Genomic DNA, 434,405 nt, shown 5'->3' with positions numbered 1-434,405 from the left:
TTGCAATTATATATGAAACAGTTTATTCTTGAATTATTATTTTTTAATTATTGTATTAATTTCCATATGAATAACTGTAAACCTACTTTTGCCCCACCCTGTATTTTCTGAATGGTAAACCAAAATATAACAAATGTGGACATCTGTGTATATAATTGAAATAGACATTATGCCTTATGTAAACATCAGGAGTCTGTAATATAAAAGAATTTCTACACATTTAAGGAAAGGCTATGATGAGTGGTTGGCTCTGTGTGGTCAGATAACTAAACTTTAAATACCAAAAAACATTATTAGCAAATAGGTATCAGTGGATAAAAGCTTGGTATTTTATTCCAAATAGGAGAACATATAATGAAAATCTGAAGCAATTATGCAGATAATTTGTCCAAAACTATGCTTATCAACTACATTCATTTTTCTGATGATTCGTCCACATGGTTGCCCCAGCTCACCATTGCCCACGTGAAGATTCTGATGTAGGTTCTGCACACTACTCCCTGGATAAACAAGAATATAAGTGAAATAAGTCATACATAGAAAGAAAAATACTGTATGTTCCCTCTTATATGTGGAATCTTTTTTAAATTCCTCAAAAAACAAGCTCATAGATACAGAGAACAGGTTGGTAGATACAAGAGGCAGAGGTGGGATGGGAGAAATGGGCCGACTGTCTGGATTTTTTATTATTTTATTTTAAATATATCAAAAAAATTAAAGAATATAGGAGGGGAAATTCTATAATTTAGATTAAGAATTCATTCCTAAATATCAATTAAATATATAAATCATGCCAGAGTTGCAGGTTTGATTCCCAGTGGGGGGCATGCAGGAGGTAGCTGATCAATGATTATTTCCCATTGATGTTTTTCTCTTCCTCTCCCTTCCTCTCTGGAATCAATAAAAATATATTTAATAAATAAAAGGATTATTAAAAAACACCTATACACAAAAGATTTATAGAATTGGAAAACTAGGAACGGAACTTAACCAAAAGAAATTTGTGAAAAATACTAAGTAATTTTTGCCTTGAGCAGAGAGAGTATATATATGTGTGTGCAAATAGTGATTTATTACTATATTTAAACTTTCAAGCTCTTTCGAACAAATGCTTTCTTATTTCATATATTGGATTTAGATTTTACCATTTAAAAGATAAAAATCAAGACATCCCTTAATTACTTGACCACTAATTTTTGTTTTCAATAGTTTATTAAAAGAGTATGTGGAATATTTTTCCTAACTCTTAATTATAAGACAAACCAGTCAGAGATGTAAAAGAACTAAGTGGTTTCTGAGAATGTTTTTATGTAGAACTGTTTTCAACTGGAAAACATAGTCTACACAATTCTGGAATGCAAACACAGATTTATAAGATTTGTTTCCCACTAGAGAAGCTTTATTCTCCTGAGATAGTTAGCTAATGCATTGAGATTTGAAGGTAGATGTGGGAGGTTTCCTTTGACCTTTACATCCAGAAGAGATGAGGCTAGGGGAGGAGTCTCATTGCCAAGGGCCTGAAAATTTATTTGCAGAACTGGCTCCTCTGTCTTCTTTTGAATGAAATCCATTTGCTTACCCAATCTGAGCACAACACTCTTTTTCCTGGGACTGAAAGTTTGACAACTTCTGTCTGAATCATGGGGACTCTTACTTTTCAAGCATGTTTAAGCCAAAGCACAAATTAAGGTGGTGGGATGGGGACTGGCACATAAAAAAAGGGACTAAAAAAGAAGTCTGTTTTCCTTTCACGATGAAGTGCACATGGAAAATACTCTTACAGGTCGGTGAAGGAATTAGTGACCTAATCATGCATTATCTTGGTCAACTGAAGCCTAACTTGTTCAATAAGAAATTCACATAATTTTTTACAGTATTGTTTTTTGTTAAATACCATGGGACAGGATTGTAAGGATGACAAACTCAGTCAGCAATTGCCTCACAAGGGCTAAGGAAAATTCTATCAGTATATTAGCCAAGGTAAAGGAGCAAATTTACACTGTAAGAGGCACCATTTCCCCTCACTTCCTGAATGAGATTAGCAATCTAAATAAATAATACAGCCCTAGCATGTTTAGCTCAGTGGACAGAGCGTTAGCTCATGGATTGAAGGATCCAGAGTTCAATTCCTGTTCAGGGCACATGCCTTGGTTGCAGGTTCAATCCCCAGCCCCTGTTGGTATGCATGCAGAAGGCAACCAATTGATGTGTGTCTCTCTCACATCAGTGTTTCTCTGTGTGTGTCTCTCCCTATCCTTTCCACTCTCTCTAAAAATCAATGGGGGGGGGGGGGGGGCGGAGGGGAATCGGGTGAGGATTAACAACAACAAAAAGTCATATTTCGAGAGGTAACAGCAACATAACTTTTAAAGGGTTTATTAAAATAACATTCAGAAGACTGAGTAATTCCTGAACTCTTATTAAAACCACAAAGAGGGGGGGAAATGAGGAACATTTGTAATATGAACAATAAAGATTTATTTTAAAAAAACAAAAAAAATTTATGAGTTTCATAAAGGACTGATATCTGTTAGTGATGATCTGATAATATATACCTAGTCCAGTAGCTGAACAGTTGTTTTTTATTTATTGTATTTTCTAACTGTAAGAGAAAAGCAAAGCCAATATGACACTGTATACACACAAAAAAGTGGTCACCATGGGCCATACTGCCAGTGAGATGGTAGGTAAGCATATCTTTTTCTGGTCAAGAGAAAATAAAAGAAATAGCACTCTGCATGCTTCAGTCTACAAGATGAATTTCCCTAGAAAGAGCCCAATGAAAATGGCCACAATTACAGCAAGAAGGAAAGGAAAAGGCCTGGCAACATCATCTCCGAGGGATGCAGTGGAGGTGGATCCAGGTTCATCCAAGGCTGCTACCTTTCTGAGCCTTAAGCCTTCATCTCAGATGTCTGTTTTCTTCTGCTAGCTTCATCATTTCTCCCTGAAGTCCTTCACACTCTTCTATGAGCTTCCCAGTTTCAGTGTCATGAGTAAAACTTTGTGGCTTTGGTGTGAGTCCACCTGATTTAGATGCATTCAGAGGAACAGCTTTGCCAGGTCCCAGGTCATCCAATGTATCGTTTTCATTGGGCATTTCAAAAATATCTCAATTTAGAATCCAGTAACTCATCGGGTTTTGCCTCTTTCCACACCGCTTCCATATCTGAAATGTTTAGTGGAGCAAAACTTGTCTGCGCCATAAACTTGTATTTATTCTTTTCGCTGGGAGCAGAGTCCAAAGGCGGTAGCATTCCTGAAGCAGTCACAGTCACCCCGGGTCAGGAATCCCACTCTTGGGCCTCACCAGCACTGAAAAGGTGCTGTAGTCTTCGCTTGGAAGCATACTTTTCTATATGATGGATTTCACAACTTAAGATTTGTAGTGACTACATTTGTGAAGTGGAGGTCTGTGGGAGGGGCGAGGGGCAGGATCTGCTCCGGCTTCACCATGGCCCGGAGGTGGACACCATCAGAGCCAGCTGGCTGGCGATGGGGACCACGGCAGCGGCAGCGCAGCTGAACTCTGGGGAGGCCAGTCCATGGCTCCAGCACCCAGACGCTTGCAGCTATGTCGCTGAGTCAGCAGCTCCGGATCCAATCTCACAGCTGACTCAACTACACACTAGCCGCCGAGGCCACAACACTGCAGCCCTCTGTGCCCCACCTGACTATGTGCAGCCGGGAGCCCACAGCCAAAATTCACATAATTTTTGTGAGTTAAATTGCCTTAAATTTTCTCTTTCTTCCCCTTTCCTCCCCCCAATTCTCTAGAGAGAATTTGGAAGTCCTGTTATCTCTAGTACCTACAATTCATCTTTGTAGTTAAGGTACTATTTAGAATTATTAAAAAGTTAATGTGCCTTCATAAGTATCTACTAGCTTAAAAGAATTAATGTTATTCTTGAAACACCTACTTTATTCCTCAAGGAATAACTTAAGCACTGGGAAGAACACAGTCCAATCTTTTGAGAAACATTGTTAAGACAAAAAGGACTCAAAACAGCAAGTCAATACAGATCTTAAGCTCCTGTGGAAAGTAGTAATGGCATCTCACAACTTCTGGGGGGGGGGGGTTTGTTTGTTTGTTTTTTTACTTTTTTTGCAACTTTATCAAGATGTAAAAATTAACTTTTTACATCTTGATAAAAGAATTCATTTATCCAATAAAAGCAGTATTCCAAGATAATTTGCTTTGGGGAAAACTATACTGGGTGTCGTTACCATAAGACCCATCGTTCATCCAATCAATTTAGCAGTAATCTTTCTCAATCTGTTCCTGCTGGTACCCCTCCCCAGTGGTCCCTGGAGTCCTATTGTGGGAGCACTGTTAGTAAACACTTACGGCTGTGTCAGCAGAAGGTGATTCCTCCAGTCAATATAGCTCATGTCAGCAGCTCCTTAGACTGAACCGCACCACTGCTCCCCCTGTACCTACTCCGCCTTCTCTGTCAGTTCCCATAAACAACCGCAAAACTTGTAAGCTAATTGTTAACTTTACTTCCAACTTCTAATTCTTTATTAAAATGTTTTTAGGAATTTATAGTTCATGTTGTGTTAGCTTGGTTTTGTTTGGGGGATTTTTTTTTTTTAACTTCACTATCTGGGTTTTAGCAGCTTTTAAGAAAAGAAACAAAGAGGTTTATAACTAATCCCATATAATATAGAGCTAATATGCTAATTAGACCAAACAGCCAAACAACCTTCCAGACGACCTTTCAGACGACCTTTTGGATGAAGCAGGGGCTGCCAAGGCCAGCTGAGGCTGGGAGGGGCTGCGAGGGGCTGCGAGGGGCCGCGAGGGGCTGGGAGGGCTGGCTGGGGCTGCAAGGACAAATTTTGTGCATCAGGCCTCTCGTAGAAAATAAGAGCTCAGCAATGAGCTGACTGTATTTTGTTTATTAAACATGATTACTGGCTTCTAGTGATACATGTTAAGCATGTCATTAGGTAAGCATATGATTCTTGAAGGTCCTGAGTTTGTTCTGCTTCTTTATGCTACATATATAACACTGAGACAAATGTCTATTAATATTTTATAAATGAGCTTTGTTCAAGTATTATAAATGTGTAGTATCATATTTAGTGTAAAGAACACAACAAAAGACCTACCCTTTTAGAAAAAAATTTAGTATATATATATAGCTATAGACACTATGCTGTATATTAGATATCCAGAACTTATTCATCTTTGGTACTCAAAACTTTATGCCCTTTGAACATCACGTCCTCATTATCTGCTCTGCCCAACCACTGGCAATCAACATAATACTCTTTGTTTCTATGGATTTGACTGTTTTAGATTCCACACATAATTAAAACAATACAGAATTTGTCTTTCTGTCTCTGGCTTGTTTTACTTAGCATAACGTCCAGGTTCATCCATGTTGTTGCAAATGCCAGGATTTCCTCTTTTTTAAGACTGAATAATGGTCATTATATGTATGTACCACATTTTCCTTACCTATTTATTCATGAATAGACACTTAGGTTACTTTTATATCTTAGCTATTGTGAATAATGCTTGAGTGAATATGCAAGTGCAAGTGTCTCTTTGAGATCCTGATTTCAACTCCCATGGATAATACCCTGATGATATGGTAGTTCTATTTTTAATTTTAATTTATGGTTGTTCTATTTAACCTCAATACTGTTTTCCGTAATTCTTTACCAATTTACATTCTCATCAACAGTATATAAGGGTTTCCTTCTCTCCACATTTTTGTCAACAATCATCTTTTGATTTTTTAATAAGTGTTATCCTACTATCTCATTATAGTTTTGATGTGCATTTTCCTGATGAAAAAATGATATTGAATACCTTTTCATATACCTTTTGTTTATTGTATGTCTTCTTTGAAAACATAATTATTCAGGTTCTTTGCTCACTTTCTAATTGGGTTATCAGTACTTTTGTTATTGAGTTGTAGGAGTTCCTTTTATATTTTGGATATTAACACCTTATCAGATACAATATGGTTTGAAAATATTTTGTCCCATTCCATAGGTTGCTTTTTTATTTTGTTGATTATTATTTTTTTGCTATGGAGAAGCTCTTTAGCTTGAAATAACCTCAATTATCTTGCTTTTATTACTGTTTGACCCCAAACTGAAAAATTGAGATATATTTCCTAATGAGAAATATGTATAATTTCTAACAAAATACAAACTAATGAAAAAAGCAATTCAAATATTGCCTTTCAAAGTTTTATTAGTTTTGCTTATTGTTATATTTAATCTTTAAAAATTAAGAAATAAAAGACCTCTTATTAGCAGTTTAGATAGTATAACAGAGTGACAGACCACTGTATCATCACTCAGAATAGGGCCAATCCTGCTGTCACTATACAACTCTAAACACATTATTTATGTTCTCTCTGACCCTCAGTTTGTTCACCTCTAAAATAATAATATTAAGTTGAAAAATGTCTAAGCACTATAAATTTCTCAAAGAAGTAACAATGATAAAATATATCTTCTTAATTATATCACATTTTGATAATCCTACAAATAATGCTATATCTAGCACTGTTGATGTCAAAATAAGACCTTGTTAATAGTTAGAAAATTGTATTGAAGTAGAGAAATAATCTGAAAATAATTTTTAAATCTTTTTTTTTCTCTTCCAGTAAGAACAAATTTGGGGACCTGATTTTTCTGAAAACTAACCACTATTTTTTAGTTCACTTGCCTATGTTAACAGTCAGTTCTCATTGAAAATACCAGAGAAATAGTCTAATATCAATCTTCTCAGATAATTTTAGATTCTTAAAGAAAGAAAAAATAATTTAAAAAAAAAAAGAGGTGATGAGAGTTGAAGGTGATGTGATTAAATATATCCCCTGCCCAATCAATTAAACCCATTCACATATTTAACAAGAATAAAAAATATTTGCCTACATTTTATAGTTCTAACTTCTGTCCTCTTGTCTACATTCTGAACTTTTATTAAATCTAAGCTCTAAAACTCTGACATGGTAACTAATAATATTTTAAGAACTGAGGTATTAAAGTATAAAAATTTATTTTTATGAAGTCATCTTCTGTAAAGGTTGTCCATATACCTTTTCATTCATTTGCTGAGATCTTTAAATTCCACTTGAGGGAAGAAAGCTACCACAATAATACACTGATGTAGCAATGAGATTTTAGTATCTGATGTTTAGAATATGAATGTAGAAGCCATATTGATGAAAAAAATCTTGCAGGAAAGCAAATATAATGAAAAATCTTAATTAAAATGGCCAAAGTCTTAATAAGCCATACAATGGTTAACATCAGAGTAAACAGAATCATATATTTTGGAGGGAGGGGAAGAGAAAGAGGAGACAGTTGCCAGATTATATGGGAGATTTTGGAAATAAATCCTTTGACAGACACTTTTTAAAGTCTTAATTCATCATTCTATGATTTGTTGGGGATCTTTTTCTCTAGTTGATGTACTATTTGTCCTGAATTAGACTACAATTAATTGGATGCACTCTATATATCTGCACAGATTCAACAAATGTACATATATATGTTGTTTTTGTACTCGGATTCACAGTTGTGTATAGTTTTGTATTTGGCTATGTTTTTGGAATTGTGCTAGAGGTTTTTTTGTATAATTTAAATTGTTTGAAACAGAAAAAAAATCTTTATGTTGAACCCATAAGTCTTTATTGGGGAAGACTTCTTAAAAAGGCTAACTTATATTTTTTAAGTTGCACCATTGTCCATACATATGCATTTGCCTTTTACAGTGGTACTGTGTCTTGCATTTTGAGGTACATTTTAGAATAAAGTTTCATTTTGCAAACAACATTTTGATAAACTATGCTGAATTTCTGAAGTTATAGTTGTTTAGTAAAACAAACTGTAAGGATGAAATTAATTTCAGATTGACTATAAAATAAGAGTATAATTATAATAACATAAAATATAATAAATAAAATAGTACAATATACCTAGAAAAGTACAATCATGATCTCAAGCATTAGGTTGACTCTGCAGTCAGATTTCTCAGATTCAATTCTAATTTGGACAAGGTACTTGTCCAAAGTCACATAGTGGAAAATGGTAGAACCAGGAGTTGAATCTCAGAAATAAGTTTGGGCTTATTTTCTCAAATATAAAATGAAAACTATTAATAGTACCTATACCAATTCTGTGACAATTACATGAAATGATGCATATAAATCACTTTATATAATGCCTGGCACACATAACAATAAATGTTGCTATAATTACTAATAATAACAAAATAATTAATCTATTATAATTGGAAAGATTACAAGGAAAACAGTTCTTAGATTGATTCTATTATGTGAGTAAAAATTTAGTGTTTATTTTAAAATGCCAAAATATACATCATATTTTTCTTAAAACAAACTGTTAAGTTTCTTTTTCCAATTTGAAAAATATTAAAGTTTTGCTCTATTTCAGTCAACAAGGTACACTGGCTGACTAAAAACTTGAAACTTTAAGTATTCTACTGCATACCAAATTATTTCCCAGGAGTACTGTCTTCCTTTTTTTCATGTTCTATTTCCTGACTCAGGAGATACTTGGAAATTAGGACAGTATTTGTAATGGTGGTGCATAGCAGCTAGGTAAAATTCTCATCCAAACAGCACCAGCCCATCAACAGAACAGATATGTATAATAATAAATTGAGTTTTCTATTTTGCCAACTTCCTATTTTGTCATTATAAATGTATTTACTTATTTATTTATTTATTTATTTATTTATTTTGGATGGGAGGACAGAATAGAGTTTATTTAACAATTTGCTCACGTACTTATAATCTTAAATATTTAGATGTGTGTGTGGGCCTCCATTTGGACTTTTGCTCTAAGATCCACAATTTTTAGGGACAGGTTTGCAATGAAGAACATATTCTCTTCATTGAATATGTCCTCCGCTGGATCCTATACTGCATAATACAATAGATTACCCCAAACTCAGAGGAGAAGGTCACCGTAGGTTATTGTACAGCTGTGTTTAGCTGTGGAAACCTAAAACTCTTGGCCACTGGGTTGATTTGATCCCCCACAGGATTCTTCCTCCTAATCAAATCTGTCTACAAGTGGGATATCCCCTGGGAAAAGATTCCGCAAAGATTTGCATGCTGAAGTATTTGTTTTGAATATTTTTTTTATTTATTTATGAGAGGAAGGGGGGGAGAGAGAGAGAGAGAGAGAGAGAGAGAGAGAGAGAGAGAGAGAAAGAGAGAAAGAGAGAAATATAGATGAGAGAGAAACCTTGATGGGCTACCTCCTGCACACCCCCTTACTGTAGATTGAGCATGCAAACTAGATATGTGTCCTGACCAGGAATCACAACAGGGAACTCCTGCCCCAGCCGGTGTGGCTCAGTGGATAGAGCATTGCCCCTATGGACTGAAGGGTCCCGGGTTTGATTCTGGTCAAGGACATGTACCTTGGTTGCAGGCTCAATCTCCAGCCCTGGTCAGGGTGTGTGTGGGAGGCAACCAATCAACCAATCGATATGTCTCTCTCATATTGATGTTTCTCTCTGTATCTCCCCCTCCCTTCCATTCTCTCTAAAAATCAATGGAAAAATATCCTCAGGTGAGGATTAACAAAACAAAACAAAAGACATTTGTGTTTATTAGTTCCAACATTTTTCTGACCTACAAAATACGACCATCTAATGTAAAGTTATTTTTAATTAAATATAAATATTGTTAAAATGTATTAAGGGAATCAATCACACAGCAGAAAATAATTCTTTTTTAAAAATATATCTTTATTTATTTCAGAGAGGAAGAGTGAGGAAAAGAGAGAGAGAAACATCAATGATAAGGAAGAGTCATTGATCATCTGCCTCCTAAGTGCCCCCCACTGGGGATCAAGCCCACAACCCAGGCATATGTCCTTATCAGGAATCAAACCGCGACCTCTTGGTTCATATAATGCTCAACCACTGAACCATAGTCTTCCCATGCCTTATATGAGTCATTGGTAATTTTTAAAATGTATCTAGCTTCTATTCTCCATTCCTAATTAGAACTCACTTTCCTTTTAAGGAATAAGTTCTCTCCCTCTGTGTTTAATCTTAGAAGATAATGCCAGCCACCTATCTCATCTCTGCTGACACTGAGAGGAACAGATCTCACCCCTCCCTGTGTCCTTCCCTTCCCCGGCCCTAGGGTCATGGGTAGACGTATTATTTAAGCTCAGCCAAGTAGATGCTCTCTCCCGGGACTTTCCATCTTGACCAAGTTCCAGGAGGAAGGGGGGAGCAGGGACTGGACCATACCAGAATCTTCATAAGCAACTTTTGCTGTGCTCCCCAGCCCTGCAGCATAATCTTTGCTCCTTCCCACGGCCTGCCTTTTCATATCCAGTCAATTCTGGGAGCCCTAACGCAGTACTCTTTGCTTAAGATGCTTGGGTCCTGCTGCTTAATTGACAGAGTGGTGAAGACTGTCTGGGGATGGCCCGGTGGAGGAGAGCCTCCCCGCTGGATCCCCAGGGTACTGTGTACTGTACCTTTTTTACCCCCTTCCCTCAGCACACTCCTGGTTTGTTCATCTGTCCTCCCCACCAGACTAAGAGTTCCCTGAGAACAGGAGCCCTCCCTTATGCTTAGCCCAGTGTCTGGTCAACTCAGGACTAGACTTGCAAAACAATTTGTGTTGAATAATTAGATTAATTAATCTTTTTGAAGAAAAGAAAATCATGCTTGTATTAAACAATTATAAAATTTAAGACAGGATATTATCATGCTCAGTCATAAAGGCTTTTTACAAAATGTCAAACTGTCAGAAAGAATGCTTTCAGGCTGTTTTATGAGGAGTTACTGCGCATTCTTTGAGGATCTATATACCTGTCAGAACTAATCTTGTTTCATCCCCAGAATGTAATCTGACGGTCTCTTCAGGGCAGATTGATGCTTTCTATTGGGGATAAATATTACCCATTTGTCACCAGGAAATTCCTCTTCCTGAATTAAAGAATCAAATTCCCCGGATTCATTGTAGCTTGCCAGCACCACTCCCGGGAACCACGCCCTGGCTCAGTGTCCCTGGGGGTACAGCACTGCTCTGTGGGTGCCGACCTGCTGCTCTGCCATGTGAGACCTGTGCCCTTCACTCACATAAACCACAGGCTCGGCCTCGCTGCATGCAGGTCATGGCCAAGTCTATTGTAGTACCTCTGTGGGTGGGCACACTTGTGAATAAAATAAGAAACCACGGATCCATAGAAATAAAAATAAATGAATGAACAAATCAAAAAATTTATTAAGGAATGGATATTTACATAATTCCAATGAACCTGCACACAAAATGTTTCTTAACTACGAATAGGGCAATTTCCAGGAGAAAAACTTGGAGACACCATTTTAATGAAATGACCAAAATGAACATCATCAAAAACGGGACATTTCACACTGTGCACCACTAGGTAAGATGCACAGCATCATCCTTAACATCCCTGCCGGAGATGCATAAACTTAATCTAGCTATGATAAGATAGCAGGCAAACCCAAGCTGAGAAATAGCTGGCCTGTAACCTTCAAAGGGGCAAGGTTATGAAAATGAAGACTGGTTCCAGATTGACAAAAACAGAGGTTGGGAATGGAAGAAAGAAAAAAGAAAACAGAAGGGAAAAACTACAAACCAAAATCAAAAATGCAAATATAAAAAATCCTTGTCATGGGCTATGATCTAGCATTCCCTTAAAGTACTTCTTTCATGAATTGCGTATGAAAGTCTTTCTACATGAAATACTTTAAATTTCCTAACCCTCTGCCTGGGATTCGCCTCCTAAAATGAGAAGGCTCCCAGCGGCCTCTGATGTGCAGAGCAGTGAAGGACCCAGGCTCTCGGTGCCTTGCCTGCATCCCTCCAGCGCTCACCATCCCAGCATCCATCACCAGCTGACAGCGTCCTAATGTCCTACTGAGGCGAAGCTCTGCCGCAGAGCCCGCTTTCCCGTCCCAGATAAACTGCTTGCTTTCAGATTCCTGTTGGAGGGTCTGTTTCTGGCGGAAGCACTTTGTTCTCTTTCCTTATACTTCATGCTTCTTGCTCTCAGTTTCCCCAAAGCCCGATCACTGCCTTGCAGTGGGACTCGGGGCAAACACTTCGTTTTCTCTTCTCCAGAATGAGGAGGTCAGACTGTCCGGCTTCCTTCCCACTCCAACATTCTGAAGATGTTCTCATTATCATACTTGCCACACGCGTCCCAATCAGCTTTCCTGCGTCGTGCATGACCTTTAAAAATCAAGCTGGCTTCACATTCTGCTCATCTTCAAAAGATGTCTCTAAACAGAAACAGAAAATGGGAGCCTTTTCTTCAAACATAATAGCAAAAAATGACATTTTCATTGTGCAGGAGAAAAAGAGACCATTCAGAAGACATAAGAATGGTGGTTGTAGGCTGAGGCTATTAAAATGAAAATCAGTGTGAAACCAACAAAAGATATGAAACCATAATCAAAAGACATGTAAATAGGAGATAATACAAATGGGAAAACACAATAGTGAGTTTGTGTACTGTGTCTGCTTTTTTATCAAACATCCCTAACATACAGATACAGATACAAGCTGTCCCCTTCCAGATAATCACTTTGGAAAGCCAACTTCTCACACCTGTGCTTAAAATATTTTTTTTAATTCCTCAAGTTTAACAGAAACCAAGTATATGAGCATATACGTAATACTGCCACTTTGTCAGTGGTTTAAACCCAAATAATACAACTCAACCTAAACACAAATTCTATTTTCAGTAACTTAATAAATTTCCTAAAATATTAATAAATGAAATTCATGCATGGAACCATCAGTTTATTGGTGTATAACTCTCTAATCACAGTGACATACAACAGTAAGTAATGTCTCCTTCACGAGTCTGTTTGTCTGCTCAGTGGCTCAGCTTCAGGCTGCGAATCTGCAGGTTGGCTAGAATCGCTCTGCAAAATGGGAACTCAGCCTGGCACCCAGATGCTGATGGGCGGCTATTTAGGCACATAATCTCCTCATGGCAGAGGTCAGACATTCCCAAGAACATGTGGTGCCTGGAAGGGCTTGGCTTGGAACTGACACATTTTTACTTCCCCACTCTCCATTCCAAAGTAAGTTACGTGGCCAAGCACAACCTGCATAAATGCCTCCCATGGAGTTCACAGAAAATGGAGTCGATATTCACCGAACAATAATCTAATCTGCCAAAATACTATTAAGAACTCTAACGGTGTTTTCCAAAGAGGAGGGTCAAAAGAGATTGGAATAATAACATTGTCACTGAAATAATTATATAACTGCATGAGACGACCATCTTGGCGGCCTAAACTTTCGTTTGTTTGCTTAGAAAGGTTATTTTTGTGCTTTTTATAAAAGACAAACTTCATACTTGCCTAACTGACTGCATCTAATTCTTATGCTGATATGGGATGGAAACCTACTCAGAGAGGATTTTGAAGATGATCAAGTTTTTTTTGTTGGAAAAAAAAATCTTTAACAGGTCAAGGAAACTTAAGACTCTCCATTCTGATATCTCCAGGTGGGAGCTCAGCAGGCCACCTACACAGGGATGAAAAAGCCCCAGTGTTTTGTGTCCATTGGTTGTGCTTATATGCATGTACACAAGTCCTTCGGTTGATCTCTTATCTCCCCCAGATCTTCCTCCCCTCCCCACTGCAAATTGACAGTCTGCTTGTTGCTTTACTGTCTCTATATCTATCTTTTGGTTCATCAGTTTATAATGTTCTTTATTATCCATAAATGAGTGAGGTCGTGTGGTATTTCTCTTTCATTGATTGGCTTATTTCACTCAGCATGATGCTGGGAGGGAGGGTATGTATGGGAGGGAAGGAGAGGGGCAAAAAAAAATCAATAAAATATATTAAAATAAAATAAAATAAATAAAAATTTAAAAAAATTAAAAAAAAAACTTAAAAAAAAGAAAAAGAAAAGAAAAAGCACAGCCATCCGCTGGGGTCCATTAGCTTTTGTGGCCAGCTACTTTGGACAGTCAGGAGCCCCGGGCTTAGCTCGGGGCTCTGCTTCCTTCGCTGCTCCTCTTCAGTCAGCTGCATGCCTGGCGTGTTGCTTCAGCTCTCTGGGCATTTATGTCTCTTCACTCATAAATGCTCTCCCAGGGGCAGCGGCCCCTAACAATATGACATCCGTGAACCATACTGCACGCTGGTGGTTTTCTGATGTCACCCCTTCCTTAGTGCGAACTGCTTTGTACAGCCAGTGACTCCCGCTCTAGGAAAAGTGTAGCAGCTTTTATGTGCTAAAGGCTGAGAATGAACACTCTCATCTAATGTTCTAGATTTTGTTTTCCATAAAGAAGATTCTCTTGGGATTTGCTGGTATCATAAATTCTCTAGATTAAAACCAAAAGGTTGCCTTAGTTTAAGTGACTCTGATGTGTCTGCAAAACTCAGGACGTTTGTTTGTTGTTTGTTTGGCAGCAGGGGTAATTTTATAACAAAATGATCGATCAACAACAAAGGGTTATTTGGAACCATTATAATGTTCTTTATTACCCACAAATGAGTGAGATCATGTGGTGTTTTTCTTTCACTGCCTGGCTTATTTCACTTAGCATAATCAATTCTTATCTCTTCATCACCTGTCGGATTCTTCAGGCCTCACTATTTACTCACCACGTAAACAGGCAGGCAGGTGCTGTGAGTTTCCTACATTATCCCATCTAATCCTCTGCGCCCCTCTGCGCTGAGCACTGCTTTCCTCCCTTTCGGGTGGGAAAGCCAGGCTCTCCGCGGCCTTGCCAACTTAGTCTGCCCCCGGATTTAACTTCCGAAACAGGAGAGAGCTCGCCTTCGCCCTCCTCGCGATGTTGGAGCGATATTCCTGGCACCTGAACCTCATTTTCCCGAGCGCCCGGCGTCGGGCGGGCAGGGAGCGGGCCGGGGGCCAGGGCGCGGCTACCGGGTGCCCTTTGGTCTGGGCGGCCGGGCGCTGGCCAGGCGCGCGGCGGGCGGAGGGGCCTCTCTCCCTCCTCTCTCTCCCCGGGGACTCATGGAGCGGCCGGCGCCCCGCGAGGTGCACAGGAGCCAGGCCCTCCAGCAGGCGCCCCGCGAGGTGCACAGGAGCCAGGCCCTCCAGCAGGCGCCCCGCGAGGTGCACATGAGCCAGGCCATCCAGCCGGCGCACGCCAACGCCCGCGGCGAGCTGAGCGCCGGGCAGCTGCTCAAGTGGATCGACACCACCGCCTGCCTGGCAGGTAGGGCGCGGCGGCCAGGCGGGCTGGAAGGGGTCCAGAACGGGGAACGGTGGGGTTGTCCGGGGCCGGAAGGAAGGTAAGGGGAGGGGGAGAGGGGGAGCTCGGGGTACAGAGGAGGGTCCTGGATGGCGGGGTGTCTGGGAAATAGGAGTCGGGCTGGGGTGTGGGGGTGCGGATGGCGGGATGCAGGGTGGCAGGACTAGGGAGGATCCTGGATGATCATGGGGGGTGGGGGGGGAGCCCCCGTCTGGCTCCCCAGCCGCCCCAAGTCCAGGTGTGAGTGAGGAGAGAGGGATGTTTTGACTTGTGAGCCCTGAGCAGCCAGGACCATCATGGTTAATTAAGCCAGTTCATCCAACGCTGGGAATGACCTAGGCCAGTGTTTCCCAACCTTCTCTCAAGATGAGAATCACCTGGTGGAGTTGTTAAACTACAGATTCCTGAATCCTAACTAAGAAGTGCTAAACTAGAATTTTTGGGAACATATAGGTAAAATTGTATACCTATATGTTCTCAAAAGTATACAATTTTGAGAAGTTTGGGAAACACTGACCTAGGCCAATAGTTCTCAAACAGTTTCGTCTTAGGACTCCTTTACCGCACTGTATAAATGAGGGCTCCACAGAATTTGTTTAGGTGGGTTATTTTTATCCATATTGAGCTTATTCGAAAGTTTCAAAACTGAATTCATTGAAAAGGAACAGGAACGAACCCATGACATTTTTTTATAATTTAAAAAAGAACTATATTTTCAACATTCACTTAAAGGAGTAGTATTGGTTATGTTTCTGCACATCGCTTTGCTGTCTGGTGAAAGAAGAGGATTACTCTCTTCTCAGGCCTGTTTCTGCATCCGCTTGTGGCCTAACACACCCTTCTGTGGCCTCTGCTCCATCCTCTGGGCCTGACTTTCCTTTTGCCCTTATATTCTTCTCTTGGCCCCTCCCCTGTGTCACATCTCAGCTTAGATGTCACTTCCTTAGAGAAGTCTTTCCAACCACGTTGACATCACCCATTGGTCAACTTTATCGCAATGTCCTTTCCAACTTAAACCACTGAGGTACGAAATGTCCAACCCTACGGTGGAGAATACATATTTGTAAGACTTTATTTGAACCAAATTTTGTAAGCCAAAATTTCTTCGTTTGTAAAATGGAACCAATCATTGTACCAGCCTCATGTAATGGGCATACTTAAGTTCTTAGTTCAGGGCCTGGCCAATAATAAATGCTTAACAAATGCTATTACCATAGTTCTTTGCTTCTTAGTCCCTAGTGCAATCTAGTATGGTGCTACAGATTTAAATCATTCAAAATTGGTAACATGTTGATGTACATGATAACACTTTATTAGCAAGAATAGTTTTATAAGCTCAACACCCATTTCCCTTGTGTCAGGTAGTGAGAATGAGTGTTATTAGTCAATGTTTTGCAGAATATATCTGCCAGGGCCCATTCGTTTTCTGGAAATCTTAAAGCACTAAAAGGTCAATGACTGTGGCTGGCCCTCTGCCACTGAATAGACTTGGTAAAAGATGGGACTGATTCAGATAAGTCTCTGGGAACTTGACAAAAGTCTGATACACTGAATTAAATTGATGCCACAGTAAGTAGAGGGTGAGCAAAAGTATGTTTACAGTTGTGAATATGTAAAACACAGATTATCCTTATGTTATTCTTTATTAATGATTGCAGTATTTATTTGTATTACAACTGTAAGTCTACTTTTGTTCACCCTGTGTTTATACTCTGATGTTTTTATGTACTCTTCCTCTCACTAAATTGTATAGGTGGGAAGCTCATCTTCCCCATTCCATCACTGAGTTCTGCTGTGGTTAGTTTTCATGTTATGTTCATGTTTAGAAGAACAGTTATTTTCCAACTAGTAAAAACAGAATGTCCAGTTTTACACAGAATTGAATCATAGAGAGGAGTGTTTTAAATACTTAGATTTTCTTACCGCTTATACACTGCAATTAAAGTAACCCACAAAGCATACAAATTCATTATAATTCACTGTTTTCATAATGTGGCACCAGGAGTGAAGTCCCCAAAATGGGGTTAAAAGTTCTTAAAGAGCCAGTGCATTCTGTTTGGGTTTTAAGTGACTGTTCCTCAGAGTCAAATTCTGGCAGAAGCACATGTCCAAAATGTTCCCAAAGAGAATGAAATCTGATATTTTTGTGTAAAGTGAAACCAACAATTAAACTCTCTCAACAAATTAAATGCAGACATAGAACATCGAAATCACTGGAGTTCCTCCCTAACTTCGCTCCACCCTCGTCAGTACTCTCCTCCTGCAATGTAGTTAATACACAGTGAGTTTGGTGTGAACCTACTAGTAAAAAATAACAAACATTCACTAAGTGCCTACTGTGTGTCTCTGGTGTCCAGAGAAGTTCCTCTATGCTTTGGGGTGTGCTCTCAAGGTTTCCCATACCTCAGTGCTTTCGCTGGCTAAGTGGCTTAACTACCTTTAGCTGCTGGTCGTGTGGGATAATGGATACAGCTTTGATGCTTTGTGTTAAAAACCAAAGGAAGGTAGTACCTAGCAAAACTTTCGAAGCTGGCACCAAGTTACTAAAATTGCTATTTGAATAACTTGATATGCTGGGTCCTGGTATCGAATTTTCAATCAAAGAAGGAACTATAGTAATTTTAATGCAGTGGAAATATAACTTCCACAGCAAAGGAGCGGCTATGATTCAGACAATCCAGAGTGTGGGCACAGGAGTCTTATATTGAATGAGAGGATGGATTACTAAAATAAATCCACTTGAATTGTACTCCTTTTCCCCTAGGCTGAAATATTCAAACATTACTAATGCAGCCCATTTTTGCCTATTTTTTTTTTTTAAGCTGAGAAACATGCTGGGGTTTCCTGTGTCACAGCCTCCGTGGATGACATTCAGTTTGAGGAGACAGCCAGGTAAGGGGAACTGCTCTTCCATGCCCTTCTCCTGAGTATATTGGTTCATTGAAAACATGTAAGCTTCATTGTGTTAAGTCAGTAACCAATTTCTTAACAAAATAAATAACATCTGACCCAATGTAAGTCAGTAAAAAAAATTGCAGGACCTACTTTTAATAAACTTTTCTTAACTGTAAATTCAATCCTGATTTTGTTGAGAAATAGCTGCTTGCATTATGTATTTATATGCATTCTGGTCTAAGGCATAGCAGGGTTTCTTGAAGCTGATTCCTAATGGCTCCTTCTTCTGCTAGGAGAATAATTAATGATAATAAGTATCTCTGTGATGGTGAATGGCATCATTAGGTTGTTGGGTAAACATTAATTTATCTGAGTTAAGATGTTTAATTATGAAAAACATTTTATGTATGGGAGTGTGTGTGTGCTTACCATATCTTAATGTAGAAAATTTCAAGATATACAAATATTCAAACATACCCAAAAGATGAGAGAATAGTTCCATGTATCCCCAAAGACCCTTCACCTACCAGTAACTATGACAACGATCAACTCATGGACACTCTGGTTTTATCAATTCCCCTCTAGATTCCCACACACCTGGACTATTTTGATATAATTCCAAGGGATCATCTGTAAAAATTAAAAATTACTGCAAATTCACACTTATTTGGAAATAAAGCACCATTATTAAATTTGGCAATGCCAACAGTACATTGTAATAAAATACCTATTACATACTTTCCATCCTACAATCTGTAACTTAGGCTTAACTAGTAACCTCATCATTGAAATGTTTTTGCCATTTTGTGTTTGCATTATCAGTATATATTTCTAAAAGATAAGGCTCTTTTAGAGAACATGTAATAATAATTACTATACCATTAACAGAAATGGTCATTTCCAATGGTCTCAAATTGTTTGTAATTTAAACAATTCATTTATTGAATCAGGATCCAATATGGTTGATATGTCTTTTAACATATAACTTTCCCTTTGTTCATTTCACTTGCAATTTATTTTGTAAACACACCTGGTCATTTATCTTAAAGAATTTACCACATCTTGCATTTTCTCATTGTATTCCTGTTCAGCATGTATTTCTTATAAACTGATAGTTACGCCTAAAAATTGACCTGACATTTTGGTAAAACCAGTTCCTGTCAAGAGCATATACTGTCTAATGACCATTATTTAGAACCATTATTTTATTAGATATTGGTAAAATAGTAGTATTCTAATTTTATGTTTGTTTGTTTTTTCACTTATCTTCTGAAATATTTGTATAGAGAGACCCTTTATCTCCTTGATTACTTGGCTATCCTGAGGTAAAGTTTGTCCAGGAAAAATAGACTTAATTCTTTCTCTTTATACTATAGTCCCTGTGTACATTCATGCGCCCTTTAACAGTCCGGGAGCCCTCGGGGGATGTCAGACACCGTTAGTGCTCCCACAACCTCCACTACACTCTCTCTCTCATCGGCCCGGCTTGTGTCTGAGCAGTGATTCCTCCCGTGGGAGCACACTGACCACCAGGGGACAGCTCCTGCATTGGGTATCTGTTCCCTGGTGGTCAATGCACGTCATAGTGATTGGTCATCTGCCACTCAGTCAATTTGCATAGTACCCTTTTATTATATAGGATAGTATCATTAGGAGCCCATGATTTTTAACATAATTGATGCATTTCAATTTTGATATTACTATTCTTATGGATGCTCACACTGCCCTGTCTTTGGACAGTGGAAACTTCTTCAGTTTGGCTCTGAATTTTGGACATAACCCCAAAGTTAGAATTCTTTAATAACTTCTTTGCTTTCTGACATGACAAGATGGGCTCATTTTATACATTTTCTCACACAAACTCAGAATCAGAATTTCTTCAAAAGAAATGATAAGTAGAGATCACAATCTGGGCAGGAAACATTCTCATCAATATAGAGTTGGTCATTATGTTTAGGCCTTTTCAGTGAACAAAATTAGGAATTATGTGGTTTTTTTTTTAAAGAGTTTATACTGATAAATCTAATCAATTAGGATTATATGGTTCTACTTAATTTCTTTCATTTTATGTTTGTATAATCTTGGTTGGTTTGGTGGGTTGGTGTGTGTGTGTGTGTGTTTTGTCATCTAAGGATGATCTTTAGACAGAGTGGAAGGGAGGGAGAGAGACAAACAGAGAGAAAAGCAGAGAAACATCATTCAAGAGAAACACATTGATTGGTTGCCTCCCATGCACATCCCAACCTGGGCCAGGAACCTGGGCCCAATCATGTGCCCTTGACAGGGAATCAAACCCATGACCCTCCAGTGCATTGGCTGACATTCTAATCATTGAGTCACACCAGCCATGGCTAGTCTTGGAGTTGTTTTGTTGTTGTTTTTTGTTTTATGTGAAATTCCTTGATCCTTAAAGTCATAAGCAGAATTTACAAAAAAAAGGAAGAGAACAAGTTATTTGTTTCTGGTCTGGGATAGTTCTCTAGGACCATGGGGTAACTGTCACCAGTTTTTAAACCCTAAGTAGTCTTATCCAATGAGATGCCCAGTTCATCTCTCCAACCTAACTGCTTACATTTATCTATTTGGCATTTATTTATTTACATACAAACAAAATTAAGTTAAATAGAACCAGATGCATTGACTAATCTCACATACTAAGTACAAAATATTGATATGTATTTTTATCAGCAAAATTACAAATTAAAGTGGATTCAAACTTATTTGGGAATAGATGAAAGCACCTATTATTACATTTAGAAATGCCAGGGGTACAGTGTAATGCCATGTTCTTTCCAATCCTAAATTCTGTAACTTATGCTTAACTAATAACCTCATCATTGAAATATGGTTTTGCCAATTTGCATTTGTATTATCAAAAAGGATTTGTGGTCACTAAGTTGATAAAAAGTGAACTTGTATTTTTTATATGCCACCTGCACTATAAAAAAAGAAAATTAAAAGCAATATATAGGGAACCATATAATTGAATTGTAAGCCATATTAGATATTTTTTAAATTCACAAATATGTATTGCTTATATGAAAAGTACTACTTGTGCTCAATAGGATATGCGAATGATAATGGCACAATTCCGGAGTGTGGCAGTTGTTCAGTCTGGTGAGAGTCAGATAAATACATAATCATCAGAATAGAAAGTATAATAGGTACATGCCTAGGATGAGATATAAACTCAGTTCTTTGGGGTAGTTAAAAAGTGCACTTTGACTGGGAAATCAGTGGAGTATCATGACAGAGGTAGCATTAAATGTAGGCCTCAAATGGCATATAAATTTTCATCAATAATAATGTGGAGTAAATGGATCCCCTTGCAGCACTGAGGGCCCCTGTAAACTTAGTAAAGCTGATCAGTTTTAAGGCCAGCTTGTTTGTATAGTTCATTTACTTAGTTGTTAACTAATATTTTAAAATAAATATCAATTGCATTGGTTGCGTTGATGTGTTTGTTTTGGTTTCTCTTAAGAAAACAGCTGCCATATTGTCAAAGTATCTGTTGCAGATTTGGAAGTAGTTTTGCACACAATCTTTGCCAAGGCCCTTTGCTGTTTAAATAGAGATAGTTGGCTAACGTATGTGTGGTTCACAGTGATTGGCATCTGTTTTTAGTGCGGTCTTTTCTATGTTATCATTAACCTGAATTTTTCACGCACAAACATCATGAGTGTGATAAGGTGAAACTGCTCTATGGCACGTGTATTTAACTAAACCTTTACGCCTGGAACGAGCTATGCTCGGATTACTGAGATCCTTTCTTGCTGTTGTTGTTTATTAGAGTTGGACAAGTTATAACAATCAAAGCAAAGGTCACTAGAGCCTTCAGCACAAGCATGGAGGTAAGAGCCCCTTTCCTTACTTCGGCGGTTGGTGCTAATACTGAAATTAGAAAGTGCTTATCACATAATTCCACCTTTTTAAAAAAACGGTGCAAACTGTAAATGCAATATGGTAATTTTGTGTGCATGTATACACAGACTCAGACATTTCATATTTCATATGTGAATAAATAATATACATTTTATATTTCACATATATATATATGTAACTGGAAGAAAATCTGAGCAGTGGGATTACTGTTACTGATATTTCCTCTGGATAGTTAGATTCCAATTTTATTATTTATTTATTTTTATATTTACCAACTTTTCCATGGCAAATATGTATCTTTCTGTAATCAGGGGGGAAAGTTATTTTCCCAACTCTATAGAACATTATTAAAACAAGAGTATTGCTTAAGAATGGATTAAAATGCTAGTTTCATTGAAAAACCAAAAGAGAAAGAATGGTGATGAGCGTAACTGAATTTGGAGTGCTGCAATCCCATCTGTTGTCTGGATGGCTGAATGCTTATTTTCTTTTCATTTTAGATCAGCATCAAGATCATAGTGCAGGACACGTTCACTGGCATTGAGAAACTTGTTAGTGTGGCCTTCTCTACGTTTGTAGCCAAACCAGTTGGAAAAGAAAAGGTAAATCTTGCCAAAACCGATTTGGCTCAGTGGATAGAGCGTCGGTCTGCGGACTAAAAGGTCCCAGGTTCGATTCCAGTCAAGGGCATGTACATTGTTTGTGGGCACATCCCCAGTAGGGGGTGTGCAAGAGGCAACTGGTCAATGTTTCTCTCTCATCGACGTTTCTAGCTCTCTATCCCTCTCCCTTCTTCTCTGTGAAAAATCAATAAAAAATATTTTAAAAAAAAAAAAAAAAAAGGTAAATCTTCTTAGGAAAAAGACATTCATCTTAGCATGAGAAATGCTTTCCCAAGATTTGTTATTCATCAATATTTATCATAAAAGATCAGTCTGTGGTAATGTTATAGTATTAAGTACCTTAGAGAAAAGATGTAGCCAGTTTGTGAAAGAGGGGAAAATACTGTGTTTTAAATTATCTAAAGGTCATATCAGTTTCTCAAAAAAAATATTGCTTCCTGGTTTAGTTCTTTTCTTTTGGGGTTATATAACTCCCAGTTGAGTTAAAATATCTTTTTTATTTCAGCAAGAACAATTTAGTGAGCACTTGCATGTTTTGGTCCAATCACTTCTTTATACCTGAAGGAAGGATGTCAAAGTTGCTGAGTTATTGAAGTTTAAAAATAAGCTTCAGGGCATATGGGGTAAAAACGCCCTTAAAGGAAGTATTTTGGCCTAATGTATGGGCCCAGTGGACCAGCCTGGCCATTTGCCCAGGACAGCTTTCCCATGGTCTTTTGGAGATTTATTCATTATCATTTCTTGGCTTCTCTTTTTAAAGGCATCATGCCACAGGGACGATCCCAATCTAGTCTAAGTATTTTTAAGTGTGATAATTCAATTTAGAATCGAAGCCTTTCACTGCAGGGATTGCTCCAGAGGTGGGCACCGTGGCTTCTCCTGGCTCCACTTTGAAAGTGACAAGCAGTACTTCTCACTCTGCCAAAGTGTCCTTCTCAGACTGCCTCAGAGTTTAGAGGTGAGACAAGCAATGTTCCCGCTATACTCATTAGAAAGAATGACAGAACCGCACTCCACTGCTACGCCTCACTTGAGCAGGGAGGCACAGAGATGAGCTGAGCTGAGTTAGCCCACCATGGTCCCAGGTAGCAGATTTCCCTGAGTTATGTACACTTGGACACTTCCCTTACTTCTCAAGATTAAACAGACCACAGGCAAATTCACATTGCCCAAAGGCATTGCTTTTCAAACTGAAGTTCACTTAAGCTATTACATTATTTAAATACAGCTTTCTGGGCTGTATCCCAGATCTACTGAATTAGAATCGTCCACATAGAAACTTGGAATCTATACGTTGACAAAGTATCCCAAAGATCCTATGTTTACTGAAATTTAAGGTGTCGAGATAGGTGTTGCCGACCACTCTGTTTTCTCTGAAGTCCCCAGAAATCTCCAGACTCTAGGGAGTGAGAGAATGTGGGAGTGGGTGCAGAGTTCCCATATCTGAGAGCAAGTGACAGAAAGGAGTCCCCCCAACCACTTCTTCCTACACATGGAGGAAACGAGGGCCATCATTTTCCCTCCAGCTGTAGACTTCTCACGCCAACTCCAGGAACTCGTGGAAACAGAATGGAATAGCCACACTTCAGTTTCTGCTGAGACTGAAGAACTGTTTTTTCTGAAAGCATTTCTGGGAAGTCAGGGGCCTTATGGTCCTGCCATAATTGGTTGGCTCAGATAACCTTTACTGTAAAGCATGTTTCCCAGACTAATTTATTTTCCACTTGGTGACATTCTTGTTTAGAGTACCATAAAGAGAGCCGTGAAAACTCAGTGTTTGATTTGAAGAGACAAGGCCTACCTGGATCTCTGTTCAAAGTGAGTTTTTTCCAGGACAGGATGGGCAATGATTAACTAAACTTAGTCCTACAATTGCACAGGCCAGATCATTGAAGGACTCACAAGACCCCATAGAGTACATGTGTCAAACACAAGGCCCGCGGGCCAAATCCAGCCCGCCAGGCCTTGCAATGTGGCCCGCACCGCGCTGTCATCACTGCACTCCGCTGTCAGTTTATGACATTGTCAGTTTATGACTGTTCAGTAAACCATTTGGCCCGCGATTTAGGCTGGATTTTAGATTTTGGCCCCTTCTCTGATTGAGTTCGACACCCCTACGCATAGAGCATGCTCATGCAAAGCCCATTCGACCTAAAAGGAGGAAGAACAGCAGGAGAAAGAACTTGCAGGACATGTGCTCTATGCCAAAAGCTCCTTGATATTTGGTCCTTCACATGTGCCATGACCAACGAGGCTCCCAAGGCAAGAAGGGTTACTATTGGCAATACAATTTTAAATTGATTAACCCTGTAAACCCAAAGTCTAAATACTAGTAAACATCACATACTCTTTGAACACAGGGATATTTTTTAAGTGTTGATGTTTTGGACGGGACCAAATATCAAAGACCTTTTGGCATGGACCAGATGTCTCCATGGATGTTTTGGACAAGACCAAATGTCCACTAATGGAGAAAGAAACCACAGGCAAACAGCAGGGAGGCTCAAGACTGCCAGGCATTGCTCTCAGGGTCCTCTTCAGTCACACAAAATGCAGTTTATCTGCATTGGTTTACAAAGGTGATCTTTTTATGCCCCTCTGGTTGTCCAACGAAAACAAGGTTGTGTAAGCAGTTAAACCAGTGCGAGCTATCAGTCTATCCATTCCTAAACGAATTAGGCAAGGCAGTCCAAGGAAGTTTAGACTTGAAGCAGTATATTATAAATCAAGATACTTCATCCGTATCTTGGCCAAGGGTGAGCACTGGCCTTCAGTGTCCTGGAAATAAGCACGGAGCTACCACAGTCCAGCTGCAAGGTGCCTCTTCCTGACATGCACAGGTCAACAGGGAGGAATTCTAAAGAAGCTTGAGCCCTTGGTAGTATTGATGTTTTGTGTTTTGTTTTGTTTTTTTGGGCTTCTTGACGTTGTTTAAAGCTTGATTCTGACACATTGATTCTTTAAGTTTGCTGATTAGATAACTAGAGTCCCAGTGCATGAATTTGTGCATGGGTGGGGTCCACCTGGCCCACCCAGATGGGGGCCCAACAGGCTGGGCCATCAGGGGGGGTGAGGCCCCTGGTGGTTGGCGGCTGGCCTCGCCCCTAATTGGGGTGTTGGCAGTTGATGGGGGCCGAGCTGGAAGCCAAGCTGGCAGAGGTGGGGGTGGCAATTGGAGCCTGGATTAGGCTGGTTGACTGCTGCAGTGCCTGTCATAGCCACCAGTCGTTCTGGTTGTTCTGCTGTTCTGCTCACTGGACTTTTATATATATATATGATGTTTTCATCATGTGATGAAATTTCCAGATTGAGAATATTTCTTGGTAAATAATAGCTTTCTTTAAGATATCTTTCTTCCTCCCTTTGATGTGTAAACTTTGCAAAAGGTAGAAAACATTTTTTCTTTCCTTTTTTTTTTTTCTTTTTTTCTTTTTTTCAGATAGGGAGATCAATAGAGAGATAGAAACATCAACAAAAGATAAATACTGATTGGTTGCCTCCTGCACGTCTCCTACTGGGGATCAAGCCCGAAATCTGGGCATGTGCCCTGACTGGGAATCAAACTGTGACCTCCTAGTTCATGGGCCCACATTCAGCCACTGAGCAACAGCAGCCAGGTAGAAAACATTTCCTGATAAAAATTAAGTGGCATCAAAGTCCATCTCCTCATTCATTAATTTGAATAATTTATTTTGTAGTTCTGTTAAATTTTTTAAAAATCAGGGGAAATATTATTTGAAAAACTGCTTAAAGTGCATATCTTGTACAAAGAAATAATTGTATTGATTTTTTAAATTTAAAAATATTTCTAAATATTTTTAAGGAAAATTTTTAGTCAAAATGAAATGTGTGTGAAAACACCCATAAATTATTTACTTTGAGTTAGAAAACAATGTGGCATATCATTTGCTTTTTGCAAATGTCATGTTGTGCTTTTATAATTTAACAACGCGATGAGAGGTAAATGTTTTTTCTTTCTCTAGATTCATTTAAAACCAGTCATACCTCTAACTGAACAAGACCATGTGGAACATAACCGGGCTTCTGAGAGAAGGAAAGTGCGATTACGGCATGAGGAGACCTTTAAAAACCTGATGGAGAAGAACAGCAAGTTTGAGGGTCAGTACATCTACCTAAGAACTTGAACTATATGACTGTGACAGTGAAGGGTCCTTCTTTAGGGCGCACTTATTCTCACCTTATTATTACAATTCAGTCCTGGTGATGCTAGAAATTCTTTCCAGCAAACCCAGTGGCTGAAGAAGGAAGGGCCTGGCCATTCAGAATAGAACTGCTGACACCTAACCCCGCTTTAAGTCAGAGGATCTCCAGCGGGGGAGATGTGGAAGGGCAGTGGGGACCAGGCTGTTCTTATTAGTAACCGTGTGCTCAGTAATGGTAGATGAAGGAAGGAAGGACAATGCCTTACGTTGATCTGTTGTTTCACAGTTTACTAAGTAGTCTCTCATCTGTTATTTCATATGAGCCTCATATAATCTCAACAGAGGAAAAACCTGAAACTGAGTAGTGAGGAACCTGGCTAAAGATTACAGGGGGTACGAATGGAAGTGGTAAGATTCTACTCCCATTTCTCAGCTCTTCCACTGTAACACTATGATGAGCCAAAATTCCTCAGTTCTTGGCAGTGATTTCCTGGACTCTTGGAGGCCTGGTGGGGCCTGAATGGCAGGGAAAGGAAGTCCTCCTTGCCCCTCATCTGTCCTTCCTATCTGACTCCCATCTCCTGCAGCCCCGAGGAAGATGGCCTGCGGTGGAGAGCAAAGAGAGAAATGAGTGAGCCAGCCCGAGCCCCTCTCATCACCACTGCAGGAGGGTGAAGAGGCTCACAGAGGGTCCCCCCATCCCCTTGGCTCTGAAAGCAGACACAGGAAAAAGACAAGGGAAGGAGAAGAAAGAAAGGGTCAGGATAAGAATGTAGAAAAGGAGAAGGAGGAAGAGTGAACTCATATGAAGGCCAGAGGAGGGAGGAAAGGCAGAGGCAGGGGTGACTGACACCTGCTAGCTTTACTCTTTCCCACGTGACATCATCATGGTCCTGGGACCACCTCACAGACAACCTTTGGGTTGGAAAAAAGTTTTTCAAAGGCTTCTACTCATGGACGATCTTTTAAAGACAATGCCTATTACCAAGTTGACTTCATCATTTATTTACTGTGCTGAGAAGAGTGAGTTTCCTTTTTGCTCTGTTTTTCCCAGCTGGCTGATGCAAAGTTAAAAATAAACAATAAGAACTGTAAAATGAGGATAATAATGGTTCTTATTCTATAGGTTTGTGTGAGGATTAAATGAGTTAACACAGATTGATTCTTGATAACAGTGTCAGGCATGTGGAAAATGCTATTATTACTTTTGTTATTGGAGAGGTCCCCATTCCTGGGTAGGATTAGAACAACAGTTAAAGACTGTCCTTTCAAAGAACCTGGCTGTAAAAGGTGAGATAAACAGCATAGAGCTATGCCCTCGAGGTCAAAGGGCTTTATTTTTTAGGATAGGAAATAATTGTCATGGCTACAGGTTGAACAAAGCTGATCATAGAAATCATTATTGAAGAGGTTGATTATAAAAGAAAGAAATAATTGGTATCAAATTTGTACTTAAAACACCTGAAAATTGTTTGTTTGTTTGTTTGCTTTTGTCTTGGTAGAAAGTTACAATGATCCCTGCTATTCTGGCCTTTTTCACTAGTGTCTGTCTATTCGGAAGCATTGGTAGGATCTAAGCCTCTTTCCCTTGCCACGTGAGCCAGGTGAACTTGGCTCCGTTGGCTTGTTCTGGAGTTGTGCAAGTTGTGTTAATAAACAAAATCAGCAGCAATTTTCTCTTCCTGTCTCCACAACACAAGCAGTGCTTTGAGTACTGGAGACATTCTGAATTAATAACAGGTACTTACCACAGTCATTCAATGTAAAAGTAGGATGATTGCAATTGACTTTAGTTTATTCAGTTTGTGAGGAAATTGGGCAGATCAGATCTATATGTCTGGTTTAATTTAGAATTATAGATTTTTTACGTCTTTTTAAAATCAGCCATAAAATAGATTATTCTACATTCCTTTGCACAAAACAACTTTACCTAACTTCATTGATTTGATTTTTCTCTTTAGAAATTTTACCAGATTTCAAGGGTATCACAGAACTTAAAGGCAATGTTTCTTAGATGTACTAGCATAAGAGCCAGACCCTGGAGCTTGACGTTGCCATAGAGCATGTGGTTTGTCGACCTGCTGCCCTGTGGCTCTGATGGAGTTTGTTTTGGACAGGACATAATGTTCCGAAGGAAGATAGCTAGATCATCTTTGTTACTGAACTATGTTTTCAGAAAACCCATGGTTCTGTATTGGTTATCATATCAGATATAAGAGATTGGAATCTTTTTCAAGATGTCGTATGATTGAAAGGCATATCATTATAAAAGTGAGAAAGTAGAATCCAAATCACTCTATTACAGAAGAAACAGGACAAGGATGAGATTAGATGATGTAAAAACCAGACTGTTTTGGAATGAGCTCATGTACTACTGGCATGTGGAAGCTGGGCCTATTGTGGAAGACTTCGATCCTGTTAAAGATTTGGAGCATTTTCATGATAATACTTAGTAAGGAATCAAATCTCTATGAGCATTGCCCTGTGTTGGTCTTTTCTGGCATGGGAAAGAAAACTGGGGCTACGATGACTTGAACATGTGGGATGAATGTTAAATTGTCCCAGTAGAATGATGATACAATACCTAATGAACATCCAAAGTTCAAGTGTTGGAAGCCTGCAGAGAGATGAGGTCTGTTTACTGTGCTTAACTTGTGTACACAGCAGAACTGTGAGCCTCTGAACCTGGGAGAGCCCTGTCTCTGCATTGATGGGCAGTTACCTGCGAGTAGGCATGCTTTTGCCCTGAAGTCACTTATACTCAATATATCTCTGTATACATGTCGCAGCTGATTATACGCATATGGTCTCCCCTAGTACCCAGCTCTATGTGTCCCAGTGTGTGCCATGTATGTCTTCATAGGAATCAAGTAGATTTTTTTTTTAAATTATTTCTCAGAAAAGAAAGAATCGCCTTATATTTGAGTATTTATAATGTCTCTCACATTATAAGGCCTTCTCGTAATTAATTTTTAAAAATTGTATCTTTATAGTTGAAAGTATTATAGATGTCCCCTTTGTTTTTGTTTTGTTTTTTCCCATTGACCCCCTCCACCCTGCACCTACCCTTCCTAAGCCTTCAGCACACCATTGTCTGTGTCATGGGCTATGCTTATATGTATATAAGTTCCCCGGTTAATCTCCCCCTGCCCACCTGACCCCTACCTTCCCTATTTATTAATTTTCTATTTTATAATTATTTTTGAATTGTTTAAAAATAGTACACATGCACAGGGTGAAAAATTCAAAGGGTCTAGGAGAGCACTTACTTAGAAGGTAAGTCTTCCTACTATCTGTGTCTCCCAGTTAATTTCCTTCCTCAGAGACAACTACGGTTATACACACACACACACACACACACACACACACACACTCATACTTTATAACACACTAGCACATACTGGTAACACAATATTCAAACAATTATGCATCTTTCTCTTTTTCATTTAGCAGTATATTTTAGAGATAGTTTATATTACTTTATTTTGAAAAAAAAATAAACCATTTGAATAAGAACATTTAACCTAAAATATGTAGATTAATACTAGTTTTGGATGTTTATATAGAACATCATTTAACAAAATCAGTTATTAAAAAAGAGAGAGCCCTGGCTGGGTGGTTTAGTTGGTTGGAGTGTTTCCTATACAGTAAAATGGGGGGAAAATAAAAGAGTCTACAATACTGTTTAAGTGAAAATGAAGAGCAGTGGAACTCTAATAAACAGCAACAGAAGTATGCTTCAGTCCTATCATTTTGTTACCTTAAAAAATCTATTGATAGTAAGGACTATGAATGTGGAAAAATCAGCCAGATTAAATTTATTCATCTCTTCACTCAAAAATATTTACTGAGAACATTTTGCTCAAAGGAACTTAGGACCTGGGGAATCAGATCATCAAAAATCACACAAATAAACATAAAACTATAACTGTGGAATAAAGGGACGTGTGAAAGCTTGTGAGAGTGGGGATTGGCCGTGGGGGTCAGGGAAGGCTTTCCTGAGAGAATGGTCACTGAGATAAGCAAGAGAGAATAGGAGGTAAGTGGAAGAAGGTGGTAGTGCTGGTGGCGAGGACAATTGCTATTGAAAGAGGAACCAACATGTGCAAATGCCCTGATGTGGAAGGCAAAATTTAGTTGAACTGAAAAGCTTTATTGTGGCAGGAACAAAGAGAGGGAAAATTGGGGAGAGAGAATATGATGCAGAAGGGAGAGGTGCTAGTAGTAATCAGACCAACTGGATGGAGAGTAGACAGACCGAAAAGGAAGGGCTAGGGGAAAGAGGAAGGATTTTATACTAGGAGGATGGGAAGTACAGACATGTTTTTAAGCAGATGACTGAAATGATTAGTTGAACAAGGGGGGGGGGGGGGGGGGCTGGAGGGGGGCGGGAAAGACCATCAACTAATCAATTATAAATTTTTAAATTCCATTAGGAAATGGAATTAAAAGTTTCTATAACCACATTTCTCTGCTCATATGTGACTGCACCGAGAATGGCCCCATGCCCAGTTCCCAACAACAGCAAAGCACCTCTGTGTTCTCACACTACCTCTGACTGGGCAGCCAGGATGGTAGCTCCTGATTCGGAAGTCTTCCTCTCCCGTCTCAACAATAGCAAGCGAGATTTAAGCCTGGCTGGTGATTCATTTGATGATGCAGGCAACATAATTGAACACACTTATTGCTTTGCAGCCAAAGCAAATGATTTCTCCATTGTTGAGAGTAAAAACCAATTTGTCAGTAAATGAAGCAGATATGATTCAAAAGAAGCAGAAGGACACTGAGAAGTACAACATATTGTGTCTTTTCTGTTGGTGACGGCATTCATTACAAAACAGCAACCATGGGGAGCCACACTCCTGCTCTGAACTTCATAGAGTACAGCAAGCTATTCAAGATTCTCCCTGTCTATGCCCCTCCGTGACTCCAGTTTCTTTATTTTTTAATAGCTATATTGACATATTTAAAGTGTACAATTTGATAAGCTTTTTCATTACAGTTTACATACAATGCTATATTAGTTTCATGTATACAGCATAGTCATTAGACATTCATATAACCTACAAAGTGATCATCCCCATATAGGCTGGTAAGTTTTGAGACACGTATGCACCCATGAAACCATCACCACAATCAAGATAATGGCATATTCATCAATCCCCCAATTTCTTTCTGCCCCTTCCTACCCTGACCTTTTCCTCCTCCATCCCAAACAACTCAAGTTTAAATGTAATCATTTTTTAATCAAAATTGTAAGGTAGGTTGGAATATATTCTCTGAAAGGCCCTTTCTGATCTATTATCCAATTCACTCTAAATATCTACCATTCAGATGAAAGTCATTCTGTTGAATAAAATCTATTTCCTCAGGAGTTTTAAGTCTTTGGGAATAATTTAACTTTTCTAAAAATCTCATGGCTTGAGAGTGCTGGTGGGAAAGCAAGGCTGTAGCCTCCCGCCCTGTGGTGAACTCCGCCATCATTAATGTTTACATCCACCTTTCAGATCTCATTTGTGATGAAGAAGAAGGAGCAGTTTCCACCAGGGGCACCTCTGTTCAGAGCATTGAACTTGTCCTCCCACCCCATGCAAACCATCATGGAAATACATTTGGTGGCCAGATTATGGCTTGGATGGAGACGGTGGCTACTATTTCTGCAAGGTTCTTGGTTTTGACCTTCGACATGTGGTGTTCGGACCAGTGGGGTGAGAGTAGAAAGGGACCGAGATCCAATTATTGGGCAAGTCAAGCAGACAAGGAGAGGACAGTGTTGTCTTTTATCAAAATGAGGAAATTAGTCATTTACCTGTTTACCTTCAGATAAACTAGGTCCAAAACCAAAAATGAAGCTACAGTTCTCATACTTTATTCTGAATTATGAATGTTGACCTTGTGACATTAACATTCCTTGTAACAATGGCTATAACAAAGTAGATGCAGAATAGAAATAGGAGATGGTGTTTACACTTAAAAATAGTCAAGTCACAAGCTTTTTAACGACAATTTATAGTTAGACAATTCTAAGGTCAATTTACAGTTAGGTCTGACCTTCAAAGGTGTGTTGGAATCATTACGGCTACAGGATTAACTGAAAAATAAGAGGAAAAAGGGGAAGAATTGGAAGAATCCTTTTAAATTTGCCTCAGTTTCAAAAATGTTGATTTTATTCTTAGAGCATGTAGGTAACGTATCAGCTTTAAAGAACATGTGTATTCTGAAAATGCATTTCAGGAGGATTTGCCCTGCTGACAATTTTTGTAACCACTGAAAACTGTTAAGTTTTATTTTTTCCAAAACTATGAGAATTTTATTATTAATGTGCCTGTAGTTATCGCTATAGTTAAGGACCTGTAGTTATCCTTCCTATAAATTATGCACAAGTAAAAGTCAGCTTGTTTTTAAAAATGAGATTGTCATTCTTAATGACAAGAAAGCATCTGAGCCTCTTCTATTTGAAAAGCTTACAATATAATTAACTGGCAGAGTCTGCGCAGCGAGTGTAGGCACAATTCTTTAGAGTAATTGAATGGCCACAGTGGGAATCTAAAATGCAAAAAGAACGGATGTATTTCTGAGATTACATATTCTTTCTAGATATTTCAAAAAGTTCCCACACACCAATCATAAAGTGAGTAACGTGTAGCCTCTTAGGCTTTGTGCAGCAATCTAGGTAATTTTTCTGTGAGGGAAAAATGTTAAGTCTTTGGATATGTGGGTGAATCTGTTAACTGTGAAGTTAAGGAACTGGTGTGGACGGCACTAGCTGGCGTTCTCACACTGTGCCCCGCTCCACCCTGGCAGTCCCTGCTCCCTGTGAGCTGCCAGAATGAATAGAACCCTCAGATTAGAATGGAAGACATTGGCTTATTCTTCGGAGGGACTTTCATGGGGGACAAAGCAAGGGCAGGACTGTCAGCACCAGAATCTTGGTAAAGACCCCACGGCGTGGGGACATGGTATTTCCCAAAGCATTTGCAGGCGGCGTACAGAACCACTCTCAACACACATGATCTAGTTATTTGTTTCACTGGAGTGAAAAGATGTTTACTTAGGAAGTACATGGAACACTGGTCTGTTGTGCCTGTGAAGCGAATCAGCGCTTCCTGAAAATATTTAGGAGAAAATTATCTGTTTCTCCTCTCCTCCCCTTTGTTTCATCAGCCGCCTCTGTCGCGCCCATCCACTCCTGAAGTCTGTGGACATGTTTAAGTTCCGAGGACCATCCACAGTGGGAGATCGTCTTGTCTTCAATGCCGTCGTCAACAATACCTTTCAGACCTGGTAAAGTGTGTGTAGTGGTCTTCAGCTGCTATAAACAACTTTAAAACTTGCACATAAATATGTTTTAAATTTTCTGTTTCAATCTGGAGGTGAATATAGGGACTATTTTTTTGTCTTATTTTTCTTTTATTTATTTACATTTCTTTATTGATTCAGATATTACATATGTGTCCTCACCCCCCCCCATTACCTTATCAACCCTCCCTTCCCCCGTCTCACTCATGCCCTCACCCCCCTGTTGTCTGTGTCTATTGGTTATGCTTATATGCATGCATACAAGTCCTTTGGTTGATCTCTCCCCCTTACCCCACCCTCCCCTACCTTCCCTCTGAGGTTTGACGGTCTGATCGATGCTTTATAGGGACTATTTTAAAATAACCAAGTTCTATTTCTTTTTTTTTATTCAGTTTTCAAAATTTGTACATATTTTAACCCTATATTCTGCTTGAGGCCTCCTTATACTGAGTAAATTGTGGTAGGTTGTTTTTTCTCTCTCATAATAAAAGTGACTGTATGCCTCAGTTTACCAGAATGGTCCTGGTTTATACCTGTGTAATTATTAACTCTTCCTTTCATTCTCAAGAGTCCCAGTGGCTGTATGGTCAACCTATTCTTAATAGACCTGCCATTTATCACCATGAAGTCCAAGCCACTTTCCAGTTATTTTTATTACTCTTAATATACAAAGAAAAGATTTAATTTTGTATTTTTTTTAGTATTCTTTTTAAATGTAAAAAAGAATATTTGTATTTCCTGTTCAATTTCAGTGTTTGATGCTTTTACTCACAGAATTATTATTTTGAGGGGAGAAAATTTGACTTTGGCATAATTTGAACTCCCCTCCCCATTACCAAAATATGTTCGTGAATATATACAAAATCACAACTGGCCTTCCTCCTCCTCACCCCTGAAAGTGGGAAAGTAAAGCAGAAATACCCCCAGGGGCTTGCACATCTGATCTTTCGACCTGGAGAAATGGATTTTAACAGTTGCATAGATTTGCAGACCACAGAGGAAAAACCAGGACCCTCATTTCCTTCCGTGCTTGGAGGAGGAGGTGGAGGTGGTGGGCAGAGGTGGGCCCGGTGAGCTTTGGTTCTCTGCCCACCGCCCTGTGTCACCCTCTGCAGTGCCGAAGTGGGAGTGCGCGTGGAGGCCTTTGACTGCCAGGAGTGGTCCGAGGGCCTGGGCCGTCACATCAACAGTGCTTTTCTCATTTATAACGCCGTCAATGATAAGGAAGAACTGGTCACATTTCCCAAAATCAAACCCATGTCTAAGGTAAGTTATTAGCACCATGGACTTTTCCCCCCCAAAATTACTCTAATCCTTTGTTGAAATGCCAGGTTCTTGAGTTGTAGTGTCATAGAAAGGAGCACTCAGAATAAGATCAAGCAGATAGAGTTTATTGAAAAGAGCTTGTGCACAAGGGAGTCGACCAGAAAGGAGAGGCTGAGCTCCCATTCTTGTGGAGGGCTTGGGGTGGGTGCAGGGCTAGGGAATGAGGGGGAGGTCAGTGGTCCCATGAGCGTCACCTGGCGGTGCTGATCCCGGGGTAGTCACAGTTGTTTTCAGTGGTCTGTGGATCACTCAAAGGGCCCGTAAGATAATGCTTGGGCAGATATGCTAGTTACCATTTAATAGACAAAGCACCTATTTTGCAGAACACGATGTGAAGAAGGGATGTTATTGTGCATTCTTCCCTTTAAGGATGTGATTAGGTTAATTTAAACTATGGGAAGGTTTCTGAGCAAGGAGCATTAGTTAGGCCTCCAAGATGGGTCCAGATATTACCCTTATACTGTCTCAGTGGGGGCCCTGCCTACCTCACCTCAACTGGGCCCTGCACTGCTGTTGGAAGCATATTGTCTTTCTTTCCCATTTCTATTTTTTTTAATATATTTTATTGATTTTTTTTTTTTTTTTTTTTTTTTTTTTTACAGAGAGGAAGAGATAGTTAAAAACATCAATGAGAGAGAAACATTGATCAGCTGCTTCTTGCACACCTCCTACTGGGGATGTACCCACATCCAGGGTACATGCCCTTGACCTGAATCAAACCTGGGACCTTTCAGTCCGCAGGGCAAAGCTCTATCCACTGAGCCAAACTGGTTTCAGCTCCTTCCTCATTTCTGATTCTCTTCTCCCACTTTACGTCGTCTTCTCTGTACTGCTCCATGTTCATGGCAACTATCTGCAGTTGCCTTATTGCCAACTCTCACCTAAGCAGCATTCATGCCGACACTGGGTTCCAGTTAGCTTCTTCAACTGACTTAGGGGAGAAAGACTTAAGATTATAGCACTAAAGTATGAGAAATGTATTGATTTTACTTTTTTTAAAATTAAAGGATGATTTTAGACGTTATTGTGGAGCTATTGCACGCAAGAGAATTCGTCTGGGCAGGTAAGGGACCTAGGTAAAAGCATGTTATGGTGTAAGATATTACCTTGCAAATTGCATAACAAAGAGCTGCTCTCTGTGAGTCTAGTCCCACATAATGAAAGGAGAGAAGGTTGATGTTTTCTGACAGTGATGAAAATGGTTCTTCCTGATTGTTTCACCAGTAAAAGCAGCTTTTTAAACAGCTGATTTCAGCTCAAGAAAGTGTGTGATGATTATTGTTGTGTGCTAAATACAGGGAAGAAAACTGTTATTTAACATTTTTAATTTTTTCCCCCAGAAAATATGTCATTTCCCACAAACAAGAGATTCCACTTTCCATACACTGGGATATTCGCAACCAGGTAACCGTTTTATGATTTGGAGCTCTTCGTGTAAAGATCACATCATTACAGAAACAGAAGTTCCCTGTTTAACTGACTCAGGTTGTGCTTACACAGGTTAGATGAAAAGGTGAATCATGGCAACCAGCCATCTCACAATGAAACAGGACCGAGCTGTCAGTAACTGGTTACCGACCAGTTGCGTCGCTGTCTTGTTTGAACTGTAGGTATAGTTCCCAAATTACAAACGCAGGAAGCTCTGCCCCCAAATGCATCTGAGCAGCATGGGACATTGTCTTAGCACGATTTCTGGGGAATGACATGTCCACCAGATTTCATTTTTATAACACAACAACGAAGTATTAGTTATTTTCATCATTTTGGGCCATAAAATGTAAAGGAAAATCCAAGTTTATTAGGAAGTCATACAAAAGGGCAATCTTGTCTTTGCTTAGCACACCAATTAAAATCCGATTAACTTACTAAACATAAAGGCCTCATGTTACTTTGTCTGAATTCTGAGTTAAGAGTTTGAGACAGAAGTCATTACCTGTAGCATAGTTTTAAACACGACATAATCACCTTGGCTCTAAAAGTCTCCGTTTTTTAAGCAGAAAATATGTTTACGTATCTGTGCATTGAACTCACAGCTTTTTAAATATCTGCATTTTAGGTATCCCTGAGTGATGACAATGTGGAGGCTTTCAAACAGCTGGTGGCCAAAAGTGGTTGGGAGCTCACCAGTGCTGTGGAAAAGGTAGGAGGCATCCAGGCATATGCACAAGCAACTCATTATACGTCACAAATAAGAATCATACACCTGAAACCTAAAAATTTTATTAACCAATGTCACCCCATAAATCCAATTTTAAAAAATAAAAAAATGATCATGGTGGTGATGGTTCTGCTTATACTACTGCTTTTAAGAAAGTAATATATATATATATATATATATATATATATATATATATAAATTTTTTTTTTTTTTAACTATTTCTAAAAGTCAAGCCTTGTTTCAGCCCTGCCTCTACTACTCCATGCTGGCTGATTTGGGGTCCTTCAAATACACCCTGCACCCCCTCACCTCTCAGCTTGGTTGTCATATGCCACTTCTCTTCTCCTCTCCCTCTGCCCAAATCCTAGCTGGTCTTCAAGACTCAGCAGAAATGCTTCCCGAAAGCCACTCCTATCAGCCCTGATTGAAGGAACTTTCCCCTTTAGGAACTCCCTTCACAATTACTTCTTTAAAATCAACTTGTCAATTAATTAGGCACTGTCTATGGCATTTCTTCCACAGCTACGTTGAACTGATAACAGAATTAATAGCAATAGAGCTTTTTACACACCATCTTTTCTCCTAACTAGATTATAAACTTTTTAAGAAGGAAAATTGTGTCTCTTTTAACACCTTTTACAATATTTTGTGTGTCATCAAATTTAACTGAACATGCAGCATTTGGATTCTAATTGTACCTGGTTTCAGAGGTATGTTAGGAGGCCCTTTGAAGCTATGCCCACACTAACTAACTGCATGCTCTCTGAGGGCCCTTTTGCTCACCACTGTGGTCCCAGCACATAGCAGTGGCTGGCTCTCAGGAGATGCTCAATAATGCCAGCTCTGAAACATGTGTACTGTTTCTCATCATCAGTGAAGCAGAAGCCTCTAAAATAGGGTACTCATATGATCTGGTTACAAATGGAATTTAACCTGTATTCTTCTGAGCATGAAAGGGAACTGGTTTTCTTGGAGAATTTTTTCACTAAGCAAAAGCTGGCTTTTCTAAAGTAGTAGGGTTTAAAGGGAGCCAACACCAACCTCTGCCTCTCCTTGTCTGCTTCATCTGCATCTGTCATTGATTCTGACAGCAGCGCTGGGAAGGATTTCCTGCTGCCTTTGCCTTCACCTTCTGAGGATTGGTCAAATATCCTTCCCTCACATAGTACTGTTCTCGGCACTGGTAAGTCTAGAGGGGCTGCCGGGGCAGGGTGTAATGGTGATGGCTCAGCCTGATGTTTGCTTTGGCTCGAGGGTAGGAAGCAGCAGCGTGTGTCTGCACCCTGGGGAGCAGCTTCCAGGGAAAGTGCTGTGGCCCTTTCCTAGAACTGCTGTAACAGGACCACAAACTGGGTGGCTTAAGCAATAGAAATGTATTGTCTCACAGTTATGGAAGCTGGGAGTCTAAGATCAAGGTGTTGGTAGCTTTGGTTCCTCCTGAAGGATGAGGGAGAACCTGTTCCAGGCCTCTCCCTGAGCTTCTGGTGGTTTTCTGGCAATCTTTGGTGTTCCTTGGCTTGTAGATGTGTCACCCAATTTCTGCCTTTATCTTCATGTGTTCTCCCAGTGTGCATGTCTGTGTACAAATTCATATATATATATATATATATATATATATATATATATATACACACATACACACACACACACACACACACACACATTATTGATTTTAGAGAAAGGGATAGGGTTAGAAACATCCATGAGAAACATCAATTGGTTGCCTCCTGCATACCCCCTACTGGGAATTAAGCATGTACCCTGACCAGGAATTGAACTGGTGACCTCTTGGTTACTGGGTCAATGCTCAACCACTGAGCCACCCGGCTAGGCCAAATTTCCCCGTTATATAAGGACACAGGTCGTATGGAGCCCATCCTACTGCAGTATAACCTCAACTCGATTACATTTACAATGACCCTATTTCCGAATGAGGTCACATTCTGAAATTCTAGGGGTGAGGACTTTAACATATGAATTTGGAAAGGACACAATTCAACCCTCAACAAGTACTCAGCCCAGCACTATATCCCAGTCCACACTGGTTAGACCATGGCAGCCCTAAGGCCAGACCATGGTTGAGGTTGTGGCATGCACTTGGCCAGCTGCCCTCACCTCCTCTGAGGCTGCAGAGCTCCAGCAGCCTGGCCTAGAGCTGCATGGCCACCAATCTTGCCAAGGTGACTTCTCTCTGAATTTACACCAATGAGCCTCCTTCTACTCCTGCTGTACAGGGGCAAAGTTAGGCACATCCATGCTGGGTGAGTCTTGGCCACCAACTGGCGCCCTGCGCATGCTTTTCTCGCTTTTTGGTAAGAGCTCTGGGCCGACAGTATGTCCTCCTCCGTGGGCTCTGTTGAAAGACAGGCTTGGCACTGTCAGGTCAACCGGAGAGGTAAAATGGAATAAGCAAATAGTCCCTTCTTTCCACTCTGAGCCACTTGTGGTCACTTTCTCATTGCTTCATTCTTTCCTTGAAGATATTTAAATAAAGGTTTTCTCCCTCGCAGCTTGATTTTTTCCATCTGCTTGATTCCTGCAGGGAAGTCTTAACCCTATGTTTGTTTGTCTTCGCACAGCTTGTTGCCATGGGAATTATTATAAGATGACAAGTTTCAAACACTAACTTCAAAGCACCCTGAAAGAGATGGAGATTTTAAATGGGCGGGGAGGGGGGGGGAGGAGAGAATGTGTGCTTAGTGGAACACATGTCTCCGATTGTTGGCAAAAGCACAGTAGAAGGAGAGTTCAGAGTAACAGGAATACATTAATGTTTCGGTATAAGTCACATGGCTCTCCAACCCGGGCCTCCTGTGAGCTAAGGAATAATAGGCATTAGGAAGAAACCCAGGAATTGGCCTGCCCTATGAGTCACTAATGAAAGGACACTTTGTACTTCAGCGACTCCACTGAGTGGATGAGTTGGTTCTAGAGGTGGCCAGCTGACTTCCCGGGGTCACCTCAGCCCACCAGAAGGCACACCTGACATCTGCAGCCTCGGCTCCAAGGTGCAGCCTAATAACCTGATGGTATTTTGTTGTTCCTGAACTATTGCACAATAATTAAATAACCCACCCTCAAGTCACATGTTGTTTGGAGAATACAGAAGTACAGCATCCTGGGCAGAGCCCTAGATATCCAAGTGTTTGAAGTTAAGTTGCCATCATTGGCTTCATGGTTATTTGGATGCCAGCAGCCTTTGACTGCATGTGTACGCCCATGGTGGCTTTTTAGAAATATGTTTTTATTGATTTCAGAGAGGGAGAGAGAAACATCAATGATGACAGAGGATCATTGATAGGCTGCTTCCTGCATGACTCCCGCTAGGAATTAAGCCTGCAACCCAGGCATGTGCCCTGACAGGGACTGGAATCATGACCTCCTGGCTCAGAGGCCATAGGTTGACCTGGTTCATAAGTCTACAACCACTGGGCCACACTGGTGGGGCACATCTGTGATGTTTTTTAAGTAAAAATATGCATTTTTCTTTTGTAATTTATTTTTTTATCTTTTAGATAAAAATATATACTCTGGAAGAAGAGGATATTTTATCTATTTGGGTTGAAAAGCACGTGGAAAAACCGGCACACTTGGCTTATCATCTATTGTCTGACTTTACCAAGCGACCTTTGTGGGACCCCCATTACATGTAAGAATAAATTTAAAATATTTTCCTAATCAACCCTGACATGATAGAAAAGATAACCTCCAGATTGCATTGCATCTCCATTGCCCAACATGTGACCTCTTGTTTTATTAATTAAAGTCTAGTTTTTACTAGTAAAGCATGCTCTGCATAGAAAATGGCATTAGGTGCTATTAAGAAACACAAAACCAAATTATTATAATCACTTATTTATCATCAATATGGAGTTGACATGCTTTACCCACATCTATTGTAATTCTGCTAACAACTGTTCAAGTTTCATAGTATTTTCATTTAATGAGAGAGATTGCCAAGACAGCACAGCCATAAAGCGATGGAACCCAAATTGGAGCCCAGGTCTGTCAGGCTCTGAATTCCACGCTTTTCCAGTTTCACTGCTCTTGAGGAAATAATTATCGAAACTGTTATTTTCACTTCACGCTCTTGATATTTAATTGGCAGTCCCTTGCTTTGTTTGTTTTCTGTGAAGCAGCACTCCCGGGGGAGAAGCTGGGAGGAAGCTGGGTGGGTGCGGAGGTGAAAGGCATTCCTTCCTGCTCTCCCTGTCTGGTCAGGGACCTCTCCTGTCAGCCTACATCTCATTTCTGTTACCTCTGTCTCCTGCATGCCTTATTCGGTCTCCTCCACTTGTCCTCATTTCCTGAAAGAGGGAGCTGTGTACCTTGTCAGTTGTACTGATAGGGACTGACCGCACTCAGGCCATGGCCCCTCTCCAAGGAGTTCCAGCTCTTGGGCCCACTCAGGGCTTCTAGAACACCTTGCTGACAGAGAAGGATTGGTGAGGTGGGCTTCCTATAATAGTATTACTGTTGGCTTCCTAATCTTGAGGTAGGGGTTCGTCTTTAAAATTACTAAACCTTATTATGGTTAATATCATGTAATAGATAATTTAACCCTTTGCACTCCGAACCATTCTGGACATTGGCTACCAGCTACTCGACGCTACTTTGCGGCGGAAACGTGCGTTGAAATAACTCAATTCCCCGTAATCACTAATAAACTGCAATGTCCCCTGAGAGGGGACATCCGAGTGATATGCTAGAATTCCGATGTCCCCTGAGAGGGGACAGCGGAGTGCAAAGGGTTAATACCACAAAAGTGAAACAGCTCCAGGGTCATGTTACATTGCATAGGTGCCTAAATGATACAATATAGTTAATGCTGTCCTAACAGAACACTCGAAGAGAAGAGAAACACTTCACGATTATCTTGCATCGGTATTTGTAGATACTCTGTAAGTACAAAGCTTTTAGTAAGAACAATGCCTAAACTTTGGTGTTCTTTCCAAATGTTTCTCCCTCTATTTGCTATATCACCTGACATTCTAGCCATATTGAACTTGAATAATGGAGGAATGAGTTCTTACCCAACTTACTTTTCTTATGTACCTATAATAATTCAGGTACTGTGCCAGGTGTTTGCATTTAATCCTCACAATAACCCCATAGGTATTATTATCTACATTTTAGAGATGGAAAAAATAAAGTGACAAAATAAAGTGACTTGCCCCAACCTAACACATCTACTAAATGGCAGTCCAGAGTTCAAAGGCAAGTTGTTTGATTCCAAACTTAGTGTCATTTCTAATACACCATATCCCTTTCCCCGAGTTCTTCTTGGACTATCTATATAATTCAATAGTCTTCAAAATGTTATTACTTGATCCTACAGAAAATAATTTTTGTGGAAAACAGCTTTTCTCTGAAGCTTTGTGGCCAGTGACCTTAGACTCAGTTGGCCACCATGCTCACCATCACATGCCCAGTTATTGCTTCTGACCAAACAGCTTTCTAAAGATGGACTCTGAGAAATGATGCTGGCTTTGGAGGGATGGTTATATGAGCAGAAGGGTGAATGTAGACATCAATAATGAAGTTATGCAAACAAAATAATTAACTGCCTTATTCTATCGGTAGAAAAGTACTGCCTTTCTTTCACTGTTCTATTTACACAGGTCCTGTGAAGTCATAGACTGGGTGAGTGAAGATGACCAAATATATTATATCACCTGTCCTATAGCAAATGGTGACAAACCCAAAGACTTGGTTGTACTTGTGTCACGAAGATCTCTTAAAGATAGGTGAGTAAATGAAATTCAAGTGTTACAGCAATGTTTTATAGTATAGAGAAGGAAGCAAAAGTTGATATGAAAATAAGGAAGTCAATGTAAGCATTTCTGGTCTTGAATGATGTTCATCTGAAATTTTTCTAGATGTACCTTAGTTATCATTAAAAAAACACACAACCCAAATAATCATATGCTAAGTGCCAGTTATGTATAAAGCACCATGCAAGGTTCCTAAAGCAGTTCCCTTTTCTTTTTCTCTATGCAGATGTAAAACTGGTATTTAGCAAACCACTGAAATATTCTACTATCAGTAGAAATATAGTAAAAATCAAATAAAATACCAGGAATTGGTTTAGGATTTACAAAGGTTTCATTGTGTTAGACATCCAAATGGCCGCTGCCCCATAGGACTGTCAATCAGCATCTACCCATGGCTTCTCCTTGGGCCCTGGACTTCTCCACACGCATTGCCTAGGTTCTAAGCAGAAGGGCCCCAGAGCAAGTACTCAGACAAGTGGAAGCTGCCAGGACAGTTAAGGTCTACCACTGAAACTGGCAGCAGCATTCTTTTTTTTAAAATATATTTTTATTGATTTTTTTGCAGAGAGGAAGGGAGAGAGATAGAGAGCTAGAAACGTCGATGAGAAACATCGACCAGCTACCTCTTGCACACCCACTACCGGGGATGTGCCCGCAACCAATGTACATACCCTTGACCGGAATCGAACCTGGGACTTTTCAGTCCGCAAACAGACGCTCTACCACTGAGCCAAACCAGTTTTGGCAAGCAGCAGCATTCCTGATGTCAAAGCTAGCCTGTAGAAATAATCCCACACATCCTATATAATATAAAGAGCATATTCTAATTTGCCGAGTCACAACCAGTCAAAGGTGTGCAAGCACAGGAGCTAGGGGGGTGGGGGCGGGGACTTGTGTCACCCCCAGCAAAAGCGCATGTAGGCCTGTGGCAATGCCTAGCCCGGATGGACGGGGGTATTAGGAGGGGCCACAGCAGCCTCCTCCTCCCCAGTGGAAGTGCATGCAGGCCTGTTGCACCACCCAGCCCAGAAGGGGGTATCAGGACAGGGGTGGGGCCTCGGCGGAGAGCTCTCAGCACTCCTGCACTGGGGTCTGAAGGCACAGAGAGGAAGAGAGAGCACATAAGCAGTGAGGGGGATCAGGCCAGGAGGGGAGAGCAGTTAGGGCCATCAGGCAGGTGAGTACTTAGGAGCCAGTGGTTCTGGATTGCCACTAGTATATAATAATGCACATGGATATTCAGTGTAATAGTACTTATTATGGCAAAAGATAGACCAAATACCATCTTGTAAATTGTGGTTGAGCCATGCTATGGAGTACTCTGCCAGCATTTAAAAGAATAAAGTAACCAGAGGCACCTCCAAAGATTTGTTAGCTGAAAAATCAAATTATAGACACATATTTGTTAAATATCGATAATTATATTTATGTAAAAATCTATTATCTTACATAAATGTCATATATTTATAAAAAGGTCTGAAGGAATACACACCAAAACGTTAAGAGTAGCCGAAACCGGTTTGGCTCAGTGGTAGAGCGTCGGTCTGCGGACTGAAAGGTCCCAGGTTCGATTCCGGTCAGGGGCATGTACGTTGATTGCAGGCACATCCTCAGTAGGGGGTGTGCAAGAGGCAGCTGGTTGATGTTTCTCTCTTATCAACATTTCTAGCTCTCTATCTCTCTCCCTTCCTCTCTGTAAAAAATCAATAAAAATATATAAAAAAAAACAAAAACGTTAAGAGTAATAATCTCGAGAAAGGGAGTGCATTGTGACTAGGGTGAACTGAAGAAAACTTCTATATCCTCCTCTGTAGGGTCCCTTGTTGTTTGGGGCTTCTTTGAAACAATGGGTATTATTCTTTCATTTAAAAGGAAAGTGAGCCGGGACCGGTTTGGCTCAATGGATAGAGCGTCGGCTTGGGGACTGAAGAGTCCCGGGTTCGATTCCGGTTAAGGGCATGTACCTTGGTTGCGGGCATATCCCCAGTGGGGGGTGTGCAGGAGGCAGCTGATCGATGACTCTTTCATCGATGTTTCTGACTCTCTATCTCTCTCCCTTCCTCTCTGTATAAAATCAATAAAATATATTTTAAAAGGAAAGTGAAATTACAACCCATTAGGGCACAATAAAACCAGTTTGGAGATTAGTTCCATCTTTGTGGAATTCTGCAAGTATATATAATTGTGAGAAAACACTTTTGGTCCATATTACTATGGCTTGAATATAGCTATATAGAATGTTAGAATAGTTGTAACAACTATTCTGTTTCTCACGAGAACTTGGGAAGTGTCCTTTTATTTTTATCTTTCAGTAACACTTACACCGTGGCAGTGAAGTCGGTCATTCTGCCATCGGTCCCCCCTTCTCCACAGTACGTCAGAAGTGAAATCACATGTGCTGGCTTTCTCATCCATGCTATTGACAGCCGTTCATGCACTGTAAGTTTGATGAAACATCTGCAGGTTACTTTGTTTCTACAGGTATGAGAAGTCTTTTACTCATAATTTCTAATCCTATATAATAAAAGGATAATATGCAAATTGACCCTAAAGGCTGAATGACTAGGAAAGATCAATTGCTATGATGTGCACTGACCACCAGGGGGCAGATGCTCAACGCAGAGCAGACACTCAACAGGGGGAGCTCTGCTCAGCCACAAGCCAGGCTGATGGCTGCGAGGACAGCAGTGGTGGCGGGATCCTCACCTATATCTGTGGTAGTGCTAAAGATGTCTGACTGAGGCTTAGGCTCCTGGGCTGCTAGAGGGATGTTTGACTACCAGCTTAGGTCTGATCCCACGGGGAGCAGGCCCCTAAAACTGGCAGGTGGACATCCTGAGGGGTCCCAGACTGCAAGAGGGCATAGACCAGGCTGAGCGACCCCACCGAGTGCATAAATTTTCATACAGCAGGCCTCTAGTTAACTATAATTCTGCAATGTGTGTCCATACCAGGGGAATCCTTTCATCCTTTCAGATCCATTCCAGGTCCCCAGAGAAATAGGATTAATAGCCTCCCTATACAAACAAGACTCAGTTCCCTGCTTGAAAAAGTTCCATGTCAATAAGAAACTGAAATACTGTATTTTCTTTTGAAACAGGTATCTTATTTTAACCAGATTTCTGCTAGCATCTTGCCTTACTTTGCTGGAAATCTTGGTGGCTGGTCAAAATCCATTGAAGAGACAGCAGGTTCCTGTATACGATTCATAGAGAATGCTACTGATGATGAGTCAATAAGCATATTTTAAGTGAGAAACTTTCAATTATCTGTAATTGATTTCCCACTTTTAATTCCAAGCACCTTTATCCATGACACTTGGCAAGCTTTTGGCCTAAGCAAAATGCAGTTAGGAAGAGGTTAAAAACCAAAGTGCATCTCAGGTCAAAGATCATTGATTTGGGCTAGCATTAAAATAGCTTTAAAACTTTTTAAACGCTCCCGTCCATGGGCACAGACATTCGAAAGCTGCCATGTGCAATACTGTGTGTTCGTAAAATGGTACAAATATGGTTAAAATAACCATAGATATTTTTAGACTACAGAGGTGAAATGTGTTGTTTGAAATTTTATAAAATAAGAAATGACAAGTTGGTTAGCTGATTAATAATGTGGGATTGTTCCATGCACCGCAGGCATCTGTATGTCAGGAGCATTTGACAAGATGTATTACATGTTTTAGAGCTTTAAATTAGGAAGACATTAAAGCATAATGGGAGCCAATCAATTTTAGTAATAGGAACTACTTTACTAGTGTCATTTAACATATATTCAAGGTGGCTGACCAATTTAGTATCTACTGCAATATATACACATGAAAAGTACCTGCAAAATGTGTCATTGCAGAGAAAGGGAATATTAACTAACCTCTTCTTTCATAACCATTACATTAGCACTTTATTCCCTTGACTTCAACATTCATTATTCTACTGTCTGTGATTTGCCTTAAGACAAACCTGCATATGTTAATTCAGCCCCCTCTACAGGATAACTTTTAGGAGTTGAAGGACATCTCCATTAGAGTTTAGACCACTTAAGAGGTTAGATACATCCTGCTGTTTATTTGTCAAATCTCTACCTCTGGTCAGCAAAACCTTATAGCCCTATTAAAAATATAACCAATACCTGAGTCCTTCTAATCAACTCTATCACAACCCTAATCCAAAGCACCAGCTTCTCTCACCTGAATTATAACCTGTTTGTTATTGCTTCTTCCTTTGCTCCACTCTCAACCCAGCAGTCAGATGATGCCATGTTTCTTTTCAAAATCCATGAATAGCCCGATTTAGTTTGGCTTGATAGAGCACTGGCCTGTGGATTTCCATTAAGGGCACATGCCTGGTTTCAGGCTCAACCCCCAGTAGGTGGCGTGCTGGAGGCAGCCACTCAATGATTCTCATTATTGTTTGTCTCTCCCTTCCTCTCTGAAATAAATATATATATATATAAAATAAACAATTTTGCACATCAGACAGTAAAAGCCAATACCTTATAACTAACGGTCAATAAGGCTGTGTGGTATATTAGATTATTTTTCAGAAATATTTACTCACCACCATCCCCACCTCCAAGAATGGAGTGTACTACTCTGTTTCTCATCTTCTTGGCCATGTGACTCATTCATGGAAAGTTAGCAGATATGATGCAATCCAAGTGTTTTTGCAAATGCACTTGCCCTCTTACATCTCTGACACTGTCAGGAGAAAAACATGCCAGGGCCAGCCTGTTGGTTCCAGGAAAAGGACGAGAGACGTGGAACAGAACTGCTTCATCTGAGCCTGGCTTAGATCAGCAGATCCCAAGCCAACTCTGATATTAGCAGTGGTCCAGGTAAGCCCAGCCTAGATTTGACTCACAAGCATGAGCTAAGGAAAGGTTTATTATTGCATTCTTCTGAGATTTTTGTGGCGATTCCACAGCAAAAACTAACTAGTAGAGCCTATAAACTATGACCCTTGTTAACTATCTGACCTTTTCCTATTTGTTTATTCCTCACTCTTTTCTCCTCACTCTTTTCCAGTCATATTGGCTTCAGTATAACTGCATTTATCTATCATCTCACATCAAGATATCAAAGCCTTACCCCTATATACCTCCCCGTATACCAGAGGGTTCTCAACCTTTCTAACTGGTGCTGTTCTCAACTTGTTGGGTCGCCTAAGACCATCGGAAAAGACAGATATTTACATTACGATTCATTAACAGTAGCAAAATTACAGTTATGAAGTAGCAACAAAAATAATTTCATGGTTGGGGGTAACCACAACATTAGGAACTGTATTAAAGGGTCTCGGCATTAGAAAGGTTGAGAACCACTGCTATATACCTATACATCAGGTTATGAATGAACTTTAAAAACATTAAGTGAAGGAAGACAGTCACAAAAGACCACATCTTTCTGCCCCTTGAATATGACAAGCCAGTCTCCTCTATTCTCTCCCTAAATGCTCTTCCCCATTATCTTCACAACTGGTTCCTCTTGTCATTCAGATTTCAGAAGAAAAATCTCCCCCCTCAAGGCCTTCCCTTTATTATCTAAAGTAGATACAATCATTTGCAACATGTTTCTGTTAATTCCCATTATGTCATTTGTTAATATAATTCACTCAACAAAAGTGGAAGTTTCTATATGCTGAGTACTTCTCCGGGATATACTAATGAGCAAGTCCAAATTCCTGTCCTGATGTAACAAATAATTTGGTGAAGAAAGGACAAATAGTGTTAGGTGGGGATATAAATTACTCAGAAAATTAGAGAAAAAAGGTTATTGGGATGAGGAAGGAAATATTTTCTATAAGACTGGTCACAGAAAGATTATTAAGCTGACGGTAAAGATGCCTGAAGGACATAAGGGAGAGTTGACCATGGGGGTTAAGAGGGGATTGCCGAGAAAAGAGCAAGTTGAGATTCAAACCTAATGGCCTGGAATATAAAGGCAGCAAAAAGGGGGCAGGGGTAAGACTGTTTAAAGCCCCTTAGAATGCATGTGGTCTTGCTTCTTATTCACTGACACAATCCCACGTGCCTAAGAGAATATCAGGAACATGGAACATAGTAGGTTCCTGGGAAATAATGAATATATGTTTGTTTTATACTTTAGGCATTTGTAGCTAAGAAAATAAACATCTATAATTCCTTTCAAGAAATTTGCGATCTCCCAGGATGTCAGAATTTGGTGAATTCCATTTCCAGTGTCCATCCACTTTTTTAATAGTACATTTGGCACCTGCAGTTTATTTCTAATTATTTCACTAATTTATAGACCATTAAAATTTAGCAAAACCCAGGGAAGACAAAATGGACACTAACATCTCCTCATCAAAACCTCTATGAAAAACCTTACACTTAACTTGCGGCTGGCAGGCTGGCGCCCTTTGCTCCTCACAGAACAAATGAAACAAATCTGGACTAGAGGCAGCACTGCTGCCCTTTTCCAGACGTATGCGTGTGCAATTCCTCTTACATGGCACCATTTCCTGATGCGTTGGGATGCTGAGCCACATCCTGCCATGTTCTCCTCTCACTGAAATAAAAAAACAGCTCCTATTAAGACTAGAACTGTTGAGTTGTTAAATACTGAAACAGAGAAAAGTGGTTTTTTATTTGGTAAATATTTTGCTTTTGAAGCATCAGTAACTAATCACAGCTGTTTCCTTCGGTTACAAATGTATCCAATCAGGTAAAATTCAAAATAAAATGCACAATCCACCAGAGTCATTGCATTATACAGCACAATAGGAGCCCTAAGCCTTGTGAAATATATGGATTAAGTATGCATGTATTCATCAAATCAAACAAAGACACTAATGGGTCTCTGATTAGTGTTCTAACTCTATTATGGTGATAAGCACCCAGACTCATCTAAAACATGTGAACAAAATGCTATTAAGTTTGATATACTCCAAGCTGAATTTCCTTCTTGAACATCAATACCAAAGAAAGAGCTGCTAAGGTGAGATACTCTTCAATTTTAACTTCAAAAAATATGTAATTCTTTATGTGAAATCTGAAACAAAAATTAATGTTGGGTTCATAAAAGATTTGTGATTCCAAAAAGATTGTTAATGGGCATTAAGAGACAATGACTACTTGAATCCAGAATTAGGTATTCAGAAAAATACCAAATACATTTTTATTAAATATTATAAAAATGCGGCCTGGCCAGCATAGCTCAGTGGTTGAGCATCAACCTATGAACCAGGAGGTTTGATTCCCAGTCAGGGCATATGCCCAGGTTGTGGGCTCAGTTCCCAGTGGGGGGTAGGCAGGAGGCAGCCAGACAATGATTCTCTCTCACTGATGTTTCTATCTTTCTCTCCCTCTCCCTTCCTCTCTAAAATCAGTAAATAATGTTTAATAAAAATACAAATGATTTTTTGATAACTTATAGTTGATACTTTGAGCGAGAAAACAGAACTAAAAATATATTTCTAAATGTAAAGGAATTAATTACCTTAGGGGTATCAGATGAATACATACTTTGTTTTTTATTTTTTAAATCCTTACCTTAGAATATGCTTCCACCAATTTTTGAGACAATGAGCAAGAGAAACATCGATGCTTGAGAGAAACATCAGTTGCCCTCCTCCCTTACCCATACTGGCTGGAAATTGAAACCATCGACCTATGTTCCAACCAACTGAGCCAAGTCAGGGCTGCCTAATTTTTTTAAGAAAAAAATGATTGGCCCTAGCTAGTTTGGCTCAGTGGCTAGAGTGTCGGCCTACAGACTGAGGGGTCCCAGGTTTTATTCCTGAATTGCAGGGGGGTGTGCAGGAGACAGCCGATCAATGATTCTCTCATCACTAAAAAATATATATATTTTTTAAAAAGATGATTGTTACAATTAAGATTATAACCACTTACTTATACGTAAGTTCTGCTAAAAAAGTTCTTTTAAAGAATCAAATGTAAACATCTTGGTGATTTTCTCCAAGCAGAAGTACTCCTTGGTCAGAACTCAGTTAACTATCTGACCTCCCCAGATCATACTGATAGCTACAATACAGGCCTCTCCAAGGGAGCCCGGCTCCAACTTGTGAAGAAGGCCCCGTTCAGAATGTAACAATGAGATGGTAACATGATAGTACTAGTCATTATCAAAAATTAACAACTTTAGGTGTCTTCGTTTTGGGTTTCTGTGGTTTAGGCACATCCAAAATTTCTTCATAGTCTGCACTCATCCCCTTTGCCCAGCGACCAACTGTAACCGTTCGATCTGTAAAGAAACAGAAAAGTCAGAATGTAAGAAAAAAATGTAGTCATAGATTGGTTTGGGCTTAGCAAAGGAACCATTTTTGACATGAATAATCACAAGGAGGGAATACTCCATCACAGAAGAAAAGTAAGTAATTTTTAATTGATTATAACCCTTGATTTCCGAGTACCACAGGCAATTTCTCATCCCAATTAGGGAAATGGAGCAACTGCTTTGCAATGCACAAATTGATGAGAAAGCACTTTCATTCTTTCCCAGAGTTCATCATTACAGAGTCAATGAATTCCAAGTGTCTGTAAACAGCAAGACTTATGAAGCATCACTTTTAAATGCACAAGATTCCACCTGTGAAATTATACAACATCTGCTTGTCAGTCTTGTCATTTGGGAAGTGGCAGTCCTCCCAGGAAGGAGAATTCAAATTCCACTTCATCATTTCAATCTTACTGCCTACAATGTAGTAAACACTATCTTCTAGACAACATTATAAACAAGAACTCTTGGTTATCAAATTTAAATGTTAGGGGTAGGAAGTAAAAACGAGTACTTATTTGTATCATCACTATTTGACATAAAAAGAAACGGGTTTTTTTTTTCCCCATAAGAAACACTACTGGGTATCCTACTGTCTTGCTTTCTTTCACACAGAATTATCATCATTCTAATCTAGGTAAACTAGGTAATAAGATCTTCTCTTCCCCCCAAATCTATCATAGGTATAGTGAAGCTTTTTTGGTGACCAGGGTTAGGTAGTATTTCATTAGGAAGAAAATATAACTGGGCAGACACTGTGTGGACAACACAATTTTAATATTTTCAGTAGTTTTTGCGACCAACTCTGAATCCTTCAGGTATACAAAAAGCAAAACACACAGGAGGATACTCAATCATAAGACTACTAGAGGCCTGGTGCACAAATTTGTGCACCAGTGGAGTCTCTCGGCCTGGCCTGTGGGATCAAGCTGAAACTGGCTCTCTGACATCTCCTGAGGGGTCCTGGATTGCAAGAGGGTGCAGGCCAGGCAGAAGGACCCCACAGATACAGATGCATGACAGAGGCTGGGGAAGGATGCGGGAAGGCTCCAGGGTGTGTCCAGCCCATCTTGCTCAGTCCTGATCAGCCGTACCCCAGAAGCAAGCTAACCTACCAGTTGGGACATCTGCCCCTTGGTGGTCAGTGCTCATCATAGCGGCCTTAGCATATCATTAGCATATTACGCTTTGGTTGGTTGACCAGACGACTGGACACTTAGCATATTAGGCTTTTATTATATAGGATTGAAAGCTATTTTCATATTTCTTATTTCCTTAGTGAATGTATACTTTTCTTTAAGTAAATATAAATGTTTATGAACAAGATGTTTGTAAGATCAGGGTCCTCGGGGCTTAATGGTCCCTTTCTTCCCCACCTGAGAACAGCAGCTAATGCCCAATTGGCACTGTGTCTACAGCTGACAGAGAAATGATTGAGTCATCACTGCAGCAGGAAACTACAATAGGTTGCCTTAAAATCCCCAGTGAGTTATTAATAACAAAATGCAGCAAAAACATAGAGGGTTGTTAATCTTCCCCTTTCTTAATAGAAGCCCAAAGATCTCACCTGAATTTTGACTTTGAGGGCAATCCTTCTTAAAATGTCCCACAGAGCCACAAAGTCTGCAGCCGCCACCTAGTAAAAGAACAAAGTCATTGAAAATCTCTCACACTTACTTAGGGCTTTTAATGTCTCAAAGCACTTTCATATCTTATTTGGTCCTCACAACCTGTCGGCCAGGGACATAGGTGGGTGCCACCATTCCTATGGATAAGGTCATTCTCCATTCCTCTGACATCACAGAGCACTAACTGCACCTACCCATTTATTCCACTGGGCCTTCAGGGGAGTAGTGGGAAAGAGGAGAAAGAGATGATGGAAAGCACTTGTTCCCTGGAGTGTCCAAAAGCCCCTGCATAAAAGCCAGGACCATGGTTAAACAGGCAAGAGTTTGTGAACTCAAACTTGTGAGCAAAATTTGTGTGCTGATGCATTTGTTGAGAATGTCCACAGATTTTATCACATTACCTAATGATCAATGACCACCTCCTCCCCCCAAAGGTTAGAAACCACTTCTCTATTATATAGATCAGATGGGGGTGAGCAGTTATGAAAGGAATGAAAATTAACATAGCGAATAGATAATTCTACCCCTTCTAAATGGAAGCCCAGAGATCTCACCTGAATTCTGACTTTGAGGGTAATCCTTCTTAAAATGTCCCACAGAGCCATGTTTCCAGGCTTTCTATCTGCCAGGGATCCTAACCCTAATTAAAATGATCATTTAAGCAACATTCCAGGTCTGTAAATTACAGCACACACGATTTCTAAAATGAATCTTTTGTGTAATGGTAAAGAATGATCACGATCATGCTCATAATGTTAAGTGATTTATCCAGGAAAATGACCCTACAGAATATAAACCTGGTTGAGCTCCCACTTTTATGTGATTTTCCGGCGTATAAGACAACCCCCTAATTTTACAGTTAAAACATAGGTTTAGGCCTATATTCGCTGTATAAGACTACCCCCCACTTCAAACAAAAGACTTACTTTGCCGTCAAGATCTGCAGGTAATTTTTGTGCAATTTTGGTCTTTTGCCCCCGATTTTCGGTTGACTTTTTTTCATTTAAAAGTCGTCTTATATACCGGAAAATACGGTACTCCTCTTGATGTACTTTTTTTTTTATATCTAGTAATTTTGGTTGACTATCCATCCTTGTAAATACTACAACTCATTAAAACTAAAATACCATTGATTATAAGATGTGTCATTCTTTTACATACTTCTCAGAAAAAAAAGGAAAACATGTCAATTATGTGGGACCTACCAATGGTAAGATACATTCCGAGTTCAGAGATAATAAATGTGGAAAAATGTGCATCTTAGAATCAATGAAACACAAACAGTTTTTGTTTTGTTTTTTCATCTCCATTTTATAGGTGAAGAAAATGAGTTAGAAACGTTAAATAACATAGCCAAAGCGCCACAGCTAATAAGTGGCGCTTTGGACTATAACCAATGTGTTTAATTCCAAAAACTATGCTTTTCCACTGGACTTCTCCAATGGGACCCAGGACATGACACAAGAGGTGTTTAGAACCTGAAGGTACCAGCCATCACATTAATAGGGGTGTCGAACTCAATCAGAGAAGGGGCCAAAATCTAAAATCCAGCCTAAATCGCGGGCCGAATGGTTTACTGAACAGTCATAAACTGACAATGTCATAAACTGACAGCGGAGTGCAGTGATGACAGTGCGGTGCGGGCCACATTGCAAGGCCTGGCCGGCCGGATTTGGCCCGCGGGCCTTGTGTTTGACACATGTGCATTACTATGTGATTCACATTAACAAATGACAACCTCCTTAAAGCTTTAGACATCATAGATTTATTGTGAGGACCTTAAGACATTAGCTGAGCTAAAGGTAAGAAAATTACATGATGCCATGCCAGACAATTAACTAAGGAAATCATTTAGAAACAAAAACTACTACAAATATGAATAGTGCATAGCAGCCCTTTATACAAAATGGTATGCTAGGCTGAGATTAAATTCACACTATGTTTTAAATCTTATATTTAAAATTTTATATTACTTTGAAGTATTATAACTTCTTTTCTGTTCTGTTTAAAAGCAGAAATTTGATATATTCTCATAATGATGCTAAAGTAAGCAGTTGGAAATATTCACCCAAGTTATTTCTGATTTATTAATATATCAAGTCATAGTATCCAAAAAGTTCAGTAGGTAGAATAGTACTCAATAAAAATAAGGTTTTGCTACTTATTGAAAAATGTATTCAAGCATGAGCAGCATGGTTCAGTGATTGAGCACTGACCTGTGAACCAGGAGATCATGGTTCAATTCCTGGTCAGGGAACATGCCTGGGTTGCAAGCTCAATCCCCAGTGTGGTTGCATGCAGGAGGCAGCTGATCAATGATTCTCTTTCATCATTGATGTTTCTATCTCCCTCTCCCTCTCCCTCTCCCTTACTCTCTGAAATCAATAAAAATATATTTTAAAAATATATATTTAAGGACTGATTAACAGTGTAAATTAAGTATAACTGCATGATGACTCAAATTTTTGACATACAAGGGTAAAAGTACTCACCATCAGCATACACTCCTTTGGGATTATCAGGGCAAGATCTGGACAGGTGTCCCATTTCCCCACAAACAAAACATTTTGCAAAAGGAAATTCACCTGTAACGATCAAACAGTTCCTTTTAATTGGTTATATATATTACAAGTCATATAATGCATATTATTTTAAAATATTCTGAGAAGAAAACATGTATCTACATCATTTAAATTTTAATCTTGTAAGATTTCAACAATAGGCACGCTCAACCCTGTAAACAGAAAAACCCAAGTGGCTACTTATTGGCCACTTTCCCACTTTTGATTAAGCAAATCAAAAACTGATAAGAAAAAAACATACCAAGAGCTGGATCTACTTTAGCCCTGCACTTGGTTATTTCGTGCTCTGTAGATCCACACCGATAACATATTCCAGTGCCCATATCTTGATTCTCAAGGGCAGCAGGGCAATCTGCAATCCCATGGCCAGGTTTTCTACAATGAAAACATACCTGTGAAAACAAAATGTGAGTTTCCACACTGCAAAACTGCACTGGTTCTATCAATTCCTGTTATCAAAAATATCTGTAAAACATTTCTCATTTTAAGATATCTAGCACTTTTTCTGAAATCTCAAATTTTATCTGTAGAAGTATTTTATCCAATGCTAAACAATAAAAAGTCATTTTCCTCATGGTCTCAGTGTTTTAGAAAACCCTCAATCAGTCAATCTCAGACACAAAGTTATTAAGAAATAATCACTTAAATGAATTAAGCAACTGTGGACTATGTATTTCATTAATGGGGATGTCTGACTTGAAAAACAGTTTTTTGGAGTAGACAATGGCCATAAAAATTATCCATCAAAATTAATACTTGTACTTTTAAAGTTCATATAATTGAATGAATTTGAGCTAAATAATTCCATTTAAATTATGATTCAAATAATAAAATATATTTCATACCAAAAAGTGGCCCGGTGGTTGAGTGTTGACCTATGAACCAAGAGGTCACAGTTCAATTCCCAGTCAGAGCACATACCCTGATTTCGGCTCATTCCCAGTGGAGGTTATGCAGGAGTCAGCCAATCAATGATTCTCTCTCATTATTGATGTTTCTACCTCTTTCCCTTCCTCTCTGAAATCAATTAAAAAAAAAGTATACCTTAAGGTTTTCATATCTTTATAATACATATTCGTTAATATTCAAAAATAGATGTTTCATTCTTAGAATGTATATACAATTAATTTTAAAGGAATAATCCTAAGATGAATTATTTGCCTCCAACATAACACAGAACAATGATTTGCCTGTTTTATATACTCTAGCAATTTGGAGGATATTTTTTGCAATGAATGAGAACATCGATCATAATCAAAGATGGTAGATATTTAAACTATTTTTATTTAAACTAGAAAAAGATACATATACTTCTTGGATAACAAATAGTTCATCTGTAATTTTATTTTCCCAAATAAGCACAGGTTTTTTAAAAAGTAAATTCAACAGACAAAATAAAACAAAACATTTTACAACTATAACCTTGCTTTCTTTTTTTTCCTGTTTAATAACAACGGAAAAGAATAAGTCCCTGCACTCTTCAGTAACTTTTACATTTAGAATGAGCTAGTCCAGTGGTCGGCAAATTCATTAATCAACAGAGCCAAATATCAACAGTACAACGATTGAAATTTCTTTTGAGAGCAAATTTTTTAAACTTAAACTTCTTTTAATGCCACTTCTTCAAAATAGACTCGCCTAGGCCATGATATTTTGTGGAAGAGCCACACTCAAGGGGCCAAAAAGCCACATGTGGCTCACGAGCCGCAGTTTGCCAACCACTGAGCTAGTCCAAACAAAAAAAATGCACTTATTCTACAAGTGGAGGAAGTTAATGCTAAATTTTGGATCACCAACATAAGTTTGGATTTTTGGTGAAGTTAAGGCAGTCTCTCTAATAACCTGGCAGCTAATCGGTTAGTATTTTATATAAATTTCAAATACAAGTTTCTTGGTTGATCCTTACATTTAATGTAGATGGGGTTGTGAGAAGCGCTCTACTAAGTGTCTAATATCTTAATTTATTAGCTAAGAACTGTTGCTAAATATCAGGTATTAAGAACTGATGCTAAGTATCAGGTATTAAGGAAATTACACACAAAAAATTTGAAGGTAGGTCACAACAAGCCATAGTCTTTAAATTATATGTTTTAACATAAAGCATTACTAAAAAAATATATTTCCTTAACTACAAAAATAAAACTTCTCTTAAAAGGTCATAATAGCCCAACCAGCATGGCTCAGTGGTTGAGCGTTGACCTATGAATGAGGTCAGGGTTCGATTTCTCGTCAGGGCGCATGCCTGGGTTGTGGGCTGGATCCCCAGTTGGGGGCATTCAGGAAGCAGCCAATCAATGATTCTCTCTCATTACTGATGTTTCTATCTCTCCCTCTCCCTTCCTCTCTGAAACCAATAAAAATATTTTTTTCAAAAATTCATATTTAGCTTTTTCAAATAGTATGCAATTCACCATACTATTTATGTCAATTAAATTATCTTTAAGTTATCTTGACTTAAAACTATCCTGATCTAAACAGAAATTATCTTTTCTATCCCAATTTATTAATAAGGAATGCCTCATTAGTACTGCTCTAAAAAATTATCTTTTAAAAAATTTTTTTATTGATTTTTTTTTAGAGAGATAAAGGGACAAGGAGAGAGAAACATCAATGTGAGAAACACTGGTCAGTTGACTCCTGCACACACCCTGACTGTGGATTGAACCTGCAACCTGGGTTTGTGCCGACAAGGAATCCAACCAGCAACCTGTCAGTGCATGGGATGGCCCTCAACCAACTGAGCCACACTGGCCAGGGCTAAATAATTATCTTTAAATGGCACTGCACAGAACAAATCCTGCAAATGTCAGAAGCTACATGTATGGTGGCTATAACATTTCAAACCTGCACTGGTATTAACAGTGCTGTACATTTACTAATAAAAGAAGTGTAAAATGATAATAAATCCTGATTCTTATGAAATATCCTACTAGATTGAGACTTGGAAATTCATTTTAAAAGGGGAGAAGGGAAGGAATTGTACTACACACTTCATTTCCTGTGGGGATCTAGGGAAGGTGCTCAGTTAGTTGGAGCATCATCCCGTACACCAAAAGGTTGCAGGTTCAATTCATGGTCAGGCAAATACGAGTGTACGAGAGGCAATGTTTCTCTCTCACGTTGATATTTCTCTCCCTCAAATCAATAAACAAATCCTATCCTATATAATAAAGGGCTAATATGCAAATAGACTGAACGGCAGAACAACCAAACAACCAGTCACTATGACATGCGCTGATCACCAGGGGGCACATGGGGAACATGGCAGGCATTGGCAGCAGGCGACAGAGCGCAGAACATGGTGGGCATCAGCCGCAGTGGGACAGTGGAGCAGGTGAGCAGGGGCACCAGACCAAGGCGAGGCACTGTTCACTGTCATCAGGGTGAGCCCCTGGTGGTTACTGAAAGTTCTTTGCTCCCTCGTGCCACGGTCTTACCTGATGCTTGCACCTGCTGCTGGCACCAGCTTCGATTGCTCAGAGCTGTCGGCAGGTGCTGCGGCTGCAGGCCTCAATCACCCCTCAGGGCTTCTCCACCTTCACCTGCTCCTGAGGGGCGACTGGGGCAGCAGCTGCTGCTCAACCGGCTGACAGCGCCCAGCCAGCTTGCACCACTGCTGGCACTCTGCACCATCAGTGGGTGCGAGCAGGGCTGGCGCTGTCAGCATGGGAGCAGGAGGAACGGGGCTTTGAGCAGACAGGAAACTGGTGGCCATGATGGGAGGTTCCAGGCAGGGGCACAGAGAATGGACCAAGACCCCTCAAGGCCCACAGTTACTTTCAAGGTGCACGAATTCGTGCACTGGGCCCCTAGTAAATAAGATCTACAGCTGGGCACCACAGAAACAAACCTGCAGTCCCCAGCATTCTCTGAGTGTAAAATGGAGAGGGAGGGAACAATGACTGAGGAAGGTCTCAAGAACTTCTAACTCTGCTGCTCAGTTACTAACTACTGTGATCCTTATTAGATCTCCTTCATGTGCGTCAGTTTTTCATGGACAAAAACCGAACATCCTTTCTAAGTAATGGGAACCACACGTATTTAACCTGTTGTACTTAACCTTCCTACTTATTTTGATCTTTTTTTAAAATGGCTACTTGAAGGTAAATGTGGAAACAGTTTTGAAGTCAGATTCTGGGTTTGAAAACAAATTTTTTTGTTTTTTTAACAATCATTTAAACAGGAATTAAATGAGTTAGCAGCTCATTTAGGTTCACATTTATTAAAAAATGCATATAATTACATAATGCCAGCCAGCACACTAAATAATCAAATGTAGTTTTCAGAAAGATATTTAACCTGCCTACATGTTAGTGTTTTCTACCCAAGATGGAACACCATGTTTATAGTGTTGTTGTGATAATTAATGAGTACATTAAGTATCTAGCAAATAGTTATTACTAGCCCTTAAAAAGATGCTTTATAATTTAGTACATAATAGCAGTCAAACTGCTAAATATGTGTGAGTATGTGATTAATAGTTTCTAGCCATCTCAAGTAATACTTTGGTAGAAGTGATAAACTTACCATTGCATTTTTCTTTGCTGCTTGTCTTTTTAACCGTCTTCCTTCTCTGCGACTATCTTTCTTTAAAGCAACTGCAATTTCTTCCCGTACTTCCCGGCTGTCCGCTGTTATCACTTCCCCACTGTGAGCCATCTGTGAGTTTTGCCTTAGGTAGTCCATGAATCCATTCACATCTTCATTCAAGTACTCCTTTTTCTTTTTGTTCTTTTTGTGTTTTGCTTGGTGTGCACCATTTTTAAGGCACAGTCTATTGGCTTCACGTTGTTTACTCTTTGGTGGGCTTTGGCTCTTTTCCTCAGAGGACCCCTTCTTCAGATCCTCCCATGATGTTGCAGGCAAGGGTCTTTTGTTATTTGTGGTAGCGACTCGTGCCCATCTGGTCATGGTTTCATCAGAGGTACTGGATCAATCTTTAAGGCAAGCATGGCAGTTAGTCATCACTTAAAGGAAATAAACTAAACTTAACATACATGCTATAGCCCTAGCAGGTTTGGCTCAGTGGACAGAGTGTCGGACTGCAGACTGAAGGGTCCTGGGTTTGACTCTAGTCAAGGGCACATGCCAGGTGGAGGACTCGATCCCCAGTGGGCAGGAGGCAGCGGATCAATGATTCTCTCTCATCATTGATGTTTTTCTCTCTGAAGTCAATAAAAATGTATTTTTTAAAAAGATACATGCTATATATCACATATGCCATGTTAGTTTTAATCATTAAAACATGGGTTTTTACTTCATTTAGGGATCTACATATTTAATTCTATAATGCCTGTAATGTAAATCCAGCCCTTACCAGAGAAGCTACCACACCTGTTTAAAAAATAAATAAATAAAACAAGCCCAGCCTGTGTGGCTCTATGGTTGAGCATCCACCTGAATGAATCAGGAGGTCACAACTGGATTCCTAGTTAGGAGTGGGGTTGCAGGCTAAATACCCAATCAAGGGCGTGCAGGAGACGCCAATCAATGATTTTCTCTTAACGATGTTTCATCTCTCTCCCTCTCCCTTCCTCTCTGAAATCAATAAAAATACACATTTTTTAAAAAGCATACCTACTATAATATAAATACTTGCTTAAAACTGTAAAGTATTTATTTTAATGGAAAATAAGAAACCAAATTATTTCGCAAAACTTAAATCACCAAATACTACAATGACTGAAGTTACTCTTCCCAAACTTTGCAGCTTTCCTGGTCGTTTATTTTCCTCTCGCTAAGTCCCAGGGCTACTTTCTTCCAATCCAGTTAAACAAGCCATTCCAACGCAAACCATCTGCGTTGGCAAGCTGCGTACAGAAAGCCGGTGTTTTTTGACATGGTTTGTCAACACAACTCTTTTCGGCAGGCTGACAAGGGAAATACATTAGCGTTCACAGTCACGTGACCACGCCGGGTCTATCAAACCCTCAGGTGAGCCGCACCTGTCTTACCCGAGCAACGCGTGCAACAACGGACGCCAAAATCTCAGCCCCCACGTTCCAAACATCCCTTCCCCACCGCCCGAGGGCGGAAACCACCCATGGGTGCGAGGCGCGGGGCGCCCGCATTAGGGGGAAACTCCGTGTACACCCAGCCCCGGCAGCCCCGGTGGGTCTCCTCGCAGGGCAGGGCCCCGCGGGGCTGGCCGCACCATCCGAGCGGCGAGCGGCCAGCGCCCCGCAGGAGAGGCCGTCCCGCGCCCGCCGCCCGGCCAGGCAGGCGGCCCGGCGTTTCCCCCAGCGGCTCGGGGGGTCCCGGGGCCTCTCAGCCGGTGCCTCCGCGCTCCCGCCACGTCCCAGGAACCGCGGAGGGCACTCCACCGCTTTCTGGGGGGAAGAGGGAGTGTCCCAGGGGGGTCCCGGGGCCCCTCGCGTCCCGCCGAGCACGGCTTACCACGCCTGAATCCTCCAGAGCAGCAGAGACAGCGTGCCAGAGGAGCCCGCCCTCTGGGAGGCTCTCAGGCCCGGAAGCACCGCCTCTGCGAGACACGTCACTTCCGCCGGGCTGCGCAGGTGTTGTTGCGCAGCTCAGCCGGCTGGCTCACGGGAAAATGGGTTCAAGTGCAGGTGTGCAGCTCAGCCAGTGTGCCTCAACGGTTGAGCTTGGACCCAGGAACGAAAAGATTGCTGGTTCCATTCCGATCAGGGCACCAGGCCTCAATTGCGAGCTCCAATGTGGGGCATGCAGAAGGCGGCCGATCCCGTGATTTTCTCATCACTGATGTTTCTGTCTCTCTCTGAAATCAAAAATATGTTGTGGTTTTGTTTTGTTTTGTTTTGAAGTGTGTGGAGCGCCTAGAATTTGCAGGGCGCGGCGCTGGAGGCCTGGGGCACAGAGCTGAAGAGTGCTCACTCCCGGTGCAGGCAAATGGACTGGAGGGTCTGAGGGGTGGGTGGGGCAAGGGGAAGGCTGCTTTGAGGTGACCTTTGAACTTCGAAACACAATCTGGTGAAATGACTTTAGGAGGAAATTAAGGATCTTTCCAAGCAGAAGTAAAATAAAAATTAGCGTAGTGGGAGTGGCTCACTGTCAGACATCTCTAAAAAAGACGGGGCTTATTGGATAGAGGGCCGTGCCCCATGGCCCAAGAATTATTCAATTAAAATAGTACACTGTAGCCAAAGTTCCCTTTTTAACAGAGAAACCTCGGTCTCCGGAACAACTCATCATCTCAACAACCCCTCTCAAACAGATATACCAACACAAGTTAGTTGTACCTAGTGGGAAACATGACATTATCATTTTAAATTTTTTTTATTGATTTCAGAGAAGAAAGGAGAGGGAAACATCAATGATGGGAGGGAATCATTGAAGGCTGCCTCCTGCACGCCCCCTACTGGGGATCCAGCAGATAACCCAGGCATGTGCCCTGAATTCCTGGTTCCTAGGTTGGCCCTCAACCACCGAGCCACACTGGTTGTGCAAACATGACATTATCTTATCCACTCAGTTCACCAGAACTGCTGTTCCCATGTTTTCACTTAAATATCTATTTTCTTTGTCTCTCTGCTACCTCCCTGGTCACAGGTTTCAACATGTCTCACCTGGATTACTAACAGCTGGTTGGGGCATTCCTATGTGTACTCCTTCAAATCCATTTACATGCCTTCACCAAGTGAACTTGTGAAAATGTAAATCAGATGTTGCCCTCTTGCTTAAAACCCTTGCATAGTTTCCCATTATTCTTAAGATGAAGTTCAAACTCCTTAACAAGGTATTGAATCGCTGCTTGTTTCACTAGCCTCACCTTGCACAATATTTCCCCCTCTTCTTCAAGATACACGCAAAGGAAACTTCCCACCTAATGCCCTATGTTATCTCCAGACCTTTATATACGATGTTCTCTGTCTGGCAATCCTTTTCTTTCAATTAATTTCTACTCACCCTTGAAGGCTTTTAACATTTGTATTCTCAAGTAATCCTTCAGTGCCCCTCTGTCCCAAACTAGGCCAGTCCCCTATTGCACATTCATGGAAGTTCATACTTCATTACAGCACTTCAAATGTGTAATTATATAGAGAATTGTCTAATAGGTTGTTTATTGTATCCCCATTGCCTGGTATATAGTTGATATATACCAGTTCATTTTTGATAACTAAAAGAGAAATAGGTGCTTTCTAATGTTAAAGCAAACTAGAAAGTAACTGATTTTCTTTAAGAGGAAAGAATAAAGTCAGTACTGTAGAAGTGGTGGGATTTGGTGTGGTAACAATCACAAATATTCTAGGTGTTAAGGTGAGGACATTTTTAAAAGACAAATCCTGCAGCTCTGGAAGAGAGGGAGCTTTATAAAAAATGTAGGCGAGTGCTATTCATACTGTAATATGGTTCTAAGCTTTAACCTAGTGATATTTCATGAAGGGATTTTCTTCACAGAAACCAGGTACTTGCACATAACACACACCACTAGAGGGTGCATTCAACCAAAACTTGTCTTTTTAGTTCTGTGCTGAATTTTAAAACTGTAAAAGGTGATTCATTTCTGGAAGTGAAGGAGCATGATCTAAATTTGCTTTTGTGAAAGTAAATAAAGAAAGGATTAGTAATTGAGTAAAGAGATCATAGAAATCCTTTGGGATTCAGGAGAAAGTATTACTATTATTGCTAATAATAGCTAACATTGAACATTTTTATAGGTACTTGGCACTGTGCTGATTGCTTTACATTCATCACCTAATTAATCCATCCAATATCCTGAGAGGTAACTACTATTGTTTTCTCCATATAATAGGAGGGAACAAGGATAGAGAGTTGAAGTAACTTATCTAAGGTTACACATCCAGTAAGAGGTAGACTCGAGATTTGAACCAAGGTCTCAGCCCAAATATGTTAGCTCTACTACTTTGTAAAACGGCACGGGATTATTTGCTTGCCAGAACCCACTTTAAAACAGACTTAGTAAAGTTACCTTTGCCTATTAGGCTTTTTTGAAATTGATGTCAGAGAGGAAGGGAGAGGGAGAGAAAGATAGAAACACCAATGATAAGGGAGAATCATTGATTGGCTGCCTCCTGCATGCCTCCTACTAGGGATGGAGCCCACAACCCAGGCATATGCCTCTGACTGGAATCGAACCTGGGACCCTTCTTTAGCTAACACTATCCCAAAACAGCTAGGGCTATGTGAGGCTTTTTAAAAAATCAATGCAATTTTTGCATGGACAATAGATTTTTATGTTTTAATCGAAAATAGTTTAGTATGGTAATACAAAATTTATTATCCTGATAACTATAAATTCTGGACAAAATATTAAAAAACACTACATGGGGATTCTAAAGAGTAAATAAAAGCAGACACTTGTAGATGGGGGTCAAAATCTGAAGAAACAACTACCACCACATGGATGAGTACCTTGTGTGTGTGTGAGTGTGTGTGTGTGTGTGTGTGTGTGTGTGTGTGTGTGTTTACCTGCGGGTTGGCCACACTCACATAATGCATAAGTAGTTAAAACTGCAGTAGAAAGCCCACTATCATCTACTATCATCTCTCTGGCTGAAGGAACCATTAATAAAAGCATGCTGGATAGCTGACAGTGAGGGGGAATCCTGGAAGGAGGAGAGCCACAAAGAGAATTCCTCTACTTCTGTACATGAATCCCTCGAAAGTCTCAAACTGATCCCTGAACCCACATGCACAAGACACGCTCAAACGCTTAAAGAAATGAACTGATATCTGGATTGCCACCCACCATAACACAAGTTTAAACAAGTTAATTGACCGCTTAAATTTTTTCATGAAAAAACAACTCCAAGTATATACAAAATGATGTCTACAGTGTCCAGATAAAATCCAGAATGTAAACTTAGAACTAGGTCAGCAGTACTTTGTATTCCAGTGTTCAAGAATTATTCTTTTGCCAAAACTGGTTTGTCTCAGTGGATAGAGCGTCGGTCTGTGGACTGAAAGGTCCCAGGTTTGATTCCGGTCAAGGGCATGTACATTGGTTGCAGGCACATCCCTGGGAGGGGGTGTGCAGGAGGCAGCTGGTCGATGTTTCTTTCTCATCAATGTTTCTAGCTCTCTATCCTTCTCCCTTCCTCTCTGTAAAAAATAAATAAAACATTTTTTAAAAGAATTATTCTTTTTTAATTTGCCTGCTACTATTTGTTTTCCAGTGTCCTCAGATAGCTAATCTATGCATTGTGTTTTATAGCTGCATTCAGTGGGACACAGGGAGAGTGTGCTCATTCCATCTTACCTGGAAGTGGAGCCACTGCCATTAGAATTTAAATCCTCATTCTTGCTTAGATTCTCAGAGTAAGAGGGGCTCAACCAGCCTGGCTAAACTTACCGGTGGACACTGTGGGACTAGGAGTGTCCAAGGCCAAGCCTGAGTCTCTTACTAGCATAAGCTGCTTCAAAACAACCTATTTAACTATAGAGTAGTTTGGGAGGGAGGATAGTGAATCTAGAAAGGAAGGCTAGGATCAGATTTTGACAAATTAAAGTCGTGTTGTTGTTTTTTACCAAATTAAAGTGCTCCGTTAGAGCTTAAGCAGTGAAGAACTATACATAGCTTTTTAGATCATACAGTAGATCCCATAAAATTGATCTAGAGAAGAGGGCTGTGTATGGGAAAATGTACCTAATGCAGTGTTCATAATTGTCTGGACACCTATTGAACTTCATTTGAATACACAGAAAAAGAAAGCAGGAGAGAGAGGAAAAGGATTAATGACCCTACTATTGAAAATAAAAATGAGATCCAGACTGGGACATTCTAACAGCTTTTTTCTTAAAAATCTCTCAATGATTTTTTTTTACCTGCTTTATGAACCCTTACAGTAAGGCCTTAAAATAAAATTAGAAGTTCCTGTTCTTTATCATTTTATAAATGTTCTTTAATGAGTATGCATTACAGTTAGAGTAACTATTAAAGAGTGTGTTTTTTTTTTTAATTCATGGGAGTTTTCAGACAACACAGGAGAATTTTCAACTACATTGAAATACATACCTTTGGAAACACACACATTTAAAAATATTATGTCATTGCTTTACAGGTCAGTAAACAAAGTATCAGAGAAGTGAAGTGATTACCATAGGGCACACTTCTGGTGATAGCATACACAGAGAGGTGACCCTGGACTTTTAGTTTTTCCATTGGTATTGCTGGTTTTCTCAATAATGAAGTTATAAGCAGTGCAGGCATCCCCTGTTTACCATGCTTCACCTAATTGCACTTCACAGGTGTTATATTTTTTATGAACTGAAGGCAAGACCCTCCACCAACAAAAATATTATGACTTTCTCTGTTATGATACTTGCTTTATTATTATGGGGTTCTGAAACTGAGCCCACAGTGTCTCCGAGGTACGCCTGTGTTACTTTATTTCAGACGTGAAAGGAAATGGTTCCTGAAGTGTTTAACAGGAGAAACCCATTAGTGGAAGTTGCTTGAGGTTCTAAGCAATAAGGAATAGGAATAATAGGAAGGCTGTGTTCTTCCCTGAAGAAGCTTGCATCTTTTTCATAGTATTTTCTTAAACATGAGAAACAATAGCATGGGAACTGTTAATCACAATATGGCCTTCTTACCATCATCTCACTTCAGGTTTGTCTCTCAAGTTTTTAGTCATGTGTTTTAGTGGATTTTAGTGGTTGGAGTGTCAAGTGCTTCAAACGCATACTCAAACCTAAATTACACATAAGTGGTAAGATTTGCAATCTCTCATCTCTGAAGTGGATACTTCCTCTCCTCTTTTGTCTGAGGAAATACTACCTGACATGGGCCTTAGACTGTTCCTTCAGAGGGGATAATGGGAAGTCAGTTACCAATGGGATTCTACAAAATGGAGTAGGTGAGGAAAAAGCACTTTTTAAATATCTACTGTTTGCCAGCACCTTGTTAAATGCTACATGTATAAAAATGATAGAGTCCTTGCCTTTAAGCAGCCAGCAACCTGTGAGGATAAGACATGCCGTTTCAGATGTCCACTGGGAGTCCTGAAATGTATTTCCCATGGATAAGAGGATACTACAGTACTATATTGCATTCTCTTAGTTGCTAGACTAATAGTTATACACACATGGATACCTGGCAAATATTTACCTTTCTTTCCCAGTTTCATATTCTGAATCTCATCATAAAACCCTATTTGGAAGTGACTGAATTCCTCCATACATGCATTCATGATGAATATATATTCCTAGGAAAGATTTTTTTTTAATAGCCTTATTGGCTTTGAGTGTGCCAGCAGTTAAAAAGAGGGAAAATCGATATCTCAGCTATGTAATGAGAAACCTTGGGATCTGAGAGAGAACAATTGTTTCGTTTCTACTTTAAAAACCCGCACAACAGGGCGATAAATTTATCTGCTTTAATTAAACTAAACCATTAGGCCATGTAAGCAAAAGTGGAAAAGATGTGTTGAATATAATGTGTTATTTAAAACCTTTAATAACCAAAACTTTTTACCTGTCTACGAGAGAGATGTGATTACACCATCAAGCAAATTGTCAATGGCGCAAAATGCATAAACGACTTTAAAACCAACCCTCCTTTACTCATTAAAGTCTTCTAGTGCTTCATTAATTTTAATGGTATAATCTAGCTCTGATTGAAGTGCACCTGAATGCAGTTTGTGCCTCATCAGCACTGATGAGTTCCAAGTGATGCGGCCCGTGTCTGCGGAGCGCTCACAGATTGCACGTCTCTCTTTGCAGCTCCTCTGCGCCTGTTTGCCCGGGACTTCAGCAGCACAGTGTCTACTTTCCAGGAGCTTGGTGGTTTCCTTTCCAGCCCCACCGACGTTAGTTCAAGGAGATACCTGTTTTCAGAGCAGCTTGTATGCTAACAACAAGTTGTGTGCAAACAAAGATTTTGTGGAGAAGCCCAGATATGACATTTCTCCCCCGAATCTTTGGATTGAATATAGAAATAGCCTATATAAGTCAAGTACCTTTTAAAAGGAAGGAGACTAGCCAAAACCGGTTTGGCTCAGTGGTAGAGCGTCGGTCTGCAGACTGAAGGGTCCCAGGTTCAATTCCGGTCAGGGGCATGTGCGTTGGTTGCGGGCACATCCCCAGTAGGGGGTGTGCAAGAGGCAGCTGGTCGATGTCTCATCGATGTTTCTAACTCTCTCTCTCCCTTCCTCTCTGTAAAAAATCAATAAAATATATTTTTTAAAAATAAAATAAAAGGAAGGAGACTGGTGTGTAAGTTAAAAACTAAATGACTCTCAGTTCATTGCATTTCCGCTATAACTCTGTTTCACAAAACTATTTTTAAACCCTCCTCTTAGATCCTGCTTTTATAATTCCATAACTACATTTCTTAAATGATATTTATCCATTGTCAAGTATAGGTCATGCTTACAGAATGAATACATGATTAATTATGATACACCTCTTTAACCCTTGACCTCTAGTATTTTTAGCATTAGAATACATGTCTTGTTGAACACATGAGCCCAGAGTAAGAAGGTCAGACAATCCAATCCCCTATCTACCACAGGAACAAATGAAGAATTGGCTGTTTATAGCAACTGGGTGGGGCCTTCTCCAATGATGCAAAAGGCCTATCCACCAGATATGATCCCTCCATCCTCCATGCTTAGGTTCTATGCTAACTCATTGCCTTAGCTTCATATAGGATTTTTACAGAAAGAATAAAATGTAATTTACGTGACTTCCTTTTCTGTACCATTTGGTTACAGTCTTGCAGTACTTAGGTTAGTCTTCGATCCCAGGCAATTCTTTGGTTTTCATCTTACAGATGGCTAATCTCCATTGTGTACAGAATTTTCTGGTTTAAATCTTAGATGGCAGTTTTATTTGCCTTTTTAAAAATTTTTGAGGTATTTGAGGATCTCTGTCATTTTTGTTGTTTCCCAATAAAATTTTAAGTGCCTGTATAATTTCTTACATATACAAGAAAAAGGAGTATTTCTAATGTAGATAGACGGTGATTATTTCATTTCTATCTTGATTTGGATTAAATACAGTAGATATTCCATAAATTATACCAAAGTTTTCCTTCATTTCAATTAATAGCTATGCATCCCATTACATTAAAAATTGGGCTTAATTCAATTTAAAATTTTAAAAAGTTGTTATGAAATAATTAGGAATAAGACTTACCATGTCTGGGACCGCAGGTGAGAAGAGGCGTCATCATTGTGAGAGGGGTGATCAGGGCTGACGGCAGAGAAGAAGAGCTGCGTTTACACTATGGGACAGGTCGGAGTAGATGTGGAACCCACGTGACACAAGTGGTATCCCTTGTACTATTATAGCGGCATGTGCAAACCAGGCCCAAGAAGGATATAATTGCCAAGGCCTCAGGACTGAAGGTTTGGCTCATACAACAAAGTAAGCCACCAAAGTCTGCCACAACGAAGATTAGGGAAATTTAGAGTGGATAATGGAGGAGGTAGAGGAGGAATAGCAGTTGCAGGAATGGGATTTCAGGTTCTACACCTAGCCCCCCCATTTCTAAGATCTTCCTATGGAAGTGAGATCCGTGGGAGCCATGAAGAAGCTTCTCCCTGAAGTGAGTCTGTATGATGCAAAGAGCGGACTACAGTGGCCATGAAAATGTATCACTGAGATCTTCCTTTGCTGACAACTCGATTTACTGCCCCTATGGATCAACCATTGTGTTCATACTAAGGCCACGCTACCCATATTCTGCTTTTAGCTCATAAATGAGCAAGGCCCATTCTTGCTTTAGAAGATACAAGACCCTTCCACAGGCATGCAGACTTCCCATTGGTCTGAATAAAACTTTCTTGGAACTGTTTTGTAGTCTCTTCCTACCCAATCTTCCTTCCTTCCCTGTCAATCTAGCACTGTGCTTGTTTGCATGCATCTTCATTCTTCTGTTCCCTCCTCACAAAATCAAGTTTCATGTTGAATCCTATCTTGGCACCTGCTTCTAGGCAGATCCAAACACAAATAATATTCTGTATTCTTCCTGATAATTTACCTACTTGTTCTATGGAATACTGAGAAGAGTTTGTGTGTATGTTTGTGTGTGTGTGTGTGTGTGTGTGTGTGTATGTGTGTGTGTGTGTGTGTGTTTCCTCTTCCAGTTCTGTCCGTGTGGGCTTTATGCATTTTGGAACTTGTTATTAAATGAACAGGTATTTTGAGTTTTTAAGTCTTCTTAATGAATTTACATGTATATAAATATGAAATGTCCTCTTTTATCCTTTTTTCTAAAATCTACTTTAATAATTAAACAGAGCCTGTGAAATAATATAATGTGTGTGTGTATGTTTATATAATACATATCTGCCCCCTGTTCCTGTCACAGAGCTTCTAAAATTGTTGTAATTTCCTAAGTGATAAGAATGCTAGTAACATTTTTTTATATAATATTTGGTCTTTGACTCCAGTTCATGACATGCAAATTCCTTAGAATTTCCTAGGTGATAAAGGTGTCTTTTGTTCTAATGAGGTGACTTACAAATACTATTTTTATCATTGCCTAAAAAATATTTTAAAATTGGAGAAGGTGAGGAAATTGGATGTTATTTGCCCTTCTTAGTAACATTTTTTAAAAATCAGGGAAACCAAAGAGATTAAGGAGAGTTTTATTCTAAAGATAAGATATACAATTTTACATTTTCCCAAGTCTACAAAAACTCTCAGAGTATAAATATCTTTCTGTCTGTCCTACCAGCAGACAGATTACTTATAAATTGGGAAATGGAAAGGTCACTTTCTGCCAAACTGAGGCAAAGGCGGTGGCACCTTAATATCTTGACCTCTCTCCAACTTCTTCTCACAATCCACCAAGTAATTGACTCCATCGATGACTATCTGAACAAGCTCAACCTGTGACCATGGGAAAGATGAATGATTAATTTTCATAGGAGACACACACAATGCATTGATCAATAAGAACAACACTGGGACAATGAGAACTTGCCATATTAGATAGACTATAACCATCTCTTCTTATTTTTTTCTTTATGGGGTTGTGGGAGAAGGATGTCTGATGGTCACTGTCAAAGATGGGAAGCGGAGACATTTTACAGGGCTTCTCATGATCTCTCTTTAGTTAAGATAGGTTTACTACTTTGTGTGTGAGAGCTTTTTTCATATGTGAAAACCATCAGTTTGCATCTCAGATACTTTCCCCCCATCAGTCTCGGCTGTAAAATACCAGAGTTCATCTAAAGGAGAAATTACAAGCGACACCCTTGTGTTGTTCTTTGGCCTGGATCTGAATTCTGGCCACCCACTAGGCTATCCAAGCACTGAACATGCTATCATTCAGATATTAGCCTTTACACAGTAAATGTCTTTCTGAAAATTGGTTTAAAATCAAATGTTTAACAGTTTAATAATGTTTTTACTCACCAGACAAGTTTGCTACTGAAAAGAAACTGTGAATGATATCAAGATAAACTTAAGTTTTCTGTTTTTTGAAAAAATGTTAGAACTTTGGTTTACAAATATTGATGTTTTTAAAATTAGAGCACACCTACATATGAATTTTTTTCCTAGGGTCACCTCCCTAACAAATTACTTGCACTATTCCTGCAGAGACCCAAACTAAGGTAGTAACTAGTTAGCTAATGCCAGATAGCACTAACATACATTATTTAACTCAAGAATAAGGTAGTAACTAGTTAGCTAATGCCAGATAGCACTAACATACATTATTTAACTCAAGAATGAACAGTAAGGATGGAAGGGATTGCTGAATAGTATATCTGAACATACCTTAAGCATGAGGAGTCCAGTCCCCTGCCTATCTCTTTTCATGCCTAAAATAAAACTGAGGCTTCCCTAGCTGGTTTGGGTCAGTAGATAGAGCATTGGCATACAGACTGAAGGGTCCCAGGTTCGATTCTGGCCAAGGGCACATGCCTAGGTTGTAGGCTCAATCCCTAGTAGTGGGCATGCAGGAGGCAGCTGATCAATGATTCTTTCTCATAACCGATGTTTCTCTCTCTTTCTCCCTCTCCCTTCTTTTCTGAAATCAATTAAAATATATTTTCTTTTTAAAAAAGAAACTGAGGCTCCATGAAAGGTTTGGATCAGAAAGTTAGTCATTACAGAGCATACTTTGTACTCATCCAATTGACCCATCCCAGTATTGAAGAGGGTGGGGTGAGATGGTCTCTCATTGATTGCCAGTGGGACTGTATCTTGGTATAAATTTCCTGATAGGGAACTTGGTTATAAGGACCCCTCATCTATAACTCAGAAACTCCTTTCCTATGAATTTTATTTTAACTAAATAATCAGAATTGTGATTATTGTTATGCAAAGAGATTGGCATAGTCTTATATATAGAGATGGCCAAACAAAAACATCAAATTATCAGGGAGATATTAAATAGATAATTGACTATCATTAATTGACTGTTATTAAACATTGTTTTTTAAGACTAATATAGGAAAATGCTCATGATATAATACATTGGGAAAGCTGTATTATAACATCAAATATATACTATAATACCAAATTTTGTTTAAAAAAAAAAAAAACAAAAAAAATACCCAAACTTTTTTTGAATAAGTATAAAAGTGGAAGGTAATTCAGAATAATGTCCATGATGGTTATCTCAGAGTTCTTAGGTTAAATTTGAATGCTCTTTGGTATTTTTATAGCTTTTATAATGATTATCTATTAACTTAATTAGACATAAAATGTTTTGAAAGCAATGACTACCTTGCTTTCCATTAATAAAAATCTAGTTAATATTACTAGCAGACAGGGCTAGGCCCAGATTTTCTTCATTCACTACACCACACATTAGTCAGCACATTTCAGAAGTTGTGGCATTTTCAGCTGTACTTCCTCAACTACTTCCCCAGAGCTGGTTTACATAGGCTGGTTTCGTTGTTTTGAGTATTTTCTCCTTTCTTTTCCTTAGTTTACTGGTAGGCATACCAATAGGCAATAAAATATTCAAAAGCTGGCAAGGGAGAAGAAAGAGCATCGATAATCCAAAGATTGAATAACCAGCCACTGAGTTACTAAGCGTTGTGTGTAATAAGAAGAGGCTTTTAAGTTAGCGATGGGCATGATACATCCATTGGGACCACATCCAGATAAAGTGATAGAATGTACTGAGGTCAGTATTTGCTTAGGATTCAGCTGCATGTCGCTTAAGTGTGCTCTTTACACGCCACCTCCTGCATCACGCCAGGCCTGCATGCAGTGTATGAATCCTTTCCATCCTATACACGCACAGAATCCTTAGGGTTATCTCATGAGCATAATCATATGTATCCCTAGTGCATACCTTATTTCTCATCTTTAGCCCTAAAAGTAATGTTTCAGAAAGTATCAAGTATCTAAAAATGAAGATGACAGTATGTGGCCTTCATTCACCAACGGAAATTCAGAATCAAGAGAAAAATCCACTATTTTATCATCCTCAGTGAGAGAGCGCACGTGTTCCCTGACTTCACAGGGAGGCACCGTTACTGTCCTTTGGCTTAATAAGCTCCTGCTGCTGAAGACCTGGAATAGCCCCCAGGGGCAGGCTGGTGACCACAGCCCCACTGCATGTCCTTTGCTCGCCTGTACATTCCCAGCTGACTTTGTGCTCACCTTCATGCCGTGATTCCTGTGGAAGAATAGCACTACAGAACCAAACACTAATGGGACTGGGACTCCGTGGGAAAGAGAAGGTCTCGCGTTTTGTTTAAGCTACTTTTTCTTCTCGTAGGCTGGTGTTGTTAGTTCAGGTTCAGAGAGTGAGAGAGATGTTACCTCTGACCGACCAATCCGATCTATGTTGGAAATGTCGTACACGTCTGCCACCGCTGCAGTGTCCACGCCGCCGGTGCCACGCTTCTGCAGCCTCAGGTTCTCCAGGATCTTAGAAAAGCGGGGGTCCTGGGACAAGGAGAGCACAGTGTTGTAGGGGCGAAATCCATGCACTGCCATCGGCACTTTCACATAGAAAAGACATATAATGAGAGCTAATAACAGTTGGTGTTTATTAACTGTTATTAGTGTTAATAAACACTAACTGTTGCACGAAGATTTGTGCTAGAATGGGCTTTCCTTACCCTGGCTCTTGGCACTGCCTTTCTACTCCTTCCCAGCCCCTTTATGCTCAGGACCAGGAGCCACCTCTTTCCAATCCAGCTCTGCCTTCCCATGCTGCCCAGAGGCCCTAAGAGACAGGGGCTGGGGCAGAATGCCTGTGTTGTTGTCGCCTTGGCAATGACACAAGCATCCAGCCCCAGTCACTCCATGCCTGTGTATGCAAATTAACCACCATCTTTGTTGGGTTTATTTGCATATCACTCCTGATTGGCTGGTAGTGTAGCAGAGGTACAGTCAATTAACATGTTAGTCTATTATTAGGTAAGATATTTACTATGTACTAGGGCTCTGTGCTGGAACTTATAACCTTACAACAACCCCGTGAAGTAGGTTTGCTTCCACCCCCATTTCACAGATGAGGAAATAAGGCTCAGAGGAATTGACTTGCCCAAGGTCACACATCTAGAAGGTTGCAGAGCTGTTTTTTAATTTCTTTTCTTAACAATTTTATTAAGTTTATTGGGGTGACATTGGTTAGTAAAATTATATAGCTTTCAGGTATATTATTGTTAATTTCCATACTGCTTTTGTCACCTGTGGATGCCAGCTTTGGTTGAGTTTTTATTATTCAGCTTTATAATAGTTATCACTGATGTGATTAAATTATGATATTAAATCACATCAAGTATTTTTTTCTAGAATTGGAATTTTGAACAATAGAAATTTTCATACCTTTTTGGCACATTTTCTAAAATTGTTTTAAAGTATTAGGTTCCCTTGCTGTGGCAGAAATTAATTGCCCACTAGAATCCTTTTGTCCTTCCCATCCACGTGGAGCTGAGGAAGTGACCACTGGCTAAGTTCTTGCTAAGTTTGAGTAGAATGATATGTGCCTCCAGGCCTAGACCTGAAATCTTTATGTGGAGGGCAGCCTGGGAAGGCACGTGGGCAATTTTCCTTAATTATCGTCAGCTGAACTCAAGGCATAGGCAGAGCCATGCCTTGGGAACATGTTTCCCCAAGATGGTGGACATGTCAGCTTGACCTTCGTATCAGCCCTGGTGTCAGCAGGGGTGGAACTAGGTATGTCTATCCAGGCATGCTAGGGCCTACTTAAGAATGCAAATAAGTTGGTGTTACTTCCTGGTATTGGGGGTATAAAATAAATGTGCTGGGAGGGGTCATCGTCGTCTTCTTCCTGCCTCTCCAGCAGACTGGATGGCGGCCCACCCAGCTCCCAGCTTAAAATCTATCTCTGTGTCTTCTCTCTTTATTTCTAATATTTCTCAATCCCTGGCCACCTCTACTTAGAACCAGTTCGTTCATCTCTCTTTCCGTGCAGGACACGGAAAAGGGAGATCCCTGCCATGTCTGGCCCCCGGCCGCATCAGGTCCCCACATCTTTACATGAAAACATTTGCACATTATAAACTGATGAACAAAAGGATAGATACAGAGACAGTAAAGCAACAAACAGACTATCAAATTACAACGGGAAGGGTAGGGAGATATGGGGGAGATAAGAGATCAACCGAAGGACTTGTATGCATGCATAGAACCATAACCAATGGACAAAAACGTCTGGGGAGGGAGGGCATGCATGGGAGTGTGTGTGTATGTGTGTGTGTGTGGGGGGGGGGGCGGGCAATGGTAAGATATGTACACATATAATACCTTAAAAAAATAAAATAAAAAGAAAAGAAAAGAAAAACATTTGTGTGCTCTCTCTCCATTTCCCATAAGCTCCAACTTGGAGCCTGATGGTAACCATGCAAAGGGGACAAGCCCTAAGACAGTGGTACTCCAAGTGCTGTTTTCTGACCAGCAGCATCAGCGTCACCTGGGAACTTGGTAAACATGCCAATCCGGCAGGTGGGCCTAGCAGTCTGTGTTTTACAAACCTCCGGTGAGTCTGATGCAGTCTCAGGTGTGAGACCCTCTCCATTAGGAGAGACAGAGAAGGAGACGGAAGGAACCCCAAGGAGCAGTGCAGCCCTTCTATCTATCCAGGTTTACCATAGGAGGCAGAACTTAAACTTTTTGTTCTTGAAGCCACAGCTCTTTCTTAGAGCCCCTTCACCTCTGTCCTACTGAAACAAATGTCTTTTGTGGTAAACTTAACCTTCTCTCACTGTTTTTGGTTGTAGGTGCAGAAAGTAAGGATTAAGGCACGGGCAGTGACATTTTCTCCCTGCACAAAGCAGTCCCCTCTGAGGGGATGCTGGAGGAACCCAACAGGGCTGCCGGCTACATCACATTACCTTACTCAGCTTCGGGATCTTAACGTGGACGCCAGCCCGTAATCCTGTGCCAAGGTTCGAAGGGCAGGTCAGGATGTATCCGAGGCGCTCATTCCACATGAACTCCCAGCCTCGTTCTTGGATCAAGCGTTCTACCTACAACGGTGAATAAATGATGGAGTTCTCAAATGTCCATTCATTCAGCTCATCCCAAACCTCAGGGAGAAGTGTGTGTATGAGAGCCGTGATCCCTAGGATACATGAACCCCACCTTGGAAGGCACTGCATTGTCTTCTTTTAAGAATGAAAAATGAAGATACTTTATCTTAGTGATTATTCAGAAATCTCTGATAACATCTTACCTCTTTTAGTCCACGACAGAATCGCTCAAATACTCTTTTCATATTGCCTCCTTTTTCCATAGAGATTACCCTGGTGTGGTCTTCCTCATTAATCCAGATGAGAAATGTCTTGTCAAAATTATGCCTAACGAAGAGAGAAATATGGTGTTGAGTGTTAATTATATTTGTTTCAACACATGAAAATTCCCATTACCTCTGTGGCTTGATTGCTTTATTTTATCTTCCCCATTTCTTAGATGGCCCTAATCTCATAATTGAGCCTGAACAAGTACTATGAAATACTGTTACAATGACAGAATGAAGAATAAGACCACTCTGACCCTTATATATGTCATGTTTTACCTCATTGTAGGATGACAATAATTCAACTATGGTAATGTTTGGCTTTGACACTAACAGAAGTGCTTTATGTCCTAATAGATTCAACCAAAACCTTATGGTCCTTAAAAATAAAAAAAAGTTTTACCTGCAGCCTAACGTATCAGAAGTGCAGAAAATTTTTACCTGTGTTTGCTATTTAGATCATGCCGATCTACTCCCACTGAGCAGCTGCTCAGAAACACTTTAATCTCATCTCTTTCAAGTAGTGTCATAATAACCTACCAAGGTACAGGAGTCAAAGCGGAATGAAAACTGTTGGCCAAGATCAAATATATGTGTACTCAGTATCCATTCTTCCTCACTGGGTTTTGCTTAAATCCTCAATATTTACTTTTCATTTTCTGCTCTTTTGTTTTAAATGTCATGAAACATTTTATGTGAGGTCAAATAATATGAACCTAATTTTTTTCTTAAAAAATACAGTCTTTTTCTCATGCATAATTCATGCGAACCAGCAGTGTCCCTACATATTTTAGGAACATCACACACACACACACACACACACACACACACACGCACACAGTTTCTAAATACTCTCTCCCCGTTTAGCTCAAGCCGGGCATGCTGTCAAGTGCACGTCACCGCAACTTCAGGTTAGGACAAGCGGACGACCTGCAGGAGAGCCTCTGCACACACTGCAAATGTGAAATGCCGTGTCCATACCAGATTCCCCTGGCATCAGGCCAGTCCCGGGCCATCCCAGCACATGTTAATAAAGGGGACACTGGCTTATCAAACAGAAAGTGGTCCTGCAGGCCAACAGGGACAAAGCAGAAAGGAGAAACAGATGAGATCAGGCATGACTGCAAGTGCTGGGTGTCCAAGTTCCAACTCAGTAATAATGGCTGAGGTCTTTCAGGCCATGGTCCTCGGCCGTGGCTGCCCACTAGAATAACCCGGGAACTTAAACAAAAAATAGTACTAATGCCCATGTCCTAGAGATTCTGACCATATGAGATGTGGCCTGGACCGTGGGGTTTTTAAAAGCTTTTGAGGTGATTCTAGTGTAGAGCTAAGGTTGAAACCCGCTGGGTGAGCCCCGTGGTGTAGCCCCGTGGCCGGCAAACTGCAGCTCTCGAGCCACATGAGGCTCTTTGGCCCCTTGAGTGTGGCTCTTCCACAAAATACCACGGCCTGGGTGAGTCTATTTTGAACAAGTGGCGTTAAAGGAAGTTTAAGTTTAAACAATTTGGCTCTCAAAAGAAATTTCAATCGTTGTACTGTTAATAACTGTCTCTGTTGACTAATGAATTTGCCGACCACCGGGTTAGCCCAATGGAAACACTTTATCGCTATGAAGGGTGTAAACCCCATATGCAGTGGCAGAGTGGGCAGTGAGGAAGGGGCACTCTCCTGAGAAGTCTGTTCTGCACAGCCCCCATTCTCTACGTTTCTAACATTACTGATTCATGTATTATCATTCCTTTCATGAAAAAGTATTAGACATGTGAAACAGGATCTACAAAAAAAGAGCCACCACTAATTCAATGCTTACTACTATGTGCTGGGCTCTATGCTATGTGCTTTTCATTTATTTCCTTAAGTCTCACAATGACACTCACTATGAGGCAAGTATAATCATTCTCTTTTATAGGCGAGAAAAACTGAGGTTCAGAAAGAGAAAATAACCTATCTGATAACACACAGCTAGGAGATCAGAGAGCTCATATTCAAACCTAGACCTAAATGACTCCCAACCTGTGCCTTTAGCTACAATATATCACTCTACTTATCGAAATCAATGTTGAGTGACCAACATTTTTCCTTCTGTGTGTACACAGTAAAGAGTGTGACTATGGATGCCATGCATTCAAGTATCGTTGCAGGAAGTCAGAAATCAAGAGAGTATGAGCAGGGAAGTCTTTCTTCAATCTCTGAGAAGTAGGAGAGGTAGGAGACTTGAGCCAGGACAGACTTGTGGACAGTCACTGCCCACAAAACAGTGTTCCTTACGCTGGAAACCAGAAGCGGCTAGCTGTGGTGCAGGAGGCTCATTCTGTAACCAGACAGGGGGAGGGCTGGCCTGAGGCTGCAGAGACCAGGAGACTGGCCGGCCTGGTTTGGAAATAAGGCACATTTTGTGATGCTGCATCTTCTGAAATGACAGATATTTGTTTGTGCTGCGCCTTGGACTTAAAAAGTTACTTTTGAGCCGAAACCGGTTTGGCTCAGTACAGAGTGTCAGCCTGTGGACTGAAAGATCCCAGGTTCGATTCTGGTCAAGGGCATGTACCTTGGTTGTGGGCACATCCCCAGTAGGGTGTGTGCAAGAGGCACCCGATCAATGTTTCTAACTCTCTATCCCTCGCTCTTCCTATCTGTAAAAACTCAATAAAATATATTTAATTTAAAAAAAAAAAAGTTACTTCTGAAGCTGCCATCCTGTTTCAGCTGTGCTATGGGGCCGGGTTCTGCCCACTCCCGCGTTGGAGAGAAGCTGTGGAGGCGGCAGGCATCCCAGAGGCCGGCTCCAGTGCCTCCACCTGGATAAGCTCCTTTCCAGGTTTCCCTGGTTTCCGCCACTTTCTGTGGGTGTGGCCCAGGCTTTCCACAGCTTTTTCTTTTCCTTTACCAGCCAGAGAGAAACCCTCCATTCCCCTCCACCCATACCCAGTCCATATAGGAGCTGCCTCTGCAGATGTTACCCTGAGAGTATTTGCGTGGGTTGACCTAAAGTTTAAAGACCTCATCTTTACGAGCTCCCAGCGGGGCAAGGCCTGAGCTGCGGGGGAGACCGCCCCGCCCCGCCCCGGGGGTCCGGGCTCAGCCCTCCCCGCACAGCCCGCCGGTGGGGGGTGGGGAGGGGCACTCACGTCGATGAGCTGCTGCTGCTCGCGCTCGGTCATCTCGGACAGCTTGTAGTAGCGGCCGGCCAGGTCGCCCTTGAGGCCCTCCAGGGCCGTGATGGCCACGTTCTCCACCTCCCTGCGCTCGGCGCGGGAGCAGGCTGGCGGCAGGCTCAGCCCGCGGATGCTGCGGCCGGTGCGCACCCGGGACGACAGCACGTAGCGCTCGTCGAACTGCCCGTGGCTGATCTGCGGGCAGAGGCGGGGTCACGGGCAGCCCGGGGGTCACACACACACACACACCCGCCGGGCAGCGCCCCGGAGAGCCCCAAAGGCACTGGGCGGGAACTTTGCGGGAAGGGACGGGGCGGGGTGGGAGCGGGTGGCAGGGGCTTTAGGGAGAGGCCAAACGGGGCAGAGCGCTTGGCACAGAGCCGCCTGGCATCCATGCCCGTTAGGTCGCTGTGAAGAAAGGACTTGCAAAGGGGAGAGATCAACCAAAGGGCTTGTGTGCATGCACATAAGCCTAACCAGTGACCATGGACAACAGGGGGGTGGGGGCATATGTGGGGAGGGGTTTGGGATGGGAATGGGGGGATGAGGACAATTATGTGATACCATATCAATAAAAAAAAATGAAGGAAAAGAAAAGAAAGAAAGGACTTGCTTTAGGAGAAGCCTGTAGTGACCACACTGCCACCTTTGGGACTCCCCTGACCTTGGGATGGGGGGTGAGAAGGGGGGTGAAGAAGCTCCAGGAAGCAGGCTGAGCTCCAGTGTCACGGATTTTAAGGGGCATCTGACCCCGGGCCCCTCTGGGGGGGGGGGGGCGCTCCTCTCCGTGGGCCTGGGGCGCCCGCTGCAGGGAGGGAGCAGTCAGAGGCGGCTGAGCCTACCTTGGAGGCGTCCAGATCCGTGGGGTGCTTCATCACCCTGGGGTCGTAGCCATTGTGCCTGAGTTTAATGACAGGGTCAAAAAGGTCGGCAAACACCTGCAGGAGGAAAGATGCTCCTGTTTCTCTTTAACTGGTTCGTCTGCTATGAAAAGACGACTGACAGACCGTGCAGGAAATGGTGTGAGCGGATCAGCAGTTAATAACGAGGAAGGTGATGGTGGTGATGGTGGACTTCCACCATTATCACCAGAGAAAGCCTCCTGGAGGCAGGCCTCTGCCGTTGTACCCTCCTCCCTAGTGACTGCTCTAAGCTCCCTGCCGTCTGACTGAACAAGGACGTCTTGTGTCTAAGGACCTGAGGGTTTTCTCCAGGAGTTCTTGGCCTGGTGGGGTAAAAGAAGCCGCTAGATCGGAGGCTAAGTAGTTCTGTGGTCAGAGGGAATGTGAGTTTCTCGAGTTTAAGCCACAGAATACATCCGTGGAACCCACGGCTGCACCGGAAGCAAAGCATCCAGCATCAGTTAGGGCAGAGCAGGGACCCCTCACGCTGTGAGGACCTTCCCAACCCGAAATACCTCGTGCAAAATCTATTTTTTAAAACTGAAAACGTTAGGAGCAACCTCTAAGTAAAAGAGCATTAACAGAAGTCATAACAGAGCACCCCGCAGGCTTAGGGAGCTGTGGGGAGCGGGGCTGGGGGTGCTGGGGCCAGGGAGCTAGCTCTAGTCTGCGACCCTGGGGAGCCCAGAGCTGCGAATTGGTGTGTGTGAGGGAGCTGCCAGCCTCACAAGGCCCCTTTCTCCTCCTGAAGGCGGCCCTCCCAGGGAACTGCCTTCACCTCCTGCAACAAAAGGGCAAGGAGAAGGGGGGGGGGGGGGGGGGAGGCGCTCAGGGAAGCAGCCCAGACATCTGCCAGGACTAGAGGCTGCTCTGTGGAGAGGGCCACCCGGTGGCTGAGCTCCCCTCGCGGCAGGCCAGCCTGTGCTTCTGTGCCAAGGACGAGTGTGCGGAGACCATGGGATTTCCCAGAGCCTTGAACTCAGAAGCCCAGGCTGCAGTGGCTGCAGTGTAATGAGTAATTCTCAAACCAAAGACACACCACACCGTCCTCCACCCTCAGGAAAGCCCAGCCACAAACACATCATCTCCTAATCTCTTACACTGAATACACACCCATAAAGTAAAAAGTGCATATTTTCCCAATCCGTCCCCTTGACAATCTCAGAGAGCTCTGTCAGGCAACCCGTTCCTCCCTGGGAGGGATGTTAGAGCAACAGCAAGGGCAGCCTTGTCCCTGGGAAGCTGCAGACCTCACTGCTCCAGAAAGAAAGCTTTCCGGATGTTCTGCCGGCTTCCCTGTAAGGCAGCCCTGCCTGGGAAGGCAGAAAGCTGGCCCCTACAGGAGGGGACCCGCACCCAGAGCCCGCCCCCCCCCCCCCACTCCAGAACCCACAGCGGATAGCGTTACCTCGTAGGACTCCTCGTCGCCGGCCACCATGCCCACGGTCTTTATGAAGGGGTGGCCGGGGTTGTCCACGCCGGTCTGGATGCACTGGTCCAGAGTGTAGCCCGTGGGCGTCATCTTGTTGCGGAGCTTGGCGTAGATGGAGGGGGTGAGGCACTCGGCCATGCAGTTGTTGTGCTTGCGAAGGTCAGGGTAGTCCGCGCTGTGCACCAAGGGGACAGGCTTTCAGGGAGCAGCCTGGAGGGAGGGGCCTGTGTCCGCCCATCCTTCCTCCAGGCTCTCTTCGGCCAGAAAGCATAAGACACTTGGCTAGGAGTCATGACTTAGGTAAGCCAGAGTGAAACAAACAAACAAACAAACAAACAATCCCCTGAACTGCCCAAGAAAGGGACCTGGCTGGCTCATGTTCATGTAAAAGGGAGGTAGAGTGAAAATAATTAGAAAATAAATTGAGTCATAGGCACTCTTTAGCCCAGGAGCTTTGGTAAAATACAACAGGTGCATTTTGGTGCCTGGGGCCTAGTGGCAGAGGCTGAAACCCCGCAGGGGGGACCACACAGAAATGCAGCCATTGATCCGCCCTCTTCTCTGGTGCAAGCTCTGTGGCTCCCAGCTTTGTTGAGTCTGGCTATGGAAACAGGCATTCAGTAAACATCTGTTGGAATAATTCATAGAAAGAAATGTCCTACACTGGGATGTGAACTGGCTGAACAATAGGGGATGCGGGGACCACCACAGGCTCAAACACAGGCAATCCCCTCAGAGACCCTCATTCCCACAAGAGTCAGTAAATGTCTCTGAGAAACTCCGGGCTTTCCCCGCCTCTCCCACCCACCCCTGCATGTGGAATCCCTTAGTCAGCTCCGCACTTCAGCTCTAGTGAGTGTGAGCCATCTCAGTCCCGGCCAGGTTCCCAGGGCTGAAGAAACAAGTCCATCTTCAAGCCATGCTCCCACATCCCACCTGCCATGCCCTTTCGAGCTGACACTTAAAATCAGCACTATGTCATTACATCTTCCAGTAGGGAACGTGGCCGAGAAGGAGGCCTGAGTCTGCAACCAGTGTCCCTGAATTGGCATTTGGCCGCCCTAGTTGTGCGCACTCAGGCACTATTTAATGTTTCTAAGCCTCTGTTTCATCCCAAAGGGACACTAAGGGGAATAACATACCCTGTTTCCCCGAAAATAAGACAGTGTCTTATATTAATTTTTGCTCCCAAAGATGCGCTAGGTCTTATTTTCAGGGGATGTCTTATTTTTCCATGAAGAATATGGTACACATTTATTGTTAAATGAAAATAAAGGAAATTTATTACGTATACGGTACGGTAGTACGGTAGTTGTCAACACAAACCAGACAAACTGTGAATCCTACAGTATCAAGAATGTACTCATTTATTCAATGACAATCATGTCATCATCTTCTGGAACATCATCATAACAATCCAATTCCTGAATTTCCTGGTGAATTTCTTGTGACTCCATTTCTTTCAGAATCAGTGGACCAAATCTCTCATGTTTAGCCTGGGGGGGGGGGGGGGCTTATTTTCGGGGCGCGATGCCTTATATTCACTCAGAAGGAAACCTGTAAGTAGGTCTTATTTTCGGAGGATGTCTTATTTTCGGAGAAACAAGGTAGATACTCCATGTGTAGTGCTTCACACACATGAAAGTGCTCAACCAATGTTAACTGTGACTATTACTATCCAACTAGACTGCAAGCTCTGGGCAGGTATGGTGACGCTACCCTTCCTTGCATTCGCCACCTACCTGTCCTCCAAGGCAGTGCCCACGGGGGAAAGCAGAGTTCTGGCTGGCACCCAGAGCTGTTTGAGAGCCAAGAGGACTTACCTCGGCGGGAAGAGCTTGTGCTGTGCCCGGGCCTCAGCACGCACATTCTGCTGGTTCACCAGGTACCCGGTGGTCAGGGCACTGGTGCCCAGCGTAGCAAACAGCAGAGAAGCATTGCGGCCAGTTAGCAACTTGGAGAAGGCACTGGTCATCCTTCCTCTTGGTTGAGTGTCTGGAAAGCAGAAAAGCTGGGTTAGACCGCCTCACTGGCTGGCCTTGAACCCCAGTGCGGAGACCAACCGCCATGAGAAAGAACTGTAGCAGCCAGAGCCTGCCTTCTGGTTTGTTTTTCTCTTTCTTCCTTTCTCCCCCACACCCCTCCACACTGTTTGGGAAAATCTGGGTGGTTTTACACATTGTGAATGTCAAACTCCCTGAAGTCTGTGACCTTTCCTCCAGTGATATGATGTGGGAGAAATGAGCCCAAACAGGATTTCCACTTTCTGGCTACCTGGAAGGTCCTTTCCATCTCTTCATGCCCAAGCAAGCCTCGCTGTCTTTTTATTTTTATTTTTTATTTTTTAAACTAGCATTTATTAAGCTCTTACCATGAGGCTTGTACCGTGCAAGGGGCCTTATGAACATTGCCTTCAGTCTTTGCAACAATCTGCCAAGTTGGCATTATTTTACACGTGGGGAAACTGAGGCTCGAGACCTCCAGATCTCAGGGCCAGCACCTTGAAGAGCTGGGAGTTGAACCCAGGCTTGTCTTTGGCCCTGGATTCAAGCCTCTTGCAAACCCCAGCACCTACAGACAGCCCTTCACTGGCCAGCAGTTACCGGAGAAATGACCTTTGTGGCTGAGGACCTAGGAGTGCCACAGATCACTCCACTCCGCTAAACCCCTAAGACCACAGCAATGCATTTATCACAGCAGCTCCTCGTCATAGGATTATCACCTCAGAGCATGTGACTCTCCCCGAGTCCCAGAATATTCTTTCTAAGCCTCTTCTCTTTCCCTGTCCTCAAACTCCTGCTGAGGTGGCCTGGACGCCCGGGGTACCTCTGCCCACTCCACTCTGATGCCAGGTGCCCGACACATCAGCCAGCCTGCTGGGCCAGCCTGCCTTCCTCTGAGATTTGTTCTTGTCTTCTGTCTCCTTCCCTTCTCTCTCCTCCCTGGTACAGAACTAGGGATTGCAGGGGTGAAGAAGGAGGTCATTTCTCGCTCTGTAGTAGCTGTCTGCCTCAGTTTCCCTAGCCTGGAACACCTTTGTGACTCCTGACTTATACAGCATTGTTTACAGCTAAATCAGGACTAAAATCTGGCAGAATTGCTGAGCTATTACATGGGGTGCAAGATGACAGCCGAAGATGATGATAGTGTTTTTATTCCTGCACTCACTCTCTCCATTAAAAAACAAGGGCCACCAGATTATGCCCTTTTGTCAGGGTGCCCAGGAGTAGGCAAGGGTACTGAGGGTCTGGGTCCGGGTCTGAGGATTTTGTCTGGTTCCGTGGCATTTGGAACGTGCAGGTGTTGGCTTCTGTCATTGCCTCCACTCTGAGCCTCCTGGTTGTCCTGGATGGAGACACCGTGGGTGCCTTTCTGCTGACGCAGAGTCATTTCTGGTCTGGCTGCACACAGTGGCCCTGTGTCCGAGCGCCTTGGGGACGGAGGGCAGTGGCAAGACCACGTGTCAGCTTTCCACCCAGAAAGAATCCCCCCCAAAATAGTGAATGTCCAGGGTTGAGCCAGGTCCACAGAACACTCTGAACCACTTCCCACTGTGGCCAGCCTCCTAGGCCAGCCTCCTAGGCCAGCGGAAAACGGCTGTCTCCTCCCATTCTGAGAGAGCAAAGGGTGTACATCACTCATCACCTACTGGGCGCCCTTGGGCACCTCTGTCTTATTCAGCAAGTAGGAGGCCACAGACAGGAGATGTCCACAGCCTTTACTTACAAGTCAGAGGCCTGGCCTAGGCTTCCTTGTGAGGAAGACATAGGGCATTACCAGACTTCTCTCTAAGAGTACATTGTTTTTCTGAAACTAGGGGCTTGGAAACATCTAGTCCTTTGAAAGGCTGTAAAGGAGGAGGGGCCTCCTGGCCTGCCCAAGGTTAGGATTCTCTGTGGCTTCTCAGGCAGGGGAGAAGTGACCTCCAGGAGTCACCTTCAAGGCTGGCCTCCGCTGGGGTTCCTGACTCAGTGGGCAGGCACTCCAAGAATGTTTGACTCACGCTCAGGCTGGGTTTCCTCTGAGAAGACAAAAGGGTCCTTCTCGAAGCAGCCACAGAGATGGAGACCCAGGGCCTCCGAGCCAGGAACCAATCCCCCTCCTGCCTCTGAGCACCCACAATGTCCCAGGCCTTATCCTCTCCCTCCCCCACAGCTTCCTGAACCTTCCTCAGCCAGTCCTTTAGGAAGATCCACCTGCCCACTCGCGGTGGATGTGATTTGATCCTGAAGCTGGCAGAGTACACGGGAGCATGTGGCACTCCTGTGCTTTGCTGGGATGGCGCCTTCCCCCATAACCTACAGGAGGTTGAGCGCTAAAGGCAGGGGTCTTTGGAAGAAGTGCTTATTAGATGCAAAGGTGCTCACTCAGCCCAGGAACGCCCAGATCTCTCGAAGAGCCCTCTGGGTCAGGAAGCCCGTGGGTCAGTCAAGCCCCTGTAGTGGTCTCGTTCTCCACGAGAGCAGAGAGAACAAACCAAGGACAGTAGGCATGGGAAGTGTGAGAGCTGCAGGCAGGAGAAAGGCCCTTCGGAAACAGCACACTGGTTGCATTAGCATAGCCTTGTCATGGGGGCATTAACAGCCATGCACATGGCCCCAGCTGACCCGGGTGGGGGTGGGGTGGGGATCTGCAGAGCAGGAAGGCCTGAAGGGCAGCACTAAGGCAAGCTGGAGGGGTTGGCTTGTTCTGGCAAATTCTCACTGGAGCTGCCCAGTTCTCTACACGCACCAGGTCATTCAAAGGCACAGACGTCACTCACTCACGAAACAAGAACAGGGCTGACAGCAGCTCGCCGAGAGCCAGCTAGCCGAGCACATGCAGGCAATGCCCAGCAGTTTTCCCCTCCAGCGGGGGAGAAACAGCGCTCGGCCCGGTATTGTGTTCGTCATTTCAAGAGCGATGCTCTAGCAATAACGGGAACCAGTTTAAATTGGATCCAGCTCCTGGGCCGACTCGTGATGGGCTCCTTTTGGGGGCCTCGCAAACTTCATTTTCCAGTTAGTATATCCCAGGCCATTGACTGGCACCTCTGCTAGCTGCCGAGGAAAACCTCTCCCAGAAACACACCCTTTAGTCTCTGTAAATTACAAGGGAGGGAACATTGAAGGTTAAAATCCCACACCCAGTGGCATTTAGATGTTTGTTTTTCCACCAAGAAAAAAAAAAATCCTGATTATCAAAAGCAAGCATTGCAAGCAGGGTGCTGGTGGGTACTGGCACCTCATGCCACGGGAAGGACCTGTCCCCTGTACCTGTGCCCGTGTGCAGGGGACAGGGGAGCCCTCAGCCCAGGGCTCTTTAGTTACCACCAAAGTGCCAGGATAACCGTCCTACAGGTGGTCCCAGGCTCCAGCCCCGGGGCCACGGCTCACAGACCCCCACACTGGCTCTAGCAATGCCCCCGCCAAAGAAGCACAAAGCTGAGTTTCATGGTCTCACTGACCTTGGAGCCGGAGCCTCTCGCGTCCTGCCGCAAACACACAGCCAAGTGTGTGTAAGGCGAGCTGGCAGGGCCAGGCCTGGCCTAGGCTCGGGCTGGGTGGGGCGGGGCGGGGCTGGGCCCCTCTGGCCAATCCCATCCAGGATCTCTGACCACACGTGTTCCCCCAGCTGTGCCCTTGAAGGCCAGCCCCTGACTTCTCTGCCACCAGCCCTGCGCTCTTTCTAGCACCTGCCCTTTCTCTGAAATGCTCCCCTCGCCCAAGTGTGGTCCTGGAAGCTGCCTCCTCCCGGGCTCAGGGAGGGCTTAGGCGCCTGCAGCCCAGCTCCCTGGCTGCCCAGTCCTGCAAGACCCTGCACCAAGGTGGAAGGGCTGCCTGGAAACCGTCACACCAGTTAGGGACTTGTTTCTACCTTCCCTCAGGAGCAGGACCCCTGGGGCTGCGGTTAGGTCTGCAGAATGACACCTCCTCTCCCCCCAGCTGCTCAGGTCTGAGAAGAAGAGATGTCTAAGGCTCCCCCTCTCCTGCTGCTAATCAAGATCTGAGCCAAGGACTAGGGACCTCTTTCCACCTTTCCTGGGGCCCCGATTCAGGGAAATCGCAATCACTTCGGAAGCAGATTGCTAGATAATCTCACTTTCTATCCACACCCAGCAAACCCAGCAGGCCATACTCCCTCTTAAAAATAGCCCTCCTTGGGGCAGGCACTGCAAACCGGAAAGGTTGGCCGTAAATAGCAGTGACCCAGGACTCTGGACAGCTGCCCTCCACTGGAGCTGCCCGGCCCCTGGTGACTGTCACGTAGGCAGCCACTGTGGCCACGTGCACACCAACAGCTGGTTCCTTTTCTTCTCTGGGACCAATGGGTGCTCAGCGCAGATGATGGAGCAGGGGGTGGAGCCCGGGAATAACCTTCCACCTAGAATGGCTCTTTCAGGGTTTCTGATTCTTTTCCATGTAACACATAGCAAAGCATCTATGTTCCCTTTGCACGGGGGTGCTGACTGGGAGAGCATTCTGGGGGCTGGAAACTCCCCTGCTTTGGGAGTGCTGTTTCCAGAGGGCCTTTTTCCTGCACACACTAGTAAAATCTTACCAAGTTGTACACTTAGGATTCAAGCACTTAATGTGTATTTGTCACACCTCAGTGAATACATATGTTATCACAATGACTTGTCATACTGAGTTGAAATGTTTACAGAGCAATACTTACCCTTTCTACACCTGTCACACTCAGATATCTTCTCGGCCCTTCCGTGGTATTTCATTAAAACAATCGCAGACTGGGACCAAGCAAACGGATTGCATGATCCTGTTAAGGGTTAGAATTCCCAGAGTGCACACTCTCTCCTAATGGACCATGTCCCTCCCACCCCTGCGGGCCTCTCCTGGCCTAAAGAAAAGCGAACTGGAGGCCTCTGGGGCTGACCAGCTGCTGGTGAGACTGGGCTCTGAGGTCAGGATGGGGGGCAGGAGTGAGGGGAGTCTAGGCTTATTTCTTCCCAAAAGAGTTCTTTTGCACACCCATAGTTTTCAAGTCAGTTCAGGTACCAAGTGAAATAAAACCCTGAAATAGCCCACATCCCAGACACAGAAAAGAAAAGGCTTTAAAAATAAAAAAATCCTCACCTGAAGATATGTTTATTGATTTTAGAGAGAGTGGCTGACGAGAGAGAGAGAAAGAGAGAGAAGTCACCTCCAGTTTGCACCCTGAATTGGCATCCCAAATATGCATGCCTACCCTGGATTGAACCTGCAACTTAGGCATGTGCCTTAATCTGGAATCGAACACACAACCTTTTGGTGTACAGACAATGCTCCAACCAACTGAGCACCCGACAAGGGCGAAAATGATAAGGCCTATGAAAAGCACAGAAATGTGGAGTCTAAAGAATGGCAATTACATTAAGAAACCCTTCTTTTACCACTTTTCCCAATTCCTCGCAAATGGATATTAGGGTGCCCATCCATAAAACTTATCTCAACCCTTTATTTTATAATGCAATTTTATGTAAGTTAGGTGGGACATGGTTAAGAAAAGGTGGTGCCACTCCTTGGGGGCCTGGTCACCTTCAAGCATATTATGAAGGAGGTTGATAGGCATGGCAACCTCTACATGCACAGCAGAGAGTCCAGATTTCCCCCAATCCTTCAACTGCCACCCTTGTTGTGTGCCATTATTCCTCTCTCATCGTTCCAACTCCCTTCAAAGTGCAAGGCTCTGCCCAATTCCTCATAGCCAGTGCGGCCACGTGGTTGGCTCTTGCCACTGAGACAGGAGCAGACATGAAATACACAACTGCCATGTCATTTGCTTGAAAGGAAATCTGTTTGGGGCTTATTTCTTTTCTGCCCCTGAATCCAGTTGGAACCTGGATATAGCAGGACCCAGAACCGACTGGCAGGCAAGGATGGCTAAGGAAAGACGTGAAGGGAACCAGGCTTCCTGAATCCCCACCTGCCCGATTGCTCATTTCTCCCCTAAGCTTTAGAAGTAAAACATTTCTGAAGGAGCTCATTGCTATGAAGAAGACCCTGTAGAAAAATACAAAAAAGAATAAAAGAGACGAGTGAGCCATCGAAGAATTCAAGAAAGGTGAAGTTTAATTTGCATATAGGCATAGCCCATACCTCGAGCGGCAAGCGTTAGGCCAAAGCACAAATCCCTCTGTCGGAATCACAAGTCAGTAGATTTCCAAAGTAACTGGACACAAACAATATGCTTCTCAAAGTAACACAAGCGTCTGTCCCTTACACACACACACACACACACACACACACACAAATACATTTAAATCTTCTTCAAGAGAGAGATGAGGATGGTAACCATGAGACCTCACATTTGGACAGCACTTTATACAGTTTACAGACTAACCCATTTTGTCCTCATGACAGCCCCGTGAGGTAGGCAGCACATAAATGACTATTTACTTCATTTGTAGGCGAGAAAACAGGCTCAGAGAGGTTTCAGCACTGGCCTGAGGTTTCCCAGCTGTGGATGTGGAGTGGGGTCTGGGACTCGGCGCTGGGAAGCCTCATCCAGTGATCTGTCATAACTGCCTTTGTAGGGGAAAGAGAAACGGGTGAGTAAAGGAGAGTGGTTCAGCATGTGAAGTGGGATTATTATTTTCCTTGAGCAGATGAGATCAGGTACAATCAACCTTAATGTTAAAGTCATGCTGTGTGGCAGCCCCGATAACGAATTTTCGGAATTATTCATGTATTCATAACTACAACAAAATGGTTGTTTTCTACTTTCTGTTTATCTGTGCCCTGCCTTAATATTGTGTCACTAACTGAAATGAAGATATGTCACTAGGTCAGATTTCATTGACTCGAGTCTTATTACCAGGATTCACACAGTAGCATCTGTAATCAACTCAGTATTTAAACTTACAATCTGTTGTCTTACTGAAAAGAAAAGGGCTCTTACTCATTTATTTCTTCTGGGTGTGCACATTAACCTGGTTCTATTCTTTAGCCACAAATAGTAGTTATCATTTTATTCCATTTCAATAGTAGTCAAAATGATCAACTCTACAGGTTGGATTTTTAAAATAATCTTATACTTTACAATGAAGGGAAATATTTTTTTCAGGAAAAAAAACCCCTCAAACTTTAAAAAGAAATGCTAAATAAAACCTTTTCTTTTAAAATAAAAGTTAATTTTATTCCCTCTTCCTGCATTACTCTTTTTAGTTGAGAATTTAAAAGTGGCCCAATCATTGCTGACCGAAAGTCTTGTCTCATGTAATACCGGGAGGGAAGAAGAGGTGTGGTCCATCATCACACACACTAACTGAAATGTAAGGAATGTTTCTCTTTCAAGTTACTCAGTTTTTATGAGTTTCCTTTGTTTTTAAGTAGTCCTTTAGACGTACTGAAATTTAACAAACAGTAATTGGGTCTTTGGGTGAGAGCCCCTTGAAACTATCACAACAGTAGTTTAAAATTCCCCTCTTTACGTTCCTTCAGAGAAACACTAAGGAAAAGTGACAACATTCTATCTCATGCCTGAGTCTGTCACATAATATTTTGGCCTAAGGAAGAGATTTGCCCCTGTAGCAAAACTGGATGTCTTAGTCAATGACCAATGGAATCCCCTAAAAGCTGCAAGGTAATTTCATTGATAGTATGAAATGTGGGTGTTCATCTGCAAGCATGAAATTGAACTTTACTTCTGACTTTCTGAGCTAATTTTGCAATAATAAAAGTATTTGCTACTTCGTTGCTAGAGGCTGACTTCCCATCTCCTCTTAGAAATGGGTCTCACATAATGGAATATAGGCAGAGGCAACCAAGAGTGAAGGCTCTGACAATATTCACGGAGCTTGCAAAGCAGAAGAGGATAGGTGCTGTAACAGTCGGAGGAAACATCACAAGTTGCTCTTGGGGATTTTAAATGTGACTAAATTGAGGCTTTTGAAATGTGCGCTCCTATTCCCACTGGCTCAGAAATGGTGCAGGTCATGAAAAGGAACTCTCTTGGAGGCGGGGTTCTCTCCACGCTCCAGCAAGGCTTTAGGAAGCTGGAGGAACTTGGAAAGCTCAATAAAATGCTAAAGGTCAGCATAGCAACTGACAGTGCCCATTGCTGACCACTGGGGGGCGCGCCAACATTCTGCAGGAAATAAACATGAAAGCTTTACTATTTGAAGAAAACCTACCTGCCAAAAGTCGGGGAGAGTTTAGGAATGTCTCTATCTCCTATTTTTCTTTAATAAGAATGGCTGCAGTGGCTCTGGGACATGTGAGTCAGAGAAATACAGCTCCAAACTTCCAGGGAAAGCACACACAGAACCACCGCCTTCCCCTGGAAGACTTTGGGGACTCCGAGGCAAACCGGAAGGCATTAACATTTCTAGGAGTTATTTTGCCTGAAAATTCTGTGTGTGGTCCTTTCACTGATTGTCCTGTTTTCACTCATCTTCCAAGACTGTTTTTGAGTGAAGAAAGTTAACCTTTACTTTCTTTTCTTATGCAAGACTTTGAGGTGCTTGGTGCAATTGACATATTAGTTTCAAGCCCTCCGTCTCTGAACACTGAGAAATAAATTGCAAGTTATGCACTGTTAGGATCCGAACAACCCATGCTTTTTATCATGCATCAAGATGCTTCAACCTCTTAATTGAAACTAAAGAGAACAAACAAGCAACTTTCTGTAAAAAAAAAAAAAAGAAAGAAAGCATTCATAAGTAACCCTCCAAGGGTTTAGTGCTACACTGTTGGCTAATGTGAGCTATTGAAAATATTTTTGGAGTGGTCTTCAAATATTATAAATATTTTCTTTTACTTACTTGATATTTTGATACATAGTTATGTACAGAGATGGCCCTTACCATGCAGGGAAAATGGACATTCTCCATCTCTATGGTACTTTATCAAAGCCGGGCCCTTCCACCAGGTTTTATGAGCCAGCCAGGTGAATGTTAGTCAGCTGCTAGCTCTAACAACATAATTAAAATGCGAAGAAAGAGGGAAAATAGCCAGGCAGATCAGTGTTGTTCATTGTCAGCATTGATACACTTCATGGCTCGAAGTGAAAATATCAGGTGCAATAGGCTCAGACAACAATAACTGAATGTTGTTGTTGTTTTTCTTTTCCTTCTTTTAAAGCAGAGGTCTCCCTGAGAAGAGGAGAGGGAAGTAAACATGGAGAGAGTCCCATTTCTTCAACAACTGACAATCCCGGGACCAGCAAGGTCCCTTTCCCCTCACAGAATAGCAGTACGAACACCAGCAGTCTGTATTCTGATATAACAGCTGTTGAGTGGTTTTCCATATACATACAATATTTCCACTCAAAAGTATAAAAATTTAAAAACAAAGAGGGTAGGGGAAGAACTGTCTACCAAGGGCACGTGGAAGTGTGGGTTTTAAAAAAAGAAATTCCCACTAACCAGCTTTTAAAACAATACAACCCGTCTCCATAATGAGCCTAGAAAATGGTTTGTGTACATCAGAAAGGATTCCCCACATTGCTGTAAGGGGGAAGGAAGCAAACAAGCACAACAGCGTGCAAAGCTTTGTAAGTGCTACCCCGTTTCACTTAGCCTTGCAACCTACTCTTCCCCACGGCACTCAGTGGCCTCTGTCTTACTCCACAGTTTGGCCGGTGAGGTGTGCGGCACCTTTTGCAAACTCTGCAGGTCCCCCTCCAAGGGTGTTGGCTTCTCTGGCACCACAGCCTCAGGAAGAAGCCCCACCCACCCCACAAAGCCACTGGCTGGAATCCTCTGGGGCACAGCCTGCTGAGTTTCTAGTTAAAGAAATGTTATGTACAAATGCACTTGACTTCATCGTATCTTTCGTCTCCTGTCCCCTAAAGACTGAAAAGGCAGTTTCCGAACATGCCCTGACTCCTCCATGCACTGACACCCGTGCGCATGCTGTAGACAGAAGTTGCTGATGCCAGCCCATCCCTCCATAGGAAGCCTGGGCTTTTCTGGAAGCTTGTGACAAAGGAGATGTAACGGAAGCAGTGAAGGCCCAGGAGAAGATGGGTAGGTGTGCCCAGGCCGGTAAAGTGCCAGAGAACCATCACAGGCCTTGTCCAGGAATCCTCATCCCCAAGATTGAACTTGGGGCACAGTTTGAAATGTACCTTCTTACCTGTGTCATTAAAATGGCTACCACATCTCCCATCGTACATTCTCTTTCTGCAGAATGTACCACCAACCTTTACCAAATATCCTTCTTTTCACCTTCCCACCCAAGTCTGAAGCATCTGTCTCTGACCCCAAACAGCTGGGCTTCCCTCACTGGAGTCCGAATCCAGTTACGTTCCTTCTTCCATGGACAAAGGAGACCTGTTTTGGTCTCCGTCCCATCCTCACGGTACTGTGGGAGGCATGGCATGCACAGTTCTGTCTGTCCCCCCTTCCATGAAAATTCCCCGGGCCCAGGGCAAGGCCAAATCTTCAAGCAGGGAGCCGAGGTTCAATTTTTAGTGACAGCTCGTACAGTGTATCTTCATCTATGATGAGGGCTTTGTCAAGCAAGTACTGAGTGACCTGAGGAAAAAAGGCAAATCCTCGCTGTTAGTTCCTTTAGGACATCGGTGTGTTGCATTTTTCTTAATCGAATCTGACAGTTCAACATATCCTCTTAAACATTAAAAAATTTACATAACTATTGTAAAAATTACTAATATATCCTCAATGTAAAAAAATAAAAACAATGAAAGGATTAGCCAAAGAACATATAGGCATAACCCGTAGACACAGATAGTAGTATGGTGATGGCCAGAGGGAAGGGAAGTGGGGGCTGGGTGGAGGTGGGCAAAGGGAGGAGAAATGGGAACATATGTAATGTTGCCAATAATAATAATAATAATAATAATAATAATAATGAAACTAAACATCTCTAGTGTTCTCCCAACTCGCTGGGTCCCTCAAGAGGCACCCTTGTTATCATTTGGTTTGTATTCTACTGCTTGAATTTTGACTTTTTTTTTTTAATATATATTTTATTGATTTTGTACAGAGAGGAAGGGAGAGAGATAGATAGTTAGAAACATCAATGAGAGAGAGTCATCGATCAGCTGACTCTTGCACACCCCCTACTGGGGATATGCCCGCAACCAAGGTACATGCCCTTGACCGGAATCGAACCCAGGACTTTTCAGTCCCCAAGCCGACGCTCTATCCATTGAGCCAAACCAGTTTCGGCGAATTTTGACTTTTTAAACAAAAATTGCCTTTTGTCATGCAGAAGTTTTTTAATTTGATGCAGTAAAATTTATCAAACTTGTCTTTTACATCTTTGCATTCAGTGATTAAGGAAGTCTTTCAAATCTAAAGATTATAAATATTTTCTCCTCTATTTTGTTAAAATCATTTAATGTTGCTTTTTCTTTTTAGGTAATGAAATCATCTGGGATTTATTTTTATGAATAATATATAAGATGGAGAGGCAAAATTCCTCATTTACTGGATGGTCAAGTTTTTTCCAGTTCTTAAAAAAAGCCTCCTTTATACCATCCTGGAGGCCGGCCCTCGCAGCCCTGAAGTTCATCTGGAAGGTCGTCTGGAAGTCGTTCTGCTGTTCAGCCGTTCGGTCGATTTGCATATTACACTTTTATTATTATAGATTAGATTTTCGTTTAGATAAAATATGCATCTAGACTTTTAACCTGCTTCATTTAATTTGTATTCCTATACCTGTATAATCCTTTTTTTTTTTTTTTTAAGATAATCCTTTTTAAAATATCCTCACCTGATTTTTAGAGAGTGGAAGAAATCGGGAATTGACCTGCAATCCAGGTGCATACCCTTGACTGGGAATCAAACAGGAGAGCCTTTGGTCCTCAGTTGACACTCCAACCACTAAGCCAGTGTTTCCCAACCTTCTCTCATGATGAGAATCACCTGGTGGAGTTGTTAAAACACAGATTCCTGAATCCCAACTAAGAAGTGCTAAACTAGAATTTTTGAGAACATATAGGTAAAATTGCATACCTAACTTAGTGCTCTGTATATAACATCTGTCTTAGAGCACTAGTTAAGCATACAATTTTACCTATATGTTCCCCAAAATTCTAGTTTAGCACTTCTTAGTTGGGATTCAGGAATCTGTGTTTTAACAACTCCACCAGGTGATTCTCATCATGAGAGAAGTTTGGGAAACACTGCACTAAGCAACACCAGCCAGGGCCCATATGATCCTATTTTATGCACTACAGTTTAGGACATGTGTCTGAATCTGGTAAGGAAAGCTCTCCCTTACTCTTATTTAAAAAAAAAAAAAAATCTTGTCTGTTTTTTGCCTATCTAAGCTTCTTTATTAGTTTTAGGATAAGTTTGTCAAGTTCAAAAAAATAGTAAGGAAAACTGGCTGTAAGTTATATTCTGTACTACCTTCTCAATGTTTCTGTAAAGTTAAAACTCTTCTAAAAAACAATAACACTTAAAAATGTAAAGAAGGAAGAAAAGAAGGAAGGAAGGAAGGAAGGAAGGAAGGAAGGAAGGAAGGAAGGAAGGAAGAAAAAAATGGGAGGGAGGGAGGGAGGGGAAGGATGGAGGGAGGGAAGGAGGGAAGGATGGAGGGAGGAAGGAAGGCTGGACAGTTGTGGCTGGGATGGAGAGAAGAAAGAGTAAAAAAGGTATATGATGTGAGAGGAATCTTGAAAGATGAGTAGGGACCACATAACGCAAGACTTTTTGGACATAGCAAGGTCTTTTTCTTTCTTTATCCTAAGAGCAATGGGAAACCAGTAAAATAGTTTATGAAAGTTGAAGACATATTCCATTTTGTGTTTCAAAGTGTTCTGTCCAGCTGTAACTTGTAGAATGGGTTTTGCATTCTAGAGTGAATACAAATAGATAAGGTAACAGATTATTAGTAGCTTGGACCAGGGGTGGTGGTGATGTAAACAGATTCAAGAGAAATATAGAATGTAAAATCAATAGAATTTGATGCTAAATTGGTGTCTTTTGCCTTTTTTTTTTTTTTTTTTTTTTTTTTTACATTCGACTCGCCAAAGATTTGTCTATTTTATTGGTCTTTTCTGTGAGACAGCTTTTGGTATTATTGATCAACTCTACTGCAGTTTCTAATTCAATATTTTTTTCTTTATTAAATTCTCTTCTTACAACCACAATATTACCTTTGGCTGATGCTCTATTCGATAGGATGTCTGCTGGAACTGGCGTATCTCTCTGACGATGTGTGATATCTGTCAAAGAAACAACAACAGAAGCAAAAAGGAAGTATTTCCTTGTGTGCAGCACATTCTTCTGGGAGCCCAGCCTAGAGTAGTCACTTCCTCCGTGAGGTATCTGGAGCTCTGCCTGATCATTCCCTATGCACAGGGCTTTCTTGCCTTTCAAAGAGCTATAGGAAATGCTAACAGCAAGGAAATACTGAATTCACAATCAGGGAAGCAGCTGGCACTGGGTGGCTCGGCTCCGGAGAGGCAAGCTCTGGATGCTTTTGTCCATGTGCTCCTTGCTGTTAAGGCTGGTGCTCAGAACCTCGTTGTTGAGCAAGAAGCCTTCAGCATCTGTCTATCATTGGCCAGTCTTAGACAGCCACCCCAGGAGCTTTATTCCCCACCCCCTTTGCTCAGATTGCAAGATGAAAACCTCCTCAGTTGGCCAACATCAAGTGTTAGACTCAGTGTCCACCACCCCATCCACCTCAAGATTAAAAAGCAATCAGTGGCTTTCATGACGTAGCCTCTTCTCCATAAGCCAGTGAAGTCATTGAAATGGGCGGATGAGGACATTATCACCTACCATTCTCATTTTGGAGAAATTGACAAGGCCTTCCTCAGTGAAGTTTGGTGTTCCTTCTTCAATAAATGCCAGGTCTGTCAGGTACATCCCCAGATAAGGAACGGCGGGGGGGTTACAACTGCAAGACCAAGAGGAGCCGTTCCCATGCTCATTCACACACATGTCGGTTTCCCTCCCCAGTTAAACAGGAAGCAACTATGCTGCTTCATCCTGAAGAATGAAGTCCTCTAATTCCATTTTCAAAAGCACACTTATGATATACAGAGTACTTTTTTTATTGTGATGAAAAATATATAATATACAATTTCTCATCTTGTTTTTCAATTATAGTTCACATTCAATATTATCCTGTATTAGTTTCAGGTGTACGACATAGTGGTTAGACAATCATATTGATATGCAGAGTTTTAAATACATCATCTCATAATAGAATATAACATACAAATGACAGCCCATGCTTTACTATGTGTTTGAGACAATGACATGTTCAAACAACAGGATAACTCATAGACAAATACAGAATATTTGCTAACTGTGCTTGTTGGCAGTATTTGTTTACAGTACTGTAAATTGGCTACACTCCTCTGAGGGGTAAATGCAGGTAGGGAGTCTCTAATCCCTTATCTCGTTAAAGTGCCAATACTCAACCTTAAAGAACAGGGTGGAAAAATCACTGGGATTAGAGGTTATAAACTGGTTTTCTGTTTTAGTTAGTATTTAAATCCACAGATGTAATTAATGTTATGACTGCACACTAAAGTGAGACCCTGTTTGTTTTTTTTAGGAGGGTTACACTGGGTCTTCTCAGAGTCTAGAGCTGAGAACATGGGCCTTTGATCCAGAGAGAAGTGAGTTTGAGTCCTAGCTTGACCACCGACTAAGTGATGCTGTCCTAACGCTCTAAACTAGTTTCCTCATCTATAAAATGGAGACAATAAAACGTATGTCTCTAGTTAGTTGTGAGGCCTAAAAAAAACACATCAAGCACTTAGCATGGAGTCTGTAACTTAATAACTATTCAGTGAATAGTCATTGTTCTATTGTTGTTGTTGTTGTTGTTATCACTAGGAGTCTTTCTTTTACCTCTGGCATCACAGGACCTATGTGCAGATAGTGAGAAAACCAGCTGTAGAAGATTTATCCTATCCTATCCTATCCTAGCCTATTCTTCTCCTTTTTATTCTCTTTACTAGATACCCAATGCACGAGGATTTGTGCAGAATGGGCCTTCCTTACCCTGGCTGCCAGCACAGCCTTTGCTCTGGCCCAGAGCCACCTTTCTGCCTTCGTTCCACCAGGAGCCACCTTTCCACCTCCCCACGCTGCCCAGAGGCCTGGAGTAGCTGCAGTGGTGTGAAATGCCTGCTACCCACCCCTGGCCGCGGGACACCTGCATATGCAAATAAACCACAATCTTTGTTGGGTTAATTTGCATAACCACTCCTGATTGGCTGGTGGGCATAGTGAATGTATGGTCAATATGCATCTTTTATTAGTATAGATTCTCTTTCTTTCCTTCTCTCAAGAGTGAAAGATCCAGCAATAAAAGGCCAAAAATAGATAACAATAGTTAATAGATACTGGGATATTTAAATTTTAAAAATCACAGGGTATCATTGCACTTAGCTTAAGAAATATTCAATCAAATTTTTTATAGTAAATCACAGTTTGATTTACTGTGGTGACATTTTTCTTCTTGTTGGAATACTCTGCATACTGTGAGTATATCTATATGACACTTACTATATGCACAGTATTCCAAGTAGAAAGGAAAATCAGAAAAATATGTAATGATGGAAATAGTTTCTTATTTGTTTTTCTTTACAAAGCAAAGTAGGAGGTAGGCCTCTATCTGAACACTATGTAAATTATTTAAATATATTTATAAATTATGGATAATTTAGTAAAGATATACATACTTTTTAAGGGTTTCTCTAAGATTTTTAAATCTTCCTTCAGATGAAACAGTCTTCTGAAGTTTGTCCATTAGAGCTTTTGTCTAGAAAGAAACAAATGTCTTAATATATCATGAAATACTACTATGGTTTGATAAGAATTACCAAAAGATGCTTAGTTCTCTTCCACAATAGCAGATTTCTGTGATGGAATATAATTTTCAAAGTATTGAGATGAGGTATTATATTTAAATTTGATGTGTGTGTGTGGGGGGAAACATGTGGAAAAGAAAAACTGACTATACCATTCAGCCAAAAACAGAAGAAAATGTTTAGAAAGTAAAAAGAGCAATGCATGAGAAACTCTGGGTCTTAAAGGACTGAAGGCACATGTTGAATAGAGACTTTTAAAGGTGAAGTCTCATGTCAGGGAGTTTTATGATGAATCTCTTTGAGTGTTAATTTCCAAATCATCGAAGTACATATTGGTTGATTGGTTATTGACCTATCAATATCCTCTACTCCAAACCACCCCCCCGTTTTTTTTTTTTTGTTGTTTTTTTGATGTGGTCATCTTCATCAACTTGTTAGAAAAATACAATTGATATTTACCAAGAGATGGAATTGTTGTTGACATTGATCTGGATTTTCATGGCACATGGGAGGAAAAGAGGGTGGCTCTTGGGGATGATCACACACACTTGGGAACACTCGCATCCAGGCAGCTTGGCTGCGAAAAGCACTAGGAATGCCCGGGTCGAGGCTCCTCAGACGACCCTGTCCCATAAGCCTGGAGGAGCTCTCCCAGCCCCGGCCAACACCCATGGAGAAGGCCAGGAGGAAAAGCCAGGGGAAACTGTGACTGAAGTTATCTGAATGAAAATGACAGCATGCGCATGCTGAGGAAATTGATAAAGCTCTGTATCTGTACATCTTAGTCATCATGCCGGAACTTTACATTCACTACATGAGTAACAGAGAAAGAGATGAATGTTGAGGCCCCTCATCCCTGGTGTTTGGCCCTAAGGCATTTGCACCCTTACTTGGAGGGAGAGAGGATGTTCACTCAACATCATTTGAGATCAGTGTGCCCTCTCTAAGTAACTGAGGAAAAAACTCCTGTCAACCACATGGTCTGAGGTTATCCCCAAGCAAGTCATAATGAACGTTTTGGGTTGTATTTTCTTTTCTAAATGAACCATTTATAAGTGCACTGAGTGGAATCAATTAAGTGGTAAGAACACAGTAATTACCCACATTGGCACCTTTCTTTGGCAACTGAGCTGCTCGTTTCAGTTAATTTTTTCCTAATTAGTAATATTTATCTTGGCTCAGGTCTCCCAGCCTCTCTGCAGCAGGATGTGTCGCACGCTCATGCTCACCTGCTTGGACACCTTGGCCCAGGTTTTCTTCAGCCGGTAGATGGCGGTCCTGTTTAAGGCCGAGGTGATCTCCAGCATGCCGTTGTAGTTGTGCAGACATCGGCAAATGTCTGCCACCGCCACCCACTTCTCAATGGCGTTGGCACGAGAGCTGATATCTGCGTAATTCATGATCTGGGAGGCCACCAGGTTACTCATCTGAGACAACGGGAAAGCCAAAAGAGGCGGCTAAGAGCCAAAGGAATGCATTCAGGCCACATACTCGAGTTACCTGCAGAAATGTCAGGAAAGCAGGGTACCAAGGAACATGGAGACCATAGTCCAGATTTAGACAACTTTCTGGTGTAACTGAAGTCGATACTAATACTAACAAACTAATGAGCACCTGTTCATCCTCAGAGGGAAGAGAGGCAGGGCTTAGAATCAGCTTGTTGGGGGAAGAGGTGACTTAGCTCATCAGTAATTTTGATGAAGGAACCATTTCCAACAGTTATTGAGGAAATGGAATAGAATGAGCTAACCCCTGAGGAATGGCAACCTTTGCAGATCATGGGTCTCACTTCTTGGGGGCTCTCAACATGCTCCTTGCCCCTTTTGGTATGGAATATTCACTCTAGGAATCCTCAGTTGTCACAGAGGAAGAAAACAAATCAAATTGTTTCTAACCTGGTCAACTCTCAAACCAGAAACACTTCAGTGAAATGGAAGAGAGAATATTTTCTCCTTCCTATCTTCTTGAATTTTTTTCCCCACCAGCAGAAAAAGGACCTATAGTTTCAAGGCTAAGCACTGTAATACTTTTAATAAAAGCCAAGAGAAAAAGAAATAACTTAAGAAGCTCAATACAGAATATGGAAAGGAAAAGGGAAGAATAGGATTGATTGCTAGAAAGAGAATACGGGGTCTAATTTTGTATCTGCAGTAAAGGCCCGATGCATGGAAATGTGTGGGAGAGGAGGCCTTCCTTCCCCCGGCTGCCAGCATCCACTTCCCTCTGGCACCCCGGACCCGGGCTTCCCTCCTCCGGCTGCCAGCAGGCACCTGGGACACGGGTGGGTTTCCTCCAGCCTGGCTTCGTCAGGAAGGATGTCCAGAATGACATCCGGAAGACGTCTAGCATATTACCCTTTTATCATTATAGATACTAAATCTGATGGGTACAGGCATTCTTTGATGATTTTGTAACCACTTAAGATCTTTCTTTTAATTTTTTTTTTTTTTTTGAGATTTTGAGGGAACATTTGTGAAAGCTGGGGATAATGGCAAAAAAACAAAACAAAAAACTTAGGACTTAGGATAGATATAGTGCCTCAGAATTATCAATACGCATATTTATTTTATATTGAGTACCTACTATGAGCCAGGCATTTTTTTAGGAGCTGGAAACAGAAAGACATAAATTAGCACCCCTGACCTTAAAGCACTGAGTCTAGCTAGATGGGAAGGTGAGGGGGTGGGCAGACATAAACAGCAAATGCCACACAGTGAAATGCAAAGCCAAGTCCTCACGGGGTGGGGAGTGTGGTTGAGAGCATAGAGGCTCATGGGACATCTAGCCTAGAACAGAGGAGGCTTTTGGAATGAGGTTGTGGCTGAACTGAGTCCTAAAGGATTGGTGGGAGTTAGCCACTGCTTTCCACCAAAGTAGAAGAGCATTTGCACAGGGACAGAGGTGGAAGGCATGGTGCAAGGGAGGATCTGGCAGCCATCTGAGGAGCCCAGGAGTCATGAGTGACAAGGATGACAGGTGAGCAGGGCTCTTGTAGGCCAGGTTGAGCAGCTGAACCATATCTGGAAGATGAGGGGTAGCCACTTACAGAGTTTTGTCTAAGAAATCAGTATAATTGGCCTTTCAGAGAAGTGATTCCTGTGTGAGGAGTGGGTGGGAGGGCAGTGAGGCAGCAGGGGATAGAGAGTTAGAGCTCCTGGGGAGAAAGGATGAAAGGCCAAGTCAAGGTTATGGCAGTGGGAAGGGGAGGAAAGGCTCTGAGACCTATGTAGACTTAGTGTTCACTAATACGTTGGGGATGGTGGTGGGGATGGGCAAGAGAGAAGAAGGAGCCAAGGAGGATCTTTAGATTCTGTCCTTGGTCGAGTGGGTGGATGGCAAGGCCATCATGTGAGACTGAGAACAAAGAATAAGATGCAGAAACCGGCTTGGAAGGCCTGAGGTGCTAACAATAAATTCATTTGCAAACTGAGAGCACAAGCAGTGGCGATGTGGGTATGGAGCTTGGGACTGAACCCGATTTGAGTTTTATACCCCAAGTGTGTGTGCGGCACAGGCGGCAGAGGTTGGTTTTCCACTCCAGGGGCTCTGCTTCCAGAGTGGCCCAGGGGGGCCATGTGTCCGTCTTTTAGGCAGCAGTGGCTCTGATGCTCATTGTGTGTTAACGTTCACTTGGCCTGTAACTATTCTGCAGGTACTCTGTGCAAAAGCACTGTCTTGGCCAAAACCGGTTTGGCTCAGTGGTAGAGCATTGGTCTGCGGACTGAAAGGTCCCGGGTTCGATTCCGGTCAGGGGCATGTACGTTGGTTGCGGGCACATCCCCAGTAGGGGGTGTGCAAGAGGCAGCTGGTCAATGTTTCTCTCTCATTGACGTTTTAAACTCTCTATTTCTCTCCCTTCCTCTCTGTAAAAAATCAATATAAATAAATAAATAAATAAATAAATAAATAAATAAGCACTGTCTTGGGAATCTACACTGCTGTTTTGTATTTTGATTCCAGATGACCTGTTAATTTACCTGGTAGTCTTTTTTTTTCTTTTTCTTTTACTGTAACTGCAAAGAGGGCCTTCCTTTTTCCCTGGGAAGCCCTGAAGACAGTCCAACATCTGTGGTCCTAATTTGGGACTGAAACCATTAGAACAGGACAAATGAGGAGTCAATGGGTATAAAGCAACTCCATCTTACCGCTGAGAAAAGGGAGGTAGACCAGCTGCTGGTCACAGCAGAACCACAATCTTTCTCAAAGAGGTCCCTTCCAAGCCTGGAATGCATTCAGTCATGATGAGAGAGGGTGCACCAACCCCACCTGCCTGTCACTAACACCACCAGGGACCAGTGGCACATGTGCTGTTCACTCTGTCAGAAGCGGTTGATCTATGAGGTAGTAATGATTATGATGAAAATAATTACCCCAGCCTATACATTATTGAGCACTTACCAGACTCGAGCACCATCAGAAGTAAACCACTTGCATCTGGAAGTTTACTGAAAATCCTGACATCACTGTGAGCTCTTAGGAGAGCTAAGTGTGTCTTTAACATCCCATCCATCCCATGAGGGTAGCTTTATTTTAGGAAAAGAATCTTAAGGCCCTGGTCTTCCTCTTCCTGTTACAGGCCCGAGGTTTTCTGTTCATGGTTACTCACATCATTGAAGTGCTTGCTGGTTTTCATAATGTAAGGTGTTCTTTCATTTTTATCCACCTTCATCCAGCCCTGCCCAAGAAACTCTCTGAAAGTTCAAAGCAAAATATAAAACCAATTAAGCTTTTAAAAATGGTCAATTATTGGTGTGCATAATTATTAATATGATATATATTAAACTTGACATTGCCCAACACCTGCTGCTGCTGACTCTCTCAAATGAATTTTAGCTCAACTCTAGCATTTCACAATGTCATGCAAAAAAGAAAGAGATTTTTCCAGTTTCCAGCTTTCTCTGGAACTTGTCCCTGTTAGGATCATTATAAAGGCTTCTCTAAAGCTGGAAAACAATGACCAACACAGAGGAATAAAGAGGTTAAATACTAACTCAGAAACCAAGACTGTTTTCCTTGGATTGGCTTGTTTTTAAAAAAAAAAAATGTAAGCCTTGGCAGAAGGTCCAAAAAAATCAATCACTACCAAAAATGTTAATCAAGACCAGCCTGTTCTCCTCCACTTTGCTCTGCTGTCTCCAGAAGAATATGATTCCATGGGCAGGGCATTCCTTTGTTCTCCCAGAAGCCCAGAACAGAACACCCTGAGGAGGGCTGAGTAAACAAACACGTTACAGCCCATTCATGTGGTGAAGGCAGTCACAGCTGGGAGCTCAGCCTGGTGGAAGGCCTGTCTTCCAAATAACATTCCTGCTCTTTCACTTCACCTTTGAGCAGGCCACCAGATCACAGTAAGCGACCATCAAGGTAGAACATACAGGAATTATTTTATACTAGAAGCCCGGTGCATGACATTCATGCACTAGGCAAGGGGGGGGGGGTCCCTCAGCCTGGCCCGCACCGTTTTATAGTCTGGCAGCCCTCGAGGGATGTCCAACTGATGGCTTAGGCCCGCTCCCACAGGAAGTGGATCTAAGCTGCAGTCAGACATCCTTAGCGCTGCTGCAGAGACAGGAGAGGCTCCCTCCACCAGCCGCTGTGCTCACCTGCCATCAACCAGGCTTGGGTCTGAGCAGTGCTCCCCCTATGGGAGAGCACTGTCCCCCAGGGGCAGCTCCTGCATTGAGTGTCTGCCCCTGATGATTAGTGTGCTTCATAGCAACCAGTCCTCGTGCCGTTCAGTCGATTTTCATATTACCCTTTTATTATATAGCATAATCATTACAAAGAATAACTAGAAATAAAATCACTCTGACATATTCTTAACCCAGAAATGCTGACTGAGAGTCTGGGCCAGGTTCTTTGTGGTGGTACTGTTGGCGGTACTGCTCCCATCCTGCAAGGCTGTTGGACAAAAGGTGTGCCAATTCCGTGGATGGAAATAACTGGTAGATGTTCACACCAGCACAAAGGGGCAGAGGTGAGAGGTGGGGAGGGTCCCAGAAAGAAACCACACCAAGGTTTGGGCTTCCCTCTTTCTCCTCCTCCACAGAGGTCATGCTCATCTCCTTCTGAATCCTCACTGCACTGGAGGGTTGTGAGGAGGTTGGGGAAGAAGCACTGTGGTTCCTAACTCATGTCCTCAGATAGTCATTGGGTAGGGCCAATGGGCCACATTTCAATTTTATTATTTTTTTTCTTCATGTTCATGGGTGGGTCTAGGAGTACTGGAAGAGGGATAGGGAAAGAAGATAAATGACATAAAAGTCTGCAGAGGCAGCCTCTGTCCCTGCCTCATGCCTTCCTAACAGAGCTGTGGATCTGACCCTCTAACCACCCCTCGCCGATCCACCCTGCCAGGCTTGACCTTCCATCCTCACAGATGTCCTCTTCTCTCTGTACGACATGTTCATATCTCTTGCCCAGCCCCTCCTTTACCTTCTATTTGGTTCTTTGTTCAGAGAGAACAGCTGCCAACAGTTGACATTTGTCCAAGCAAAGGCCTTGTTTATGGGCTACCAAATATGACAGCCAGGAGCGGGGGCTTAAAGAGACCCCCTCACTCTACACGAGAAATCAAAAGGCTGTGTGAGGAGACCATGGCGTCAAAGCTCAGCAATACTTGTTGACTTATGTAAGTGGGTAGCAAAATTTAGAGCATTTACGTTCTATGCTTGTTGTCATACATAGAGAAACACAGTGTGACCATCTTCAGAGTCCCCCCTAGTTCCATATCAACATTTCCAATATGAACCGGAACCAAAAGACATTCCGTGGGACCTTAGCACTTTAAGGTTAAGACACACTGCGGCACACACACATGTGCCTTGGGGATAATTCAGCGCTAGGGCGCTTTCCTGCCTGAGAGGGTCCGGGGCTGCCGGGGCGGCACTCACTCGTAGGGAATGCTTCTGAAAACGATGTGGTCCAGGAGGGTGATCTGCTCAGCCAGCTCCATGGCTGGCAAGGTCTCAAAGCACTCGGCCTTCGGACAGTCCGTCTGCAAGATATGGAGGAAGAGGGGCGTGAGACACACCCCAGTGGGGCTCCGGTGTGCTCCGTGCAGCTGCCGAAGCACAAAGTCCATCAAAGACTCTAGTGAAGAAGACCATTCCCATCCCGGACCAGTTCCTAAGCCCCACGCACATTCGGTTCCCCTCCCAGAGCCTCACGGAGGGAACACGTGGCCAGGCACACTGCTGGCCTTTGGGAGGTGGCCTGCGCAAGACCCTGGGGGAACTTACCAGTTGAATTATATCCTCTAATTTTAGGTGAATGTCATCTTGATCATCTTGTGAAAGAGCTCTAAAAAATAAAAACAAAAGTTCCCCCGTGAAAAGGAAGTAGGCATGGCAGGAAGGAAACAGCAAAGCATTACGGTGTTGCCTGGGTGAAGAGTCAGAGGGTTTAGGGCTGTGTGGCTGGGCTGCCAGCTGCAGGCGGCGGGGCCCTGAGCTGGAGACAGGAGGCTAAGGAAACAGATAAACACACATGTTAAAGGCACAGGGTTGTTCAGAGAGCTGACTTGTTACTTAGGAGGCTATAAGGAAAACACCACCATCAAAGTGAACCTGGGGATGGCTCGGGCCTCCTGCAAGACTCCATCCAGAGGGAGGGAGTGCCCCACCTGTGCTCCTCTGTCCCCTAAACCTGACCCCTTCCTGCCGAGGTGGAAAGCACAGAGCCACCCCCTCCCCATTCACGTGTAGCTCAGGGACTTCCTCCATGGCAAACATCTGAACCATGAGAGGCGGAAGCCAGCAGGTGAACTCGCCCCCCACTTCCCAGATGGACTTCCCTGAGATTTGGCGCCGTGTCTCCACACATGCCATTCAGCTCTCAATTAAATTCTTTTTTGATAAGTGATTTGAACAGATGAATAAATACAGACATTAATTATCACTGAAGTGGGTGCTGGTTTCACAGTGGGAGGGATACGTCCTGTCCCTCACAAGTTCAGTGTCCAGAATTATACTGATTATGTAACTTACCATCTGAGCCAAGCATTTTAAGTCTTCCAAATGAAGGCAGCGTCACATATTAAAAGTATTAAAATAGCCGAAACTGGTTTGGCTCAGTGGATAGAGTGTCGGACTGCGGGCTGGAAGGTCCTGGGTTTGATTCCAGTCAAGGGCATGTACCTTGGTTGCGGGCACATCCCCAGTGGTGTGCAAGAGGCAGCTGGTTGATGTCTCTCTCTCATCAACGTTTCTAACTCTCTATCCCTCTCAATTCCTCTCTGTGTAAAATCAATAAAAAATATATCTTTTTTTTTTTTAAGTATTAAAATATTTAAATAGTCTCAAAGCACGTAGCCTGCCCACGGGAGGAAACTGATTTCAAAAGAAACAATATTGTGAAATTCTGCTGTGTTTTGAATTGATTAAAGCAAAACTACCATCCTCCAAAATAAAATATCAACAGAGACGGGTTGTTCTATGCCCACTGCATGCCAGGTATGTGCTAAGCATTTGACATGCCCAACTATCCCATGTGTCATAAAGTAAGCATTATCATTTCCATTTTACTGATGAGGAAACAAAAGCTCAAATAAATTGACTAAGCGGGCCAGGGTTCTGTCCAATTGTGCTCTCCTGTTACTTGCATTTGTGTAATCAGGCTTACAGAGGCACCTCTTTAAGGTCCAGCACAGAGCTCCAATCTCTGCTCCATCTTCATGTACATCTTCTCTGGATCTTTGTCTACACATGGCCATCTTCTTATGCCATATTGGACTAGGGCAGTGGTCAGCAAACCCATTAGTCAACAGAGCCAAATATCAATGGTACAACGATTGAAATTTCTTTTGAGAGCCAATTTTTTAAACTTAAACTTCTTCTAATGCCATTTCTTCAAAATAGACTCACCCAGGGGCCATGGTATTTTGTGGAAGAGCCACACTCAAGGGGCCAAAGAGCTACATGGGGCTCGTGAGCCGCAGTTTGCCGACCACTAGACTAGGGGCCCACCTGACTCCAGTATGACCTCATTTTCACTAACCACATCTGCAATGGCCTTACTTCCAAATAAGTAAGACTTCAGTATATTTTGGGGGAGGAGGGATATAATTCAACCCATGACAACTCCTAGATCAGAGAAGGCTGGCTATGAGATCTTGAGCTAATGGGGCTAAGAATGCCTTGTGGGCCCATTGTTGAAATGTTACGGACCCAAATCTGTCATTGCCACATCACGGAGGGACTCTGAACAACCTGGTGGGCTGAGTGAAAATGGGCTCCACTCCACACATAAGCATTCTTGTCACAAAGAACCAGGAGAGCAGAGCTGGGGGTGGGGGCTGGGGGGTAGGGGGGAGGGATTCTTTCCAAAGGTTGCAAGTGAAGAGGGAGCTAGAAGTCGGAGCATGGGAGGAGCACCAGGCAGGGCAGACAGATGCTGTTGGCTTCCCACCTCCCAGCAGAGACAGACCACAGAGCCGTGCAGGAGGTGGAAACTGAAATGTCTGCACAAAGCCACCGATGTCTGGCCCCTGCAGAGAGCGTGGACTAGGAAAAAATCCACGATTAGTTCAAGAAGCTGTAAGACAGCTTGTTACCTGCTTGGTTCAAGCCTTTATGACATGGAAGAGTGGGTTCAGATTTATAGAACCTACATGATGTGGAAATCCCAGCCCGAGACATTGATAGTAAAATTGGTCTAGGACCAGTGAACCGAGGCGAGAAAATGCATGACTCCGCTGGGTGGCACATCCACAGCCAGCTGCAGGAGGCTTCTGCTGAAACGCTGCCACCTGCTCATACACACAAGCGAGGAAAGAAACCAGAGCCGATGCCTGCTGGGCTCGCAGGGGAGGATCCTCAAGCCTTCCCCCTTCACTTCGGTTCCACAGTAAACCGCTGTCTGCCCACACAAACAGGAACTGTCGCACTCCACACAACCTATGTGGCTCAGCCCGAAGTCTTCCCGACATAGCAAGAAAATGAAGATGATAGGTAACCCCCCCCCTTTGAGAGCAGAATCCCTGCTGCCCCCAGTGTCTAGTTGTATAGGATCTCATCTCCTGTGACACAGCACAAATCGACCAACGTAATTAATAGGCACCTGCAATTGCCTTTACCTCAGGATATTGGCTGCAGCTTTCCTTTCTTGGGGAAGAAGGTCTGGGTCTCGCAAAACTTCTTCTAGCAAATTTAGGACGTTCATCTTTAGTTCATTGTCGAGTTCAAAATCCTACAAAATAAAATGGATATTTTTACATTTCCGTTTTGAAGGGTTTCGCTCCGTGATACGTGATACCATCCCTCATGATAAATTCTCTGGAGCTATGTGTGGGAAACAAAATGTAGGGACCTTAGACTTTCCTTAGAGGTCCTGACTTCCTGGTTTGAGACGGGGGCTCTGTTGTTATTTCTAACAGGCTTTCCAGGGATGGAAATTCCTCAAAGAGATATGTGCTTCCCTTGCCTGGAGCACTGTGCCTTCTCTCCACATTCATCTTTCAAGTCTAGGGAGTGATGTCATTTTCCCCAGAAGCCTTCTTTAGTTGACCTAGAGGGTGAAGAGCTTTGCCCTGCCCAGCCACTGTGACTCAGTGGTTGAGCACTGGTCTATGAACCAGGAGTTCATGGTTTAATTCCCTGTCAGAGCACATGCCGGGTTGCGGCCTCATTCCCCAGTGTGGGGCGTGCAAGAAGCAGCCAATCAATGATTTTCTCTCTTCATTGATGTTTCCGTCTCTCTTCCTCTCCTTTCCTCTATGAAATTAATAAAAATATTTTTTAAAAAACTAATTGCAATCACTTTAATTAAGAAAAACATACTTTTGTTATATTTAGTAAATTAAGGGCAAAAAAGTTCATAATTTCAAAAAATGAAGACAGTGCCAAAGTCTAACCTAATTTAAATGGAATGTTTTTGCACCTCAGTTTGGTGAGAACCACATGATACATTTTTCTCGATATTTTACTTTCCCTGTTTGACCATCAGTACCATTTCTTCCGGAACAGGAGCTACCGGGGCCCAGGGCAGCACAGATGTTAACACCCCTTACCAATCATAGAACTTCAAATACGCTTTCCTACAATTTCACCTGTATTGTCCAGAAGATTGTTGGTTGTTGATTTTCCTTTTAAAACGTATGCAAGAAGAGAGTAATGCCTTAGCTGTTGTTTTTGTTCCACCCTTTCCCTCATTTTAACAGTTAATGATCTCACCTACTCCGATCTGTGTGCACTACCAAAGATTTCTCAGCCATCAAGAGTCTTTTTCTCAATGAATAGTTGATATTTACTAGTGAGATGATCAAATCCTTTTGTAGTAATGTTAGGTCCCTAATGATATAAATAATCTGATGATCATAAGTAGGTCAGTGTGAAGGACTTCAGGCCAGTGCTGGACCTTGTTGAAGGCTAATTAGTGGTTTAATCAACAAGCATCACGAAACACCTATGGCTGGGCTTTACAAAGGGACCCCTTCTGAGACCTTAGAAAGGTGAACTGTGTGAAAGGTCTTGTTTTGAAAAACAGAATATAATTTTATTATTTGACCTCTGGGAAGACTAGCCTGAGAGAGCCCTTTGAAAACTTGGTCACATCTGCCCAAACATTCTTTGGAGACTGACAAATGGTTACAGGTGAATATTCGCACTGCCGCCAATGTAGATAATGTAAGCAGATTATCTGACAATGGCTGAGTCTAAAATATAAAAGTTCTCACTCATAATTTCCCCTTACATTTGCACCACGTTCAAAGTGACTTCCTGCAAATGATTTCAGTTCTTTCTCAGCTGATCCAGGGACAGACAAGGCTGAGCCATGATTTGGTTTCAGCAGGGGCCACTGGGCTGAGAGGAGAGGTGTAAGGAGGGGGTGGTTCAGACCAGGAACATGAGTCTGCCTTCAGGCCCTGGTAGGAGTGCTTTCCACCTGCACTTCTCAAACTGTCATGTGGCCACAAATCACCGCAGATTCTGGCACAGCAGGTCTGGAATGGGGATTGAGATCCCATTTTTCTAAGGAGCCCCTGAGTGATGCGATCACCCTCGGAGTAGCAAGACTTTGCCTTAAAAAAAAAAAATCATGCAAAACACTCTTCCAAAACTGATTTTAAAAATATGAATCATTTGATGTACTACCTAGCAAGTAAAATTTCTTTTTTGAACCCATGCATGTAAATTGCAAAATTGGCCATTTAAAAGTCCCAGTCAAAAACATATTAACTACTACCCACTAAAATGAAGTCTGAAGCAGCTAAAAGTCACTTGCACTATTTAAATCAGAGATAGGTTATTCATAATAAATCTTCCTGACAGCCATTTTGTAATTATCTAGAATCTAATTTTTGGCTGTATTTCCGTAGGCCCTGAAGCAGGAAACGAGACTATTAGGAGGTAGAAAATGGCATGGGCAGCACTCAAGACGTTCACTAGATGGCGCTCTTGGGCCGTCTGACTATAGTATCTGGCATTGGGCATCGCCTTGGAATTGGACCTGGCAGCCGGTGCATAGGGAGCAGGGTCCTGTGTAGGAAAGCTGCCTGCTGAAACTCATCTCACACAGTTTCATGCTCCAGGTGAGTGAACCCTATGGCACCCCGAGGACCCGAGGCATTCACTGAAGTTATCACAGCAACAGCTTATTTAGGGTGGTTTTTGTTTTCCAACTCATGAAGCAGGGATAAGAAGACAGAAGATTAGAGAAAAACAAAACAAAACAACCCATCTTACTTTCAAAGGTGAAGAGACCAGAACATGTGAGACTTTGACATTTAAATCTCTAAAAAGGATACTAGACTCTAGCTCGTTTGTTCTATTATTCCTGAGCACCTCAATACATGAGGCTTTAGGGGAGAAGCGGAGAGGGAACAGAAGTCTGGGAGATGGGCAGAGGACAGAAATATTAACCCGTGAAACCCGGGGAGAGGGGCTTGCAGAGGAGCCATCCAAATGCAGGTTAGAGCTTGGTAGTGCCTGACTGGGGCACAGGAGAGAGGCTGGGCCTGGAAATGTAGGTCTGAACCCTGCCAGGAGGGGACAGCCCGAGCAAGTGTCCAGGACTAGAGAGTGGCACACAGCAAAGGCTTGGGAACACACCACCGATGGATGGTGCCATAATCCTCCTCAAGAGATACGTATTGTGAGGTGAGGGCATTTTACCAAGATCTTACTGAGGCTACTCAAACACTTGACTCCAAGATCAGAAAGCCAGTATTTCCTCCAGGTTAGGGAGCAACGCCTGGAGCAGTTATCATAACCAAGACAGTGAGAATTTGCCACATACTAAGTGGTACTTTAATAACTTCATTCTCTAATTCAACCCCCAGTCACAACATAGTTACCATCATTATTATTCCCATGTAATATACAAGGAAGTCAAGGCATAACGAATCTTAGTATCATAATCAAAGTCACACAGATAGCAGGTGGCAGACCCAGGACTCAAGTCCAGGCAGTGTTGGCTGAAACCTGAGGTCTTTAACTGCTACACCACACAGACTCTGCAGAAAAAGTGGGTATCAGTGAGTCAGTGCTGGTGGGGTTGGGCTTCAAGACATAACACAGTAGCTGATTACCATGCCAAGTCGGGAACTGTTTCCCACCTATACTAGCAGCTATTTGAGATAGAGATGTTGAGATTTGGGTCTATATTAACAAGATGAGATCACACAACAGGAAAAAAAATAATCTGTGAGTCAATAAATCAGATTCTCCAGCACTTTAAAATGAATCCCTGTTGATAGCTTAGACATCATGGAAATTACATTCATTCTTTCAGGAGAGCAGGGTGATCGTTAGTAATATACTGCGTATGGCCAAGGGAATTCTAGGACTCTGGGAAATCAGATTCAATAAACACAGTTTGAGGGTAAAGAGAATTATGAGAGTAATTTTCTCACTGTAATCAGTACAATGTATTTCCTAACAATGGCCAGGATTTTTTAAAGGAAAAGTGGAAATACTGCAGAGTGGAGTAAAACCACATAAATCATTTTAAAACGTGGAGCAAAGGGCTCATAAAAAAGGGCTTTAGGAGGCGTTAGGCTCAAACATAAGGGGTTTGACATAATGATTTTCAGAAAAATGAAAAGCACACTACCATTTTCTGTCTTGTTTGACTAGAGGGGATGAACATTTAATTTAAATTGTGGTGCAGAGAGAGGACCAAGGAACCATGGCTTCTTTGGCTGCTGTTTGCAGTGGTTCCAGGAGGAAAAAGTTGAAGTACTTCCTCATGGCTCCTGTCGGCTGCCCAAACCCAGGAACTCAGCAGTGCTATGGAGAAGTTGTTCACAGTATAACCAGGTAAGCAGCAACAAGGACCTGCCCGTTCCAATAGAAAATCTTTATAAGGAGCCTCTTAAAAAGTGTGTCTTGCCGAAACCGGTCTGGCTCAGTGGATAGAGCGTCAGCCTGCGGCAGTCAAGGGCATGTGCCTTGGTTGTGGGTACATCCTCAGTGGGGACTGTGCAGGAGGCAGCTGATCGATGTTTCTCTCTCATCGATGATTCCAACTCTCTATCCCTCTCTCTTTCTCTCTGTGAAAAATCAATAAAATATATATTTTTTAAAAAGTGTGTCTTGTGTGGAAAATGTGTAGATTATTAGAATGTACAGCTTTCTAATGTACAGCTTTTGTCCCAGTTTATTTCTCCATTTACTGGAGAGGCACATAACAGGTCTCTGTGGGAAGGAACGAAAAGAAATCACAAAAGCTATTAAGAGAGCACAAATAATGGGATTTATGCCAGTTACATACAAGGATCCTGCATACCTCAAAGACCCTAAAATTTGTAACATCAAATATCGAGAGTAAATTATGTGAAGTTATCATCAATAAACTTATTTTAAAATAAATAAATATATAAATAAATAAATTGTGGTGTATATGTAGGTTATACTAGTATCTGGGGCCATTTTATCAACTGGGAAACTGGACCGAGATGCCCAGTGATCATCCCAAGATCTATGCAAATGAACCCTGACAGCACTAGGGAGGCCCTCCATGGGATTCCTCATTTTCATAAACCGGAGGTAACAAGCCTCCTTACCAGAGTGGTTTTCAGCTCTTTTAAGGAGGTGAATCTATTCAGAACTTTAACATTGTAACCCCCTCCCAGGGGAGGCCTGCTGGCTACCAGCTGTCAAGGGAGACCCTGCTCTGCATCTGTGGGCCTTGCCCGCCCACCACCAACGCCAGCCTGCTGACCTTCTTGCCACCTCTGGGCAACCTGTATCCTGAATCAGGATTCCTCTGTGGAAAAGTGACAGGCCGGGTTTTCCAGCACTTCCCATCACCTAACTACAAAAATACTTCAAAAGCCTCTTTGTTCACCACAACAGAGAGAACAGCCTAATTGAAAGACACAGGGGAAGGCACTGAGTTTGGAATGAAACCCTAGGAAGCAATACCAGGTAATGCGAAACCTGCCCATAGCTGCTCAACACTTGCTCATAAAGTCCTAGAACCGTCCAAGAGGAACGGAACACATAGGAAGCGTGCACCTGACTGTCATGGAAGAGCCTCGGTACCAGGAAAAGGTAGTAAAACCCAGATATAAAGAACCCCCAGATTCGGTAAGCCACAGGTGTTCCTGGTGGGCCCTCCAATGTTTACGGGGCGAATGGACAGAAGTTCATGGGCAGGGGATTGGATTTTGAGACAAGTAGTAATAAGCGACCTAATTCTTCTTAAACTGGCAGTTTGGGCAATGATTTTAGCAGATGTGAAGTGGGAGGCTACTGGGAAAAGGCACAATGCAAACTGTGGAAGGTACGTTCGAACAAAAATAGCCCAGCAGAGGCAAATGGCAATGAACGACACCAACTCAGCAAGAAGGAAAAGCTGTGCAGCATATCATCCACCCGATCATTTTCTAACAGACGACTCTGCATTTGAATGAGTTGCTAAATTCCAGCCTCTAGACCTGAACAGCTGTGCTTGTAAGAATTTTAAATACTGCCCCACAGCCTTAAACTCAGATAGCTCCCACGCTTACATCTTCAAGCCTCTAAAGAGAATCCATCGTTTGTTTGTTTAAAAAAAAAAAAAAAAGCATTTATCAGGGGAAAAAAGAGAACCTCCCCCCTCACCCCCCCAGATGCTATGTTTCCCATTGGTTTCTAGATAGGCAGCTAATTGATATGGATCACAGCTTTCAAGACAATGACAAAGACTGAAGGGGAAAAGAAATGTTTGGAAAGGGTCTGCTTCTTGATTTAAAGAAAAAATGTATGTCCCCAAAATGATCCTTGAGTTTCACTCAAATAGAAGCCTCTGGAAAATGTTCTCCATGCCCTGTTCCAGTTGGGGAGAAAAGGTGGATGAAGACAGCTGGGAGGCAGACTGTACTCCATCCCTTCCCCGTGGAGAGGAGAGGCTCAGAGTCACAGGGCTGCCCTGGAAGTGGAGCCTCTGACCTGCATTCGGGGAGAAGCTCTGAGCAAAGCGCCCAGGAAGCACAGGTGGGCGGCACTGGGAGAAGAGTGGGCAGGAGAGGAACACCAAGGAAAGGCCACAGGGAGGGGGAACCTGGGGCCTGAACAGAGCAGCCAACTCCCCAGTGCTCTGCGGCTCTGTGGGGTCCCCAGATAGACCTCAAGTGATGGGTTGCTGGCCAGGGAGGGGCTTGAGGACTGCTCCCTGCCTGCCATGGTCCGCAGAAGTGCTTCCAAAGTCCCAGAGTGCTGAGGAGCGTGCAGAATGCAACTTGGGAAAAACAAGGGCTGCCCACAGCAATTCCATCGGAACCTCTTGCCGCAGAGATGGGAAACGACTGGTGTGCATGAAATCCCATGTGGGGCCTCCCAGTGTTTTCCACCAGCGAAATCCATCCACCAAGGGTCAAGAATCCCACTGGCTCTACAGAGAAAGCTACATGTCCGTTCATGGCAACTAACGGGAAAGGGAAATAAGTTCCATTTAATTCTGTTTCACACTGACTTCGATCCTGCTGCAATGTCTCGCAGATGAGCATGGTTACAGACAAGCACAGGAAGCTCAGGGGCTGTTTAAAGAATAGCAATAGAGATGTATAAAAGGAAAAACGGAGGCATGGAGTTCAGAAACTAGAAGCTTCTTACTTGGTTATTGGGCTGCACAGAAAAAAAAAAATAAGAGTAAGGAAATGAAAATCTATCTTCAGGATTAAAAAATAAACAAAAAGAAGATCCATATCTAGCCAATAGATTCTTACATTTTATTTTTTTTAGAGCATCTGACAGATAATTTATTTGTGCATGAGAACCCCATACAGATCATTCTGGCAGTTTTACAGAGGACAATAGCCAGCTAACACTAGAATTCAGATGGAATTGATGGTTCCAGATTTCTGTCTTCACCTGAGTCCTCACCAGGAGTGGAAGTGAAAGGTGATGCCCAAGGCAGTCTGTCTTGAGGGGAGAAGGAGAGGACAAAGGGAGATAAAATCAGGTGGGCAGAGTGTGAAAGTGAGCACCAGACGAGGCCCCTGAAATCAGGAGGAGCCAACAGGAACCTCGGTTGCTGGCCTAATTCAGTTAACAGAGCATTCCCTATTTCCCTTTGGCTGCTCTCATGGGATATCAGCTTTGTGAACAGACACTGGTTTGTTCTGGTGGACATGTGGGATTCCTTAGCCGCCCTGCAGAGGTCAGCGGGAAGCAGTGTGGACCACTAGAAGCAATGGGCATTGGCTGATTGAGACTAACCAAGGGTAGCCCGCCAATTATTTTTCTATGTGGCGATTTGGTAAATCATTTGCAAGGCAGAAGCAGTAGGCAACCAATGTGTCATTACAAAAATGAATATTTCATAGCTGTCAACATCTCACACTGGACCTATTTTCTCTCTTCTTATTCCTGGTAGCCCCTCAGCACCCACTCCCTGGCAGGGACAGGCCCTAGGAACCGCACTGCACTCTGAGGCCCTGGAGCAGTGGGCAGCCATCCTAACCCACCTGTCAGGTGGGGTATCCAGGTCTCCAGGACAGCAGGGTTTCCTGACCCTTCCCTTGGACACAGCATGAGTTTGGCTGCACCGGTTCCCTGGCCGGGGCCCCCGAAGGCCCAGCAGGAGCCTGCTCACAGCCCAGGTCCTCAGTGGCTGTTCGAGGGCGGGGGTGCTTCCCACACCCACCTTTATCAAAGAAAAATCATTTGTTAAGTGGCACAAAACAGACTCCTGAAGGAAAGTAACTCTGTGAAATTGCTACCTACACTTCCTGTATCATAAACAATGATGGAAACACCAAGCAGAAGCACTACTTCTCACCGGTCCCATTAAACTGCTCCGCAGTCCATCCTTCCCCACCCTGCATGTAGTTTTAGGCAGGCACCAAAGCCTTTCAGAGCCTGTTAGTTATAAGAACCATCTTGTTTCTTCAGTCAAAATGTCCAGTCTAATATAGTAATCAAAAGTCCAGTTTAGTCCAGACTTAGATGTTCCCCTCCTGTCCTAGCCTGGGCTGCTTCAAGACTGGAAGCTCACATGGAGACCCATTCTTCTCTCTCCATCATCTCCTCTCCACTCGCTTGCTATGGCTTCTGGTCCAGGCTGGGATCCAGGGGTTAAGGACGTAGCCCTGTATGTCCTTAACATGCTGGAGCAGGGGGAGCCGGCCCTGGCTCCTCTGAGGGTGGCAGATGGACAGTGACTAGCTCTTCCTCTTCGGGGGCACGTGGCGGGATTCTGAGAGCTCTCTCTATTGGAGACGTAAGGCCAGCTACGCTGACTCAGGAAATGTCCCGTCTCCTGTGGGTCACTTTCAACCTCCCCAGGCCCTGGGCTGCCAGTGGTCTACCCCACCTCTCCAGGCAGTCATCCTGGACAGCATCCAGGGCAGCCCAGACCAATTCCCCATGGACCCAGCTGTTTGACTGATGGAAGCATGGATGAATGCCACACCTTCCCAACCACCCACCTTTTTCCACTTCGCCCCAGCAAACACCTTTCACCTTCACAGAGGGGAGGGGGCCGTTTCCTGGAAGCTTCTCTCACCTGGCTGAAGTGAGAAGGAAGAGCTCCTCTTCTTCCCCCAGGAGGTAGAGGACTTACACTGACAGCTTTCTCTGGAATCACCCACTCATTGGGCTCTCCTGCCTCACCCACAGGCAAGTGATCACAACTGCTCCCAGGGTCAGTTTCACGGGCCCTTCGTTTATCTTGGTTAGCGGCCTAGCAACTCTCTTAAAGATGTGCAGGCATTTGGTCCTCTGCCTCCAAGTCTGAGATGATCAGAAGCAGATTTACTAGCCTGCCACCTAGTAATTACACTAAGCCAGAGACTCTCAAACCATATGCAGCTCTTTGGCCCCTTGAGTGTGGCTCTTCCACAAAATACCACGTGCGGGCGTGCGCATACAGTGCGATTGAAATTTTGTGGCCCATGCGCAGAAGCCAGTTTTTGGCTCTCAAAAGAAATTTCTATCATTGTACTGTTGATATCGGGCTCTGTTGACTAATGAGTTTGCTGACCACTGCACTAAGTGCAACATCTGCTAGTGGGCATCTTTTCCAATGGCTGGGAGCTCCATGAGGTCAGAGGTTGCTGGCACCCTGCTCATGTTTATATCCACCCCAGTGTTTGGGCACACTCCGGAGCTCAATCTTTATTAGTTACTGAATGAAGGAGATGGGCACACAGAAAAGGGAGCAGCAGACTTCCCTCCATACACTCCATTGGGAAGGAAATTTTTATGTAAGTAGGTAATTTTTGTCTTATCTCATGCTTTAAAAATATTCCCCTTCAGTCCACAATTAAGAAAATAAGTGATTGTTTCATTTGCAGGCACTTGTCATTCAGAGGGTACCAAGTCGGGTGAAGTGAGTGGTAACCTGTGGACACAGCTGCAGGCCCCTCTATCAGTGCCATCCGTGGCCTGTAAAATTCCTCAATTAAGTGGACAGAGTATCTTTTCAGAATTTTTTGGCCAATAAGACAAGTCAGGAAAACCAAAATTGCTGAAGATCATACATACAAGGCCTTGGACAGAGTCTGGAGCACAGATCTGAACTGCCTGTAGCCAGCCTCAAAGCCTTCCCCCACCTACCAGAAGCCAAGATCAACAGCAATTAATATAAATGCAAGAAGTCCAGTCAGAAGGCTGAATGGGATTTTTGATATTCAGAAGGCTGTCTTTCTGCATTGTTATTACCTGCTGCTGACTCAATAGCCGAAGGCAACCCCCCAAGTCTGGTGATCTCTTTACTGTTTACTAAACATCACCTTTTAAAAAAAAATATATTTTATTGATTTTTTACAGAGAGGAAGGGAGAGGGATAGAAAGCTAGAAATACCGATGAGAGAGAAATATCGACCAGCTGCCTCCTGCACACCCACCACTGGGGATGTGCCCGCAATCAATGTACATGCCTATGACCAGAATCGAACCCAGGACCCCTCAGTCCGCAGGCCGACGCTCTCTCCACTGAGCCAAACCAGTTTCGGCTAAACAACACCTTTGATATGTCGGTTTGCATTCCAAAGAGGCAATTGATTATTCTAGTAAATAAAAGGCAGATGGGAAGGGAAACTCAGTGGAACCTGGTCCCTTGTACCAAGCTCACAACTGGCTTCCCCCATAATTTCCAAATTTATATTTCTTGTCTTGTGTATTAATTTGCGCATCAGCCCTTTCTCCAGGTCTTTGAGTCCAGGCCAGACTGGCAGTGGCCTCACACCCTCCTCTCTGTGCACAGAAGACAAAGCAGCCATAGGAGCATCAGCTCTGGAGCCTGCAGACACCTTGGCATCTGGAATCATGCAAATGACATACAAAGGTTCCCAGCCAGGGACTCTCGTGAAGTGTGTGAACTATACAAACATGTCCTTAAGTTGGATTCTCCACACACGCAGCCCTGATTTGGGTCTCTGCTGAGTTGGGTACTTGAAAGGCTAGAGAATGACCTGCCCGAGAGGATGAACAACGGCAGCCTTCATATGCAAACTCAACTTGACCATTATATCCATGTGCCCAACATTGCAGAACCCCATGAAGGGAGACACAGATGAATGGGACAAGCCCCGTCTGCAAGGAGCTATGGACTGGTTGTCGGGAAATGAAATGTGGAAGCTGGAAGGATTTAGTCACACATATTTATATTGTACTTTATGCCTTTCATGTCTTTCAATTCAACATAGCCTTTAACTCTCACCACATACTTGGAGGAGGTAGGAGGGTAGTGGTTGTTCCTCTTTTCAGAAGATGAAATTAACACTCAGAGAGGCCAAGTGACCAACTCAGGGCACCAGAGAAGACAGTGGTAGGGTTGGGAGAAAGACACAGGTGCCCTGACCCTGGGCTGCTATTGTTGCTAACCCATAGACAGGCATATGGGAGGAACCCTTGACTTGATGGACCCTAAGCAAGATGACCACTCTGATGCTCAAAGAAAGAATAACAACTCAGCTTTATCCAAGTTACTAAAAAAAAAAAAAAAAAAAAAAAAGAAAAGGCAATGGTTGGGCGTAGGCATATGAAATACTTTCAACAATAAAGATTTTGATGTCTAAGACTTAAAAAGTTGATTTAAAAAACTCTTAAAAATAATTCATGAGGCCACTGAATTACCTGTGCGTGCTTTGAGACCCAGTGACGGAGGACATTCAGTACTCGATTGGTGGCTGTTCTACGGATAATAAACTCTTTGTCACATATTCTGTCGGTGTTGTTAAATCCTTAATAAGGAAAGAAACACACACATGTTCTAGTTAAAGCCAGTCCCCCAGGAACGTGGGAAAAAGTCATTTATTTTAGAACATTAGTTAATGAAACTCACATTTTGATAGTGAAATGACACATTGTAGCAGTGAGATGCAAGTGGCTTCTGACTGCTGTAAACTCTGCTTACTTACCTGTATACCCTCAGAAATGAGTCCACCAGAATTACAGGTGCAATTAAATGAATAATGTTCATGTTTATTAAAGGTCACTGATTAAAGCTAAAGCTGGTCAAATGACACTTCCATTCTGCCTGCCTCACTCTATAATATAAAGCTGAGAAGTTTTAACAAGTATTTGGGTCAGCATTAATTTACTCTTTTGCCCCAAAGTGATTATATAACTAATAGCATTTTCAATACTTGTAGATGGATGAGCCCTTATCTTGGCTACAACATGCAAACACTTCATTATGCATGGATATTTTGAGGAGCAGCATTGTGTAGTGGTTAAGAACATGAACTCCACAGTCTGGATTAAAACTGTTCTTCTATCATGCAAATTACATCACCTCTCTGGTGACCAATTTCCTCATGTCCTGCGTGAGATAATAAGTGTACCTACTTCACGGAGTTATTATGGATATTAAGTTATTTAATATATGTTAAGCGTATTGGTTCAGTGTCTTGAATCCTCTCTGTGTTGGCCTGTGTCTCCATCTTAGTGACTTTTTCACTATCAAGAAACTAGTTTAATATATTTTTTATTTTTTAAAAAAGATTCTGCCTTCCAATCATAATTAACCATAATTAATTAGTTATACATTTCCTTTAAAAATTAATTCAAGCTTTACATAACTTTACTGGAAAACTTCTTGAAAGTTGTCTAAATTACTCATTTCATTTCCTCATGTCCCAAGCTTCTCATCACCTCTCATCACCATAACAGTTGCCATTAAATTCACTAATAACCTCCATGTCCCCTGTAGCCAAGGTATCTCTATCATGTCTCAACAGAAACCTCATTCTATGATCACCTGTAAGAAAATATTTATATCCAAGATCTCTTTTTTAAGCTCCAAATCCATATATCCAACTTCCTCTTGATATTTTCCTCTTAGATGTTTCAAACTCATGGCCTTTCTGCAGAACCTTGTTCTCTTCATATTTCCTATCTCAATAAAGGAACACCACCAACCATCCAGTTAGATAAGCACCTCTACATGAGAAGTTAAAATATAATAGAAAGTGGCCCAGGCTGATGATAGCCACAGGGCTCCTGACAAAAGCACACACAAAACCTCTCTGAAGGGACATCCACTCAACCTGAGCCTATACTGGAAAGCCCCTGAAGAAAAACTCACAATCAAAATTATAAAACACACAAACCCTCCACCATGAACAAGGATCAGTAGACACAGGGATCAAGAACTCCCCACTCCTCCCATCACTACTACCAAGAATTTCAGGTACTAGAACTATGAGAACCAAAATTAAAATGTTTACAAAGACTAAAGGTGTAAAATGGAAATTGAAAACATGAGGAAAGAATAATAAGTATTTTAAAAGTCAGATTTTATAAGAACCACATAAAGCTTCTTCAAATTAATAAAATTATGCTTTCAACTATTATTGAAAAACAGAAAGGATGCCATTTAAAATCCAACAGGAAGATAACATAGGTTAGACTCAGCTGAATAAAGAGCAAACTAGAAAAAGATCTGAAAATTAGATCTGAGAAAATTACCCAAATGTAGTACAAAGAGCTAAGGGGATGGAAACAGGGAAAAAAAAAAAAAAAAAAAAAAGGTTAAAAGACACGGAGGTAAGAGAATTTTCAACATGTGTCTAGAAATGTGTCAGAAGAAGAGAGAAAAAAAGTTAGAAAGAGGCACTGTTGGAAAAGGGTTCTTCAGATTTGATGAAAGACATGAATCTGCAGGCTTAGGAATCACAATGAATCCCAAGCCAGATAAATACATGGAAACCACACCTTGACAAATTGTGATATGGTAGAACTCCAAGAAAAGATATCTTTGAAGCAATTGGTAAGAATATATATGTTATCTATAAAGGACAGGCAGAAAAAGAGGATGGAAAATGGGGAAGTTATATTAATCAAATTAGAGCACAGGCTTCAACTGGAGTGAGAGCTGGGAAATAATGAGTCAGCATTTTTGGGGAGGATATCAAATGCTCTTAAAATACTAAAAAAGTGGGATAAGACAGCTCCCCACCCACATGTATAACTAAAGATGGCTAGTCAGTGAGACAAGAACAGAAAGGATGAAAAGTGAAGATGAGAAAGGGACTGAAAGATGGAAATCAAAGTGAAATGGTAAGAGAGAAAAGCAATTTTAAGAGAGCTGCTATTTATTTAAAATATTTTAGTGGGGGGCGGGTGAATGCTCCTACCATTGATCCCCTGTGTCTGTTTCAGGGGTGGGTGAAGAGGGGAGTTTACTTTGAAAGACAGGCAAGGAAGGCAAGGAACTTTCTTCTGCTCTCCAAATTATTTAGTGTAACACATAAAAAGACCACTTAAGAGGTTTTTCTTTACAAAGTTTCCTATGTTTTCATAAATTCAAATCCCAACCTCCATTACCATTTAGGTTAGGATTTTCTTGGATTTTCTAGGCTTACTTAGATATTCTTCATAACTACTTCTAATTACCATGTTTTGAACTTTTTAATGTAGAACATAGGTTGGTAAGTTCTTGAACATCTGTTTGCTTTCCAGAGTTTATCACCTTCTGCCACTCTCAGGGTTCAAAAATTCTCTTGGAAATTGACCAGACACTAACTTAAGCGACCTTCCTCAATGCCCACTCAGCCAGAGTAGGAGGGTCAGCCAAAGGTAGGACCAGCCTTCCAAGTACAGTGGGAACACCAAGAACCAGGAAAGGGAAACTCCAAAGACACACCTTCTACTTTCCCCTGCAGAGGGGACCCAGCACTGATATGATTCCAGGATGAACAAGAAGTAAAATTCAGGGCAAATTATTTAACCTCTCTGTGGCTCAGTTTTCTCACTCATAAAATGAAGAGAATGTTGTTGCCACGTGAAGTTGTAAATAAGAAATAGATTTATTATTTAAAAAATATAAAGTTCTCACCTATAGCTTCATCTATTCATTCCCTTAACCCAATGGCCTTCACAATATACTTTTGACAGAATGCTAGTCATAAGGACAGCATGCTAGTCATAAGGATAGTCAAGCTCTTCATTTTCTTTCTGAAAGACCCCTTTTACTGTTTGAGCAACAGATCTTAGGCAGAAATACTCTCTCAGTTCTATTGTAAACCACCTACAATTTAACCAGATGCACAAGCCACCTATCTGGGGGGCATAACTTAGGAAAATCCTGATAGATGTTTTATAAAAGGGGCTACTGCTTACTCAGGAGTTGAAATTGCCTCATGGGCTTAGCTGACACGTGTGGTCTCGCTGTAACAGAGCGTATAGATCCACCCTCCTGACCAGACAAGACTATCTCCCCATTTTTCAGTCTTGAAAGCTATAGGATCAGAGCCATAATTTTCCACCAACTGGCCAGATTTCCTCCTTACTGCTAGCACCCATCTAAACGGGGCTGCTTGGGTAATTATTCCTAATTTGAACGTGAACTACCCAGCTAATCAGTGGCAATTTCCAAGCAGAGGCCATTCTGTCCTAGAATCACAGATTCACCCCCAAGGAGTGTTGTGACGTTCCTGGAACAGCAAATAGCAAATCTTTGTGGGGCTTTGAACATCTTTCATTTGCCAAGTGTGACAGCACAACCAAACTCGACATGTACCAGGAGAGTTTATTTTACTTATATCACACATTGAGCATACTGTCACCCCAAGATTCCTGTCTATCAAATTTTTTGTTTTGTTTTATTATTGTCTAAAGTTTTACCTATGTCTTCTTTTTTCCCTGCTTGACATTCCCTCTCTCCCCATCAGCCATTCCCATCCCAGGCAAGCCCCACCACTACAGTATCTATAGTGTCTATCTAATTTATGAATATTACTTTTTAGTTGTAGGCATTGGCTGGTAAAACTGGCCAATTTGGGCAACAAAAGTCATCTGGGAAAGTGGTAAGGACCAAATCACCATACATATGAATTTAAGAATGAGATTCAACTTCATGGTCCTTTCCCCAGACGCCGTCTGAGTCATTCTACCCCTTAAAGCAACTGGCAGATGTGCCACCTCTCGCACTAAACTATACTCCTTAGAGAAGAGATTTTACTAATATTTCAAGCACCTTTGTAGGCTCTTGAGCTTTGCACATAGACACTCAGCCAATATTTTTCTTATAAAAATATTGCATCGCTCCAGGAGAAATGATTCTGAAGTGTCTGCAAATGCTACATAACTGAGTTAAGGTCATCCTTTCACCCTACTACCATGAAGACTATGAATATGAAATCTGTCACAAGCAGAACTTAGGACAAAGTCATGGGGATTGGGAGCAAGGACGCTGAAAAACAGAGAAAAGCAAGGAAATTTTCATTTTGTTCTTCAACTGATATTGCATAGTGGCCCTGAAGACACTAATGAGCAATGAACAAATGCTACACTGTTTTATGCCTCTTAAAAAAAACCTTTTTTTTTTTTTTTTTTTTTTTAATAAGTGTGTCCTTATCCTTCAGTGTTTAGGTTCTCCTTCTTACGCAGGTCAACCTGAGATTTTTTCTTTCTACCTGTAATTAACTGTAACAGAATGAAAAATTTAATGTATCTTTCTAGACTGAGGAAAAGTAGCTCAGCAGGTCCATCATTCTCTGTGATGAAGAATGGCAAAATCAATGTCTTTCCTTCTCTTTCATTTTTTAAGGAAATCAATAACTGTCGGCTGAATTGTTCTTAAGGATTTTTAAAAGTGTGTGCTACTTAGATTCCTTAAAAACAAACAAACAAAAAACAAAACAAAACAGGTGGTTAGGAAGACTTTATCCAAGGCCATCACAGGGACCCCTGCGTGGGATTTTACAGTGGGCGGAGGAGAAGGGCTCAAGGTTGAATACAATGTTGAATACCTGGGAACTTACAGCTCGGGAGGTGGTGTTGTCAGTGATGGAAAATCATTGAGGAAACAGCAGGGGTGGGAAGTTCTGACTAATCCAACCTGCCAGGGTTCTTGCTGAGGACAGTCAGGTGGTCAGACATGGGAGGAAGAAGAACCTGATCAGATATTGGAGAGTGGAGAGATTAAACTAACTCAGCAGGGTTCTTACTTAAACTGGATTTTGCAAGGAAATGTACAGACAGGCCTAGGAAAAGATTCAAAAACTTGACTAAAGATTGGTCAAGCGAAGATCACTGTCACGACCAAGTGAAGATAAATTCAAAGAGATGAACAGAAGTCCGGCCTGGCAGAGGTGGCACCAGCCGCACAAAGTGGATTAGAGGAAGGGCGGGCAGGTACTGGGCTGGGGGCAGGATGGACAGAGGTATTAACACAGCATGACCCCTCAGAAGAGCCTATACTTGTCTTAGAACTGAATGTTTCTGCTTCATATACATCCATTTCTAGGCTGGACTCAGAGAAATCAGGTGTCTCTAAAGCGATCAGAGCTAGGTATGGGCCATGGGGGAATAAGTCACATATTTCCAATCTGCTGCATTTACCAACCATGTCAGAAGCACTACAATGAGTAGAGTTCAGATAATTTGGTTGTAACTGACTTCTCATGGGCAGCATGGATGTCTTAGTGGGCACGTCTCTAGAGTCCTTTCTACAGAGAGTCTGTTGTAGGGGCCAAATCTCCATCATTGGGGTTCACATTTGGAAGCAGGGAGAACAGTAGCATAGAAATAAATTCCATAGTAGACTGAGAAAAGTGATGTGAGAAAAAACACAGAGCATGAGAAGTGGGTTGGGAGGTGGGAGGAGTTGTGACTTTAAATCCCGTGTCTGACCGAAGATTTGTAGTAGAGGCAGATCTTGGGGCAGACGCTTCTAGCGAGATGGACTGCAAGGCAAAGACCACAGGAAGGAAACCTGGCACCAGCCATTGCTGGCATTTCTTTCTACGGCCACATCCGTTTGAAAAAACAGCCAGCAAGTATAAGCCTTAGCTGAGTGGCCATGTGCCCAACAACAATCTGGGAACCCATTTCATCAGGCCAGATGTGGGCTCCTAAGAAGACGGTAAGGCAGGTCCAAGAGGAATAGCTGTGGGAACATGGGGTAGTCAAATGGGGGTGCCTTGCCTGCAAATTTGTCATGATATTCGTCTGACATGATTGTCCCATTTGTTCACTTGTGCAGAATGTCAGTGCTCCGGGACCAAGCACAGGGAAAGGCGACTACTCGCTCAGTCTTGGACAAAAGGGAGTCGGAGCCCTAAATACACAAAGGTTCTCAATAAGTTTTATTTTTAAGGATGATGAAGAATATGCAAGTCCTGGCCGGGGCCCCTTGCTGAGCACAGGGACAATACCCCGTTTCTGCAGCTGCCATTTCCCATGGGGTCTGAGCTCCCACAGGGCCTGTGCATTCTGCTAAGGATTTCCTACTTCATCCCAGGGGAGCTGGGAAAGCAAGTTCTAAACTGGAGAATTAACACGTCACCCTTCTAGTAAGCCACCAGCGTTTCTGTATCAGGGCTTCTCAGTCGGGACTCCATGGACACCTCCTGAAGTTCTCAGGGTCTGAGAGCCCCTTCCAGCAGTTTGTGGAGTAAGAAAAGCAGCCATGGGTTCTGGGCCCAGAGAGCTGAGGGCCCCATTTCTCAGGGGCGATGACAGGCTGTAGGTATTATTTCATGGAATTAGCACACAGTAGAGGCAGGCAGACTCACTCCATCCCACAGGTGAGGATGGGAATTTCAAGGGTCAAGTACTTTGCTCAGGGTGCTAAGCAAGTGGGTGGGAGTCAAGCCTCAGGGGCTACAGGTTCCAAAGCACATGTAAGCCAGGCCCACGATCTGTCTGTCCTTCCGATGCAAATACAGTGCAGCTGCATCTACCAGGCCAACCACTCAGCTCACAGCTCAGCACGATGCCCTGCCCACAGGGTGTTCTCAGATCTCTGCTTAGATTCTTTTTTAAAAAAATATATTTTATTGATTTTTTTACAGAGAGGAAGGGAGAAGGACAGAGAGTTAGAAACATTAATGTGAGAGAAACATCTATCAGCTGCCTCCTGCACACCCCCCACTGGGAATATGCCCGCAACCAAGGTACATGCCCTTGACCGGAATCGAACCTGGGACCCTTCAGTCTGCAGGCTGATGCTCTATCCACTGAGCCAAACCGGTTTCGGCTGCTTAGATTCTTAAAGGAATGATTTTATAATGAGTTTAAAATAAAACTTATTGAGAACCTTTGTGTATTGCTTCTTTTAATTCTCCCGAGTCTATAAAACATAGTTCTCGCTTTTATAGATGAGAAAACAGGCTCAGAGGAGTTCGACGGTCATCTAAGGCCACAGAAAGCTAAAACAGAGCCAGGATTTATGTCCAGATTACTCAGTTCTAAAACCCGGGCTTTTCCACTGAAGCACACGGCCCAAGAGGCTGTTTGCAGGGAGTGCAAGTGCCGCTGCTTACTGCTGAGTGATTTTTCAGCCCTGGCATCGCTGCTGTCATCGGGTCTCAGGCTGCTGTAGAAATATAACAGGGACAAACCGCCAGTGTGAAGGGCAACGGCGGCTTCTGCCAACGCAGAGGGCTGTTTGAATACTGGATGAGAAGTACAGAGTAAGCAAGTTCCAATGGCCTTTCATGAAAATCGCTGAGTCAAGAAGAAAAGAAAGGCTGGAAACTTAAAGGTGACAAAGGAGGCAACCAGACCAGTTTGAAAACACCAATCTATTTAAAAAGCTAAATATCTACTACTCCTGGTCAGAGTTTCTTGAGAGCAAAACCAGTCTTATCTAAAGAGGTCTTGGAAAATAAAGAATGTTCTAGGGATGGTTAACATGAAGAACACCCCCTCCAAAAAAGGACAAACCTTAAATTTCCTGATAGTTTTCTGCTCAACTTCATAACCAACTGTCCAAAAAGGAAGGAAGATTTCCTGTGCATTAGTTTGAATTCCCTGATGGCAACTCCATTACCTCTTCTGGGTAAGATGCTCTCAGCCGGATACGTATGGAACAATATTCGTATCCTTGCCATTAGGTAAGTTTCCCCCACAAACCAAAATTATAATAATCTTAAATCCTGCTCTATATCTTCCTACAGAATCCTCCACACATCTGGAAATGCTTTCCCGTGGGGGTGGGAGATAAATGGTAGCTTCCTGTGCAGGAAGGTGTGTATAACGTTGTGAATGAGTATGCACCTGTGCATTCAGGTGCTGGGGTGGGGTAGGAGGTGAGGGGAGCAGGGTGTGGCTATAACACTATTTGAGATATTCTGAAGAAACTAAAACAGATGGTTTTAGAGATGTTGGGAAGAAGGTATGAAAATAGCCATTTTCTCCCTCTCAATTGTTAATGTAAGAATTTCTACAAAGTGTTTTTAATGCATGAAAATGGCAGATTTTACCATTACAAATAAAATGTATTTTGGGAGGGAGAGTAGAAACCACAAAACACAAAATTTTAGTAGGCGCAACATATTTATCGAGCGTCTTTGTGCCAGTAATTCTTGTAGGACCCAGGATACAGCTATAGACAAGGAAAGCTAATTAGCTGCTCCCAGGAACTGGCCTTCTATTGGAGGAGTCAAATGAAGATATAATGTAGTGTTATCCATATCTCTGTACAGGTACATCAGGAAAATTCAGATACTGAAAATAGCTCTGTAGAGGGTACCTAGGCTAATGTGAGAGAGAGCAGTCACTAGGCTGGGTTGAGGAAGGCCTTTCTAAGCAGGAGACACATGAGTCGGGACTAGAACATCGAAAAGACAGGGGTTATCTGGAGACCTGGAGGAAGAATGTTTCAGGAGAACAGTGAACGAGAACAGCTCAGCCTGAGTGAGGGCAGAACGCAGCCCAGTGTGGCTGGAGTCCAGCGAATATGGGGACAGAAGTTACGCAGCGAGCAAGATCACTAAGACCTTCCAGGCCAAGTTAAAGAGCTGGGTTATTTTTCTTTCTCTCTTTTTCCCCTGCATCACTGGTTTGTGTAGAAGGAACAGCCACAGGGAGGTGATGCATAGGACAAGGGGCGGGAGAAGGGAACACCGCTCTGTGCCCACTGGAGGCTCACCACTCTCCCCGAACCTTCACGTGTTTACCAACCCGCCCTAAAAACTGGGTTTTGTTGTCTCGTATTAGGAAGCCATCGAAGGGTTTGTGCCGGGGAACCACTGAGTCTGATTTACATTTGGAAAGGTTCCTCTGGCTGCCTTGTGTAGCATGGACTGGATGGGGCAAAAGCAGACCAGGTAGGAGGCAGTAACCCGGCTGATCCAAGCAGGCAGGTTGTGGCAGGAGTGCTGAAAACTGTTCGAAACAGACGGGCTAAGGCTTACCGATGGATCAGATGTAGAGGTCTGTGCTAAAGGGAACAGTGTCCCTCAACATCCACGTCTACTCAGAACCTGTCAGCATTACTTTATTTGGATATTAGGGTCTTTGCAAATGTTGCAAATGTCAAACTGGATCAGGGTAGACCCTAAGTCCAATGATTTGTTATAAGAAGTATAGTTATAAGAGGGGAATTTGGACACAGATACACTCGGAGGGAAGAGGCCTGTGATGACCGAGGCAGAGACTAGAGATCTGCAGACATAAAGTAAGTTCAGGCAGTCCAACTCTGGAAGTTTCTATTCAGAGAAGGGCTCTGCTCTGTCTGAATAGCAGGTCAGTCTGGTCCTACCCAGGTTCAGTTACTGTGTTTGTTGCCCCTCCTCCGTGTCTTTGATCACACCATCAGAACGGGTCAGGCTGACTTCTGCTTTTCCTCTGTGGGCCAGAGGCAGCCACAGAGAGGTAGAGGGTCAAAACACAGGCATTCGTGCCTGCAGCTGCTCTGCAGCCTTTCATTTTAAATTCTGTGTCTGCTTTGAAACGTACAGCAAGTGCAGGGAGGAGACTATCCCCGCCTCTGGTTGTGTACTGAAGGGTTCAGTTTAAAGACCCTGTGGGATTACAGACTGACTCAGAGCAGCTCGTTGCAGAATTCTACTCCAGGGAATTAGTTTAAAGATGCTGAGTAATCAATGGTTCACCCCCAGTCCCTTATGCCAACCGCTTTGGGGCCATCCCCTTACCCTCCAAGGGCAATGTCCAATGACTCACAGTGCTGGTAACAGCACAGTATGGCAACACTCTAAGTGCATGCTGCTGGATCACCCCATTCCTTCCCTCTCAGCACACTGGCCACCCCAACTGTGCTTTGAAGGTTGCAGTCACCTCATGAGGGTGATCAAGAGACACTGACTCCCCTTTCCTTCTAATTCTCTGTAATTCCATCCTCCCTCTTTCCTTCAACTCTGGAAAGAGCAGCAAGATGTGATAGAAGAAATAATGGACTTGGGATTGTTTAATGGGCTTATCTCACTTAATGACCTTGGAAAAGTCCCTTCATTTCTCAGGGTCTCAGTTTCTTCTTTGGTAACAAGAGGTGCTTATCTAGATGCTTCGAAAGTCCCTTTCTCAGTGTCTCCTTGGACAAAACTCAGGTCCTCACAATGCATCCTATTCCGTCACTTCCCTGGCATCATCAATCACCTGCCCTCCCCTCCCCCGGACTTTCCTCAGTCTCCCTGGATCCCTCCCCTCTGCTGCCAAAGCCTTTTCTCAACACTGCCACTCTCTCACATGTGACAACGGAGGCATGTCTTTCTCGCTTATCATACTCTAGGAAACCTTAGAGTATTTGTAGGCAGGCAGGAGCTCTCAGCAGGAGGAATGAAGTGTCACCTTGCTCAATGGTCCTGAGTGCTTCATGAGGTAGTTGAGCAATACCAATTCCTTACACTGACTGCATCCATGAGTTTATATAAGGCCCCCCCTGAGTGGAAATAGACCACAAACCAATCTATTTTGTGTGTGTGTGTGTGTGTGTGTGTGTGTGTGTGTGCGCGTGTGAAGTTTCAATGATACTGAGATGCATCAAGTGGATCTGTGTGGCACAAGACAAAATCAGCTCAGACTGTAGGAAAGGATGATGGGGGTTCTTAAGAGTCCAGTCGCCAGAAGCAAAGAAGAGTCTGAGCTGGTGTCCTAGAATAAGTCGCAAGGCTTCAGGATTGTGAAAGCCAGTGGACAGGGAAGTCAGCAGAGCTCTATATTAGCGCCAGGGGTGGCTGTTAAGACAGCAGGCTTCACGGGAGCATCTCTGTGATCGGCCAAAGCTTATGCATTAGCCACAGAGGCACCTGGAACCAGCAGGCAGGGTTTGAAGTAGTTAGGACATGACATCTGGCCTCGAGGAGCACTAGCAGGCAAGTAAGGACAGGGAAAACAGCACTGGGAATTTGGAAATATTCCCAAGAGTTCTTTGCAAGATGGACTTTCCACCGATGCTCCATATTGGATGCAGGATGGGGGAAGCAGTTCTCACATTACTGTCTCTCAAGTATCAGAAGAAACTGGGCCCTGTCTTGAGGCCCCACGCTGCAGGCCTGAGCCACTGGGCCTGCATGCAGAAGATCTTACACACAGTGGGGACTCAGTCAATCTGTTCAATTGTTTTTACTTTTAAAAGTCCAAGGTTGTATATTCACTTAATCATTTGTGGATAAATATACTAACACAGACTTTCCCTTGATTGGAAGACTTCGGTATTTCCTGAGTCTCGAGATTCCTGAACCTCCCTGCCTTGGAATTTACCACACTTCTCCTCCCACCCTGCCCTCCCAGGCTCTGTAACCACAAGACTTGAGGTATCATTAAGGCGTGTTCAGTTCTGTAACTGAGGACTGAGAAGAGAGGCTTGTATACACTTGTGGAAACTTCGGCCTCAGGAAAACGCCCTGCACAGGGCAACATGGGGCACAGCCTTGGAGCTCCCTCCCTGCTGGCTGGGGATTGGCTCTGCCTGTTTGGTATGTCCCCACAGCGTATTTCAGACAAAGTCTATTTGTATCATTTCAATGGAAGATGGCTGCTCAATGCTCAATGTTGAAACTTTCAAATCGTCTACTAACAATTCTTAAAACCTGATTCAGAGCTTCGAAGTTAGTCTTTGTCCCACCCTGAAGCCTTCATGACATCCACCTCCGACTTCAGTTCCCATATGGGAATTTCATCTTCCTTTGCCCCCAGAATTCATACTTTGCTGATCAAGCCAACACTTACTAACGGGTATGCAACTGCCAGAAGATACAGAAGCTACCAAGAATTCCATTCCCTACTGTCACTATTCATCAAGGGAGATAGACAAAGTCCCTTTTCACTATAAATCATGAAAGTATTTTTTTACTTAATTTCCCAAGAAATGATTCAGCAATCTAGAAATGACCTACCAAGCACTTGTACAAAAATATTTTCTACCAAATGAGGCCCAAGTATTTGGTTAATGTAAATATGAATTCATGAACCATATGGATTCCTAGCCTATCCTTTTCATCAAACATTGCCCAATTTTAAGGGCAGAGACCTTATTCACACAGAGAATAAACTGGTGTGAAATCATGTTGGTTAGAAATACAATTCCCCCAAAGTAAACTAACTTCTTGGAATTGAGGTTCCCCTGAAAGACTGTCAAGAATACTAACCCTGTGGAGCAAATGTGCACGGTGCTGAGAAGTGCTCTGTCTTGAAGAAATGATGGCTCTTGTGAGCCTCTCTCAATTCAAGCCAGCATCTCTGTAATAACTCTTCAGAAGTAGAAGGCCTCCGGGTAAGAAGGCCTAGGAAACACACTACAGTGAAAGCATCATTCTAAGAGTTAAAACATAATAATTGTTATTGTTTATAGCTAATATTCATTCAGGGCTTACTTAGACCAGGGTCTAAAACTCATTTAACTTTTACAACAATCCTTTAAGTCAGAGCTATCCCCATTTTATAGAAAATAATAATGATAGAACAGTAATAACTTCTATAGTGTTTATTATATGCATGCACTGTTCTAACACTTTACACATATTATTAACTTATTTAACCCCTATAATGACCTCATAGAGTAGCAAAGTTTTTGCACTGCACAATGTCACCAGGTACCATTCAGATCAACCATGGATGTGACTATAGTAGTCACAGGTTCTAATTTTTTAATCTAATTTAGACTTCTAATGTCTAGAAGTCTAATTTATAAGACTTCTAGAATGAACAAACATCACATCTCAGAAGTGATTCCTGGAAGTCTGGCCTCAAGCCAATGTACCCAAGTCCTTACAATAAATCTCTTCCCAAGAAAAATAGCTAATGTGTTTCCCACACCCAAGCTTTCATAGATAGCAGACAGCAAGTGCCCGATGCCAAATGCCCAGGAATTAATTAGCCCGTGATGTTCAGGAGCTACCTTTCCTGTCATATGTCAGGTGAGGGAGACAGTGCCTGAGCAAGTCTTGGCATTCAATTAAAACAGCATGTTCCCCACTTAGAGACACGGCATCTCGGCATCTCAGGGCTCTTCAGGTTTGCTGCACTGAGGCCTGCCTTCGAACAAACCTGCCTGATTTCTACATCAACACTCATACTGATTACATTTGCTTTAGGGGAAGGGAAGGGAAGGGAGGAGAGGAGAGAAGAGGAGAGGAGGGGAGGGGAGAGGAGGGGAAAAGAGGAGAAGAGAGGGGAGGGAAGGGAAGGGGAAAAAGGAAAGGAGGGAGGGAGGGAAAGAATGCAGGGGAGGGAGGGAGGACAGAAGGAAGGGAGGAAGGAAAAAGGGAACCCCAGTAGAGGTAAGGAGACTTCACAGAGAAGCTTCCCTCTCACCCTGAGTGAATCAGGCCCTCTTTGTCCATGTTTAGAAGATAGTCAGCCCATGAGAGTTTTAAAAAGCCCGTCTGTCTCTGTTTGCCTGGCAGAACCTGAATCTCATTTAAATGAGAACCTAACCACTGCAAAAGATCATTTTATGGATTCAGAGTAAAAGGCTGACTAACAAAACGAAAGAATTTAAATAGAAGATGATAATCCATACAGGACTAACATATGGCCAATGAATTCATTGGTGCCAATAAACGTTCATAGTAATAGCTTCATTACGAGGACTTAAAGTAGCAAATCATTTGCACGCAGTGCATATACAGGGATCTTTGTATATAAAGTGGAGAGGCTACACTGAGGACAAAACAATATTTATATTTGGACTAGGAGGCCCTCTCCAGCTGTGTAATGTCCAGTGAGCTCAGCCAACATTATAAAAGTCTATGGCTGGTAAACAGCACATCCTCCTGAGGGGTCCATTTCTGCTTCTGGCTCCTGAAGATTTTAAGATCCAGCTCATATACTCAGATTTAAGAGTGAGGATTAATAGCATCCCAGTCACACAGTGAGTTCATTCATGAGAGCTTATTCCCTAACATTATCCCAGACACAAGACTGTTTTCTTTCATGATCACACCTGGGAAATGTTCTCTAATGAGGGAAATAAGATCAAACCAGAAGAGCAGCACACCAGTCATCGTGTATGATCAGTTCTGTCACCAGCAAGGTAACTTTTTGTCCTACGAGACATTTTTGACACAGAATACTATTTTTGATACGTAGGCAAGTTCTATACTTGACTAACTTAATAAGATGCAGTGGGCAGTTAGGCAATGATCCCCAGATAGAATCTGAGGTGAGTCCTTGAGCCATCTGAGACTCTGATCACATGACAGGGATGCAATGATCACAGTGGACAACTGGCAAAACATCAATGCTCTCTTCTTAGCATAATCTTCAAGAGGCATGGACAATTCCTTCGGCATTGGATTAATTAACCAACTATACTCTAGGTTAGATATTATAAGAACTTTTAAAGAAGGCAGGAAAAAAAAAACCCATAGAATTAAAATCTCCAGTATTATCCACCTTCAAAACTACAATCCCTGGCATTTGGCTCCAGATACTGTGGCACTGATAATGCTAGGCAGTTTCCTTTAGAGTTCTAATGAGGATTTTTCTTATAAGACTCCTGGGAAAAAATTAAAAAACAAACAAACAAACAAAAAAAAAACTCACCTAACTCATATCAACTTTCGCTCTAGAGCAGCGGTTCTCAACCTTTCTAATGCTGTGACCCTTTAATATAGTTCCTCATGTTGTGGTGACCCCCAACCATAAAATTATTTTCGTTGCTACTTCATAACTGTAATTTTGCTACTGTTATGAATCGTAATGTAAATATCTGTCTTTTTCAATGGTCTTAGGTGACCCTGCTGGCAGTTCTCAACCTGTGGGTCTCGACTATAGAACCACTGCTGCAGAGCCACTTTTGCAGTGGGTAGTATGCATGCATGCGCGCGCGCACGCCCGTGTGTGTGTGTGTGTGTGTGTGTGTGTGTGTGTGTGTGTGCGCGCACCTATCTGTATGCACATACACATGTGTGCTCATAAGTGAGGCAGGAAGAGAGAGTGAGAATAAATGGGTGACAGGGGAATGAATTCATTTCAATTTAGCACTCTAGCTTGTCACAGTAATAGCAGCGGTAATGGTAAACACAACAGTCCCTGTTCCCAAGAAGCTTATAAATCATATGGAGGAAACAGTCAATAATAATAACAAGAAATATTTATAGGGCGCTTAATTGGTTTCAAATGTGGAGCTAAGAACAGTACAAGAATCATCGCATTTAATCCTCATTACATCTCTAGGCATAGGTACAATCGTTACCCTAACTTTAAAGAAGAGAAAAATGAGGCTCAGAGGGGCTGCCTCAGATCACCTCAGGCAAGTGGCAGAACTCAGACACAGGTTTATTTGGTACCAAAATCCACTCTCTCATTCTTAACTGCCCTTATCAATACCCTCTCCTCTCTAAGGCCCTCATGGCCTCTGTTCCCTGAATACTCCCTTTGCCCACTGCCAGACCACCGGACCAGCAATCAGAGGCCACTTCTCCAGGAAGCACCCTCCCCAGGAAGGGGCACACAGCCTTTCTCCCCGCTCTTGAAGTAATAAGCAGACAAGCTCAAATCCTCAGGACCATTAACTCCTGAGAAGGCAAGGGAGCCTCTTAACCCTATTCTCCACCCATGACCTATACATGGACCAAGCAAGATCAGACAATCAGTCCACCATGGATTCCGAATGAATTGTTTCCCACTGTAGGTAGCAGAGTGTTCTCAAAATTAAGATTAGGATCCCACTAAAGATGGCAGGGCAATACTAAAAGCCATCAAATTGAATGTTTAAATTGGTTAATTGTATGATATATGAAATATATCTTAATAAAGCTGTTTAATTTTTTTAAAATAACAAGGCAGTCCATCTTTGAAAATGAGAGGCTTTTCTATCTCTAAGTCACCATAGAAGGTAGTTGAATGGCAGAATGCATTTCAAAAAAAATGCATGGTGGTGGATTTTTAAGTGAAAAAGTACATCAATAAAAGCTGGTTGGTGAGTCCAGGAGTTTCTTCTGCTTGTCAGAATGCTTATCTGAAGGAGTGTTTTGGAGAATAAGAGAAAATGTCCAATCCCCTCAAAACATCTTTCTGGGTATCAACCTTTATCCAAGTACCTCCTTGAGGAACACTCTGGTGCTAGGCCCTGAGCCCTTCTGGGAAATGAAACACAAACTATGACACACACCAAGGAAACAGGAATAAAAGGCAGTCCTCAAAACCTCCTTACTTACAGGAAGTCACTGCATCTGAGAGGGAAGAAAGTTGAGATTCATTTTTGAAGATGATCAATAAATGAAATCATTGGAAGCCAGTTAATTGGAGACCAAATAATTGCATACCAATTAATTGTTCAATTATCCCTTAAAATATCAGAAGCAGATGGCTCTGAAATATCACTTTACAAAAGTAACCTGGGTTAATAGCATGAGCACTGGACTGGATGTCCAGAGACCGGGATTCAGATCCTATCCTTGCAATTTATAACTTCTCATGAATAGGTCACTTTACCTCGCTGAGCCTGTTTCTTTATATAGTCAGAGGATGATGATGACATCTGCTTTCCCACTTCCAGGCATGTTGTGACGGACATACATGCTGTTATTTTAAGGGGCTTTGAAACTATAAGGCAGTATACAAACAAAAGGCATATGATTAGGTCTTCATAAATCCACAGTGCTCAAACAGAACAAAAGGAATGAGAGCATCATTTCAAAACTCTTAACACTGCAGTGAGGGAGATAAGTAAGACAGAGGCAGGCAACTCTGGCCTTTGCAAAGATGGTTGAATTTGGGTGCTTTTGCTTCTAAAGCGGACTGTGCCTCATCTTATAAAAATCCACAAGAACCAAGAGAACTGACTCAGGCAGTGTAAGCCTATTTGTCAGGAGAAGGTTTATCCTGACTAAGCTGCTCTACTATTCTGAATGGATTCTGAATTGTGTACAGAAACTGGAAAATTAAAAACAAGCACAAAGAAAAGTCTGTAAAGAGGAGGAAGATTATAGGCAGGTAGCATCTGAGCTGTTGCCACTTGAATGCTACACATAATTCAATATCTGGCTTTAGAGCCTTTATAGAGAGTGATCCAATCATACCTGAAAAAGTAATTCTTGGTCCTCCATGACTATTTGCCACATTTTTTTTTTCAAAATAACACACACATGCATACAAAAAACAGATCATAATACGATTATTTTACTCTATTTCAACTAGTCTATTTTGGGTTTTCTGTGGGCTATGGCTCCTCATTTTTTAAGCCACTGAAATGTAATTTGCTTCAGTATAAATCTTTCATTATTTCTCATTATAATGCATATGTAGAAATCTTGGAAATATTCATTTAGTCCAGTATGATGGATATTGTCTCCACTAGATCTAATATCAGCTAAATTCCTAAAATTATTACATATACCATAAAAGGGGCACCCATAAAGAAATAAAGGGAGATCCAGAGGGGGCAAAAATGTCTCAAAGTTAAAAAAAAAAAAAAGGAAGAAAAAGAAAAAGAAAGAAAGAACCCCCTGCTCCTTGAGCAAGCTAATTGGAAGAATGTATGAAATACTTTGAAACTATATTAACCTTTTCTTTCAGGGTCAGCACTGAAGCCTTGTTATTTTGCAAATGTGACATTTTCCCTTGGTTTTCAAGTCTGCAGTTGAACAACATGGCCAGTAATTATGCTGGTTATTATCAGGATCCTGGAGTTCACATCTTGATCATTTAAGATTTACTTTCTGCCTGCTCATCTAATCTCCTCAACTGGGTTGTCAGTTCTTAGATCGGAGGCAATGCTTCCTATTTCATTTTTATCTTTCTCCAGCATCTGGTATGGCACCGGGCATACTTATATAACTAATTAAACAAAATCAAATAAACTCATGTATCATTTAATCTGAAGAGTGGGAAAGAATAATGCTTTTAATTCAGGCAGAGATTTCAGAGTCTCTAAACCAAGCTCTCTGATGAACAATTGAATTTAGAACTTGCTTTTAAAAAATGTAAGCAGCTAACATTTCTAGGAGCCTTTCCAAAGAGCTGGGTATTGAGGCCAATACAGCCAGCCTTCCCACCTTCTCCCACTCCCCCAAATCTCCGGAAATCCTACTCTTCTATAACCCCTTCCCAGTTGCTAATCACAATATTTTAAAAACCAAGATTTTAATCCCAGAATCACAAAGTCAGTATATAGGGAATAAAAACCATCTACAAATAAGGAATTTACTAGCCTCTTAGAACTTTGTCTCTGCCTTCTAAATACCCCATAATTCCAAGACACTGGCTTTTTTGCAAAAGAGCATTAAACTGGGACAGTGCAACCCCCTGGGAAGTTGAGATGTTGGAGTAAGTATAATGTGTCACATAGGCCAGCTTCAATTTTACCCTAAAATGAGCATTACAATTTTAAATTCAGCATTACAGACAGACAATAGCTACACAGGGAGGCTCCTCTCAGTTTGCAGAAGAGAGTAGAGCCATTAAGTTTCTTCTTATTGCTAAGCAACAGTTGTGTTAAAATCAAACTGCTCTCAGCTTCCAAATTACAGAAAAATAATTTCATTCAATTCAGAACACTACAGGTAAAAGGAAAAGAGAGGACTGATTAGTCAAAGATCTTGAAATATGAGGTAGATTTAAACTATATACTAGTTTTATATATATAGACCCATGACTTCAAAATATTTGGTAGGGAATAAGCCTGGGGTGATCTGTCCCGCAGGAAATAGCCAGACATGCTTCCTTTTCCAAAATGAAAATATGTTCCTAAAACTCAATTTGATTATGAATATTTGGCCAAGGTTTATTGGCTAATATGAAACCACCTGCAGTAGTTATCTATTGCAGCATTAATAAATTACCCCAGCCCTAACTGGTTTGGCTCAGTGGATAGAGCATGTCGACCTGCAGACACAAGGGTCCCAGGTTCAATTCTGGTCAAGGGCATGTACCTTGGTTTCGGACACATCCCCAGCAGAGGGTGTGCAGGAGGCAGCTGATCGATGTTTCTAACTCTCTCTTTTCCTCTCCCTTCTTCTCTGTGAAAAATTAATAAAATATATATTTAAAAATAAATAAATTACCCTAAAATTTAGAGACTTAAATCAATAATCATTTATTCTCATAGTTTTTTCAGGACAATATTTTGGGAAGTGGCTTAGTTGGGTGGCTCTGGCCCAGGGTTTCTCATAAGTTTGCAGTCCATATGTGCACCAGAGCTGCAGTCATCTGAAGGCTCGACTGGGGCTGGAGGATCCACTTCTAACTCACAAGGCTGTTGGCAAAAATGCTGCTTCATAGTTCTTGTTGGTCTCATGGGCCTCTCCTCATAACATGGAAGCCATTTTCCCCAGAACATGTGAACCAAGAGAAAGATTGACTAAGACAAATGCTGCTTGCCTTTTGAGGACTTAGGCTCCAAAACCACACATGGTCACTTCTGCTTAATTTTACTTGTTAGAAGCAAGCCATGCCCATGCAAAAGGGAATGTAAAGTAAGCTCTGCCTCTTGAAGGAAGGAGTATGAAAAAATTTGTGGGCATATTTTTTATGACAAAATATATCTTTTGATTTATTATTATTATTATTATTATTATTTTAAATCTTTATTGTTCATATTATTACAGATATTCCTCCCCCTACTCCCTCTTCCCACCCCCCACCCCCACTTTGGCTCCACTTTACCTGGTTCCCACCTATTGACCTCGTCCATAGGTATAAGCTCTTTGTCCAATCTCTTCCTGCACCCCACACATGCCCTTCCCCCTAAGAATTGTCAGTCTCCGCCTTATGTCCCTGATTCTATTACATTCACCAGTTTGTTCTGTTTATCAGGCTTTTTATTCATTTTTATTGATTTTTAGATTCACTTGTTGATAGATATGTATTTGTTGTCACTTTGTTGTTCATAATTTTTTTATCTTTACCTTTTTCTTCTTCTTCCTCTTCTTCCTCTTCCTTCAGCTTTTTCATATAATACTGGTTTGGTGGTGATGAACTCCTTTAGCTTTTTCTTGTCTGTGAAGCTCTTTATCTGACCTTCAATTCTGAATGATAGCTTTGCCTGGTAGAGTAATCTTGGTTGTAGGTTCTTGCTATTCATCACTTTGTATATTTCTTGCCACTCCCTTCTGGCCTGTATAGTTTCTGTTGAGAAGTCAGCTGACAGTACTATGGGTGCTCCCTTGGTTTTTCTCTTGCTGCTTTTAATATTATCTTTTTGTCTTTTGCCCTTGGCATTTTAATTATGATATGTCTTGGTGGTCATCTTTGGATTCCTCTTATTTGGGGTTCTCTGCACTTCCTGGGCTATTTCTTTAACCAGGTAAGGGACGTTTTCTGTCATTATTTCTTCAAATAGGTTTTCAATATCTTGCTCTCTCTCTTCTTCTGGCACCCCCATAATTTGGATGTTGGTGTAATTGAAGTTGCCCCAGAGGCTCCTTACACTATCTTCATATTTTTTTTAAATTATTTTTCCTTTTTGCTTTTCAGTTTGGGTTTTGTTTTTTTTTTTGTTTTTTTTTTTTTTGCTTTTTCATGTTTCAAATCTTTGACTTTATTCCTAGGATCCTCTATTCTGCTGTTGAATCTCTGTATATTATTTTTTATTTCAGTCAACGTATGCTTAATTTCTGATTGGTCCTTTTCCATATCTTAGAAGGTCTCACTAAATTTCTTGGAGGTTTTTAGAAGATTCTTGAATAACCTTATAACTGTGGTTTTGAACTCTAAATCTAGTATTTTGCTTTCATTCATTTCTTTCATTTGTGACTTGTTTCTTTGTCTCCATGTTTTGGCTGCTTCCCTGTGTTTGTTTCTATGTACTGGGTAGCTGCTAAGTCTCCTTGAATTGATAGAGTGGCCTTGTGTGGTAAGTTTCCTATAGCACCCGGTGGCTTAGACTTCCCAGTCATCTGAGTTGGAAGCGCTTGGTGGACTCCTTTGTGGCCTGTGTACACAGTCTTGTTATAGTTAATCTTTGATTGCTGGTGGTATCACTAGGAGAAATTGACCTCCAGGCCAATTGCTGTGATGACCAGCTGTGTCTACACTGGAAGATCTGTTGCACAGAAGACGCCCGTACGGGGAAGGACTTGCTTCAGTGGGACTTTGGTGCTCACTGAGTCTGCCCCTTGAGTATGTCTCTTATGGATGTGAAGAGTTGTAATCTGATATGGTCTCACACTGACCACTGGGTACACTGCCTCTTGGATATCCAAGGAGGTGCAAAGTCAGCCACTGTCTGTCTGGCACCACCCAAAGGAGCTACAGAGACATCTGCATATTCCTCCTCTTAGTATGAGGTTTGGAAGTGCCCAGAGAGACCCAGCTGTGAAGCAAGTCAGGCTATTGCTTTTGGAAGTTCTGGGGCTCCCTGACCCAGCTAGTTTGACCGGTTTTAAGCAGAGAAAGGACAGGCCATTGATATGCACAGCTTGGGTGAGGCGGGGTCTCTGGGAATAACCAGGGTGGAGCAAACAGCAATGGCTACCAGTTAGCCCTGTACCAGAGAGGTCCCCAGGTCTCTGCATCCCACGCCCCTGTGCAGGAACAATGATGGCTGAGAGCACCCATGAGAGAAAACCACCCTTGTGTTCCTGTCCTGATGCCAGACAGTCCAGTTTCTCCCCATATGTGTCTGGGTCCCCCAGAGTCTCTGGAGTTCAGAGCAAGTGGGAGCTTGTATCTCCTTCCCGATTAAAAGAGTAGCACATCCAGTGCCAGCACTTTCCGAACCTCCGCACCTCTTACCAGTTTCAATGCACTTTCTTCACCTCTCTAGTTGTGGAACTTCCAGTCAGCCAGCGTTCCCATGGTTCTGGATGGTAGTTGTTCAGCCTTTTAGTTGTAATTTTGATGTGGTTGTGAGATACAGCTATATAGGTGTTTACCTATGCCACTATCTTGTCTTTCCTATGGGCATATTTTTAAAACCACAGACCACCTAACAGAAATGTTTTTGTCCTTCTCCAAACAAAATGGTGGCACTACAAAAAATCCAAAGAATGAAGCCCAGCTCTGCCCTCTATATATAAGGCACAGGTTGGGACTAGTAATAGATCCTATAGGTCCTCTTTTCATTTGCCAGATGACAGGAGTAAAATCTGACTCTTATACCTGTGTGACCTGAGGTGATTTACTCTCTGTATCTCAAGTTTCTCTACTAAAAAGTAACTATGTCATATCAGTTAGCATAATAAGCTTTGAATAGTGTACAGTATATAGTGTATCTTATAGGAGTTCATAACTTTATTGTTATTACTACTGTCATATTGGTAGTAAGTGCAACTACTCCATTTGAAAACTAAAATGCCCAACAGGACAGCAAAGGACAGGGGTTTATACAACGTGGGTGTGACTTTGTGAGACCCTCTGCAAACACTATGCACAATTACTGTGTATTCACAATTAATAAGACAGGCTAATTTCATGTTAATCACATTACCTTTTTAGGTCATCCAAGAACTTATAAAGCCATAGGCTACAAATGCCAGTAATACCGCATGCTCTTTGGTTGTATAAAATAAGGAATATAGATAGAACATTTTCTGGCAGATCAAAAGTTCACTCCTCCCTTGCCATATACTTCAGAAGTCTTAAGGCTCAGTAAACCTGAGTTGATTGCACCAATAACTATGCAAAAGGAGTACATTTCTACACATACTTAACCTTTAACTACTTTGAAAAATGTTATTACTGAAATCCTATCTCATCCTTTTTTCATGTATAGAGCTAATGCAGTGTTGCATAATCACAACATTATCATGACTAACCAAGTAATCAAAAATTCCAGGAAACCGGAAAGCTTTTCTGTCTTATATGATGATTATTTTTGGTTTATTATTATTCTGAGTCATCATTAGATAGTGAGAGTCTTGCTGACTCATCAGAGATTATGCTCATTGTTAAAAGAATTTTATCTTTTAATTAAAATATATATATTTATTTGCATATTATATTATATATATTTTTTCAAAGAGAGAGAGAAATACTGACTTGTTGTTCCATTATTCATGCATTCATTGGTTGCTTTTTGTATGTACTCAGATTGGGGATCAAACTCACAACTTCGGTGTATCAGGATGATGCTCTAACCAAATGAGCTACATGGCTAGGGCAGAAAGTATTTTACTGAATATTAATTGTTTAAAAATGTGTCGTCTCTTCAGAAAATCAGGAATTCTGGATTTAAATAATTTTTCTCTAGTTACTCTCCCAACAGCCAGATTTTTTTATCAGCACATTCTTCAGCACAGAAAGTTCTCCAGAACCAGGGGAAAGTCCTGAAAGGCACAGAAAGGCACACCCCGAGCATTAGAAAACTACTGGACTCCTGACTAAGACTGTAAGAGGCAGGGCTGACTTCATGTCGTGTGTGTGTGTGTGGATGGGGGGACTGTGTTGCATAGTGGCCCACCTTTAGAAGGGCCTACACTTGTTTTAATGCTCAGCTGTGCTGGTCTTGAAATTCTTTATAATTTTTTAAACAAGAGGACCTGCATTTTCTGTTGCACTGGGCCCTACAAAGGATGCAGCCAGGCCTGGCAACAGGACATACATGAATAAAAAAATGCAAAACTCCAAAAGGTAATAACATATCTTTTGAAAAAAGACAACAGGACACAGGGAATGGGGATATGAATAAGAACTAAGACAAGTGGGTTGCTGATTGCACAGAAAATGAAAAGATAGCGAGGGCCCATATGAGAAACACTACATGCTATAATACAAGCGGCCAACATTTTGACCTTAGACTTGTGAATGCTACTGCTAACTCAGGTGAGATAGCTTGTTTTCTGCTATGCCTGACAAACCAGGAAATAGAGACCAAGAAACTGAGACAGTCTTTCTAAGAATGGCAGAGAACGGGGCAGTGATTCTTAACTCTATTTCTGTTTTCATACCATTCACATGTATAGCACATTTCCATCAATAACATCTCTCTTTTTTGGAGTACCTGCCTCTAGGAGGAGGCCACTCAGAATCCCCAACAGGACAGGTATATTTTGAAGAAGTTCCTGGCTGTTCTCATTCTACCCTACCTGCATCCAATTGAGAATCACTGCAATTAAATGTTTACATGATATTAACTTTATTAACTTTCTGGGTTTGAAACAGAAATCAATTTGTGATTCCTGCTTGAGGTTACAATTTTAGCTTGTCAGATAGACATTGAAACATGGCCCATATTCTGTGCCATTCTTATAAGTTCATTCAATAAATAGATAAGCTATTTAAACAGAGCTGAAATGTTCTCACAAATCCTGAAAGAGGCTACAGACAGCAGGGTACAGTTGTGACATTAACTTAATTCCTGGTAATCAATATCTTGCTACAAATTTAATCCAATTCAATAGAGAGATAAATGCTTTCTCTGACTAGATTACATCATTATAGTAAGGCTCTAGTTTCTGCAATTCTGTGGAAGAAATCACATATCCCTCAATGCTTACTACTAGACAAGTAAGAATCTACCCACAGGTTGCTAATTTGACCAATGCACATCTCTCTGGATTACCCTGCTATTGTATCTGTCAGATGAATGGCACTGATGTGAGTAGAAGATGGGAATAAATGGTATGCTACGGGGTCAAGAGGCAATAAGAAAATTAAGTAATTCAAGTTTCTTAAGATCTTGTTATTTTTGAAGTAAATGTGGCATTAGGAGGCAAGAGCAAGGCAAAGAAAGCAGCAGTTTGGTAGTGGACAGATCTGAGCTTCATTCTCAGTAATTGAGAATCTGGGCAAGGTCCTCCACCACTCTGGGTCCCACACTTGCTTCAGAATCTATAAGAAGGAGAAAGATGGTCCCCATTATCCTTTTCCATGGTGATGGGATGAACAATGGAGCATCCTGTGGATCTGAGAAAAGATTACCCTGGGAAAGTGAAAGTGGTCAATCCACAGTGGACAAGAAGAGATGGATTTTCTAAAGAGGAATAGGAAATAGTGGGGGTGGAGGCACTGAGGACGTTCAGGGGCACATTGCTAAAATGTAGGCATGTCTCAGGAAGTTTTCTCTGTGTCAACTGACACTCCAGCTATGAGTGGTCACAGTAAATCTGAGGTCACACACTGGTGACTTAGCCAAATGTGGTCAGTCCACAGTAGTATTTGGTTTGGACAGTATTTTTCTTTTTAAATAGTAGGAATTCACTTCAACAATTTAAAACCAGAGGATTTCATATAAATATTCAGATTCCTGGATTTTTTTAAAGAAAGAAAACAGATCTGATAGCCCTAGTTTGTCTTGTGTGGCAGAACTCAGAAGAAGCTGATCAGGGGCTACCCTCTTTACCCAGGGTAGCTCTCCAGCCTCTGCTGCAGTTACTTGATTTGCCCTGAAATGGATGAAACTGTAGGGTGACCAAGTAGCAATAAGAAATGTGAGTAAATTCAAGAGGTGAGCAAGGACAATCAACCATATTGTACCTTTGCCAAGGAGAGACAGGGATGGAGGAGAATGGTCTGCGTGGAGCCCAGGTAAGAGCAGCACAAAGTAAGAGAATTTGAAAGTGCAACACAGTCAGGAAAGAAGGTGCTCAGCCAGCTGGAACAAGGACATGGGTCTGCTTGGAAGCCATAACAAAGACATCTGATGAGCAAAAGAGGTACGCCGCATGATCTAGCTTGTTATGGGACAAGTTCCCAGGGAGAACAGGCAATGACCATCTGACACAAGCATCTATCTTGTCCAGTGGTTCCCCACCTTGGCTCCATATTACTATAACCTGGAGAACTTTAAAAAATCCTGATGCCTCACATCTATCCAGACCAATCAAGTCAGAATCTCTGGGAGTGGGGCCAAGCATCAGTATTTTTTAAAACAGGTCCAGGGCTAATTCACATCAAGCTGAGATCTACTATTGACTACACAGATCTGAGTGGTTTGATAGATGAAAAAAAAAACAACCCAAAAAACAGATTATGAATTCTCTACTTTACAAGTACCAAGTAAACCACCAACAGAGAACTCACTATTTCTCTAAGCAACTGTAAACTATGCCATTAATTTTTCTTTAAATGCATTCAACCATTCCTCTATTTTGTTAATCTACTTTGACTTTCATAGAATGGTGAAGCATATAATCTGCTCACAGATAATCAAGAGCTGCTTGTCATACCTCCACTGCCATTATTTGTACTGCAATAAAAATAACCCACCTCACACTTTGATATTTCATTTTAGATCATATCATAAACTCTATAATTAATACTAAAGCTTCAGGTGTATAGTGAGAGCCATGATGTGCCCTGATATGTGTATTCATTAGATTGCATTTCTATTCATATTGTAACTATATCCAAACAGCACTTGCAGAGTCCCGGCATCAGCAGCCATCTGAAATTTATGCATTTCAGCTCCTACTTTATTGCAGAACTCATTTGGTTTCTATTTTAAAGCAGATTCTTGAAAACACATTGCAATCAGTGTGGTGGCACACAAGACCCGCCAATTGTCCTTGATCTCAATCTTGCATAGAGTCAAAGCTCCCACCACAATAAAGGACTCTTATTTTACTGACAGATGGTCATTGGTCCACCCCATCTCCACTCCCAAACAAACAAAATTTCCTGCAGCTGCGGTGATTCCAAGAAAGATCTGGACTCATAAGCAGATTCTTCAGGAAGCCAATGAGGCTCAAGCTTCAGGGCCTCACAATGTGTGGGGGCCTCTTCTAAGCCCTAGGAGGTACCCTAAATGTTTGTATTTGTAATTTTATATTCTTTCCCTTGAGGCAAAATATATAAGAGCTAGACCCCACAACTTTTGGATCCATCCATAAGGGAGCCTAATGTAACTTGGCTATCAATCAGAAGGCAGACACTAAATAAACTGTTAAATCTTTACAACATGACGTTAACAATCATTGGTCTGGGGCTTCAATCCGACCCACAGAATTAGGCTTTCCTTTCTTGCCAACAGAGATATTACTGTTGATTTACAAACAAAGGTGGAAGCAAGAGAGCCATCCTCATTGGAAAGGGCAGGTTCTAGGCTCCAGAAACCAGGGATGAAAACCCAGGCTTTTCCAGGACGCGTGGAAATTAGGCACAGCCCTGGGGCAGGGCTGGCTGATCCTATGAAAATCCAAGGTCACCTTCCACAAATAGCATCAGCTTTCTGTGCCTTCAGGGCCTGCCACGAGCATCCTGTCTGGCCTTTTTGCAAAGAACATTTTCTGTCCACGCTCTTGCTAAATTTGAAAGTCCTTTTAATGTAGTAAAAAAGAAAAACTCCCAACCAATAATTAAAGATAAATGGTTTAACATCCAAATGTCTGGAGTGAATATTTGAAAGCATAATCATGAGTTGATAGTTCTAACCCAGAGTTGCCAGGTTCCTGTGGCATTTGATGGGGGTAGCAGTGGGGAGATGGAGATGGGAGAGGATTAAGTTGGTAGGGAAACTAAAGAGGAGGCTGAAACATGGAAAGCCATTCTTCATTGCAGACTACATGGTGTGACCGGTGGTACCTTGCTTCCTGCTATGCTATGGGCCAGGACACAGCAGAGCAGCACCACCAGGTGGGCCCATATAGCAGCCATACACGCAGACAGGAGGCCTGCAAAGACTGACTGAAGTCTGAGGTGTTCGCTTCCTTACACAACCTTCCCTCCTACTTGCCTTTGGTTCTAGAGACTACTCAGGTCAGCAAGGACTCTGGTTCAGAAAGTGGAGACAAAGTCCAGTCTGGGAGTTACCCGTTATCTAGCACCCCTTCCTCTGAACACCTGTCCATCTGTGTCTAGCTCTTCTCAGGGTAGCATCATGCTGTCCCTGGCTAGCCAATAAATCCACATTATCTCAGCACGTTCCCATTTTTGCTCTGAGCCAAATTTTCTCAGCAACCAGTGAACCCGAGCTCTTCTGCTAAGCTCTCCCGGGGCAGGTGGACTCCCCTGCAGGACCAGTGGCTAAGCCCCGGAACACAGTGGTCTGCATTCCAAAAGAAAGCCTCTCTGACTTACCATCACCTGCCACTGAAAACTGACTGATGTGCAATTTGCTGTCTTTATAGCGAGGCCACAGACCCTGTCAAATCCAGTCCTTCCTTTTATTCCTAAAATTGAACCATATGGCTTCAAACCATATTATAGGAACATAACCTGCAACTAGCAACACTGGCTAGTTCAGTGAGCAGTCCACTGCTCCTAGGCCAGATTACTGAAGAGCACTTTCTTTGTAAGGTTGCTTCAGCTGTGGGAAGGAGTAGGAAGAAAGGCAGCAGAAGCAGCATGTTCAGATAGAGAGGAAGACTTGGCTTTTTTGGTTACTTTAGCCTCTGGTCCACTAGGCCAGGAAAAGCCAAAGTCAGAAGGCCATTCTTGGAAACTTATTCAAATTTTGCTGCAATTTTAGGTGTGTGTGTGGGGGGGGGGGGGGTGGGGGGAGCTTCTCCTCCAGCAAATGGGGAAATAGACTCATCCCGAATTAAATTAAAACTATTTTTCTCACTGCCTGGCCAATGTAGCTCAGTGGTTGAGCCAGGAAATCACAGTTCAATTCCTGGTCAAGGCACATGCCTGGGTTTCAGGCTTCATCCCCAGTGTGAGGTGTGCAAGAGACAGCCAATCAATGATTCCCTATCATCAATGATGTTTCCATCTCTTTCTCCCTTCCTCTGTGAAATCAATCCTATATAATAACAGTATAATATGCAAATCAACCAAACAGGCGAACAGCAGGATGACCATCAGGAGGACGATGCGGGACCACGCTATGGCACTCACTGGTGCCAGGCCAGCAAAGGCGGGGGGGGGGGGGGGGGGGAGGAGACGGGCCTGGCCATCGTCCCATGATGGCCCCACAGAGGGAGTCCCAGGCCACCATCTGGCGGGCTGAGGCAGGTGGGCAGGGGCCTCCCTCTGCGAGGGAAGCTGGTGCTGGCAGCCTAGGGGAAGGAAGGCCTACTCTTGCATAAATTTTGTGCATTGGGCCTCTAGTAAAAATATATTTTTAAAAACTATTTCCCTCACAAACCATATTTAAATTATGAAACTTGTGAGGAAGCTCTCCGCTTCACTTTTTCCAAAGACAGACCAGGTTGTGAGAACAAAGCCAGGAGAGGGTCTTAGCAAATCACAGTCGATAACTAGCTCTACTGAAAGCACAGTGAGGATGCCTTTATGATGTCACCAAGAAATGTTCATTATTATAGGATATAATCAACAATGGAAGTCAGCTAGATTGACAAAATATCAACATCATTACCATTGTGGGCTGTTTTATGTTATGCTGATAGGACTTTGAGGGGAAGTTTTTGGAAATGTTTAGGAGAGAAATCACCCAACACCCTAATTTGCCTGACCACATCCAATGCAGTGGGTGTGGCAAAAATACTGAAGAAGTAAAATGTGGTCAATCTGCAAATAGTTCCATTCAGATGGAATACATATCATTACTATGGTAGTTCATGTTCATTATAGAGCATCTTTCTTTGTTCTTACTTCATTGTAGAAAAAAATCACACATAGTAGCTACAAGTTACTATTGTTGAATATAGGTTCTTAGGCTTAGGAAATGGCCTCCTTTGTGGCAGGTGAACAACGCTTCTCCATCAATCACTGATCTACAAAGGATGACAATCAGCTCCCATTGGGTTAGTTTAGGTGCAGACATTCACAGCAACAAGGCTGTTGAAACCACATACAGAATTATTTGAACACAATGTTCTCCTTGCATGTGAGAGACAAGGACAGAGACAATGAATATGCTTTTTCGTCTATTAAAATACTGTGCTTTTAATTATTCCTGCTTTACCCTGAAAACTAACTAACAGCAACTCAGAAAGCATTGAGGAGCTACTGGAAATAAATTATGAGTCAGTTGAAGCAATAGTTCCCTCCTCCTCCCCGCTCTACAGACTTCCCTCCCACCTTACAGATGCCTTTAGCATTGCACTCAACTAAAAGTGAAATACTAGTACATATTTTCAGTAAATGGATAAAAAAAAAAAGTTATAGAACTCCATACAACATGGAGAAACAACACATCCTTCTCTGATACAGAAATTCTCAAAAGTGTCACCCATAGACTACCTGTGTGAGACTCACCTCAGGTGTTTATTTAACAGTCTCACCCCAGACACACTGACTTAGAATGGCAGCTGGGGATCTGCATTCTCTTCTTAAATATTATTTTTCTTTTCTATTTTTTAAAATTGATTTTAGAGAGGAAGGAAGAGGGAGAGAGAGATAGAAACATCAACGATGAGAGAGATTCATTGATCCGCTGCCTCCTGCCTGCCCCCTATTGAGGATCGAGCCCACAACCCGCGCATGTGCCCTCACCAGAAATCAAACCATGACCTCCTGATTCATAGGTCGATGCTCAATCACTGAATCACCCTGGCCAGGCCAATATTATTTTTCAATTATAGTTGACAAAAAAATATTCTATTAGCTTCAGGTGTACAACATAGTGATTAGACATTTCTATACTTTACAAAGTGATCATCCTGATAAATCTAGTAACCATTTGGTGGCATACATAGTTATTACAATGTGGGAATCTGCATTCTTAACAAGTACACAACAAGACTGACAGGCAAATACCATGATTTAATGCGGATTGCCTTGTGTCTGTACTTAGCTGCTGGCCCCTACTCACCCGGAGGACTCCCGTGTCCTGCTGCGGCTGTGGCAATTGCAAAGGCAGAAGCAGGCGAAACAGAGCAGTGGGAGCTGTCAGTCATCTGTCCTGGTTATTTGAAAAGAATGGAAATAGCATGGTAAGGCAAAAGGATAATAGTCTATAATAAAATGCTCATTTCATTCCTGTAATGAATGAACGATTGAGCCAAATGCACTGTATTTTCTTTATTAATAGGAAAATGACAAGATCCTACATCAGCAAGTATACTCCAGATGTATACTCAAGAGAAATGAAAGCATATGTCCACAGAAAAACTTACACATGACTATCCAAAGCAGCTTTATTCGTAATGACCAAAAAGTAGAAACAACCAAATGTCTATCAACTGATAAAAGGGGTAAACCAACTGTGGTATATCCATACAATGTAATGTCATTTAGCCACAGAAAGGAATGAAGTACATACATATTACAACATGAACAGAACTTAGAAACATTATGCTACGTGAAAGTCACAAAAAGTCACGGGTTATATATGATTCCATTTATATAATAGGTAAATCCATAGAGGATAGATTAATAGTCACCAGAAAATGGAGGAAAATAAAAATGGGGAGTGACTAAGGGGTACAGGGTTTCTTTTTTTGGGGGGGGAGGGGATGGTGAAAATGTTCTGAAACAAGATAGTGGTTATGGCTGCACAACGTTATGAATATATTAAAAACCACCAAGTTGTACTTTTAAAGTGTAAACTTTATGGTATATAAATTATATCTCAATCTGAAAAGCACTTTTTAAATATTCTACATCATGTTACCAACAGAATTTTCTTCTCAAAACACCTTTAAAGGGAGGAATGCATTATAATTTTTTCTAAATGCACTCAGCACAATTTTGCAGTCCCTCTCCCTCCTCAGATATTTTTCACACAGCATTTAATAATGTTGATGCCAACATCACTATTTTTCCTCCCTCAGGCTTTAGTGAAAATAGGTCACTGTGATTGTGACCTGAAGGGTTTTTATTAGTTTGATCTTAAGTTCTACAGTCATGCTTAAAATAAATAAGAGGGGAAGCAGAGAGCTGGTTAATGTACATTCACACAAGTACACACAAAAGCTGTACCCTCTCAGCAGTAGCTCTAAAACATGGGTGGGAACAAGGTAGCAAGTGGTCAGATGAACAGGCAAAATTTCAGATACACACTGAGAAAATGTGTGATACTGTTCCCATTTGGATCCTCCATATTATTATAGATTTCTGCTTCCTTCCTATGTTCCTATGTCACTATGATTTAGCCATATCAAGGAAGAAGCAAAAGATAGTTAATCCACAAACAGAATGCAGATTTCCAAAACACAAAGTTTCTATAAATGAAAAATTTTATGTGAATATAAACATATGGAAAGAGAGCCCTAACTGAATGAATAGCATCTAATTCTTGCCTTGGTAGAGTTTGCTTCCATGGGCTTTGGCCCCAGACTCAAGCGGGTCTGTCCCATGAACAACTGTCAAAAAAGTCGCCAAGGCCTGGATTGACCAAGGCTCTAAGAATGGTAAAGAGGTTTGGCTAATTATATAATAGTGTTATGACAAGCCAGGAAAATCTGGTTTGTCACCTTTATTTACCAGAACCATCTAAGACCCATCATTGACCAGCAGCCTGAAATCAGTTTCAAGGTCTGCCATCCATCAGGGAAATTCAGACAACAGCCTGACCCCGGCTGGCTGGGCTTGGGGCTGATGGCAGTGATGACAGCTTCCAGCCCTTGGCTGAGGCTATAAATGAAGTGATGGTTTGGAGCCATGCACACTCCTCTAACTTTTGCTGAACTGCCCTACTTGAAGCACAAGTACTGAAGCCAAAGCCATGTCTTTATATTTTACTTCAGTTACTTGAATAGAATCTGGTTTCATAATTGTATATTTTCCCCTTCCAACTTGAAATAATTGGCTTGAGGAGAAAAAAAGGGAAACATTTCAAAAACAACTGTTATTTGGCTATATTTATTTGAGCAATTGGGAAAATGAAGAGAAAAAAAGATTTTTATCTTCTGTACTGATGGTTTTCCCTCCAATTAGAGGACGTTTGGCATGTTCTTAAATGAGTGAATGGGTAATACTTTCTAATTTTCATAATTATAGAAAATATACTGGTTTCTGCCACTAGCAATAATGATGAGGGTCCCAAGCAGCTATGCTTTGTTTTTAGATGAAATACTGTTCTTCAATAAGCTTACCCCAAAACTTGTGGAGTCCCAGATGAGCCTATTTGATACACACTTATGGTAAGGTATCAGAATCTGGGAACATCTTGGTAAAATAAGATTCTGAAATTCTTGGTAAAATAAGATTCTGAGATTCTTCAACTGGCAATCAGCAAGTACAGGCCCGTTGATTCACATCCCTCCACACCAAGTACAATGCAATAATGGGTCACATAAATATTGGTGAGACTAATGGCATATTCTCTAACCACTTATTTTTCCACTGTCGGGTCCAATAATGATACTATTTGCACCTAAGTAATTTTCACATATGAGGTAGTAAGGCAAACAAAAGACCCAGAAGCTAGAAATCACCTCTCACTTCTTATTTCCGAGTCCCTTTCTGACTCTCACCTCCAGGCTGGCGATAGCGCAGGTGCCGAGGCGTCGAGGGCGACCTGCCAGGTGACAGTTCAGTGGCGTCCACCGCAGGGGAGCTCTGCACGGCCGCTCGCTCCAGGGGGGCAGACTCGAGGACTGCTGCTTGAAAACATCGTGAGTTTTAACAAGCAGGCTGTACACTCAGAAGCGTCTTGTCAGTTTCGTGCACAGAAACACAAACGTTTGTTACGTATGATAAGCACTAGCCTACATGTTTAGAGGAGTTTCATCGGAAATGGAGTCCTTCCTCCTGGCCGCATGCTGATGACACTAAATCTAAATGTACATCTTCCCCACCCATGTCTTGCTGACCCTGCTGAGCCTGATTGACTCTGGGTAGCCCCATCTGTCCAACACAACGGCAGATGTTCAAAGCACCAAGGGATGGGGAGCCGGTCTCCTGCCCTCCAGAATGGTTCTGCCTACTTCGAGTGGGGAAAGAGGAACTTTTCCAGAGTGTAAATCAGTCTGGGATCAAAATTGGGACTTCACGAGCTCTTGGCTAGGGCTGCCCCTGTAAGCCAACTAAGTTTGCATCTCAACCAATGTGGCTCCTGAGGACTCCTATAGCTGCGCTGTGCAAACTGGTAGCACTAGCCAAATATGGTCACGTAGTCCTGAATTAAATTAAAGTTAATTTAATATTTCTGGCCCTCTGTGGCACTAGCCACATTTCAAGTGCTCAGTAGCCACATGTGGCCAGTGGCTGCACTCCTGGACAGCACAGACAGAGAGCATTTCCCCATCCTCGCAGAAGTTCTATTGGAGAGCCCAGACCTAGAGCTACAGATCAGCAGGAGGCAAGAGGAGAGTTTGACAATGAACAGCTGGACGGTTTGGAGATAATTTGAGCCTCTTCACTACAGCTAACATACCATGAGTAAAAGACACATCCTTCTAGGGTCACACCTAGGCTCCCATCTGGCTTATTAGTCAGGTAAAACTACAACATCCTGTGAGTTCTTTCAAGGAATTACACCACAGACATTTCATAAATTTCTAACAATTCTTTCTTTTATTTTTCCCTGGGCTTTTATTAACCAACGCAAGCTGTGTCACCTCCTCTGGTTTTACATGACCCCTGTCAGCAGAAATACTCTCCACAACTCCCTTTGCCATTCCATTCAAGATTTCGCCGATAAATTTTACAAAACTCCTAATGACTTTATACAAAGCCATTTTCACACTTGCATGTGATTTGCTCCCTTAGAAATATGGCGACAATTTTGCCTTTTTGAAACACACAAAGGCTAGGGGAGGGAAATGGTTAGCATTTTCCTTGAATGACATAATTATAGCAAAGCTGGCAATGATGCAGGATGCAGACCAAAAAAAAAAAAAAAAAAAAAAAAAAAAAAAAAAAATCAGTGCTTAGCTGTTAGTTTTATTATTTCCTAAATAGCTCCCTCAAAATTCAGTAACGGAAGGCATCTGCTCTGCAAGAACAAGCAGAATATCAAATACATGTCCTTGTTCTGATCCAACCATTCATTCCTCTGAGGCAAGGAGAAAATCATTTAGTCAGCAATTACACTGAGCCCAAAAACTTCCCAGTGAGAGAGCTGGACAGGCCCCGAATATCCACAGAAAGAACAGGAAAGCTAAGAATAACAGTGTCGGCAGATAGACACCTATAAAGAGAAGAAACCATGCCCAGCAATGGTGGGGGCAAAGAAGCATTTCTTTCTGGCCTGTTCACTTGTAATCAAGTTCCATGCAAACAGCTTTGTCTGCAGGACAACTGGGAGAGCTGGTTCCAAACAAATGCTAAAATGGGAAGCATGTTCAGCCCACAAGGAAGCAATTGTCAAACCAAGAACATGGAAACAGACACCAGTGATGAAGGCCCTTCAGTGATGATGGGGTAGGTTGCACAGCCAGGCCCAAGGGAATGCTGACTGACTGGGTGAGGGATCCCATTCAGTGGGCCTCTGCCCTGGGGCTCTCTTTCCTTGCCGGCCATTGCTTTGATCTTTACTGAGACTCCACCCTTGGATGGAGTCCGGATATGAATTGGGCGGATATGTGCGCTTTGTAGAAGAATGCAGGGAAAGAGGAGGTTGGACTGCCTGCTAGCAAGAAAGGAGAGCTTGAATGATTGCTGGGTTAGTCCGGAACAAATGGAATGACTGGGTTAGGGGAAAAATAAATGGCATTTAAATGGCATTAGTTTTCCCCTCACCAGTTCACAGTTTCACTCATTTTTAGAGATATTTCCCATTTCTCTTATTTCCCTTCTTGTCACTTGAAGTTCTCTTGCTAGGAATTATGGCAAGGCCAGCTTTAGAACTACAATGGCCATAAAACTGGACAAAGGTCACTAGCCTTTTTCAAAGTGCGCACCCGGAAACTGTGTAGCTGGACGGCAGTGAGAGAGAACCCTGTTTCAGTGTTGACCTAACAGGGGGAGCTGGCATCACGCAGTGAGGCTGTGTAGTGCTGTACCCTGAAGTAAAAAGCAGAAAAATGTGTACACTGTTGGCACAGGATTCTTATTCAAGTTTGCCAACTGTTTTAAGTGTTAACATTATGCAAAGCACAAGCAAACATCTTTCAAATTAAAGGCAGATCAGCATCTCCCTTTTCTTTGCCAATTGGAATTTTCAAGACTAGACAGTGGAGTTAGCATAGCAGCACTCTTGACTTCTACAGCCGTTGCACGCACATGTGAACACGCGCACACCCACACTCATACACACCCACACACGTGCACACACCTACTCTGAGCTTGTCCGGCTGACGCTGAAGTGATTCCTACTAGGGACCATACCTCCCTCCATCCTGGAGTCAGCTGAACAGGCTTTAGGATATGGCATTGGGCCATCTCCAAAAACTCTGGACTTGGGCTTTGAAAACCAGAATCAGGGAACTTGGTGACTAATGCAAAAAAATAAATAAATCTGTGTATAACAAATTAAAGCAGCGATTTTCAACTTTTTTCATCTTGTGTCACACAAAATAATTACTAAAATTCTGTGGCACACCAAAAAATATATGTTTAGCTGATCTGACAAAAAAGTTATAAATTTGATTCATTCACAGCTGTTATTTTTTTATTTGATAATCTAAGGAGGAAAGGGTCAGTGCCCCAAACTAAAGTCAGGTTTTGCACATTTTAAAAATTCTTATGGCACACCCGTTGAAAGTCACTGAGTTAAAGTAAAAGAATTAATTATAGTGGGCAATGGGCAGCTTAATTGAGGACCCCTAGAACTATGACACATATTCGACTAAAATGCAGAAAGAAATAGATTTTTCTTTTGCTTCTCTATTAAAGAAAAAATGAATATCAATATATTAGGCCCTAGGCCAATTAAAAGAAAATCTCTGGGAAATTATAAAAAAGAGAAAATATTCTCAACACACACCCATTAAGGTGGAAACTATCAAAAGAACAGAAAATAATGAGTGTTGGCAAGGATGCAGAGAAATTGGAACTCTGTGCACCACTGGTAGGAATGTAAAATGGTGCAGCCACTATGGGAAATGTATGGACGTTCCTAAAAAATTAAAAATTGAATCACCATGTGATCCAGCAATCTCACTTCTGGGTAGATATCTAAAAGAACTGAAGGCAGGATCTCAAAGGTGTATTTACACTCCCCTATCCACTGCAGCATTATTCACTATAGGCAAAAGATGGAAGCAACCCAAATGCCTGTCAGAGAAAGAATAGGTAAAGAAAAGATGAAATGTATATATATAAATATATAAATGTGTGCGTGCGTGTGTGTGTGTGTGTGTGTGTGTGTGTAAAGCGGCATGTTATTCACCCTTAAAATAAAGGGAACTTCTGGCACCTGTCGCAACATGGATGAACCTTGAGACATGATGCTAAATGAAATGAGCCAGCCACAAAAAGACAAATACTGTATGATTCCATTTGCATGAAGTATCTAAAGTAGTTAAGCTCTAAAAACAGAAAGCAGATGGCAGTTCCCAGAGGCTGGGGGGAGAGAGAAATGAAGCACTGTTCAATGGGCATAGAGTTTCAGTTTTGCAAGAGGAACAAGTTCTGGAGATTAGTTGCAGAACAGCGTGACTATACTTCATGATACTGAATTATACACTTAAAAATGGTTTAGATGGTAAAGAAGAACAAAAAGGAAAAGAGTGATTTTTTTAGGAGAGCCTTTTTTTAAGTTTCCTCACTACTAGAAAGCCCTAGAAGACTAGCGACAGGGTCTGCTCTGCAGGTCTGCTCATAGCATCAGAATTGGACAAAAGCTGTCCTTTCTGGCCCAGCGGTGTGGCTCAGTGGTTGAACATTGACCTATGAACTAGGAGATTATGGTTTCATTCCCAGTCATGGCACATGCCTGGGCTATGGGCTCAATCCCTGGTTGGGGGCATGCAGGAAGCAGCTGATCCATGATTCTCTCTCATTATTGATGTTTCTATCTCTCCCTCTACCTTCTTCTCTAAAATCAATCTCTATATATAAAAGCCTAAGTGACCGTTATGATGGGTCTACTGAATTACCAGTCGACCAGTCACTATGACACACACTGACCACCAGGGGGCAGACAGTCAATGCAGGAGCTGCCCCCTGGTGATCAATGAGCTCCCACAGCCAACCTCCTGCAGCCAGCCAATCTCCCACAGTTCCTCCCCCTGGCCAGATGGCCCTGATCAACCCCAATTGCTGGTCAGGCTGAGAGACCCCACCCATGCATGAATTCATGCTTCGAGCCTCTAGTCCTGTATAATAATAGAGGAAAATGCAAATTGTCCAGAATGCTATAATGTCACGATAGCTCAGCAGGCATGAGTGGGTGGGGCCTTGCAGTGTCGGGGGCAGGGGTGGGGCCACAGCAGGGGTGAGGCAGGCACACACAGAGGGAGGCCTCCACCATGGCCCGGCCCAGGGTCTGCAGGTCTCCCCCAGCTCCGGCCTACCTCTTTGGGGCAATCTATCAAGGAACCCTGGATGGGTGGGTAGGGCCTACCTCTTTGGGGCAATGGATCATGGAGCTCTTGCACTGAGACAGAGCAAAGGCCAGGCTGGGGGATTCCTCCCCACCCCCCCACCAAGTACATGAATTTTGTGCATCGGGCTACTAATATACATACACACACACACACACACACACACACACACATATCCATTAGCATATATATATATGTAGAAGCTGTCCCTTCAGAAGCAATGATATCTTCTGCCCTAAAAATGGGTTTCACCAGTTGGGTTTAACAATAGCCCTTTGCTCATATGTTCACCCACCTCCAACCCACTTATCCATTCATGTTAGTGACATGTCCTGATTCTACTCAACCAGGCATGATCTCCAGTGCTTTTCAGCCTCCAGAGCACTCTGTCTACTCCTGTTCTACCTCCCTCCCAGTTATGTGGTGTCTATCTTCACATAACTGGAGTGTAAGGGGCCAGGACACCGTCTTATTTACCGTCATGCACACTATGGCACAACAACCGGCACAGAGAAGGCAAAGCAGTGACTCTTGAACACACCTCCCATGTTCTAATTCCAGCCCCAGAGGCACTCAGACCACAGCCTCAGAGCCACAAATGTCAGACACTCACACGCTTATTCCTGAAGCTCTTCGAATTCAAAATAGCGCAAGAATATAGACTTATCTTCAGATTTCTCCTCCTCTGTTTACTGCAATCCAACAAAAGAGTGGAAAGAACTCCCCACATTCTGGGAGACTCCTGTAGCTCGCAGGGCACCCTGCCTCGGAGGGAGGGCTCAGAAAGCCCCCCTAAGCCTTTCTATTTGAGGAGGTGCCCAGGCACAGGTGCCGGGTCAAACCCCAGGGCACTTGTCAGCTTGTGTTCTGCCTCATTATTCCTGAGAGGAACCCATCACGATTCTGCTGAAAACTGTTGTTCTAATGACTTTTTAATTATCTTCCTCCTTTCTTCCTCCTTAGCTGCTCACTTGTCAACTTAATTAAAGAATTTCTTGTTTAAAGGGTGCTACTTTTGATGATGACAACCACTCCAGTTAAAATTCCACTAAGTACTTCACTTAATGAATGAAGCTAGAAAGTTCAGAGAAAATTCAAGCAGACGGAAAAGCAGGGATCTCTGTTTCCATCTGGGAGATCCTCCTTGAAAATTGGACACTTTGTCTGATTAATTTCCTGATTTTTATTTTGTTATCAGTAAGTAAAGCAGTTATTCTACAGATAAATAAATAAATAAATAAATAATAAATAAATAATAAAGCTGTTTGCTAATTTGGCTGTGAAACCTTTTTGTTTGTTTGTTTGTTTACATTACTGGATTATGGAAGCAACAAGGGTCACCTCCTCCAACCCCTATCTACATTGTACCAAGCTGAGGTAGATAAGGTGATATGCCATAGGACCCTCAAATAGGTCACTGGGAGTTTTGCTTGATTCATTCATTTAACAAAAATTTACTACCTGCCAGGCACTGGCCAAGGCACTGAGTGTACAGAGTGCACAAGATAAGATAAGGTTGCTAATCTCATGGAGCTTATATGGGGGAGGCCTGTCCAGGCACAGGGAAGAACAGGTGAAAAGGCCCTGAGGCAGCAATGATGGAGATGCTTCTGAGACACAAAAAGGGAATCAATGTGACTATAGCCTAGTGGACGAGGGAGCAGAGCAGGAGCAGAGGTTGAGAGGGAGATAGTATCCCAGTCTGAGAGGGTCTGAAGGCCTTGGCAGGGAGAATGTACTTTAAGTGTGATAGGAAGTCTTTAGAGAATTTAATCAGGAAGCAAATAATCTAATCTACCTTTTTACTTTTTAAAAAACCATTTTGGGTGCCAAGGATAATAAACACTGTCTCAGATTTGATTTTTCTTCTTATATCTCTGCTGTAACATGGAGTGTTGCCTTGGTAACTAAACTGAAGAAACCTTAATGCTTCCAGGCTAGATCATCCTTTGCAGGGGAGGCTGGGAGCAGTGCAGGTGCGTAAGGCAGACACTGCAGAGAAAGAAGGCTGTCAGGGCCAAGCTCATGGTGGAGGTGGCCCCAACCTACCTCTATGCAGAGTATCAGGCTCCGTAGGTTCTTTATCCAACCAGCCTTAACCATATTTCATGAAGAACCTTCCAATAACACCATCCAGATCATGCTATTCTCCCAGAGACTGCAGTCAGCTTTTACTATAGAAGGCAGTAAGAGAACGAACCTGGTTCTCTTTTCCACAAAAGCTGGAGGGAACTATAGGAGTTTTTCCTTCTAACTACTCACTGCATACATTCGACTACGTTCTACGCAGAAGTAGGGAAGTTGTTAAAAAAAAAAAAAAAAAGGAACTAGGGTTCCAGAAGGAGCAGCGGGAAAGCAGGTGGCCAGCAAGCAGGGGGTGTGGCAGCTGGACAATACCTCTTTGAATACTTCGTTTTAGCTTGTTACACAGATCCACGCGGGGGTTATCTACATGCTCTTCCACACATCCCGGGCTTTGTTCTGGAGAAGAGAGGCTTCTGCTAAGATCCAAAGGTACTTTACCCGTGTGCGGCGGTGGGGACGCCATGGGGCTGTGAGTGGTGGTGGGACTGCTGGACGCCGAGGCGGTGGTCAGGTCCAAGGCTCCTATCCTTGCATTCAAGGGAGAAGTCAAGGACAGTTTTCTGACCCTCACTGGGGAGGATGTTCTGGACACGGCTCGGGGTGGTGGGGAAGAGAACTTGCGACACAGGCGTGGAGATTTGCCATCCGCCAGATGTTCACCTCTGCTGTTCTGGCTGGTGGCGAAAAACAATTCCAGTGACCTGGAAATATGAGCAAAAGCCATCAACAGATTGTAGCCGAGTGAAAATGATTCCCCCAGCGTCATTTAAGAACATGTCCCCGACATTAAAAGGCCACAATATCATTGCACGTCTGTTGCTGGATTTCCTTCCTATCAGTGCCACCTGTGTTCCACACACTTGCCAAAAGGAACACAGACACTTTGCAGGTCATGTCTAATCCCCAACTACTAAGCTGTGGTCCGAACACAAGGAGCATTGGTGTCTCCGGGCAGCTTTTAGAAATGCAGACTCAGGCTCCCCTCCAGACCTGCAATCAGAGCCTGCAATTTCGCATCCTATTAAAGTTTGTGCATATTCAAGTTTGAAAAATACAACTGTAAAAACAATAAAATAAAATAGAAAAGCCTCAAACAATGGAGTTAGCTTCCAAGTATGTACTCACAGAGCAAGCAAAGGCCATTTGGGGACTTTAGGATTCTCACATTCGTCCCTTGAGGCCTATCTGAGACCTCTACTCACCCGCCTTCTACTGTTCGAAGGTGAGACAGTGCCCTCCGAGCAGCTCTGCAGAGCTGGGCAGCTCACCTGCGGGAGACGCAGGAACCAGGAGGCCACGCTTTCATGGGAGGCAAAGCCTGGGGCCTACCTGACGGGGATGGAGGTAAAAGGCTTCTTGTATATGTCGGCAAGCTTCGCCAGCACCTGGGCTGCCGTTGTGAAGATACGATAGGTGTGCAGAAAGGTGTTGAGGAAATCGATACTGAGGAACCGCAAGTCGGTCAGCCGCTCCAAGAGGCGCTCCACGCTGGCGTAACGGATCTGGGGCACTTTGCAGGAGTTGAGGGTTTTACTGAAGCAAATGTCAATGTCATCTTTATGAAGACGGGCATCAGACCTGCGCACAGAGCAGGAACATGAGAACAAGCCCAGGGCACGTGCCTCTCGACCGCAGCGTATTTATGCGCTGGTAAGCACACACTTGGGTACGGGCCTCCCACCGCATTTGCTAAAAGATGTTGATATGACACATTACATAAAACAAGGCAGGGCTATGAAAACATCAGCTATGCCATTATCATTTAGGAAGGTCAGAATGGATTGTGGAGAAGATAATAATCGCTCATTCATGTTGTGGATTCCTTCTGCAGGGGGGGGGGGGGGAAATAATTTCCCTCTGCCCTTTTGAGTTCTTGGCTGAGACCTCTGTAATAATGGACAGATTAGCCAGAACTGGTTTGGCTCAGTGGATAGAGCATCGGCCTGCGGACTGGAAGGTCCCGGGTTCGGTTCCGGTCAAGGGCATGTACCTTGGTTGCGGGCACATCCCAGGGGTTGTGCAGGAGGCAGCTGGTTGATGTTTCTCTCTCATCAATGTTTCTAGTTTTCTATCCCTCTCCTTTCCTCTCTGTAAAAAAATAAATAAAATATATATATTTAAAAATAATAATAATAATAATGGACAGATTAGCAAGAGAAAAACAAACCATGTTATTAACATGGATACATGGGAATTACCCAAGAAGAAATGAGTAACTCTCCGAGGGGGCTTAGATTTAGGATGAAACACCATCTTAACAGGGGAAAAGGAGGAGGAATGGCAGCCACTTAAAGAAGAGTAAATGATTCGGGGGGAAGATGAATGGGTCTCTAGAAGAACAGATGGAAGATAAAATAGTGTGTGGCAGTGCATCTGGGAGTGGTATTGACGTCTAGTCTCCTCTCCTGTGATAAGGTGAATCCTCTCTGCTTGGTGAAAATCCCTGGGAAGGAATTTTTGACAATTAAGTACCTTTTGGAGGATCTATCTCTAGGCAGATGAAGGGAGTTTAGAGAAAGCCTCTTCTGGCATTAGCTGTTTTTCAAGTTCCTATTGCTCAAAATAATCAATATGACAAAGTGCCATATTTTGAGGTGACATGATCTGCTACCCTTCCCTTCTCTCTCTAGTTCAATCATGTTAAGAAATGAGGCCAAGCCAAAACCGGTTTGGCTCAGTGGATAGAGCGTCAGCCTACAGACTGAAAGGTCTCAGGTTCGATTCCGATCAAGGGCATGTACCTTGGTTGCAGGCACATCCCCTGTCGGGGTGTGCAAGAGGCAGCTAATTGATGTTTCTGGCTCTCTATTCCTCTCCCTTCCTCTCTGTAAAAAAAAAAAAAAATCAATAAAATATATATTTTTTTTTAAAAAAAAGAAATGAGGCCAACAGCCTTTAAATCAGAATATCAGAAATGCCCTTAAAAACTAATGGATGACATTCTCCCCACAGAGGGGTGAGGAGAGGGGAAGAGACAGATAACACTGCTATTTCTGTGGTTATTTTTTTTTTCTCACTTCTACTTTAGTGCATTTGTGCTTCCCCTTATTTCTTGACTAGACTGACTAATAGATGATAATATCAGGAATTTTCCCCTCTAGAACTGGCTCTTTACCAATTCTACTATTTTTCTATGTTTTAATTTATTAATGTCTGTTCTTATCTTATTTCCTCCCTATGCTTTCTGTACAGTTTATTTTGTCATTCTTTCTTTAACATCTTAAACTGAACACTTAGTTCACTCCATTCTTCCTGGATTATTACTGCATTTAAGGCTATCCATTTTATGAGTACAATTTAATCTGTAAGTTGTGTAAAAGGCCTTCTTTCCAATATTGTGCAGTATTAAGCATGTCTTCATTTTTTTTTTAAAAGTAAAATGGGCAAAGGGGGTCAATTGTGCGGTGATGGGTAGCAACTAGACTTAGGGTGCATCGCTTTGTAGTGTGTACAAATCTTAAATCGTAACGTATACCTGAGACTAATATAATGTCATGAACCAACTTTACTTCAATAAGAAAAGTAATGGGTGAAACATAGGCTGTGAGCCCTGGCAAAGGTGGCTGCGAGGCTCCGCTCCTTCTCATTCTATGAAACTTCCCTCCTCAACCTGATGGACTGACCCACTGGGAGCCGATGGAGAGCAGACTGAGGAAAGGACTCACAGCAGTCCTCAAGACCAGCTGCCTCGCTCAGAGCCCCCAGCCCGTGGTGTGCATTTGCAAAAAGGGCAAAAGAGGCCCTCGGAGCAGCAACTTTGATAAGAGGAAAGACTTCAAAGCAGAGGTTGAATCCGCATGAGGCTCAGAGAAATGCCCATCTTTGCCAGGACTGCCCTGAGCTTGCACATTCCCTCCTGAGAGCCTTTGTTCCCTTTCCTTGCAGCATCTCAGAGAAGGCAGTCAATGAGCCCTGGGTTTCACCACTTGATTAAAAGATATGCTACAGGGCCGGTGATGTTCAATGGGGTAATTGCTTGCTAAGAACCAGTTGGCTTGTTGTGTGAGTGCCCTTAATTATCCCTTTCAGCACTTGGAGGGGTTTCAAATTATATATTTATTTTCTCTGGGATGAAAAGGAATCGATAGCTTTCTTAGCTTGCTCTTGGAAGCTTCCCACCCCAAAGTAAGCTCAGTGCAGGTGGAAGGATTTCCTTTGCAGGCCTGAAATGGCATTTTAAATGAGCGGCTCAGTCCTGCTGAGGAATCGACTAAGGGTGGGCTGCTAGTTTTAGTCTCGTTACTGATATTGAAAATGCACAAGCACATCTTTGGGGATTCTTGAAAACTGCATGTCTCTTTTTTTCCACTCACTATGTGACCCTCATCCAACTATACTTTTCTGGTTCTTCATTTCCTCACTTGTGAAAAAGACCTTAGAAACTTTTGTGAATCTGTCTACTAGTAAAGATGCCTGACTGAGGTATTCACTTTTTCTCCCACCATTTTCCACCAACGAACTCTATTTTCGAGGAAAATTGAAGTTAACTATTATTAAAGGAAAGCAAACTTCAACTTATATATATGAAATGTAAAATACCACTTAAAGAGATATTTTCACCTTATTAGTGTCACAATTTTGCATTTTAATTGTACTTTGAGATTTGTATCTTTTTAAAAAAATGTTTCTATTGATTTTTTTTTTAGAGAAAGAGGAAGAGTGAAGAATAGAGAAATAGAAGCATTAATGAGAGAGAAACATGATTGATCTGCTATCACCTGCAAGCCCTCCACAGGGGATCGGGCCTGAAACCCAGACATGTGCCCTGGGAAAGAATCTTGGGTTCTGGGTCTATGCTCAACTACTGAGCTACACTGGCTAGGCAGATTTGCAACTTTTGACTATAATTACTTTAATCAAAACACTAGGTGGATAAAATATGTTGCAACCAACACAAAATTAAAATAAAACTGACTAATTACATCACTGTCCTTCAAAATTGTAATCACATTCATTTTAAGTAAAGAAAATAAATTAAATATTATGAAATTATTTAATTTTCTTTTATTACACCAAACAAGGTCTTTATTTCCTAAGGGACTCCCAAGAACGATATAATGTTGTTACTTATGATAATAACTCCTTTTATGATAATAACTCCTTTTTTGTAAACACTTCAAATAAATCTTAAAACATCAAACTCATATCACCTATTATAATTAGGAAGTTTTCAAAGGAAGTGAATGCCTGCAAAGTGATGTCATGTCATTAACAAGACACAATTAAGATAGGATAACTTTTTTAACTCTGAAAAATTTCATTCTTAACCCCCTTACCGCCGCCCCTCCCCCCCCCCCTCCCCCAGTGTACTGCCAAGGAGATGCACAGGGAGGCCAGAATACAGGATTTAGGGTAAAAGAGGGGCACGGAGGAGACTATCATAAGGAACAGAAATTACAAAATCATCCCCCTTTTCTGATTGAGGAGAACCAGGCTCCATGAGGGAGGGGAAAATAGAAGAGTGAAATACATGAAACTGCCTTGGGTATAATTCTAGTATAGTATAGATGGCATCAGAATATGTGTGACTGTCAGAAAATCCCAGCTCAAGATACAGCTTTTTGTTCTTATAGGAGATTGGTTCCTCCTTGTTCAAGCGTCACCTCTGTACCCAAAAGGCAGGAAAGTCTTGATCTGTATGGGAGGCAGTTACACAAACAAGCTTGGACATGGACGCTGGCCAAACTACCTTCACAGGGGACAGAAAATGTTTTTGGGTACCAGTCATAACCGGTCAGGTGCAACACTGAAGTTTTATCTGTATTAATTTTTTCAAGTCAACAAGATATGTAAGTTGTGGGTATCCAACTGCCCTGCGGTGGAGGCTACCAAGTCTAACTTACATATTCTCATTCTAAAGCAGTTTGGACTGTCATGACTGTCTAACCTTCAAGAAAGTACTTTTTAAACAAATAACAATGGTAGATAATATATTGTGAATTGCAAAAGTAAGAATCCTATGAGTAGAAAATGAATAATAAAATTCTAACCCAATAATGTGAATTGTAAAACTGTCATAATATGGACCTTTTGACTTAATTGTTCATGCTTGGTTTTAATCTTAGCATCAAATATTTTTAACTAATCTGGTTCTAAAAAGACTATACTAAACTAGAAACTTGGAAAACTGAACACTAAAGGAATCTTTGCCCTAGAGTTTAAAAATAATCCTACTGCAGCCGAGACTGGTTTGGCTCAGTGGATAGAGCATCAGCCTGTGGACTGAAAGGTCCCAGGTTCGATTCTGGTCAAGGAAATGTACCTTAGTTGCGGGCACATCTCCAGTAGGGGGTGTGCAAGAGGCAGCTGATCGATGATTCTCTCTCATTGATGTTTCTAACTCTCTATCCCTCTCTCTTCCTCTCTGTAAAAAATCAATAAAATATATATTTAAAAAAATAATAATCCTACCGCAAATATCTTTAACTAGTAATTCAAAATATTATCATTCTTTCATCATTTTTCTATAGTAATTATGACACTAATATAATGTACTTGCCTTCATCTAACACAATATTTAATGTTTTAAAACTTTTACCATTAGAATCATGCTAATTATAGCTACTACCTATGAAGAGGAAAGTTAATGTTATTCATTGCCTTAGCAAAAATAGCTCAGACCCCAACAGAGTCCACAAAAAGGGGATAGGAGACACACATTTTTAAATTTTAAAAATATATAACAACTGCTTTTATAAACACATTTTATTCTTAGAATTTGGAATTAAAATACCCAAAAGAATGAGATCAACAAATTGGTAAGCTACAGAATATTCCAAAATCAATTTCTGAATTTAGAAAGAAAAATGTACATAGAGGTGAAAGCATTAATACAGAGAGCTATGGCACATAGCTATTGATATAGTTTCTCTTTTTAAATGACAGTTTCCCTATTGATCACTTGAAATTATATGAGTTACTCTGTTAAGATAACAGAGAGCAGGCTGGCAGCTCTGGGAAATAGCCTCTAGGACAAATCCATGTACAGTGGGTAGATGGTACCATGGAACAGCCAGATGATTCATATTAGGTGTTTTCAAAACCTAAACATACTTCTATAACCAAATCTGAGTGATAAGATTTATACCCACTGGGAAGATACCAAAAGCATCTGCCAACCTCTGACCTTGGACACATCTGGCTATCACGACTTCTTACACTGAACTTGAAAATCTCAGTAAATTTTCCTGAGTGAAGGCATATGTCACAGTAGGAAAAACAATGTTTCCATTCTGTGAGTCAATAAACTATACATCTGAAAAACCATTTTGATAGTCTTATTTATATTAGCATGTCATGAATTATCATATTGCTGTCAAGAAACATTCACAATATGAAGCAGAATGCTACTAAAGCAATATTTTATTCATGGTTTCACATTCTCTACCAGTTTGATCTTGATTAAAATGCAAGGGAAAGTATTATACCACTTACTTAATCATATGTGGCACAGTGACTTTGGAATTCTCTTCAAACACTATAGTCATTAAACCATTACACCGTATATTGTCCACACACTGTGAAATTAAAAAATAGACAATTACAACCACATGAAAACCTAGACAGATCATATATTCCCAGAATTGTTTATAGTCACAAAACAATTTAGTTTCTCATCTCTCTCTCCCTCCCTCCCTCCCTCCTTTCCCTCTCTCTCTCTCTCTATCTCTCTCTCTCTCTCACACACACACACACACACACACACGAGCGTATAAACATTATACATTATGAACAGATTCAATGTCTAGATACCAAAACTGTGCACCTGGTCAATACCTGAGGGTGGGTATAAGGACTATGCTTTCCTGCAATGTGGTTCCCAAGGTTTCTGACCACACGTCATGTTGTCACGGTTCTCTGGCAGGTGCAGCACTTGCTGAGAGGTTTCGTAGGTTCTCATGGGACCCCCTCTGCTGAAGTCACTGCCCTACGGGTGGTGTGTGGCAGGCAGAGCAGAGGAGATATGACGGCTTCCTTCGCATAAATTCATCTTCTCTGTCACTAGTAAGCTCTGTGCCTGCTTCCTGGTGTTTTGTGAAGATTTTTTTTTTTTTTTTTGCCAATAAATTCCACATTTTACTAGTTTCTATAGTAGTTTTTATTGGCACCATGTTGGTTTGGTAAGGATGCATGGTGTAATTTCTATTTCTGGCAGACATCAAACTCTGTTCATCTTTTTCTCTTTTCTTTCTAAAAGGAATTTTTGCTAATTTTCTCTGCCTTCTTTATTTTGTATGTATGCTTTATCAATTAAAAATTTTCTCTTTGAAATTATTTTGGGTTAGAAAGGATTTATTTTAAATTATACATAAGCCCTTTGGTGAGAAAGCAGAAAATATAAAAGATTTAAACAATTTTAAAATCAGAAATTACTTCTAGTAACTAAAACACCGTGTGGAGCTTTACACTGAGTGGCCAGATTATTATGATCTCTGAACGCATAATAATCTGGCCACTCAGTGTATGTATTTATATTAGAGGCCCGGTGCATGAATTCATGCATGGGTGGGATCCGGCCAGCCTGGCCAGAGGGAGGGGACATGGGCGGTTGGCTGGCCTGCCTGACGGTCGGTCGAACTCCTGGTTGAGGGGACAATTTGCATATTAGCCTTTTATTATATAGGTTATACACTGAGTGGCCAGATTATTATGTGTTTAGAGATCATAATAATTTGGCCACTCAGTGGAGGACTACAATTAAATGGTGTGGAGAAGCTGACTGCCAAGTGACTTCACCTAGATTCTCAACTCGGAGTTCACCCTAAACTCCAACATCTAATGAAAGTGTGGATATGCATATAAGAAACTACAGATCACTAGCATCACTTGACTATTCAGTCTACTTAGTCTATCAGCCATATTCTTATTTGGTTTTTCCTTTAAAAAATTGTTTCCTCACGTCTTATGCCATTATTTCAATGACCAGGTACAGAGGATGCCAACTCTGGAAATAAAATTGAATATTTTTAAGTCCTCTTCAACTTACTTCCTTACACTATAGCATCTCGAAGGAATATAGGTCTTTTGTAAAAGCAAAGTAATGTAACATGAACTTTCAAAAAGCTTGTACACACACGTGTGTGTGTGTGTGTGTGTGTGTGTGCACGCACCTGCACACGTGAGCAAATGTTTTCATTGGAAGGAGTGGTAAATACTCATGATCACATAAGCATGTATCTGGCAGTGTTGGGGAGAAGTATTTGTGCCTTGAGAAAATGAACTCAATTCATTTGTTCAAGAAATATGAAAATAAGCGAAGTGTCACTTATCTTGAAGGGCAACATTGGACCTATGTGAACTACAGTAAACTTTGAAATTATGAGGATAAAAAGAGCAGATTCCTGGGCCATGGAGACACTAGTTCAGCTGTGATGATGATAAGTAGGCCAGGGCTGGAAATATGTGTATTCACAAAAGCCCCAGGTAATTGTGATGCAGCTGGTCCCTGACACTGACTTCTTCAGCAGGGTTTTTGAGGGGCTTGCTTCAAGCAATACCTATTCAAAGGTCAGTAGTCTACTATGTCATGATGTTTTTTTACCTTCTTAATACATCTAGGTAGAGGGAAGAAAGGTTAGATTAAGTTTTTCTTTTTTAATTCACCTTTTTGTTAAAATAGAAAATTCCCTATTGATTCCAGAGAAACTATTTTAAGGGGGGGGGGGGGGGGGGAAGCATGTTGGCATGGTCCAAATTAGTCTAAACAGCTCTATATTTTGACACATCTGCCCAAATCGAGAAGCTCAGAGGTGAATTTTAATTCTGCATTTCAGTTAATACCCATAATTATAGAAAGATGTGTTTAAGACACCATTATTGTATGACAGTAAGACAAGCACAAATGAATATACTATCTTAAAATGAATGGTCAAATCTCCAGTCTCAAGTTTTGTGGTTTTTTTCTTTCTATAAATAGATGAAAAAGGGAATAATTATTGGTCAAGACCATTAGCCACTTGTGAGTTTTGTTAGAGATGCCAAGGGTTAATAATGGCCTTACTGGTGTAGCTAAAAGTGCAATTAATCATTGAAGCAATTGTAATTTCTAAAAACCACAGCTTCAGAGACGGGGCCTGACTTAGCCCACAGTTTTAAACAGAGCGCTTTGTGTGAAACTGGGATTGTATCAATATTCTGGAGCCACTTGATTATCTAAAAATCATAGCCATGTGTGCTTAATGTAAGATGATAGATTGGCACAGTGACTTAAAATCAAGTCACAAAGATATTAAGATTTAGCAAAATAAAGGATGACAAAAAGACAAAATAATAGAAAACATAGTCGTAATAGGAATTGAAAGAAAAATATTCATTTCTCTACTCTCAAGAAGAGCTAAGATGAATAAATGTCCATCTGGCATGAACGGACAAGAAATAGAAATAGTGGGAAATGTTCATCTCCTTGATAATTATAGACATGTAAACTAAAACCAGTAGGAAGCAATACTGCTTTTCCATTAAATAGGAAAATGTGATAAATTGTGACAAATATGTAGCAGGACTTAAAAGAAAGCTATCATAGATTCCTTACTGATGATGTAGTGAAATGAAGAGTTCTGTACTTCTTGAAACATTTTGGTAGTCTGTCGAGTCATGAATTATGAAATAATGAAAGTGATCAGATGCCTGTACCAGCCTCACCTACTGTGGGAAAGATACACAGCCAGGAATCTTGAAAGGGAAAAAACTCTTTCAAAGATATTTAGCACCATGGCATATAATAATACTAAAACCAGGAAACTGCCCATATGATATGTCTAATATTTGAAAAAACTAAAAAGTGGTACATTAATGTGGTAGAATATACCTATATATAAATACATATTCTAATACATACTTATATATACATATATATAGACATATATATATATTAGAAGATACCAATATGAAGAATTTGCAGATCTATAGAAAGGTGTATATGTATACATTGAGAGCCAAACTGTAAAATTATTTCTCTATAGCCAGACTGGAGGATTTAGAGATGGAAACAGCTGATTTTCAGGGTAAAGGTTTTCTGATTTAATTGTACTAAAAGGATCTTGGAGCTTGTTAAACCTTTGGGGTATCTGGAATGAGGGTTCAGGAATCTGCATTTTTAAAAAGCCCCCAGGAAACTCTAACAGAGTCATCAGTGGCAATACTTCGATAAACATTTACTTAGTGTTCTGGATGTTGGAAGTAATTTTTAGTTCCCTTCTGTGTCCATATTTTTACACATACTAGTACATCATAAAATATTAAACAGTACATTTTAAGCATTCAATAGATTCAACTTATTAATAATGAATATGTCCAGAGACATACTTGGGAGACTGGTAAATTCCATCAATGTATGTATAGTACATAATTTCTCCCAAAAAAAGAAAGTGCTTTACCCAGAGAGCAAAGCCAGCTGAGGTGCAGGCTGCTGGGCAGCAGGCCAGGCTCAGTCAGCAGGGGAACACTGCTTCCCTACCACTCGCCATTCAAACCCACACCAGGAAAATCACCGAGTAGCACAGGACACTCATTAGTAGCAGCTGACAAGTGACCACTCCCTCCTGGATATATTTTATTCGTTGACTTTCAGGACAGCATGCCCTCTTAGCTCTCCTCCGACTGCACTGGGGGTTCCTTCTTAGTCCTCTTTGCCGTTCTCCCTGATCCCTCATGGGAGCCATGGACCTCTTCTCGTTTCTATCTAGTTACTCCCTGCATGATCTCAACAGTTTCGCAGCCTGAAATATCACCTACATGGCAGAGCCTGGACCTAAACACTGAACGCCTATGTCCCATGGCTTACTTAACAACTCCACTTAACAACTTCTTTTGTTTCTTTTCCCCTCGCTGACATTCTACTCAGCCACGCTGACTTTCATGGTATTACTCAATATATGCAGAGTCCTCCTGGTCTGGAGCTTTTGAAATGGCTGTTCCCTCTGTGTAGAATGACTTTCCCTTCATCACTTACCTACATGTTACTTCTATCACCGGCTAAAGTTGTTAGATGTCATCTTCAGAATGAGATGATGACGATTGAAAAACTATTATATCAACCCACACAGCTCCAGTAGCCCAGTCACCTTCTTACCCTGCCCAATCACCCTCTAACATAAACAGTGTGTAGCCCTAGCTGGTTTGGCTCAGTGGATAGGGCGTCAGCCTGCGGACTGAAGGGTCCTGGGTTTGATTCTGATTGTGGGCTCGATCCCCAGAAGGGGGTGTGTAATAGTTAGCCAATCAATGATTTTCTCTCATCATTGATGTTTCTATCTCTCTCTCCCTCTCCCTTCCAATCTGAAATCAATAAAAAGATTTAAAAATAAAAAAATAAAAAATAAAAATAGCGTGCAGTTATTCATTATGTTTACATTTTCAGTCTTCCCTACACTAGAATATAAGCTACACAAGCAGGGGAATTGTTTGTCATCATTTTGTTTGACTCTTTTGTTCATGATACATCACAACTACCTAAACAGTGGCTGACATATAGCATCACTGAATAAATTTATTTGGTGAATGAGTGCCATCCTAAGTGTTAGAGCCACATAATATCAAGGCTCTACTAAATAAAGTAATTTCATTTAGTGATGTTATCATCCCTCAAAAAGATATAGCTTTCTGTTAGTGTCCTTCTCCATATTTGTAAATATATTCAAATGCAATTTAACATCCTAATCATAGCAAATTGGAGAAATAGGAGGAACTTGTATATTTCTGCCACAAGATGTATTGAAGAGTCCCACTTGAATGCTTGTGGCAGCCAAAGCATTGAGTACCTATCTTTAAAGAACCATTCACGCATCCCAAGGACCCTTCTCTTTTGATAATGCCTCACTGGGCACCCTATGGTCACTTGAAGCTATTATCAATTGTGTACTGTAGGAGCCTCAAGTACATCCGGAGCTAGAAGCTTGAAGGAACTAGAAAAACACCTTTGCCTACTGCTATTCTCCCCACTCTTCCCACTCACCTTGGCTTCTTAACACTCACAAAGTTTTGTTGCATTAAGTTGTCTACTTCCTTTTGTTCCTTACTAGCCTGCCTGTCTTCTTGACAGCATGGCACCTACACAACACCTGGCAGCACATGGTGATCGCACGATCAACAGTCACGGAATCAGTGAATGATTCAGAGTGCCTTGAGGTCAGAGATGCATTATAGACAGAAACTAAAGTATTAATAGAACATAGAGTTAACGAAAGCACTAATAAATCACCACAAAGATGGAATTATGCAAATCTAGAAGATCCCACATTTTCATTCCTTCGTTAGCCAAAAAAGAAGTACCTCCACTTCTAGCTGTTCACCATCAAAGTAGTCATGGGCGTGTATAAGTAAAAATCCATCATTTCCATAAAGAATGTTGAGAGTGCTAATAAAAGACCTGGATTAGATTTGAGTCCTGACTCAATTCAGTTATATAACTTTGGACAAACATTTAGCCTTCCAAATCTCAGGTTTCTCGCCTGTGAAATGGGAATAATATTGCTGTTGACCTTCAGTATACTATTGTAAGGCTCAAATGAGACTAAGTCTAAAAAATTTCTTTGATGTATAAAAATAATTATTTTTCACATTTATTCTCTTTCTATTTTCCCTCAGTTTTCAGTTACTCAGAAAAAAAGCAGTTAAAGAACTATTGTATAAATAAGATTTTTACTTAAGTCTTATATAATAAATACTTTTCATAAAAAAAGAGGCTAAAGAATTTGTAGTATATACCTTTTCCATTTACCCAATCCTCCTTGAGTTAACAACTTTAAAGATAATTATCAAGCCTTCTTTTAATATTTCCTTATACAAAATTTTTCTCCTGTATTGGTTAATAGAGTGAAGAGCTTGGGTAAAAAAAAAAAATGCCCAAGTCCAATCCTGACTAATTTTTTTATGTCTTTATTGTTGAAAGTATTACATATGTTCCCCTTTCCCCCCCATTGCTCCATGATAGCCCACCCCGCCCCCACTTCAGGCTTCCACCACCCTATTTTCTGTATCCATGGGTTATGCATATATGCATACAAGTTCTTTGGTTGATCTCTTCTCACCCTTGCCTTCCCTCTAAGATTCGACGGTCTGTTCCATGCTTCTATGTCTCTAGGTCTATTTTGTTCAACTGTTTATTTTGTTCATTAGACTCCACATATAAGTGAGATCATGTGATACGTGTCTTCCTCTGACTGGCTTATTTCACTTAGAATAATACTCTCCAGATCCCTCCATGCTGTCTCAAAGGGTAAGAAATTCTTCTTTTTCACTGCTGCATAGTGTTCCATGGTATAAATGTACCACAGCTTTTTATCTACTCATCTACTAATGGTCACTTGGGCTGTTTCCAGATCTTAGCTATTGTAAATTGTGCTGCTATGAACTTAGTTGTGCATACATTCTTTCTGATTGGTGCTTTGGGTTTCTTAGGATATATTCCTAGAAGTAGGATCATTGGGTCAAAAGGCAGTTCCATATTTAACTTTTTGAGGAAACTCCGTAGTGGTTACACCAGTCTGCATCCCCACCAGCAGTTTACTAGGGTTCCCTTTCTCCACATCCTCATCAGCACAATCATGACTAATTTTAACATTTTTCCAAATCCTGAATAAATACAACAATTCTCTAACTGGATATTGCTGATAAAGGAAAAAATAGCAAATTTGATTCCTATTATGTTCCATATGAAATACAGGAGCTCATTTTCAGATTTTACACTGCATACAGTATCTCTTGTCTGATGCAATTACTTCCTTTGTGATCCCTCACCATAACCCTTGTTAGCTGATTTTGTATTTCTCACCATTTTCCTACTTCAGAAACAAATAAGGAAAAAAAAAAAATTCCCTGGGTTACTAGAGAATGTATTACTAACAGGGATATTTTAACTCCATTCAACACTAGTGATTACATTTAAAGATTGTACAAAATGCCCAGGAACTAAAAATGTAATTGGTACATTTCATGTGAATTTTAACCATAACAAGAAAAACAAACAAAAACAAACAATGAATGATTCTAGCATATCAAGATACATAGTGGTAATACACAGCAACTAGATGCGTTTTTAAAATAAAAATAAATTAACTCTAAAAAAATTCCTCTCCAGAAGTTAATGTTGTGAAACGTAAAACCAAAACAAGAAAATAAACTATGGCAAAAGCCACTTGCTTACCTGACTAATGTCACTCATCCAGGCAGCTTTCTCCTGGCGTGAAGGTGCTAGCAAGACTACAGTGAAAGGGGCGGCACCAGGAGGCTCCACCACTATTTTAAAATCCAGGTGTCCAAACACTTGCCCAGAACCTTTGGCTTCAACACACATAAACCAAACAATTAGGTGTGAATGCAAAATCTGAGTAACAGCTGCTTCCATATAGTTCTAGTAATACGATCAGTGTCCAAGCCCAGAATCTCGCTGCAATGATATGGCACCTCTCCAGGAGGGGGGAGGCTTTGCCACGCTCATAAGCAGGTAGAAGGCTGAGATCAGTAGGTTACTAGGGGCTACAATCCCGGGCTCCTTCTCATCTCATGGTTTGTTTTGTTTTGTGTTTTAATTTCCATAATCTACAGAGTTCTAAAGCTCTGCTATAATCCCTTTCTTTTCTGCCTAACACTGAAAAGTCATTATTGTGAGACAAATTTGGTAAAATGTGAATTCCCAAAAATGGTTTAACAAGGTTTACAGGTTAGATGGTTTAACAGAATTTTTTCATATAGAAATGACTTCAGGGAGTTTATTCTCAGCATCTCTACTGCCTCCTTAGTTAGCTTTTCTTGGCTATAAAAAACAAAAAACCATAGGAATGCTTAATTCTAATGTAATTCTAAGTGACAGAATGTGACTTACAGTCATCATCGCTTGCGTCTGACTCCTCAATCAAGGTACATTCTATTAGAGAGAGAACCCCACCTGTCTGGAAAGAGCCAGTTTTCCATTAAGAGACTTGAGAATCATGCAGAGGTTCAGAAGCTCTGATTTGCAAATCTTATACTCAAGTTGCCACAGCAGAAAGCATAACAATTCTACATCATAAATACATTTGTATACATTCCAAAATGAAATTTACATGTGTAAAAACAACTGAGCTCATTTAACTTCATGGTTCTTCTCCCCAAACCACTCTCACTCCCAATGTTTATGAAATTTAGCAAGTCAGTCTATGGCAAACTAGATGGCCCTTAGGGGCCCTTGAGAGTGCAGCTCAGCAGAGGTTGAGCTCATTAACCGGGAGGTGCCGGGAGCAGTAGAAAACCAATATTTTCAGGCACTAATAACAGAAGGTATAGATAAGCAAATCATTCCTGTCAAGGGCCAGAAAGCAAATCTTTGAGGTTTTACAAGCCATCTGATTTCTACTGCAGCTACTCAAATCTGCCATTGTAAGAAGCATGAAAGCAGACACATAAAATGTGAACAAGTGACTATGGCTGTGCTCAATAAAACTTTATTAACAAAAATAGGCACTGTAATAATTTGACAAGATTGTTATAGCTCAGTAGTCATCAACTAGTAATAATTTTGTCCAAGTTAGGATTTTAATTGCACTTCCTAATGGTAATGCACATTTACATTTCTATTACTGTAGACCCAAGTGACAACATAGTGAATGTCAAGGGTGGTAACTGTACATTGCCTCACTTTTCAATTGCGATAATGTTTTGTGATGCCAGGCATTGGAAAGTCCCAATTAAATTAACCTGAATGTCTCTTGAAACATAAATAAAATAATCATGTAAAACCAGTACCTTGAGCAGATGCAGCTTTCCTCCTGAACTTCTTGTGCAAATTAACAAGTGTTTTGTAAATAAGAAGCATTGTCTTTCTCCTTCCTTTTTCAAAGACAATGAACCCAGGCGAACTTTACTAAGTTTCCCCTTCTCCACCGAAGGCACTTGAATAAGAGAACCTGGTGATCAGGAAAGTGGAGAATGCACAGCAATTAAAATTCTGTGAAGTGAGAGCCCTTCCTGATGCAATAAACACCAATGATTCACTGGATACACCATTGGAACAAGTAAATTCCCTACATTCTGAGCAGAAGAAACCATATATTGTGTTTTTAAGAGTCATACTAATTCCTACTATTTTCATAAAACACTTTAAATTTGATTACTCATCTCTAAGTGGGAAAATAAGTTTGACAGAAAGCCAAACTGAATTCAAAGAATGAGGATTGGATCTCAATCAACTGATTAATTTAACAGTAAGATACATATTGTATAGTCACATCTATATATATAAAAAGCCAGCTACCAGAACACCCACTGCGGCCAGCAAACCAGCTCCATCGGGAGTGGGGCCTGATTGGGGGCGGGGCCAGCTGGCCAACTTCCTGTGGCCCCTCCTGCCAGCCGGCCCCACCCTAATCAGACTCTCCCAACTCGATCAAGGGCAGGGCAGCCAACCAACACTGCCCCCCCTCAGCCCTTCCCCCTGGCAGGCCCTGCCCCCTGATAGGCCCCCACCACCCCATTGGACCACAGCCCCTCTCCCCAGCCGGCCCTGCCCCTGATCACACCCATCACCCCAATAGGGGGTGGGGCCAGCCAGCCCACAGCCCCTCTTCATGGATGTTCCCACCTCCAGTCGGCCCCCCACCTCAGTTGGGGGCAGGGCCCACTGGCCAATCACCTGTGGCCCCTCCCCCCAGCCTGCCTGGCCCTGATTGGGCCCTAATCCAGGAAGGTCAGCCAACCAATCTCCCACCATATCCTCCTCCCAACAGGCCCAGACCTGATCAGCCCCTATTGGGGCCAGACCCCACCAGTACACAAATTCACGCACTGGGCCTCTAGTATGGTAATAAAATAACAGTAGAAAGCATAAAGAGTTTAGTCTTCCTGAAGCACTGAAGGAAGATAAATAGTATATTGATAGAATTTACATAGTATCTAAGAAATAGAATATCCAATACATGTATATTATAACAATATACAAATTATACAATTTAACACAATCTATTTAACTTGAGGACTATTTTTAAAATCCAATTATTTCAGGTTAAATTTATTTTAATTTACTTTTTTATTGTTTATTTATTGAGTGACATTGCTTAAAAAAAGTATATAGGTTTCAGGTGTACAATTCTATAATACATCATCCATATATTGCATTGTGTATTTACCACCCAAAGTCAAGTCTCCTTCCATCATTATTTATCCCCCCTATACCCTCATCTACCTCCCCTCATCCCTCTTCCCCTCTGGGAATCACCAGGCTGTTGTCTGTGTCTATGAGTTCTGGTTTTCTTTTGGGCGTTTTTATTTGTTTGTTTGTTTGTTGTTTGCTTAATCCCTTCACCTTCAGGTTACATTTAAAATGTGCAACAAAAATTCTTTGTGCAATCAAAATGGAAAAGAAACCATATAAAGTCTATACCCAGGGTATTCTTGTGAGCAAAACTCTCTTCCATTCCATGTGAGAAGCACTGCATAGCCTTTATATAATCTCACCCTAATGATGACCTCCCTCTCCCCACAAATAAAATTCCAACATAAATTAAATATGAAACCGCAAAACACTAAGATTTGTGTAAATACCTTGCCTTTGACTTCTGAAATGGCCTGAGCCAGTATTATTTCTATTATTGGTTTAATCTATAATTTACCCAAAGTGCAGCCTTAGAAAGTTTCAGATCAGCCTCTTGAGAACCATTCAGTGCATCCTGACCTCTTAAATATTAACAGTGGGTCATCTCTAAGAGGTAAGGTAGGTTGCAGGCAGCCCTATTTTCTTTTTCATACAGTTTTTAGGTTCCATTATATTTTTTTAATGAGCACAGAATAAAGTGAACAGAAAAGCAGTAAATTCTTCAAAGATACAAAATTGTAAAACTATGATTGTGGGTCACAAAATCTTCACATTAACATATGAATATTCCAAATAGCATCTGAGAGGGCAGGGCGGGGTGAGAGGGCAGGGCGGGGCGGGGCCAGCTCCACGTAACTGGACCCTAGCCCTAACCCAACCAATCAGGTCAGCCAAGGTAGTGGCACCACCCTCCCTATAAAACCCATTGATATGTTAAATTCTTTCTCTACTTTTTAATAAAGATCTATGCCGAAACCAGTTTGGCTCAGTGGATAAAGCTTCGGCCTGCAGACTGAAGGGTCCCAGGTTCGATTCTGGTCAAGGGCATGTACCTTGGTTGCGGGCACATTCCCAGTGGGGGGGGTGCAAGAGGCAGCAGATCGATGATTCTCTCTCATCGATGTTTCTAACTCTCTATCCCTCTCTCTTCCTCTCTGTAAAAAAATCAATAAAATATTTTTTTAAAAAAACATATTTAATAAAGATCTAAAGGTGTACAGGTGGTAAAGGGCTCAAAGCTTCCATGCCCAGATTTTATCTATTTAGGTGAGTATTAGGTGAGGCTGTTTGACAAAGACAGTAGGCAGCTATTGGGGCCTCAAAAATAGCATGGAAACCATCCTGGGGAGGGCATGGGACTGGGGAGCAGAAGGTGGGGGAAGGCTTGATTCCATTGAAGGGAACAGGCAAGAGGAGAGTGAATGAGAGAGGTGGCAAAGATGGGAGCAAATTGGCAAAGAACAGAGTCAGTAATTAAATTTCAAGCATAAAGAAGGGATGGGGAAAGCTTAGAGAAGTAGATGAGCAAGTAATTGCAGCAAAAAGATTGTACTCATGGGACTTACAGGATGGAATCAAAGCCAGAGGAGATAATCGACACAACCAAACCAAAACAATGCAAACGTCCTGGACTATCTGGAATTCAATTACTTCCTACTTTCAGATTAAGGTCTGACTTTTTAAAACCACCTTTATTAGATAATTCCTAAACAGACAAACCAAACCAAACAACTCAGGAAAACACTGCTGAAAGGCAAATCAATGAATCAACATCAACACAATAACAACATCAAGTATATTAATAGCTGACAGGAGTGCCTTAAACGTGTGACACAGAACAATCGATAAATAACATCTGGACTTGAGTCAAAGGGAGAGGTGGCTCATGATTGATTTTCTTCCAGGCGTCATAAAAAAAAAAAAAAAAAAAAAAAAAAAAAAAAAAAAAAAAAAAAAGATTTAATCAACATATTTAACCTTTGGGCAGTTTTCATTATAGATGTTTTTCACAAACTTAGATAAAAATAGTCTAAGTTTGTACAAATATTCTAAATGGTTATGTGTAATCATCCTTTGCAATTAAAATTCCTTTCAGAAATCAGAGAAATAATAGAAATAAACAAGAGAAATTCTTGTTTCCATTTCCACATATTATAAAGCTCAAGCCAATTAGTATTCTTCAGTAAACTCTAAACACAAGAAAAATACAAAAGAAGACACCTTCCAACCCACACTGCAATTGATCAAGCGTTTCCATTTAATCCCATGCCCATCATCCAGGTACCATGGAAAGCATTGTACCAGGCAAGAGAGAATTCACAGACATTGCCCTTCAGAATTCTAATTCCTGGGAGAGACAGGCATGCAGACATGGACTTATAATACGCAAGAGCCTGAGACACATGCACCAGGAGCAAAGGGCCTTGGACACGACGAGGAAGGTAAATTCATTCTAACTGCGTGGGAGGGGACGAGAAGAAGCAGAAATGTTAAAAAGGCTACTTAGAGGTGTCTGACCTAAGCCTGGTAGGACAAGTAGACAAAAGAGAGGGGTAAGGGCATTCCCGGTCACCAGGCTGGCAGACAGCACACTAAGGACACAGAGGCAGGGAAGTGCTGGGAAGGTCAGAGCCGATATGGGACACAGTCTGTGCAGAGCAACAGAGAGGACATTCAGAAGGTCTGGTGTCGTTAGCGTTATACTCCACTATTGTTATTTTTTTTTTAATTAATAGTGAAAGCCCAAAATGAGAAAAGGTATCGTTTCCTACAATATACTTCCAAACTTTAACATCTGTGTGACTCCTCTCTTTGTAAATAAACAATGGGAAGTAGAACTGCATGTGCTATGTTTTTGAAGTATTCTGTGCAAAAAAATTAATGTGCACAGCACAAATGTTTGGTTTGATGAGGTAAACAATAGTTTAAGCAGCACATTTTGGTGTGCAACAGAAATGCAAATGATCTTCAAACAATATTGGCATTTTGTAAACAGAGATTTAAGACTAGTCCCAAATTTCTGTGCCGCTCCTCACCAGGTTCAAAACAATACCTGTGTATGATACACTGTCTCACACCAATTCCATGAGGCATGCTCCCCTCCCCGGGCGCCGCAGCTCTTAGAAATAAGCTGGGATGTGGTTTACTTTCTGCGCTTGGTGAGAGCCGCGGAGAGGTATGCACCGCAAGGCTCTTCTTTCTCCACAGTTTCCAGAACAACTATCTTGAACCCTGCAAAAGCTGTTTACGGGATGATGCTACCAAAGCACACCCCACAAACAAATTGCCTTTGTCACTTCGAAAGGGTGGCAGGGGTCAGCATGGCATTTCCTGGTAACTGGAGCCACCAGCTGACTCCGAACATAGCGTGCGAGGCCTCCAGGAGTGCTGATGGAAAATGGGAACAGGACACCACTGTTTTCACTGCGGACACTGTCCCCACTGCCACCTGCAAGGGCTTTCAGTAATGCAGCTTTCTCTCGGGCCTCTGCCTGGGTGTCACCACCTGGCACGGACACTCCCATCGGCCAGACAGACTGGAGCGGCAGAGAACGTCTGGCCCTCTGAGGAGGACAGTGGGTCAGAACCTAAGGGGCTGGGCCATGCCTGCTGCACTAGGAGTGTGTTGCTGTTTTTCATGGCCCCTGAAAAGAGACAGCACGAAGGCGGGCCTGGATCACCGCCTCCCCCAAGACCACAGGGAGGTCCTGCAGGAGTCGCATTCATCACACCGCTAACCCAAGCCCACTCCCAAAGGCCCTCCTGGATCTGATAACGTAACAAGCGCCAAGACCACTCGGATGGTGGGTGCGCGGCGTGAGGACGTACCTTGGCGGATGAACGTCTGGCTGGTGTCCAGCAAAATATCACAGCCCTCCACAATCATTCTCTCTATGGCAAGGTTCTTCCTTATGTTTTCAGTGTCGCTCACTTCGTCGTGCATTATCCTGTCGGACAGGACACAGACAGGATCGCTGTCAGAGATCTTTGTGCTGTTCTGGCCCGCGAACAAAGAGCCCCACCCAAGAGCGTGTATCAGTGTAAGTGGGGCTGTGAGGGGAGCAGCCTGGACGTCCCGGCCTCAACAAGCCATGACCCAAAGCAAGGCCAATGTGCACCGCGACTACAGACCGGTGGGTCCGTGATCAGGGAGTACCCTGGGGATGCTGCTGGTAAATGCAACAGGAAAGCAACATATTATTTTCTGAAAAGCTTTCAATGGAGACTGAAATTAGGGTGCCATTTCTTAGAAGCGGGGTAAATTAGAAACCTTTATATCATTTATCCCAGATAAGCTAAGGGAACACAGATATAAATGACTATCTGAAACACTGAAAAGCTACTGATAAATCCAAGATATGCATTCTCCAGCTCCTGGCAAATGTGAATACAAAAATGCAACAAAAAGTCATTTTTCTATATATTATGCTGAAAGAAATGTCAACATTCTCCACCGTAATCCAAAGTTCACCCGATCTCAAGGCTATCGTTAAACTTTCGGGTGAATCTGAGAAGCTGTGTGTCTTGCCTCTTGTTCCCTAGACATACAATTAGGTTTCCACCAAAGACTAACTTGCTGCTTTCCTGGAACAGGCTGCTAGCCTAGGTTCTATGCGCACCTGGACAGGTCCTCCAGTTTTGATTTTGCAAATTCCAGACTCTTCCTCTCCACATGCTCATAGGGTGTATGAGCGAGCAGTTCATGAATTGTGATGATATACCTGGGGATCTAAATGCAAACAAAGGCCAGTGTGAGCCTGAGGTGAGGATCAGTAACACCTTCATCACTTCCAAGAAGTTCGTCTCTACTCTTATGGTTGTAATTGTTCTACAAACATTTTTTAAGAAATACATGCGTTGGGGAGTGGGGGGCAATAAGGGGGATAAGGACACATATGTAATACCTTAATCAATAGAGAAGAAAAAAAGAAATGTATTTTAAAACGTTTAAAATGAACTACATTCAAACATCTCACATACACACACATATACATATACACACACACATGAACACATGAAAAGAGTAATAAAGTATTGTTAGTTTCTTTAGAAATTTTAATATAATCATGCAGTTCTTAATCATAATCTTTGAAAATTGGTTCTTAGGGAAACAGATATAGTTATCATCAAGTCACTAGAGTCTGTATGTTATATATATTTGTCTGTTTATAATTTTTTTAAAAAAATTAACAATCCTACTGTAATGTTCTCTTTACCAGGTAAGAATTGAAACTTGGGCCTGGGCCAGTGTGGCTCAGTTGGTTGGCATTGTCCCATGCACCAAAAGGTTGCCGGTTTGATTCCTGGTCAGGGCACATGCCCGGGTTACAGGCTCTATCCAAGGTAGGGGGAGTGCAGGAGCAGGCAATCAATGTTCAGTTCTCACACATCAATGTCTCTATCTATCTATCTATCTATCTACCTCCCCCCCCCCTTCCTCTCTCTCTAGAAATAAATATTTATTAAAAAAAATAATTAAAATTTGGGAGAAGGTATATTCACCCTTGTTATATTCTGATCCTCCTTGTAGCAGTAAAAAGTATTGTTTAATTAGGTTACTTACTTGTACTTTTGTTTATAGGCTACCCACATTCTGCCAAAGGCAGAAGAAACTCCACCAACTCTCTGAAGGGTTTAACAGACTATAGCAGAGACTTAACTCAAATTTCAGTGATTCAACATATTTGAATTTTACTGGCTTAGAAACTGAAATTTGTTAGGAACCAGGGGCAGAGGGTTTAATTTTAATAACATACATGAACAATAGCTGCCATCACACTGCTCACGGCGGGTCAGATCAGGTGCTCATGGTTTACATGTGCATATACCGTAATCCTCCAACAACCTAAGATTCCTCCCCATTTTACATATAAGGAAACTAAGTGTGGAAAGGTCAGTAATTTTCCCAATGTGTCCTCATAGTAAATGGCAGAGCCAGCCATGAGCCCAGCTCTGACCAGTGCACTAGCCCGGTAAGCCTGCTCTAGGGCTGGGTTCTCACTCAACACCTGAAAGCAGCCCTGAGAATGAAGGAAGTAAAAGTTTCCAGGGCCCCGTGGGTAGCTCTTGCATTCTGACCTGACATGGTGTTGGTGCATCTCTCCACAGATCTGCTTTTGCTCTCTTGGCAGTGGTGGCCTTCACTGGGTAATTTACTGATATTTACTGGATGCCCACATTTATGTGTGCAGCACAGAGGGCAGCACCATCAACACAGACATCAATCTGTGGCTCCTGCTCGGGATCACATCCTAGAGAATGCCATCAAGTCAAGGTTTCAGCAGTGCTACAGGCTCCCTAGTCATGGGAGGTGGGGAAGAGCAGACCCTTCCCTCAGGAGTCCTGCTGCCTCCCACCCCATAGACTTCTCAGCGAGACAGCCTGTAGGGCTGTGCCACCTGGTGAAGCTCCTGGGACAAGTATGCTTTCAAATACCCCTTTTTCATAATCCCATGATTGATGAAAGTTTTCCTCTAAGTTAGCAGTCCACAAAAAAAATCAAGGCCATCACCAGCTAAGATACTCAGTTTTTCATAACAAAGAGGGCAGGAGTGGGAGAGCCTGACTACTTATAGTACACCAAAACCCCACTAAACTGAGTTTAGTCAATACCTCCATGATCCTCCCCCATTCATTCAATCTATTTTAGAGAGCTCCCTGGCTGAGGTTCAAGAGAATAGATTTGAAATTTAGTAACTGGCCTTTTCCACAAGAAAGTGAAGGAACAAACATGCCTGAAACTGCCAAAAAGTGGGCAAAGAACATTCTGCAGAGAAGTGGACGGTTCTCCAAAGAGCTTATCTGTATATTCAAGTGCTGATTATAAATCTGTTCCCCCAAAACCCAAGAATTACAAAAAGTACTGTCCAGATCAGTGGTTTTCAACCTTTTTTATCTCATAACACACATAAACTAGTAAAATTCTGTGGCACACCAAAAAATTCATTATATTTTTTGCTGATCTGACAAAAAATATATAGGTATAATTTTGATTCATTCACACCGGATGGCTATTGTTGTGTTAGCTGTTGTCATTTTTTAAATTTGACAATCTAAGGAAAAAGAGGTCAGTGCCCCTCACTAAATTAGCCAGGTATTGCATCTTTTAAAAATTATTGCGGCACACCAGTTAAAATCACTGATCTAGGCGAACCATCATTCCGCTTTCAGTTACGGAACAATAATTGTCACTTTATAGACATTAATTAGTTTGTTCTCCAATAACCATAAACAGGTGGCTACTTTCTGGCGAACATCTAATGGTGCTGGTCTCACCAGAAGCAGATTTCATGATCAGCTTACCTGTGGATTTATGAGCAGCTGAGGCCAATTTAAACAGTTCTAGACAAGCCACTGTCTTTGCAACATAAAAAAAAATTATGTTAATGACTACATTGTTTTCCATAACAAAGTTCTTGACAACACTTGGTTTTGCTTATCTGACAGTTCAATTGAGGATACTAGTATATTCACTGTATCATCCGAATTCACTGTATCATCCGAATTCTACAATTCCTCTGTTTCCATAGCATTAACAGCAGCAATTGACCTACTGGACAAGGGGCCCAGAAAGAGGTAAACTATAATACTTTTCTACACATCCACAGACTAAAAGTTGCCAATCACCTCTCCCCTTTCTCTGCTCCACACCAACCTCTATCCCCATATATAGGCTCAAAAAGAAACAATGTGGTGGTATGAACGAGGCTCATCTCTTTCACTGTTGATATACAGCAAAAAACTGAACTGTGCCACCCGCATCCCAAGGTGTCCAGCCTACATCAGAGCAAGGCAGAAGTGCCACTGCCAATACAATGCACACAGAGGGACATTGCTGTGCCTCGACCATCTGAGAGAGCAAGTGCCTCATGACTATTCCATCTCGTTAGTGAAAGGACCAAAGGAGAACAAGAAGAGTGGAATGGACATGGGCCTAGCAATAAAAACCTTTCACCTTCTAGAAAGAGCAACCCCACCCCCAAGTGTTCCATGGGTCACGTGGAGAGACAGCAGGAGGAAGAGACACAAATGAACCAGACAGAGGAGAGACATCAATGAGGGTGAAGCCCTTGGGCAGCAAACTCTGATGATTTTCCCTCCTGGTCTATTCAAAATAGTTATAAGGAAGCAAAATAGTTATCAGGAAGCAAATAAATAAAGAGCACAATCCTGTGCTCTTTCAATTTGCCCATTTCTTGCAGTTGGACCAGTTCTGGCCAAATTCTTTAAATCTGAGGTTTCTCCCAGAGCAAGCAATGGTTCTCAAAGGCTGAGGCTTTTGTTACCCTGATTTGGACGAAGCCAGAGAATCTCAACATCTGACTCTTCAGCTAAATTCTAGGGTTTGAGGCCACCACAGTCCTGGCAGAGGCGGAGAGGGTTAGGGCCTAGACGAACACCACCATGTAGTTACTTAACCAAACTTTCAGAACCAGTCTAATGCGAGTAGTATCACAGAGCTAGTGCCTGGGAGATAATCACAGCTCAGCTGCCTCAATTTTGAGATCTGGAAATGGGGATTTAGATTGGTTCAATTATTTTCCCCAAAGCTATTACTAAAGGGTGAGCAAGACATCCAGGTCTCCTGAAGATTCCCAGTCTAATGGTCCTTGTCTGTATTCTGAGAAGTCTGTGGGGTCAATCAAAATGCCCATTGTTATTGGGCTTAAACTCCATGGGGAGGGAGGCAGGGTGGTGGAAGAGTATCACAGCATTTTTAAGAAATCCACAGACCTTTCCAAGGCCCTACACTCAACTTTTGGACATGTCACTTAAAGTGCAAGTGCAGCCTGCCATTTTAAAACATTGAGAGACTTTGACCAGGGGCAGTTAAGTAGCAATTGGAAAGACATCGGTGGGGAAGGAGCTGGGAACCTCTCTGAATGTTCCATGTGTCTTTCAAACTCTGCCTTTGTATATTCGCCTGAGTTGGGTTTGCTGAACAGAATCAATTTAGAGTATTTTAATCATAACCTAGAGGCAATTGCCAAAAAATCAAATAAAATCCCAGGAGAACATTGCACTATCCAAAAATTGTTTCACCGTAAATAAACCTTAAATTACAATTTTGTATAAGGTTACCAAAAAAGAAAACTTTTTTTTTTCTTTGAAGTTTTCCTTGTGAAATATTTCCTCAGGGAGGCAAAGAGTTCAAACAATTCAGTTCCATGAAAACACACACACACACACACACACACACACACACACAATAACATTACAAAGTTCCACTATACTTAAGTTATTTCAAATGCATCCTTTTGGTTTTTATAGAGATTTTACTAAACTTCTATAGTAATTTCCAGGATTTCAAACAGACTTGACAAACTTTGAGATAAACCATTGCAAACCAGGCCAACGTTTCTTTCTGAGGCTAGAAAATGATCCACCGGGGTCAGCGTTGAGGGGGACAAAGCTCCCCACAGAAACCCTAACATACATGACTCGGGGATTCGGTTTACCAACATGACAATTTAAAGGGCTGGCCAGATGCCCCATAAATTCCACATTGGAACACTCAATGCCTTTCCAAAAGAGCAGCATCAACACTTTTCAAGAGAACAGGCAATTCAGTTCACATTTTGGCCTCTGCAATTCTCACTCAAGGGCTCTTAATGGTAAAGCCCAAGATATAGGAAAGAACACAAGTGTACTTGATCCCTTGGGTTGCTCTAATCCCACAAAGTGAATGTCACGACAAGCCCCAGCCTCCCTGCAGTAGCCCGAGAGGGGCCAAGAGTCCCCAACCCAACTAATGCCTCTGGCTCCTCAGTCTCAACAGCCTCTGTCGCCTGGGAGGTCCTCCTTTGCTCTCCACAGCTCCAGCCAAGGGGGACTCAGCAGCAATTCACGGCAGGGTGGGGAGGAGGGCCAGGAACATAAGACTTCCCACTGGTCCACTCAACTTCCCGGGAACCTTTTATGCAACCAGCGTATCCTGGAACATTTGCACAGCATCCTATTTCTGCAACCCTAATAATATTTTTAAACATGCTGGAGGAGGAGACTTCATGGAAGAGGTCTGCGTGGAATCTTTCTATAAAGAGAACATTGTGCTGCTTTTTAAAAGAAAAGAAAAAAAAGTCATTTTTTATGTAATTGTCTAAAAAATGCCTGGCTTTCTTGCATATATTAGGCAGAGAGCGAGTTGTGGGGCATAAATGTGATTATTTCAAGGTCAGGATCAAGATGAGAGGTGATGCATGTGTGTGATAATTCTTCACAGGGGATCCTTGCACATCTCCCTCTGGTCATCGGGAACACTGAGCTGGAACCAGTGACGCGCACAGTGCCCCCAGAGGACTCACCTGAAACATCGGGTAGGTCAGGAACGTCTCCAGCATCCTCCCTTCGCAGGCTGGGTTGGCTTCATACTGTTTTAAGAGTTTGTCAAAATCTCTGTTTTGCTTACAATTGGCAAGCACTTGGAGGCTGTACTGGTGGTTACGCACAAATTCTTGATAAATGTTCAGCATGGGGAGCAAAATATCAAACAGATCAGCTGAAAGAAGAAGTAAAATGGCAGTTTCTCTCGGTGCTCAGTAAATTACCTAAGGTACTAGGGTGGCTCCTCCCAGTACCAGGTGTCACACATGTTTGGGGACCAGACCAGATGCCTGAGTGACCGCTCGGACAGAGTGTTCTTGGGGCAGAGCCTGGCTCTAGCCCAGAATGACCATGACAGGCCAGGGGCAAGGCAAGTCGTAGGGCAGGGCCCAAAGGCCAAGGAGACAAATTCCCAGTGGCTAAAGCAGCTCAGATCAGTGGGAAAATTCAACAGCTTCAGCTGAATAATGTTGGAATTATCAATATTTTACTCTAATGGTAGCCAGAGTAAGAGGAACCAAAGCATGCACTTACCTAAAATTAAAGTAGGCCAGTTTGCTAACCTTGCCTTCAGTCCTTGATGAAATATTTCATGCAGAAACATGATTGTTTCACTATAAAAATGCAAAAAGAGTATAATTTAGTCTTGAGTAGAGCCATTGCCACCCAACGTGGGGAAATCTCCCTCCTTCCTCACAACAGCAAAGCCAGGCTTTCAATCACATGTTATCAGACTTCTCATTACACACACACACACACACACACACACACACATTTTTATTTATCTCCAAGTACCACCCTGTTTCTCTGCTTTTTTTTTTGCTTTTTTTTTTTTCTTTTTTTTCATAATGTCCCTCCTTTGAAAGAGTTTTCTATACATACTCTCCTCCAATTCCAATCCTTCCATTCTCTCCATTCTGGCTTTGGACCCACCCCCTCATCAGTTACCAATGAGCTCCATGTTATTAAACCCATAGTCAGTTCTAAGTTATGATTTTATTTGACCTTTTGATATAGTTATTCATTCCCTCTTGCCTTGTTTTCAGGACAACTCACTCTTCTGTTTTTCACCTTGCAACTCTAACTGATTCTCTTTACTGTCACATTATAACTCTTCTTCATATTCTAACCTTTAAATGTTGGAATAACCCAGGCAGGGCTCAGACCTTGTTCTCTCATTCATCTGTACCCACTCCCTTGGCAATCTCATGAATTCTAACGGCTTACTAATCATATGCTATTGGACTTCCAAATTTATATCCCCATCCCAGACTCCCACCTTGAATGCCAGTCTAGTATCCAGTCCCTGCTCATTTGATTTCTCCACTTGGATGGCAAATAGCATCTCACACTTGGCAGTTCCAAAATAAAAGCTCTTCATATTTTCCCTAGTCTTCCTCCATGTAGTAAATAGCAACTCCATACTCTAGTTTTTCAGGCCAAAAACCTTGGGAATTTTACCTGCTTTTTGTTTTCCCTCAAAATCCACATCAAAATCATCAACAAATCTTACTGGCTCTGTACTAAAAATATACCCAGAATCCAACCACTTACCACTTTCTCCATCACAATCATCTCTTAGTTGGTTTATCACAACAGGCGCCTGACAAGCCTCCCTGCTATAACCATCCATCACCTAGCTTATTGATCTTCCTATAGTCTGCTCTCAACTGAGAGGCCAGAGTGAGCCTTTTAAAACATAAGTAGTGTCATGCCACTTCTCTGCTCAAAACCCCACCAACATTTCCCCATCTCACTTAAAGTAAAAGTAAACAATTTTATAATGTCTTACTGTTAACACTTTAGCTTCCCCCTGCATCCACACAGACCTTGGCAGTTTCTCAAACAAGCAAGTCAGGCCTACTGGGGTCCTTTGCACAGGCAGTCACACAGTCTGCTCTGTCTACATCACTTTCCCCCCTAGACAGTCATATGGCTTACTTCCTCACCAACTGAAGCCTTTTTTTAAACATTAACTTATTTTTTAGTGCTTTCTATACATACAAAACTGGCACATTCACATAATGTAATACATTGTAGCAATTTAAAAAAAATAGAATGTTTTTTAGATATCAATATGAAAAGATGTCCATGATATATTGATACATGAAAGAAAAATCTATATTAAAAATACATTGCCTTTTGTGCAATAAGGGGCAATGTAAGACTCAAAATCCATATTTTCTTTCATCTACACTAATAAACACTGGAAGGATATATAAGAAATTAATTTAAATTATTACATACAGAAAGTGGGGGAATGGGGTGGGCAAAGGCAGAATAAGAATGAGATTTCTAACTGTTGTTTGATGTTTTTATATTATTTTGACTTGTGATCCTGTATTATCTACTCAAATACAAATCACTAAAATTTTAAGTGAAATACTCAAGCACTTTCCTTCCCTCTTTATCTCCTTTGCTTCTTTTTAAAAAATATATTTCTTTATTGATTTCAGAGAGGAAGGGAGAGGGCGAGAGAGATAGAAACATCCATGATGAGAGAGAATCATGGATTGGCTGCCTCCTACACTACCCCCACTGGGGATCAAGCCCAAAACCCAGGCATGAGCCCTTGACCGGAATCAAAGCTGAGACCTTTCAGTTTGCAGGCCGAAACTTTATCCACTGAGCCAAACCGGCTAGGTCTCTCCTTTGCTTCTTTATTTTTCTACAAAATTCAATAGCACATGATCCTCAAACTTTTTAAAGTGGGGGCCAGATCACGGTCCCTCAGAGAGCTGGAGGGCCGGACTATATGAACTACTAATTCCTACTGTAACACCTCGGCTGCGCTCACTGCCCAAAAAACGTGGCGGGCCGGATCAGATTCCTCTGCGGGCCGCATGTGGCCTGCGGGCCGTAGTTTGAAGACCCCTGTACTACACAGTTCACTTAATAACTATTCATTTTCTGTCTTCCTACATCAAAATTTAAGTTCCATGAAGTCAGGGATTTTTTTTTTCTTTGTTCACTGATGAATCCTCAGCAGTAAAGCAGTATATTCACATTGTTGTACTATAAATATTTATCGAGTGAATAGATTTACTAGAAAATCTCGGGCCCTCTGTTAGTTTTTGCTCTTCCTAGAGTACTTTTATATAAATCATATGTAAAGACCCATTAATCACTCCATTTCCTTCGTTTTGTGAGGGAGATGATCTTCTCCAACATACACATACCCCCACACAATGATGAGAAAACATATGTCAAACAGAAAACTACATGCCAAGATTCAAGATAAAGATATACAAATTGGACTAATATTGAAACACAAATAATAGCCTTCTTATTTTCAATATCTTAAACTCACAAAAGTGAATTTATGAAACTCATTTTTTACGAGTAGAGTAAACATTCTGAGAAATACAAACGGGTTTTCCACAGGACTGATTTGTGCCAAGACAAACCTGTTGAGGAAGATACTACTGACGTCGTCGTGGCTGATGGGGGGCTTCTTGGAGCTGGCGGCCATGCGTAGGGGCCGGAGGAAGCAGTTGACCAGGATGTAGAGCTGGTGAACGTACTCCGACTCGGCCTCCACCATGGTGAACACAATCTGGTTCCTCTTCCTCATACTTTCAGCGTGAGGAGAGCAGATGTAATCCTGCACGATGGTCTTCCATTTCCTCCTACACAACCAACCTCGCATGAAGCTCTGAACCTAAAGAGCAAAAAAGATGGAAGAGAAGGGGAAGGGGAAGAAGAAAGAAAAGAAAAGGAAAACCTCAGGGAGTTGCGAGACAGGCTCTTTACGTCTGTCAGAAGAGGTGTTCAAAGGCTCTGCAACTAACCTTCTGACTAACCGTGACTTTTGGTCCTCTTTTCTCATCTATAAAATAATTGACCAAATATATCTGAGGTCCTTTCTAAATATAAAAAGCCTATATGATAATTCATTAGGATTTGTTATATTAAAGTGGCAGATTCAGCAACAAAGCAGGTTGCAAATTTACACATAATTGAGAGCATTAAGTCACTACCAACTCTGTTTTTAATATCATTGTTATCTATTCAGTCTTACACTTTTTATTTTTTCCATATTGTTTTACCCTTGTAGTCTAAATTATCATGTATTTAAACAACTACTCTTCTTTTGCAATGTCTAAATTCTCTCATTTACCTACTGGTGTTGTCAGCACACTATCAATTTTCTACAGACATTCATACAGTTGACTTACCCCAAACAATAAAAATTAACCATGTTTTAATTGAATTATATGGGCAGAAATTATATGTATATTATTGGGAAAAATCTAATGGCAAATTTCTATGAGTTATAATCAATTTCAATTTTTGGTCTCTTGAAGTTAACAAATTGTGTTGATCAGAATAGAGAAAATAATTCATTTGTAAACAGCCCTTTTTCGCATAGATATTAGTTTGATTTGGAACAGAAAAACAATATAGTTAATTTCAAAATCTATTTAATAAGTTTAAAAATAGTTTTAAATTTTTTTCTATTAAGAAATGGGAAGTTATTAAATGTAAAATTTATTTACTTTTTTGTTATTCTTCTATTTAACAGAGTATATTTTTTAAATAAACTAAATTGAATTTTATATTAAATAAAACTTTTTATTTGGACAGTTATCTCCTGCTGAGCAAAAGCTGATTCATTCACTTCCTAACAGACCAGCTTCTACAACTGCACTGAAAATTGTATTTTACTGATATTGTTGCTTACATGAACTGCATACTATCAAAAGAAAGGCAATAATATGAATCTTATAACATAATAGCATAAAACAAATTCAACTTATAAAGTTATAAATTCTAAGAAAGAATTTATTTTATTTTACTTTTTTATTTCTTAAAAACTAAAAGCATTATAACTTAGTCCTAAGAAGCTTTTCTATTTCAAATTCTAAGCAATATTTAGCTAAAATTTTGCTACAACTGAAAGGGAATAATTATTCAGCTTAGGAAAACAGGACTAAGAAATAAAGAACATATAAACAGTTTAATGGTGAGGCTTTCCACATAATGTTAACAAAACCAAGTAAGTGCTTCACACAGAACTATTAAGATTACCGAACTCAAAATCCAGATGACCTAAAGCAAACACAGCAAGCTAGACTGAGCACCAGTGTCTGGCTAATTGCAAAAGTTGTACAGTTATACATAACAGTAAGATGGCAAAGGATCTGCTGATTTTGTGGACGTTGAACAAGAAACAAACAATAATAAACCAGACATCTGAGCAGATGTAGCGATTTACCTAATCTTCTCACGTGTTCAAAAAAATAAGTGCTAAAGATTATGCTAAAAGAAATAGGTTTGAATGTAATTTAAAAAAACACTCCCCCAAAATAAGAAGCGGTATAAAATTAAGTTACACAGCACCTAATTAACCCAACTGGGGAACACCATTATTTTTTTTTAATATATTTTTTATTGATTTTACACAGAGAGGAATTGAGAGGGATAGAGAGTTAGAAACCTCAATGAGAGAGAAACATTGATCAGCTGCCTCTTGCACACCCCCAACTGGAGATGTGCCCGCAACCAAGGCACGTGCCCTTGACCAGAATCGAACCCGGGACCTTTCAGTCCTCAGGCCGAAGTTCTATCCACTGAGCCAAACCGGTTTCGGCACACCATTATCTTAATGTCTGGTTATAGCATCCTTCCCACAGAATCCAAAAGGGGATTCTCAGGACTGGGAAGAAATCTCAAGCTGAAACTTTTCTGAAAAAGTAGTCATGTCTGGATCACTTTGAAGGGCCATTAGAACAGAAACACCAATGTTCTCAGCGCAGGGACAGGGTGGCAAAGACATTATTACAAGACAACTGGTCGCTGTGCTACTCTGCAGCCAGAAACCGGTAGCATCCTACCTTTTTAATCTTTTTGATGTCTGGATCATCCTCTTCTTGATTGCTTTGGTAAGGCCGCATTCGTTCCTTGGTTTTATTAAGAGCGATAATCTAGAACACAAAATAGGTCCATTACATGATCTGGAAAACACTGGATTATTGCCATAACTCATAAGAAGTCATGTCTACAAGGTAGCATATGAGGTTCTCAGGAAACATTCGGTTTTTATTCACTCTCTCTGGCTTTGGTGCTATGGCAGGGGAAGCATGAACTTCGCCCCAAGCCTGTATTGGTTTGTTATTAGTAACGAGTTATTATAAGAAGTCCCTGTGGAAATGTGAACTGGGATCTGGGTTAGGAAATGTTGGGCCAAACTCCACCCTAACTGCCAGTGATGACCAAGCCGGTGATGACCAAGCCAGGCCTTCTCAGGAGCTGAGTGACATGTCAACCACCTTGCTAAAGGGAGCTGCCTGAAATGTCCTGTGGTCTCCAAATGCAATGACAGTCAGCTCAATGCTCATGCTTTCCTGTGGGAATAATTAGCCTGTGGCAGTCCATCTACACACAGTACAGAGACTCACAGATCTCCTTGGGGAAACGGTAACTGCATAGGGAGCTTCAGACCCACAGGGTTGGTCCCAGCCAGCCAAGAAAAGGTTAAAACATAAAAAATATGGAAACAACCTGAGACCTTTTTCTGTTTCCAGCTCAGTTCTGTGACCTGCGAGGGGCAACTCAAGACCAGATGGCCTCTCAACTGCATTGAGTAATAACATTTACTGACTGCCACTCTATTGAAGGCTCTTACAAATGTAAGAGCCTTTATAGATTTACTAACCAGCAAATTCAGAGCTACGAGATCATAATTGCTCCCTCTGGCCTGTCTACATTTTATCCTCAAGGCCAAATACACATCTCCACCATGTTCTGGCAGGGAAGGGGGAAATAAAAGGAGGAAATAAATTATGGCTCTTGTCAAGCAAACACACAAGACATACCTGCTACTGACAGTTTTTAGCTGCAGTCTGTGTTCAGACTAAAATAGTATGTATTGAATACAGAGAAGCACACACAGATAAATGTTGGGGAACATTGCTCGGTGCTGAGTTTCTCTTATAGAGGAAATGCCAACCTCTTTCTCTTAGCAGACAAGAATCTGCTCTAGCTGACTGTGGCAAAGAAAGAACACAATAATTTTGTTTTAAATTACAGTGCCTGATATAGTTTTTTAAAGGCAGGTTTGTTGCGTTTTCTGTTTGTTTGTTTTTTTTCACCATATCAGATTTCAGGGTTGAATCAGGAAGTGAACAACACTAATGATATGGTGAGCATGATCTGCAACTTATCATCACCGGAGAAGCAAGCAGATCCCAGGTGGAACCAGCTTATGCCCATGCTCTGTACATGGAGGGGATGCACACAGGCACCAGGGGGTGAGATCCCTCACAGGATTCACAGAGTATGTCTAAGAGGAAGATGTGAGGAAACAAAGAAGACAATGTTGTCCAAAGCCAGAAAAGTGATAAAGTTAGCAAGGCTGAAGAACTTTTTATTTCTGTCATCAAGGATATAATTAGTAGTAGGTTTCATTCTATCTTATTCTTGTCTTCAAAGCTAAGAGATACTAATGCACTGCTGGTCAGAAAGGGGGAAAAAACTCATTTTCTACATTCCTCTTCAAATCTTTAACTATTGAACACTTCCCACAAGGAATAACAAGATAGCAAGAAAAGGTATATATATATATATATATATATATATATATATATATATATATATATATATATATATATAGTACACGCACACACACACACACACACAGGCTTCTTGGAGAGAGGGACCAGGCACACTGCCACTGTTGCAGACACTAGACCACCTTCCACTCTAACCTGGTATCGGTCTCACTACCTAGGAGTATAGGGCTTGAAGTTCATGCTAAGGGGATGGGAAAAGAAAAGGGATATTGGAATTGCAACTTCAGGAAAAAATGCACCCTAATACATGGCTTATATTTTACTTTAAACATGTTTTCAAAATTCTAGAGAGGAGACATTGGAGTCTTATATCTAAAAAAAAGAAAAAAAAGAAAAAAAAAGAAAAAAAAAAAAAAGAAAGTCATTGTTAATTCATTTTTTTTGTCCTTCCTTAGTTATCGTTTAGATTTAATTGAATCTATTGACAGACTCACAATTACCATTACCCTAGAAGTCTATCTGGAAACAGTTAAATATTGAGGTCAACTCTGCATATCTGATCAAATGAAGGACATCAGGAGCACAAATAACTTTAAAAAGTCTATAATCCTGATATTTTATTGAAGCATATTTGCCTAATTTTAACAGACACATTAGAGTCATTCCTAATGGAGATCAGTAGCCTGGCCATGTATGTGTTGAAAGCATAGAAACTAAGTTGGGGATTAAAATTTACCCTGATAGGCCATATGACAGTCAACACGAAACAATGAGAAAGAATCCATCTACTGGGAAATACCTCTGATTTAAGCCTTTCGATTTCGGTATCTTGATCTTCGAGTTGATGCCGTAGTTGGTTAGCTGCAATTTTTTCTGTCTCTACGATCTGAACTAGATGAATGTACTTCTGCATTAACACTTCCCTCTCAATCAAAATGTCTGCATAACTTGGGAGAAAAATAGTTAGTCATTGAGGTATTGTTCTACTATAGTTCCATTTAGAAAAGCATGCACTACATTTTAAAAAGAAGCCATAAGCATAGCTTGTTTGGCTAACTCTATGTAAACATTAACTTTGGTTTACATTTGGTATCTTCCATCTGTAAAGAATTTGAAACATTATCATTTTACATATATTGTTTTCACAGAGTTCATTTAAGTTTTGGCTTACGTTTGGCATCCTTTAACTATACAGAATTTGAACCACTATCTTTTTACATATTTTTTATTAGAGTTTATTTAATGACATCTGCCATCCACAATTTTAGCACATCAGTGAGAAAAATGCAAAGGAAATCTATTGTTCTATAAAGAAAATAGTACATCTCTTTAAACAAAGAAACTGAAGTCCTTTGAATTGATTGCACATACTTGATTTCCTGGGATGATATTCAAAATATTTCACTGGGTAAGGCACTAGCCAATCTGAACAGACTTGCCACCAAGCAGAATCAATGAAACAATCAATGGAATTGGCACTGGCTGAAAAGAACTATGATGACTGTACCAACAACCACCAGTCTTGCTTAGCTCTCTTTAATATTTTGAGACCACTGACTGCCCTTGCACTTTCCAGAAACAACAGAAGTAAAAAATTTAATTCTGGAAATAAGTGTAGATTCTTTGAGCTCTAACTCCAACAATCTGACCTATGTCCATTTCTTTGACCAAATGTGATAAAGGCAAACTGACTGTGAGATTTTTATTGGTTATGCCTGTCTGTAGCATCTAAATTTTGTCTCCAGATCTTCTTGCACTATTCAAGGTGGTAAAATGGATGTTCTTCCATTCACATAATCTTTCCCAAATGGTATGATGATAGCAATAATTAACAATGGTTTCTATTTATTGCATGTGTAGGGAATACCATACATATTCTCATCTCATCCTCCCAGTAACCTGAGAAGATAGGTTTTATCATCCCAATTGTACAGAGAAAGAATCTGATCCTCAGAGGTCAGACAACTAGTAGGTAGCAGGGCTGAGTGGGATTCCAATCAAGGTATGTCTGACTCTAAGCCCATGTTCTTAACAACAAGCTAAACTTTCTCTAGTGAGAAATGGTGCACCGGGTATAAACAATAATATTGCAGCAGATACATTTTGAGATATAAGCACAATCTTCTACCCACTTACATCTTTGGGAATGTGGGCCCTAGCAACTATATTTGTACCACAAAACCTGCCCTAAAGGCCACATTAAACTGGCCTAAAAGGATATAACTGGCCCAAGCTAAACCAATTAGATTCTTTCTCCCTAGAATCTGAGATTGTGCTTCTGACCTATTTGCTTGAACTGAGAAGATCTGAACTTGGAAACTCAGGTTGACATTGTTGGGCAGCAGTATTTGGCCACATCGATGCCCAGAAAAGTTGAGTCTTCTGAGAGAGAAAAGAATAACAGATGTTCAGAAGAGTAGAGACAGGAGACACAGAAAGTCTGAGTCAGAAAAATAATGACTACCTGGTTTCTGTCAGCTTTCTAGTTTACAGGTCGATGAAGGTGCTAAGCACTACACCAGACATGGCTGAAAACTAAGCTGGGTAGTTGGCGAGATAAAGAACATTGAACAAAAATACTAGGAGACTGGAAATAAAAGAAAAATGGAACAATATGGAGTATAGATCCAAGAAGTCTACTCGCTATTATATGAAAGTTCCAGAAGGAAAACAACATAGACTGTGATTTGGGTGGGGGGGGGGGCGGGGGGGAGAGCATCAAAAATGAAAGAAATCTTCCCTGAACTGAACATGGCACAGTTCGAATATAAAAGGTAATCTAGACAGGATAAATGAAAACAATTCATACCCGGACACGTCTTGGTAAAATATCTGAGCTCTAAGAGTAGACAAAAAAATTACAAAAGCTCCCAAAGAGAAACCACAGATAATCTAAAGAAAGTGAGAATCAAGTTGATATACTTCTCAATCTGTAGCTTGACATGCTAGATCCCAATAGAGAATTTAAGGGAAATTATTTTTAACTTAAATTCCTACCCGTGGCAACCAATCAATAGACTAAGTGCCAGTTCCAAACAAACAAACAAGTAAAAAAAGAAAAACAGTTTTGGTAACCTCCACACTTACAACGGGAGAAAAATTATGAGGAGTTTTCCCCACCGAATAGAACAGAAAACAAAGACATAAGATGACATGGCATGCAAGAATATAAGCAGAGAAAGTAAAGAAAGCCTGAAAGACATGAGAAATTAACACATGCAAGATTCTCCTTCAAGGAGAAAATATTCAATTACATGTGATTACCTTTCATTCTCCATGGAGCCAAACATTAACCTTAATAGTATGGTACACAATATTTGTATAACAAGGGTGTAAATGCCCCTTATTGCTTTTTAATTTTCAGAATCAGCAAAGGCTTACATTTAGAGCAAAGGAGCTAAATGTTTAAAAGTTTATAGATGGAGAATAAATAATAAAAGTAGACAAGGGAACAGGATTCTAAAGAATGAAGGATTCTGTAGAACACATGTGTCAAACACAAGGCCCGCGGGCCAAATCCATCCCGCCAGGCCTTGCAATGTGGCCCGCACCGCGCTGTCATCACTGCACTCCGCTGTCAGTTTATGACATTGTCAGTTTATGACTGTTCAGTAAACCATTCGGCCCGCGATTTAGGCTGGATTTTAGATTTTGGCCCCTTCTCTGATTGAGTTCGACACCCCTACTGTAGAATAATATAAAATCTCAGGTTTTCACCCTGCATAAGATGCCAGAGCTTTGATAGAAGGAATGGCAAGATCTGATTTTTTAGCAGGATCATGCTGGCTCCTGAGACAGGAAAGGGGTTGGAGTGAGGGAAACCAGTTGGAGGTTCCACAATAATTGAGGCAAACATGTTAAAGATTGGCCCAGCACCTGACATGGTGTCTAGAACCTGGCATGGGATTGGCACAAAATATTCATTCAAATGAAAAGTAATTGTCAAATGGAAAAAAAAAAAATTCATCTGATTTTTTTATTTCCATGGCTTGTTTTTCACACAATAATTTTCATTTTTTGTAATTTTAAAGTTATTTCATTGGTCTCCTTAGATGTCTAACTACTCTTACTGAGATATCCTTTCAACATTGTATCACAAAGCTCTCCTTGTATTTCCCACTAGTAAATGAATGTCTACCTCAGAATTGCATCAAATCAACTGAACATGCATGTATGGCTTCCTTTCAGTGTAAGACACTTCAGAGGTTTGGTACTTCTCTTTTATACTTCTGATATAGGTTTCATCTGATTACATTTTCTAGTTGCTAGAAAATGCTCAAGCTTAAGAATTTTTTTCCTAACCTATTCATTATTTCTGTGCTTTTTTTGTTTGTTTGTTTAATGTCCACCAGGGGGGAAATGGTTTCTCACTGCCAAAGGAAATAATAAAATTAAGCCATTAAATCAACATGGTGAAAGCCAACTCATCTGTCAAATACCAGCAGATGGCAAGTTTGAGGTATATGTACAAATATGTAAAACATTCATGTGTAATGTTTATAATCAAATCCAAACCACCTCTATTCCATATACTATCAATGGAAACATTCCAATAAAATCCTGAAGAGTCCCGTCAAAGGCACAGTATAAAATCATAAGCCTTAATTATTTTTAAAGAAGAATAAAAATTATATTTGCTGAACAAAGAACTATTAGATGGGCCAGAACCTCATTCTAGTTACTTTGATTAAAGACATACTTACAAATGAGAGAGTAATATTATAGCTAATATGCTAATGAGATATAAAGAATAAGAACTAGAGTAAAACTCAAACTGAAAAGTCATATAACAAGCAACTAAAGAAAACTGCTCCTAGCGTGAGGATCATGCTCAATTTCATTGAGAAAACTCTTATGAACAACATTCCTCCTCCCATTACATCGCATCGTACGACAGTGTCTCTGGGAATTGGGAAAATCCAGTCCTGGGTGACAGCAGTGCAGCACCCCACTGAGCAGTGATTGGCCTGGCAGCAGCCACCTGATATAGCTGCACAAGGCCTTCAGAGATTCATTACTCATGGCTGCTTCAGCATTACTACCTTCCACCTTTTTTCTGGCTTTCAAATTCTCTTATATCAATAGTTCCACCCCACTGACTAATCGGTATTTTTTATGTGTCACATTAGCATGAGGTTCTAACACTACATCACCCTCCCTAATCTCCTCTCTCTCCACAGCCAGCTCTCCTCCCTAAGCTGTCACCTTTACAATGAATGTGCATTGTCTTTGCAGCCCATGAGCCTTAAGGATCCACAATCAACTGAGTCAGTGGTTTTGATTGTCTTAATGTCTATAACTAAATCAACCATGGTGGACAGATTTGACCAAGAGAACAAAGATGAAGTATTAGGTTATTGGAAATATCCAAAATTTCATATCCAATTAGCATGGAACTTATGAAACAAGCATAGTCTTCATTGCTATTAAAATGCTTTGGCTGCACATCATTCAGATGAAAATAACACTGAGTCTTGCTAGCAGTTTCTCATGAACTGGGACCAGAATTATGTGATTAAATTACCTTTAAATGTGTCAGTGTTCTCAAAATACAATAATGGCTAACTACAAGCAAAAGTATAAAACAAGTTTCCTGGACCACATCAAACCTACAAAAGAGAATTTAATTTTCAAAACAATTTTTCCCTGATCCAGGCCTAAGGGATAATCCAACTCTACATCTCAGAATATGGCCCAAAGGGCTTCTAAAAGCCAACTGTGGCAAGTAGATTCAGCTCTGTGTACAAAAGCCAGCAGCAAGAATGTGCTGTTCATGGCACAAAAAGACAGCACACCCAGGCTGATCCTGAGAAGCCATCCCAGGAAAACAGCAGTGACCGAGAGAGGGGTTCTGATTAGTCCCTGTTTCTATGTAGTTTCTGATCAGACCTTGTGACTGTGTAGTATCGGCAGGAGGATTATTGCTCAGAAAAAGAACTCAGCTCAGGTTAAAGTAGTCATTAGTTAATCAAAAGCTCTAATTCATAATGAAGAGAGGTGCAAAAAGAAGGATCAATGAAATCATACATATTGAGCATTTTCTATTAATAAGGCAGCGGTACCTAATTAATGACATCAAACTGTCCTCTAAAGGTGAAATATTCAGCCAACCAACCAATTGCTGTAATTAGCACAATGCCAAGCAAAAGTGGCTGACAAGTTCTTTCTCTGAATCAGTTTCATTAACTTTCTGGCTCTACTTATGTATTAACAAAGTCAGGATGAATTTCACAGATCCAAGACTACAGCAAGAACTCACCTTAATGAAAAAGTTTTTATCTTCCCTGGTTTAAAAAAGAAAAATTAAAGAAGCATCACAATGCAAAAAAAGTCAAATAGAAGAACTCAGGTATAAAACCATGAGATGAAAAGGAAGCCATCAAATAACCGAATCCTGGGCTTCAAGTCAAAGGAAATGTAAATATAATGGACCAAAAAGTTAGAACATCAGGACAAAAGATCAATTATTAACCAAATCTTAAATAAAAAGAGAAGAGAATTTTTACCATCTGGTTACCTAAACCACTGAAGTGTTTCTAAAGTCTGTTTCCTAACAAGACCACATATGACCTGGTTTTGATCATATGCCAATCAATATTACACAGCTACCGACTCAGTTCCACGTATATGACAGTTCTTATGATATTTTAAAAATCTATTACTTGAAATCTCACCATTTTAAAAGTAATTTATACTCTGTATTTGGTTACTAGTAGTACCTGGATTTTCTGGAATGTAAAAAATAGGCAAATACAGATTTTAAATTATTTACTTCACTTTAATTCCCCAGGTAAAGGGAACACAAGTGGTGACAAAGATTGTGTCTGGAAATGACCCAAGGTCTCCACCTTGCCAACTTGATACTTCTTTCACCTTTGAAGGCCTGACCTTCTTCTACAGCAAGTCACTCTACATTGGTTCTAACTCTGGAGCAAAACCCTCAGTCAGAGCCACTGAGAGCAAAGACAGCTGAACAGTGTGCCTAGATCATGATGCCAGCAAGCTGCCCCCAAGGCCCACCTGGAGAACAGCCTTTAGTCGCCACCCCTGCACATCTCTGAGAAATATTTTGAAGAAAAGGAACTGAAATATTTTGGAACTAGCACCTTATACTCTCTACCCTGACCTCACATAAATCCATTTTCATCTCTGAATCGAGAAAAAGAAAAAGAAATGGAAAAGGGAAGAACTGAAGACAAAGAGACAATAACTTAGAGAGGTACAATTATGCACATTGATTAAATGTTCTGGAGTCTGATTGACCTGGGTTTAAATCCCAACTCTGCAGCCCAACAACTTAGTGTTAGATCTTGGACAATCTGCTTAATCGTCATGAAACTCTGTTTTCTCACCTGTAAAATGGAATTAATAATATTCCCCTGGTTAACTGTGAGGAATAAAGACTGGTAAGTAAGTGAAGTACTTAGTGTACTGCATGTCACAGAGGAGGTGGTCAATAAAAAGAAGTTGAAGGAAGAGGAGGGGATGGGAGGTGACTTTCAGAGAAAAGTTTCAAGGGTTAAAAGATCAGTCTAAACTCACTCAGAACATTCTCATTGTCTTTATAATCCATCTGAAAATATTTCCTGATCATCATTTCCTGTACAATCATCATTTCCTGTACAATTAGCCTGTGCTTCATTCAGAAATGAATGTGCCCTCATCCTCTTCCTCACTCTCCAGACACAGCTCAGGAAACAGAAACCTCACACATGAAATATGTAAAATAATAATAATAATAATAATAATAATAACCTAAATTGTAGTAATTGTTAAATATTCCACATGTAATAATGCAAGTGATTCAGCAATCTGGACAAGGGGGCCAGTGTGGACTGACCTGTAGAGGGAGGTTCCATGAAGGGGTGAAAGCAACATGTATGGACATTTAGAAGGAGGGCATATCAGGTGCAGAAAAAGGACGTGTGTCCTAGCTCAAGTTTTGCCACTGAAATGCTGGGGATATGAGCAGGGAGTGGTGGAGTGAGGAGAGCCTAGATTAGGGAGGGGACACTCAAAAAGCTGTGAGCATGGGAGCCATTTGAAGCAAAGAAATGGGTGGGACTTTGGAATTGAATATGAAAATAAAGAGAGAGGTCTGCCTGTGTTTTTTTATTTTCCATTCCACCTTCCTGGTACTTCTAAGGGGGAAGCAAAATCAGACTCTTCTGTTGCCCTAGACAGAGACTGGTATCACATTTCCTGATAAACAGGGCTGGGTCCAGATTCTAGCTCTGCTCTTCCCTAGCTGTGTGACCTCAGGCAAGCAAACTATCTTTCCAGACCTCAGTTTCCTAGAGGGAGTAAAAGAGGTACCTTTCTCATAGACTGTTGAAAAGATAAGTCAATCAACACATTTAACATAGAACAGTGCCTGGTACATAGGAACAAATCCACAAAAGCGATCTGTTATCATTGCTATTGTTATATCTATTGCCTTTCTTTAGCTAGAAAAAAATAACCATAGAAAACTCAAAGAATCATCTCACACATGACTACAGGGGAAGTATCGAGGGGTAACTCATCTTGGAACTCCAAGTTCTTCCAAAGCTACCACCGACAGTGACATACCAATGAAAGACCCAGACAACCCCGTGTCACACAGAGGATTTGAGCCCATACCTGGCTTGGTGAATGGCCTCCATCCACTCTTTACCATCCTGCTGCTCCTCACAGCGCAGCTCCAGGGGTTTCTGACCTTCGTGGCCAAAAAGGACAGTAAAGTAATACTGAAGAGAAAAACATACAAACAACATTTAGTTTTATATTTCAAGCATGACAGCATAGCAACATGGTATTTCCCCAAAAAGGGTGTATGTTTACAAAATGTATTTGCATTATGTAAATCATATTTCAAAATGTAAAATCTTTCCCAGCCCCAATTGGCAATGACTTTGTACCTTGAAGATATCATAGGCTGCATCTTAACACCCCTTCAGCAAGAGTCAACCCACACCATCTCATTAGAAGCAGAAAAGGTATTTGATAAAATTCTGCACAAACACATGAATAAAATTCCTTGCAAACTAGAAAGTGAAATTCCTGAACCTGACAAAAGATATCTGCCAGAAATTTACTACAAACATTTTACCTAATGGTGAGTTATTATAAGCAATGGCTCTAAAATCAAAAGGAAGGAAAGGATGACAATTATCACCACTTCTATTTACCAATTCTGTCTGGAGGTCAACATCCTATCTAATAAAGAGGGAATATGCTAATTGAGCCTCACTGTCACAATGATGGCAGCACCCACAGCCAATAAGGAGGAAATATGCTAATTGAATGCCCCACTCTCAAAGATGGCAGTGCCCACAGCCACAGATGGTGGCACCCAGTCTCCTCGGCCCCACCAGGTGGTGCACCTGCCTCTGGAGTCCCCCAGTCCCCTCAACCCCCCAGCTGCCCCCAGGCTGACCCAAGGTGCAGGCAAGCCTCGGATGGTGGCTTCCCAGCTGTTCAGGGCTGCCCGAGGCTCAGGTAACCAGGGCAAGCCAAGGATTGTGCTGCTGGCAGTGGCAGCAGGAGAGGTGTGATGAGGCACCGCCTTTCCCTGATCGCGGGATCACCTCCCACCCCTGAGGGCTCCCAGACTGTGAGAGGGGACAGGTCGAGCTGAGGGACATCCCCCCCTCCAGTGCATGAATTTTCATGCTTAGGGCCTCTAGTAGAAATACAAAAGAAATATAGAAGAACAAAAAATGAGAGCAAAGAAAAAAATCATATTCACAGATGATATAATTATTTATAATAAAAATTCATTGAAAATTATTAGGATAAGAACATCCAGCAAAATTGTTAAATATAAAATCAGTATATAAAAATGTATTACACTTTAGAGAGAACCAAGATGGTGGCTTAGGTAAGTGCCCAAACTGCCACCTCACACAACAATTTCAAAATAACAACTAAAAGACAGAACAGACATCACCCAAAACCTCAGAAAAGCTGGCTGAGCAGGAAATCTACAACTAGAAAGAAGGGGAGAGTCTCACAGATTGGATCGGGAGCTGCAAAGCACTGAGTAAGGATGTTAGCGCAGAGAGGAAGGGCTGCCGAGTGCTGGGCTGGCGGGAGGGGAAAGGAAGCCCCTGAGTGCATTGAACCCCAGTTCCAACTGCACTGAACCCCAGCCCCAGCCGAAACCCCGTGGACCCAAGCTCATACAAGTGGAGTCTGGACTGTAAAGAAAGGCACCTAGTGACTCAGAGACTGGGAGACTAGGGGGAGCTGGAAGCTGCAGCAGACAAGGTCTAGAGTGGAGCGCGAGTGAGTGTACACAGAGAAGTCTGACCACAGAGGTTGCTCCGCCTCGCCTCTCCATAGCGAAAGAAGTCCAAAGCTCCTAACTGCACTGAATCCCCAGTCCCAACTGCACTGAGCACTGAAACCCAGTTCAGGGCGAGTCCCTGGGGCACTCACGCTCTTACAAGGGGAATCTGGTCTGTCCAGCGGAAACTCAGGGGATCCATGGAAGGCAGAGGTCTGAGGCACGCACACAAGGGCAGGACTGACGGGAAGCCAAGACGGGTGGCTCAGCCCTGAGACTCTGCCCCATCCAAGCTGAGCTCAGAGGCTATTGCAATTTTGCAAGTCTGATTCTATAAGACTATCTCCAATACAGAAGGTATCCTGGTGTAGACACAGCTGATACTCACATCCAATAGGCCTGGAGGTCAATTCCTCCCAGTGATACCAACAACAATCAAGACTTAATTACAATAAGGCTGTACACACAGTACACAAAGGGGAGCACCAAGAGTGTCTACCTCAGGTAACTGGGGAGGCTGACCCACCGGACCATATAAGACACCAAGCACACAAAGCCACCCTATCAACTCACCAACAAAGAACAATAAATGGCTAAGAGACTTTGCAGGTTACATGGGCATAAATCAGCAGCCAGTGGAGGACTAGGCCATGCCTGTGATAGACCATGGCACTGCCCTATGGCAGGCCCGAGCCCCATGAATGACAAGCTGTCTTTGGTTCTTAAACCTCTTGTGCAGCCAGAGGACCAAATGCTATGAATTATGGGGGGAATAACCTAATGATAGGGTCACTGAGAATGGGAAGAATTGAGTTTAACGCTGTATTAATAAAGGTTCATTTAAATTTGGGAGAAAAAGAGTGGAAATGCAATACAATAACCAATCAGTGGCATAAAGGGCAATCCTATCAGTGATGGCATTTCAGTAGCTGCTGGTTACTATCCAAGCCCAGATGCCCAGTCCAAGGAGAGGAAACAATTAATGAACCAGCCCAATCTATGGAAAAACCGCAACCAGCAACTCAACAGCAGCTGCTGCTCGGGAGCACAATTAAAAGCCACCTTTATAAGACAGCAAGGCAATTATGTTAGCAGAGTACATGAAAGGTTAAGCCATGTCTCAGGCATAACAATGAGGGGGAATTTTTGAGAAATACAAGTTATGTTTCCAGGATTTCAATTTGAAAAATTCAGCTCAATCACAAAAACTAACACTGCCTCTGCATGTATCTGAAAATTATTTATTTTTAGCCACTCATCAACGTCTTCTCTGTATCTTCTGGCCACACTCTGACATGAACTCTGTACACCAAGGATTTAAATGTCCTGGGTTTTTAGAGGTCCACTCTGTGTCCTCTCCTTGACACTGCAGGAGCTAGAAGTTCCAAAGCCCTGAGTCATCATGAAGTGCAAGAAAGAATTAAAAGAGAGTGATGACCTTGATTATATCTATAAATTCAGCATCTAAAATGACAGTGATGACTCTGTCAAGAACACCTTTATCTAACAGCTGTCCTATCTAAGAACATGAAAGTCACCCTCAACTTCTCCCTCTCGTCAGCCCCACATTCAGTTTCACCAAAGCTCCTTCCTCAGAACTTGTTCTGTCAGCTTTATTGTCCCTCTCCTAGACTACCACAACAGTTGTATCCCAGATGACAGATAGGACAGCTTTGAAATACGATATCTTATAGCTGGTGTCTCACCCTCCTTGTATCCTAGCTGCCATTACAGCCCAAAATGGAAGGTCAATGGTCTCTCCAGAAGAGGGACGGGATGACCAGAGAAGTCCAGGTGAGTCGGGAATATAGGAGAAGCATGCAGAGAAGTGGCCAGGTAAATACAGAAAACAAAAGGTGGCAGAGACCATATGATGTACCCAATGGGGGCTGAAATCCCATAAAAGGGTGAGGAGATTAAAGGGTTGATGACAAAGCCCAAAGCTAAGGAGTTTCCTATCACTTGCCCTTGGGGATCTACAGGATGTCATCTCACAGACTGTCCTCTTTCCCCACCCTCTCCTCATAACAACATGGGGTGGTGACCATGTCATGTAAGTCAGTAAAACTGGTGTCACAGCAGGTAGCAAAAGACAGGGCCTAAGTTTTGAGTTTAGCTATCCAGAGCAACGGTCGCCAACTGGTGATCCACGAGGTCCGAAAGGTTGGCGGCCGCTGATCCAGAGCGGTCTTTCCCTAGGTTCTAGTGTGGACATTCCAAGTGTACTATTGAGGACTGTAGGGGAAGGGCACCATCAGACCTCGTGGAGGTGCTATGCAGCCCCAGCAAGAGCCACGGTGGGACCATGTAAGCAAAATGGACAACCAGGCCCTGAGTGGCCTACCAGACTATGGACCAGATATTACAGGTGACCTACACTTTAGCAATAGATGCCAGCTACACTTTAGAAAAACACAAGACCCCAGTGGGGAGCCCCCAAACTCTGATAAACACACACACACACACACACACACACACACACACACACCACACACTCAATGACATGTGTGTCCCGCTTACTGAGGCACCATCTTAGTGAGGTGCAGAGGAAAAAACGAATTACCAAAAGAGACCTTTTAGATTACGGCAGCAGACTGAGTTTACTACTCTCAGCTAAATGCAGGTTTTGGTTTTTTCTTTCTCCACTTACAAATTGGGGAGGAGGTCTTAAGGAAAAAGTCAGGTAAAATTTAGCAAAATACTTTCTTTGTATATCTAGGTGTAGAGAGGATAAACCTACCTCTAGTTTAACCCAACTTCTTCAAACCCAATCTAGGTGGCCAGAGTTCTCTTTCTAAAAGATCAATCTGAGCTCTCGTGTCTGCTTACAAACCCTTGCTAGTGTTTCCGTACTCAGAGAGCACACTTTATGCAGGCTGCAGACTCCCTTCATAAACTGGCCCCATTCTCCATTTTTAACCTTGTTTCTGTCAGTGCACACTGCACTCCAGCCATACCGACCTGTCACTCCAAGCTCTTTCCTGGACCTCATGCTACTGACAAGACCGTCTAGGAAGTCATCAGGACCGGGTGTGAGTCCTGGTTCCCCCAAGCACTAACTCAACTTACCAGACCTTGGGCAAGTCATGTAGTCTTTCTGAGAATGAGTTTCCTCAAGAACAAAATGAAGACAATAATATAGACCTGTGGTGGCCAACCTTTCGAACCTCACAGACCACTAAATTCATAATTTTAAAACCCGCAGACCACTAACATGATATTTTTTAAAGATAGTAAATATATTTATAAAATAATGATCAGAGAACCTCCATTTTATTAATATGAAATGCACTTATTTAATATAACAACATTATAAATACTTATTTAATAACAAAATCTTCAAAGGTTGTTTAATTGTAACAAATTTATTAAAGTAAGTTTAATTTTTACAAGATAATTAAAGCTTATTTAAGTATTACACATTTTTAGAGGGTGATATTTGCTCCTGTTCACTTGAAATAAGTTTTGGATTTTTGGCTTCAATGACGTTACTGCAAGACAGAGAGCACATTTATTTCAAGCCGAGACTGGTACCGAGTTCTAATTGCTGTGACAGATGAAAATGATTTTTCGCACAAATATGTTGTTGAAAACTGAATCAAAATTTTCATCGCTTTTCTCCTCAGCAATGGGTATTCACTTTTAATGGAGATGCCAAAATTAGGTCTTGAGAAGGATGACTGGAATTTAGCTTCAAGACTGTCATCGAATGACTGAGGCTTTCTTTTTTATTCATTCTTAAATTACTATCTTCAGTGTTGGCTGCAAATGGATCTATTATCCAGATTGCCATGTCTGGGATCCTCTTTCTTTGGGTAGTAACGACCAAAAGTTCCTGTGAGTGATTGTAAGTGCTATTGAGCAATGGTTACCACCTGACATCCTTCTCTCTCATGTATTCATCAAAGTTTGAAAACATTTGCAGATCTTCTTCAGCCAACAGCATCTGCCACAGATACATTTTCTTTGGAAAAGCATCCATTTTACCGTAGTGTGAACACGTCCTTAAGTTGTCCTTGCAAGGATATGTTTAGTTCATTTAATAACAAAAAAATACCTGCCAGTATGCAATCGTGGCTATCCACTCATCGTCGGAAAAGAGTTCTTGTCATTTCGGATTATTTTGCTGCTAGAAAAAGATTTTGACTTCTTCGTAGTATCTTGCCTCCCAACAGCCATCTTGGCTCAGCGTGAAGAAAAGGGGGAGTATAATGAGAACCCATGGCTTCGAAAAGCACCTCAAATATTTGAGAATTGAACGCTTTGTGTCGAATTCCATTTATAATTTTAATAACATCTTGATAATACTGTGTGTAGTTCCAGGGACTTTTTTTTTTTTTTTTTTTTTTTTGGACATAAGTTGCTCACCATGTATAACGTGGTGTGTAGACAAAACGTCTGGGTGACCAACATTTTTCACTTTTTCAACAATTCCTGAAAGATGTCCAGCCATGTTTGCGGCACTGTCTGTACATATCCCAATACATTTTTTCCATTCAATTCCGTGTTCCAGGAAAAATTATTAAGTGCTTCCAAAACCTCAGAGCTGGTTGTTGCACCCAGCAAGTTGAGCAAACAAAGTAGTTCTTCCTGTAACTCCCCTTCACCCACAACCCGCACAAAACAAAGGAGAAGGCCCCATTACTCACGTCCATTGATTCGTCAAGTTGAATTGAATAACATGGTGAATTTTTCACCATTTTTATAAGTTGATTTTCAGTATCTCCAGCCATGTCTTCAATTCTGCGTTTGACAGTGTTAACGGACATAGGAAGTGCTTTCCCAAAACCTCTTCATAGGCTTGCAACATGCAAGGCTTAATTAATTTTCCAATCACATAAGGCTTTTATTTTTTCTCGATCTGAAGTGCTATCAGATAAGAAGCCTTTAGTAAGGATTTATCTCCTAACAGTCATTTTTGTTAGGGCGATTATTTGCTTTTGCATATTTTCATGCGTTCTTTGAAAATATTCAAGTGGGGTTTCTTTTGCTAAACCCGGGTGATTTGATTGCAAGTGTCTTTCGAGTTGCGAAGATTTCACGGCATCATTGGATAAACTCTCAGAACACACAACCAATGCGACTGTGTATCCAACTCACTACCAGGTTCTTGAACAAATCCAGATTTCAAGTAGTTCAAATCATATTTTCTTAACACTGAGTTTTTTCTTCTCTCCACCTCCGGTTCGAATGTTCTTCCTAGTGGTGCCTGACGAGGACTGTGGAGACTCTGATTCAGTAATCAGCTCACAGTTAAGTGAAGTACACATGTTACTATTGTTACTATTATCATTAGTTACATTATCTTTTGTATTACTAAAGAAATGCAAAATATTCCTTTGCTTTTTTCACTTATTAGGGGTTAATCGAAAACCAAACAAGAAATGATAGTTATTAAAATCAAACTATTTGATGCCATTAAATATAACACTTAAGGAAAATACACAGTTACATACAATACACAAATAAAACAATCGGATGAGAATCGGTAATGGCAGAGCGGGTTACTGCTGTAATGTTTGAAACAATGCAGAAGCTGCTTGCACTTCTCATTTCCCCCTCTCTAGTTACTAGAAAGGGGAATTCATGAAATGTAGTAGACTCTAGTACATTTTGTGAATTTAGTGCAATATAAAGGCGAAAATTGTCATTCAGTCAGAATATAAGAATTTCTTAGAATATTTTTGTTTTTTTATTATTTATTAGGATTAATAAAACATTTTAAAAATGCAAGTAATGTCCAAATTTTTCTACAGACCACCTAAATTCTCTCATGGCCCACCAGTTGGCCACCACTGATTATAGACAATGTAGGACTGAATTAACTGACATGCAATGGCTGGCCCCCAGTGGACACTTAACGAAAGTTAATCCCATTCTCTCTCAGTATCTCTCTTTGTCCTGACATTCTTCCTCCATCCTCAGTGTCTTCTCCACCTACAAACTCTTACTGAACTTTCATGACTTATGTCACTGAAATGTCAGTTCCTCTAAGAACCCTTCTCTGGCACCTTCTGGAAAAAGGAGACTCTCTTTCCTCTGGGTTTTAATAACCCCAAGCACGCCCCCTCACCTCGCTTTATAGTTGTCCATATGTGAGTCTCTCTTCCCTTCCAGCCTTGTACTTGGACACCCTTGATCCTAACATGTGCCAGGTACACACAGAGCCCTTAGTAATGTTTGGTGAATAATCATCAGCAAAGAAACATGAGTTGTAGCTATCCTAGGAAATTTGCTTTGAACAGCCACACCTGATGATCAGCTTCATGACTATATAATTACATTCAGATAGGCATCCAGGGAAGAGAGATAAAAAAATCTCTGAAGCTACCAAGTATATCTTTTTATCATGAGATGGAAAACCAGAACATGATCATCGCACAAACCCTACAAGAGCAATAAGAAAAGATACCACAGGTTGGCAGATTCAGCAAAGTCGTTTTTACATACAATGACTATAAAATCCTAGAAAGACAACATAATGAACAGACCTGGGAAATTTAAATGTTTAGGGTACTCTTGGTATCTCCTGTAGCTTTATATGAATTTTAATTTTTCAGTTTTCTGGTTTTTATTATAATGGGTTGGCTGCTCTTTATGCTATGTGTTTTTGCAGAGAGAGCAAATGTAACCCAATACGAAAACACAAACTCACTTAAAACTCTGTCCTTACGCCTCTGCAAATCAGAAATGAATTTATAGCCAACAATGGCAATTGCAGGGGGGGTGGTATTATAGGGCCATTTCTACTTCCATCATCCCGATATTGTTTGAATCATTATTTATAATAAACACATATAGCTATATAATCAACATTAAAAATATTTATTCATTTGTAAACCTATGTCCAGGTATTTATAATACTGCTTACACTGTATACCCAAAGAATGTAAATGATGTTGGTCAAATAAGTAATGTTCAAAGGAAGATTAAATATCACCATGGGATTCCTTAAAAGTATACAGCAGAAAAAGAATGTCTTAAAAAATGCTTTGCCATGCGTATTATTATTTGGATGTCACTGCAGGGTTTTCAATTATTTCAGTTTTAGATTAAGAGAACTAAAGCCAACACTCTGCATTCACTGAAGCATAGAAACCTCTTCAAACCCTTCTCCAGCATGGCCCCCCAGGAACTGGCCAGGGTCTTCTCTTGGGTTGTCAGATTTCTGATAGTCAGATGCTAGCTGAATGAAGAAGTGGATGCCTTCTCAACTGTCCCTGGCTTGATGACTTACACACATGGGGTTAGTGATCACAGTAACACAGCAGCCTGGGGTGGCAGTGCCTCTGGGAACACGGTAGGACTCCAAAGGGAGAGGAGCTCTCCAGCCCTCCCTGGGCCTTAGGGTCTGGCCTTTCTAGCCCTCCAAAATGTGAATAACACTATTCAGCCTGGCCAGCGTAGCAGTGGTTGAATATCAACCTATGAACCAGGAGGTCATGGTTCGATTCCTGAGCATAGGTTGCAGGCTCAAACCTCGGTGTGGGGTGTGCAGGAGACAGCCGATCAATGATTCTCTCCCAACCTTGATGTTTCTATCTCTCTCTCCCCCTCCTTTCCTCTCTAAAATCAATAAAAATATTTTTTAATAAAAAACAACACACTATTCAATGACCCTCTGCAGACCAGACCACATTTCTTCCCCAGTAGCCCTGTGGGTTGCCATGACCAGCCATCCCAGTCAAAGGGAAACTCCAAGTGGTTCATGATGCAGAGGTGGAAAAAAAGCATGGATGGCAATTTTCCGGTCTAGGTGCACCTCCAAAGCAATAATAAAGTATGTGGTCATGCTATTCTTCCTATGATTCATTACCTCCTCGAATCATCGAACTACCTCTTCCAGGCCTTCTTAGGAACAAAGATGTAAGATGCTGAAGGTTCTTCTCCCCCCCTATTGGCTCACTTCCTTTTCAACTCCAAGATTCAGAGTTCTTACGATGGGTGTATTTGCCTCTGTACAAGCCAACTTCACAGATTCATACCAGCACCTGAGCAAGCAGTGTGGCTCAGCAGGAGCCCCAGGTTACATGTCGGGACATCAAGAGTCTCCCTCCTGCCTCTGGGAACACTGACAAATTCTTCTTACAACAAGACATGCAGATACCTGCAGATATGACTTCAAATTGCTCTTGGGCCAAGTGAAAAAGATGAGGCTACCTCTCCAACTAATCCCCAAGGTGAAGGTCAAATGCAATAATACACTTCAGAGTGCCTTGAAAGGCATGAATTGTCATTGCCAGGGAGGTGGAATTGCCACATCTCACCTGGGAACTGGTCACCTCAATTATGCCTAGGACCCTGAACTCAGACAAAATCTGCAGAACAGGGTAGTTGGAATATTCATTCTCTGTGCCCCCCCCCCACTTGCTTTCCTCAGTATGTGGGAGGAGAAGAAAAGAATGTATTAAAATTATAAACCAGCACACCACTGAGTACTTGGTAATTAAGAAGAGGTCATGCTGTTTTAGTTGTGGTGGTTATTTATTGGTTGTTTAGATCTTGTGAGGTTTTTTGTGTGGTTGTTTGAGATTCATGATGAAAAGATTTCTAATTCTCCCAAAGTCGTAGGGAAGAACTGTATGTTGAAGCTTTGATGACATGCAAGAGATTGCTAAATAATAGGTACCACAGAAACCAATACCCATTCTGTAAACTTGAAACTATAAATAAAGCAAAGCATTAGCATGCACAAAATCCACAGTATGCTGCAATATCAGCTTTTAAGAACCATATCAGATGTATTCTTCTATTAAACGTATTTAGATTTTAATTGAGCCAGAATTTAATTTAGAATCCAGCTCAAGGAGTAAGAATTTAACTGCCTCCTTCTGTGGTTTTCTAGCCCAACAGGAAAAATACATTGTGTCTGGCTTCCAAGTTTCACAAAGAACTGAGATTAAACTGTGCTCATTGGAGAGCGACAAGGTCAAGGGGTCAGAAAACCTGTCATTTTAAGGATGGCTAAGACAACTTGATATATGTTCTTTAAATCTTTGAGAGTTCTCGTATAAAAATTGGAACAGAGAAATTCTCATGGACCAAGAGATCTGAGTTCCCATAAATTATAAGGCATGTGGTGCTTGGTGGCTCAAGTCATCATCCCTATCTTGCAGGAAAAGGCAACAATTCCTTTCCATGTTCTGCTAAAATCTCATACAAGTTCCTATCTGTCTCTTCAGGCAGGACGGATGTCTGATTCTGTGATTGGCTTCACCCACTCTCAGCTCTCCCATTTACTTATTCTCTTCAGAAAGAGACCATTAGTTCTGGTCCGCCTCAGAGCCACTGATTGAGCACACTTGTGAATTCACATTTGCAACCGTCTTCCCTTACAGTGAGGGGACTACACTTTATCACCGCTTTCATGTCCATTCTATCCTGGCTTCTGCTGAACTAATCTGAAACCTCTAACTTCAGTGGTTCTAAAGAATGAAGCCTCCAAAACCTTTTTACTTCATGCCCCTTCATCACTTTCTCCATTCAATCATTGGTTTTATTTATTCTCCATTTGCCAACCATAGTCTCATTTTTTCAGAAAGTGTGTACAATGAGAATGTATGCTGTTAACACCCAGGGCAATTCATACCACTTAGCGAAGAGAACATGTTGACACAGAGACTTGAGCAAGTCCTTGAAATAAAAAATGTAAAGGTGTCTAAAACATAGGTATTTGAGTCCTTTAAATAAAAATGTAAAGGTGTTTAAAAGTCATATCTGCAGGTATCTGCATATCTGCTGTAAGAGTTCAGACCACCCGGAACATTGTACCACTTTTGTATATATGACATGGAAAGAGCTTAATATGATGTCAATAGGTCAAGAAGTAAGATTTAAAGCAATGGGGATAACGGAACTAACACTTCATTCTAAAAGAAAAATAAATGTAGGTAGCATCTATTTACTTATAATGTGTATATATTTGTAAATGGATAAAGAAATATACTGAAAACACATACTAAATAAAGAAAATTCAAAAGCCAACCCCATCATTGTGTAATTCTACTTCCTAGAAAAACACTCATGTTCTCAAAGAGCACATACAATATAGCTTTAATAGAAGAAAAAAAAAAAAAGAGAGACAATCTAAATGTCTATTAGTAAAAGGATAGCTCAACACACCACAGGATATCATGAATAAGTAGTTTAAAAAGAATCAGTTTTACATGTATCAACATGAACAAAACAGGTAATAAAAGCAAGCTAGAGAATAAATATAGAATTGGTAACATTTATAAAAAATTATTAATAAAACAAAGTGAAAGGAAGCATACCAAAATATTAATAGTAGTTGTTGTTCATACATTGTATGCATACTTCAAGTTAGCCAGAATGAGCTATATATTTCAAAGATATAGATATAATCTTATGTGTAGTAGAGATGTGGAAAATATTCATTAGAGTAAATAGACGATAATTCTACTAGACATTTTCCTGCTTTAAAACAAACAAATATGCTGAAGCATAGCCATGAGAAAAATAGGGCTATTTGGCATACATTTATTTATAAGTAGAAAAACATACAATGAATTACTGGAAACATCAATGTAAATAAAATACTTGGAGCACATCTGGTGAACATACCTTGCTATTAAATACCATAGGAGCAGAATTAGGACAGGAGCTTAAAATGTTGCCTGAATGTAAACTATTATTGATGGTTTTGCTGGGCCTCTTTCCCAAAAAACGATGTTTACTATTAAAACTACATTTTAGCCTTATTTGCTGATGGCTGAAGGTTTATAGCTGTCAGACATTTAACAGAAAATGACAACCTCACTCCGACCAGGTAGCTCAGTTGATAAGAGCATCACTCCAAAATGCTAAGGTTGCAGGTTCAATCCCTGGTCAGAGCAAACACAAGAATCAGTCAATGAATGCATAAATAAATGTAACAACAAATATTTCTTTCTTTCTCAATTCAATAAATGGAAAAATAATGACAGACTCAAATCTCCAATAATCAGAATGATGAAGAATACCAAGCTATAATGCTGAAAAGAAGATACATGCAAACATGAATTACCTAGAGCTTTATTATTTATTTATTTTTTGCTTCCTCAAAAAACTAAACATCTCCCAAATTCTTCAAAGTATTCATTAAAATCAAGGTATAAAAAAAGTCCAGCACTCATTATTTTTTTCATATTTTCTAGACAGATTTTTTTAAGGACTCTGTATAGAGTACAGAATTTTATCAAATCAAGAAATGTGACTTTGGTCTCTTTAATCCCAATGCTTGACACATAGGAGGTGTGCCACAATGCTAATTGAATAAATGCAAAGCAATATTTACTACAATAAAAAAGAACTACCAGGAGTAGCTTGAGTTTGAAAAGAAAGAAAAAAAGAAAGAAAGGAAGGAAGGAAGGAAGGAAGGAAGGGAGAGAGGGAGGGAGGGAGGGAGGGAGGGAGGGAGGGAGGGAGGGAGGAAGGAAGGAAGGAAGGAAGGAAGGAAGGAAGGAAGGAAGGAAGGAAGGAAGGAAGGAAAGAGTTTGGTGGTATGAGCTAAAAAACAAACAAATAATCAAATAAATAAATAGGAGTGTGTGCCCAGCTAACTCCCACCACAATAGGAAGGGAGCCACCCATACCAGAGCTTTGTGAAGGCACTTGGTGTCATTGAGGAAGGAAGGCTTTGGCATCAGGGACCAGCTTGGGACGGGTCTCAGGAAGGACTGGACTCTTTGCCCCAGCCCCTGAGACAAGAAGTGGTGCTTGCCTAAACTGGTTTGGCTCAGTGGACAGAGTGTCAACCTGCGGACTGAAGGGTCCCAGGTTCAATTCCGGTCAAGGGTATGTACCTTGGTTGTAGGCACATCCCCAGTAGGGGGTGTGCAAGAGGCAGCTGATTGATGACTCTCATCGATGTTTCTAACTCTCTCTCTCCCTTCCTCTCTGTAAAAAAAAAAAATCAATAAAATATATATTGAAGAAGAAGAAGGAGAAGAAGGAGAAGAAGGAAGAGAAAGAGGAGGAGGAGGAGGAAGAGGAGGAGAAGGAGGAGGAGGAGGAGGAGAAGAGGAGAAGAGGAGGAGGAAGAGGAGGAGGAGGAAGAGGAGGAGGAGGAGGAGGAGGAGGAGGAGGAGGAAGAGGAAGAGGAGGAGGAGGAGGAGGAGGAGGAAGATGAAAAAGAAGAAGAAGGAAGAGGAGGAGGAGGAGGAGGAGGAGGAGGAGGAGGAGGAGGAGGAGGAGGAGAAGAAGAAGAAGAAGAAGAAGAAGAAGAAGAAGAAGAAGAAGAAGAAGAAGAAGAAGAAGAAGAAGAAGAAGAAGAAGAAGAAGAAGAGGTGCTTCACTGAACAGCGTGGTCTCTTAGGAACAGAAAGGATCAACACAAATTCTCAACTTGTTGAGATTGAAACCAGCATTTAGGCAAAAGGAAACTCAAGTTCAATCTTCCTTCCAACACAGGAAAGGATGTTGGGAGCATGTTTTCTGGGAAGAGTTGGTCAATTTGAAACCACAATCAGAAACTTTTTGGATAGATTACATGGTGAAAAAGAATAAACACATGATTTTGATGGCATCTGAATCCGTCAAAATAAAGGAAGAAGAAATGGGTTAGCTGCTCCTGGTAGGAACCCATCATCTCTGTCTACTGTCTACAAATCTTTCTAACTAAAACACACTTTCGGAAACACGTTTACACTCTCAAAACTATCGTGGTTTTCTCAAAATTTAAAAAAAAAAAAAACTTACCCCTTTCAAATGTCTTTTCAATCAGAGTAAGAAGCATAAAAGTGAAGTCAAGGTGAGTCTGAAGGGCAATCAAAACAGGAACCCAACAGAAAACTATGAATGAATATGATTACAGTTCAACACATAATAAAACAACTTAAAATGGGGGGAAAAGAACCAAAAATATACCAAATGTTAAAGTAGATGTCTTTGGGTATTACAAGTTTCAGTAACTTTGGTTTTATATTCATCCAATTTTTTAAAGGTGTATTTCTTTATTTTTATTGAAAAATATACAAACATTTAACTATCTGAACACATATTAAAGTCCAAGTTGTTTTCAAACTAGGAAACAAAAAAAACAGCATCGAGTGACTTTAGTGGGGTGTGGCTTGTTATTTAGACCTCACTGGAAATATTTTCCTTCATATCTTGAAAGGCTTTTATTACCACTCAGGAAAATGTTTTAACTTGGAAGTGACCTCAAAGATTGTCTGATAAAAGATACCTAATTCTACAGCTGAGGAGACAAAGTAAATTTCCTAACACATGGCCAGGCAGGGGCAGACCTGGAACTCTGACCCACAATTCTCACCTCCTAATTAAAGCTCTCTCCAATGCTAAGCCTATATCACCAAGAAAATCACTCCTTCTGTTTCCCAAATAGGGAAGGAAAAAAAAAAAAGGCACTGCAAAATAAAAGGTCTCTCCACTCCTGGGTATGCACTCAAGAGAAATGAAAACATTTGTCCACAGAAAAACTTATATATTCAGTGCACAGCAGCACTATTCATGATAGCCAGAAAATAATACCCAAATATCCATCAATTGATGAACAAATAAACAAATGTGGTATATCCATCAAATGGAATATTATTCAGTCATAAAAAGGAATGACACGTGCAATAATATGGTAAGTCTGAAAACATTATGCTGAGTGAAAGAAGCCAACCCCAAAGGATGAGATTATTCCATTTATAAAAAATGTCCAGAACAGGCAAATACATGGCGACAGAAAGTAGATTGGTGGTTGCCTAGAGCCAGGGGCTATTGGAGGGGTTAAGGTGGTGAAAGTTAAGTAACGCGACGTTTCTTTTTTGAGGTAATGAAAAGTATTCCAAAATTCACTATGGTGATGAATGCACCTGCAAACCAATACCCAAAACGTATCAGCATGCACAGCATTTCTGTTCTAAGAACAAAACTGATGACATCACACTGAGGAGAAAACAATTATCTCTGCAGATTATTATTTCAATCAGGGCATTTACACCATTTCCATATTTGCTGAACTACAATTGGTTACATTGCCCCTGCTCTAGGACTCCTGTCTCTGTCTGCCAAGATGGCAAATTCTCCTGTACCATTTCAATGGATGAAATGACCAGTTGAAATAGTTGGGTGTACCATCTCATGGTTCTGAAGCAACCTGCTTTAAAGAACAGTTATGTTATTTTAAAAAATGAATCCGTTTCCAATGATTTGACCAAGTAATTAGATGTTTGGTGATTGTCATGCACAAGCCAGTTGGTAGAATGTTGCTATTGGAGGTGCAGCTTCATGGCCTCACACACAACCAGAGCTTCTACTTCTACCCACAGAGAATACACAACTCACTGGAAGATAAACGCCACTGTGAGATCAGTAGGTGGATCACTGACTGGAAACAAAAGGGCATGCAACAAGGATCAGGCCACATGCTATCGCCTTTCAAATCAAAGAGCACTAAAATCCAAGTGCATCCAAAACTCTGTAGCGGAGTATTATTTTTTTCTCCCCTATTAAATAACAGGAAATTGCTCATTGTGTTTAGAGTTCAGCAGCAAGCAAGAGCTTTATTCTGGCTGCAGGCCTCAGATCACTCCCGAGAACTCAAATGCTCTTAGGCTCTGACCAGACCCTCCTGCCAACACGAACACAAACGCAAGGCACACAAGCCAATTCTTAGGTCTCATTTCACCAACGTTTTGTGGCAGGGACCTTGCTTTTAGGCAGGAATCTTTCTTGCGGTGGGGTAGGGATGTGTGCAACTCACTGGCACCCTTATTAGATAGTACCACTCATATAAAGTTAAATAGCACCTCTTTAGGCAAAGCCCTTAACTGTCACCTCCAGGACTTTGATCAAAGATGTAACATGATCATACACATGTCAAAAGGTTGGGCTCACCACTGTTTGGGGAGGGAAATATAGCTTATTTTTCCCAAAGCAATTCAGAAAGGGTAGGTATTCTATTTCTGTAAGTCTGTAGTTCAGCCTCAACATGGACCATGTATTTCAAGATAGATTTCTATTTTGACACCTGAAATCAAAACAAATTGCTTTTATACAATTTTGCTGGTCTGTTATCCCTCAATAAAACTTTAAAAAACTTGCCAAAATTGGTTTGGCTCAGTGGATAGAGCGTTGGCCTGCAGACTGAAAGGTCCCAGGTTCGATTCTGGTCAAGGGTATGTACTTTAGTTGCGGGCACATCCTCAGTAGGGGGTGTGCAAGATGCAGCTGATTGATGATTCTCTCTCATCAATGTTTCTAACTCTCTATCCCTCTCTCTTTCAAAAAAAAATCAATAAAATATATATTTTTTAAAAACTATTCTTTTTTATGAATAAACTTTAAATACAAACCAACTTACTTTTCCTTTATTTAAAAAAAAATTAAAATTAAAAAAAAAAACCTGCCTGATTTGGTGGATATTTTTAAAAATTAAGATTCTTTCTCTCATGTGGTAAATAATCATTACTTCGACTAAATTCATGTCCACTGGACAAAGTTCAAGGGATTCTCATTGACAGTTACTATCTGGTTTGATCCTTTACACCCTCAAAGCATTTTTCCCTCAGTAGCCCAATGACCAAAGCCAGTTCTGCCATTCGGCTTGCCAAACCTGTTATAATAAGTGTAATATTGTATAATGCTGACATCTTCCTGTCAGAGAACACGATAACCATATTATCCAGTGAGATAACATCTTGCAATATCCTAAAAAATGATGGCTTAACTACAAAATTCACAGATCTATACACCATATACTTTTGTTTACATGATCTTAGTATTCTACAAGTACAAATACATTTTAAAACCTATATCATTACTAAATAAAGATACAGTTAAGATGTTTTCTTTATTTTTTTACTTCTTCCACAGATGCAAATTTACTCTACAGTAGTCAAAGGCCCTTCCATTTTAATATTTATAATCAGACTCACAATGACAAAACTGCATCTTCTGAGCTACAGAAAATATTAAGGATGCAAATGCAGGAAAGAAAAGCAAATAAATAATCAGAGGTATTGTGGGGAAGAAAAGGGCCCTGGAAATGAAGTAGACTGATTTGATAACTACTCCTATATAAGTGGGCATGGATGTTAAGTGTTAAACATGCCACCTTTTCTTTTTCCAGGGAAATCAAACTAGAAGGGAAGGTTGTTGGCATACCTTTAAAAAATATAGACTATCCACTGAATATATACAGCAGTTTCCAATTGGACTACTGATACAAAGTCGCTTGCTAAAAAAAAAAAAAAAAAAAAAAAAAAAAAAACTACAGTGGTAACCAAATTATCTAATTCCACATGTAGATATCTCTTCATAGATAAACCAGTCAGATGAACCCATTACCAACTGAAATGTTTGGACAGTTTCCTTCCATTCCCTGGAACCACCAATTCTGTCACCATTCAAGAGGATACAGAGACAAAGACCTTGTTCAGACCAGCAGGTAAGAGGAAGCCCAGATTTCCCTTCTATGAAACAGATGTCTAAGTGTCTACCATGGCCTCAGTACTGCTAGTCTATAGATGAGAAATTCTTCCTCTCAGCCCTCAAGGAGGTCATAATTTGAAAGCACAAGGGAGGCAAGAAAACAAGGAAAACAAAAAGTCAGGGTAAAATTGAATTCCAGGAGGAAGCTGTTCTGGGTTTTCAAAAGAGGAGAACAGTATATACTTATATCCATCAGAAAGCCCCTTGTGCATCAGACACCCCGATCATTGCCCAGGAGTAGCATCAGTGCTCAGGAAGAAGGGAATAATCCTTGACTCTCAGAGTGCCAAGGAAAATCTTCATGGTCCCAAAGGAAAAGCAATGAGGTCTGAAGGTGCTAAATGTTTGTGTCGCCCCAAAATTCATACGTTAAATCCTAATGCCCAATGAGAAGGCATTAGGAGGTGGGGACATTGGGCGGTGATTCGGTCATGGGTGGAGCCTTCATGAATGGATTAGTGCCCTCATAAAAGAGATAGCCCACAGGGATCCTTTACTACTTCTACCAGGTGAGGAACAGTGAAAAGATAGCCATCTATGAGCCAGGAGTCTCTCTCCAGACAAGCAATCTGCTAGGGCTTTAATCTTGAACTTCCCAGCCCCAGAACTGTGAGAAATAAATTTCTGTTGCTTATAAGCCACCCAGGCTATAGTACTTCGTTACCAATGAAGACAAAGAGAGCCCTAAAATGGCAGTGAAAACTGCGACCTCATGTATAAAAAGAATAAAACATACCAAGACTGCAGGAATACCAAATGGTGTAACTGAAGTCTGGGCCCTGCAGTGAATCCAAACTTAGGCAGCAAAGAAACCCAATAAAGGGAAATAACTTACCACTTAAACCCACCATTTGCTCAGAGTATCTTATCCTTGATTAAAATTATCCTAGAGAAGACTAATGTAATAAAGAATAACTTCATTTGCAAATCTAATAAAAAAGACTATTGCTGGAAGGCTATTGTCTGGGTAACAATTCTATTTCCCAGGAGAGAAGGCATACTAAAACAGAGAAAGAAAAGCATCCTGTTGGATCACAAGTATCATTTCAATCTCTTTAGAACAATTCCTTTAGAACTGTGTTGGTGAACTAATGCCGCCTGCATCCTTGTGTCTGGTAGACATGCTCAATCTATTTAACTAGGAAATGAAAAACTACATAAAATAACTGTGGTAGTACTCACTAGCGCACAATTTGGCTGTGCAACAAGTCACCGTTCTGCAGCTCCTCAAACTAGAGGTAAACCACAGTCAGAATCCACTTTTTTAAAATATATATTTTTAATTAATTTCAGAGAGGAAGGGAGAGGGAGAGAGAGAAACATCAATGATGAGATGGAATCACTGATTGGCTGCCTCCTGCACGCCCCACACTGGGGATCGAGCCCACAACCCAAGCATGTGCCTTAACTGGAAATCAAACTGTGACCTACTAGTTCATAGGTCAAGGCTCAACCACTGAGCCACACAGGGCTAGAATCCACTTTTAACACCTTAAAGATGATTGCTTATAAAAGTACAAAGAAAGTGTGCTTGTGCTAATAAATATTACTCTGGAAGATTGTTGTGTGTGTGTTTTGTTTTTTCTTTTTTGTAACATTGGCTAAGAATGTTTTAACTCAATTAACTGCCAGTATAAGGATTTTTTTATTGTAAAATTTTTATTGCTAGCTAATTTTAAAGTGTTTTATTTATTTTACTTATTTATTTTAAAATATATTTTATTGATTTTTTACAGAGAGGAAGGGAGAGGGATAGAGAGTTAGAAACATTGATGAGAGAGAAACATTGGTCAGCTGCCTCCTGCACACCCCCTTCTGGGGATGTGCCCGCAACCAAGGTACATACCCTTGACCCTTCAGTCCATAGGCCGATGCTCTATCCACTGAGCCAAACCCGTTAGGGCTATTTTTTTTTTTTAAGTTAAATTTACTGGGGTGACATTGGTTTTAAAATTATATAGGCTTGAAGTACACAATTCTATGATACATCATCTGTTTAGTACATTGTATGCCTACCACCCAAGTTCAAATATTCCATCACCATATATTTGACCCTCCTTACGCTTTCCTACCCCCTAACTCTCCTTCCCTCTGGTAACTACCATACTGTGCTCTGTGTCTTTGAGTTTTTTGTTTGTTTTTTTCTTCTTTGTCCATTGTTGCTTTCAATTTTATATCAACAAACCAAACAAAAAAGCAATCCAATTTAAAAATGGGTAGAGGATCTGAGCAGACACTTCTCCCAAAAAGACATACAAATGGCCAACAGATCTATGAAAGGATGCTCAACTTCATTAGCTGTTAGGGAAATACAAATCAAAACTACAATGAGCGTGCAGTGCTCTTGGGGGTTCCCTGGATCTGTCTCTCGCTTCAACAGTGTTTTATGGAACAGAGCCAGGGACACCCCTTCTTCCAGCCTCCGACACCCTCCAACCTCTTTTCCAGTCATCACCTTTGGAGGGTGCAGAATCGATGCTTCTCTCTTTTCCTTTCCCTTCCTCTCTCTCTAAAATCAAGTTAAAAAAACACACAACACTTATTTTTTTAAAAAAAGATGCAAAAACCAGCACAGAGGCCAAATCCTCTTCCAGGACATGCTGAAGCTGTCCTAAGAAGAGTGAGCAAAACTCAGGACGCCATGGACGCCGCCATGGCCTTGGAAGAAGAACCTGAACCAGGCCCTTTTGGACCTGCAGGTCCTGGGTTCCACCAGCACAGACCCTCCTCTCTGTGACTTCCTGGAGAAACACTCCCTGGATAAGGAGGCGAAAATCAAGATGGGTGATCACCTAACTGACCTCCACAGTCTGGCCAGCCCCCAGGGTTCGAAAGCCTCACCTTCAAGCACAACTGGAGCCCTTGGAGCCCAGAGGGCTTTGAAGGGCCCCTCTGCATTCCCCTAGTGTCTCCCTGTTGCCTGAACCTCTCCCTGAAACCACTAGGCATTGTTTTAACCACTGGAGCCCTCTCCCAGGAAAATTGAAACAATAAAGCCTTTTATATCAAAAAACAAAAAATTAAAATGAGATTCGTATTAGAATGGCTATTATCAACAAGACAAGTAATAACAACTGTTGGAGAAGAACCCCCATTCCCTGCTGGTGGGAATGTAAACTAGTGCAGCCACTATAGGAAACAGTATGAAGACTCCTCAAAAAATTAAGAATGTAGTTACCATATGACCCAGCAACCCCTCTCCTGGGTATCTACCTGAAAATTTTGAAAACATTTATTCACAAAAATATATGCACCTCTATGTTCACTGCAGCATAATTTGCTATGACCAAGACAGTGTCTTTCAATAAATGATTGGGTAAAAAAGATGTGGTGCATATATGGTATGGGATACTGGTCAGACATAAGAAAAGATGAAATACTGCCATTTGCAACAACGTGGATGAATCTTGGGAATATAATGCTAAGCAAAGTAAGTCAGAAATAGTCAAGTACCATATGACTACACTCAAATGTGGACTAGCTCATTTTTATCACTTAAATATCATGTTCTTGCTAGAAGAATAAAACATCTTTTTAGTTCTCTTTGTTGAACTCGTGCACCAAGAAGGAAAACAAACAGCTTTTTTTCAAGTCTACTTTAATTGCCTTCTGAATTTTCTTTGTTATGTTAACAAAAAATACATTTTTTAAAAATATATTTTATTGATTTTTTACAGAGAGGAAGAGAGAGGGAGAGAGAGAGTTAGAAACATCGATGAGAGAGAATCATCAATCAGCTGCCTCTTGCACACCCCTACCGGGGATGTGCCCACAACCAAGGTACATGCCCTTAACCGGAATCGAACCTGGGACCTTTCATCCGCAGGCTGACGCTCTATCCACTGAGCCAAACCAGTTTCAGCCAAAAATTACATTTTTAACCTCAGGGGTCTAATTGAACTGTTTTACAATATGGTCATCCTGAAATTTATGATTTACCTACAAAATAATCTATTGAGTCCAGTAATTGTAATTATTTTCTTCACCGTGCTAGTTTAATTTAAGGTATAAAATCAAGAATAAGCACTCAAGGTTCAAAGGTAAGCAATAAAGAAAATAAAAAGTGATTAGGTTAATAACTAATGGGAAAAGAGTAAGGGAGATATAAGAATAGGCAATGTAATGAGAAAAATCATCACCTCTCACTGCACAGTGTCAATAAATACTGTCAAGAAACAGTGGTTTGTATATTAATTAAAACCTCCAGAAGAACTAAAGGGAAAGACAATCAAATGCTGTTGGCTCTGAGAAGTGGGATTAGAAAAGAGAATGAGTAGGTGGTAGACTTGTAGTTTCATTTTAAACCCTTTTGTACTACTACGCAGATCATTTTTACCATAAATATTATTCATTTGTGCAAACATATAATCACAAATATACAATAGAACCCCAGAAGATTTTGTAGAAATTGAAAAGCAGAATCTAAAGTTAAAGACTGTACTCTATATATGGTTCCGTTTATTTGAAATTCTACAATGGGCAAAGCTACAGTGACAATAATCAGATTAGAGATTGCCTGGGGCTGGAAGTTAGAATGGGGATCTACCACAAAGGAACCCAAGTCAATTTTGGTAGGTGATAAAAAATATTCTAAATTTTTATTATGTGATTACACAATTGTATGTATGTGTTCAAATTCATGGAAATGTATATTTTAAATGGATGGATTTCATTGTAGGCTAGAGGCCCGGTGCATGGATCCATGCACTGGTGGGGTCCCTCGGCCTAGCCTGTGCCCTCTTGCAATCTGGAATCCCTCAGGGGATGTCAGAGAGCCTGTTTCAGCCAGATCCCTGGAGACCAGGCCAAGGGGCCCCACCGGGGCATGAATCCGTGCACTGAGCCTCTGGTCTACATGTAAAAAAGCCTAAGAGACTAGAACAACTGGAATGACCAGAACAACTGGAACAACCATTTGTTATGACATGCACTGACCACCAGGGGGAAGATGTTCAATGCAGGAGCTGCTACCTGGTGGTCAGTGCACTACCACAGCCAACCCCCCTCCCCTTGTCCAGCCAACCTCCTACAGTCCCTAACCCCTGGCTGGCAGGCCCCAATCACCGGATCAGGGCCAGGCCCTGGGCTGGGTGGTAGCAGACTTAGCCTCTTTCCCAAGGGGGCTGAGGGCCAGCTCTCTCCTTGGGGCTGGCGGCCAACCTCCCATACCCTGTCCCTCCTCCCAGCCGGCAGCCCCAATTGGCCTGCTGCCCACCCACTGCAGTGGCAGCACAGCAGTGAGGGAAGGAGAAGGGAGGCAAGGAACCACTCAGTGGCAGGGCACCAATAATGGTGGCATCGGCATCCAGCATCCCTTCCTTCTGTGCCCAACCTGGTGATTGTCACCTCCTTGGCCCTGATCCCAGCCAGGCCTAGGGACCCCACCTATGCATGAATTTCATGCACTGGGCCTCTAGTATGCATGTAAGATCTTTGGTTAATTTCTTCCCACCCTACCTCTTCTCCCCTTCCCTCTGAGATTCATCAGTCTGTTCCATGTTTCCATGTGTGCAGTTTCCGCTCCTGCATTGAGCATCTGCCCCCTGGTGGTCAGTGCATGTCATGGCTACCAGATAGTCGGACAATCAGATGGTTGGACAGTCAGACAGTCGCTTAGGCTTTTATATATATAGATAAATATACTCCAATTGAACTTTTTGAAAAATGTACTAATTGTTTGAGGGGGGAAATCAACTATAATTCCATCAAGAGAGTATATTCCCGTATTTTATTTCAAATTACACCTTTCTTTTTCTTTTCTTTTCTTTTTCTCTCTTTATTTTTTTTACAGCACGGCTAATTTTGCTTCAAGGCATCATGTCAGTGAATACAAGCTAAGAGGGTGGTTCTTCACCATAGAGGCTGTCACATAGGCAACGCCACAATGCCATCCTGTCACTCACCTGTGAGATATAGAGACAGAAAATGTGTTTTCTCCCCAACACTATAATGAAAATGTACTGCCTTTGGGAGGTTTTATTTTTGTTCTGCAGTCTGAAAACTATTCTCATAAAGGTTTCATTAGGACTGGACCACAAAGACGTGCAGAAACCTGGCCACGTCATCAGCTCCCCATTTCTGCTGTATTTCCTCAGCATGGCAATCTGATCGCTGCCACTTGCTCACCACCGCTTCCCCAGGTGAGCTCCGCTGCCCGGCAGCAACCTTATTCACTGAACTCTCCTGTAGACCAGGACCCGTGAGAGGCCCCTGAAGCTACAGCAATAAACCAGAGAGACGGTTTCTCATGAAGCTAACAGGAAGGCAGACTTTTTTTACCTTGAAAAAAAATTCATAGCGTTTGTTTAGAAACATGAAGTTAGGGGAAGGTCTTCCCTTCACCCCCCAACACCTTTCACCCTGCTCTGTACTCCTCGAAGCTGAGGTGTGTGCAAACCCTCTGGCTTTCTACTGGGAGTGGTCCATGGGCACCACCATCAGGAGGTAGGAGGGAGAAAGAGGAACATGGAGGTAGTCATTCTTCAGCTCAACTAACTACCAGATCGGGTAGTATCCTCTACAATTTGTGTCAAATAGACAATTCCCTAAAGCTAATCTCTTCCCTTTCTGTAGCCACTTCCAGCCCTCACGACTTCAGCCCTAGATGTAGTAATGGCTCCCTGCTCTCACCAGCCTGGGCAGTGCACTAAGCCTTTTGGTTCCCAAAACCCTGCCCTCACCATTGTACATAGTCTCTTTATTGAAGGTGCCTTAATTGTTCAGCCTGAGGATATCAGTCCCTACCTTCCAAGACTTTGGCAAATACAGAAGACTTCAGTGACAAAAGGGACTTTAAGAATATACTAGTACTGAAACCCACTAAGTATAGAAATTAGGGAACTGAATGATCAGAAGCAGCCACGGTATTTAATCTATTTTGTATATACTTTCCCTAAAATTAAAATTGATGGCTTTCTGCTAGAGAGCTTTGGTCACAAATTTTCTTCCTTTTTTTTAAGCAACTGAACTTAACATATTTCAAATGATAGCTCAGTTTGGACAAAATAATACATATAGAAGACTGCATAATGGCTAAAAGGCCCCTCTGTTCCTGCAAACGATGTAATTTTATTCCCGGAGGCAGTCAGAGAGCTGTATACTTAGACTTCATTATTTGGGGCCCCTGCAAAAAGGTCTTCACTAAATTATGCATACACATGCCATCAGCCTATATCCAAGGACCTTTTGAAAAATAGCCCCGTCAAGCAGTCTACCATCTATTTGAGGAATGTAGCTCAGAGTGTAGTTCACTACACATTTTGTATTCTCTTTAGGAGGTGTGTTTTTTCCAAGTCTAGGCACCGGGAGAACTGCTGCACCTCAATCTTCGGGCCTTCATGGGTCCCACCACAGGTCAGGGAGCCTGGACACTCCCAGCCAATGTGTAGCTCACTCCTAACAAGTGAGAACAGCATCTTCTAGAAAATGTTTTGTGTGCGGACCCCACCCCTAGCTTCTTTTCTTTCCGCCCCACCTTCTCATATATTTTATTTTATTATTTTTGTGGGCTGTGTATTAGGCTGAATGTTTGTTTATGTCCCCAAAATATTCATATGATGAGAACTAATCCCCAGTGTGAAGGTACTTGGAGGTGGGGTTTTTGGGGGTGATTAGATCATGAGGGTGCAGCCTCATGGAAGGGATTAGTGCCGATAAAGAGTCCCGGGTTGCTCCCTCTCCCCTTCTGACAAGTGAGGACAAGGGCAGGTGGCATCTACGAGCGAGGAATTTGATCTCCAGACCAGACAGTGAATCAGCTGGCGCCTTGATCTTGGACTTCCTGTCCTCAGAGGTGCAAGAAATAAATTTCTGTTGTTCATAAGCCATCCTAGTTATGGTGTTTATTATACAGAAGCACAAACAGACTAAGACAGGCTGTGCCAAATCCTTTTTGAAACGAGGCAAGGGTAATAAACCTTCAAAAATGGCTGAAAAAAGTGACATGTATATTTCCCCACGAACCTATTAATAATCTATATTTTAAAACTCCATTAAAACCATAAAGAAACCAAACTTAGGATGATAACCTTTATACCTTACCCTAAGATTATCCTGCCAATTCCTTCCCATTTGTCAAATGTCCTCTCTTTCACAGGTAAGACTCCGGCTGCACCTCCATCTAATTCTCCTCTGCAAATTAGAACACTAATTTTCACTTTATTAACCAGAAAAAAAGTATAGCAGATATCTATACGAATAATAGAGAAGTATGCAAATTATCTGTTCCAGCGTCACATCACAACCAGACCAGCAGGCTGTGTCCTGCCCTCTGCTCAGGCAGCTGCGAGGCCCGGGGAAGGATAGGATACGACAGGAGGGGATAAGAAAGGAGAGGGAGAGGAAGCCAGGCCTGCATGCAAATAGGCCAAGAGGAGAAACAGAAACAGAAAGGGAACAAGAAAAAGATGCAGGAATGGAAAAGGGATGGAAACGCAGGGCTGCACGAGGGAGGGGATGGCAACTGTGGGGGGGGGGGGGGCAGAACCCCGCCCAGATGAGGGAGAAGAGTGGTGGCCTCCAGCATGGGCCATTAGCTGGGAGGCGCCCCTGGGTCCGGGATGGAGTGGTGGACGGTCCGAGGCCATTGGGCGGAGGCGCTCCTGCTTTGTGGCGGCAGCAGCAGCACCCAGGCTGCAGGGACCTCGGGCACCCTCACTGGGCCCGGCATCCAGGGCAGAGCATGGGAGCAGATGGCGGTGAGGAGACCAGGGAAGAGGGGGCAGTGAACACCTGGCTGGGGCTGAGCCCTGGGCTGGGGATTAATTCCCTGCCACCACCACTGGAAGCTTTAAGAAGGGAGAGAGGGAGGGAAGGAAGAACTTTACAAAGGAGTCAGTAGAGAGCAGAGTTAAAGAAGGAAAGAGGATGATGCATGAGTGAACTGTAGGAGCTATAATGAAAATCAAGTGTGATGTGTGATGGGGACAGATTTTAGAGGTGGGAGTCAGAAAAGAAAAAAGATAAATGATAGTGAATAATTAGGCAGGTAGACAGACATTAAAACAGTGGAAGTAAGTAGACAGGAATGTATGGGAAAGGTAGGATGATAGAGGAAGAGAGAGGGAAGAAAAGTTTTAAAGGGGAGCGGGTAGAGCTTAAAAGGAGAATGGGAAGAAGGAAGAAATGGGGGAGGGAGCAAAGCAGGTCCGAGGGAGGAAGCGAAGAAGAAAATTAATGTGGGAAGGAAGGAAAAGGGGAGGGCGGGCAGGGGTAAAGATAAAGGAAAGAAGGAATGTGGGGAGGAAAGGGGGTAGGAGAAAGATGGGAAGAAGGATGATGGAACAGAAGTAGGAAACAAGGAGGAAAGAAAAATTTATAAATGATGAATCAGTAGGAAAAAGTGTTACATAAAGGAGAGAGATAAATTGTGTGAGAGGGAGAAACCAATAAAGAAGTCAAATACAATTGTGTGTGAAGGGGATACAATTAAAAAAAAAAAAAAGTTAATAGGGGTGACCAGGCCAGCAGAGGAGGGCAGTTAGGGGGATCAGGCATACAAGCAGAGTGGTTAGGGCATGCAGGCAGGTGAGTGGTTAGGAGCCAGAAGTCCCAGATTGCATGAGGGATGTCCAACTGCGGGATCAGGCCTAAACTGGCAGTTGGACATCTCCCAAGGGCTCCCGGATTGGAGAAAATACAGGTCCGGCTGAGCGCATCCCCAACCCCCTGGCCCCCACACGAATTTCATGCACCAGGCCTCTAGTAAGCAATATTGAGTAAACTTGTGGAAACCCTTAAGAAACTCAAGTCCCTGTGATAGGCAGTGAAGGCCCCAATGCTCATGAGTGGGACTTAGCGGCAGGTTCCCTCAAGGACAGCTTGGTGTCTCCCTCTCTCTCTCTCTCTCTCTCTCTCTCATCAATAAACATATCCTCAGATGAGGAAAAAAATCTGGACTTTAAAAGACGAAAAGGAGTGCTATTCTCTGTGTTAATGGCAATGAGACTTTTCTGGCCAGGATAGGAGTTAGGGGAAGGGGTGTGACAGGACCAGAAAGGTTGGGAAGTGATGTGGCAGGAAGATCCTCTACACTGTAAGCAGGGGTCTTCAAACTACGGCCCGCGGGCCACATGCGGCCCGCAGAGGAGACTGATCCGGCCCGCCAGGTTTTTTGGGCAGTGAGCACAGCCGAGGTGTTACAGTAGGAATTAGTAGTTCATATAGTCCGGCCCTCCAGCTCTCTGAGGGACCGTGATCTGGCCCTCACTTTAAAAAGTTTGAAGACCCCTGCTCTACAGTATGACCATCCTAATGGGAATTTCTTGCCAGGCCATCCCACATCCCACCCAAAAAGTCACTCCCTGTATATAGAGCCACCAGCCTGTTAAACTTTCCCATGGCAGCACCTTCTTATCCAAGGGCCCTCTGACTCCGGGATTTGTAATGATGTTGTTGAGTTAAAAGACACCTCCCCCGGTAATGTATCTGCACAAACTGCAGCTACTCGAAATATTTCTGTAAAATTTGAACATGTTTGCCGAAACCGGTTTGGCTCAGTGGATAGAGTGTCAGCCTGCGGACTGAAAGGTCCCAGGTTCGATTCCGGTCAAGGGCATGTATCTTGGTTGCGGGCACATCCCCAGTACGGGGTGTGAAAGAGGCAGCTGACCGATGATTCTCTCTCATCGATGTTTCTCTCTATCCCTCTCCTTTCCTCTCTGTAAAAAATTAATAAAATACATTTTTTTAAAATGTGAACATGTTTATGTAATTTCAAAAGGAAAATATTTTTTTAGCAAAAGCAACTATTTTTCTTTTATATATGTTATCTTAGGTACACATTCAATAACTGAGAAGATTCTTTAAACATATATCAATATACATCTCAGAGATATAAAAACAAATAGGCACACTTAGCAGGTTTGGCTCAATAAATAGTGTCGGCCTGTGGACTGAAGGGTCTCAGGTTTGATTCCAGTCAAGGGCACATGCCCATTTTGGGGTTCTGTCCCCAATAGGGGATGTGCAGGCAGCCAATCAATGATTCTCCTCATCATTGACGTTTCTATCTCTCTTTCCCTCTCCCTTCCTCTCAGAAATTAATATATACACAGGCACGCCAGAAACAGCTCTATTAATAAAGTAAAACAAAACAAAATAGAGGTAAACTGGAAAAGGTGAAAAAGGTCTTACTGAGCTAGAAAGCCTCATAGGTCTGCTTAAACTTGTTGGAAATGTTCAGCCTCAGACACACTGAATCACAGTCTGCATTTGCAAAGGCCTCAGGGGGATGTGCAGACCTTTGTAAGGTTTATAAGCCTTGCTGCTCTAAAGGCCCTAAAATTCTGAGATTCTATCAGTGAACTTATAATTAGGAGGTACTGGTAGAAACAAGGGGTCTCAGAACTCTAGAGTTAAATAAAATTGAGGTTTTGACATTCCTGGAGGTAAATAACTTTCCTGCTCTAGTCTAATTTACAAACCCTCTGACCCACAAAATTACCGTCACTAACCTGAGCTTACGCAGCACCCCCGTGTGAAACTCCGTGTACTGAGAAATCTATACTTCTAATGCATGATGGCAGTTTGCACCTGCTCTTCTCTAGAGTCATACCAAGAAATCCCTACAGAATGGAGGTTAAAAAGCACCAGAATGAGGGCATATCAGCCAGCCAGCAAGTCAACCCATAGAAGGAAAAACCTGGTAGGGAAGTAGATAGGGCCAACAATAAACAGGCCCAGAGTGCCGGGGTGCTCGGAGCTTAAACTGTGGGGTTCTGGGGGACATGAAAAGTGCAGGCCCTGTAACTGGCTGACAGGTCCCAGCCCCTATCCCAGCATCCACCAGGCTTTCCCCTGGACCCATACCCTGCTCAATAAAGCAGGCCACTACCCCCAAGAGCTCCTAGTGCAAGCCGGCTAGAGAAGAGAAAAGGTGCCCAGCAGACAGGAGGCCTACACCTCAGGAGTCCTCTGGCCCAGAAGGGAGGCCCTGCCTGCTCTGGTCGGAAACCCTTCCCCACTGCTTCCAGGGACAACAAGAGCACAGGAGTGTCAGGAGGATCCTCAGGGCTCCAAGAATCCACTCTGGCTTGGTCATGTGGCTGTGAGGGAGCTCACATACTTCCCACAGAACCTGGAAATCAAGCCGCTACTAAACCACGTAGGGTGCCTTTGTGTGCTCTGGAAAAGGGAGCTCCAGCAGGGCAGAAACCCTCCTCTGGTGGTCAGATGACTGAAGGGCCTCTCCTTTGGGCGAAGGAGGACTGTGGTTAGCAAACAGAAGGCACCTGCGTGCTCAACATAATGACCCTCCTTTCTCCAGCAGACATAGCTCCCACCCCCCACCCCCAGCACACACATGCCTGCACTTTTATCTACAAAACCAATGTGCCCTCTCCACTTTGGCAGCCTCCCGGGTGGGATGGGAGAGAAGAGGAAGGGATAATACATAAGCATAAGGATCTCAGAATCCAATAAACAATCCAGACAAAGAATGGTATTCTTGAAGTGAAAGAATAGTTCCCAGAGGACATATCCACCCCTCGTCTCATTATAACTCTTATGTAATTGCATTTTACCACAATATGACTGTGTTGAGTTTTATAAATTGACCAATGGCATGATTAACGACAGTAGAACGACGCTGTAGTATGCCGGCGGTCCTGACATACATTCCCAAGTGCAAGGCCACAGGAAAGCCCAGGCTTCCACCACGGAGCTATTTCAGCCTGTGAGGGGCGCAGGGTAGCGCCTCCATCCTGCAGTTCTCATTTGCTAACACGATGGGGCACTTTATGAAAACATTTTGTCACCACTCTACAGTAATAGCTCCAAACTGCAGCAGCATTATTAGTTGTTCCAATGATGAAGGTTGCTCCAACACAGAATCTCACACAGAGGAGTCTTTATGGAACCCCCACTACAGTACAATGTCTGAACTAAAAATGGCTGCACAGAAATGAGCAAAATCATGAAAAACATTTCCATAAGTATGTTTCTGCTCAATTCTTTTAACGTCTGGCACCTTTAGACTAAAATTTACACAGCAGACCTAATCCGATTTTGAGTGCCTTAATCTGATTTTGATATCAAAACACCAAAAAAAATAGTTTTTTTCTTTTAAAAAATAAGCAATAACGTTCAACTTCCTAATTCACTATTTATTATTGTCCCTTAATTTTTAAATCCCTGTAACAAGTCAATTTTATAATCATAGGATATTTTGTGTGTGTGTGTGTGTGTGTGTGTGTATGCACAAACTACATGTTATTATGTTTTATTTTTCTGTTTGCATATAAAAAGTATACATAATGATTAATATTTATCAAGCACTTATTATGTGTCAGACATTGTCGAACATTTTACTTATGCCTTCTCTCAGCACAGTTATAGCTGTATCTATGAGGTAGATGTTATTTTAGCCTCATTAAGAGATGAAAAACTGAAGCACAGAAAGGTTAGATTGATAATATCTAGCAAAATCAGTATCTGAAGCCAGGCAGTATGTTTCTCTCTCAGTTGCTATTAAATAAATGGATACATCAGGGCCTAGACTATATATACATTAACTAAGATTTTAAACATTTAAAACTGACTTAATTCATCAAGATTCTAACATTTGACAGCAACCTTCATTGAATGTTACTAAGAATTCCAAGTAATTTAAAAGAAAAATATGTTCCTTGGCTAAAGGGACCTTACAGACTAATTAAAGAGACAAAAATATAAACATAATATACATTTATTTCAAAGCTACCTCTAAGGAGAGGTGATAATATGATAGGACTGAAGTAAAGAGGAAGATGTCAGATATAACAAGAAGTGTTGTGGTGGTGACCCCTAACTTAGCTTCCTAAGGAAACACTGGCTAGGGTGGCAGGATGATAGGAGAAGAGAATTTCACACCATGATCAAAAACAGGCAAGAAGTAACAGGAAAGATGGAGGTGGCAGTTGGAGAACAGAATGTATGTCATGAAGTATTTCATGTCGCATGAAACTGTGATGAGCTTTTTCACCGTGGTTTTCCTTTCATCGAGAATACATCTTACACTTACAGCTCTCACTGTTCTGGCTTTATCCTCTTTCCTCTCCACGTTCCAAGGCAGCCTTCTGAGTGTTAAGTGGAAACCATCTCCCTGTGTTCCCTCCCTGATCTGCCTCCCACCAGCATAGAATGATTTGCTCAAAAACAAAAACAGAGTAAACAAGCAGTATCACTACACATTCACCCACCACCCACTTATTTTCAAAAACTGTCTTTGTGTGAAGCTGGAATAAAATGTGTTTGACTTCAAATGACTTAGGATCCTTGCCTTTTTTTTAATTTTAAAGAGATAAAGAAAACCCCTGCCCAACTAATGTTCAGCCCCGGGTGAGCTCTTATTGCTACCCCCCAAGGGTTTTTTCATCCAGTGGGACGCAAGTCTACACATTGCCTGGCACATAGTTGGCACTTGGTAAATGGCAATTTGCATTTCTTGAGCATATAGTTGAAGAAGATGTCAAGTAGAAAAAGACAAATACAGAGAGTTATTGTATATTAGAGATTTTATAAGCGCTGGACAGGGACCACCAAAAGGGGTCAGAAAGCTGGTCTGATATATATATATATATATATATATATATATATATATATATATATATATATATATATATATATAAAGCTGGTGAGCATTTTAAGCAGAGGAAAAAAAGCAAAGCATGTGACCTGTTAAAGAACAATGACTAACTCTGTGTGGCATGACCGGGGCTCAGATATGGGGAGAGTGGAAATAAATGGGCCAGATCTCAGAGGGCTCCAGTGTTCTGCAAAGAGGGTGGGATTACCTAGCAGTAACAAGGAGCCAGTCATAGGCATGAAGCTGGAAATAATATGGCTATACTCATATCATATAGAGAGATAGGTATGACAGCAATGCAGAGAATGGGTTGAAAAGGGGGTCTGGAGGTCACCTAGAAGTTCAATTGAGGTAAGATGGTCTGAATTCAAGTGGAGAGGAGTGAGACAAAGGGATAGGCATTAACAAATGCTAACAGATTTCTCCCTGCAAAATGTAGCTTAAACTCCTGAGAGAGTGTTGGATCTTTCTTGCATCCCAAAAGCATCCTTATGGAGCAATTCAGACGACTGTCTTTTGAACACGGGGCCTAATTGGTAACTTTACCACCCAAAGCACTCCTCTCCTTTTCTGCTTCTTTCAATAACATCTACTAGGCACTAACTACGTGTCTGCTACTGGTCGTCATGGATACAAAAGCAAGACAGACACAGTTCGGGTGGCCAAGAAGCTCAGAGTTTAATAGAAGACAGATGGATACACAGATAATAACCACAATCTCAATGCTGTCCGAGGTGTGTATGAGGTGGTAGGTGCACAGAGAAGAATTACAAACTACCTGATTGGGATAAAAAGGTAATATTTTACTCCATTAGTGTTATAAGAATCTAAAGGATCTGTCATCAAGTTTTTAAAATATATTTTATTGATTTTTTTTACAGAGAGGAAGGGAGAGGGATAGTGAGCTAGAAACATTGATGAAAGAGAAACATCGATCAGCTGCCTCCTGCACACTCCCCACTGGGGATGTGCCCGCAGCCAAGGTACATGCCCTTGACCGGAATCGAACCCGGGACCCTTCAGTCCACAGGCCAATGCTCTATCCACTTAGCCAAACTGGTCACCAATTTTTAAGTTATATACATATTGCCAATGACATTTCCTTAGCTGCAGCTATAAATTGTCTAAAATGTATAATTTCAGGAACAGAAAATGTAGTGGAGTCTCTGACGTGTTTAATATTGTTCTTGTTAAAGGTAAATCCCATTTGTAGAGCTGTTTGCTAGCTGGGCCTTACCTATTGACTCTTATGGTGAAAGTCACTTTCCTTTTCCAAGTTTTAACTATTAAACTAAATTTTAGCATTGAATTTTATCATGAAAATAAACAAAATGTCAAAGAATATCCACGGGGTGCGGCGGGAAAGAGGGCCGCCTCCACGCCTTTCATACAACGCACATTCGTGGGGAACCTGGCGCTAAACCATTCGCAGACGACCTGCTTCTGGGTGGGGGTTTCATTCATAGCAGAGCAGCTCCCTCGCTGCGATCTATTGAAAGTCAGACCTCAACACAAGGGTTTGTAAAAAAAAAAAAAAAAAAAAAAAAGAATTTCCAAAGACCTATGAGATGAAGCACACACTCTGTATTTACCTAACACAATAAAACCTTTGCTTTGGCACAGGGCATCTCAGCTTCGGGTCTGGGCGAAATGGCGGAGATGCAGCACTGGTGTGGATTCCTGCCCCGGCTTCGGGTGTACCCACTGCCACTGCCACAACCAGCATGTTCCAGTGGGACGCTTTGTGTGAAATGCAACAGATCACTCACTAACACCGATGACACAGTGCAGCATGGAGCTGTTTGTAGTTTAGAGCCCGGACTTTGTGGTAGAAAAGGAGAATTGGGAGGAAGGGTGTTCTGAGCACTTGGTGCTCAGATTAAGACAACCAATCTAGAAGCTTGCTGGGATCTCAGTGGAAGGAAACTGAGATGTCAATGATGGAAAAGCAATGGCTAAATGGATAAAACAACAAGATGAGGGAGAAGCTGTGAAAGGAACAGAAGCTCACAGACCCCAGGCACTGCTTTAACAATGTCTCAGTGCATCGAGGTGGCTGAGCCTCTGGGGGAATCTGTCCTCAAGGTATGCAGGCTCCCCTCAGCAAGATGGTATTGCAGGATTTGGAAAGACTGAGAAGTGGCCTAACAAAACAAAACAAAACAAAACAAAACAAAAACAGGAGGATCCAGTGCAGTGAAAAGAAATGCATGGAAGGACTAGAGAAGTGGAGGGGCCTGGCTCTGACAGCTCAGAGGATGAAAGTGAAGAAGGACCTAGTACTTCAGCAATGAGCTTTCCTGTTCAAAAAAGTGGCATGGAAATGGCAGTCAAATTTCCCAGTAGTTCTCAGAGGGCAAGAGCATTGAGTACAGACTCTGGCTCACCAGAAAAACTGCAGAGCCCTGTGACTGACTCTGGAAATGATATTTCAGAACACTCCTGTACCCACTCACCTGGGAGCGACATCCACACAGGAGTGGGTGGAAAGGGAGGTGGGGCTACAGAAACAGAAGACCCAGGAGAAAAAGGAGGCAGAGAGTAGAGGTCCCATAGAAAAGGAAGCAGCCAGGGCTGGACTGAGTAAGGAGAAGGAGGCAAAAGAAATGACTGATGGGGAAGAAGCTTCCAAGGCAGCTGAGGAGAAGCTGGGAAAACATTCCCACTGCCAAACTGGAGGAAAGCCAGTCAGGGAACACAACTATCGGTTAGGAAGCTATAGATTCACTGGCACTCAACTCTGTTACACAAATGGAGTTGCTGGGTCTGAAGAAGCTCAAGTGTGAACTGATGGCCCCGTGGCTGATGCAGGGGCATTCTCCAGGAGTGGGCAGCAAGACTCCTCGGTCAGGGGACTGGCAAAAGACAAATGGACCCACCTCTATTTGCCAGCTTTTGAAAGGGAAGAAAAAATTAATTCCATCCAAACTGATTTCCTATCTCTTTCTAGTCTAGCACTTAGAACCTGCATAAGGTTGACTCTTGGCCATTATTTCTATTGATATTAAAACTGATTAATATTAATATTCTATTGATATTAAACCCAATTCCAACTACCCTCTTTTCCAATATTACATTTATACAATTAATGTGTCACAGTGGCCAAGACATGGAGATAACCAAAGTGTCCTACAATTCAATATTGGATAAAGAAGATGTGGTTCATATGAAATGCTATTCAGATATAAGGAAATGTGAAATACTGCCATTTGTGGTATTTCCTTGGTTAGACCCTGAGAATATCATGTGAAGCAAAATAAGCAAATCAATAAGAGCTAAGATCCACATGATTTCACTCATATGTGGGATATAGAACTAAAACTCATAGACGCAGACAACAGCAGTATAGTGGTTACCAGAGGTAAGATAAAGTGCAGTAAAGGGTAAAGGGGGCCACATATATGGTGAGGGAAGATGATTTGACTTTGGGAGATGGGCATACAATATAATATACATATCATGTGTCATAGAATTGTACACTTGAAACCTATATAATCTTATTAACCAGTGTCACCCCAATTAATTTTTAAAATGAGTGCAACCATCTGGACCTAATGTTTTTGTGAGAAGTTTTTTTTATAACAAATTTAATTTTATAAATAGAAAGATATTTTTAATAATAGCCTTTACCCACAGTATAGGAGAACAAATTGGCCAGTGGTACATCTGATAAGGGGTTAATTTCCAAAATAAATAAAGTACTCATACAACTCAACAAAATGAAGACAAACAACCCAGTAAAAAAAAAAAAAAAAAAATGGGCAGAGGACCTGACTAGACACTTTTCCAAAGAGGACATACAAATGGCCAAGATATATATAAAAAAAAAAAAAATGCTCAATGTCACTAATCATCAGAGAGATGCAAATTAAAATAACAATGAGGTACCACCTCACAGCTGCCAGAATGGCTATCATGAATAAGTCAACAACAAGTGCTTGTAAGGATGAGGGGGAAAAGGAACCCTTGTATACTGTTGGTGGGAATGCAGACTGGTACAACCATTATGAAAAACATGGGAGTTTTCTCAAAAAATTAAAAATGGAACTGCCATTTGACCCAATGATCCCACTTCTAGGAATACTTCCTAAGAAACCTAAAATACCATATGCACCCCTATGTTCATGGCTGTGTTATTTACAACAGCTAAGATCTGGAAACAGCCCAAGTGCCCATCAGTAGATGAATGGATAAAAAATACTGGTACATTTACACAATGGAATACTATGTAGCTATAAAAAAGAAGGATCTCTTACCCTTTGAGACAGCATGGAGAAACTTAAGAAGTATTATGTTAAGTAAAATAAGCCAGTCAGAGAAAGACAAATATCACATGATCTCACTTATATCTTGAATTTAATGAATAAAATAAACTTACAAACAAAATAGATCCAGAGACATTGAAGTATGCAATAGACTGACATATTTCAATGAGGGGTGAGGTGGGAAGAAATTAACCAAAGAACTTATATGCATAACCCATGGACACAGACAATAATGCAGAGAAGTGGGAATAGGGGGAGGGGGTACCTGGGGAGGGGAATAAAAGGGCATCTGCAAAACTTTCAACAAATTTTTAAAAAATCAAATAATATTTTTAAAAGCCTTTGCTTTGTACATAGCAATCTCTTCAGGCTACTTTTGGTGGCCTTAGTTCACTTTCAAACAAGTTTTCCATTATCTGACAGGAGTTGCCATAGTACTCCACCCCCTCCCTCCACATCCTTCCTGTACTGGGTCACTTAAAAATAACTACCCACAAAGCATTTAAAAATTTCAGGAAATTATTTTAGCGGAAAAAAATCACAATTGTGGTAACATGGAGAATCCAGAGTAGATCTCAGAAGACTTTCAAATAAAAACTTCATTTTTTAGATAGTACAAACTTCTTTACTCCCTACCAATGGCTGTTTACCTTATTTTAGAAGCATTTGTTTACAATGTGCAACTAATCTAGGAAAAATGTTTTTTATCTAACATCTCTTATTATATCACAGTAAATTCTATTTTTTTAGTTTCCATGCCACATAATTATGTTCACTTAGAACTTTGAACTTTTCTTTATTTCCAAGGAGCTATTTCATACTTAGTTATTGAATGACAAATAATTATTTTAATTAATTATATGAGATACATTTCTATTACAGAAACTTAGGAGATATAAGTAGCCATGAAAAAAATTAAAATAACCTAAAATCTGCAGAGAATCAGTATGAATAGTTAGAACTTGGTGTGTTTTTTTCAGAATTTTTGAAGTATAAATTCATATATTTCTCTTTAATATTCTGATTGCCTATAAGTACTCTTTAAATAACTCATTGTCATCATTTATTTTGGCAATATCGTTGTGTAGATATTCCACAACTTAAGTAATCCAACATTATAGTTGGACATCGGGGCTGTTTCCAACTTTTCATTATTAAAGGCAATGCTATAATAAGCATCCTTATATGCACGTTTTTACACATCCATCCAATTGTATCTTCTAGGACAAAACCCTAGAAGAGGACTTGCTGAATCAGAGCAGACATGATGAAGTCACGATTTTTACATCACAGTAAAAATATAGCGCATAGATTTTAGAGCATACACAATGAGGATATATCTGCATTTGAAAAACACAAAGGATGTGTTGTTATTTAAAGGTAAGAGTTTACATCTACCTTTAGTTTAGCGTCAACAAAACACAAACTCTCAGAATATATGCAGGGCTCTGTCATGCTTTGTACCCCAAGAAAAATCGGCTAGGTTTATTCAAGAAGCTCCTTGAAAATAAAGCTCTGTGGGCAATAAAATGTGGATGCTGTACTATAAGCAGCATTGTGCAATGGGAAAATAATGTATGAAAATAATGAAAAACAAAGGCAAATCCTACATGTAATTTTAAGTTTGCTAGTGGCTACATAGAAAAAAAAGTAAAGAGAAACAGGTAAAATTCATTTTAATGATACATGTCATTTGACCCGGTGTATTCAAAAAAATCCTTTAAACATCAAATCAAACTTTTTAAAGCTGTTAGGGATATTTTAAGTTATCTTTTTAATTCAAATTCCAGCATAAACACCTTGGCTGTTCCTGCAACCCTCCCTGACACAAAGTCAGAAAAAGGTCCTTTTCCCCTGAGCATGTACAGCCTTTGCCAGGCCTCACACATGGTCAGAGAACTCCTTCAGGCGCACAAGTTGGTCTCCTCCACAGACAGGCACTTTTAGGACGGCACAGATGAGACCTTAAACTTCTCCCTCCGCCTCAGTACAGAGCTTTCCAGGAAAGGCTCAAAGCCTGCTTAGTGTATTCTATCCATGAGGAATGAAGTGCCTGCACTCTGATGAAGGGGGTCTGGCGTATAAGCATCTCAAGGCCTCCTAAAGCCACTGCAGGGAGGTGAGGCAGAAAGCCCCGCTGCTAGTCAGCCTGACCTACCATTTTAGGCATCGGCCATGTCACTGTGGGCTCCACTGTTAGTGAATTCATCCCTGGTCAAACGCCCTGCTTCCCTTGGGAACACACATCATTGTTCATACATAATTGCTCTCTATAGAGATTTAATACGTTGCCATTTTCCCATTGAAACTAGATGCTTTACTTTAAAAATGTGCTTTTTAGTATGTATGAGATACCTTCAAAACAGGAGGTTAGTTCCTAAAGCATCACAACACACACATACACACACACACACACACACACACACACACGCAAACACACCGTGCATGCGCACGCACACACACATGAACTCCCAAGCCTCAGCAACAACAAACCCCCCTCATTGTAAGAAAGTCTCTTTCCATCTCAGTTGTACCACATGGACTGCTGAACATGCCATTTAAGAGTCTAACCAGCACCTTGTGGTTTTTTCAAACCTATCAGGAAGTACAGGTACCATAATTTGCAAAGCAAATCATGACCTCATGTCCTGAATACCCAAATGCTCTTAGGGGACTAAGAAGAACATTTTAAATCAAGATTGTCCTGGAAAACTTGGAACCCATGCTGTGGTATCAATAAACAGTGATAAGACAAATAATATTAAAAATTACAAGTCTTGATAAAACCTTAAGTGGAAGATTTTCACTTCTTAACAGCAACTGCATAAGTAACTAGTGATGGGTGTATTAGGACTACAATAACACAGCTCATATATAAATACATAGCTCCAAAACTAATAATCCTTAGATTATTAATTAAGTGACTTTCAGACAAATGTGCAAAAAAGATTACAAAATATCCAGAAAATGCCTGCCTGGATTTTACTGGGATGTCATTAGCAGAAATCCCGCAGAATTTGGTGACTGGGGTCACAGGGGATGTGGCAAGCGGACTCTCTGGAAGCATCCCCCTTCGCTGGCCAGCAAGGCTGCTGGTGAAAAGCCATGGACCTTCTTCCCTTACTCAAAGTGACAGTCTCCCAACAAACTTGCCTTCGAGGATCCTAACATAATCTTCAGCAAAAATGTCTTGTTTTAACATCACAACTAGAAAGCCCATTTGTTGAAATCCACAGTGGGTGAGAAGTTCAGAGGTATTCTTTCGGGAGTTCTGATTGTGGCCAAAATTTCAGTGGAAAGGTTGACAATAAGTCCAAGGAGGCAAGGCAGCTGTTAGCAACATTAAGGGTAGGAACGAATGAGTATCCAAACTCAGGAGGGTTTGATTGTTTTGTTTTGGTCTTTTTAGATCATAAAAGGTAGCATTATCAAATTTAAGGACAGACTAAACTTACCAAACATTCAGATTTGCCATTCTCTAACCACAATGGAAGAATATGAAAACCTGCTGCCAAGAATGTAGATAATGTTGTAATTGTATGAAAAAGCAGCATCTAGAGTTTTAGTGACCAAACATCTTGTGGACCGAGGGGGCTTCCGGCAAAGATAAACACAAATCACAGTAAAGGTCAGATGGTAGTAATATCTACCATCTTTCCAAGTAGATTTTCAATGGAAGCACTTCCCTCCCTTCCTCTCTGAAATCAATAAAAATATTTTTTAAAAATCAGGATCCAAAACTCAACATACAATGTGACCTGAAGTATGCCCCCCTTTAAAAAGTATATAGTTATTATGTGCATACACAGAAAAAAATAAAACCTTAAAGGAAATCCTTCAACAATTCAACAAATAGTTTTCTCTGAGTGACAGAATTTCAGATTTTAATTTTCTTATTTTATAGTTCTCTGAGATTTTTTAATTTTACACAATAAACATTACTCCTGTCTTGAGGATAATTTAAATTTTAATAATGTGTTTTAAGAGGTGAGAAACTGTAAAAGAAACAAAAATAACAGAATTATTAAGAAATCAAATGGGCAAAAATATTTGAAAGCTACATAGAATTATGCACATATCATTATTTACTTTTAAAATATTAATAATAATTTCTATTCTAATTTCCATTGCAACTGCATAAAATTAGAAGGTTGCATTCTACTTCAGGCAGATGTCTCTTGGGTTCATAAGTTAGTGTCTGAGACACCTGGACAGATTCAAGATCTCAAACTTTAGTTCTTGACACTTAATCATTTATAAACAAACAAGTTCTATTTTTCGCTTAAAAATCAATTAAGCTACATTTTGCTTTTGAATAAATCCCTTATCAAAGGTCCAAGAAATTACATAGTGCCTTCGCTATTCTTTCACAAACCTGGAATACAGATGCAGGTATTCTGACTGGTATCTTCATGGCTTCAATGGTGCCAGAACAACAGGTGACATCTATATATAACTCGTGGAATCAAAAAATATACACTACCTGTATCCATTCACTGACTTCTGTATTTGCCTTAGCTTTATGAAGATATAATTAACAAATAACATTATGTAATTTAATGAAGAACCTGATGATTTTATATACTATAGGTTGTGCAATGGTTACTCTGATAAGATTTAGTTAACAAAGCTATCACTTCACATTATTGCCTGTGTGTGTGTGTGTGTGTGTGTGTGTATGTGTGTAAGAGAGAAAGAGAAAGAGAGAATATTTAAGATCTACACTCTTAGCAAATTTCAAGGATGCAATGTGTATTAACTATAGTCACTACACTGTACCTTAGATCCCCTGAAACATTGCTTTTATTTTTAAAAGCCTGTTTTTAAAGAATGTTCTATTAACATAGCAGTTTATATCAAAAGGGAGAAAAATTAGTAAGCTGTGGATTTATTGACTTTTCAGTATACATTTTAAACATTCTCTGTAAAAAAATTAAACTTTTAAAGCACAAAAATCTATTTAGCTACATTTTGCTTCTGAATAAACCCCCAATTAATCTCACTTTAATATATTTAATATTTATTACAGTCAGAGGGGCCTATACAACAGAAAGAATTTAAATGACAAAGAAAAAACGACTCACTGGTCTATTCTTTCAATATTTTCCTGCAGTTAGTAAAAGTAATCTTGCAACTATTTCTTCAGGAATTTGTCACCCACTAAATAGTCTCTATAAAAATTTTTAAACTTGGACTCATAAAGGTGCTTTACAAGCTGGGCAAAGCAGTTAACTGGTTCTCAAAATGGAACATAAAAATGAATAGAATACACATCTGTAGTAACCAACTTTTCAACTAATTTGCTATTTAAACCACCCTCATTTAAGTGAAAAAATGTAATTATGAAGTATTTAAAATAATATTTTTGTAGGATTTTTGTTTACAAAACACTTAGATTATTAATTAATATTCCCACTTTATTTATGTCATAGTAATTATCATGCCTACTGATGAGAAAATGACTAAGCTTGACAATCCACAGTGGTTAATGATGGATCCAGAACTTGAACTTGAGAACTTTGTCTCAATATACTGGGCATTCTGTGCCATTCAATCAGATGGAATGCCATTGCAGCTTTAGCACTAGAAGACTGGGGCATGGCAGGTGAGTGTGAAGGAGGATGGTCTCAGTTCAAGCTGGCATGCTGAAAGTGAACTTTATAATAGTGTTCACAGCAGGAAATTACAGCCAAGGCACTACAATCACAGGATGCTTCTGTTCAACCCTTTCACTCCACAATTCCAGAGACAACAGGTGAAAATTGCTAACAAAACAAATACAAAAAGATACTTTGGCTCAAAACAGAAAGACTGTGTACCTAAAAATGCTTTCACCAGTTCAATTCCAAAATCTATATATATAAAAGGCTAAGCAACCATCACATCCAAAACAATTGAACAGACTACTGAACAGGCTGGGTGGGGTGACCAGGCTGGCAGGGGGTTAGTGAGGGGTGACCAAATGGCTGAGCAGCAAGATGTGTGAGGCAATCAGGCTGGGGGGGGGAGGGGTTTGTGGGTGACCAGGCCAGCAGTGGGGGGCAGTTAGGTGCAATTAGGCAGGCAGTCAGGTGAGCAGTTAGGAGCCAGTGGTCCCGGATTGTGAGAGGAATGTCCAACTGCCAGATGGGTCCTAAACTGGCAGTCAGACATCCCTCCAAGGGGTCCCAGATTGGAGAGGGTGCATGCTAGGCTGAGTGGACCACATCCCCCCATGCACGAATTTCAAGCACCGGGCCTCTAATCTATAATAATAAAAGTGTAATATGCAAATTGACCAAACAGCTAAACAGCGGAACAACCATCCAGACTACCACACTATGACACCCACTGGCACCAGGCCAGCCAAGGTAAGTGCGATGCAATTGGTTGGAAGCCCGGCCATCACTCCATGATCACCTTGCAGAGGGAAGCTGAGGCCACTGGCCTGCAGGGCAATCAATTGTTGGGGGGTGGCTCCATGATTGCCCCAAAGAGGGAGACCCAGGCCACCAATTGGCAGACTGCAGCAGTGGGCAGCGCCTCCCTCTGTGGGGGTGATCCATCACAGAGCCCCATTTGGGATAATCAATCTCTGGGCTCCCGGACTGTGAGAGGGTGCAGACCAGGCTGAGGGCAGACCAGGCTGAGGGACACACACACCCCTGCTGAGTGCATGAATTTCATTCACCAGGCTTCTAGTTGATTAATATAACATAACCTCATGCTAACACCTGCAAGAAAGCAAAAGTAAATTCTCCCTGAAGAAAAAACATCTTGTAGAGCATCAAATTATCTCTTTGATTTTTCATACACTTTGTCCAGCATTCAAACAAAATTATAAGATATGCAGGCAACTATTAGCTTATTGCAAAGCCCTTGTCGAAACTGGCCCATAGAAACCTTATAACTCTCCAGCCAGATATTCCCATTTTAGAATGAATCAACTCAGACTCAGTAGGAAGGCTTCTCACATGGAAAAATATATTCTAGAACATTGCTGGTCTGTGTTTAACAGCATCTCAACCTTCATTAAAAAAAAAAAAAAAAAAAAAAAGGTAGCAATCATCCCTCTAAGGAACTTTATCTGCTCAAGCACCTGAATCCAAGCCAGCAACTCAATGAGACCCTCAATTCCCAGAGATTCCCTAAATGTCTGGGCCTGGTTCACTGAGAGTCTGGCTAAACTGAAACCCACTCGGTACCTGCTGGGGTCCTGTGGGTATTCAGTTTCTGAGCCAGCTATGCAGAAGCAAAAGCAGACGTAGTTGATCCAGTCAGGGGGCAAAATTGAGCCTTCAGAGCTACTGCCAATGGCATAGCTGTTTGGCCTACCACCTGGAAAACTATAGACTGGCAGTTTAAAGAGACTCTTCTTGGGAAACATGACCCTGGGGACAAACAATGACTGCTGACTGAACTGTCTGGAACGTTCATGTAAGATGCCCATGGGAACCAATGGGAATGAAGCTGCTGATGGAGCCTAACCCTGTGTCTAATGCAGAGGCTACCATGCAGGGCAGACTTGTGATCTTGACTAAAGTTGACCCGTTTGTCTCACCGGAGGAGAGACTAAGTCACAAGCCGTCAACCCCTCCCTGCTCCTGGCAGATGGGCTGCATAGGACCTCGGAACCCTTCCTGGATTATCAGTGCTGCCTCACCACTGTTGATACTTCTTCAGGTTACTGGCTACCTATTTCCAACCATTATGGCCCTTGAAACTAATCTGTGTACTCAACAATGGACCGATTGTCCAACTGTCTCCCCCTCATTCCCTCCTGGTCCATATACGTTAGTAAGGCAGTGTGATCACTAAAGGCAGGTATTCTGAGAAAAGGGTCATCCTTTCTTGGCCACTTCCTGGGTAATGATCAGGACAAAGTGGGGCAGGGTGATAGGGCATTATATAGATACATTTTGAAATGGAATATTCTGTCTTTACCACTGCTGGGCATGATACAGTTTTCTCTCTCTTAACACTCCCAGGCCAGCCTGGTTGGCACATCCTCCAGGGGGGCAGCATAAATGAAGGGGTGTGTCAGGGATTCAAGTTTAATTCTGGTTAAGTTTTAGGAAAGTGCCCTTGACCCTCTTGCACCTGACCTTTCCAGATGAAAAGTATAGGTTCGAGCAGGGGGTGATGAGGTGAAGGAAGGGGAGGGGGGGGGAGGCGTGTAACTCTTTTGGTGCAAATCACATGTATGCACCAAAATTCTAGAGGAAGAGCAACACCCAGTGCTGGGGAAGGAACACCTCAGACCCGAGGAAGTGTGAGGGAGGTGAGGTAGGAAAGAACATTATGATCTTTTGTCTCTTAGAACTGACCCTGGAGCCTTCCTCAAAAGGAAAACATCCCATGTGACAAACCAGGCAGCAGCAAGTGCACTCTCTTGCTTACTGCTTTGTCTTCTGTGACCCAGGTGACTGCTTTAACTGCAGAGCAGCAGGGAGCACCCCAGCTCTGACACCTTCCACAAAAAGCACCTAGGATGTTTCCCACCCCCATCCATTTCATGAGTAGATGGATGCCAAAAAGTAAAAGATAGACAGCTTATACTACATTAAATTTTAAAACCTTTAAGGGAGTAAGTAGAAAGGCAAGCCAGAGTATGAGAAAATATTTGCAATACATATAACTGACAAAAGACTCATGTTTCCATATACATTCAGATGAACAATATGAAATTCTGATATTCAGTCATTTTGACATATAAAAATGGTAATTCATACAATTTTTAACTTTTACAGCTTGCCCAGCTGGCGTGCTCAGTGGTTGAGCTTCAACCCATGCACCAGGAGGTCCCTGATTCCAACTCCCTATCGGTCAAGGGCACAAGCCAGGTTGCAGGCTTGATTCCCAGTGGAGGCAGAGGGAGCATCTTGGAGGCAGCCAATAGATGTTGATATTTCTCTCTCATCTCTCTCTTTCTCTCTCTCTCTCTCTCTCAAATCAATAAAAACATATTTTTTTAAATTAAAAGAAAAAAATTCTACTGATCGATAATACAAGACAACTCAGTAAAAAAACTGTGTAAAAGGTTGAACAAGTACTTTGAAACAGAGAACAGTCAAATGGTCAATAAATACTTAAAAAGGTGCTCAACCTCATTATCAGATAAATAAAAATGAAAACCAAAAGGAGGTATAACTACATACCCATTAGAATGTTTAAAACTAAAGAGATTGATACCAAGTGTTGGCAAGGATATACAGCAACTGAAATTTTGGTGGAACACAAATTGATATAACAATTTTGGAAGAGTATTTAGCTATAATTATTGAAGCTGAATATATGAATGTTCTATGAACCAACAATTTCGTTCTTGGTATATACTCAACAAAAATGAATACATCTATGTTCACAAAGGACTTGTACCACAATTTCCAATCCATATTTTTTGTTAATAGCCTCAAACTGGAAACAATCCAAATCTCCATCAAGCAGTAGATAAAGAATGGATATGGTAATTGTTGTGTGCTCACCCAGGAAAATACTACAAAGGAATGTAATGAATGCAACACCCAACACATGGATGCATCTCAAAATTATGATGCTAAGGGAAAGAAGCCTAACACAAAAGAGTATTTACTGCATGAGTCCATGCTAAAGTTAAAAAGGGGCCAAAGCAATCAATGTTAGAAGTAAAGATAGTGGCAATCCATGATTAGGAGTAGTAAAGAGGAACAGATATGAGATTAGTTTCTGGAAAGCTGTTTACATCAAATTGTTTGATCGAGGTGCTGCTTACAAAAATATTTTTACTGCCTGGCCAGTATGGCTCAGTGGTTGAGCATCAATCTATGTACAAGTAGGTCACAGTTTGATTACAAGTGAAGGCACATGCCAGTTTCAGGCTCAGTGTCCAGTAGAGGGCATGAAGGAGGCAGCTGATCAATTATTCTCTCTCATCATTGGTATTTCTATTTCTTTCTCCCTCTCCTTTCTTCTCAGAAATCAAAAAAATATATTTTTTAAATGCAAAAATATTGTTACCTTATGAAAATTCATCAAGTGGCACATTTATGACTTGTGCACTTTTCTATATATATGCCATACTTTGAAAAAGAGCTTTACATTTAATTTATTGTTAATAGAAAAATGTTCAAACAATATTTGAATATTAAAATATTTAAAAGTAAAGAAAAATATGACCATGAACCCAAAGCAATACAGGAGGCCAATGAGGCCCAGAAGACCAAAATTGTATTATTGGAAAGATCTTATATTGACAAAGGTGTAAAACTGCTATTGAAGAAAGAGAATGTAGCTTAGAATGAATAAAATTACTTTGGTAAAAATAATATTAACTAGGATGTTATAGACATGTCAATAATAATGTCTATCACACCCACAACTCTTCCATAAAACTACCTCATCCATGGCCCTTGCTGTTTGACAGCCAATCCTTGGACTAGTCAGAGGTCAGTGGTTTTGTCTAGACCCAAAATGTAAACTTAGCCAATCAGATTCTTCCACAAGAATTTGAGCCTGAATATACTGAGGAAAGAAGAGATGCTGCAGTGAGACTTAAAACAGAAAAAAGGTGGAGAGAAAGGGGCTACAACACGTTGATTTGGTACAATGAGAGGCACAGCAGCCTGAAGTTAGGGGAAACAAGAGCTGTTGAGAAAACAGTGAGAAACCAAAAAGGCATAAACATGCTGAAAAACAGGTCAGCCATTACCATCATCCAACGAATAGCTAGATCACAATAAAAGCTGAGCGAGACTCGCCCTTATATTGCTTAATAGAATTCCCACTGTCTCCCCACCACACACAGAGGTGACCACAATTCAAGACAACTGGAGTTCGGATATCTCCCTTGCAGTGAAAGGGCCTAAAGCAAATAACCGTATGACGGAAACCAACTAACCCTAGAAAAGTTTAGCAACCGTAGAAAAAACAAACTAGGCACTCGATTAAGGAAACCTTAATAATTGCCTTAAAATAACATTGACTAACTGTTGAGTCTCGGAATTGATTTTGAAACACTGGTTTATGGATGACGTCCTAAAAGTTGCAGAACTATGTAAAATCCTGACTATTAATAGCATCGGAGGTGGAAGCAGCGCTCTTCTTGATTCTAAACAAGACCCTTCCAGCTGCCCAGCTGAGTTTGGTAAATGGACTTCAAAAAGGAAGAGCGGAGTCCTTAACAAGAGAATCACCAATAATTTCCCTGTGAATTAAGACAAATTGTGAAAATACCTTTATACCATAATCATAGTTAAAGAATTGATTTCAAATTTCTTTGCTTTAGGATTTAATATTCCAGAGCTTATTTAAAAGTGAGTTCCACCACCTTTATATATTAACTACTGACTTAAGTTTTTTCCTTTATAATACTATCAAAAAACAAAAGAATACAACCATCCTAATAACACACATTAAAACAGAAACACATTACAAACTCTTTCCAATATCATTCTTTTCAGAGCCACATCTAGTACGATCTTCAGTGCCAAACAGGGGTTATGCCAAAAAAGGAAAAACTTCTTTATTTATGAGTGAAATATGATGTCCGGCACTTGCTTTAAAATAGTCCAAGAGAAAACCAAAACAAAAATGTGTGTAGGGAAACAGAAATAAAAAGAAAGCAGACAGTTCATTGTTGAAGCTGGGTGATAGGTATATCGGCATTCCCTGAATTGTGCTATTTAGTGTGTATTAAATCAAAAGTATTTTTTTAAAGAGAAAAGGAGAAAAATCTTCCTGAGTGACTCTAGTAATGAAGAAAGAAAAAAAAAGAAAGAAAGAAAAAGAAGTCAAAGGAGAATTATATATTGGGTCGGCAGCTAAGTAATTGCGGGTTTTACACATATATGGCTTCAGTTGAATTTTTAGTTTGCAGACGTAGTACAAATGTAAAACACATTTTGTTATTTGATAGTTGGCTATTCAGCTGTTAATCAGTAAAAAAAGTTTTTTGATCTGTTTTGTAGTTTTCGTTTGGCGTTCGTTGAAAAATGGAAAATCAAAAGGAACATTTTCGTCATATTTTGCTTTTTTATTTCCGCAAAGGGAAAACGCATCGCAAGCTCATAAAAAGTTATGTGCTGTTTATGGTGACGAAGCCTTAAAAGAACGGCAGTGTCAAAATTGGTTTGCCAAATTTCGTTCTGGTGATTTTTCACTCAAAGATGAAAAACGCTCTGGTCGTCCAGTTGAAGTTGATGACGCCCTAATCAAAGCAATAATCAATTCGGACTGTCACAGTACAACACGTGAGATTGCAGAGAAGCTTAATGTATCACATACATGCATTGAAAATCACTTAAAACAACTTAGCTATGTTCAAAAACTCAATACATGGGTTCCTCACGAAATTAAAGAATCACAGTTAACGCAACGCATTAGCAGCTGCGATTTGCTAAAGAAACGTAATGAAAATGATCCATTTTTAAAACGACTGATAACTGGCGATGAAAAATGGGTTGTTTACAACAATATCAAGCGGAAAAGATCGTGGAGCAGGCCAGGTGAACCAACTCAAACAACATCAAAAGCTGATATTCATCAAAAGAAGGTTTTGTTATCAGTTTGGTGGGATTACAAAGGAATTGTCTACTTTGAACTCTTACCACCCAACCGAACGATCAATTCTGATGTCTACATTGAACAACTAACGAAATTAAACAATGCAGTTGAAGAAAAGCGGCCCGAATTGACAAATCGAAAAGGTGTTGTATTCCATCATGACAATGCAAGGCCACACACATCTTTGGTCACTCGGCAAAAATTAATGGAGCTTGGTTGGGATGTTTTGCCACATCCACCATATAGTCCTGACCTTGCACCATCTGATTACTTTTTGTTTCGATCTTTACAAAACTCCTTGAATGGTAAAAATTTCAATAATGATGATGATGTCAAATCGTACCTGATTCAGTTTTTTGCTAATAAAAACCAGAAGTTTTTTGAACGTGGGATTATGATGCTGCCTGAAAGATGGCAAAAGGTCATTGATCAAAATGGGCAATACATTACAGAATAAAGTTATTTAGTTCCATGAAAAAATTGTCTTTGATTTTCTTTAAAAAGTCCGCAATTACTTAGTTGCCGACCCAATAGAAAGGGGTAATAAAAACACCAGCTGACAAATGGGCTGACTCTTCATGCCCCAGGCCCAGTGGTAAGCGCTTGATGTGGATGACTGTCTATGAGCCTTGCATCAACCTGATGAGGTAAGTACTATCACGGTCCCCTTTTTACAGGCAGGGGTCCTGCCTCAGAAAGAGAGATTGCTCAACATCATGTGTCTGGTAAGTAGCTGCATCAAAACTGAAAGCCCCACAGTTTAACTCCTGAACTAAACAATCTGAACTGGACATTGATACTCTTAAAGTTAAAGGAAAGAAAAATTCATATTGGATATTAGCGGTCTCTGTTCCTATGTGTCACTGACATTATCTCGTCCTGACTTCTCCTGTAATGAGTTACGGTGTTGCACAATGGCCAAGCTACCAGCTCCCCATCCCCATAGAGCTAACCCGAGGAATCCTCTCCTTTCTCATCGGCCATCTATGTGACAGCACTAAACTCACTGTTTAAATTAGTCACACAAATGGCATGGGCTCATAAATACAGTTCAGGAAATGAATCAGGCCATGTCTAAAGTAAATCAGACAATGACAAAACAAAGCATTTCAGGAACCTGAAAAGAATGCCAAGTACCAGTAACCAGAGTCCTCAGATCCCTCTGCTGCTCCATCATCATAAGTCTCAGCAGTGTCACCTTGGTAAGTAAGGAAGAGGTAATGAAAGAAACTGCATTGCAAAACAATAAAGCACTAAAGGATCAATCAATTTTATTTTTAGTCATAGTTTTTATTACTGCTATTTTATTTGTGTCTTCTCAATCTTATGAGAATCCTAACTTTCATTAAACTTCTACTCTGATGCTGTAAGTTATGCTTCTATGTGCCTTCCCAACTTTCTCATTTCTTCCTTTACAGTTTGCAAAGAACTATTATTAAAATAAACACAGGTCAATGTACACTTTTTTTTTTTTTTTTTTTTTTTTTTGCCGTCTCACTAAAAGTATATTTGGGGTATTTTGCATTCACTGTGAGGAGGTTTAGAAAAACTAATTTGAGTTCTTATTTTTCATTGAATCATGTTTTTCAAGTGCCAATAAAAAGGAACATTATGAGAACATGTGCTTTCTGCATCTTCATTCCACCTACTGACACCATGTTTTTTCAAATAAAAAAAGAAAAAGAAAAACCTGCTACTATTTTTTTCCTGAGCATATATATAATCATATTTGAATATCTTGGGCAAAAATGCTAAAATATTCTCTTTGGTGGAGCCAAAATAGTGTATTTATATTTCCTCAATCAGCTAATATTTAGAAATTATACCAATTGAAATGTAATAAATTTTTGGAATACTAGTCAATTTTTTGAATAATGGCCAAATGTTACAAAATAACCAAACATTTACCAATGTGCTATATTGATACCTAATAAATATAATTTCTAGTCTTAAGTATTAACTAAGATTTTATTACATGCAGTCTTAAATTAAGGTAAACTAATTTCAGAGAGGAATTTATACTGTGATTAATTTAATGTAGTCATTACTCCTGAAAACTAAAGCTACACAAATTATAAAGAGATTGGATTTACCGCTCACATCTTGAAAGTTTAAATCTGTATTCTCCAACACATATAACTGAAAAAAATGTTTAATATTTAATGATAAAATATTTAATGATAGCACACTCAATAAACACACACATATCTCTGCTTATAGGAAAAATAATCAGGCATAAAAACACAAAGCTACTTTAAATTTTTTTTTAATATATTTTATTGATTTTGTACAGAGAGGAAGGGAGAGAGAGAGTTAGAAACATCGATGAGAGAGAGTCATCGATCAGCTGCCTCTTGCACACCCCCTACTGGGGATATGCCCGCAACCAAGGTACATGCCCTTGATCGGAATCGAACCTGGGACCTTTCAGTCCCCAAGCCGACGCTCTATCCATTGAGCCAAACCGGTTTCGGCACAAAGCTACTTTAAATTTTTTTAAATTAGGATTTAAGACCTTAGTAAATCCATACTGTTTACCCAACTGGCTTATTTCATTACAAAATAACCTTAAAGTCTAAATTTTTGTATTCCACAAAATTAAAAATTATATTGACTATAGAAGGCAACTTTGCTGGAAAATATGTAAACAATCAAATTTAAAATATAATATGCTTTAAACACACTGTAATATCAACAAATGTTTTAATAAACTATTAGCATTGACTCACTAAACCAGAAACCTTTGATTATCATATTTACTCTAAGACGTTTCATTACCCAGTAAAAGGAATATATCTCTATAGGGTATATAAGGAATATATCTTAATTCTTTAAAAAGGAACAAAATTATGTCATCACACTACAAATAGTTTCCACCATTTAATAGTGCACTTATTGAAACCCACTTGAAAAATATTTGTCACAATAAAAATGCATTTTTATGTAAATCTGTTGCATCAGAGGTGGATTTTTCTATGTTAAATTCTTAATGATAAGCACAATAATATAAATAGTAATGTTTACAGTAGCCAAAATTAACCTAACTAAACTTTGCTAATCCACTTAAGTTTAAATGGAAGAATAATTTTTCTTCACTTAAGTTTACATGGAAGAATGATTACAAAGTTCCAGTAAAAAAATATTTTCCCTAGCTTATATTTTAAAACTTTTTATAAGATTTAGCAAATATTTGTATCTCATATTTTCTTTATTTATGTTCAATAAGCAATGCATGAAAAGAAAATATTGAGTTGGCTATTATGCATTAATTAAAGAACATGAATAGAATAAAATCCCACCATCCACACTCCCCACCTGAAATCTGAAAATGTTTCAGGATTTACATGAAACTCTGCTTAATTTGATAAAATGATTAAAATCCTCTGCCTATGGTCAAGGCAGGAAGGCTAAAACGACTGGTTAGTCATAAGGTGACAGGGAAATCATATAACATTTAATCCCTCTGAAATTAAATCAATGTGTTTAATTCAGTACAAATCTGACATGCAGCTACTACTTTAACCTCCAGAACTAAAGAGATATTTAAAAAAAAAAAAAAAAAAAACCTGAAATCAAGCTGAAGAGAACACTTAACATCACCCAAAAAAATAAGAATAAAGATGGCTTTGTTTCTATATGTCTCCCCTGCTAGCAGGCAAGACAGACAACAGCCACTTAAACAGACTGAGTGAGATGTGCATTGTCACCCAGAGGGCTAATGCTTTGCAAGATCCCAACTGAGCTAAATGAATGCCCTGTAAACATGTTTGCTTAAGCATAAGCCCCATTTTTCTTTGAAAATGTAATGGTCTGCAATTGTGTTTCCCAAGAATTGCAACTGCCCTTTAAGTATTTTTCAAAAGGAAAATAAAAATGAACAAAAAAGTGGTTCACCTACTACAACTACAACTCCCATCCCACCCAGATTGAAAATTTCTTGAAGCTCAGTGGATTTAAATTGGCTCCATAGTAAGGCAGTCTTCAAGATTATTCAGTCTTTAGACCTGGAGTATATTTTTTTTTCCTTATTGATTTTTTACAGAGAGGAAGAGAGAGGGATAGAGAGTTAGAAACATCGATGAGAGAGAATCTTCGATCAGCTGCCTCTTGCACACCCCCTACTGAGGATGTGCCTGCAACCAACGTACATGCCCTTGACCGGAATCGAACCCAGGACTTTTCAGTCTGCAGGCTGATGCTCTATCCACTGAGCCAAACCGGTTTGGGTTGGAGTAGATTTTTATTATCTCCCAATAACTCTTTGAACCTCAGTGTTAGCATAGGTAAAAACAAAAAAACAGGACTAATCTCTAAGAGCTGACGTAGATTCGAACTAGATGAGATAATGGAGGATAACACCAAGCCTGGCACACAGAATACTTACTAAATGCAAATTCCCTTCTTTCTTAAATACCTTCACCTGGAATGAAAGGTATGCGCTTTATCCATAAATGGAGCTGTCTTAGAAAGAACTACCAACAACACACAAAGGAACACCACTTAAACTCATTTTGATCAGATCACTATAACTACCGCTAAGAAGTAGCCACTATGGAAGGTTGATAAAGAGAGCCGTACAACCTCCCAACAACCTACCAAAGTGAAATCTTGGACACTATGGAAATAATGGAGCACTGTAAATACTCCTTCAACCAAGCACATTTGCAAAGAGAAAAACACCTTCCTTTTTTCTTCTTGCCTGGAAACAGTTTAAGATGAAGTGGTTAAAAAAAAATGTTTTTCTTTTGTCAATCAATGTACTTTGAAGTATTATTTGGGTCAATCAAATCAATGGGTGTTTTCTTTTTATAGGTCACTTAAAAACACAATTAATTAGAATTTTAAAATTATTTGGAGGAGTAGAATTTTAAACTGGCAAGAATGATTAGAGGCATTTCATAGCAAAAATTATATCCACTATAGTAACTGTCAATGACATTACCATATGTCACTCCAATGTGAATGATTAGAATGTCTCTGACTGAAGCAAAAATGTTATTATAGGTTTGCACATCTACTAACCTAACTGGTTTATCAGAATGTGCACTTCAATCACCCACTTGTCCTTAGCTTCTCAGATGCAGTATTTATTACAGGAACTGGTAATCTTTAAAGCTTGTGAAATTATCTTTCACATCCTCTCCACAGCAAAAAACTCACCCTGTCTGTTATAACCTTAGAAACAGATGTCATTATTAGAAAGCAACTTGGAAATCATCTTAGCCAAACCCTTTATTTTTACATATTAAGAAAAAGATTTCATTAACAGAAGAAAAAAAAAATAGAAGAAAAAAAACACACATTAAGAGATTTGCCTAAAGAAGTCACATAGAAACCTAGGATAGGAAATTCACTTTGCCTCCCTAAATACCATGTCAAGCCCTAACCTTCAACTTTGTTTATGGGGTTGATGCAGATGCTATGTGGGCAGCTCCAGAAGCATGCTGGGAAAAGCAGACCTTGAGATGGTCCCTGCTCAGTGCCTCACATCCGCCCTCCAACTCCCCAGTTTCACAGGGTCCAGCCGTCTAAGTGTGTGAGATGAAGTGAGCACATCAGCAACACAAATTAACTGAGAACGAACTAACTGTATAAACTGTAGATTAAAGGTAGGAAGTTTTTCTTGTTTCTTATCATCACGGTTTCATCTTAATTCTTCAGACACACCCAGACAGGCATTGGTGAAGAAGAGCATCAACCAATCTGCTAAAGTCACCCAAGCCACAGAAGCATGCCTGAGGGAAGACAAAGTGGGACAGACTTCCCAATCCAACGCCTAATCCACTTGGAAGGCTTGTTCTCATCATCACAGTTTTTCTACCAGCACCAGAGGTTCTCATTTCCAACCTCTGGGAGATGTATGAAATGACTGAGAAGTACTCATGCTTTGTTTGATAAACAGAGAACATTTTTTCATAAGATGACCTGTTTAGGACTACCATTAGAAAGTGTAAAAAAAAAAAGTCAATATCTGGAGGTTACGTTTCTTTAGCAAAGTGTGGTGTGAAGAAAACCGTCCTGACTATGGGTGTTCAGCTATGTCCCAGGTAGAGAAATGTTGGTTTTCATAGAATATTATCTAACAGACCACCATACCCAGCCCCAGCTCAAATAAATAAATGTGCTATCAGCTGATATTAGCGTAAATACAAAGAGAAAACATAATTTGGAATTAAATTAATTGTCTATCTTCAGAGTAATTTAATGTCTCTTATTTTACTTTAGACAAAACAACATTTTTAAAAACCTTTTAGTTGGGACTTGTGGGGCCTTGAAACACATAACTTTAAGTAAAATCTCACCAATAGGAAAAAAAATGCATACTTGGGGGGGGGGAATCTGTTTTCTCAAAACCTTTCTCCTCCCCACAATTTACATTCTGGGATGAATGACCTGAAATTTAAGCTCATATGTCTGGTATCCATATCTACAAAAATTAGACATCAGCTTTTCAAATGTCCCTCTACTTGCCCTTAAAACCAAAAGACATATTTTTAAATTTTCAGGTTTATAAGTGTTATAGTAAGTTTCATTACTTAAGTCTGTTCATAGTTTATAGTGAAGCCAAAGTGAAAAAAAAAAAATCAAACTTCTGATCCACCTGGTTTGAACTCATCTTAATTTTACACATTGTTTTGAACATCAAGGGGGTAGGTAGGCATTTTTATCCATTATCCCAGCTCCAGCGCCTCCCACAGCCACCTTTGATGGTTTTCTGTAGATGCTGTTTAATATAACTCACATAGAAAATTTAGCTACAAAATGCTTTTAGGCAACACCAAAGACAATCAGCCTCTTTTCCTCTAAGGTGAGATCTAGAAGCGAAGTGAGAACATTTGGGAGCATAAAATTAGTCTGCTTAACTTTAATAACCAAATGGTGATTGGGGGGAGAAAAAAAAAAAAAGACAAATTTCGCATTTTCAGGAATGGGGTGCAAGAGTCACTAAGTCTAGAGGGGCTTTTTCCTCCCTGCGTAGTACGCAGCAAAACTAACCAAATCATGGTCCAGAATAAAAAAGGTAACATTCGTTTTCAAAGCACTCATTTAAAAGTATACAGTGAAGAGGTCCTTTTTTAAACACCCACATGTTTAAACATAGCAGGAGTGTGGTGCCGATGGGAATCCTGAGGGAATGAAATACACATTTACCTTCATAATTAGATCCCGTAGGTCAAATGTGAGCAAGGCAAACGGGCATAAACCACCAAGACAGGCTGAAAATAGACAACACAACGTGCCTGTCTGTCCCCGGAGCCCCGCTCGCTCTCTGCACGGCCCGCGGCCAAACATCTGTGGGCACAGAGAAGCCTCGCACCAGCGGGGTAAGGGAGAGACGCCTAACTTTCCCACATAAGTTAGTTCCGTCTTGCCGATCTAAACCCAACAGGTGTCAATACCTTTGCCACCACGCTAAATCCTCCCGAAAGCAATGGGTGGTTAGTAACTGAAGCTGACAAGTCCCGACCGCTGGACAGGGTCAAGCCGAGTCCCTGTTCCCACGGATGGCACGGGGGTGGGGAGGAGGAGGGATGGAGATGGGGAGGGAGGCGCGTGGAGGGAGATTCCGTGCCGCTAACGCAGCGGGGGAAGCTCGGGCATGGACCCGGGGCTCGGTGGAGCCCTGGACCTCTGGGGTGAGGAGGGTCTGGGGGTGCAGGAAGGCTGGGGTGGAGGGCGCGCGGCGGTACCTGCTTGTCCAGCGCGTCCCGGGCGCCGCCTGGCCCGGCCCCGGCCCGGGGCGGCGCGGGCGCCCGCTCGCAGCTGCAGCCCTCCAGGAGGTACATGCCCGCCGGGCGGCCGCTCTGCTCGCCCTCGAAGTAGAAGAGCACATTCTGGTAGAGGGCGAACCACTTCTCGTGCCAGCGGCTCGCCTCGGCCGCCTTCTTGCTCAGGAAGCCGCGCTTGGTGCCCTCCTTGCGGGCCAGGAGGGCCAGGTACAGGGCGTGCCCCTCGTTGTAGCGCACGCTTTTCTGCATGGCGAGGGCGCGGGGGCGGGGGGCTCAGCGCTGCCTCGCAGCCATCCCCCGGCGGCTGCCCGCGGGGCCCGCTCGCTGGGGTCCGAGTGGGCAAAGGGCGCCCCCTCTCCAGGCGCTGCGCGCAGGGCACCCGGCCGGCCTCCGGGGCGCGGCGCCGCGCGGGTCCGAGGGGCGCGGGGCTGCTGCCGGCACGCTCTCCGCCGCCGCTGCCGCCGCCCTGCCGGCCGGCCGGGTCCCGGAGCCCCCGACGTCCGCCGGGAGCGCGGCCCCGGAGCGCGCCCGGCCGCCCGCGGCTTCGCCCAAAGTTGCGGGAGCCGCGGCGGATCCGGAGGACTGTCCTCGGGCAACTCGCTCCGGGAGACAGAAGGTAAAGCGTCACGTGGGAGATCAGCTGTAATCGGCTTGGAGACCGATTTAAAGGGCAAAGTCGCGCGGCGGCGGCGGGGACAGCGGCGTGCAGCCGGCTCACCCGCGCGCAGCCCGGGCCGCTGTGTCTGCTCCTGCGCCAACCGGGCGCGATGGGGCGCAGCGGGGCGGGTGGCGGGAGGTGCGGGCGCGTGGCCACAGCGCACACCCGTTCCCACGCGCGCCCGCACACACACAGACACACATATATACTCACGTACACACAAATGCACACTCCAACACTGCGCAGTCACAACACAAATGCTCACATTGCACAATTATACACACATCGTTCACACACAATACATACACACAAATACAGTCACAAAAATACACACAATACTTCCACAGAAAAGTATGCACTCACATATACACACACCCACAATGTGCACTCCTACACACAAAAATACAAACCCATATACAAATACACCCACAGGCACACACTGACATGCTCACCCAAATGCACATTTACACTCACAAGCCATACGCACACCCAGCCTCACACAAGTGCACAACAGACACATGCACACATTTGCACTCAACATACTCGTACACAACACAAACTACACACAAAAACACACCCGTACAAAAAGCATTTTTACTCACAGTCATAAACACACACTTATACAGGCAGACACACACTCAAATACACAAACACAATAAACATGAACGCACATACACACGTGAACATACAATACAAACACATTCGCTCAAAAATATGCACACATACCCATACACAAGAACTCACAAACATACGGATACATATTCATGGGGATTCATACACTTTCCCAAACCCACTCACACAGAACACACGTTCTGCTGCATCCATGCACTCACACTTATCCATGAATGTGTTTCCATGGCAGGGGGTGGAGTCACAGAGTGGCTTTGCATAATGGCAATCTTGACTTTTCCCGGCATACCTGCTCTGTTATACTTAAAACAGGAATGGAGTGCAACCCCGCTGTTCCAGGAAGGTACCAGATGGCTCTGGAGGGGAGGAAAAATAATTTTCCTTTTACCCTTCTCTGTTCTTCTGGCTTGTCTAAAAATTAAATAGACATGAGACAGATTAACAGGAGAAAATAACCAAGTTTATTACACATTTACATATGGGGGCCCATACAAATGTGAGACTCAGGAACTCTGTCAGTTACGGTTTGTATGCTATTCTGAGCTAAGGAGAAGGGGTGAAGGTTGTGGTTTGGAACTTCAAAGGTGAGGAAAACAGTGGACAGGGAGACGAAGCGTTATGTTTAGCAAACAGTGTGTGGGCCCATTTTGAAATTATGGGACACAGGAAAGACTTTGATCAAATGGGCCTTGCTGCACGAGTTCATATTAAACTATAATGATCTATGACAGGGATTTCTCAGGATGAAGGTAAAGGAAGCTAGAAGTTCAGCATGGAGTTTTTAACCATAAAAATATACCCAAACAAGGGAGACTGGCTGCCCCTGGCGGTGTCTATCCTCAGAAGCCATGTTGTCCTATGTTTGCTCACGCTTGACACCCTGGCTAGGACTGGAATTCATTTGATTAACAAATCTTGCAGATACATCCAGGAAACCAAGACCCTCTACTATAAAGTGTAAGTGGAAGGGAAATAATGTGCCCAGCAGCTGTGGCAGGAAGCTTCGGAAAGCCCCAGGGAACAACAGTACTTGGTTCTGCTATATACATTTTTTTCACTCCCCTTAGTCACTTATAAAAATGGTTGGCAATGGAGTGCTTATTGTGAAAAATAATAATAATAAAAAATCCTTTTGTGGGCCATGAATCTGTGACAATGCACATGTCTTGTACCACTAGTTGTATGTTCACAAATTGGTAGCCCAGGGGTTCTGCCTGTTTTGTAAGTGCTGTGTTTGCAGACTATTTTAACTCTGCCTCACTGAGCAGTTGAGTGTTTTATCCATGAAAAAAAAAAAAAAAAAAAAAAACCTAATAGGCCTTCTACTATTAAAAGCAATTTAATAGGGAAATTGCCATTTGAAAGTAGCATGAGAACAGTGATTATCTCCCTTTACATATTTTAAATGTGTAAGAGACAGTGCTGTGATAATTTGGGTTTCACCCAGCTGGGTGGTTCTTTAGAGCAGACACAGAGTAGAAACAATAAGTAAATGTGGATGATTCTCGATGCAGAGGAGATGGCAGGTGCCTCAGGAGACCTTTTATTTCTCTCTCTCTGGTCATATTCCAGCCCTGAGAACCATAAGCCAGTTGACACCTGCTTAGCTGATGAGCTCCAGTTTTGAGAGGAAACCATTAAGGGTGTGAATTCATACAAAAACAATTTTGCAATGAGTGTTCAAACCTTCTAATCACTTGTTTTTTCAGATGTGAAACATTCTTTTTCCCAATAAGCAATATCTATGGTGTGGAAGCTAATCTCAGTGCTGATTCATCCTTTCTGTCTACTCAAAAGTCCTTTTGATTTGAACCACAAAAAAATTATGCTTCTCAACTTCTTATCTATCATCACTTCCTACCATGTAAGTGGTTATGGCTGTCATATGACCCCTAACAGTGACAGAAGGTCACTGGTTTCCTTTGCAATTTGGCCGGTAATCACTGTGGGCTTTAATTCTGGAAATTCACTGCAAGAACTGTTTATTAATCACCTGTTATGTCCTGAACACAGTATTTAGGTGGTGGGCGACATACAGAAAAGACTGCTCCTGGTGTGCTCCGTCTGTCAGGAATAGGATTTCACGTGTCGGCACTGCTTCTCACCAGACCAGCCGTTCTCCAAGGCAGGCTGTCTCCCTCACCCCTGCAGCGCCCAATAGGAGAATGTGAATGCAGTAGGCACACAAATGATGCATGGCTATTTTCTAAATCAATATCCAGTGACTGAATTGTGGAAGAGAGCGTACAAATTTGCAAATATTAGATCACTCCACACACGATGGTATGAGATGAAAACAATGAGAAATCCTGAATAATCTCCAGAAGCTGTATCAGGGAATGTCTGATGGGCATCTGGGGGCCTTCAGCCTCCTTCGTTCATATAGAAACTGCATCCCTGGACCGGTGCCACCTTGAAGCACAAAGGGCCGGGAGGTTATGTAAATGAGGGTGCTTTCCCCGCAGCTGATCAAACAGGTCGGTAAAAGGGACTCTGTTCCAAGGGGTGGGAACAAGCTCTTCTGTGGAGCCATTGTTTTCCCCTCTTGTGGTTCATGGACTCGTTCCCAAGAGGGTCAGTTTAAGTTGATTTTTTTTTTTTTTTAGGGCAATAAAGCATTTCTCGCCGATAACAGCGAAAATCCTCTTTGTCTTATTCTAGGCAAGTTAAGAGAAAAAAATGTTAGCAATTAACTGCCATATCTGGAAACCCTAATTACTACTTGTAGAAGGAGACTGTATCCAGATAATTTAACCAAAAAAAAAAAAAAAAAAAAAAGGAAGGAAGGGAGGGAGGAAGAGAGAAAAGGAAGGAAGGAGGTGGTGGAGGGAGGAGATGGAGGGAGGGCGGGAGGGGAAATTTTACCTGAATTGTCCAGGCTATTAGGGGTGGGAGTAGCTGATTCCACAAGTGTAAAACCTTAATCCACAGTTTTTCAAATCATACCTGAGCAGCTGGCCCAGGAGAGGGCCCTCAGGCAAAATACTATCCAGAGGTTCGTAGGAGAAGGAAGCTGGCCAAAGAGAGTGACGAAGAAGCAGGGAGACAGGGCAGGGCTTGGAGTGAGCTGTCCCGGAAGCTTAGTAAAGAAAGTGTTCCAAGGAAGAGGGAGTGACTTTGTGAAGGTCACACAACAGCGTACATGCTCTTGAATCCATATCTTGTCACTGTCATGACCTGCCCAACTTGGCATACGCTGAGGCGATCTGGCTGCTCGGGCAAGGAGCCCCTTTGTCCTGCTGACAAGCACCCAATGCCCCCAGCACATTTCCCTGGGACTCTGTGTCTTCACGCGATTCCGCCTCTTCTTGTGCCGTGGGAGCAGATGCAGATGGTGGGGGGACAAGCTGCCTGCTCTTGCGTAGACTGAGCTTTGAAAGTTATGAAACCTTAGGAGTAAAAGTGGAAAAGGAGCCAGGGAGACTTTGGGAGCGATTTGAAAACGATACCAATTTTATTCCTCCCAGAAGTTGGGAGAGGCGGATGCCCCGTTGGGGCAGAAACTGGACCTTCTTGAAAACTCCTGGAGCAGGTGCTTCAGTGCAGACACGTAAAGCCAATGCCCTCCCATGGGCCTGGGAGACAACTGGGAAGGGACCTGAAAGTAGGCATTCGGTGTCAGGAACTCAGTATTCTCCGGTAATGCCTGTTACTGTGTGCATGGCTACTCTGGGAAGACATGTCTCTTTACTTGGATGTGGATGACAACCAAGTGGCCCCTGGACAATCAGCAGTCATCCTGTAACTGAAGGAGAGCCAGCTGGAGGGTGAGGTCGATGCTGCAGAAAACAGAACGGAAAGACATGTTTCAAAAAGGGTGAGTGGGTGATGACAAGTTGCACCTTCGGGTGAAGCCAGCACTGAAGTCTGCATTCTCCGCTGAGGTTTCTGTCATGTGCGGTGCAATGAGGTTGGAGTGACACGTGAGGACAAATATTAGTACAGCGAGAGCTAAGCAAAAATCAAGTGACGGTGCAGGCAGCCTCAGAGAAAACTGCCTGATTCTTGTGCAGCAGAAAAAGATGCACCATAAGTAGCCCAGGCCTTTATGCTGCTTCTCTGTTTTCTACTTCAGGTTGCAGTTTTTTGTGTGCTTGTCTAATCCTTTCCTCAGAGTGTAAGTTCGTCCAGGACCGTGGTCAGCAAACTGCAGCTCGAGAGCCACATGCGGCTCTTTGGCCCCTTGAGTGTGGCTCTTCCACAAAATACCACAGCCTGGGCGAGTCTATTTTGAAGAAGTGGCATTAGAAGTTTAAGTTTTAAAAAAAAAAAAATGGCTCTCAAAAGAAATTTCAATGGTTGTACTGTTGATATTTGGCTCTGTGGACTAATGAGTTTACCGACCACTGGCCCAGGACAAGACCTCAGCACAAGTGTTCTCAGGTCTCAGGGGTGTGTGGCTCAGTAGTGGAGGGGCATCTGGGCATCGAGAGCTCAGTCAGACCTGCTGCCGTGGACGGCCTGGGGAACCACCCCGGGCCTTCTCCAAGAGTGTGCCCTTCCCGTTCCATCCCACGGAATTCGGTGCAGCTCACACCCCAGATCAGGCTCAGGGGAGACCACCTCCCCTCTTTTCTGCTCTCTCAGACTAATAACACACCTGGGCTGATCATATTTACAGAAATAGAGATCAGGGCATTCGGGCCAAGAAACTGAAGTTTCCCAGCAGGAAAACGGGGCAGAATGTTTCAAGTAGGGAATCGTCTTGGTCACGTGGAGGGCTATACTCACCGTTCAATCGCTCCTCTAAATGCCGCTGGGCCACTTCTGAGGGAGGAACTCCGAGAAGGAAGCATGCACTCCGAGAAGGAATCCCAGGCCTGGCCTCCAGCTCAGACTTGCCACGTGGTAGGACTTGCCCTGACGGTGCCAATCCCTTCAGGCAGCATCCTGGCTCTCAGGAAGGGGTCTCTGATGTTCTGTCGGGCTTTTCATACTGCAAGCCCCACCTTATCCTACAAAATGAGAGGCATCCTGCCTCCGAGGCGAAAATCTACTGTGCAGACCTCTGCATCCCACAGAGGAGGTGTCCTCCCTGTGGGGTGAGAAATTACCAGAAGAGAATCAGGCTTCAGTGGAAAAGTAGGGACCCCAGATTGTAATGTAAGACCCTGGGGCGGGAGGGACACGCACACTTGATTTCACACAGAGAAAACCGATTCCAGTGTTTGAGGAGGGAAGAACCATGAGGAGAAGGGAATGGTGAGGAGCAGAGGGAGCCCTCAGCACCCTGGAAGTGGGGCTCCCAAGCTGGTCCCTTCCTCATTCGTTTGAACCATACACGCTGAGGTTCCCACTGCGCAAATCATACCGCTCAAATGAGTCACTTACTCCTTCTGGCACTTTCCTGCTGACTCAGTTTTTATCTGAAAGAGCCCAGGAGCCTGTCATAAGAAATTATAGTGAAAAAGGCAAACACACATAGCACTTACTGGGTGCCAGGTGCTGGGCCATGCTGTGCCATAAGTTAACCCAGTTCATCCCTGCCACAGCCTGTGCTTCCTCACTATCTTACCATGAAGAAACGAAGGCACAGAGAGGTTGGGTAACTTGTCCGAGGTCACACAGCTTGCAAGTCATAAAGAATTTGAACCCAGGAAGACTGGCTTCTAAGCATTAAATGGGACTTGTCCACATTTCTAAAACAGACATTTTATCTCCTGTTCCCAGACTAGTCAAATAAGGCTTATCTAGTCTTGTTCTAATACTTCTTTCTCTTCAGGAATTAAAGAACCCATCCTAGGTTCTTTAAGCAGAATAAGAATTTATTAGAGGGGCTCAAAGAAGTCTGGTGAGAGAATGAGGTTTTGAAATTTAGGACAGGGGGCAATAGCAGGGGACCTCCCAGGACTGCTGGCATCACCAGCATCATCTACAGTGCCACTCTGCCGCTGGAAGCTCAGAGTCTCTTCACTCAGCACTCTCACCAGCTGCTTCCTCATGATTTCCCCTCAAACTGAAGTCATAGGCTGCTTCATCTAATTGGCAAAGCCTAGGTCACAGGCCAATGCAGCTGGGGAAGTGGGCAGTTGAGGCTTATTTCCCACTTGGGGAAGGAAGAACTCATAACCTGGGCTCTCCTGCATGTGCTGCACACAGAGTATCACATCAGCAGTCTTCACGATTGCCCCAAGCTGGAAACAACCCAGATGCCCATCAACATCAGAACAGCTACATCAATTGAGATGTAGTCATGCAATGGAATAACACATAGCAATGAAAGGAATGAGATACGCTGCAGGCCCAGCCCCAAATCAGGCCCCCACCCCCACCCCGATTTGGGGCAGGACTGGCCTGCCAACCTCCTACATTTCCTTCCCCCGCCCCGGCCAGACCAGTCCTGTAGGCCCCAATCAGGGCGAGCCAGGCAGACCCCACCTGTGCATGAATTCATGCACCAGGCCTCTAATTATTTTATAATAGACAATAAAGCATTTCCTGTTTGATAAAGTCACTAGATTGCCCATGCTGGGGACAAGCTCAATTTCCTGGGAGAACCATCTGGCATTGCCCCACGCTATACTTTAGACCCAGGAATATTGCCTGGAAGTTGGCACAGGAGTATTTTCATTTTCTCCTGCAGAATTCAATACTCACACTGCATTTAAATAATAGTTCTGCTCTCCTTTAGTGCTGGAATCAAATGTGAAAATTGGGATTGGAATGCACATTCATTTTATAAAATTGTGGTCTCTATGTCTAAGACTTGACCCAGTTCATAAATTCTGTGATGCTTCTATTAACAAGGCAATGTGAATCCGAGAGATTAAAAAGGAAACCTCAGCAACCCACAGGCCTAGACTGGAAGAGGAATAACTTCAGAGGACTCAAGCCTGAGAGTTGTTACACTGCGTGACATGTGCATTTTCACTTGCTTTTGTGTGCATGCATCGTGTGAAGCTAACTGTCAGTGAGTTTATTTACATGACTCTTTGGGTGTATAATAGCTGATATCTACTTCTGTGATCATTATTCATGACAGAATTCTTCCTGTTGGTAAGTGTAGCAGATTTTCACTCAGAGTACATCTACATGTGTGCTATTTTCTCAGATACAATCTGGCAAGCACTATTGTTGGGGAGCACATGGGACTTGGTTGGAAAGTTTGTAAGGAGGACATGCTGAGAAAAGGAAAGTGTGTGGAAGGCCACCTTCCCTGTGTGTTGGAATTCTGAGTTAGGGGAGACTTGGGGGAGTGTCAAAGGCGGTGCTCCTGATCATTCCCTGACCTTTCCAAACAGGCTCTGCACGTGCAGACCCCCAGCTGCTTACTGGAATCCTTATACTTAATCTTTTGGGTGCCCTTGCCTTGAGAACAATGCAAACACATGTGTCCTCCCAAGATTACTCACCCTACTGGTTTTATCTAAAGATAAACACTGCAATAAAAGGCTAACGAGGCAGGCAATCGAGGCCGCTTGGTCCCTTGAGCCAGGTAACCCCTCTCTTTCGTAGTAAAACTGTGTTGGAATAATCTGTTCATCGTCATTCGGGAGCTGCTGGTCAGCCCCAGCACACTACAATTGAGAAAGAGAACAAAACAGCTGGATTATAGATTGCTCTTGTGGGAAGCAAAACATCCTGGGGTACTTTAAACCTTTTTTTTTTTTTTTTTTAATAGCACCTGAAGAAAATTGAGAAATTAACCCAACTCTGGTGATAATATCCACCCCCAATTCTGATGCTGCTGCTTTTGGAATTAAAGAGCTGAATTTCAGCTCATGATCCCTTGATGTTATTTCCTGTGCTGTTCCTGTAGTTTGTCAGATTACTGTGAGGATAAACTTGAGAGATAACAGGGACTTTTAAAATATATTCAGTTGTCTTAACGGTGAGGAATGTGATTTTTCCCCCACCCTTTTTTTTTTTAAATATTTTTTATTGATTTTTTTACAGAGAGGAAGGGAGAGGGATAGAGAGTTAGAACATCAATGAGAGAGAAACATCGACCAGCTGCCTCCTGCACACCCCCTACTGGGGATGTGCCTGCCTGCAACCAAGGTATATGCCCTTGACCAGAATCGAACCTGGGACCTTTCGGTCTGCAGGCCGATGGTCTATCCACTGAGCCAAACCAGTTAGGGCTGGAATATGATTTTTAAGAATAAAAATAGTGAAATTACTTTGAATCCAGATGTGGAACAAACTATACTTTGCAGGGTCTCACAGGGTGGACTTCAGTGTGTTTGGAAAAAGAGTTTTGCTGTTAGATTAGCAGTTTAACAAATGTTGAGAAGTAAGGGAATTTTAGATTTCCATTCATTGAGATTCTCTTGGAATTCGATTACTAATTTTACTATATGACATAGTAACATTATTCCTTAAGCATTTTCCATCCTAAATTGTCGCAATGGTCAAGAAAAAGAAAAAGAAGAAAAAAAAAAACTTGTTTTTGGAAGTTCTTCACCACCGACACTTCTCTGGTTAACGTTGACCCATTCTCACAGGAAGCAGCTAGGCCTCTCCCGAGCCACATCCACCATCAGTGGCGTGGTGGTCAGATCACCCTCCGGAGCCTGGCCCACGGAGGCCTGCATCACTGGAAGCCCCCATTAGGCAGTGGAATAATACAATAGCTCGTCCCTGCATTTTTAGCAGGCTTCCATTAGAAATACCAAAATGTGCCATATGCTATCTTGCTGGAGACATTTAGGGAGTCATTTAGGCCATGGTTCTCAAAACACTGGCTTATGACAAGGGAAATGAGAAAAATAAGGTCAATGTAGTAAGTTTATTAAAATGTAAAGGCCTTCTCTTCATCCTGAAAATTTTGCTCTTCCTATTTTAGGAATTAAAATAGCCTTTTTAATTCAAATGATGGTAACTGTACATAACAGTTTGTTTTTAACATCTTGAGCAAAATAATTGACAACTCAAATTGTCTTCTACTCTCCAACCTCCATTAAATATGGAAATAAATCTTTGGATCCACTGACCGGTTCCTTTTGCGAACTACCCTGTACCCAAGTAAGTTAGCTGTGCTGACTTCTCCACCGTGTTTAAGAAGCTTGCATGTATAGGAGCCATGTTCCACTCCTCTTCGATGGTGCTTCGACTTCCTTTGGTACTTTGCATGCGGTAGATGATCAGTAAATGTTTGCGGTGTTGCCTAAGAAGCAACTTCTATTCAAACCTCCTGAGGAAACAGAAGGCAGCCTTTATGTCATGGAAACAAAGTATTCTGAGATTTGATTATTACAGAGAAATAGAGTGGAAAGGGATGTAGGTTGACAGGTATGGTGGATTCCTGCCACCGTCCCTTTCCAATGAACCTCCTAAGTTTTGGGCTCTTAATGGTGAGGAATGTGATTTTTTTCCCCTCACCTAAAAACGTTAACTATAACATGTGCTTTGCTTCTCCATAGACTTGGTAGTGAGATAGAAGTGCTTTCAGTGGGCCACTCTTTGTCTGCCAAGCACTCTATTTTTGACCCACCCTGACTCCTCTTTGTCTCCCATCATGCTTCAGGGGGAGCCAAGCACAGTGCCCCCACTTCCTACCTACGAGACTGGGTCCCACAGGGCTGTGGAACCAACAAGGACTTTATCCTTTGTGTAGCAGAAGCCTCTATGTAGTTGGAGCTTTAGGGAACCAACCAAGCAGAGAGAAGACAGATTGTTAACATTTATTAAGTCCTCACTATGCACCGGGCACTGTTCCAAGCACTTCCACACGAGAACTCTGGGAGGAAGGCACTGTTATGGTCATCCTCCTTTGTCAGCGGGTGAAACTGAGGCACAGCTAAGGAACGGTAAGAGCTAAGAGTGACCCCTGGTTGTCTGGGAGGAACCCACAGGTAGTCACTGCATCACACCTGCCTTGCCATGTGAAGGGACAGTAGGCAACAAGCCCTACCAGAGCCTCCCCAGATCCACTCTCATCCTCTCTGCTCCTCAAGGCAATGATCCCCTGTTGGTCGAGCAAGTTGTTATCCTCAGGTCAGTGCTCAGAGACATAGAAGGTCAAAGCTTCCAGGAGTACGAGGAGCATGTGCTCCATCATCTCAGGAAAGTGAGAAAACTGAGGTCTCGGGACTTACACAAACGTGCCATGGGCTTCTAACATCTCCATAGCCTCCTGCCCCACTGCTTCTTCTCACAAAGCTCTGACATCTATACCGAACAAGCCTGACCCTCCTGGCTCAGGGCATCCTTGTCCTCGGTCTGCCTAAATTCTATCATCCACCCAGTTTCTTCTCTCTCTGAAGCTTGTGCAGATCCCTGCAGCCCACAGCACCCTCCCCTCTGGATCACCCTAGCAGTGTCTCTATCAGCCAGCTGCACTCAGAGGCTGTCTCCTGGGGGCTTCAGTGTTGGCATTTCACTCCAGTCTCTATTCCTCTCATGCACCAGATCCTTCAGGCCCATCTTGACCACGTTTCTTGAAGGGTGGGTTTTCTCTTTGTTTGTCTTTTGCTCCGGCTCTGGGCCCAGTGATGCTCAGACCTTCCAGCCTCGTTCAGGAGTGGGGGAAATCCAGGCACTGGGCAGCCTGTGGCAGACAAGCTGCCGTTTGGGAACTTGCTATTTCCTCTCCTGCACAACCTAGATGTGTCACTGTAAATCTTCATTGAACGAACAGCCCTACCATTATCAAAGTTACATCAACTCCTTTCCTTTACAATACAGATGTCAAGAACCGCATGAAAAAAAAGCAAGAAAGAAAAGGTATTGTCAGGAAACCTGATGGCCGTTAGGAAACATAAAAAATGGGAAGGAGTGTCTAGAATCCAAAACGTTGGATGAAATTCTGTATTAGGCCATGTAAGTAAATGGATAAACATCTGGTCTTTCCCAGTCAGAAGGAAAAAGCTCCATTTTTCAGGGTCATCTATAAGTCAGGCATCCTACTGAGTGCATTAAACCTCATAACAAAGTAAGGATTGTTCCATTTTACAGATGGGGATGGGGAGGGGGTGACACCATAGAAGGTGGGTGACTAGCCCAGGATAACACAAGTAGGGATTGACAGAGGGCACATGGGCAATTAGTAGGGACTCAGAACACTATGTCATACCCATTTTTAAACAGTACAGCAAGTAAATCATATCATCAATAGTTTGTATAGGTTTACTCCATTATGCCTCTCTTGAACTTGTCTTAATGCAAATCACAGCAAATATTTTTTTATCGATAAAAGTTTCAATTATTCTACAATAGAAACAACTTATTTTTCTAATTATGAGAGTAGATGTTGAGCATACTTTATCACAATTTTTAAAAATCACCAATAAAATACATGCTCACTATAAAAGCAAACAAATATAGTGCCACAGATATAATAAGCAGAACAAAAATCACTAATAATCCTCTTATAACTAGTAATAACTGATTAATAATAAAGGGCTTTCTTTTCTTAGTTTTAATTTATATATTTTCAATTACAGTTTACATTCAGTATTATTTTGTATTAGTTTCAGGTGTATAGTATAGTGATTAGACAATCATATACTTTATAAACTGCTCCCATTTGATATTTCCAGTACCCGCCTGGCACCATGCATAATTATTACAATATTATTGACTATATTCCCTATGCTGTACATTACATCCCTGTGACTATTCAGTAACTATCAGTTTGTACTTTTTAATCCCTTCAGCTTTTTCACCCAGTCTCCTGACCCCCTCCCATATGGTAATCATCATTCCAATCTCTGCATCTACATTTGTTTTAATTTTGTTTGCTGGTTTATATTGTTCTGTAGATTCCACATACAAATGAAATCATAGGGTATTTGTTTTTCTCTGACTTATTTCACTGAGCATAGTATCTCCTAGGGTCCATCCATGCCTTCACAAACAGTAAGGATTCATTTTTTTTAATAGCCAAGTAATGTGTAAATGTACAACTTTTTTATTCACTCAGATATTGATGGACACTTGGATTGCTTTCGTGTTTTGACTATTATAAATAATGCTGCAATGAACATTGGGGTGAATATATTCTTTTGAATTAGTGTTTTGGGGTTTTTGTTTTTGTTTTTTGTTTGTTTTTTTATAAATAACCAGAAGTGGAATCACTGGGTCATAAGAGATTTCCCTTTTTTTTTTTTGAGGATGCCGCATTCTCTTTTCCATAGTGGCTGCACTAATCTGCATTCCCACCAACAGTGCACGAGGGTTCAAAAGCGTATTTGTGATTTTTTAAAATGGGAAAATAATTTTGTTTAGGGCAGTGGGCAAGCATCCAATCACAGAACTTCTGTAATTGCTTTTTGGTGCCAATGGCCTTGGTGAATACAAAGCCTGCTCAGAAACGGGCACTCCAACTATGATGAAAAGAATTTCATTTGGTATCCACTTCATTTTTGGTGATCCTCCAAATCCCTTTGGGAATTGGTGGCATATGTTAGCTACATGGACGGAGAGAAAGAAAGAGAGGCCATTCATAGGAGAAGAGCCAGAGGCGGGCACGCTTGCCAGAGGCAGGGGGCTGCATGTTTGGCCTCTAACATTCACCTGTTTACATACGTTCAAATAAAGATTTTCCTTAAGACAGAGCAGAGGCCATGGTTACAAGGTATGTTTGGCAACAGGGCTCCGATTGGGGTTGAAGCCCAGGTAGGAAATGCCCCAAGAATGAACTCAGTTACATCACTGGCTAGTGTGGGGCCTGGCTGGAGAGACAGTTTTTTTGTTCCACATCAACTGTGCGAGACGGAAGGCATCCAAAGAAAGGGAAAGTTCTGAGTGTTGTTTTTTTCCTCTGTGGACCTACTTAAAAGAAAGTCAGCTACATCAACACACAGATAAAAATCTTCACCACCGTTGAGTAGGAAGGCCAAGAGCACTTATGAGTGCGCTCCTGAGATTGCTACAGCACAGCACAGTCAACACGGCGTGCCAGACAAGGGCCTGGAGTGATCCAGGTGTGACAGCCTTGAGCTCCTCTGACAGTGGGTGCTGGGGTTGGGCTGAGCCCCCGGTGCTGAGCCTGCTTTCAATCCTTCTGATGGAAAGCACTTACTAGGAAGTTTCTGAAGGCAGGTTAATATGCATGCAGCAATTTTCGCTCTTGTTTTTGTTAACATACCGGTAAGTAGTTGGTGTGGGAATTTTTTAAAGTTTTATTTTGCTTCTTAAAACTAACACTACTAGCCAAAACCGGTTTGGCTCAGTAGACAGAGCGTTGGCCTGCGGACTCAAGGGTCTCGGGTTCGATTCTGGTCAAGGGCATGTACCTTTGTTGCGGGCACATCCCCAGTGGGGGGTGTGCAGGAAGCAGCTGATCGATGTTTCTCTTTCATCGATGTTTCTAACTCTCTATCCCTCTCCATTCCTCTCTGTAAAAAATCAATAAAATATATTTATTTTTTAAAAAAAAAAACTAACACTACTTGAGGCCAGACATTTTTCTAAGAGCTTCATATACATTACCCATTCAATTTCCAGAGTAACCCAATGCTCTAGGCGCTATTAATAAGCCATTTTACCCATGAAGAATTGAGGCGCAGAGAAATCAAGTAACTTGCACAAAACCACACAACACAGAAATGACTGTCCTTTTGAGTCAGGATGCAAATCCAGATGTTCTGACCCAGGAGTCTATGCTCTTAACCCCTGTGTTCCTCTGACCCTCTGACGGAATTACATGTGGTGGGGCCATCTTCCCACCGGTGTAGTGACGGGATGAATCTGAATTACTTTAATACATTTTTTTTAAATGTCAGGAACTCCAGAAAGGGAACATGAATATGTATCAGTAAAAATCAATGCCGTTATAGGAAACTGCAAGTGGGGTGATCAAGTTGTCAGTCTGTAAGCTGGTCCCATCCATCCTGCGTGGAGAGCCACTTCTTTTTTACTTACTGTTCCTGGGTCCCAGTTACTTAACTAGCTCTCTCCAACTCTGTCCCTCCAAATACACTTGACAATTTGTAATCACACATTATCACATTATCACAAATATAAAATAGCATTTTACTGTGAAAAAAAAAAAAGATCTAAATTGAAACGTCTGGACATTTCTCACATTATTCCTTATGATTTACTCTTTGTGATGATGGAATTTATGAGCAAAATCTCTGCCAAATCAGCCTGGCCCTCTCTTTCCCCTTGCTTCACTTCCTATCGTTTCTAAGGACTATTCTGCAAAACGGCCCCTCCCTTTAGTTAAGCTGAAGTTGGCTCCCTGCCCCGTCTCTTCTCCCCCTTGGTCACACAAGTTGTTCAACCCTTGGCTTAAGCACATCACTGTTTTAACCAAGTTCTCTCCTCCCTACTTTCCCCCCAAAGTCCAACATTCTGGGGTTGCCTTCCCCGCTTTGTTCTCTCCTATTCCAGGGTGATTCGCTCATTCTCAGTCACTCCATTCCCCCTTCACCTTTTTCTTCCCTGCCCCATTTCCATAGAAAACCCCTCCCACAGAGAGTCTTCATCCTCTCTATAAGCCGACCAGACCTTTCTCTCCCGTGTTTGCTGCTGTGTTCTCTGAGCCTAGAGCAGCACCTGTCGCCCGGTGACAATCCGTAGTCTTCCGTTCCACTAACGAAAGGACCAAAGGAAACTAGAGCCATGACCACTCCGTTAAATCAAACTGTCCCAAGCAAGAAGAAAGCCATAATGTTTTTCACTTCTTAAACCTTTCTTATTTAATTATCAGCATCTTTGACCTAATAATTAAAAAGTAATGCTCATTGTCTCTATCCCGGTAGCTCAATTGGTTAGGGTGTTATCCCACTACTCCAAGATCCTGGGGTTGATCCTGGTCAGGGCACATATAATAATCAACCAATAAATGCCTAAATAAGTGGAACAATAAATCGATGTCTCCCTCTCTCTCAGATAAATAAATATAAATTTAAAAAATAATGCTTATTGAAGAATATTTTGAAACTATGTCAGCCGTTTATTATAAAGGGAAACATATAGAAGGAATTCATGCCATTTGTCCTTCCATTGCCCCTGATGGGATTATCATGAGTAATTCTCTACACCTGCATCTATTTAACTTTGTTTTTCTTTGATAATCAGCATTCAACAATTTTTTTAAAGCTTTTTTCTTATTCAATTGCATTGCTTTTCGGGCTACTTAAGAATAACAATAGTCTGATCTTAACCATTGCAATGTACAGAATGTTAGTTGTTTCCTGGGCAAAATGGGTTTTATTTATTAACTTACAAACCTCAGTGCCCCTCCTTAACCTTGTTTCCATGGGGAAATACATTTCAGGTAATCAGCTGGTACACAGACTGTTAGAAACCAAGCTAACTGTTCCTCATTGGCTGTCTGGAACACCAAGAGCCTGTGATTTTTTGTCACATAATATGCAGCAACAAAGCAGTGAAATGTGCTTTTCACTTCCATGCGATCACCTTCTCCCAAGCACAGATGCTTCAAGGTTTTTGTGAGCCGATGGAAGAATGGAAATGCTCCAACAACAAAAAATCACAGTAAGTCAACAAGGTGAAATAACCATTAAACTCCTTAAGAGCTCAGCGTGTCAGTTCATCCAAAGAAATTTTACAGAACAATACGCAGAAACATTTTTTTAAAACTTTTCTGATTCAAGGCATAAATCTAAGAAAGAATGCAAAGAACTCGGTGATGCCAAATAGCAACAAAATTTGGCCTACAGGCAGTCTAACTATAAAACAGAGGATATAAAAACTGGAGGAAAACTGCAAATACAGTCAATTACTATCCAATTTATACTAGGCAAATTGAAATTGGATAAAACAAATTAAAAGTACAAATTCATTTTGATTACTATAAATGTGGACCATTCAAGAAAAAACTATATTAGTTTAACAGCAACTTAACTGTTCTTAGTGGACTTTTTCAAAATAGCTACCAGGATTGATTTAAATAATTGTACAAGTTTTGTAGATTTCTCTCTTATTTACAAAGTGAAAATAAGTACAGGGTAGCACAGACAATAAGAAGGAAGACCATGTATCAAAGCAACATTTTTTAGCAAAAGTGAAATATATGTAAAATGGAGATAAAAAAGAAAGTAGTATTAAAAGAGTGGAAATATTTATGTTTCAGAAGCCTGAAATTAAAGTAACATTCCTATAAAATGTCCAGAAGTCACAGTCAGCTATGACAACAACAAAAAAGAGACTTAGAAAAGTTAAAGAATGATCCTATTTCTGAGACCTTTTCTAGGATACACAAACATAGACATAAGAAAGTGATTAAAAATAGCAAAACATGGTGTGTGAAATAGAAAAGTGGAATAAAAACAAGGAACATCTGGAAATAATGGATGATAACAGAATGCCCAAATGGAGGCTGTTCAACGAAATTATGAAACGACCGAACTTACGCTGAGCATTGAGATGCCTTCTTGCCTAAATCCACGATTTACCCTGTGGTGGCTGCTGCTGCCCATGACAGTGATGGAGTGGAGGGCTATCCTTGCTTCAGAGTGACAGCCAGAATACTCCTTGAGGCTAAGCCACGAGGTCCCAGGCACACATTCATGTGGCAACCATGTGCTACATGCTGCCGAACCAGCTTCGACTCCTGGCGACCCTGTGACTGAGTCTCAGCTCCTGTAGACTCACACCTCTGGCTTCTTATGTTATGCGTGGTCTTCCTCTTTGCCTGCTGCCTTGCTTTCTTCAGCATCGTTGTCTTCTCCAAAGAACGCTGGCTTCTCATGACCTTCCTGAAGCAGGACAGCTTCAGTTTAGTCATGTTTGCCTCCAGCAATGTTGCAGCGTTAGAACCCAATAGGACAATGAATACTCAAGACAGTGGCATTGGTAGCTCTTCTGGCTTGACTATCTTTTGTTGGAAAAATCTCATAATGAGGTTTGGTGGTTAAAAAAAATTATTTCCCCATTTTGGGGGGAAACACTAGGCCCAGGTAGGTAGCTTCTGGGACTACCTAGAGAAACAGGACCCTAAACCAGATGGCCACAAGGAGAGCTGCTTTCCATGCACACACCAAAGAGGAACTTCATTAGGTGAGAGCTATACTTAGGAGCCAAATTAAGTAAAACCTCCACTGAAGCTTAAAAGAACCCCAAGGCCTATCCAGGGCCATCATAAAGGTGAAACAGGCCAAGTGAGCAATGCTCTGTCCACACATGTATCAATTAGGATGCTTTTAGCAGCATGCAATAGACAAATCAGACTTATGGCTTAAACTATTGTACAATATAAGGACATTAATAGTTCACTAAGGAAGTCCAGATAGACAATCTGAAGGTTTATTCGATGGTTCCATTATGTCATCAAGAACCCCAGCTCTTGCCCAGCTAGTGTGGCTCAGTGGTTGAGCATCGACCTATGAACCAGGAAGTCACAGGTTCGATTCCGGGTCAGGGCACATGCCCAGGTGGCTTGATCCCAAGTAGGGGGCGTACAGGAGGCAACCGGTCCATGGTTCTCTCTTATCATGGATGTTTCTATCTCTCTCTCTACCTTCCTCTCTGAAATCAATTTTAAAAAAATTTTTTTAAAGAACCCAGCTTTAGGATTCTACTGCTCTCAGCACATTGGTGTGAATCCTCACTGGCACAGTTCCAAGTATCACATTGTTACTTTACAGCTTTCAAATGCTAAAAGTGGAAGAAAGTGGACAAAAACAACTTTCTCTTTACATGCTGCTCTTCCCAGAAAGGAAAAATCCCCCTGAATTCTCCAGCAGATTCCCTTTAAATCTCCTAATTCCAAATTGAGTTACATATTCAATTCCTCTCGATGAGGAATGGAGTTGCTATGATTGGCTTAGACTAACAAAACTTTTAGTTTGGGCACATTGTAGCTAGAATGACGTTGGGATTCTGAAATGAAGGAAGTCAGAAGAATGTGTAAATCTGGCCTTTGGGAAAGGGTAAGTAGATTAAAAAGCCTGAGCAAAATGTTATACAGAAGATATGAATGTTAATGTTGTGATGCTGATGAAAACATGCAACTGTAAGAATAGGCTAAGTAATGCTGCAGGAACAAATAGTCCCAAGTAAACAGGAGTTTTACATGTTTATCATGGGTCTGCTACAATTTGAGTCTACTCACAGACCCAGGCTCAATAAAGCAGCTATGGGATGCTGCTATGATTCCTTGTAACAGAGGAATAAAGGACTCGGTGAAACAAATGCTGGTTCTTTATGTGTCTGCTCACATGTGACACATGTCATTCAGCTCACAATTTATTGCCCAAAGCAGATCCTTTGGCTGTGTTTTGAGTTCAACAGCCAGGAAAATCCTCCTGCAGGGAAGGTGACCTCAAGGAGAGGCAACAAATATTTTAAATGATAATGCAACCTACTAAAAAGATGGAATGTGTCATTTAGCCATTATTCACTATGGTCAGATATAGCCGTGACTCAGCATTAAGCTTTTGTAGAACTATAGCCTTGCTTAAATTTTTCTGTTGCCATTAAGAGCACCTTAACATTTACCCTATGATAAGACACCTGAAGAACCAAGTAAACATACAATAGCATTTGTTTTCTTCTTTTATTAAAATGTAAAAATTGTAAAATTTTTTACAATAGAATAAACAACACAACTATATCAAAAACAATACAAAAAGGCTATAAAAATCCCATTTACTGAATTCAAACTCCCCTTTTCCCTCCTCAGCTCTTAGTCCTTTAACTGTCCTCCTAATATTTCTGGTTCTCCTTCTTACCTATAATTGGGCTGGCTCAAGGGATATTTCTGAAACAACCACAAGAGCCTAATCTTTTGCAGTTCAGATATGGCTTACTTGGGGGGGAAAAAAAAGAAAAGAAAAAAAAAGCATAACATTTTATTATTGAGAAGCTCGTTTATCCGGGGAACAAATTCCACACCTTCTAAAGCTCTACTGTAGTCCTCCCAGGATACAGCCTGATCAAGTCCTTGCAAAGCAACTCTCTCCCAGAGCATCCTTTCCTTCACATTTGGCTTTTGTATCTTCAGGAAAAGAATCACGGTAATTATGTAACTATCTGTGATTTTTTTTTCTGCCATTAATTATGGGAGGAAATACTGCTTTTCATGTTGCCCAGGGCTTGGCAGAAGCATTTAGATCAAGCTTTTTTAACTTAGAGCTTATTTTAATTTATTTTGTGATTAAGTTCTATGGCAACATATCATGCAGAAATCATAAATGACTATTTTTTGATAGATTAAGCTCTTTGTTCTTTAAAGAACTCAAGATGAACTTAAATAAGACACACATAAGACGTTTTCCCAGTATTCCTATATCAAGACCTGTGTAAAGCAACATTATGTGATTATTTTTTATTGTGTAAAATATATATATACATAAAATTTTCCATTTTAACCATTTCTAAGTGTATACAACTCATATTGCTGTGCAACCATCACCACTATCCATGTCTAGAACTTTCTCTATCTCAAACAGAAGTGCTGTACCTCTCTACACTAATAAAAAAGTAAGATTTAAATTGATCCTACCTTTGTAACGCCCACCAGCCAATCAGGAGTGTGTATGCAAATTACCCAACAAATATGGCAGGTTAATTTGCATACTCAGGCGGCAAGTGGCCAGGAGCATGGTGGGACGCTTGTGTTGTCACATGGTGATGACACAGGCATTCTGCACTGCCCCAGCCACTCCAGGCCCCTGGGTAGCATGGGAAGGCAGAAAGGTGGCTCTGGGCCAGAGCAAAGGCAGTGCTGGCAGCCAGGGGAAAGAAGGCCCATCTTGCACAAATCTTCTTCGCATAGGGCCTCTAGTTAAACAGTAACTCCGCATCCGCATTACTCCAATCTCTGAACCACCATTCTACTCTGAATTCGACTGCTCTGAGGCCAGCGCTTCATATAAGTGGAATCATAAAATATGTGTCTTCTTTTATGTAGCATATTTCACTTAGCAAAATGTCTTCAACATTCATCCATGTTGTAGCATGTGTCAGAATTATCTTCATTTTTAAGTTTATTAACTTTGATATTTCCTGACTTTTTTTTTTTTTTACTGATTTTTAGTTCAATTCTACTTTAATGAAAGAATATATTTTGTATTATTTTAATTCTTTTAAATTTGTTAAGGTTTGTTTTATGGCCTTTCATGGTCAATATTACACATGCACTTGAACAGAACATATATTTTACTATTTTGGACTGGAGTATTCTATAAATCAGATCATCTAGATTGAATGTAATTTCGGACTTCTATAGTCTTGCTGGTTTTCTGTCTACTTATTCTATTGATTACTAAGAGGAGTGTTAAGGTGTTTATAATTGTGAATTCAATTTATTTCTTTCAGTCCTATCAGTTCTTGCTTTATAAATTATTAAGTTCTGTTGTTAGCTACATACATATTCAGGATTGTTATGTCTTCTGTGAATTGAACATTTTATTATACGTATTTTACTTCTTTATATTTGTTAATTTTCCATGTTCTGGTTTACTTTTGTCTGATATAGTTTTTGCATAATACATTTTTCTATCTTTCTACTTTTACTTATTCATATTATTTATAATGAACTTCTTAGAAATAGTATATAATTATGTCTTATGTCTTTAACCAAAGTGACAAAGTCATCTAAGTGTTGTTTCTAGAACATTTACATTGAACATAATGGTTGGATCCATTATCTTACTTTTTGTTTTCAGTTTGTCCCCTCCTTTTCTTCATTCCTGTTTCTCATTTTCTGGTTTCTTTTCAATTATTTAAATGTCTCTTCATTTTCTATTTTAATTTATCTCTTACATTTTAAAAGTATACAGTTTTTATATTTTTATGATTGATCTAAGGATTAAAATATACATATTTAACTTTTATAGTCTACTTATTAATATTTACCACTTCAAATAAAATTCAGGAAGCTTTCAACCATACAACTCCCTTTATATTCCACTCTGTGTGTTGTAGATATCAGATGTATCACATCTGTATATGCTAAAAATCCTGCCATTTGGTTTGCTTGCAACTATTATACATATTTTTAAAAACTCAAGAGGAGTAAAAAGTATATTTACCCATGTATTTGTTATTTCTGTTGCTCTTTCTTCATTTCTGAAGTTTCATGTGTCCCTCTGGTGTCATTTCCCTTCTGTCTGAACAACTTGTTTATTAGGTTTATTAGCTTTTTTCTTTTCTTTTAAGCACATACATTGGCAACAAATTCTCTTATTTTCCCTTCATCTGAGAATGCCTTCATTCCTGAAAGATATTTAACAGAATATAGAATTCCAGGTTGATATTTCTTTGTTCAACTGCTTTCTGGCCTCCATGATAAGAAATCCATAATCATTTGAATCATTTTGCCTTTATATGTAATGTGACATTTTTCTCTCTCAAAAAATGTTTATTTTCAGCTATCTGGTTATAATGCATCTGGACAGCTCTTTGTTTGCTTGCTTATTTTAGTTTATCTTGTTTGGGATCTACTTTTGCCAATTCACCCTTTATTTCTTTCAATAGTTAGCTGTACCAATGTCTCATCTCTTTCTGGACTCTAAAGACATGCATGTTATTCCTCTGATATTGTCCCACAGATACATGTGGCTCTGATAACGTTTTTCAGATGTTTTTCTCTGTTATTCGAGTAGGCAATATATATTGATTTTGATATTGATCTTAAAGTTCAATGACTCTTTTCTCTGTCATCTCCATTCTGTAATTGTGCCCATCTAGTGAATTTTTTATTGCAATTATTGCAGTTTTCAGTTCTTACATATCAATTTGTTTGCCCCACTCTAAAACATGCTTTATTTTTACTTAGAAATACATTATGAATATATTCCCAGATAAGTATCAATTTACTTTATTCTCCTTTTTAAAAATGTGATAAAATACACAAAATTTACCATTGTAATCATTTTTAAGGGTACAGTCAGTAGTGTTAAATACCTTCATATTGGGTGCAACCAATCTTCAGAACTTTTTTTCATCTTAAAAACTATACCCATTGAACAATTCCCCATTCCACAATACCTCCATGGTTCTTTCTTATAGCTTATATATTTTTTGCAGATAAATTCTACCTTTCCATTCATTTCACTCTTTTTTTATTATTTGTTTGTTTGTTTTAGAGAAAGGGAGAGAGAAGTATCAATATAAGAGCACTGGCTGCCTCCTGCACACCCCGTACCAGGAGTTGAGCCTGAAATTCAGACATATGCCCTAAATGAAAATCGAACCAGCAACTTTTTGGTGCATAGGGCAATGCCCAACCAAGTTAGCCATACTAGCCAGGGGAACAATGTTCCCTCTTAAATCATTGTCAGGCCCTAGTCAGTTTGGCTCAGTAGATAGAGCCTCAGCCCACAGTCTGAAAAGTCCAAGATTCAATTTTTGTCAAGGGCATGTACCTCAGTTGGAGCGCATGTGGAAGGCAACCAATTGATATGTCTCTCTCACATTGATGTTTCTCTCTCTCCCCCTCTTCTTTCCACTCTCTCTAGAAATCAAAGGAAATGTATCCTCAGGTGAGGATTAATAAAGTCATTGTCAGATAAATGTAACATTTGAGCCATCTTGAGGTTGATTTTCCTTGCAAGTTGTTGAGATTTTCCTGATTCTTTGTATATTGAGCAATTTTTTTTATTATTATTCCTAAATGTTTTACATATTACAATTTACTGGGTTGGGTTTGGTCAGTGTTTATTCTGTAGTTTAGCTGCTAATCAACCTGATTGGTACAAGCCATACATTCTGACCTGCCATCAGTGGACTATGGTTTTATCACTTGAATTTTCAAAGCCTTTGCAATGCTCTTGGATCTACTCACTTGTGCATCACTCAGGTTTAAATCTCGGACCTGATGGTGGTCCACCTAGTAGTCAATTTTCAAAACCTTTAGCATGTTGCTCTGAGTCAGCTGCATGCATAAGCAGTTTAGAGTTGAGATAGCTTTATAAGATCTTTTCCTCGATCTTCCTCTTTCCATGATTTCTCCCACAGTCTCCTGAGGCCAAGAGCCTGTTTTCTTGGTTGTCTAGCTAGATACCAGAAATCCAATATTGTGTGATTTCTTACCTATGGTCTAATTAGTCAAGTCATGTCTATCAGTTAGGTCCAAATGACAATCCATCATTTTTTAACAAATTATTTTATACCCATAGCAGTTTATAGTTTATGAAGCTCTTTCCCATTAATTTTTTTATTGACTCTCAAAACAATTCTATGAAATAAGCAAGGCTTTTACGACTATTCTGATTAAAACTTTACAGAGGAAAATATAGAGTGCCAGAAATGTTTTATATGACTTCTTCAAAGATACTGTCAGCGCCAGCACCCAAAGTGGTCTGCTGGCTCTCTGTCAAATGCTCTTCACACTGAACCACAGAGCCTTTGGTTGTATGCACATCATATGACATCATATGCAGCGTCAGGCACGTCATAATTAGATGAATGTCCTTGGAGCCGAAAGAAAGGCACAAGCACAGCAGTACCTCAACAGTCTATCTGATAACCAAGACGGCAGCTGCATGACTGATGGACGGGTAGCATATACAGCATGAATACACCGGACAAAGGAATGATTCACATCTCAGGCAGAATGAAACAAGTCAGCAACAGATTTCATTATGCTACTCAGAAGGGCGCACAATTTAAACTTATAAGTTATTTACTTCTGGAATATTCCGTTTAATATTTTTACACTGAAACTATGAAAAGCAAAACTGTGGATAAAAGAAGATGCCTGTATACTGACTATTGTGTTGCAAAGAGAACTGACCATAATTATAAAGTTAAGTTAGAAACCATATGTGGTAGTAACTCAAGTTCATTTCTCTCTCCACCTATATCCCTGGTGTGAAACATTAAATAGCACTTTCATAATTACATAGCACAGCAATAATTAATATTGATCTTGGAACTCAGGAAAGGTCAACACTAATTTGTAGGCAACGTTGGATTCAATCTAGTCTTCACTCTGGGATTCATGCAGGGGACACTGTTTCACTAGCTCCACAACCACTAACAACCATAACACAGGCTCAAACCTACACAAACTATCAGAAAATTTTTATTTTTTTATTGTTTTAAGATATGGTAGACTACTGTATGGATCCTGAATCCCTGGTAAAATGGTGTCTTGACTATGAAAAGACGAATCTTTTCATTGGATTTCTAATCTGAAAGGATTTAGTTTTTCTTTTCTTTCAACTAATGTTATTGGAGGGAGGGGTCTCTAGTATGCCCTGCTTTGTCCTTTGTGACAGGTAAAGCAGAGGACAGACCAATCCAAACACTGTTATCATGTAATTATTGAGACTAGTGGTTCACAAACCTGTTTGCCTATGAGAATTACTTGGGGGAGCTTTAAAAAAATATATCCTGGGCCTTGCCACATAAAAACCTGTACAGCAGAATTATTCATAATAGCCAAAACCCACAAACAACCCAAATGTGCCTAAGCTGATAAATGGATAAAATGAAATGGGGTATATCTATAAAATGGAATTATCTTTAGTAATAAAAAAGGATGAAGTCCTGTCACATGCTACAACATGATGAACCTTGGAAAGTTTGCTAAATGAAAGAAGCCAGATACAAAGACCACATATTGTATGATTACATTCAGATGAAGTGTCCAATATAGGCAAATCTATAGAAAGCAGATTAGCGATGTCTAGGACGAGGAACTTTGGGGAGGAATAGAGAGTGACTGCTAATGAGTACAGGTGTCTTTTTCAGGGTGATGAAAATGTTCTAAAATTGACTATAATCAAATGCAAATCAAAACCACAATGAGATATCGCCTTACACCTGTTATGCTGGCTATTATTTAAAAAGACACAAGTGACAACACGTTTTGGCAAGGGTGTGGAGAAAAGCATTGGTGTGAATGCAAATTGGTGCTGCCTCTATGAAAAACAGTATGGAGGTTCCTCAAAAAATTAAAAACAGAACTACCATATGAGCCAGCAATCCCATTTCTGGGTTTATCTCCAAAGGAAGTAAAATTAGTATCCTGAAGATGCCATATCTAACTTTAGAGCCCAAGTTTGGTGTCTGGAGTACGTACCCCAGCAGTTGCCTCTTTCCTGCCAGTCTCCATGGCATCTGTGCAATCTTCATGACTGGGCCTGTGCCACAGTCTCCCCTTCAGCAACTCAGACCCTGGCTGGAAACAAGCCTCACGTGGAAGAACAGTTAGCAGTGATGGTCTTCTCCCAAACTTGGAGCAGGTCTGACCTCCTGCAAACTGGCTGGATGGCTAGCACCTTGCATCATGTTAGAAAACCTTCCTTATTATGTCCCAGACTGTCCCCTGCCAGACACTTAATACTGCCACTGCCTGGAGACAATGACCTTGAACCCTCACCAGCTTAAATGTCAACACTAGCCTGGGCAGGCCAGATATGGCCCAGAATGTCCACTTGGAGCTTAGCAATGACTGCTGGTCCCTACAGCATGACACTCCAGCTTCATCTCCTTTCCTGGCCACTCTGCTGGTAAGGGCACCTCTGAAATCTTGTTAGAAAGAATATAAAACATTTAAAATTAATACATTGTTTAACAAGTATTGTCTTTTTAAAAAATTTTTACAGCGTAAATTCCAATTAAGTGTATTCTGAAACATTTTTGAGAATTTCCGGAGGGATGATGAAATCAATCAAACCACATCACACTCTTAACACCAAAAATCCGGGAGATCAGAGGACTCAAGTGTGAGTACCCTTCAGCCTCCTGGGAGCCATACTGACTCCCAGGGCCAGAGGTCACTGGTAGGGCCCCCACAGGGACTAACCTGAAAAAGGAATTAGAAATATGCCCATCAAATGTGTGGAGGACATGTAACTGAACAACCATAATAGATGTGTGGGAAATAGGATGGAGAGCCTTCATGGAGAGCAAGATCATATATTTAGAAACAAAACGTACATGGATATGAGAAGCCAGATTGTAAATGCTGAAAAAATCCCAGGGATACAGATGAGCATGTGTTGCACTAAACATGCAGGGCAGGAGGGCTGCTGTCAACCAACTGAGCTGGAAGGCTGACCATGAGATCATACGTTTATATACTGGTTATTAGAAAGCTCCACACTTAGGATTCCTAAGCTCAGTTCCACATATTTTATAGAGAAGCAATCTTGGTTCCATAATTAAACCTTAAAAGTAACAATTGCCATAAAGTTGAAAACCCCAAAACTCAACAAAACATTATAATGTATATCAAGTATTCATAAATGTTTATTTCAATGAATGACAAATAATTTCATCCAACAGTCTTTAAATTGCTTCAAACGGTCAATATTTAACTTCGAATTTCATATGATTTTATTCCTTCTGTGTAAAAGTTGCTAAAAGCTTGATACGTCTACTTCTTATCAAAAAAGTTTATGCCCAGAGTGAATAAACTGGTGGCTTGATAAAACCATTTTAGTTCAAGAATGAAAAGGTAAATGTTTGCCAGACATTTCACCCAGTTGTGTAAGTAATCTAAAATGAAACAAATAAAAATATAAATTAAATCTTTATATCACTCTCTAAAGTCTTTAGGCTTTATTTGGGTTTTAGTTTTATGTGAAGCTTACTGTCCCTGAAAATTTCTAATTACGTAACACCAGTCTCAATATTCCAAAGTGTTTGTACTTTAAAGCGGGATGACAGGATGCCGAGAGCCCGACACAGACTTTCTACACGAAGCCGTGTCCCATAGCAGTGTCCCGCGGTCCTGATCTACGCTCACACGGAGATGGGCCGTCACGGGAGGGCTCTTTTGGGACAGTTGGTGTTTCCAATGCTCTCGTTTTTGTTCGAAACATAGACTTCATTTTAATCAGGAAGAGAGATCTGCCATGTCTTCCATTTCACACCCATCTGTCCACTTTCGCAGGTCTTTTGCATCCGTTGCCGTCCATAATTTTGTAAAACACTTCAGCCTTTTCCTGGAGAGAAAATAAAGTGCTGCTCACTTTAGAAACGGAATGTTTGGGGAACAATACATCTCACTGAAAGCGAGGAGGAGTCTGTGACACCAGAATCCCAGCAGGGCTCTGCGGGGAGGAGGTGGTGTCGGCGGAAGTTCTCAGCGCTGCTGCCCTAATCGAGGCCGAGGTTATTGATCAGCAGCACGATGGCCTCCAGGGAGGGACAGCCGGCCTCCTCCCTTTCCTACTAGTAACTCAGCCAAAGGCCGCCGATGCTCACAGGATAAAAAGCAAAATTGATTTACTAAAATAAAGCTAGCTGTGAAAGGGGGAGATGCCAACATAACACAGACCTGCTTTTTTCGGCAGAAAGCAACCCAGTTATGTGTTTAGGTCTGAAGCCAGAGTATCTGAGTTCTAATCACTGCTCCACCACTACCTACCTGTGTGACCCTGGTTTCTTGGTGAGATTCCTACTCTCAGTTGGCCCCGTTTCCCCATCTATAACAAGGGGATTGCCACAACAGTACCTCTCTCACAAGGTTGTCATGGGATTAAATATATAAAGCAGCAAGATAAATAACTGGGCCTCTGCAAACGACTGTCCAGACTTGTTTCTGTGCACAGTAGGCACTCAATAAATATTAGCAATTATAACAAATCCGCACCAATGCCTACGATCTGGCCAATAGAATTGATAAAGATAAGCACTTTTAGTGAAAAGGTAAAATAATACAGTGTCGTGGTAAATCATCAGATTCCATCCCAACACAACCTCTTCCTACAAGTCTCTGTCTTGTCAAGATAACATTCTAGAGTTCAAAATGTCACACAGTAGTTGGAGGTGGTGATGCTGGAGGCAGCTGATCAATGATTTTCTCTCACTATTGATGTTTCTATCTTTCTTCCTTCCTCTCTCTGAAATAAATAAAAAGGTTTTTTTTAATATTTATACATTATCTGTGAATTTTACCGTTCTGATAGGCTATATAGTAGCAACAAGTGTAAAATATATTTTGACAACAAGCAATATATCTTTTGTAGGGACGTTTTATTCTACAAATAAAAAAATCATAATAAGACAACGAAAGACTAAAGTTGTCTTTGCACTTTGCAAAAAACTAGAGCTAAGTTTATTTTTAAACTCTCAGAGGTGATTATTTTTCTCTCGGAAAATTTTTATATGAATCTATTTTGTAACAAATTAGAAATAGGCTGTCACTAATTACACCATTTTCTTCTAATTGGGCACTGTACAAATGACTCAGAAGAGAATGTCGACAGACAAAGCTACATGCCCGTCACCCACCACTGACCATGCGGGTGCAGAGTGCAAGGCAGACCCACAAGACAGAGAAAGAGGAGGAAGAGAGGTTGATTGCACAACTGTACTTCAGTATATAAGTTTGCAATTGATTCTTTAACTAATGCATCAATATTTAAATTTGGTGATGATTTCTAGAACAAAAAACATATTATTATAGTACGGTAGCCAGGCAAGATTTTTCTATTTAACCCACAATTTTTCCATTCAGGTTGCTGTGGGCAGGCCTCCAGGCCAGAGACATCAGTTTCTCTCCATTTCACAGCCCACAGCAGGCTTCCCTCAGAGCAGGCAAGCAAGAGTGCCCAGGACAGAGGCCACTGCCTTCTGTAATCCAATCTCAGAAGTGATAGGACATCATGTTTGCCATATTCTGTTCTATTTTGCCATATTCTGTTCAAGTCACTGGGTCTAGCCTATACTCGAGGAGAAGAGATGGGACTCTAGGACCCAGGGATCTTTGGTGGTCACCACAGAGGCTGCCTACCAACCTGCATAGCAACCTACCTCCCAGGCAGACCAGGAGTGGGCAATAGGCAGATGAGGAGCTTATGTTGTTTGATAATATAATCTGATATTTGGAAAACAAAAGACTATACTTTTTTATTTATTTATATGATATTTTCCTGGGAATGCTTTCCTTCCAAAGTATATCGTGAGTGGATTTGTATTAAGATGAGTTTATATATTGACTACATACAAGCTGGATTTCAAGGGCAAAGGGTAGAATGCATTCACATAAGTATTCCAGGGGACAGAGAAAAGTCAAGTATAGAATGAAAAGTCTGTCAAAAACAAATCCACAAATCCAGCATGTAGATACTGACTATACTTACCTAGTTACATAATACTGTTATTTTCACTCATGCCCTCACAGAATCTTTAATATCCGAATGCAATATATGAAAAAAAGAGGTAGCCCAAAGATTCTATATATTGGGGTTTTTTAGTAATATTTTTTTGTACAAATGAATATTTTAGGCAACTAATGTGTTGTCACATGTTATGGAGCTAAGTGATTCTTTAAAGAAAATGACAGGAAAACCAATTTAGCAACTTAATAGATGAAGCTCTGACTAGAGAAGCAGATTCACACAAACTTTGGGAGAACTGCTTTCATTTTACTGTAATTAAATATTTCAGAATATTTGAAGAGGTGCTTAAAGGTAGATCTGAGGTTCATTTACAAAACAGTCCTCTTCCTTGGACAAAATGGAAGGTTTCATGATAAATTAAAAAATGCAACACAACGATTCTGACCTTTTCATATTTACTAATCCTTCCAGCTCTTTCGACTTGCTAGCTGCTTTCTTTAAAATTTCTCCAGGGACATCTGCTAGTTTAGCCACATTTAGTCCATAACTCCTTGCTGCAATTCCTCTGGTTATTTGATAAAGAAAGGTGACAAACTCAGGGGCTTCTTCGCCTACAAAATAAAATAAAAAAGAAGATGAAGAAAACCATGCCTGAAAGTTGAAAGAAATTAGATTAAAGCAGACATATAAATTCTTAAACTTTATTAAAATTTATGATCTGAAAAAGAAACCCACTGTTCCTTATCATCTGTTAGCTCCTTTGATTAAGTCTACATATCCAGGAAAAAAAAAAAATGCTGATTTGAAAATGCTTTTGCATTTAGGATTTTTTAGCTTAAAATGGTTTTTAAAAATGATTCATTGCGCCGAAACAGGTTTGGCTCAATGGTGGAGCGAAACTGAAAAGTCCCAGGTTCGATTCCGGTCAAGGGCATGTACATTGGCTGTGGGCATATCCCTGGTAAGGGGTGTGCAGAAGGCAGCTGGTTGATGTTTCTCTCTCATCGACATTTCTAGCTCTCTATCTCTCTCCTTTCCTCTCTGCAAAAAATCTATAAAATATATATTAAAAATGATTCATTGCAAATTAAGAAATAATTAGTCTTATGCTGCTCACTGAAAGATTTGATGTGAACATCTATATAAAAAAGAGAATGATCTGATACATGCTACACTGTAATTTCACCTTTAAAAACAAATTATTTTAAAAGTGTTACTGCAAAGAAATAATGTGTTCAGTCTTATATGTATGCACTCTATAAAGTAATATACATAAGCTGTTTTTAAAAGTGACAGCAATAAGACAACAACAAAACAGAGAGGGAAATATTACGTTACACAGTTTAAATAAAATTGAGAAATTAGAGTTTATTAATTACTAGTGGCCTGGTGCATGAAAATTCATGCATGGGGGGGGGGCCTCAGTCCGGCCTGCCCCCTCTCATGGTCCAGGAACCCTCAGGGCCAGGAGGCAACCTGGCTATCAGGGGAAGGTGATGCCCCATCACACCTCTGCTGCTGCCACTGCCAGCAGTGCAAGCCTCGGCCAGCCTTGGTTACCTGAGCCTCGGGCAGCCCTGAGTGGCTGGGCAGCCGCCATCCAAGGCTTGCCTGCACCTCAGGTCTGCCTTGGGCAGCTGGGCAGCCACCTTCTGAGGCTTGCCTGCACCTCGGGCTGGCCCTGGGCAGCTGGGGGCCTGAGGGGACTTGGAGGACTCTAGAGGCAGGAGCGCGGAGTGTCCAGGCCTGCCTGGGGGTGGGCCCAGCCTTGCCACACACCTGCCACCCCAGTGGGACTGAGGGGACTGGGCACGGCCATCTTTGAGGATGTGGCAGTCAATTAGCATAGTCCCTCCTTATTGGCTGTGGGCACTGCCATCTTTGAGGGCGGGGCAGTCAATTAGCATAGTCCCTCTTTATTAGATAGGATCATAGTAACCAAAAGTAGTCTATATAGAAATGGATGCTGTTCAGTACCATACATATCCCTCTGTGGAATGACAGGTTTATTGCCCTAACCTAGGGGTGTCGAACTCAATCAGAGAAGGGGCCAAAATCTAAAATCCAGCCTAAATTGTGGGCCGAATGGTTTACTGAACAGTCATAAACTGACAATGTCATAAACTGACAGCGGAGTGCAGTGATGACAGCGCGGTGCGGGCCACATTGCAAGGCCTGGCGGGCTGGATTTGGCCCGCGGGCCTTGTGTTTGACACATGTGCTAACCGTTAGAAAGTTGTTGGCTCGAGACCCTTTGCTCTATGCTCTTTAGGAACTGCCTCAGCTGAAGAGGGCGGCTTCACCCAAGGTCACGATCCACCGTCTTCAGCAGCCTGCACCCAGTGACAGACTGCATTGCAGGTTGGCAGGCAGCCTCTAAGATGACCTGCCTCCTAGTGTTCACACCCTGTGTCATCCCCTCTCCTTGGGTGTAGGCTGGACCCAGTGACTTGCTTCCTTTGAACAGTTTATGGCAAAACGATGTCACGTTACTTCTGAGATTAGATTACAAAAGGCAGTGGCCTCTGTCTTGGGTGGTCTTGCTTGCCTGCTCTGAGGGAAGCCCATTGACCTGTTGTGGGCTGCGGAGGGGAGAGGCCTACATGGAAAGAAACTGATGTCTCCGGCCAACAGCCAGGAGGGCCTGGAGGCCTGCCACCAGCCACGTGAGTGAGCTTGGACGTAGATATTCTGAGGCCTGCCAACAGCCATGGCAGTGGGCTGCGAAGTGGATTTCACTAGTTGAGCCTTGAAGTGGCTGCAGCCCCAGCCAGTACCCTGCTAGTAGCATTAGGAGAGATTGCAAAGTGAAGAGGTCAGCTCAGCTATCCATGGATTCCTACCACAGAAAGTAGGAGATAATATGTGTTTGCTTTTTTTTTTTTTTAAAGTAGGTTTACAGTTGCGAGTATATGAAAGTTTATTCTTATTTATTGATTAGTGTATTATTTTCCTTATGAACAACTGTAAACCTACTTTAAAAAAAAATTTTTGTTGTTGATTTCAGAGAGGAAGGGAGAGGGAGAGATGAAAACATCAACGATGAGAGAGAAACATCCATCAGCTGCCTCCTACACACCCCACACTGGGGATTGAGCTCACAACCTGGGCATATGCCCTGAATGGGAATTGAACCCTGACTCAAACTGGGTTAGTCCTAACTGTCCTGGTTCATAGGTCGATGCTCAACCACTAAGCCACACCAGCTGGGCTGTGTTTGCAATTTTAAGCTGCTCTGTTTGGGAGTAATTTGCTATGCTACAATAGATAATAACAGGTTTACAGCCTGACTCCCTCCCCAGAAGCTGAGGTTACTGTGAAGGGCCATCCCAGCCTCTTTGTGGGGCTGGCAGAAGCCTCCTGGCCACCTCACAGCTCCATCCTGCCCAGCCCAGCACTGCTCGGGGAACCCAGTCCATCACATGAATTAAAAGCTTTTAAAGAATCAGGATGTAATGAACTACAATAATACAAACACAATGCTGCATATAGTTTGATCTGTGATAAATCTGAAGCATTGTGTAGCTTTTATTATCAAGTTCAATATAACTGTACTGTGTTGCAAAAAATGTCCAACATGAACAAGATAAACATTGATTTCTGATACTCTAGTATACTTATAAGTTTATCATCAGACTTTTCTCATACATTATTTCATTGCATAAATGTGTATGCATTATTCTTTTACCAGCTAAAAACTAAAACATCAAAAAACTGAACACAACGGAGAAACTGGATAATGGAATTTTCCTTAACTTCCTCTAAGAATTCAGCAACAGGGAAATAATAGTACCTTTCTGAGGGTGGATGCTGGCAGTGGGAGGTGAAAGAATGCTGATACCCTTTGGGAAAACAGAGACTAAAATTTACATTACAAAGCACCAAGAATACCTTTTGCCTCCAAATAAAATTTAAGGAGCTTGAAGAACAGGTGAGGAGGTGGATGGTAACAGATAAGGAAAAGAAGCCCAGAGAGGCCAGTGCCTGGCATGGAGTGAGGGATGGAAGCAGGGGACTGCTGCCTGGTAGCTTGAGCCTTTAAGCATCATCTAATTTTTAAAGTTATGTTATGAATAAGCTTTCAAATCAGTAAAATAAAATGCCAAAGCACAAGATGTAAGGCTCTGGATTAGGAGTTCAAATCGAATGCTCACCCCTGACCGTTCTCTATTGGTGAACCCTATTTTGTTTATCCCACTGGGTTTTAGCTTCTAAGCTCCTCCTGTCACTTTGGATGCAGATTAATAGAAACGAAACTGCTTCCATGAGAGAATTTATCATGTGTTTTTCAAGACCGCATGGTGGTGAAAGGCAAGAATTGCCCAATATTACTTTATCTTAGGTCCAGGGTTTTGTTTTATTTGGGTTAGTGGCCTGATTTCTTTTTCAGATCCATCCTTATTGGTCTTCCAAAATAAAATTGGGACTCTGGAGTGTCTTGAAAAATGGATTTTCCATTGTTGCACATCAACTATGTAAAGCATCGCAGGCCCACAGGCTGGAAGCTGTAAAAAATTACTACTACAGGGGAAAAATAATGCTAAAATCTATTACTATTTATATAGCACTTGAATTTGTTTCTATCAGCTAATGATGTTCTTTTTTTCCTAAAATGTCTCATTTCTGTGACACTAATAGTAAGTGGCAAGGCTAGGGGAAATGCTGCAATCCCACATGGAATCTAGCAGGAGTGGGAGAGAAGAGAACCTGCCAGCAGAGGACTGGATTCTAGGCTCAGGTCACCCCCTACCCAGATGGCCAACACAGGCAAGCCACCTCACCTGTCTGAGATTCGGTTTCCTTGTCAAATAAAATATGTCCTATCCTGCCCAGCCGGCAGTAGCTCAGTGGTTGAGCGTCGACCCAAGAACCAAGAGGTCACCTGTTCGATTCCCAGTTAGGACAAATGTCCAGGTTTTGGGCTCGATCCCCAGTGGAGGGCATGCAAGAGGCAGACAACCAATGATTCCCTCTCATTGATGTTTCTATCTCTCTCTCCTTCTCCCTTCCTCTCTGAAATCAATAAAAACATATTTTTTTTAAAGGCCAGTATAGAACATGGCTCTTAATAACATAAGTAAGTAATGTTAAATAATGATTTGGATAAAATATTGGGTATTTTAAAAGATGACAAATTATACTCTGCACTTGACTGTTAAGGGCATCTTTCCTGAGATGAAGCTAAGAGAAAAACCTACATGTCCCCCAACCCCACCTTCTTCCTGTGAAAAAATGAGGTGAGGAACACCAAGAAAAGTCTCAGAGATGGCAAGGATAAATGTGAATTCTATTTGACCCAAAGCTTAGAGAAAATTAATTTGGATAAATGGCATTTACAATCAATACTCACAGCTTTTATTATTACTAAGCAGTAAGTTCATGTTTCTATAAACTTTAAGTTATCAAACATGGAAACCAACAACCTTGTAGTTGTACCTGTTAAGAAACATGTCATACCTGTATCTTGTTTGCTCTCATCCTCGCTGACCAGGAATCCCATGTGATAATTCCCCACCTGTTGTGAGTAACTTTTCTCTAACTCACAGACTGGCGGATAATGGGTGACAAACAGGGTTAAGGATTCCACCTAAAGTGATAAGACATATATAATAAATGTTATTTTCTTTTTAAATTTTATGTAATTTAAACTTTTCTCCAATTTTCTGTTTTGAAATTTTTTAATCTTCATTAAAGTTACAAAGAAAATAAGTAAAATGACATCAGTATACTCTTTATCTAGACAACCATTAATATTTTGTCCATTTTCTCCTTCCTTCTTCCTTCCCCACTCTACACACACACATACACACACATACATACACACACACACACACACACACACACACACTTTCCTGAATGATCTGAAAATTTCGGATGGTATAACACTTCACCCCTAAATACTTAAGATTCTTATCTTCTAAGAACAAAAATATTCTTTTACATAATAAGAATAAAATGTATTACACTCAAGAAATTTAACACTGATATATTACTATTACAGCTAACAGATAGCCTATATATTTCCCTAAACGGTTCCATTTGTAAATGTTCTTTTTTTAATCAAGGATCATGCAGTGCACTTAGTCATGTCTTTCAAATTTCCATTAATTTAGAAGAGTTCCTCAGCCTTTTCTTTTTGTCTTTTATGACATTAACATTTTTGAAGTATCTAAGAGAGCTGTTCTGCATAATGTCCCTCAATTTAGATTTGGCTGATTGTATCCTCATGATTACATTCAGATTAAACCTTATTGCTAAGAACATCACATATCTCTGTAGGTGATACATCCTTTTCAGTGCATCAGGTGGCTCACATCAACTTGGGGGTGCTAAATTTGCCTATTTGGTTTAATTGGATGTCCAGAAGGTTCCTTCATTGTACTGATACCTTCATCTCCTTTATAATAAATAAATATTTTGTAAGGTGATACTTTGAGTCTCCAACCATCTTTCAAAGGTTTTACCCCTATGGTCAGTGCCAGAATCAGTTATTATCATGTTGGTTACTAAATCTTGTGTTGTGTTGTTTTTTTTTAAAAAAAAAAAAATATCTACATAATTATTAGTTGGCATTCTATAAATAGTGCTTTACCTTACCCTCACCCTACCTTCACCATTTTAACATTTGTTTTCTATTTTTTGGTATCAGTACAGAGTCCATGGATTCTTTAATAAGCATTATTTAAAAGCACACATTATTATGTCTTATAGAAATCCCTGTCTTGAGGGAAGTTAACACCAAATCATGGTCTAAAAATTAGTAGAAGAGGGTCATTAAATTGGAGACCTCCAGGTTTGATTCATCTGTCACTCATCCTATTAAAGTCAGAACATGGGTCTTCTCCCTTATAACAATTGCAAATAAAGCTATGAAGGCAGGATTTCTGTGACAAAGAGGCTCTTAAAATCTCCATGGTGCCTTTCCTGAGCTGACAGGCCTTTCTGGCCAGAAGTCCTAAGGGTTTGTGCAACAGTACTGCTCCCCTCAGGGCTGCAGCAACTCACAGCAGCAAAGCACAGCCTCCCCATCGCTCCTCCCTCATCACCCTTTCCCATCTTAGCAATCAAAAGACACCACGAAAATAAGTAATTTCATCCACAAAAAGGTTGGAGACTCTTGTCTCAGAAGAATCCTCTTCAATGACTTACCTCTGAAGTAAATTTTATCTGAAAATAGCACTCTCTTCGTTAACAGTTACTAGTAAATATCCAAAAACTGCTAGAGAAGTGACAAATTCAATTCTGTCATAATCTATTCCTAAATGAGTCTTTGAAATATCAATAAATTGCTTTTGATGGCTCCTGCTTTTTCGTGGTCTTCCCACTTCCTACACTGAACCAGGGCTGGCCTCCGTGGCCCGCAGAAGGTGGCGGCAGTGGCGGTGGCATCTGCCACTAAGTCATAGGAAGCATTGTGGCTTCGGCCTTGGTCTCTTGGACCGATTCCGCAGGGGAAGGCAGCCTTGTGGGAAGGCCATAGGGAGAGCAGCTGAGGGTCCTGGCCAAGCACCAGCACCAGGTTGCTGGCCATGTCTCTGTGCCACACTGGAAGAAGACCCTCCAGCCCCAGGCAAGCCTTCGATGACTCCAGCCCTGACTGACTACCTGAATAGTGCCAGAGGAAGGGGGGCTGGGTCTGAGTGGAAATGGGAGACAGCTATAATAATGCCAACAATAAAAAGAAAAGAAAATATTTTTAAAATACTAGTATGCTTCTACTGCCTACTTAAGAAAGAGGGGAAGAAATGGAAATAGAAGTCACAGAGACAAAAGAGTAAAACAAGCAGAGAACAAAACAGAAAAAGATACACTCAAGGCTCAGGGGCAGGTGACAGAAGGGGAGGGAGAGAAAGGGAGAGACCAAAATGAACCAGGACAGGAAGTAAATAAACGGTGAGAGTTTGATGAAGATGTTGTAAGTTTGACACTATCGAAATTTCACACTGAGATGCTTAGAAATGCGATCTGAAAACGGATCTGCCGCATAGGAGGGAGGTTGCTGAAACACAGAAGGACACAGAGATGAAAACAAAGATCTTTCATGGAGATCTTTTAGGCTATTATTGCAAAAAGTAAGTCACAGTGTAAAAATGGCACTATCTTCTTTTTGTTCTTTCTCAAGTATCGGGTTGCGGGTGGGTGGTTCCTGCTTTTGGTATAGAACTTGCCATGAATAAGATACAGTTCTTGGGGTGGTGGGGGTGGAATATTGTCAGGGAGGCACATCAAACACTGTCACAAACACTATTTAGGGCCAGTCTATCTGAGCTCAATGTATAGCTTTCGAATAATCAATTGCTGTAACAATTAAAGATGGTTTTGAATATTTAGAAACTGAAGACAGAAAAACAATTTGTACAGCATATACCATTTATGTACAAAAAAACAAACATGTAAGGTACTTACATCTCTAATAAAATGCTCCAGTGTCGCGTAAGCAATGGCAATGCCGTCGTGGGTGCTTGTCCCTCTTCCTAATTCATCCAGGATAACCAAGGACTGTGACGTGGCTTTTCTTATTATTTCTGCTGTGTCAGTTAGTTCTTCCATAAATGTACTCTGTCCTTTATATATATTATCTGCAGCTCCCATCCTACAAATAAGATGATGACAGATTCCCCCCTGAACTTTATTATAGTTAATGAGGCATTATTTTCTCAACAACAAATATATAAGATCCTTAGGGGTCCATACACTTTGAGCCAATAAAAGCTGAAATTAAACAGAAGAAATCACATCGGATACAGAGGGCCCCACCCTCACACCGCCCCTGGTAGGAACATTCTGGATGGAAGAGTTAGGGCTGGGCAGAGCTCCTGCAGAGAAGGGAAACTTCTGACCCTGCCTTTTCCTGACCCTTCACTGCAAACCACAGTTTTGGTACTCACGGGGGAAACCGTGCTTTTCTCTACGCCGCTGTGTTTAAATCCACAAACACTAGGATACTAAACAAGTAATGGCTTCTTCCTGTGTTGCCTTAACTGATATTTCAAATTAAAGCACCATGTTGAAGTAACTTAAGATAAAACTTTTTTACTCTAACTAGACTTATGGAGGGTTAGTAACCTCAGACGCCTAATATAGGTCTGACTTCCTGAAAGAGTTCTCAGAGATGTCAAGAAATGGGCCCAAAAGATGTGAAGGTTTCTTTCCTGGGAGACTGCCTGGCGCCTTGGGTATCCTGCCATACAATGCATTTCCCACAGGATGATCTAGTCCACAGCTCCTCTCTGACCTTTAACCATGAACCCCTACACCTTCTCCCGGGGCACCTTGTGATGACAGAACAGCTTGGTCTATAGAGCACATTTGGAAAAACACTGATTTTAGTACAAAAAAGAATCTGGAAAAGAAAGGAATAATTAGGTAGCTCTCACTCAAGGTCATGCAGTTGGTAGCAAAACTTAGAATTCAGATTTTCAACAGGCTAGCCAGCTTTGTGAATTCTGGTAACTATTTTCTCAGCAAAATACGTTCGTAGTTTTGTTATAAGTGTTCACGGGACCTACAGAAGCATAATGTACCTTTTATTTCTGGAGAAACCAAGCCCTCCCCATCCTGCGCCTGGAGCCCTGAACAGGGCAAAGGAGAGGAAGCGAATCTCCCCACAGATCAGGGAGCCTTAGGAACCAGTGACATTTAGAGCCTTCACTAAACTACAGCATCTATGACGGAGTTGATACGGTCTAACTAGCATTGCTGTCAACTTTATCCATTTTAAAACCATAACTTCTCAGCATAATTTATGGGATGTTGCTAGCTTATGAACATTCTGGCTCTTTCAAAGTTCAAATACTGTTATTTACTCCTCAATTTTCAATGTGTACTAATATTTCCCTACCACCAAGTGAGATTAAACTTTCCCACCTCTCCAGCCACTCTGAACTCTCCCATTTACCAGTAACCCTGACTGGTGTCATCCCTGACAGGTTGTGAGCTGACAAAAAGAACAAATACCTGGCTGGTAATAAAATAGCTCTGGTAAAGCAAATGTTTTCTCAAGAATTAGAATAACAAGCAAATACTGAACAGGATTTTAATGCAACAGGTTAAGTGCTCTCTAGAAACCTTATAGTAATAGAGTGGTCTCACTGGCAATGTCAGGGATTGGAGAATGCTGTTGGGAAAGATATTCAAAGGTCAGATTTCAAATCAGAGAGAAAGGATGAATGACCAGTCCAAAAAGAAAAGAAAAAGATGCTAGCTAATTGGATATTTCAGAAAAAATAGGGGGGGGGGGAATGTGTGTCCCTACCCAAATAAAAATACTATATTTTTAAAAACATTAGTGGATTTAAACGTTTAATGCAAAAATAGAAACCATAAACACACCAGGCAGTATAGATGAAATTTAATTTCTAGACAGGTAGATGGTGACTTTATGTACTGATGCGCCTCATGGTATTACAGGTTTTGGGCCTTTAGGCCAGACCATATGTGACAGCAGGATCTTAGATGTTTAGTTCTTAAACAATGGTTCCAACTTTACTATTAGGCCAGTGGCTTTCAAGTATCTTTTTAGCTGTTAAATCCTTTGCTCAAATGACATTTTACAAAGGAATTCACTCTGCAGATGAGATCAAAGACATGCCGATTTGGTTAAAAACCTAGCACTATTAGGCCCTTTTCCCCATCTGTGGGACTCTTAAAACCCTGTAGAGATCAGTTTGAAAGCCACTGCATTTGGAGCCAACACATTTTCTATTACAATTCTATTTTTCCACCGCACCTGATGACAAAGTGGAGCGGCTGCCAGGAGATGCTGAAGAAATGCTGGCTCATTAGCCAGGCACCAACGCCACTGGGGAAATATGCGTTTGTAACTGGGGGAACTGTTCACGGGGAAAAATGTTTTCCTGTTAACTTCTCTTAGGAAATATATAGTGTGTTTATTTTCACAATACATTTTCACAATATAATGACTGTCTATGATTCTGATGGACACAGAATTTTATCACTAAGCACATTTTCCTTTTCATCTTTGTTACTAGGAAACAACTGTATAACATTTATATTACCAAATAGCAAACCTGACTTTATCTTACACTTTCCTCCTTATTTCTCTTATCCGGTGTCTCTGGAGACCATATTACTCTTACGGTATCTCACTCTTACTGTTTATATCTTACTGTATATATCCCAGTATGCTGCCTAAAATAAGTTTCTGGAGCAAGGTGGGGTATAAATTAATTTACAAAAAGTTTGTAATTTTTCATTAACTCAACAAGCATTTGTGATACATATCACAGAACAATGAGTCTGAAATTTTTCAAGTGTTAAAATATGTTAGAGATTTAGCCAAAACCGGTTTGGCTCAATGGATAGAGTGTCAGCCTGCGGACTGAGAGGTCCCATGTTCGATTCTGGTCAAGGGCATGTACCTTGGTTGCAGGAACATCCTCAGTGGGGGGTGTGCAAGAGGCAGCTGATCGATGTTTCTCTCTCATCGATGTTTCTAGCTTTCTATCCCTCTCTCTTCCTCTCTGTAAAAACTCAATAAAGTATTTTTTTTTAAAAAATATGTTAGAGATTTAAAAGAATTCCAGAACATATGTCATTATCATTCTGTCTGTATTTATATTAAAATGTAGTGAAAATGCATTCTTTATGTTTCATCTTAGAGTTAGTTTGCTCTGAGCCGACAGGTTACGTTATGTGATTAAGAAGAAAACACAACAACACTCTGATATTTTTAGGAGTGGCTGCTGACTAATCTTTCTAATCCCCCTATTCCTTTCTTGCCTATAACCCTTATATAGGTCAACAAAGCTTAATAAAGCATTAATAGAGGAAATAAATTATTGCTTTTTTGAATTAGTTTCTAAAATCAAGAACATTTTCATGAAAATTTCAAAAAGAGTTTGTTTTTATGAAATCTTGATATTTTGAGATAACATTCTAGACGCTGCTAAATTAGAACAAAATGGGGTGAGGCTTGCCCCTTCAAATCACAACCTCTGGGCCTATGCAAGAAAAATGCTAGCATGAGGTTTGACATACTTTAAGTGCTTTTAAAATAATCGTGATTTTTTTTTTTAATGGAAGTAAAATTTACCACTTTTAGGTGTATAATTCAGTGATATGAAGCACATTCACAATGTGGTATAGTCATCACCACTATCCACTAGCAGAACCTTTTCATCATTGCAAAACAGAAATTCTTTACCCATTAAAAAGATAATTCCACATTTTTTCCTCCCTTAGCTCCTGGTTGCTACAATTGTTGTGATTTTGTGGAATGTTTCTGCAGCTACTAAACCTGAATAATGATTTTTCAAAAAGAAAAAACCTACTTTCTGTCTCTATGAACTGGTGTACTTTAGGTTCCTCACGTAAGTGGAATTATACCCTATTTGTCCTTTCAGTGCTTTGTATAGCAGGATTTTTATATCAGCTTGTTTTGTCTTCTTTTTAAAATTGAAAATATTCTATTCATTTCACTTTGATCAAAAAACTTTGCAGAATTCTGTGGAGAGTAAGTATCAATATTTTTGGGGGGTTTAAAGTCCAAGAAGAGAAAAAGCTGCATAAAACTCCCCAATTATTAAAAGATATAATAATGTATGTTATTTAAAAGGCATAAAAATATAAAATAGATCTGTAACACATTTAATGAAACATTAACTCAAAAATGGAATGAAATCACAAATGACTTATCACTATATGTGTATACTTTTTAAGGCCATATACCTAAACAACAACGATTTTCAGGTGGTAAAATTACAGGTGACATTTTTTCCCTTTTTTACAGTTTCAAATTTTGCACAATGAACATGTATTACAATGAAATTAGAAAAACAAATGTTATTTTTTAAAATCACAGATACATTTAGAAACACTTTATAATCTTTTGTATGATTACATTAGACAAAGTAATTACCAGGTTAAATAAATAGCTTTCTTTCACCAATATCAAAAATACTTTATTAGCAGCAAAGAAATTATTATAATAGACAAGAAAAAGCTTCCTTTCTCTAGTATAATTGTTTCCAGTAAAAGATGCAATCAGATCACACTATACTATGTAAAGTCAATTTACAAAAGCTACAATACTGAATGGCAAATATATTAATAGTCAAGCAAAAACCACTGTAGCAACCTTTCAATTTCAGTTGAAATATTACTGAGAATCAAGGAAAATGCCAAACTTGTATTGGCTCACGAGAAACCATGTTCACTGGACCATCTACACAGCACATGCAGACCATTTATGAAAGACACAGGTGTTTCCCTATCAAAGGACACCCATACGGTACTGACAGGGCAAAAGATTCTTAGTCCCCTCTGTGGGAAAGGCCCGAGAATTTCAAAGAACAATAATTAACAGAGAAAATGCTGTTTACCGGCCTTACCTATATCTGTGAAAACCACAAATAATTAAGGTCATCAAAGGACGGATAAATCAGAGTAATCAATAAGATCAATAGAGGGGAACACAACACAACCCTAAAGATGCATCCTTATAACTGAACTCACATTATGACCTCAAGCAAATCACAATCTTTGGGATTCTGTGTTTCCTTCTGTCAAGTGTCAAGAATTGAAATTGAACAATGGCTTCTAAATCTGGATTTGTTTCCGATTTAGGTTTTGAATACAGAGTCCAAGGGTCCCCTTCATCGTACCAATCCCAACAGTACCTCCAGGGGATCTGCACTGAGGGGACCTCCTAGGATCTGCCCTTAACGACCAACCAAACCAAACACACAAATGGTTACAAGGCATCACGTTCACATAACCACTTCCCATCCAAGAGATGAAGTGAGATACTTCCTATTGGCTCTGACATGACGACAGGAGCTAAGTAAAACACAGAGACATTCATAAGATTAACATTTCTGAAGCCAATGAAATTAAGAACAGCCCACTCATTTAGTAAAAAATCATTCACTGTGTGGTTTTTAGTGCTGGTATTTACTGCCAAGTAGAAGAATGCACTGATTCAATATGTTTCTTCCTGTCCAGAAGGACATGTGTTCTTTAACAGAGTACAAATACTCTGCAGTAAGTGCTCAGTCAGTATTTGCTGAATTAAATTAAACTGGGCAAACAAACCAGTTATCCACACAAAGGCAATCATTTAAAATAATTTAAGCATTTGAATGCCTATTACCTTCCACTTTCCTCTCAAAATAAATACACTGGTGCCATTCTGAGTACACAGCATTTCTGAAGCGAGGTGCCATAAGAGAGAGTTTACATGAGCATCATGGCATGAAAATTATTAACCAGGGACCACTTAATATAAAAACCCTTTTCTAGCAACATTTAATTGACATAAATAGAAATAAATTATGCTGAGAGAAGCCAATTGTTTTTGCTTTTTTTTTTAACCAGAATTAATAATTAATTGTCTTTCTAAAACTTAATTACTGACTCTAAGAAGTAGAATGAGGTGTAAGTTTGCATTTATCAGGATAATAAACAAAGGATCATTTTTCAGTTATGTAGTCAATGATGGTAATGATCCTTAGAAATGTGTGTCTAGAAATAGGTCACTGATGAGTACATATATGACAATACACTGATATAAATATACCAATTAGAGACCATTGGGCATGTTTGCCAAAATTTCACTTTAAAATAAATGTTTCTTGGTTACAACATTCAGGGCGGTAAAAAAGATTCCTAAAGGTTTCTGTTTACAGCTCTCACACATTTCTTTAGACTTCTTATAGCACAATGCACAGCATATAGTGGGCACTCAATGAATATTTATGAATGCATGAATTTAAACACAGTGTTGTAAATGTCCAATTAATAATATAAAACTAGCCAATTTAAAAATAAAGTTTGGAGCCAGATTTTATGCTCCAAAAACATTGTTAATGTTTCTTTCCCCCCATGGGGCACAAAAAGGATTTGAAGTGATAACAGAATAACAATATATTATAGTGGAAGAATTACAATGAATGTTAAACTAGGATTATAAACCATACGGTAGATTCTTGAATTTAAGACAGCAAATTTAGCATGAGCGTTTAAAATGCTAATTTGGGGATCTCACACTGGAGATTCCAATCTAATGGGCCAGTGACAGGTCTTAGAAAGTAGACTAAACAAGCATCTCTGATTCTGATGCAGCTGGAGACATATTCCAGTGTAAGAAGAGAAGGGAACAGCTAACACAAATTCGCTTCTACACCTGAGCCTTGGATTTAGCTCTTGCCTCCTTGGCAGTCAGGACAAAGAGGAATTAAAGAGGAAGCAGCCACGGGTGATAACAGGGGGCCTGGCAGTTTGTCAGGGAAGCCAGAAGCCATTTTAAATTGCTGTAAACAGGCACAGCCTGCACACGCAGAGAAAAAATTCCTTAGCATTTAACAAAAAGTAATTTATGTGATGTCACTGCCTGCAAAATATATTAAGTAATTGAAATAAAAATATCTTTATGAGAAATTTTGGAGAAAATAAAGAAACATCATCAAATGGGTATGTCTTACTCTAATTTATTTTTAAAGCAAAGGACAAATTTACACACAGCTGATGGGATTCTGAATTGGCCCAGCCTCTTTGAAGAATAAGCAAGATGCACATTTTTTACACTTTACAGTCCTGTGCCTGGATAAAACCTAGATTCAGAAAACTCATTTATGTGCACTAGGAGATGTGTGTAACACTGTTTGTACTTATAACTAATTTGAATCATGTTAAATATCAATCAAGAAAAATAAATTATGGTATATGTATATAATGGAATATCACCATTAAAGAGAAAATTGAGTGGGCGAGAATTTTATGTATCCATATTGGTGAACTTCACAAATATAATATTGTGGGGTGGGGAAAGTCACTTGCAGAAGAATACATAGTGTGATATGGTACATATAAAATTTTTAAACATGCCAAATAATTGTATGTATTGTTTCAAAGAATACACCTACATAGTAAAAATGTAGAGACATTCATGGGATGAAAACCAGAGTCAAGAAGGGCAGTTACTTGGGCTGGGGTGGAGGGGAACAGGATAAGGGAGGCTCAAGGGTCCAGTTTTATTGGCAATACTTTATTTCTTTAGTAGGGTGGAGTCTTTAAATTTCTCATGTTGAGTTAATTTACAAATATGTGGAGATCAAAATAACCCCTATTTGGTGATGTGGCATCAAACAAATTTTAGGTTGCTTTGCTTTGTTCAATCTCAGATTTTAAAAAAAACAAGCTTTAAAGTATTTTAATGACTACTCAAGTATGTCAATATTAGCATGTAATATATTCTGATGTGATTCCCAGTCAAATATTAAATAAATATGAAGCTGGACAGTAAATCAAAAACTCTATATGCACAGCTTGACTATACACTATGAACTATATTCACTTTTTTCTCAAAATGTCAAAAGTATAAATAATACTTTAAGAACTTATAAATCTAATGTCTAACTACTGTGCTCTACACCTGAAACTGATATAGTATTGATTGTCAACTGTAATGGAAAAACATTTTCTTTGAATAATAATGTTGTGATAAGTTTGAAGTGAGAGATTACTAGAATTAGTGGGGTGATGACATTATAAAGGATAAAAATGTCAAATCACAATGTTATATGCCTGAAACTAGTACAACTAATATAATATTGCATACCAACTACACTTATAAATTGAAAAAAAATTTAAAGCAAAAAAAAAACAAATCTAAATTGATAAATCTGTATAAATAGATTAAACTATGAACTCTAGTTAGTGAGACCAAACTTTTTCACCCATATTCCTAATAAGGCATTAAATTTAGGTTTTTATATTGAGGGTTAAGATCTAGTTCACATGTGTCAAACACAAGGCCCACGGGCCAAATCCAGCCCGCCAGGCCTTGCAATGTGGCCCGCACCACGCTGTCATCACTGCACTCCGCTGTCAGTTTATGACATTGTCAGTTTATGACTGTTCAGTAAACCATTCGGCCCGCGATTTAGGCTGGATTTTAGATTTTGGCCCCGTCTCTGATTGAGTTCAACACCCCTAATCTAGTTAGCTGCAAACAATGTTCTCAGAGTAAAAAGAATATGAGAAACTAGAGGCGAGGTGCACGACATTCATGCACTGCTGGAGGGGAGGGTCCCTCAACTCAGCCTGCATCCTCTTGCAGTCTGGGACTCCTCAGCGGAAATCCCTCACGGAGTCCTTAGAGCAGCCGTGGAGGCAGAAGAGGCTCCCACCACCACCGCTGCGCCAGCCGTGAGCCCGGCTTCTGCCCCTCCCCGAGAGAGCGCACTGACCACCAGGGAGCAGCTCCTGCGTTGATCGTCTGCCCTGTGATGGTCAGTGCACATCATAGCGACCGGTCATTCCGCCATTCAGTCTATTTGCATATTAGGATTTTATTATATAAGATTATCTTGTGCCAGTGCCCTTTTCAGGCTCTTCCCAGTTCCCACTTACAACACAGCGAGAATGCAATGGTCTCCAGACTCTGCTCTACAGAGCCCAGCAGCCAAGTCTCCAAGCCTTCCACCTCCGCTCCAGGCAGCGCAGGTCTGCTTTTATCTGTCTAAATACTAATCTGCTACATAAGATTTTCTCTAAAGTAAGAATTCAGTAACTAAAAGAAAACTTGAAACTATTGGACAAAATGATCATACGTCTTTCCTAGTATGAACATTCATGATGAAATTATTTATTTATGCTCCTAATTTCTAAATATTTTAAGAGCAGCTCTGTCCATTGAATATGTGCAAAAAATTTACGTGACCATGTGGGCTTGGTTTATTTCAGAAACACGTTCAAATAGAAGTAATGCTTTTACCTCGTGTAAATGCCATCCACAATTCCAATGGTCGCTTCCTCGGCAGGAACATAGGAGCCGATCTGAGCCATGACAGTAATCAGTGCGACTTGTTTGATGTAGGAGCTCTTTCCACCCATGTTTGGCCCAGTAATTATCATTACTCTCTCTGCGTCCCCCTAGAAAAATCAAAAAGTAATTTCACTATTGTACCAGAGGGGCTCTTATATAATGTTTACAATTGGTTCTATAAAGATCATGCATTAGGCAAAAGATTGCACTGTGGTATTTAAATATTCACCAAGTAAGTATCACAGAGGAAAGAGGACCTCTTTGTCCTCAACCCAATCTGTGCTACTGCAGAAAAGTGGATTTCTAGCATCACACACAGTTGTTTGTAGGCATTAAAAAAAGAAGCAACCTGAACTGGATAACTATGACTTTCACATGAAATATTCATTAAGCTGTTGATATGTGTGCTTTTTATATTGCTTACATTTAAAATCTAAGAAGTTTACCACTACCACACCACCACTACCATCACCACCACCACCACACCACCACCCACCACCACCACCACACCACCACCAACTATCACAAAAAATAAATAAAATAAAAAATAAATAAAATCTAAGAAGTTTTATTTGTCTATCTTAAAACTATAGGTAGTATATGTCTAATTACCCAAGGCACTAATTTGGATGGGCATAACTAAATATTTTGAAATTTTAAATGAAATGAATTGATTTTTTTTAATTGGCAAAAATGATACAATAAATAAAAAATATGGCCCTAGCCTGTGGACTGAAGGGTCCAAGGTTCGATTTCGGTCAAGGGCATGTGCCTACTTGTGGGCTCGATTCACATTAGGAGGTGTGCTGGAAGTAGCCAATCGATAATTCTCTCTCATCATTGATGTTTCTCTCCCTCTTCCTTCCTCTCTGAAATAAATAAAAAATATTTTTTAAAAATAAAAATATGAATAATCCTGTATCTATTAAAAAAAGTAAATCTGCAATTAAAAGCCTTTCCACACACCACAAGAAAAACTCTAAACCAAAATAACTCCCCCACTGAATTCTTGCAAACATAAAAGAAATAGCACTAATCTTATGAAAACAGAACTCTTCCCAAATCATTTCAAAAGGCCAATATATCTTGAGACAAAAACCTGACAAATACATTACAAGAAAGAAAAATTATAGGCTATTTTTTTCCATAAATATATATAAAACTTCTTAATAAAATATCAGTAAGCTATGCCCTAACAGGTTTGGCTCAGTGGATAGAGCGTCAGCCTGCAGACTCAAGGGTCCCAGGTTTGATTCTGGTCAAGGGCATGTACCTTGGTTGTGGGCACATACCCAGTAGGGAGTGTGCAGAAGGCAGCTGATCGGTGTTTCTCTCTCATCGATGTTTCTAACTCTCTATTCCTCTCCCTTCCTCTCTGTAAAAAATTAATAAAATAGATATTTTTTAAATATCACTAAGCCAATTCAATGATTTCAATAATTTAGAGTTTTTTAATATTACAAGGTTGGTTTAATATTCAATAGTCAATCAATAATTTACCACATTAATAAAGAAGAGAAATTATATAATTTCCAAAGATACAATGAAAGCTTTTGATAAAATTCCATATCCATTCATTTAAAAAAAATGCAGGAAAAGGGAATAAAAGATATAGGATTGGGGGGAAAAAACAATAAAACTGCCATTATTCCTACGTTATGATGTGTTCCCAGAACATCTAAAGAAATCTATAAAAATTATTGGAATCAATAAATGAATTCAATAAGATTCTTTGGTATAAAAATTCAGTATTCAAAAGTCAACTTTATTTCTACATTTTAACTACAATTGAAAAATTTTAAATGTTACCTATATAACTTACCACAATACCAAAAGAAATCAACTACCTAGAAATAAGTCTAACAAAATGAACAAGACCTCTATACATTGAAAGAAATAATATCATTGAAAGAAATTAAAGAAGACCTAATCAAATGAAGGAATATACCATGTTCATAGACTAGACAGCTCAGTACAGCAATGTTACAATAATTTTGTGTAATTCTGGCATATGGACGTACAAATAGAACAGAAGAATAGAACAGAGTCCAGAAACATTGTATTCAGTTTGTAAATTTATGACAAAGGAGACCGTGCAGCACAATAGAGAAAGGATGGTATTTCCAATAATTGGTGATATGTCAAAAGGACATCCATATAGAAAAATAATCTTGATTTCATAATTTACATTCTAAACAAAAGTCAATTCCAGAAGGATTATAATTTGAAAGATAAGTGGAAAAAATGAGGTAACCAGATAATAACATATGGCCTTGGGGTAGACAAAGATTTCTTAAACAGATCAAAATTACAATCTTTACTAATAAAAGGGTAATATGCTAATTAAACCAGGGAGGGCAGTTGGAAGCCATGAGGCCAGCAGGGAAGGGCAGTTGGGGGCAACCAGGCCAGCAAGGGGGGGCAGCTGGGAGTGCTCATGCCTGCAAGGGGGAGGGGGGCAGTTGGGGGCGAGCAGGCCAGCAGGCAGAATGATTAAGGGCAATCAGGCAAACAGGCAGGTGAGTGGTTTGGAGCCAGCGGTCCCAGATTGCAAGAGGGATGTCTGACTGTCAGTTTAGGCCCCATCCCACAGGGATAGTGCCTAAACCGCCAGTAGGACATCCCCTGAGAGGTCCCAGATTAGAGAGAGTGAAGACCAGGCTGTGGGCACCCACCACCCTATGCACAAATTTCGTGCATTAGGCCACTAGTTAACTATAAAGGAAAAGATTGAAAAATAAGAGTGCATTAAAATTATGAACTAGCCGAGACTGGTTGGCTCAGTGGATAGAGTGTCAGCCTGCAGACTGAAGGGTCCCAGGTTCGATTCCAGTCAAGGACATGTACCTTGGTTGCGGGCACATTCCAGGTGGGAGATGTGCAGGAGGCAGCTGATTGATGTTTCTAGCTCTCTGTCCCTCTCTCTTCCTCTCTGTAAAAACTCAATAAAATATATTTTAAAAAATAAATAAATAAAATTATGAACTATTATTCATCAAATGATGCCCTTAAGAGAATGAAAAGCTGCATATCAGAAGATATATGAGTTATACATTTAAACCTACTTTCTTTTTTTAATTTTTTTATTGATTTTTAGAGAGAGAGGAAGGGAGAGGGAGAAATAGAAACATCAATGATGACAGAGAATCACTGATTGGGTGCCTCCTGTCCACCCCCTACTGGGGATTGAGCCCTCAACCCAGGCATGTGCCCTTGACCAAAATCAAACCTGGGACCTTTCAGTCCACAGGTCACACCAGGCTTTTCCCTGAGCCAAACCATCTAGGCCAATTTACTTAATTTTCTGTGTAAAATTTAAACCTACTTCAAATGCCTTAAAACTGAGGATGATCTAGCAGGTCCTCTTTTTTCTTTCCTTTTCTCAGAGACATTCTTCCTGGAGCCCTCTAGCTTCCCATTTCATTTTAGACTGGTTGCCCTCAAGACCTGTTATATAATCTTAAACCTACTTTCAGTGAAACTATTCCTTCAGTGTTATGTCTGTGAGAGATTTTCAATAGCCTCTTTACCTTCTGTACAACCTGCTTCAGTGACAGATCTAGAACGGAAATTCCCTGTGCATACACTAGGATCACTCTGAGCCTGTAACTCTAGCTCAGATCGCTCTCCTGGTCATTATACCCACCTCTACCTTAGGATGTCCACCTAATGTCCCACAAGCCCTCAAGTTCACGGTTCCTTTCTATTTGGTTCTTTGCTATATTCCTAGCCAGGAAACCTAATATAGCATGTGAAAAATAATGTTAATTGTTTATTGCCCATTAGATATCCTCTACTGGAATCTGTTGCCAATTTTTCTACTGGGTGATCTTTTAGTTCCCTCACAGTCTTTTAAATATTTCTATTAGTGCTAATTTAATTGGGTATATCTCCTACTACATTAGGAATGTATATATCTTTCTTCTTTATAAGCCTGACACCAAGAACAATACTGACACAAAATAAAGTGTCAAATCTATAAGAACCAAATATTCATAAAATAATGCTAACAAAAAAACTCATAAAAAATGCAAGATTGTGAAATGTGGGAGAAAAAGTATTCTTAAAATCAGGAGAGGGAAAAAGGACAGAAAGTTGGCTTGTTTAAGAAGCATTATAACAGGTTAATATAATATAAAATCCAAAAGAGTGTACTTTAATTTCATGGAAAAGAGACCATACTTCAAATTACATGATTATCAAAGCAACAATGTCATTTTGCTTTCAGAAAATTATTTTCAGGGTATATCTTATAATAAACACCTAAAAAGTATTTTAACTCAACATAGTAAGTTCTTTTTAACACTATCCCTTTATACTCTGCAAAATAGAATGCACTTCACCATAGCAACAGTTCTATATCAACTCCTACTCACGTTAGAAAAAGCATATGTAAAAGAATAGAATATTCTGGAATATTCCGAGAATCGAGTTCAACGTTTCTTTAAAACATTCTTGTAATTAGGCACAAAGCTATTTTAGTTTCTCAAATCTGGCTTTATTAAATAGTATAAATACATTATTTAAAAGACTGAGGGAAAAGTTAAAAAGGAAAAAAAGAGAAAAAAATCAATGACAAAGATAAAAGTTTGGGATCACACTGGCTGGTGTGCTAGGGGATGGGAACAGAGACAGGAATTGATGTTTAAGTGATTTATAAGTAAAATATAAACTAAGGTACTAAATGTTATAACCATATATTTTCTCAAGAAAAGCTATACCCTACTGGTATTATGGGAACTGAAAATTCTTATGTGCGCATAAACTTCCTTTAAAAGACAATAAAAGCATTAGTACTTATTAACTTGGTTTGATAAATTAAGTAATTTACAAATTCCCTAATGAGAATGAACAACTTTATAGACATTGGGGACTGGGTAATATACTATCATTTTTATATGATATAAAAATGTAACATTAAAGTAGAAGTAATTCAAAGCATTTCCTTCCACTTACCACCCCGTGCCTAGCCAAATTCACCATGCGCACATCTTTGTCATCCTTGCTCACAGCCCAAGATGGCTGTTCTATTCCCAATCCCCGCTTATGTTCTCAGCTTCCTCCCTCTGACCTGATTTCCAGCTGCTCCTCTACATTTCAATTCCTCCACTGTCCTCTGAAAAATTCCCAAATACTTCTACCATTCTAACCTCATGTCAACATTTCCTTCATAACACTAGCTTAAACTGAAACCTGGCTGTTTCTCCCCTGCAATTCTCTAATGTGGAGGCTGAGCTGTTTGCCACATCCTACCTCAAGCATCTCAGGGTTCAGAGGGTCTCCCATGTCTGCTTCGTTAGGGCTTTACCATCTCTCCTTGTCCTTAGTGCAGACATCTACGAACCACCAGGTCTCCGGTCTCAATCCCTTGCTCTATGGTTATCTTGGATGATGTCCACATTCACATGGATGGCCTTTCTCAAACTCTTCCCCTGATCTCACCTCCATGGCCATACCTAGCATCTTGCCATCACCCAAAAGAACATGACCTCTGAAACCTGAAAGCCTCCCATTCTATTCTCATTCTCTGATAAGACCTCTCTTACCTAACAAAGTCTACATATTAATTCTTTGATCTCATCACCAGATTAATTTTACTCTATGTTGACTCTCTTCTTGACCAAACTCTAGTCAGACCTCAGATCTGTCTTATAAACACTGCACCAGCTCTGTAGAAATCATTTCCGTTACCCTCTTCTCCCAGAGACCAGAATGAACTGCTTAAGGTCACATCCTTAGGATGACTCCATCTCTCCTGAAAGTGCCTGCTTGAGAAAACAGCGCAGTTGGAATAATTTACTGTTTGTTCCAGCCAAAACCTGGTGATAAGCAGAAGGGCCCCAAAGTCCTCTCTTACTTCAGAAAGTTTGCAATTATAAGTCCTTTCTCTGCCCCTTTGAGATGTGAATCTTCCACCAAGAACTGAGTTCTCAAGGACTTGAAAACCATCTCTTTGAAATATAAGCATTTGCTCCCCAGGCTCTGTAGAAGGGTATAAGTACCAGTTGCCAGTTAGTAAACCCAGACAGGTTTCACATTAACCAACCTCCTTTCCTGCTTTTCCACCTCCCTAAATCTGCTCATGACCCTCCCACCCTCACACCATCCCCCCTCCTTGTTCTCTCATTGTACCTTTAAAATGCCCAGTCACTCTGCAAATACAGATTAGTTCAGTTCCTGCAGGACTCTTTACTCAATTGCAATATTGCCGAATAAAACTGCCCTTATGACTTTAATTAGCATATGGCTTTATCTTTCACAATATCTCTCCCTCTCCCTTTTCCTCTCCCTCTCCTTCTCCTTCTCTATCTCTCTCCCCCACTAGTTCACTTTTCCCCCCAGCTTCAATCATTCTCTGCCTAGTACAGTAGTCCCCCCTGATCTGTGGTTTCACTTACCCCAGATCAACCAAGGTCCAAAAATATTAAATAGAAAATTCTAAAAGTAAACAATTGCTAAGTTTTAAATTGTGTGCCATTCTGAGTTCAGTGAATCTCTTACCATCCTGCTCCATCCTGCCCTGGATGTGAATCTTCCCAAACTATACTGTAATGGCCTGTCTTCTCTACTAGAACACAAGCCCTCTGAGGACAGGAATACTAGTATTTCTGCCTTGCCAACCACTCTCTGTCCTAATACTTGCTTTCACTACCAAGGCTAAAAAGGCACCCAGTAAGTACATGTTGAACAGTTAAAGGATAGATACTTAGGATCATTAATGTTCTGTAAGACAACTCTAGCCCAAAAAATTCTCACCACTGAAAGCATCTGTGATTTTCTCACAGAATATGTGAATACAGTGGAACCCCAGATAAGGCATATAACACAACACACTAACAGAATTTGCAAAACCATGGTATGATTCCACTCCATCAGCACTTGTGAGCATTTATAAGTATAAAATATTTTTACTGGGTTACCTGGTATAACTAATTAAGACTAATCCTTTAGTTGCTAAATCTTTCCCTCTACAGAACATCTTTCCCTGGAGAGAGCACCCATTTCATATTTTAGCTATCGCCAAAAATTAGTCCATTTAAAGCCAAAATTAAAACTTGGGTAAATTTTTAAATTTTTATTTGGTATTTAAAGTGCCATGTTATCACCTTTTACTTATTTGGGGGCATAATGTATAACTTACTGACAAATTTGTACTGTTGGGAACATACTGATCCTGTTCTCCCAGCAACACGTCAATCACAGGGTGCCGGCCATTTTTTATGATGATTTTCCTTTCTTCTAGCAGAGTTGGTCTGTAAAAAGAAGCCTGTTTTAATTTACTAGGCATAGGAAATAGCCTTTAAAAATTCTCTGTAAGGTAACGTGGAAAACTTCAGTGGTCAGTCATTCAGACACCAAAACCTTAAACAAGGACTTTAGGAACACATGTCCAGAATAAGTCTTTGAGTATAAAAGTTAAATTTTTAATTATCACATAAGAATTGGGAAGACAATTGTTATAATAATAGTTCCTTGAAGTACAAACTTTAGCAGTCTTGCAATGGCTCCACTAAACTACCTGTACAAAATTCTTTTATATTTTATATTTCTATTATCCCCTTAGATATTTTCATTAATTAAAAATTAAATTTCAGATTACTGCTACTTATTTTCAATAATAAGCATAATAAATAAATTCATTTCTAGATTTAGTTGTTACATTATTGTTGAGACTTGGGGAAAGAATGCCTTCAAATTTTCATATTCTATTTAATTAAAACATCTTTCTATGGTCTTTGGTGTCCCTTTGTACATTTTTTATATACAAAAACACTTTTTTTTTTTTTTTTGCTTTGCTAGTCTTTAGTAAACTTTAATTTAAAAAAAAAAAATCTACAGCTTTTTCTATTTATCAGGTCTCAGCATTTTTTAAAAAATATATTTTATTGATTTTTTACAGAGAGGAAGAGAGAGGGATAGAGAGTTAGAAACATCGATGAGAGAGAATCATCGACCAGCTGCCTCTTGCACACCCCCTACTGGGGATGTGCCCACAACTAAGGTACATGCCCTTGACCGGAATCGAACCTCGGACCTTTCAGTCCACAGGACGACGCTCTATCCACTGAGCCAAACCAGTCTCGGCTGGTCTCAGCATTTTTTGGAAGCTGCTGCATAGATGAGTGAGGTGTTCTCTGTTGCTGAATATCTAAACTATTCAGATTTTTCACTGTTTTAAGCAACACTTCAATGAATAACATGTGCACATGTGCCTAACTCCACATGTTCCTCTAAGCCACATGTGTCAAACACAAGGCCCGCGGGCCAAATCCAGCCCGCCAGGCCTTGCAATGTGGCCTGCACCGCGCTGTCATCACTGCACTCCGCTGTCAGTTTATGACATTGTCAGTTTATGACTGTTCAGTAAACCATTCGGCCCGCCATTTAGGCTGGATTTTAGATTTTGGCCCCTTCTCTGATTGAGTTCGACACCCCTACTCTAAGCTAAAGGAAATTTCTGAAGGGGAATTTCTACAATAGTAAGTAAGAGGGTATGCTTTTTTTTTTTTTTTTTAAGGTAAGAGTAGCTATATCAATTTCCTTCCCATCAGCAGAATATGAAAGTTGACTTATTTGTCTATATTTTCACCTGAAGTTGGTGTTATCAATTTCTAATTTGTAACAATGTGGTACTGAACTGTGCTATCTCATTGTTTTCATTTGCCCTCATTGACTACTAAGGCTGAACATCTTTTTATCAATTTCTTAGCCATTTGTTGATCACTTTCATCAAAATACCCTATAAATGATCTCCTTAAGTTCTTTGACACAGAACTTTCACATATAAGTACATTTCTGAACTTACTTATAACAAGAATTACTAGTACTTTCTTAAATACTTAAATTCTTCTTAAATATATCTGACTAACAAATCCCTAAGAATGTACCCTCACATTTCACAAAAGAAAGTAACAAAAGCATCATCTTCTGAGTAAATAATTTGAAACCATCCTTTGGGAAGAGACATTTGTAATTACAGAAGGACAGTTTTTGAATTTCAGAGTGAAGTCTAAAAATAGAACTTTTATCTAGATGGGTTGTGAATTTACTGTAAAAAAAATGAAACCATCTGTAGATGACATCAGTTTTAAAATAAAATCTTAGGTGCTCTGCCAAGTGAAATCAATATGTCATATTCATGACACTGACATGATTTTCCTGGAAGGTTTTCACTTAGAATAAAATTTTGAGTGATTTGCTCTGCTCTAAATCTACACTGACTTATTGTTGCTATCAAAATTATATAATGACAAACATTTCCTGATAGAGTAAGAAGCAAATGATAATTCACAGAGCCGAGAGGATACGGTAGAAATGGACAGTTATAGCAAAAAAGATATGAAAATTATACTATTGAAATCTATGGCATTGAGGAAGAACTGAGGAAATATGGAATTAATTAAATATTAAACTTGAATAAAATTATTTTTTTTATTTTATATTTTTAAATTGCATCTTTCTCTTTTAAATGTCCCAGAGAAACAGAATATGATCTACATTAGTGAAACAGAATACAAACTGAATAGAAAGACCTAGAATGACAACTTGTGCCTGAAGAAGATAAACTGACAATAAAAAGAAAAGATTGCAATTAATAAAACCAAATAATCCATTTGAACTCATTGCAATAGCTCAAATGCATTAAAATATTTTTTAAAATTGGAAATCTACAAAGTATAAACTTCAAATACTTAAATACTAGCTTAAAATACATTTTAGATAAGAGTTTCCTATTCCAGGCCTATTTACACTCAATTATATGGCTGCTAAAAGAAAAGAAGAAAAAAAAAAACTGATTGCACTACTTAAAGGCCATGGCATGATTTTTCATTTAAAAATTTTCAGGTGGCCGAAACCGGTTTGGCTCAATGGACAGAGCGTCGGCTTGGGGACTGAAAGGTCCCAGGTTCGATTCCGGTCAAGGGCATATACCTTGGTTGCGGGCACATCCCCAGTAGGGGGTGTGCAAGAGGCAGCTGATCGATGATTCTCTCTCGTCGATGTTTCTAACTCTCTATACTTCTCTCTTCCTCTCTGTGAAAAATCAATAAAATATATTTAAAAATTAAAAATAAAAAATAATAAATAAATAAATAAAAATTTTCAGGTGGATTTTTCTAAATATATGATATACAATTTCGAAAGCACTTTTTAGCATGTGAAATGTTTCCTGAAATTGCCTTATTAGTAGGTGCTTTGGAACAATCCTATTGAGGAATAAAAAGTTGGGTAAAGTATAGAAAACAGTTACTTTTGAAGGCACCTGGTAACCAACAAGACAGCAAGGAATTACCAGGCCGGGATCTGGGGCAGGACAGAGGCCCAGGGAGGGTACCTGCTGACTTCTGAGGGAAAAGCTGAGGCTGAGCCCTGTGGACATCTCTGCTCTGGACTGGGACACCCAGAGCTACACAACAGGCACAGGGGTGCATCTGAAGTAGGAGGTGCAGTCTATAAAATGTTCGAATCGCCTCAAACTCAGATGTGGATTAGGTGATGCCAAATAGTTATAAGTGTCCTGAGATGCCTAATAAAAGGAAATGTGACTCTTTCCGAAGAAATACATCATCAACTTATTTCTATAAGTAATTTTGCAAATGTAATATCCAAGGGTAATCAAAACAATCAGGCATTCAAGGAGATACATGAATGAAAATGAGCAGAAGCAAAAGACAGTAGAAACAGACTCAAAAGGATTCCAGATATTTCAATTATCAGACATAGACTTTGAGATAACTATGCTTGTTATGTCTAAAAGATAAAAGACTGAGAACTGACAGAGAAGTAAAATTAATTTTTTAAATAATAAATTGTTATAGGAATGAAAAATAGAACCCTTAAGTTCAAATATTTTTATAAAAAAATAAATTAAAAATAAATAATTTGACTATACTTAATTTTTTCTAATTTTTGAGTAAACATCTTTTGATAACAACAGTTATTATTTACTAAGTGCTTATCATTTGCCTGATCCTGCTTAGAAGTTTCATACATCTTTATCTCATTTAATTTGTATAACATCAGAGAGGTTAAATAACTTGCTTCAGGTCAAATGTTAAATAACCAAGCTCGTATTCAAAACCCCATGCCTGTCTGATCCAAAACCTACACTCTGTGGACTTGCCTGAAACAGAGATTCAAGTTTCCCTTAGCTAATTAAGGGGTCTCTTAATATATATATATATATGTGTATATATATATATATATATATATATATATATATATACACACACACACACATATATATATATACTGGAAGATATCAAAAGAAGAAGCATCAAACTGAAAAATCCAAAGCCAAACTTGCATATAGTAGATACTCGAAAAAGTGCCAGTTGTAGCCCTAGCTGGTTTGGCTCGGTAGATAGAGCGTTGGACTACAGACTGGAAGGTCTCAGGTTCGATTCTGGTCAAGGGCACCTGCTCGGGTTGCGGGCTCGATCCCCAGTGGGGGACATGCAGGAGGCAGCCAATCAATGATTCTCTCTCATCATTGATATTTCTATCTCTCCCTCTTCCTTCCTCTCTGAAATCAATAAAAATATATTTTTTTAAAAAAGTGCCAGTTAATTTTCTGATGAGTCTAGGAATTAATCATATAGTTGTACAGTGAAGCAATAAAACTCTTAGAGTTATTGCTAAAACTATATCTTTATAAAGAATTTCTATAACTTCAAATTTATCCCATTTACCAATTCATAACTTTACTTCTCATGCCTTTATATGGATATATAAGACTTAAATGAGATTACACACCTAATTAGTGACAGAGGGTGGACTAGAACCAGGCCTACTGACAACAAAGCTAGATTCTGATTATTATATCACACTGAAATTACATGTATGTGTAATAAATAATATGTATGTTTAGATGTATATATAAATATACACACACCAAAATGAAAATTTATATAAAATTTTCAATTTGGTGTCCTGTAGCAAACTACATACATGTCCTTCTTTCTCCTCTACTTTTAGCAGCAGCAGCAGCAAACAGCAAAAAGCCATTTGAAGAAGCCTAAGAAGGCATAGATCAGGCACAAGTATTCTTCCATGGGAAGAGCTTTCTCTGAACACACACACTAAGTGCACAGGCTGTAGCCAGTCCTCTGCTTAATTCAGAAACAGAGCCCACTAGGAAAAATCTGCTTCACAAACCTTTGCAACAAGAAAGGACTCCTACTAACATTGCAATACGTAAGAAGGCAAGCCAATGAAGTCAATCTACTCTTTCAGAACTAGATTCAGCTGGAGTAAATTTATGTATCTCATTCTTATAGATGATTAACAGACTATAAAGTTTCCCCATGGACTGCACTGTAAAGTTTCAGTTCTACAATGCCTATAGTTAACTGATTATGCAAATCTTTTTTTGTTTGGCTCCTCTGGTGTGAAAAGAAATTGGGCAAAAAAGCAAATGCAAAGATCCTGTTTTAAACAAAACTGTTGTGCCTCACACTATAGGTACACGCCACCTATAAACAGACAGCAAAACAAAATGAAACAAAACAGCAAACTGAGTACATTCTGAGTCTATACATGGCATAGCCAACTCCTTTAACTTTCCTTCCACAAATATTTGACGTCCACTATGGATACTATGCTAGATATAGAGGACATTTAAATGTTAAAAAAATATACTTGATACAAACTAGAGAGGAAACCAAGATACGAAGGAAGTAGGAACAGCAAAACATATCTACTGGTGTTCAGGGTGCCACAAGTACTGATACCCAGCATTTCCTGTTTTCTTTTTAGTCCTCACAACAAGCCAGCAAGTTAAACAGTCGCTGTCTCTTGGATGAAAAAACAGAGGCTTTGAGCCACAAACTGAATATTGGTGCCCCCCCTCCCATATTCACATATTGAAACCTAATGTCTAATGTGATGGTATCAGGAGGGGATTAGATTCTAAGGGCAGAGCCCTCGTGAATGGGCTAGTGCTCTTATGAGAGACCCAGAGACCCGTGTAGGGAGCAGCCCACCAGGGACCCAGGGAGCCACCAGCATGAACGTCCAGCCCAGAGGCCCCACAGGAGCAGCCTAAGCACCGAGCGCCAGCGGAAGTGGAGCCCCCACAGAGAAACCCCGCAGGGGTGGGCCCAGACACAGCACCACCATGGAGACAGGGCCACTGGGACTCCTGGAAACCTAAGTCCGTGCCCATGGGAACAGGACTGCCCACTGGAAACAGGGTCCGAAAGGCAGGACCCATCTCCTACCAACCCCTAACCCCCAATTCCAGTGGGCCTGGAGCACTGGGAATTGAGGGGAAAGATTGGCTCAAGCTTAAGGTTTGGGGCTTATAGAAGAAGTAGTATGAGAGCAGTAGGGAGCAACTTACCTCAGAATGACTCATACCTTGAGTGTCACCCATATCTGATTTAGATATTGAAATGAGACTTTTATAATTATAAGGTGAAACATACCAGTACTATACCAACTGTTGGAGTCAAAGCTAACAAATGAAAGGATTGCAGCTTCGTAAAAATGTCACCCACATAAACTTAAAAATTGAAATATATAATACTCACCTCTGGAGTTACCGTGAGCATCTGCTTTCACTGTGTTCAGTGATGAGTGAGCAAGAGAGGAATTTAATTTTAAATCAAGCTCTATGTGAATAATTTTCAGCTTTACCAAGAGTCCAACATATTTGAGTAATTTTAGTATAAAAACACTAAAATTAATTGAATAATGCCTTCTGATCTAAAGCACTGAAATTGGGGGGTGGGGGGGACAGGGAGTATGTTACCTGCAGTAGTCTCCTTGCTTAGCGACCTTGGCCAGGGAGAAAATGCAGTCAATAGCTGCTAGGTGATGTACTGCTGTACACAAGGACTGATAATGTTCACTGAAATTCCTACAGAAGCAACAACAAGGTGAGCACAAATGATTTCTTAGCACCTTATTACCTAAGATAAGCTAAAACAAAATAAACAGTCATAACCAGCAGTTAAGAAAGATTAAAATATTACATGGAACTACTTTTCCTATTTAATATAATAATTTGACTATTGAGACTTCTTTCTATTTCATTTGGACAGAATTGTATGTTTTTAAAACAGCTTCTATACAGAAATGTCTACTATTGACACCATATTGCGCATTTCATCTCACCATGACATTACAGCTAAGAGATAATTAACACAGATGCAGCAATCATTTTCATTTAGTTTTAATATCATCATGAACTGCCCAGATGAGTCAGCTTCCTTTTGTGCTTCTCTTCATAGCATCATCCAAACTAGAAATAACAGTTTCAATGTCTTTGCACACAGAATTGGAAGCTTCTCCATGCTGGAGTTCATGTCTGTCTTACTTAACTATCATTATAATCTTAACATCCAGCCCATTATCTTGTCATAATCTTGAAGATAAGAAGAAAAGGACTTTTCTCAGTGATCTGTTATTATCTTATTAATAGTGCATAGAGAAATTTACTTTCAGATTTGTTTTTAAAAGTAACAGTTATTGCCTCAAATCTTTGGTTAATTAAATAGCTGGTGGTCTAGCCAAAACCGGTTTGGCTCAATGGATAGAGCGTCGGCTTGGGGACTGAAAGGTCCCGGGTTCGATTCCAGTCAAGGGCATGTACCTTGGTTGCGGGCATATCCCCAGTAGGGGGTGTGCAAGAGGCAGCTGATCAATGACTCTCTCTCGTCGATGTTTCTAACTCTCTATCTCTCTCCCTTCCTCTCTGTACAAAATCAATAAAATATATTTTAAAAAAATAAAATAAAATAAAAAAATAAATAAATAGCTGGTGGTCTAGAAGCTTAACCTGTTAACTGAGCGGGACGTATAAATATGTCAAACGTAAACAATATCAGGTATGGGTAGGACATATGAATACGTCCTTGAAATATATGTTGCACCCTGAAATGGGCGGGACATATATTTCTGAACAACGTATACTAGTCATCCATACATGTCTCCACATAAATTTAAGACAAGGAGGAAATCGGTATAATCTCGCTATTTAGAGTGGTGGACGTGTTCTGGGTGAGCAGTGAGGGGTACGTACTTACACTTACCAACCTATTTTCGTATTATATATTACTTACTTATATTTTTTATATCTCCAACCTTTATATAATTAAAAAACATATAAAGTTGATCCAATCATCAATTAATTTGTCAGAAAAGTTTAAAAGTTTTTATGTATGTGAACTAGAAATATGCATAGATGAATCTCTTTTATTATGGAAAGGGAATTTATCTTGGAAACAATATATATCTACAAAAAGAGCTAGAAGTTGTTTTTTTGAGTGAAAGCCAATCTAGATACGTACAAAATATAATTTTATATACAGGCAAGGACACAAATTATGGTTCGAACTACCCACAAGAAAAACAATCAACAAGAATTGTTTTGGAGTTAACACATGACGTACTGAATAAAGGGTATAGGATGTACTTAGATAATTTCTATATGTCAATTCATTTGGCTGAACTCTTGTGTCAAAACAATACAGACATTGTTGGAACAATGAGGATAAACAGAGTCGGAATCCCCAGTGAAATAAAACCAAAAAAATTACAGAAAAATGGACATATTTAAGAATCAAAGACAAACTTATGGTTTTAACATGGAAGGATAAAAAAGACGTTCTATTCATAATGACGAAAAGACAATGATTGAAAAGAGAGGAAGAAGGCAAGAAAAACCGAATGTTGTCCTGGATTATAACAAGAATATGGGCGGCGTAGATTTGGGAGATGGAGTTATGGTGGCCTACACGGCTGCCCGTAATAGGGTAAAAAAAAATATTTAAAAAAAATTCTATGATTAATTGATATGTGCTGCTTCAATGCATATATTATATACAAAAAAGATAAAGGTTATTTGGATCGATTACACTTTTTGATAGAGTGTGAGAAATTGGTAGATAACAACATAGTGAAAACCCACCCAAAGACAACAAGCAGCTCTACATCTAAACCATCACGCTTAGTTGAAAGGCATTTTCCAGAACAAATGAAAAGCGATATAGGAAAAACTAAATCCAGGAAATGCCGAATTTGCTACAAAAAAGGTTAGGAAAGAATCTACATACTGGTGTTCGGATTGTAAGGTAGCACAATTGTTTTAAAATATATCACACGGAAGTTGAGTTTTGAATTTTTACATCTATATTTCAATTTTTTAAACTCAATATTTCTATTTCATTTGTGTGCTTTTGTTTATTATTCTGTAATTGTTAACTTTTTTATATTTTTATTGTGTATATAAATACAAAATATATATTTTTTGTAATCTTTATAATTGTTTATAAAATTTATAATTTTTTAATTCGATGTTTCCATTTTTTTGTAGGTATTCTTTTCTATTTATTTGTAATTTTGTATTTTCCTTTGGCTTTATATATAAATAAACAAAAAATATATATTTCATTTATTTTAATTAAGTATAAATAAAAAAATAATATAAAATTACGTCCACTGGGCGTGACGTACTGACACGTCCTAGTGAAAGAGTATGCGCCCGTTGTACGTTGCGCAATTAAAAAGGGAACTCCCCGGTTAATTAAAGGACTTATTAAAAGACTTATTCAGAAAAAAAAAAAACGTGAGAATGTACACAGGTTCCTTCTCTCTCTGTCTCCCCCCTCTCCCTCTCTCTCTCTCCCTCTCCCTCTTCTTTTCCCTCTCCTTCTCCCTCTTCCTCTCTCTTTCTCTCCCTCTCTCCCTCTCTCCCTCTCCCCTCTCTCTCAATTTGTCCTGTTATCTCAAAACACAGGTATCTCTTACATCCTTTTAAAGAAGAACTTCCCAAAAGACATAAGCATTCAGTATAATACTTCTCTTAAAATAGATTGTTCTATTGATGGTGGGTTATAGGAACTTTGAGATGTAGTCTGAACACAATCTACCTATTTCTCACTGAATGAAAGTGCATCAAAACAAACATGAATTCCCTAACAGTGTGGAGAGGCTGTGCTAAGCCCAAACACAAAGGAGACTGGCGCCTGGGAGCAGAAGGCGGCGCTCAGTTGCCACCATAACATGCCCCATGGTTTTGAAGATGCCACTGCTGCATGAACCTAACACCCCTGGAGCAGTGGCCCAGGGGTTATGCCTCGTCCTTCCTAGCTGGGCGTCAGTTTTTGATCAGACCACTCCTTCACCCCTGGGACCGTGCCCCTTCTGTCCCTGCTTAACTACTGACCCGTCTGGTCTTCCTATTCTGGCATCTCTCCTTTGCCAGAGAGCAGTGATGTTTCTGCTCTTGCTCTTGCTCTTGCTTCTCTGGACATGAGTATCAAGGACCTTAGACATTAAAAAACAGTCCATTTTCTCTTCCTCTCACTCCATCCTTCTCAGGTCTTGTCACTACAACTCTAACTTGCTACTACGCAGCAGCCTTAGGGCGAGGGTAACTGATGATATTCTAACTTTCCGGACATAAAATGAGTGACAGTTATTGGTGGAGACCATTACAGTTAAAAAATAATAATAATAAAAAGGCAGGGAGGCATAAGGTGATTATTTTGATACGGACAATAATGTTCTTTCTCACATCAATTATATTAAGATGTGAATAAAATTAAAAAAAATGATCATAAACCTCAAACAACATCACCATCATAACTCTTATGAAGCGTTGTTTGACTTCTTGGTCTTTGTGCGTTTCCTATACTTTGCCAAATTTCAAAGACATTAGTCATACTTCGAAAACAACAGGCTGAAAAGTGGGCAATTCGGATAACAATCTGATAGACTGGGTTTGTGTCCCAACAACATACAGCTCTACAAGTAAGCCACCAGCCAACGTAAGCAGGAAGCCAAAGCACTGCAATCTCATCTCTGGCAGAAGACACTGCTGGTCCACAGAGGGTGGATTAAGACACCCGGGTTCTAAAGCTCTTGTGACAGTTTACCACCAGATATTGCTCAATGATACCTGAAGTTAATAAAAATGGAAAATATATATATTTTTTTTAGCTACTGTATGAAAGATATAATTCAATTTTTAAAGACGATGCAATTGAGATTACTGAATATCCACAGCCTGTCTTCTAGAAGAGACTTTTTGAGAGAGGGTCCCATTCATAAAATTGCTTCCAGTCTTGATTTCTTACAATATTTTGATCAAAAGTAATATGACTAATGCACAACAGTTACTATCTCAGTAAGAGACAAATACACTCGTAATAGCTGGTATTCAATCCTCTGATGTCAAGTTTGTGAATGTTTTAAATGACATCATATTCACACCATCTGGCACCTCAATTAGCAGTGCACATAACAATCAACGCTGTTCTCTAGTGGGAGCTCTAGCTGCAAATGCTCTTAACTACATTTCAGCCAGTATTTTTTATTTTTAGATAAAAACTTTAACGTATTTTTCTCATTTTGAAAGTAATATAGGTATCCTATATAATAAAGAGGAAATATGCAAATTGACCATCATGCCCTCACAAGATGGCTGCCTATGACCAGGCTGGCAGAGGGGTTAGTAAGGGTTGACCAAACGACTGAACAAGCAGGCTGTGTGGGGCAACCAGGCCCACAGGGGGATTAGTGAGGGACGACCAAACAACTGAACAGCAGGCTGCATAGGGTGACCAGGCCAGGAAAGAGACTGTGAGGGGTGACCAGGCCAGCAGGGGGGCAGTTAGGGGCAACCAGGCCAGCAGAGGGAGCAGTTGGGGGTGACTAGGCCAGTGGGGAGGGAGGGGCAGTTAGGGGTGACCAGGTCAGCAGAGGGGAGCAGTTGAGGGTGACCACGCATGCAGGAGGGGAGGCAGTTAGGAGTAATCAGGCTGGCGGGGGGGGGGGGGGGGGGGGGCGCAGTTAGGGGCAATCAGGCTGGCACAGAGAGGTAATGAGGAGTGATCTGGCCAGCGGGGGAGAGGGGCAGTTAAGGGCAACCAGTCAGGCAGGTAGGCGAGTGATAAGGAGCCAGCAATCCAGGATTGTGATAGGGATGTCCAATTGCCGGCAGTCAGATATCCCCCAAGGAGTCCCGGATTGGAGAGAGTGCAGGCTGGGCTGAGAGGACCCCCTTTCCATGCACAAATTTCGTGCACTGGGCCTCTAGTATTACATAAACTTCTGAAATTATTATGTAAAAAGTAAGTTGAAATACCCAGAAACCTTTCCATTAAAAATAATCAATTGATATTTGAGACTGTGTGTGTGTGTGTGTGTGTGTGTGAATAGACATTTCTCCAAAGGAAAAAAAAAAAGAACTGGACAATAATCATATTAAGATAAGCATATATATTTGATTTTTTTAAGTATAAAGATTTAGATGCTGTGCATGAATGTGAATGTTCACATACAGAATTGTATCATACTTCAATACTGTTTTGCATCCTTCTCTTCACTTAATATGTCATGAGTATCATAATCTCCTGTTATGTCATATTTAATGTTGGCTCACTCTTGGCAGTTTCTCACTTGCATCAGATGGTATAATGAAAGCAGATTCTCCTGGGTTACACTGACAGAAGAGCCCAGGAAGAGAGCTGACAGAGGTCAGCGTTTGAGGTATTAATAGAAGGGAACAGGAGATGCAGGGGCAAATCAAAGATATTTCAAAGGGAAAAGAGACAAACAGGAACTTGGTAAGAAATAAAAGGAGAAGGAAGAGAAGCAATTGAGGAGAAGGCTCATGTTTTTAACCGGGAGACCGAGTCTTCTCTAGTCTAGAATAATGACAGGGAGAACATAACCCGATTTATCAAGTCATGTATACCGTGACTAGAATGAATATGACGTATGTCGCCAAATCCCAGAACCCCAGAATGTGGCCCTGGAAGCTTGAAGGAAGTAATTTTAGTCTAATTTTCATGTTCTCAGTGATACTACTAAGGGAAAAGCTAAGAGAACTGAGACTCAAGGGCCCTGAAAACCCTTAAAATGGGAAATTGCAAGTAAATAGAGAAAGGAACTGAATAAACCAAATTTCTGTTCCTGGATGCAAGACTCTGAGTCAAGATAACCTCCAAAGACTCAGGATAAGTAAATTAGAATCTCTTTCTGACCTATAATTGAAGACTCCCCTGGGCAAAAAGAGACACAAACCTTTTAAAAACAGTCACAGAGTATCTCTTTGGTTCTTTTTCCCCCCTACTTGTCAGATTGGTTACTTTAAACATATAAAGTCCCTGGAGGAACTTACTGAATATTTGCTGTTGAAGTTTTTAAAGAGAAGGACTAAGAGATGTTTGTTTAGAGAGGTGCCTACGGATTGACCTTGGGCAGGCTTGACAGTCTGAGGGCAAAGGTGCAGATGCTATCAGACACCCTGGCTTGAATCCGCGCTCCACGGATTGACCTTGGGCAGGCTTGACAGTCTGAGGGCAAAGGTGCAGATGCTATCAGACACCCTGGCTTGAATCCGCGCTCCAATCCTTAACCTTAACCTCTAAGCTACTTCTTCTTTCTGCATCTCATTTTATTTGTTTATAAATTGGGGGTGATAAATCTTAGTTCACAGTGCTCTCTCTTGTGAGGAATAATGAGCTAGAATGTATTTAAAGTGCTTAGACGAGTGGTGGTTTAGAGCCAGCGCCTACGGAATCATGAAAGTCATTCGTGCACATTTCTTCCCAGCTCCTGTCCACAGTAGCTTAAAATCGGTCATGGTGATGCCGAAACCGGTCTGGCTCAGTGGTAGAGCGTCGGCCTGCGGACTGAAAGGTCCCGGGTTCGATTCCGGTCAGGGGCATGTACCTTGATTGCGGGCACATCCCCGGAAGGGGGTGTGCAAGAGGCAGCTGGTCGATGTTTCTCTCTCATCGACGTTTCTAGCTCTCTATCTCTCTCCCTTCCTCTCTGTAAGATATCAATAAAACATATTTAAAAAGAAAAATCAGTCATGGTGAAAATATTTACACTGCAGAAATCAGCAAACCCCACAAGTACTACTACTCTCCCAGGGAGCTGGCTGTTACCCATTTATCAACACACTACTGACTTCAATATGTCAGCATGAACAATGACTATTATAACATACTAGAGGCCCGGTGCACGAAATTCGTGCACAAGGGGAGAGGTGGTGGTGTCCCTCAGCACAGCCTGCACCCTCTCCAATCTGGGATCCCTCTCACAATCCAGAACTGCTGGCTCCCAACTGCCTGCCAACCTGACCACCCCCTAACACTCCCCTGCCAGCCTGTTTGCCCCCAACTTCCCCCCTCTGCCGGCCTAGTCACCCTAAACTGCCCTCCCCTGCAGGGTTGATCTCCCCCAACTGCCCTCCCTTGCAGGTCTAGTGCCTCCCAACTGCCCTCCCCTGCTGGCCATCTTGTGGTGGCCATCTTATGTCCACATGGGGGCAGGATCTTTGACCATATGGGGACAGCCATCTTGTGTGTTGGAGTGATGGTCAATCTGCATATTACTCTTTTATTAGATAGGACTAGTAGCCCTGTGCACAAACTTGCCTCAGCTGGCTACCTGCCCACAGCCACTGATAGCTCTCCGCTTCTTGAAGCTCATTGCCCCGCCTCCTGGAGCTCTCCACCCATTGCCCCGCCTTTCTGGGGCTCACCCCCCTCCACCCCTTTACCCATCCCGCCCTCATAGTTTGCTGTCCTGACCCCTCCTATAGCTCTCTGCCCTCTGCTTGGAACTCACTGCCCCACCCTCCTGCTCATTGGTGATCCGGTGATCCAGTCATTACAAGTCAGTCCTTAGGCCTCAGGGCGTAATGGATAATTAGCATATTCCTCTCTTGTTAAATAGGATTCTTTAAGACAACAGCAAATACTCTTCAAAAGAAATCTCGTATTATAAAAAACAAAAAGGTAGGGAACCTTTCTGTTTTCCAAAATTCTAGATTCAAATAGACTAATGAAACAACATAACCAAAAACAATGTATAAAAATTGATTAGATCTTTCATTTAAAAATGTGAGGGAAGTAATTAAATATATTCTTTTTTTAAACAATTTTTTTTTTCATTTTATTTGAAATAATATACAAGAATATAGTGTGCAAAACTTAGGGGCAACATCATTAAGTGTAATGAACTGAAATCAATTTTACAGCTGTGATTCCTAACCAGAAACACTTCTTGGTAAGTAACATGAAAAGCCATGATTGTAGCTCAGAGCAAAAGCAGCTGTACTGCCAATGTATGTGCTCTAATTTCAGACAGTTGGAGGAAAGTAAAGTGCAAATGTTGCGCTGCAGTAAGTGCAAAGTCTGCCCCCACCATAAAGATATGATAACAAAATAACCTATTTAAGATATGTAGCTAAGGAGATATAGAACACAAAGTTCAAAAATACAATGGTATCAACTGTTAATAGCACCATTTCAGTGACTATATCTCAATGCTATTAACTTCACCTTGGCCTGGGCTAGGTCTCCACTGGGAATGGATGGGAGCTGCCATAAATATATTCTTAAATTAATATTAATATCCTGCCCAGCTAGTGTGGCTCAGCAGTTGAGCACTGACCCAGGAACCAAAAGGTCACCACTTCAATTCCCAGTCAGGGCAAAAGGCCAGGATGCAGGCTTAATCCCCAGTGGAGGGCATGCAGGAAGCAGTTGATCAATGATGTTCCTCTCTCATCAATGTTTCTCTCTTTCTTCCACTCTTCCCCCCCCCCTCTAAAAAGTCAATAAAAACATATTTTTAATTAATTTTAAAATATATTAATTTTTCTTAGGTGTGGTGATGGTATTAAGATTATATAGCATCATATCCTTATTTTTAGAAAATGTGTGCTTAAATATCATGAAGTGTTATGATATCTAAAACTTACTTTCAAACATTTCAGGGGGAAAAAGTGTATGAGAGATTGAAGACAAATACGGCAAAACGCTAAGACTTTTAGGTTAAACTACAGGGTACATAGGTATTCATTTCAACTATCCCACAGATTTAAATATTTTCAAAATAAAAAGTTAGGGGAGAAACAAAACAATTAACCCACACTTGTCCAACTCTGAAAATGTTAAGCCTTTATATAAGTAAACAAAGTTCAAGGTAGAATTTCAAAAAGATGACTCTACTAAACATCCTTAGCAACAAAATGTTAGCACACTAACAATAAAGTATATCTGGTCTCTCACCAAAGACTAAAATGAGCTTCCATTTCAATGGATTAAAAATAAAATCAGAGGACACATGTACTCAACTATGTTATGGCAGGTCACAAGCAGTAATCCCTACTTTTCTTTTTAATGGAAAGATTTTCCGGTCTATTTCTCATAGCAAAAAGTCAGATTATGTTTTTCATTGTAAACTCACTCTAGAAAATCAAGCCATTCAGCATTGCAGTCAAGGACTAGCTGCTCCCGGAGCTGATTCAGATGTCTGTAATTTTCTACAATAAAAGGAGAGTGGAAGCGGCTCACAGCTTTTGTGCTAGAAGAGGGGAAAACATAAATAGGAAATCAAGGTTACTAAAAAATCAGTAATGCCATCTCTTCACAAAATTAAAGTAGGTATTTATTATTCTCTGATGAACCTTGAAAGTAAATAGCTGTAAACAGAATATTCTGTAATTATGGCCCTGAACTCAATTGATTCCAAAGGTCTTTGTTGTAAATAAAGTACTTGGAGTTCACAGGACTTTTTAAAATGCATTTTAAATTATATCCATATGGCAAAGTCAAAGTTTAGAGTTTTCATTTCATAAGCAGAAAGCTTTTTCTTTAAATTATACTAAATGAAAATATTTGCTTTAAAAAAAAAAAAAGATCAGAAGTAAATATGGCAAAATAAGTCCTGACAAAGATGGTGAAGGCCATATTATTCTTTATATTATATACTTTTCTGTGCCATTAAAGCATTTCCATGAAAAAAAATAAAAATAAAGCATTACAAAAATAGCAATGTATAAATTAAGGAAGCAAAGAGAAGTTCTTCATGGTCTAACTGTAGATGCATGGTGATCTTGATGAGAAGAAATATCCTGTGCTCCTCCTCTAGGCTTGCCTATATCTCTGCTTCTTCATCAAGAAGCTGTAGAGCACATTAGGGGATATCGTGGGTCCCCAGTCAGAGAATTTGGGCCAAGGCCCCAACTCTGACACTTACTTGTTAGCTATACGACTTTGGGCAAATATAACTGACCTCTAACCATCACTTTCCTCATCTATAAAATGGGCATAATAATAGCATCTATCGTATCTTCCGGCGTATAAGACGACCGGACATATAAGACGACCCCCTAATTTTACAGTTAAAACATAGGTTTAGGCCTATATTCGCTGTATAAGACTACCCCCCACTTCCGAGGCAACACCAGTTCTTTTTTTTTTTAATAAACCGCCTCTCTGACTCTGGCCAATCTGAGCAGGCTTTTTTTTCGTTTCAAAAGTCGTCTTATACACCGGAAAATACGGTACTTCACAGATACTGTTGAAAGATCAAATAGATAGTGGTTAACAGTATCTCTGTCATTAGTATCAATGTTAGGACTTGTTCTGTGGTGGTTGTGGCAGTGTTACTGCTGTTGATATTATTACTGTAATCAGAGGCCCGGCGCACGAATTTGTGCACGCATAGGTCCCTTGGCCTGGCCAGTATTGGGAGGCTGGCCAGCCGGGGGTAGGGAACACGGGAGGTTGGCTGTGGGACTGCATTGACCACCAGGTAAGCTCCTGCATTGAGCATCTGACCCCTGGTGGTCAGTGTGTGTCATAGTAACTGGTCAACAGGTTGTTCCAGTCATTTGGTCATAACAGTCACTTAGGCTTTTATATATATAGATGAGACCCTCACAAAGAAAAGGTCAGGGTTCAGTGATAAGCAAGTGATGAAAGAATGTATTCTGACCTTCATCTGCTCCCCACTCATGAAATACGCTGTCACAGTTATCTTTAATGTAGCAAGTTAGTGGACTACGGGTAACCCTTTCAGATTAAAATCTTACTAATGCTACTTTCATCTATCCCTTGTCAGGACTCCAATGGCCAAACAATAGATAAAAAATTATAATGAAGCTTCCCCAAACTATCTTATTTATTCATCCAATTTACATCACAGCAGGTTCAAAAGTTGTTGGCACCAATTTATGCTTTGTCTGTTGCTTTTAAATTAGCTTATCTAGATTTCTATGCAAACATATTTATAATAGCTTTTCTTCTGACCAAATTTCAGTTACTGTTCTACAAAGACTAACATGATTTTTAGTCATTTCTCTTCATAAAGCATATTTCCGTTCATTAGCTGTAGTACAGGACAAAAGTAAATAAAGGGAAAAATGCCTGCAAGAAGAAAACAATACCACCTAAAATTAACAATAGTCAAATCTCAATTACAGCTTCTGATAACATGGGGGGAGAAGGGGAAGAAAGATGGTATTTAGAGCTAAGAAACCCATAATTGTATCTTCAACATCCTTTGAAAGTGGAAATGGATAACAGTTGGTTTTTTTTTAATTAAAATACTAAATTAATAACCATCCACACATCAGGTCAAGATTTTCTTCCAGTCTTCACGGAGTTCCTTCATACCACCACCAGCTATAGCCACTCTTCTACTATCTAAAGCAAATGTAACATTTCATCTCAAATTCATGCAAGCATATTAATAACAGTAGCAATAAATATTCGCTAAAGTGTATCCTCACAGGGGACTAATCCTCCTGGGGATTAATGCCTAACCAAGGAGAAAATGCAGAATCTCAATGCCGTCCTCTAATTTCGTTCTTGATTAATTTAATTTCATCAACTCACAATGTAATTCACAGAAAAGATGTAATGAACTATTACAACTATGTGCCATGGAAAGCATAGAGAACAAAGAAATGCAGAACTTGGGGAAGTAGAAAATGGGATCTCAGCTTCATAAAAGAAATGTCAGGTATGGCATTCATCAAGAAGTTCAAGCAACCAAATTAATCTTATAATTGAAGGTCCCTCAACTTTTTTATCTCACATGTTTAAAGTGTATTCTGATATATAAAAATAAAAGAGCAATTTACAAAATAAGGAGACAAATGTTTACAAGTAAAATGCCGTTCGGAAAATGTTTTAAAATTATAAAAAAGAATGAAAAATAAATTTTCTTTTAACCATTTTTTTTTAAATGGTTAAAGTTCCATTTAAAAAAAAAAGGTAAGTATTGCTTTTTAACCTGAACTGGTTTGGCTCAGTAGATAGAGCGCTGGCCTGCAGACTCAAAGGTCCCAGGTTTGATTCCAGTCAACAGCATGTACCTTGGTTACAGGCACATCTCCAGTAGGGGGTGTGCAGGAGGCACCTAAAGGATGTTCCTCTCTCATCGATGTTTCTAGCTCTCTATCCCTCTCCCTTCCTCTCTGTAAAAAAATCAAAAAATATATTTTTTTAAAAGAATTGCTTTTTATGAAAAGGATGTGGCTATTATCAGTCAGTAGCACACAGATATATAAATGTCATTTTAATTCATGTTAATAAAAAGATATATATTATCAAACCTACCTTCCAACCTTAATCCAATCAGTTGGTATACAAGCTACAGCAGAGTTCTTTACTTCAATCATAAACTAAAAAAAATATATAAATAAAAATTAGATTTTTAAGTGACTAACCATTATATTTTAAAGCAGTATATATATATATATATATATATATATATATATATATATATGTGTGTGTGTGTGTGTGTGTGTGTGTATATATTTATGTATATATGTGTATATATATATATATATATATATATATATATACATACAATCAAATATTATTAATTGTGTTTCCAATATTGAAGATAAAGTACAATTTGTATTGAGCCATAAGTTTGTAACAAAGGAGATAATTTGACATGGTAATGTTTATAACATTGCTTTGTGCATACTACAAATGATGATTTTTTTTCATCAACAACCTACTTCGTTTATTAGTACCTACTTATGTTAGAAATTCTATTACTTAGTAAAAATAGTTAATTTCTAAGTATAGACGTTCAATTATTGGATGTTATACAAGTTTGAGATATGGTCCTTCCCCTGTTCTGAACAGAGAGGATTTATTATAAAGCTTTTGTCCAAGGGCCTGCGTTCTCTAAAAGTGTCCTCACGAAGAAAACACTGACTTCCCCAACTATTAAGGGAGATATTTCTCCCCAGGAGCGCTTTAAGTTATATAAAACACATCTTTATAGATCCAAAAAAATGTAAAATGCCGTTCGGAAAATGTTTTAAAATTATAAAAAAAGAATGAAAAATAAATTTTCTTTGGTTAAAGTTCCATTTTAAAAAAAAAAGTAAGTATTGCTTTTTAACCCGAACTGGTTTGGCTCAGTGGTCTACAAGACAGCTTTTCTGAAATCAGCCAGGAAGCCAGTGAAATTAAGTTCTTCTCTCACATCTTTCATTTTTAGCATTCATTATATATCATCTTGTCTTCCTGTTCCCATGCCTGTATTATTGCAATGAAATTTGATGTTGTTGTTTTTTAAAATTTTAACTGATTTCAGAGAGTAAGGGAAAGGGAGATCGAGACATCAATGATGAGAGAGAATCACTGATTGGCTGACTCCTGCATGCCTCCCACTGGGGATCAAGCCCACAACCTGGGCATGTACCCTAATTGGGAATCGAATTCATGACCTCCTGATTCATAGGTCGACATTCAACCAGTGAATTACGTTGGCCAGCCTCAATGTTTCATTCAAATAAATAAACCTATTTTGTACAGGATGGAACCAGAAGCTCTGTGGCCACCACTAATTTTGAGATGGCTGTAGGCACTTTTTTACACTAATTAGTTTTATAACATTTGGGGTATTTATAATCTGCTTATTAACTAGAGGCCCAGTGCACAAAATTTGTACATGGGTGGGGTCCCTAGGCCTGGCCACCAATCAGGGCCTTCTGGCTGCTGACTGAGGCCTTCCTTCTGGCTGCTGTCTGGGGCCCTTCTTCCCTGGCTGCCAGCTGGGTCATCCTTCCCCGGCTGCTGGTTCGGGCCTTCCTTCATTCCATGCTGCACCCTGGTGCTCAGCGCACGTCATAGCAAGCAATCAAACTCCTGATCTCCAGGTCAAATTCCCACAGGGACACTTTGCTTATTAGCCTTTTATATATATATATATATATATATATATATATATATATATATATATATATATATATATATACACATACTAGTGGCCCAGTGCACAAAATTCATGCATGGGTTGGGGGTGCACCTTTTCCAGGCTGGGACTGCTCGGGGATGTCCAACTGCCGGTTTAGGCCTTATGGGATTGGGCCTAAACCGGCAGTTGGACATTCCTCTCGCAATCTGGGACCATTGGCTCCTAATCGCTCACCTGCCTACCTACCTGATCGCCCCTAACCACTCTGCCTGTCAGCCTGCTCACCTCCAACTGCCACACACACACCCCATGGGCCTTCTCACCCCGAACTAACCCCCCTTGCCAGCCTGATCGCCCCCAACCTGTCTGCTCACCCCCAACTGGTCCCCTGCTGGCCTGCTCGCCCCCAACTACCCTTTCTGCTGGCCTGATCATCCCCAACTATCCTCTCCTCCAGGCCTGATCGCCCCTAACCACCTCTGCCTTGGCCCCACCACCATGGCCTTGTCTGGAAGGACAGGTCTCCCAGAATGTCTCTGGGTCTAATTAGCATATCACTTTTTTTATTAGTATAGATATAGATAGTATCGACCTGGCTCTTGAGTTTACTTTTTTAATAACAAAAATAAAATTGTAGCTTTTAGGAAACTCGAGGGAGAATCCAAGATGGCTGCTCGGGTAGGCAACTAGCCGCAGCCGCACACAACAATTTCAATAAAATACAACTAAAATATAAAATGAACATTACCCAGAACTACAGGAAAGTCAACTGACTGGAAATCCTACAACAAGAAGCAAGGAGAAAACCAGAAGGAAGCGTGGAGGAGCTGTAAAAGCCTAAGGTACGGAGACACGCGGCGCGCGGAGAGGACGGAGCCGGAGAGGAGGGAGGCCGAGTGCCTGGCTGGCGTTCCCAAGCAGGAAGCAGAGAAAAGCTCCGATTGTGCTGGGCCCAGCTCCAACTGCTCTGAACCCCAATTCTAGGCCAGACCCTGGGGACCCAGGCTCACCCATAGGGAGCTGGGCTGTAAGGCGGAACTCCAGGGAACGGCGAGAGGAGGTCCCGGAGGCGCGCACAGTGCACGCAGAGAAGGGCCGGCTGGCTGTGCCGCGGGATTGCCCTGACGGGAAGGAGACAGGGGCTCCAGACTGCTCTGAACGCCACCTCCAGCTCCACTTCCAACTGAACTGAACCCCAATACCGGACTCATTGGGGGAGAGCATAGACAGTTTGGCAGCAGGCGAAAATCGAGGGCACCTTTCTCTCAGAGGCGCTTGCAACAACTACTGAAGGACCCTGAGTCTCAGGAGTCGCATAGGGCGGGGCTGACGGAAGCCAAGGCTGTAGGCTCCACCCTGAAACCCCGCCCCATCAGGAAAGCTGCCTGCAAAAATGCCTAAACCAAATAGATCACAAACGAAAGAAATGGAGGACAAAAAGCGACTGGATATAGAGTTCAAAACCACACTTATAAGGTTTTTCAAGAGTCTCCTAGAAAAGGCCGATAAAATAAATGAGACCTATGGGGATATGAAAAGGGATCAACAAGAAATGATAAGGGATCAACAAGAAATAAAGAATACATTGTCTGAAATAATAAATATTATACAGAGTCCTAAAAACAGAATTGAAGATCGCAAGAATCAAGTCAAAGATTTGGAACATAAAGAGCCAGAAGACACTCCTCTGCAGAAGCTAGAAGGCAAAAGAATCCAGAAAATTGAAGATGATGTAAGAAACCTCTGGGATAACTTCAAACGATCCAACATCAGAATTATGGGGGTCCCAGAAGATGAAAGAGAGCAAGATATCGAAAACATACTGAAAGAAATAGTGACAGAAAACTTCCCCCACCTGGTGAAAGAATTGGACTTACAAGTCCAGGAAGCACACAGAACTCCAAATAAAAGGAATCCAAAGAGGACCACACCAAGACAAATCATAATTAAGATTCCAAGAGCAAAAGACAAAGAGAGAATATTAAAAGCAGCAAGAGCTAAGCAGGTAGTTACCTATAAAGGAACACCTATATGATTGTCAGCTGATTTCTCAACAGAAACCATGCATGCCAGACGGGAATGGCAAGAAATATTCAAGGTGATGAATAGTAAGAACCTACAGCCAAAGATAATCTATCCAGCAAAGCTATCACTCAGATTCGAAGGTCAGATAAAGAGCTTCACTAATAAAAAAAAGCTAAAGGAGTTCATCACCACCAAACCAGAATTATATGAATTGCTGAAGGGGGTTCTTTCAGAAGAGAAAGTAAATAAAGATAAAAATTATGAACAACAAATACGTAACTATCAACAAGTGAATCTAAAAACCAAGGAAACTAAAAAAAAAAATCTAAGGAACAATATTAACTGTTGAATATAATAGAATCAGAGGTATGGAAGGGGAGTGAACTGATGATTCTTGGGGAAAAGGGGAGAGGGAGATGTGGGAAGAGACTGGACATAAATTGTGCACCTATGGATGAGGACAATGGGGCTGGGGAAAGGACAGAGGGTGGGGTGAGAAGGGGGGGGAAAGGAACATTTGTAATAATATGAACAATAAAAATTTATTTTAAAAAAATAAATAAATAAAATAAAATGAAATTGTAGCTTTTACATCAATTATACTACCAATTAGTAGTCAACTTTAAGAATTTTTGTTCTTAGCAAAAAAATGTTAACTAATTATGTCCTCTTGTTTAGAGAGGAATTAATAAGTTCAAATCTGCCAAACCTAGTTAACAGTTAAGAGCGAAGAGTCCAAAAAACTCCACTTTGGCTACAAAAAGTGAGGGGGGAAAAACATAAAATAAATACCATGGATAGGAATCATAAAATCTCTTTAAAACTATGCTAAAATATTCTGCTTAAATATTATTTCTAAATGTTCTATGAGAACACATGTTGGTCTTTTGATAAAATAATTCTGGGAAGAGTTATTTATGCCAAAAACAAACCAAAAAATTTGGGAACATATTGGATCACTAACATTCAGGAAGCTCACATCTAGATCAAAATGACTAACACAGAGCTCCATGGCGAAGACGAAGGGTGGTAAAAATTTTGAAAAGAAGCCCAAACTGCTTCAATGTGGTCACTGGGCGGCCAGATAAGTACATAGTTTGAAGTAATTGGCCATGACAACGCTGGATTCAAATCTGTGTCTTATAGACATTACAAACCACTACTGGTCACAGCCCCTTGGAGCAGTTTATGAACAGTTTGGAGCATAACCCTTCAGTCAGTACGTACCCAGGGTGTACCCTAAGGAGCACAGCAAGCCACACGCAGAACCAATACAGATGCAAGACAGTGGAGTCAGGAGAGTCCATGTGGTCCTGCCGCTTGTTAAGCTCCTGGGCCACTTGCTCAGTAAGTGCTGATCCTGTCTCCTCACTTTCTCCAGTGGCCCCAGGTTTTCAGCTTGTGTTTCTCCTCAGAATTATCATCAAACTAAAGACCTGGTGCACGGACCCGTGCACAGGTGGGGTCCCTCGGCCTGGGGGATCGGGCCAAAACCGGCTCTCCAACATCCCCCAAGGGGTCCTGGATTGCAAGAGGGCAGTCCTTGGATGACGCATCCCGGAATCGGGCTCCCTCCTCTCTGGTTCTGGGTGTGTCACCTGAGAACTGCAGCTGCCAAGTCACCACAGCTTGGCAGCTCCTGCATTGAGTATCTGCCCCCTGGTGGTCAGTGTGCATCATAGCAACTGGTCGGATGGTCAGACAGTTGCTTAGGCTTTCATTGATAGATAGATAGATAGATAGATACTTTCAGAATCAGAGACACTAAGGCACCATAGTCAAGAAGGCTTAGGGTTCGAAAGCGTATATAAAAACTGGGAACGGGTGAAAATGAATGTTGTCGCAAGTAACCCTGGCTTGATAGTCTATTCACCTATTTAAGTGATAATAACAATATCCATGTACCATTTGCACTGCTATAAACAGGTTTATAAAGATTATTACAAAAGTTATTGTACAGAAATAAAACTTCAGACAGAAAAGAAGAGTATGAAATAGAAGCACAAAAAAATAAAATAAAGTAAAATAAAATAAAATAGAAGCACATGTATATAAAATAAGGGTTTTCCTCACTCTCTCCCTCACTGATCAGAAGTTATCATATTTGATGAAGATTGTTCTTAGTCCTTTAACTATCTCAAAATGATTTGTTGATATACCTTTAACACAAATTTTTAACAGAATTTTATTAACAATGCCTACTAGACTTCATTTGGTGTTTGTTTAGAATCACTAATTCTCAAAAATGTCATAGAAGTGATTCTACATTCATTTGTACTATTAAAATTCTAATAGTAGGAGTTTTTAAAAACCAATGAGATTCCATCCTACTGTTAATAACTAAGAAATTTCTCACATCAAATTAACCACTTAACCTAGTAAATCATTTTTCTACTACATATCTTTCATGAATGTTACTAAGCAATTTTGATCATCTCATTTCAATAAATAGCCAGAAGAGTGGCACTAAGGTCACTTGTCACTTTGCAAGGTCATGATTGCATGGTGAAACCAAGACCTACAATTAAATATTTGGTATTTGCCTATTCAATAATTGTTCTGTTATATAGAGCTCCATGTGAATGCCCTGTAAAATGTCTGCCTGAGTATAATATAACAACTTAATAATTTTAGTCCAGAGGCTGACTTATTGTCTGCTAAGTGACATAAGATTAATAAACATTCCTCCATAGGAATCTTTATCTTTTATTAAACATAAGATCTAGAAGAGGCATGTCTCAAGACTCAGAACAGGACCAAAAGGTACAACCACACTTTAAAAAAAATTACTAGTTTTTCCAGGTTCTCATTCAAAATTATCAAACTTTGCCGAAACCGGTTTGGCTCAATGGATAGAGCGTCGGCTTGGGGACTGAAGGGTCCCGGGTTCGATTCCAGTCAAGGGCATGTACCTTGGTTGCGGGCATATTCCCAGTAGGGGGTGTGCAAGAGGCAGCTGATCGATGACTCTCTCTCATCCATGTTTCTAGCTCTCTATCTCTCTCCCTTCCTCTCTGTACAAAATCAATAAAAATATATTTAAATAAAAAAAATTATCAAACTTTAAACTGAAGTACACATACCAAAAGCACATTCTAAACAGCACCATAACCCATGGAAGTCTCACTAGCCTAGGACTGCACTGTCGTTTGCTTTGTTAGCACCTATACTCCTGACTTCAGAAGGAAGCCCTGCCATAGAATCACTGTGTGATCAACACAGGTGGTTCCCTCCGGTCATTCCGTCATCTGCAAACAGGGAACCAAAGACTAACGCTCTCCCTGGATTTAGGATAAATAAGTCCTGTAAGTCACAATTCACAGCCATCAGGGTTTTCTATCAATTCAACGGCTAATATTAAAGCACACGTAACATTAAGTTACATCGTTTTACCAAGTTGATCAACTACAGTAAATAAAAAAAAAATACTTACTAAAATAATTCTTATCGAAACAAAATAATATAACATATTTCTAAGGAACAAAACAGGAAATCTGAACAAAATAATGTTTTCATTCTATCCTCATATTTTTATTTTTATTTTAAAACAGATTTTACAATAAAAATATTTTTGACATTACCTCCTGTCCTGATACTGTCACATATTGTGCAGAAGGATTTTTTAGTATTTTTCTTATTTCTTGTAAATGTATTTGGATCTTGTCAGTAACTTCTTGAATTTCATCCTTCCTCTTTTTTATTAAAGGGAAATCAGAAAGGTCTTTGAATAATTCCGTTTTATCCCCAGTTCTAAAAAATAAAAAATGCAAATATATACATATTGAAGCATATCACTTATACCAGTATCAATATTTTTTGCAGCATGATATAAACCCAAAAGGTTGGAAATCTGAAAAACTGCCACTAAATATTTATGGGTAAGTTTCTGAATTTCTTTGAAAACAAACAAAATTATCCTAACACCATTTTCATTTTGCCAGCTCATGATTCCAATGGTAAAAACCAATATGCATTGTTTGCCTATTCAGGAAACAAACACAAACATAAATACTGTCAATGCCTCTTTCTTTTATGCAGAGTTCTTTGTGGGATGAATGTAAAAGGACTGCTTATTAAAGGATAACTTTGCTTGTCGTTTCTAAATATAAGGCCAGCCACCGCCGGATTTCTAGCAAATAAGTACAAGATGCCATCTGACACCCACTTTTGGATTAATAAACGGCTCTGTCTGGGTTTTATATTTTCATCATCTGATACCTGAGTAAAAACTGCATCTATCCTAGAGGGTGCAGTGCCTAAATTTTAGATAGCAGAATGTTACTTCTAGCTGTAAAACAGCCTTCAGTATCCAACCACAATTCTAATTTCACATGCAACTTCTTCCATTACTTTTAGTGAAGTTTAAGAATCCACAAATCAAATGGCGAATGCATTAGGACAAGCAAATTAAAACCACCGCCGCTGGAAGGGAAGAGCTGAGTTTGCTACTCACTTGGCAGCTTGCTCGTTGAGGACCTTTAAGTAATGCTCCACTGGGCAGAGGAGTTCAGGAATTTCTAAAATAGACGTCCGGAGCAGGTCTGACTGGACGTGGGAATTCACAGCCGGTATTAATGCTTGGAATTCTGACTTCAGGTGATAAAGGGTTTTGACAATCAAGAAGAACTCTTTGGTAGAACACTAAAAACAGAAATAGTTTTTACCCAGAAAGCATATAATACATGAAAATAAAATTTAATTTGTGACCTACTTAAAGTTAGAGTCAGAATAAAAGAAAGCTTTAATTTATTTTATAAACTATATAATTGAAATAAAATACTATTGATACTTTCTAAATGTCAATAGTTTTAACACTTTATAAAATAATATTTTTAAACTATAAGGAAAATAATTTGAGAGAGAAATAGTAAAGCCAATAGTTCCTCAACAGTTTTTCATTTTCAAATACACTGACCACAGAGCAAAAATACAGTAAACAATGTCAAAAATATAAAGGACAAATCTGGGGAAATATCTATAAGACATATGAGAGATGAAGGACAAAATCTCCCAAATATATTGAGCTCTTACAAATTTTAAATGAGTAACCCAAAGAATAATGACTACATGAACTGACTATACAGCTCATAAAAAAAAAAAAAAGAATGTCCAATAAGCACATGATTAACCACACATATAATTAGGAAAAGCAAATTAAAAATAAAGGATAGCATTTTTCACTTATCAGGATGTCAAAAATTTTAAAGCTTGATAATAACCAAATCATACAGAGTGCAAAAAATATATATTTTTATAGACTTTTCATAGAGAGATAACCTTTTTGAAGGACAATTTGACACATAATCCTAATAAAAAAGTACACATATCCTTTGATTAAACATTATACTTTTAAGAATTTAATTACAATACTATAGCAAGTAGTGAAAAAATATATGTATCTGAATATTTATAGTAAATTGTTTATAATAACACTAAAAGGATAAATAAGAAACCGATATCCCGCAACTGAAATATTAGAAAAAACTCACACAAGGTGTGAAATAGTTTAAAAATTCAGATATGTACATACTGATGTATAAATTGATATGGAACGCCATAATCTCAACATATATTAATTATACAAAGTAAAATTTCATTTGTGATTCTTTAGATTATATGCATTATTCTATAGAAATAAAAGTATAAATTAAATTTTTCTAAAAAGATATACATCTAATTTACTCTGAATAGTGGGTTTGTGAGAGTGGTAGAGGAAGACTTTTCACTTTTTTTCATACCCATGTACACTACTGTAATGTTTTATATGAGCATGAATACTTTTTACACTTCTGAAAAAGACAAAGGGCTATTTAATTTCATGTACATCTAATTTCACTCTATCTTAAAACTACGTCAAAGACTGCTTAAGAAGGCGTGACACCACAATAATAACTAGGAGAAAAGACAACAGCAACAACATCACTTCTCAGCCTTCTGGCTGAGATCAAGCGCATCACATCTTAGAACAAGAATGTCAAACTCGCCGCATGCTTGTCTTAGACATTCTAAGTAAACAGATAAGTGGTACTTGACTTTGAAGACTCAACATATTTTCATCATAAGCTGGCCCTGAGGAAACTAGGATCCAACTTGAGATACACCAAGAATCCTAAAACACTCAGGAAATGGTGCACAAATTACCTTTGTAAGTGAAATTGGGGTGGGGTGAGTAGGAAATTGATTGATTGCAAGTGACTTAAAAAGTAATTAAGTCCTTCAATCTCCGATTTCTCTCCCTGCCACTGGGCAACTACCACTCTCCCACACTACAGAAGACTAATTTAGTTTCTGGAGAAGTTAAAACAGACTATCCTGAACCAACTTCAGGCAGTGTGAAAGATGAAGGTACCACCAATAGCAAGGGAAAAGAACAGGGACAAACTTAACACTGAGATTCCCAGTTGTCCTCCCAGAATATTGTTTGCTAGTCAGGAGGCTGGAAGAGTATCTGGAGAATCTCACAAGCCCAAGAGGAAAATTCTAAAGATACTATGACAGCTAAGATCTGGAAACAGCCCAAATGTCCATCAGTAGATGAGTGGATAAAAAAGCTGTGGTACATTTTTTTTTTTATCACAATAAAAAATGTGATAAAAGTAAAGCTGGAATGCTATGCAGCTTTAAAAAGAAAGGATCTTTTATCCTTTGAGAAAGCATGGAGGGACCTGGAGAGTATTATGCTAAGCAAAATAAACCAGTCAGAGAAAGACAAATGTCACATGATCTCACTCATATGTGGAATCTAATGAACAAAATAAACTGACAAACTAAACAGATCAGCTATTCTAAGGTCAAAATAATCAGTCAACTCTTTTTAAAAGTAGCCAATTTAAATAAATTCCTATTTTGATGATGGTCCACACGTTGAGGCTGAAACATGAAAATATCCTGTTTTATAACAGAAGAACCTGTGTGTTGTAGCAGTTAACAGAAGAAGGCAAATCATTTCTTACAATGCAAAAACTGGAATAATCTTAATTGGTGCAGTTAAAATTTTTTAGGATTCTCTCATGTTCTCTGCAACATTTTACAAAATACAGTAACACTAAAGCTCTGAGATGTTTTCTTTTAATATCTGATGTCCTCATGCTGAGGAACATTACTGATTTTAACAGATTTGATTGTTTCACACTTACTTTTTTGTGATAAATGCTACAGACTCCTCTCTCTATGTCAGGCAATTTGTGTAGATGATTTTCTATCTGACCAAACACACTGGATTCAGAATGGAGAACTTCAGACACAGCATCCAGCCGAGCATTGATTTCCCTGGGAGAACAATGAGAGCGGTTATGAGACGTGGGAGCAGTGAGAATGTGGGCATCTCCCACTCTACAGCCCAGCTACAAAGGAAGCTTCTCCACATCACTGGTCCTTTCCTGACCATCCTTCGAATCAAAAAGCAGGTACCGCCCTAAATGTTTGGCTCAGTGGATAGAGCACCTGCCTGCGGACTCCTGGGTCCCAGGTTTGATTTCGGTCAACGGCAGGTATCTTGGTTGCAGGCACATACCCAATGCGGGGTGTGCAGGAGGCAGCTGATTGATGTTTCTCTCTCATCAATGCTTCTAACTCTCTATCCCTCTCCCTTCCTCCCTGTAAAAAAAATCAATAAAATATATTAAATTTAAAAAGCAAGTACCACACAAGAAGGGGCAGAGACAGGCTCATCGGGTTTTCCCTTCCTCCTGGGCAGACGCAGAGAATGCACTTCTCAGCCTCCTCTCAAAATAGGTATGGCCATGTACCCAATATCTAGCCAATGAACGCTGCTAGGAAGGATTACACCACTGCTAGCCATAAAAACCTCCTGGTGTCCACTCTCTCCCCATCTGCCTATTCGACATTGAGCCTAGGGCAACATTGCTGACTCCATCAGCCTGGGTCCACAAATGAAGCAAAAAAAACCTCCAACCTCACATCCACTATCCGCTGGACTTTACATTAACAATAAGTAAATGTCTATTGTATTTACGGCAGATTTATGTGCTACAACTGCTTGCATCACCTTGGCTACTCTAACAGGTCTATGATGGGCAACCAGATTTTCCTGCCTGAAATGACTGACCATCTCAGTCAAAAACAATTCATCCCATTAACCACCTGCTTCCATAGAAGACGTGGTGGTGGTGATTGGTAAACCAATCAACTGTTTGAGTGAACTGAGATTAGGCATATGGAACCCAAGCAAAGACTGGGAGCAGCTACAGAAAACACAGTGAAACATCAAGAGACATGGGAGACCAGGGCCTCAAGATTCCATCTACCAATGTCTACACACTAAGTGATGTATCACTTGGGAAGGAATGAGGAGGCCCATCAACTTAAAATGGAAGCCTGACTAAATGTGTCCTCTATGTAATGTGGCCCACCCAGTCCCTATAAACACACCAAAGGCCTACACCAGGTACATGGCCATATGTGATATTAAAACCTGACATAAGTACACCTATCTAGTGGCTAGCAGGCCCTCAGTAAATGTTGTTTCGAATGAATGAATGAATGAGTAAGCAAATGAAAGAATTAACTGACATTTGGAGGGAAAGAGAGACACCAGCTCCTAAATGCACATTTGTTTATCAAAGTTATGTTGATATCACACACATTCACATGAAAGGGCAAACCTCACATTAGAACCTGCCTAGATGGCTGTTAAATTGAGTACTTTGCAATTAACTGAGTGCTATTATCTTTATTATCTTTATAGCTATCCTGTGAGGCCAGGCCGGCTCCTCATACAGAAACTAATTTCAGGTCTCATTCTGCTCCGTTTTTCTCTGGCTGTAAAACAGGCATTTGTTTAGCATGAGAGAGCAGAACAAGCCAGAGCTCGGTAGACACAGATTGGCTCTTCCATTCTCACTGGGTGGCCTCTTCAATCCACCCATTTCCCTCCATGACACTAGTCTAAGTAAAAGATCACTCCTCAGACTACTAAGACAGCCTCCTGCCTCCCTTCCCACATCCACTTCTGTCCCTTTTTCCAGCCCACTCTCGACACTGTACCCTGAGAGGTATTCCTAGAACCCAAACACGTCATGTCATACCTCTGCTTTAACCTCATCTAACACCTGCCATTAATCTTAGGTCCAAATGCAGAATCCTTAACTGACCTATAACTGATCCCTGCTTACCTCTCAAGTCTCACTTCAGAATACCTATCACTCCTTCCTCTCGCTGTGAACTTCCTTCAACGTCTTGGTCACTCCAAATTATCTAATGTCAGAGCTTTCAAGTTCACTGCTCCCTATAGCTTAGAGTTTCTTTAGCTCTTTCCTACAACCCGCAAGCTCCTAATCATCCTTCCTCTGAGAGGGCTTTCTAGATGCACCAGACAAGACTTAATCCTTTTCCATACCACCCTCTATTTCTTTCCCTAGTGAAAATCATAACTGTATTTGCTCCCTCGCGGTCTCTTCCACTAGACCAGCGGTCGGCAAACTGGGGCTCACGAGCCACATGTGGCTCTTTGGCCCCTTGAGTTTTTAGCAAAGGCCAGCTTAGGAGTACCCTAATTAAGTTAATAACAATGTACCGACCTATATAGTTTAAGTTTAAAAAATTTGGCTCTCAAAAGAAATCTCAATCATTGTACTGTTGATATTTTGTTGACTATTGAGTTTGCCAACCACTGCACTAGATAATAAAGCTCAGTGAGAACAGGGGTCATATCTTCATTCCCACAGTTCTGGGATCACAATATGTGCTCAATAAATGGCTGCTGAATTCAATTCAACTTCAAAGACTACATATAAAGTAAAGCAAGATGAGGTAAAACATAAATAAATGAGAAGTTAAAATTTCTTTGCATAGGATTGTTGTGATAAAATAAATCAATGTTTTACCCTAACATTTACCCGAAATGCTACACAAATATAAAGTTTTACTTTAATAACTCACTCCTGAATAAATGAAAGACGACATCAATTGGAATAGATTAAGATGATGCTACAGATGGTATGAGGACAGATAAAGTAAAGCCATCTGTGAATGTATAAGACAGCTGACAAAGATAGCTACTCTCTCAAAATTTATAAAGGTTGTCTGAGATATGAAAAGATGAAAGCAAAAAAACTTAATAAAAATCCAAATCATATTTATGAAGTCCCAGAACATTCTTAAAAAATAGATATAAAACTGGCCCAAGGACTAAATAGGCAATTCTCTAAAGTGGACATACAGACGGTCAAGAGATATATGAAAAAAATGCTCAAAGTCACTGGTCATCAGAGAGATGCAAATTAAAACAACAATGAGGTATTACCTCACACTTGTCAGAATGGCTACCATCAACAAATCAACAATTGACAAATGCTGGCCAGGATGTAGAAAAAAGGAAATCCAGGTACACTGCTGGTGGGAATGCAGACTGGTTCAGCCATTATGAAAAACGTATGGAGTTTCCTCAAAAAGTTAAATATGGAACTGCCATTTGACCAGTGATCCCATTTCTAGGAATTTTTCCTAAGAAATCTGAAACACCAATCAGAAAGAATATATGCACCCCAATGTTCATAGCAGCACAATTTACAATAGCTGGAGGGGGTTAATGGAGGGAAAAGGAGGACATATGTAATACTTTCAGCAATAATTAAAAAAAAAAAAAAAAAAAGGCAAAACTGTAAATTAAGAATAGAGTTACCATATGACCCAGAAACGCCTCCCCTCCCCCCATTTCTGGGTATCTACTAGAAAAATCTGCAAACACATATTTGTAAAGATATATATACCCCTATGTTTACTGCATTGTTCACGATGGCCAAGACATGGAAACAACCCAAGTGTGTTTTGGTGGATGACTGGATAAAGATGTGGTACATATCTATAACGGAATACTACTCAGCCATAAGGATGAAATATTGCTATTTGTGACAACATGGATGGATCTTGAGAGTATCATGCTCAGTGAAATAAGTCAGACAGAAAAGGACAAGAACCATATGGTTTCACTCATATGTGGGATATAAAATGGAAAGCGACAAATGAACAATCAAATCAAACAAACAAACTCACAGACACAGATAACAGTATGGTGGTTATCAGAGGGACAGGGGGATACGAGAAAATGAAGAGGATAAAGGGGGTCAAATTATATGGTGACAGGAGACTAGACTTTTGGTGTTGAGCACACAATACAATATACAAATGTATATTGTCGACCTAATACATTTAATTTTTTTTTTAAACCATGATACATTCTAAACGAATAAAGACACCTGAGTCATTTCATTCCATATGACAAAAACTACGGACTTGAGGTTCTGGGGATGACAAAGATTGTTTTTTACCACCAAAACCCCAAGGACTAAATGTGGGTGTCACTGGAGTCCTTCACATTTAAAAATGACTGGGTGATGACATTAGAATTTGTGTGGCTGTCACTGAGAAACTCAGTGCGTGACCTACAGCTATTGCCGTTGTAAGGGCATGTGATGGACTCTGTACCTGCTGACTGCTATGCATGGAGATGCCTCTATAATTCTAACATAATATTATTTAGGGGGGAAATTAAAATGCAAACTGCTGAGAAGTTGGTTTTGTCAATCTAATTTCTTGCCCTAAAGACAGCTGAAATAAAATGAATAAATTAAATTCAGACATTAGGACACTGGTCATGCAATATGGCTAAACCAACGACCTAAACAGATTCCTAGTAGAAACATGAATCATAAACCCTCTTCTAGGGCCTAAGATTTACTACCTGGTCTACCTAGCTTCACCTTTCACATACGCCTTGCAATGAGGACTTAAAAAGAATCAGCTGTAGTAGTAGTGGAAGATGGAAGGTGAAAGCGTGATATAAGAAGCTAGGAAGATAAGCAGGGACCTGGTCATGTGAGTAATGCAGACCACATAGTAGCTCTGAGTTTGTACTGAGAGCAATGGGAGCCCATGGCCAACGTTTGAAAGGACAAAACAGCAATAGCAGAAAGACTGATTAGAAAGCCATTTCAGTAATCCAGGGGAGATGTTAATGATCTGAACTGGGTAGAGAATATAGGAATGAAAATACCTCATAGTTTCAAGAGATATTAAGAATGTAAAATTAGCCCAGCTGGCAAGGCTCAGTGGTTGAGCATCGAAAGGTCAGGGCACATGCCTAGGTTTCGGGCTCGATCCCCAATGGGTTGGGTAGTGGTGTGCAGGAGGCAGAGACTCAATGACTTTCTCTCATCGATGATGATTCTATTTCCTCTCTCCCTCTCCCTTCTTCTCTGAAATCACAACACATAACTTATTTATAAAAACTTATGTAGCTTCGTTAAAGTAAAATCCAATCTCAATCATCTAAGAGAATTGTCTGAATCAGTCAGTAAGTGTATGGCATCAAAGAGGTCACTTTATAAAATAAAAGGTGGTGGGAGTGGAAAATCCTCTGAAACTTGAAACATTTGGTCCTGGATTTAAGAATATGAAATTGTCTTGGAAGTTAAAATAAGCTAAAAATGTAAAGAAAACCTTAAGGGATTTAAGAGAATTCATGGATGATTGGCATTAATGGGGTCTTGGAGGACTTTGGAAGACCTGCCTTATATTACTAAGTTCCCTTGTCACCAGTTATTTGTTCTATGATCTCACTAAAGAAGAAATCCTGGTCCTAAACTAACATATGGCTGCCAATGTCGGAGACAGAATGTTAGCCTGGAGGACTGGGACCATTGATGTGATATGCATGGCACCTATGTTAGTTTGGGGGAGGGGAACAAAAAAATGTATAACTGACCCACTGACTTAGTCAGCTGAAGATTTTCTCAGAGAATTTCTTTGGAATAGGTTGTAAGTGCCATTAAGATTTAAACGAATTCTTTTAAAGTGGATTTTGAAGGATTAGAAAGATGAAAGTTTTACAATTATGACTTAAAATAAAAAGGCAAAGGAAAAGGGTTTGTGTTTGTTACTGTCTACATACGTGCCAAGCAGGTTTAAAGTTCACACTTGAAAGCATCAGTGTTCAATGCCTGGCGTACTTATTTTCTCCAGCCTTTCTGGGAGAGCAGGATCCCAAGGGACACATAGTTCAGACGATAAAGAGCATACACCATGGTCTACTGAACTTATCTCAAGTTAATCCTCATTTTAGAAAACAATTTTAATGATAAAAATAAACATTTTTAATTCACATGCAAACTTCTACTAATGAGTCTGTTTCTGATGAATATTTTTTTTAAATATATTTTATTGATTTTTTTTTTTATAGAGAGGGAGAGGGATAGAGAAACATCAATGAGAGAGAAACATCGATCAGCTGTCTCCTGCACACCCTCCACTGGGGATGTGCCCACAACCAAGGTACATGCCCTTGACCGGAATCGAACCTGGGACCCTTCAGTCGGCAGACCGATGCTCTATCCACTGAGCCAAACCAGTTAGGGCTGTTTCTGATGAATATTTTAACCAAGCAAGTAAAATACTAAAAACTGCTATGGATGCTTAGGCAGATACCTTTCCATTACCCAGAATGCAACACCTTTTAGGGGCCATCCGCACACTGCCCGCAGAAGGCCGTCTTGTCTGCTCTTGCCCCACAAGGTATCCTTATAGCATTTGAATACTGAACCCATGTAGATAGTTTCATTTTCAGAATTCTTCTTTATCTAGTCAGCTTTCCTTGTCTGAAGGTCTTTATGGTCAGGAAGGGAAATTGAAATAACCACTAAAAGCTGAAGCAATCTGGTAACCATCATCATCAAAACAATTAAAACTTACTACTACCGTGTTTCCCCAAAAACAAAACCTAGCGCATGGAAAGATAAGACATCCCCTGAAAATAAGACCTAGTGCAACTTTGGGAGAAAAAATTAATATAAGACACTGTCTTATTTTCGGGGAAACAGGGTAACTTAAACCAGCCAATAGGTCTGCTTACCTGAATGTGTTCTGCAGAAATTTAGAGAAAGCTAGCAATAGTAAAGCCATGTTACGAGCCTTAAAGACACTGAAGTCATTAAGGCCCCTGAAAATGGCTATAAGAAGTTAAAAAAAAAATAATAAAAAGTGTCTAGTATCCTTTTTTCAAGATGACTATTTACTAAGCACAGCACAAGATGTAGCCAACAGTGAGGCCATCATGCAGTTTAAAAGAAACGTACACATAAAGCCTCTAGCGCAGTGCTTGGTATGTAGTAAAGGTGCCCCTAGTTACTCATTCTACTGTCCTAAACGTCTTACACCTGACCTCTTTCAGAGTACTGATACTAACTCAGCTCAGGTCCTCAGAACCTCTCCATGTACTTGGTAATTTGCCCCACCACCACCACTTTGTCCCCTCCTACACACAAAACCAGCTCTGACCCTGTCGCTCCCATGTTTAGAATCACTGGATTCACTTCCTCTGGCCACCAACTCCTCAGCCTCGCCTGCAAAGCCCTCTACAAAAGGCAGCACCCCATCTCTTCAACCCCGTTCCTCCTTACCCCCTTCTGCTACTGACGGCCCAAACTAACTCATAACCCACTTTCCCCAACATACTCTATGTCTTCCAATCTGCAAGCACACTCATTCTTGGGGACAAGGAAAAAATCCTCACAATATCTGTGGCCAGATACAAAATACAATCTTCCCCAATTTAAAGTTGTGTTCTTATATGTCACAGTAATTTTGTTTTTAAGGAGGCCAACATACCTTTACTTTCACTACTATATGTAATTTCAGATTAAACACAATCAAAAAATTCCCTTTACCTTAAATTAAGTAGCGGCTGAGTCACCCACTTCTTTAACTTCCGTCTCCCAAATGAAGTTTTAGTATGGTCCAAAACCCAAAATAAACTTCCTTTGCTTTTCATATCAGTCTGAGAAAGACCAGAAAACAAGTTTTATTAACTAGATAATTGTATTGGTACCAAAACTGCTAGGTGACCAGGTGCCCTAGTTATTCTGTGGGTCAACGGAATAACTAGGGCACCATATGTAACAATTTTCAATGTTACATATGCCTGGCATAAAGTGTGGCTCATAACAAGTGTTCATTTAATGTTTGACCAGTGAACATGTGTGTATACATGCACACACACACACAACACAAACATATATATATATATATATATATATATATATATATATATATCAATATATATATATATATATATATATATATATATATATACACACACATACAATATAACAAAAGTATTAATATTTTGCACAGAAAAGAGATAGTCTGTGTTGTTTTTGGTTAACTAAGAATAAATTATTCAGAAATCTCTTTTGAATTATATATTTGTCCTAAGCATCTTAAAAATATAATAATATATCTTACTGCCTTGGGAAATACAATTTGCCTTTGGAAATTCAGTATCTCCCACAGCATCGGAATTACTGTTCTAAAGACCAATGCTTTCACAACAGCACTGAAGGAGTAGAAGGTACTGGAGATAGAAGTGAACTTGCACTGCCCTCCCGGAATTTATCCTGGAAGGGCTTTATTTTAGTCTGTTTTATTAAATCCTTAGTAAAAGTTTACCTATCTATACTTTTCTATTTCAAAGTTGAGTCATAAAAAATTTCACAACTAGTTTTTCAGGAGGTAAGATGGCGGAAGAATAGATGGGCGGATTCTGAGCCCTCTCCCGAAGCAGAAAGAGAGAGCAACTGAGGGTCTTGTGCTGTGAGTGTTTATTGGCAAGCTGGGAGACAGCGAACACCAGAAGAAACTGCTGGGGGGCTGCTGACAGAGGTGCCCCTCACAGGGAAGCACCCACGCGGGCTGTGTCCCTGCCCGGAGCTACCTACCGGCTTGGACGGGGAAACCTCGCCATCTTGAGAGGAAGATAGGATCGTGTCAGAGGCCTGAATATCCACAGCCGCAGCGACCACCAAGCATCTGTGACCCCCAGAACGCGGATCCCAAGCGGCGCGAACACTTGCCCTCACAGGATTGCCCCACTGCTCAGCGAAAAGGTCAGATTTCGCGGGGAGAGGGTGGAGAGCGCTCGCGGCGAAAACAAAAAGCCTGTGCACACAGAGCGCGCTCCCGGAAGCTGGAGGACAGGGGTGGTGATTACAAGTAGAAGCCCCCGCTGTTGGGCGGTTGTCACCCTTGAAAGTGGACGGGGCTCCTAACAGGGGAGATATCTAAAGAGCAACACATTTGGATCCGGCTCGGAGGGATATCGGAGATTTGCGGGAGATTGCAGTTGCTCGGACCTGCCCCCTCCCCCCCTCCATAGTTCCAGCTTCAGAAAGGGCGGAAAAAAAAAAAAAAAAAAAAAAGCTGGAGAGGCTTTAGAGTCTGGGAAGTCAACCTAGAAACACTGCCCCCAGAGGCTAATTCACAAATTGACTCTAGTGTAATAAAAACAAAGCAAAACCCGCCTAAAAATCAGGACTGGATCATAACAATAGAGGAAGCGAATGACCTTCATTACTGCTAATTTTAATTAAATTTTTAAAATTTTATTATTATTTTTTTTTAATTTTTAAATTTTTGTTTTTTACTTTTGTTTTCATTATTTGCAACGTTTACTCAAGAAACTATTTTTTTTCTTTTTCCTCACTGATTTTATCTTGATAATTATTACATTGTATATGTAATCAACATTATTACTACTACTAATTTACCTTTTTCATCTTATTTTCTTTTGTTTATTTTTATTATTTTTATTCCATTTGATTATATATATATATATATATATATATATATATAATTTTTTTTTTTTTTTAATTTCAGGATTACTGTTCTACAGTCTTTATCTATCCTTCTTTCTCCAACGCTTTATTCTATCTCAACGCTACCTTTATGCCCTCACCCTCTTTCCAATCTTTTCCTTTGATACCCTGTTTATCTTAACCCTTTCCTGCTCTAGATTTCCCCCATTCCATCTGTCTACCCCCTCCTAAAATTTCACCCTACTTGTATATATCTAATTTCCAACTACCTGCTCCAAACCCATTCACACCTCCCTCGCAGTTGTCCTGAAAACAAAAAAAAAAAACAAAAAAAACAAAACAGTCTTACTCTCTAACTCTGAAGTTGTATGTTGAATGTTAACTTTACTGAAGTTGTATGCTTTTCTTTTATAAGATTGATTTGCCTATGCTTTTTGTTTGATTGCATGTTTTTGTTAGCTGGGTTCTAGTCACCCTTATTGGTGGTTATTAATATCGCAAACACATTTCGATTCAGTGCCTTGTGTGTTGTACCTGGTTGTGTTGTATTTTGTGCCTTTAAATCAAAGCAGGAGAGAGAGAACTACACAACCAGACACCATAGATCATGGGGAGACCAAAAAACAGCCCGCATATGAAAGAAAAGCAGGCTTCACCAGAAAAGGAAGTAAACGATATAGAGGCAAGCAACCTACCAGAGCAAGAATTCAGAGTAACGATCTTAAGATGGCTAAAAAGAATGGAAGACAAATTTGACAATTTGAGTAAGACCCAAGAGGAAATGAAAAAAACCCAAGAGGAAATGAAGATGACTCAAGATGAAATGAAAAATGACATCGCTACTATGAAGAACTCAATAGATAGCATCAAGAGCAGACTAGAAGAAGCAGAGGATCGCATCAGTGAGCTAGAAGACAAGATGGAAAAAAATACCCAATTAGAGCAGCTTCTAGAAAAAAAAATTAAAAAGCAGGAGGAGAGCCTACGGGAGCTTTGGGACAATGCAAAACAAAACAATATTCGAATAATAGGGGTTCCGGAAGGAAAGAAAACCGAGGTAGACATGGAAAATGTATTTCAAGAAATAATGACAGAAAATTTTCCTGAGATAGAGAAGAAAAAACCCACACAAATCCAAGATGCTCGCAGAGTCCCAAGCAAAATGGATCCCAGAAGACCGACGCCAAGACATATTATAATTAAATTGGCAAACACCAATGACAAAGTTAGAATCTTAAAAGCAGCCAGAGAGAGACAGAAAGTTACATATAAAGGAACCCCCATCAGACTAACAACTGATTTCTCAACAGAAACTTATCAGGCCAGAAGGGAATGGGATGAAATATACAAAGTCATGCAAAGAAAGGGTCTGAATCCAAGAATACTGTACCCAGCAAGACTATCAATCAAAATTGAAGGGGAAATCAGGAGCTTCACAGACAAAAAAAGACTAAAGGAATTTATCTCCACCAAACCAGCAATGCAAGAAATGCTCAAAGGTCTACTGTAAAAATAAATAAATAGGAAGCGAAGAAGGAACACAGGGGTATAGAATAAAAATGGCATCAAATGAGTACCTATCATTAATAACATTAAATGTAAATGGTTTAAATGCTCCAATCAAAAGACATAGGGTAACAGATTGGATAAGAAAACAAGACCCATACATCTGCTGTCTACAAGAAACCCACCTCAGAAAAAGAGATGCACACAGACTGAGGGTGAAGGGATGGAAAAAGGTTTTCCAGGCAAATGGAAATGAAAAGAAAGCTGGGGTAGCAATACTTATATCTGACAAATTAGATCTCAGAGTGAAGGACATAACAAGAGACAATGAAGGCCACTTCATAATACTAAAGGGAGCAATCAAACAAGAAGAAATAACCCTGGTAAATATATATGCACCCAATACGGGAGCACCCAAATACATAAAAAAAACTGCTGGAGGACATTAAGGGAGAGATTAACAGCAATACAATCATAGTAGGAGATTTTAATACCCCACTGTCACCCTTCGACAAATCATCCAAACAAAAAATCAGCAAAGAAATATCAATCCTAAATGACTCACTAGACCAGATGGAATTAATTGACATCTTCAGAACATTCCACAGAATATACATTAAGCCACAGAATATACATTCTTCTCAAATGCACATGGGACATTCTCAAAGATAGACCACATTTTGGGACATAGGCAAAGTCTCTTCAAATTCAAGAAGATAGAAATCATATCAAGCATCTTCTCAGACCATAATGGCATAAAACTGGAAATTAACTACAATAAAAATAATCCAAAGAAATCAAACACATGGAGACTAAACAGCATGCTATTAAACAAGGACTGGGTTACCAGAGAAATCAAGGAAGAAATTAAAAACATCCTGGAAACAAATGACAATGAAAACACAACAATCCAAAATCTATGGGACACAGCAAAAGCAGTTTTGAGAGGGAAGTTCATATCCTTACAAGCCTATTGCAAAAAACTAGAAAAAAGTGTAACAAATGATCTAACTCTACAACTCAAAGAGTTAGAAAAAGAGCAACAAGAAAAGCCCAGTGTAAGTAGAAGGAAGGAAATAACAAAAATCAGAGCACAGATAAACGACATAGAGACCAAAGAAACAATACATAAGATCAACAAAACCAAGAGCTGGTTCTTTGAAAGGATAAACAAGATAGATGGACCTCTAGCCAGACTAACCAAGAAACAAAGAGAGAGGACCCAAATAAACAAAATCAGAAATGAAAGAGGTGAAATAACAACAGACCCCACCGAAATACAACGGATTGTTACAAAATACTATGAACAACTCTACTCCAACAAACTGAACAACCTGGAGGAAATGGACATATTCCTAGAAAAATATAATCTTCCAAAACTCAATCAGGAAGAATCTAAAAATCTCAATAAACCGGTGACTTGGGAAGAAATTGAAACAGTCATCAAAAAGCTTCCAGCAAACAAAAGCCCAGGGCCAGATGGCTTCACAGGAGAGTTTTACCAAACATTCAAGGAAGAACTAAAAACTATCCTCCTCAGACTATTCCAAAAAATCCAAGAGGAAGGAACACTTCCAAATTCCTTCTATGAAGCCAGCATCACCCTAATACCAAAACCAGATAAAGACAACTCAATGAAAGAGAATTACAGACCAATATCCCTCATGAACATAGATGCTAAAATCCTCAACAAAATTCTAGCAAATCGACTCCAGAAGAGCATCACAAAGATCATACACCACGACCAAGTAGGATTTATTCCAGGAATGCAAGGATGGTACAATATCCGCAAATCAATAAACGTGATCCATCACATAAACAAATTGAAAGATAAAAATCATATAGTCATATCAATTGATGCAGAAAAAGCATTCGATAAAATCCAACACCCTTTTCTGATAAAAACTCTTAACAAGGTGGGAGTACAAGGATCATACCTCAACATAATAAAAGCTATATATGATAAACCCACAGCCAACATTATACTCAATGGGCAAAAACTAAAACCATTCCCTCTAAGAACAGGAACAAGACAGGGATGCCCACTCTCGCCACTCCTGTTTGACATAGTACTGGAAGTACTAGCCATTGCAATTAGACAAGAGGAGGAAATAAAAGGCATCCAAATTGGAAAAGAAGAAGTAAAGTTATCCTTATTTGCCGATGACATGATATTGTACATAAAAAACCCAAAAGACTCCATTAAAAAACTAATTGACTTAATAAATGAATTTGGTAATGTAGCAGGATACAAAATTAATGCCAAGAAATCCATGGCTTTTCTATACACCAACAGAGAAACTGCAGAAACAGAGACTAAAAAAGTAATTCCATTTACCATCGCACCAAAAAAATTAAGATACCTAGGAATAACTTTAACTAAGGAAGTAAAGGACCTATATGGGGAAAACTACACGACACTGAAAAAAGAGATAGAGGAAGATGTAAGGAGATGGAAGAACATACCATGTTCATGGATTGGTAGGATCAACATCATCAAAATGTCCATACTTCCTAAAGCAATCTATAGGTTCAATGCACTCCCCATTAAAATACCAACGACATATTTCACCGACCTAGAAAGAACTCTCCAAAAGTTCATTTGGAACAATAAAAGACCCCGAATAGCCACAGCAATCCTGAGAAAGAAGAGTAAAGTAGGAGGGATCTCAATACCAGACTTCAAACTATATTACAAAGCCACTGTTCTCAAAACAGCCTGGTACTGGCACAAGAACAGACATATAGATCAATGGAATCGAATTGAGAACCCAGATATCAACCCAAATCACTATGCTCAACTAATATTTGACAAAGGAGGCACGAATATACAATGGAGTCAAGACAGTTTCTTCAATAAATGGTGTTGGGAAAATTGGACAGACACATGCAAAAGAATGAAACTAGATCACCAACTTACACCATTCACAAAAATAAACTCAAAATGGATACAGGACTTAAACATCAGACGGGAAACCATAAAAATACTAGAAGCATCCACAGGCAGCAAAATCTCAGACGTATGCCAAAAGAACTTCTTCACTGATACTACCCCTAGGGCAATGGAAGCTAAAGAGAAAATAAACAAATGGGACTACATCAAAATAAAAAGCTTTTTTACAGCAAAAGAAACCATCAACAAAACAACAAGAAAGCCCACAGTGTGGGAGAACATATTTGCAAATGATACCACTGATAAAGGTTTAATCTCCAACATCTACAAACAGCTTATACAACTAAATAAAAGGAAGATAAATAATCCAATTAAAAAATGGGCAATGGACCTAAATAGAACATTTTCAAAAGAAGACAGAAGGAAGGCCAAAAGGCACATGAAAACATGCTCAAGGTCACTAATTGTCCGAGAGATGCAAATCAAAACAACAATGCGGTACCATCTCACACCTGTCAGAATGGCCAACATCAACAAATCAACAAACGACAAGTGTTGGCGAGGTTGCGGAGAAAAAGGAACCCTCGTGCACTGCTGGTGGGAATGTAGACTGGTGCAACCACTGTGGAGAACAGTGTGGAGTTTCCTCAAAAAACTGAAAATGGAACTCCCATTTGACCCAGTAATCCCACTTCTAGGAATATATCCCAAGAAACTAGAAACACCAATCAGAAAGGATATATGCACCCCTATGTTCATAGCAGCACAATCTACAATAGCCAGAATTTGGAAACAGCCTAAGTGTCCGTCAGCAGATGATTGGATCCAAAAACTTTGGTACATCTACACAATGGAATACTATGCGGCCATAAAAAATAAGGAATTCTCATCATTTGCAGCAAACTGGATGGAACTGGAGAACATCATGCTGAGTGAAATAAGCCAATCAATGAAAGAGAAACACCACATGACCTCACTCATTTGTGGATAACAAAGAGCATTATAAACTGATGAACCAAAAGATAGATATAGAGACAGTAAATTAACAAGTAGACTGTCAAATTACAGCGGGGAGGGGAGGAAGATCTGGGGGAGATAATAGATCAACCGAAGGACTTTTATACATGCATATAAGTATAACCAATGGACACAAAACTCTGGGGAGGGAGGGGATGTGTGGGAGGGAGGGTGGGGGGCAAAAAAAAAAAAAAATCAATAAAATATATTTAAAAAAAAAAAAAAAAAAAAAAAAAAAAAAATTTCACAACTAACTAGAGATGATGGTTTATCCTAACCAAGGTTTCACTGTATTACAAAAAAAAAAAAAATCTATTAATAGATTAAATCTTGTTTGGAACATAAAATTGCAGTTTTCACCTGAGTGGTTTTATTTTAACTTTTTCCTTTTTTCTTCAAATCATCAAGCAGGAACTTACAGAAAACCTCCCCAATGCACTCAGTTGTGTGATTGACAAAGGTATATTAAGACTTGTTCCCTCCCTCAGGTCACTTAAATCCAAATTTGGGGGGAAAAGACTCATAACTAGGACCCAATGCCACCTGGCAGAAAGAAACTCTAAAAGGTATCACATAAGCTCCCTGGGCCTTAGGAGTGAAGCAGAGCACAGAGCGGCTTCAGGGTCACAGAGGCTGGTCCAATCAGCAACAGCACCACCTAGGAGACAAGAGCCTGACTGGCCCACCTGCAGTGAAGGGTCCCAGGATGAGGACAGAGGATGGGAAATAGGTTCCAGCTGCCTGGCATCACTGGAGAAGCAGGCTCAGGAGAGGGAGGGGTGGGCAAACACAAGTCCTGTTACACCGCTCTCTCCCTCACACTGGCCCCTCCTCATTGCCCCTTCCTTGCTCATCTGTAAGGAAGGCCAAGGCTGAAGTGCAAAGACACGCAGATGTTCATTCTCAGCTTCTGTTCTACAAGGGTTCAAGTCTTGACAATGACAGGATTTTTAAAGGATATTTTGGTTACAGATGATTTTTGCCTTAGGAAATGATTTCAGAACTGACTCCACAGTAGTAGGATTGGAACAGGGAGGATGTGGCAGAATAAGGACAACTTGGGATGCTGGGCTGTGTGTATACACTCTGACTCTCAGCTCTTCTTCATCCAAGAAATGTCCTTTTATTCCTACTACTTCTTTCCTATCATGGAATGTATACAGAGTTGATGAGAAAGACTTGTGGAAGAGATTCTCACTTCTGGATAAATGAAATGAATGACAAAACAAAAATGGGATTGAATGGAAACAAGGTGGACTCTAGTATACACATTTAGTTTGGAAGAGGGAGAAACTAAATTAAAAAATCTAGTTAGTAATATGCAAACCCAGGAGTCAGGAGAATAAATTTGACATTTACTATAATTCACAACAGTAACCAATGCTTCTGAAGAGCTTTAAACCATTTGACTCAAATGGTTCAGTCTCCACTACTTACTCAAACGACTTAAAACTTCTTATTTCTATTACTTTGTTATGATAACATTAATTTTATAACATAACATCTCACATTACCAAGTGCCAATTTAATAATAAACGAAAGCAATAATTTCAATGGCTCCATTATCTTCCTAATTCATCAATAAACAGCAAATAAATGATGAAAATTTGCAAAGGGAATTATTACACGTCTTACAGTCTAATTGAATATCACAGTAACTTGTTTTCTATGCTGCATAAAAAAAATAAAACTGCAAACATTTCAAGAAAAAGTTAAATGTAGAAAATATAATCAAGCAGACAAAACAATCTTCATATGAATTTTCAAAAATGATGTTCTTCCAAATAAATATTTGATACAGAAATTATCAGAATTAGCATGTTACTTCAATCATTAAAAAGGACAGCTCTATAACTTCCTAAGTAACCCCATAGAAGTATTTATTATACTGTATTTAATTCTCCAAAAGGCAGTTCAACAATTATCAACTAATAAATAGATAACAGGACAGGCAGAGCAGTCAATTGAAGACAATATTGTTGCTTTCAACTGTATTCCTAAGAATACTACCTTATTCCAAAATGCTACCTTATTCCAAATTTTGTTTTTCAAAACCATTTGAAACAACTAGCCCTTATGTTTACCTGACCTGATTCTGTAGGATTTCAAGATTCCTTAATGTTGTTCCATTAATTGTCATAAATTCCATTGCACTTGACAACTGTTTAAATTTCCTGTAAAAGAACAAAATATGAATCTTGATGTAAGTGCATAAAGAACTAAGGTAAGCTCTAGAAATATTCCAGTGACTTTATGGCAAAAGTTAGCTCTTTGGTAGAGAATCAAATCAGTAGGAGCTAAAAGAATATTTACTGGATTATTGTCTCCCATTGATGCTGGTGTCATTAAATAGGTTGATGGCAAAATAAGGACAGTTGCTCTCAAACCAAACACAAGAACAAAGAAAGAAAGTAAGTGTTAAAAACCATTTTTTAATATATTTCCAGAAACAGGACTAAACATAGTCTTTTATCATTGCAGAGCATGTGGTGGTGTGGTATCTTCAGGAAACAACTATGCAATTAGCTTAAAAAATATGTCAAGATACTTAAAAACATCCTTCTTATTCATTAGCATGAGATCATCTTGATAAACCCTTGAACGAATTTTAATCAACATTCTGATATATGCAACAAATGTTATTTATTCTCGAATTAACAATGCACACCAATGTGGCTGTTTTAATAGAGTATAAAATTGAAAAAGTTGCAGAAAATATTTCCTTAAGCTCAAAGAATTCATATTCTCCTTATGTACCTGTTACTATTTCAAACTAAATAAGAAGTTCAATAAATTTCAAATAGACTTGAGTATTGAGTTGCAATATGATGAATAAATGTATGCACAATTCCAATTTTGTCTTTACTAGTCTTTCATGTTAAAAAGTATACTAATCAATGCATTACTGATACAGGATTCAATGTCGTTTATAAGCCAGTCAGTCCTTAGACATTTATGTCAATAGCACTTACAGATTTGATGGCCTAAAGGCAAGAAACAGCATGGCAAGGTCACTAAACTATTTGGAGGGAGAGCATGAGTGTTTCCATCATAGCTGTAACAAGATTTAAATAAAACCCAATTTCCGAAGCCAGTTATGGAAACAAGCCCTCATCCAGGAATCTAAAGCCTAAAATCAAAGCCAGCGTTCATTGCAAGATGCCTCCACTTCTAGATGACTCCTCAGCTAAAGCTCCAGTGCCCTGACAAAGAAATAACGTACTGCAAATTAGCAATGTTGCCTAGTAACTGAATGCTGTCCTTTGGCAGTGTAATTCATCTGCGACAGATTTGACCTAGCTTCCAAAGAATGATAACTTGTTAGTAATTTTTAGAGGGAAGTAACTCCAGCACTGATGGGATACCAAATGTATGTAGCCCTTTTCTCCTTCATAAGCAGATAGTCATTCAGTAATGTAATTACAGTAATTTATGTTCTTGGGCTGTCCGCATTAATAGGTTTTTGGCCCGCCTCTGTGGCTCAGAGGCTGAGTATCAACCTATGAACCAGGAGGTCACAGTTCAATTTCCAGTCACGGCACATGCCTGGGTTGCAGGCTCGATCCCCAGTGGGAGGCATACAGGAAGCAGCCGATCAATGATTCTCTCCCATCACTGATGTTTCGATCTCTCCCTCTCTAGCCTTTCTTATCTGAAATAAATAAAAATCTAAAACATAGATCTTAGCTCCTTGGAGGCAAGGATTATTGATATCACATAATTTGTAGCACCTGCAGGGCCTAGCAGAAAGTAGATGCTCAACAAATATTTGCCATCTTCCTATAAGGAAGCCAGTGTGGGTTTGTTTTCATTTGCTCAGAAATGTCTGTGAACACCCAAGGTCAGTAATAAAATGTAAAACATTTTCAGGAAGAAACAATTAGGCAGTGGTTGGCTGTGAAGCTGACAGGTGTTAATACAGCTTTCTGGTAAAAAAAAATCCAAGCTGGAAGCACTAATAGGCTGGACTCAGAGTTGGTATCTAACCAGTGCCCATGTGTTTAGATATGTCATTCCCCTGTTCACAAAAGTTAGGTTTAATCTACACCAGTAACACTTGCACACTTTAATCAGGCAGAGTCTAGAGGGTGCTTAGCTGGCATGAGAGAAAGACTAATCAAGAACCCACAATCCACCAACCCTTCCTTGAAACATCTCGGCCTTTACCTTTATCTCCCGTTAACGTCGGAAGTGTAAAGTAAAATTAGTGGCATTTAAGATGTGTGGACTGTCCAGAAATACTGTCGGTTCAGCTGCCTTCACCTTCACAAGAACTTGTACACCCAACAGTCCATACCCTAAAGAATGGTGTCTTAGGTTTAGGATTCCGAAAGCACCCCGTTCCACCAATCATCTGAGGGTCTTGTCACCTAACGCCAACTAAAACTGAAATCCTGCTCCTCCTACGCCTCAACTGAGCCTTTGAAGGAAGAACATTGAGAAGACAGATTAGAATTTCAAGATGCTCATAGAAGAGTTTGCATGACTGCGCTTTGTACCTGCTTGCTAAAAAGTATCTATATGTGTGGCAGAATTTTGTTTGAACTAACATACAACCTGGGAGAGAGAGGGTTGGGGAGGAGGCTTAAATCCCTCACCTACATATAATTACTGGGCCTCCTACTATCTACCAGTAACTGTGAACCAAACTGGCTTATATTAGCTCTTTTTACTGTGCTTCACAGATCTGCATATACAGTATTAAAAATTGATGGCAAGATCCTTCACCAGCAAATGCTTACGGCTCACTTTAAAATAATACTTGCTGCCCTAGCCTATTTGGCTCAGTGGATAGAGCATCGGCCTGCAGACTGAAGAGTTGCAGGTTCAAAGGGCACATGCCTGGATTGCGGGCTCGATCCCTCGTAGGGGATATACAGAAGGCAGCCTATCAATGATTCTCTCTCATCACTGATGTTTCTCTCTCTCTCCCTCTCCCTTCCTCTCTGAAATCAATAAAGATATATATTTAAAATAATACTTGTTTTACTGCAGTGGTTTGGAACCAAAACCACAGTATCTCTAAGGACTGCCTGTACAGGTTCTTTTTTCATTTAACAGTGTTTTGTGTGTGTATGGAGTGGGGGGAGGTTTTTTTGTTTGTTTGTTTTGGTTTTTGCCATTAGTGAACAAGTTATCTAGACCTCCAAGTAGATGCTGGGAGAAGCAGGGTTTCTTTAAACTTGACATCTGCATTGATTTTTAATAAAAGATCAACCATGGGACAATATTAAACTAAACTGGCCCTATGGAACAATAATTATCAAGCAATTGTAAGAACCAATTTTGCTGCTGGTTTTCCCAAATGTTTGGTTGATAATAGGTTCCGGAGTTGGGGAAAATTTTCCTTATGTCAGTCCTATTTCCACTGGAAATTATACACACTTTTGAACTAAGGGTTGAATCTGCCAACATCCATAGGAATTCAACAATACGATCAATGCTCTGAAATACTAACAAAAAATAAAATTCTGAATTATTTATCCTTTTCGAAGAAGCTAAATTTCATCTGCTTTGAAATGAATCTCATAAATAATTCCTGGCTAGGGTTCCTGCTGTGTGAACCTGGATAGAAATATTATAACTAACATGGGAACATATTTCATTAATATTTAAGACAACAAAAATGCAAAGGATGCTTTTGTTTTCTCAAGTTTTAGAATGGAAAAAAATATACTTGCTTCTAATTTGCCACAGAAATTTAAGACACTATACCATTACTAAACTATTTTTTAAAAATCTTCCTGAATTAGAGAGAGGCAATAAGGGTACAGAACGTATCTGAAAGATCAACCCCCTTCAAAGATCCTATTTAATATATATTTTAAAAATGAAAACAAAGAAAAAAAATCTATCATGTTACATATTAAATCAATAGAGGAAAATAGTTCTCTATGTACAGTTTTCAGAGGTCATACATTTACCATTTACCTAATCTTTGCATATTTAATTTAATTAATATAGATTTAATTTTATAAAATTATTACAAATTTTAATTATTACAAAGTGTGTTCTATTACAACATTTGCTTTACTGTAGATTCACTTCAACTTGATTTGCGATTAAACAAAATAAATATCTCTGCATTCCTAAATGTTTCCAATAAGCATATTAGACAGGCAAATAAAAAGAAAGGCGTATAACGGTTCCCAAAAGACTGCTAGGTTCAATGACTCACTAGAAAGATGCACAGGACTCAGGAAATATTCATTCGGCTCTGATTTATTACAGTGAAAGGACATAAAGCAAAATTTGCTCTATCTAATAAAGCCTCATTTAATCCATCCATAAGAACAATTCCTAAAATGGTTTATTTTCCTCCAAAAGCCTTTGTAAATGCACAAAGACTTTTAAAGAAATGTATGTCAAAATTTTAATGAAATATGCAGCAACCTTTGTGAAAGCATTTGCAAAACAACACAACTGAATGTCCCCCAATCACATGACTCCTAAACTAAATATAATCATACCTGAACTGCTGAGCTTTTAAAGCAATAGGACTTATTTTTAAATAAGAATGAGAACATGCACGTTTTTCCAAAGTAATCCCTTTGAGAGGCTACGTTCTTTTTCCAAGATATAAAAACTGTGGAATTACACTTTGGAAACTACATTCAGAGCCAATTCACATGCCACCTGTAAAACATCATCACTCCCATTTCATTTTTAAGCAAAAAAAATGGTACCAGCTTGATCTTTATTCATTAATCTTGGCTCCCAAGGACATTTTTCTGCAATTTCAAATCAAATCCATACTCCCAGGTTAAAGAATTCCTTCCTTCTCTCTTTTTCATTAATCCTGTATTTACTGACTGCCTACTAAGTGCTGGACATATGTTGGGTGATATACAATGTGAGGGCCTGCATTTTGGACCTCTTTGTGTCTTTATTTTGTCTGGCTCTATGGGAATGAGAGGAAATGGTTACCCAAGAGGCAGATGAGCCACATACTAAGTCCCCAGCAGATCCAGTTCCCTGGCCACTCCCCAACATCACCACCCGATGTAAGTTCAGCTGCACTCCATCTATCAAGTCAGGTAATTTTTAAATAAGCTATTTTAATTTTAGTACAAATAAACATTTTAGTATTCTTTTTACCTGGAATTACATATAAGGAGGGCACAATAATGTTTTCAGATCCAAATTTATCTACTTCTATACACAGGAGAGCCTGATTTTAGAAAAAGTCAGTTTTCTTATTTCAATAGTAATACTTCATTGCTGGTGATGTAGAGAGAAAAACTAATTTTTTTATTTTTTTATTTTTTGGCGGGGGTGGGGAGGAGGCTTTTACCTAGTTTTTTATTTTTTCAATTACAGTTTACATTCAATATCATTGTGTATTAGTTCTGGGTGTATAGCATAGTGGTTAGACAATCATATACTTTACAGAGTGTCGTTCTCCCCTCCCCCCAATATTTTCAGTACTCGGCTGGTAATGGGAAAGCTATGTCACTAGTCCTACCTCAGTGAGGGGCTCCCTAACAGAAACAAGTCAAATGGCAGATAGCTTGTCATCCTTTCCTTATGGGATCCAACACCATCAACCATACAGAGTGATCTCTGGTGGAGCCTATGAGGTATAATGCCAGGCTACTATTTTTTTTTTTTTTTAATAAAACACTTCAGCCGCACTAAGACATATGTAGATTAATATTGTACCCAGATTAAAAAAGAAACATCAAGCAGAACTCCTCTGTGCCATTTCCCCACCGACCTCTATGGTTTCCCTCAAGCCCCATTCTTCTGAATTTGTTGTTGCTCATTCCCATGCATGTCTTTCTACCTTCTCAATATATGTATGTATTCTACTACTGTTTCACATGTTCCTAACTTCGCATATTGATCTCTAGGGTGTACTCTTCAGCAATTCGACTTTTGGCTCAATATAACGCTAATAAAAAATATTTTAGTACTGACACATGAAACTCTAGTCCAGTGGTTCTCAACCTTCCCAATGCTGCGACCCTTTAATACAGTTCCTCATGTTGTGGTGACCCCCAACCATAAAATTATTTTCGTTGCTACTTCATAACTGTAATTTTGCTACTGTTGATGAATCGTAATGTAAATATCTGTGTTTTCCGATGGTCTTGGGCTCTACAGCAGCGGTTCTCAACCTGTGGGTCGCGACAGTAGCAAAATTACAGTTATGAAGTAGCAACAAAAATAATTTTATGGTTGGGGGTCACCACAACATGAGGAACTGTATTAAAGGGTCGCAGTATTAGGAAGGTTGAGAACCACTGCTCTAGTCCGTTCATTTTCATTGCTGTATAACATTACAGTGCAAGAATATAACACAATGAACCCACGCTGCTGTTGATGGACATTTAGGCTGCTTTTAATCAGAACAAAACTATTTCCAGAGAAATGATATTCTGTTCTATCCTAAATGCCACACACTGGAAGACACACCAAACAAAAGACATCACAAAGAGAGAGTGGAGTTCTTCACTCTTTCCAGTAAACTCAAACTAGCACCACCTCTTTGTCCCTCAATTCATACTCAGCCATTTTACTGAGATCGCTCCATCGGTCCCCCCACCTCTGCAGGGCTGAAAGCAGCTTACTTACCCCGGATCAATATGAGGGAGGGTAATTCTTTACCGAGCCAAAGACCAGGGGCTAGTGAAGGTGGGACACAGGAAGGCAAGAGAATTATCTACCTACTTTTTTTCATTCCACTGGTTTTTAAACTAGTATTTTCCTAGAATGTCACTTGCCAGTTTTTAAATCTCTGAACTCTACAAAATTAATCACTTTTTTAAAAGCTGTCTATGGCCCTGGCCAAGGATCCTAAGTGGTTAGAGTGTCGGCCCACACAATGAAGGTTCCCAGGTTCGATTCCTGGTCAAGGGCAAGTACCTGGGTTGCAGGTTTGATCCTCAGTCTGTGCAGGAGGAAACCAATCGATGTGTCTCTCTCATGTCAAAGTTTCTCTCTCTCTTTCTCTCTCTCTCCCTCTCCGTCCCTCCCTCCCTTCCTCCTTTGCTTTTTCCCTCCCTCCCAACTACCTGCCTTCCACTCTTTCTAAAAAGCAATGGAAAACATATCCTCAGGTGAGGATTAAAAATAAAAAATTAGCCGAAACCGGTTTGGCTCAATGGATAGAGCGTCGGCCTGCGGACTCAAGGGTCCCGGGTTCAATTCCGGTCAAGGGCATGTACCTTGGTTGCGGGCACATCCCAGTGGGGGGTGTGCAAGAGGCAGCTGATCGATGATTCTCTCTCATCAATGTTGCTAACTCTCTATCCCTCTCTCTTCCTCTCTGTAAAAAAATCAATAAAATATATTTTATAAATAAATAAATAAATAAATAAATTTAAAATTAAATTTAAAAAAAACAAAACACTTATTAGAAGCTGTTCTCTTTGTGTCCAACTTTATGACCCATGAAATAAGAACTGAAACCTAGAATAAGAAAGGCAATGAAATTTTATGATTCCTTTTTAATACCACTCCTTAATTCCACTTACTACTACTTGCCAATTAACTGTGCTTTAGAATCAAGCACATTTTGCAGCCAAAACTCTACTACATTAAATAGCTATTATGAACACAAACTGATGGAATTATTAAGGATTCTATCAATTTTTTTATATCAGTTAATAGCTTTAGTAGTCTTAGGAACAATACCACATAGTTCATCCCTGCCCTCAAATAGAATATTCTATCAATAGCAAGTAAAATTCTCCGAGAATAGTGTTTGCCAAATTCAAAAGATGCTGTTAATATAAGCCCTCCCCTTTTTAATTTTTGAGGAATCACTTACATGGGTTTGGAAAGCACCTTTGCCAAGTTAAACTCTTTGAGATATCTTATTATGGCCGCCAAAGAGCAAATCACGGGCTTCTCCAAGATCATGGCGCTGGAAAGGCTTTGAGAACCTAAAAGTAATACATACCTTCGTTAGAATTATTATTCACCATTATTTAAAAAATGTAAGTTAAATAAAATTTAGTTTATAGTCATTGAAATAATAGAGACTATCTCCTTAAAACTGACCTCTGGAAAAATCCAGATGATTACCCAGGGCATAGGAAAGGCCATTGTCCAGTGGTGGAACAAGCCTTTTTGTAAAGCAATGGAGCAACTTGTTCAAAATGTAAAATGCTCATCTCCTTTGACTCAGTAATACTCCAAAATGCACATGAAAGATGTGTAAACAGGCCGAAACTGGTTTGGCTCAGTGGATAGAGTATCGGCCTGTGGACTGAAAGGTTCCAGGTTCGATTCCGGTCAAAGGCATGTACCTTGGTTGCGGGCACATCCCCAATGGGGGGTGTGCAAGAGGCAGCTGATCCATGATTCTCTCTCATTGATGTTTCTAACTCTCTATCCCTCTCTCTTCCTCTCTGTAAAAAAATCAATAAAATATTTTTTTTTTTTAAATGTGTAAACAAGGAAGTGAGTTGGAAAATCTTTTGTAAGAGTAAAAAACTAGAGACAACCTAACCAAATGCCACTAGCGTAACAGTTAAATAAATCATAGTAAGTCTAGATTATTACTCACCTACTAATAGGAATGACTCATTGCTCCTGTACTAATACAAAAAAACAAAAAAAAAAAAAAAAAAACTATTCATAACATATTGCCAAGTAAAAGGGAAAAGAGTTGAATGACCATTCTCATCTCTCAGCAAAAATATTTACAACTTTCCATCCAGCCTTTCAGCTCCTCTCTGTGACCTATAGGGTATTCTTAACAGAACACAGCCAAAAGAATCCTTTTTAAAATGTACATCAAATCATTAGATTACTTAAAAGTTCTCAAACATCCATCCCCCAACTCACTGAGTGAAAACCTCAAGTCCTTAAGTCTGTAAGGTCCTACACACCTTGCCTTCCCATCTCCTCTTTAATTCTGAGCTCCCCTTAGTTCCAACACCCAGGCCCCCTGCCATCCCTTAAACATACCAGGCACTTAAGATATGCAACTCTGTACCTTCATATGTCCAACTGGCTTCCCCCTTAACTCCTCCAATCTTTGTTAACAATTTGTTCAAGGGCCATTTCCTCGGTAAAGTCTTCCTCACCACCCTGTGTAAAAGCTCACCCTCGGGGATGGAGAAGTATAGATAGGCCAAAACTGGTTCAGCATCGGCCTGCGGACTGAAAGGTCCCAGGTTCGATTCCGGTCAGGGGCATGTACCTTGGTTGCGGGCACAGCCCCAGTAGAGGGTGTGCAGGAAGCAGCTGATCGATGTTTCTCTCTCATCGATGTTTCTAGCTCTCTATCCCTCTCCCTTCCTCTCTGTAAAAAAAAATCAATAAAATATATTTTTTTTTAAAAAGAAGTATAGGTTGGCAGATGTATAAAAAACAGTCACGGGGATGTAATATACAGCTTAAGGAATATAGTCAGTAAAACTGTAATAACTATATATAGTGTCTAACCCTTTTGCTATACACATGAAACTAATATACTATCAAATGTCATCTTAATTGAAAAAGTTTCACCCCCTTCCCTGCCTTACTTTCTTCAGAGCACTTACTTTTTTTTTTTTTTAAATATATTTTATTGATTTTGTACAGAGAGGAAGGGAGAGAGATAGTTAGAAACATCGATGAGAGAGTCATCGATCAGCTGCCTCCTGCACACCCCCTACTGGGGATATGCCCGCAACCAAGGTACATGCCCTTGACCGGAATCGAACCCGGGACCTTTCAGTCCCCAAGCCGACGCTCTACCCATTGAGCCAAACCGGTTTCGGCCAGAGCACTTACTTTCTTCAAATGCACTAACTTATTTTATTCTAACATCTCCCCCCATTAGAATGTAAGCTCCAGAGGGGGGGAATTTTTATCTATTTTATTCCTTACTGAATGCACTATGCCTCACATAATAGGCATTCAATAAAAATCAGATAAAAGTGCAAGTTCAAATTCATTAAACAAATATACACAATTATGTGTGTACTAGAGGCCCGGTGCGCGAATTTGTGCACAGGTGGTATTCCTTGGCCTGTCCAGTGATCAGGCCGATCAGGGCTGTCTCACCCAGTCCAGATTGGGGCCGATTGGGACCAGTCAGCCAGCCAGCTAGGGATAGGGACTATGGGAGGTTGGCCAGGCAGCCAAGGAGAGAATGCAGGAAGTTGCTGGCCACAGGAGGTTGGCTGGGGGAGCCTGAGTTGAGCATCTGCCCCCTGGTAATCAGTGCATGTCATAGTGACCAGCTGATCAGTCATCAGTCATTCAGTCGACCAGTGGTAACAGTCTCTTTGGCTTTTATATTTATAGATGTTTATGTATATATATGAGGATTTATATATAAGAAGATTCATAAGGATTTGAGTGGGGACTTTTACTTTTTTCTTTAAACACAAATATATTTTGACTTTTTTAAATAGGCATTTATTACTTTTAGAAATAATATTAAAATATATCTTCGATAAATCAGTAATATACCTTATTAATTTCAACTATAGCTTTGTATAAAAATAAGGTGTAAATAAAGAGTTAAAGCCCTTTCCCCTTCTTCTGAGAATTTCATCTTCTTGTAACTTTCTAGCTCTGTTTCCCAGGAAACCGGATAAAGATGAAATGCCAGTGTGTTAGGAAGTAGCACTGCATATGGTGAAAATGACCTGAAATCAGTACACTGCACCTGGACTAGGAGGAATTATGAATGCCTAATTCCAGAAAATTGGCCTTCCCTGAGCGTACACTGACTCTTTGAACTTGGCATGTCCTTTGTACAAATCCCAGCAATGGAATCGGGTTCCTGCAGGACATGGGGCGTCTGAGCCAGGCAGATCCTGCACCCACCTGTTAAAAGTCTCCTTTCCCTTCAGCTGAGCTGTCACTAGCAGCAAGGGGAAACACTGCTACAGAGACCGCTGAGGAATATCTCCACCAAGGGGAGAACATGTGCCTTTCCCACAAGCCAGGTGTTCTGCCCTGTGTCCTTCCAGGTGATGTGATACCAAGATGGCTTATGGCAGTCTTGTGACTTAGTCTTGTCTTTAGTTGGGCATAAGATGATGATCTCTTGTGATATTGCAGACAGTTGTCATAAATGGGTTACACTCTCAGACATTCAATTCAATTTGGCCAGGTCACCATGAGATTAAAAGGGATGGGGAGAGAAATGCTCACAAGGCATTGATACCTGGGTGGGAGCTGGGGGAGGCTGGTCAGTCTATGGGATAATGAAGAAAACTGTGCAGCCTGTGATAAGAGATAAAAAAGGACCTTAACTAAGCTACACTGACAGGAATGAGGGGTCCAGACCAAAGCAAGCACTGATATCTGACTGAGGAAATGTGAATTAGAAAATAATGGTTACCTATCATATTCAGACCCTGTCATTAATATGAATTAGACAAATAATGGTTGCCCAACATATTCAGACTCTGTCATTAATGTTCTGGTATTTAAATTCCAGTAATCAAACTTTTGAAATGCTACCCTTCATCAAGAGATTTATCCAAGCATTCTATAAAACTGCAGGGAAAATAATGGGCCATCTTTTAAAAAGAACAAGAAGGAAAGTTGGTCAGTAAGTAACTCCTTACATGCCAATGAATATGTCAAAACCAGTAAATTACTAAATGATTATAACTACAAAAGAAGAACTATAGTAGTGTTTTTCATCAGTGTAAGAATAATAAACTCTTCCCTCCACTTCTTCCAATTATGTATTGGTAACTACTTAGCCTTCATTACATTAAAAGTCAAGCTTGCACCTTTAGTCAAACCTCAACTCAGTTAAATTTGAGGACATATGGCTAACATGTATATAATCTTTACCTTTGATGTCAATCATATCTTCTACATAAAACTCTGTAAACACCTGGGAAGCATGGCTGTATTCAAAAAACATGTTATCCATCCTTTCTACTCGAATTCTGTCATCCCGCACCCTGAAAGAAAAAAATGAAAATTTCAAAGATAATTTTCCATAATCTTGAACTGTGTGTATTTAGGCCTTGACCTGACTGAAAAAAAATAAAGATGCATTCCTTATTCTCTCTGAAGTTAAGAAAGAAAGAAAGAAAGAAAGAAAGAAAGAAAGAAAGAAAGAAAGAAAGAAAGAAAGAAAGAAAGATAGATCTGAAGTTTCCTGGTTGAAAAGTTCCATTTCATAAAATGTAATTATTACTTTTACTACTGGTATGTCACCTAGCACACCATGAGTACTTTATATTTTTATCAAGAACTCACTGAAATTGCCAAAACCGGTTTGGCTCCGTGGATAGAGCGTCAGCCTGCAAACTGAAAGGTCCCAGGGTTTGATTCTGGTCAAGGGCATATACCTTGGTTGCGGGCACATCCCCAGTAAGGGGTCTGCAAGAGGCAGCTGATCGATGATTCTCTCTCATCGATGTTTCTAACTTTCTATCCTTCTCTCTTCCTCTCTGTAAAAAATCAATAAAATATATTTTATTAATAAAAAAAAAGAACTCACTGAAATTAAGGTCAATTACTTTAATAAATACAAAAGGGAACCTTTTCTTCAATTCTATTTACTAAAGTGTTATCATTAGCATATATGAGCCTATCAATTTTATATGTAGCAACTATGCTGAACGCTTCAACAGCATGGATGGAACTGGAGAGCATTAAGCTAAATGAAATAAGCCAGGCCGGGAAAGATAAATATCACATGATCTCGCCAAAACCGGTTTGGCTCAGTGGTAGAGCGTCGGTCTGCGGACTGAAAGGTCTGGGTTCGATTCCAGTCAAGGGCATGTACCTTAGTTGCAGGCACATCCCCGGTAGGGGGTGTGCAAGAGGCAGCTGGTCGATGTTTCTCTCTCATCGACATTTCTAGCTCTCTATCTCTCTCCCTTCCTCTCTGTAAAAAATCAATAAAATATATTTAAAAAAAAAAAAAAAATATATATATATATATATATATATATATATATATATCACATGATCTCACTCATTTGTGGAATATAATGAACAACAATAAACGGACGAACAAAAATAGATCCAGAGACAGAGAAACATTGATCAGACCATCAAAGCTCAGAGGGAAGGTAGGGGAGGGGAGGGGAAAGGGGGAGAGATTAACCAAAGGACTTGAATGCATGCATATAAGCCTAACCAATGGACACAGACTATATAGGTGGGTGAGGGAGGGCATGAGTGGGGGCATGGGGGTGGGGAGGTAATGGGGGAATAAGGACACATATGTAACACTATAATCAATAAAATAATTTTTTAAAAAAAAACAACTGAAATTAAGGTCAATTACTTTTTTAAAAAATATATATTTTATTGATTTTTTACAGAGAGGAAAGGAGAGGGATAAAGAGCTAGAAACATCAATGAGAGAGAAACATCGACCAACTGCCTCCTGCGCACCCCCCACCGGGGATGTGCCCGCAACCAGTGTACATGCCCCTGACCAGAATCGAACCTGGGACCTTTCAGTCTGCAGACCAATGCTCTATCCACTGAGCCAAACCAGTTACATCAAGGTCAATTACTTTAATAAATACAAAAAAGAACCTCTTCTTCAATTCTATTTGCTAAAGTGTTATCAGCATATATGAGCCTATCAATTTTATATGTAGTAACTACCCTGAACACTAACTGGTTTTTTGTATTGTCTTTGTATGCATTAATATCAGATGTAAAAAAAAAAAAAAAAAAAAAACTGTTTGTCTCTCCTTTATAATATCTACTAAGGGCCCAATGCATGAATTCGTGCACCTTGAAAGGAACTATGGGCCGAAAGGCTGCATGGGCACAGGGGTGGATCTCGACCCATCCTCCATGCTCCCACCCAGTCCCTGCTGCTGCTCCCCTTTCTAGCCTTCCCCATCTGCTGGCAGCCCGGCTCCCTCCACCTCCACTCCCATGTGCTGACAGCGCTGGCCCCACTCACACCTTGGGGCTGACACCAGCAGCAGGTGCAAGTGGGGCCATCACTGGCAGCAGGTTTGAGAGATGGCTGCTGGCCCCGATCACCCCTCAGGAGCAGGGGGAGGTGGAAAAGCCCTAAGGGACAACTGGGGCCAGCAGCTGCCACTCACATCCGCTGACAGTGCCGAGTGATCGGGGCTGGCGCCAAGCGCTGGCAGCCGGTGCGAGCAGGGCCAATGCCAGCAGCAGGTGTGAGTGCAGGGCAGGACCATGGTGTGTGGGAGCAAAGAATTTTCAGTAACCACCAGAGGCTGGCCCCAATGAGAGTGACGAAGCTCTGCCTTGATCTGGTGCCCCTGCTCACCTGCTCCACCATCCCATGACCGATGCTCGCCATGTTCCAAACTCTGCCACCTGCTGCCAATGCCCGCCATGTTCTGCACGTACCCCCCGGTGGTCAGCGCACATCATAGCGATGGGTGATTTGGTTGTTCTGCCCTTCGGTATATTTGCATATTGGGTTTATATATATTTAGATTAATTTCTTTTTCCTACCTCATTACACTATTGGCTAAGAAGTCCAGGGCTGTGTTGAACAAAAGTAATGCTAACAGGCATCCTTTGTCTTCTTAATGACATTAATGGAGAAGAGTTTCAACTCCTAAGTATAATGTTTGCTGTAGGTTTGGAGATAAATGATTTAGTCTAAGGTTTGGTAAAATTCCCAGTTAGAGTAAAAAATGAAATCTTAGTATAAAGGATTGTTGAATCTTACCTAACGTTCTATCTATATGTGTTAAAATGATCATGTGGTCTCTCTCACTTACTTTCTTAACATATTACTCATATTTTCTGGTGCTGAATGACTTTTGGTTCCCTGGGATATAATATCCTTGTCATTATGTTCCATGTTGCTCAAATAAAGTTATAAACTTGATTTCTTAGTGTTTTCATTTTTTCCCAGGAAACCTGTGCCAACATATCTGGCTCCAAAGGCTCTTCCTGTTCTATTACAAGACTAGACAGGCATAAGTGGGTTCAGAAAGAAACCTAAGAGGAAGATTTCCTCCCATCCGTGGTGCTGAAGAAGGATTTTTCCACCTTTATCTGCTGGAGAGGGAGTGTCAGACTAACTATGGCAAGTCTCTTATCATTTTTGCTGTAGACTCCCTTAATATCTGGATTTTGACAGCAAAGTTATTATTTAGCGACTCAAAAAGCAATGAGTGACCTTACATGAGCTCCACAGTGTTTTTGTACAAGTTCCTAGAGTGAACACGAAGGCAGTGGGTAACTCAATTACTGTTCTAATTAACATTTTGTATGATAAGCAGATAAGGAGTTAGAAACCCATTAAATCTGATAAAAAAGGACTTGTCCATTATCTTTGAGGCTTTCATGGAAGTATTTCAAAAGTGATAAATTCATTGTTCTGTAATCTGTATATTAATCGTTCTCATGTAAAATTTTTTCCATAAACTGGTTGGAGTTAAAGATCTCAGTGGTTGAGTGTTGACCTATGATTCAGGAGGTCACAGTTTGATTCCTGGTAAGCATGCCCTAGTGGGGAGTGTGCAGGAGAGAGCTGATCAATGATTCTCTCTAAACATTGATGTTCCTATCTCTCTTCCTTCTTCTCTTGAAATTAAAATTAAAAATATATTTTTTTAAATTTCATATCTGTTTTCCTGTATTTCTTAAATTGAAGCAAGTTGAAACACTTATATACATAATGTGTAGCATGCAATCAGAATTTTATCAAACTAGATTTTAATAAGTTTCTACATTAAACATAGAACTGTCAGTCTTGATTTCCCCAAACTGTAGTCAGTCTGTGGAATACTGACATCTGAATCATGTGCAACAGCACAGATTCTACACTTCAAATGTGTTCAATCTGAACTCAGCAGGAAGCTGGGGGAAAGAGGGTTTTAATTTTTATCAGGCTACACGAGCCATTCTGGCAGCCAACCTAGGACAGAATACAAAGTAGAAATGTAAATTTTCTCCAATGGTAGTCTATGTTTCAGCTGCTCTATTAGAGAAGGCAATAAATATCTTTCACCAGTTGGTTGGAGCACCGTCCTATACACCAAAGAGTTGCAGGTTCAATTCCCAGTCAGGGCACATACGGGAGGCCACCAATCGCTGTTTCTCTCTCACATAGATTTTTGTCTCTCTCTACCCTCTTCCTCCCCCTCTAATATCAATAAAATTATATCCTAGGGTGAGGATTAGAATAAAAAATTTTAATAAACTATGGTAATATAAATTGAACTGGTCTAAAATATTATGAAAACACCTTCCGTTTTCCACCCTCTGCCAAGGCTGTCTGCTCCTCCCGGGGCCAAGGTGGCATCTGTGCTGGATAGGAGGACTAACATTAGGATACAAGTCTGTCATTACATGAGGTACACCAAGCTGGACTGTTTAAACAAAGATTTGTCATTTTTAAAAATTCTTTTCATATGTGGCATGCCTCTGTTGCCAAACATATTGTTTTTGAAAAATTAAATGGTGATAAAACTCTCAACAAGAGTGGAGCCCACACTGAAAAGAGGGTTGAGGACATCAGACCCCATAATACCTTTCAATGTCAACGTGGTGACTCTGGTGTTGAATAACAGACCACCTACACAGGTTTTAAACTAACATTCAACTGTGACCAAATAAATGATAGCTAGCCAGGCTAATTTTATGATCTATGCTGACTTTAGAAACTATGATTTTCATAGACAAAAAGAGCCTTGTTAAGGGCTGACAATCTACTCTAGGAAAACTCACAAGGCCTCTTCTGACAGCGTACTTACTGGTAATAATAATACTGATTGAGTTCCAAGCTTCCTGGCTGAATGATGAATCGCTCCTTTGAAAGTACAATAGAGGTCGAGATTGAATAAAAGAATCTATGTAACATAGTTACAGTATCTCTATTTCAGAATTAGTATGAAATTAATTTTATCACTGCTTATAGTAGGGAACTAACATCACTTTCTTAGAAGACTAAGGGCTTTATGTGAAACTGTAATGATAAAGACAACCACTAGAACAAAAATATTAGAAAAACCCCATAGACCACATAATGAAACTTGTTTTTAAAAGGCACAAAAACTATATGGACCAGCTAACATATTGGCAAATGTAAATTTGCTGACCTAACCTATTAAAAGAAAATTAATCTCAGATTGGATTACAAAGGAAAAATAAATAAAATCTCTATGCTACAAACAGGAGCACAACTTAAAACAAATTCTGAAAGGTTAAAAATAAAATAATAGCTGGAAAAAATTGCCCAGATGGATATACTAAGCAAATGCAAATACATAAAAAGAAATTATGGGACAAGACTTTACTATCAGGCAACATAGAGTTCAGGACAAAAAGCATTAAGCAAGACAAAGAGAGGTATTTCATGATAAAAAGGGCACATAAGGATGAAAAACTTTCACCCCCATGTCCTTTGAAAATACTTTGATTTCTGAACCACTGGAATATACTACTTAATCAAAAATTTAAAATTTTCACGAAGAACAACAAGAGAAAGGAAAGGAAAGGACGCATTACAGGACTTAGGCAGGAGCTCCCAGGAGCCCTGCATCCACTTCCCAGTACCTGAATGGGGAAGGCTTCACGTCCTGGGACCCAGCGATCGATCGGCGCCACCCTGCCACCTTGTGGAACATGAGAGGAAGATGAATCCAAAGAGGTGACACAAAAAAGAACCCCGAAATCCAACCACACCTGATTCTAGCCTACCCTGAGCCAATATGTTTATTTTCACCTTTAAAATATTCAATGAATACTCACTAGAAAAAAAAATTTTTAAGAAGTCTTTATTAGGAAAAAAATGAGACATAAAGCAATAAAGAAAAAAGGGGGAGGGGAGCTTTTGAGGTCCAAAGAAAAAAGTGGATATAATCTAATCACACAGACAGCTTCTTGGAAACATGTCAATCCCTCTGAAGTCCACGTGGCCAACAGTGAACCAGAGTGAGGAATACCCAAAGTCTGATTCCAGCTAATGATCTGCTTCAGACCAAACCAACAGGCAGGTAGACTACAGGACAGAGATTCTGGACCAGGAAGAACCCCCTCTCAACCCTCTCCACCAAGCAGACTGAAAGGGCTTTAGCCAAGTTACCGCTAGGGATAAGAAATTAAAAGCAAAAGTATAATAGGACCAGGCCCCTGCAGGATTGAGAAGCACTGAGGTAAAGAAACACAGCAGGACCTACCCCTGGAGGACAGGCCTTTTGGGGAGCAAGAGTGAAGACTGAGAATTTCCTCACTCACTGTGTGAACTCCATGGGGCCTCAGAGGCCTAAGGCCCAGGAAGTAAGCAAGCATGCATGATGGTCTTTTTGTTTAAAAGACTAAAAGAGATGGGAGGTATTATCTTGTTATAAAAAAAAAAAAAATATGTACTACATCTACACAATGGAATACTATGCTGCTATAAAAAAGGAACTTTTATCATTTGCAACAGCATGGATGGAACTGGAGAGCATTAGGCTAAGCGAAATAAGCCGGTCAGAGAAAGATAAATATCACATGATCTCACTCCTTTGTGGAATATAATAAACAACATAAACTGATGAACAAAAATAGAACCAGAGTCATAGAAGCATCAAACAGACTGTTCAACCTATGAGGGAAGGCAGAGGGTGAGGGGATGAGAGATCAACCAAAGGACTTGTATGCATGCGTATGAGCACAATGAATTCACACAGACAGTAGGGGGTGAGGGCACATGCTGGGGGTGGGGCAGCCTGCGAGAGGTCAATGGGGGATAAAGGAGACTTATGTAATACTTTAAACAATAAATAATTTTTTTAAAATTCTGTACTAGGTAAATTCATATCTTTTTAAACCTTTCTCTAGCTTTTTCTAAACTTTTGGGTTTACATTTTTTCCCCCCTCCAGTGGTAGTGACCTTTTTAAATTTAAAGTAAAGCTCCATCAAAAAAATTTCTAACCTGTCTCGCAAACCTGCTAGAAAAGTACTTCTATCTGCACTGAGGTCAGGAAATCCAAGAGCACTCAAACCTGGGAAACCAAAGGGAAAGGAAAATGGAAGGGTAGGAACAGCAGCAGAAAGCCCAAGGACCTAAAGAGGCCACTCATGTCAGCCTGCAGGCATGACCTCCCAGCTCCACTCCCCTGATCCCGGGAACCGTCTCGAAGGATGAAGTCCCTTACAACAAAATTTTAAAACCTTCACCCTTTCTTAAATGTTTCAGCCCCTCACAGTCCTGGCCTTTTCACCATCCATCTGCACATTCTTATTTAACAAGTGGGCCAAGACTCACCTCCTCTAAGACGCTTTCCCAGAAGGATGACCACAGCCTGTGCTTTCCACTGGACACATGGGACTGCGGTTTGCAAAGTAAGGTCTTTAGAAATAAAGCAACTTTGTCTTAAGCACACATGCTTTTTGTCAGAAACTTTACTGCCAGAGATAGAAACACAAACTATAATAGGCATTATGAAGGAATGAAAATTTCATGACATATTAGCCAAAATGTCAACTATGCTATAAAACATTTCTCCTTTCGAAATCCAGACGCAGAGGGGAAGAGAATGGCTGCTTTCCTGAGAGACCGTAGTATTTAAGAGTATATGCTTCAGAGCCAGGAAGTCTGGATCAAATCCCAGTTCTGCCACTTACTAGCTGTATAATCCTGAACTCAACATCTCTCTGCCTCAGTTTCCTAATATATAAAATCTGTATCAAAAGAATAGTAGAGCCAGAATCGGTTTGGCTCAGTGGATAGAGCATCGGCTTGCGGACTGAAAGATCCTGGGTTCGATTCCGGTCAAGGGTATCTACCTTGGTTGCAGGCACATCCCCAGTGGGAGGTGTGCAGGAGGCAGCTGATCGATGATTCTCTCTCATGTATGTTTCTAACTCTCTATCCCTCTCTCTTCCTCTCTGTAAAAAATCAATAAAACATATTAAAAATAATAATAATAGATCCCTCACAGGGTGTTTGTGAAGATTAAATCAGTCAATAAATATAAAGTTCTTAGAATAGTGCCTAATACATAGTGTTAGCTATTGCTGCTGCTGCTATTATTATTATTATTATTACTGCTACTGTAGCATGAGAGATAAAAGTAGTCATGTGCTCACAGAAAAAGGAAAAAGGGGGAGAGAGCTACAGAATAAAAGTAACTGAGTGAGATAAGCACAAATAAACAGTATCAGCAATAATGAACATTCTCAGCAGCTACCAATATCTCCAACAGCACCTTTTTCACTCCGTGTAACAGAGAATGAAGTTGGGGGAAATCTAATGAGTAATTTCAAAAGCCACAGCTCCTCCCCAAAATCCTACATTTCCTACTTCTGATGCCTGAAATGGCTTTAAATAGACACAAAGCATTTTCATTTCGCAAGTACAAACGAAAAAAGATACTCAAAGGTCACTTAAATAGCAGTCTTCAAATATGAGAAAACAAAGATATAGAAAGACTAGTACTATGAACTAAGGAGAAAAATGAACTTCAACCCTACTCTCACTCTAGTCCCCAAAATTAAATCAAAATATTTATCAGGGTTAAGAGTAAAAGCTAAAACTATAAAATTTCTAGAAGAAAACATAAGAAGAATCATCTTCATGACCTTGAAGCAGGCAAAGATGTCTTAGGACACAAAAAGCACTAACCATAAAAGAAGAAATTGATAAATTTGACTTCCATCAAAATTAAAGCCTTCTGTCCTTCCAAAGGTCATCAAGAATATTAAAAAGTAAAAAAAAAAAAAAAAGAATATTAAAAAGTCAAGCCACGGAGTGGAAGAAAAATTCACAATACATATATCTGACAGTGGATTTTTATTCAGAATCTAGGAAGAATTCTTACAACTCAATTACCACACAAGCAACCCATTTTTTTTTTAATGGGCAAAAGAAGATATAGGAATAACCAATAAGCACAAGAAACCATCACTGGTTATCAGAAAAAGCAAGTTAAAACCAAAACAAGACACCATTTCACACTCACTATAATGGCTAAAAATTTTAAAGACTGGCAATAATACTAAGGGTTAGCAAAGATGTGGAGCAACTACAATTCCCCTATCCTGCTGGTGGGAGTGTATAATTGAAGCACTGCTTTGGAAAAACTTAGTTTGGCCCATTCTTACAGTTAAATATATACTTACCTACCTATACAGCTCAGAAACACACTCCTGTTTACCCAAAATAAAAACCTATGTCCATAAAAAGCCTAGTACACAAATGCTCTTAGCACCCTTACTGGAAATAGCCAAAACCCCAATGATCAGCAAGTGGATGGATGAACAAATTTTGGTATCTCACACAATGTGATTCTACTGAACAACAGAAAGGAACAAACTACTGATACACTCAACAACGTGGGTGAACCTCACAGGCACTATGCTGAAAGGAGCTGGACACCGCCGACACTCGTTTGGCTCAGTGGATAGAGCTTCCGCCTGCAGACTGAAAGATCCCAGGTTCGATTCCTGTCAAGGGCATGTACCTTGGTTGTGGGCACATCCCCAGTAAGGGGCATACAAGAGGCAGCTGATGGATGATTCTCTCTCATCAATGTTTCTAACTCTCTATCCCTCTCTCTTCCTCTCTGTAAAAAATCAATAAAATATATTTTAAAAACAAAGAAAGGAGCTGGATACCACCAAAGAGTACATAATATAATGAGTCAATGCACGTGAAATCTAAGAGTCTAAAATATCCTATAGTGAGAACTCAGATCAGTATTTGCTTGAAGTAGGAGATGGAGGCGAGGCGAAAATGGCTGCAAAGAGGCACAGGGAACTTTCTTGGAAGATGAAAATGTTTTTCATAATCAGGGGAGATGGTTATATTGATGTATTTGTTAAAATTAACTGACTCACCCACAGAAAATGTGTAAATTTTATTGCATACTGTAAATCATACTTAAGTTAATGAAAAATAAAGCTTTTAATATTTGCCATGTAATTTTTAGCTGAAATTTTTCTATTAAAAAGAAATCTGAACAATTAGACTAACAAATTCCTGTGCAAATGAGCATTCCAAACACATTTAGGGGAGTAAGACTTTATTCCATATTTTATCAGCAAAAAAACAACAGTGCAAAGAAGTACCTCATTTGAGGAAAACTATTTACCAGTAATTTCAAAAGTATAATCCATATCTAGTACATGCTTTGAGATGGAACCTTTAAGAACAGAAACAGAAAATTCATCTAGACACCCTGAGCCACAGAGAGAACTCTGGAAGTTGAAGCTGCACTCACTACACACCTGGAGAACAGGCAGTAAATTTTCCACCATTGAGGTTAGCAGGCATCCAAAGAACAACTCACAGTACCATAGCCCCGTGGAACTACTGCATTTCAGCACTGTTTTCTACACAGAGCAATATTTAACTTGAAATCGTAGCTTTTAAAAGATCATTCTTTCTGTGTGTTTGCAGAGCATTGTGATCTATCAGCACTTGACAAAAGTAGTATTTTAGGATGTTAGATAATGGCAGGAGTGAACAAAACACACGGGTCCCTGAAGTAAAATCTATGCATCATTAGCACAGAAGAAAAGATATAAAGTGGAAGGAAATATGCAAGCAGGAAGCACGATGGAAGCTTCTCTCCTAGAAGCACAGAGCCTCGGAACTATCCTAAGGGAGCCCTTTCTCAGCAGCCCAAGGAAAGTGAGAGGATGTGAACGTGGTGAGAGGCTCAGCTCTGTGCCTCTTTGCAGCAGGAAGTAGGTGGGATGGAGGCAGAATGTGACAATCAACCCGCGGGCCAGGCTGTTCCCAGTGTTCCCTGGCAAGCAGAAGAAATAGGATTTTATTCTGTATGGGTGGGCAATCTCTTGTCTTACTCGACTTAATCACCCACAAGTAAACTTTGTGATATGCGGGGGTTGATAGTTAAGAGTTACATAAAAGACTGTAAAGAATACTTACCTATAAGGTAATTCATACCTAACTTGGAAACTAGAAATTGCTCAGACTTAAAAGTCCTTCAAAATCCCCAATATTTCAATTATCTAAAATACATACAGAATCACAATGACAACAGGATTTACATTCTTTTTAAAATATATATATATACATTTTATTGATTGTTTACAGAGAGGAAGAGAGAGGGATTGAGAGTTAGAAACATCGATGAGAGAGAATCATCCATCAGCTGCCTCTTGCACACCCCCTACTGGGGATGTGCCCACAACCAAGGTACATGCCCTTAACCAGAATCGAACCTAGGACTTGACCGGAATCGAACCTGGATACACTGAGCCAAACCGGTTTCAGCAGGATTTACATTCTTATTTGCCAAGAAAGTAATGTCTACTTGAACAGTATTAAACACCTGTCCATCTTCAGCTGGTGTGAAACATGAGGCAAGAAGAAACTGGGCATCCAAGGAGGAGAGGCAATGGTCCAGGAAACAGCTACTCATTAACAGAAAGTTCCCGAAAGCCACAATCCCCCTTACCAAAAACATTTTACATCATTACCCAATACGCACACATATTGCTAGGGAATTACTCTTTCTTTGCTACTCTAACCAATTACTACAAACTTAGTGACTTAAACGACACACATTTATTATCTTAGAGTTCTGTGACTCAGAATTCCAATGCCCGCCTCACGGGGCTACACTCAGGGTGTCAGCAGGGGTGTGTCCCTCTCCGGGAGGCTCCAGGGGAGAACCTGGTTCCCCGCCTTTCCTGGTTTCCAGAGGCAGGCTACACTCCTTGGCTCATGGCTTCTTCCCCCACCTTCAAAGCCAGTGCCACTGGATCGAACACTGCATCACTGCATCATTCTGAACTCTTCCTCCTCCTCCTCCACATTTAAAAGACACTTCTGATTACTTAGGCCCACCCGGAAAACCCAGGGTATTCTGCGCATCTCACACGTCTGCTTCCCAACTTTCTGTCCAAGCGGTCTGGCCTTGCCTTGGGAGTTCTCTGTCATAGTCATCAGATCATTCCTCCAGACTCCTCAAATGCTGGTTCTTCCTATGCCACTACCATCAATACACCTATTACATGTATACCATTTATGCTTTTCAAATAGAGCTTTTCCTGTGGAGTTACACTCAATAAAATGCACAAGGAGGTTCCTTATTTATTTATTTATTTATTTATTTATTTTTTAAACATTAGTCAGGTTTTTTTTGGGGGGGGGGTTGTTTGTTTGTTTGTTTGTTTTTAAATATATTTTATTGATTTTTTTACAGAGAGGAAGGGAGAGAGATAGAGAGCCAGAAACGTCGATGAGAGAGAAACATCGACCAGCTGCCTCCTGCACACCCCCCACCAGGGATGTGCCTGCAACCAACGTACATGCCCTTGACCGGAATCGAACCCGGGACCTTTCAGTCCGCAGACCGACGCTCTATCCACTGAGCCAAACCGGTTTCGGCAAGGAGGTTCCTTATTTAGATAAGCCCTGTAGCAAACACTTCTGAAGAATAACTATCCCTATTAATTTATCGTATTTTTAAATCTGAATCTTCCTATGTATGAGTTAAGCACACCCATACCATATATCAACCAAAGGACTTGTGTGCATGCATATAAGCCTAACCAGAGGTCATGGACAACAAGGGGTGGGCATACATGGGGAGGGGTTTGGGATGGGAATGGGGGGATGAGGACAATTAAGTGACACCATAATTAATAAAGAAATTTTTTTTAAGTGCTAACTAAATATATAAAAACTATCAGTACCAAAAAAAAAAAAAAAAAACTACTAAAAATACAATGACATTTCCACCACAGAAGGAATTAGTATACTTTTTAAAAGAAAATCAACACAAAATAGATTTCTTTATTATGATGACTTACTCTTTAAATGTTTTCCTAGAGACATTTTCCTACCACGTATGAGATTTATCTCTACTATTTAATGCACTACCATCTCTACTACTATCATCAATTTTTTAATTCTAAATTTTCTGAATAGTAAAGTGAAGTTATTATGCAATAAGCATAATGAAATAGAATGGCACAGCAGTCAACTTTATATATTCTACTCTACAAACAAGGAATAAGGAAGATGAGAAAGACAGAATAAAAAGAAGAAAAATATTTCCTAATGAGCATTATACTAGAAAAGGTTTTGAGTGCCAGAGATGAGGCTGGGACCTTGTAATCATCAATATTAATCTTTAATCATTATCTAATTCCTTGTCCAGGATAGCTTAACCATGTACATTCCATTAATGTTTACTGCAAGAGAATGTCCATGGAAATGTTAGGTTGTCCAAACAAAGTAATTTAGAGTGGCATTATTTTTCCTTAATTTTTGAAGAATAAAAATAAGGAAAAAATATTAGGCAATTAATATGGTCTTCCCAAAAGACGTAAATGAGCTGGATACACCCATGTCACTTAAATATACATTTATCTTCATATATGTTATATGTATGAATTTCTAGCCACTACCATAATCTCTGTGTTTATAAAACCAGATCATTTTTTAATAAGGAAAACAAATAGGAAATACCCATTATTCTCCTTATTCCAAAAGTCACTTGTGTAATCATCCATTCACCAAACATTTTTTAAGTACCTACTATATGCTATCTACCATGAAAGATGCTGGGGACAAAAAATCACTAGATATAGCTTCTACCATCAGCCATCCCTTCTCAGTCTTTTTCACAGGAAACTTTTTATCCAACCCTCCTTAACATTGCTTTTTCTCTGCTGATTCACCTTGGATTTCCTTCACTTTCACTTACCATTACCTTTCTCCCCAAACTCCACATCTGTCCTGTCTCAGGCTCCCAGGCTCACTCTGGCAGAACAGGCAGCCAAACTAGTTTCTACCCCCTAAGAAAATCACACTCTCTCACCCTCCATCTGCCTTGCCCAGTTCCCCCAGGCACTAGTTACTCCATAAGACCTTCATAATTGCCACTTTCATTGTAAGTATTTACTTCCATGACTACCACCCCTTAGATCAGCGGTGGGTAAATTCATTAGTCAACAGAGCCAAATATCAACAGTACAACGATTGAAATTCCTTTTGAGAGCCAAATTTTTTAAACTTAAACTTCTTCTAACACCACTTATTCAAAATAGACTCGCCCAGGCCATGGTATTTTGTGGAAGAGCCACACTCAAGGGGCCAAAGAGCCACATGTGGCTCGAGAGCCACAGTTTGCCAACCACAGCCTTAGACTATAAGAATAGGGAAGGCAGGGATCTTACTCATTTTTCTATCTTTACCATCTAGCAATGAACTTGGCACACAGTAAGCACCCCATCAATATTTTTAAGGATAAATGAATGAATTAATGAATGATGATGTGCAACTCAGAGAATGTACAAGTAAGTTGAGAATCTACTGGAAATACCTATGAATATAGATATTTTATAGGGACAGGAAAGGGATAATCAATTCAAATGTACTGTTAGCTATCTAAATTAAAAAATAAACTTGAAGGAAGAATAAAATATCTGAATTAGAAAAGTGAGCTATTATTAAAAAATGTCAAGTGAACCATCCTCAGGCCATTTCTAGACCTCACATTCATCATTTGTATCTCTCTAAACTCTGGTTCAGATTTTTTTTTTCATCCAAGCAATGGTCCCATTTATGTTGAATTTATCTAAAATGCATACAGAATCACAATGACAAGATAAATATGACATAGATTGCCCCTACACATTTCCCTAACTTAAGCCATTGCCCCTTCCCCTTCAAACTGTTGCCACATCCACAGGCACATTAGTACTACATCTGAATGGTTTTTGTTAAATTAATATACAATTTTTAACTCAAATATCAACTTAAGATTTTTCTATGCAATACAAATTTATGAAATCACAGATTTGATTCCTAATTGCATTTTTTAGTACACATTAAAGTAAATATTTAACTATGAAAGTAAAAATATGTTTATTTGTGAACCAGTTAGAATTTTACCAGGTAAGTAAAACAGGTGCAACTCAGCTCTATTTGTATAACCCACCTACAAACCATCCCTGCTCCGGGGACATTCCTCTTTCCAATCAGAACTCTGCACATGATGAGTACCCTTCTCTCAGCTCTGAATTTACTTGGTGTTTAGTGTTCAAATAATTTTGATTTTTAACTTTTATACCCAATTTCTTTTGTAATAAGCAAGGAAGGAGAAACTTCCTAAGAAGGTAGTATACTTTCATCATTATGACAGCATTCTGAAGCTTACATTTAATTCCAAAACTATTTATTAAAGTTGCTAAAAAGTTTTTTCTTGCAAAACTATTTCAACAATAGTAGTGGAAAATTCAAAAAATAAAAGCTGAACTACCCATATCACCATAATCATCTTTTTAAAGGAGCCTTTGCTAGCATGGGTGGGGACCTGGGCCACAACTGTTTTCTGTAATGTTTCTCTGTATATATTCTCAAGACAAACAGAAAGAGTAACAAGATAATAAGGTTGATTTCCTAAGATTCAAGCTGAAATCTTATAAACACATTTAAATAAAGATAATTAACCTAAGAAAAACTGATAGTTTATAATTATTTAGAAATAAAAAAAATCTACCTTAGTACAAACTTTGACTAATAGTTATTCTAAATTACCCTATGTCAAATTGCCATATGATAAATGAGGTTTCAGCAGCCATAAAATTCAATACACAGAATATACAAAATCCTTTGGAGACCTCTTGTGGTAAAAGTTAAGAATACACACATACACACACAAAGTATGTACTTTAAAATGTATATTCCATAATTCCAAACCATTCTGCTTCCTTCCACATCGTTTTATTATTTCTTCAATATTAGTAAATTATCAACCAATGATTGAAAAAAATTGTGCTATTTTTACCTTCAGGTTTACAGCAGAAGAAAAAAAGAGATTCTAAGTCTGAGACACAAGAATTTACCTACCATTATTTAAAACAGACAAGAAGATAGCACCAAAAACAAACAACTTTTCTCAAAAAGTCAATGCTATATTGTTTACCGGTAGTAAATATGGAACAGAATGTTGGCAAGGTATGCTGTGTATATCTACTATTAAAAGCATTATTATCCCTGTTGCTGACTTTTTCTTTTCTTTTCTTTGTAAACATGGCTGTGATTTGTATCTCAGGTAGATAAAGGCTAAGTTTTATGGGTCCACTAGTATTTAGGGAGGAAATTAAGGTAGGATCACACCTCACACAATTAAGTAAAATAAAGAAACGTGAATTAAAAGCATTCTGAATGCTAAAATTAAATTCTAAAAGAAAAATAAATTGGCTACACTAAAATGTAGATGATTATTGAAGTATTTTCAGAATGCCAAGAGATCTAAGTGTAAAAATAATGTAATGCTATCATAACCAAAAAGGACTTAACTGGCCAATCTACTAAAATCACATAGAAACAGTGAATTAAGAGGACAACACAGACCTCCCCAGGAGCCACACCCAGAGCGAGCCAGTGAGTGCCGAGGGGCAGGGAAACTGGCAGACAGTTTTCCACTTAATGATGCCCTACCTGGGTCTGGGAACCCCAACCCTCAAGGATGGCCAGGCCCATGGGGAAACCAGCCTGCTGGGGCAGGAGGCTACGTGGGGGCCGCCTATCCTGGGTCTTACCCTGTACAGCCACCTACTGGAGCTCCTGGGAACTACCCCGGACAGGCACCTCCTGGTGCCTACCCTGGTCGTACAGCAACTGCTTATCCTGGACCAAATGCACCAGGAGCCTAGCCCGGACAAGCAAGCGGGTCTGGACTCTGGAGCCTCCCCTAGTGCCAGCCCCACTGGTGTCCCTGATGGACCACGGGCTGTGCCTTATGAAGTAGCTTTCCCTAGAGCAGTGTTTCCCAAACTTCTCTCATGATGAGAATCACCTGGTGGAGTTGTTAAAATACAGATTCCTGAATCCCAACTAACAAGTGCTAAACTAGAATTTTTGGGAACATATACAGGTAAAATTGTATACTTAACTAGTGCTTATCTAGAGCACTAGTTAAGTATACAATTTTACCTAGTGCTTATCTAGAGCAGTGTTTTTCAACCTTTTTTGGGCAAAGGCACACTTGTTTCATGAAAAAAATCACGAGGCACACCACCATTAGAAAATGTTTAAAAATTTAACTCTGTGCCTATATTGACTATATATAAAGTAATTCTCTTGAATAGGAATCAAATAAACACAAAGAAAGTATTTTATAATTACTTTATTATGAAATATTAAGTAAACAAAATAGTGAAAAATTATAAAATTCTTGTCTTGTCTGCACCTACAGCACACCAGGCAACATCTTGCGGCACACTAGTGTGCCGCGGAACAGCGGTTGAAAAACGCTGATCTAGAGCACTAGTTAAGTAAACAATTTTACCTAGTGCTTATCTAGAGCACTAGTTAAGTATACAATTTTACCTATATGTTCCCAAAAATTCTAGTTTAGCACTTCTTACTTGGGATTCAGGAATCTGTATTTTAACAACTCCACCAGGTGATTCTCATCATGAGAGAAGTTTGGGAACACTGCCCTAGAGGAGCCATGCCTCGCATGCTGGTAACAGTTATGGGTACAATAAAACCCAATGCAAACAGACTTTATATTTCAAGAAAGGGAATGATGTGGCCTTCCACTTTAACCCACGCTTCAATAAAGACAAGAAAGTCATTGTTGCCAAAATCGGTTTGGCTCAGTGGATAGAGCATCGGTCTGCAGACTGAAAGGTCCCAGGTTCGATTCTGGTCAAGGACACATACATTGGTTGTGGGCACATCCCCCGTAGGGGGTGTGCAGGAGGCAGATGGTCAATGTTTCTCTCTCATCGATGTTCCTAGCTCTCTGTCCCTCTCCCTTCCTTTCTGTAAAAAAAAACAATAAAATATATATTTTTTTAAAGTCATTGTTTGCAATTCAAACCTGAATAATAACTGGGGACAGGAAGACAGATGATTTTCCCATTTGAAAGGGGTATACCATTCAAAATCCAAGTACTGGTTGAATCCCAGCACTTCAACGATGCTCACTTGTTGCAGTACAATCACAGGGTGAAAAAAATCTCAGGGAAATCAATGCATTGAAAATTTCTGGTGACATCAGTCTCAACAGTGTTTCACACACAATGATATCATCTTAAAGGGGCAGATATCCTTTTTAAAAATGAAAATGAATGTAAACCTTACCCATTTAAAAGTTTCATGCTCACTGTAAGTGAAAATTTTTGCCTTTAGTTAACAACATCCTTCGTTTAAATCATCCATTTAATAAGTATTCTAAGAGTTTAAAAAAAAAAAAAAAGAAAGAAAGAAAGAAATAGTGAATTAAAATAAAATAAGCAATGTTTCTTAAAGAGGGTTAAAAAGAAAAGGGGACATCCCCAAGGGTCAAAATAATATGAGAAACAGCTGTAGATGGGAGAAGGCACAGAAAGAAGACAAGAAGGTCCGACATTTTTCTTCTGATAGGAATTCCAGAAGAGAACAGGAGAGAGGCAATATTAAAAGAAATAATGGCTGATAGGAAGAAGGAGAATAGGTTCTACTATAGAGAGCTTTCTTACACTACACACTTTACATATTATTAATCATAACAAAATCCTATAGGGATAATCCTCTTATTATGCCTATTTTAAAGAAAAAGAAATTGAAGGACAACACAGTTGGATAATTTTGCCAAAGTCACCATGGGGAAGAGCCAACTCTCCAACCCAAAGCCTATGTAACAGGAGCCACCTATGTGACCACTGACTTCTGAGTCTCCACTACTCCACTCTGTCCATTAACAGACATTAGCTGTAGACACTGCACAGAAATGTGGGTTGACTTTTGACTTTGCTTGGTCTTATATGCAAACAAAAAAATTGAAATGTGGTCACTAAAGCACAGGAAAAATTACATACTCCTAATAACCAGAGAAATATAAATTAAAACAAGACAAAGGCAGCCATGAAGTTTGGAAAACCCACATATGGCACCCAAACTATCTTTAGTATGCCAAATGGCTTTTAAATCACATTTGATGAATAAACATTGAAGAATATCACCAGTTAATGCTGTCTGTCAGCCAAATAATTCAGTTCTGGCAATGTCTTTGTGGAATGTTTTGTGGAATGTATTAAATTTTGCCTTTGTTGTTTTATAAAAATAAGTAGAAATCAGAAATGAAAGTGTTGATTCAATTGATCCTTGAACAACATGGGTTTGGACTGCACAGGTCCTCTTTTTTTGTTTGTTTTATTTTTCACAAGTCCCCTTATATATAGATTTTTTTTCAATGAATAGTCAGCCTCCACACTAGTAGGTTTCACATCCATGGATTTCACCAACTGAGGATCAAACACGGTATTTCCAATCCACAGTTGGAATCTGAGGATGTGGAGGGCCAACTGTATGCATTATTCTGCACCATCTATACTAATAAAAGGGTAATATGCTAATTAGATCTGATAGACCAGATGTCCTCTGGACGTCCTTCTGGACAAAGCCACAGCAGCTGTGAGGACCGAGGAGAGCCAGCAGCTGTGATGCCGAGGAGGGCCAGCAGCTGTGATGCCGAGGAGGGCCAGCAGCTGTGATGCCGAGGAGAGCCAGCAGCTGTGATGCCAAGGAGGGCCAGCAGCTGTGACGGCTGTGAGGGCCGGGAGCCGCCGCGGCCAGCAGTGGCAGCAGCAGCGGGGCGATGGGGGCAGCACCTTCCCCTGATCAGCCCAGTTGCCTCCCACAAAGGAAGGCTAGAGGCGGCCCCTGATTGGCCCGGTCGCCTCCTGCAGAGGGAGGCCTAAGGCGGGGAACGGGCCTAAGCCATCAGTAGGACATCCCTGTAGGCTCCCAGACTGTGAGACCCACCCCACACACATGCACAAATTTTCATGCAACAGGCTTTTAGTCTATAATAATAAAAGGGTAATATGCTAATTAGACCAGACATCTTCTGGCTGTCATTCTGGACGTCCATTTTGACGAAGCTGACACCAGAGGGAAGCCAGCCCGGGTTCCAGGTGCCCGAGGGTGGCCCAAGGGAAGCCAGTCTGGGTCCCAGGTGCCTGCCGGGGGCCAGAGGAGGAAATCCCAGGTCCCGGGTGCTGGAGGGAAGCCGGTGCCAGCAGCCAGGGGAACGAAGGCCTACTCTTGCATTTTTGTGCATCGGGCCTCTAGTTTTATATAAGGGATTTGAGCGTGTGTAGTTTTTGGTAACCATGTGGGGTCCTGAAACCAATCCCTCCCAGATTCAGAAACTTAACCAACTTGTTAAGTTTTGGGGGATCAGAAGTTTCCAGTACACTGATTTTCAACTATGTAGTGGGGTGGGGTGTTGGTACCCCTAATTCCTAATTTCATCAGGGTCAACTGTATATCAGAGTTAAGCAAATATACACTCAGTTGTTGTTTTTTAAATGAACAAAACCAAAGACATGGAATATTGGAAATAAAGTTTGAGATTATCTTTTAAAAATGTTTAGAGATTTTAATCTTTTTAGCTCTATAAAAGCAATATCGCTTGTAAGTCTACTATCTGACTTTTAATTATTCAAGTTTGAACTCACTGTCGGAAAAGGATTAAGAACAAACAAGGGAAACTTGATGTGGAATTTTTCTTCTATCCGATTGGCAGAGATTACTTAAATGATCACCCCCAATGTCAGCAAGAGTTCGAACAACCCTCCTATGCTATAGTGGTGGAAGTAAAACTTGATGTTCCCAATTCTAGCAAGCGATCAAGAACTCTAGCCCTGGCCAGTGTGGCTCAGGTGGTGGGATGTCATCCCGTGCACCGAAAGCTTACTGGTTTGATTTCCGGTCAGGGCACAAGTCCAGGTTACAGGCTAAATCCCAGGTAGGGTGTGAGCAGAAGGCAGCTAATAGATGTTTTGCTCTCATATCAATGTTTTTCTCTTTCTCCCTCTTCCTTACTCTCTAAAAGTCTGTAAAAAAAAATCTTTTTAAAAATAACTTTATAAATATTTATATCCTCTGATCGAGTAATTCCACTTTTAGGAATTTAGCTTAAGGAAATAATCAGAAATGCACACAAATATGTCTATACATGGATATTCATCATAGCAATATTGGAAATACTAAAAAAAAATAAATGCAACATAACAAAATGAGAATGGGTAAATTACATTTAACATATGACTAAATGTTATGTAGTCATTTGGTTTTCATGAATACCAAGTGAATATTGGCAGATAAAATGATGTTCTCTAGGATTTGATTTAAATAAATAATCCAAGGAAGGAAGGAGGAGGGGTGTGGATAAAGTGAGATTGGCTGAGTTGAGAAATGTTCAAGTTGGTTGATAGATTCATATGGGTTTACTGCACTATTCTGTATAATTTTGTACATGTTTGAAATTTGCCAAAGTAAAAAATATATGGGAAATTTTAAGTAAAAAACAACAATAGTATACAAAACTGATTCAAAACATAAATCCAAGTTCATTTAAAAAAAAAAAAAAAGATGACATTCATACATGGAAATAATACACTAAAATGTTCAACAGTAATCATCTGGGTTATAGTATTTGACTTATTATTTTTATCTTTCTTTTTTGTAACTCCAAAATAAACATGGATTAGTATTATAATCAGAAACATGGATTAGTATTATAATCAGAAAAACATATCATAAAAGCTACCTTAAAAAACGTTCAAATCAAATGAAAAAGACACATTCTGAACTCTAAAAATAAAGAAACATGTAGAATGTCAATCAGTTTGTTGGATTTTCTAACTGATTTGTCAACCTGATAACTGAAAATCTGTATGGGCCCTCCCACAGTCTTAAGTCCAAATTCCTCAATACATAAAGTCCAAATTCCTCAATACATAAAGTCCCCTTCACTGGAGTCCCAGTCTCTTCTCCCACCACACTCGTCCAGGTGGCAGTACAGAATCTTCCCAACTAGACACATTCACGTTTGTCACTTTATAGACATGGTGCTTTGTGAATCTAGAAGGTATGTACATGTGTCTCTCCTGGTGGATTATAAAGTTTGCCGGACAAAGACCACAACCACATCTTCTTCTTCCATATGCCACAGTGCCTACCTCGAATACTGCCTTATAAATAAGAGGTGTGAAGTTAGATCTAATGAACCAAACTCATGGACACGACCACAAATTGAAACTTGTAGCAAACTTGTCAAAGTTATATAAACACTCTAAAAAATGAACTCTAAAGTATTTCCAAAAACTGAATGTTATTTATCAAATAATATCATTAAACGCCTTTAATAAGATCAACTTCAAAAGGCCTACATTAAGCTGATATTATAGGTAATTTCTTTAAAACTTTTTTTAAAATCCTCACCTAAGGATATGTTCATTTTGTTTATTTATTTATTTATTTTTTAGAGAGAGAGAATAAAAACATTGGAGTGAGAGAGAAACACTGATCAGTCACCTCCCGTACATACCCCGACTGGAGACTGAACCTGAAACCTAGGTATGTGCCCTGCCCAGAAATTGAACCTGCAACCTTCCAGTGTACTAGATGACACTCTAACCAACTGAGACACCTGGCCACGGCATAAGTAAAAACTTTTTAAAAACTGTAAACCTACGTTTCAAAATCGTCATTGTTCTCCAGTGATGTGCCAACTTACCTCACCGCTGTGGCCTTGTGGATGAGCGTCTCTGTTTGCTCTGACAGCTGAGACGGAAGCAGCAGCTCCACCGGCTGCAGGCGCAATATCCGAGTTTCTAGCTCTGAACGGGAAGCAGAATCCTGGAAACTATCAAACACAACCTCACCTGTGGCAGGCTGCACTCCCTGAAGACAAATAAAAGTGCAATGTCACAGAAAACATATTTCTCCCAATTATAACTGACAGAGCATAAGTTATGCATGGAAATAGCAAAGATGGTACACTCACTAGTATGTACTCCATTTCTAAAGGGTTTGAAATATGTCTGTACACAACAATCCCATAATCATCTGTGTTTAATTTCAAACCTTTAGAGCAGTGTTTCCCAAACTTTTGACATATGTGTACTGCTTCTATAATTTTCGTAACACTGAATACCCCTCGTACTCATGAGAACGTAGAATTAGGTGCAGCTAAGCACAGTGCAGTGCATATCCCCACCAAACTCCGGTGCAACGTGTACCCCCACCAAACTCTTCCCATACCCCTGGGGGTACGTGTACCACACTTTGGGAAACACTGCTCTAGAGGAAATCTGTAAAACCCTTTGGTATCCATGCATGTATCAGTTTAGTGTTTTATTGCACTATCTGTATATTGTTCAAATCCATGCCTATCACTGTGTCTGTCTTCAACCCTAAACTCCTAAGGCACATGAACGAAAACTACATATCTCTCCACAGCATAGATTGACGAGTAGCCATATGAGAAAATTGTAGCTAATAATTTAACGTATAAAATTATGATAAAACATTTTTAAGTACAATTACTTGAGGGCACACTTCATCAGATATTCTTATTATAAACCATATATGATTGCTCATACTGTATTTCTAGATACCATGAACATATATCATTGGTTCTTCACCTACAAAGTACTTACCACAATTCCAATGAAAACATTCCCCTTCTTTTTGTCCTTAACATTGTCTTTATTTTCACAGATGCACAGAAGGTAGCTAGTAGAGGTATCAGTCATTATCTCATCGATATCTATAGCATCATCCAGCTGAACTAAAGGATTCACATGTAACAATTATTAAAGAAAAATATACATTCCCATTAATATTAACTGTTTTTCTTCTTTAAATTAATGTTTTATTTTTCCAGGCATTTTTGCTCTGTGCACAAATCTCCCACACAGCATTCATTTTTCTGATTTACTCTGATCATAGCTATATGCATTACATCCCCAAGATACAAGGCTCATGAGGATTGACAACTATTATCTTCTCACTTCCAAAGGGCTTAGGAGAGATCCCCAGACCTTGTGGAAGTCCAAATGTTAACCCTCTTCTTTTCTTGGATGATGCTGAGACTTGAATCCTTAACAATCCCCTATGTTTAATTCCATAAGTCAAAGCATGCACACTTAGTATAAATTACTTTCCTCCTTTAAAGTGCCTAATAGCTCTCAGAAATAGCAAGAGAACTTTTTTTAAAGACAGGAGGACAGAAAACCTAAAAAGGAAATAGAAACATACTTTCATGCATGTGTATGTGTATTTGTGTGAATCCATTTATTAAATTCTCGGAGATAAATGCTGACTTTAGACAAGGTCAGTCTGGGGACATCCAATTTGGGCATCAGCAGATAAAAGCTATAGCAGTAGCAAAAGAGAAGCAGGGAAGAATACTGTTTTAGGAGCAGGCTTCGATTCAGAGACTCAAGTCCAGGCAAAAGAAACAATAAAATTACCAATCATATAGCCTGATCAGCTTAGAATACCACTGAGCTATTAATGGTTTGGGGTCCATTTTGAGTGACAGCGATCCCCTATTCATGACATTAATAAAGCAAAACAGTCTTCATAACTTGGGTAGAAGCTAAACAGGTCTCTAAATATGCAGATTTGTAATAAACTATTATAAATATTACATAGTATCATTTAAGGCCTTATCTCTATATGTTTTTTATTCTGAGACCTGACTCCAACCCACAGTACATATTTTAAAATACACACCTATCTCATTTTATACATAATTATTTGGGGGATTTTAAAAATTGAATTTTATGACTTTGCTAGTAAAGTCATTTTGTTTCAAGTAACTCATTGAATTTATGAATGACCATAAATTTTGGGGCAATCAGGATCCACACTAAGGATTCTTAGAAAGAAAGCTTCAGCTATAATCCATTTTCAAAAACAATACAATTTTTATGAAGCTAACAATTAATGAGGATGGCCTATGTTTTATAAGCAGTTAACTGTATGCTGACTTCGTAGTTTTCTTTTCTCATTTTGAAGCTAAGGAGTTATTTTTTAGGTCTTGTGTTAGGAATATCTGAAGGGGTTATAGGCCCTAAATGCCTAACCACTCTCCACACAGGCCTAGGAAAGATGTGATTCCAAATCAGTTGCTAACCTGCTATCTTCTTGTATGAGACGGTCCTTTTTCATGCTCTAAAAGTCTGATACACTCTCCTTTTACTATGGCATTTGAGAAAAAAAAAATGCTTGTTTCCAGCCATTACCAACCCATAGCTCTTCAGAAGCACACTAATCAAAGGTCAAAGTAAAATACTGCTTCATCTCATTAAAAAGGTACCCATCGAAAGAACAGGTATTTTTTAAATGTTACTTGAAACAGAGATTTCTAAAATTTAAGAGAGTATTTCCTATTTAAAAAAAGGATATCTTCTCCAATAAGCGTAGATTTTGTATAAAGAGCAGTCAATTTCCGGGTAAAGACGGAACTTCTGTTGTCCCCAATGGCCTTTAATGCTGCTGTTTCAGTTTGCTTCACAACTCCTACCTTCAACAAAAAGAAACATTAAATATCAAATGTAATGAAAAGTATTTTTAAATATAGTGAGATTTTAAAAGGTTATTTCTGAAACATTTATTTAGTCTTTTAAATTTTTACCCTAAATATATAATATGTTAAAACTCATGAAGGTATAAAGCTAATTACGACACACTTTCATTTTCCCAAAATGCCAAATTCCCAAACCAATTAGAGACTACAAACATGTTTTTACTCTGGAAGAGACTCGGATCCCTCTTTCCCACAAGTCGGAGCCAAAGCTGACCTTATATCCCTTTGCCACAAGGCGGCGCACGTGAACGAACAGTCTGTGAGTAGGTATGCTTGCAGTCATAAAGTTGTGATCTAAATGGCAATAAATATTGAGCTCCCGGGCTGCGATCTAAAAAAATGACAAAGAGGATATCAATAAATGTCTATTTTAAGATTCCCTGTGTGGCATTTGTTCACTGTGCTAAAAATCCATGAAGGTATACACTTAGGATGTGTGTCCTTCTCTATCTGCATGGTATATCAATAAGAAGTTTAAAAGTAATTCCCTGTGTACTAGCCAACAGCTTAGCCTGGTGTTTTGGCCTTTCCCAGGCCTAACTTCAGGGTCAATATCTGTACCTATAAATGACTCAGAAGAATACAACAGGTCTGCTTCTATGTCCTTAGCACTTCAAAGGGCTGTGCTTTCCCTGTATTGGAATAATTATTTGATACCACATGCAAATAACTAAAAACTACAGGAGATACTAAGGTAAGTATACATAATTATAAACCTACTTGGACAAAGGGCTTCTTTGAGGAACTGAGAAGAGAACCCCCTGGTGTGGCTAGCTAATTGATGATGCATGAGTGATAGAAATGCAGTACCAGGCAGTACCACCTGACTCTCTGCTTCCTTCTAGACAGCACCATGGCTCAGAGGCTGCCCACTAGAGCCACAGAAGGCTCATCATTCCAGCATTCTCACTCCCCTCCTTCTCCCCCTACCCCCCCTCCCCCGCCATTTCTGAACTATATTAGTTCATCCCTTAAGGATAGGACAGAAAAACATGAGCCTCTACTGTGGTCAAGGCAAAATCTATCATTTGACCTCGAGAGAAGGGAAGGGAACAGCATTTCCTTTCACCCCTTCACTTATAAGATGCCAGCTCATACTTGTTCCTGTCTGCAGGGAACATGCTGACTGTTTCAAGATCTAACTTCTTAACATAGAACACAGCATAATGTCATCTGACTAGACAACACCACCTTCTACCACAACAGTATTTAGGAAACTGAAAGGAAAAAAAAGTTGGTCAAGTCTTCCCTTCCCACCCATACATAAGGCAGCAGAAGTACCACCTCATCAGTCTCCGATGGTGTGCAACCCAACCAGGCCTAAAACAATGGAATCATCAAAATCACCCAGGACTCCAACAAAGCATTTCCCTAAGCTTGCCCGCAAGTGCTCAAATTCACTTCTAACCATCTTAACTAGGCCTATCTCACATACCTAAAATTACAGTAAATACAAACTCAACTTAGACTAAGAAAGCAAGACGACTAGTATACAGAGACCTGTAAGACTTCAAACATGTGTTGGTGGCTGGCACAGTTAATAGGCTCTTCCATTAAGACTTAATAATGTTGCCAAGACCGGTTTGGCTCAATGGATAGAGCGTCGGGCTGTGGACTCAAGGGTCCAGAGTTCGATTCCGGTCAAGGGCAGGTACCTGGGTTGTGGGCACTTCCCCAGTGGGGGGTGTGCAGGAGGCAGCTGATCGATGTTTCCCTCTCATCGATGTTTCTAACTTTCTATCCCTCTCCCTTCCTTTCTGTAAAAAATCAAAATATATTAAAAAAAAAAAAAAAAAAAAAAAATGTTGCTGGCTGTGAAAATTCATAAATTAAGGGTAAACCAAGGAACTTATATTTCAAAAATTTTTTCTTGTTTAAATCTTCTTTAGGAAACACAGATACCCACATTATTATGGTTCAATCAATGTTTGATCTGAGCTAAGACCATGGAAAATAAGCACTGACATCCCAACAGGAACTCCTCACCTCCTCCCCGACAAGTCAGCACTTACCAAGTTTGTTTGTGTTTATTTTTTGTTTTTACTTTAAATGACAGCATTTTAAAGGGCAATTACATTCACATCTCTATAAGGTTAGAAAATGAAACAAAATATTGGAAAATATTTAAGGCTGAACAAGAAAAACATGAAACAGTGTTTGAAAAAACAACTTACCTCTGCATCTTCCCCGAAGAATCTATACTTATACCCACATTCCACACACAAAATTGCATCTTTCTGCTGCTGCTTTATTTCTAGGTACTGTAATTCCAATGGAGTGTAGATGCTTTTGGTCCTTTTGTTAGGTGGTTTAGAATCAGAAATTTTCTGTAAGTTTTCGTAGCTCCCATGTGATGATCCAAAATGACTGAGATCAGGAAGTGTCTTGTCCTGGCAACCAAGAGAGTTTTATAGGTTCAATAGTACTAACCATAACATCAGTTCCCAGAGAGAGAGAATGCAAATTTGACACAAAGCTAATAATTAGTGAATTTGAGGAGTACACAGTATATTAAGGCAAATTTTTGTGTAGGTTTAAAATTTTTTCAAAGTAGCCAAAACCGGTTTGGCTCAGTGGATAGAGCGTCAGTCTGCAGACTGAAAGGTCCCGGGTTCGATTCCGGTCAAGGGCATGTACATTGGTTGTGGGCACATCCCGAGTAGGGGGTGTGCAAGAGGCAGCTGGTTGATGTTTCTCTCTCATCGACATTTCTAGCTCTCTATCCTTCTTCCTTTCTCTCTGTGGAAAATCAATAAAATATATTTTTTTAATTAAAAAAATAAATAAATAAATAAATAAATAATAAAATTTTTTCAAAGTAAAAGATCCAAAAAATGAGCCAAACTAAACTACTATGTAATTATTAATGTCGTTTTGAAAGTTTAAACATTCTAATGTTTTGTATACTTCTCTTTACATTTAATTTCATTAAATCAATTGTAATTAATGTTTTCCTTTTCATTATTTATTCCAGGTGTGTAAGGCATAGTGAGCAGGCAAGAATCTTTTTCTCTCTAGCAGAATCACTTTCAACAGGCATGTGAACAGCTAAAGTTGCAATATTCTACATTTCCAAGCACAGTCTAGAACAGGGGCCTTCAAACTACGGCCCGCGGGCCACATGCGGCCCGCAGAGGAGTCTGATCCAGCCCGCCAGGTTTTTTGGGCAGTGAGCACAGCCGAGGTGTTACAGTAGGAATTAGTAGTTCATATAGTCCGGCCCTCCAGCTCTCTGAGAGACCGTGATCTGGCTCCCACTTTAAAAAGTTTGAGGACCCCTGGTCTAGAAGATAGTATATTCCATAAATAATTCCAAAAAGAACCATGATTAGAACTTTTAGAAAAGTAGTGTTGTTATTTAAAGATTTTTTTATCAAATTCATTGGGGTGACAGTAATTTAGAAATTTTAGTGCTTCTTCACATCTACACTAATAAAAGGGTAATATGCTAATTAGACTGGACATCCTTCCAGACAAAGCCACAGTTGGTGGGGGCCAAGGCAGAGGCGGTTAGTGGCAACAAGGCCAGCGGGGAAGGGCAGTTACGGGTAACCAGGCTGGCAAGGGAAAGCAGTTAGGGGTAACGAGACCAGCAGGGGAGGGCAGTTAGGGGCGACCAGGGAGGAAGTTAGGAGCCAGTGGACCTGGATTGTGAGGGGGATGTCCGACTGCCGGTTTAGGCCCTATCCCTTGGCAGTCGGACATCCCCCAAAGGGTCCCAAAATGGAGAGGGTACAGGCTGGGCTGAGGGATGCCCTCCCCACCCCCTTGCACGAATTTTGTGCACCAGGCCTCTAGTTTTTAATAAGGAAAGAGGTTTATGTGTAATTTAATGACACAGTTAATTTATTACTAATATTCTTCATGAAATAAAAAAATAAATAACTTTTGGCCCTAGCCAGTTTAGCTCAATAGATAGAGCATCAGTCTGCAAACTAAAGGGTCCCAGGTTTGATTCCCATCAAGGGCATATGCCCAAAGTTGTGGGCTCAATCCACTAGTATTGGGTGTGCAGGAAGCAGCCAATCGGTGATCCTCTCTCATCATTGGTGTTTCTATCTCTCTCTCCCTCTCCCTTCCTCTCTGAAATCAATAAAAATGTATTTTAAAAAATAAAGAACTTTCGGAAAGCATAAACTACAGGTTACATTTTCAACATTAGTATTCCTGTATCCATGCTTTCCTGTATGAAAACCATAATTAATTGCAATTCACAGCTTAGAGCAAATTTCTTGCTTATGAGACAAATTTATAGAATAAATCCAACTTTAAGTATCACCGTGTCACTGCCAATATCTAAAAAAACTTACCAACTACCCCCGTAATTTAAAATATGACCTAAAAAACTAGAGACCAACAGGAAAAATAAAGAGATAAAGAGAAATGTCCTATATAGCTCAAAGAGGGAATTCCAGTCCAAGAGAAAACCCAGAAACATGTACTTTGCTTTTGCTAAATGTTTAGAAATTCAGCTTGGTTGGGACAGCAGGTTCAGATGCAATTTATCTGAAAGTGTAGCTCAGCAAACTTCTAAAGATCAGCAATAACACAATAGTTAGCTCTGGAGAAGTGTGGCAAGAGAAAAGTGGGTCAATCTATCAGACCGGACAAAGTATTTGTTTTTAATTTTGATGGGGATTTTCTACTTCATTTTCATGATTTTTTTATGTAAACTTTAAGAATACTGCCGAAACCGGTTTGGCTCAGTGGATAGAGCGTTGGTCTGCGGACTGAAGGGTCCCGGGTTCGATTCCGGTCAAGGGCATGTACATTGGTTGCGGGCACATCCCCAGTAGGGGGTGTGCAGGAGGCAGCTGGTCGATGTTTCTCTCTCATCGACGTTTCTAGCTATCTATCCCTCTCCCTTCCTCTCTGTGGAAAATCAATAAAAATATATATATATTAAAAAAAAGACTACTACATATTGAAAATCTTAATACATTGAAAAATATATTTCTTAGAAGGGGGGAGGGCCTTACTATAAAGTCCATATTCATATATAGAATGAGAATAGGAATCCAGGAAAAAGGTTCATGTACGTTAAGTCAATCTGTATACTTGAGTATTAAGCAACATTTTTTCTCACCATTTGGGGAAAAATACTTCTCAGATATATTGTACTCTTTCATATTCCCAGAGATGGTATTCTGAACTCAATTTAACTTTATCTTGACAATTCAGAGTGATCAGTTTAATAAAATGGGAATTTCAGGACCTATCAACAATTATGGGGTTGCTGACCCCACACTAGTGGTCCCACACCACTGCGCATTTAAGTTCCTTCAGCAGCTTTTGTCCACTTGTCTTTGCCCTTCTATGCCACCAAATACTTGTAATATGTATCCAGGAAATAAGCTCTTAGTCTTTTAATAGATGTTGGCAGTGATAGTTCTAACTGGTGTTTTCTATTTTCCTATGAATCAAAAATGCCAAGTTGGTCATTGTACGCATAAAGCTATAGTATATAGGTTCTTGTGAAGTTCTAGAGTAAATTCTCCAATTAATAAACTATGAGCTTTAACAGACAAATTTTTTTTACCTCTCTTTACTTTTATTTTATTTTATTGTTGACAGTATTACAAATGTCTCTCATTTTCCCTTCCTTTATGCCCCTCTGCCCAGCCCATACCCTCCCTGCCCCAGGTCTCACCACCCCACTGTTCATGTCCATGGGCTATATGCATATAAGTATGTAAGCTCTTTGGTTTATGACCTCTATATTTTATCACTACTACACTCTGGTTAACTGCTTTAAAATTAAAAGAAATTAAAAATAAAAACAAAACACCTTTTTCCCCCTGATGATCTAAGATAAGTCAATGGATTTTAGCTTGATATTTTTCTGAGAAAATAATTTATAGCTATCATTAGATTTAAATCACTCAAATAAATGTAAAGTCTACTTCTCTAATTCAGTTGTCCTCAACCATGACTACACATTAAAATGAGAACTTATTTTTTTTAAATATGGAACGCTTCACGAATTTGCATGTCATCCTTGCGCAGGGGCCATGCTAATCTTCTCTGTATTGTTCCAATTTTAGTATGTGTGCTGCCGAAGCGAACACAAAATGAGAACGTTCTTATTGCTCAGTTCTTATTAAAAACTAATATATAACTTTTAAAAAAAAGTCCTTGCTATCAGTATTTTTTAAGTTCTCCAGTGATTCTAATTTAAAGCTGAGCTGAAAACCACTATTCTGAATTGTATTATTCCATGATGGAGCAAGAGTTAAATTCCCAGATTTTTGCCATGATGAAAAACATTAATAAGTTACAAAACAGTAGGAGGACACACATTCAGTTGGTTTACCTTTGAAAACCTTAAAACATCCATATAAGTTGCCCATCATAACTATCCAGGCTAATCAAGGAAACTACAATATAAGGAGAAACTGTGCTTGTACTATCGACAAAGAATCTCCTAAGTCAGTGAACAGCTCCTATCCAGGCATCATACATCAGAATCACTTGAGGCTTTTGCTTTATTTTGTTTTAATACAAACCAATTCATTCCTCCTTAATAAACAGTAAATTGGAATGTCCAGGGATTTCAAAATTTTAAAAAGTGAAAGTTCCTTCAACTTATTCAAGAGATCAGCCAAGTTTGGGAACCATGCCCTGAGTGGACCCACAGAACCTACTATGCTGGGTATTGGGTATTCATCAATATAACTGCTACATACCTTTCGACTGGTTTTAGACTTGGAATCTTCAGCGGAAGCGGCATTCTTTGCACGCAGAAGACTGATATCGTCGAAATCAGTACACTTAGGCAGAACTGCAAACCTCTCCTGCCGAGGCTCCCTCTGGACTCTGTTTTGAGGAGGGGCGGAATCGCAGCAGAATTCTTTCAGTTTTTCCAGAGACTTTAAAACAATCCTGGTCCTCAGACATTTCCTTGGCTCTTAGTTAGCAAATCAGAAGAAAATATAACAATAGTATTTTGTCTCATGTCAATTCATAATTAGCATAGGATTTGTAATAGGGAGTTTCGTATTAAGCAATGACTCTAGCTATGATATGATATGATATGATATGATATGATATGATATATGATATGATATGGAAATAAAGAAACCTGGGTTCCAGGTAAAAATGGCATACTTGAAACATACATCTAAATTTCTAATTTCACTTGGTCCTAAAAAACCACAAGAAACTACAGGGTTTTGCTTTAAAAACAAAACAACAACAACAACAACAAAACACCTATAAGCTCATAAGTATAGAAAGAAAAGGAGAGGTGAGACTTGCAAATGAAATATCTGAAGCTAAAATGAAAAATGAACGAGCAATAACCAATTTGGCATCCTTGAAAGCTAAAGCCTAAATGGGTAGTGAAGAAAACCAAGAACCAGTCCTATATTTACAACACAAAATGCTTAAAAGGTTCGGGAATTAGGGCACCAATAGCTCTGAAAGTAGAATGAAGGGAGGTTCTACCATAAAATAAAGAGGACTGGTTCCAAGTAATTTGATCCCTAGACACCCTTAGCCTACGCTGAGTTCAAGGACAGCTGTCCTTCCTCCACATCTACAGAGGACTGAAGAATTCTCTGGAAACGGTAAATCAGGCCCGGCTGAGATGCAGTACTGTGCCTAAGACGAAAGAATACTAATGGAAATTCAGTCTGACTGTAGGCTAAGAAACACTCATGGAAATACAGTCTGACTACAGGATGAGAACCTCTCTGAGAGCCCCCGCTCAGAACAAAGCTCTCCCCTGGGCGGAAGCTGGGAGGCTCTGGGCTGGGAAATCCAACCAGCTCCCCCCGAAAGACCTAAAGACGCTGACACAGGAGTGCAGGAGGAAGCTGGATCACCACTGCAGACACACCTGCGTTCCTGCCTCCACAGCTCTGCTCACACTATTCTTTCTCCCTGGTAAGGCCTAGCCCCCCATTTCCACAGGACAAAATTGTACTCTTTCATCAAGAGCCATCTCAAAGCTACCTTTCCCACGAAACGCTCTGCTAATTCCCCAGCTTAAAAGTCATTTTCTTTCTCTACGTTCCTGCAACAGATCAAATTTCTCTATAGAACTTATTATGGTCTGCCAATCAGCAGTTACTCCAGAAGCAATCAATCCATAAAAGAAGGGAAACTGATCATTTGCTATACATTTACTGGTTATTTACTATATAACAGAAAACATTATTTTACGCTTTACAGCAATACTACTTAGGTAGCTACTATTACATAGATGGAAACTGCACTGCATTTATCATCTCTTACCTTCCCTTTTAAAGCAAAACACTCTGAAGGCAAGAGTTCTGTTTTTCTCATTTCTAACAGGTTAAAACTTTTCATATTTCTATTTAAACCTCTTTTCAGATGTATACTTTATCTTATCTCCTATTAATCTCATGGCTAGAAAAATGTCTATTTAGATCTCTCCAATTGCATATATTCATCCTATTTACTATTACTCTCACCGTTTCAAAAGAAATACTTGAATCAATCTTCAATAGTATAAGTTTGTATATTATACAAGGGCTTCCTTCCTAAGGATATAAAAGAAAAAAGAAAAATTCCCAAGGTGGAGTTGGGGTGCAAATCTTACAAAAGAAAGAATACCTAAAACTGACATGTTAAAAAACTTGAGGTGACAGAGATGTAAAGTACAGCATAGGGTATGTAGCCAACCGTATTGTGATAACTATGAATGGTGTCAGGTGGGTACTAGACTTACCAGGAGGAATCACTTCATAAATTATATAAATGTCTAACCACTACGCTGTACACATGAAACATAAAATAATACTGAATGTCAACTGTAATTAAAAAAGAAAAAAGCTTAAGATGAAGTAGCCAGCGACTCCTCTGGCTGGTGGATGCTCCTCTTTCCTTCCCACTACTTAGTACTTTTGTTAAGTAAACTGTATGTAAAGTTCGTATTTCAAAAACTTCCATTCCTATGGCCTTATTTCTACAAGCTTCAGAGTTCATGTAGCCAGATCTGGGGCAAAGCGGACGTAGGGACAAGGACTTAGTATGAGTGTGGTGAGACCCCCTGCTGGAGTACTTTTATGCCCTCCTTGCCACCTTCCCTATCCTGCTCCCCTACTCCCAAGGAAGGTTCCACCACAAAGCTTCGTTCCTGAGCTGTTGTCAGTTCAGAAAGGCTTATATCAGTTCAGGTATGAGGGTAATAAAATAAAAAAAAGAAGAAGCGTTTTCTGTCTTCCCTTATCACAAATTCTCCAGGCGAAAAGTCTGCTCACCCACCTATATATCCAACACCACATAGAGGTCTAGCACCTCAGGAATGGTGGTTTTTGTCCAGAACCTTTTCGCATACAGAAAACGCAGTTCCACGCTGAGAAACGGACAGGGGAGATCTGCATGTCCTGACATTGTAACTGTTCAAATGTTCTGCCTGGAGGGAACTCCAGCCCCTACCTCCACTCTCCCAACCTCCTACGTACACCACCACCACCACCACCACGTATGGACGGGGCCACTCGACTCAAGCACAACGGAGACCTTTCTCCACAATGGGAAAAAACGGCAAACCTCTCCAAATAGCCTTCTCTGCCCTCTGGATAATGCAAGAGTGTCAGAGCCATGACTGGTGAGAATGAAAAATCAATGCCACGGAACTCACCAGGGTTCCCAGACGTTCCTGAATCACTTTGACCTTCCTTTTCTTGGACTTTCTTTGCTTTCTTTTTAACAGGCCCATCATCCTCTGGTGGACTCTTTGTACTTCTGTCGATTTCTGAAACCTATGTCAGGAAAGTTAGAAAATGATGTGTTCTTTCTCTGATCTTAAAACACTATTTATGCAAAATAATTTAAACCTTACTTTTGAATGACAGTTAGGTCCTTGCCATCCTTCCTTCCTACAATCACCTACTTGGAGTTCTGAAAAGACCTATGGGTGAGTGTTTTTACCATCATCAAAGACAAGGTGGAGACTGACCGGTCCCTAACCTCAGCTTCTCATGTCCTGCTAGAATTAAATAGAACCAAGGCTGCCACTTTTACTCCGTCAGCTTCACTTATTTCAAATTATATAACTTGGACTACTCCACTTACACACATTAAATAAAACACCTTTAAGAGAAAAACCATTTATTTAATAAAGGTGAAATTAGATAGACAATAAAAGAACAGTCTCATTTTTGAAATGTTAATTGTAATTTACATGTTATGTTCACCACGGAAGATGCCACAAGATTGTGAACATTTGTTGGCAGGAAGCCTGTCAAAACCTTAAGTCCTTCATCAGATACCCTCTAAATGGTGGGTATAAAATAAAATCTTGGTGAATTCATAAAAATGTAGACTACTGTCAAAAAACCAAAACAGGAGAGAACCAATCACTCCATGGGAAAAATATAAATTAAGGAAACAGATTTTGAAGCAGCCAAGCAGTCAACCTCATGAAAATTTAGAAGGTGGCTGAAAGCCAGTCTGCAATCCCCTTCAACATCCTCAGTTTGAGAAATACTGTTATCAGGGACCCCCGTGAGAGCTCCCCCGTAGGCATTCCCCGGTGGCCATGTCTCTGGTGAAAAACAAGCAAAAATTACCCACAACTACTTATTATAGTCAGTCGAAGGGAGGCACTTAACAAAACCCGACTAAATAAGATAAATAAAACTCCTCTTAACATTCAATCCAGGGACCAAAAAAAAAAAAAAGAGGGGATGGCTGGGAGGGAGGATGTAGGTTAAAAGATGTATCCTTAGCCCCTACCCTCATCAGAATGGGAGTCAGGAGACCTGAGCTGCTGTCTCTGGTCTGCCTGTAAGAATCTGTGTGATTTTGGCCTCAAGTCTATTTTCCCAGTGGAAACTGGAATCTTTGAACTACACTCAGGATGGAGGATGGCCAGGCTACTCCCGTCTTCACCTGCCAGAATCCGCCCAAAGCTCTCAAGCTCTCTCCTCCAGCGCCTTCAACTCCCTAATTCTCGCGCACAGGCCCCGCCTCCCCCCGCTCCACCTACCAGCCCCGCCCCGCCCACCGAGCCCCGCCTCTCCCGTCTAGCCACGCCCCGTCCGCCTAGCCCCGCCCCCGCCCCGGTGAGCCCGCCCAGCCCTGGACCACACCCACCACGTGTGGCCGCGACCGAGGCCGGGAAGCGGACGCTGGAGGCGCTGCGGAGCGGGAGTCAGGTTCTCCCTCCGCCGCCGCACCGGTGGGGGAGGCGGTGGATCTCAGGCTCCCGCTGGCCTGGAAGAATCTGCTCAGAACCGCTTGCCTGGCAGGGGCTGGGCCAGCGGCAGCCGCGCCGCCACCGCGTGGCTTCCGGCGCGACATCGCGGTGCAGAGACGGACTGCAGGGGGCTTGGCCGAGCCGGGCGCGCGAGCCCGCGGCCCAGTTCCCGGGCGCCCGCAGGGCCGAGCACGTCACCTCCCCGCCCTGCACCGGGGCGGGGGCGGGGCGGGGCGGGGTCTCCGGGCGCCAATGCGGCCGAGGGGGCGGGGCGGCCACCGTTTCGCGCCAAGCTCAGTTCGCAGTGGCTCCGAGGGTTTTAGGGCGCCGCCGTCATGGTTCGAACTCTCAACAGCATCGTCGCGGTGTCCCAGAACATGGGCATCGGCAAGAACGGGGACCTGCCCTGGCCCCCGCTCAGGTACCCGCCGGGCCGGGGGGGCGGGGACGGGGGGCGGGTGTGCAGCTGCCCCGGATCCAGGCGCCTGGACGGGGTGGCGCTGGGTTGGACTTGAGACCCAGGCTGCCGGGAGCGGGGCCGGGCCTTCCTTCCGCCCCGGAGCCCGAGCCGGGAGCCCGGGAGGGATCCCGCCCCGCCCGCCCGCCCGGGGCTCAGTCCAGCCTGGCTGCCGCCCCGGCCCCCGCGCTGTGTCGGGGTGGGTGGTGGAGCCTGAGCCCACGGGAAAGCGTCCTGAGTCACACTCCACGTGTCTTTACCTTGTAGGAATGAGTTCAAGTATTTCCAAAGAATGACCACCACGACTGCCGCAGAAGGTAATGGGGGATTTGTAAGTGATTTTGAGATTCCCCAAGGGTCTTTTTTTTTTTTTTTTAACCAGTGCACATTTTATTTAAAAGTAGTTTTCCAGCCGAAACCGGTTTGGCTCAGTGGATAGAGCGTTGGCCTGCGGACTGAAAGGTCCCGGGTTCGATTCCGGTCAAGGGCATGTACCTTGGTTGCGGGCACATCCCCAGTAGGGGGCGTGCAGGAGGCGGCTGATCGATGATTCTCTCATCGATGTTTCTATCTCCCTTCCTCTCTGTAAAAAATCAATAAAATAATTTTTTTTAAGTTTTTCCATAGTAATCAGGGACCTTCTGTCTTACCATTGATCTGTGTGCAATTCCCAATGTTTATTAGACTTAAAAAAAAAAACGTTCTTTGAAATTGGACAGATTGGCAGCTACATAGAGATTGGCTCTGGAGGCCAGAGGAGGCTTTGAAACAGCCGCCTGACGTGGTAAGGCCTGGACTAACACGGTGGTGAGGGTGAAAGTCCAAAGAACGGTTACATGACTCGATTTGGAGATGAAGAAGTTAAAGGTGATGCCAGGAAGGCATCAAGGAAGAACCCTCTGGTTTTCAGGTTGAGTCTGGGTGATATGGAGAATTAGGGTCCAATTGTAACTATATGGAGGTGCTTGTAGGATATTCAGGCACAGGGTGCTGGGTGAATTGAGACATTAAAGAGAAGAGGATAAGGAAAGAAAAGAATATGGGGTTAGGGGATACCCATTTAAAACCTAAGATGAATGTTTGGTCATAGGAAGAGGAATAGCAGAGTAAACAGGGAAATACAATAGAAAGGAGCAGGTGCAGCATAACTTAAACAGAACAGGTACAAGTTCCTGGACTTGTCACTTAGGTCAGTGCTCTGCAAACTCATTAGTCAACAGAGCCAAATAGCAACAGTACAACGATTGAAATTTCTTTTGAGAGCCAAATTTTTTAAACTTAAACTTCTTCTAATGTCACTTCTTCAAAATAGACTCATCCAGGCCGTGGTATTTTGTGGAAGAGTCACACTCAAGGGGCCAAAAAGTTGCATGTAGCTCTCGAGCCGCAGTTTGCCAACCACAGACTTAAGTCACTGATGAAAAGAAAATGCAAGAGCTTGAAGCCAAAATATTGAAATGAACCACCCTCTAGAATCCTAAGTAGTCTGACCCTCAATGGTTTGGCTCAGTTGGTTGGACTTGTCCCATGCACCTAAAGGTTGCTGGTTAGATGCCAACCTGGGCACATGCTCCACTTGTGGGCTTGAACCCTGGTAGGGGGTATACAGCAAGCAGCCAATCGATGTTTCTCTCCCTCTCCCTTCCTCTCTGTATAAAATCAATTAAAAATATTTTTTTAAAAATCCTAAGTAGTCTGGAAATGGGAAACAAAATATGGAAAAATGACTAGTCTTACTACTTATAGTTTGTAAATATTAGTGGGGGTTTTTTAATCAAGCTAATTCAGGAATCATAAATGTGTATATTCCTTTGATCCAGAGATCTGACTCACAAGGCTTTTTCTCCTAAATAATTCTACCAGAAATGGAAGTTCTGTATATAAAAATTTTTTAAGGAAAGAAGCACAAATTGAAAGTAGTTCATTTTATTCTTACAAAATATACCTGCATTTTATTTTGTTTTATATATGTATTTTTATTGTTGACAGTATTTCAGATACCTCCCATTTTTCTCCCCCATTACCCCTCTCCACCCAACCCCTACCCACCCACTCCCCAGGTCTTCCAGATTGAAAGTATTTTAGCTAATTAAATGGAATGTTAAGCAGTTATCTTTAAAAGTATGACTATTATTGTAAATCTACAAAGTTCACAAATGCGAGTACTATTGTATTAAAGGTACAGTTGAACAGTACTTTTTAGATGTCAAACACTGTTCAAAGTCTTCAGTCCCCACAATCCTAGAAGTAGGAACTAGTACATTACCTCCATTTTGTAGAAAAGGATAGTAAGGCACAGAAGATTAGCATGACTTGCTTGGTAGATAACAGAATCTTTGCTTGTCACTACTATATTATGCATGACTGCAATTGATTAAAACTATATTGCATATAAATTGGATAAAACCAAAGGGGAAAATAATTACTATAGATAATGGGTGATAAATGATAAATTTTGGTAAGGCTGTTAAATGTTTTAATTTTTTAAAGCAGTTCTACTAGATGTCAATATGATCATTATATCTATACATACATACAAGCATATGAATATATATACACAGATATATTCCCCAAATACATCTCTTCTCCCTGTGGTTTTATAGGTAAACAGAACTTGGTGATTATGGGTAGGAAGACCTGGTTCTCCATTCCCGAGAAGAGTCGGCCTTTAAAGGACAGGATTAATTTAGTTCTCAGTAGAGAACTCAAGTAAGTACTACAACATAAACTCAGCACAAGAAACCATGTCCCGTTTCTTATGCTGGAGGTCGGTGTATGACAAAATAAAATACTATGAATGTAGCTATTGATGAAGCTGCTTAATACTACATAGATGATAACAGAAAATAAGTAATTACAACTTATTCTGCTGTTTAAGTGAGTGATTTCATTTCCTTAAAAAGTTGCATTAAATCTCACTATGATAACAGAATTGCAGGTTTCCTTGAACTAGTACTCATTCAATTCAGAAGGGTCAAATATCAGTTATATAATGTAAATAAATCTTTTCAGTTGCACAAAGAATCAAAATACATGTTTTTTTTTACGACCAGTTGGCCTCTGCTATGGATTTTTCTGCCCTCCAGGCTAATATAGTTAGTCCTTGATGACTGGAAATGAACAGGAAGTGGGTAAGGGGACTTAATAGCATTAAAACTACCTATGACATCAACTCCAGTGCTTTTGCCTTCACCATAGCTTCCATATCATTTATACTACTTGTGATATATCCTGATTTCTGTATTTTTTTGTTGTTTACATTGGTCCTAACCCACGAAAATAATTTTCTGAACCTCGGGGGTCTGTTTGTTTGGGGGAGTGATTAGCCTGAATTAGACCCAAAGGAAAGGTCTAATTCAATCCCTTTGGGATTGGCATGGTAATAATTATTTCTTAAAACTACTAATGTAATCATAGCAATATCTTACAGTGAATTGGATTACACAGTTGTGGGGGCTGGCTAGGCAAGTCCAAAATTTGTAGGGCAGGCCATCAGAAGGGGAGGCTCGAACTCTTCAAGGGCTGAAGCAGATGTCTGCAGGTGAAATTTCTTCAGAGGAGCCTCAGTTCTGTTTTTAAGGCTTTTCACCTCATTTAATCTGGCCCACCCAGATTAAAGTCATCCTATATAATAAAGAGGTAATATGCAAATTGACCCTCACACAAGATGACTGCCACAAAATGGCCAGCAGGAGAATGTAGTTGTGGGCAATCAGGTCAGCAGAGGAGGGCAGTTGGGGGCAAATGGGCCTGCAGGGAAGAGAGGGCAATTAGGGGGATCCAGGCCTGCAGAGGAGGGCAGTTGGGAGGGACCAGGCCTGCAGGAGAGGGCAATTGGGGGCAACCAGGCCTTTAGGGGAGGGCAGTTGGGAGTGATCGGCCAGCAGGGGAGCAGTTAAGTGTCCAGGAAGTGGTTAGGGGGTGATGATCAGGCTGGCAGGCAGAAGTGATTAGGGGCAATCAGGCAGGCGAGCAGTTTGTGAGCCAGTAGTTTCAGATTGTAAGAGGATGTCTGACTGTCACAGGCCTCAACCAGTAGTTGGACATCCCCCAAGGGGTCCCAGATTGGAGCGGGTGCAGGCTTGGTTGAGGGACAAACCCCCCCCCCCCCCCATGCATGAATTTTGTGCACTGGACCTCTAGTCCATTATAAACAAATCACATTTATAAAACACCTTCACAGCAACACCTAGATTAGAACAGGACTATAGCCAAGTGAACACATCAAAGACCATCAAACCAAAAGAAGGAAGAAACATTACACCAGTATAGGCTAAGGGGGTTCATGCTTCTATAGATTTTCTCACAGATCCCTCCTGAAATAGCTTAGGTAAAAACCTGGAAGAAAGTGTACCAGAATATTTGCATTGCTTGTCTTTGGATGATGGAGAATATGTTTATATGTATCGTGCCATCTTCCTCAATCTTCATACTGTTCTCTTTCTCCAGGTTACTAGGATATTCTGATTACCCTCTACTTGATATATCCCAAGTTTACAGACTATTGCCATTTCCAGAAACTGGTTGTTGTTGTTTTTTGTTGTTGTTGTTGTTGTTTTTAGGGGAAAAATTTAGTTTATTTTTAATCCTGCCTTCTGTTTCCCTGGTCAGTTGCTGGTCAGTTCCATACATATCCTGAGCACCTACTGTGTACCAAGTACTACTGGGTCCTGAATAAAAGGGGAAGGATTTGCACATGAAAATCACTATTGCTCCTGCAAATTTTCAGAGACAATCTTTCACCACCACTCTCTTCCCCGTGTGAGAAGGAACTGAAACCTCAAGATAATCTCAAAATTTGCTGCCCCATACTAGTTATTTTGAGTAGCTACTTACTTAATACATCTTGGGGGGAGAAGGGGGTGCTTTTTCATGGCTTTCTATACTATCAAGTTGCCGCTTTAAAAATAATGCTATGCCGAAACCAGTTTGGCTCAGTGGATAGAGCATCGGCCTGCGGACTGAAAGGTCCCAGGTTCGATTCTGGTCAAGGGCATGTGCCTTGGTTGCGGGCATATCCCCAGTAGGGGGTGTGCAGGAGGCAGCTGGTTGATGTTTCTCTCTCATCAATGTTTCTAGCTCTCTATCTCCTCTCTGTAAAAAATAATTTAAAAAAAAATTTTTTAAATAATAATAATGCTATACAGCCACATTTGGAAAACAGACTGGCCCTTTTTCAAAAGGTTAAACCTAGAGTTATATGACACAGCAATTCTACTCCTTGGTATATACCCTGGAGAAATGAAAGTATATGACCACACAAAAACTTGTACACAAGTGTTCATAGCAGCATCATTCATACCAACATCTAAAAACTGGAAGCATCCCAAATGTTCATCAAAGATAAATAAAATATGCTATATCCATACAATGGAATATTTATTATCCTATATGATAAAAGGCTAATATGCAAATTGTCCCCCTGACTTGGAGTTTATATAACAATTTTAGTTTTATAATTATTACTCCCCATACAGATTATTTAACTAGTATGAAATGGCTTTTGTAGAAATTATATGTAATTCTTTCTCTTAACCTCAGGGAACCTCCAAAAGGAGCTCATTTTCTCGCCAAAAGTCTGGATGATGCCTTAAAACTTATTGAGGAACCAGAATTAACAAATAAAGTGGATATGGTTTGGATAGTGGGAGGCAGTTCCGTTTATAAGGTAAGTAGAGGTATCTATAAACAAAGAATTTTTCCACTCCACTTTGTTTCAGCTTCCCTGCCATCTGTACGTTTTCAGTCATGAGCAAAGAAGCACATTGTCCCTGCTATCGGTTAGACACATTGTCAATTTGACTTCTTGTTGATACTGTTGTGCAAACTAAATAAAAAAGTAAAAGTAAGTTTTTAAGTCTTTACCAGTTTATCTCCAATTCAACATAGCTGATGTTTCCAATTTTAAAAACATTCTAAATTCTTCCCTTAGAATCGTACTGGACTGCACTATTTTCTGTTCCACACTGAGTTAGCCCTGTTTCTTCAAACATGTTGAGGAAAATAAAAGGAATTTTTCTGTGCTTTTAAAACACTCAAGAAAGATTAATATTTATGGGAAGGATAAAAATCAGCTCCTACCCTTGGGGGCTTGTGCTTACATGTGCATTGAGATTATTTGAGAAAGAAGAGGCATACCAGGATCTTAGATGGGATTACAAAAACTGTTTCTTAGGTTCCTTTTCTACAACCTTTTAAACAATATACATACTTAAAATTAAATTCATATGTATAATTTGATATATCTATATGTAGTAAACAGTAAGGAAGTGGAGCCTCCAGGTTATAATTATGCATTATCCACCTACCTCACATCACACTAGCTGGTGGAACATTTAGGCTTCTCTTCTTATTGGCCAAAGTGGGTCCACTAGCCTGTGTTTGTCAGTAAAGTTTCACTGGGACACAGCCACAACCATTGGTTTTAGTATTGACTATGGCGGCATTTGTCTAAACGTAAGAGAAACTACATGGCCCACAAAGCCTAAAATATTGACTATCTGACTCTTTACAGAAAAGGTTTCCAAACATCATTAACTTTGATACAAACTTTCAAAAGCTGCAGTAGTTAGTCCTACTCAATTTTCCTAAATTTTGGTACAGCAAGAAAAGGTAGAATATTTACTTGTTTGGGTCAAGAGAATAAATGATATAATATTCTAAGCAGTAGTATTGAAAATAAAAAGTAAAATTTGTTCTATGCCCTTATTTAGAATTTTAAAGATAAAAACTTTAAATTTCATATATATATATTCCCCTCCCCCTCACAAGCCAGAGTTATTGCTTTCTTGGAGCTCAACAGTATTATAGACGTTAGTTAGAAAAGTCATTAATATGAGGCTAAATACAATCATTAGCAAATAAGAGGCAGAATAAATTACCTACTAACATTGTAACTATCTCCTAGGGAAACGGAAACATTATTAAATTTTGTATAAATGTACCAACTGTGCCCTTGATGTTTTCATTAGTCAAAATCTTGTGAAAGTGTACTATCTTATCCATTTATATATATGTAAATTTTTCTATAGCCAGTAACTAGACAATGCGGTGTTCTTAATTCCTAAGCAAACACCAAAGAAAAAAGACAAAACTGAACAATTAAATGAAAAAAATAGTTCATGCAAGCAAACTAGAAGCCAGAATATATTTTAAATCACTCTCATAATTAGATATAATGATTAGTGCTATTCTCAACATAAATAAGACTACTTTGCAGGGCTCTAAAGTAAAAAAAATAGAGCATCAGCCTGCGGACCTAAAGGTCCCGAGTTCAATTCCAGTCAAGGGCATGTACCTTCATTGTAGGCACATCCCCAATGGGAGGTGTGCAGGAGGCGGCTGATCGATGTTTCTCTCCCATCGATATTTCTAACTCTCTGTCCCTCTCCCTTCCTCTCTGTAAAAAAATCAATAAAATATATATATTTTTTAAAAAGAATGTGATATTTAAATAGCATTCTTTCATATCTGGTACAAACTTGACTATATAATTAAAACAAACAAAATCTTGAGTTCTGTTTCTTTTGACACAAATAATTAAGGAAATTTGTGACTTTTGTTTTATTTCAAAGGAAGCCATGAACAAGCCCGGCCATCAACGACTCTTTGTGACAAGGATCATGCAGGAATTTGAAAGTGATACATTTTTTCCAGAAATTGATTTGGAGAAATACAAACTTCTCCCAGAGTAAGTAAAATGTTATATATTATTCTGAAGCACTTTTGGATTTATAGCTTAAGCACTATAGGAAAGGTCCCAGCCAGCATTGCTCAGTGGTTGAGCTTTTACCAATGAGCCAGGCGGTCAATTCCTGGTCAGGGCACATGCCCAGGTCGTGGACTTGATCCCCAGTGTGGGCATGCAGGAGGCAGCCAATCAATGATTCTCTCTCATCATTGATGTTTCTTTCTCTCCCTCCCTTCCTCTCTGAAATTAATATATATATATATATATATATATATATATATATATATATATATATATATATATTTTTTTTTTTTTTTTTTTTTTAAAGAATTATAGGGAAGAGTATGTCTCTCAGATTGAATTTGGGATAGTAATGTGTTTTATAGACAAATAGTACAGAAAATTTTTGGAATTCTGCTTTAACAGACTTGGGAATGTTCAAGTTTTAGTGATTTTACTGAAATCTAGAGTAGTCCTTAGTCCATTCTATGAGAATTGTATTCAGCATCAAACACTGTCCTGAGCATTGGGGAAAGAGTGTTTACCAAAACAGATGCTATTCACTATTCTCCAGATTACATTTTTGTAGTAGAGAGAGTGGCAAATAATAGATAAGCATTAAGAGTTGCTGTGTGGAGAATTGAAATACTGTGATGTGATAAATGCTGTGTAGTCTGAGCAGTCCTCTCTGAAGTGATATCTATACTATTACCAGGGAAATTGGAGTATGCTTTTCCCCACTGGTGCTGGAGGTGGGGTCCGTACAATATCCTGAGGAAAAGAATTTTCCGAGATTCGCATGTGAAGATGGGTGATTTTTATTTGAGTGGAATTACATCCCTGTGTTTCCAAAGCACCATTCAGGTCACGGGAAAAGTGTAGCTGGGGTTTCAATAGAGCTAGAAGCAAAGCCAGTGTCCAGAGTTTCTGTTCCATGTTGCAGCTGGGTGCACTTCAACATCAGGCTCGTTGCAATCTATTAGTCCACTGTGTGTGTGTGGGGGGGGGGCAGTGGCCATGTGGGCAAATGCCAGAAAGCAGGAGCAAGAGACCCTGCAAGCTAGGAGCCAGGAGTAACACGGCAAGAGAAACCAAGAGAGCAAACTCATGTGTTCAGAGGATTAAATACCCCAATTTCTCGCCCTTGAAGTGGCCACGCCCATGCTGGCCAATGACCTGTTCCCAGGCGACACTGACAGGCAGGCACCTTCCCAGGGACACCCCAACTTTATTGGGCATGCATCTGTTCTCCCTGTCCCATCCCTTCCCCCAGCTGTTTTCAAGGAATAGACCAGCGGCTCCCTGGGGAGTGGAAAGCTTTAGCTTCCTGGCGGAGCTGCCTAAATGACGTGCCTATAATATTTGGCCTTCCCTTTGCTCCTTTCCAGTTATTAATAACTAGGTTAATTACAACAGTGTTATTACCGGGATCTAAATGACCAGCCAGCCATGCTTAGAGCAGGAAAGAGCATTCCAGGAACCAGAAATAGCCAGTGCAGAGACCCGATGACTGGCACAAGCTTGGCATGTTCCCTGAGCCTCCTTGAAAGCCACTGAGGGCATTGTGAGCAAGGGTAAGACCCAAATGCATCAGGTCAAATGCAGGGGAAGGAGGTTCTAAATTGAGTGATGTTGTTCTAGCTGTTTATGGAGAATGGACTAGAAGGAAGTGAAGCTGGGAAACCAGTTGGTTGCAGTAGTTCAGATGAAAGATGAAGGGACTTAGATAGCAGTGGTGGAGATGAAAAGAAGAGATTACACTTGCTTCACTGTGTAGTAGTGATTTTAGCATGAAACTGAAACTGCCTGATTTTGAGAACTCATAGCATTTTAGTTTAAAAGAACTTTTCAGTTTTAAGATTAATTATATCAACTCTTGTATTAAGTCTATGGTCTGGTATAGTGTAAGGAACGGGTCCAAGTTCATTCTTTTATAAGTGGCTATTCAGTTATCCTAGCACTGTTTGTTGAAAAGATACTCTTTCCCCATTAAATTGTTTTTATACCCTTATCAAAAATCAGGGAACCATTGCCCTGGCCAGTGTGGCTTAGATGGTTGAGCATTGGTCCCATGCACCAAAAAAGTCACCAGTGCAATTTCCAGTCAGAGCACATGTCTGGATTGTGGGCTTAATAATAGGGGTGTGCAGGAGGCAGCCAATAGATGTTGCACTCTCATATCTGTGTTTCTTCCTTCCTCTCTCTTCCTCTCTTTCTCTCTCTGTCTCTCTCCCTTTTTCTTTCATAAAAATCGATAAAATGTTCTTTTAAAAAAATTGTTTTAATTGGTAATTATTTAATTACATGTATATTTCTTTTACAGGTACCCAGGTGTTGTTTCTGATGTCCAGGAGGAAAAAGGCATTAAGTACAAATTTGAAGTATATGAAAAGAATGAGTAATGTGAAGGTGTTTTCTGATTCATTTCAAGTTGTTCCCCATCCCATCCAAACAATTATATATTTAACATTAGAAAAAGATATTTCTGTTAATTAGATCTGTGGATAATTATTTCAAAGCAATGTATTTTTATTAATTACTTTTCATCTGAAACACAACATTTGTGAAATATCTGTTGCTGTAACTGTCTGAATCATCAAGAAATTCTGAAGATTAGGTCCCTAGCACCTGCTTAGGGTAACATATGCCAAGAAACCACAATGGGAGAATCCCCTGGTGGTATCTATTACCTATAAAGAAAGGAGCTAGCCAAATTTGTCCAAATGTCAGTAATAGATTATAAACAGAAGAATTAGAACTTAGATATTAAACTAGAAGTAGATCAATCAAAACAGGGAACAAAATCACTCTATGCATATCACACTTCTGAAAAAAGTTCTGTTCACTCAGAGAATCACTAAGTACAATCTCACTCAGAACTACAGTACATTCCATATAGATAGTAAGAAGCAGGTAGGACTACTTTCTCAATGATTAAAAAAAAGGTCTGAGACCTATAAAAACACTATTTATAGTCAAAACTGGGTTGGCTCAGTGTGGACTAAAGGGTCCTGAGTTCAATTCTGGTCAAGGGCATGTGCCTTGGTTGCAGGCACATCCCAGTAGGGGGTGTGCAGGAGGCAGCTGATTGATGTTTCTAACTATCTCCCTTCCTCTCTGTAAAAAAACAATAAAATATATTTATTTAAAAAAAAAAAAAAACACTTTATAATCTTGGGTGAGATGCCATGGGATGTTACAGTGATTGAACAGGATAGACTGCCCTTCACACACAAAAGGTAATCTAATAACAAGCATATGGCTAAAATTAAAAGAATAGACATTGCTAGAAACCGAAGTTAGAAGAAAAACTTCACATAATTTAAAAATTAAAACATGTTTTATCCATCATGTTAGGAAATATTTGGATTTTTAAGTATCCAATGAAATAGCATTTTTTGCCTTATAAATTGGCACAGATTTTTTTAGGGTAAAAGTTAATATCCGAAAACAAAGACATAACGTATATACCTGTACGTGCTGCCTCACAACCACACCAAAACTATAACTAAAAGACAAAGCGTCTTATCACCCAGAACCACCGGAAAGCTGGCTGAGTAGAAGTTCTACAACTAGAAGGAAAGAGAAAAGAGCATTGAGACTGGGTAGGATGTGCACAATCACGGAAAAGCAGAGGTACAGAGGCGCACGCAAATTGGGCTGTTGGCTGGTGACTAGATGTGCTGTTTTCAATCCAAAGGGAGACACAAGCTCACAACTGCTCTGAACTCCAGTTTCCGGCGAGAGTCTGGAGACCCAGACTCCTATGGGGAAAAGCTGGTCTACCATCAGGTCAGAAAATGAGGATGGCTTTCTTGCAGAGGTGCGTGCAGGAATCATTGTTTATTGCACTGGGACACAGGAGGCAGAAACATGGAGATAGCTGTTTGCCACGCCCTAGTGATTCCCTGAGGCCCTGCCTTGCCCAATTTACAAACCCATCCAAATTGTGAGCAGCAGCTTTTGCATATGAATGGCCTGCCCTATCACAGCTAACCTCACTGCAGCTCTGGTCAGACAGCTCCAAAACTTCCAAACCCCAAGCAAAGAGGAGAAATCTGCAGATCTCGATATAGCTCCTGCTGGGTGGCCTCAGACAGTATAGCTGACCTGCACCTCCTTGGAGATCCAGGAGCCAGTATACCTAGTGTGAGACAACACCAGATTTCAACTCACATAAGTGACACACTCAAGAGGCAGACTCGGTGAGCACCAAAGGCCCACTGAAACAAGTCCTGCCCCATAAGGGTATCTAAAGTACAGCAGTTCTTCCATTATAGACACAGCGGGTCCTCACAGCCAATTGGCCTGGAGTTCAGTTCCTCCCAGTGTACCAACAGCAATCAAGGCTTAACTACAACAAGACCATGCACTCAGCCTACAAAGGGGTGCACCAAGAGTGTCCACCTCAGGTGTTTGGGGAGGCTGAACCACTGGGCCCTATTAGTCACCTACCACACAAAACCACTCCATCAACATAGGGAAGTATCCAATATGTGGAGACAGACATGTCAAAAATGAAAATAGAGAAAAGCAAACTACTGGATATAGAGTTCAAAACCACAGTTATAAGGTTTCTCAAGAATCTTCTAGAAACCTCTGAGGAACTTAGACCTTTAAGGATCTTAATGAGAATGTGAAAAAAAAAAAAAAAAAAGGAAAAGGAAAAGGACAAGTCAGAAATTAAGCATTCACTGTCTGAAATGAAGAATATACAGAAATTTAACATTAGACCAAAGGAACTCAAGAATCAAACCAAAGACTTGAAAAATGAGGAAACAAAAGAACACCCTACCAGAGAAACAAAAAAGAAGAATCCAAAAATATGAAGATAATGTAAGGAGCCTCTGGGACAACTTTAATCCAAATTATGGGGGTGCCAGAAGAAGAGAAAGAACAAAATATTGAAACCTATTAGAAGAAATAAGATTTTCCCTACCTGGTAAAAGAAATAGACTTACAAGTCCAGGAAGCACACAGAATCCCAAACAAGAGGAATCTAAAGAAGACCACACTAAGACACATCATAATTAAAAAGCCAAGGGCAAAAGATACAGAATCTTGAAAGCAGCAAGAGAAAAACAGTTACCTACAAGGGAGTACCCATATGACTGTCAGCTGATTTCTCAACAGAAACTATGCAGGCCAGAAAGGAGTGGCAAGAAATATTCAGTGATGAACAGCAAGAACCTACAACCAAGATTACCCAGCAAAGCTATCATTTAGAATTGAAGGTCAGATAAAGAGCTTCACAGACAAGAAAAAGCTAAAGGAATTCACCACCAAACCAGGACTATATGAAATGCTGAAGGGTATTCTTTAAGAAGAGGAAGAAGAAGAAAAAGGTAAAGATAAAAATAATGAACAACAAAGTGACAACAAATAATTCCTATCAATAAGGGAATCTAAAAAGTGAATAAAAATTCTGATGAACAGAATAAACTGCTGGATATAATAGAATCAGGGGCATAGAAAGGGAGTGGACTGAGTTCTTGGGGGGAAGGGAGTGTGGGGTGTGGGAAGAGATTGGACAAAAATATTACACCTATGGATGAAGACAGTGGCAGGAGATAAGGGCATAGGGCGGAGGTGGGAAATCAGTAATCTGAACAATAAAGATTTGTTTTTTTTAAAAAGTTAACAATATCAATTAAAATTCAAAATAACCTGGGTTTGAACACAGAACTTCTACTTGTGGAAATAAATCCTGAACAAAGAGCTGGACCCAGAGTATTTGTTGCACTATTTTTTAAAAAAAAAAAAAACAATATCGCAGTTGGGTGCATTATTTTATGCATTAGGTATGTCTATTGTGATTCAATTTTTTAACTATTATGTGCTTAATTTCATGAAAAGTAAATTAAGGTAATAAATTGAGCCCTTTACATGAAGTAATAGAATTGGGATACAGAACATCAGGAGTAAAAATCCTAAAAATCTTTCATAGAGGGAAAAAAAAGAAAAAGAGATCACACAGAATAGAAATCAGTTCTGCATAAGACTTACAAACCACAAGAAAATAACGGAGCTCTCTGCAAAGAACAATCAAAATTATTAGTATTCAGAATTTTTAGAACTCATATATTAATAAGAAAGAGAAGCAAGCCATTCAGAGAAGAGGAAACGCAAATGTCATACAGTAAATACATACACAGACATGCATTCCCACTAGTAATTGGGGAAGTGCAAAATAAAACTGCAAAAGGGAACCATCCCACGTGCATCAGAGGTGGCCTTCTCACCAGTACTTGACACTCAGCCTTTTAAAATGCTGGCAAGATTTATTAAGAATGAAGGTGCACACACCCTTTGACCCAGCAATTTCACGTATGGATAAATACCAAGACAAAACCTACATACATATCTACACATTTGTATAAATATGTTGCAGCCTTGCTTGTATCTGAATAACTAAAGACAACCTGAAAGGCCAGTGACAGGAAAATGCATACATTACTGTCTTTACTGTCTTAGGTCAGGTTTCCCCCAAAAGTAGATCCCAAGACTAGAATTTAAATGAAAGCGCAGGTTGGTATAATATATGGAAAAGTGAAACTGGGCAGGTAAGCCAGCTCAAGGTCAGCGAGCAGATTGCCACTGGGTAACAAGCTCAGTACTGCTGAGATATCTGGGAAATGGAGAAGAGAACTGGAGTATTTATCTCCTATCATCATTGTCTGAAGGCTGTTCACGACCGTTCCTGCCCTCTGTATGGGCTGAACATACTTCAGCTGCTGGCTAGAGCCCCAGTGTTTGTATTAAGAAGCTACTGACAAGCTCAGGACCAGTGAATGCTAAACACCTAAACCAATTCTATATGTTTATGATTAACTATGTGCATTAGGATCTTCTTACTTTTTATGTAGTAAAAAGTATAAAGCCACACATAGTTTCTTAAATATTTTACAATGTAAAAAAATACAGAAGCAGAAAGACCAGTTAGAAGTTCAGGTAAGGGATTATGGTAACTTGGATCAGGGGTTTGAGTATAGTGGAAAAATTGTGATTCAGGATATATTTTTAATTTGGAGATAATGGGATTTTCTTTTTCTTTTTTTAAATATATTTTATTGATTTTTTACAGAGAGGAAGGGAGAGAGATAGAGCTAGAAACATCGATGAGAGAGAAACATCGACCAGCTGCCTCTTGCACACCCCCTACCGGGGATGTGCCCACAACCAACGTACATGCCCCTGACTGGAATCGAACCTGGGACCTTTTAGTCCGCAGACCGACGCTCTACCACTGAGCCAAACCGGTTTCGGCGATAATGGGATTTTCTGATAGAATTTGATTTTAGTTTTGGACCCACCAAATTTGAGATGCTTGGGAGGGAAGAAGGCAGGAGAGGGGGAATAAAAGAAAAACAGTAGAATTGTGCCTTAAATTTTGAGAACAAAGTTATTTTCAACTGATAAATCTATACTTAAGCAAACCAAGGACAATTGAGTTTGGGGAAAGACAGAGAGACGACTTTTTAGTTGTCACTTAGACTTGGGACCCATTGATTTCATGTAACCATTTTCATGTATTTCTTTAATAAATACAATTATTTCTTAAGTTGTACTACTTCATAAGTGCTGGCTTCGTCTTATCTTTGAACACCTTCAATAAAATTTCAAAGACTCTTATGGCAATTTATCTCCACAGTCACCTTATAGGTGTAGAAAGGAAAACATGAAATTTCCAAGGGTCACACAAATTTCCAAAGACCAGTTATTGGGAAACATCAATCTTTCTGTCATGGTAGATTCACATTTGATTTAATCACCAAGTAGTATCACCTGGCCAAGTTAACAGAAAGCTTATTAAAGTAGCTGAAAATGTGATTGTGCTATCGGCCTCCTTGGAGTTATTTCCTTTTCATGTCAGAAACCTTTTTTTTTTTTTTTTTGGAGGGGGGTAGGAGTAAAAAGACAACACATTCTGAAGCACTAATGTCACATTTGTGATGTTTTCGGGATGCTTTTTCTTAAAGAGTTTGTGATTTAGTCTAAACAGATCGTCAACTACACTGGTGGTGTTTAATTTATGACTGGATTTTAGCTGTCACCCCCATTCAGTCATTTTTCAACCTTAGATTTAAAATGAAAAGTGATCTCTGTTAAGACGTCCCCTTATTTCCAATAGGATATCTCACTCTTGCTATTTATCAGTGCCTCCAGGTATTTGCAGCTTCTGAAAACATTCCTTTGGAAAATCAAATCTAAAAATATTCAAAGGGCTAGCCTGCAGCTCTGCAAGCTTTTGACAATAATGTACATTGAACTTAGTTTGCTAAAATCTTTTTCTTTGCATAGCCTTTGGCTCTTGAGCGATTTCTGGGAAATGTTGATTATAAGATAAGCTCTTTTCAGTTGGTTTCAAAAGGTGACTTCAGATAGGTAATTGTCAAGGAGAGGCTTCTTTTCAGAGAAATGAGGGGGTGAGCAAACCCCTCTGAGCCACCATTGTCCCTGCCCTGCCTTGTGATCCTGCCCATTCAGTGCTTGAAAAACAGCCCTGAGCACCCACCAGCGCATTGGAGAGCCTGCTGCCTCCACAGGCAGGTGCGTGGGGTGAACACAGGAAAACAGCCCTCAGATCTGTCCTTGAGTCACTATTTAAATGGAACCATGTAATTGTCTTGTTGGAGACCTGCAGAAAGAGCTGGTGGGAAAGAATGATTTGTACCTGAAATATATTCACTAGCATGTGAATCAAAAGGCCACACGTGGATAACAATCATGATCTTGGCATTCTTTGCATTCTGCAGCCTTGAGGCTTGAAGGGCAGAAGCCCACATGCCCAGGTCACCAATCTGTCTCCCTTTGCAAGCCCCGCCTGCTTGGCAAGCTGGGGCTGCAGGTGGAGATGGTGGAAGGGGGCACCAAACTCCCAGGATTGGAATCAAAAGAGCAGAGAAGGCAGACGCCTTATGTAAAGAAGCACTCCTAGAAAAGGCCTATTTTATGTTTCTTGGAATCCTCCTACTGGGCTAGCTTAAATTGAGAGGGGATTTGGTTTGCCTCACTGGCTGTTTCCTCCCGCTCACATCACAATTACAGCCTTGTTTATTGTCATTAAAATACATTTAATATGCACTATTTTTGCATGGCCCTCTATCAAAATCTGGGCAAAGATACTGTCCCTAACACTGGGGAATAGTGGAAAGAATACTAGACACAAGGACAGAAGGCTTGGCTTTCAATCCTGGGCCCACCTGGGATGTTCTTTAAAAACTTGAATTGCCAGGAGCAAGCCCTCACTAGAATCAGCTCACAGTGAGTGACTGGATGGGACAGGGTGCTGATGTAAAGATAAGTGCACACACTGAAATGGAATGTGAAGCCACAGGGAACCAGGAGCTGTGCTGACTGTCAGCTGTGCTTTCCTGCTGTGTCTTGATTCCCTGGGTCCCTCTTCTAATTCCATCCTACCTCCCACAAAGACTTCTTTGGGATCCCAACTATAAGGTTCTCCCTCCTCCCAACTGGTGGGTGGAGTTATGACATTACTGGCATCTGTCACATTGACATCCCCAAGACATTGAGCCACCAATCAGCGTGTGCCAAAGTGTCCTGGAGCCCACCCCTTCCTGTTCTGCCCTGGGTCCAACCCTCTCTTGTTCCTCCCCTTAAAAAGAGCCCCAGACCAGCCACATGTTGCTGATCCTCCATGTCCAGGCGGCAGCCGGCTGGGTCCATCCCCGCTCCCCAACTCCTTCCATTCTGATTTCTCTACCTCCGCAATGAGTCCCGCTCATTACTGGGGAATAAACTTTACTTTAAAATGTCTTGGTGGTCAGTTTCCTGCACCTCAAACCTTACACCAACTACTAACTTCTTTTCTCTGGTCCTTAATTCAAATTCTCAACCTATAATATAATTGCCCCAACTCATTTTGTAAAGTTAGACCTTATGACAGCACAATAAGGACTGGCTGCTTGTGGGACAAGGTCAATCAACTCCCTGACCCAGAGAAGCCCTGCACAGCCTACTTCCTTCGCATAAAGTATGGCCGAGATTCTGAGGCCTGGCTTGCCCAGAACACTTGAGCAGGTTATTAACCTCTCCCAGACCCCATTTCCTCAACTGTATTATGATGGTGGTACTTGCCCCAGCCCACAGATTTGTCACTTGTGCACTATTTAAAAAATAAGGATTGCTTATTGTTGAAAGTATTAATATGTCCCCATTTTTCCCCCATTGACCCCTTCCAGCTCTCCCCCACCCCAAGCCTTTAGCACTCTATTGTCTGTGTCCAGGGGTTATGCATATATGCATACAAGGTCTTTGGTAAATTACCTCCCTCCTACCCCCACATTCCCTCTGGGATTCCACATGCTACTCCATGCTTCCATGTCTCTGGACCCATTCTGTTCATCAGTTTTTTTGTTGTTTTTGTTTTTTTAAATATATTTTATTGATTTTTTTACAGAGAGAAAGAGAGAGAGATAGAGAGTTAGAAACATCAATGAGAGAGAATCACCGATCAGCTGCCTCTTGCACACCCCCCACTGGGGATGTGCCCACAACCAAGGTACATGCCTTTGACCGGAATTGAACCTGGGACCCTTGAGTCCACAGGCCGACGCTCTATCCACTGAGCCAAACCGGTTTCGGCCATCAGTTTATTTTACTACTTAAATTCCACATGAGTGCAATCATGTGATACTTGTCTTTCTTTGACTGACATTTCACTTAGCAGGATATTCTCTAGGCCCCTTCACGCTGTCTCAAAGGATAAGATGTTCTTTTTCACTGCTGCATAGTTTTCCACAGTAAAATTGGACCATAGCTTCTTCATTCATCTACTGATGGGCACATGGCTGTTTCCAGATCTTAGCTATTATAAATTGTGCTGCTATGAACATAGGGGTGCATACATTCTTTCTGATTGGCATTTTGGGCTTCTTAGGATATAATCCTAGAAGTGGGATCACTGGGTCAAATATTTAATTTTTTGATGAAACTCTATATTCTTTTCCATACTCATGCACTATTGAGGGCTTTCCAGGCACTGTGCTGAGCCATGGGAATGCAGGGTGAACAAAACTGGTGCATATCAGCCCTCATGAAGTTGATCATCCAGGATCAAGTGAGATCACAGCTGCGGAAACACAGCTCCCAACTTCTTCATTCATTCTTTGTTCAAAGATTTCTTGAACATCTACTGTAAGTCACACAGCACTAGGGGTCCAAAAATAAGTAAGACATGGTTTCTGATCTCAAGATTCTCAGGGCCTATCTTAGAAACTATCATGTGAG

The 434,405-nt window shown here is 40.6% G+C and overlaps 6 protein-coding genes and 3 pseudogenes across 13 annotated transcripts; 4 read left to right on the top strand and 5 right to left on the bottom strand.

Moving 5' to 3' along the window:
- Positions 1–2,622: 2,622 nt before the first annotated feature.
- On the bottom strand, positions 2,623–4,067 carry LOC311621790 (vesicle-associated membrane protein-associated protein A-like; annotated as a pseudogene). The gene has a single exon. The product of its transcript is annotated as a vesicle-associated membrane protein-associated protein A-like (transcript).
- A 10,870-nt stretch (positions 4,068–14,937) lies between these two features.
- ACOT12 (acyl-CoA thioesterase 12) lies at positions 14,938–47,616 on the top strand. 2 transcript variants are annotated; one of them, XM_084881308.1, is made up of 16 exons: positions 14,938–15,068; positions 15,108–15,210; positions 18,069–18,138; positions 21,932–21,992; positions 22,524–22,625; positions 26,630–26,765; positions 32,317–32,473; positions 33,974–34,093; positions 35,224–35,374; positions 36,442–36,497; positions 36,775–36,838; positions 37,491–37,574; positions 41,108–41,241; positions 43,214–43,339; positions 45,679–45,805; positions 46,467–47,616. In XM_084881308.1, the coding sequence occupies exons 1-16, from the start codon at positions 15,006–15,008 to the stop codon at positions 46,614–46,616; spliced, it is 1,704 nt and encodes a 567-aa protein (XP_084737434.1). In that variant the 5' UTR covers positions 14,938–15,005; the 3' UTR covers positions 46,617–47,616. The 2 variants fall into 2 exon arrangements, with proteins under 2 accessions (XP_084737434.1, XP_084737435.1); XM_084881309.1 differs by having other exon boundaries at positions 14,938–15,210.
- A 192-nt stretch (positions 47,617–47,808) lies between these two features.
- ZCCHC9 (zinc finger CCHC-type containing 9) lies at positions 47,809–62,300 on the bottom strand. Of its 2 annotated transcripts, none has more exons than XM_084881348.1 (6): positions 62,224–62,300; positions 60,355–60,764; positions 56,069–56,219; positions 55,738–55,830; positions 53,185–53,253; positions 47,809–51,584 (listed from the first exon to the last, which is right to left on the bottom strand). In XM_084881348.1, exons 2-6 carry the CDS (start codon positions 60,736–60,738, stop codon positions 51,466–51,468), a joined length of 816 nt encoding a protein of 271 aa, XP_084737474.1. In that variant the 5' UTR covers positions 60,739–60,764; positions 62,224–62,300; the 3' UTR covers positions 47,809–51,465. The 2 variants fall into 2 exon arrangements, with proteins under 2 accessions (XP_084737474.1, XP_084737475.1); XM_084881349.1 differs by lacking the exon at positions 47,809–51,584 and adding an exon at positions 53,440–53,530.
- Positions 62,301–71,350: 9,050 nt separating this feature from the next.
- Positions 71,351–89,163, bottom strand: CKMT2 (creatine kinase, mitochondrial 2). 2 transcript variants are annotated; one of them, XR_014794823.1, is made up of 10 exons: positions 88,394–88,457; positions 84,771–84,942; positions 82,924–83,122; positions 81,456–81,551; positions 80,587–80,808; positions 78,437–78,522; positions 77,393–77,516; positions 77,052–77,186; positions 72,432–74,634; positions 71,351–72,369 (listed from the first exon to the last, which is right to left on the bottom strand). XR_014794823.1 is itself a non-coding variant. In XM_084881318.1 (10 exons), the coding sequence occupies exons 1-10, from the start codon at positions 88,527–88,529 to the stop codon at positions 71,491–71,493; spliced, it is 1,416 nt and encodes a 471-aa protein (XP_084737444.1). In that variant the 5' UTR covers positions 88,530–89,163; the 3' UTR covers positions 71,351–71,490. The 2 variants fall into 2 exon arrangements, 1 of the variants encoding a protein (XP_084737444.1); XM_084881318.1 differs by having other exon boundaries at positions 71,351–71,610; positions 74,509–74,634; positions 88,394–89,163.
- Positions 89,164–90,972: 1,809 nt separating this feature from the next.
- On the bottom strand, positions 90,973–265,642 carry RASGRF2 (Ras protein specific guanine nucleotide releasing factor 2). Of its 2 annotated transcripts, none has more exons than XM_084881300.1 (27): positions 264,578–265,642; positions 207,449–207,555; positions 199,626–199,773; positions 197,150–197,239; positions 194,720–194,973; positions 191,847–191,926; positions 191,294–191,487; positions 185,609–185,718; positions 184,818–184,936; positions 179,645–179,805; positions 178,746–178,812; positions 178,068–178,204; positions 170,360–170,442; positions 164,255–164,503; positions 163,238–163,626; positions 155,885–156,010; positions 153,280–153,369; positions 122,181–122,287; positions 110,753–110,865; positions 107,919–107,979; positions 107,571–107,674; positions 105,284–105,368; positions 101,907–102,104; positions 100,549–100,628; positions 98,630–98,747; positions 97,999–98,067; positions 90,973–95,404 (listed from the first exon to the last, which is right to left on the bottom strand). In XM_084881300.1, exons 1-27 carry the CDS (start codon positions 264,863–264,865, stop codon positions 95,312–95,314), a joined length of 3,720 nt encoding a protein of 1,239 aa, XP_084737426.1. In that variant the 5' UTR covers positions 264,866–265,642; the 3' UTR covers positions 90,973–95,311. The 2 variants fall into 2 exon arrangements, with proteins under 2 accessions (XP_084737426.1, XP_084737427.1); XM_084881301.1 differs by having other exon boundaries at positions 163,364–163,626; positions 264,578–265,641.
- LOC311621025 (splicing regulator SDE2-like) lies at positions 242,211–243,057 on the top strand (annotated as a pseudogene). Its single transcript has one exon. The product of its transcript is annotated as a splicing regulator SDE2-like (transcript).
- A 26,302-nt stretch (positions 265,643–291,944) lies between the features above and the next one.
- On the bottom strand, positions 291,945–415,114 carry MSH3 (mutS homolog 3). The gene is made up of 24 exons (XM_084881302.1): positions 414,906–415,114; positions 413,449–413,569; positions 410,525–410,745; positions 406,013–406,228; positions 404,053–404,169; positions 403,658–403,775; positions 401,902–402,047; positions 400,977–401,143; positions 378,363–378,475; positions 374,380–374,494; positions 366,694–366,778; positions 357,263–357,372; positions 349,718–349,850; positions 347,035–347,222; positions 346,163–346,331; positions 338,957–339,021; positions 335,796–335,912; positions 326,332–326,439; positions 319,717–319,828; positions 312,525–312,682; positions 303,194–303,380; positions 300,245–300,374; positions 295,233–295,398; positions 291,945–292,666 (listed from the first exon to the last, which is right to left on the bottom strand). The coding sequence occupies exons 1-24, from the start codon at positions 415,110–415,112 to the stop codon at positions 292,558–292,560; spliced, it is 3,378 nt and encodes a 1,125-aa protein (XP_084737428.1). The 5' UTR covers positions 415,113–415,114; the 3' UTR covers positions 291,945–292,557.
- On the top strand, positions 394,768–396,507 carry LOC311621024 (galectin-3-like; annotated as a pseudogene). Its single transcript has 3 exons — positions 394,768–395,132; positions 395,909–396,056; positions 396,271–396,507. The product of its transcript is annotated as a galectin-3-like (transcript).
- Positions 415,115–415,267: 153 nt separating the features above from the next.
- Positions 415,268–426,317, top strand: DHFR (dihydrofolate reductase). The gene is made up of 6 exons (XM_084881356.1): positions 415,268–415,429; positions 415,733–415,782; positions 418,069–418,174; positions 421,007–421,133; positions 423,040–423,155; positions 425,479–426,317. The coding sequence occupies exons 1-6, from the start codon at positions 415,344–415,346 to the stop codon at positions 425,555–425,557; spliced, it is 564 nt and encodes a 187-aa protein (XP_084737482.1). The 5' UTR covers positions 415,268–415,343; the 3' UTR covers positions 425,558–426,317.
- Positions 426,318–434,405: the final 8,088 nt, after the last annotated feature.

Source organism: Pipistrellus hanaki (genome assembly GCF_964339955.1).
Source record: "Pipistrellus hanaki genome assembly, chromosome: 4".
Lineage (NCBI taxonomy): Eukaryota > Metazoa > Chordata > Mammalia > Chiroptera > Vespertilionidae > Pipistrellus > Pipistrellus hanaki.
The sequence above is the reverse complement of the archived record's forward strand: the minus strand, read 5'-3'. Positions and strand labels throughout refer to the sequence as shown.

Bases quoted from the DNA above. Each gene is read 5' to 3' on its own strand.
- ACOT12 (XM_084881309.1), top strand. From the start codon at position 15,006: ATGGAGCGGCCGGCGCCCCGCGAGGTGCACAGGAGCCAGGCCCTCCAG. The intron at 18,139-21,931 runs GTAAGGGGAACT...GTTGTTTATTAG, and splicing joins CAGTTTGAGGAGACAGCCAG to AGTTGGACAAGTTATAACAA. The intron at 41,242-43,213 runs GTAAGAATAAAT...CTATTTACACAG, and splicing joins TTGTGGGACCCCCATTACAT to GTCCTGTGAAGTCATAGACT.
- ZCCHC9 (XM_084881348.1), bottom strand. From the start codon at position 60,738: ATGACCAGATGGGCACGAGTCGCTACCACAAATAACAAAAGACCCTTG. The intron at 55,831-56,068 runs GTATGTTTTTTT...TGATCGTTACAG, and splicing joins TAAAGTAGATCCAGCTCTTG to GTGAATTTCCTTTTGCAAAA. The intron at 53,254-55,737 runs GTGAGTACTTTT...TTCTTTTACTAG, and splicing joins CAAAGGAGTGTATGCTGATG to GTGGCGGCTGCAGACTTTGT.
- CKMT2 (XM_084881318.1), bottom strand. From the start codon at position 88,529: ATGGGATTGGCCAGAGGGGCCCAGCCCCGCCCCGCCCCACCCAGCCCG. The intron at 83,123-84,770 runs GTAAGTCCTCTT...CTTGGTGCACAG, and splicing joins CACAAGCTCTTCCCGCCGAG to CGCGGACTACCCTGACCTTC. The intron at 78,523-80,586 runs GTGAGTGCCCCT...GTTGGCCTGCAG, and splicing joins AGCAGCAGCAGCTCATCGAC to GACCACTTTCTGTTTGATAA.
- RASGRF2 (XM_084881300.1), bottom strand. From the start codon at position 264,865: ATGCAGAAAAGCGTGCGCTACAACGAGGGGCACGCCCTGTACCTGGCC. The intron at 170,443-178,067 runs GTAAGCAAGTGG...TTAATTTCACAG, and splicing joins GGATGAGTGACATTAGTCAG to TGTGTGGACAATATACGGTG. The intron at 95,405-97,998 runs GTAATATTGTGG...TTTTTTCCTCAG, and splicing joins GAATAGAGCATCAGCCAAAG to GTCACTCAGTACTTGCTTGA.
- MSH3 (XM_084881302.1), bottom strand. From the start codon at position 415,112: ATGTCGCGCCGGAAGCCACGCGGTGGCGGCGCGGCTGCCGCTGGCCCA. The intron at 401,144-401,901 runs GTAAGTACTTTG...ATTTGTCTTCAG, and splicing joins ATGTTTTCATTGGAATTGTG to GGAGTGCAGCCTGCCACAGG. The intron at 319,829-326,331 runs GTAACATACTCC...TTCTTTTTACAG, and splicing joins AAGCAAGGAGACTACTGCAG to ACCAACTCTGCTAGAAGAAA.
- DHFR (XM_084881356.1), top strand. From the start codon at position 415,344: ATGGTTCGAACTCTCAACAGCATCGTCGCGGTGTCCCAGAACATGGGC. The intron at 415,430-415,732 runs GTACCCGCCGGG...TTTACCTTGTAG, and splicing joins CTGCCCTGGCCCCCGCTCAG to GAATGAGTTCAAGTATTTCC. The intron at 421,134-423,039 runs GTAAGTAGAGGT...TTTATTTCAAAG, and splicing joins GAGGCAGTTCCGTTTATAAG to GAAGCCATGAACAAGCCCGG.